Raw genomic sequence first — 576,716 nt, 5'->3', positions numbered from 1 at the left:
GTTCTTCTCAACCTTATACTGCCGTTGTTTTACCTGTTCATGAGGAAGTAGTTTTTTTAACATTATGTTCTCTTTTGTTAGATATGTAAGCACCCACATTGGTCTAATGTATTTTGGAAGACTCGTGTTCTCTTACTCGCTGATAAACGTGTTTAATGTTACGTTTGTCACATACAGAACCTTTAAGAAAAGTTTGTTCGATCTGGAGAATAATCTGTGAACACGCTAAAAAAAAAAGCTTTAAGTGGTACGTTTTGTCGCGGATTAAATATCCGAAATGTTTTAATTAGTCCAAGACAGGTTGTAATTTATATAAGTGGTACGTTTTGTCGTGGAATAAATATCAGAAATGCTTTAATTAATCCATGACAGGTTGTCATTTATGACAGGTCGTCAAAGGTGGTACGTTTTGTCGCGAAAATTCAAGTGGTACGTTTTGTCGCTGGTACGTTTTGTCGGGACACCTATATAGATACATACATACACTATTTTTTACACGTCATCCTTCTGTGACCCTCCTAGGGATGAAAGGGGTATCTTTCGCTCATAGTGTTTGTTTCCTCATTGTAAGTAATACGTGTACCAAGTTGGATTGAATTTGCTCAAGGCGTTCCAGAGTTATGCTAGAAAATATACACACATACACATAAGGCCTACATACCTTTATACATACGTCTTTATATATATATATATATATATATATATATATATATATATATATATATATATATATATATATATATATATATAATACAGTACATCCACTTTTATAGAGACTATCTGAGACCAAAGGCAATCTGGAAAATCGAAAATCCGAATAATCCTGATAATATGGATAATAAGCAAAACAAATCCTGAGTCAATTCACTTCAACGTCTTGTGAGTAAAGCTTTCTAGAACTCGATAAGAAGCATTTTATGTACAGTATTACCATAATTTACTGTGAAATCTATACACGAACTGTACATTTAATCAAAACAAAAAAGGAAATGTTTGTCGTATTTATGGTTACGTTCTTGCTATCATAGTTAAAAATTATTATCTATGGGGACATTAAATTTATAAAAAGTTTCTTCAAATCTGGTTTGGATTATCCGGAGATCCGGGTGAACGAGGGCCGGATAAACGAGATTGTACTGTACATAGATTTAAAACATCAAACTTGTTAAGACATTATATATATATATATATATATATAATAGGATGTATGTATGTATGTATTAGTGTATGTATGTATGTTCGAGCATAACTCTCGATTTCAACCAAACTTGGTACACGTATTACTTCAAAACAAACACTATGGGCGAAAGATACCCCTTTCATCCCTAGGAGGGTCACAGGAGGATGATATGTAAAAAATAATGTATGTAGGTGTCTGTATGTATCTATATATTGTCTAGCATAACTCTGGAACGCCCGGAGCAATTTTAACGAAACTTGGTACACATATTACTTATAACCAGGAAAAAATGTTGTAGGGGTGAGATACCCTATCATTCACAAGAGGGTCACAGGGGGATGACTTATGCAAATAATCGAAAATGACTGGTATTAGTGTCGAATTCTTAGTTTTTGGGGTCACGGAGATGAATGGTGACAGGCCAGATAGCGTTTCAGTCCCAGTGGAGGTCAGATACCCTTACCATCCCTAAGGGGGTCACAGGGGGAATGAAGTACAAATACTCGAAAATTAGCGATATTTGTTTCGAATCCATGGTTTTCGGGGTTGTGGAGATGAATGGTGACTTCCGATGGCGTTTCCGTCCAAATATGGCTAAGAAACCCCTATCAACCCTTCGGGGTCACATGGGGGATGACATGTATAGTCCGAATGAACCGTGTAATCAATTATTGAAATGTATATTGTTAGGGTAGTTGGGAGTTCAAATATTTTTATAAACCTGATCTCCCCGTTCGAAGGACGGGCATTTCAGCTAGTTTAACCAATAAAATACAAACCAGAGACATACACAAGCGATAAGTTCTGGTGGTCCGGACTCCCCTCTTCCCCCCAAAAAAATTTTGTAAATTTAGTCTAATTTTAGGGGCGATTTTACAAATTTTAAAATTCTTTATCCTCAAATTGAAATTGGATCCCCGCTCTAGAAAGAAATTGCTGCGTATGCGCCTGATACAAACAGTAGAGGGAAAGTGGGTTTGGATTGATTGTAACTACCGTTTTAAGAGTGATTCGTGCAATTAAATAGTGATATTCATTGATGAAGTTCAATTAAAGTGACAATCATGTTCTCCCCTGCATCGATCGGCATCAGAGTGGATAAATTTCGAAATAAATTCCAGCGAAAAATTCTATGGGTGCTGAACGCCAATCTAAAATCCTCTATAAATCTTTGATCCTTGAAGCATCTATCGAATTAGTTAATTATTAGTGTTTAGCGTTTCTTTCCAGCACCGAAACTATATATAACTTGGACCTACAGTTTGAGATGGGATCCGAACCACCACAATGCGCTTAAACTTAAAATTTCTCCCACTGGGAATCGAACCCGGGACTCCCTGCGTGGCAGACATCACCTAGGCACTAGACCTGTCTGAAATCCAGTCTCATGTGTAATTATAATCTGCGCTTATCCTAGACACTTTTGTCTGATTATCAAATGAAAACCGCCGGTTAAGTTATTTTAATTGTTAGCTCTTAATTAACATCTTTCTATGTACTATTCCTTGTGTGTTTTCGTTTTCTTAATAGCATAATGTTTACAGCACCTGTATTTAAAAGCATGGCTTTAGATCGATCTATCCTGTCCAAACAACTTGAGTACGTTGGAAAATAACCACCCGTTCAAACAACTAGAAAGAGGAAACTGGAAAGCGACCGCTACTTTTTCTTCTTTTCTTTACGCACGTATTTTTACGCTAGGTGTAAGGGCCAAAATGCGGATAGACATTTCGGTCGGAAATTTACGGACGTAAAATACGCACTGGAAAACACGTTAGTATTTGCCTAGCTTTATTGTGCAAATGTATGTTGATGTGGAAGTGCTTTGTAAATTCGGTTTATTGTGTGAGATTCTGACAAATCAAGCGTGAAGTAATGTAAATTGTGGTCTGTAAATATACAAATAAAGATGGTACAACTTTGACTTTCAACTGTTTTCCTTTATACTGTTTTCAGTTATGTTACTAAACCAGCACAAACTTAACATTTCTTCCTAGAAACATTAAACGTAGTGTCAAAATTACCATACGTGTTGAAGCAGCCGTTCCTCGTCAGTATAACTTCAAAACTATGTGAGCAAATTTTTACATGTCACACATCACCTACAACATGACGGCATGAAACCCGCGGTACGTAAGTATACCAACTTAACTGACATACTTGAAAATATATGTAATTATCTGGCTAAACATATGGTTACTATATATATAAAAGGTAACAGATGTATTTTCCACTTTGAAGAAATTTCGATCCGGAGGATCGAATACAGGATAACTTTTAGTTATTCCTGCATTTTGCTATACATTTCCACATCAAATAACACAAATTTAAACATTAGTTGTGAGAATTACAACGTTATTCTATATTTTGCACTGTATATATGTAAATAAATTATCCAAACCATGCTCCCGCCAAGTGAACTTTGTGGTGGACAAACACCGTGTGCGTGGGTTTTCTCGGGGTTCTCCCGTTTCCTCCCACTTTCTTCATTTCATCATTTCATTCATTTCTGATCATCACCGTCTCCTTTAGCCTAGCCGGCATAAATGTGGGACGTAAAACTTTCATTTCATTTCGTATGAGAGAACTTTCAATCTACTCATTTCTTGGAGGATGTGTGTATTCACCAGATAAAGATTCAAATTCAACACAAATTAGAATAACAGTAACCTTACACCCTTCACTACAATTGCAATATTATTTTGACTCACGACAATAGTTTATCCGATAAATATGTTCTTCCTAACACAGTAACCTTCCCCTTCGTTTATATGCAATGAAAGATATAGCCATTTAACACACTTAAACACACTTGCACTTATACACTTTCCAGTGACGAACTCAGTACTAATCAGGAACTTTTACTCATCATACACAGTGTGAAACTAGTTGAGCAACGTACAGATCTTCAAATGTGACACCTAATCTGAAACCTGTTACCTGATTGACTCGTAATAATCAATAATCTTACAGAAAACAAAGTTACACAAAAATTCTAAAATCCCTTCCCTTTCCTGCTCTACCTTTGCAAATACATAGAAATAATCCAATTACATGAATATAAACATTAATTCTTATACCTTTTCAATAATTTATCCCACTGACAAGAGCGGACTTGCCTACCTGGCTACCCGGCAATCATTTCTTTCAACTATTTTAACGTATTAGCATTGTTCATATTTTTAAAAAGTACTTCATTTTATACTATATTCTTCATTTGCTGTAGGAAGGGGGTGTGAGTAGTAGTGGTCGACGTATGGCTTAATGGCTCAAAGGTCAAAGGTCAATGACCTTAGCCCAGGGTCAATGACCTAGGGGTACCTAGGACCACCCCCTCTAAATTTTGGCAGGGGTACCTTGGCCCACCCCCTAAATTTTGGCAGGGGTACATAGGACCACCCCGCTTAAATTTTGGAAATTGCCAAATCTAAAAATTTGGTATGGTAGCCTAGGACCATAGTATGTACCTCTATCAGTATTGGGTGTCTATGTCGTTCCCTTTCATGGGTAAAAAATTGCCAAAAATTGAAATTTCGGGGGTTTTTGACCTAATTTATCCCCTTTGATGAAGTGTTATTACCCTATATAGTTATATGGGCGTATACAGGGGTCCATTACCTTTCATAAGACATGGGTATATTAATGCACCCATTGAGAAATTTGGGAGGGGTACCTTGGCCCACCTCTTAAATTTTGGAAATTGCCCAATTTAAACATTTGGTATTATAGTACAGGACCCTAATATGTATCGTGATAAATTTGGGCGGTCCACCTCATTCCGTTCTAGCGGTACAAAATTGCCAAAATATAAACGTAAGCAATACGTTATACCACGTGTTTGGTTTTTGGCTCAATTTATCCCCTTGGATGAGGTGTTATTACCTTATATGGTTATATGGTCATGTATAGGGGTCCATTACCTTTCATAAGACATGGGTATATTAATGCACCCCTTGAAAAATTTGGGAAGGGTACCATGGCCCACCCCTTAAATTTTGGAAATTGCCCAATTTCAACATTGGGTATTATAGTATTGGACCCTAACATGTATTATGATAAATTTGGATGGTCCACCTCGTTCCCTTTTAGGGGTACAAAATTGCCAAATTTTAGTACAACCACATGTTTGGTTTTTTGGCTCATTTTATTCCCTTGGATGAGGTCCTATTACCTTATATGGTTATATGGTCATGTATAGGGGTCCATTATCTATTATAAGACATGGGTACATTGGTGCACCCCGGGAGGGGTACCTTGGTCCACCCCTTAAATTTTGGAAATTGCCCAATTTCAACATTTGGTATTATAGTACAGGACCTCAATATGTATCATGATAAATTTGGATGGTCCACATCGTTCCCTTGTAGGGGTACAAAAATTGCCAAAATATAAACGTTGTACCACGTGTTTGTTTTTTTTGGTCCATTTTATCCCCTTTGATGAGATTCTATGATTACAGGGGTTCATTTCTTATCATAAGACATGGGCACCCTTCTTAAATTTTGGCAATGGGGGTCCACTGAAATTGTCCAATTGAAGCATAGTACAGGACCTCAATATGTTTCGGTGGTCCTATTACCAAATTTGTTTAGTACAACCACGTGTTCGGTTACTGACTCAATTAAGGTTATAAGGTATGGATGGGTATCCCCTTTCAATTTGGTAGGACCCTTCGGGTGTAGTACAGTCACGTGATCGATGATTTGGTTTTAATGCGCGACGAGGTCCCTGGTCAATGTTCTCTAGGAATTAGGTGGAAACTTTGCACAGGGTTCTCGTCTTATATCGCACAGTTCTTTAGGAGAATCTGATAACGTTGTATATGGAATGGACAATAAAAACACATAAATAAGCATAAATTGTATTTTATTCATTTTTCTGGTTTCTTCTTTTTCTTTCTTATTGACAATGTTTGTATATTGAGCTGGGTTTCTTCATTAGACTGCCTCCTCTTCTTGATTGCGATGATTTGTTTCCATGTTTTGCAGCATAGCACCCGTTTGCAAAGCTTCGTATTGTGAATTCTGTAAAAAAGAACGAGGAAAAAGATGATTAGTATAGAAATAGATGATGATAAAACAAATACACTTACAATGATAAATATGATAAAATTACCTGGAAGGTATATTGCAACAGTCTACGATCATTAACCGTGGGTACTGTTGTGAACAAATATTGAATTTCACGCAGAGATTTTCCTTGGGCTTTACAGCACAAATAAAAATAAGCATAATAGCCACATACGGATGAACCAAGACTTTGCATTTGGCTATTATTATATTTATAGTATATACAATGAAGTTTTAAGAATGCAACATGTTGTGGTACATAAGGAGGAAGGCCATAGCTGTCAAAATATTCTCCAACACCGCGATGATCAATATAAATTGCAATCCAATGACTTCCTAGTTTTGTGGATGGATCTGTATTTACAATGATTGCCAGAGGAAGAGAAATCCGTGAGGGCAACTCATCGCTTGCAAATACCCCGGTAAAATGATTTCTGAATAATGGACTACCGTTTAAAGCACTAGCTAATTGTAATGTATTCAACATCGTGAATGGAAATGATACATAACGTATACGTACCTTGTAATTTAAAAGTCCAGGATAATGTTGCGCTGGTGGTCTATCTCTAGGAGTGAGGAAAACTCTCCATACACAATACAGTTTGCAGGTGCTGCTAATTTCTCTTGGAAATGAACTTCCAATCGGATGGCTCCATGTCGTTGTAAATTCCAATAGTGACAATCTCCAGCAGAAGAATCGGGAGTTAGGTCAAATACAAACAGTGTATATCCATTCTTGTAGTCGGCTCTTGAAATTGTATTTCCAGTATTGGTAAAATGTATGCCAGAGCCTGAGAACAATGTGTGGTACGATGAAATGTAGAGATTTTCTTCAAAGTTGGGTTGCAATGGTTTTGAAGGTACAGCTTTTCCATCCACGTACAATGTAAAGAAATTAATGTTTAGATGTTGAAATTCAAATGGATTGGTGGTAATAGTTCCACTGGATGCTTCATTCGATGTAAATCCTACAATAATACGATTTGGCAATGTTCCCATAAACAGGTTATCAATAGTTTTGGATTGTATATCCTTCGGGATGGTAAATGATTTCATTTGAACCCTTGTCAGAGGATACTTTGCCGGTGTAGATTGTAAAATTTTATTGTGTGCCAATTTGACACTAGGGCTGATGCTGACTTTTTTCACCTGCAACGATGCATCTAGAATATTGATTTTTGCACTGACACCACTTTCACCGGCCATGAGACAAAAGTTTGGCTTTGCAGGAATAAGTTTCACACGTAATTCCACTCCATGAATTAAAAATTTATCTTGATTAAAAATGTCACAATGAAGATGTCCAATCATATCGAATTTCATACTTTGTTTTGTCAGTTCATAGCGTTGTTGAAATCCTTTGTTCTCACTTGTGGTTGCGTTCATATGACCAGCCGTATCTTGAAACCACATTGCTGTTTGTAAATGTGTATTTTTAGCTCCATTACTATAATTGAGTAGTTTTTCCATGTACGAACGATATGGATGATTATGTGACGGAAATGAAATCAGTTTATTGTTCAAGTAGATTTGTACTTCACTAAACATAGCATTTAGAAAATCATTGACAGGTGCAATTGCTTTATCCGTATTGATGAAGGAGGAACCATCTGGTTTCACAATTTGTGCTTGGATGTATAATAAGGTTTGTGGTAAATCAATATATTCATCACTGCTACCACTCACTACAAATTCAATTGGTGAATTTTCAGCTATTGAACTAATTGGTTTGTAGCCTATAATACGATTGTCCAGAACACTGGTTTGCGTGGGCAACGTTGAAAAAATGTCCAATTCACTTTTTACACATTCACAGGATTGATGATGTAAGAAAGCCATCGTTGAATTAATCAAAAATATCTGGTGACGATGCCAATGATCTCTTCTTCTTCTTATGTGATAATTTACGTCTCTTTGTAGGATTGATGGTGTTGTTGATCGTTGGAAGGTCAACCTCAAACTGAGAGCAGTCATCCCATTTTCGTTTATGATATCCACTTCCCAGCATAGTTTTCAACTTGTTTTTAGCTTTTTCTTGTAAATTCGATTTTGCCTCTTGCATACGTTGATGAAACGATTCTTCCAGCGGTTGATTCGAGATCACAACATCATTAATCATATTGGCACCTGATTTTAATAATTCTTTTCCCACAGTTTTAGCGCCTTGCTTCACAAGTGGTAACACTGAACGAAATAAGCCACCAAGGAAACTTCCAATGCCATGTCCTGCTTGATAGGGACTTCCCACATAGACGTTGCCGATACCGGATAACGCTTGTTTTTGGTAGTATTGCAAATACGGATCAGTCATGACGACGACGACGGAAATGTAGTTTTGTACACACCGTTCCAAAGGTGAATGGCATCCGATGACCTGTGCTATCCCTTATATCGATTTGTATTTGCTCAAAATTCATTTTTTCCACCGGAACATAATGTGCAGGATTAAAGATTTGTACTGCATGACTTCCAAAAGTATGATTCACAGGATCCATGTTGACAATTCGTAGCAAGGGTACCATTGTATCTCCAACAATGACAGATTCAATAATGTCACAATAGACGTACATTTGTGATGGTAAGCCTAATCGTACATCCGGTGTATATTGTCCCTTTTCCATATCTTTTAAATCACTTTTCGGGTCAAATCCAAGCATTAAACTAACACTTGGTGACAATTGTACAGAAGTATGGATTTCCTTTTTGGGATGTCTTATGAGGCATATATTATTAGTTGCGTCATGAGATATAAATAAATTGGTTTCTTTATGATGTATATTAATTGCATGAATAAGATCCCGTATATTGTTATAATAGCGTACAGGGATCGTTACAACCTTCCACGGTTCCTGATCATTACTACTTGATGATTTGTAATATATTTTATTGTTTTTACTGTTAATGTTCAGCAAAGAATGTGGATAATGAATCTCTACAATTGCCACATCCCATTTCTGGCGAAACTCTACACGTCGTTGTAATTTCGTAATATATGAAGTCAATGTATTTTCTGGAAAATAATCCATGGAACTATTACTGGGAAGTGTAACGTAAAAATCTTGATCAGGTTCCATTCTTCTTCTTCTTCAATGAAGTTGCAGGGATCCACGAATTGAATGAGGAAGGATATCCTTTCCACTGGACGAGATACTCCTTTCTGCGACCTTTTGTTCTTGTACGTAATATTTTATCGATGAGGAACGTCGAAGGGAGCGGTACTGGTTGTAATTCTTCTCTGTAGAAAACACCATCGATAAGTTGATGATTTAAATCCTCTAGTCGATACACTGGTGGGTTTCTTGGTACAATGGCTTTTACTCTGAATATTTCCCAAGTCCAGTTCTCGAGGTAACCCTTGTCAAAGATACGTTTTGTTTTACTTATACGAACAGTATCACCAACAGATAAATCCGTATCTTGTTTTGAACGTTGTAGCTTTTTGTCGTATAAGTTATGCCACACCTCCAGTAAATTGTCCTGAGAAACGTTTGCAGGTGCCATTTTAATACTGGAATGCCGACTTTCATTGTATGCTTTTACAAGTAAAGGCAATACTTTGATGTAATTGTATGTTTGATATTTGGTAAAGTATTTCCACATACGATGTTTCAATGTCTGATTAAATCTTTCTGCGATGCTGGCTTTAATATCTGGATCCTTTGTTGTAACATGTTGCACGTTGTGTTTTCTGAGAAACTTTTGTACTGTCTTGTTGGTAAATTCAGTTCCTTGATCACTACGTAGTACAATTGGTTTCCTCTCCTGGAAAATCATTTCAAATGCATTCACTATATCCTCGGCACTTTTTGATTTTAGTGGTACAGCCCACCCGTACCGACTAAACACATCAATCACTGTAAGAATATAGCGGTAATTGTCATTATAGTTTTGAAGTGATTGTAAATCATTTAAATCACATTCCCATTGATCATCAATATTGTTGACAAGATAAAAATCTCTACGGAAACGACGACGTACAGGACGATGTAACGTGTAGGTAGGTTGTTTGTTTAACCAAAGTTTTATTTTGGTTAGAGGTATAGATTTTCCTGTGGCTTGCCATAATTTCTTTGCAGTAGAAAACGATGCAGGATGTGCTGGATTGTAATAAATGGATTTCAACTTTTTGTTCATGGTTTGTACGTTGACCATTGTGGAATGATACGTTTTCTTTTTGGTCGGACTTCTAAAACATCATCATCGTCTTCTTCTTCTTCTTCTTCTCCGGAAGAAAATAATTCAGGTGCCGGTTTTGGTGGTGCAGATCCTTCAGATGCTGTTGTACTATTATGCTTGACAATATAGTTTAATCTTCGTGGATTACCAATCAATTCTTGAGGTGTGTTTGACGATGCAAGGTAGTTGCAAAACAATTCCCAGCCTTGAGGATTAGAATGTTTCCTCGGTCGAGTCACATCGCACATTAAATCTACAATATTGGATCCATGTAGTTTATTATCGTTGATGTACACTGTTCCTTTATGATCCCACGTAATTGCGTCATCTTGTTTTAAACGACGGAATAGTAGTTCGGCTTTCTTACGATACATTTGTGGTATTGCGGCTAAAATTTCTTGTTTCGTGCTATCGTCAACATTCGGGACGTCACCATCAGGTTTCATTGATGTAATTGTAAGTGGTATTGGTTCTTCTTGTTTACGTATCACATAAAGATATTTCTGTAATATTCTATTGTACTGATTCCATTTTTCTTCATCACTTGGATACGATGTATTCAATATGGATTGCATTTCACGATCGAGATTAGATTCTCGATTTTCACTCACACGGGATGATGATGCATGCATTCGTTGAAGCATTTCTGGTGGGACTAAAACCATCTTCTTGCTATGTTCCATGATGTTTATTGTTTAAACAAAATACTGGATAACACACTTCCTACAATAGGTGCAAGTAATGCAGGTAAGAATCCTCCTTGTTGTACGGCTAAATGTTTCTTCTTTTTATCCAATGATTTTGTATTGTCTACGAGATAGCGGAGCGTGTTCTTGTAACGCTTTAATCTTGACTTCTGCGCACTTGTCAGTGGAACATTGCCTTTTAAGACATTATAACAACATTCACAAATACTATGAATTAATGAAGCGTCTGCATTGGCAATAATAGCTTTACGCAATCTTGGTTTAGCTTTGTGCAGAGCACGTAGCAGATCAGCGTGTTTCACTGTAGGAGACATCGTGACAGACTAAGTCATTCTTTTCACATGCACAATAATTTAAACATGTTTTGTTGGTACGTAAACATAATGATGCAAATCGTCGGGAAAAATATTTGTACGAAATCGCATTTCATCGGGTGTATCTTGTTTAAGATCCATCAGTAAATAGCCATGTGGATTTCTTGTTGCGTCTGCATAACTTTCTTGTAGAAACAGTGGATGCTCAGGCATGATTTGATAACTCATATGCTTGATTTGTGACTTGTCACGTGGATTTTTAAACAACACCAAATACGAACAATTTAAACTCATATTTCTATTTGCTTTACTTTGATGAAATACATTTTGTGTTATAAAAATCACACTAATATTTCGATGATGTGATCCTTTTGTGAACATATCAACAATATCACTATTCACTTCTCGCATATGGTCATCAATAATAATCAAATGTGGTCCATCTTGAGGCTGAAAATCTTTCATTCGTGGAAGTCCTTCGTGAAATTCTACTGGAACTGGCATTGTTGCATACACGTCTTGCCATTCTGCATAATACCAGTATATCTTACGAAATTTTGCATTGATCATGGTTGGGAGATGTGACAGTAATCGCTTCACAAAATACGTTTTTCCACACCCACTAGGCCCTGCGAGAATACAGGTAAATGGATGTTTCCACTGTGTATCCATGATGAACACTAACACCTTGTTTCAAAAATGATGCGTATTTAAAGCGAGTACAACAATTCTTGCACTCACTGGTGTGAAAAGGAAAAATCCGTTCATGTGTTTATTGAATAGTTGAAAACCGTTTATTTGTTAATCGAATAGTTGAAAACCGTTTATTTGTTAATCGAATAGTTAAAAACCGGATAAAGTTTAACGGTTAACCGTGAAAGCTGATCACTGTTTGATTTAAATTCTATTTGAAAATTTTTCGTTTCAAATTTGTTTTGAAATTTTTGTTTCAAAAATTGTTTAAAATTTTTTTTTTGTTTCAAAATTTTTGTTTCAAATTTTGTTTAAAAATTTTTTCGTTTCAAAATTTTTTTGTTTGTAAATTTATTGTTTCAAAATTTTTTGTTTGAAAATTTTTCGTTTCAAATTTTTTGTTGAAAATTTTTGTTTCGAAATTTTTGTTTTAAATTTTTCGTTTCAAATTTTTGTTTTGAAAAATTTTTAGTTTCAAGATTTTTGTTTAAAAGTTTTCGTTTCAATTTTTGTTTTGATTTTTTTTTTAGTTTGAAAAGTTGAAAAAAAAGTTTTAAATGCCAAGAATCTTGTTCAAAGTTTCCAACTAATTCCTAGAGAACATTGACCAGGGACCTCGTCGCGCATTAAAACCAAATCATCGATCACGTGACTGTACTACACCCGAAGGGTCCTACCAAATTGAAAGGGGATACCCATCCATACCTTATAACCTTAATTGAGTCAGTAACCGAACACGTGGTTGTACTAAACAAATTTGGTAATAGGACCACCGAAACATATTGAGGTCCTGTACTATGCTTCAATTGGACAATTTCAGTGGACCCCCATTGCCAAAATTTAAGAAGGGTGCCCATGTCTTATGATAAGAAATGAACCCCTGTAATCATAGAATCTCATTAAAGGGGATAAAATGGACCAAAAAAAAAACAAACACGTGGTACAACGTTTATATTTTGGCAATTTTTGTACCCCTACAAGGGAACGATGTGGACCATCCAAATTTATCATGATACATATTGAGGTCCTGTACTATAATACCAAATGTTGAAATTGGGCAATTTCCAAAATTTAAGGGGTGGACCAAGGTACCCCTCCCGGGGTGCACCAATGTACCCATGTCTTATAATAGATAATGGACCCCTATACATGACCATATAACCATATAAGGTAATAGGACCTCATCCAAGGGAATAAAATGAGCCAAAAAACCAAACATGTGGTTGTACTAAAATTTGGCAATTTTGTACCCCTAAAAGGGAACGAGGTGGACCACCCAAATTTATCATAATACATGTTAGGGTCCAATACTATAATACCCAATGTTGAAATTGGGCAATTTCCAAAATTTAAGGGGTGGGCCATGGTACCCTTCCCAAATTTTTCAAGGGGTGCATTAATATACCCATGTCTTATGAAAGGTAATGGACCCCTATACATGACCATATAACCATATAAGGTAATAACACCTCATCCAAGGGGATAAATTGAGCCAAAAACCAAACACGTGGTATAACGTATTGCTTACGTTTATATTTTGGCAATTTTGTACCGCTAGAACGGAATGAGGTGGACCGCCCAAATTTATCACGATACATATTAGGGTCCTGTACTATAATACCAAATGTTTAAATTGGGCAATTTCCAAAATTTAAGGGGTGGGCCAAGGTACCCCTCCCAAATTTCTCAATGGGTGCATTAATATACCCATGTCTTATGAAAGGTAATGGACCCCTGTATACGCCCATATAACTATATAGGGTAATAACACTTCATCAAAGGGGATAAATTAGGTCAAAAACCCCCGAAATTTCAATTTTTGGCAATTTTTTACCCATGAAAGGGAACGACATAGACACCCAATACTGATAGAGGTACATACTATGGTCCTAGGCTACCATACCAAATTTTTAGATTTGGCAATTTCCAAAATTTAAGCGGGGTGGTCCTATGTACCCCTGCCAAAATTTAGGGGGTGGGCCAAGGTACCCCTGCCAAAATTTAGAGGGGGTGGTCCTAGGTACCCCTAGGTCATTGACCCTGGGCTAAGGTCATTGACCTTTGACCTTTGAGCCATTAAGCCATACGTCGACCACTACTACTGTGTGCCTGGGGATCCGAAAACCCCTCTCCGAAATCACGACTTTCCTTAAATTTTGTCTAATTTTAGGGGCGATATTACAAATTTTAATACAATTTGTCCTCATATTGAATTTGGACAGCTTCCCCCCGAAATGAATTCCTGCTCACTCACGTCCCTGGCTGTATGTAAGTATTAAAAAAGTTTAATTAACATATAAGCGAATTCTATTTGGCAGGATATGGTTTGAAGGTCCAGCTCTTCGTTCCACTCTCTGGTTACCCTTCTGTATTGTACTCTTATTGCAAGTTCCTTGTTGCATTTTTTTAATGTCAACTTTACCAAATAAAGCTATCCTCCCTTTAGGTTGTGAAAGAGTTCATTTATATTTTTTTCTGCCTAAGTATAGTTGTACACTTCTTGCTTGAAAGTTTTTGTATACTATGGAACCAGGGATGCGCACGATACAAGATTTGTGGCTGTCTCGTCTTGAAAATGTGCTGTAAAAGTGATGTCTCGACTCGAAAAATGTATATTTCTCTATTGGAAGAGCCGTGTCTCGACTCGAATTTTGTCAGGAAAATCCTGTCTCGACTCGTCTCGTGTGCATCCCTATATGGAACGTTAGGCTCAGACTGTTTGATATCTGGGAAGTTTTCTGAATCGGAATTTGTGCAAAAATGTTTTCATTACGTAATAAATGAAACATGATTATGAGAACTAACATTATCATTTTAGTTTGTCTCTTTTCTTTACACATAAGCATTGAGCGTCGGTGAAGACTTTTTGCACTCTTCAAAAATTTTCTGCGTTCCTGATCCAAATTAAGTTGTTTTCGAGGAGTTACAATTCTATTTCTGTAAGCAGAATAAACGATTTATATTGAGGTAAAAGAAATAAAATCCATTTAAGGTGGATACATGTAAGGTTAAAAGGCAGTGGCGGATCCAGGATATGATCAAGGGAGGGGCTAAACCATAATTTGCCGTTTTATCCAGTGTAAAGCAGAATTGAAGCCCATTTTATCCAGTGTAAATCTGAGCGTCAATGGGGGGCTATAGCCCCTTATCACCCCTTGGATCTGCCCTTGTTAAAAGAGATTCTACTGTTTTACGTACAAAAACAAACACTTACGCCCTCCAGAATTTGTAGGACTATGCTTATGCCGTTTTTCTTTTCTTCTTTCTTTCTTTCTTTCTTTTTTCTTTTTTTCTTTTTTGTAATTAGGTATAACTTTGTTCCCGTGAATTGCAGTAGGGTGTCGAAAATCCGGATTCGTGAGCCATAATGGTCGGATTCATGGGTCAAAATTTTGATGGTGGGCCAAAGTTTGCCAGTCCACCCCTGCTCTGTGATAATTAATTCTTAGTTCTGATTTCGAATCCATTACATTGTTACTTTCTTTTTCAATGCAACTTATTTCTTTCCAGTTTTTCAGTATCCTTCTGTTGAACATTTTAATTACATTTATATTTGCTAAAGCAGGGCTACCAATATATGAAAATTATTGTAAGGCGAAAGGGGAATTCCCATTTGGCTTATGATAACAAGTCATTAAGTACCAATTTTTGGTTGACGTTTCCTGTGATAAGAATCATAAGGCAAAACGGGAAAAGGCGAACGGTGAAGACACGATTGGGATCATTTCCCCATCAACCACTTGTATCGCCAGGATTTCTTTTGTGTGTGTGTGTTTACGTATCTAGTTATGTGATATTTTGTATGTATATTAATAATAAGTAACCTTAAATTCAAAATTTTCAGTTATTAAGAAATTAAGTAAGTACTATAATTTTAAATGTATATAGTAGCCAAACTATATTTTGGATTTCAAGTACAAACATTAAACTATTCTTCACCTCTATCGATCAATATTAAGAAATTCGCAAAGAAGGTCCATTCAGAGCTTCCGTTACATTTCACAAAATATTTTTTACTGTAAAACAATCAAAATTAAAATCTTCTTTATGTGGTCACATACAGAATACATTTACAAAAGTTTACAATTATTACTGGAAATTGAAGCTGTTACCCATTTCGAACATTTTTTTTTAAACACATAGATTCAAACATATTAAAATTTCATTTCTTCTAGATAGTATGAAACATAAACATTGTAAATTTTCATAACTGTTCTCAAGGTGGATCTGTGTACAGCCAGAGGCAGTTTTGTAAATTCAACAAAAAGTCCAAAATAAGTCTCTTGAAAACAGCTTTTATTTGTAAAAGAATAGAGAATGATCACTTTTGGCTGTTGCAATAATCTGTGTCTTATTTGTAAAAAAAAACAGCTGTTTGTCTCATTTGTAAAAAAAAAAAAAAAAAAAGGAAAAGCTCGATAAGGTGAGTGTAGGGGCGCCGAAGTCTATAGCTACGGCTGTGTTTTTCATCCCCCTTCTAAACATTTGTCTAGTTTACTGACACTTATCGATTCGACTGTGATATTCCTCATTGTTGTAAATATATATATATATATATATATATATATATATATATATATATATATATATATATATATAGAAAATTTTTCGAACATTTAACATTCCCCTTCACCGGACGCAAATTCTTATTAATTAATACACTGAGAAAAGTCGGTTATCCGGACAGTGATACATTGTACAAATATACGGAATCATTGTTTACTACAGGAATCTGCAAGGAGCACACGTTATCCATATGCTACAGACTTTCCTCACTTAGATGCTACATAATGCCGTTTTAGGATGTATGACATCTAACAGTCTTCCATGTATCACATACGTATACGTATGTTACATACGCCAGCTGTATGTTACATGCGTATATCTGTATGTGACATCCTGATCACTTATATACAGTTCTTTCGTTCGTACAGAAAGTACGTTTATTCGAAATATTTATACGGAAAGTATGTCTTAGTTATACTTTTTTAGTTATACGTTTTTTAGTTCTACCTTAAGTCCAAAAACTACAGGATTTACACATGTAACCTACGTTTTTACGTACGCCACATACATTTTTTCTGAGTGTATAACTTCACAATACGCCCTATGTCCGTCTCTCATGTTAGTGTATATGATATAAGAAATTTTACAGCATTCAATGTAAGGTCTACTGAAAACATTTTGACACAGTAAGCAGACACTTTTGATCGATGTAAACCAACTTTTAAATTGAAAAATTATTGATTCAAATGACTGGACTAAACCACATGTTCAAATTAAATATAACAAATTTAGTGTTTTTTTTAATTATTTAGTTAACTGTAAACAAATTAATTTAAGTTGTTGGCCAATGCAATGATTGTTAGTGAATATTCTATGTTTGAACGCATCGTTGGATGACTAACAATTAATGAAAATATAATGAAACTAATTGTAGATCTGAAGTGAAGTGATTCAAATAAAAGCGTATAGATATAATTATATACTACTAAAATTATTCCTCAACAATGTCTTAAAATTCTGTTAAATTGGGAATAATATTAACAAGTTTGCTGTCCATCGGCGATTAGGTGCGTGGAGGTAATTGCTGCTCTCACTTTTTTAGCTTTACACTATAATCTAATTACATGGCCCCTTTATATTAGTAGTGTTTTGTCCCACTTTTTAGTGTTCATACCCAATTGCCGTACTTTCTATTACAAGTGAATGGATCTGTTTTTGCGCAACTACAATCGATCACGGAAAGTAAGATAAATTTAACACTTTATTAAAATTGTTATAGTTAGTTAGTATACTATATATTGATTTTTTCTAAAAAGAGAGGTTTGCACGTGTATGTTATATGGGAACAACATATAATAAAATGTAGGGTTGTTACAAATCATTGGAGCTGTTTCATGAATTTGGCGTAGATATGACATTTGGCATATTATCACGAAGCTTTACCATAATATAGACCTTAATTTAGGGCCTATTTAATTTCGAATTTATAGTAGTCAAATTCCGTTCAAACATTAGCCATTCACAACTCTCTATCCTACAATTCAACTCAGATTAGGTTATTTTCAAACAAAGTTAAACTATTCTGAACTACTAGTTTGTTTAAATTTTACTACATGTTGGTACAAACATCTAACTGCTTAATTAAATGAATTGAGAACTACCCAATTTTGGTTCAGATTTTTTCTTTCAAATGTTTAAACTGTTAACTCATTAAAGACACTTTGAACCAAATCCATTCGTTCATTTAAATTTATTTTTTTACTACATTTGTTTCACAACTTATGAACCAATCAGTTTGAAGGAATCTAAGTCGAAAGAGTTTCCACACTGGTTCAGAAAATAAACAGGTTTGTTTTATTTTAAATTTTCATTTCTCTCAGTGTAAAGATCCTGTCGAATTGTATGTTTTTAATACTCATAGTTCTTATATTCATTACATAAGGCATATTTCACTGTAAGAAATCGTGGTTATAAGGAATTAAGGAGAAAGTAAAAGGAAAAATGTAAACAAACTTGTATGTTATACGAAACTGAAACAATTAAATATCAATTAATTTCGAAGCTCTAGTAGTTAAAATACCACTAAAATAACACACTATTAAGTAGGAAATTGCGTCAATTATTATATCAATTCTCCTGACAGTGATGGACATGTTACTTACAAACATAGTAAAACGATATAACTTGAGTTGATTTTGAGTTTAACGTCCCTTTCAACAGCGAGGCTATATGATATGAGACCTACTGATTAACGTGGAATCCGAACCACATGACTCCCACCGGGAAGCGAACCCGGGTCTTCCACGCCAAAGACACGTACGCTAACCGTTTAGTGACATAGGAGCTCAGTAAAACGATTGAGTTGTTCAGGAAAGAAATTATTTAAGTGTCAGGTATTCATTGTTATTTAATATTTTGTGGTAATATACCTTAAGCTAACGTTTGTCTGGGAAAGATTGATAGTAACCATACCACAAAGGTTGAGAAATGCTTGAATGGAATACTACAAGTTAACATGAACTATTATGAGTGTATTCCTATTTCCTGCAAATGGGTGCCATTTAAATGTTGATGTTAGGTATGTTCTGTTTTGAACCTACATAAGTTTTCAAGTAAGTGGTGGTACAGTCCCCATCATGACTAGATATAATATAATGTTGAAAAATATTCAACATAGCTGGTATCCTGGATTGAACTAGAACTTTTATCACTGGAAAGCAAGCACACTAAAACAAGCGGTACAATGATTCTTCTATTTATACTTAGTATGTGAGCATTAATAGAGAAATAGGATTATTAGGTCTATTAAATTTAAATATGTATACATTCTGAGGATTGAAATAATACACAAAGAAAGAAACATTAGGCTATGTATTGTGGTTTATCACATTTTCTTTTTCACGAGTAAAGTCACGTGAAAAAAAATAGTGACTTTCTGAACCCATTTTGCTACAAGTTCTTGTAAGATTGAGAAGGTACTTAAAATAACAAGCAGCAGGTGGTCGAAATAGCAAAAAACTTTTATCGAATTTCGATACTCAAACGCAAATTTTTGCTCAGTTTTATCAGGCAGATATCGAGATAGTATCTTGTTGAAGGTCAGGATTACTACTTTTTATCTTAAATATACCTAGTAGGTACCTCTAGCCTCTATACTGGTGATGATTTCTTCTAAAAGTATTGTATGGGTAGCGTGGGACAAAACAAACTATCAGAAAGCTGCACTTGGACATTATTTGGTGAAGTGTTCTTCACAAGAGTGAAATGTAATTTATCTTTGCTACTGGGGACTTTTTTATTCATATTCGACTGAGAGAACCAAGTGCCCGAAAGTATATCTGGAAGTAACATTGCTGTTGGTTGCCCTAACCTTCCTTCTTTCCCTTCTCTTGCTTTCTCTCTCTTTTATAAATAGCGTGACATTTTCAGTTTGCCGAGAATTGGTCACACCCTATTAAAAGTCATGTTATACTTCTCTTTTTAATAGCAGAACATGAGCAATTCTAAAGGTGTGACTTCATCTTTATAACCATCTCGACCTCTGTGTCTGTGTGTGTGTGGGGGGGGGGGGACTAATATGCAAATACTAAATTTAATGTTAAATTCGTAGTCGAAAGACATCATGTTCGATTGGATTGGGTTTCAATTTAGCGACCTCTTAAACAGCGAGGCTATATGAGAAGTGGGATCCAAACTACATGAGCTCCTGCCGAGAATCGAACAGGATGTCCCGCGCCAGAGAAGCGTACGCTGACCATATAGCCACGGAGGAGCTCTCATCATTTGCGAATTCTGATTAGGAAGTATTGGATTTAAATAGCTTTTTCTCTATGTACTGAAAATTAATTATGAATTTTAATTAGGAAATAATATCTCGTTTTGTACAATAGAAAATATTAATTTAGCCAAAATCATGTATTGTATAGAAAGACTGAAACTAGATTGGAATGATGATTTCTGGTGAGTCTGCCAGCAAACCTCAGCAACGATCCGCGAGGACAACACAAGAACAGGTTTTCTCTTCTGAAAACAATAAAACCAGAACGGGGAGAAGGCCTGGAAAGGGCAAGAGACCACCTGCTGCTTGAAAACTCTTTCATCTGAGCCGTTTCTACGCGCCGTATTTACGCTCGAAGTTAAAAGCAGACAGACTTTTCCAGCGTATAAAAATTCGTTACGTAAACTTACGCCAGGTCCCATACACTAACGTATTGACAGCTGCTAACAAGACTAGCGTATGAAATTTTATGGTTACGACCGAAAAATACATCAATGTATGGTCGACTTAAATATGCAATTCGCATTTCCTGAGCAGCTGTCAGTCTCTTAACTCGCCCCAACTGAGACAATATTCTCTATAATTATCTTTTGATTCTAATTGTACTGAATGAGACATGACAGAGACACGGACACAGAAAGATCGATGAAAGTTAAAATCACAGAGAATCTCCACTGCGGATGAAACCTCGGACCCATACACCAAAAACCCACCCACCAGCCACTATACAAGCTTAATTTCCTTTAATTAGTTGCAACAGCGACACCCGACTGTGTAGTCATCTTTTTTGGTTGCAATTCAACTTAAGCATACACGTTAGTGACAAACAGAAATGTAACGGACAGTCCAAATCACAAAGTATCTCTTAGCAGGAATCAAGGCCGGGACCCCTTATACAAAATGCTAACGTACTAGCGACTAGATTAACGCGAAAGCACAAAGGAAGGGTTTATAGATATTGTAGATAAATGTGCAAAAAGGACTTTCAGAAGATTACAATATTAGTTTAGGACCATTTTAACTCTTATACCCTTTGATGTCTGCCCCCATTCAAGATAAGTACATAGAATAAGAATTCATTCATCTACACGAAAGCTTGCTCAAAAGAAGAAGAGAAACTTGGTGTTCATGACTGCATCACTTGCTCGCATCAGACATACGTTATAAAGGCTGTAAAAAAAACGCATAGTACTCATGTTAATATCACCTTCCAGCACAAATACAAACTGGTATTTGAGCAGGTATATAGTCTTAAAGTAGCTAGGTGGTGGTCGTAGGAAATGCTGTCATAATCATGTGTCTGTCAGAATCGCGTGCTAGGGCTATGTTTGATGAACCAAGGGTAGGTTATCAAACAAGAGTAGAAGGTGTACAGTGACTAGAATACACCTGATTCATGTTATGAAAATGTGTTACCCTCTTCGAAGATGAAATAGCAAAATGTTGTTCAAATATTTATAGAGATGACAATTGAGGTTAAAAGCACCCATAGCGGAACAACAGATGTGTGAGATATGTAGCTTAATGCCCTATAGTAAAATTTTGGTATTCATCCTATATGCGAAATTCATACACACTCAATAGTCGTCATTGTGTTAAAGGGTAAAAGGACAATATTATCGAAATATCAGCGTCCTCCATGTGCCTAGTCAATGGCGAAGATCCTGTAAGCGATGAACAGATGGAGAAAAATCGTAGGAAAAGAACATAAACGTGCGATTCAATAGTAGATTGGTTACTGTTCGTGCGTTCACATGGGCCCACACATGTTCCAATGAAGTTGGTAGTGATCGTCCTATCAATTATGGTTATCCGCACGTGTCTTACTTACGACTTACAGCGAATAACTATATACATCATTACCCACGAGAATGGTCTATAAATAAATACGTAAAATAGTGGTAAAATTCAGAGCAATATTTTAGTTTACCTTTAATAATTCAAGTAATAAATTACTTTCTGTAGAAAGGAAATAAACATATCTGGAAAAATTATCTTTTTTTGCTTCAGAGATGAAAAGAGTTGAAAATTAAGTATATGTAAACAGTTACTGTAAGCAATAATGAAAGTGATGTTTAATTTTGTATAGGTGAAAATTCTGTGCATCTCCTTAACATGCACAACGATATGTTCAAAGAATATTTCTAACGTTAAATAAACCACCTGTAGACCTTGTAAACAAATTTTATATTTAACTCAATTGTCATGACAAGGTACAGCACTTTTTAGTAAAAACACTGTATAAAATGTAAAGTTTCAATACTATAATAGTATCTTCACCAGACTTAACACACGTATCTAGAATGTTGTTTCTACTCTTTCTACATTTCGTGGTGTTGCTCAAGGTTGTGGTTGCAAGGAGGTACCTAAAAGAACACCAAAAACGATGCAACTAATGGGTCTAGGTCAAAACCCCCACAGCCAAAACCCCCACACAAACGGTCATAACCCCCACACAAATGGACAAATCTCCCAAATACACGAACGGTCATAACCCCCACAGCCAAAACCCCCACACTCAAGAAATGTCAAAACGCCCACACGATCGGTCATAACTCCCACACAAATGGACAAATCTCCCAACGCACGAACGGTCAAAACTATTCTCAGGTTATCGAAATGAATAATGAAAAATATATAACTAGTTAGTAAATCAAAGAAATATGAGTCGAAATGTTAAGTTTTGTATGAATAAATTTATAAGTACAGAAAAGGGAACATGTCATACACATCGTTATTTTAGAGAACCTAACCTATTCATTGAAAACCATAAAGTAAAAATTGTATGTAAGAGAATAACACTTACACAAATAATAAGAGGATATATATACATTATATATGCTGTATTATAAGTAAGCAATTTGTGATACGTTCCAAAGGATCAATCTATATATGCCCATGAATATATTATAATGAAAGAAATACAAGAGAATACGAAGATAAATATGTGAGTAATGTGTTGGCTTATCGTATGTTATTTATTCTTAAAAAGAATCTAAATGTATGTCGAGGAAATATTGTCTTGTAAAGGACAAACTGTGTTTCTTATCTAATATGACCGCAAAGGGGGTAACCGTGGCTAAAATTGTAGAAAAACGGGTCTTTGGGGAGACAGTTTATTTCTTTTCTTTGTTTATTTTGTTTATTCCGTTATGAGAGCTTCTCCGTGGCTAAGCGCTTAGCGTACGCGCCTTTGGCGTGGGAGACCCGGGTTCGATTCCCGGCGGGAGCTCATGTGGTTCGGATTCCACGTTAATCAGTAGGTCCACGTCTCATATAGCCTCGCTGCTGAAACGGGCGCTAAACTAAAATCAACTCAACTCAATTTATTCCGTTATGAGTATTTCAAGTTTGAAGTTACCGACGAAGTGCCTGTGGTGCATCATCATGTAAGTAGTTCACTATGAGAGGGATACACTTTACACAAAAGCTCTTTCAATTTTCAAATTTAAAAGTAGTAGAAGAAATAATAAAGAAAAAGGACTTGAACCATATAAATATTGTTACTTGACTATTTCAACAAAAACGAAGTTGCAAATGTGCTGACGACCTTTACGGGGATGGAGATTTCACAAGTTTGGTTGGACCTCGCATAGAATTTGTGTGAAAGACCATGAAATCTACGAGCTATGGCTGACCTAATTCATTAAGCGGATGTCTGCTTCTTTTTTACATTTTCGAAATAAATCAATATATGTATTCCTTATTATAAGTAGAAAAATACAGTCGGTAAAAGTTAATAATAAAAAGTCTTGAACAAGAAGCTATAATCTTTAACAGAAAATGAATAAGGAAAGTAAGAAGAAACGCAATTATTTTAGCAATAATAACATCGTTAATAAGTAGGCAGTAGTTAGTATAATCATGACTTGTTTGCAAACACGTATCTTGAGATCTTTTTTGAGTACTCTATTTAGAACGTTTAGAATATATAGTTTTTTTATATATATATAATTTATTAAGTCAGGTTTGCGGGGTTCTTAGATTGTAGGAACTTTGTCCATAGTACAAGTAACTTTTGTCCTCTTGACCTGATTTACAGTCGTGAATTTTAAAATCGAAAGTTATAACAGAAAAAATTCTTTTACAACTATAAATTTTGGTATTTATTTTTTATACGATGTTGTACTTGGTGAGAAGTTCTAGTTTGTAATTGTGAAAGTTGTGAATATTTGAAAGAATGTGAAGAAATATTTTCATAGCCTTGTAAAATATAAAGTAAATATTTTAAGTAAACACTTTTGTAATTTTCTTTAAAAATATTCTAAAGTGACGGCTTATATTTTGATGTCCCTATTCAAATTACCCGTTCCGAAAACAGGTTCGTATTCATTTTAACCAATTTGAAAATACTTATTACCAAGACTTTTTAATTAACTTGATTGTTATTACCTACGATTACAACTATAGCTATCATGTTCGAAAAAGTGTATGTGTCACCTTACGAAAAGACAAGGAAACTGCTAGTTCAGTACTGCCAGGACAATGAATGAAAGCTGTCACTGATTATTGGCAACGAAAGATACAGTTGTTAGTGCAGCATATATATTTTTTTTTTGTAATAAACTAAACTTGTATTCGAGCATCTCATTTTATTTGGTTCGATGTGATTTATCGATTTATACATATATAATGTGTTTGACAATGTTATTTTTAAAGGAAGAAAATAAATCAACAGTGTGGACTATATCTCATTAACTGAGTAATGCAGTCTTAGAATTGGTGTAATAAAGATCTTAATGACAGCGACAGCAATGGGATACTAAACTCCAACAACCAACATCAGTAAACATTCATTTTGAAACATAATTGCGAATTAATTAAAGTAAAACACATCAAAATTAAAATACCCTTTTCCGCTTTCTTTCATAAATAATTCTTCTTCTTTTTCGTAATATTGTAGGATGATGATTGAAGAATACATCTAAAATAAAATGATAGTTCGGTGACTTATCCTTTGGCAGATTTGTCCATTGGCAGATTTGGTAATTGGCGGATTTGGTAATTGGCGGATTTGGTAATTGGCGGATTTGTCAATTGGCAGATTTGTCCATTGGCAGATTTGTCCATTGGCAGATCTGTCCATTCTCACGATTGGCGCATTTGGTCATTTTCGCGATTGGCGCATTTGGTAATTGGCAGATTTGTCAATTGGCAGATTTGGTAATTGGCAGATTTGTCCTTTTTCACAATTGGCGCATTTGGTCATTTTCGCGTTTGGCGCATTTGGTAATTGGCAGATTTGGTAATTGGCAGATTTGTCCTTTTTCACAATTGGCGCATTTGGTCATTTTCGCGTTTGGCACATTTGGTAATTGGCAGATTTGGTAATTGGCAGATTTGTCAATTGGCAGATTTGTCCATTGGCGGATTTGTCCATTGGCAGATTTGTCCATTTTCACGATTGGCGCATTTGGTAATTGGCAGATTTGTCCTAGGCCCGAAAAAATACTACTAGAAAATAACTGAAAACACAAAATGGATTTGATAGCCAAATTCACGTCATCTTGGTGCGTCATCATTTTTCTTTAAATATTTGTATTTAGTATTAGATTAGAGTTTAGTGTCCCTTTCAGCATCAAGGCTATATGAGACGTGAACTTACAAATTAACGTGGGTTCAGAACCACAGGAGTTCCCATCGGAAATCGAACCTAGGTCTCCCGCACCAAAGACGCGTACGCTAATCATATGGACAAGGGTGTTCGATATTTAGTAATGTGTACATAAAGTTGTGAAATTGCGCTTGTATAATGGAATGCAATTCCTTCTACTGGCATAAACCTTCACAATACTTAGCTGGACAAAGTATCTTTAAAAAGAAAATGTCACTCTTTATGTTTCAGTTCCTGGTTCGACTGAAGGATGGAACAAATTGCAATGAGCGTTTTTGGATCCTACTTTGTGTAGTTGATTCATCATAAACTTGGTATTTGATACGGATATGAACTATTACACTTATTTGGTGTTTATTTCTAAATAATAAGTCCTAATACAATTTCATAAAGTTGTAATTCTTCTTTAGTTTGTATCACTTTACACAATGACAAATCCAAAAGGTGTGTTGTATCGGTGCAGTACCAGTTTTTCACGTTTTTCAAAATGTTCCAAAACCCAAAAAATAATCTTTAATTTCTGATATTTTAGTCGTCACAAATACAATTTTATAATGTAGTCAATGTTTATAATTACTGGGCAGTTGGGCGTTTAAACTAATGACATCATAATAAAGTCAAAACCCTAATTTTGAGTTGAATTGATTCTGATTTTAACGTCCCGTTCAGCAACGAGGCTATGTGAGACGTGGACCTACTGATTAACGTGGAATCCGAACCTCATGAACTCCCACCTGGAATCAAGCCCAGGTTTCCCACGCCAAAGGCAAGTATGCTAACCGTTAGCCAAGAAGGAGCTCCACCATAATTTTAGTGGGCGATAAGAAATATCTCGCCAGTGCTTTTACAATAAATAAAATTGTATAAGTATTAAAGAATAGTGGTAAGAGATTTTATAATAGCTCTTTTATTTATGAGATATGAGTATTTTGAAGAAAAAAAAACAACTAAAGAATAGGTTGGCGGAACCACAAAAGACTCGTAAAATAAACTTTCTTATAAATACATACGCACCTTACTCACCTTTTATAATTGCTAATGCTTACGTTCTCCATAAAAACAGAAATTCTCTTTTAGTGATACTTTACACAAGATCATGAAGTGGGTTCAAATTTAATTAAACGCAAAATACAATACAATAATCCACAAATATTGCCTCAAGTGAGTTTAAAGATTTCTAAACACTAGTGCGAAACCGGACTCTGCCGTTGCGATCGATTTACAGGTCTTGAGACGAAAGTAAGAAGGGTCTTGCGCACACAGTAAGTAAAAACAATTAATATGCCGGTAACTTTCCCCCAAATGGGTGTATCTTAAAACTAATCTCACCATTATTTTTCTAATTAAATTCTAGCCCGAAATTATGTATCATATTACCCTATTCCCATTTTGAAAACTTGACCTTAATTCAAAATGGCGGATTTCAAGATGGCTGCCATCAAGGTCATATCTATCATACGACTTCCCCCCAGGACTTATATGTATCCACATGGTTTTTCTTCACTTTTCTTCATTAACGCTCCGTTTACAGAGGGTAGTAAGGGACTTCTGTGGTAATCTCTAATAACCACATCACAACTCTTAAAAGTTATTAAAAAAATAGAAAACATGCACCATGGCAAAAATTTGTCATCACAAGTAATGATGCATACATGCCTTCTATCAGCAAAAAAAGTTTCATTGAAATTGGAGCCGGACATTTGACTGATGTCCCTTGTGGGATGTGATTGAACGTGACGTCAGAACACATCGCCCCCCTTCCCGGAATATACGGGCATTAGGTGACTGAGTGAGCACATGTGGTGCCAGCTCTCTCCAGCGACCTATCAAGGATCATTGCGTGTATGCCAAGACGTGTCGCCGTTTTTATCCATGCCAAAAGTCGACATACTGACAATTAGGTAGGTAGTCATGATGGTCTGGCTGATGTGTGCGTATATTTTAACTCGTACATTTTGTCTCGACTCGAATTTCGAGACGTCTCGACTCGAATTCGAGTCGAGTCGAGACAGAGACTGTCGAGTCGAGACACGAGTCGAGACAACATTTTCTCGAGACGAGTCGAGACAGGCTTAAATCTCGACTCGACTCGACTCGAATGCATCCCTATCCGTGAGGTTTCCTCTCACATTGTCATTCCACAAATTCTTCCATTACCACACATTTGCCTGAACCATCTATCTTCCTTAAACTTAAGGATATAATCATGGAACATTAAACGCACATATTTAACTTCATTAAATTTGTTTCAGCTTATAATAACATTTGTATATTTCTGTTTTAAATTTCCTCGATTTAAATTTTTAGACATAATCTTTACGATATACTTCCAGTTTTAAGGTGATATTTTGGCAATTTTTAGGACAAAATTGCGTAAGTATCTCCGAAATTTTAATATCCGTATCCACGGCTCGATTTTAACTATGTCTGTATACAGGGTGGCCCAAAAGTAGGTATACAGTCCCGTACTGACCGGCTTATGGCATTTCATATAATTTACTTATTATTATCCATACAGGCAGTGACTTAGTTTCTTTATTATTTCTTCTTCTTCTCTTTTCACGCATACTTCAAGTTTGGAACAGAACTAATTATCTTAATAAACTAAAACGTAAAATTTGATCAATACAGGACTCTATACCTACTTTTGGACCACTCTGTATGTTAGGTTTCTGATGGGTGCTCATGTGATTCGAGTTCTATTATTTAAAGAGGAGACCGAGTCCAACTCCGCGATTTCAACTGGGAATCGAATACAGGACACCAGATACAAGAAACACGTGCGTGCTCCACTACTTTTAGCTACACGTTTCTATTTCGAAGACAGTGGTAGAGCGTTCAACTCTGGTGCATAGAGTCCCTTGTTCGATCCCAGCTTGCGCCAAGTGAACTTTGTGGAAGACAACCACCGTGTGCGTGGGTTTTCTCGGGGTTCTGCCGTTTCCTACCACTTTCTTCATTCCACCATTCCATTCATTTCTCATCATCACCGTCTCCTTTAGCCTACTCGGCATAACTGATAGATTTTCTATTTGGAAGAAAAATAGTATAATTATCTCAAACAGTGTGTGCGATCTTTTTTTTATTTCTTCGTTTTTTCAAAATGACGAAATCAGTATGCTAACTATAACATCGTTTTAAGAAAAAAGTATTGTATAAAGAAATAACATTGTTCCTGACCTATCTCAAAATATATGTTGTGCATTACAAGTAGGAATGTTCGAGTGAACTGTTAACAGGGGAAGAAAGGAGAAAAAAAAACTCATTGAATCTTTCTGTCTACAGCACATGCCTGCCTTCAGTTACGTTGAATCAGTGAGAACCAATTGAAACTTACCGGCGCATGCTTAGTGATTGCTGCATCGTGCTACGAAAGACTAAAGCATCGCACGAAAATGTATCATCATCTCTCTCGCTCTCGTTCTCACATAACATACATCCACTTGCTCCCCCTACGCGCAACCACGAGAACTTGTGTAGAGTCCCGACTTGGACTCAAAAGCGCGATCGCTTTCTGGAGTTATTACTTGCTGCTGCACTTGGGCGCTTGACGGACGGGCGACTTTAGTCGGAGCTCCCACAGTTCGCGTTCAATCAAATAGTTTTTAACTGCACTTTTACCTACGTGGCGTGAATCACAAGCCAAGTTGCAAGTTGTTGTCATTAAGTATCTTGTGCGCTGTCAGTTTAATAAGGAATTTTAGCTTTTCTTTTCAAACTTGTGAATTTTCGAAACATAAATAAAACAGGAAAACTAACGCGGGAGAAAATTGTAGTTTGTTTGTTTATAAACAGTGTTGTGGTGTTACAAGAAGATCTCAAAATAGAAAAAAAAAAAAAAGTATTCCATAGACAATTTTTCTTTTCCTAAGATTTTGACCTGTTGCAAACTATAATTCAATGTGATTTTTGTTCGTAATGGAACCGGAAGTGCGTACAATTTGTAGTGTTGGATCTTAAGAAAATACAAGATCGTAAAGATACAAGATAACAAAATCGTAAAAAAATTAACGCGCGGGAAAAAGTCCTCCCGCCAAAATAAGTTTTATTGTGTGTCTATTAGTGATAAAACAATCAAACAAAAACAATGTGTTACAGACGACAATATTGTGTAAAAGTGTGCGATCGTCTTTCTTTTTATTATTAAATAAATTTATGCACATATTAGTGTGTTGTGCGTGATTTTATCCCGAGGAAAAAATCTGTTTCAAGAAAAGCCACAATGTTCAACAATTCACTGTCTACTCTCACGGATTCGAACAATTTATCATCATTTTACAATAATATTACCACTACAAATAACAACAGTAACCCCAAAAATTGTAGCATAGACGCGGATTATTACGACTATGACTGTATGTCAGATGAAGAATATATCGATATTATCAAAGAACACATATTCCCAACCCCGTCAGAGTGGGTTTTCATTTTTTGTCATTTTGTCGTCTTTGTTGTAGGTTTAGTGGGGAATGCCCTCGTTTGTGTGTCCGTGTATAGAAATCATAGTATGCGTACTGTCACTAATTATTTCATTGTGAATCTAGCTGTCGCGGATTTCATGGTGATTTTGTTCTGCTTGCCGCCTACTGTGGTCTGGGATGTGACAGAAACATGGTTTATGGGAACAGCGCTCTGCAAGATCATCTTGTATTTTCAGGTAAGAAAATTATACTTTTTTAAAGAAATAGTAATAATACAAAGTGAAAATACTCTAGCAGCATAGACAGTTGGCCCAACAGTGGAAATGATAGGATTGCCAATTGTCAATATTAGCCTTATAGTAATTAGCTCTTTTGCCGATCATTTGCCAAGCAACTCAATTGCCAACGTTGGGCCTATGTTGTAATTAGCCGCATTGCCGATCAATGGCCAACGTTGGGCCTACGTTTAATTGGCCGCTTTGCCGATTATTGGCCAACCTTCTTAATTGCCATAGTTGGACCTACGTTGAAATTGGCCGCTTTGCCGAGCATCTGCCAACTAACTCAATCGTCAACGTAATTCTATGAAAAAGAGCAGTAATTGCGGTTGACAGTGGTTGATCGTAGTTGTATTGTTGTTTGACCAACGTACACTTTCAACTACGTTGGCCATGTATATTTCAACTTTATTTGCAATTGGCAACTATAAACCAACCATCAGCCTACGTAGAGCCCATCAAGTATCCTGCTAGGATATATAGCAATGTGTATTGTATGCATTTTAACAACGAATCTATACAGTTTGAACTAAATGTACTATAACAAAAGTTTGTGTTTATGTCCAGATGTCTTCTAGCTCGTCTGGTCAGCAAAACGAGTCCAATTACTGTTATATCCAGCTCTATGGACCGAGTACTCTTCATTTTAAGTAGTTCGTCAGTTGCCTCACATAACCTTCAGTCAACGTTGAAAATTGTTTGATTCTACTGGAAACCGGTCCGGGGGGACTAACGACTAGCTACATGTTCAAATTAAATACATATATAAATAAATATTCATAATCTCTTGAGGGCACATTGGATCAGTAGTGGAGTGCTTATCTATGGTGCGTGGGGTTCCTGGTTTGAACCCCGACCAAGTAAGTTTGTGGTAAACAACATTATGCCCATGGGTTTTCGTGGGATATTCCCGTTTCCTTCCTCTTTCTCATTCCACCAATTCTCCCATCATCACACACTTGCTTTAATCATCGCCCCCTTAGCCACCGAAAGATCATAATTGTGAGACGTTAAACTGAAATATTTCATCCAATCTCTTTTGAGTTTTGAATTTTTTGCTTTACGTCCTTATACAACGTCTAGGTTTTGCAGAATGGGACTTGCTACTAACGTGGGTTGTTTCTACGACCAGGAGCGCCATTTTGGAAGGGCAGAGTGCAATTGTCCTCACTCATAAAAAGCATGAAATTTTTTATCTCGGTGGAGAATCCCCCCCTCAAAATCGAAAATTAAAATGACGCTGCTCACCCCAACCGGGGCTTGATTCCAGTACGGTTGGTGAGTACATAACCCAAGATCAATCTTCACAGTATAGGTCGTTCCCTACCACACAATTTCACCTCCAAGAAAGATGGATCACAAGATCATGCTACGGTCCCAGACCGGAAAATCTCTTGGTTGGGGAAAAAAATCTTTGAGTTTTGCGTCCCACGGTTATGCCGGTTAGGCTAAAGGAGACGGTGATGATGAGTAATGAATGAAATGGTGGAATGAAGAAAGTGGGAGGAAACGGGAGAACCCCGAGAAAACCCACGCACACGGTGTTTGTCCACCACAAAGTTCACTTGGCGGGGGCTGGGATCGAACCCGGGACCCCAAGCACCAGAGGTGAACGCTCTACCACTGAGCCACCGCGGCCCCTCTTGGTTGGGGATTAACGTCATTTTAAAGCACTGAAACTATATGAGACGTTGATGCACAGTTTAAAGTGGAATAAGAACCACTGTAATTCATTCAAGTTTCAAGGCTCTCTCCGACCGGGAATCGAACCCAAGATCCCGTGCAGGACCGTCGCGTGGGCGGGGCGAACGGCGCGATCGCTCCGGGCGCCGCGACCAGGGGTCGCCGGGAGGACAAATCAACAAAATTTAAGGAATTCAGATTATGTTGATAAATGAAATTTTTCAAAAAAAAAAAAAAAAAAAAAAGCTAAAATTCAGATATTTTAATAATAATCAGGCCACTGCTAAATAAAATTTATATATTTATTTCATGATAGTGTCGTGTACATAATTATCTAACATGCGCTATTATACATACACAAATATACGTCGTTTAATTATGCAGAAGTTATTACCTGACAATTGTTTTGAACTTGTTTTCGAACATATTAAATTTACTACACGAAATCTAATCATTTCGTTATGAAACACACATTCTCAACAGAGGAGACTTTTGTAAAATGTTAGTTCTTGATTTTCTACAATAGAATATCACAATGTTTGCTGTTCTAGTTTTACCTATTGGGACACTACTTCTGAAACTAATTCTGGACAATTAATTTTACTGTTTAATAATTTACGTAAGAACAACAGATCAAACATCCATACCCTTTTTTTCCTAATGTTTGAAAACTAAAATTTGTTGCGAGCTCCTTCGTGGTTAAGCGGTTAGCGTACGCGCCTTTGGCGTGGGAGACCCGGGTTTGATTCCCGGCGGGAGCTCATGTGGTTCAGATTCTACGTTAATCAGTAGGTCCACGTCTCATATAGCCTCGCTGCTGAAAGGGACGTTAAACTCAACATCAAATCAAATCAAATCTAAAATTTGTTGTTAAGCCTTCATAGGGAACTGTATAATTTCTATTGCATCAGAGTATTTAGTAACATTCAAACATTACAACAGTATTCTGAATTTGACTCTACATACGAAAAGTATAACCTTATAAATGTCGATTCTTTGTAGAAATCCTGTCCTATCCGATAAATTAAACCTAGGTTTCTATATGCATTACTCGTTATTGCATCAACATGTTCGGCAAAGATTAATTTGCTATCTCTTGCTTTGCTATTTGATAACTCTTAGATCTTTGATAGTATTTGGAGTAGACAAGGAAGTGCCACTTATTGTATATTATATTATTGAATTTTCTTTCCTCGTGAAAGATACAGATTTACATTTGGACACAATCGGGACTAATTTGTTATCACGCCACATTTAAACTCTCTCTAGATCCTATTGAAGTTTCACGCAGTCATCAATTGAACTTACTTTGGAGTATAATTTGAGATTGTCGACAAAATGAAAAACTTGAGAAGTTTTAATGCACAGAGAAATATCACTAATAACAAGAAGAAAAATAGGGGAGCTAGATTAGATCCTTGAGGGACTCCCGATTGAACTTGAAAATTACAGGTAATGTAAAACATCGTCTAGGCCTAGGATTATTCAACCGGAACTCTCTCCAGCTCTCTGTGAGAAGAGTTTTTTTTATCTTGGAATTTAATATTTATATCGTTATTTGTACCTATTACTATCAAATGTGTATGTGTAATGTTGATGTGTATCAAATTCAAAATAAACAACAATAGTACTCGATTTCAAGAATTCAAAACCTGTTTTCATTAACTCTTATGTTTCAACCCTTTCGTGGGCGAATTTTTCTACAAGGGATGGGATGATACCTCCTCTATGCTTCCCAGCACAAACTCAAATCTAAAAAGCAAAATAATTTATTGAGTGCAATTCCCATTTCCATAGTGGAAAAACTTATCACCAATGAGAATATCGTTTCCCAGTGCAGCAAATAAAAGCATACCTAGACTCCCTTGACGGGTAGTATGCTTCCCATTCCCCATAAAAGGACAAAAGCCATTCACTTTAAAAAAAAAAATGACATAATACCAACTCCTTTTATCTTGCATTATGAACTTACATTTCGTATTTAAAACTAGGAGTACCGAATAAACTTTGGTTGTTCTTCATAACACATTGGGTATGGGAGGGGGGCTGAGAATTCTCGCCCTGGGCTCTCACAACCCACGCGACGGCCCTGATCCCGTGCACCAGAGACACGCGCACTGGTCACTAGACCAGCGGGAGGGATCGGAAGACATGTTGCAGTGTCTGGAAGGATCTTTTGATATTTAGGACACTATAAAAGAAAGTTCTCGAAATTGAAAGTATGAAGTATTGATATATCCCAGACAACACGTACCTGTACGGCACATGTGCACTTTCCATGCATAAGCCGTACATATGCACATGTTCATTTGTGTGGATGATGCATACATACATAACCCGTGCTTAAGCCGTACATGTGAATTTGCGTGGATGAAGCACACATACAGAACCCGGGCAAACACACATGTGCATTTGCGTGGATGAAGCACACGCACATAACCCGTGATTAAGTCGTGCATGTATACATGTGCACCTGCATGGATGAAACACACATTTATATAACCCGTGCTTAAGCCGTTATGTGCACATGTACATTTGCGTAGATGAAACACACCCACATAACCCGTGATTAAGTCGTGCATGTGCACATGTGCACTTGCATGGATGAAACACACATTTATATAATCCGTGCCTAAGCCGTTACATGCACATGTGCATTTGTGTGGATGCTGCACACGTACATAACCCGTGATTAAGAAGTGCACGTGCACATGTGCATTTCCATGGATGAAAAACATTATATAACACGCGCTTAAGCCGCTATATGCACGTGTGCATTTGTGTAGAATAGGCACACGTACATAACCAGTGATTAACAAGTGCATGTACACATGTGCACTTGCATGGATAAAGCACACACTTACATAACCCGTGCTTAAGCCGTTATGTACACATGTGCATGTGCGTAGATGAAACACACGCACATAACCCGTGATTAAGAAGTGCACGTGCACATGTGCATTAGCATGGATGAAACACACATTTATATAACCCGTGCATAAGCCGTGATATGCACATGTGCATTTGCGTGGATGAAGCACACGCACATAATCCGTGACTAAGTCATGCATGTGCACATGTGCAATTGCATGGATGAAGCACACATGTATATAACCCGTGCTTAAGCTGTTTCGTGCATATGTGCATTTGTGTAGAATAGGCACACGTACATAACCAGTGATTAACAAGTGCATGTACACATGTGCACTTGCATGGATAAAGCACACACTTACATAACCCGTGCTTAAGCCGTTATGTACACATGTGCATTTGCGTAGATGAAACACACGCACATAACCCGTGATTAAGAAGTGCATGTGCACATGTGCATTTGCATGGATGAAACACACATTTATATAACCCGTGCAGAAGCCGTGATATGCACATGTGCATTTGCGTGGATGAAGCACACGCACATAATCCGTGACTAAGTCATGCATGTGCACATGTGCAATTGCATGGATGAAGCACACATGTATATAACCCGTGCTTAAGCTGTTTCGTGCATATGTGCATTTGTGTAGAATAGGCACACGTACATAACCAGTGATTAACAAGTGCATGTACACATGTGCACTTGCATGGATAAAGCACACACTTACATAACCCGTACTTAAGCCGTTATGTACACATGTGCATTTGCGTAGATGAAACACACGCACATAACCCGTGATTAAGAAGTGCATGTGCACATGTGCATTTGCATGGATGAAACACACATTTATATAACCCGTGCAGAAGCCGTGATATGCACATGTGCATTTGCGTGGATGAAGCACACGCACATAATCCGTGACTAAGTCATGCATGTGCACATGTGCAATTGCATGGATGAAGCACACATGTATATAACCCGTGCTTAAGCTGTTTCGTGCATATGTGCATTTGTGTAGAATAGGCACACGTACATAACCAGTGATTAACAAGTGCATGTACACATGTGCACTTGCATGGATAAAGCACACACTTACATAACCCGTGCTTAAGCCGTTATGTACACATGTGCATTTGCGTAGATGAAACACACGCACATAACCCGTGATTAAGAAGTGCACGTGCACATGTGCATTAGCATGGATGAAACACACATTTATATATATATATAACCAGTGATTAAGAAGTGCACGTGCATATGTGCATTATCATGAAGCACACATTTATATAAGCCGTGCTTAAGCTTTATATGCACGTGTGCATTTGCGTAGAATAGGCACACGTACATAACCAGTCATTAACAAGTGCATGTACACATGTGCACTTGCATGTATGAAGCACACATTTATATAACCCGTGCTTAAGCCGTTATATACACATGTGCATTTGCGTAGATGAAACACACGCACATATCCCGTGATTAAGAAGTGCACGTGCACATGTGCATTTGCATGGATTTAAAAGGCATTTATATAAGACGTGCTTAAGCCGTTATGTGCACATGTGCATTTGCGTGGATGAAGCACACGCACATAACCCGTGATTAAGAAGTGCATGTGCACATATGCATTCGCATGGATGAAACGCACATTTATATAACCCGTGCTAAAGCCACTATGGGCACATGTGCGTTTGCGTAGATGAAACACACGCACATAACCCGTGATTAAGAAGTGCACGTGCACATGTGCATTAGCATGGATGAAACACACATTTATATAACCCGTGCATAAGCCGTGATATGCACATGTGCATTTGCGTGGATGAAGCACACGCACATAATCCGTGACTAAGTCATGCATGTGCACATGTGCAATTGCATGGATGAAGCACACATTTATATAACACTGCTTAAGCCGCTATGTGCACATGTGCGTGTGCTTAGATGAAGCACACGCACATAACCCGTGATTAAGAAGTGCATGTGCAAATATGCATTCGCATGGATGAAACGAACATTTATATAACCCGTCCTTAAGCCGTTATATGCACATGTGCATTTGTATAGATGAGGCATACGTAGATAACCCGTGATTAAGAAGTGCACGTGCACATGTGCATTATCATGGATGAAGCACAGATGTGTATATCACGTGCTTAAGCCGTTATATGCACATATGCAGTTGTGTGGATGATGCACACGCACATAACCCGTGATTGAGAAGTGCATGTGCACATGTGCATTAGCATGGATGAAACACACATTTATATAACCCGTGCATAAGCCGTGATATGCACATGTGCATTTGCGTAGATGAAGCGCACGCACATAACATGTGACTAAGTTATGTATGTGCACATGTTCACTTGCATGGATGAAGCACACATTTATATAACCCGTGTTTAAGCCCTTTCGTGCATATGTGCATTTCCGTAGAATAGGCACACGTACATAACCAGTGGTTAAGAAGTGCACGTGCACATGTGCACTAGCATGGATGAAAAACGCATTTATATAACCCGTCATTAAGCCGTTATATGCACATGTGCATTTGTGTAGATGAGGCATACGTACATAACCCGTGATTAAGAAGTGCACGTGCACATGTGCATTATCATGGATGAAGCACAGATTTGTATATCACGTGCTTAAGCCGTTATATGCACATATGCATTGTGAGGATGATGCACACGTACATAACCCGTGATTGAGAAGTGCATGTGCACATGTGCATTACCATGGATGAAACACACATTTATATAACCCGTGCATAAGCCGTGATATGCACATGTGCATTTGCGTAGATGAAGCGCACGCACATAACATGTGACTAAGTCATGTATGTGCACATGTTCACTTGCATGGATGAAGCACACATTTATATAACCCGTGTTTAAGCCGTTTCGTGCATATGTGCATTTCCGTAGAATAGGCACACGTACATAACCAGTGGTTAAGAAGTGCACGTGCACATGTGCACTAGCATGGATGAAAAACGCATTTATATAACCCGTCATTAAGCCGTTATATGCACATGTGCATTTGCATAGATGAGGCACACGTACATAACCCGTGATTAAGAAGTGCACGTGCACATGTGCATTATCATGGATGAAGCTCAGATTTGTATATCTCGTGCTTAAGCCGTTATGTGCACATATGCAGTTGTGTGGATGATGCACACGCACATAACCCGTGATTAAGAAGTGCATGTGCACATGTGCATTAGCATGGATGAAGCACACATTTATATAACCTGTGCTTAAGCCGTTATGTACACATGTGCATTTGCGTGGATGCAGTACACATTTATATAACCCGTGCTTAAGCCGTTGTGTGCACATGTGCGTTTGCACAGCTACTGCACATGTGTATGACACATTCGTAATACCGTGCAAGTGTATTTAGTTTCATTCTGCTAATATTTACATTAAATATGGCTATAGTATTTTTAATTGAAAGTTCAATTTTTTAAAAATTATTATATTACTCATTCTAAATAAACAATATAATGTAACCTGCATTTTTCGAAGGCTTAAGTACATTGGAATAAATATTCAATCAGATAAATCGACACGCTATAAATAGGCTCTCTCAGTAGCATAAAAAATGTGCGGTGTTCGCTTTGATGTAATAAATGACGTGAGAACCGAATAGACATGTGTCTGATTATATACATACAAAAAGATATGTAAATATAATAATCTTAATAAGATTATTATTGTTTGGAAGTAAAATATTATTTTTCTCTATTCGTTATTAATTTAATTTTTATTTCGAATCACGCATGCGCACTGGTTGGAGCTGTGTATTAGCCGTGCACGGCGCGCTTATTTGTGTGGTCGGGTACGAGCTGTGGTGTGGTGGTGTTTGTCCAATGTTGTTGAAGGCGAAGAATTCAACATTATATTATAATCAGGTGAGTGATGAACTTAATTTTACTGTAATTTGTAAAATTTAATAAAGCACCCGTTTAAATAATAAAACTGGTGTTAATGTTGCCGTATACACATGCATCCTGTTCTTCTCAAGCAGTATTTATTAGTTGACATTTTATGTCTTTGGAGGGGACATTGAAGCTATAGATATACATTGAAGGCACTGTCATGATTTGCATCTCTTTAAAGAAAGATCTGCAAGAGTCATTATCACGTAGTCCTTTTAACATGAAATAAATTATGCATACATAACCCTACATTTGAAAGGAGGTAGTGTTCCAACGGCAGAACCTCCGAGATAATTTACAATCAAATCAAGGTATGCTAGTATCATTACCAAATCCAGAATGGGAATTAGGGGTAATAGTTAAAATAGGGAAGGTTCTAGATTACTGGTCCCCCATATAGATTAGTAGCTGGGTAGGTTTCTTTCTGTACTAAGTTTATGCATTTAACTTATACAGTATTGCCGAGCGAGCGTTAGCGAGTGAAGGCGGGTTAGAACCCCGCAGGGCACGTTGTTTTCTGTCTTTATTACTGCTCAATGGGAAGGGACCAGTAATCAAGAACCTTGCCGTTAAAATAGAACCTGATCGTATGCATGTATTTTTCTTGAGCCATCTTTTAAGAAAGGTATAAAGGCATTACTCGAGCAAACGGTTCTATGAAATTTACACGCATTTATTGCATTTTCCGGTTTCTTTTTGCAGAACATGCACTAAATGAGGAGCTAATGCATAAACCACGAACCAACTTGTCTAGGTGGCCACTAAAAAGCACGAATGCTATCTAACCGAATCAGGGCAGGAGCGCAGCAGGAGGCCCGAGCGGATCAAAGGGGTGCGTTCGTAGGGAGCAGGCGGGTCAGCAACAAGGGCATACGCATAAACGAGGATAGTGAAAACATACATTAAATATCTGCAATAATTTTTACCTTCAAAAGCACTTATATAATAGTAGTAATTCTTAATTTCAAAATGGCTTCACTGCTTTCCCGCGTACAAATGGTCTGCTGCGAGGAGAAATTCGTATGCTCTGAATTTTTACTTTTCTACACTTACCATGACGCTTGAAAAACTATAATACGACGCTCTTTATCACACGTATCGACGCTCTCTAATCGTATGCTTACATTATATCTATCGCAGTCGTCCATTGCTAACACGAACGGAACTTTCCCGCAGTTTATTTTCACCTTCTTCGCATTCTTGTATTCTTCCGCTTCAGTAAATAGTTACATGTAGAATACGTTCACTACCATTGAAAATGTATTTCAATATGATATCCACTGACAGAAATTACTTATATTTACACTCTGCTTCTTTTACGAAAAGTGTTTCACATCGTATTTTACCTATAAATTTTGTTTTCGGTAGAACCGCCTGCTCGAGTGAACCCATACAAGCATTTTTTTGAAGACCTTACTGCAACATGCAATATTTAAAAAGGATATCTGAATATAGATCGAATTGATTCAGGATATAGCTTAAGGGCAACTCTTTACTGTAGGTCTCACATGTAACATCTCCACTGTGACTTACTTCACAAAAGATAACTCTGCGAGGCAGGGTTGGTTTAAACCAGCTGGTTTTTCAGAAAAAAAAAATGGTTTAAACAAGAAAGAAAAAAAAAAAAAAAAGAAAAATGTTTAAATCGTGTGAACTTTATGGTGACGTTTCCACATATCAAACCATCCGCATTACGTTTATCTACTTTTCACCTTTTAATCGAGGGGTCCCGTGTTCAATTCTCGGTCCATCTTTCAGGTGTAAAGCAAGTAGTAATTCGAGGTGTCTCTTTAAGCGAAAGTCTTCTCCGTGATAACGTTGGTATTTCATAAGGAATTTAAGCCTAAACATACGAAATGAAACCAAGTTATATATTTCTACTTGTTTTATAAAGAAGCCAAGGCTGCTTAAACATATTGATAGAAATTGGCAAAATTTATCAACTGCCTACGTAGCTTCCAACATCAGCTTGGATTTCACTTTGTTTTAATTTTATTGAATATCTACATACCCAATTTTTAATTTAATACCTCAGTTTTAGCCTAGTGATTATGATATGTTGACCTTCAAATTTTACACACAAATACATTTAAATAACAGGATTTTCCCAATGGAGTTTCCCGATTTATATATATAATTCTGTATAATGTTTTTACTTGTGTAACTGTTTGTCTTTTAGTCCTTCTGAAATGACTCTTGACTAGGGATGGCCACAAAGTTCCGGTTCCAGAACCGGTTCTTAGGAACCGGTTTCAGACTTGGATCCGAAAGCCCCCAAAGACCCGTAAAGGAGCCACAAATTTCACCTTCAAAACACTGCAAAGAGGACCATGCGCTTGTGCTCTCCCCGCCCAAACTCTCTTGTGCCCCCAGAAAACAATTTTGGTCCACCAGTTTTTTTTTGTTTTTATTTTGGTCCACCAGTGTTTTTTGTTTTTATTTTGGTCCACCAGTGAGTGTTTAGCCAAATGAGTTGGCCAATTTGCCTGTTTAACCATTAAGTTTGCCAGTTACCCAGTTAATTTAGCTAAATGAGACAAGCGGCCGCCACCTGGGTGCCTGCCTGTCGCTTCCACCATTTCATCTAGCACACTGTTCACAGCCTTCCAGCAGCTCGTGTTTAGTGTAGGGATCGTCACAAAGTTTCGGTTCCAGACCTGGATCCGAAAACCCAGTTCCAGAACCGGTTACAGACCTGGATCCGAAGAACCGGTTCCGGACCTGGATCCGAAAAACCGGTTGTTGAACCGGATCTTCTAGAACCGGATCCGTTCAGACCCGAAAAACTGTTCCAACAGGAACCGGTTCTGGCCATCCCTACTCTTGACAATTATAGCTATTAACAAGCAAGCTTATGTAAAGATCAGTACAACGTATTTTTATCAAGAGTCCTTCGTGAGTGAGTCGGCAATCACATTTGTGACCAGTTAACCCCGGTTTCGTGTCCAAATGGACAATTTCTCTTGGATGTCTTTGAAGCTAGAACAGCTGGGGGATAGCCCAGTGCCTAGAATAGATAACTTGGTTTCAAATTTTATGCCCGAATGCAATCTCTTTGTCAAACCAAGGACCATGGGAGGGGGACCTCTCATAATTTGTACGTGAGAGATACTGGCGACCATCATTTTTGTATTGGCGAGTGAGTCTGACTTTGAAATTTTGCGCCCTGTTGTCTGTTATGCTATTGTCATTTTCTCTCTCTCTCTCTCTCTCTCTCTCTCTCTCTGTAATAATGCACGAAATTTGCACTTCACAAAAAAATCAAAGCTCTGTTCAGTCATGTCTTTAACCCGTTATGTAGATTCTTACAAAAAATAAAGTAGTACGAGAAAAAGCACAATCTTATCAAAAAAGAGCTGAGTTTGAATGATTTATGAGTGTTATCTAGTTAGGATATTTTTTCCTTCACTGCTATTAAATTTTTCATAGTCACTTATGAATCTTTGTAAATAGTGAATTGAAAAAATGAAATGAAATCTTTGAGTTTTACGTCCCACGGTTATGCCGGTTAGGCTAAAGGAGACGGTGATAATGAGAGATGAGTAAAATGGTGGAATGAAGAAAGTGGGAGAAAACGGGAGTACCCCGAGAAAACCCACGAGCACGGTGTTTGTCCACCACAAAGCTCACTTGGCGGGGGCTGGGATCGAACCCGGGACCCCAAGCACCAGAGGTGAACGCTCTACCACTGAGCCACCGCGCCTCCCAAATAGTGAATTGAAACTAAATTGTCCACAATAATGTAAATGGATTGTGTGTGCTAGATTTGACTTTAAAACTTGTTTTGAGAACACACAAAATTTAAATTTGAGCATATTACAAATGTGATTTGACGCGAAATAACTGTGTAGTAATATGTAAGAAAGATATGGTAAAAATTGAAGTGTTTTCTTTCATAATACTTTCATTTTCTTAAATGTGGGAAACTAGGTCGTATCTACATACTATAATTTTTCCGCTATTTTTGGAAACTAATAGGAAGTTTTTAATTATGTATACGACAAACGCCATGAGATATTTATTATTTGTCCACACGGGCCAGTTAATTTATATATATTAGTATGGCGCTAAATACGTTGTACAACTGTTAGGTGTTACACTACCGAAAACGTGAGAAAATTAACTTTAAGGATCCATGGCTCCAGTACTATGGGACCAATCGTGGTCGGGTCAAAGCGTCACATAGGAACTAGTATGTGTCCTATCCAAATATCCACGTTTCAGAATCGTGCGGCATTTGCGCATCAATTTCTGTAGAGGCAGTTGATTAGTACTTCAAATTTCCGGAGCATTTCCGAAATGCCTCTCTAAGCTTTAATGCGCAAATGCCGCACGATTCTGAAACATGGATATTTGAATAAGGCACACCCTAGTTCCTAAGTGATGTTATGCAGGGCTCCCAGCTGTCCTATTTTCCTATTTTTTCTTATTTGTTTGGAAATGTGTGTATATTTGTCCTATATTTTAATCTTCTCCTATATTTCCTATATTTTTAGTGATTGCATTATTAAAAATACAAGCCAAAGACAGTTCCAGTGACGATTTAAGTTGCTACATATTAGCAATATGCTAAATAAGTCATAGCATTTTTTAAGGGACAAGTCACTAATCCTCACTATTACTTTTTTTTTAAAAATTTGCTCTTTACTATCCTCCTCTGTTCATTTTTTTTTTCTGTTTCCTATGTGCTTATTCTTCCTCAATGAAGCTTAGCTGAGGAACCTTACCGTGCTCCAGACTCTTGTAACGCAAGCTGTGTTAGCATTTTCTTTCAGCAGTGTGTGCAGCAGTATTGTTTCGGCATTAAGGTGTGTTGGTATTCACCAACATATCCCAACGTCTTCCAATATTGCTGTACATAATATGCAAGGTCCACACGCGTCCTGGAAACCCTGGAAATAAAAGTGTTTCGTAAAAACGTCCTGAAAAGGTCACGGAAAACGTCCTGACGAGAACTTTCTGGAACTTCAAGATTTCCATTGAAAGTCAATGAAAATCCTCAATGTTGTTAGAAGCTCTGTTGTATCTTTTCTAGAGCACAAAGGTGAAAAATCCAGGAGTCTGAAATAGTTACCTATAATGAGCAACCAAGACAATATTACGTGAGTAGACATTTATAGACTTTATAACATTTCAGAAAATAAATTGTTTTCACAGAAATTAGTTATGTAGCGCTCCCTAGCAGAATGCTCCCGATTTTTGGTGACTGAATTTGATCTAACTTTGACCTAAGTTTTCCGGAGATACATAGATTATCTCCACTTTATAGGTTCAGATTCGCGTACATCCTGTATGAGATTTACCATTGTTATTTTTTTTTTCCTACTAGATAGCACCATTAATACTCCTCATTGTGAATATAAACAACTAAAAGTAGTACTGATGGCACAGTCCGTCAATCTTCTATTTCAGTGTTCTAACTTATTAAATTAAAAAAAAAAAAAAAAAAAAAAAATCGTCGCTTTGCATGAGTAAGGTTGTGAATTTACGAAATACATATTTTTCTGAAGTCATGGCAATTGTATTAATTTGAAAGGGATGTTTGTATGATACTTTTTATATTGCTACTCTCACTATTTCATTGTAATAATAGAATATTGAGTGTCTGTTATTTATCTTATTGTGCTCTGAAATTAAACTTCACTTTCTGCTCACTTTTATATTGACTGTTCGCTTCTATATTCATGTGTAAGACAAAAACTTGACATTTACAACATTGGTGCTGAATACTAAATTGTCGTAAGAGTTGACATTTTGAAGTTATTAAATACGTTTCATCCGTATGCATGTTTTTTTCTATAAGTTAAATTGTGTAAAAAGTTTTCAACAACTAAGAATGTATGTGTATATTGACTATGTATATGTATAATTTTATCAAATTTGCAGAATTAAGACACATTCAAAAAGTCACACATTAAAGAATTATCTTCTTTAGCGATCATGGGAACTCGGATAGTACTACATTCCTCCACATGCTCTATGAAGTAAAAACAGTGGAGTTGGCAAAAAATGTAATGCATTTCCTAGGTTGGTTTCTTCAGCAAACAAACGAAAGTAACATTGAAAAAAAAAACTACCAATAACATTGATTGTTTAAAAGTAAGATGTATTAATCTATCCAAATTGGATCCTAGTTTTCATCAGATTTGCTGATTTATTTTTGCCACCACATTTCACATCATATAAAAGATATGTAACCTTGGCAGATAACTTAATCACAAGAAATAATTTATGGTGATTATTTGCTCTAACATTAACTAAATATTGAAAAATATTATTTATATGCATGAAATTTTTTCGCTGCATTAACACAGCACAATCGATACAATGTTACTTTCAGTTTCAGATGTTGGCGAGTGGTGGAAAAGCTCCAAAACAACTAGCACAGAATATTCTTCGTCGTGTCGTGGTGGATGAAGTTGCTGAGCTGTATAGCCTCACAGGAAAGTCGGGAATAAATTGTGTGAGGAAGCTGTCGTTTGTGGAGACACAAACCTACAAGTTTATTGTTGGTAAGATTTTTTTGTGCATTTTTTTTTTTAATCGTGATCGCATTGTCTTCAATGCTTGATAGTTTATAGGGTGTTTATTGGGAAAGGGCAATAATTAGGTTGTGCTCAAGCATGTCCAGAACAAGAAGTCCATATAAACTTTGTTTCAGGGATATTACTATATGAATTTGGTACATGTGGACAAGGAAATGTGTACATTGGAGTTACGTTGAAACAGTTTCATTAATTTTATGTTCCCGCTGTTATTTACCAACACTGTACACCTTTTCTTTCAACCACCCATACAGTAGCCCAAGGGTGTTAGAACAGGTGCCTAGGTGGCCATTAGACTAGCCCAAAACATCCAATCCAACGACTAGTATTTTGCGTGAAGGCACTGGGTGATAGTCGAGTGAAAACGGTTCACCGTCCATTTGGTATCACATGATGCGTAGAAAGAATACTATCCTCCAAATACGGAGGGAAAGTATTTTGCGAAAGATGAAGGTATGGTGCACTGTCAACACGAAAGTTCCATCTGGTAACTGTTCGCATGAAGCATGTTGGTTTTCCGCGGACCATTGGTGCCAATTATGAGTAGTGTTAATCCTGTAGTATCCTCCTCAGTCCTCTTTACATTAGTTACCATTCTCGTGTCTTATAGTATCACAGTACGCATTTCAACATAATTGCAGTGTACCCTTGTCACCATGCATTAAACTTCATGTAGTGATATATCTGAAACAAAGGTTTAAAACGTATATGTTTATGTAAACTTGATTGTTGTAGTCGACAAATCTGACCGCCTCTCAAATTATTGACCTTTCCTCCTGAAGCACCCTGTATATTGTTTCTTTTTGAGTAACAAATTGTTCTTTGATATAAAATATACTGTTTTGCAATAGAATGTAAGTTGAGTGTTTGTAGTAACACAGACCCCACCAAAAACAAAACAAACAGAAGAAAAGTGAGATGAGTACAGTTATGTTTAATTATTTCAATAAGTGAGGAATTTTTAATTTGATAGGTTCTTTTTCTGGCGTTAGTAGAAGCCATAAAATTCTACTATATTTACTCAATTATACCGCTGAATTGTTCCAAATTTTATTACCTTAAAACAATGATTCTCATTATAAACAATAATTTTGAAAGGCATGTGAAACATGGCCGTTGGTTCAATTCCAGATCACACAAAATATTTCCAATCCTCTCCCCACATTATTTAAACTTGTAAGACGAAAATATCATACGTCGTATATGCTTTGTAATGACTGCACTTTTTTATTTACTTAAAAAGTCACTGACAATTGCTGCAAATGATAAAAATGTCAATTAGATTGAGAGGGGAGTCATTGGTGTGGTGAGTGACTCACTGCTGGGAATGACAATTTCAGTAATCTTCAATACAGAGAGGCAGTGGGAGGGGGGGAAAATCGGAGCATAAACTTCTCTGTATGCTGTATGCAAAATAGTTTTTCTTTATCTGTTCCGTATAAAAATTGCGTGAAGTATTATACTCTCGTAAGTACAGCAAATATCTCATTACCAAGGTATCATTCAGACGGAAAAGGATTGCATACCAAAATTGTTGTTAGGGTTTCTCTTTCTCACTTTTGATGTTCTTATTTTAGGATTTAAGTTTACTAATGAATGTATAATTTCATATATATCAACATAGTCATATGTACATTTTTTTCTAGCATCTGCAAAGAAATTATATCCTGAGTGTTCGGAGGAGCAAATCAGGGAAGCGATAAGTGATTGGCTGCACCACGCCAAAACAAGGAGGTCACGAAGGTACGTATCACCTCTGATGTTTGGTTTTCATGTATTCGTAAGCCTTTATTTTAATATTTACATGCAATTTTGCAGCAGTTTTCAAAATAAGAACGGTTAACAAGTGGTCTCCAAGCTTTAAATTGTCACTATAATCTACATCAGAAGTCGGCAACAGGGCGGACATTTTTGCATACTTGGGACCTAGCGGGCAAGGAGGTGCGGAACTGTGCTTTTACCTTGAAATATGTGCGAGTAGCTAACGGAGTATAAAATGTGTTTGCTCTCGTAGGTAATTTATAAGCAGAAAAAAAAACCTTTGACGCAGTCATTCTTTCAACTTTATTCTCTATAATTTATACGCACCTATTCTCAACGTGTATATTAACGCTCTCCAGCGGCGTTCTCATTTTCAAAGGGGACAGTAGAACAAAACTGGGCGATTCGGGGGTGTTTGAGATTTCATGATCTTTAAGACTTTTTTCTTATTCTGCGAGAACGATTATGTATTTTACAAACTATTAGAAATTTGTAGACTTATATGACACAAACAAACTTTTTCTTTTTTTTTTAAAGGTTAATATCGACGGAAAAGAGAGGAACATTTCATTTTTTTTTTTTCGTCTTGTACAGTGTTCAATATAAATATCGCAACTCGACTACAGTTTTAAGATTTTATCTTATGCAATACATTTGAAATCAATGTTCTGCAGGTTGCTGCATAATCAATCTAACCTTAAACTAACGCCTGATAGGCAGGTAACCAGCGAAATATTGATTTCAAATGCATAAATTAAAGTATTGTACTACTATAGAGTTGCGATATTTATGTGGAACATTGTACCACCTGATGATAAAAAGAAATTGACTCATTGATAGTAAAAGAAATGTTTCTTAAGAATCTTACTAGTATTGTTTAAATTCAAAATGTACATTATATTAGTTGAAAAAAAGAAGAAACCTTTACGTCAGGATTGCAACGCTGAGTTAGGAAGGAGGATAATCCGATGTCCCGTCATTGCACTATTCGATTTACAGGCACGCAGACAGAGAATATGGATTTTGCCGATCGCTTATCTAGGATATAGGATCTTTTTTTCTTACACAAATTTGCCACTGTGTTTTTGCATATTTTGGGTTAAATTTTAAGCAGTACTTAGTCTTCCAGTGTCTCAGTATCTAGTAACATGACTTGAAATATGAATATCTAAAAAAATTTATTAATAATGCCATTGTACTTGATAGCAATAAGATTTATAAATTTGTTTCACTGTGAGTCATATAAGTCAGGGGCGCACTGACAGGAAGTCCGTCGGATCTGAACCCCTATAACGTTTAATTTGTATGAAAATGAATATAATTTCAAGGGCAGGTACGTAACTTATTTGCATTTCATACTCTAAACCATCCTCGGCCGCTCGCAGAGAGGAATACAGAGTGCACTACTGTATATACTTCTGCCTATCTTGCATAACGTGGTAGAGATCAGCCAGTTATATACAATTGATAATATGGAAAAGGCAACGTTTTTATTGGTTGTTCATGCCACAAAAATAAATCTTTTTCATCTTGCTTGCTTCTCTGAATATTGTTTCTTACTTTCAACCCACTTCCCGTAGCTTAGGTAACATAAAACTTCCATTTGTGCTAGATTTTTCTTCGTTATGCGTTGCCTCACAGCTTTCGTCTTCATTTTGAACTTTTCAGAAGGCATTCGAAGTGTAGTGTTTCGATCATCCGTGAACATTCACCTCAATTTCTCTACCAAATTCACTTCTCATAGTTCTTACTGCATCCAGTCTTGAGTTTATTCTCATCCTTCACTGTCCGTACGAATGAGCACGGGGTGAACAAGCATGCTCATACATTTACTCCTGTTGTAATAACTCAGTTTTACGTGTACTTAAACCCACACTTGTCAATGTCATTCAAGGTCAGTGCATTTAGTACCATTTACTCATGAGATGTTCTACCAGTGTTTTCAACACACGTTTGCACAGGATTGCCACCTGTCGATAAAAAGCCAGCCTCGTTTTCAAATTGCTAATTTAAATAATCTTACTGGAATTGATTCAATACCCTAAGAAATCTTATTTCAGAGATGCTGATGGTGGTGATTTATTGAGCTTAAATGGTAGTCTTTAGCTTTGTTTCTGGAGAAAATGGTATGGCATGTATAATTTGGATGGACCATATTTAAATTCTTAATCTCAAACTATGCTAAGAATATGACTGTGATTTAGTTTAAATAGATTGATTTAGTGTCTGCACTTACTGTATTACTTTTAAAACTTCTCTTTACAGGATGCAGAGGACTGAGGCCAAGGATTTATCGGAGAAAGTAAATTAAAAGAAAGAAAAAAAAAAACTACAACCATCTTGTAGATTACTTTTTATATTTAATAAGAAATAAATGTATAGATATATATATAATCAGTTCTTATCAATGTTGTAATACCTACTATTTCCATAAAATTACAGCGGAGTTGCACCAAGTTACGGTTAATAGAATATATAAACATTTTTGCACTTGAATTTTGTTTAAAATCTAGTTTCACTTGTGATTGAGTTGAGGCCACTTTGCTTTATCAAGCATATATTTTAAATCTGAAATAGCTCCATGATGGCTTTTGATGAAATCATACTATGTAAAAGCTATGTTGACAAACCAAGCACTGTATTAAAAGAAAAAAATATATATGCAAACCACAACTGTTTATAAGTTCAGAACCTAATTATTCAGACAAGTATGAGTTTTTTCTTTCTTAATATTTTCAGTATCATATATAGGGGTCGGAAGTTAAAGATAGTTTTTCCCAAGTGCCCGAAGGTAAGAGGAACACCATAATATATGTTAATTTCGGGTCATTTTAGGCCAGAAAATGCTTAGTTTTAAGTCATATTTGGCTTATTGGTCCCCATTTCCCTTTAAGTCTTAACAGCTGGTTTTGGTACTTGACCTTTTTTCAACTACAGTTTTGCTGCCCATTCTCAATTAGAAACTCTTAAACATAGTTTTCTGTAATAATCTCTGACAATAGGAACCCTTGAATGACTGGAGCAGGTATAGTAGGTATGACCAGACAGTAGATGCTTGTGAGGATTGTCCTCCAAGTAGTTCAAAATGAACAGCAGAAACAGGGCGACGAAAATGCAAATTTGCAATTTTTTTTTTCTGTTCAACATATCACCAGAATTGTGTATTATTTAAATATTATACACATTAAGTGTATCATTATTGATTTTATCATATTTTAAGTATTTTTTTCCAAATTTAGGTCATTTTCTTAATATGTTTAGGCTTTTTAAAAATTTTTTTAGGTAAGGTCTTCAACTTCCAGGCCCTAATGGTACGATACCCAATATGCTGCATAGCAAAATGAAAAGTCTATAATGATATATGTGTAGGAAGAAAGAAAAATATTGTCTAAATGCTCGTGACAGTGGTTTGTTAATATATACGCTACTGATAAACAAAGTTTCGTCAGAGTACCATATTGTCTCGTCTTCAGGTGACGAGAATATGCTGTAGCTGCCTTTTGAGGGGGGGGGATTGGAATATAGAACTTTGGGATTACTGACCTGGAACGTTAATGGTGCGGTAGAGTAGTGCACGAGTCAGTAATTTTGGGTAAGTATATAATTGCTTTTTCGTTACATGTAACTCTGTTACTTTTCAAGAAGACGTTTACAATGTTGTATTTGAACTGCGTAAGGCACCAAATATATAAACTCCTTTTTTTTCGTTGTATCTCTAATATGCTTTTACATCACCTCTACACTACGAGGAAATCACCTGTGTCCTACATGAAAATCCACTCGGTACTGCGTGTAAATCAAATGTGCGGAAGGTGTAAATCACTTGTGCAGGACGTGTGCATGGTAGGTATTGCGCATCCGAAGATGTTGAATAGAACCTGTGACGCTTATGTGCATCACATGTACAGGCGTACATTTATACAGATGATGCACATGTAGCATCCGTGCAATTGTACATGTACTACATGTAAATCACCTCTGTCGTTCATGTAAATCAAATACGTGCTACGTGTAAATCAACTGTGCGGAAGGCGTAAATCACTTGTGCAGGACGTGTGCACTGCACATGTACTGTGCACGTGAAGATGTTGAATAGGACCTGTGACGCTTATGTGCATCACATGTACAGGCGTACATTTATACAGATGATGCACATGTAGCATCCGTGCAATTGTACATGTACTACATGTAAATCACCTCTGTCCTACATGTAAATCAAATACGTGCTACGTGTAAATCAACTGTGCGGAAGGCGTAAATCACTTGTGCAGGACGTGTACACTACACATGTACTGTGCACGTGAAGATGTTGAATAGAACCTGTGACGCTTATGTGCATCACATGTACAGGCGTACATTTATACAGATGATGCACATGTTGCATCCGTGCAATTGTACATGTACTACATGTAAATCACCTCTGTCCTACATGTAAATCAAATACGTGCTACGTGTAAATCAACTGTGCGGAAGGCGTAAATCACTTGTGCAGGACGTGTACAATACACATGTACTGTGCACGTGAAGATGTTGAATAGGACCTGTGACGCTTATGTGCATCACATGTACAGGCGTACATTTATACAGATGATGCACATGTTGCATCCGTGCAATTGTACATGTACTACATGTAAATCACCTCTGTCCTACATGTAAATCAAATACGTGCTACGTGTAAATCAACTGTGCGGAAGGCGTAAATCACTTGTGCAGGACGTGTGCACTGCACATGTACTGTGCACGTGAAGATGTTGAATAGGACCTGTGACGCTTATGTGCATCACATGTACAGGCGTACATTTATACAGATGATGCACATGTTGCATCCGTGCAATTGTACATGTACTACATGTAAATCACCTCTGTCCTACATGTAAATCAAATACGTGCTACGTGTAAATCAACTGTGCGGAAGGCGTAAATCACTTGTGCAGGACGTGTACAATACACATGTACTGTGCACGTGAAGATGTTGAATAGGACCTGTGACGCTTATGTGCATCACATGTACAGGCGTGCATTTATACAGATAATGCACATGTTGCATCCGTGCAATTGTGCATTTACTGCGTGTAAATCACCTGTGTTCTACATGTAAATAACCTCTGTCCTACATGTAAATCACCTGGGTATTGCGTGTAAATCACCTCTATCGTACATGTAAATCACCTATGTGCTACATGTAAATCCCCTCTTTCCTACATGTAAATCATCTGGGTACTGCGTGTAAATCACCTGTGTGCTACGTGTAAATCACCGCTGTCCTAGATGTAAATCACCTGTGCACTACATGTAAATCGAATACGTGTAACGTGTAAATCAACTGTGCGGAACGTGGAAATCATTTGTGCAGGACGTGTGCACTGCACATGTCCTGTGCACGTGAAGATGTTGAATAGGACTTGTGATGTATATGTGCATCACATGTACAGGCGTGCATTTATACAGATGATGCACATGTTGCATCCGTGCAATTGTACATGTACTACATGTAAATCAAATACGTGCTACGTGTAAATCAACTGTGCGGAAGGCGTAAATCACTTGTGCAGGACGTGTACAATACACATGTACTGTGCACGTGAAGATGTTGAATAGGACCTGTGACGCTTATGTGCATCACATGTACAGGCGTGCATTTATACAGATAATGCACATGTTGCATCCGTGCAATTGTGCATTTACTGCGTGTAAATCACCTGTGTTCTACATGTAAATAACCTCTGTCCTACATGTAAATCACCTGGGTATTGCGTGTAAATCACCTCTATCGTACATGTAAATCACCTATGTGCTACATGTAAATCCCCTCTTTCCTACATGTAAATCATCTGGGTACTGCGTGTAAATCACCTGTGTGCTACGTGTAAATCACCGCTGTCCTAGATGTAAATCACCTGTGCACTACATGTAAATCGAATACGTGTAACGTGTAAATCAACTGTGCGGAACGTGGAAATCATTTGTGCAGGACGTGTGCACTGCACATGTCCTGTGCACGTGAAGATGTTGAATAGGACTTGTGATGTATATGTGCATCACATGTACAGGCGTGCATTTATACAGATGATGCACATGTTGCATCCGTGCAATTGTACATGTACTATACGGATACTGTACGTGCATTGTGCTGTCTGGGTATTAGGAATATTGTGTCACTGTTAGGAGTATGATTGTCACAGTTAGGAACGTCCAAGTCACTCTTGGGAGTATGTGTATCACTTTTAGAGTATTTCTTCACTGTTAGGAGTATTGTGTTACTGTTAGGGCAATGTGTATCACTTTTGAGAGTATTTGTGTCACTGTTAGAAGTATGTGTATCGCTGTTACGTCAATGTGTATCACTGTTAGGAGTATTTGTGTTGTTCGGAGTATCAATATCACTTCTAGGAGTATGCCACTGTTAGGAGCATTTCTGTCACTGTTGGGAATGTGTCACTTTAGGAGAATTTCTTCACTGTTAGGACAATATGTACCACATTTGGGAGTATTTGTGTCACTGTTACAAGTATGTGCATCGCTGTTACGTCAATATGTACCACTGTCAGGAACATTTGTGTTTTAGGAGTGCGAGTGTCACTGATAGGAGTATGATGTAACTGGTAATAATATATGTGTGTCATTGTTAAAAGTATGAATCTCTGTTAGAAGTTATCAGACTGTATAGATACAATCTGTCACTTAACACAATGTTTTTATATACATTGCATAAATAAATAAATTATCTATTCCAGCAGAATTAAAAAAATATCAACTGCATCAGATGGCACCGAACGACATACCTTTTAACCTCATAAAATTAGATTTTTTCTATTTTTTCGAAAATTACTCATAAGAATTTGCCCTCAAGAACGCCATCTTTTTCAGCTTAATGCAATCTACCGATTGGTATTCTGTATTTCCCATCTTTGAACACTCTTTCTCGGTTGTACGTTAGTAATATTGTAGAAATTATCTAATATATTAAATTGAAAGTGACTACCTTTGTGATTTAATAACTCTTGAACCACCCGACCGATCTCGATCAAATTTTCAACATAGATGAGGCTCGGGCCTGGGAGGGTCACTATCGTTTCAGTTTGAAGTTATAACGTGAGGGAGGGGGGAGATATGTAAAAATGATCGAAAATGACCGATATTAGTGTCGAATCCATAGTTTGGCAGGGACGCTGAGATGAACAGTGACACTTTCGATACCATTTAAATCCAAATTCAGTCCCGCAACTTGGAAGGAGCAGATATACATATGATCGAAAATGACCATAGTAGTGCCAAATCCTCAGTTTTCGGGTTCGCTGAGACGAACATTAATACTTCCGATCCCGTTTAAAGCCAAACTCACCCCCGCTAATTGGAGAAGGGGGAGGGAGTGATATATAAATTGATTGAAAATGACTGATATTTGTGTCGAATCCATAGTTTTTGGAATCACTGAGATGAACAGTGACACTTCCGACCCCGTTTACATCCAAATTTAGCCCCAGAACTTGGGGGAGGGGATATATATATATATATAGATGGTGATCAGAAAAATGGAAACACCTGTAGTTGGCAACACGTCAGATGTATGGGTTGGCAGTGGGGTCGTGGCGCCCGCAGCGCCAGACCGCTGGTGGTGGTTTGTTAGGTCGGTCTCCATACTACGTCAGGCGCAGTGGAACAGCAGTGTCCAGTGGCTGCAGCAGACGGAGGTAGTGTAAAATGGGAGACCTCTCAGATTTTCAAAGAGGACAAATTGTTGGTGCGCGGTTATGTGGAGTGAGTGTGACGGCAGTGGCTACTGTATTAGGTGTGTCGCGTGGGACAGTGTCGAAGGTGATGACGGCCTACACAACACACGGGAAAACCACATCGGGGAAGCGGAATAGTGAGCGGAAGAAAATCATGAGTGACAGGTCACGCCAGATATTAAAGCGCATTGTCACGCAGAACCGTCGTGCCACTGCGGAGCAAGTGACGGAGGAACTCAATCAGCACCTCCCCCACCCTGTTTCGACAATCACAGTCCGCCGCGAATTACATGACATGAACTTACGGGGTCGTGTTGCACGGGGCAAACCGCTCATCAGGGACCATAACGCTTTCGAACGCCGCAAATGGTGCCGCGACCATGCAACTTAGACCGTTGAGGACTGGGAACGTGTGATATGGTCGGATGAGTCATCCTTCACCCTATTTCCAACCACGGGCCGTGTTTATGTGTGGAGAACGCCCAAAGCTCATGATCTGCAGTGTCTCCGCCCAACTGTGAAACATGGCGGCGGCTCGGTGATGCTGTGGGCCGCCATATCATGGTTTTCATTGGGTCCTGTGGTCACACTTAGCGGACGAATCACTGCCAACGATTATGTCGCAATTTTAGGAGACCACTTGCATCCTATGGTCCGGATGTTGTTCCCGGACAATGACGCCATCTTCCAGGATGATAATGCACCCATTCACACAGCTGGTGTTGTTGCAGCGTGGTTTGAGGAACATCGGGATGAAGTTCAACACCTCCCCTGGCCCGCCCAATCCCCAGATCTCAACATAATTGAACATCTGTGGTCCGCCTTGGAAACACGACTCCGGCGACGATTTCCACCTCCATCCTTTCTCACAGAACTGGCCGATGCCCTGCACGAGGAATGGTGTAAAATTCCACTTGCTACCATTCACGACCTCTATGCCTCCATCCCACGTCGTATCAAGGCTGTTCTGAAGGCGAAAGGTGGCCCGACATCATATTAATCTGGTAAGCTGCAATTTCGTTCAGGTGTTTCCATTTTTCTGATCACCATCTGTGTATATATATGATTGAAAATGACCATATTAGAGACGAATCCACAGTTTTTAGGTTCGCTGACATGAACAGTAATACTTCCGAGGCCGTTGAAATCCTTACTCAGCCCCGCAACTTGGAGGAGCAGAGGGGGAGATATACAAAAATGATCAAAAATGACCATATTAGTGCCGAACCCATAGTTTTCGGGGTCTCTGAGGTGAACAGTGACACTTCCGATGCTGTTTAAATCCAAATTCAGCCCCGCAACTTTGGGGGAGAGGAGAGATAAAAATGATCGAAAATGACCGATATTAGTGTTGATTATCTAGTCTTCAGGTTCGACGAGACGAGCAGTAACACTTCCAATGTCGTTTAAATCCAAAGTCAGCCTCCATTGCCCTTTATGTCCAAAGTGAAACGTATTCTCCCCGTGCAAAGAACAGGGCTACTTACTAATACTGTAGAGTAGTTACGTTCCTGCAACCCCGAATAGTATTGAAAGCTTAGAATTTCTTGGTAAAAATGGGGGAGGGAGAAGAAGGAAGAACCAAACTGACAGTTTCAATTTATGGAGTGCAAGGACATATTTTTTATATATGCTTAGCTACCCATATATGCTATTGAATGCAGCGATTTCAATTCAAACAAAGGCAATTGGAAACTTCATTCATCTTATTATGAGGGAAGGGAGTCACCGGGTACAAATGCAGTGGAGCAATATTAATATTATTGGACTGACGTGCCACGAATAACAAATTAAATGCTACAGTCTTGAACTTATGTAATGCAGGAACAAGTTGCAGAGGAGTACATTTCTTATTCAGACCAGATTTATTTTGTGAATAGATTTTTGGGGTGGGATATATTTTATTATAATAAACATTTTATCATACTCTCAATACGAAATAAATCCTTTCACAAGAGAAACAACCACTCTACCATTCCTAGTATCCATCATCTTAATTAATAGTATCGGAATTTAACGTTATGTCACGTTTCAACACAATATATCTATAGACAGATACATCATGGCTATATGACTATATAGCTTCTCCTCTTCGGTGCGAGAGACCAGGGTTTGATTCTTAATAGGAATTCATGCAATTCGGACCTTACTTGCCTTAAGGTGAGGTCACGTTTCATATAGCCTCCATATTGAAAGAAATGCTGAACCATAATTCAACCAATCGAGCGAATCTATAGTTTAGCGTGGTAACAGGCGCGCACCCAGAAATTTGGTTGGGAGACAGGGATGTACGCAGGAAATTATTTCGGGAGGGGTCTAAAGTGTTTCGGGGGGTCCAAATACAATTTTAGGCTAAATTATATGAAAATTTATAAAATTGCCCCTAAAAAAAAACTACATTTACAAAAAGTCGGGATTTTGGGGGGGGGTCCGGACCCCTAGGACCCACCCCCGCGTACGCCCCTGTTGAAGGGATCCAAGGGTTGGGGTTGTTCAATATTAAGAGACACGATGTCTATGCAGTATGGAATGGGTGTTATTCTACTGCCGAAGAGGGACAGCGGTGGCTCCAAGGATGTTCTTTGTCAACGATACTTTTTGCACTCGCATTAGATCCTTTACTTCGACAGTTGGCCAACCTGCACCCCCTGGACCCTCCCGTTTCTTGAGTCAAAATATATTCGGGTATGCGGATGACGTTACCATCACCGGAGTGGATCCTGTTCTTATGGCGCGGGTTTTTGCAGTGTTGCAACGTTTTGCACTTTGTTCCGGATTAACCTTCTTTCACATTGAGGTGGCGATTTGCCGTCGCCGCTCGCGGCAGTTTGCCGCGTGAGAAGTGTACCCTTTCATATTAACGCGGCTTTTTGCCGCGAATGAAAAATATGCGAGCAGGGTTGCTGTGCAACTGAAGAAACAAAACCTTGTGACTATTGTCGTGTTGTGGTGGTTGCAATGGACAGACGCAAAAAATGTCTTCTACTCGCCTTGTTAAGACACAGGCAGAAAAAAAAGCGTCAGAGACACATATGGGTTCACCCGTTTTTAGAGAAGAGGTATCTTGAAGGAGATTTTTCTGTACTGTTCCCACAATTAAGGGAAGACGAAGGGAAATTCTTTAATTACTTTCGTATGTCTATCGCGTCTTTTGATGAGTTGTTGGATCGCCTACGGACCCAGCTGCAGAGGCAGAATTCAAATTTTAGGAACTGTATTCAACCTCCAGAAATGTTGGCTGTAACGTTAAGGTAAGATAATTTGTACTTTTTATACACACAGATAACATTTAATTTAATATAATTGAATAGATGGTTGAAGAAAGGATCTGAGTCAATTTTGTGTAGTCATAAGATATTGAAGGAAAAACAAGTTAAAACATTTCATTACATGTGAGACATTCAGTTAATTCCTTTACCAATAGTACTTTACATATTCGCAGCTGAATTTCCAAGGTGATGGATTCAGGTCCCTTCTGCAATCAATAGAATAATGTAGCCTAAATTAGTAATAAAAATAATAATGTATGACTAGGCAGGGTAAGATTTTTATAACATTTTTCCCGGACCCATTTTTTCTTTTGATCGCTTTTAATGTAAAAACAGTTGTCAAAAATCAAATTTAGAATTCTAAGGGAGAGGGGAAGAATTTCATGTCAAAAAGTTTTTCTGAAAGACCATTAAAAAAACTTTTTTTTCTTGTCTTTCGGCCGTAAATTGACCTTGAAAATACTAATTCAAAAGTTCGGGACAATTCACCCAATTTGTTTTAATTTTAATTTTTTGAATTTTTATTCTTTTTTTAGTTTGGTCAATATAATTTTCTCCCCAATTCGTATTTTTGAGTTACATCCGCGCCCATTTTGGATGACTCCTAAGGTAAAATGTACTTTCAATCGAAAAAGAAGTCGAAAGTTGAAACAGTAAACAAATACTACAGAATCCTCAGATTCGGCCGTAAATTGACCTCCAAAAGTCCGCTTCGAAAGACGGGGACAACCTCTTTTTTTATTTTCGAATATTTTCTTAGAAAGACCTTTTAATACAACATTTTTTGTCATATTTTCCCCTACATTCGTATTTTTGAGCCAGGAGCAATTATCACGAGTAAGTTACGATGAAGGGGACCCTCCTAAGTTTGAGCGAAGCGAAGATGGTTATAAATTAAAGTTTTACAATTAAAATTAAGTCTTTTGTCTTAAATATTGCCTCTCTTTCAGTTTCGTTCGCGAATAACTTTCGTTCTCTTAAAAGATAAATTATGAAGAAATAAGTGAATGTTAAATTGTTTCACTTTAATAAAACGAGGGGGCCGTGGTGGCTCAGTGGTAGATTATTCACCTCTGGTGCAGGGGGTGCTTGGCTTGATCCCAGCTCACGCCAAGTAAATTTTGTAGTGGACAAACACCGTGTGCGTGGGTTTCGTCGGGGTTCTTCCCTTTCCTCTTACTTTCTTCATTCCACCATTTCATTCATTTCTCATCATTACCGTCTCCTTTAGCCTAGCCGGCATAACCATGGGACGTAAAACTTAAATATTTCATTTCATTTCATTTTCAATAAAACGAAATTACGAGTACAGTACAACCCCTCAAATCCGAACCCCGGAAATCCGAAAACCCGGCAAATCCGAACACGTTCTCAGGAGGAAAAAAATAACTACAGCTGGAAAAAAAATAGATTTAATCACACAAATTTAGTTTTTTAAGGTTTTAACATTTTTAGACTTAATGCTTATTCAAAATCATTATCTAATTATATCCTTAAAAGAAGACAGTTATAGATATGCGACAATCATTTTGGACATGAGTGTACACCCGCCAGTCAAGGTCACTGCCCTTTCGACCACTGGGCCACCCTGTCTAACCTCAGTCGTTGTTTTACCGCCAATTCAGTGACGAAATAAGTACGTAATATTATTTCCCGGGTAATTCGAACACCCCCGAAATCCGAACAGGCTTCAGCCCCAATTAGTTCGGATTTGAGGGGTTGTACTGTAGTTGCAAAATTTAGAACTTTATTACTAGAAAACCAATTCCAGTAGTTATATAAGTTTTTTATGAATTTGAAAATGCATGTTAATTCTATTGTCATTTCATTCAAAGCTAACGCGAAATTAACTCTTCAGTTCTAGTATTTCCTTTGCCATTATACTACGAATGGACTTTTTCTTACGACAAATAATAAGTATGACCAAATTTAGTGTGGTTCTAAAGATTTTCCGAAATCCGAATATTTTGGCCGTCTCTATTATTATTATTATTATTGTGTTCTTAATTATTGGTACCGATACCGAAAATACCGATACTTAAACATCGATGTCCATATACTTTGCCATATTGAGTATATCGACTCGTGAGCAATACACCTTTGTATACAATTGAAGCACACTATAATTGGATAATACTTTAGATTTTATAAATTACAATTTAAAAACTATTATCTACTTATATTAAGTTAGTACAGAAGAAGTACGTTGATTTCATTATAGCCTATATATTTATTATAATAAAATTATATACATTACATACTATTTTATAAAATGTAAACAGTTTTAACTTGGGTCATACACCTACTTTTGAGTTGATGTTGACTAAATAAACATTCTTTCTTTCTTTTCTAATGTAGATGATTTTAAAATTGTACACATTTTTCTGCGTAACTTAATAATAGTCACTTTCCTGTACGCGTCTATAACACAAAGATACCAAAAATTTATGCCAACAAATTTTACATTATTTAGTAAAATTGTATTTCTATTGTAAAACTTGACAAGCGTTAGGTAACAGAGTAGCTTCAAGTTAAGCATTGCCCACTAACATAAAGAGAATGTGAATTTGTTTATAATCTTATTATGATTTCTAGCAACAAGAGACATTTACATTTTTTAAATGTTAGGCTTTGTGTTAAGCATAATGGGATTAAACTTCACTCAAACCATACTGTGTAAAGGGATTTATAGTTAGAAAAGAATATTTCATTTCTTTTTTTCAAATAGTTACAATGTTACGTTATTATCAAAATCATTCAATTATATAAAGAAATTTAAAGATCAATATCCGAATAATCTGTGAAGGCAGGAGATTGAGTGTCTTCAGAAGCAACAGATCCAGTATCAGTTGGACTTGTAATCGGTTGAATTATTCCCCCATGGTAAGTGGAAGTTGAAGGAGCCTGCTGGTGATGCGGATTGGAAATTGTGAGTGGTGGGTGGAAAGTAACAGGTGGAAATTTTCGGAAAGTGGGAGGTGTTTGATGAAATAAGGGTGACTGAGTAGAGGGAAATGGCTGTGAATAATGCGATGGTGGTGCATGACCATACTGGTCAGGTCCTGCAATTGAGGCGTGTGATGGAGGGCAATATACCGGCTGTTGTGGTTGTACTGAAGGAGATTGTGTTGCAGGACTGGGAGTGGTAATCTGAATACTTTTTAACAGCTGTAGAACACCTATTTGAAAGTCCACAATTTGCCTCTCACTAAACGTTTTAAGCGTAGGAATGATACCCTTAAAAAACATCGTGTGTCTGTTTTCTTGCTCATCGATTTTTATAGCTTCGAGAACTTTTTGTTCAAATTCATCAAGGCTTCTCTTTTTTCTTGCTTTGGTTGATTTCTGCGGCGTAGTTGTTACAGGTGCAGGCTGTACAGTCTGTTCCTCTTCATGTCGATTTTCAGGCAGACTTTCACCATCATTTGGTTGGCTTTCATTATCACTGTGTTCACCACTTACAATGTTCATGTTCGATACAGTTGGCCTGTGGATTAAAGTTTTCTCCAGAAACTTCAATTGCTCATGGTACAAATATTTCCGCATTTTAGGTGCACCAGATCCTGATTTTTTAGTCTCTTTTTCTCGTTTCTTCCACTTCAACCAACTGTCCCTAGTATTTTTCCATCTTTTAATGACTTGGTTTCCTGAAACAGATGTCAATAACATGTTTTACGTTTTCAGAATTAAAAATAATTTTTAAATTTATAAGTTTTCATTTTAGGAATTATCATCACAGTAGTAATTATTTTTATCTATTATTTATTTCAGATACCTGGCTAGTGGATGTTCTTTCACAGATCTTCACTACAGTTACAGAATGGGAATATCTACTATTTCAAGAATCGTTCGAGAAGTCTGCCGCAGTATTTGGTCATGCCTTGTTGAAGAATTTATCCCAGAACTGACAAAAGACTTGTGTGAATCTGTTGCTGCAGGTTTTGAGAAACGAGCAAATTTTCCTCATTGCATAGGCGCTGTGGATGGGAAACACTTACGGATTATAAAACCAGAATACAGCGGATCCATGTGGTATAATTATAAGTCTTTTTTCTCAATTGTGTTGATGGCTGTTTCTGATTCAAATTATCGATTTATTTATGTTGACATTGGTGCATATGGAAGTGAGAGCGATTCAACAATTTTTAAGGCAAGTACCTTGTGGAAGAGCATAGAGGAAAAAAGGTTCGACTTGCCTTCTGAAAAGCCCTTACCAGGCACAGAATCTCCGGACGTTCCTTATTTCTTTGTAGGAGATGAAGCTTTTGCTCTCAATGTTCATTTACTTCGGCCATTTGGTGGGAAAGAACTTACCGAAAAGAAAAGGATATTCAATTATCGCCTCAGTCGAGCCCGAAGGTATGTTGAGTGTTCCTTTGGTATTATGACAAATAAGTGGAGAATTTTTCATCGACCTCTCAATGTTGGCATTGACTTTGCTGTTGATATTGTTAAGGCTTGTACAGTCCTACATAATTATGTGAGAGAAAAGGATGGGTATAACTATGAAGATACAATGACAATTGTGGGTTTGGAGGATATTTCAACACAGACTGTTCAAGGTGGCAGAGCAGCTAACTGCATTAGAAATACTCTGGCTGACTACTTTGTGTCGGAAGTAGGTTCAGTTCCATGACAGACATCGAAAATATAGGTCTCCAACTCCACTTTTGTGAAATTGTTGCCCAAGAAGCCAGACGAGAGAAATTTTGAAAAAGAAGATATGAGAAAGACTTTATGAGATGGGACAGCTTCATGTCTCACATTGAGCAATACTACTTCAGTGTGATTAACCTTAACCAATGTATGGTGTTGTCATTTTTTACAATTCAACAATACAATTTATGTATTTTAAAGAATTTATGGTATAGCTTCATTAGACATGTGATATTTATATTATAATCTTACCGCTACCAAAAGTCGCCTAACTGCTTTCGTTAACAAATTTGTGGAATTCGCATTAAAGGCTAATTACAGAAATTTCTACTTGTTTTTTCTTTAAATTTCTGAACCAGTTGCGGATCTAGGAGGTAAAAACGGAGGGGGGCCAGCCAGACCCAGACTCTGCTAGGTATATCATGAGTTTATTATAAACTTTCAAAAATATAGCTTCAATTATTTTCTCACCCAGAAAACTGGGGGCCTAGGCCCCCCGGTCCGGGCTAGATCCGCCACTGTTCTGAACCAATGATTACATGGTCCCGTATCGCTACAGAGCCAGTTAATTTGTATTGTGAAAATAAGAAGTATATGATGCGTTTGACTCTCGTCTGAAGAACTAAAAAAAAAAAAAAAAAAAAAAAAAAAAAAAAAAAAAAAAAAAAAACAGATGGAAGACAAAACGTAATCACAGGAGATTATACTGCAATGGTAATATGAAGCTTGTGCAAGGTGGGCGCCTAGCTGGGGACGTGTTTTATTTTGAAGGGAGCACGTGGTCAGCGTGCTGCTATTCCCAAGCCGCCATACGTGCCTTTCATGACTAGGTTTGGTTTTTGGTCCACGGTACACATTTTCTGAGGCTGAGCCAATCTCTGCGAAAAGTGAAATTCCAAATACACCCACCGGCAATCGAACCCAACTTGCTCTGCTGAGTGGACAATAAAATACATTTAAAACTCAAGTTGTTTCCTTTAATATCGAATCAAGTTACTTATCGAACAATCCTTGTATTTCATGTTAGTTCAATGTACAGGGTGTTTCAAAACAACATCGACAACGTTTGGAAAAGAGGACATTCCCCAGATTCCTGACATCAAGATAAGACAAAAAGTACAGACCAACCTGGGTTCACAAATTCTTCACTTCGGAGTTATAGGCTGCCGAAAACATGAAAAAGTGAACTTTAAAGTTCCATAGGTCCAAAACTATCGGACCTACCGTTGTCGGGTCTACACTTCACTTAGGAATTAGAATATACCCTATCCAAATATCCAAGTTTCAGAATTCTGCGGTACTTTCACAACAATTTTTATAGAGGTAGTTGGTGAGTACTTCAAATTATATGCCTGTAGCCAAACTACCTCTATAAAAATTGTTGTGTGAGTACTTTAAGATTCTGAAATATGTATTTTTTGGATAGCGCACATATTAGTTACTAAGTGAAGTCTTGACCCGACTGCGGTAAGTCCCATAGTTTCGAAACTATGGACCATAAAAGTCCGTTTTTTCATGATTTCGGCAGCTTATAATTTCGAAGGGAGGCATTTGTGCACCCAGATTGGTCTATACCCTTTGTCTTATCTTGGTGTCAGGAATCACCTCCCAAACGTTGTCGGTGTTGTTTTGAAACATCCTGTATATAGTGTAATCAAAATAATACTTTAGTAACAAAATAGAAAAAAGAAAAATTAAAACTTACCAACTTTTTTCCTTTCTGTGTCACTCAAATTCTCGAAATTTTCTATTAGTTGAATACAGACGCTTCTCCACGCGTTTGTAACTTTTAACCTATCCTTGTACTCCTCATTCGATTTGTCCCAGAGCTCAGGTTTGTCCTCTATTAAACTTATAAGCACTTCTGTGTCTATATCTATTTCTTCCGATTGCTCTTGCAGCGACATTTCGAAATTCGCCTTCGCGTCTGCAGACTCCGGTGACATGTAAACAATGTATCCACGATACAACAAGGACAATATTCACCAAACTTCAATTCGGGACTCTCCCGAACAGAGTACTTCACAAGGACATTGGAGATGCCACCTTCCACAGCAGCCCAATATCTGCGGGGAACAGCTTATTTCAAGAATAGATTTAGAAAAAAAAAATATTCAGCTATACCCAAGAAAAAGTTATGTGAGCATGGTTGTAATGCAATTTTTGGAGTAAAAAAAGAGGGGAAAACACCCTGCTGATTTGTGTTGTCAACTCCAACTATTGTCATTCATTAGTTTTATTAACGTGGTTGCAGTGGACAAAGACAAAATAATATGCATTTTATTCGCTTTGTTAAGATGCCGATATGAGAGAACATGTCATAGGCAGAGAATATTACTACTTTTATTAGAGAAGCGATATCTTGAAAGAGATTTTTCTATACTGTTTCCACAATTGATAGACTTGGGCAAAATAGCGGCCAGGTTCTGGATATTTAAAATACCATCCCGATATTCATCTGTTGTGACTGAGAAAATAGGATAAAGTCCTTTCAGGATAGTCGGTAGTTGAGATCGATCTCAGAATCCCAAGTCATCAGTCAACCATTAGCTCAAGGCTGATCTGTAGGTATTATTATTATTATTATTATTATTATTATTATTATTATTATTATTATTATTATTATTTCGGAATTATTCGTTTGTTTTAAGAGGAATTACACCCATAGAAGTGTTAAGATAGTTATAAAATATATAAAATACAGTATACTTATCACAGATCACATCATGAATTCTCTCTTGCTTTGCGAATATATATATATATATATAGCAAAATAGTACATAAATATAGAGCAAAAGACTGTAAAATATATAAATTTGTTGAAATATTTGATAGTATATATATTTCAATTTTGGGGTACCAGAAACTTAGAGAATTACAAGCTCATTTGCCCAGCGCTACCCGCATATTTATCTCAATCTGCTATTACATAGAAAAAATAATTTGGGTTGATTTGCACTCTTTTTAATCAACGACCTATGTATTCGACACTTCTGTAGTATCGGTCGTTTTCGATTATTTTTACATGTCACCTTTTCCCATATATTGTATGTAACAAGTTTGGTTAAAAGCACTCCAGGTGTCCTAGGCTAGAAACGTAAAACACACACACATCCATATTATCGCAACCACTCTCTAGTCTTTCCTGGCAACACTTGCTCCCTCCTCCAACACCCAAGCGGCAAATAGCCGCCTATATGTAAAAAGATCCATTGCTTGCAATGTCTCTCTTGGCTATACGCGGCAATTTGCCGCGCCGCTTTCTAGCAGGGAGAGGCGGCTGTTTTTCCTCGCCGCGAAAATTTGCGGCGACCGCCGCGCATATATGAAAAGCTTCATTGCTTGCAATGTCTTTCTACCCTGCGCGGCAATTCGCCGCCGCCGCGCGCGGCAGTTCGCCGCCAAATGGGAAAGGGCTGTTACAGTATAATGTACAGAAAACTAACCTATTACAGTTCAATGGTTTTCATTTATCTGCTAACGAGCCCGGGGTGCCGTGTGTACCTCACGTCACTTCCTTGAAGATCTTAGGTATCCCGTTTACGTCACAACATACTCCCCTTTTCGAGGAGATTTGGTCCCCGTTGTTGTTACAAATTCGGCAGCTTTTGTTTTCTCAGCGTTTCCGTCGCCTTCATTTACTTCATCGTATTCACTTTATCAATATTTACATTGCACCCAAGCTGTGGTACCGGGCTCGAATTTTCCCCTTACCGGAATTGTTCGCTAAGCGGTTTGACTCCTTATTCCTATGGAATATATGGCGTGGCTTCTATTTTCGTATTCCACGTGCAGGACTCTATCTTCCCCGTTCACAGGGAGGGTTGGGTCCAGTACATCTCAGATTGAAATGTCAAACTCTGTTTATGCTCGATTTCTATGCTGCAGTTGCTATTAACGAATCCTTCACACAGCAATGGATACGATGTTTTTGGCCTAGTTATGAATTCCCTGTGAGCCCCCCGTTTATTAACTTTGCTGATTGTTGTCCGACGTACATCACTTCACTAATACGTTATTGGACATACAGTGGTGTGGTTCTCTGCCCTACGGGATACAATTCTCGCACTTTGTATAACTTCCTTCTCTCGTTGCCTAACGATCAGATTATTCTCCGAATTCCTCACCGATATCCTCAGACTATGTGGTCACAGGTATGGGCTAATATCTCCGCCCCGGTATTGCCTTCATATCTACAGGTTGAATGGTTTCAAGTGGTGCATCAGTTGGTCCCTACGCGTGCTCGTTTATTTGAGCTGAAACGTGTTCCTGACCCACTGTGTTCTCGATGCGCCAAAGAAGATACACTATCCCACCGGTACGATCAGTGTGTAAGTGCTCCAGCTATCTGGAACTGTCTCACGTCCTTCTTAGGACGAATTTGTCGTCGACCTCCACACCAGTTCACAGTATCCTATGTTTTGTTCCCGGATTTTCGTTATTTTCCACAGACCAAACACCACGCTGTGCTTTTTTTTTTTACTGGCGTGTACAATTGTGTATCTCCATCGCCATGTGCCTTTGCTGGATGCTCGCACCTATTTGGATTTTTTAAAACGTACTCGCCGAAAGCTCTTTTCCCCCGAGTTGGACAGGCAGTATTTTAGTAGGTTTTTAGAAGTGGTGTTGCAGTAATCTCCTTCCTTCTCGTTACAAAAAAAAAAAAAAAAAAAAAAAGCTACAACTCATGATGTAGGTTTATCTTTTCGTTTTTATTTTATTATTTTTTTTTCGTGATTATTGTTATACTTTACATTTTCCTTTTCTTGTATGTAAGACATATTGTATTGTATTACCCTAGGAGTCAGTCTGGTTCTTGTACACTTTTTGTATAAAGACAAGCACATGAACAATAAAACTAGTGGCTCAGTGGTAGAGCGTTCACCTCTACTGCATGTGGTCCCAGGTTCGATCCCAGCTCGCGCCATGTGAACTTTGTAGTGGACAAACATTGTATGTGTGGGTTTCTTCGGGATTCTCCCATTTCCTCTTACTTTTTTTCATTTCACCATTTCATTCATTTCTCATCATCACCATCTCCTTTAGCCTAGTCGGCATAACCGTGGGACGTAAAACTCAAAGATTTCATTTCATTTCTACAGCCAAAAAGTAAAGGAACAGAAATAGTACAGAAGATGAGTATGGTCAAATCAATCCAAATCAAGTATTTTTCTGCTAAACAAGAAGAAGGTGTAGAAATATATGTCGAGTTAGAAAGTTTTAGGGAGGGTCTGGACCCGGTGGACTCCCCATGCGGTACGCCCCTGTGTGGGACCATCATCGCTGATCGAACACGGATTTCTACTACAAAGTCGAAAACGCTATTCTTTAGCTATCATCATACTAAATTCCTTTTTCATTTACTCAGAATTACTAAAGTACTAGCAAAGCATTATCTGCTACTTACAGTTCTGACTGCAGACGTGTAACTCATAAAGACTCCAGGATTACTGCAAAGTTGTTTTATCGTCCTTGGGTTATTGAAGAATAAATAATTCACCATTAAAGACATTTTAAAATAATATAAATATCACACTTTCACTAGTCACAGCATAGAATGCTATAAACTTTTAATTTACACACTAAATCGACACAAGTTCCCGGCATTCACGTAAACACCACTCCTACTAAAATACTGGAGTTCACTCACACAGAAAACACTTTTTCTCTTGTCTTATCTTCTGTAAACTCAACTGTCTATGCAATGTTTTCAAGAAATAATATGCACACGATGAAATAATTCAAATAAGCCTTTGTGGTGATTGAAATAAAGCTAGAAGCAAACAATTTGGTCTCTCTATCCTCTTACTCAGAACACATTACTTGTCTTCGAATTGTCACTAAGTACATAGTAACTAACAGAGACCAAACATGGACGAAATAAGCATGTTCGTAAGCATGGACGAAACAAAATACTGACGAACCGCGTGCTACCGAAAAAAAGAACATGGTATTACAAAGTGATGATTTCAGAAGTTTTCTCAGCAAAGGAACGGCGGACAGTGGCGGATGCAGCCCAGGGCCGAGGGGTCCTATTACTCCAGTTTTTAAATGACAAAAATAATTTAAGCTATTATTTATAAATTTTTGAAAGTTTACAGTAAACTTATGATATACCTACCATAATATACGTTCTGGCTGCCCCCCCTCAGTTTTTATCTTTTAGATCCGACACTTTTGAGGGCGGTGGGGGAATTTAAAGTACAGGGGGTTAAATTCGTACTGCGAAAATTCTGACAACCCACGTTCAGTACGATGGGAGACTTGCCCTTGGGTGGAGTTTTGTAGTTCCAGGGTTAGGGGAGAATTCTCCCGGACCAATCTTGAAATCACCACTGCTATTATATTCCACACAAGAAAGAAAGAAAATGAGAGGGGATCTCTTAAACTATGGGCGTACCCACGGGGAGGGGCACCGGTTTCGGACCACCAAAAAATTCGTAAATCAGCATACATTTGTATATTATTTTTCAATAAAACTATACTTGTTTAAGAGGGAAATGATTGGTGTAACAAGAAAATTTGATCTTACATTTCATCTGTATTCTCTCTTATGAAAACAATCTAGATCTATCATTTTTTTAAATATATGTGAAGTATTTTACAATTACTTATAATCTTTTCGGGTGTAGAATAATAACAGTTCAATACTATAGTAGGCTACATAGATGTTGTGGTTAGTAGTATTGGGCCCCTCCTTAAAGCTTGACTTCTTCCAACAAAAGTTTCTGGGTACGCGACTATCCTAAACAAGGATGTTATAAAAATAGAGGATCTGCCCATACGTATCTTCATCATATGAACTCAATGAAGCGAAAAAAACAACCGAGCATCGTCTGAGCCGGCACGTCTGATTGGCTACTCTCGTTTCCGCCATGATTGTTGGCGAAACACTGCGATCTTAGTGGCGCGGAGTGGGCAGAGCAGGTGTGGCGAAGCTGTGACGTATGGATTCATGATTTTGTTGTATGGGCAGATCCTCTATTTTATAAAATCCTTGGTCCTAAAAGATATCCCAAAGCGCAAAAATATTAGTAGAAATTGAAGAATTGTGATAAACACAAATCGTGTTCATTGATTTGAGTTGTTTTGATTGGTTGGATTTTAATGGCTATTTTTTTCAAAACTGAGGCTATATAAGACGTAGTATTGCCCATGAATTAGATTTGCGGCTATCTCGTCTAGAAAAAGATATGGTGAAAGTGCTTTCTAGTTACGAAAAGTATAATTTGTTCCTATTCCAAGGCTCGATATCATTTCGTCATGAAAACTCTTTCTCTTCTTGTGGACAACACTTATATTGTCACGAGACCTACTGCTTAAGGATAGACATTATTCCAGCCCCCCCATTTTATGAAATAAAAAAAAAAGCGGAAACCACTACAAAAATATTCCTGCATATTTATTTAGGATTAAGAAAGCAATATTTCTGAGATACGTAGTGTTGTCGATATGTTCCTTATTATGTCTATCAAAGAATAAGACTTTAAATCAAATTCATATTGTAATATCCTACACGTGGTCTGTATTTGTAATCACCAACACGTGCTTTTACTGTATTTGTTAAACAAAAACACGTCTTCTTCTACTACAACTACTACAAAAAATATACGACAGGAATCATCATCATCATCATCATCACGTCAGGCGAAAAAAGAGCAACACTAGCGCTACCGATGTGCAGAAGAAGGTATAAATACCCATGTAGAGTCTCAATTGATATCAGGTTCGATTGGTCATTCCTGGTATCTTAGCTTGCCTGGAGCTCAATGAGTTCTAACTCAACCCAAGAATCTTAGCTTGCCTGGAGCTCTGAGAGATCCTAACAGCAACCATCTAGCTTGCCTGGAGCTCTACGGGCATCAACCTCTCCTTGCTTATCTGAAGCACTTAGAAATTGTAAACCTGTTCCACTTAAATTGCCTGGAGTTCAATGAGTTCTAACTCAACCCAAGAATCTTAGCTTGCCTGGAGCTCTGAGAGATCCTAACAGCAACCATCTAGCTTGCCTGGAGCTCTACGGGCATCAACCTCTCCTTGCTTATCTGAAGCACTTAGAAATTGTAAACCTGTTCCACTTAAATTGCCTGGAGTTCAATGAGTTCTAACTCAACCCAAGAATCTTAGCTTGCCTGGAGCTCTGAGAGATCCTAACAGCAACCATCTAGCTTGTCTGGAGCTCTACGGGCATCACCCTCTCCTTCCTTATCTGAAGCACTTAGAAATTGTAAACCTGTTCCACTTAAATTGCCTGGAGTTCAATGAGTTCTAACTCAACCCAAGAATCTTAGCTTGCCTGGAGCTCTACGGGCATCAACCTCTCCTTGCTTATCTGAGACACTTAGAAATTCTAAACCTGTTCCACTTAAATTGCCTGGAGCTATGTGGAAATCCTTCCCTTGTTTGCCTGGGCCTTGGGATACCTATTTTTAATCCAAACTCTTAGAGCACTGTGTATTGGTCTTCGGACCACATTTATAGTGACTTTGTGTATTATACAGGGTGTTTCAAAACAACACCGACAACGTTTGGGAGATGTTTCCTGACACCAAGATAAGATAAAAAGTATAGACCAACTTGGGTGCACAAATGCTTTCTTTCGGAGTTATAGGCTGCCGAAATCATGAAAAATTGAATTTTAAATATCCATAGCTCCAAAACTATAGGACCTATCGTAGTCGGGTCAAGACTTCACTTAGGAACTACTATGTGCCCTATCCAAATATCCATGTTTCAGAATCCTGCGGTACTTCTGCAACAATTTTTTTAGAGGTAGTTGGTGATTACTTCAAATTATATGCCCTTAGACAAACTCCCCCTATAAAAATTGTTCTGGAAGTACCACAGGATTTTGAAACATGGATTTTTGGATAGGGCACATGTTAGTTCCTAAGTGAAGTCTTGACCCGACTACGGTAGGTCCCATAGTTTTGTAGCTGTGGACCGTTTAAGTTCAATTTTTCATGATTTCGGCAGCGAATAACTCCGAAAGGAAGCATTTGTGCACCCAAGTTGGTCTATACTTTTTATCTTATCTTGGTGTCAGGAATCATCTCCCAAACGTTGTCGGTGTTGTTTTGAACCCCGGCCCGGCTTAACCATTTACTTTCAGAAATTATAATTTATAATTAATTCATTTTCCTTGCACAGAATGCATTAAATTTCTTAAGTTCAAAAAAAAAATCGATAAAGAAATCGTGGTTAGCACCACTGCTGGGAGGCTCACCGAACAGTGTCTCAGGCAGCACTAGAAGTACCGCCAAGCTACTCAGAAAATCCCGCGACAGAACGTGTTGGTAATAACGTGTGAAGGAGACCGGCCTCAGCGCTTATCGACTTTCGTTCTCTCGAGACCTTCGATTTCGATTCGATATATCAAACATAAAGAGCAAGATAACGTGGGCTCCATTCCGTTCCAACTTTACTTCATGTGTGGGCTCGAACGCAACGCAAAAGCTGGAACAAGCAATTCTAAAGACGCTACGCCTATTATCGCAAACTAATGCCCCTTTATTCCGTTGCGTTGGCGCAAACCTGTACAATATCAGACTCATTGAGTTCATTAGAAAGAGTATGTGTTTTTTTGAGATATTGTGTGTGATATTATTTCTTACATTTGCAAAAGTGAAAGAGAGAAAATGCCAGTAAATGGAGAATATGAATATACGTAATATAATTCCTATTAAAGAATTTTCCTTGTCAGTGGTCTTTTGAAAATTAATGTGTTATTAAGGAACGAAGACCAACGCCTGTGTTGAAAATAGAACAAACAGAGGGCAAGGGAGTTCTGCATGCATTGGTACAATATATATTGGTAGGAATATATATATATATATATATATATATATATATATATATATATATATATATATATATATATATATATATTTGTAGTTGTTGAAATAAAGAGCAGCGTATAAAAATATTTAAGTCTGATTCTGTTTTTAAAGGGGAATTAAGTGACACACAAAATATCTTGATTGAATGCTTGTCATGTGTTTTGAACAATATAATTAAAGACAAAATTTTTACAAGCAGAGTAGACTAAACAACATAAGTTTCTTGTGAAGCGCAGATAATGGATAATGTGATAGTCCATCTTCCCCACCCGATCACACCAATTAAAACAATTAAATTGCATTATGACGAATTAAGATCATCCATGAGTCACATACTTTGATTTGATTATGAAAATTGAGATCCGGATCGAATAAGTGCTGTCGATGGACTACAATTGCATTAAATTTATGTGAATTCCTCTTCTTGTATTTCTGTAGTAAAATATTTGTCTAATCTGTTTTATTATTATTATTATTATTATTATTATTATTATTATTATTATTATTATTATTATTATTATTATTATTATTATTATTATTATCAGGAGTAGAACATTGGGCCTACCCTCTTGAAACTATCACCCTTCGCCACTGTTTGAAACACCCTGTATTTGTATATAACAATAATTTTATAATAAAAAGGTTATAGGAGAAAATCTAATCCCGTGTACTAAGTTCTTCAATCTACTATTTTATCAAAGTAATTGTAGAATATTTTGTTTTTACAAAAAATAGCAAATGAAAAATTGAACTATCTTTACTTCATACAATTAATTTCAGAATACCCATTCTCTACAACACGAAATACGAGTCTTATGTTCCGAAATCGAGACTTACAGTACTTCAACGAAAGTTGCTCATGTAGAAGAATTCAATATTTCCACCTACCATAGATATCTTTACTCCTTGAAGGAATTTTTCGATCCGCTTTCTGCAAAATTAAGTTGTAAATATTGATAGGTAAATAAAAGTATTTACTATTTTTCTTGATATTCTGTTATATTTTTTTCATTACTTATTGAGTTTCTACCTCACTTAATCTCTGAAGGCTGCCATGATCTAAAGGGATTCCTTATAAAACGTCTTTTAGAGTCAAAAGGGATTCCTTAAGGGACCCATACACTATCAGTTTATCTAAAGGAAAACCTGATCGTAACGTCAGAACGGAAAGAGAAACTGTGCGAACTGAAGGAATTCGTTCAGTTCAGTCAGTTCTTCATGCGGTTATTTGGACTGAAGAACAGTGTTATTTTATACTGAAGAAACGAACCGTCTTTTACTACGATAACTGTGCTATTAACTGAAGGAAATACACAGTTGTCTCAGTTCAGGTCCTGTCATCATGGCAGCTAGTAAAAGTTTGACATTTTGGGTTTTATTAAAGCCTACCGTGCTTATCCCGAACTTTGGGACATGGCAACATGTGCATTATGCGAATATGTATAAAAGAGGGAAGGCGTATGATGTATTACAAATTTAAAACAGTTGAAACCTCAGGCGACACACGATACTCTTATTAAAAAATAAACAAGCTGCAGTCAGCATTTAGGAAGGAACTGTGGAAAGTGAACGAATCCAGGAAATCGGGGACGGGAAGTGAGAAAGTGTACATTCCAAAGCTTTGGTATTTTAAGCCGGGGTGGATCCAGGGGGTGGCGATCGGGGCGATTGCCCCCCCCCAAGAAGAGGAAACTTTCTTATTTTATATATAAATAAAACCTATCCCAGAGTTTGGAGTTGAGTTGATTTTAGTTTAGCGTCCCTTTCAGCAGCGAGGCTATATGAGACGTGGACCTACTGATTAACGTGGAATCCGAACCACGTGAGCTCCCGCCGGGAATCGAACCCGCGTCGCCCACTCCAAAGGCGCGTACGCTAACCGCTTAGCCACGTAGGAGCTCCCCAGAGTTTGGAGCTCTTAGAAATAGCTCAGTATTACAACCCACCGCACCCCCACAAGTCCGTCCTGGGGGGATCCGCCCCTGATTTCAAGGAACTTTGAAGTGCACTCCACAAAACATCTCATGAAACTGAAACAACTGAACTGAAGGACTGAACTCGATTAAGTGACGGTATTCCATACACTATCAGTTCAGTTCATCGTACAATCGGTTAAGTCAGTTTCTAGCTCAGTTGGATTGATCAGTTAAAACTGATAGTGTATGGCCCTCTTAACTAACACCCTGGAGGCTCCATGAGCTAACGGGCTCCCACATATATCTAACTTAAATCTTCATCACCCGAAGTCATTTTGCTTGTGCTAAGGACTCACTTGGAAACACTACATTTTCTATTTTACAAAGAAACTTTGCAAACTGTTTTATAGAAAATTTAGTTGTATAAAAAAAGAATTACTAAAGGGGTAATCCTGGACTATTATTGATTCTATCAAAAGAATATTTTGATATATTTACCCTGTATACCCTTGTGTCCGTCCGTCCGAGACACAAACCATCTCAAGAACTATCTTCTGTAAATCACTATATTTGAAATCTTTGAGTTTAACGTCCCACGAGTATCCCTTTAGGCTAAGGGAGACGATGATAATTGCAAGTGAATGATGAAAGAATTAGTGGAATGAGAAAGTGGGAGGAAACGGGAGTACACACGAGAAAACTCACGGACACAATGTTGTCCACCACAAAGTTACTTGGCCCGAGATCGAACCAGGGTCCCCACGCACCAGCGATAAGCGCTCTAGGCCATGAATTGCGATTTTGTTTTTAAATCTTGTAATTGAGAAAATTAAGTGGAATTGTATATTTGTGTGGTACTGTCCTGAATCTTGAATACAAATTGTATTCTTTTGGCATTGTATATTAGAGGACTGATCAGCAGAACGCTTTCAATCTTAATAAAAAGTGACTTGAACCTTGCTTCCAACCATGCTGTGTGGTTTGGCGAACGCTTTTGACGTTTCATTTTCGTTTGGAACGTGATCGCTTTATAAGCTACGTATAATTTCTGCAATATACGGCAATTGGCATACACCCCCATTGACAGAGGGAACAAATAGCGATATTTATGTGCTAAACACGTCTATCCAGTACTTTAGAATTAACACAGCAGAAGGAATACAACTGAATTTTAAACGTTGCTTTTCAGGACGTAAAGATTCTAATTAAGCTTAACGAAGATTGAACTCTTGTTATAAAAGCCTGCAATTGGCGCTGGTTCCTTTACACTTAAATTCGTGGCAATTTCGAGGTCGTTAGCAGCATGTGTCCAGTAACCTCAGCCTTATTTGCCTTTCGTTTCTCCCTAATTCCTAATAGTAATTTCGTTTAGCTTTCATGTGGTTCACGTCACTACAGCTTTATACATATTTGAACAACACGAGGGGTGAAATTGCTTTGGTATAGTATCTCCGCTTATAACTTTGCTACTGTAAATTTCTTTGGTATATTACTTCCACTCATAACTTTACTACAATATATATATATATATATGGTATAGTATTTCAACTCGTAATTTTGCTACTGTAAATTCCTTTGCTATAGTATCTCCGCTCATAACTTTACTACTGTAAATTCCTTTGCTATAGTATCTCCGCTCATAACTTTACTACTGTAAATTTCTTTGGTATAGTATCTCCGCTCATAACTTTACTACTGTAAATTTCTTTGGTATAGTATCTCCGCTCATAACTTTACTACTGTAAATTTCTTTGGTATAGTACCTCCGCTTATAACTTTGTTACTGTAAATTTCTTTGGTATAGGTCCCGATCATAACTTTGCAATTGTAAATTTCTTTGGCATAATGGTCCCGATCACAAATTCGCTACTGTAATTTGTTTTCCTATTGTAGTCCCGCTCATAACTTTGATAGTATCTTCCGAGGAAGGCACCTTTTTTTCTGTCCTCAGTCAGAGATGATCGTCTGCAATCTGATCTTACTTGGAGTTGAGTTCATTTTGAGTTTAACGTCCCTTTCAGCAGTGAGACTACATGAGGCGGGGACCTACTGATTAACATGGAATCCGAATCACATGAGCTCCCGCCGAGAATCTAACCCCGGTCCAAAAGCGCGTACGTTAACTGCTTAGCCACGAAGGAGCTGTAGTCTTATTCGGAATCGCAGGGATTCAGGTTCACTATCGTCTTTTAAAACTCACACGGATTTGCGCTCAACTATTATACTGTCGTTGGCTTCCCGCGCTTCGACCTGCTCGTCACTGAGGGTGTGGTAAGAGGGTAGCCAATTACCTCCAACCGTATACTGCACTCAGCGAGTCACGAGTAACCAAGCTGGCCACTCCTCGTAAACGCCACTACAACTTTTCGCGGGAAGCCAATGACGTTATACCTTTCATACTATAAGCTCTAGTTCAACTGAACTCGAGAACTGGGTTCGCGATTTTACTATCTCTGTGGGCCTCACTGTCTTTCTCCACCTTCAAACTTGGCCCTATTTTTGTTTACATTTGCCAAACAAGAAACAGTTATGTTTTGATTAATTCATTAAATACCGGTAAATGAAATGAAATCTTTCAGTTTAACGTCCCACGCTTATGGCCGGTAGGCTAAGGAAGATGGATGATTTAGGCAAGTGAAGATGATGGAAGAATTAGTGGAATAGAATTGTGGTAGGAAATGAGAGTACCCTCTTCCCCCCCCAAAAAAAAAAACAGTCTCGATATTGTCCACCATAAGCTTACTTTGTCGGAGATCCAGTACCAGAGTCGGAGAGAGTGCCCGAGCCCAATCCAGCCCTATGTACCTAGGCCAGGCCCGGCCCAGCCCGGGCCCGAAAAGTTTTGGAGATTTTCGGCTCGAGTCCGGCCCGGCCCGGCCCGATAAATTTTTTTTAATTCTTGGCCCAAGCCCGCCTCGGGCCCGAAAAATTTTAAAAGTCTCATTTTGTAACATTTTTCACGGACACAGTTCTTCAACATTTGCCTTTATTCTACTTATTGTTTGTGGGCAGCGGTGGCTCAGTGGTAGAGCGTTCACCTCTAGTGTTAGGGGTTCCGGGTTCAATCCCAGCCCCAGCCAAGTGAACTTTGTGGTGGACAAACACCGTGTGCGTGGGTTTTCTCGGGGTTCTCCCACTTTGTTCATTCCACCATTTCATTCATTACTCATCATCAGCGTCTATTTTAGCCTAACCGGCATATCCGTGGGACGTAAGATTTCATTTCATTTTTTCTACTTATTGTTTAACGAAAGTCAATAATTATTAAAGAATTGCAATTAATCGGCCCTAGCCCGGCCCGACTTGAAGAGAAATCAGTGTCGGCCCGCCCAAGACCGGCCCGCGGGCCGGGCCGGGCTTCGGCCCTCGGGCTGAGCCCAGCCCGTGCAGGTCTCTACCAGAGGTAAGCAGTCTTCCACTGAGCCACCATGTCCCCAATTCATTAACCACTTGCCTTATTAACCCGAGTATACTCGGGATCCGGTTATGTATAATATATTATTAACCTGAGTTTACTCGTAGGATCTGTAACAAAACTTTGCATTTTTCTGCGAACCCGAGTATACAGAGTTAACTCGGGATAATAATGTTAAGGTTTTTGTTAAAGGATTTATGACGTCATAGGTAAAATCTTTGTGACTAAAATATGTAAGGCAAGTGGTTATATAACTTCTGCATTTAGTAAAAAGGGGAAAAAACGAGAAAAAAAAAAGAGTTGAGATTAATGAATTAATTACTTGAAATGAGATTTTTCATGGTCAATACTGGCAACTTACCGTACTTCATTAAATAATGATAAATTTCATAGTATCATGATTTCAATTTTTTTAAAAATTGAGCCAATCCTGATGAAATATGTTTCACAAAATTTGCAATCTGTACTTCCTCGTGGCTTCATGATTTGTGTAAGCGTCATTAGCATGGGTTAGATATCCACGTTGAGATGTAGCTGCATATCTCAAGTAGCCTCTCGGTGATGAACGAGAAGCTGAACTCCAAATTAACCAATCAAAATTTGCGTCTATTTACAGTAAACGAGATAGTTTAACTTACATGACAACAAAGCTTAAAAACTTGTTAATAAACATACCAAGAGTGTCCTTTCTATTATCACTTGGGAGCACAGTTGCTCAGTAGTAGAGCTCTTACCTTTGGTGCATAGGATCCCTGGTTCGATCCCCAGCCATTGAAGTTCCTGGTGGTAGGGTCTATAGTTTTTCTCGGGGTACTCCCGTTTCCTCCCACTTCTTCATTCCACCAATTCTTCCATCATCATCATCATCATCATCATCATCAACAACAACAACTTGTCTTAATCACCGTCTACCTTAGCCTAAAGCTCATGTCGTGGGACGTTAAACCGACAGATTTAATTTCATTTTCATATCTCATTGTCACTTAATGTCTGTCTTTAACAATTTCTTGCCTTCAGACAATTGTAAATAGCTACAAAAGATGAGAGTTCTTGTGTGAGTGTCCCCATGTGGGAGTTTCACTAAGATATTTCTCGAGTAAATTCCTGATTCAGTGTCCCTTCCAAGCAGGGCCGGATCCAGGATTTCTTGAAGGGGGGTGCACCAATAACTACAACTATATTTGATTTAAAATTTTTAAGTTTTTTTTTTTAAATGCCTTTAGGCATCTGTGGTGTGAATGGGGAATATTACTTTATTCAGTGAATCCTTTTCCTTCAACCTTCAGAAAATCCACTTAAACTATTACTTTTGAAAAACTAAGCTTTCTTTTAAGCCTCAAACGGACACACAACAGCAGAAAGTTTCGGAAAATGTTGCTCTTTCACTGCTAGGTTCTCGAGGTGCATGTGCTCTGGTGTACCCCCCCCCCTTAAATCCGGCCTTGCTTCCAAGTGTTAAGTTTTACTAGGTATTTATAATAGAGAAAGTGTTAACTTTTCAATTGTTTTTGAGACTTTCTGTTTCCAACATCCCATGAAGAAGTGGGATAAAACAGATTCTGGGTTACTTCGGTCGCTACTTTTGTCCAGCCCGTCAAATGAATTTTTGTTTACTTTATACCAGATTTTTGCCACTCCGTGCAAATGCATATGTTGCACATACGGTAGAGCCGGCCCTGGGTACAGTGTAAAATTTATTGGCACATATTACGTACCATTATTTTAAATAAACAAGTCATTGATCACTACAAATACCGCAGTAGCCCGAATATAGCATAATATTTTTTAAGTATAAGAAGAATTCTGTAAAAAAAAAGAAAAAAATATAATCGCGGAGTGTTCCCTTATACATGAAATAGAAAATTTTATTTCATACCACGCAGGGCTGTACAATCTGCATCTCTTTCCTGTGACCATTATTTACCAGTAAACCATGTGCACCGATCACGAAGGGAAAGGGGGATTCGATGAGCTCCGGTTCTACCAAATTTTGCTTTGGTCGTTCTAGGGTCTTCATAGTTTTGTTTGGATCTTTGTTTGGATATCTGACCCCAGGCACGTAGGTAGAAATTTATTTCGGGAGGAGTCCGAAGCTTTCGGGAGGGGTCCAAATTCAAAATGAGGCGGGTAGGTCCGGCCCCCAGGACCATGGGCGCCTGAAGGGGACAGGGAGCCCGGTTTTCCCTGGCTCCGAAAATGTATTAAATTTCTTAAAACTTCCGATTATAAATAAAAACACCAAACGCAATATAGCAACCAGGGAGATACTCTACCCTTGAAAATTTTTTTCGGGCACCCGTGCACAGGACCCACCCCTTGGGTACGGCCCTCCATTAACCCCCTCCGCCAAAGTTATCCAGAAATCAGGGTCGCTGCGATAAATACATGTATATTTGCTAGATACGAATTAAGTAAACGACAGGTACGGAAACATCCATCTACATCAATTATCGTTGATGATTGTACATAGAGCGTTGTTAACTTGCAAGCAGGAGCGTCATTTCATATTTTGCTTGGGGGGGGGCAAGACCCCTTAATATAAGTAAAATTTCCCGTTTTGCACTGTTTTACTACTATTCTATTTATAAAATCTATATAAATCTCAAACTGAGGGGGGAATTGCCATCCCCTGTCCCCCTAAATGACGCTCCTGCTTGCAAGCATATTATAGTATTTATATCCACTGGCGTCTCTGGCATGTAAAATTTCGGGGGAACATCAAAGAAAGTGATTTAAATGGTACTACCTAGCCGAGCCTGTTTATTAACTTCGATTCTCTTTGTTACCTTTCTGCTTACCTTCATGGATCCCCTAAGGTATATCAAGAACTCGATTACAATCGTTTCACAGCCTGAATATTATATTCCAAATAAATACAATAATTAATATGATATTCTGTCGTTAGTAAATAGATTAAATTAGAATAAAATATTGAATATTTTGTACTTCAAAATATTGGGGGGACGCGTCCTCCTCGTCCCCTCGCCAGAGACGTCCGTGTTTATATCGTATTTATGTGCGACCTAATAGGTTGAAATTGTTAAATTCAAAAGTTAAATATAGTCAAAACTATTAAAGCGTCCAATACCAAAAGTTGGAGAAGTTCTATTTTGTATATATTTTCGTATCCAATATAGGTTTTCTGTATCATATATAATTGTGTCTGGATATATCAGACGAGATAATATTTCATTCTCGTTTCGCCCTCGCATTCACTCGCTCAGTTTTCTTCTCTCGCCCTCCCCTCTAGTGGCGAATGTAGGCAACGTGTTGTGCCGGGCATATAACTTCTCGTGTAAACGAATGGAAAAGTACTGGAACCCTCACCTATTGATTTTTGCAGAGCGGTATTAGTATCCTAGTTTGCCACAAGATGGCAGCATAGGTAAGATTCTGGATCCAGATGTTGCAGGTTTTGAAATTCATAATATTGTTCCAGTACTTAAAAAGTGCTTAGTTTGTTTTTAAGACTTGTTACCATAGGTGCTGACTTTTTAATTTTTTCAATGGGTGTTCACGCTTTGGTACTAATAACACAAATCATAATGTTTCGTATATTATTATCGTTTTTTCGCAGATCCAATTGTTCAGTATTTTCCAAACTAGGGCTCTTCTTGGAAAGCTTGAAGTCATAAAGGAAACACAAGTTACTGAAATAAAATTAAATAACTGTGAAATTATTTTTGATTTGGAAAGACATCTCTATTTTTCTATCTCTTTTTCTTTCTTTTCTTCTTCTTCTTATTTTTTTCATGGTCACTTCAACTTTGAAATGAAATGAAATTTTTCAGTTTTACGTCCCACGGTTATGCCGGTTAGGCTAAAGGAGACGGCGATGATGAGTAATGAATGAAATGGTGGAATGAAGAAAGTGGGAGGAAACGGAAGAACCCCGAGAAAACCCACGCACACGGCGTTTGTCCACCACAAAGTTCACTTGGCGGGAGCAGGGTTTGAACCGAGACCCCTAGCACCAGAGGAGAACGCTCTACCACTGAGCTACCGCGGCCCACACTTCAACTTTGTATTGAACAGAACTGAAATTAAATATCCAATTTTGGATGTGTTTACCAAGAGCGCCGAGTCTGGGGGTCCGGGGAGGCCCGGGCCCCCAATGCTTATGTGGACATCATGTATTTTTATGAATATGTATTTTTATATGTATTTTTTTTTATGAATATACAATATTTGGCATAATTTGAATTCAATTTGTCTTAAAATCCTCATATAGGCCTTCTTAGACCCTTGTCTGCAACCAAACACACATCTGCATGCTCACTCCCCCCCCCCCGCCCAAAGTTACAGAGAAATCGGCGCCATTGATGCTTAGTAATATTGGTCAAAGGAAAGCGAAAGTAAAATAACAGTGAATCCATGAAAGTACGTAAAAGGTTGGTCCTTGCAGTACATACCCCTTCCTTACAATGGCCCTCCCAATTTTTAATCTAATTTCAGGGGAGATTTTACAAATTTTAATATAATTTATTCTCAACATTGAATTTGGAACACCCCAAAAGCTTTAGGACCCTTCCCGAAATAATTTCCTGAGGAGGTGCTTGAATGAATACCTACGCTAAAGGAGACGGCGATGATCAGAAATGAATGAAATGGTGGAATGAAGAAAGTGGGAGAAAATGGGAGAATCCCGAAGAAGCCCACACACACGGTGTTTGCCCACCATAAATCTCACTTGGCACAAGCTGGAATTGAACCAAGGACCCCATGCACCAGAAGGCCCCCTACCATTGAGTCATTGCGGCCCACATTCCACAAAAAGAAAACGCACAAAAAGCAACAAACTACAAGTTATTGAAAGAAATAATTCTACAAAATCGAGAAAGAATTAAAATCAACGTACATACATCTTTATCTGAAACCCAGAGATGGGATAGGGCAGTAGGTTATTTGTCAAATGGGTCATGATTTGTGAGTGGGTCAGTGGGTCGTGGGTCAACAGGACGTGGCCCACTGCGATCCATCGACCCACTCTGCTCCATGTATTGTAGACAGCATCGTCTGAACACTAGTGAATTTGTTTACGTTTTACTTTCAAAGCCTCCATTTCTTTTCTTTTTCATTTCTTTCTATTTACTTACCCGAAATCAGTGTATCTAACGAATTAAGCGAGAAAAAGAACTTCAGGCACTTTTGGATATTGATACTTGTAATTATAATAATAGCAATAGAACTTACTAATTGACTTCTGAGACACAGCCTGTGCGTTTTTAGAGGAGCTGACTACTTGGAAAAATATTTTTGAATCACCTCTAATATATTAATTATTACATAAAAACAAAACTGAATATAACTATGTGTACGTGATCATCACGGCCAAATATCAAGCCAAATGAGATGGCCAATTAAGAGGCTTCATACCGACGAAATAAAACTACCGCAAATTTTACAGTACCGGTAATTATGTAATATCTTCTAATAGATAAAAAGATAATCGAAATATGGAACAAGAGCGCCCTAGACAATGTCATTTAACATGAGATACCGTTATCACAACTCACACATCTGCTTTCGATTTCGAACCATTTTGAAAATCGGCATTTATTTTCGCGTTTCTAAACAGCTGAAAATGGAAAGCCACTAGGTAACTTGTGATCACGGTACCTCACGCAAAATAACATTGTCTAGGGCGCTCTTGTTCCGTATTTCAATTATTTTTTATCTATTTGAAGATATCACATAATTACTGTAAAATTAGCGGTATTTTAATTTCGCCGGGATGAGGCCTCTTAAGCCCCAATCCCAATTGCAATGTTATCGTATCGCTTTCAGAGCTTACATATCCTAAAAGAGGAGTGGAGAGTACGAATTTTTGCAAAATTTCAGTATCTCGCGAGCGGGTCACGGTAGGTGGTAGTTCATGGTGGGTCATGGGTTAAAGTGGGTTGTGAGTGAAGTTTTCATTGACTCACGTCATCTCTGCTGAAAACCCAGGGGTCATATCATACCGCTTTTTATTTCAAGATATGAAAGTCAGAATTCAAAATTAATTCACATGCAAACATTGAATGGATGCTAAGTACCCATTAGAAATCTATAATGGGTGTTTCACTCCTGGAGGACCTACATAATCGACGCCTATGTTTGTTATTATAATACAGAGCTGCTCGTAAAAAGGCAAGCTCAGAAAGGACAGTTGTTTCAATTAACTAACATTTAAACTTATTTAAATATTTTTTATTTTTACTTGTTTTACGATATTTGCTTTTGGCCTCTAGTACACATTTTCGGAAAACATTAACATGTAAGAGTGTATATATATCAGGCCCGTAGCCAGCCCAAAAATTTACGGGGGAGCCGGTAGAAGTTAGAGGGGGCTCGACCCAATCATATACTTCATCACTATATTATAATTCATTTGCAAGCCTACCGTGAAATTTTATGGGGGCCAGCCAAAGTTTAGGGGGGCCCGACCCCCCTTGCCCCCGTGGATACGGGCCTGGTATATATATATATATATATATATATATATATATATATATATATACATATATATATATCAAGAGAAAAGGGGCATGGTATAAGAAATTCTAAACTTCATTAGAATGAATTATAACATACAATCATCCGCGTAATTTTCAATTTCTACTTCAGCATAAAACGGAATTTAAAAGATGCCAAAAATAATACAAATACTAATTGATATAACTTATTCAGCTGAACAAACTTATATATGTAGGTGAGTAAATTGTCAGAGAGAGTTTACGAGAAAATCCGTTTTTTTTTCAAGCCTAAAAATGGATGCAATAAATAATCACTCCACCTAATAACATGAAATTAGTACCAAAGTATGCTCTCATAAAACTGAGTAGGGCTCGGATTTTTATGACTTAAAAAAAAACTTTGAAAGTATGCGTGTATTTATGCCCTAAAATGACAAAATACGACCTAAAAATGACCCAGCTTTCCACTACTGCAGCCTTATTCCCATTCTACCCTCCGCGTCGAATTTCCAAAATTCCTTTTTTAGTGGTTGCTACCTATTACTCCGTGCTTAACCCTGCACCACTCGCGCGGTGTTAGGTATCAACAACCCTCGTGTGGGGTCACAGTGACCCCACTTTATATCAAAGGTATTTTTTGTATACGAAAAATGTTGCAGTAAACAACTAACTAATTGGCCTTGAAGTAGACAATACAACAGACAGCTACTAGGGTGGCCGGGTCAGAATTGCCAAATGTCTAGGAGAGCCGAACAAAAATATCCCTCTGGGGTCATATTTACCCCACACGAGGGCTGCAGGGTTAATAAATCGTTAACTGAAAGTTGCGCAGAGCTTCCTCGCGGCTAAGCGGCTAGCGTACGCGTCTTTGGCTCGGAGACCCGGGTTCGATTTCTGGCGGCAGCTCTTGTGGTTCGGATTTCACGCTAAAACTGTAGGTCCACGTCTCATACAGCCTCGCTGCTGGAAGGGACGCTAAACTGAAAATTAAATCAAATCTATTCTAAAAGTTGTTTCCAGTGAAATGGAGACTACAGAGATTAACTATGAGTAATTCCACGCATAGCTACCAGGGAGCAGTTGAAGCCATTCACTAGTGTCACCTGGCGTTGCAGAAACACACCGAGTGCGAAGTCCTGGAGCTTTAAATAAGCTATGTTCTGTCAGAGAAAAAAAATGTCACAAGTACAAATTAGAATTTCAATGTGTGCAAATTCTTCTCGGATCATATTTCCGATTATGCTTAGTGTGGATTACCAGTACTTTCACTTTTTTTTTTTTTTTTTTTTTTTTTTTTTTTTTTTTTTTTTTAAATCCCAGGTGTGTTTAAAGTTTCCCTCGGATGTTCAAGCGTCTTGCAAAGGATCAGAATAAAAGAGACAGTCAAAGGTTGAGATAGATATGTACTATCTTTTCAAAATCGTTGATGCTACACCAGATCAAGAAACATTGCAACTTACACTGCACAATATTCCTTCAAATCGTATTACATAAGGCCAAGTATTTCTAAGGAAGCAAATTCCAAATAACCCTGTTGACAATATTGCAAAAGCAACAAGTTAAACTCACCTAACACATAATAATAATAATAATAATAATAATAATAATAATAATAATAATAATAATAATAATAATAATAATAATAATAATAATAATAATAATAATAATAATGCTTTTATATCACTTCGGGGCCAAATATAACCTACAAATAAAATTGTTTCAAATATGCATTTATGTGATCAATAAAAACGATTTTCGTGTTCATAACAGTCAGAAATTTATTTATATTTAATTAGGCATGCAAAGCGATGTCAAAGTAAAACTTTAGCACGACATACGAGGGTAAATCAAAAACTATAGCCAATATCGTGTTTTCACAAGAGTAAACGAAGACTGGATCTGACGTCACTACGGGTATAATTGGAGTGATGTGGAAAGAGGACTATGCATCGCTGTCAGTGTTGCCAATTTGGTGGGAAAGTCGCTAAATCTAGGGGATTTGACCACCAAGATATAGACAAAAAATCATTTTTCCGATTGACAACTTTTTCGGTGACTTTTAAATGAAACTTTTGCAACTTATATTACAAATCTAGCAATTTTTCTGCAGCAAACAACCATCTATCTGTTGTGAAGCCTTACATCTGTAGTGAACTATTAGTTCAAAACAGATTTTATGTTTCTTTTCTTCCTTTTTGTTTCTTTTAATCTGTAGTGCAAGGACTTTGATTTTGGAAGTATAGCGTAGAACCCCTCCACACCCCTGATTTGTTTTCTATTACCCTTGCCCTCTAACACAGAACCAGTGGCGTAGCAGCTGCCCCCGCAACCCCCGCAGTGCGGGGGGGCCCCGAGGTATAGGGGGCCCCGAAGTTTTGCCATGAATAAAGATTTAAAGAAGTAGAACTTCAACCTTACTTCTGTCGGCTTTACAGCTAGGGCCCCTTCTCTATACTTTGCGGGGAGGGGGCCGCAAAACTGTGCTACGCCACTGCACAGAACTATTCCAACTTTCATATTGCAAAGCTTCCGTTGAGGGGCACAAGTATGTAATATAGCATTACCGATAGCAACTGATAGCCGATACCATGAATAAAAGCGAAGTAGGTGTTTGTTATACTCGTATCCTATGTGATATTTTCATTACTGTGCAATTTTTTTTTTTTTAAAAAAAAAGCGTATAACGTAAATACTATAGTTTCAATTATTTCGGAACTATTATGGTTCCAAAATTTGAACAAGAACCCCGGTAACAATGGGAAACGATCCCTGAACTTAAGGATTGGTTGGGTCCTGTTGACAAATACGTAACTAGAGCATGTTATTTATTTTGCAAGTATGAGGTGTACATAAACTGAACAGACTTCAGAAAGCATGATGCCAATCAAAAACATTTTTAAAAAATGTACGGATTTTTTTTTACAACAGTTGTCGACTGAAATTGGATTTTGAAGTTGAAAAATCAAAGTGCCCGTAGTAGAAGACAGTATATAACTATATTTGCTGTGGAACATTGTTCATGATTTCGAACGGAGTTCCGTGTTTGATTACTTATCTATGGGAGAGTCTTAGAATTTAAACGCATTATAGCAATATGGGTTCCACCTTAAACTATATGTCAACGTCTCATACAATAGCTTCATTTTAGATATGAAAGAGGGGAAGGGAAAAGATTGTTTGCTTACGTAAGAGTTTCACACTTTTTGTTAGTATATCAGTATATAATTTACTACCAGAATACCCGTTCTTCGCAGGGAGAGAATACGTTTCATTTTGCATATAAAAGGGCTGAATTTGAATTTAAACTGCATCGGAAAGTGTCACTGTTCATCTCCGAGAACTATGAATTCGACACTAATATTGGTTATTTTCGATCATTTATATATATACCTCCCCTCTCTCCCTCCCTCAAGTTGTAGGGCTGAATTTGAACCTAACCAGCATCGGAACTGCCACTGTTCATCTCAGCGATGCCCAAAACTATGGATTCGAGTCGACACTAATATCAGTCACTTTCGATCATTCTTAAATATCTCCTCCTCCCCCTCCCCTACGTTGTACCGTTAATGTGAAATGGTAGAAATACTCCCAAGGCCAAATCTGATCTATGTTGAAAATTTTTTTATCGAGATCGGTCGGGTGGTTCAAGAATTATTAAGTCACAGACACTTTCATTTGTATATAAAGGTTGTAATGAACTATACCGACAAACTCTAAGAGGCGAATCCTCACATAAAAATAAGAGAAAAGGTACATATGAATCAATGGCAAAAAGTGCATAGTTTCAGGGCTAGGGCTGTCCAAAAAATCACGAAAAAGCCCAATTTCAGTAGATCCTATTTTGAATTCGAGAGACTGTGGATGGTGGTCCTCATCAGCGTAAAGGAAGTCACGCAAACGCAATCCAAAAATGAATATTTCATTAATGTTCAATGGGTGTACAGAATATTCCCTGGAGGGTGAAATTTCCAGACATGCCATCAACCGAATTTTGAGATATGCTTTGACTTTATGATTGGCCCAAAGTATTCAAACGATAAGCCTTGATAGCAGTGAAAACGGAATCTTTTGGCGCAATGTCAGAAATATTAAGAAACGTCAATAGCACGATCTCTCGTACTCGCGAAACTGCATGCTGCGATGTTTTTTCACGCTTATAAATAAATAAATAAAAAAAAACGTAAAATATACCGTGACGAAATACGTATCATCACACGTTATTCCGAACACAAAAAAGAAACATGGAGCTGCCGGTTCCTAACACTTCTGACTTCCCTCCGAAGCATTGGATGTCCATTGTTGTGAAGGCTTACCTCCTGCCTACTTTGGATCCTTCTTGAAATCAGGGTATATCTTAAAACTCTATTGAGAGCATATCTGAGAATTACACTCTGTAAGGAATACCTTGTCTACCTATTGACAATTGATAAAATATGCACTTTTGGATTGTGTATGCGTGGCTTCCTTTGCGCTGATAAGAACCACCATCCACAGTTTCTGGAATTAGAAATAGGGCCTATTGAAGTTTAGGTTTCCGCGACTTTGGACAGCCCTGGTTCTGAAGCTATGCACTTTTCGCAATAGGTTCACATGAACTTTTCCCCTTATTTTGATGTGAGAAATCACCTCTTACAGTTTGTTGTTATAGTTCATTAACACCCTGTATATAGATTATAAAGCATGTGTTCCTCAAACTCAGAGGGCAATTGCCCCTGCCTCCTCAAATGACTCTACTGGTCTCATATAGCCTCGGTGCTCAAAACGAACGCTAGATTAGAACCAATCAATAAATTCTAAAATCTTGCAACTTATCTGTTGGAAAGGCAGTTGGTAAGGTTGCTATACCGTACCACATGGTATAAAGTTTTTTCCTTGCATATAATTATGAAATGGAATGTTCTCTTTCGAATTCCAATTAATGTCACCGTGGCATCCTTGGGCAATTTTTAATATTACGCCATATATAACGTCACTGTTTCACACATCTAATTTACGTAGTAAACGCTTATGGATGAGTAACACATCATCCGTACACAGTAAGAAGACAATATTTGGCAAGATATATGTAGTCAGATCTTTACACAATTTGTAATTGGAACATTTGAGCTCCTTCGCAGCTAAGCGGTTAGCGTACGCGCCTTCAGCGTGGGAGACCCGGGTTTGATTCAAGACGGGAGCTTATGTGGTTCGTATTGCACGTTAATCAGTAGGTCCCTGTCACGCATAGTTTCGCTGCTGCTGAACGGGACGTTAAACTTAATGTCAATTCAACTCATGTTTAACATTTTGGTGACCATTCGTACCGTTTGTTTAAATAATTCCTAATTTTATCTCCCGATTCTCTTTCAGAAAGACGAGATTGCTAGGTACGGCCAGGGCCGGATCCAGGATTTTCTGTGGGGGATGCATCAAATAATTGCCAGTACATTTGAATTAAATTTGAGTTTTTTAATGCCTTTAGGCATTTGTGGTGTCAATGAGGAATTGCCCTGGAAATGCTAAGTGTCTGCTCTCGATGAATCCTGTTCCTTCGACCTTCAGAAAATTGACTGAAACTGTTGGTTTTGCAAAACTCACTGCTAGCTTCTCACTTTTGATAGTGTATATTTACAACGTAGCGCGGGGGGGGGGGGGGTGCACGTACACCTTTGCACCACCACCCCTAAATCCGGCCCTGGGTACGGCAAACATAATCTGAAACTTACATTAACTGCTAGAATATTAGTGAAATTAATATTTCTTGATTTATTTCCTTACTTGAGATATTTTTATATAAGCAGTGTAGTTTTTTAATTTTTTTTTTTGTGTGTGTAATTTTATTTTACATGTAAGTGATGGAGTCTAATTGCTTTTACGATTGTGGGAAGGACGAGCAAGGGGTAACTGCTGGACAATGAGAATTCTTTATTATTGATGCAAGTCAACGTAAGCAACATGACCATTCTAGATTAGAATGTTTTCTTCAAAATAATCCTAATTCTTAAATCAGATGCCATGGGACCTGTATATCTACATGCACGTCTTAACATCATATTACACGTGCTCAAAAGAGAGCAAATCTCGACAAATCATAAAAGAATTCACAGTCTATACCAAGTAAAACAAGGCCATCAATGCCATCCTTCCAGTTTCAGAAACAGTGTGTGTTTTGCGGGGAAAAGTGTGCAGAACGTGATCCTAAACATTCACAGAAATGGCACCCTTATTATCAATTTCATTCAACAATTACCATCACAATAAAACAACTGAAAAAGGAGCTGCTAAAGATATGCGATGAATGAGGTGGTGATCAGGCTGAAGAAGTACATATAAGGCTACAAGGAGCTACAGCTGACTTACACGCATTAGATGCAGTATACAACGTGAATTGTCGATGTGCTTTTGCAAGGAAACGAAACAGAAAATGCTAATAAGCAAAGGGGAACGAACGTTTTCTCAGTGCACGAATTCAGCTTTATCGTTTGACGTCGGAAAGATGCTAAACGATCCAACTCACATGTAAACTTCTATTAAACTGTACGAATTATACAATAATAGTGCTCCTTATGTATTCCGAACTACTTGTTTCAGAGTGATTAAAGATATATGTATTAAGTTCTTTGGAGACGATATAGTGACCATGAAAATCCATGGATCCAAAACTTTGGTTTGTACCGAAAGCAACGCTGATGAAGGTGATCTAATTCATACAGGTAGACGATTGTTTCTTCATTTGTATGGAGGCAAAAAAAGTCATTCCAATGAACCAACTACCGTATCACTTATTCGTATCGAAAAAAGATACTTTCCCCAGTTTGAAAATTTTTACCTCCGAAGGACAAATCTTTGAATGAATATTTAAAACGAGCCCACCTGCAAATCATGTTCTGGAAAGCAGCACACAAACAAAGTCCGCCAGATGTAAATTTGGCCTGGGATGTACACTCACGTCCAAAATTATTGTCGCAGGTCTATAAATATGTTGATGTAGGAATATAAATTGATAACGAATTCGCCCGGTATTTCTTACAATGTTAGTATAGTATAATCGGCAAAGACATGTACGTGGAAAATTTCATATATATATAAAAAAGCAGTAAATAAGAACAATAAAAAGAAAATAAAACTTTCTTGTCTATTTAGCAACATTTTGTTTTACTCATTCTAATTTTCGTATTTATAATTCTTTTCCTATGAAATTTACCACAAATATACATTTCCCGATTATACACATAGTGTCAGTATTAAAAGTACCCTGCAAAATCATTATCGAATTTTATTCTTAGAAGAAGACAGTTTTAGATATGCGACAATAATTTTGGACATGAGTGCACGTAATAATACTTGTCGCCTGATCACTGACATTGACAGCATAGGTCCAACTGAACTCATCGAAATCATGCTTGTGTAACCGGCAGGAGTTCTGGTCGCTGTTCGGGCGGCTTTTATTTGTAACCGTCCTAAGTTCGGGTCACTGTTCAGGCGAACATTTATTTGTAACCAATCCGTGTAATCTGGTCGCTGTCCGTGGCTCGTGGTACTGCCAATAAGTATCTTCCTGATACTTTAACTTACCTGGACAAGACGATGAAGGACCTCTCCAAGAAAAGGTTACAAACTGTTTCCAAATCGCTCGTCGGTCTCAATAATGAAATGAGCATTAGGCGCCGAGAGGTTCGGGTGTCTCGTCTCGAAAACCTCACGGACGATCATATGGTCATCCAGACCATAACGCACACAAACATCACTCATGCAAACAACGAAAACACACTGGATTAAATGACACTATACTTATTTATTAGAACACTATTTAAAAAAAATAGCGAAGATGAATGAACACAACACTGGACACTGAATAAGTAAAATAATTTTCGTCACTGAAATCACGCTTTGCCCTTTTCGGGCAATATAGCCCTTTATATATATATGATTATGATTCAGATATCACTACAAATTCATCTCTCACACCCTTGACACACTTGGGGGGTTAGCACTGGGGAAAAGTTGTCTGGATCGTCCCACGATGAATCCAGTTGTTACGCTGAACAGTCATGCAGCGTAAAGGTGAATCTTCAGCAAGTTAAAAAAGAAGATCTCCACAGTGGAATACTGATATTGGAGGGCTCATGCAAAGTGATGAGGTTCCTGCATGAGCAATGTCCAATCCAAGTGTTCCATGAAGTAATAAGATCCTCTTGAACAATTGGTGCAGTTGGGTTTCCTTATCTTCCGTTTCTTCACATATTGAAACCATGCTGTCTTCCTGTGTGAGTATCCTCCATGGTTCTCCAACGATGAGTTGATGAGGGGAAAAGGGGAGTTTTTTTTAAAAAAAAAACACTGGTGTGAGAAACGAAGTATGGTTATAACACCTGTATGATAACTTCACTAAAAATGCGCAAAAAACGTTTGTAGGGCTATTAAAATTCTTACCTTTTTTTTAAAACTGTAATATATATATTTTTTTAACACAAATACTTTTCGTACAATGTTTAAGTGTTCCGTTTCGATCACTATATTTCGTGTAATATGGAGTGAATATATTATAGGGCTATTTAATTCTTACTTTTTTTTTAACACATAAATACTTTTCGTAAAATGTTTTAAGTGTTCCGTTTCGATCACTACATTTTGTATAATATGAAGTAAATATGCACACTCAATAACTATTCAAGAAAACATCGACTTAAAGAATTATCAAATATCTCAATAAAAATTAGTAAATATACTGATATCTGTATTTAAAATATCAAAATGTGAATGAATAAGCAAATAGCAAAACATGTTAAAGGTACTAAAATATTAAAATTATTGTTAGTTTCGATATCACTATAATATGTTTGAAAAATACGAAAATCATTGAAAAAGTAAAATGAATGAAAATGTAAACACGTAATAAACTGACAATATACAAACGAAATAAGATTTTCACCTGTCTCCTTTTTTTGTTTTTACTGTGCCTCGTGTTGTTTGGCAGAAAAAAAACGAAAAATCGTTTTTCCAAAATAAAAAAAAAATAAACTTAAGTGTCAAAAATGACGTTCATAGTGATTCCAAGAAACAAGCATGATTCTGCATATCAAAGAAAAGATTGTGATTTCGTTGACATGTATGAAGAAAATTCGGCACGCCATAAGATCAAATGCCATCTGCTCATCGTGAAAATCGAGACTTTAATTCAATAATGCTCATCACAACAAATGGTTTCGTTCTGAAACAAAGTTATTATTAGCTTAGGCCTAGAATAATGGTCGTTGTTCACTTCCAAAAACGTAAACATTGTAGGGTTACCAGAATATGTGGGTATTATCTGCAAAAAAAATTTATTAATAAAGTGTTGAAAACTATTCAATATTGATCCAAGTTTTTCGAAGGTCTGAATCAAGGAAGTTGACTCACTAGTCCAAACATTCCTGAAAATAAATGGTCATTACGCCATGAATTGACCAAAACCATAGATGGGAAAAAATGTGTAATACTACACGTACTTACACACGAAATATGCCATCGACACCTGCGAGGCAAAAATTAGAAACGAGGGAAGGCCTGTAACCATAGGCACTTACAAAATGTTTCTGTACAAAACTGAAATATAAACATTAATATTCAGTAAACTACGTGTATGTTCCCTGGAACATAACATACGTCTTCCACCTAGAAAAAATGTGTAAACACACAAAATACAAATGCTTTTGTAGCATCGTAGAGTGTCTCTGTAAGACAAAACACATGAGACCTGTGAAAAGAAAAACATTGGATACAAACAAAAATATAGTCAACGACATTACAACTTTCTGGTCGGTCTGAAACATCCAAATTAAATTCCCTACAAAACAGTTGTAACAAGCTTCCTTAGGCATCTTCGCTACAAAATATTCAAAATGGTCTTATTAACGCATTAAAATTCAGTCATCGAGCATACGAAATAATTGACAGAAAATAATTTTCATAAATCATTATGGCTTCATGCTATTGGAACGAAAATAAGTTTATTATTCGGGAACTATAACAATATTTCTGAGACGGCTGAAACCTCATAAATAATGGGCCATGTCGATTTTTGAAGAAAATCATCCGTCAATGGTAGTATGGCTGAAACCTAAAGATTTGTATTTCAAAATCTTTGGCCATGTTGATTTCTGAAATCCTCCATACTGTTTGTTATGGCTGAAACCTAAAGGTTCGTTATCCAAAACCTTTGGCCATGTTGATTTAAAAAAAAATCCTCCATAACAAAAACAATTTTACTAATAAATTCCAAATAATTTTGGGACATACTGTGACTAATATATAATTTTCTGAAAATTAATAAAAAACATTACAACACATTAGCATACAAATGCACATAATAGAATTATGGTTCATTAACATTAAAATATTCACTGAAAAGTTACTAGACATCAAAATATACTCAAAAAATCTAACCTAAGAATACACATACTTAATTACGGGTTACTATTAAAATGAAAACGAAAATCTAAAAGTAACACTGAAAAAGAAATTCGAGATTGATTATAAATGTAAAGTTTCATATTCTACGCATGAGATTACATACTAAGTTTCAATGACAAATATACAAGTGTACATATAATGAAGAACTAAAAATTTTCTTATCCTGGGCATCTCGATACATTCCTTTAAAAAAAATCTAAAAGAAAGCCAAACATTAATTGTAAGTCATACGTATAACATATTTAAGAATTTAGAAAGTGGGAAGGAATCCTAAAAATGAATTTAAAATTTAAAACACAATAAAATATATATTATAACGCCAAAACATCTTCCCACTGGCTGGTGATACGGAAATCGCGCCAAGATTTCAAATTGCTTTTAAGATGCAATTCCCCTACGTATGTGATACATTAATTATTTACTAAAAAATCTAAATTCAAACATCTGAAATGAAAACAAGAAAAAATTAATGACATTAAACTAATAGTAAGTCAGTGATAAGGTTTGCAACACAAATGCACAGCTGACTGGGGTATGAAGTGCTACACGGAGCAAAGACAAAAAGAGGAAAAGAATTAATCAGCTGTGTATCACCCGTTATTCGTAACCATAAACACAGGTGTTCGAAAATGCAGCGACTATCTTATCAAAATAAAGAAAGAAAACGTGTTATCTATTCTTTGCTGAACAGTTAAAAGCTAGAAGCAAAAAGGAGTATTAAAAGAAATGCGTAATTCTTCTTTTCGTATCCAGGTTTTCTATCAAAAACTAAAAGCAAAAAGGAAGAAAATGAATACATGTTTATCGCTTAGAAATGCGTCGCTCTCCTAGGAGAAAAATTTGTATCAACACACAAAGTCTTGGTTACTTTTTTTTCTTTTTCTATGATAACTATTTCTACTTTGATAATTACGGTTTGTTCGTCTATTCCTACAATGATTACTACTACGTACAAAACTACTCTTAATGTTCTCACACAAGTTGCGTTTCCTATCTCGTTTGTGATAACTCAGATTACGTGACCGTGATTTACGACTCCTTCTGTTTCTGTTACTGCCTTTTCGAGTGCGGTCTTGGTTCTGATTCCCTTTAAATTTCGTATTGTTTACGCTCCGGTTTGCGTATCTTTGCCTATTGCTATAACTGTAATCTCGTTTACGCCTTTTCTCTCTGTGGTTTGTGGTAGTTATTCTTGTGCGCTTACGACCTCTGTCGTGTACAATCATATGTCCATGATTTTCACTACTACTGTTACTACAAGCGGCGTCACTAGATCCTGAATAGATAAAACCGTTGCCAGATTTGTTACGAGGTTGGTTTAGACTACCTGTCTCTGGTTGGAGTTCAGATTCCTGTGTTTCCTTTTCACTAGGAGTGTTAGTTTCTAGCTCAGGTTCCAATTCCAATATTTTGTTTACACTAGGAATATCAGTCAGTAACTGAGGTTCAAATTCCGTTGTTTCGTATTCAGTAGGAACATCTGACTGTAACTGGGGTTCACATTCCGGTGTTTTGCTTTCAGCATTTTCCGTTTGCTGACTATTTTCACGAAACACGTCCCGTAAAGCATCTATCTTCTGCCCTAATTCGCTCTTTACCTCTTTCTCTAATCTGTCAATATTCTCTTTATTTCGATTTATATATCTATCAACATTCTCTTTAAACTCAGCACGGCTCTCTTTCATTTCTTTCTCTAATCTATCAATATTCTCTTTAAAAAGCAAACTTATCTTAGTAAACAAATCTGCTTCGTTGTATGCCATCTTGGACAAAGATAAAACATACAATTAGAATAAAATATGCTATCACAAAACATATTATTAAAATCACCTGAAAGAGAAGTTTTTTTTTCAGATTACTAGTTCTATGCTGGAAAAGAAGTGATATATTAAAATATTTATCTTATGAGTATTCGAGCACCAACGGTCTCGATTCGGGTCGGTAGTTCGGGCGTCATTTATTTGTAACCGACAGGGTGTCGAGTCCCTGTTCGGGCGCCATTTATTTGTAACCAACTGGGTGTCAAGTCACTGTTCGGGCTTCCATTTATTTGTAATCGCCCAGTGTTCGAGTCGCTGTTCGGGCGAACATTTTATTTGTAACCACTCCGTATTCTGTTCGCTGTCCGTGGCTCGTGGTACTACCAATAAGTATACTCCTGATACTTTAACTTACCTGGACAAGACGATGAAGGACCTCTCCAAGAAAAGGTTACAAACTGTTTCCAAATCGCTCGTCGGTCTCAATAATGAAATGAGCATTAGGCGCCGAGAGGTTCGGGTGTCTCGTCTCGAAAACCTCACGGACGATCATATGGTCATCCAGACCATAACGCACACAAACATCACTCATGCAAACAACGAAAACACACTGGATTAAATGACACTATACTTTTTTATTAGAACACTATTTAAAAAAAATAGCGAAGATGAATGAACACAACACTGGACACTGAATAAGTAAAATAATTTTCGTCACTGAAATCACGCTTTGCCCTTTTCGAGCAATATAGCCCTTTATATATATATATATGATTATGATTCAGATATCACTACAAATTCATCTCTCACACCCTTGACACACTTGGGGGGTTAGCACTGGGGAAAAGTTGTCTGGATCGTCCCACGATGAATCCAGTTGTTACGCTGAACAGTCATGCAGCGTAAAGGTGAATCTTCAGCAAGTTAAAAAAGAAGATCTCCACAGTGGAATACTGATATTGGAGGGCACGTATATAACTTTTTAAACGCACAAGGTCTGCGGACCTGGGATTTCACTAGTTGGGGCTAGCCGTAAGAAATCGTCCTTCACCGGCTAAATAGCTTGTGCCCCTTCACAAAAAGTCGTATCTGAAGCTCGACATGACATGCGCGGGTTACGGCTTCCAGACCTGGAGTCAAACTCTTCGAGCATCCAAGCTCAAGCTACGGGTTGCAATGGTCAACGGAAAAGTGTTGGCAGTTCATTTCAAAAATCACCCAGTAACTCACCTGTATGCACATACAAACAGAATACGGAAAACAATTTATGTTAATTTTAGTCAACTGCCTATAATGCACTAGACACGGCGATAACACTGGCGTGAGAAAGTACAGATAACGGACTGCAGAACAACACAGTTGGTGCCACTTTGGTTGCTGGAACATCTGGTCAGCCCGTATTTCTCTAATCTATTATAATGTTTCCATAAGCGATTAAAGAAAGCACTTACTTCAGTTCCCAATAACTATAGAATATATACTGTGCATATAATAAGTCAGGGAGAAACACTGAAATGGTTCGTCACTAGCTGAAATGTTCTCAGCAAAAGCAATGTTTGAAATATATGTATGAAAAAATGATGAAAGACTTCTTTGTCCAATTGTGTGGGAAAGAAGCAATTCCCACCAAATAAAGAACTTATGTGCGTTGTAGAATAAAGTATAAATCGAAAATAATAATCACTGTCTTCAGGAAATATACAGGGTGTCCACAAAAAATCCTTCTATAACCTGGTAGCAGTTATACTTGCAGTTGTTCCAGATGTAATCCAATAACTGTAGGTGTAAACATGGGAAAAATTTTATGCACAACCTATTGTAAACGTGGTGTATCTGAAAAGTGTTTGAACGGATTTATCATGGTTCAGAAAATTGGAAGTGAAAATGAAGGTTCATGTTCAGAAAATGGCAGTGATGACAATGCTAGTGATTCTAAGTATATGGACCCTTAGCTGAAGAGCTGAAATGTTTGTTTAAATTTGTTCGTATATTATATTTAATATTCAATCCCATGCGTTTGTAAAAAGTGAAACTGTATGGATATTACAATTTCTGTGTTTGTACAGTTATTTTTTAGTTATTACAAAGGCAAAAAGCAAAGGATTTTAATATATATATATATATATATATATATATATATATATATATATATATATATATATATATATAAAGCTTACTGCTACAAGCCCTTGTAAAAGTTTTACTGTAGTGTTTCAGGATATATTTTTCTTTGCCATTTCCTTTAGTTTGGTCCAATTTGTTCAAATACTTTGTTCACAGCAAATTACTAAAGCAATTTTTTTTTAAATTAATATTTTTCCAAAATTGTGACGTCACTATATTGTCCCCATACTAGGAATGGTCACCAAAATGTTAAACATTGAGTTGAGCTGACATTAAGTTTAATGTCCCGTTCAGCAGCAGCGAAACTATGCGTGACATGGACCTACTGATTAACGTGGAATCCGAACCACATAAGCTCCCGTCTTGAATCAAACCCAGGTCTCCCACGCCAAAGCGTGTACCCTATCCGCTTAGCTGCGAAGAAGCTCAAATGTTCCAAATTGTGTAAAGATCTGACTACATGTATTTTGCCAAATATTGTCTTTTTACTGTGAACGGTTGATGTGTTACAGAGATTTTAACTCTTCCATAAGCGTTTACTACGTAAATTAGATGTGTGAACAGTGACGTCATATATGACGTAATATTGAAAATTGGCCAAGGATTCCAAGGTGGCATCAATCGGAATCTGCAAAAGGACATTCTATTTTATAAAAGCAAAGAAAAAGTTTATACCATATAGTACCCCCCCTCCCTCCCCCCAAATCTGCTCGACTAATACGATGGGTAACGGTTTGGTCAATGCTTATTTCTTCATCATTGTTCTTCCCGAATCATTCTTTATTTATTTATGTTTGGAGTCATTGATATCCCATAAAAAGCCAAGAGAAAGGGGATAGGAAAGAGGGAGGGAGAAAATAAAACTGGTGCCACGTGGACAGTTGGTTATATAATAAATCATCGGATGACGTGTACGCCGTGTAGTGGGATCAACTGGAAGATATTCGGTTGCACTCAACGTAAGATTGACCGCTATTATTCAATTTGCAAATCATCAAAGTCGTCGGGGTCTTACTCTCTTTCTTTCCTTTGTATCTTAAGTAACCTAAGAGTATGTGTGTGTGTGGGACAGTGTTGCCAATATCTTGAAAGGAAATTATTCTAATATCATGTTGAAATGTAGTTAGGAGGAGTTTGCATATGCTCCGACTTTTTAAGTTTCTCAATGGGTGCTCAGACTTAGGCACTAATGTTCCATATTTATTATTATTATTATTATTATTTAGTAGATCCAAAAGACCAATGGTTTCCAAATTCTTTCTGAGAGGCGAGAAAGACTGTCAATAGCTGCTGAAATAAAATTATCCGTGATATTATTTTTAAACTACAAAGGCAACCATTTTTTAAATTTTATTTTTAGCACGATTTCCTAAACTTTATATTGAACAAAATTCCTAAACGTTACGATTTTGTTTGTAAATTTCAAACGTATTATCAATATTGATGAAAATAAAAAGACTAAAATAATAATGATTACAATTAAAGCTTTAGAACATTTGATGATAATTTGAGTAAAAATAGAAAATGATTCAACTGTCTTATAATTTACGTACAGCGTTCTACATTTTTAAAAAAAATATAAATTAACATCATCAAACATCAAGTTCTTTAAAGAGATAATTAGCCTATACAAACTTACACTTACGGATTATTATTAACGTTGTAATGTTATATCGCTCGATCCTCTATATGACTTAAATCGGAAGAGTTTATAATAGGTATTGATCATCAACACATACGTATTCCTATCTAAAATTTAATCTGGGATCATATACACTATAATGTCTTTTCATTATTATTCAGCGTATGAAAGTGCAATTTCAAAGCTAACTCGAACTCAAAAATTCAAGGTGCTCAGCACTCGTTAAATACCTCCAATGGGTGCTTGAGGCCCAGAACACCCATGCAGTCGTTTGCCTATGAGAGTTTGTCCTGCGATTGTATCATAAGCTATAGTACTCGCGCCGAGTCTTGAAGCTTGGGCTCTAAACCAATCATGGGAATACTTTGTTTGAGCTCCAATACATCGGAAAACTTCGGTACAATTCGTGGAGTTGCTTCTCGAGCGCACACTCGGGGAAACGGCAAACAGCTGAAATTCACTAACAATGTTGCCAAACTTTGAAGGCATTGTAAATATGTTTATAAAAATTACCAACAAAAATTCAGCACAACAATAACCACTGTAACAATTATTCTAAAACGGTAACAATAACACGAATAGTAACAACAAAACTATAACGCAACAAAATAACAATTTACAGAACGGAACTTGGAACCAAACCGACAACACTGTATTCCCGGGAGATGTCTTCTGTGTAGCGCGAGAGACGACACTCACAAATTTGATAGGTGGAGGTTGACGATCAGACCACACCCTCGCGTTCTATTGGGTGGAGAACTCGGTAGATCTAGGTCAAGCTTCACGAATCGGCGCGAATACTATAGACATAACAAGAATGATAAATGGAAGAAGATTTTAATGAGATTTTTTTTCTTTTTTTAAAAAAAACGAAGGAATTGCTAATAATATTGAATAATATTGAAACCGGAAGTGATAGTAGATTTGTACCACTTCCGTTTTAGTAGAATGTACAAAAATTTCAAATGTAAATTTCAAAAAAACGGTGGCAATCTGTTTGCCAAGCCTCTTTGTAAATCAGTTACACGTATAAAGTAAAACTAGTAATATAAAATGGTGTAAAATTACATTTTTATAATATTTTCTTATAAATTTACTGTAAATTTGTAAAAAAAAAAAAAAAAAAAAAAACAGCAAATTTAGTAATTTAATCTAAGGAAATGTTAATCAACTTACAAAATGAAGTGTAAATGATTTTACATTGATATTTGGTAATTTAAGCTACAGAATTTTTTCTCAGTGTAGAGAGATTAGGGTGTAAATAAAATATATTCTTAGAACGTTTAATTAATTGCTGAAAACCGTTTCTCGCTATCTTTCCAGTTTTTACTCTATGGCGATCAACGGTAAAACTGTGATTGATTTCTGCTACTTCCAGGATTACAATTAGGAATTGGATTTCTGGGCTTTGGGCATCTATGGCAACTTTAGTCCGTCACTAGGATTATGATTAGGAATTGGATTTTTGGGCTTTGGGCATCTATATCCATTTTTGACCGTCACTAGGATTAGGATTAGGAATTAGATTTCTGGCTTTCGGCATCTATGGCCATGTTAGCCCGTCACTAGGATTATGATTAGGAACTAGATTTCAGGGCTTTCGGCATCTATGGCCATGTTAGACCGTCACTAGGATTAGGATTAGGAACTAGATTTCAGGGCTTTCGGCATCTATGGCCATGTTAGACCGTCACTAGGATTAGGAACTAGATTTCTGGGCTTTCGGCATCTATGACCATGTTAGCTCGTCACTAGGATTATGATTAGGAACTAGATTTCAGGGCTTTCGGCACCTATGACCATGTTAGCCCGTCACTAGGATTAGGATTAGGAACTAGATTTCAGGGCTTTCGGCATCTATGACCATGTTAGCCAGTCACTAGGATTAGGATTAGGAATTAGATTTCTGGGTTTTCGGCATCTATGGCCATGTTAGCCCGTCACTAGGATTAGGATTAGGATTAGATTTTAGGGCTTTCGACATCTATGGCTATTTTAGCCCGTCACTAGGATTAGGATTAGGAATTAGATTTCAGAGCTTTCGGCATCAATGGCCATTTTAGCCCGTCACTAGGATTATGATTAGGAATTGGATTTCTGGACTTTCGGCATCTATGGCCAATTTAGCCCGTCATGTATGATGGATGATATCCCTCGGTGATCACACTATCCGAAGAAGTGGAGAGAATGAAGAAAGGAATGAAGCGCCTGTGGCCTTCATGTTAGGTAGTATTCCGGTATTGCTATGAATGAGGAAAACCTTCACTCAGGATTGCTGGCCTGAAAAAGCTTTTTCAACTTTCCGACCAAGTGTTCCCTTCGAGAATCGACCCTGGAACCGCTCGAGCCTCACTTCTGGTTTGAATACAGGGCTAAGAGAAATGGTGCCTATTCTTAGAACGCTAAATCGATTCCAAGAACCACTTCTCGCTATCTCTTAATCGCTTTTGCTTTATGTACGAGGGTTAGTCAAAATTATCCGCAATGTAGCTATAACTTTTCTTATATTGTTTATACCGACCTCTGTCCTCGTTTATTTTATTGTTATGCTGTTGTGGTCATGCTATGAAAGTTTGATCCTAATTCCTCTATTTGTCTTCGTTTTGTTGCAGATAGATCATGGCTGTTCCATTAGAATTTTGCAGCACAGAGGAACAACGAGTAGTGGTCGGAAGAGGTATATCAGGGGCCGCAATCCAGCAAAGACTTTCGGCATAATACGGGAACAGTATGTTGCTGCAATGAAGTGTCTACGAATGGATTAAAAAATTCAAAAACGATCGCACAAGTGTTATGCACGAGGAAGGATCCGGACGACCACCTACGGCCACAAATGATGGCAATATTGAGCTTGCACGTAGCACGACACATGGTTCTGTTAGATAGATGAGTGACTATTGATCAAGTGGCACATCGTCTGGAAATTAGTCATGCTTCTGCGTACGAAATCATCCATAAGGGTTAGGCTATTTGAGAAAGAGTTTTTGATGCGTTACGCCCCATAGCGAACGCGGCCAAGGTGGCTATTCAGTAATTTTATTTTTGCCAGAGTTGTAAATCATACTGTGAGCCAGTCAGGGTTTCCAGGTCTTTTTGCCAGGTCCAGGTCTATACTAGCAGAGTTCCAATACTCTGCACAAGCCATCTTCCAAGCAGCTGTTTCTTGCTACAATCCCTTTGCCTGGCAACACTTCTTTCCTTTTTTTCCTTCCTTTTTGAAATCTTTTAAACAGCAGGCTGTCTATTGTTCCGAAACGCACCAAATACGCTCGAGCTGACGTTTTCTCCGCGTTTTTATAGCTTTCGTGTTTATGATTAACCATCTACTTTTAAATACATGGTCAGCGTATTTCAAGCGTATGCATGAGCAATAAATACGTTTTGCGATCGCCTCAAATAGCCGGATACTAATAAACTTGGGTTTCGTAAAGTCACGTTCCTCTTTGGCGCAAACTTCTAATAGAGCGGCCATGATCTATCTGCAACAAAAGAAAAATGGAGGAATTATGATTCAAACTTTCATAGCATGACCACAACAGCATAACAATAAAATAAACAAAGATAGAGGTCTGTATGAACAATGTAAGAAAAGTTAAAGCTACATTGCGGATATTTTTACTTACCCTCGTACATAAAGCAAAAGCAATTAAGAGTCTTAAAAATGAACGGAATGGTAGGAAACGAAACAACACTAAGAATAGATAGAGACACAATGTTCTCTACCCAGAACCGATTCCCGGTGAATCTTAGACAATTTTAAGCAAATATTAACTAAATCGCTTTATTAAACTTTCTTCAAAAAATCCCAATATATACGTATATATAAACGTAAGTTTTGCTCCACTAAAATTATACGCGAAAACACGTAGCATTGTAAATATATAAAATAATCACTAAAGTTGCATAAGCTGCTAAACTATCTAAAAAGAAAAATTCAAAAGTGATCACAAAGTAATCGTAATTTCTACCAAAAAATAACCACAAGCTATAACTTAATGTATGTTTAATCACTATATATAATCACTATCATATAGTGACAATATTAATAGCAAATTTTACTATGATTGTACTAATTGAGGACTTTTCTGGAAGAAAGACCCAAGTTCAATTATGACTCAATTCCACTTTGGTCATTTTTCCTTAAATTAGCAACTTGTTTATGCGATAACAAATGCTGGTTAATGATAAAGCAAAAATGGTTATACCGTTGGATTTATGGTAAAATTTGCTATTAATAAGGTGTCAATGTTATGCGTTTTGTTTAAAACTTTTGTCTGATTCAAAATGGCGGATTTTAACATGGCCGCCATCAAGGCAACTCTTATCATAGACCTAATATTTATCCACCTCCTTTTTATTTAATTATTATCATTAACACAAAATTTACAAGGTGGGGTAAAGGACTAATACATATGCTGCAACAATATTTAATTTCCCTGTAACTTTTTACCAATTGCGTGTAAATCAAAATTAACGTCACCATTGTTCTTCTGATTAAATTTGCGTCTTAAATCATGTATCACATGACCCTATTCCTATTTTAAAAACTTAACCTTAATTCAAAATGGCGGATTTCAAGATGGCCGCCGTCAGGTATATCCTTAATATATGACTTCCCCCTAGTCCTAATATGTACCCATATATTTGTTATTCACCTTTTGTCGTTACAAGAGGTCTTACAGAGCTTTTACCTCCAACTGTATGAAGACTATTCTGTACTTCCATGTGATGTTCTGGTAGCTGTATCTCCTAAACCCCTGGAGCTTCGCACCTACAACTTCACTGAAATACTAACAACATTTAGTACTACTTTCTCATATGTGTCTCAGTCAGCAACTCGATTCACCCAAATGTAAGGTTTACTTGTTAGTGAAAACTAAGAGAAACTTTGTACAAACATTTATATAAAATATTTTTATAATAAAAGGATGAAGGGTTAAAAACTAATGTGTACATTATTGACTCCCATTTTCTTCATTCCACCATTTTATTCATTTCTCATCATCACTGTATCCTTTAGCATAACCGACATACTCGTGGGACGTAAAACTTAAAGATTTCATTTGTTTAAAATGATTCGTGTACTGTACAGAATAAACAGAGCCGTAGTAGCTAGAAGCAGTTTTTGTTGTTATGCTACGCTGAATTTTTATCAAACATCTTGAACAGACCATTGCAACAGCCAAAAGCGTCATTATGTATTCTTTTACAAATAAAAGCTATTTTCAAGGGCTCATTTTGGACTTACTCTTAAACTTGACAAAACTACCTTTGGTTGTATACAGATCTACTTGGAGAACAGTTACGGAAATTTATAACTACAATGTTTTCTACGAAAGATAAGAGATGAAATGCCAATGCATTAGAAACTATGTTTTTCTAAAATCTTCGAAATAGATGAAAGCATTAATTTTCAGTAATAATTGTAAACGTTTGTGATAATTTTATTCTGTATGTGACCACACAAATAGTTTTTTTTTTTTTTAAATTCGATTCTTTTACGGTAAAAATATTGTGTGAAATGTAACGGACATCCAGAAGGAGCCTTCTTTGCGAGTTTCTCAATATTCATCAATGGAGGTGCAGAATATGTTTAAAGTTTGTATTTAAAATAAAAAATATACTTTGGCTAATGCAGTGGCTAGCGCCTGTGCCTTTCGTGAAGGTGGTTCCGAGTTTGATTTCCGTTAAGACAGCACTGAAAATTTAACTTTACAGTCATCTGTCTCCTTTAGCCTAAATGGCATTTCATTTTCTAATCCTACCTATAATACAAAAACGTATCACTCTCTAAATAATGCTAGTATCCTAGAGTGGTATACAATCCTGCTTAACATATATGTAACGTTGGTCATAAAAGGAGAAATGGGACAATAAACGCATACATCTCATAAGGAGAAAGCAGACTTTGGTAAATGAACTTCGAGGCCATTTTTCCAAGTTGATAGTGCACATTTAAAGTGTTCATATTACAAACTGGGATAGCGCAATTGCCTAATATAACAGAGAAAAATCGTCTTAAAATTTTCGACGCTCTGCATATGTCGTACGTTGTGCAATCAGTAGGATCTGTGACTCAGGTGCGAAGGGTTTCGGGTTCGATTCCCGCTCGAGTCAACTTTTTTTGTGTTTTTGCTTCAACCAATAAAGTAGCTACTTGTAGCTACAAGTAAATATCAATTCACCATATGTTTATGATGAATTAAAACAATAGAAATATCCCAATTAGTTGTAAATTTTTTTCAATGTTCCATGTAAACTAGCAACGAAATGTAATCTATTTCGTAAATGATATCGCAAGTTATATTATGGTTACCACCGTCGTGTAAACAATGTTCTTGACGCTTCTTGTCTACATCTGTTGACAGTGTGGGAATTACAAGGGGATGAGAAAGAAATTCTCTTTGGTAATACTAGATGTTACTATAACCAAAGGAGATTTCCCACTTATTCCCCTAGTAATAAGCGGTGAAAATCTTTCTCCAACATTGGGGGGAGGACGGGTAAGAGCGTTCCCATATTTTTAAAAAGCGATGTTCAAAATATTTATGAAGTTGAAAAACAATACTGTGGAGGATCAGGGGAGCAGATTTTCTTCAACATTGGAAGGTGGGCAGATTTGAGGCTTATTCTGGGGGATATCAATTCCATCTCATTTTCCTTTGTGGTAATCAGACACAAATCATCACATTTCTCCCCCCAAAACACATTTCAACTTGGATTATTGGAGGGACAGTCTCTCAGTTCCAAGATTGGAGGGGACATGTCCCCCTCATCACCTCGTGCCATTTGCGCCAGTGCTTGTAATACACACACTGTCAACAGATGTAGACACGAAGTGTCGACATTTTTACACAATGATTTTGGTAACCATAATATAACTCGTGATATCAATATATTTACGAATTATATTACATTTCGTTGCTAGTTAACAAGCAACATTAAAAGATTTGACAACTGACTGGAATATTTCTACGGTTTTAATTCATTACGGTGAATTAACATTTTACTTGTAGTTACAAATGGCTACTTTATTGATTAAAGCAAAAAAAAACTTGACTCCGGCGGGAGTAGAGCCCGGGACCCTTCGCATGTGAATCACAGATGGTACTGATTCTGCCATGCCGTCACTTAATAAATTTGCACATCGTACGATATATGCGCCGAGCCGAAAACTTTAAGATGCTTTTTCTCCGATATGTTAGGCTATTGTGCTCTCCCAGTTTGTAATATGAACACTTTAATTGTGCACTTGCATCATGCAAAAAATGACCCCGAAGTTCATTTACCAAATTCTGCTTTCTCCTTGTCAGTGCGTCACGCTACTCTAGTTTCTAATAGTAAAGAGTTACGCTAAAAGATGTCACTACGTGCGCCATCATTTGCCTGCCTGACGCTAATAGGTGTCGCTATCCGTTAGATTTTTGTTTATAACGAAGTCTCTGAATAATTGCATGTAAACATGTGTATATGAAGTTTGGATGGTTGGTTAGCAAGCTCAAAAAGTAAATACCATATTTTACAAACTGTAAAACGCACCTTAATTTTTAAGCAACTAAAAAAAATTTCGCAACATTTTTTGTTTTTCGCAGAGTTTATGGTCTGTATATTCTAGTCTGTGGTTCTAGGTTTGTGATGGCGGGACGGGAGAAAGACAGTGTTAGCAAGCTTGTGAATCCCGCAACTCACATTCGTTGTATCGGTGCACTGCTGGTGTCAATTGAATCCAATGTTGCCAGATAGAGATAGGTTTCTCGCGGCATCGAATATATGACCATTTTTAAGACTGGCAGGAATTTTAAATTAAAACACTAGACATTTTAATATTAATTTCGAGTATAAAACGCACCTGAATTTTGGAGGCAATTTTTCGAAGAAAAAAGTGCGTCTTATAGTCCGTAAAATACGGTAAATACCTTTGTCAAATGTAAAAAAAAAAAATGAAAATGAAATGAAATAAAATCTTTCAGTTTAACGTCCCACGATTATTCCCTTTTAGGATAAGGGAGAGGGATGATTAAGCCGATGAATGAGGATGGAAAAATTGGTGGAATGAGAAAGTGGGAGGAAACGGGAATACTCCGAGAAAACCCACGGACACGCTGTTGGTCCACCCCAAAATTACTTGACCGGGGATCGAGCCAGGGACTCTACGCACCAGAGATAAGCACTCTACCACTAAGCCACCGTGGCCCCTCAAATGTAAATAATTAGGGCTTTTAGTTAAGTGATTTTAACGTATAGTGTACAATGAGCCGAAGGTTTAGCCGCAACAACTAATAGCTATACATAAATTGATGAATTCCATAAATTTCTGAAATTACATCTGCCCCATTTTCTAAAAAAAATTTTGTGAAATTTTAAGATCGATTTTCTTCTTTAAGAAGCACATTTTTGTTCCAGTTGTCAACACTGTTATGTGATCTTCCTTTGTGAATAATACATCCAGTGGCCACATAATCTTACGTACGTCACAGGAGATGTTGGTTGGGACGTGCAGCGAATTTACAAATAAAGGCCAATATCAGCTGGTCTTGGCTGGTTAACCTTCCGGCTCGCGCGTATTATATCAACAAGAAATGACCTCCTCTTCCTTTTGGTAGGCTAATCAACATGACAGTGACACTCTTTTAAGGCTCTATTGCCATTCAAGATTAACGGCCACTGGCCCATTCTTCAAGCTCCTTTATTCATCAGCCGAAAACCAATCCTGTTGTCAATTGGTGAGGGCCAACCAACAACTACGCCAATCACAAGATAACAAATTTGTCAACAAAAAAAGTTCCAACCTGAATTTACTCATTCACTTGAAGGGTCAAAGACATTTATCTTGTACTTTCCCTAATGAACATTTGATCCCATGACCAAAGTATGAAGCCATATTTTCTTCGCATTTAATGTCAAACTCTGTTAATTGAATGTTTTATATAATTGATTATTCCAGCATCGCATAAAAACTAAGGTTGATTTTGACTTCGATAACAACGTAGTACCAACACCTTGTTCACAAGTTTGCTTATATATGAAAGCAATTGAATATACATATATATTGTTTACAGGGCGCTATAGCCCGAGGCGATCTTTGGCCAGCCGTTGGAGAACGTTCAACTTAGGAGATTCGTGTATAGTTGTCTCATCGGCTCTCTAAATCGTTATTTATGGCTTTCTACGCTGGAACTAGTTACCTCCTTAATTCAAATATCCTAATATCTTAGTTAAATTTAGCAAATACTAACAATTTTGTATCCTCTGTGGGAATCAGACTTTAGTCACATAATTTAAGACAGCAGAGGAAAGTGATAAATCCCTTAGTAGGGATGCCGAAATACCAATCATTTCCAATACCGATGAGAGCTTCCTCGTACTAGATGGGCGCATGCGTCTTTGTTGCGGGAGACCCGGGTTCGATTTCCAAATGGAGCTCATGTGATTTGGATCCTATGTCTAGCTGTAGGTCCACACCACATGTAGCCTCACTGCTGAAAGGGACGCTAAACTCTGCTCAGCCAGCCAGCAATTCCAATATTCGCTGATAAATAAGTAAAAAAAATGGTCATTTGTACTGTTTGTATCCAATGTGCTATTCAATGATTTATTAACAACCAGCAAAAGTTTATTTATTAACAATCAGGGTTTGCTAACCAACTCAATCAACCAGCCAATCACAATTAAGACAATAGACTGACGCCGATTGAACTAATAAACTCCGCCCCTTCCTGCCACACCTAATGTAATAAAGACTTCTGTTTTTGGTCTCTTATACTTTACCCTGAAGACGAGACCAATGTTCTCAGTTCTCGACATGTTGGACGACGTGGAATTCACCTGGCTGATTTCGCGAGAACAACTATATTCATATTCGGCAAAACTTCCTCGCATATCCATTATTTGATTCAGTTATTAATAATAGAAGGTAAGATGCAATTTCCATGGAGAGACATGTGATGCTTGAGTATACCAATGTGATTTCGTAATTATCAAGCAGCACAAATTAATCTTACAAGGAGAAAGCAGACTTTGGTAAATGAACTTCGGGGTTATCCTTTGCGAGGTAGTAGTGCACATTTAAAGTGTTAATATTACAAACTGGGAGAGCGCAATAGCCTCAAATAGTGGAGAAAAAGCGTCTTAAAGATTCCGACTCGCAAATACATGATACAAATTTATCAAGTGACGGCGTAGCAGAGTTAGGAGCATCCACGGCTTCCTTGCAAAGGGTCCCGGGATCGATTCCCGCTCGAGTCAGCTTTTTTTGTTTCTTGCTTTAACCAATAAAGTAGCTATTTGTAACCACAAGTTAAATATTAATTCATCATATGTTTATAATACTTAAAACAATAGAAATGTTCAAATCATTTGTAAAATCTTTTAATATTTCATGTTAACTGACAACAAAATGTAACCTGTTCTTTAAATATATTGATATCACGAGTTATATTATGGTTAGCACAGTCATTGTGTAAAAAATGTTCACTACGCTTCATATCTATATCTGTGGATAGTGTGTTAATTACAAGGGGGATTAGGGGAAAATTTCCTTTGGTAATACTGGATGTATGCTACTACCAGGGGCGTCATTTCAGACTTCGCTTGCGGAGGCAAGAGCACTACTGACATAAGACTTTCACGTTTTGTACTAATATATTAGTAAACAATCGATTAAAGTATATTTATTCCTCAAACCCTTGGAGGGCAATTGTCCCCTCCTACTCCCCCTAAATGACGCCCCTGGCTACAATTGTCATAGTTTCCCATGTTATTGTCGTTTGAAACACAATCCATTCCCCCTTGCAAAAGTCCGGTTAATTCGCACACTGTTCACAGATATAGATTTGAAGCGTCAGGAACATTTTTACACAACGACTGTGGTAACCATAATAAGAGTATTACTAGTGATATCAACATATTTGTGCAATATCTAAAACATATCATAGTTTCAGTCATTTTCACCAAAATCCGGAACATCAGTATCTTCGGCTACTTTCGTCAAAGTGGCCTTGTAGTGGCCAAACGGTCTGTGAGTGGTACTTGGGCCCATTAAGACTTTTACTCAGGGTCACAACATATACAACATATCACGCTTTCAGGCAATTCCACCGAAATCCAGAATATCGTTACCTTCTGTTTCCAAAAATGCGACCCTGTAGTGGCCAAACGGTCAGTGATTGGTGGTTGTGCCTGTTGAGACTTTTTCTCAGGATCAGAACATATCACAGTTTCAGTCATTTTCATTGAAATCCAGAATATTACTATCTTCGGCTGCTTTAAAAAAAGTGGCCCTGTAGTGGCCAAATGATCAGTGATTGGTGGTTATCCTCATTAAAAATTTTTCTCAGTTCACAATATCTACAACATATCACGGTTTTAATCATTTTACCGAAATCCAGAAAGTCGTTACCTTCGGCTGTTTTCAAAAAAGTGGTCCTATAGTGGCCAAACGGTCAGTGATTTGTGGTTGTGCCCATTGAGAGTTTTTTCTCAGCAACACCATATCTACAACACACCACAGTTTTAAGCAATTCCACCGAATTCCAATTTCCATAAGGATTGTGCGGAGTCCATTGTCATTTCGAAGGGGGTCATTGCTCCTGCAACCCTTTTCTAGCAAAAACGACAAAACCCGTATTTCCTACTTTGAAGTCATCTTTGCATCGGTAGAGTTTCGTTTTTTTGGAAGTGACCCTTTTAACCAAGGGAACCCTTTTTTTAAAAATGGATCCTTTGCCCCCATTAACCTATTTTTCGAAAGAAACAAAAAATACGTGTCAATTTGTTTTCGGTCTAGTATATATATATATATATGCCAAGTTTGAAGAAAATCGCATGAAGACAAACACTTGTGAAGCTATCTCCTTTACACTTTCACTTAAGTCTTCGATTGTGTTTAGGAATAGGAAGTTTTTTTTTTTTAATCCGTAATTTATATTTGCCTTAGCAATTGCCCTAGCAACGGTTTATTTGCAACCAATATGGCTACGCCTAGTGAAATCCATAGAAAAAGAATTTTTTGGCTATTATTATTATTATTATTATTATTATTATTATTATTATTATTATTATTATTATTATTATTATTATTATTATTATTATTATCTTAATATTAGAAATATATAGATGCCCTTAGGCGAAACTAGATCATTACGCATTTGATGAATGTCGTAACAATGATACAGCATAAAAGCCAGCCTTTGTAATAACAAGGCGTTTCGACTTATCGAGATATTGTCAACTGAAATTTGACAAGTACAAATTAGAACTTTGAATCATGGTAATTTTATAGCTAATATATTGTATTACAAATAAATAATATGTCGTAAATTTGTAACTGCCTGTGTATATTTAAGACTTTATACTTGTATAATTACGAGCTATAGCCTACGTGTAAGCAAAGAAATTGAATAAGTTCTGTATACATTTTTTCTAAGTTTTTAAGCTCAATCTTCATTTGTGTTTAATTTGAATTACTAGCACTTTCGATTGTACCCTTCAATTGTCAATATAAATGTTATTATTTAGATTTCTGGACTTTCGGCATCTAAAGCAATTTAGCCCTTCACGTATGAGGGATGATGTCCCTTGGTGAGCACATTATCTGGGAAAATGGAAGGAAGAAAGGCTTGAGAAAGGAAAGAAGCGGCCTGGGACCTAAAAGTTAGGTACCATCCCGATATTTGTCTTGTGTGAATGAGGAAAACCCAAGGAGGAAAACCTCATTCAGAGTGGCTGGCCTGAAAAAGCGTTTTACACTTTTTCGACCGAGTGTCCCTACCGGGAATCGAACCCCGGACCACTCACACCTAAGGCGAGAGCGTTAGTGACTAGGCTACGCGAGCTACTCAATATAAATGTATCTGTATTTAGAACTACCAGGAAACGTCTTTTCAGGTTTTGCATTTGGCGGAAAAGAAAGATTCTTCACCGATTTTAGTAGTTTCACGTTGCACGTTTTTTATTATATATACTAGCTGAACCTGAGCTCTCTACACAGCGCATAATTCACATGTGAGCATGAATCTCCTTATCATTCCTCACAACATCTGTACATTTCCCATTACAGACAGAAATGAAAGACGTCTTGATTTAAAAAAAAAAATCGGCAAGGAATATCACAAAGGGGATATTTTTTCGATTATTTTTTCTCAATATGTTTCACCGTTTGCAAAATTTAAGCCTACTTCCTGTTGGAGTTTCTAAGTCATGTATGACCAGTATTTTCTTTCTTCTTGCATGCAGTATGTAATAAGCAAATACGTTACATACATAATTAATTATAATGTCAGTTATATATGGTGTTAATTTGGCAAAACACATCAAAAATGGAGATTCATCTTAGACTGGAAAAATGGTTATCTTTCCTTTTTCAGTATTATTTGGCCAGGAAACAAACGCCTGAGACATATTCAGCCCATATATACACCAATGTAGTGTTGGAATGTATAACGCGTAGGATATGATGCTTTAGTGTTTTTTAATGTCAACACTTCCAGTGTACCCGTAAAAATATAATAAAGAAATAATGGTCATTTTTTTAAAATATTCAAATAGAACTGGACAATTTATGCAAAATTTGCAGCCGCTCAGTGAAAACGTCATCTTTCTAGAATTTGTAGTTTCCGAGATTTCATTGTCGAAAGGATCCTTTCGACATCTCATTGTCGATCAAAAGATAATTGAAAAGTGGAACAAGAGCACTCTTATTTTCCATGTGGTACCCTTATCACGAGTCACCTAGCAGCTTTCCGTTTGCAACCATTTAGAAACACGAAAATAAATGCCTATTTTCTAAATAGCTGGAAATCGAAAGCAGATAAGTGAATCCTGATAACGGTATCTTATGTAAAATAATATTGTCTAGCGAGCTCTTGTTCCACTTTTCGATTACTTTTTATCTATTTGAAGATATCACATAATCACTGTAAAATTAGCGGTATTTTAATTTCTCCATGATGGGACCTCTGAAGCCACCACTGATTAAGATAGTGATGAAGGACGTACTAAATTTAGCAGCTGTTGATGTATCTTGTAGAGTATTTTCGTTTCTACCCACTGTTTCTTATTGTAGCCTGGAATTTCCAGGTTGGAACTCTCCTCGTTCATCGTTAGATAATGCCACATGTGAACAATGAATGCTTGTGAGATTGTGAGATATCGGACAGCTTGTCGTCATGTATTGTCTGAGCGTGTAAACCCCACCACGCACGCTGTAAGTATTTTGGTTTGTCACATGGGCAGAATCGCGGCCAAGAATCTGGCAAAAGTGTTCTATTCTGCTGTCTTGCGACCCCAAGGTTGCTTCCAAACTCACAACACAGTTTTGGCTTACTTGCAATATATTCGTTGGTCATGTTTCAAAGCGAGTGCAATGTCATTTTTATAGTTTTTATTTTCGTATCAAAATAAGAATAAATTTAAAGAAAAAAATCTTCCTGGAAACATTTCTGAAATATCTTAAACGATTGCGAAAGCAAATATCATTACGGTAAATCACTTGACATTACTAAGTTTAACTCAACCTAAGGCTTGATGTATATAGTCCAACAGGCGCGGCTTCCCTCTTAGGTTGCAGTGTTCTGTGACCGCCTATTCTTTTAACCTCAAAATGGTTTTTGAAGTATTGGAATTTTGTTTGAGTAAAAATAAATAAATAAAAATGTTATTCAGAGCAAGACAAATTAATGCATTTCTCAAAAATGAAAGCAAGAGAGAAGTTTACGTTGATAATTGTATGGGTTTTGCAACTACTCCCAGTAACATTAAGCATATGGCAAAGAGCTTCAATATGGAAAAGGACATTTATACTTCCATTGCTCCTATGTTGTTGTATTGCTGACAAGCGGTTGCAGCCACTAGACAACCACCAGTAGTCTGCTTCCATAATAACTACGAACTTTCCATTTAACAGTGGCTTACTCGACTTTAAAATCCATTGTAGAATGGTGAATGAGGAGCGGAAAGAAAGACGAGGATGAATGGTTGACAATAGGAATAGCAATAAGAACAGAAATAGTGAAAGAAGCCGTTAGGAGGAGGATTTTGTAAATCGTTAAAAAAAAATGTTACGCAAGAACTCAACAACTGTTTCGGATAGAGATTATACTGTACAGAACAGAAATTAAGAATTAAATATTTCTGAGATTGCGTCATCTATGATCATTGGCTCGTCACGTATGAGAGATGTGCTACGGCAATTGCACTGGAACGTGAAATGGGGAAGGAAGGAAGAGGCCTCGGAGCTTTTTATGTTAGGTACCATCCCGGCATTTGTCTCGTGTAAATAAGAAAAATTCTAGGTGAGAGTGGCTGGCCTGAAAAGACTTTTACACATTTCCGACCGAGTGTCCCCACTGAGAATCGAACTCGAGACCTCTCGCACAAAAGCGAGAGCTTTAGCGATTACGTTACTTGGGGCCACTGGAACAATAATATAGGCATTGTGGAAGAACGATTACAAACGATTGAAAAAGTTTGAAGTATCAGTTTTAAGAAAAAATGGTAAAAATTGGCTGGATGGAACTAAACTCAATGAGGAACCGTTAGAAAAGGTTAGTGAAAAAGAACACAAATTAAACATAAGTTTCTTACAAGGCTGTTTATATTCTTTATTATAAATTAACGAGAATTGTTACAGTTTCGGAAGTATATCACTTCCTTCTTCAGACTACTACTCCAACTGAAATCATAGATAACATAACATAATTTGTTATCTCTACCAATCAAGAATCATTTTTTTTTTCATTTTTCATTAAAATTCAAAATATATGCCCATTGTTGTGACAATTTTAAACTCTTGTATAAGCCCAGTATTAATATGGTTTGAGTATTAATGAAGAATGGGAAGACATTTTGAAAAGAGAAGAAAGAAGAAAGAAGAAAAGTAGAATATAAGGACAATATAGGGTTAAATTTTATTTATATGTTTTTCAATATTCACGTAGTTAATTAGTAATCAATATTCAGGTAGAAAAGTTAGTATTCAATATTAGGTAGAAAATTTCTATATTTAGATAGTTAATTTTTATTTAATTTAGTTAATATATATTAAAAGAAATATAAAGATTAGTTAACAATGTATTATTATCACTATGTATACCAATGTTATGCGCAACCAAGTAACCTATTTCTAGGTGATAAGATTATACTCTCGCAACGTGGAGTACAACAAGGCGATCCTCTAGGTCCCGCTTTGTTCGCCATGACAATTCAGTCCATAGTGTCTAGGATTAACACTGAATTAAATATCTGGTACTTAGATGATGGCACTATAGCAGGAGATCCTGACACAGTTATAAGTGAACTACATAATATTCGAACTATGGCAGCAGACATCGGACTACACTTAAATTTTACGAAGTGTGAAGTAGGATTTTTAGGAATTTCACAAGATCAAATAAAAGTGTTATATTCACAATTTAAAAATTCAGCACCGGGAATACAACTTATCACAACTTCGTCAGCCTTTCTACTTGGTGCAGCCCTTTCACCTGAGGCAACACGTAATTTGTTAATCGAGAAAACTAAAAAGTTAGAATTTTTCTTGTCACGTCTGGCCCTAGTCTCCGCACATTCAGCTTTTTATCTCCTTCGTGCGTCGTTCTCCATACCAAGAATAATCTATTTTTTACGCTGTTCTACTTCTTGGCGTGAAGTCGATTTACTAGAGAAGTTTGATACCGTTCTGAAATGTGGACTGGAATCGTTACTCAACTGTAACCTAAATAGCAACGCATGGATACAGGCCTCCCTTCCAGTTGATTCTGGAGGTCTTGGTATTCGTCGGACTGTCGATTTGGCGTATCCTTCATTTTTAGCGTCGTTCTATGGCTCCCGGCATACCATTGAGATACTCCTCAACCAACTGAATGAGCCTCACATAGAATCTGATGTCCAAGACTGCATATCTGACTGGTCTAACCTAGTTGGTTTAAGCCCTCCTGAAATAACGGGCAGAAGTTCGCAATCAATTTGGGATAAGCCAATCATCAAATTACATCAATCAGTGTTATTGCAAGAAACAGACAGTCAAGAGGATAAGGCTAGACTTCTCGCCTCCTCATCAGCAATTTCAGGTGCTTGGCTACAGGCATTACCTTCACACACCTAGGACTGCACCTTCCAAACGAAAGTTTTCGTATTGCAGTTGCACTTCGCCTAGGAGTAGACATCTGTGAATCACACAACTGCTCTAAATGTGGTGCATCAGTCAAGCAGAATGGTCTACACGGTCTGTCTTGTATAAGTAGCTCCGGAAGACATGTGAGGCATTCGAACGTGAATGACATTATCTGGAGAGCACTCACATCGGCGGAAGTTCCATCTGTTCGTGAACCTGTGGGGTGTAACAGATCTGATGGCAAAAGACCAGATGGCATGACGCTGGTACCATGGAAGAGGGGAAGGACTCTTCTCTGGGATTTCACCTGCTCTGACACTTTCGCGTCATCTAATCTCACCCTTTCTTCATCTCGAGAAGGAGCTATTGCAGCCCGCAGAGAATGCGAGAAAAGAAGAAAATATAAAGATCTGCTCAATAGATACATGTTCGTGCCCGTAGCCATTGAATCGAGCGGTATTTGGGGCCTCGAAGGGCTCAATTTCATCAAAGAAGTAGGCCACCGTATAGCACACCTTACTGGTGACAAGCGGGCTACTACTTTTCTGATACAACGTATCAGTATAGCAGTTCAGCGAGGAAATGTGGCTTCCATTTTAGGTACATTACCTCCTGGAAAATTATTAGAAGAAGTTTTTCTTTTATAATTACCTGTTCAGAATATGCTGTTTATCAGTCTGTAAAAAAAAAAAAAAAAAAAAAAAAAGTCAAATATGTTCCAATTTATAGATAAAAAAAATGTATTATTTCTGTTAAGAGTTTAAAATTGTCACAACAATGGGCATATATTTTGAATTTTAATGAAAAATGAAAAAAAAAATGATTCTTGATTGGTAGAGATAACAAATTATGTTATGTTATCTATGATTTCAGTTGGAGTAGTAGTCTGAAGAAGGAAGTGATATACTTCCGAAACTGTAACATTTCTCGTTAATTTATAATAAAGAATATAAACAGCCTTGTAAGAAACTTATGTTTAATTTGTGTTTAAGATGGACACAAGGCCTTTTTATAAAAGTATCTATGAAAAAGAACAATGCTAGGAATAGATTAAATGGAAGCGGAAACAGTGTCTTATTAATAATGTGTTAGAATGTATGGTAAGAGATAAGAGAGGGAGCAGAACAAAAATACTACAAATGATGAACAACATTAAATAAGAGAGGGCAACCCTGATATCAAAACTAAGAGACTAGATAAGAACCATAGTGTACATGAAAATCATTTTTATTCATAATCTCTGGGACAAAAGAAAAATCACGAAACAGGACTAGTGGGAGGTTCCAGGCGCTATGGAAGAATACTGTGCAGGGTTGACAGATATACAAGAATCCTCGTAGATATAAAGAAAATTTAGACCCAGGTATAAGGTGCAAAAGGGAAAATATTCTATTATGTTCTTCAATTAGATCTGAGAAATGAATCATAAATTTTCAATATACAATTATAGTTTATTAACTTAATATATTTATTATACTCATCAAGCTTATCTTTGTAAAGCTGCTAAGCCAAATAAGCAGTGACGACAGCGCCACGCTTTCTAGATAATGGGCGAAGTTAATTGGCTGTTACTCTGCTGCTTATGGAACTCATATTAGAAGAAATCTATGTCTTTATATTTTATATTTCTCGTCCGCTTCCAAACTGCTTCTCCCATTTCTCTTTTTTTGTGACTACATTTCTCTTTCTGAGAGAGATAGCCAAATGGAGGGCTTCGCGAAAATGTTTGATTTAACAAGAAGAGTGTAGTTGGCTATCATTCATAATACATCTGAGTCAGCACTTGATTTTTAATTGTGAAGAAAAAAGTCTTTAATTTGCTGTTTACCTGGCCCATTTTGCTAGCTAAGCTAATACCGTTGGTATCATGGAGGTGTTTCAAGCGTGGATGCAGTTTTAATATATTTAATTTCAATTGTTCGTAGTGTTTTAATCTTTTAAAAGTGTAGAAGCTTTTAAAGTTGAATTTTGAAATAAGAACGAACGAAAGGTCTGCTATTGAATTATACGATCAGACTTTTCATTTCAACTTAAACAGAAAGATTTTATCAGAACTTAAACAGAAAGGTTTTATCAGAACTTAAACAGAAAGATTTTATCAGAACTTAAACAGAAAGATTTTATCAGAACTTAAACAGAAAGATTTTATCAGAACTTAAACAGAAAGATTTTATCAGAACTTAAACAGAAAAGTTTTATCAGAACTTAAACATAAAGATTTTATCAGAACTTAAACAGAAAGGTTTTATCAGAACTTAAACAGAAAGATTTTATCAGAACTTAAACAGGAAGATTTAAACAGAAAGATTATTAACAATTACAAATTTCTGTTTCGCAAAGATTTAACAAGTACTGGTAGTATAGTATTATAAAATATCCCTTCCCGGGATTCCGATTTTGCTACCCTATCCACAGCTCGTACGAATACCGAGTGGGAAAGATAGAACTTCGAAAACCAACTTACCAGGTGAAGCAGTAGCGTAGCCAGGATGTGTGTTTGTGGGGGGGAAAGTGCTGTTATAGGTACATATAGAAAAATTACAAACAAAAAAATATATAAACATAAAAATATATAAAAAGTTACAAACATCAAAGTACTAAAGTACATTGTCGGACCTCTTTGGGGGGCCGGCCCCTCCGGCCCCCCCTTCCCTACGCCACTGAGGTGAAGACCACTTTCAGTTCCATCTTCTTTCGGAGAACTGCTGTTGTAGTTCCTGATTATAGAGAAAGGTGATGAGGTAACGACTAATCAAAATAGTGATTGATGCCTGACTGACTGATGACTCTGCAGTAACCACCCACCTTATTTATCTACAAAGTTTATCTTTTACTTAAGTTTATTTTCAGTTTCAAATTTTATTTTAATGATTAATTACAAAAGACTGGGTGTTAGCATGCGGGACCATGATTTCTCTCGACAGTTTTAGTTCAGTTCAGTTTTATTCAGGTTTACAATTATTACACTTTAATGTGTTCAATGTGTTCTTTAAATATAGTCTCTAGGGTGCAAATTCATAAGCTGCTGTCAGAAAAATGTTTTTTTTTTTTTTTTTTTACTTGTTATCACTAACTTTTTCTCCTTTCTTCCTGGCGGATTTGTGACAATGGCTTAGATTCTAATTGCTCTGGACACATAAAACAAAGTAAAATAGGATAAAGATTCAAAATACATATAACTAACGCACACGCACATTCAGCGTCTCTTCAGGTACAGGAAAGCAAAATGCTCCCAAATACTTTTTTTTTTTTTTTGTCCTAGCCGACAGAGCATTACAAATTGAGCACCACTGTTCTATGGAATTCAGATCGGTACTTCGCAACCATCCCTTGTAAGTAAAAAGTCAGAGAAAAGATAGTTCTTTGACATAGTTTTGGTTATTACGCGTATTTTAATACTTTTTCATACGTCTCAGTAAAACGTTTTTCTTCAGAATTCATAATTTTACGCTTTGAAATCAACATGTAACTGCAGTTTGGAAGAAAATTCTTCTGCATGCTTGTACATCAAACATACAGAGAAGTAAGGCTTTCTCCTAGGCACTAACCATATTAATTCAAATATTGCGTGATGTATCTTGTGACTGAAAAGAATGTTTTAGTGTATTTGAATAAAAGTAATGACGAAGTCGTGTTTTATCCAGAGGTATGTGGGAAGACGTCCAGTTGTCTTTAAATTGAATTTTGGCGCTCTGCAAATTGTTTGGATTACGTCCAACGTAGGACACGCGTCATGTACTTTCACACTTGTTGTTAATACGTTGTCCATGGGGAAGGTCATACATTTGGCTCCTTTAAATAAGTGACCTTTCTTTGATTGTCATAATTTCTAAAAGGAGAAGGTGTAAAAAAAAAAAAAAAAAAGTGTCTGTAATTGACGACTTATTGCAGGTGTATGGAAAATTTGTTTCACCTGCATTATCATAGCTACAAAAATTGAGGTCAATGGAATGGTATATGCAAAGAAAGGAATTTTTGGATTTTGATCTCACCTTGAAACAGATATTATGAAAACATTAATATTTGTCATAGTAATCTCCGTAGCCATCGAAAAATCTGAAACGGTATAAATTGGGGAGCTTTAACACCCTTCTTGTTCAATTTTGAGTACACTACTGGGCAGTTATCATACAATTTTTGTACCAGTCCCACAGAATTACCCTCTGGTATTCACTTTGGCTAGTAGATAAGATTTATAATACATAACATAAAAATTAAGCTTTGTCCTTTTGATCAAGAGTCCCATTGAGGTTAACAAGGAAAAGCTCGCGCCAAATGACTTTGTGGTGGACAAACACCATGCGCATGGCTTTTCTCGGGATCTCCCGTTTCCTCCCACTTTCGTCACTACACTGTCTTCTTCATTTCTCATCATCGCCGTCTCTTTTAGCCTAGCCGGCATAAACGTGGGACGTAAAACTTGAAGATTTCATTTCATTTCCTAAGTTCTGGGCCCATCAATGATGATGGTGTGAACCTAGCAATGCTGCCAAACCTCAAGATTAAAAAGTAGCAGATTTGAAATTTTTTATAGCCCAAACATAACAATGAATTATTTTTGCTATATAATTCGACTTAATGGGAAAACCTGGAGTTGGAAATACGCTAGATATGTGGGTTGGCAACGGTCATGCGGCGACGCAGTTTCGGACTCGGCGGTTGCGTGTTAGGGCAGACTCCGTACTACGTCAGGAGAAGTAGAAGTGCAGTGTGCAATGAATTGGGCAGACAGAGACAGTATAAAATAAATAATCTTTTTTATTTCCAAGGAGATATGTTTGTTTAAGAGGCTTCATCACAGCGAAATTAAAATACCGCTAATTTTACAGTAATTATGTGATATCTTCAAGTAGATAAAAGATAATTGAAATGTAGAACAAGAGCACCCTAGATAATATTATTTTGCGTGAGGTACTGTTATAACAAATCACCTAGTGGCTTTCCGTTTTCAGCCGTTTAGAAACGCGAAAATAAATGCCGATTTTCAAAATGGCTCGAAATCGAAAGCAGATAAGTGAGTCGTGATAACGTTATCTCATATAAAATGATATTGTCTAGGGCGCTCTTGTTCCACATTTCAACGATCTTTTATCTATTTGAAGATATCACATTATTATTGTAAAATTTAGCGGTATTTTAATTTCGCCAAGATGAGGCCTCTTAAGTCAGTTTTGTGGTCTGTGAAATACACTTTTCAACGTTTACAATATGCTGTTTCATTGTTATTTCTCACTTCTTTAATTTATTTGTTAAATTCTTTATCTGGGAGCCATAGATATTGGAAGATTTTATTGTATTTACTCCAGTTACTCATTATTGTCATTACGTTAATATAGACAATACAGTAACAGAAATAAATTTACAATTTTCACGTGAACACAGCTCCGTTCAGCTATTAGGCCGTGAGACAACAATACAGTGATACTGCATCAGCACAAACTCAACAAGTCTAATGTTGTCAGATCTGGAGATTTAAAAAAAAAAAAAAAGATACTAAAATAAAAATTGAATTATATGCATGCATGTGGTCATAACAATCAGGTCAGAAGGACTGTTTCTATGGTAACGGAACGTTCAGCCAATTATAGTGGCTCATTTTTCTCGCTCTGCAGTGGTAAACATCCCACCCTCTCCGCACGTTGCCAGTTTGAATATAAACAAATGCACATTGTTTTAATCGTATGTCACTTTGAGTAGCGGACCTAGTGATTATTGAAAGCATTCCTTTTAGTTCATTTTTCTGTCATTTAGCATTCTACATTTAGTAAATGTTAATATGGAACAAGAAACAAGTCACTTGTTTTACTCGTGTAGTTTCAATATTCGACGCCAAAGCTGGCAACGCAGCATTGAGCACCACGTGCGCGCAGCAGTGTTGCCAGATCAATCAGCTGGAAAAGCAGGAGATTCGAAGATAAAAAACAGGAGCAAGCAGTAGACACATACAGTGGTGGCGTTTGAATGTAAATCAAGGGGGGCAATAAAATTTGCCATTATTAAGGGGGCAGTAGTCAAAACAAGCAATCCAGAATTCATTTCCGATAAACTACGTTGAACAAATAAAAGGGAAAGTCCTGATTTATATTAATATTATTTGCTACACACGTGTGTGTGAAGTAAAACGTAGTGAAAGAGCAAAATGGAGTGGGAAAATGTCTTTTCATGCACGTAGCGATAACGTAGCTATATGGTACAGTCACACGTGATCGTGGCGTAAGACGATTTCTTGCTGACGATCGCGGAGAAATGATCTAAGCCACTCTTCCAACCCAAGTCCCAATTTAAACAACACTTACTTGTAAACCTTACAGAAAGTCATAAAAACGCTAACCATAATGCATATAGAGAATGACGTACAGTTGTATTCTTTGGATTCATATTATATACAGTAAAGCTCTATAACTATATGCTCTACAGAGCTTTGTGTATTTTAACAGAGAAATTTCATCTTTTTGTGTGAGGAAACATTGAAAATTCACTATTAATAATCTTCAACTTCTCGAAGTAACGAAAAAACAGGAGATTGTTCACTTTTCGTTTACTTTCGCAGTAGATCAGTAGAACGTAGAAAAAGCAGGAGATCTCCTGCAAAATCAGTAGATCTGGCAATATTGGCGCGCAGCGAACTGTCACAAGGGACAAGTAGTATCAATTGCAATGTAGTATCGAACATATTAGTTTTAGAAAAAAAAAAACTATTCTTCATTGATAATTGTGAATAAAATATTTAACAACTCAATAATTATTATATAAAACTAATAATTTGTGATTTCACATATGAAAAATAAGAAAGTAGTGAATTCTTAAGAGTTATAGGTTGCAAATAATTAAAAGTGGCCCAAAAAGTAGCGCGTAGGCCAATTTGAAAATTTGGTAGCGAGGACGCTTAGAAAGTCGCCCAGTCCGCTACTTATACCCCAACCTAGTACTGTATAATTTTTTGCAAAGCAATTTTAAAAAGGATTTTCTTTAAAAATCAATGAAAGATGATTTTTTTTTCAATTACTAGTTCGTGTGTGTCTCTGTGTGGGATCCAGTGGTGTATTTACGATTTTGTTTCGAGGAGGGCTTTACTAACTTTCGGGGGGGAAGGGCTTTGCCTGAAAATGTGAAAATTTTGCAAGATATTTCATATACTTTACTATAGTAAGTAAGATTTCGGTGGGATTAAGCCCGGAAGCCCCCCCCCCAAATACGCCACTGGTGGGACCAAAGACGATAAGGTAAGAGTCAGGGTTTTGTATGAATAGATCTAACGAGCCTATTTAATATCCAAAAGAAAACCAATTGAGGATGCTCTTAAAGCATAGCCAGAGCAAACTTAAAAAGAATGAATTTTTCTTATTAACTTCTACAGGCTTTACATTAATTGCTTTATGTACTTTATTATTATACTCATTAAACAATTCTTGTAATATACAATGTAATTCTTGTAGTAAGAATTCTTGTAACAATTCTTGTGTATCCATTTATAATTTCTTTCAGTACTAAATTTTTTCAATTGGGGATCCTATGGTACATTTTGTACCATACGCGTTTTTCATGGTACATTACGTTATTTCTCTTCTATTTGAGCTTTTTCGTCCGGGTTTTTTGTTTTTCAAGTCCAGAGACATTGTAGAAGACATTACGTATGGTTTCAGACCGTCCTGCGTCCAGACATAGGAGGTGATGACGTCGTAAGTCAAAAATTTATTTTCTCATTTACTAAGCCTATGTTCAATATTTTTTGGCGGGCTTATTTTTGCACGTAGAAGATTGAAATTTTGCACAAACGTTCAGTCCACCAAGTAGTATTTACCAGATTTTTTGTTCAGATTTGTGAATTGAAACAGGGGGGGGGGACCAGAGGGGCAAAGGGTTGAAATAAGGGATATTTTTACTACCAAAATCCCGTTTTTCAGGATTTTCCCGCCTCACATACATGATGGGGACATGTGAGTCATATCGTCTAAAAGGCAGTTTCATTCTGAGGAGAATGACGGTCGAATCATTATCCTAGGGTAATTACGGACGTCGCAGGGAATTTTTAAAAAATATACTTCTATATAGGGAAAAATGGGACATGGTCGGTATATTTTTTTTGGCGGGTTTACTTTTGAAACTAGAACATTGAAATTACGAACAAATATTCAGCTCGCCTAGTAGTATTTACCAAATTTTTTTCAGATCTCTGCATTAAAACAGGAGGGGTCCAGAGGGGGAAAAAGTTGAAAAAAGGGATTTTTAGACGAAAAATCCCGTGTTTCACGATTTTCCCGCCTCACATACATGATGGAGACACGTGAGTCATACCGTCTGAAAGGCAGTTCTATTCTGAAGAGAACGACGGTAGAAGTATTATTCTAGGGTGATTAGGGACGTCTCAGTAAATTTTTTTCTCAATATACTTCTGTATAGGGTAATAAGGGGCAAAATCTGAATTTTTTGGCGGGCTTACTTTTGCACCTAGAAGATTGAAATTGTGCACAAACATTCAGTCCACCGAGTAGTATTTAACAGATTTTTTCAGATTTCTGCGTTAAAACAGGGGGTCCAGGGGGGCTAAAAGTTGAAAAATGAGAAATTTAGACCCAAAAATCCTTTTTATCGGGAATTTCCCGCCTTAGATACATGATGGAGACATGTGAATGGTACCGCCTGAAAGGCAGTCCTATTCAGAAGAGAATATGGGCGACACATGACCCTAGGGTAATTAGGGATGTCTCAGGAATTTTTTTCCCTGAGGTCATAGTGTTTTGTGGTAATTTGGGGCATGGTGGGAATTCCTGATAAAATTTCTCCCGCCCTTTGTATTCAAGATAGAAACTTGAAATTTGGCATACACATTCAGTATACCAAGTACTATTTGTCAGATTTTTTTAAGATGGCTACGTTCACACAGGAGGGGTCCAGGGGGGTCAAAGTGTGAGAAAAAAAATTTTCCTCCGAAATTTTCCCTTTGACATCATTTTCCCCGCTTCTGGTATATGGTATGAGCATGCAAGTTGTACCATTTGAGAGCCAGCTCTATTCTGAAGAGAATGAGGTATGAACCATGATCCTAGGATAAATAGTGACGATGCAGTAGCTGCTTGACTGAAAGTCTAAAAAATAGCCCAAAAAGCCGGAATCCGGAGAACGTTCTATGATATGTTGTTTTACGAAGACATGCTCAAAATGGAAAAATTCCCAAATCACACAAACACACACACACACACACAGAGAGAGAGAGGGAGAGAGAGAGAGAGAATTCAGTAACGAACTTTTTAAATTTGTTGAATACAAGAAATTAATGGATTTTTCGGACGTTACAGATACTATACAATTGGATAACTAACAAGTTTTTTTTTTTTTTTTTTTTTTTTTTTAATGCCACTTGGATAATTGTGTAGTAACAACGGCCACACTAGCTGTTCTCAAGTGTAAAACGAAAGTTGTCGTCAAATTGATGTTATTAAAAAAAAGAAAAAAAGAAAAAAAAAAGAAAAGAAAAAAGTCTGTTCATTGCTTTCAGAACCCTGTCAATAACGTTTAGTATCTGAATAGATGGCCTCAATACGTCATTTCCTTATAAAAGACTGTATCTTGTCTCTAACGAGTGTGGAGAGTTCACGTCAACAAAGAAAATTAAACAGTCAACTTGAGAAAATGCGTTCTCCCGAGAAGTGTTTTGATAGGATGTTTTTCTTCTTGCCGTTTTCTTGTGGGCAGATGTTTATATTGTTGTTTATATTTCCCCTCCTAAAATTAACCTCTTTGTTCATCACTCACTGAACACTAATGAGTTTCAAAAGATACGAAAAAGCATCCCCCCAAACCTCTTGCATTTTCATTGGTTGTTTTGCTCTCAAATCCAAGGGAATTGCACTCAAATGACCTTGTCAGGTCAGTTCAAGTTTATTTTAGATTCCTTAAGGATTTCATGTCATATAATTGTTAGAATAGAAATTTCTATCTGCCAGGTAGACTGAAGTAGAAAACTGTAAAATAAGTATCATGATAGTCATTTTGCAAATAGGGTTCATTGCGCTTTAATGAGACGCGAGCTCACAAATTTTATTGAGGCTCACGCTAGTTTAAGCCTGTACACTTATTCCGTAGAAAATACGAAAACTCGAATTAGGGGCCGTTCAAAAATTTTGTGGACTGTGATCCAATTCGCCCAAAAGATCCAATATATTTAAAAAAAAAAATGTTGTAGGCCTTATATCTGGAGAACTACATAGGTACATACAGTGTAGCCAAACCCAAACTATCAGTTAACTCAGTATAATGTACTTATTCGGTAGAAAATACGAAAACTCGATTTAGGGACCGTTCAAAAATGTTGTAGCAACTGATCTAAAAACTAATTATTGGCTAAGATCTCAATCCTTTAATCCATTTTTAGTTTTCCTAAAATTCTTGTTCTTATTTTATTTTATTTTTTTTTCAAATAAGCAACACCCAGCATTTTAAAAATACATTTACTAATTTACATTAAGAGTTTTTTTTTTAAAAAAAGCAGGAAATATAAAACAAAAATGAAAAATAGAACTGGTAGGAATAGATTAACAATAACAATACAACAAAAATGGAAAATAGAGTTTATAGGAATAGAGTAAAAATCTTAATATAACATTAACATCTTCAAAATGTAATTTATTGTTATTTCATTATCGTGATATATTTTTTAGAGTTGTGGAATAGATTTTCCGACATTCACGATCCCACTTTCATCATTACGATCGTCAGTTTCATCGTCATCTTCAAGATAATTGAGAGAATACATCGGTTCCTGACGAAGAAGACAAGAATTAGAAATTAAGTTTTGTTAGGCTTTTTTTTTTTTTTTTTTTTTTTTTAATATTCACCACTCTAGTTTTAGCACATCCGTTATACAGGATGTTTCAAAACAACACCGACGACGTTTGGGAGGTGATTCCTGACACCAAGATAGGACAAAAAGTATATACCAACCTGAGTGCACAAATGCTTCCTTTCGGAATTATAGGCTGCCGAATACATGAAAAAATGAACTTTAAAGGTCCATAGCTCCTGAACAATGGGACTTACCGTAGTCGGGTCAAGACTTCACTTAGAAACTAATATATGCCCTATCCAAAAAAATGCATGTTTCAGAATCCTAAGGTAGTCACAAAGTATTTTTTCCACAGGGAGTTTGGCAACGGGTATGTAATTTGAAGTACTCTCCAATTACATCTATAAAAATTATTGTGGAAGTACCGCAGGATTCTGAAACATGGGTATTTGGATAGGGCACATATTAGTTCCTAAGTGAAGTCTTGACCCGACTACGATAGATCACATAGTTTTGTAGCTATGGACCTTTAAAGTTTATTTTTCCATGTTTTCGGCAACCTATAACTCGGAAAGGAAGCATTTATGCACCCAGGATAGTCTGTAGTTTTTGTCTTATCTTTGTGTCAGGTATCACCCATCTAACGTTGTCGGTATTTTTTGAAACACCCTGTACATGATCAACGATTGATTAACTTAAAACAATGTAATATTTGAAACACTTGTTGAGATAAATATGTGATATCAGAGATGTGTGAAACGATTAGCTGTATTAACGATGCGTTAAATAGTAGCTAACGATTATAAACGCAGTGGCGTAACTAAGGGCTTGGGGCCACCCCGCAGACAACGTGGATGGGGCCCCTTCTCTACGTCCTACGTCACGATTTGGGAGCCCTGTGATGGCTTGGGGCCCCCGCATTGCGGGGTCCGCGAGGCCCTTATTTACGCCCCTGAGTAAACGAATAATCGTTGATGAAATTAGCGTTTAGTGTTTATGAAGTAGCATAACTAAGAATGCATGAGCCTCCCCGCAGAAGTATCAAAAAGTTCCCTTCCATGTTCATGATGGCACAATTTACAGAAAACATATTGAGCTTGCCCCTACTTGCTCATATTATGCAAAAATTGCATAAAATAATAATAGAGTTTAGTAACGGACTTAAGTTCTTTATGAAAGAGCACAACCATATATACTTTTTAAAAATCCGATTCTTTCTTCTTTTCACTAATTATCTTCTAATGTTTTTTAGACTTCTTTTACTTGACGGCTGCTCTAGAATTGAATACATATCACTTTCTGTTTCAGTGACAATTAACACGCTGCATTGAAACATTTCATGTTTGTTTTATTTGTGTGTAGGTATATTAGCGGACAACCTCGCTCAAACTTTGTTTTTCCTGTATTGTACGATGCTGGTGCAACCTAGCGATATTAATCGAAACTAAACTCGCGCATGCTCACTACCAGACAACACGGCTTGTTCGTGTATTCTTGCTGAGATTTATCACGAAAAAAAAAAAGAAAAGAAAAGAAAAAAGGAAAAGAGATAGTAATTTTGTATAAGCAATTTACGGTCACCCGTTATTACTTAAAATTTGAAATACCTTATTTTAAAAAATGGATTATAATACAAGTGTAGTCTCCTTCTAAAAGAGAATAAACATTAAACTAAACCATACGAAACTTGATCAATTAACTACTGCGGCGGCGCTTTGTGTATTCCTTACGGACGGTCCTGTGGATATTGATTCTGACAACTGTTTCCAACAAGACCGTGTGGCCTAATGGATAAGGCGTCGGACTTCGGATCCGAAGATTGCAGGTTCGAGTCCTGTCACGGTCGCATGGAATTTTTTTGATATCAAATTTCAAAGATGTGAAAATATAACTTTTCAACCTTATTATAAATTTTGAATCATATGCGAAATGCACCGAGGCTACAGTCCCGTATCCACATCCCCCCCTGAAATTTTACTGCTCCTCTAAAATTTTCACGGTATGCTTGCAAATTAACTATAATATGGTTGGATCGGCTCTCCCAAATTTTATTGCCCACCTACATTTTTGGGCGGGCTATGGGCCTGTAAGGCTATATAAGGCGTATAATACAATTGAAGGTAACAGTGGCGTATTTACGATTTTGTTTCGGGGAGGGCTTTGCTAACTTTCGGGGGGGGGGCTTTGCCTGAAAATGTGAAAATTTTGCAAGATATTCCATATATTTTACTATAGTAAGTAAAATTTCGGGGGGGGCTTAAGCCCGGAAGCCACCCCCCTAAATACGCCACTGGAAGGTAACAGTAATACCACAATACACAACCACAGTAATGTTTCAACATTTATCCACTGGAAATTCAACCCGGGACCCTGTGAACAGCTCAGTTTTCTCTGTGTGTGTCAACTTACTTGACTACAAGACAATGTATGTTTAAATCAAAGAATCATAAAAGATCAAACAAATAATGTAGGTGATAGGCATGGAAACATTCTGCACAGGATAGTAAATCCCTAGTTATTACAAACTTTAAGGGTAAAGATAAGAACATTTTCCCACCCTTTTTGTTTATTACAATATTAATTAACGTATAGTAGGACGCCGATTATCCGTTATCGACTTAGAGCTGCCAGATTACTGGGCAGCACCCGAGTGCATTGGTTTGTTAGGAAATAGCTTGTCACGTGTAACGGATTACTCCCTAAGTGACCACCGCGGGAGCACCCACGGTGAGGGTCCACTGGGTCCGGACCCCCCCCCCAAAAAAAAAACTTCCTAATTCAACATACATTTGTACACTTTCTCAATAAAACGTTACTTGTTTAACAGAGAAATGATTGAGGTAGCATCAAAATTTGATCTTGCACTTCATCTGTACTCTTTCTCTTATAAAAACAATCCAGTTCCATCATTTTCCCCATGAAAATATAGGTGAAAGTACTTATTGTCCTTTCGGGCTGCAGAATAATACCTGTTCAATACTACATAGACGTAGTGGGTTGTAGTATTGGTGTCCCTCCTCAATGCTTGTACCAATGGTCAGCGGTGCAAATCTGTCTTCAACATTGGGGAGGACGGGTAAGACCGTTCCAATATTTTTTTTTAAAGCGATGTTCAAGTTGAAAAACAATGCTGTGGATGATCAGGGGAGCAGAGGTGTCTTCAACATTGGAAGTCGGGCAGATTTGAGGCTTATTTTTTTTGGGGGGGGGCATCAATTTCATCTCATTTTCTTTTTTGGTCTCAAATTATCACATTTCTCCCCAAAACAAACATTTCAAATTGGATTATTAGTGGGGACAGTCCCCCAGTTCCAAGATTGGAGGAGACATGTCCCCTTCATCACCCGGGATTTGTGCCAGTACCAATGGTGGATCTAGCCTGGGGCCGGGCCTCCAGTTTTTTATGAAAAAAAATAATTTAAGCTATTATTAATATATTTTTGAAACTTTACACAGTATTAAACTCATGGTATACGTATCAATCTGGGATCTGGATACCCCCCGTCATAGGTTTTATCTTATAGAAATGCCATTTTCTTGGACCCCTCCCAACAAGAATTTCTGGGTGCGCGCCCGGCGAGCACACTAACCGGGGAAGTGGGAAAGGAGAAAGGAATCGGAAGGAAGGAAGCGGTAGGGACCTTTAGGTATCATTCCGGCATTTGCCTGGTACGAATGAAGAAAAGCCAGGATAAATGTCACTCAGGATGGCTGACCCAAAGAGGCTTTGACTCTTTTCGACCGAGTGCCCTCATCAGCCAGGGTTCGTATTAAGTTCTACGCAGGGGCGGATCTAGGACCGACTTCTGGGGGGGGCGGTGCGTTGTCATACGGCTACTTTAAAGGGTTCCAAACTTTGGGATGGGTTTTATTTATATATATATAAAATAAGAAAGTTTCCTCTTCTGGGGGGGGCGATCGCCCCGATCGCCCCCTTCCCCTGGATCCGCCCCCTGGTTCTACGGGTCTACGGTCCAAAGAACTAAATCTAAGGCTTACATATTAAAATACCTACAACTAATTTTATATATATCAGGTTTTCTGGTCTCGTCTCGTACCGATTCTCGGAAAGCTTGTGCTAGCTCATCTCGTCATTTCATTAATTTGTACTCTGGTTTATTTCTTAATTTCATCTACAAGTAATCATAACCCATCCACGCTAACAGAGGTCAACGAAAGGTGTGATATAACAACATTTAAACCATGATTATTATTGGAGTATATTGTGAAATGACCTGCACATCTTTAAACGTTGATAAATACTCTTCATTATGTTCACACAATAACTTTATCGATTTATAATTTTTATTCTATGAAACATAAAACAGTAAAACAGTGGCTGAGAACTAAGACTCAGTGTTCATAGGTTTTCTTTAAAAAAATCCCCCGACTGAACAAAATTTCCCTTTTCTTATCAAATTTCCCTAGTTTGTTGAGTGTCCAAATTCCTATGACAGGAGTTATGTGATAAGATTAAAGGAAGTACCAAGCACAAGAGTCCAAAAATATCAAAGATAATAATGTTTCAACAATAATAATTCCATACAAATTGTAGGGGGGGAGGGCACGGTGGCTCAGTAGTAGAGAGCTTACCTCTGGTGCTTGGGGTCCTTAGTTCGATCCTCGGCTAAGTGAGATTGTGGTGAACAACCTCGTACTCCCTGAGTTTTCTCGAGAGTACTCCCGTTTCCTCCCACTCTTTCATTCCACCAATTCTTCCATCATCATGCACTTGCTTTAATCATCATTTCCCTTAGGCATAGGCGTGAGACGTTACACTCAAAGATTTCATTTCATTTTTACATGCAAATTGTAACGAAATTAAAAAGATGACCAAGTACTTATATAATATTTTTCCGATGTCCGCTGTTGATTTGAGAAAGAGTAATGAAATGTTATTTAGTAAGCCAGAAAAGTAACTTTTTTTTTTTTACTTTTCCTTCACTTCTTTTTACAGAAAATTGAGTTTATTTTAACGTCCCTTTCAGCAGCGAGACTATATGAAATGTGAACCTATTGATTAACGCGGAATCCGAACCACAGTTCCGGGAATCGAACCCTGGGGTCTTCTGCGTCAAAGGCACGTACGCTAACCTCTTAGCAATGAAGGAGCTCTTTCTATTTTACAGAATAAATACACAGAAATTTACCTAACCAAAGGGCAAATTATGCTACTTCAGGGCCGTGCCCTGGGGGGGAGCTAGTGGGGCGACGACCCCTGGCGCCGAAGTAAGGGGGACGAAAAGTTCGGGAGAAAAAAGGAAAAAAGATAGGAAAAATTGCTTGGAATATATGTATGGGGACGCCGTCGTATACTCTCGCCCCGGGCGCTGATTTTCCACGGCACGGCCCTGGCTACTATGAACATATACATACACACTATTGTTATTTTATTGGTTTATTTGTGTAGAAGAGACAAAAACTTAAACATTTATATTGGCCAATCAGTGTGCGCGAGGATTTCCCTAGATTTTCACGTTTCATGAAAAAATTCCTTTTCCCCACTTTTGCTAAATTTACCTACAAAATTTCCCTAGGTTGGGATATTTCCCTCAAACTAGGAACACTGCTAAGACTGGGTGAACTAATGTTGCAAGAGACTCAAGAAATTTAACGTCTCGTCTCGAAAATGGGACGGGAATTGATATTTTAACTAGACTCGATTTTTTTAAAAATTCTTGCCTCGTTAATTGCATGTTGTCCTTAATTGCTGTTTTATAAGGATTGTGGTTTTATTGTAACGAAAGTCTAATTTTACCTTATTTTCATTGTTGCATCTGTATTGAGTTGAGTTGAGTTGATTTTGAGTTTAACGTCCCTTTTCAGCAGCGAGGCTATGTGAGACGTGGACCTACTGATTAACGTGGAATTCGAACCACATTGCATCTGTATTATCGAGCGGTTCCAATATTTAATGATTTGACAACGGTAGAGAAATAAAACTATTTTTCTGTTTTGAAATCTGTAATGTCAAGTCTTGACAGGAAATATTCCTAGTTTGAGGAAAATTTCCCTAATCTAGAGAAATTTCGTAGGTAAATTTAACAAACAGGGAATTCGGGAATTTTTCGGTAAAACATGAAAATCCGGGGAAATTTTTACACTGACTGATTAGTTAATGTAAATGCTTAATTTTTTTTTTTTTTTTTTTTTTTTTTTTTTTTTTTTTTACGAAATAAACTTATACAATAGCAATCGATTTTGCGTGTCTGTCTTTTTAACTTAAAGATACAATAAAAAATACAAGTAAAAGCAAATAAATAAAACAAATGAGGTAGACACTTCCGTTAATATAACTAAATTAACCTTAGGAATTGAAAACCCAACAAGCTAGGGAAAATTACATTTTTAAAAAATGGAAAATTTTGAGTCAGTTGACGAAAAAATTTCTTAATAAAAACTACGAACACTGGACAGGAAGGATAAAAAAATAATTGTAAATCATGGAGTGCGCTCTTAGAGAAAGCAAATGCACCAAATCTATTCAAAATAATGTATTTGCTATACCAATCAGTAAGGCACATATCAAGTGAGTGTTTAGTATGAGGAAAGCTGTATACTAAGATGATAGAAACAGAATGCCAGAACATGTAATAATGAACGAAACTTGTGTTCAAGATTCAGGCTCGTATAATTAGGATGTTGCCAGCGGGGCTCGACACCTTCCCTAACTTCCTTCAGGTTCCCATGAAACTTTCAGACCTTTGTTGATATATATACAGGGTCTAACTTAAATAATGTAACATAGGGAGATGATTTCTGAAACCGAGATAAGCAAAAAAAAAAAAAAAAAAAAAAAAAGAATATATAGCATATTGGCAGAGTTGATTGAGTTTATCGTCCCTTTTCAGCAGCGAGGCTATATGAAACGTGGACCTACTGATTAACGTGGAATCCGAACCACATGAGCTCCCGCCGGGAATCGAAGCCGGGCCTTCTACGCCAAAGGCGCTTACGCTGACCGCTTAGCCACGGAGGAGCTCGACATATTGGCAGAGTTAGCGAGGGTCGAAAGCTTAGGAACAGTAAATTCGAAGCGGCAGACATCGACGTGCAAAGAGACACCGTCAGACACATCACAGACATGTTCAAAGTTTCCACCATATTGAATGTAAGGTGAGGGGGCACGACGACTCAGCGGTAGAGCGCTCACCTCTCCTGCGCGGGGTCCCTGGTTCGATCCCCACCTAAGTAAGTTTGTGGTGGACAACATTGTGTCCATGGGTTTCCTCGGTGTACTACCGTTTTCTCTCACGTTCTCATTCCACCAATTCTTCCATCATCAATCATTCACTTGCCTTAATCATCCGTCTCCTTAGCCTAAAAGGCATAATCGTGAAACGTTAAATTAAAGAATGCAAGGTGAACTCACGTGAACTCAGTTCTGGCTACGATACTGCTGATTCAGGTGAACTGGAACATAACTTATCAAGATTTTTACAAAACAATCCTCACTTCTTACGTCAGTGAGGAACCACCCAAAAATATAATTTTGATAATTTATTTTCATTTAGTTTGGTTCAGTATACGTTTGTTTAGTAGTAAGAATAGTGTTAGTGTAATAGTGGGAAGAAGATCATGACAAGTAGAGGGATAAAAATTGAGATGGTGGTCAAGGGCGCCGATCCTGGGGGCAGGGGGCCTCGGTCCCCCAAAGTTCATGTGGGCCCCCTCATTGTATTTGTGAATATACAATATTTGGCATAATTTGAATGCAATTTGTCTTAAAATCTTCATATACAGTATATGTCGTCTACATCTGAATGGGCTCCCCCAAATTTGGAGAGAAATCGGCGCCCTTGATGGTAATCAATTTTATCTCCCTGGGTTCGAGAATCTCTGTAAGTAGAGACTTTTGTCAGGAAATCAAAGACATTTACTTCTTGGGAGGAAGGTTATGACAAATCTTAGCAAAGTCATTAGAAACCAAGACATCACCCTGAAAACGAATATTTGTCTACTAAAGATTATGGATTTTCCACTAGTAAAGTATGGATTTTAGGGTTTGACAGTGAAAAAGGCATGCAGACGGAAAATGAACTTCTTTGATGCTGGAGAAAAATGTTGTGAGAGCATCATGGACCAGTGATGTACACAGGAGTTTACTTCGGGAGTTCCAGAGCGTTTCTGAGGGCTCCAAATTCAACATGAGGATAAATTATATCCCTTTCACGGCGTATCCGCGCGATTGTGCGGGTTGTGCGGATACCACCTACAATCACTAATAATTATGTATTATTGGGTTGCATTTTATTTCTTCGGCCGGGGAAGGCTCGCTACAATTTTGAGGGTTACTTGAGTCGTACGGATGCGTAATCCCATACGAGAGTGCGTATTTCTTTTGTTTGCGGTTAAAGTTTGGTGGGGATTTATAAAGATGTTAAAAAGTTTCCGTACGGAAAGGGATATTAAAGTTTGTAAAATTACCCCTAAAATTAGATTAAATTTGCAGAAAGTCTTGATTTCGGGGTTCAGGCCCCTACAACCCTGCTTACGTTTCTGTCACAACGGAACGTAGCAAGACTGTGTGGCCTAATGGATAAGGCGTCGGACTTCGGACCCGAAGATTGCAGGTTCGGGTCCTGTCACGGTCGTACGGATTTTTTTTTTTTTTTTTTTTTTTATCATCAGATACGAAAAAATTCAAGTTCGCAATCTTCTTATAAAACCTAGACTGCCTTCCAGAGACTAAGTCTGAAAAGATGACCCTAGGTCCTTACGAACTCCCATTAGGTCTGGCTCATTTTTCTGCATTTTTGCCACAGTCAGGAATGGAAATTGAATTATAATATTGCAGTATGCTCATGAAAATTTCGTTGTAGATAAACGAAATATTTACAATACAGGAAGTTACGGTAAATTTTAAGTCTCAAATTTGATAATTCTTTATATTTTAAATCTGTAACGACTGAAATAGCGATGGAAGTAGGGGAAATATCATAACTACAAACAGACTGCTCTACGCGATTTACTAATTGTTTCACTGACAATTTCGAGTGTCCGCGAAACATGCCTTTGTCTGGTCACCTTCCTTCGAGCGAAAACGTACGAGTAATGTATGTTAAATCAGCATGGCAAAAGCAAGAATATTTGAAAACATTCTGGTGTTTTCTGGCATAACGTGATTCGTTTAGGTTAGAGACGTCAAGAAACTAAGTAAAATAACATTTTCTTGTAATATCAGTATTACAAACTAGCAGAAAATAAACCAAAACCTGAATAAATTTTGCTACGCATAAGTGGACTTATTTTTCATTTCTTTCAATTTTCTTTACGCTGAGTTTCGCGAGCAATATTTATTATCAGGACCGGTGTTGCCACACTTGGTACAATTGTACCAAATTCAGCCCTTTTTGTCATTCATCGGCCCGTTGGTACCACGCTGGTATTTTCAGCCCCTTTTGTGAAAAAGTTGGTACAATTCTACCCAATTCAGCACCATTTAACAAATATTTGTCACATTTTCTAAAGTGTCGGTAAGATTTCTCCTGCATCTCACGTTACTTATACTGCTTGTTGGACTCTTAAAAAATGCTGTTGAACTTGTATCCTGTGGCGTTGCACCGCTTAACACTTAGGAACGTTGTGTAGAAAATTCGTAATTCGAACTATACTGGGATACAAATGACGCTAAAATACATTGACATAATTGCTGGCTTAGAGGGCTAAGTTGTTTATTAGTAACGCCATATTGACGAATATAAAGATATCCGAACATTTCTCCGTTTTATAGATCTATATCGACACGTTGATTTGTGCTCTTGGAAGGGGGGGGGGTTGTTTTAGAACATTACCTCTTTCAATTTCATGTTATAGAGCCGTGTATTACACTCATATAAAATTCAGCCCTTTTTGTTTCAATTTGGTATTATTTGGTATTATTATTTCGGTCTCTTTTTTTTTTTTTTTTTTTTTTTTTAAATATGGGATCGCATTATATTCAACAAAAAAGCACTAATTTGTTTACATTAGCGATTGGTGTTACCTCCAAGCTCAACAGTGATGCTGAGGATGACATCGGCATTTCAGCAGACACACGAGCAGTATCGTACATTTCCACCTCGGAAAACTGTTGACGCAACAACAACAGCATATCCTCCCGAAAACCACTTTGGACGAAGGCCTCGTAAACACTGTCTTCAGAGAGGAAAGCTTCCGGAGGCAGGTATCGAATGCTGTCTGGCTCTTGAGGAAGAAAATTGGAATCTGGCAGGAAGTATGGTGCAGAATGAAATCTCGTTTCCATTAGCTGTAACAGGAAAACGTAATGTTTATACAGGGAGATCTAGGGGTCGTCCACATATTAAGTAACGCGCCAAAGGGAAGAGGGGTTTCGGACTTGCGTTATGAAGTGTGACAAGGGGCAGAAGGGAGTTTACGTCTTCGTTGCGTAAAACGTTTTTATTTCTTGCTCTAGTTTTTATTTTTATTCTCAGATTTATATGCAGATACTTAAATATTTTTATTCTATTCTTTTCTTTCTATAAATAAGTAAATTTTTGTAATGTTTCGACAAATTTGCGAATCGAATTGCGATTCGAAGACGCTACTAGACACCAGCATAACTGGTGACGAATACTTCATGTAATACAATACAATAAAACTGAGTTATGTGGCCTTCGGAACATTGCATTTACAGCACACGCTTTTCTGAAGTTACAGTGCTGCCAAAATGTCTTGAGTCGTGGCAAAAATGTGAACTAAAGCTCACACCCACGCGTTGAGCCAATAAGAGTTCAGTTACTGCTAAGCAAGAGAGCCTTGCAGCCGTCTGCGTCAAAGGCAGTGGAATTCCTTCAGCCGATAGCAAGGCTTGGAACGGAAGACTAGGTGTCAAGTCAATGTGGTATATCTATAGTTGTTAGTGATCGTAACCACCGCTTGAAAATGCCCTCACGTTCCCACTCGTAAGGCTACTTCTGAAAATATTATTTAAAACTTTAGATTGGAACCATTACCCCACTCTATTCTTGTACAGAGTTTCGCATGTGAAACAGAAGAAACTTTTTCGTGGAATAATATTTTCCGCGATGGAACGATCCACGATTTTGGAGCAAAATAAAATGTTAGAAACCTAATTAGTTGGATATTCATCTCGTACTGATTTTTTTTTTTTTTTTTTTTTTTTTTTAACTTTTGGATTTGAATATTTCTGATGGAATAGAGTTTATTTGGATTCTGGCACTGATTTAGGACAAGAAGAATTTAAAAATGGGGTAAACTGAAATCCAAAGAAGATGCTCAAAAGCTTGTTCTCAAAGATGTCCTTGCCCCTTTATGTGCGCAGTCACCTCAAATCTGTGGTCGACAAGAAAGAGAATTTCTTTGCATTGTCCACACTGGCGAACTTCAAATATACGAAGCATCCTGGATCGCGGAAAGTGAAGTTGATGTCGGTTATTTAGATCCTGCTTCACCTGTATTTTTCGGCAGTATTTTCTCTTTGCCAATCATCGGTGACCTAAAAGGATGAGTGCGATCTCCTTGGGAAAACGACAGTACAATTTCGAAGAATTAAAACTGGTTAATTAAACAACCTTATGGAGTTAAAATATTATTATGGTTCCACCATTTTCTAATACTTCGATTTGTTGGAGAAAAGCATTACAAATATATTCAGAACACAAGAATTTTGTAATAAAAAGTTCTACCATTAAACATATATTTTTTTGTTGTAACAACCCGCAAAATAAGCAAAATTGTTGATGAAACAAAAATAAAAGAAAAGTATTACATAACAAAGGGAGAGGGGTTCAGCCTTGCTTTATGAAGTGTGACAAGGGAAAAGAAGGAGGTAAAATTGGTCAAAAAAAGCGTTACGTAATATGTGGACAGTTCCTTACTCAGACATGTACCACTTCATAATAGTTCTATCTTTCTCTTGCTCTACTACTGTGTCTACTTAAGTTACTACTTTAAACCATATAATTGCATGAACTTGTAATTACAACTAACAAAAATTGTTGCTGTAATGTAAAAGAAGGAAAAGTAAGCAACAATACAGGGACGGTTCTATATTTTAGTCACAAAGTCACGTGTCTTCCCAATTAATACGAAGAAATACCATATGTCCAAAAAACACTCCCTGATTTGAACTGATTGTACATTTTTTTTGCAATATGTTTATAAGTAAGATGTCAGAAGGTGTAGTAACTCAAGATATTTTTGTTTCTTCCCTACAGATTGTAACATTTACCCATTTTTCCGCTAGATGGCAGTAAATTCAAGATGGCGCTCTCCAAACAGCAACGCAGCTGATGTGTGTTAGAATTCTACACAACGAAGAGTGTTGTGTCTGTTCAACGTGTGTTCAGTCACATATTTGATGTGGAACCACATTCGAACAAATCCATTTTGAAGTGGTACAAGAACTTCGTCAAAGAAGAGTGCATCTGTGACAGAATCACAGAAGCTGTAAACACAATCACGCCGGATATGCTTTCTAGAGTATGGAATGAGCTCGATTATCGCCTGGATGTTTACCGTGTGACAGGTGGGGCACACATTGAGTGCCGGTCATGAACATATATCACATGAAACGTTATAAGTTGTTATACATCTACCCGAAAAATGAACACAATATTCCTCAGGGTTTTCATTTTATAACCAAATAAAATCGAGGAGTGTTTTTTGTGGACACATTGTATAATTAAGAAAAAAAATAAGGAAATTTATTCCTGTACAAGAAAGAGGAATGACTAAATAAAAATAGTTATTTTAATATGGAGTTTCCAACCCTGATTGATGTCTATGAGAGGTTTGGCAACATAGTGTAAGTCACTATGCTTGATGTTACTCTCTGCTTATGTGTTCTGGCTTGGATATTTGTAGCGATATCCTGCCTCATAGAGCAGTTCTTTAAATGTCTGCCCTTCAGTAAAATGTGATTATACATTTCTCATGACTGAAAAAGAGAGTCCGTTTCGGTCGGCAGACGGGACCGAGGGAGAAGAAGGAACAGGCCGGAGCCTAAGCTCTATGTTTGTACTGACGCTAAGCCGACCGAAGCGGGATGGATTTGTTCCGCTTCTCGCATACACACAAAATTATATCAAAGACGAGAAGAATCCACAATAAAACTTCGAATCATTATTTGTTTGCAATGCTTATTCAAATTATTATGAAGGAAAAAAATAACACTTTCTTAGTATAATTATTATATTTTATTATTATTATATACTTAGTATCTTACGCGTTAGTATATACTTATATACTTAACATATTTATTATTATATATTATATTTTATTAGTAGTATACTTATTATATGTACTTATTATATTTTAATACCTTGTCTGTCAAGTTATTTAATGGTTCAAGTTCTGGTGCTATCTTCTTTAAAAGCGTCAAAATAGAAGATATCATGATGTGAACAAAGAAATATGAAGATTCGTCGAATAACTTCTCCTTTATAATTTCAGCCTTTCAAAGAAGAAAGAGAATATCTTACATATAGTTGAATTTCTCGAAATAAAATATGTAAGTTAAATAAATAGCTTACTCGCTAGTACATATATTGTTCATTTGTTGCTTACTTTGTTAACATATCGCGTTGTTTGGTGGTATTTATATGTTACTTGTTGATATTTGTTCGTTACTTGCTAGCATTCATTTGTTCCTTCACAATACGCTATTTATTTGTTGCTTTTGTGATTTGTTCCTTGGCAATGGTATTTATTTATTGCATACAGGTATTCATTTGTTCCTTGATCATACTCTGTTTCTTATTCTTTTGAGGGAAATTCATGTTCCGGAGAGTCCCTTGAACAAACAGTATTCATCTGTTCGTTGGGGATACCCTATTTATTTTTTATTTGCTAGTATTCATCTCTTCCTCGGTAATAATCTATTTATTGTTTGCGAACATTTATTTGTTCCTTACTAATGCTCTATTTTGTATTGTTGCTTGCTAGTATTCAATTGTTTCTTGACAATAATACCTTATTTATTTGTTTCTTTCTAGTAGTCAAGTGTCTTTGATAATAATACCCTATTTATTTGTATCTTCCTAGTTTTCAAATGCTCTTTGATAATAATACCCTATTCATTTGTGTCTTCCTAGTTTTCAAATGCTCTTTGATAATAATACCCTATTCATTTGTGTCTTCCTAGTTTTCAAATGCTCTTTGATAATAATACCCTATTCATTTGTGTCTTCCTAGTTTTCAAATGCTCTTTGATAATAATACCCTATTCATTTGTGTCTTCCTAGTTTTCAAATGCTCTTTGATAATAATACTCTATTCGTTTGTGTCTTCCTAATTTTCAAATGCTCTTTGATAATAATACCCTATTCATTTGTGTCTTCCTAGTTTTCAAATACTCTTTGATAATAATACCCTATTTATTTGTTCCTTACTAGTATTTATTTATTCCTTTGTGATAATACACTGTTTATTTGTTTCTTGCTTTTACTTATTTGGTTCTTTATAAAAACCCATTTAATTGTTGCTTGTTAGTATTCAGTTGTTTCTTGCCTATAAGATCCTATTTATTTATTGTTTCATAGTAAATACACGTGTTACTTGATGGTATTTATTTGTAACTAAATTGTAGTTTATTTCTATGTGTTGTATGTTTTATGCACTGAAATCCAGAATTTGATCGAGGATCCTTTTAAAATACTTATATTGTTTTTATTTTATTTTATTTTAAAGTTTATTACAATTAGAATATAACTAACATGAAATTGTTAAGCACCCTTGTGGTGAAATAGCATACTTGTTTTTGTGTTACACTCTAGTTTGTTATCCGGTGGGAGCTCACGTGTTTTAAATCCTGCGTCTCATATAAGGACGGTAAACTGCAATCATGTAAACATATCGTCATATAGATAGGTTTTAGATTTTCAAAGAAGACTTAAAAAAAGAAAAAAGAAAAAAGAAAAAAGAATAAGTTACTTTGGTTTCAAATTATGAGCCTACCGTAGACTTCCAAACTCAAGGAATACAATTTTGAAACTGGAAGATCTTCAACTTATTACTTCTAGCTTCAACAGGAGGAATTAAGGTGGACATATTCTTTTTATTATACTTATTTTTGTACTCTTCAGATTATTACTTATTCGTTCTCTAACTACACAAATAAGGTATAATATCCTACACATTGTTTATATTTGTGAAAACAACACAAGCTTGTTATTTGTAAACAAATCCACGTGCTTTTTTTTTTTTTTACTACAACCGCTACTAACAAGCAGACGACAAGTACCGTCATAATCATCAAGTCACGTGACAGAAGAGGAACACTAGCGCCACCACTATTCACAAGAAGATATAATTGAAGCTGTAAACCTTCATCTGCATCAGTTTCGGATAGTCATCCCGCTCTTTTAGCTTCCCTGGAGCTCTGAGAGATCTAACCTAACCCAAGTCTCTTAGCTTGCTTGGAGCTCTGAGTTCTCCTGTCCACTTTGCTTGCCTGGAGCTCTAAAGTTTACTGCCCAATTAAATTGTCTGGGGCTTTCTGGAAATTCAATCACTCTCTTAGTTTTCCTTGAGCTCTGAGAGATCCTAACCGCAACCACCTAGCTTGTCTTGAGCTCCGTGGTTTCCTTGAGCGCTAAGCTGGACTGGAGCTCTACAGGACACCAACTTCTCTTTGCTTGACTGGAGCACTGTGAATTTCTAAACTACTGCCACTTGGATTACCTGGAGCTATGTGGAATCCTTTGTTGCCTACCTGGGCCCTGGGACACCTATTTACCCAAACTACATACAGAACATTATATTCTTAAACCACAAATAGAGTGATCTTAAATGTTATATTTGTATATAACAAGACTTTTATAATGAAAGGTTGGGAGATAACCGAATCTCGCATGCTAAACTACTCTACCTACTACATTAGCAAGGCAATTTTCCAAGGAACAAGTTTCTAAAGAATGACAAATTCTACTTTAAGAGAAAATTATTTTTTCTTACCTTCATTTGAACATTTAACAGAAAGTTCAAGATGAGCGTTGTAGTATAATCAGATGGAAATTCCACACACAACAACGCTGCTGTACTGAAAACGCCTTGAAGATGTTTTTCGTGTGTATTTATGTAAAATATATTGTTGTACAAGCTTTCGAAAATCTTCTTGCCATATTCATAGATGAAAGCTAAATTTCCTTCCCGATTGGCTGTTCCAAGATTAATTTCGTCATATTCTACCCTGTAACCAAAAAGTTTACAGGCATTATGGATACAGATATACAGGAGCTATAAGGAGCATTGGGGCAAACCTTATCTTTCATATAGTGTTTTCCATGAGTCGAGGTGTCTCGTCTCATCTCATATTTTTTTTCTCGAATTTTCATCTCTTCTCGATTCTTGAAGACTTATTTCTGGCCTCGTATCGATTCTTGGAAAGTATTCCTCGTTTCGTGTTGTAAAATTATGTACAAAATGTTTGCCCTCATTTCCTTCTTAATTTCGTCTAGAACAGTGCCGTCCAAATGGCGGCCCGCGGGCCGCACGTGGCCCGCCAAACCATTTTCTATGGCCCACAAACTCTCAAGATTTACGATTGTTATTACTAATACTATTTGCATTTATATTTATTCATTCTTTTAATTTTTTCACTCTTCTTTCGAAATAAGGCATCCATTTAGTGATTCTGTACAACAAAAAGGCGCGGGAATCCAAGGCAACATCTTTCCCTACATTTTGGAGTTTGGTCGGAAAAGAGTGTTAGTGTTTGCTAATACTTATTTGTGTGAAAGTGCATTTTTCCACCATGAAAATTGCGAAGAATCGCTTCAGAATCTGACTTGGAAATTCTTCTCTTTTACATTTCCTGCGGCTCGCAACAACAGGAATGACTGTAGATATCCCAGCAATTGTAAACGCTGCTAGTCACCTTCATTTGTCAAATTGAATAGGTATATAATATTTCAAATACTATTTTATGTTCTTTCTTTTCTAGCGTAATAATAATAATAATAATAATAATAATAATAATAATAATAATAATAATAATTATTATTATTATTATTATTATTATTATTATTATTATTATTATTATAATTATTATTATTATTATTATTATTATTATTATTATTATTATTATTATTATTATTATTATTATTATTATTATAATTATTATTATTTGCTGAGGCCTTCCACTTTACGAGTAAAGACGGTTACGTCCTATTATAATTGGACACCACTGGTCTAGAAGTTATTACAATCATTACGCGTCACAAGAGGTCCGCAAAGAGTGTGACAACATCATTTAAATAATATTTATTATTAGAACATATTGTGTAATAACTTGTGTACCTTAAACATTGATAAATGCTCTCCACTGTGTTCGTACAATCATTTTATCAATTTTGGATCAAAAACTCCAAATATACTTCAATTCAAAATTTTCTTGTAGGCCTTATGTCTGGAACTACCGTCATACAGTATAGTGTAGCCACATCCAAGATCGGTATGATGTGGTTTTTCAGTAAAAATATACGAAAACTCAATTTAGGGGTCCTTCAAAAATTTTGTGGCACCTGATCCAAAAATGCATCAAAAGATGCAATATATTCCAAACAAAAATGTTTTTGTATGCCTTATATCTGGAGAACTACATGTAATGTAGCCAAACCAAAACTATCACTTAACTCAATATGATTGGCTTATTCCGCAGAAAATACGAAAACTCTATTTAGGGGCCGTTCAAAGATTTTGTGACCCCTGATCCAAAAATGCATCAAAAGATCAAATATATTCCAATCAAATATATTCCAAATATATTCCAACCAATATAGTTCTTGTAGGCCTTATATCTGGAAAACAGCATACAGTGTAGCCAAACCAAAACTAGATTTAGGCTAATTCTAAAATTAGGAAAAATGGCTAATTCCGTAGAAAATACGAAAACTAGACTTAGGGACTGTTCAAAAATTTTGTGTTGTTGTTATTGTTGTTCTAGAAATATAATTCGACAACGAATTCGCCCGGTATTTCTTATAATGTTGGTATGTGTATAATCGGCAAAGACATGTATGCGACAAATTTCATGTCAAAAGAGCAGTAAATAAGAATAATGAGACGAAAATAAAACTTTCTTGTTCATTTACAAACATTTTGCTTCATGCATTCTAATTTTCGTATTTATAATTCTTTTCCTATAAAATTGACCACAAATATACATTTTACGATTATACACATAGTACCAGTATTAAAAGGACCCTACAAAATCATTATCAAATTATATTCTAACAAGATGACAGTTATAGATATGCGACAATCATTTTGGATATGAGTGAACGTCATAATGATGATTTGATTACCAAGGTTTGATTTGTGAATACTTCTAGACAAGAAAGTAAACTAATAACTTTATATATACATGGTAATTTCTAACACCAACATAAGACAAAAGGTATAGACCAATTTGGGTGCAGAAATTAGCCATTTCGGCGTTATAGGCTGCCGAAAACGTGAAAAAATGAACTTTAAAGATTCATAGCTCTAAAACTATGGAAACTATCGTAGTCGGGTCAAGACTTCACTTAGGAACTAGTATGTGCCCTATCCAAATATCCAAGCTTCAGAATCCTGCGGTACTTCTGTAACAATTTTTATAGAGGTGGTTGGTGAGTACTTCAAATTATATGTCAGTAGCCAAACTCCCTCTATAAAAATTGTTGCGTGAGTATTGCATTATTCTGAAACATGTATATTTGGATAGGACACATACTAGTTCCTAAATGAAGTCTTAACCCGACTACGGTAGGTCTAATAGTTTTGGAGCTATGGACCTTTGAAGTTCGTTTTTTCCTGTTTTCGGCAGCCTACAACTCCGAAATGACGGAGTTCAGCATCCAGTTCGGTCTATACTTTTTGTCTTATCTTGGTGTCAGGAATCACCTCCCAAACGTTGTCAGTGTTCTTTTGAAACACCCTGTATATAAAATCTATTTTATCATTATTTTCTTTTTTGGAATAATAATTATTAATTTCAACAACAACATATAAATGATAAATATTGGTTTACCTGCATTTATTAAATTTTTCTTTGTTGCCAAGCGTATCCAAATAATTTTGAATATTAATTTGAACTAAATATCGCATCTCGGCGTTTGTTGAAAACGACATCTCCAACAGTGAATCCAATATCTCAGTTGACAGTAAAGGATCTGATTTAGATTCTGGATTATAACAAACAATCTATAATACGTGAGACAAAATAAAAAAAAAAAAACAAAATTACTGACAAAACTCTAACTGAATGTAATAATAATAATAATAATAATAATAATAATAATAATAATAATAATAATAATAATAATAATAATAATAATAATAATAATAATAATAATAATAATAATAAAAGATGAGTAGACAACTGAGTTGGACACCTGTTCAATTTTACCGCAATCTGTGCATCTACAAGTTTGTTACTGAATATAATATAATAATATATAAATTATATATGCTGAATTTGTATATAAATTATGTATTTTATGTGGAGTGACCAATTTAGACTAGTTCACTGGGCGGATATACAGTGACTTGATAAAAATATTCGTATAGTTATTATTCTTAAAAAATGAACTCATATTTACAGTTGTTTAACGGGAAAAATAAGCTGAGATTATACAGGGTGATTCTTTATAGGTTTTACAACTTCAATCAGTTATAATTCTTTATTGGAACCACATACAGACTTGGTTTATATGCAGTGTTCGAAGTGGGGGGGGGGAAGCAGAGGCGGTATGTTTCATTACGATTTTGACTCGACATACCGGCTATCTAAATGTTGAAATATAGTGAGGGTATGTTGCCTGAAAGATTGCATTTCTATTTACGTAATGACTGAAAGCCACTGGAGAGCTTCTCTTTACTTAGCAGGGGGAGAGAGGGCATGGAGATACTTAGATCTATCGCCAACAACTTTGTAAAAAAAAAAAAAAAAAAATCAAATAAAAGAATCCCCTTATGTTCTATTATAGAGAATTATACATGAAAATGCTCAAAACCCGAGTTTTTATATTACCAATTTCCTGCGGGAAAACTCCCGGACCCCCATATCGAATGATGGGTATTTAAAACCCCATAAGATCCGCCTCCACAGCAGACAACCCCTAAATCCGCCCATGCTCAAAACACGACATTTATATGAGTTAAGACAAGACGACACGCACACATACATAACAAAGAAATAATTATTATATTTTAATAATTATAATTTAATTATAATTATAATTTAAGAAGAAATTATACTATAAGAAGAGATTATAATTTAATATGACACATCAAAATATAAACTAGGTAAACTTCTTTGAAGACACCTCATTTTAAAACAAAAGATAGGAACAAGATAACGAAAATGTCGGTGTTGTCAACTTAGAAATTATTTTTACATAAGAAATAACATATTTTTACGTGCAAAGCTGTTCGTCAATTACTGTGTACAAAACTGGGATTATTAATGGTATTTAGCATCTACTTTCCAGTGACGGTATGTTCTAATCATTGAAAAACCAGATAGGGTATGCCTTCACCACTGAAAAACCAGAGGCGGTATGGCATACCACCTCATACCGTCTCACTTCGACCACTGATGCCCAGGGGCTGCTAAATATGCAATTCCAACTGGCATTGGTCGCTGGAAGTGTGACGTCACGCGGAAGAGAGGAAATCGTGTCTTCTGCTTTTAGCATATACTTTTTGTATACCCCGATCGTGTTCTAACCATTTGATTGTTGAAACTACATAGAGACAAAAATATTACTAATTCTAACACTACAAATACGTAGGGTAAATTGCTATCTTATAATAAATTTACATTAATGTTATCATCCACTCATTGTTGATTGCAGCCCTCAGAAGTCACAGAACCCGGAACGCATTGATTGTTTTTCCTTGCACTGTTTTTCTTCATTGTTTGGGCTTTATTTTTATTTTTATTTTTATTTTATTTTATTTTTTTTTAGGTTCAGGTTGCTCAATTAAATGTTCTTGTTTTTACGTGTTTCTACTATATTTTGGGTTTAGTTCGCGGAAAATGTGCCCGAACAAAATTCGTTAGCGCGAGTGATAGGAGGCTAATAACTGCAAGTCTCATTAAAGGATCTGAGCCAGAACTTGAGTAAGCACGAGCTTAAATGAAGGATGTGAGCCCAAGCAAAAATGAGTACAAGCCCTACTAGCGTCAGTGAGCTCGAGTCCCACTGAGTGTTGAAGTCTGAGCCCAAGTAAGCGCTTGCCCGAAAGAGATCAGAGAGCACGAGCTCCAAGGAACCTAGTTAGTGCAAGCCTCATTCAAAGGTATGAGCCCGGGGCCAAATCAGCACGAGCTTCAACGAGAATAATGAGCACGAGCACACTAAAGGTAATGAATCCGAGCCCACATTAGTGAAAACCGCGCTGGTATCAGTGAGCTCGAGTTATATTGATGGTACTGAGATCGAGCCCAGCTGACGGAAGTGAGCCAAGACAAGTGAGCACGAGTCCAATCCAGATTAGTGTGCCCAAATCCAAGCAAATGCGTGACCGAAGGAGACTAGAGAGCGCGAGTTCCAAGGAGCCTAGTGAGTTCGAACCTCATTAAAGAATGTGAGTCCTAGACCAAAAAAGCTCAAGCCTCAACGAGAATAAATAGCGCGAACCCCACTGAAAATATGGATCCCGAGCCCACATTAATACACACTGGTGTCACTGAGTTTGAGCCCGATAGATGAGTGAGCTCGAGCCCAGTTGACGGAAGATAGCACGCGCGAGTGAGCAAGAGTTTAAGGTTAGTGACCCCGAACCTAACTAATCGCGTGCTCGCTCGAAATAGATTAGGGTGCGCGATCTCCAAGGAGACTAGTGAGAGTAAGCCTCACTGGAAGATGTGAGACCGAGACCGAGCAAACGCGAGCCTCATTGAAGGATATGAGTCCGAGCTTGAGTAAGAGCGAGCCTTAATGAGAATAGTGAACGCTTTCCCCACTGAAAGTAATAAACTCAATGCAAGCCCCACTGACATCATTGAGCACGAGGTCATTAATGGTAGTGGTCCTTATTCTAGTTCAGATTAGTAAGCCCGAGCTTAATTGAGTGTAGTGAGCCCAAACCCAATAATCGTGTACCCCAATAAAGTTAAAATGAAATGAAATGAAGTCTTCAAGTTTTACGTTCCACACTTATGCCGGTTAGGCTAAAGGAGACGGTGATTATGAGAAATGAATGAAATGGTGGAATGAAGAAAGTGGGAATAACCGGGAGAACCCCGAGAAACCCACAAGCACGGTGTTTGTCCACCACAAGGTCCACACGGCGTGAGCTGGGATCGAAGCAGGGAACCCAAGCACCGGAGGTGAACGCTCTACCACTGAGCCACCGCGCCTCTACCCTCAATGAAATTAGTGAGCACGAGCTCCCAGCAGTCTAGTGAGTGTTATCAGGGCCGGATTTAGGGGGGTGCACCGGTGCACGTGCATCCCTTCGTTGTAAATATACACTATCTAAAATGAGAAGCTAGCAGTGAAAATAGCAACACTTTCCGAAACTTTCTGCCATCATGTTTCCTTTGGGGCTTAAAAGAAAACAGAGCTTTGCAAAAGCAATACATTAAGTCGATTTTCTGAAGGTTGAAGGAAAAGAATTCACCAAGTATGCGACCTTCTTTAAAATAACCGCCCCCCGTTCTATGTGTCAGCTTTGTCAAGGGTAAGGATATTGTCACATACTTTGAAGAGTTTCGGTGTAATTGGTTAGTTTGGTAATTATTGGTGCATCCCCGCTCAGAAAATCCTGGATCCCACCCTGAGTGTGATCCTTATTGGAGGATGAGTCCTAGCTCAAGTGAGCACGAGCCTCAACGGAAATAAGAACGCGAGCCCCCTTGAAGGTAACGAACACGAATCCGTAAGCTGCACATGTAACCATTTTAAACGTTAAAGTGAGTATTTCAAAAAGAACAAACGCAATGAACACTACATGCTGGCATATTGAAAACCTAGTTTTGAGCGAACATTACTGGTGCAAAAAAGAGCGGCCAATCAGGTTTGTCTCGATTATTTTTTTGGCTTCACGGAGTTATGGGGACAAAATGGGCAAATCCTCTTTTCTAACAATTTTGCTCGTCCTACAGGATCTACACCCATGTCTCTAGTTACATAAATTTCTTTCAAGTTCTTCAACTTCATATGTTTGAAAAATAAATTATTTTCTCTTCACCTTTTACTTCTGTTCATTCTTAACAATTCCATGCCAATTCGATATATGCAGAGAAGAAATTGCGGAACTTTTTTTTCTTATAGGTAGCTTATGAAGTTCGTGTTGTAAGTCTGTCTCATAATCTTTCGGTAAGAAATGAATAGAATAAATATTAGCATTGTTTACATTGATTCTGATTGCGCGCTTACACCGAGAAACTCTCTGTCGTACCAACAACATTTTAGGAAAGGAGTGCTATGTTATACATGGAGTCTTCCTTTCTCAATTCGGACATTGAGCAACAACAAAGTTATTTTTATTCATTTTTGTCTCAATAATTACCAATTATTTATAAATTTCAGGCATCGACACCGCTTACTGTATTCCCTACAATGTGTTTGTTTCGTGCTCTCTTCCACGTGACGTCACGTCGCGCAAGAATTCTGGGTAATTTTTTTTCTCTCGATAGCAGAAAATGTGCTACCTGTAATACTCAATATACATTGACTGATGCCATTATACTGCAAAACACTTCAAGTTTGACTCACGTAGTGAGTAGTTGCAGAGTTGACCACACGCTGCGCCACCGGTCAGTTGTTGAAAATGGACTTTCACTGGTGCGGAAAGAGGTAAGTGAGTGTTTTGGTTTGAAGAAACAAAGTTAGCAACAATACCACAGCAGACCAAAGTGTACAAATGGTACCAGACATTTGTTGAAACAGGTTGTTCTGTGCGACACACAATGGCTCCAGGGCGCTCACCCGTGACTGACGATGTGGTGAAAGCAGTTAAGGAGAGTTTTGTCCGCAGTTCTCGAAAATTTACACGACGTGCATCACTAGAAACTGGTATCCCTCAGACCACTGTTTGGTGTGTATTGCGTAGACGTTTGTCCCCGAAGCCATATAGACTGTCCTAGGTTCAAGCACTGAGCGAAGAGGATAAACATACCCGACATGAATTCTGTGTTACCATATTGGATAGCATTACTGATAATGAGTTATTCTTGAACAATGTGGTATTCAGTGACGAATCAATTTTTCACCTTACCAGCCGAGTCCACACACACAATTGTCATATTTGTGGCACGGAAAATCCACATGCGCACGTGGAGCTGGTTCGTGACAGCCCCAAAGTGAACGTGTTTTGCGCTGTTTCCAGAGCAAAGGTATACGGACCATTCTTCTTTCCTGAGAGCACCATCACCGGCATAGCCTATCTTGATATGCTCCAGAACTTCCTTGTTCCATACTTAGATGAAGATGATCTCGATGGCCGCTTATGGTGGCAACAAGGTGGCATCCCGCCGCACTACCTGATGGACGTAAGGGAATTTCTTGAGTATCATTTCCCAGATAGGTGGATAGGTCGTGGTGGATCAATTGCCTGGCTGCTACGCTCTCCAGATTACAGGCTAATTGAGTTCTTTCTGTGGGGGTTTGTGAAAGATAAATTGTACACCCCTCCCCTACCTGATAATGTTAATGAACTGAAACTCGTTGGGATGTGTCCAGGATGATCACAGGTGCACACATTGAGCCCTAATGCATTTGTTACAAAAAAAAAAAAAGAAAAAAAAACTTCATGTGTTTTGCAGTAAAATGACAAAAATCAAGTCTGTATGTGGTTCCAATAAAGAATTATAACTGATTGAAATTGTAAACCCTATAAAGACCCACCCATGAGAATAGAGATATTGAGGATGTGGATAGAGATGTTGAAAATGTGGTTGGGGACATTGGGGATGCGGATAGACATTGGGGATGCAGATAGAGACATTGTGATGTACGGATAGAGATATTGGGGTGCGGATAGAGATATTGGGGTTGTGGATAGAGATATTGGAGTTGTGGATAGAGATATTGGGTTGTGGATAGAGACATTGGGGATGAGACTAGAGATATTGCGGATGCGATTGAAAAAGTGTTGGGCTACCTGTGTTTCAGATTTTGCTAACTGTGGCTTAAATATTGATCTATTAATACCTTTAACTACATAGGTTAAACAGTACCTTTGAGGCCATATGTAGATATGCCTTCTGAATATTTATCACAGCATCTTGAGATCTACATCGAAAATGAGTTTTTGGTTCTCGTGCTGACGTTATGAGGACTTTGAGAATGGAAGATCTCTCTTCTGGCGAAAGATTTAGAGCAAAATTAAGCACCGCCATTTGTAATTCTGTTTGTAGAGCTTCAAGAAATGGATCCCAAGTATTGCTTACAAAACGTATATTACGTGTTATGGCTTCTTCCATATATTCAAGGAGCTTCTTTATCACTTCGTCCATTGTTTCACCTGGAAGACAGGACTTCTTTTAAATTTACAAATTTACTACACTAATAATAATTTAGTTATTTTATTAGGGCAACAATTAATTAGTTGTTTATTTGAAATTAAATATGAATTTTCAACATTGAGACTAAATGAGATCTGTACAGGCCCATTGTAAGAACACTAAGACAAAGAAAGACATAGGCCCGTATTCACGGTGGGCTAGGGGGCCGGGCCCCCCTAAATTTTTACTGGCCCCTAAAATTTTCACGGTAGGCTTGGAAATGAAATATAGTATGGTTGGATCGGCCCCCCTTAACTTCTACTGCTTCCCCCCTACAGTTTTGGCTGGCTCCGGGCCTGCGAGGACAGGATACTAGCGTGCGTGCTTTTTATTTATGGATCACAGATTCGATTCCCGCTGGGAGAGGCTTGAAATTTCAAAGCATTAATGTGGTTCAGATTGAATCATAAATTGTAGATTCACGTCTCATAAAACTTCGAACTAACGCTGTAGAGAACGGTGAACTCCAATCAAATTTATGTTTTTCATACAAAAAAATAATTAAAATAAAAATAACATATTTAATAATTATCTGCAGACTGTACTCCCGTGTAGCCGCCAGCGCTCGTGTTTTTAATGTGCCTTTCTCACCTATAAAGTCTATTTCGGATAGAAATTTCGATTTTGATATAGCATCGTGATTTTGAGGCAATTCCAGAGTTACAGAACTTTAATTATGTCTCCAGACCGATTGAAGACGATAGAGCTTTACAGGCCCTTAGCCAACCTGATTTGTAAGGGGGGACAGAAATGAAGACTGAGGGGGCAATGACAAAAACATCAAAGAACACCATAAAATTGTTTATTTATTTATTATTTACAGAATCTGTAGGCCTATTTATTTTTGAATTATAGAAACCATGATTTTTTTTTTTTTTTTTTTTTTGTATGTGTGCTTCATACAAACTCTTTGCGAGTTACTGTGTTTCATATTAATAATTAAAATTGAAGTATTTATTTTTTAAACATTAGAACTAAATTATATTACAGCAATTTTAGATTATATCAATACAAAATAGAACTACATGTTTTATTCAACGTTTTCACTCAATTTTCTATCTTCCAAAACAAACGAGACACTACAGTTTATTAATATTCACAACTAACGTTGTGGACTATGATACTGTTGTTTGGAAGTGCACCTAGTATCCTTGGATGCTTGTCATGGTTGCAATAATAAACCTTGAAATGGGTAAAGACAATCGAAGATGCATCTAGCAAGAAAGATAATTTTACACAAAAATGAGTAGAATTCGTAAAGTTGAATTTAATTTGGTAAAGATACTTGCAAGAATTTCACTGGTTTTGAGTCAGTTTGAAAATTATATTCAGCGTTATTTTTTAGAGGGGGAAAATAATTTAGAGGGGCAGTGCCCCCTTTAGCCCTTCCCTGGCTACGGGCCTGGAGCTTTAGTTGGGTGAGGGGGATGCGGGAAACGTCGTTTCTCGAGCTTGTTTTAAAACCGTATTGTAGCTTACTTGTTCCACAACGAGCAGCTGCTGCCATCATACGGGAAATGGTTGTAATTATTGTGAGTACGATGGTTGGTGCATCCTCTGCCATCTTTTGGAAATATTTCATACTTTCAGCAACAACAATATGCGTTCTGTTATCCTGCAAAACAAAAATGCGTTCAGCTTTACTTTTTTTTTTTCGTAAATTAAAAGTAATTTTAATAATATTTGCAATTAAATTCAATCAAAAGCATGGGCGCCCGAAGCAACCACGGAGATACCCCCTAGAAAATTATCTTCGGGCGCTCCTAATCAAAAGTATGCATACTGTGTTTTCAAAAGTAATGTTGGTCAGTACAGAGCTAAGAGTTTGCTCTGTGAAAAGGAATTCTTTGGAGGCTTTTTTTTCTTTTTTTAAATTTCTCATTGCATTATAGTGCCGTGAAAGAGATATTCTATTAAGAATAAAGGGAGAAAATAAACTTTTATAAGGTAGGACTCTAATGGTTAGCATTATCTCGGGATGCATAAAAAACAAAATTCTAGAGAAGAGTGCAATCATAGTTTCTTATTATCTACTCTTCATAGAGATATCATCTGCTCTCCGCAATTTTGCACGGGACGATCACCAAATAAAACCATTATTCTATTAGGGTTTGTATACAAAAGTCGCGAGTGTCTTAAAATATGAGCTTGAGTGCTTGAAGCTCTCTTCAGTGTGACCACCCAGCAAAAATATATCCTACTAACCTATGCAGAAAATCCGTACTAGATCCAGGGAAAAAGTACTAAAATTTTTATGTGCTACCGTTTCACCCTATTTATGACATTTTACGACATTAATATCTTATTAGAAGGTCTCCGGCTGCTTCCATCCCCTGTGGATGGGGCGGTCCCCCCCACATTCTTGAAAAAATCTCCAGCTTTAAATGTTGACTTTACACCCACAAACTAAAACTTCTGGCGGAATCCATGCTTAATTGTCGTATTAGAACTCCTGCAAAACCACTAAAGCAACACAAGTATGAGAAATATAGAGGATGGCGCGGGAAAACAAGAAATATCATAAAGTGAGCTTATTGAGGAAATCGAGTTTTAATTCCTTAATAGACTACTGTTTAAATGGATCATCAAATATGTAATATTGTTTACTTGGTCATTTATTAGTAGGAGGAGGCGACCGGATGACACTTATGTCCGTCTTTCGCTCTTGTAAATACCACTGTTTAAAAAAAGGCAGAAAAAAGTTACCAGGAACAGAGAAATTTTCGTACATTGTCAAATGTTCATGAGATTCATTTTTCTCTTCCAAATGTATTGTATTTATGAGAAAAGAAGAGGAAGAGAAAAGTACTAGATTTGCTGGTGAACGTACTAGAACACTAAAGTATTATAAAACGTACTAGATCTAGTACGATACTACTAGCGGTAGTCGCACTGGCTCTCTTCCGTTTTCTATCCTGAAATTATGTGTATGCCACTGAACACAATGTCAGTGTATGGATATCAATAAATTTTTACAATGCCATCTATGGTGTCAACATTACAGCACAGTAGTTCAGTGGCAGAGCGCTCACTAAGTATTCCCGGTTGAACTCCAGATCATTTGAGTTTATGATAGACAACATAATGTATTTGTGTGTTTTCTCAGAGTTCCTTCACTCGTTTTCATTCCACTTTTTCTATCGCGGGTGTACACGAGACAAGAGTCTGAGGCTTTTTTTTTTTTTTTTTTTTTTTTTTTTTTTTTTTTTTTTTTTTACTGAACGATTAAAACCTCTATCTTTTGAAGACTCTTTTCTCAAATCTTTTCACGAAAATTTTGTCTCCTCTTGTGCGCAACTTTATCTACTATATTCATTCACTTTTGTTAATCACCCACCCCCTTTAACCATGTCGGTCCTGGCGTCCCCCACAGGGGATATAAAATATGACATTATTATTGGTTTACATCTTTAAAATCCGACTGGCAACACTGAAAACTGTTTACAAGGGATGATCAATCTATGATCATCCCCTGTAAATAGTTTTCAGTGTTGCCAGTCTGATTTTAAAGTTTTAAACAATAATAATGTCGTCATATAATAATGTCGCCGGGACCGACATGGTTAATACACAAAGAATAAACGTAAGACATAAAACTCAAGAAGGTAAATGTTGCCGATCTGGTATTCCACCAAAAAATACCTCAAAGTGAATTCGATTGCTCAAACTTTATATCAAAATTAAATTTCCATGTTTCTTCAAAATGAAAATGAAATTAAATCTTTAAGCTTTACGTCCCACGGTTATGCCGATTAGGCTAAAGGAGACGGTGAGGATGAGAGATGAATGAAATTGTGGAATGAAGAAAGTGGGAGGAAACGGGAGAACACCGAGAAAACCCACGAGCACGGTGCTTGTCCACCACAAGGTCCACACGATGCGAGCTGGGATCGAACCAGGGACCCCAAGCACCGGAGGTGAACGCTCTACCACTGAGCCACCGCCCCCCATGATTCTTCCGTTGCAAATAGGCTAGGACCAGCGGTCCACCCACAGGGGGAAAGTGCACAGCGTCCGGACTCCCCAAATTTAATAACTCCACATACATTTTTACATTGTCTTAATAAAACTATACTTGTTGAGCAAAGAAATCGTGAAGATTTTTTTCTTTAAACACATCTTTGTTATTTCTTTCCTTATAAAAACAATATAGTTCTATTACTTCTTTTTTTTTGGGGGGGGGATATAGGTGATAGTGCTTAACAATTACTCATCCCCTTATGGTTCAATAGTACACAGAGGTAGTGTGTTGTGGTATTTGACGACCTACCTGCCAAACTTTAGTTCCCTCCCAAGGAAACTTCTGGATGTGCGCCTGGTAAAGGACTGCACGGAATTTTTAAGCCCGGGCCTGGCCCGGCCCGTGAATTTACAATGTGAGGCTCGACCCGAGTCCAAAATATATTTTTAGCATTTAGGCCCGAGCTCATGTGATAATCAAATGAGCCCGAAATAAGCCCGAATTACAGAAAATTAATAATTAACGCAAAATTGTATTTTTTATTTACAGCACTTAACAGTTTAATTTTGCAGTTCTGCTTTAAAAGTTCTTCAGAAAGAACGGTGCAAAGTTAGGCCCTAAAATGCCTGAGAAAAATGGTTGTATATTTAAAAATTTACGGCCAGAGCCCGTACAGACCTCTAGCGCCTGGCTAGGATCAACATAATACTTAAGTCACTAATATAGAGAATATGTTTTGTCGAAAACACAATAAAAATTGATGCATATATAATACAAAGTCCTGTAAGAAGCTTTAAAACAACTATTGAAAACAATGATTTGTAATATTTCAACACTCTAATTGGGCATCTGCACGTTGTGTTGATAAATAAATAAATAATTTTACTTTATTTTACTACGAATATCCTAAAATATGCGTTTAACGAGAAAACTACAACGATATTTACCTTAACCGCTCTCATTATTTGCTTGAATAGAAACACAGGAAAGTCCTCTGAGCTCCACATATAGTAATAGTCCATACAACTGAAAAGTATTATTATTCTGTTCAATGAATTAGACAAGGCATAAAAACATGGAACGCCTTAAGAGTCTTCATCCCGGCGAAATTAAAATACCGCTAATTTTACCGTAATTATGTGATATCTTCAAATAGATAAAAGATAATCGAAATGTGGAACAAGAGCGCCCTAGACAATATTATTTTACATGAGAAACCCTTATCACGACTCACTTATCTGCCTTCGATTTCGAGCCATTTTGAAAATCGGCATTTATTTTCGCGTTTCTAAACAGCTGAAAACGGAAAGCCACTAGGTGACTTGTGATAACGGTACCTCACGCAAAATAATATTGTCTAGGGCGCTCTTGTTCCATATTTCAATTATCTTTTATCTATTTGAAGATATCACATAATTACTGTAAAATTAGCGGTATTTTCATTTCGCCGAGATGAGGCCTCTATTCTCGGAATATGACCATCTCGAAAATATATAGGAAGAATTACTGTACATTATAGAAAAAGTAAGGCTTACATTATAGCAAAACGTCAGGCGTGTGGTACCAGGTTTGATTCCTCATGGAACAGCATTAAATTATAGTTGGGATTTCACTTTAACCTGAAGATCCACTTCTCATATTGCCTCAGTGCTGGAAAAGAATCTTAAAATACAGCGAACAAATTAACAAACATCCTAAATTCCAATTAAATAAAATTCAAAAGCTCTTGTTGTAAGAGATGGTGTTTTGTATGAACTTTTACAATCTGAATGTGGTACTTAAGATTAATTAACACATACTGTGCCATTTTCATGCTGTGCCCCGATAGGCTACCTTGAAGAGAAGCCAGCCCGGTCGTGGCTAGTCGGCCACGATCCTTCGGCTTTCTTCGGAGCACACGAAGCGACATGAAGTTTTCCTCATTGCAATCCATCTTAGGAGATGGTGTAAAAAGCAGCAGCAGCACGGCATAATATGTGTGAATGGTAACGGATCATGGCAGAGGAACGGCGTGGGCACGGCATCCTGTGTGTGAATCAGCCTTTAGAGGTATACAGGTGAGTGGTACTGCTCGCTGCGTTCAGTTTGTGTCTTTTTATGTAAATAATAATAATAATAATAATAATAATAATAATAATAATAATAATAAATAAATAAATAAAAATAAAAAATGTTAATAGATATTGCCCTAATTGTATGGAAACGAGAGCTAACTGTCTATTCTGACTTTGATCCGCCATCACTGCCTCATCTAGTGATGGGCAAGCTACGGCCCGCTGGACAGACGTGGCCCTCTGAAAGATTATGGCCTGCGATATGATTCCTAATCTGACGAATGAAAATAGCAATAATTAAGGGGAAAAAACTATCCTGAGTTATTTTCTTCTTCTTCTTCTTACCTTCCATTTATGTTTAGGTTACTGACCACAGATCAATTTATTTATTTATGCGCAATATGCAGATTTTAACATTTGAGAGTGAAATACTGTTGTAATTTTTAATAAATCATATTGGCCCACCTAATTAAAACTTTTCTCTTTTTTCTTTGGCCACTTCCTAAAAAACTTTACCATCATTGGTCTAAAGCATTGTTCATACGCACATTAATTTTAACAAGAAGAGGAGATAAACAATTTACAGAATATCAGGTTCATAGCAAGCAGCAAATTTTGGGGACGAATAAAATGCGGCCGTTGCCTAAAACTTCGAGTATTAGTGGCATTTTCGGACAGTGTTAGGGATTAGGGCATGGGAAAATAGGAAAAGCCATGTCCCTTATTTCTATAGCTAGGTTGCCATGCTGCGAGAATCTTGTAGCTGTCATTAAAAAAATCTTGCAACTCCATCTTTCTATTTACTGTTTACACAGTACAACTTCCTGAAAGCAAGAAAGATGCTTTCCTATGCAACACTGCACTCTAGTGAACAAACAGTGAACCTCCCCACTATTTTGGCGCGCATCCAAAAGAATCCGTCCTTTTGGAAGCGGTGAAACTGTTTTTTCCTTTATGTCAGTGGGAGGACGATAGCAGGTAGCAAGGAAGACGACGCAGAAAGTTGCACATGGTGCACAAAAAAAATGTTGCATATCGCCTTCAAGATTATGTTTACATGGAGAAATATTATAGGGCTGCAAGATTTTTTAATGATAGTTACAACATTCTTGCAACATGACAACCTAGCTTATGGCTTCATTATATCAAACGTCATCATTAGCCGGGGGCCCAGGTGGCTCAGTGGTACTGCGCTTACCTTCAGTGCGTGGGGTCACTAGTTCGTTCCTCAGCCAAATGAAATCTTTCAGTTTTACGTCCCACAGTTATGCCGGTTTGGCTAAAGGAGACGGTGACGATGAGATATGAGTGAAACGGTGGAATGAAGAAAGTGGAAGGAAACGGGAGAACCCCGAGAAAACCCACGAGCACGGTATTTGTCTACCACTGGGCGCGATCTGGGATCGAACCAGGGACTCCAAGCACCGGAGGTGAACGCTCTACCACTGAGCCACCGCGCCCCCTGTTCCCCAGCCAAGTAAGTTTGTGGTGAACAACATCGAGTCCGTCGATTTTCTCGAGGTGTTCCCGTTTCCTCCCACTTTTTCATTTCATCATTTATACCATCATCATTTACTTGCTTAGTCATCGTCTCCCACAGCATAAAGGTCATAATAGTGGAACGTTAAGCTAAAATATGTCATTTCATTTTTCGTCATTAGCCATACATATTACCAACAAAAGGTATCCATTATTAATTCATGAACCTTCTTGTGGCTATAAAGTAAGCGTTCCCGCCTTTGGCGCGAGAGACGAGCTTTCGATTCCCGGCGTTTCAGATCCCACGTTTCGGATAAACTCTAGGCCTGTGTTTCATATAGCCTCACTAATGAAATGGACTCTAAACTCTAACCAACCATTTATTTATTTATTTATTTATTTTAGTGAATGTTGCTAAACAAAACAAACTAATATTGTTACCAGATCATCTGTTATAGGTCTGAAATCTGGGTACTCAATTTATGCAGTGACAAGGACTGACGGGGGTAGGGAGCGAGCCTCCTCCTGATAGCTACCGCTGCTTCCCTGACTGACCTCCAGACGTATTGTAATGTGGTCAAGTAAAAAAGAAGAAGAAGAAGAAGAAAATTGAAAGTTGTCTCCAAATTTTCTTTACCCTTCCGTTTGCTACCCCCAAGAAATTAAAGCTGATGTTGTTATTCAATTTATGAAGTTATATTTGTCGAGCACTCAAATATCTAAACTACATGAATGGTCTAATAGAAAATACTGTCATACATACTTTATGACAGCTTCAGTAGCGACTTGTACATGTGCATTGGAGGCGGCTGCGAAGTAGTTAACGAAACATGCACAAGCATCGTTCAAGAGACCCAGATCGCAATCTCGATACATCATTGATGGACATGAAGGCGCTGGATTCCAGGATCTGAAAAATAAATGATCTTTTAGAGCAAAAACAAAACAAGTTCGCACAGTTCTTCAATCTCGAGCTTCTCGCGCTCAAAAGAAATAAGTCACTCGGGGTTCTTCAATCAGAGAATAATGGAAAATCGAGGCGTGGAGTTGTCAAACTCAAAACTTCCGCACTAGTGAATGAAAGGAAATTTGGTGTTCTAGAGACCTACCGATATGCGTTTTCTACCACAATTAATTCTTCAGCAATCATATTACAGAACGTCAAGCGTATTTAGTGGCGCGAAAAGCTCAACCTTAAATACGATTATATTTCTGTTAAATCTCTATAGTCCATAGATTAAAGTTATCTTATTCCTACACAAGGGCGCCCATCAGGGGGGGGCAAGGTGGGGCGCTCGCCCCTAGAGGAAATTGTACTTCAGAATATCGAAAATCCAATAGAATTTTTACATTAGTTACAGCAAAATTTGAAACTGTTTTTGAAACGTCTCTTATACTTGCCCCCCTTGGAAACCACAACATGGGCGCCCTTGTTCCTACATTTTAACTTCAAAGGGTAAGTAGTTGAAATAAAATCAGTTTCAGCGCATACCCATATTTTAAGTGATTTTATAAACAAAATTACATGAACACATTTTTACGAAAATAATGCGTCAAAATATCAAAAAGAATATTATGCCATATAATCAGTAGTGGCGATTGGACGTTAAAAGTGGAGGGGGGCAAGACATGATACGTATATTGTATATTGTATTTTATATTTTATTAAGTAAATTGACAAGAGCAACGCAAGTAGGTACTAGTCTTGTAATGCACCGTTATTCTAGACTTGCACCATAGCGTATTACACAATATGGAAATTGGCAATAAGGATTTTGGTACGCATCTAAAGATATAAACTTTTAAAATAAAAATAATGTAAAATGGCGTTATAATTGAAATATAATAGCTTCAGAAGATAATAATTATATACAATAAAGCTCTATAATCATCTGCAAAAGTAAATATTCGTGCAGCTAAAAAAGTATACACAAATATATATATATAAATATATAAATATATATATATATATATATATATATATATATATATATATATATATATATATATATATATATATATATATATATATATATATATATATATATATGGTAACACAGATTCTATATTGTGTGATGCAGTGTCATAACATATCACGTTGTTCAAATTTTACTTCTCCAAGGAATCGTTCTTCTTATCACTTCGAACTTTTAGGAATTTTCCCGCAAGTGGGATGGCGACTGCGCAATGGGGCAACACCTTCAAACAATTCCAACGTTTGAACTCCAATTTAAATGTTATTGTTGTGATATTATAACACAATGAATTCCCAAATTACATCAATACACGTCGACGTGAATAGAATATATACCGCAACAATAATGTTTTAAACTACTAGAATGCATACAATCTCCAGCACTCGGATTGTTGCAGCACAATGATGTATCATCAAGCAGAAGTACAAGCATGGTTAATTCAATTTATTTGTTCTGCACAGTCGTTTGTACTCTTGAACAACGAATATGTAAGAGGAGATTTGATTCCTTGCTCATGAACATCTTAAATTTCTGTCTGAAAAATTGTGTAATCAGATTATTTAATAACAAATTTGCAAAACAAATAAACAGAAAGGATACTATTAATCATAGGAATGAATAATGAGGCTTTTTTGTTTGCAAAAGTTATATTGAAACTGGAGGTTAATGAACAACTTATATTTTTAATTCCACACATGCCATTAGATGTATGTTATTATTCTTAGAAAGACAGTAAATACTACAAGCATATGCTATGACATTTGAAAAAATATTTACTTTTGCATCTTCCCGAAAAATGTTCGTTGCCATTAGATACAGTTTTCACTTTCTTGGTACACATTAAAACACAATATTTAGAAGCACTCCACACTCCAGTTAAACAAAATGATCCTAAAACCTAGAGCTATGTTGAGTTCACTAAATTTAATTGTATATACACTCGTACACCCCTAACCACACCACTCACTCGCATATTACACTGCAAAACAGTGAAAAAAGTAGAAGTTGTTTCTTATTACTCTCTTTTTAATCAATATTCTTTATTACTAGAAGGAAAACATTTTAGCAACTGTCGATTTTCGTGCAATTAAAGAATAACTTGTGAAATGTTCTCTAAATTAGTTTTAAAGCGGCTGCCTAATATATCGAACCCTTGTAAGAAGAAATGAAAGTACGCTGGAATTGTTGCACTCCAATCGGTTAATTTCTGGGCAGTTTTGCGTGGCAATTAAAACCCAATTCTTGTAGCTTTCTTAACTCCACGGGAAGACAACCAATACGTACTCAAGCAACGGCAAATATTATATGGCATCATTTTTCTATGAACCAGTAAAAAGATACAAAAACTTTACATTTCCAAATGAAACTATAACATTAATTGGTCATTTCTAAAAAGTGTGGGGCAACTGCCCCCTTTGCCCCCCGAATCGCCGCCCATGCATATAATAATATTTTAAAAGTACTTATACGACTATACAAAACATACAAAGTTAAGCATATACTCTATTCCGGAGGAAACTGATGTCTCTACAGATATGTCAGTTTTTTATTTTATTTTTTAGGTTCAACATCTTGTAAATCTCTGCAAAACGCACGTGGAAGAAATCCTGAGATCCATCTGAGAGCCCAACGCTGGTGTTTGATCTTGTTTTACCCCCTCTTGAATAGATTTAAGGACTTTTTAATTCACATTTCAATTTATTTTCTACTTTCTATTGAGGCCTGTGAGTGTACTTGTAGCCTTCAATCCAGCTAATGATAAAGCAATTTGGACTACATATAGCTCGCATCTCATCTATCACCACCAACTACCAAATCAGAACTCTACAATTCTCTTGATTCTCTGGTTATTGTCATTCAAAACGCTATCGCCTAATACTTCCCTAAATCTTTCGACCATCTTAGCCTCTTCAATATCTGCCGCTGATCAATCGTTCTCGTCAGTTTTATAGGGATTTCGTTACTACTGGCAACCTAGACTCCTTGTATCATCACCGACAACTTCAACATACCGTTCACAACTATCTCAAAGCTTACAAGCTACGGTGTTGGATCAGAACTTGCAACCATCTCGGTTGTATTTCTCATCCAACACAGTATTGGAAGCGTTTTCGGCAACTCACTGGTCAAAATACTAGAGCAACTGACCCTCTTATCGACAATCATACGCCTCTTCATACCGATACTGACAAGGCTAATACGTTACTACACTATCATTAAGACATATTTAAAACACTCACACTTGATTTGATTCATCGTCCTCATCCTGTCAACACACTAAATTTAGACTCTCCGCATTTATAACCTAATATTCAACACACTATTCTCTAGAACAATTTTCTTACTGCGCCATCTTGATTTCTGACATCACTTTTGCCGTTTCTAATAGCTCTTGACATGGACTCTGTTACACCTACGCACGTTTAAGAAAGCCCTTACTCTGTCTTACATTTGTTTTCTCTCACATATACACAATTATTCTACGTATCGGCTATATCCCTGTCGACTGAAAGATACGTAAAACCCTCATATTTCTGAAACCAGGTAAACCCGCTCATATTGTAAGCTCTTACCGACTATTCAATTAACATCAACATTTTGCAAAACTCTGGAGTGTATCACCGTCAAATGTCTTCATTCCTATCTGACACTTCACAACAGTCTTCCTCCTGAACAAGCTGGTTTTAGGCTATTCTTCAGCATGAATGACTAAATATTTCGCCTTATCAATTCAATCTACAAACATTTTAATACAGGACATCCATCTTGCTTGGTCCTGTTTGACTTAGGAAAGGCATTCAACAAGATCTGGTATCCAGCTCTCATTTATAAAATGGGATGGGCAAAACCGTTTTTTAACAGGTTCCAAAAATCCGAAAACCGACATTTCGGTTTTCTCCAAAACCGGTTCAATTTTCACCGAACACCGAATCGGTTTCTGGAGAACGAAACATTATTCTCATCAGAAATAGAACCAGTTTTGGAAAGACTGGAACCGGTTTCGATGAAAAACTGAACCGGCTTTGGAGAAAAGCAAAACCAGTTTCGGCTAAAAATGATCCGGTTTTGGAGAAGACCGGAACCGGTTTGGAAGAAAACCGAAACCGGATTAGGTGACAAAGCGAATCGGTTTTGGAGAAAAGCGATAACCGGTTTCCGTGAAAAGAGGTTTGAGAGAAAAACGGGCTTTCGGTTTTCCTTAAAACCAGAAACCAAAAAAACGGTTTTGTGCCCATCACTATTATAAACTGAAGCTCTCAAAGGGCCAGCGATTCTTTTGCCCAGTTTTTTTTTCGTTTAAATCAACTGTAATTCTGATGAGATTGATATGTTTTCTGTACTGCCATTACTGATCGAAAAGGAAGTTACTTGTTTTTAAGTAGTTTATACAATACTTGTTAGATGTTACTAGTGTGCTTGAAACAAACTAAATAGTGCGTGCGTATACCCTTTCCTTTAATTTTAGCCATTTGAGCATACATTCTGTTTCAAGGTGTATGGTACTTGTGTTTTTCATTTACCTACTAGCATCAATTACCCGCTTCGCTGGGTTAAATTAAGAAAAATATAGTAATGAATCGTTAGTCAATTTTTACTATTACTAAAGCGCTCCTTGATATTGGTCATTTTCGATTATTTTTATATACCCCCTCTCCTCCCCATGTTGCGGGCCACGGCATCGGAAATGTCATTGTTCATCTCAGCGACCCCGAAAAGTATGAATTCGAATCGATTGGTAAGTTTGATTATATATATATATATATATATATATATATATATATATATATATATATATATATATATATATATATATATATATATATATATATATATATATATATATATACAGTGCGTTCCACGAATAACACTAAGGTCCACCTCCTGAAGAAACGAAGGCAGATAGAAACATGAAACCTTTTGGAACCTTCAAGAAACTTAAAAGGCAACATTATGCTGAGAAGGAGAATCCCCCACAAGCGGGGCTAAAGGGGGTTACTGGGAGTAACTCAAAAATTTTAAATAGCAACCCCCATCGTGTGGTACCTCATTTAAAAGGTAATCACGAGTAAAGACCACTTGTGAAAATTGTAAGTCGCTAGCATGTCCGTAGCCAACATGGCGGTCATCCGTAAAGGACGGTCGAAGTGCGTTCAACGAATAACACTAAAGCTCATCTCCAGAAGAAACGAAGGCAGATAGAAACATGAAACCTTTTGGAACCTTCAAGGAACTTAAAAGGCAACATTATGCCGAGAAGAAAAATCCCCCACAAGCGGGGCTAAAGGGGGTTACTGGGGGTAACTCAAAAATTTTAAATAGCAACCCCCATCGTGTGGTACCTCGTTTGAAAGGTAATCACGAGTAAAGACTACTTGTGAAAATTGCTAGTCGCTAGCATGTCCGTAACTAACATGGCGGCCATCCGTAAAGGATGGTCGAAGTGCGTTCAACGAATAACACTAAAGCTCGTCTCCAGAAGAAACGAAGGCAGATAGAAACATGAAACCTTTTGAAACCTTCAAGGAACTTAAAAGGCAACATTATGCTGAGAAGGAGAATCCTCCACAAGAGGGCTAAAGGGGGTTACTGGGGGTAACTCAAAAATTTTGAATAGCAACCCCCATCGTGTGGTACCTCGCTGGAAAAGTAATCGCGTATAGAGACCAGACCGTGTCCACAACAAACTCTAAAGTCTAACGTAGGTCTAGTTCGGAACGAATGCACTATACACATACCACACAACTAACACTATAACAGTATTGCAAATACAAAACATGCAAATTGAACTGAAACCGATAGAAAAGAGAGTACCATACTATTATTGAAAAATCTGAACTCTCCGAGGCTCGAACCCCGGACCGCACGTGTACTGAACCAACACTTTACCATTGCGCTACTGTCGAACTGCTACTCTTACGGACGAGGAGATGTAGTTCATGACGACGAGTTGCCCGTGGTGGCGCTTTGGTGTTGGACACACGTACTTTAGCAAAGCTAATCTGTTTACTCGTGCACCACTATCAAATGTGCTTTTCCGACCAACAGTGCGCTACATTACAACCCGGAACAGTAGGTCTGAAGGACGTAGACGTGTGTTTGTGCTGGTGCGTTTGACCATCATACATTGCATACATAATGTGGTCTCTTGAACAGAGAATTGAAATTGTGTTACTCTTTGGTGCTACGAATCGTTCGTACAGTGCAACAGCACGGTTGTTCAATGAATAAAATGTGCGCAACCCAATTAGTGTTTCTCCTGTACGCCATTTATTAATCAAATTCTTTACGACAGGCAGTGTGACCAATGCCCCAAAGCCTCGAAACCCTAGTGTTGCTACGGAAGAAACACAGATACAAGTGTTGGCGGAGCTGAATGTGCACCCTAGACAGTCCATAACAACCGTGGCTCAAACGTGTGGTGTGTCACGCACAACGACATACAGAATCTTAAAAAAACATACCTTCCATCCATACAAACTATATATGGTCCAGGAGTTAAGTGAACATGATCCCGATATGCGTATCGAGTTTTGTGAACAGATGTGTGAGGCATTGGCACGTGGGACCATTGTGCTGACAAACGTGTGTTTCAGCGATGAGAGTACGTTCTACTTGAATGGCAAGGTCAACAGGCATAACTGCCGATATTGGTGTGACACAAACCCTCATGTATTTCGTGAAGGCAACACTCAACACCCAGAGTCGCTGAATGTCTGGGCGGGTATCTTAGGTAATCACATAATCGGGCCCCTCTTCATCGATGGAATATTAACGGGTGAGAAGTACCTGGCGCTGCTGCAAGACTTTATTGCACCGTTGATTGTCGAGGCAATGGAAGAGAATCTGCAAGAATTTGGAGAGATTCCGCCCGTTTTTCAGCATGACGGCTGTCCTGCCCATTTTCACCGCCTTGTACGTGACTATTTAGATAGTGAGTTTCCGCGACGATAGATTGGTCGTCGCGGCACCATTGAATGGCCAGCCCGTTCGCCAGACCTTGCTCCACCCGACTTTTTTCTCTGGGGCTATTTGAAGACTATAGTGTTCCGCACGCAGCCGAACAGCATTGCGGAGTTGCGCCAACGCATAGTTGATGCCCGTCATTCTATACCGGTAATGACTTTTACCCGTGTTCGAGAGGAGTTCGTCCAATGTTTACATTATTGCCAGGAAGTGGCCGGTGCACACTTCGAGCATCTCCTGCATTAATGAGGTATGTTCCAAATCATACTATGTTACTCTCTGCTTACAGGTTTGCAATGTTTCTTCGATCATAGTTTACGGATGACAGCCATGTTGGCTACGGACATGCAATCAACATGCACTTTCCAGAACAGGTCAATACACGTGATATCTTTCAAACGAGGTACCACACGATGAGGGTTGCTATTTAAATTTTTTGAGTTACCCCCAGTAACCCCCTTTAGCCCCCCTTGTGCGGGATTCTCCTTCTCAGCATAATTTTGCCTTTTAAGTTTCTTGAAGGTTCCAAAAGGTTTCATGTTTCTATCTGCCTTCGTTTCTTCTGGAGACGAGATTTAGTGTTATTCGTTGAACGCACTTCGACCATCCTTTACGGATGGCCGCCATGTTGGCTACGGACATGCTAGCGACTTACAATTTTCACAAGTGGTCTTTACTCGTGATTACCTTTCAAACGAGTTACCACACGATGGGGGTTGCTATTTAAAATTTTTGAGTTACCCCCAGTAACCCCCTTTAGCCCCCTTTGTAGGAGATTCTCCTTCTCAGCATAATGTTGCCTTTTAAGTTCCTTGAAGGTTCCAAAAGGTTTCATGTTTCTATCTGCCTTCGTTTCTTCAGGAGGTGGACCTTAGTGTTATTCGTGGAACGCACTGTATATATATATATATATATATATATATATATATATATATATATATATATATATATATATATATATATATATAGGATGTTAATGAACTACACCGGCAAACTGTAAGAGGTGATTACTTACATCAAAATAAGAGAAAAGTTCATATGCACCTATGGCCAAAAAAAAAGTGCATAGTTTCAGAGCTAAGGCTGTCCAAAATCGCGGGAAAGCTAACCGGCCCTATTTCGAATTCCAGAAACTGTAGATCGTGGTTCTTGTCAGCGTAAAGGAAGCCACGCATACACAATCAAAAAGTGCATATTTCGTCAATTATCAATAGGTGTACAGGGCATTCTCTACAGGGTGTAATTCTCAGATATGCTCTCAATAGAGTTTTCAGATATACCCTGTTTTCAATGAGGGTCCAAAGTAGGCAGGAGGTAAGCCTTGACAATAATGGATATCCAGTGCTTCGGAGGGAAGTCGGAAGTGTTATGAACCGGCAGCTTCATGTTTTTTTGTGTGTGTCCGGAATAACGCGCGAAGCGATGTATTTCTTCATGGTATATTTCACGTTTTCTTCACAGACGCCGTGACACACCGAGAGACGTTGCGATGTTAACGAAGATGTAGTCACCAGTAAAGAATCTGCTCTTTGTTTTAAAAAAGAGTATCGTTAGAAAAGAATTTTCGTGTTTAATAAAGATTAAGTTCTACAACACATCTACACACACCGCTTCCTGAAGAAATAAGCATTGTTTTCCGTCAACTGGACCCCCTATTGTGAGTCAAGCTTCGCGCTGGCCATATGGGTTGTACAGCGTTTGGCGACAGTCGGCTGACGGTAACGCAATATTATCTCTTTGGGATAGCATTAGAGAGGCACTGCACACTAAATTAGAGGAAACCTATCCCTGCCAAACTCTGTGTTACAACTCGAAACCAGAAGTGCGGTCCTTTTCAAAGCCATGACGAGAGTAAGGAAGACACCAACAAGACGACCATGTGAGGGAGAAGTAACTCAACCGGAAGCGGTCGTCTTTAGGAAGGTCTCCCCCGTGACCATTGTGAGAATCTTGATTATATACTGAAGGATACATATCCAGAGTCATAGAAAGGAAGATGCACAGCAGCCAGTTCCAGCTAGAACATTTCCAGGACCACGACAATAATGTGTATTTCAAATCAGAAGTTGCAAGGGACATTTTTCTGAAGATCTTTCTGGAAGGGACCGAAGACCGTGCCAGAACCTTCGGATCGCTCTCAAGAATAGTGGACAAGTAGAACACCAAACATGGAGAAACTCCTCCAATGCCAGAACCTAAACCAGACGAAACCACACAGGAAGAGAAACCATAGCACACACAAGTGAAAAACCCATGCTGCGGCTCTTATCAGAGCCACACAAACATGCAGGTAAAAAACCAAAAAAACAGAGGTGAAGAAACCACACACCAGAGAAATATCCGGCTCTTATGAGGACCAGGGGAACGCACGCCCAGAAGTGACGGCTCCAAAACCAGCAGGAAAGAAGAAACTACAAAAAGAAGACATAGAAAGAAACCAGAGCGAAGAGGATGACTTCCAGGTGGTGACGAGAAAAACAAGAGCAGAAAAGAAGGAAGACCAAAACCAAACCCCAAAATCCAACCACATAGAAGACAGAAGAAAATCACAGCAAGAGACCACATGTACTTGTGTGATTAAAGGAGTATCCACCTCAACAGATATCTCAAATCGAAGAAGCCCTAACAAATGAAAACATCCGCTTCACAAGCCTAATCCGGATCCAAACAACAAAGGGACCGATGCTTAGACTGTTCTCCAAACACCCAGAAGATGTAAACCGCCTCACTACATATGGACTCAAAACACAGGGAGGATACTATAAAATAGAGAACTCAAAACTGCAACCCAGACCGATACCCTGCTGGAACTTCTACCAGTATGGGCATCGCCGCCTGCAATGTACAGCGCAACGTGTATGCTTCCGGTGTGGAAACTCACACAAAGAAGAATGCAAAAATCCAATAAATAAGAACTTCTGTGAAACATGCAAAGCAGCAGTTTTCCTTCCAGACCAAAGGCTTCCAGACAGCAAAAATTCACAACTTTCACTTACGAAGAGGAATACCAACCTAGTAGTGCTGGCGGCCCTGTTCAGAGCCACAACAGCATATAGCAGGAAGAAGCCCAAGCAGATACACACCAGCAGTTTCCTCCACATCCAACACAGGACCATATCCAAGAAGCAATAGAAATAGCAACCAACAAGATCATAATATGGATTATTTCAGTTCTAACCATCTCCGCAAAACCAAACAATCACCAAAGGATACTAGGCGCCATACAAACAACCACCAAGAAGATTTTTGGAAAAACTATAATTGCTCTCACGACAACAAGCGGAAACCTTCCAATAACAAAGCCAACATATGCTCAGAAAATAAAACAAACAGCTAACCCAAAACCAGACACAACCACTGACGCAAACAAACAGAGCCAAACGGAGATCAGGCCTCAAGTAATAAGCAGAAGTAGCTGCGAAGGAGAAAGCAAGGAGAGGAAGTAGCTGCCGCCTGGAGACCGATGACGACCTAAAGCACAGACAATGGACAACGCAAAGGGCAAAATTGCATTCTCCTCAAAAAATAACAACAAACCGTACTTACAAAACACTTCCCAACTACAGACAACATAGACTTCAACATTTACAGATAGGGCTTTAACTTAATTATTACTACAGACTTGTTTACATGGATTTTTGCCACTCTTCAATTGTGGTTTTGCCATGTAAATACTATTGCACGCAGCATGACCGATGCAGGTTTTTTTTTAATCCCTGGCTTCCAGGTTTTTTATTCCTCTATCAAAACATAAGAAATCTTCTCTCGCGCTTTCCTATCTTCTTGTCTACCCTTCTTTCTTCTATCTTACACTTTAAATACACATCCGCGTGTAAATATCTACCGAATAGAAAGAAACCGCGAAACACACAAACCGACACCAGCTTTAGACTAGTAACTGCATGGAGGAGAGGCATGTAGAATGTTGGTTGATGCCTTACCACTATCCAAGGCGCGTGCTTTCCCGAGGGGCGTCCTTATTTTTAACTTTTCTATTTCAACAACGTTTCCTTCACTTATAAGCGTGAAAGAAAGCATTGCAGCATGCGTTCTCCCGAGTACGAGAGACCGTCCTGCTGACGATCCTTAACACTTCCGACATCGTGCCAAAGGTTTCCGTGAGCGAGGGGAGCCGGGTGTTATACCGCCCCACTCCGCCCAACAAAAAGAAAATTAGCAAGAACGAAGACAGTGCCAAGGGAGTGTGATTGCGCCCTGGGCACACAACAAAGAAGATAGTGCCAGTGTTGAAATTCGTCGATTTGTGCCGTCGTCGACAATTCAGCCTCCAGTGCTACCGAAAAAGTGGCCCTGTCATTCCCCTCTACTGTGCGCTTCTTGTGGAAAAGAGAGAAAGATCGAGCCGTGGAGGCCCCTTGGATAACCAAGATTCGCACTGGTATCCTTGCTGTACAGCCTTTGGCGACAGCCGCTGGTACAGATCTCTTCTCCCCTTCCTCGGGAACTCACAGTCCCCCCGCAAACAACTCACACAGACTGGCCCTTTTCAGGACCACCCCACATCACCACAAGAATACAAACCAGAAAACACACACACACTTACAAAACCATGGGTAGAGGTAGGACAAAGCGAAACGGAAGCCAATCTCCACCATCTGCAGATCCTGCTACATCAACCGCAAAGAAAAACGCAAATGAGGACCATTCCCTTAAAGAAGAACCCACCACATGTACACCCAAACCCGCCTCGGTGGACGTGACGGATGAGGACACACCTACACCCTTTTGCAGGATATACACCCCTGGAAAAGAAAACTACACCTACGAGGAATTCAGCCAACTGGCAGACGATATTCAACATATAATTGAGAGAGAATCAGAAAAAGAAATAGGGTTCTCAATCAAACTAACCCCCACCAGAGACTGCGATACGCCATGCATTTACATAACATTCGAAGACCCTGAGGATTCGGTACTCTTCCACCACACATTCAGGCCCGAAAGCTTCCGAGACTACAGCGAAAACACATTTTTCCAATGGGATAAGGAAGACCTCAGCGTAGATACAGTGCCAATGAAGAACAACACCCCACAACCACATAACACCAACGGAAAACCAAGAGCCAAGCAGAACAAGAAAAACAATACAGAGAAGAACACAACTGCAAGAGAACAAAAGAAGAACTCTCACCACGCCACCACACTGAACACAAACCACAAAACACCAGAAATCCACCCACGAAAGAAGAACTCGAACGAAAAGAATAATGTACCAGTACGAAACCCAACATACAAGAAACAGAGAAAATACACTCCCACATTCACCTGCATCATCAAAGGTGTAGACCTAAACTTCACCATAGAAGAAATAAGGGACGAACTACGAAAACAAAACATCGAGTTCACGAACGTAATTAGAATGCGAGGAAACGATGGCCCTATCCCCCTAGTTAGGGTGTTTTCCCGCAATCCAGAACAAATTCAAACGCTTATTCAGTCAGGCACACTACTCTTCCAAAAAACCCACCGAACAGAAGCGTCACGCACGAAGGCTAGGCCTACGCCTTGCTGGAAGTGCTACAAATACGATCACCCGACCCCAGCCTGCCCAAACAAGAAGATCTGCTTCAGATGCGGAGACCATCACTCCGACGACTGTAAACTAGAAGCAAACCCCAACTTCTGCGCCACATGCAAGAAGACCGGCCACCGTACGGGACACAGCAGTTGCCCTCATAGACCAAGAAGAGAACAAAACAACACGCTCACCAAACTCTCCAATATCATAAAAAGCAGAGTCAAAAAACACCCACTCGAAAAACCCGGCCCTTTCAAGGACCACACGGAAGACAGAGCGGAGCAGCCACCCGGAGAAGAAGAAGAAGAAGAAACACAACAACCAATCACAGACCAGCAACCAATATCCAACCACCGAATAGAATCCCTCATACAGAAAGCAATCCAGAAAGCCACAGAAGAAATAATGAACTGGGTCTCATACATCCTCACTGCAATAGCCGCACTCTCAAAACACACAGTGCTCTTCAGAGCAATCAACAGAGCATCAAATCAAATACTTCAAGAAAATCTCAGTATCATCACCTCTACCTATGGGGATATATACATGACTCACACACATAAGAAGAAAACTCAGCACACCACACAAGCAAAAACGCAAAAAAAATAAAAATAAACACACCAGATGCTACCACTCCCACAAAGAATAAAACACAACAAGAACCCAACTAAACCCCGCAACCGTGCGTATCTCCCTGCCGCTCGAATCGCAGACACGAAAGTAAATAGCGTCACTTCCAAACGAAAAAGAAAGACAAAATGACGCAACACCTACTCACACACACACACACACACAAAAAAAGACACAGAAGAACTCCTACAGACAGCGTCGCCCTCCCCGTCCCTTCCCCCCACGAAAGGAAAAAAAAACAAAGAAAGAAAAAACTACAACACCAAATACAAGCCCACAAAAACGAAAACAAAATTACAACTCTTCACTGGACAAAGTAGCCTAAGGCTAGAAGTCCCTCCTTCTCCAAGTGGGAAGGTAAACAGACGTTCATTCATTCATTCATTCAAGGTTTCCGTGTTCACTGCTATCAAGGCTTATCGTTTGCCTACTTTTGATCAATCATGAAGTAAGAGTATATCTCATATCTCGATTGATGGCATGTCTAGGAAGTTCACCCTGCATGGAATACTCTGTACACCCATTGAACTTTAATGAAATATGTACTTATGGATTGCGTGTGCGTGACTTCCTTTATGCTGATAAGAACCACCATCCACAGTTTCTGGAATTCGAAATAGAGCCTCTTGAAATTTGGCTTTGTCGCGCTTTTGGACAGCTCTAGCTCTGAAACTATGCACTTTTCCCCACAGGTCCATATGAACTTTTTCTCTTATTTTGATGTAAGTAATCACCTCTTACAGTTTGTCGGTGTAGTTCATTAACACCTTATATATATCCCCTCCCACAATTTTTGCGTTGCTGAATTTGGTTTTAAATTTCATCAGAAGTGTTACTGTTCATCTCAGCGACCTCAAAAACTATAGATTCGACACTAATATTGGTCATTTTCGATCATTTGTAAATATCTTTCCCTTCCTTTAAGTTACATCGTCAAAGTGATATGACAAAAATCATCTCATGTTCGAACTTCATCTATGTTGAAAATTTGATCGAGATCGGTCAGGTGGTTCACGAGTGAAGTCACAAAGACGGTCACTTTTATTTTTATTCTTTTTACATATATCTCCCCCTCCCCTTCCCTTTAGTTGCACTGTAAAAGTGAAATGAAGAAAATATCCCAGCCTCGAACCTGATCTATGTTGAAAGTTAGATCGAGATCGGTCGGGTGTTTCAAGAGTTATTAAGTTTTATTCATTTTCATATATTTCCACTCCTCCCCTCCCCCACCCCTAAGGTCTACTTGTCAAAATAAAATGACAAAAAACTTAACAGGTTTGAACTTCATATATGTTGAAAATTCGATTTGAGATCGATCAGGTGGTTCAAAAGTAATTAATTCACGAACATAGTCACTTTTATTTTTATATTTATTTATTTTTGTATATCTCCCCCTCCACCCCCTCCCCTACGTTGCTCCGTCAAAGTGAAATTATAAAAATCACCCCAGACCCAAACCTCATCTATATTGAAAATTTGGTCAAATTCGGTCGGGTGGTTCAAGAGTTTTATTTATTTTTTCTATGTCCCCCTCCTCCCGCTCCTCTAAGTTGTAACGTCAAAGTAAATAGCTAAAAACACTCCCAGGCCAGAATTGCATCTACATTGAAAATTTGATTGAGATCGGAAGGGCGGTTCCACAGCAGGAAAAGATAATGACAAACACATTTTTGATGTTCTTGTTCAATATTATTTTAACCCTTTATTTGGCACTGTTGCTCTCAAGCAACATCGCATTCTATTGCGTTATCCGCACGAATTATAACTTTAGTGATAATTTAAGTGGCATTCTTGCTTACATACAATATTCATATACATGGTTTTCGGGTCGCTTCTTTAGATACTTATAATCTTCGTCTACAGGCGACAGTCTTTAGTATTGTAGAAGCTTTATCCCCTACGTTCCGCGAAAGTTTTTTTTTTTTTTTTTAATTGCTTTATTTGTGGTTTCTTGCTCTGTAGGAAGATATTTTAACGAAACTCCTGCTAATTACTGAAAATATTCTTATAATATTTGACCATATTAGGGCAATGCTGATTAGTAGCAACACATAAGACCCATTTTTATGACAATGTTGCTTTGAAATAAACATCCTGTATTTTATAACCACAGTACAAAAATACTTTAAAAATTACGAAATTATGATCAGGAAGGTATGATTCAACCATAAAAGCAAACTAAATATTTTGTAGGTAATGCTATCAATGTTTGTCAATTAAAGGGTAAAAACGAAGAAATTAGATGCAAAACAACTTAATTTGTCCGAAATTACGGAAATTATCAATTCTGTTGGAAAGGGTACTTTTCTAGGCAGGGAAGGAATTCTCCAGTTCAACGTAGAACTGAGACCTCCATGTCAGTGACAGTTAGAACAATGTGGATTCGTATCCACAAACAAAACTTTTAATCAAATATTTCTTACATTGTGTGATTAAGCAAACTGATATGCCCTAATATGTACTTCGATGAACTGAGTACCATTCGAAAATCCAGGAGCAGAATTGTCTTCTTGATCCTCGCTGCGGGTGGTTATGTTTCACAAGATATAAGCTCGAAAGTTTTCAACTCCTTGTTAACAAACTAGAATTTCGTTCGTTATGAGAATTAATCAAACAAATTGCTCTATTACTCAAGAATTCCTATACACAAATATCCAACGAATCAAGATAGAGCTCTCAATCTGCCACGCCTTACTCACTAGTTTAGTAGTTATCGCGTGCACCTTTGGTCCACTTTATTCCAGGTTCGATTCCCGGTGGGAGAATACAAACAATTAATTTCACAATCATTCACTTTAATTAATCATCTGTCTCCTTTAGACTAAAGCGCATAATCGTGGGACGTTAAACTGAGACAATTTCATTTTTACTGCGGGCCTGATGAAGTTTTTCATGTTGTCAATAAGTTATAATTTCCCACTATGCACACTGAATCAGGGAATAACACATGGCTGAGAATTAAGTAAAAAGCCTTTTACTCTTTCCACGAGAATCAAAACTTCATTAGGGGCCGCGGTGGCTCAGTAGAGCGTTCACCTCTGGTGCATGGGATCCTTGGTTCGATCTCAGCTCGCACCAAGTGAGCATTGTTGGGGGCAAATACCGTCTGCGTGGATTTTCTCGATGTTTTCCAGTTTCTTCCCACTTTATTCATTCCACCATTTCATTCGTTTCTCATCATCACCGTCTCCTTTAGCCTAGCCCGCATAATCCTGGAAGTCAAACTTAAAGATTTTATTTCATTTAAAAATTTCATTACTAATTTGCCTTCACTGGTAGTGATGAGCAAATGCAAGACCAAGACCAAGACCCGGGTGGTCTTGGTCTTGCACATCGAGTCTTGGTCTTGGTCTTGCACTGGAATCCTTGGTCTTGGTCATGGTCTTGCTTGCAAGAGTCTTGCTTTTAAGAAATCCCCACGCACACGGTGTTTGTCCACCGCACCAAAAAACTCACATGGTGCAGGATGACACTTGTGTGGCTTGAAAACGAGTAATAACTACAGAAAACGCGAACTGATTCAGGAAACGACATACTGTAGCTAAATGCTAAAGGGGCAGCTCGACTCACACGTATTGTGTAAACTACTAGGAACACATTCACTCCAGTGGCATTTTTACTGAAGCCAAGACATTAAAGTGAAAGATGTAGGTCTAATGATTTTCCCCGTTCCTTTTAACATTCTGTAAAATAATTCAAGTAGTACCGCACTTATGCAAGACTCTTGCGCAAGAGTCTTGGTCTTGGTCTTGCATCGAGATACCTGGTCATGGTCTTGGTCTTGGTCTTGCATGCAAGACTTTTGCAAAACCTGCAAGACCAAGACTCTTGCGCTCATCACTATTCACTAGAAGACCATTTGTCACAAGACATAAAAATTGCCCTTTTGATACCATCCACTAATTGCATTGTCTTTCTTCTCCATTTTTCCTTTCTACCATACATACTATTACATCCTTGATTGAATATTTCCTATTAAATAAGGGGGAAAAAAGTATTATTTCTCATCATTTTTAAAAACAAATTGTGTTAATCGCTTGTTTCCACGACTTTACGTAGGCTGTTTTCCTCAATCGAAGTGATAAGAAACAGAAAAGAGATTTGTTTTAAGGATTATAATTTGCTAACGAATGAAATAACATTTCTTCACACTACTTATTTCTTTGATTTTCAAAGATAATCTACTTACGGTGAGTGTTCCATGTTTCTAATGAGAGCTCCTATTGTTTTACTGATATTATCTTCTCTCCAAATAAGTTCTGGAATTCCCGTATAGTTTACAGTCTTCAGAATAGCCTGTGGAAATATTGTACAATATTGTTCATTCATTTATCAATGTAAAATAAAGGAAAATTCTATATTTGATAACAATCGTACTGTTTAAACGCAAAAGGGTAAACAATGTTCATAAGCAAAACTAAGAATGGATATTGGAAGTACATTCCTCACTTGCGGAGACAATGAAAGTGCAACGATTTAAAACCAGCATTTTCGGTTCCAATCAATATTGTAATATTTGGTAAGTAACGGTACACTAGTTCCCCCCTTCACCTTTTTATTCTAAAAGACGTTATACAGTTTATATACAAGATTACAAATAAGTAATTCTCTAATAATTCTTTGCTGTATAATTTGGACCTCCTGCCCGTTGCAGCTCGGACATTTAGTCTCGGTTCAGACGTGCAGAAAAGTTTGTTACGGGACCGCCGCGTGAGCCGGAAATACATTGGTTCTTATCATTCATGCCACACGTGCAGACTTTTCCGCACGACTCTGCTGCGGACCCGCAGCGGGCAAAAATTGAGTTGCGGGGACTGCTGGCTCACAGCGAGTCCGCACAGGTGTAGCGGGTCGGAAAACCATTGCTGGCAATGAGTCAAGCCACACGTGCAGACTTTCCCGCGCCCGCAGAAATGGAAAGCGAAGAACTGAATGAAGAACTATTCATTAATGAAATGTGCGAAATGCATAGAGACAGAAATAAAAAACGGGATATATGGAATAAGGTGTGTGAAACCTTATGTGAGAAATTTAATGAAAAAACAGAAAAAAAACAGCATTGGTATGTATTATTATTACTTTTCATGTAAAAATCTAATATTCATGTAGTATCTACATTTGATTTTCGTTTAGCGTCCCTTTCCAGCAGCGAGGATATGAATACTTTTTTGTGATAACAATAGACAACAAATACGCTTGGAGAACAAGCCTTTATTATTAATGCAGTTTCTTTGATGAGATTTCTTGTCACTCACTCCGGAATGAACCGACTGTTTATAACGCACGTTGCATTATACTTTAGGTCGAGGTCACGTATTATATAGCCTCTGTGCTCAAAAGGGACGCTGAAGTCCAAAACAACCATCAACATAATAGCAGAACAGAAAAGAAAGAAAAAACCGTTTTTCGGCTGACAATTATTGTCTTTATTTGTTAATGTACTATTTATATATATATAGAGTAAACACGAAAATTGTTGAACATCAGAGTACTCATGTGGTTAAAAAATAAAAAGCATGCTCGAGATGTAACAGAAATTTTTGTTTCTCGTATAATTGATAATATTGTGCAAGTCGTTGCTATTCTAGAGATAACAACTGAACGTTTTCTTACATAAAGAACAACTTAAACAAAGTTATCTTGCCATGGAACTCTACCTATGTCACTTACAAAATAATCAGCCCATCTGTTTCTGCTTCCGTTTGCTGCATTGCCTCCTTGTGGTGTGCTACACGTATTGGGGATTTTCTCAAAACCTTCTATCGTTAAATGTCACAATTATAAAAATGTTTCCTTTTTCTCACCTTAGAAATGGATTATTCGGAAACACTAAATCCATTATTTTTATTTAAGAGTTTACATTAAGAATTTCACATCTCCAACTTAAGAGAGTCCTCACTTTCTCAATATATAACGGGAAATGTCACTACTATAGGAATGAAATTAAATCCTTGAGTTTTACGTCGCACGATTATACCGGGTAGGCTAAAAGGAAATAATGATGATGATTATAAATGAATGAAATGTGGAATGAATAAAGTGGGAGGAAACGGAAGAACCCCGAGAAAACTCACGCGCAGGGTGCTTCTCGCACCACAAAGCCCACTTGACGCAAGCGGGGATCGAACCAGAGGTGAACATTCTATCACTGAGCCACCGGACCCCACTACTATAGAAATCCCCCATCTCCCCTTCAAGAGAAAATTTTCAAAGACGCTGAAACCTGTGCTCCATTATTTTTATTATGAGTTTACATGCTGAATTTTACATCTCTAACTGAAGCGAATCCTCTCATTCGGTAATTTGTGAATAAATAAAGGGAAATTTTACTATTATTGAAACGCCTCCTCTTGAGCGAGATATTCGGGAAGTCTCAAATAAATGTCTCATTTTTAATTTAAAGCCATCAACTATGTCAAAAAATTTAGTCACGCAATTGTTAAACTACGCCAGTGGCCGCTAATAATATCTGAAAATGTCTATGAATAGGTCTCCTGTGCTCTTACAAACGATAATTAGTTAACATAATTAACTTACCTTAATGTAACAGCCAGAGCTCCTCCGTGGCTAAGCGGTTAGCGTACGCGCCTTTGGCGTGGGAGGCGCGGGTTCGATTCCCGTCGGGAGCTCATGTGGTTCGGATTCCACGTTAAACAGTAGGTCCACGTCTCATATAGCCTCGCTGCTGAACGGGACGTTAAACTCAAAATCAACTCATTAATATAACAGCCAACATTTCAATTGGTGGTATCGCAAGTCTCATGAAAGTATCTTCTGCTGTAATTTTATCATTTATTTTCGATAAGAGTTCATCAAATCAAGTGATGCTCATGCGAAAATAATTAAAGAACTTTTCTTCGTCATTGCGCAAATCTATAAACATGGAAGAAAATTCACCTTTAAGCAGTCGTAAGCTTACGTACGGATGAACCCAGTATCGTCTCTGTTTCTTCCTTAGGATTTTACTGGCTAAGTATACAAAAACAGCACGTTTTCTTCTTTCAATTTCCATCTTCGTTCAACTGCAGCTGAAAATAAAATAAGCTGTTTTCTATGTCTATGTGAAGTGGTTGGGCTGAGACGCCCGCACGAATCTGCTGCGAGTCTGTTGCGGGCCCGCAACAGACTTTTCTGCACGTCTGAACCAAGCCTTAAAGTTTGTTGGTTAAAAAAGACCTGGCCCGTTCCAGGTGAATCTGAAGGAACATTTTGTCCGTGGCAGCTCAGAGGTAGGGTAGTGTCTTGTGCACGTTGCAGCACAGAGTGGGTGAGGATACCTCTTGCCTGTTGTAGCTCAGAGGTTAGGTTATAGAAGTTTCTTTTATTTATTTCTTTTTCTTTTTTTGCAAAAAAAAAAAAAAAAAAACCTCTCAAATAGTACCGATTAAAATTTCCACTGAACAGATTTCGTTACGTACACAGATCATACCAGCTCACCAAAAATGTTGGGTCAACAAGAAAATAAAAGTTTGTTTGTACGAGTTGAACATATAGGGTCCATTAACCTTTCAGCTAACAGAAATGTAATGACACTCCGCCGTTCCAGGTGGATGCAAACCTGCAAGAGTACCACCATCTCGTTTCACTTATTCCAGCATCCTGTTCGCGAGGCAGGCGTGCCAGGCCGATCTGATAATAGTTCTAGGACAGCACCAAAACATGACAAAGAAGCACAAACTTCGTCGAAGTTTTGTCTCTCTCTTTTTTTTCACCTAGGTATACAACTTTTCCTGTTAGTTATTGAATGGAAGTAGTACTATAAGCCCATATGAAAGATATTTAAAAAGAAAAAAAAAGTAAACTTACTTGTAAAGCTGAAATTCCTTTCCTTCTGACGTGAAGTCGAATAGGTCTGTTGCTGTTATGATTTAATGCCATTGTAGCGAAGAAACAATTCAGGTGAAGAAAGCTCTCTTTATAGTACTCAGATTCAGTGTCCAAAAATGTGAATCTCTCGAACTGTAGAGTATAAATACATCATTATCAAAGAGATATGAAATAAATATGAAAGAAATTAAATCTTTAAGTTTTATGGCCGATTCTTACGCTGGCTAGCCTAAAGGAGACGGCGATGGTGAGAAATGAATGAAATAGTGGGGTTAAGCAAGTGGGAGGAAACGGGGAATCCCAAGAAGACGCACGACACGGTGTTTGTCCATCACAAAGCTTACTTGGCGCGATCTGGGACCGAACCCGGGACTCCACGCACCAGAGGTGAACGCCCTACTACTGAGCCATCGCGGCCTGTATAAATATGAAAGAGTGTTTCCATTAACAGAGTAGGAACACATTCTTGGGATAAGAAATTATATCTATATATATATATATATATATATTTAAAAAAGAAACCAACATTGTAAGAGTGAACCGAAGTCCCATGATCTCCAACGTATGTGAGATGTGTTAACCCTGTATATGTTTCACTGGAGATCATGATGTAACAGTCGCATATTTCATTGCCTGTAGCTGTCACTGTTGTATTCTTTGTATTTAGGTATCTTTTAATGTATTAAGTGTTAGCGACAGGATGAAACGATATACCGTGTGTGAGCAGTTTCAGATAATCCCGGCGCATGGAAAAATAATTCTTTCCGTATGTGTATGATCTACTGCAGTGCAAATACGATAAATGTTTACCTATAGAATAAAGGAAGTCCCCACCTTTTCGAAGAGTTGGAACGGAACACTTTCCATGTGATGATTCGGGCTGGAATGTCTCCAACATTCCTGTTCAGAGGTTCTGACCATATTTGTATGACAGTGATGTTAGCAACTAACCTACTTAACTAACAAGACTAGTTTGTTTCCCAACTGCAAGTTCGAGGACTCAACGATCGAACATCATTTTCGCAAAATGAAGCACTAAAATATATTATTCAATTATTGTAAGGGAATACTTAAATGAAGTGTTACCTAACAGCTGAATTAACCGGGGTTACGCATAGTTACCAGCACCTCTGAACTGAGCTCTCATAAGTCACTACCTGTCGTGTGATAATGCATTCGGGAGAAGTCCATACCCTACTTAGAGGTGATTGATTTTTCTGAAAATAATTCTGTACTCCCATACAATCTGAAATAAAATGTTGTCTATTCCTCAGATAACACGCATCTGTTTATTCTACTCTAGTTTTACTTCAGATTCATCAACATTTATATTCTAAACATACAGCATTTCATTTTAGAAAGTGGATATTCGAATAATAAGAAGGGAGAATACTCGAAAAACTCAATAATCAGAATTCTACTTACTATTCCTAAAGGTTTCACTTGCAGAATCAGATTCTTCGTGTAAAGAGCAGCTTTCAAAGCTACGAAGAAACACATCAAAAGGCTACTATGTGTCAAATAACTATTACACTCATCAAAATTCTATTTACTATCCTTAGAGCTTCAACTTGCAGTATCAGATTCTTCGTGTAGAATGCAGCTTTCAAAGCTACAAAGAAACACTTGAATAGGGTACTATACGTCATATATCTAGGAAACTAATCAGAATTCAACGTACTATTCTTACAGCTTTAACTTGCAGAACCAGATTCTTCATGTAGAAAGCAGCATTCTAAGTTACAAAGAAACACTTGAATAGGCTTGTAGAAACACTAAGTTACAAGGAAACACTTGAACGCCATATAACTAGGAAACTAATCAGAATTCTACTTACTGTTCTTACAGCTTTAACTTGCAGAACCAGATTCCTCATGTAGAAAGCAGCATTCTAAGTCACAAAGAAACACTTGAATAGGTTTGAATAGGCTTGTAGAAACACTAAGTTACAAAGAAACACTTGAACGTCATATAACTAAGAAACTAATCAGAATTCTACTTACTGTTCTTACAGCTTTAACTTGCAGAACCAGATTCTTCATGTAGAAAGCAGCATTCTAAGTTACAAAGAAACACTTGAATAGGCTTGAATAGGCTTGTAGAGACAGTAAGTTACAAAGAAACACTTGAACGTCATATAACTAGGAAACTAATCAGAATTCTACTTACTGTTCTTACAGCTTTAACTTGCAGAACCAGATTCTTCATGTAGAAAGCAGCATTCTAAGTTACAAAGAAACACTTGAATAGGCTTGAATAGGCTTGTAGAGACAGTAAGTTACAAAGAAACACTTGAACGTCATATATCTAGGAAACTAATCAGAATTCAACGTACTATTCTTACAGCTTTAACTTGCAGAACCAGATTCTTCATGTAGAAAGCAGCATTCTAAGTTACAAAGAAACACTTGAATAGGCTTGAATAGGCTTGTAGAGACAGTAAGTTACAAAGAAACACTTGAACGTCATATAACTAGGAAACTAATCAGAATTCTACTTACTGTTCTTACAGCTTTAACTTGCAGAACCAGATTCTTCATGTAGAAAGCAGCATTCTAGGTTACAAAGAAACACTTGAATAGGCTTGTAGAAACACTAAGTTACAAGGAAACACTTGAACGCCATATAACTAGGAAACTAATCAGAATTCTACTTACTGTTCTTACAGCTTTAACTTGCAGAACCAGATTCCTCATGTAGAAAGCAGCATTCTAAGTTACAAAGAAACACTTGAATAGGTTTGAATAGGCTTGTAGAAACACTAAGTTACAAAGAAACACTTGAACGTCATATAACTAAGAAACTAATCAGAATTCTACTTACTGTTCTTACAGCTTTAACTTGCAGAAGCAGATTCTTCATGTAGAAAGCAGCATTCTAAGTTACAAAGAAACACTTGAATAGGCTTGAATAGGCTTTTAGAGACAGTAAGTTACAAAGAAACACTTGAACGTCATATAACTAGGAAACTAATCAGAATTCTACTTACTGTTCTTACAGCTTTAACTTGCAGAACCAGATTCTTCATGTAGAAAGCAGCATTCTAAGTTACAAAGAAACACTTGAATAGGCTTGAGTAGGCTTGTAGAGACAGTAAGTTACAAAGAAACACTTGAACGTCATATATCTAGGAAACTAATCAGAATTCAACGTACTATTCTTACAGCTTTAACTTGCAGAACCAGATCCTTCATGTAGAAAGCAGCATTCTAAGTTACAAAGAAACACTTGAATAGGCTTGAATAGGCTTGTAGAGACAGTAAGTTACAAAGAAATACTTGAACGTCATATAACTAGGAAACTAATCAGAATTCTACTTACTGTTCTTACAGCTTTAACTTGCAGAACCAGATTCCTCATGTAGAAAGCAGCATTCTAAGTTACAAAGAAACACTTGAATAGGTTTGAATAGGCTTGTAGAAACACTAAGTTACAAAGAAACACTTGAACGTCATATAACTAAGAAACTAATCAGAATTCTACTTACTGTTCTTACAGCTTTAACTTGCAGAACCAGATTCTTCATGTAGAAAGCAGCATTCTAAGTTACAAAGAAACACTTGAATAGGCTTGTAGAAACACTAAGTTACAAGGAAACACTTGAACGCCATATAACTAGGAAACAAATCAGAATTCTACTTACTGTTCTTACAGCTTTAACTTGCAGAACCAGATTCCTCATGTAGAAAGCAGCATTCTAAGTTACAAAGAAACACTTGAATAGGTTTGAATAGGCTTGTAGAAACACTAAGTTACAAAGAAACACTTGAACGTCATATAACTAAGAAACTAATCAGAATTCTACTTACTGTTCTTACAGCTTTAACTTGCAGAAGCAGATTCTTCATGTAGAAAGCAGCATTCTAAGTTACAAAGAAACACTTGAATAGGCTTGTAGAAACACTAAGTTACAAGGAAACACTTGAACGCCATATAACTAGGAAACTAATCAGAATTCTACTTACTGTTCTTACAGCTTTAACTTGCAGAACCAGATTCTTCATGTAGAAAGCAGCATTCTAAGTTACAAAGAAACACTTGAATAGGCTTGTAGAAACACTAAGTTACAAGGAAACACTTGAACGCCATATAACTAAGAAACTAATCAGAATTCTACTTACTGTTCTTACAGTTTTAACTTGCAGAACCAGATTCTTCATGTAGAAAGCAGCATTCTAAGTTACAAAGAAACACTTGAATAGGCTTGTAGAAACACTAAGTTACAAGGAAACACTTGAACGCCATATAACTAGGAAACTAATCAGAATTCTACTTACTGTTCTTACAGCTTTAACTTGCAGAACCAGATTCTTAGTGTAAGGAGCATTTTTGAAAGCTACAAGGAATCACTTGAGTAGCCTACTATAGATCATAGGTAGGATACTCATTTGGATTGTACTTGCAATACTTGCATCTTAATATGCAGAACCGGATTCTTCGTGAAAAATGCAGCTTTCAAAATTAACTAACTCTATTGTCTATGGAACCCGGAGGTTCAATCCCGCGTTCGTAAAAGTTCTCCACTGACTTCTATCCTTGGGCAACTGGATCCAGTTTCCGCTTTGTATTCCTATTTTTGTAAGATTCATCTTAATATTGTCTCCCATCAGCGTCAAGGTATTCCTAATGGTCGTTTTCTGATTGGACTTCCACTTAAAACTTTAAAAGCGTTCAGGCCTGTTCTTCTATTCACTAGAACTCTATTTAATATCCTTGTAGTTTTAACTTGCAGAACTGGATTCTCCGTGCAAATGATATCTTTCAAATCTACAAAGAAACATTTGAATAGGCTATCGTAGGCCATAAAATTAAGATATTTGGACTCCTAGCAGCTTTAACTTGCAGAATTGGATTTCTTCTGTAAATGATATCTTTGAAAGCTACAAAGAAACACTTGAATAGGCTATCGTAGACCATACAATTAAGATATTCGTTAGAACTCGTTGCAGCTTTCACTTGCAGAAATCGATTCTTTGTGTGAATGGTATCCTTCATAGCTACAAAGAAACACCTGATTAGGCTATCGCAGGCCATAAGATTAAGGTATTCATTAGAACTCTACTTATCATCGATGAACCCTTAAGATGCAGAACTGGATTCTCCGTGTAAATGATATCTTTCAAAGCTACAAAAAAAAAAAAAAAAAACTTGAATAGGCTATCGTAGACCATAAAATTAAGATATTCAGCAGGACTTTACTTATCATCCTTGCAGATTTAGCTTGGAGAACTGGGTTCTAATTATAAATTATATCTTTCAAAACTACCTAGAAACACTTGAATATTTTATCGTAGGGACCACATAACTAAGATATTCATCAGGATTTTACTTACTATCCTTGAAGCTTCAACTTGTAGAACTGGGTTCTCCGTGTAATATATCCTTCAAAGCTGCAAAGAAATACTTGAATAGCCTATCGGAGGTCATAAAATTAAGATATTCAGCAGGACTCTACTTATCACCCTTGCAGCTTTAACTTTCAGAACTGGATTCTCCGTGTAAATATCTTTTAAAGGTACAAAGAAAAAGAAATACTTGAACAGGCTATCGTAGACCATAAAATTAAGATATTCATTAGGACTCGTTGCAGCATTCACTTGCAGAACTGGATTCCTTTTGTAAATATCTTTCAAAGTTACAAAGAAACACTTGAATATGTTATCGTAGTCCATAAACTAAGATATTCATCAGGACTTTACTTACTATCCTTGAAGCTTCAACTTGTAGAACTGGGTTCTCCGGGTAAATGATATCTTTCAAAGGTACAAAGACACACTTGAATAGGCTATCGTAGACCATAAAATTAAGATATTCATTAGGACTCGTTGCAGCTTTCACTTGCAGAAATAGATTCTTTGTGTGAATGGTATCCTTCATAGCTACAAAGAAACACCTGATTAGGCTATCGTAGGCCATAAGATTAAGATATTCAGCAGGACTTTACTGATCATCCTTGCAGATTTAGCTTGGTGAACTGGGTTCTAAGTATAAATTATATCTTTCAAAACTACCTAGAAGCAATATTTGAATATTTTATCGTAGGGACCACATAACTAAGATATTCATCAGGATTTTACTTACTATCCTTGAAGCTTCAACTTGTAGAACTGGGTTCTCCGTGTAAATGATATCTTTCAAAGGTACAAAGACACACTTGAATAGGCTATCTTAGGCCATAAAATTAAGATATTCATAGAATTCCTTGTAGCTTTCACTTGCAGAACTGGATTCTCCATGTAAATGATATCTTTGAAAGCTACAAAGGAACACTTGAATAGGCTATCATAGACCATAAGATTAAGGTATTCATTAGAACTCTACTTAACATCCTTGCATCTTTCAAAGCTACAATGTAACAATTGAATAGGCTATCGTAGACCAAAAATTAAGATATTCATTAGAACTCTACTTAACATCATTGCAGCTTTAACTTGTAGAACTGGGTTTTCCGTGTAAATGATATCATTCAAAGCTACAAAGAAACAATTGAATAGACTATCGTAGACCATATAACTGAGATATTCATCAGGACTATACTTACTATCCTTGCAGCTTTAACTTGCAGAACAAGATTTTCCGTGTAAATGATGTTTTTAAAAGCTACACAGAAACACTTGAATAGGCTATCGTAGGTCATAAAATTAAGATATTCAGCAGGACTTTACTTATCATCCTTGGAGATTTAGCTTGGAGAACTGGGTTCTAAGTATAAATTATATCTTTCAAAACTACCTAGAAACACTTCAATATTTTATCGTAGACCACATAATTAAGATATTCATCAGGACTTTACTTACTATCCTTGAAGCTTCAACTTGTAGAACTGGGTTCTCCGGGTAAATGATATATATTTCAAAGGTACAAAGACACACTTGAATAGGCTATCGTAGACCATAAAATTAAGATATTCATTAGGACTCGTTGCAGCTTTCACTTGCAGAAATCGATTCTTTGTGTGAATGGTATCCTTCATAGCTACAAAGAAACACCTGATTAGGCTATCGTAGGCCATAAGATTAAGATATTCAGCAGGACTTTACTGATCATCCTTGCAGATTTAGCTTGGAGAACTGGGTTCTAATTATAAATTATATCTTTCAAAACTACCTAGAAACACTTGAATATTTTATTGTAGGGACCACATAACTAAGGTATTCATCAGGACTTTACTTACTATCCTTGAAGCTTCAACTTGTAGAACTGGGTTCTCCGTGTAATATATCCTTCAAAGCTGCAAAGAAATACTTGAATAGCCTATCGGAGGTCATAAAATTAAGATATTCAGCAGGACTCTACTTATCACCCTTGCAGCTTTAACTTTCAGAACTGGATTCTCCGTGTAAATATCTTTTAAAGGTACAAAGAAATATTTGAATAGGCTATCGTAGACCATAAAATTAAGATATTCATTAGGACTCGTTGCAGCATTCACTTGCAGAACTGGATTCCTTTTGTAAATATCTTTCAAAGTTACAAAGAAACACTTGAATATGTTATCGTAGTCCATAAACTAAGATATTCATTAGGACTCTACTTAATATCCTTGCAGATTTAACTTGCAGATCTGCATTCTTTCTGTAAATGACATCCTTCAAAACTACAAAGAATGACTTGAATAATCTATGTTAGGCCATAAAATTAAGATATTCATAGAACTCCTTGTAGCTTTCACTTGCAGAACTGGATTCTCCATGTAAATGATATCTTTGAAAGCTACAAAGGAACACTTGAATAGGCTATCGTAGGCCATAAGATTAAGGTTATTCATTAGAACTCTACGTATCATCGATGGACCCTTAAGATGCAAAACTGGATTCTCCGTGTAAATGATATCCTTCAAAGCTATAATGTAACACTTGAATAGGCTATCGTAGACCATAAAATTAAGATATTCAGCAGGACTCTACTTAACATTCTTGCAGCTTTAACTTCCAGAATTGGATTTTCCGTGTAAATGATATCTTACAATGCTACAAAGTAACACTTGAATAGGCTATCGTAGGCTAGAAAATTAAGATATTCATTAGGACTCCTTGCAGCTTTAACTTCCAGAACTGGATTCTCCGTGTAAATGATATCTTTCAAAGCTACAAAGAAACACTTGAATAGGCTATTGTAGTGCACAAAATTAAGATATTAATTAGATCTCTACTTGTAATCTATGGATCTTTAACTTGCAGAACTGCATTTTCCGTGTAAATGATATCTTTCAAAGCTACAGAGAAACACTTACATAGGTTATCGAAGGCCATAACCTTAAGATATGCATTAGGACTCTACTTACTATCCTTGCAGCTCTAACTTGCAGAACTTGATTCTCCGTGTAAATGATATCTTTCGAAGCTACAAAAGAAACACTTGAATAAGTTCTCGTAGACCATATAACTAAGATATTCATCAGGACTTTACTTACACTTCGTGCAGCTTTAACTTGCAGAACTGGGTTCTCCGTTAAATGATATATTTCTATAGTACCAAAAAACACTTGAATATGCTATCGTGAGCCATATAACTAAGATATTCTGCAGAACTTTACTTATTATCCTTGCAGATTTAATTTGCAGAACAGGATTTTCCATGTAAATGATATCTTTCAAAGCTACGAAGAGAAACTTCAATAGGCTATCGTAGGTCATAAAATTAAGATATTCATAAGGTCCTTACTTAATATCCTTGCCGCTTTAGCTTGAAGAACTGGGCTCTCTTTATAAATGATATCTTTCGAAACTACCTAGAAACGCTTGAATAGGTTATCGTAGAACATATAACTAAGATATTTATCAGGACTTTACTAAATATTATTGCAGCTTTAACTTCTAGAACTGGATTCTCCGTGTAAATGATATCTTTCAAAGCTACAAAAACAGTTGAATAGGTCATAGTAGACCATACAACTAAAAATATTCATCAGGACTGTACTTACTATCGTTGCAGCTTTAACTTGTAGAACTGGGTTCTCCGTATAAATATCTTTCAAAGCTGCAAAAAACAATTGAATAGGTCATAGTAGACCATATAATAAAAGATATTCATCAGGACTGTACTTACCATCCTTACAGCTTTGAATTGCAGAACTGGGTCCTCCGTGTAAATAATATCTTTCAAAGGTACAAAGAAGTAATTAAAAACTCTATCGCAAGCTATATACATAATACATTCATCAGGATTCTACTTAATATCCTTGCAGCTTTAGCTTGAAGTACTGGGCTCTCTTTATAAATGATATTTTATCTTTCGAAACTACCTAAAACGCTTGAATAGGTTATCGTAGAACACATAACTGAGATATTCATCACGACTTTACTTAATATCATTGCAGCGTTAACTTCTAGAACAGGATTCTCCGTATAAATGATATCTTTCAAAGCTACAAAAACAGTTGAATAGGTCATAGTAGACCATATAACTAGAGATATTCATCAGGACTGTACTTACTATCGTTGCAGCTTTAACTTGTAGAAATGGGTTCTCCGTATAAATGATATCTTTCAAAGCTACAAAAAACAGTTGAATAGGTCATAGTAGACCATACAACTAGAGATATTCATCAGGACTGTACCTACTATCGTTGCAGCTTTAACTTCTAGAAATGGGTTCTCCGTATAAATGATATCTTTCAAAGCTACAAAAAACAGTTGAATAGGTCATAGTAGACCATATAACTAGAGATATTCATCAGGACTGTACCTACTATCGTTGCAGCTTTAACTTCTAGAAATGGGTTCTCCGTATAAATGATATCTTTCAAAGCTACAAAAAACAGTTGAATAGGTCATAGTAGACCATATAACTAGAGATATTCATCAGGACTGTACTTACTATCGTTGCAGCTTTAACTTGTAGAAATGGGTTCTCCGTATAAATGATATCTTTCAAAGCTACAAAAACAGTTGAATAGGTCATAGTAGACCATATAACTAGAGATATTCATCAGGACTGTACTTACTATCGTTGCAGCTTTAACTTCTAGAAATGGTTTCTCCGTATAAATGATATCTTTCAAAGCTACAAAAAACAGTTGAATAGGTCATAGTAGACCATATAACTAGAGATATTCATCAGGACTGTACTTACTATCGTTGCAGCTTTAACTTGTAGAAATGGGTTCTCCGTATAAATGATATCTTTCAAAGTTACAAAAAAAAGTTGAATAGGTCATAGTAGACCATATAACTAGAGATATTCATCAGGACTGTACTTACTATCGTTGCAGCTTTAACTTCTAGAAATGGTTTCTCCGTATAAATGATATCTTTCAAAGCTACAAAAAACAGTTGAATAGGTCATAGTAGACCATATAACTAGAGATATTCATCAGGACTGTACTTACTATCGTTGCAGCTTTAACTTGTAGAAATGGGTTCTCCGTATAAATGATATCTTTCAAAGTTACAAAAAAAAGTTGAATAGGTCATAGTAGACCATATAACTAGAGATATTCATTAGAACTGTACTTACTATCGTTGCAGCTTTAACTAGTAGAAATGGGTTCTCTGTATAAATGATATCTTTCAAAGTTACAAAAAACAGTTGAATAGGTCATAGTAGACCATATAACTAAAGATATTTATCAGGACTGTACTTACTATCGTTGCAGCTTTAACTTCTAGAAATGGGTTCTCCGTATAAATGATATCTTTCAAAGTTACAAAAAACAGTTGAATAGGTCATAGTAGACCATATAACTAAAGATATTTATCAGGACCGTACTTACTATCGTTGCAGCTTTAACTTGTAGAAATGGGTTCTCCGTATAAATGATATCTTTCAAAGTTACAAAAAACAGTTGAATAGGTCGTAGTAGACCATATAACTAGAGATATTCATCAGGACTGTACTTACTATCGTTGCAGCTTTAACTTCTAGAAATGGGTTCTCCGTATAAATGATATCTTTCAAAGCTACAAAAACAGTTGAATAGGTCATAGTAGACCATATAACTAGAGATATTCATCAGGACTGTACTTACTATCGTTGCAGCTTTAACTTCTAGAAATGGGTTCTCCGTATAAATGATATCTTTCAAAGCTACAAAAACAGTTGAATAGGTCATAGTAGACCATATAACTAGAGATATTCATCAGGACTGTACTTACTATCGTTGCAGCTTTAACTTGTAGAAATGGGTTCTCCGTATAAATGATATCTTTCAAAGCTACAAAAACAGTTGAATAGGTCATAGTAGACCATATAACTAGAGATATTCATCAGGACTGTACTTACTATCGTTGCAGCTTTAACTTCTAGAAATGGGTTCTCCGTATAAATTATATTTTTCAAAGCTACAAAAACAGTTGAATAGGTCATAGTAGACCATATAACTAGAGATATTCATCAGGACTGTACTTACTATCGTTGCAGCTTTAACTTCTAGAAATGGGTTCTCCGTATAAATGATATCTTTCAAACCTACAAACACAGTTGAATAGGTCATAGTAGACCATATAACTAGAGATATTCATCAGGACTGTACTTACTATCGTTGCAGCTTTAACTTCTAGAAATGGGTTTTCCGTATAAATGATATCTTTCAAAGCTACAAAAACAGTTGAATAGGTCATAGTAGACCATATAACTAGAGATATTCATCAGGACTGTACTTACTATCGTTGCAGCTTTAACTTCTAGAAATGGGTTCTCCGTATAAATGATATCTTTCAAAGCTACAAAAACAGTTGAATAGGTCATAGTAGACCATATAACTAGAGATATTCATCAGGACTGTACTTACTATCGTTGCAGCTTTAACTTCTAGAAATGGTTTCTCCGTATAAATGATATCTTTCAAAGCTACAAAAAACAGTTGAATAGGTCATAGTAGACCATATAACTAGAGATATTCATCAGGACTGTACTTACTATCGTTGCAGCTTTAACTTGTAGAAATGGGTTCTCCGTATAAATGATATCTTTCAAAGCTACAAAAACAGTTGAATAGGTCATAGTAGACCATATAACTAGAGATATTTATCAGGACTGTACTTACTATCGTTGCAGCTTTAACTTCTAGAAATGGGTTTTCCGTATAAATGATATCTTTCAAAGCTACAAAAACAGTTGAATAGGTCATAGTAGACCATATAACTAGAGATATTCATCAGGACTGTACTTACTATCGTTGCAGCTTTAACTTGTAGAAATGGGTTCTCCGTATAAATGATATCTTTCAAAGCTACAAAAACAGTTGAATAGGTCATAGTAGACCATATAATAAAAGATATTCATCAGGACTGTACTTACTATCGTTGCAGCTTTAACTTCTAGAAATGGGTTCTCCGTATAAATGATATCTTTCAAAGGTACAAAAAACAGTTGAATAGGTCATAGTAGACCATATAACTAGAGATATTCATCAGGACTGTACTTACTATCGTTGCAGCTTTAGCTTCTAGAAATGGGTTTTCCGTATAAATGATATCTTTCAAAGCTACAAAAACAGTTGAATAGGTCATAGTAGACCATATAACTAGAGATATTCATCAGGACTGTACTTACTATCGTTGCAGCTTTAACTTCTAGAAATGGGTTCTCCGTATAAATGATATCTTTCAAAGCTACAAAAACAGTTGAATAGGTCATAGTAGACCATATAACTAGAGATATTCATCAGGACTGTACTTACTATCGTTGCAGCTTTAACTTGTAGAAATGGGTTTTCCGTATAAATGATATCTTTCAAAGCTACAAAAACAGTTGAATAGGTCATAGTAGACCATATAACTAGAGATATTCATCAGGACTGTACTTACTATCGTTGCAGCTTTAACTTCTAGAAATGGGTTTTCCGTATAAATGATATCTTTCAAAGCTACAAAAACAGTTGAATAGGTCATAGTAGACCATATGACTAGAGATATTCATCAGGACTATATTTACTATCGTTCCAGCTTTAACTTCTAGAACTGGATTCTTCGTATAAATGATATCTTTCAAAGCTACAAAAAACAGTTGAATAGGTCATAGTAGACCATAAAACTAACGATATTCATCAGTACTTAACTTACTATACTTGCAGCTTATAACTTGTAGAACTGGATTCTCCGTATAAATGATATATTTCAAAGCTACAAGAAACACTTGAGTAGATTATCATAGGCCATAAAATTAAGATATTCAGGAGGACTCTACTTAACATCCTTGCAGCTTTAACTTGCAGATCTGGGTTCTCCGTATAAATGATATGTTTCAAAACTACCAAGAAACAGTTGAATAGGCAATCATAGGACATATAACTAAGATGTTCATCAGGACTTTACTTACTATCCTTGCAGCTTTAAGTTGCAGATCTGGGTTTTCCGTGTAAATGATATTTTTCAAAATTATCAACAAATACTTGAATAGGCTGTCGTAGGCCTTAAAATTAAGATATTCAGCAGGATTCTATTTAACATCCTTGCAGCTTTAACTTGCAGAACAGAATTTTCCGTGTAAATGATATCCTTCAAAGATACAAAGAAACAGTTGAATAGGCTATTGTAGGTCAGAAAATTAAAATATTCAGGAGGACTCTACTTACCATTGTTACATCTTTAACTTGCAGAACTGGGTTTTCCGTGTAAGTCATTTATTTGAAAGGTACAAAGAAACACTTGCATAGGCTATCATAGACCATAAAATTAAGATATTGAGCAGGACTCTACTCACCATCCTTGCAGCTTTAACTTGCAGAACTGGATTTTCCGTGTAAAGGGCAGCTCTCAAAGCTACAAAGAAACACTTGAATATGGTTTCATAAGCTGTTTCTGGGGACGTCGCAATCAAATAATCCATCGCTTCTAGGCTGGAAATGCTCCATCTACAAAACAAGGAAATTTATGTGGGTGGATTAACAAAAAATTAGTACTATCTCATGTAGCGGAAAGCAAGGAGAGAATAGGGTACAGTCTCATGTAACATGAGAGCAAAGATGGACAACTATTGCCGTCTGATAAGTACTTTTCTCTACTAGAGTACGTTTGTTTCATCTTGGCACACTTTCCGCCAGTGCACTTGGTTGACCTTTAAAGTGTTTCTGCTAGCTCTCACGTGAATGTTTTAATCCAATAGATGTTTTATTGGCTTTGTCGTGTAGATGACGTTAGTTGTCAGCCAGCCCATCAAATGAGGTCACTGCAGTTTGTCGGGTATCGGAAGTGCTTAGTTGCAACACGCGAACAAGTGTGTTACAGTAATTTATGAGTGTTGTGGCGTTTTGCTGTTTCCTAGCGTATTGCTACTTGCAACTTAACTGTGGCGTTTCAAGAACGCGTTGCAGACAGATATATTCTTTAGACAAGAATCATGCCAAGAAAAAACTAACGTACTCTTCAAACATGGTAGGATTCGTGAAATTTAATTTACTTATTCTATGTGAGTAGCTTGTAGGATAGAGTCAAGAGTTTCTGTGACTAACTCAACGCTTCTAGGCTGAGTTCTGAGTAAACAACGCTTAATGGTTGAATTCTTAACACAAGAAATGGTGAATCGCAGTGAAATTTATTGTTATTTACAAGCCATTTATAATGACGAAACTGTAGATCGAAATACAATGAGTAAGTCGGCAGAAAAGATGGCTTGGAAAGGGCAGAGCAACCATTGAAAATAGCTACGGATTGTTATCCTCTGTATGTGACCGAACGATGACAAGTATTCGTTTGCGCAAGTGCATAAGTTCGTGCCATTTTTTTTTACAATGCTTTGATATTAAGAAGTATTCAATTATTATTTATTATTCAGTAAGCACACTACAGTACACTACAAAACAATAGCGTATATAATACACAATGACCAGACACTGACACTACGTCATAAATCAATAATCAAACACTCATTCATTCACTCAGTGATGTAGCCTAGTCCCCATTCTTGTCAATGACCCACTGCCAGTATTCAGGTAGGAGTTCAATGCTTCTCCTGTAGAACTGTTGTGGTTTCGAGTTGAAGAATTCTGTTAGGCAGTTGCTAAGAGAAGCTTCATCACGAAACTCTTGTCCCTGAATGTTAATGGAGTGAGACCAGAAAAATGGAAATCAGAAGGGTGAGGAAGTGATTCCCAAGCAACATCTGTGATCATTCTGCCCATATGCAGTCTTCCGTTATGCTTATCACAAGCCAAACGGAAATGGGCTACCAAAGACAAACATCTGGTTATTCGCTGATTTTTGTTGGCATCGCTTGGCATAGTGGTACCCATGTACCCAATTTCTGCACCTTACCCCAATGAATGCAAATGACGCACCATGATTGTGTGATCGCATTCCATAATTTGTGCCGTTGTTTGGCAAGGATTATCGTGAACCAATTAATTTAAGCGGTTTTTATCAAAAGGAGGTCTTCGAGAACGAGGTTCATCACACAAGTCGATTTTTTCTTCTCGGAAACGAGATAATCATTTCCGTGCTGTTCTCTCAGCAAGTGCTTCATTCCCGCACACACCATAATTTTTACTCGTGGCTTTTGCAGCACTAGGTTAGATCCCCGATTAAGCTCAAAAAGTAAAATGTGTGAAAAATGTTCATTCTTTCTACTTGATACTCCATTTTGATTACCTTCAAAAATGGTCAAAACAAGCTGTTATAGTCTGATCAGGATTGCTGTGTTGATTTTGGCTGAGGGCGCTGGTGTTGTGTTTACCACAGTTACTGGTCGAACGTGGTGGAACAGGGAAGCGGAGAGTATCACTGTTGCAGTATATGAAACGGTTCGCCAAAATTACAGCTTAGATGTTATGAGTAGCCTGACATTTGCGCTTGATAAAGAACGCTAGAAATTATATAGTTGTTATTGAATGTAGAAATGGTTCGTTCCTACAGGAAACAATAGCAATGATTCTGAAAGGAAACATTAGCAATGATTTTCTTCAGGTTATGTACTAAGAAGCATCAGCCAACAAGAGCAAACACGTAGAATTACTCTCAATGGTTTCTTGTATTTACTAATAACAAAATTGCTTTGTTGAATCAGCATTTTCTACTAACATTAAGGTTCAATTGTTTATAGTGCAAAGAATTACGCTTCCTACCTATTCACCAATAGACACGTAAATGCAATGGTCTTACCTTATGTAACTCACACTGTTACCACTTAAATTGTTCACAAGAGCTTTGGCAACATCACAAATGTTTGAAGGCCGAAGGAACAATAGCTTTGCTGATGTCTCCAGTTGCTTTCTGTTTAGTTCTATCTGTGAAATACATAAAGGATTAGCAACATCATCCATTGTTTCTTATCCGAATATTGAGTTCGTAAACATTATTGTCAAAAAAATGTACTAAGCTACTGTCCAATTAACGATTCATAACCTAAATACTATGCAAAAATAACTAAAAAGTTGTTAATATAGGGTCCTGACAAAGAGTGATGGGATTTCGTGATGTAGGAGTAATGGCACCTGAGTGGTTAAATAATGCACCATTTTGTTTGGCAACTCAAATAGTTTATTCTGTTCAAAACAAATGCAGTGCAACCAGAATCAACTATACTATGACAAAAAAAATGTCAACCTGCGTTTGCATGTCAGTTTGTTTTTATGTATGCACCCAGCACAATGAAGCAATCCCTGACTTTGCTTGTATTATTACACGCAGTTTGGAAGTTCGTTTTGCAGATCAATGGATCGGGCATCAAGGACCCAATCTTTGGCACCCAAGAAGCCCCAACCTCACACCATTGGATTTTTTCTTTGGTGTTTTGCCAAAACATTGTGTATCTTGTTAAATCATAATGTTACGCCAAACATACTCAAAGGGTATGCCTTGAAACTAATTGAGGCAATTGGCACTGTTACTCCATATATACTCGACAGGATCTGGTGTGAAATCAATTGAAGCAATTGACACTGTTACGCCAGACATACTCGACAGGATCTGGTGTGAAATTGATTATCGCCTGAACACGTGTCATGATGTGAATCATGCAACACATAGAAACACACTGTCATGCAAATGCACATTAACATACTTTTTCTTACAGTATAGTTAATTCTGGTAACACTGAATTTGTTTCTGCGCTGAATAAACTATTTGAGTTGCCAAACAAAACATATATCATTCAATCATATAAGTGTCATCACTCGTGCACAGCAACACCACGAAATCTAAATATTCTTTTTCGACGACCCGATACAATACATACAAGATATTATCACGTAGGCTTAGTTTAACGGAGCCAACTAAGTATTACACACGTACTAATTTTGTAATGTTTTTTAGTTCTTATGTGCCTTAATAAATAAATTTTACTGGTGACAAGTTGGAAAGGCAGCCATTTGGTTTAGAAGAGCCACTACACCGTAACTATAAACATGTAGTTTTAGTTTAATCGTTTCGAAATGTCTTAACTTTTGATTTATTTACAACTTTATTTACAACTTTTGATTTATTCAAGGTATGCTCGCACGAAGGGATTTGTGTCCAATTAATAAGTTGGGGATAAGAGAGAATGGAGGCAGACGAACAACATAGAGGGTTATAATGCTATTCAAAGGTGGTATTATTTTCAGCAAAGTAAGTCTCGAAAGCAGCATTTCTTGAAACACTGCACATGCATCCAATTAGCAAATATAAGAGTAGATTGTTCCTGCCAGTATGTCTACTACATTGTATGCAGTGTTCTGCACAATCTTATCTCTTTACATGTTACGCTACGCAAAACTCTTTCGCTGATATTTTGTTCTGACTTACGTACCTTTCATTAATGATTATTCAGCTTTACACATAATTGCTCTATATTCTGTAGGCGGATCAAATATAGGTCCCAGGCCGCTTCCTTCCTTTCCCAATCCTCTGTTCCTTCCCTTTCCCTGGATAGATGTGTTCGCCGAGGAACTTCATCTCTTATACGTGACGGGCTAAAATGGCCATAGATGCCGAACGCCCGAAATCTAAATTCTAAATCCTGAAACCTAATTATTTTCTCCTATTTTAAATTCATTTTTCCCTATTTCAATAAGACCTACGTAATAGTAGCTACTTTTTTTTTTTTCGCGATACACTCCAGTTAATACTTTTGCAACTGAATTCGTGAGAATAAACTAGAAATTATTTTTTTAAAATTAAAAAAAGCCATTCTCTAATATTAAATTTAACTACATATATGTCTACGAATCCAAAAGTTGTATCTGGTAGTTCTAAGCCCACTTTTAAACCTCTTGAGAATTTGATCTCGGTGGAGCTCATGGGGTTCAGATCTACGGTCCCATATAGTCTCGGTGCTAAAAAGGGACATTAAACTCAAAACAACTGAACACACAATACCTTTACGGCAGTGTTTTACAACCTTTCTTGACTGACTCAGTAACGTAGGATTTTAAGGTGGGTCAGTGAGTGAGCCACTAAAATTTTGAGGGGTCTACTTATTTTTAATAATCTTTGAGAAAAAAAATAAAAATAACTTGATGCTATCACAGAAACATAGAGTTGACAGGTAGTTATTGAGGATTAGGGAGGTTCTGGTTTAGAAACTCAAGTTATTTTAGCGATTGAGCCTTTGGTTTTCCCCCATTCCCATCAGATATGTGCAAGATTGTTCTCCTATCGCAACCTAAACCTTAGATGTCATAAGACCATGAATACAAGTACAATACAAGTATATATATATATATAATGGAAACATCTTACCAAAGTCAGCAAACTCGTAATGACATGAATTATGTACATAAGTTACTTACGAAAAACGTAAAATTCAACTTATATCGACGGGGAATCTGCCCCTCTGCTCCCCAAAAAACTAAAAAAGAAACTAATGTTTTAAAAACCTATCAAGCATACATTACATCCGACCTCTTATTGAATAAATAGAATATAGGTTAGCCCTAAACTATACCGAGCCTATCTCCGTTAAAATCTGTCAGTACCACTGATAAAAGTCCTACCTTACTGTTTTTCTGCTTCACAAAGAGGCGACGCCAAAACTTGGTAGCCCATTTCTCCTCACTACAAAGCGATCCTAGAGAAGACAAAAATACCGTGTAATACAGATTACAGGATGTAAGGACATAGTGCTTGTTGACCGGGGACTTGGCGAGTATAGGTTTCCAAATAAGAATAATGATTTTCAAACATAATTTACAAATTGTTTTCATGTGATAATTTATATTCTACTTCTACATTTGACTCTACTGAATATGAACTATTGAAGAATGTGAACTTAACGCAAATACAAACTATTAATAACTCTATCTTACATGGAACATCTGTCAAGTGTTGCACGCCAATTTCAACGAAATTTTGCAGATAGATACTATATTAATGCCACATTGACTTGATCCCTAGTCTTCCGTTGCAAGCGCTGCTATCGGCTGAAGGAATTCCACTCGCTTTCTCTCTCTTAGCAAAAGCTGTACACTTATTGGCTCAACGCGTGGGTGTGTGAGGGTGTGAGCTTTAGTTCGCATTTTTGCCTTGGCTCAAGACATTTTGGCAGCACAATAGACACAAATTAAAGTGACACGTGTTTTTTCGTTTCTGTAGAAAAACGGTTTGAAGAGGCCTAAGCCCCTCCCGAAGTATTTTCAAAAAAAGCTTGAAATCTCCAAAAGAACATGAGCAATTTGCAGAAAAAGGCGTATACACATACTATATAGAAAATTAAGGAATACGGGATATTTCTTTTGTGTGAGGAAATGGTTGCAGGGGGAGGAACGGCCTCTATTCAAATATCTCCAAAATTAATGACAAAGGCCAAAATCAAAAAAACGGTACAAGCGATTCCAAGGAAACTATGCATGCAGATAGTAGACTTAAAAGTAAGAAATACGTATTTTCCCTTTCTGCAGAAAAACTCTTTGAAGAGGAGTAAGCCCCTTCCGAAATACTTTCCAAAAAGCTCTAAATCTCCAAAACCTCACAAACAATTTGCAGAAATTTCCAACATATATTTCACATACCCAACAATTTTTTTCTGGGGCCCGTATACCTATCTATTACGAGCCCCTAACGGCGTTTGTCACAAGATCTAGTTTTACAGGAGAAGGCAAAAATAAAATCAAAGTGTGAACTTCTTAGCGAACACCTGTTTGCTGCCTTTGCACAACTACAGCAACTCTTGAAACTAGTAAACTTATCCACATGAGAGCTGGATACGTTGATAAGCCATTCTACTTAGCAATATACCGTAGTGTAAAAAGTAAAAGATACTAAAAGATAGACACTCGCCCTTAGTGAACCAAGGTATATAAAAAGTAGTATTTCTCATCATTGTGGATGATAATATATTTTTCTTTCTACAATAGCGCCCATGATCGAATACTGCTCTCCCATATGGGCCATGGCAGCACCTACACATCTCTCCAGACTTGATTCTATTCTTAATTTCTTTATCCCTATAGTCCGTTTTCGTGTTCCTGCACTTCGAATATTATCTAAGAAGGAACTCTTGCGACATCTTAATATCCCGACTCCGGAAGTACGCAGAATTATCTCTGACCTGAAATATCTTCATAAAATAGTTAATGGAAACTTAAGATCGGAAATATTACTTCAGGAACTATCCTTACGTGTCCCTTCCCACATCACCCGGAATACCCACCCATTCCATCTTGCCCGTCCTAGGTTGGCAATTATACAGAGGTCTCTTTCTTACAGAATACCAAACTGTTATATCAAGTAACAACTAACGTGGACATTTTTTCAAACTATCCGGTGTTTGATAGAGCAATTAAACGAGTTTTGACGGAATAATATTATTTTTACACTCTTTTTTGACACTGTTCTATGTTGTTGTTATTGTTGTCTTGTTTTTTTCTTTCTTTTGTTAACATTTCCCTGTGTAAAATGGCAAAGTTATGCTGTATCTGGGAATTTGTTCAATAAATAAATTTGTCCAATATACTTGGATAGAAACTACCCAACTTCCAAGCAAAATTTCCAGAAAGTTCCAGATACTTCCGGTTTTTTAGCTATCATACATAAGATTATATGATTTAAAAGGGTAGTTGATTTTTTAGTAACCAATAGAAACTATGTGACTATCCGACAAATCATTCCGAAGCTGCCTTTGGGTTTTGTGAGTTTTTAATAAAATATTTAAGCGATATACGAATTTTGTTATTTGCTAACGAAATTCTAAGTTACGTAGGTACTTTATGACCTGCTACGTAAAGTGTTAGTTGATTAGACATCATATGATATATCAAGAATTGCGAGTTATTGACAAATGTTTTGGCTATTTATGAACTTGGTAATTTGTGACAAGCTAATGAATGTTTCTAGGTGATTTCATAAAAAGAATTTAAAATAGACAAGAAATTGTTTTCATTACTATTATTATTATTTGATCTTTTGTTAATTCAAATAAAATAGTTTAACTGGTTATAATAATGACTTGGTAAGAAATTTTTCATGTTCCTAGATGTTTAAGCACGTCAGGTTCTCACGGGCCAAATGCAGAGTCGTTCTGGCGCGTGATTAGTGCCATACTAAAGGGATCGACTAACATATGTTTCCTGCACTAGTCAGGCCTTTAGTATGAAACTAATCATACGTTAAAACGACTCTGCATAAGGCGGCACGTGTCTAAATGACTTAATACACGTTCCGTCTTTTATACGGGAGATCTGGGTTTGATCTTCCGTATAAGCCTATGTTGTTCGAACTTTATGTTAAGCATTAGTTCCACGTCTCCTTACTGAAGAAAACTTCAAATCAGAAGATGTAAATTATAGTTTGTTTATTTGAATTTCTGGCTTCACCCTTTACTCAACACTTACCTGCACTCTCCGATCTTAGTCGAAATTCATTACTCAAAGATGATATGTCTTCGGCTTCTTGAATTAGGAAAGACGGAATTGGAACTGCTTCTCTGTAATGTGTTTTCCCAAAGAAGAATACCTCTAGCCTTTCCTTCGTTTTGGTTTCAGTACTAGAAACATAATAACATTGTTTTAATATATTTAATACTATTAATAAGTCAAAGGAATAATCCAACTATTCATTTACCTCAACACAGTACACAGGATTACCGAATTTTGTGCAACTAAAAAGAAGACACGTGATTTTTAGATACTGATATTTGAAGTAGAATGTTATAGGGAAAGATGTTAAATCTATATTATAAAATTGAAAGTGACTATGTTTGTGACTCTTAATCTCTTGAACCACCAACCAATCTCGATCAAAGTTTCGACGTAGATGTGGTTCTGGCCTGGGAGTGTTTTAAGCTATTCACTATGACGGTAGAACTTAGGGGAGGGGAAATTATAAAAAAATAAATAAAACTTAATAATTCTCGAACAAAACAACTAATCTCGATCCAGTAGCGTAGCCAGGATGTGTGTTTGGGGGAGGGGCAAGTGCTGTTATAGGGACATATAGAAAAATTACAAACAAAAAAATATATAAACATAAAAATATATATAAAAATACAAACATCAAAGTACATTGTCGGACCTCTTTGGGGGGGGCCCTCCGGGCCCCCCTTCCCTACGCCACTGTCTCGATCAAATTTTTAACATAGATGAGGTTCTTGCCTGGGGTGTTTTTGTTTTATTATTTCACTTTGACGGAGAAATGTAAGGGAATGGGAGGAGAGGGAGATATAGTAAAATCAATATATATAAAAATAAAAATCACTATATTCGTGAGTCAATAACTCTTGAACCACCCGATCAATCTCAATCAAATTTTCAACATAGATGAAGTTTGAATCTGGAAAGTTTTTATCATTTCACCTTGACGGTAAATCTTTGGGGAGGGGGAGGAGAGGAGGAGAAATATATGAAAATCAATAAAACGTAATAACTCTTGAAACACCCGATCAATCTCAATCAAATTTTCAACATAGATGAAGTTTGAATCTGGAAAGTTTTTATCATTTCACCTTGACGGTAGATCTTTGGGGAGGGGGAGGAGAGGAGGAGAAATATATGAAAATCAATAAAACGTAATAACTCTTGAAACACCCGATCAATCTCAATCAAATTTTCAACATAGATGAAGTTTGAATCTGGAAAGTTTTTATCATTTCACCTTGACGGTAGATCTTTGGGGAGGGGGAGGAGAGGAGGAGAAATATATGAAAATCAATAAAACGTAATAACTCTTGAAACACCCGATCAATCTCAATCAAATTTTCAACATAGATGAAGTTTGAATCTGGAAAGTTTTTATCATTTCACCTTGACGGTAGATCTTTGGGGAGGGGGAGGAGAGGAGGAGAAATATATGAAAATCAATAAAACGTAATAACTCTTGAAACACCCGATCAATCTCAATCAAATTTTCAACATAGATGAAGTTTGAATCTGGAAAGTTTTTATCATTTCACCTTGACGGTAGATCTTTGGGGAGGGGGAGGAGAGGAGGAGAAATATATGAAAATCAATAAAACGTAATAACTCTTGAAACACCCGATCAATCTCAATCAAATTTTCAACATAGATGAAGTTTGAATCTGGAAAGTTTTTATCATTTCACCTTGACGGTAGATCTTTGGAGAGGGGGAGGAGAGGAGGAGAAATATATGAAAATCAATAAAACGTAATAACTCTTGAAACACCCGATCAATCTCAATCAAATTTTCAACATAGATGAAGTTTGAATCTGGAAAGTTTTTATCATTTCACCTTGACGGTAGATCTTTGGGGAGGGGGAGGAGAGGAGGAGAAATATATGAAAATCAATAAAACGTAATAACTCTTGAAACACCCGATCAATCTCAATCAAATTTTCAACATAGATGAAGTTTGAATCTGGAAAGTTTTTATCATTTCACCTTGACGGTAGATCTTTGGGGAGGGGGAGGAGAGGAGGAGAAATATATGAAAATCAATAAAACGTAATAACTCTTGAAACACCCGATCAATCTCAATCAAATTTTCAACATAGATGAAGTTTGAATCTGGAAAGTTTTTATCATTTCACCTTGACGGTAGATCTTTGGGGAGGGGGAGGAGAGGAGGAGAAATATATGAAAATCAATAAAATGTAATAACTCTTGAAACACCCGATCAATCTCAATCAAATTTTCAACATAGATGAAGTTTGAATCTGGAAAGTTTTTATCATTTCACCTTGACGGTAGATCTTTGGGGAGGGGGAGGAGAGGAGGAGAAATATATGAAAATCAATAAAACGTAATAACTCTTGAAACACCCGATCAATCTCAATCAAATTTTCAACATAGATGAAGTTTGAATCTGGAAAGTTTTTATCATTTCACCTTGACGGTAGATCTTTGGGGAGGGGGAGGAGAGGAGGAGAAATATATGAAAATCAATAAAACGTAATAACTCTTGAAACACCCGATCAATCTCAATCAAATTTTCAACATAGATGAAGTTTGAATCTGGAAAGTTTTTATCATTTCACCTTGACGGTAGATCTTTGGGGAGGGGGAGGAGAGGAGGAGAAATATATGAAAATCAATAAAACGTAATAACTCTTGAAACACCCGATCAATCTCAATCAAATTTTCAACATAGATGAAGTTTGAATCTGGAAAGTTTTTATCATTTCACCTTGACGGTAGATCTTTGGAGAGGGGGAGGAGAGGAGGAGAAATATATGAAAATCAATAAAACGTAATAACTCTTGAAACACCCGATCAATCTCAATCAAATTTTCAACATAGATGAAGTTTGAATCTGGAAAGTTTTTATCATTTCACCTTGACGGTAGATCTTTGGGGAGGGGGAGGAGAGGAGGAGAAATATATGAAAATCAATAAAACTTAATAACTCTTGAAACACCCGATCAATCTCAATCAAATTTTCAACATAGATGAAGTTTGAATCTGGAAAGTTTTTATCATTTCACCTTGACGGTAGATCTTAGGGGAGGGGGAGGAGAGGAGGAGAAATATATGAAAATCAATAAAACGTAATAACTCTTGAAACACCCGACCGGTCTCGATCAAACTTTCAACATAGATAAGGTTCGGGCCTGGGATGTTTTCATCATTTCACTTTGACGGTGCAACGTAGGGGAGGGGGAAGGGGGATGTATGTTTAAAACAATAAAAATAAAAGTGACTGTCTTTGTGACTTCATCACGCTTAAACCACCCTACCGATCTTAACCAAATTTTCAACATAGTTGAGGTTTGGACCTGGGGTGGTATTTATTATATCACTTTTACGGTAGAAGTTAGGGGAGGGGGAGGGGAGATCTATAAAAAAAAACGCAATAACTCTTGAACCATTCGACCGATTTCGATCAAATTTTCAACATAGATGAAGTTTAGGCCCTACGCCTAGGATAATTCTTGTCATTTTACTTTGACGGTGCAACGTAAGAAAGGGGGAGGCGGAGATATATGTAAAAAAATAAATAAATAAATAAATAAATAAATAAATAAATAAATAAATAAATAAAAATAAAAATGAAAGTAACTGTCTTTGTGATTTCATCACTCTTGAACCACCCGACCAATCCCGATCAAATTTTCAACATAGATGAGGTTCGGGCCTGGAATGATATTTTATCTATTCACTTTGACGATTGAACTTAGGTGAGTGGGAGTGAGGAGTCAAAAAATAAATAAAACTTTTAATAAGTCTTGAACCAAATGATCAATCTAGATCAATTTTTTTAACATAGATGAGGTTCGGGCCTGAGATGTTTCTTATCATTTCACTTTGACGGTAAAACTTAGGGGAGGGAAATAGAAGGGGTATATATATATATGTAAAGTAAATAAAACTTAACTTTTGAACCCTGGACCGATTTCGATCAAATTTACAACCTAGATGAAGTTTAATCCTGAGATGGTTTTTGTCATATGACTTTTACAATGTAACTTAAAGGTGGGGAGGGGAGAGACATTTAAAAATGATCGATATTAGTGTCGACGACGAACAGTGACACTTCTGATGCCGTTTAAATCTAAATTCAGCCCTGTAAGTTGGGGAGGGTGAGGATAGGGGTTGGACAAAAAATCTAAAACGTTTGCAAAAGTATGAAAATCATACCTAGTATGGTGTGCGGCCTTCTTTTGCGTCCAAAACAGCTTGGATCCGACGTAGAATGGACGTATACAGCTTCTGGATCGTGGTGTGTGGAATTTTGTACCAATGTTCCTCCAAAACATGCTCCAGTTCCGTAAGGGAAACTAGTGGAGGGTAATGAGACCGAACACGCCTTTCTAACTCAGACCACAATGCCTCAATGATGTTCAGATCTGGTGATTGTGGTACCCAGGGGAGATGTGACAGCTTGTTCATGCTCCTCAAACCATGATTTCACCGTTTTTGCAGCGTGACAGGGTGCCAAATCATCTTGGTAGATGCCATCACCATCAGGGAACAATATTTGAGCCATGGGTAGAACCTGCTCCGCCAAAATGGCCCCATACGCCTTAGCATTCATCATTCCATGCAGGGCTATGATGGGACTTACAGCAAACCACGATATAACTGCCCATACTGTAACAGAACCACCCCTATGCTTTACAGTTGGGAGCAGACAGTCTCTATCATAAGCCTGAGACAGTGTTCTCCATACGTAAACAAGACTGGTTGTTGGAAACAAGGTGAAGGTCGATTCATCGGACCACATTACGCGTTTCCATTGCTCATGAGTCCACACCTTGTGGTCCTTGCACCAGTGGATACGCATCTTCGCATTTATTGCTGTGACCAGGGGTTTATCGATAGCGGCCCTGCTATGAATTTTCATTTTATGAAGTTCCAGTCGTACTGTTTTCGATGAAACCGGGTTCTGTAGGCCGGAATTGAGTTCAGACGTAATTTTCATTGCAGTGGTCTTCTTTTTTAGCTGCTTCAATCTGTTTTAATGCCCTCCGGTCCCTATCTGACGGGATTATCTTTCGATCACTGTTGTGCTTCGCAGACGTCGTATGCCCATGAATTGTGTATGCCCTCGTGACATTGGACACAGTGCCTTTCGATACCCCTACAATGTTTGCCACTGTTGCCACTGAAGCTCCAACCAGACGGGCACCAATGATCATGCCTCTTTGGAAGTCCGCCCATTTTACCGCACCACTTTGACACCATGACACTCACAGGTAAACTGGTTACTGCTTACGGAAGAGGAAGGTCCACATAACACATTGAAAACAAAAAAACAATAAACAACCGCAACACGTGTTGTACAGTGGAGGGCCAAACTTGCGTGTCCTGTATGAAGTGTTCTTAGATTTTATTGTCCACACCCTGTATATATACATTGTTACATTATACTTGAGTATAATGTATCATAGTCCGTAAAATTTTGGAACTCCCTGTATATTCCTGTTCATGCTTAGCTTCGGAAAGACAATTGAGAATTACTTTAAATTAATTATTATATTCTGGGTTTAGGTTTCAAATTGTAATATTTTGTCAAAATAATACCATACTTAAGTAGTGTTTATAAAATTACATATAACGTGATATTTTATTAATATTCAATATTTTGTCCTTATTATCATGTTATGTGGGTTCAAAGGTGTCTATTTTGTAATTTCTTGTAGGTTTTGTATTATTTTGAAGGGAATTTTAACGTAGGGAATCTTCGCAAGAAAACTCAAAATTTTTAATTCTGTAATTTCTTCAGAAATTCCATTTTGAAATTCGGCCATGATGTCTTATAGCACATCCCTTTGTTTAGGTAGTAATTATTTTCTCATTGGAACAGAGAAATCTCAGTTTCCTTTGAGGTTCATTCCAGATATTATCATTGGTTTGGCTTCTTTTGATGTGTCGAGATTTAAGGTGTTATCCTTTTGTTGCGTCATCAGAGAACCAATTCGAGCTCTTCTCCGTTATTCTTTGTCTTTTTTCTAAAAAGAATAGAAAGAAAGAAAGAAAAGAAAAGCTGTGTTGAAGATCGGACAGGCATTTTAGTTCCTAGTCCATAAATTGTGTAAAATTTGTAAAATTACCTCCAAGATTATTTAAGTTAATGGAAACTGTGTTTTAGTGACTGACTAAATTGGATGAAGTGTTGGGAATTTGGTTTTGAAACGCTCAATGGACAATGTAGCAGAGTACCAAAGCAAACTTTCATCAGGACATTCAGTGTAAGGTATAATTTTTCTTTTAAGAGCACCACGTCGATTTTTGGATAAAATCGGTGCAGTTTACAAAGCAAGTAAGTAAGCAATGATTATTACTATTCAGTGAGACTGAAAAGATACAACGAAATCAGTGGTTTTGTGCTTTTTGACCTCTAAATTTTGGTTTGGAACACAGTAATGGCTTGCTTGTGTGAAATGGTCGTGTATGATATCATAATGCAGTTTTAAACCTAAAATCCAGTTTCCCTAGAAACTACAATCACATCTATCTGTCATGTGAGCCCGGATATTATGCGGATTAATCGGGGGGAGGGGAGAGGGAAGAATCTCAAACAAAATGATTTGATTGTTGCAATAGACAGGTTTGCGCTCTTTATGAGTGCAAATCTCATCCCAACATTATGTATAAACTTTTCGATAATGTAATTCTATAAAGAAAATACTTCATTCGAAGCTATAATTGATTTTGAAACCTGAGATACTGCTCCTAAAGTATAAAATTTTAAATTTTAAAACCTTTTTTGTTTTGGTAGTTATAAATCCGAATGATACATGTACGATTTCCGAGTTACGTATTATATTTACTTCGATAACCTAGTACAGATATACTTTGAACGTGCATCATGGTAACTACTGACAACAGATTTTCTTTCAATAATTCGCGGAAGTTATTCTATCCTGTGAATAGGAATACAATTTGAACATTTAATGCTATATTTATTAATTTTGTCTGAAATTAAATTTTATTCTGTTTGGTTAGATTAGTAAAGTTGACATCCTTTACGTCTTTGGATTTCAGATGTGATGTAGGCTATAAAAATAATATTATATGAGTGATATATTTTTATGTTATAGGTTAAGTTAGATCAGATTAGTTTAGGTTAGAATAGGTTAGGTTAAGTTTACTAGCCGATAGTTTAATTTTGTAGGAGTTCTAGCCCACCAACCACTGTATTAATATTATTGTATAAAGAGAATTGATTAGGTGTACTGATGTCAGCTTAAAGTGAATATGCTAAGAATCATAATAATTCTCAGATGTCAACATATATTATTATTAGTACTATTCGTTGAAAAATTTTATTCAGTAAGAAATTCTGATGAAATGGAAATATTACGTATATGTTGTCAGATTTTTCCTAGTTAACTTAAAATCAAATATCAACTTGTAGAAGCATTAAAAGATTATTTCTTTTTTTAAATTTTCATATTATTCAGGATAGAGCTGTAGCATCTGTATAAACCCACAAAATGTTTATTCAATAAAATGTAGAAGTTGTAATTTGACCATTTTCTTTTCAAGTAGAATTGGGATTTAAAATGTGCATTAATCTCGAATAACATATACAGTAAAATCATGTCCGTGAACCTGGCCCCATCCACATCGGCACTAATTTTAAAACATATGCCAAAAATTAGTGCCCAATTAGTGCTGACGACCTGTAATGTTAAAAAATTTGTGCCGTTACACAGACTTCAAAAAACAAAAAAGATTCTGGGTGGGGCTAGGTTCACGCTAGCCCCACCCACTCAACCGATCGAGATGAAACCTATACCCAAGGTTAGTGTTAAATTAGTGCTGTCGATACCACATAAAAAGAAAATTAGTGCTATTATCAGAAGGCCAAAATATATTCGAAAATGTTCAATGGCGGCATCATCAAAGAAAACCAAAGATCCCTCATTTTTATGATAAGATATATAGCACGAATCTTCTTTCTATGCAGTATCGTCAGCACTAATTTAGCACAATTTTTGGCATAGTTTACAAAATTACTGTTCCACTATTAAAAGTGGGTGGGGCTGTCTTCACGTGAACCTGGCCCCACCCACAGCGGCACTAATTTTTTAAAAAATGACAAAAGTTAGGGCCGAATTAGTGCTGACGACCTGTAATGTTAAAAAAAATAGTGCTGTTACACAAACGTCAAAAAACAAAAACGATTTTGGGTGGGGCTAGGTTCACGCTAGCCCCACCCACTCAACCGAGTGAGATGAAACCTATGCACAATGTTAGTGGTAAATTAGTGCTGTCGATACCGCATAAAAAGAAAATTAGTGCCACTATCAGTAGGCCAAATATATTAGAAAATCTAATACGGCGGCATCATCAAAGACAACAATCGATCCTCATTTTTATCATACTATACATAGCACTAATTTTCTTTCTATGCTTTATCGTCAGCACTAATATAGCACTAATTTTTGGCATGGTTTTCAAAATTAGTGCTGTTACACAAACGTCAAAAAACTAAAAAGAAGTGGGTGGGGCTAGCGTTAACCTGGCCCCACCCACTAAACCGATTGAATTGAAACATATACACAAAGTTAGTGTTAAATTAGTGCTGTCGATACCACATAAAAAGAAAATTAGTGCCATTATCACTAGGCCAAATAATTCGAAAATCTAATATGGCGGCATCATCAAAGACAACAATCGATCCTCATTTTTATCATACTATACATAGCACTAATTTTCTTTCTATGCTTTATCGTCAGCACTAATATAGCACTAATTTTTGGCATGGTTTTCAAAATTAGTGCTGTTACACAAACGTCAAAAAACTAAAAAGAAGTGGGTGGGGCTAGCGTTAACCTAGCCCCACCCACTCAACTGATGGAGATGAAACCTATTCACAATGTTAGTGTTAAATTAGTGCTGTCGATACCGCATAAAAAGAAAATTAGTGCCATTATCAGTAGGCCAAATAATTCGAAAATGTAATATGGCGGCATCATCATAGAAAACAATCGATCCTCATTTTTATCATACTATACATAGCACTAATTTTCTTTCTATGCGGCATCGTCAGCACTAATTTAGCACTAATTTTTGGCATACATTTCAAAATTAGTGCTGTTACACAAATGTCAAAAAACTAAAAAGAAGTGGGTGGGGCTAGCGTGAACCTAACCCCACCCACTCAACCGATTGAGATGAAACCTATACACAATGTTAGTGTTAAATTAGTGCTGTCGATACCGCATAAAAAGAAAATTAGTGCCATTATCAGTAAGCCAAATATATTCGAAAATGTAATATGGCGGCATCATCAAAGAAAACAATCGATCCTTATTTTTATCATACTATACATAGCACTAATTTTCTTTCTATGCTTTATCGTCAGCACTAATTTTTGGCATAGTTTTCAAAATTAGTGCTGTTACACAAACGACAAAAACGGCACTAATATTTTCGTTATTTCTGGCAAGTTAACGCTGTTTTCAAAGGTTTTGTGTTTACTTGTAGCACCTACATTAATAAATAAGAACGGTAGGTTGTTGTGCATTAAGAAGCACTAGCGATGCACTAACAATTGCGCTGGAAGGGATCATCAGTGCTTTTGATTTTGGTGGAAATTTAACGGAATGAAAACTTCACCATGGATTTCTTATGGAGTTTCGTGACATGTAGTTAGCCATATCTACATCAATAGTTATGCATTTACGAAACTATGTGTGGTTTGTAGAAGCACAAACAATGCATGAACGAATGAAACTTACTTTCCGTTAGTGCTTAAAATGGGAGCCAAATTCACGCTGGTCCCAAATGTTTTTCTACTTGTAGAGCTTACACTAATGGAGCGCTAACGTTAGTTGTCGGTGCACTAGGAAGCACTAACGAATGACACTAAGTTTTTCATTAGTACTTGAAATTTCAGGTGCAGTGTCAACTTGGCGCCACAAAAGGTTTTTATTTGTAGCTCCTATAGTAATAAAGCATTAACGATAGGCTTTAATGCACTAAGAATCATTAACGATGCACTAGCGATTGAAGGTGTTAGAAGGAAAACCCTTCGTGGGACAATTTCTCGCTGCTACAGATACTTCAACCACTAACGGAAAAATTAGATCCATTCGTTAGCGCATCGTTAGTGCTTCTTAATGCACCAACACGTAACGTTAGTGCTTCATTAGTATAGGTGCAACATGTAAAATACTTTGGGAAATAGTATGAACTTAGGCCCTACTATAAGCACTTAGAAAAAATTAGTGCGATTCGTTAGTGCATCGTTAGTGCTTCTAGAAAGAGTTTCGTTAGTGTTTATAAGAAGTTTATGAGGAATTTCTCAGTATATCAAAGTTCCACCACATTTAAAAGCACTCATGACCTCTTCTAGTGTAATCGTTAGTGCAGTGTTAGTGCTTGTTAGTGTAACAACCCCTAACGTTAGTGCTTCATTAGTGTAGATGCTAAAACTAAAATATATTTGGAAGTTGGCTTGAACTTTCCCCACTTCAAGAACTAACGAGAAAGTTAATGTCATTCATTAGTTCTAGAAGACACTAACAGCTTCTATACAATTTGATATTTCTGTAGTTTGTCCCCACCGAAAGCCTTGAAGAAATACCAAAATATGGTAGCAATGACGTTAGTGCCTAGTGCGTTTAAGTATTCTAACAATGCACTAACGATTTGTCATTAGGCCCATGTTTCTACGTCAATTTATATGGAATTTGATATTTCTGAAGTTGCCTCCCCCAAAAATCTTGAATAAATTCCAAAATATGATAGCACTAACGTTAGTGTTTAGTGCGTTTAAGTGATCTACTATCGATGCACTAACGATTGCCGTTAACTCCATGTTTCTACGTCAATTTGTATAGATTTGGATATTTCTGAAGTAGCCCCCACCAAAAATCTCCAGTAACTCGTAAACGCTGATAGCACTAACGTTAGTGCTTAGTGCGTTTAAGTGCACTTTCCATGCATTAACGATGTGCGACGTTTGGTATAATTTGGGAGAGGTGGGGGGCCAACTTCAAGCACGTGTATACATAGCAATATTTTTATTTCTATGCGACGTGTTTGAAGTTGCCCTCTCCCTACCTCTACCAAATTACAACAAACGTCGTACATCGTTAGTGCATCGTTAGTACACGTTAGTGCAATCACAATTTACGAGATATTGAAGATTTTTGGTAGGGGCTAACTTCATATGTAGTTATTCTCCCCACTAAAGATGGATTAGTGATTGCCGTTAACCCCATGTTTCTACGTCCATTTGTACGGATTTTGATATTTCTGAAGCAGCCCCAATACCAAAAGTATTCAATAAATCACAAAATATGATGGCACTAACGTTAGTGCTTAGTGCGTTTAAGTGCACTAACGATGCACTAACGACTGCCGTTAACTCCATGTTTCTACATAAATTTGTATGGAATCTGATATTTCTGAAGTTCGCCCCTCACCAAAAATCTTCAATTACTCGTAAACTCAGATAGCACTACCCTTTGTGCTTAGTGCGTTTAAGTGCACTAACAATGTACTAACGATGTGTGACGTTTGGTGTAATTTGGAAGAGATGGGAGCCAACTACAAGCACGTTTATACATAGCAATAATATTCTTTCTATGCGACGTGTCTGAAGTTTGGCTCCCACCTTCCAAATTACAACAAACGTAGCAATTGTTAGTGCATCATTATCCACTAAACGCACTAAGCACTAACGTTAGTGATATCAGAGTTTACGAGTTACTGAAGATTTTTGGTGGGGGCCAACTTCAAAAATATCAAATTCCATATAAATTGACGTAGAAATTTGGGGTTAATGGCAATCCTTAGTGCATCGTTAGTGCGCGTAAACGCATTAAGCACTAACGTTAGTGGTATCAGAGTTTACGAGTTATTGGAGATTTTTGGTTGGGGGACAACTCCAGAAATATCCATATCTATACAAATTGATGTAGAAACATGGGGTTAACGTGAATCGTTATAGCATTGTTAGTGCATTTAAACGTACTAAGCATTAACGTTAGTGCTACCATATATTGTGATTTATTGAAGATTTTTATTGAAGGGCCAACTTCAGAAACATCAAATTCCATACAAGCTGTTAGTGTTTAATGGAAGCACTATCGATATACTAATGAATATCACTAATTTTTTCGGGGGGGAGTTCAAGAAAACCTCGAAAGATATTTTACTTTTAGCACCTACACGAATGAAGCACTAGCGTTAGTGGTTGCTGCACTAAGAAGTACTAATGATGCACTTACGATTGCACTAGAGGAGATCATTAGTGCTTTTGAATTTGGCGGAAATTTGATGCAATGAAAAATTCAACATACATTTTTATCTGTGTTCTCTGACATGTAATTGGACATAAATACACTAACAGTGAAGCACTAACGAAATTGTTAGTGTTTCATACAACCACTAAAGATGCACTAAGGAATGGTACTAATATTTACGTTAGTACTTGAAGTGGGGGCGCAAGGTTCACGCACGGCCTATATTTCCAATTTAGTTTTTAGTCTTTTATGCTCCAGCTGATAAGCTGAGATAATTTTCATCTGATTGAATCTGTTTCGCACATGTGCAAGCTCATTTAGGTTACTTTTAATAAATAACCTTGTTCCAATTATTTTTCTTTAAAAAACTCGGACATATTACAATATTATAAAAAGCCGCAGGACACATTTTTCAGAAAAAAAAAAGACATGTCGGGCAAAAAAGAGAACTTTGGTAACCCTGATTGCAGTTACCAAATAGAAATACAGTAAAACCTGCTAACTTGTCTCTCTCTAAGTTGGCCACCTGCTCATCTTGACCTGGTTCCTCTTGAACCTGCATTTTTCCATAAGACATTCGTTACTTATTATTCTGTAAGTTGGCCATCTGCCTATCTTGGAACTTAGCCGCATTGAAGAAATGTTTACCCTATGATTATAATGATAAATTTACCTGCGTATCTTGACCACGCAAAGTACTGTTTTGTTATTTTTCTTAACTCTTTCGTAATGAGAGGCAGATGTTCTGTTCTTGGAGGTCAATGGCCAGAACACTACCCTAATAAATGGGTGGTCAAGGAAGATATGAATAACAAAATAGCATGTACAAGAATTCAGAAAATGGTTGTACGCATTTGTTTACTCTGTCTCTTTAGGTAAAATCATTAGCTATATCGGCTCCTTTCATCACTGGGGAGCTTTAGTAATTCCGGAAAATCCTCAAGGTTAAAGCTAACCTTCTCAATCGTCAACTATTGGCACCTGTTGGCTTGTCGAAAGGAAGCAGAGGTTTTGAGATATGAATTCCTTTAAAATTTTCTTAAATCATCTTTCGCTCCGAAAGAAACACTTCTAGCTCATTAACAAGAGGTAGTTAAGTACAAAATTAGAATGTAAATATGTGCCAAAAACAGTAAAAGAAATACGTCTAAAATGAACCACCATGAATAAGTTTGTTGTTAATAAGTGATTCGCTATTTTTCGAAAGGTATCTACAGAAATTTACTTTTAATTAGTTCAGATGAAAGTTTCTTAGTCTACAGATAGCAAATGAGCGATTTCCGAATCCGGTGTGTGTTCAGAGATATCTGTGTTTAATGGAACGGGCTATGTTGAGTACATGAATTCATAATCGATTCAAAACGTAGAAAATGGAATGAATTGTGCGTAAAAAAGAAAAAGGAAGTATATTGTTATGATTACTCAACAGTATATACATTTTTAAAAGTGGCTATCATGTCATTGGTTATTAAAATTTTACAATCATGTAATACTAGAAATCCTATTCTAAAAGTACACCAATCACACTTATTTTCTGTAAGTTGTGTACACCTGTCTAAGATGTACACCTTTTAATGGAACCGATTGTCGCCAACATAGACAGGTTTCACTGTAAAATTGCAGTTAAGCGCCATGGTAAAGCAGTACTCCGCTTTCTTTTATATTTTTTCTTTATTTTTTATTTTTATTTTTTTGTATATCAGATATGAATGCCAGTATGGAAAATGTAGATTTTGTGAACCAATATGTAATTATAATACAGCTTTAACTAACTCTATGCCTATGGAACAAGAGGTTCAATGCCGCGTTTACAAAAGTTCTCCACTGACTTCTATCCTTAGTCAACTGGATCCAGTTTCTACTTTGTATTCCTATTTCTGCGAGAATCATCTTAAATTGTTCTCCAATCTATGTCTAGGTCTTCCTAATTGTCGTTTTCCGATTGGTCTTCCAGTCAAGACTTTGAAAGTGTTCCTACTTTCTTCCATTCTAGTTACATGACTTACCCACCGGCCCCTCCTAGAGTTGATTACTCTAACGATATTTAGTAAATGGTATAGAATATGAAATTACTCGTTATGAAGTTTCCTCCGTTGCGCATTCGCGTCCCTCTTGGCTGCGAATATTCGTCTCAGGATTTTTATTCCCAATACTTTCAGTTTGCGTTCTTCCCTCAAAGTAAGCTACCATGTGTCGCAACCATACAGGACAATTTCGCGTGATTATTGTTTTATATATTTTAAGCTTCAAATTCCTCGAAAGAATTCGCGACAACAAAAGATTTTGAACTAAATAATAACACGAATTCTCTGCTTTTAGTCGATACTTATTTTCTTCGTGAATAAAATCTTATAATATTAAATTCGAATAAAGGACTCAGAATTGTAATAATAGAATATTTGGTACTCGAAAATTTCAAAATTTCCTATTACCCGTATTATTATTATTATTATTATTATTATTATTATTATTATTATTATTATTAGTAGTAGTAGTAGTAGTAGTAGTAGTAGTAGTAGTAGTAGAAACAGTGTCTTTAGTTGGGGAGGGCAGGAGGGGGTAACTGCCCCCATGAATTTTAGAAATACATATGTTTTAATTAAGTGTATACTAACATACTAATAAAAAACGTGAAATTCTTATATGAATAGAGAATCTTGCCCCGATATCTCCACCCCAAGTATTGTTCCGCCTTATGCAGTCATTTTGACGTATGGTTAGCGTCATACTAAAGGCCTGACTAATGCAGGAAAAATATGTTAATCAAACTCTAGTATGTCACTAATCATGCGTCTAAACGACTATGCATTAGGCCCTTTATTATTATTAGTAGTAGTATTTCTACAGTCGTATTATACTACATAGGAGGATATGCTAATGTAGTTACGATAAAAATACTAAAATATCAATATGTAATTTAATAAGCTATGAGAACGATCTCGAATTCAGACATAATAATAATAAAAGTTGACAAACTTTACGAAATTTAGAAATTCTACGAAACCTAAATACAAATAATAAAAATTACTTTTTTAATACACTAACCTCATTTTTTAAAAAAAAGATTGTGTAGCTACTTCTTCTCTCTGGATTCTTATTAATTATTTTTCAAGAATCAGTTTCTATAGAACTACTTTCGTTAAAACATTTTTAACGGTTTTTCTGTTATTTTGATATACAAACCTCCATATTGTTGATTTTTAATTTAAATAGATAAGTTATGATGCATTGTTTAAATAGGCTTATTCAATGATACAGACCTAATGTATATTGTAATATTCTACATGTAGTCTATATTTGTAAACACCAACATGTGCTTGTTATTTGTAAATAAAAACCAAGTGTTTTCTTACTACAACTACTACAAGAAGTAGACGACAGTTATCATCATAATCATTAAGTTATATGACAGAAGAGGAACACTAGCGACACCTCAATATAGAGGACGATATAAAACAAGCTGCAAGACCTTCATGAACATCATTTTTGGCTGGCCATCACTGCTCTCTTTGCTTGCATGGAGCTCTGAGAGTTCCACCCTAACCGAAGCCTCTTAGCTTGTCTGGAACTCTGAAGTCTCCTGCCCACTCAGATTGTCTGGAGCTTTGTGTGAACTTAACCACTCTTTTACCTTGTCTGGAGCTCTAACAGATCCTAACCGCAACCACCTAGCTTGCCTTGAGTTCTGTAGTTTCCCTGCCCGCTTAGATTCCCTGGAGCTCTACGGGACCAGAATCTCTCTTTTTTTGCCTGGAGCACTGAGAATTACTAAACCACTGCCACTTAGCTTGCCTGGAGTTCTGTGGTATTCTTTTGTTGGGTGCCTTGGGCTTGGGACACCTATTTACCCAGGCTATATAGAGAATTTTGTATTGGTCTTCTAACCACACTTACAGTGACTGTATGTTATAACAGAAATTTTATAGTAAAATGATTGTGGGAGAAAAACAAATACTGTGTGGTAAATTGCTCTGCCTACTAATTACCTTATCAAGGTAATTTTAAAATATAGTACCAAATATCCCACATATTACTGCAGGTAATATATTTTGTTCTTCCTTCTGGACCTCTCGCTCGAAATTCGAAAACCTCGTAAGACCATCCTAATGAATCCCCTCCATCCCTTTTTCTTGCCTTCTAGGTCAAACATTAACCCTTTATCCGCCATGAGGCACCAACACTATGCCTCACTGTTTTTATAATGTGCTGCGTGGCACTTATGGATATCCTCACATTGGTTGCTTTCGTATGCTGTGTGGTAACACGAAAACCCACGGGAATCGTTTTAATGTGTTGAAATCTTTAAGCAAGTGGCCCCGTAGACCTATTTATGTAATTGGCGTCTGTATGTTTGGTACAGTATTAGTTTCACAGCGCATGATATTATGACATAATTCTTCTTGCAATACATATGCATTTCAAATGTTCCAAGTTAATTTATTTTTATTGCACTTTAGTTATTTGTTATGAATAATAAAATAATTATACATAAAACTTATACATTCGTTTCATTTAGTAAAAGCATGCAGAAGGATACTTTTGTAAAAGAAACAATAAAAACTTATTCTTTCCTTGGTTTTACAAATAAAAGAAAGTAAAAACTTCAATCTTCAATATACATTGAACAATGGACATTGCAATCTTTGTTTACCCCTACAAAGTGGAATATATATTGTAAGTTCAGAAAAAAATATATAATATATAAAAGTGCAAAAAGTGAAGCACTCATTTATGTTGTCGAAAATTATGCACATGCAGTTCGCAGAATCGATCAAAATAAAATGAGAAAAATCAAAATTACGTTTGTGCCCCACGGATAAAATTTTTGTTAATACATTATGGCAGTTAAAGGGTTAAAAAAATACCAAAACACATGTTTCGTTATTTTAAATCAGAAGTTCGAATATCAAATTTTAGGACTGTAACTTCCCTTCTAGGTCAAATATCAAACAACACTGAAACACGTGGTTCATTATTTTAAAATAAAAAGAGGAAACACACTTTATGCGCCTAACCTTAAAAGTTTATGAGGTATGGACATTTTATTATGATTATTGAAGTCCGCATTATCCCTCCTTCCGTGTCGGATTTCCAAAATAACGAAATAAAACTCACTAGTGGTACTTTACATTATAAATCTTATATACTAGTCAAATTTCTTAATTTCTAGCTTAAGTAGTTTGACGTACGAGTTCAGGCATTCCTTCATAGGATCTCTTATTTCATGCATTTATAATATAGAAGCTAGCTGAAATGTCACTCCTAACACAAGAAAAGAAGGTTTATGGAAAGTATTTGAACCCATTCTCCCCTTACGATACGCATGGAGAATGAATTTTTACTTAAACGGTATTAAGACTGTCACTATTCATCTCAGCGACCCTGAAAACTATGGATTGGACACTAACATCGGTCGTGTTTGATTATTTTTACATGTCACTCGTTTTCGCTCTCACTCACTATACCGATAGGGCTGATCTTCGACTTAAACGACATCAGAAGTGTCACTATTCACCCCGAAAACTATGGATAGGACAGTATGAATAACCGTTTTCTATTACTTTTTGCATATCACCACTTTATTCCCTCTTACTCACCGTACTGATGGGGCTGTCTTGGTCTAAAACTGCCGCAAAGTTGTCACTAGTTATCTTAGAAACCCCGAAAATATGAATTGGACACTGATATCGGTCGTTTTCAATTATTTTCACACATCACCACCTTCCCACTTCCATATCTTGTGATAGTAACCCTTTTAACATGTATCAATATTTCTACACTACATTAGAAACACGAAAATTTCATAGTTATGGGGCCATAAGTTGTGTATCCAGACTTCTTGCCTATAAGAAGGCTTGAAAAGAGCTTTGAGTTTATTTAATAGCACAGTATCCTGTATATATATATATATATATATATATATATATATATATATATATATATATATATATATATATATATATATATATATATATATATATAAAGAATAAGCACTCGCCATATCCCCATCGACTTGGTTGGAATCAGATTTTGTTTCATTGCCATTACGGCGTCGCAAATGATAGCATACTCCCGCCAACTACACGTCTATATAACAACTACTTGCGAAGCAGCAAGAAGAACGTTCAGAGTGGAGTTACTCCGCGTGGTGTCGTGACTGTCGATTGTTTTTATTGTTTTTTTTATCAGATTATGTAATTGTTACCATATAATTTTATAACAGTTTCGGGTTCATATTTAAATAACTTGGTAACCAACATTAAATTAGTTTGTAACACTTTTTACTCAAAAGCTTCCTATTATAATTCAGTTTGGATTCAGTGCATTGTATCTTTGCATTTGTTGAAGAATTAGATTCGTTAGAGAATCCGTACATAGTGATGCGAGTAGCCGAGAGCTCCATCAGGCGCCAGAGGCTCGAATCACCTTGTTCACAATTACTTACTAGCCTCTGTCCACGAGACGAGAAACTAGGTGAATTCTCCTGGTTTTGTAAATTTATGTATCGAATTGGTGCTCTGATCTTTTTCAATTTCATCTAGAAGTTATTAGAATCCTCTCGCGTCAGAGAGGTCCTTGAAGGGTGTGATATAACAGCATTTAAACTATATTTGTCATTGGAGTATATTGTGTAAAGAGTTGCCTATCTTTAAACATTGATAAATGCTCTTCATTTATTCGCACAATCACTTTATTAGTTTATAGTTATAGTGCTGCCAAAATGTCTTGAGCTGCGGCAAAAATGCAAACTAAAGCGCACACCCTCGACACTCCCATGCGTGAAGCCAAAAAGGGTTCAGCTGTTGCTAAGCGAGAGAGACTTAGCAAAAGAGAGCGGAATTCCTTCAGCCGATAGCAGCACTTGGAACAAAAGACTAAATGTCAAGTCAATGTTATTCTATGGTTCATGTAATACTAAAACAGTGTTTGAAACCCGAGACTTGAGTAAACTAGGTGCTCATTCCATAATGGTTTGCGTCAACGAAACTCAAAATCTGCTTTTTAGTTTGCGATGATATGCATAATAGTTACAATTCATTTTTCATGTTTTGTGTCACTTTTCTTGGTGATACACTCCACAATTTTTGCGAAGGCTGGTATGGAATGAACCCACTAGAGTTTCCAAAGAGACTCGTGAAATTTCTCACCTCGTCTCGATCCTCGGCCCGAAAACGAGAGTTGTGACGTTTTCTGTCTAGTTCCTAATTTTGTATTATCTTAACAGTGATGCCAACCAGCAGGGAAAATACTACTTCATGTGATTTTTTATGTTAATTTTTCGAACAGGGATAAAGGGAATTTTAATCAAAATTGGCAGCATATAAGGGATTTTTAAATATTTTATTTCATCAACACTAACAAAGTTCTCTATGAGCAGGAAGCAGGCTAATTACGCTTCAGTAAACGGGGAATCGGTGTTAATTGTTAAATTGTGTTATTTGAAAGTGTATATTAGTGTGAAAGTGATTTATGCAGAAACTTATGAATCTTAAAAAAAAAGAAAGAAAGAAAGAAAAGAAAGAAAAAAGAACAAAAGAAAGCAGCACGAGGTTTTTTTAAAGGGTAAAGTTCTAAAGTTTGTCATCAGTTTCTAGCAAAATTTCGAAGATTTATCGGCAAGAAATGAATAACTTGCTTGTTTGTGTGCTTAATAATGTATAAGGAGAGCAAAAGTTGTGTTTATTTTCTTATATAAACGGTTCTAAACATGGAACTATTTGGCAAGCGGAGGGAAATACTTAGCGCCAGGTTACTTCATGGTAGGATTATGGGAATGTAAGGAATATTCGTTTTGTAAAAGTAAGTAAAAGTCGTGGCTTAATAAATCTAAAAATAAATTGTAGGAAATGCGGTAAGCAAATAACTGTAAAGAAACGTGGAGAAACTTATACTTTTCAATGTAACGGTAACATAACCAACATGGCGGCAAGGTTCTAGAACACAGGTCCCCCTTCCCATTTAGCGTAATAAAGACAGAAAACAACGTGCCCTGCAGGACTCTAACCCACCTTCACTCGCTAACGCTCGCTCGGCAATACTATGTGAATTAAATATTAAACCTTGGTACAGAAAGGAAGCAATTATTACGCTCTTGGTCGAAAACCAAGCGGACGACCAACTTCGGAATAAATGCCAAAAAAATCATGTGTAAAAGAAAGTAAATTACCACATACCATATTAAACAGCCATTTTCTAAAACACCACACATGGAATAACTAGAGAGTGAAGTTCGTGTAGTTTCATTAGGTTCAGTAGAACATTATGGCACAAAAGCTTGGTGAAAGTACTAAATTCTAACAACAAAATGTGTTTGTTTTCATGAACAATTTAAATATTTTTTTTAATTAATAAAAATATTTAATAGAAATTTAGAATATCCTGAATTTACTGAAACATGGAAAAGAAGAAAGTAGAATGTATATGTAGTTTCAATTTTCTTATTTTACACATGATTTGTTGATACGAACAAAACACGTGTTCAAAATACATAGAATAACCTCTTATTTTACACATTTTGAAATCTTTGTACTAACTACTTTATCGGCTATTTGCAATTAAGTGGAGAGAAAATTATGAACATATGTCTGTAGGCAGGGACGTACGCAGCGGGTGGGTCCTGGGGGTCCAGACCCCCCGAAATCCGGACTTTACTGTAAATTTAGTTTAATTTTAGGGGCAATTTTACAATTTTTAAATATAATTTAGCCTGAAATTCTGTTTGGACCCCCCGAAAAGCTTTGGAGCCCTCCCGATATAAATTCCTGCATACGTCCCTGTTTGTAGGGTATTCAGGACATGACAGCAATAGGCAGCATACCCGACGTCAGATGTTGCAGGGACGCAATAATCACCATAGCGGTAAATTAGAAAGCGAAAACAGAATAACATCGCTTTACGTCTATTTAGTGTTGTAATATTACAACAATATCGGTAAAGGGTAGCACGTAGGAAATTTAAGAGCAAAATTGCAATATCTATCTTTGGAAATGGGATTTTATAACATTAACATTACACCCAGTGGCGTATTTAGGGGGGGCTTCCGGGCTTAAGCCCCCCAAAATATTACTTACTATAGTAAAGTATATGAAATACCTTGCACAATTTTCAGATTTTCAGGCAAAGCTCCCCCGAAAGTTAGCAAAGCCCTCCCCGAAACAAAATCGTAAATACGCCACTGATTACACCTTTAATCTCTTTTCCGAGGTAAGACGAGAAATTTCTCACCTTCTGGTAGAGATCTGCACGGATCGGAATTTTTAGCCCTAGCCTGGCCTGGCGCGGCCCTTGAATTTATATGTGAGGTCCGATCCGAGTGCGAAATATGTTCTAGCCTTTAGGCCCGAGCTTGTGTGATAGTCAAATGAGCCCGAAATAAGCCCGAATTACAGAAACAATAATTAATGCAAAATTGTATTTTATTTTACAATAATTAGAGGTTTATTTTGCACTTTAAGAGTTTACATGATTTACAGAGAATAACGAAATAAAGGTTATCGTTTACACTTATTAACTACGGTATATGAATTCTCTAAAGAAAATGGTCAATCATGTGAATTCCGTCTCCCTTAGCCTCGATGAATAATTGTGGGACGTTAAACTAAATATTTAATTTCATTCATTTTATAGATTATTATGAAATGAAATACTTGAAATATTTAAAACAAAATGTCTATGTGTCCAAATTCTTATGCAAATGGATGTATACTGGACGCACTCAGCTAGTACTCAAAGCAGTCATTGTTGTGAATTAAAAAAAAAAAAAAAAAATGGAGTACACAATATTGCTGTTCAAACTTTCACCCACATATAAGCTAAGCATGTTTATTTCTGTTACTTAAAGTTTTTCTCTCCCCTACACAGTTAGCTTTACTCTCAATTGCACAACCACAATGCAGGGGCGGATGCAGGACGGATTTCTTGGGGGGGGGGGTTGTAATACTGCTGTTTAAGAGCTCCTAACTCTGGGATGGGTTTTATTTATATATAAAATAATAAAGTTTGCTCTTCTGGGGAGGGGGCGATCGCCTCCCTCTGGATCCGCCCCTGCCACAATGATAATCAGATTTTTAGTGTGGACATCTTAAGTTACAAATTTAGATCATTTTAAGAGTTCTCCAGAAAGATCGGTCCGATAGATATCGTTGTACAGTAGGTATATTTACAAAGTTAGGTCCGGAATGGCCCGAGAAATATGGTTGTATATTTAAAAATTTACAGCCCGAGCCCGAAGTGATCCATGCCCTGTAGGCCCGAGCCCGTGCAGACCACTACCTCCTGGGCAACAATCATCTGCTGTTTAGATGTTAAGGGCTTGTCTGTTAAGAGAACCTGTCTGGATCGCTTTCTAAAAGTTTGATTTTAATTTGACTTATAATATTCTCATTTATGTAAATAATGCCTTACTCATTCCGATTCTCAGTAAATGTTACAATGTTTACTTCCAGTAAATACAGAAATAATTGATTATTGCCCCATTTTAGAAGCATACCGTTTCCCTTTGTACGTATTTTCTCCAACTTGTACAACATGTTAGGTTGCATAAGATTCTCTAAGTGAAGAAATATATCAGGTCGTGACATATTAGAAATGATACAATTTTAAAATCTATTTAGTTTTTATCTGCCAGGTTCACGGTTTATTTCATTTTTTTGTTTTCTTTACAAGGTCATTTCAATGGTTTTATGTTTCTTTCCAGATAACGGTACCAGCACTCCAACACTGTAAATGCAACAAGGTCACCAGAATTGGAACTTCCCGAGTACACTAACATAATTACTTAATTATCAAAATTAATTCTTGAACATGAAATGTTTTATTTAGTGAGAGAAAAATATTGAGTGAGAACAAGATGCTTAATAGTTTAATTATTCCAGTCTCAGGCCCGCAACCAGAGGGGGGCTATGGGGGCCTGGCCCCCTAAACCTTTCGTGGACCCTCTAGACCTCAATACAAAAAGCACAATTTTGATATATGATTAACGTCGTGGCCCCACAAAACCTCTGTGGCTGGTTTCGGGCCTGTCCAGTCTCTATGTCGTATAATTAACGTACACCCAAAAATTATCATATTTTTTAACACAAATGTGTAATTAATTAGAGCTAGTGTCCTGAACAGGCACGCACCCAGAAATTATTGTTGGGAGGGGTTCAAAGTTTTTCTTAGGGGGATCCATTACGTCTATGTAGTATCAGTGTTCGTAATTTGAAGGAAATTTCCCTAATCTAGGAAAATTTCGTAGGTATATTCAGCAAACAGGGAAAAGGCTAATTTTTCGATAAAATGTGAAAATCCAGGGAAATTCTCATGCTAACTGATTGGTCAACATAAATGCTTAAATGTTTCTTTGTTCTTTCAGAAATAAGCCAATACAATGGCAATAGTGTGTATGTGTAAGTTCAAATTAGCATAATTTGCGTTTTGTTGGCTGCTATTTGTATTTTTTGTTAAAAAAATTAAGAAAAAGTAAAAAATAGAAGCAAAAAGTAAATGAACAAAACAAACGTGGCTGGCACCAAGGATCTTATAATATAGAGGATCTGCCCTTACAACAAAATCTTGAAGCCATACGCCATAGTTTCGCCACCCCTTCTCTGCCACTCCGCCCAATAAGATCGCAATGTTTTGAGCCAACAATCGTGGCGGAAACGAAAGTAGCCAATCAGACGATAGCAGATACGAGAGTAGCCAATCAGATGTGCCGATGCTCGGTTGTTTTTTGGGCTTAATCGATTTAATAGGATGAAGATACACATAGGCAGATCCTCTATTTATAACATTCTTGGCTGGCACTTCTTTGAATATAGCTAAATTAATTTCATTACATAACTTCTATCATAGGTATTGGACACTCAACAAACTAGGGAAAATTTTAGATCAGTCGAGGGAAATTTTCTTAATGAAACCTACGAACACTGTGTAGTATTGAACCTTTTTTATTCTGCACCTGAAAAGACGATAAGTAATTGTTAATTACTGCCACCTATATTTTTAGAAAAGAAATGATAGAACTAGATTATTTTATAAGAAAAGAAAGAGTATAGATGAGGGTAAAATCAGATTTAGGATACATCAATCATTTTCTGCTAAACAAGTATAGTTCTAAGAAATCGTACAAATGTTAGTCAAGTTAAGAAGTTTTTGGAGGGAGGGGGATCCAGACCCTCGCTGATCAACCATATCCCACACTTGCTCGATGGGCGACATATCAGGCCAAGAAAGTGGTGGTACCTGTCGTTTTTCAAAGAGTGCCTGCACATTCCCTTGTCATATGTGGCTGGGCATTGTTCTGCTGAAATATGATATTTGTCCGCTGAGCATTGTTGCCGCCATTGCAGGCGTTGACTGGTACAGTCTATTAAAATGGATTCTAGTTAATTATAAAATGCTTCATGCTTTTTAAATTCTAAAATATCGTGACACATCCTATTGAATTATGCGAGACACTAATGCGTCTATTGTCCTTAAAATTTCGTGACACACCATATTGGAGTGTGAAACACACCAGTGAGTCCATTATCCTTAAAATTTCGTGACATACTATTGGACTGTGCAACACACCAGTGAGTCCATTATCCTTAAAATTTCGTGACACACTATTGGACTGTGCAACACACCAGTGAGTCCATTATCCTTAAAATTTCGTGACATACAATTGGACTGTGCAACACAACAGTGCATCCTTATCCTTAAACTTTCGTCACACACTCTATTGGACTATACCATAACAGTTTGTCCCATTATCGACTATCCTTAACAATTTCTACTGTGACGGACACATCTCATTGCAATCACAGGGAAATCCCCTCAGTATTTTGTAACGTTCCTCTTTGAGCGTTACATTTTCTCAAAGAGATTATTTGTGGAAATGTTTAATCAGCTCTTAGTTAATGTTATTTCTTTTATATTTCTCAATTCTCGACTCTCATGAAGGATTCAAGATGGTCGACAATTGGACCAGTGTGTGTAGCTATAGTGTGCTACTTTTCTTTGTATGTCTATGTTTTGCGTTGAGCGGCTTTTGAGAATAGTTCTGACTGTTTAAAAATAATTTGAATTTTGTGTTTCGTTTAAACAGAGAGATTAATTATAAACGTGAGTATATAAACGTTCATTTATATAATTTTTATTCCCACTTAGTTATATCTGTTTTATTATTAAAGTTGTCGTTTCCGTTCTACGCTCTGATGCGTAGTATGGAATGACCAATCAGGAAGCGAGCGGGCTGCGGAGAGCCCCCCCCTTTGTCTTAGCTTCTTGTAACGAACATGGCGGAAGCGTGGTGAGAAGCATAATTTGTCCATGTCTTTGGACATAACATTTCCTGCAAATTATGCAGTAAACGATCGTGTTTTTTATTATTAGTGCCCTCTTAAGCATCGCTGTGGTTGAACATTATGTTGGAGGAATGAATATGTAGTAAATTATAAGGGATTCATCTAAACTTGCTCAGTGTGTGTGTGTCTGACGTATTACTGGGATTGGCAGCAATACTCGTTAATCACTGCTGTGATGGAATCTGAAGTTTAATAGCCTTTCTCTATTGTCTCCAAACCGCATTCGATTGCGTATGGCTTCGTCCTCTTGAAGTGGTGACTCCTCGTCTTTCTCTTCCCGATTGGGACTTGGTCCTTTATTTTGCCGACTGACTCCGCCTGCTTCAGTGGGGACCCAAGTATATCGTTTAGTGGGATCTTCGTCCGTGGTCGTCGTTGTGAGCATAGGTACTACAACGACTTATACGGTACGATTGTGTCTATCTGGTGAACGTTGATGAGGTGTTTCCAGTTGCTGTTAACTAAGAAGAAGGTCGCCATTTGGTCAATCTGTACCTGTGGCTAGAATTGCGATTACTACGTGTCGAGCTGCCCGAGAGGTCATTGGAGACTGGTCGCTGCCCGAAGATGCTGCCGAAGCTGTGCTCTTTGAACTGGCTTGTGGTGCCAACACCTACCAGTAGGTGTTGAAAGTGGCTGTTGGTGAGCTTTGGTCACTGTTACCCAGGTAATTATGTCTACTATTCTTTATTCCGTCTCGTGAAGAAACTGATATCGTCCAGGAAGTTGTGAAAGAAATTTGTCCACCGTTTATAATCCGTCCAAATCGTTTCCGATCACAATATCTAATATCAAATCAATATCTTCATGTGTTCATTCTACTGATACAGATCGTTTATAAGTAAACAACAATATATATTCAAAATTCTTGGTTTTCAGTGTATTTATATATTATCTGCGTCAATTCACAATGTCTATAATATTGTCTAAAATGAGTCTCGTCAGTAACATGTCCGAGTAAACGAAAGTGAGTCTCTATCCAGTAAGTCGAATCATACGCCGGCGAGGTAGTCTGATATCAACACCGTTTCTTTCTTGCTTTATAAAATCATTTCCTAGAGTTGTTTAGATGTATAACATATTACTCGCTACCATCTAGCTCATGTTCGTCCAGTAGCGGGCATTCCGTATTGTCTATTTCTCAGGTACTTCACTTGATAAAGTAAAGATTGATTAGCGATGGCTAGTTTATGTCTGTTCAGTAGCGGGTATTCCGTATTGTCTATTAATATCCACACACACACACACACACACACACACACACATATATATATATATATATATATATATATATATATATTTCACAATTCAAGTATTAAATCGCCACACCACAAAATTTGTGTTAAATTCTCGAGTTGTCTTCATGTCATGTTTTAACTATAATGTTGCTCACTAGTTCAGTGAGGCGCGCTAAGACGGTGGGTGTATGATACCGCTCGTACTTCAATGCGAAAGTGTCAGGAGTTGAGTCTAATTTCACTGGCTGGTCTTGTATTCCCCGTAATGTTCTACAGTGTGTATTATTATTACCGCCGCTGTTAAGTGTAAATTATGTTGAGGGAAATGCCCTCTTAACAGTTGGATGCGGACAAAGTGGAGATGCTATGTACTTAAAGGGGGAAGGTAAATCGACACAGCCGTAGGTCTACTCTCTCTCTGCAATGAGATATTTACGAGCAGTAATGTAATTGGTAATTTCCTCTATGTGAAGTAACCTACCGAGGATCTTGTGCTAATATTAAATTGGAAAGATGTAAACAACTCTCTCACTGTTATTAAGGATACTGTTTAAACCTTGTTATTACTCATCGTTAAGTTGTGTTGGCGTTAGAAGTTTGTAGAGTCCTTTAAACTGAATACAGATGATTTTTTTCCCAACTGAGTCTAGCTGTCCATGATCATAAATGTTAATGAGAGTCTAGTATTATATGTTATTACACGGAAAGTTGAATAAACAGAGTTGCAAGATATATGGTGTTGTCCTGAATGATTTTTTTTCTCTTCTTCCTCAACATTGACGATGCCATTAGTGTACAAGAATCTGGAGTTAAGTAGCGTTGTGTTTACTGGTTTATAATTACAGCGTAAGAAAGGAATAATATCGGCGACCCAAATTTTTTTTCCTTTCCCTTTCCCTTAACGTCGGCTACGGATACGTCTTAAGACAAATAGTTTTTTTTCCCTTTCAAGCTGACTTCCCGTAGCCTAGGATGTTTCGTCTCAAGCTGGTGGTACCAGCCAGAATTTTAGAATAACGTAAACTATGACGTTTCGGGCTGGCAACACTAGCCAGGATTTTAAGGGAAAAATAGCGCTTTCAAGTTTGGCTACCCAGCCATAGAATCGAACTAGCGTAAATAGCTCGTTTCAAGTTGACGTACCCAACCAGGATCGTTTCAAGTTGGCGACCCAGCTGTAGGATTATTTTATTATCTAAAAATGTTACACTATTTGGTTGTTGTCGTGTTATGCGGGAAGAAACGAGTGATACGGACTGTCGCGTTGGTGTTGATGAGATATACTGGATAGAGCTCACATATGTCTATGTTTATTAAGAGTTAAGTAAGTAAGTAGGATGTCGGCTGAGTCGAGGAATCTTCCTCCTAATGGAGATGATATTATTTGCGTTTGTTGTAGCGAGCCTCTCGCTGCCGTGGAACTAATTGATTCTGATAAGAAACGTGCTATCTCTTGTGACAGGTGTCACGAATGGCCACATTTTGTTTGTGTTAAGTTAAAAGATACTTCTAGTGTTTTCGAAGCTGTTAGCTCAGATTCTTTCGTTTGGGTTTGTGCTAAATGTGACGCACATACTTCTCCTGAAGTGTCGGAGCGTGAGAATGAATCACCTCCCAAGCATTTTTCTTCACCTAAGTCCCCGCAAAGAAGCGAAAAGGGGACAGAGCAGGTGAGTGAACTCGCTGAAATGTTTGCTCTTGTATTGAGTAAGATAGAAGAAAGTAATAGCAAGATAGAAGAAAGTAATAGTAAAATAGAAAGTAAGATAGCAGAAAGTAATGAAAGAGCTGAAGCTAACAATGCTAGAATTCAGGAGTGCATTGTTGAAAATGTACATAGCCTTTCCACTACAATTAACAAAATTGATGAAAGAATAGGTAGTGTAGAAAATCTTTGTAGTTCTCTAACCGTTAATCAAAAAGATTTGCAAGTGCAGTTAGAGAATGTAAAATTAGAAGTTGATAATAATAAGTTATGTATTGAGTCTGTTAAGTCGTGTGTTGAATCCGTGGAATCTCGTGTTGATTCTATTGAAAATGAGGCTGAATCTCATCATAAAGCATTAAAGGTTGTTTTTGATAGAATAAAAAAACTTGAAAATGAAAATGATGAAGTGAAAATTGAACTAGAGGGGTGTAATACTAGTCAATCTAAACTTTTTGCTGAAGTGTTAACCCTAACTAATAAAGTGGATAAATTGCAGAAACCGAAATTTACGTCAGTTGAGTGTGGGAGCCTGAGTAAGGAAGGTGTCCCCTGTAAACGTCCTTGTATTAGTGTTGACCCTCCTGTGTCGTTTTCTGAGTCAAGGGATAATTTGCCTGTTAATACTATTGTTAGTACGTCTGCTGAATGCAATGTGTCTGTTACTAGTTGCAAGTAAACCTGTGTTTGTGCAATCAGAACCAGATATTAAATATGAGTTTCCAGCTAGTCCTAGTGAAACTAAAGTGATTGTCAGTGCTTTAAGTATTTTTCCAAATGTTAAATTCTTCTGTTTATTACAGTAACAATGTAAGTAATAGTACTCGTACTACTGACACTGTCACATGGTCAATGTCGAGAGGGATCACTTCTCATGTTGGGAATAGCCCACCAGTGTTTAATACTAGCTATTTAAAGCCTAGTTATGATCCCAGTGTTTTTCACACTACTATTGTACCGAATAATCCGGTATCGCGAAACAGTGTTGCCACCTTCAGTGGTATAACACCAAGTTCATTGCCTTTTGCGATTAAGCAGAAAGATTTACAATCTTTTCCTTCGTATTCTGGGGATATCAAACCTGGAGCCCCAAGGAAGTTTTTGAGGGATCTTGAGAAATGTTTAAGTATGTATTCACTTACTGATGGAGACAAACTACGGGTTGTAGAACATTGTATGGTGCGAGCCGCGTTTGCTTCGTATAGCTCAGTAGCTCCTGAAATCAAAACTTATCAAGACTTTGTGCGTCTTTTTAAGAATCAGTATTGTTCGCCTCAGATAGAGCGTGCACAGAAGAAGTCTTTGCAATCTTTGCGCTATGATAAGGCAAAATTCGCTTCATTGTTAGACTACGTTTGGTTTGTAGTTGAAAGTTACTATAATATATGTGAAACCCCGAGTACTTCGGAACTTGTGGAATTAATTTTGAATTGTTTACCGCCTAGAGATATGCGTTAGCTGTCTGTTCAGCAATATAATAGTGTTGACGAATTAATGAGTAAAGTAGCATTATTATCTGGGATTGAGGATACTTCCATACATGAAGTTAGGCCTCCGACAAAGAAAGTATTCGCTAAGCAAGCTAAAATTATTAATCGTAATTCAGAACATGTTGACAGTAGCTGTCAAACTGAATTTTTAAGCTATGCTCAGACCGAAAATAGAAATAACAATAACAATAATAGTAATAATTATCAGTATAATAATCGATATCGAGGAAATGGTAGAAACCGTTATCGTGGAAGAAATCGAGGACGTAATGGAAGATATCAAAATAATGATAGGAGACGAGATGAGGCGTCTTCCAATCCAAGGGAAGATGAACCTTCATCTACTTCGGAAAACTAAGGTTGCAGCCTTTTCCGAACACGGGGGAAACGACTGCTGTATTTCTTCAGTCCCCGTAGATAATGATTCAGAAACTAACGTCAAAACTTGTAATGTCTTGGTGGAGTCATTATCTGGAGATGTAAACAATAACGAGAGCAATAATGCTATGTCATTTAACGTAAACTTTGTAGTCGAGGAGGATGAAGAAAGGGAAAAGCCCGACTATTATTTTTCTTCTTCCCCTGTAGTCAAAGGGAACATTGGAGGTGTCCAATTAACCTGTACTATTGACTGTGGGTCAGATCTATGCCTTTTGGACTGGAATATTTGGAAACAGTTCAAACTACAATTCTCATCTGCTAAATTGCGACCATATACTGGTTTGTCATTGGGTGCCTTTGCCGGTACAGAAAAATTTTCAGTTCAAGGTGTCCAGATATTTAGTTTAAATATTCAGGGTCATTTGTTTGATATTCCGTTGTTTGTTATAAAGTATCTTCGAACTGATCTTATTTTGGGTTGTCCATTTTTAGACAAATGTAAAGCTGTTATTGACAGGGAGAGAAAGGAAATCAGATTGCGTGATAATGTTTGTAGTCTTGTTGTGATTTCGACCGATCAACCTAGTATTCTCATGGTAGCTTTGTCTTCAAACAAGGTTGAGATCGGGAGGACTAAATGGCCATCCGATAAGCAGGAATCATTCGCCTTTGAACTTTCGTGCTCTGATGTTAATACTTTAGAGGTTTGTCCTCCAGTAGAGAATTCAGCTGTTCTTTCTGTGTCAGATGTGCATATAGTTCCTGAATCTAACCTTTCGGAAACTGAAATTCAGGACTACATCTCATCTCGAGAGGATTTAGATACTAACGTTAAGCAACGTTTATATAATTTGTTACTTCGATATCATAATATTTTCTGCGAGTATCCCCGTAGGATACGAACGCCCTTGTACAAGATAGAATTAACTGACGAAGAACCTGTTGTAGGACCGTATTATTCTGTGCCAAAATCCATGGAAATGGAATTTGAGGCAGAATTGCAAAAATGGATTGAATTAGGCATAGCCCGTGAACAGACCTCACCGTACCGGAACCCCATGCATTGTGTTCGCAAGGCGTCTGGTGCTGTGAGACCTGTAATTGATTTTCGCCTACTGAACCACCGTGTCCAGGCTCCTAAGGATCAAGTGGAACCAATAGGTGATATATTGAACCGTGTAGCGAAAGCGCAATATTTTTCAAAGTTCGACTGTTCGTCAGGATACTATGGCGTAGGTCTCCATCCTTCGTCATACCCCTGTACGAGTTTTGTTTATAAAGGACGCCAGTACGTGATGTTGGTCTTGCCTCAAGGAATTAAGAGTGCGCCCGCCATTTTCCAGAGCGTCATGCATAGCTATTTCGACCAAAGTACTAAAGATTTCGTTGCTTTATTTCTGGATGATATTTTAATATCTAGTACTTCTTTAGACGAACATTTCGCCCATTTGGAGCGTGTGTTCGAAATTTTCGAGCGTGGAAATTTTCCCCTAAATTTCCGGAAGTGTTGCTTCCTTCTGACGGAAGTAAACTTCCTGGGACATGTTATTAGTGGTCAAACTGTTAAAGTTGACCCCCGTCATAATGAGCCAATTCGTTGCTATCCCGTCCCAAAAACCAAGAAAAAGATGCGTCAATTTCTAGGATTATTGGGATGGCGACAGCGGTTTATTCCAAATTATTCGACTCTTACTTCTCCATTGTACGATCTCATTAAGATGGATGTTAAGTATAAACTTACTCCTGAAGTTTTGGATCTCTTTAAAAATTGCGGGAAATCGTCAGTAATCCACCTGCGTTGGGGCAACCGGATTTCAATTTGCCGTTCCACATCCATTCGGATGCTTGTTCAGAGAATTTGGCTGGTTTTCTGGCACAGTACCCTGATGGGTCTGATCATCCAAATGTCATTGCCTACGCTAGTCGTAGAGTTAAACCTCACGAACTTTCATTGTTTTCTTTTCAGTTGGAATTGCTCTCTGTTTTGTTTCTGTGTGAACGTTTTTCACAATATATTCTTGGAAGAACCACGTATATTCATACCGATAATGCTGCCGTCACTCATTCTTTTTCTATGAAGAACTTAGATACTAGGACGACTCGTATGCTTCTAAAATTACAAAGGTTCGACCTTGTTTTCGAGCATTGTCCTGGAATTTTAAATTTTGTAGCGGACACATTGAGTAGGAATCCACCGGAAGTGCCTTCTAAGTTAGAAGAGTATCATGTCAATTTCTCGTCTGTTCAAGATTCGTCTCTTTTCAACCTGGAGAAAGTCAGGGAAAAGCAGCAGTATGATGACTTTTGTATTAAGTTAAGGTCTTTATTGGATAGTTCTCCAGAACATGTCACTTGTTATCAAGGTTTGTTATATTTCAAGCATAGAAATTCGAACCAATGGCTTTTGGTTATTCCTCAAGAGTTAGTAAAAGAAATAATTGGAATAGTCCATTCGCGTGGTCATTTTGGGGCTAGGAAATGTATGTCTTTATGTCGTTCTTTATTTTACTGGAAGAAACAAAGATTGTCAGTTCGACAGTATATCAGAGATTGCCTTGATTGTGCTGAGACAAAGTTCGCCAATCAGGTAATCCTTAAAGAAGAAATTCATATAGAAGCTAGTCGACCTCACGACCGTCTAGCGGTAGACCTCGTTGGGGGGCTCCCAGTTAGTAATGGTTATTATTATATTTTATCTATCATTGATATTTATTCTAGGTTTGTTTGTTTCTTTCCTCTAAAGACTGCTCATGTTAAAGGTATAATTTCAGTGTTGGAAAGGAATTATTTCTATTTGTTTCCTTATCCTAATGCCATTGTCTCGGACAAAGGTTCACAGTTTGTCTCGCGCCCCTGGCAGGAGTATTGTAAGGAGCATAATATGAAATCAATATTAACGTCCAGTTATTCCCCTTCTTCGAATGGCTTGGCGGAGAGGAGCCATAAAGAACTCAACCGAATTATTCGTTTGGAGTGTCATATAGTACAGTAAAATTAGGCAGAAAAACACCTAAACCCGGGCATCCAAAAAAACAAAGATTTGGCTGTTCCAAATTATTCATTACCCTTTACTCTATGTGTGGTAAAAAGTCTCCGCAGAAATAGTGTCGGGTTTGGGAGAGGGAAGGGGTAGAAGGAAAGAGATTAGAAAATTATTTTTTCTCTTTGTTAAAGATACAGTTATATTTTTGCTCCGCAGATGTCTCTAAATTACAAAATCTCGACATTTCCTCTGCGTATTGTTATTTTTAAATCAACATGCATAATTATTATTTTAAGATTAATGTTTAAAAAATGTAAACGACATTCTCTTTTGTATCTACTTTACCTTTTACGTTTAAAACCTATTTCTGATAATTTACTATGTCTTCCAAACAAAGGCACACTGATCAAGTATAACAAGTGGTTTTACCGGTAGTTGTTTCATAACAGTTTTGATTTGCTTTGTGGACGTGAAAACGATATTATTATCATTGTAAGTATGAGTTGTGTATTGCAACCTTGTGTTAATAAAGGTAGTGAACTTATTCGGTTAACTCAAAAAGGGAGAGATAGAATAATAGAGTGTAGTGAAATTAAGCAGGATGGTGTGAAGGAAAAATTCGAAAAGGAAGTAGTGCTGGAAGTGCATAAGGAGTGTCGTAGGCGCTACACTTTAACACCCAAGCCACCCCCAACAGTTCCAAATCCTGAGCTTTACAAACTCCCCGTGCTCCATTGGACTTCAAAACACAGTGTTTCTTTGTGGTCGCCAATGTGTGGACGTATCGAAATGCAGATATCCATACCAAGAAGAATGGAGTGAGGTACAGACAGTTGAGTTGATAAAAGGTATCCGTGAAGACGCAATAAGAAGAAATTGTGCTTGGGGACGAGAAGTACTTCTCAGACTTCTTCACGGTGTGCAGCAAATACTGCCTTTTCTCCATGCCATAGAACACTTGAATTATGCGAAATCGGCGCATGTGTACTTGCAAGATTGCCTACATCTACTGAATATATTACCCGAAGAAGAGTTCGACAAATTTATCACCAGAGGGGTCTTCACCATTCGCCGAAGTAACAAATTTTGGTGCGGTGTTTGGACCGATATGACCATCGAACAAGTGTTAATGCGGGCGATGAAAAGCAGCGGTGGGTTGACTGGTGGCAGAGGAATCACTGCATCAACTATCGCTACATGGGTGATGTCGATGCCTGCAAGCTCCAGAATCGTAGAGGCAGTTGAGAGATTTGCATCTATTAATTATGCTTCCTCAGAGCAACACGTAGAGATACGTGATGCAAACCAGAAGCTAAATGCCAAGCACCTAAAAGTTTTAATAACTTGGTTTCGACTGCACAACCCTTTTACAAAACCTCCTCAGCTGTCTTCTCTCTCTACAGGTTTATTGGCTGACTCTACTACAAATTGTGTCGAGGCCAGTGATATTGGTCTTTCTGCAATAAAAGAGATCGAAGGGCTGAAATTCAGTGAAATCCATTTAAAAAGAAAGTATACCGTCAAATCGTTAGCAGCCGTGACAAAATCTGTCACCATCCGAAATGACACCACTCACGTCAACCCCAACCAGTTGTTCCATCGCATGGTTTGTAGTGTGAGAACAGAAGAACATTTAAGAGAAATATTTAAATATGAACTATGTACATACCCTCCCTCACTGTTCGATGAAACTGGTTTGATGAGGAAAGGAACCAAGTCTTCAATTCTAAAAGTGTTACCAAGTGCAGGAACCAATCCACCTCCTGATGATGAGATGGCACTGAGGGTATCATATGTGGTCGATGGAGGGCATCTTCTACATCGTGTTGTTTGGCAACGCCCTGCCACTTTCAAGTAATATGCCGACAATATAGTGACTATGTTCTCTGCCATTACGGAAGAGCTACTGTCGTGTTCGATGGTTATAGGGAAGAACTCAACACAAAAGATTAGGAACATCTGCGAAGATCTCGCTCAGCTAGCAACATAGATGTGAAAGCAGAAGACCATATTCACGTCACCTTTGGGCAGAGTGATTTCCTTGCCAACCAGAACAACAAGGAACAGTTAATATCCCTTCTGACATTACACTTGAAGGAAAGAGGGTGTCATATGCTTCAAGCATATGGGGATGCAGACACATTGATTGTTTCGACAGCAATCGCAGAGGCTCAAAATGGGATGGAGGTGCGAGTAATATGTGATGATACTGATCTGTTGGTTTTGTTAATTACTCTTGCTCCCCCATACTGCAGCTTACACTTAAAGATGATTGTGCCTGGTAAAGGAAATCAGTCAAATAAAATTTACAATATTCAAGAAATGCAGCATGAAATAGGGGACATGAAGGAAGTTCTGTTGTGTGTTTATGCCTTTATAGGCTGTGACTCTGTGTCCTCAATATATAGGAAAGGTAAGACAGCCCAATTTAAAAAAGTTAAAAGTGAAGAGGAACTCAGAAAAAAATTGCTTATTTTTAATTATCCTAATGCACAGACAGACGATATTGCTGAAGCTGGCCATGATTTTTTTCTATCTTTATATGATTCCCACAAGACACGAAATTTGGATGCTTTACGTCACCAGATATATTTAATGACAGTTGCAAGACAGCCAGTGCAAGGTGAGTTTAAGTTAGCCACTCTACCTCCAACGAAAGCTGCAGCAAGGGAACATTCACTGAGAGTCTACCACCAAGTGCAACAGTGGAATGGATTCAAGAAAAACCCACTAAAATGGGGCTGGAAGAAGGTCAGTGGATATCTGCGTCCAACACCAACAACTCTTGCTGCTGCTCCAGAATGGTTGCTACGCCTCATCTCTTGTTCATGCACAGAAGAGTGTTTAAGCGACTGTGATTGCCGAAGAAGTGCCCTTCAGTGCACAACCATGTGTACTAACTGCGCTGGATATGGATGCAGTAATACAGATTTTGCCACTGATTCTGATGCGGAAGAAGATGTGTTGACAGATGACGAGGATATGCAAGAATTTTCTGAAACAAATTCAGATAGTGATGAGAATGATGAAGAGAAATGAAAACTCTCTATGCTTAATGCGTTAAGGTAATAATTTTCGTTTTAGGTTTGTCTAATTATATATGTTTTTTTTTCCTTTCCATACAGTAAACTCTAATTATCCTTGTAATTGGGTGGCGCGGCAAACTTATACGGGACAGTGCGCAAAATGGACAAAGAAGAATACATCTACATGAAATTTCTTTTGGACAATTTAATCGATCATTTGAAAACAGACACATGTTATGTGGAGCTACAATGCATACCTCTTCTTAATGTCAAATTGAATTGAAATTTACCGGTGAATCTCTACAAACAACATTATTACTACCTAAACAGACAAGTTTGTTGATTTGCTTTCTCATAAAAAAGTCCACTGGCTTTGTTTTTAAGTATTAAAATACCTTTTCCTTTTTCTGAGTTTATTTTCCTACGTAGATTTTCTTCAGTAAAGAAGATCGCGGATAATCGAGAGTTTACTGTATTTGTTTTATAGGTGTCAAGCATATAGATTAGATGTCAAGGATTGTATATTAAAGTATTACTTATATTATGAATATGCTTTTGATCAACAATATTATCATTTTTCTAAACTAATTTCGACAACTCATACCAACCCCCCGCCCCCTCCCCCTCCAAAACCCGACAGTCTTTTGGCGGATACTTTTTACCACATTTAAAGTAAAGTGTAATGAACGATGTGGAACACTCAAACCTTTGTTTTTTTGGATGCCCGGGTTCGGAGCTAATTTTACTGTACTAATAGTAATCATTCTATGTGGAGTACTGTACTGAAGCGATGTCAGGAACTCCTTAATTATTCGTTATGTTGTAGTATTGATTGTACGCCTGCAGAGCTATTTTTATCTTATTCTGCTATTGAAGCATTTAAAAGGAGTTTTCCTTGGCCTGGTGTTCTAGAGAAGACACCTACCCAAGATCGTTATATTACATTGTATCCTAAAGTTACTAATAAAGCTAAGAAATCTTTGAAACGAACAGGAAAGGAGGTTGTGTTAGAAGAAGGAGACCTAGTAATGGTAAGACTTCACCATCTTTCCTCTTCAATCAAAGGAGAATTTGCAAAATATATGAAATGTTTCTCGGGCCCTTTCTTAGCCAGAAAGGTCCTGAAAAACTCAGCGATTTTGCATACCCTCACTGGTGAAAATGTGGGAACGCAAAACTTCCATAACTTGAAGAAATTCAACTGCTCCAAAGAACGGAGAGATGAACTTCTTCGGAATTATCCATATAAATAACTTTAACTAATAATATATAGTGTAGAAAAAAAATTTTTCCTGTCCCCTGGGTGGATGTAACGTTCCTCTTTGAGCGTTACATTTTCTCAAAGAGATTATTTGTGGAAATGTTTAATCAGCTCTTAGTTAATGTTATTTCTTTTATATTTCTCAATTCTCGATTCTCATGAAGGATTCAAGATGGTCGACAATTGGACCAGTGTGTGTAGCTATAGTGTGCTACTTTTCTTTGTATGTCTATGTTTTGCGTTGAGCGGCTTTTGAGAATAGCTCTGACTGTTTAAAAATAATTTGAATTTTGTGTTTCGTTTAAACAGAGAGATTAATTATAAACGTGAGTATATAAACGTTCATTTATATAATTTTTATTCCCACTTAGTTATATCTGTTTTATTATTAAAGTTGTCGTTTCCGTTCTACGCTCTGATGCGTAGTATGGAATGACCAATCAGGAAGCGAGCGGGCTGCGGAGAGCCCCCCCCCCTTTGTCTTAGCTTCTTGTAACGAACATGGCGGAAGCGTGGTGAGAAGCATAATTTGTCCATGTCTTTGGACGTAACATTTCCTGCAAATTATGCAGTAAACGATCGTGTTTTTTATTATTAGTGCCCTCTTAAGCATCGCTGTGGTTGAACATTATGTTGGAGGAATGAATATGTAGTAAATTATAAGGGATTCATCTAAACTTGCTCAGTGTGTGTGTGTCTGACGTATTACTGGGATTGGCAGCAATACTCGTTAATCACTGCTGTGATGGAATCTGAAGTTTAATAGCCTTTCTCTATTGTCTCCAAACCGCATTCGATTGCGTATGGCTTCGTCCTCTTGAAGTGGTGACTCCTCGTCTTCCTCTTCCCGATTGGGACTTGGTCCTTTATTTTGCCGACTGACTCCGCCTGCTTCAGTGGGGACCCAAGTATATCGTTTAGTGGGATCTTCGTCCGTGGTCGTCGTTGTGAGCATAGGTACTACAACGACTTATACGGTACGATTGTGTCTATCTGGTGAACGTTGATGAGGTGTTTCCAGTTGCTGTTAACTAAGAAGAAGGTCGCCATTTGGTCAATCTGTACCTGTGGCTAGAATTGCGATTACTACGTGTCGAGCTGCCCGAGAGGTCATTGGAGACTGGCCGCTGCCCGAAGATGTTGCCGAAGCTGTGCTCTTTGAACTGGCTTGTGGTGCCAACACCTACCAGTAGGTGTTGAAAGTGGCTGTTGGTGAGCTTTGGTCACTGTTACCCAGGTAATTATGTCTACTATTCTTTATTCCGTCTCGTGAAGAAACTGATATCGTCCAGGAAGTTGTGAAAGAAATTTGTCCACCGTTTATAATCCGTCCAAATCGTTTCCGATCACAATATCTAATATCAAATCAATATCTTCGTGTGTTCATTCTACTGATACAGATCGTTTATAAGTAAACAACAATATATATTCAAAATTCTTGGTTTTCAGTGTATTTATATATTATCTGCGTCAATTCACAATGTCTATAATATTGTCTAAAATGAGTCTCGTCAGTAACATGTCCGAGTAAACGAAAGTGAGTCTCTATCCAGTAAGTCGAATCATACGCCGGCGAGGTAGTCTGATATCAACACCGTTTCTTTCTTGCTTTATAAAATCATTTCCTAGAGTTGTTTAGATGTATAACATATTACTCGCTACCATCTAGCTCATGTTCGTCCAGTAGCGGGCATTCCGTATTGTCTATTTCTCAGGTACTTCACTTGATAAAGTAAAGATTGATTAGCGATGGCTAGTTTATGTCTGTTCAGTAGCGGGTATTCCGTATTGTCTATTAATATCCACACACACACACACACACACACACACATATATATATATATATATATATATATATATATATATATATATATATATATTCACAATTCAAGTATTAAATCGCCACACCACAAAATTTGTGTTAAATTCTCGAGTTGTCTTCATGTCATGTTTTAACTATAATGTTGCTCACTAGTTCAGTGAGGCGCGCTAAGACGGTGGGTGTATGATACCGCTCGTACTTCAATGCGAAAGTGTCAGGAGTTGAGTCTAATTTCACTGGCTGGTCTTGTATTCCCCGTAATGTTCTACAGTGTGTATTGTTATTACCGCCGCTGTTAAGTGTAAATTATGTTGAGGGAAATGCCCTCTTAACAGTTGGATGCGGACAAAGTGGAGATGCTATGTACTTAAAGGGGGAAGGTAAATCGACACAGCCGTAGGTCTACTCTCTCTCTGCAATGAGATATTTACGAGCAGTAATGTAATTGGTAATTTCCTCTATGTGAAGTAACCTACCGAGGATCTTGTGCTAATATTAAATTGGAAAGATGTAAACAACTCTCTCACTGTTATTAAGGATACTGTTTAAACCTTGTTATTACTCATCGTTAAGTTGTGTTGGCGTTAGAAGTTTGTAGAGTCCTTTAAACTGAATACAGATGATTTTTTTTCCCAACTGAGTCTAGCTGTCCATGATCATAAATGTTAATGAGAGTCTAGTATTATATGTTATTACACGGAAAGTTGAATAAACAGAGTTGCAAGATATATGGTGTTGTCCTGAATGATTTTTTTCTCTTCTTCCTCAACATTGACGATGCCATTAGTGTACAAGAATCTGGAGTTAAGTAGCGTTGTGTTTACTGGTCTATAATTACAGCGTAAGAAAGGAATAATATCGGCGACCCAAAATTTTTTTTCCTTTCCCTTTCCCTTAACGTCGGCTACGGATACGTCTTAAGACAAATAGTTTTTTTCCCCTTTCAAGCTGACTTCCCGTAGCCTAGGATGTTTCGTCTCAAGCTGGTGGTACCAGCCAGAATTTTAGAGTAACGTAAACTATGACGTTTCGGGCTGGCAACACTAGCCAGGATTTTAAGGGAAAAATAGCGCTTTCAAGTTTGGCTACCCAGCCATAGAATCGAACTAGCGTAAATAGCTCGTTTCAAGTTGACGTACCCAACCAGGATCGTTTCAATTTCTACTATTCTTAAAGTTTCCACTATGACAGGTACAGCTAATTGAAATCGAACGAAATTAACTGGATATTTTCATTGTTCTTAAAGTTTCTGTGGGGAACCTGAATTCTGGACAGGTGTGGAGCGTCTTGGGGTAGAAGTCAATAAAGCAGAACGACGCCTAAATATATGCAACCACATATGAATGAATGCACATTCGTGTTGCCTAACTTACAAGAGCTTTTTAAAGATTTCTTTTTTCTTGGAATAACAACTTCAGACATCGATATATTCATAGGCAGCCTTACAAGAGTCGATGGGATGTCTTTCATTTCAAATACGGGGGAGATCTCTTTAAAGAAAGTTAAGGCGTCTTGATCCAACTGTGGATTTTTAAAATCTACATAATTTAATTGTTACAAACTTGTAAAACTTTGCTCCATACGCACTAATTTCTAAATCAACTTAACTCTTGATGAATATTCGTTTAAATGATACTTACTATTGTGCTGCCAAAATGTCTTGAGACGTGGCAAAAATGCGAACTAAAGCTCACATCCCGACACACCCACGCGCTGAGTCAATAAGGGCTCAGCAGCTGCTAAGCGAGAGAGCCTTAGCGAAAGAGAGTGGAATTCTTTCAGCCGATAGCAGCGCCTGAAACGGAAGACTAGGTGTCAAGTCAATGTGGTATTATTTATAGCAGAAACTTCTGGTCCTATCATTATAGGTATGAAGAAGTGACTTGGATAAGGGTTCATGTAACAAATTTGAAATTTTACAGGATATTTTTTCTTTGTTTAGTTTTCGTCCTGTCTTCTACAAATTTTGTTCTCTTGCTTGCTTTATATGAATATAGGCTTATCGTTATTGTGTCGTATATCTTCTTTGTCATCTGAAAATGAATTCTTATCCAAGTAAAGACATTTATGCAATAAACCGCATTTTGAAGAAAAAAATACTACATAAACCCTTATCCAAATCCATCATTTAGCTATATGTTAAACTTGAATGCTTTATTAGGATCACATAGTAAGCCTTATAAGATTGTAATATTATTTGGATTACACTGGTAGACCTTATGAGATTGTAATGTTATTGATTTATTATTTAGATTTCTGGGCTTTCGACATCTATGGCCATTTAACCCGTCACGTATGAGGGATAACGGCCCTCGACGAGCACACTTTCCAGGGAAAGGGAAGGAAGGAAGCGGCCTGAGACCTATAAAATAGGCACCACCCCAGCATTTGTCTGGTGGGAACGAGGAAAACCCAGATAAACCTCATCCAAGATGGTTGGCCTGAAAAAAAATTTACACTTTTTTGACCGAGTGCCCCCATCGGGAATCGAACCCGAGACCGCTCGCATCGAAGGCAAGAGCATTACCGATTACGCTACGCGGAAGTATGATAATGATATTGGGATCACGCTAGTGGGCTTTATCTGATTGTAATGTTATTGGAATATCGCTAGTAGGCCTTATAAGATTGTAATATTATAAGGATCACGCTAATGAACTTTATAAGATTATAATGTTATTAGGATGAAAGTAAACATCCTCCAGCCGTTGACACCTACCGGACGAAATTGAAACTTCGCGTTATCTTCTTTATACTATAAAGGTAACCAAGAAAGTTCTGTTGCTCTTTGTGGAGGTCTGTGTTCAATTGGCCCTCATACCCTGAGTTGAATGCGAATGCAGATAAGGCGAAGGTCAGTCGTTGGTGTGGGTATATCCAACATCCTCCCTGGTTGTGGCAGTTCAGTTAGAACGTGAACTTGCGTAAGGACAGAGTGAACATGGGACTTCCACATAGCGTCATAAGGGCGTGTATGCTGTACGAGTTCAAATTGGGTCAAACACCGCTGTAGCGGGGTGGAAGATATGCCAGGCCTTTGATCAGAGTGTCGTGAGTATGCGGACAGTGCAGCGGTGGTTTGACAAGTTTAAGGACGGTGACGAAACACTTGAAGACGCACCACGTGCCAGAAGACCAACCCATGTGTAAAACGAAGATCTTCGGGCAGCAATTGAAGCGAACAGTGCCCAGACATGTGAGGAACTGGGACTACAATTCAGCGTGAGTGGAGAAAGCATTCGGCAGCACCTCCATCACCTTGCGAAGCACTACAAGTTGGGTCGATGGCTCCTACATGGTTTGACTCCGGGCCAGAAGACTACGCGAGCAGACACTTGTGTTTCTTTGCTGTCTCTTCTGAGGAAGGAGACATTTCTGGACATGGTGTTGCCATGTGATGAGAAATGGGTTCTGTACGAAGTTCCACAAGGCCATCATCATTGGTTAGCGACCTGTGAACTGGTTCCAAAACAGTCAAAACCAGACCTGCACCAGAAGAAAATCCCCCTGTATGTTTGATGGACTGCTCGCGGCATCGTGTATCGGAAACTGCTGCCAGCTGGTCAGAGCATCAATGCAATTATGTACTATCAGCAGTTGAGCCGTGTTCAAGAAAAACTCAAAACTCTGGAGCCAACACTTCTGAATCGCAAATGGGTCCTCCTGTTACAGGACAACGCTAAGCCAAGCGTGGCTAGGATGATCTGGGACACCATTCTGCGCCTTGAATGTGGAACACTATTGCATCCACATACTCCCAGGACATTGCACCGTCTGATTATTACCTGTTCCACTCCATGGACAATCACCAGTTCTAATCCCTATTCGAGTTGCAAAATGAACTCGATAACTTCTTCGCTTTACGGTCCGCCAAATTTTACCGCGATGAAATCCATGTCCTTCCAGAACGTTGGCAGAAGATCGTCGATGCTGATGGGGACTATTTTTCATCTTCTAGGTACGTCTTAGGTGACATATCGATGTACGAAGGTGGTGGGTGAAAAAGCGACAGAATTTTCGTGGTTACCTTTATATCTTGAGGAGAGTTTGTTATTATAAATCTTTCCAAGGTAATAAAGTCTCTTAAGTATGATTTGAAGTAATCATAAAATTCAAAATATTGATAATGCATAGAAAAAGAACTTGGTCATAAAATTGTTAAAAATTATCCTTATACACTGAGAAAAAATCGCATGTGGCATACGTAAAATCGTATGTTACATTTGTAAATCCTGTAGTTCTTGGCCTTAACGTACATCAAACATATAACAGAAAACACATGTTTTATAATACTTTCTGTATAAGTGTTCCATCTATATGTACTTTTGGTATGAGACAATATAGGTGGTCAGGATCTCACATACAAATGGGCGTATATACATAGAGCTGACGAAGGTAACATACATATATGTATGTAATATAAGGAAGACTGTTAGATATCAGACATCCTGCAACGGCATGATGTAACATTTAAAGGCAGTGCCTATGTAGCATAGGATAACGTATGCTCCGTACTGATTTCTGTAGTAAGGAAGAGGATTCCGTGTATTTGTGCAATATACCGCTGTCCGGAGAACGGATTTTTCTGTGTAAAGCCGTGACCTTGATTACTTGATTTGTATTTACGCTCTTCGTCAGGAACGAGGCTATATTAGCTAACACCCAGAGTTTAAACTAGGATCTCAATTACTGTAATGTCTTCGAGAACCCCACGCGCTATGGCCAGTATACTAGGGTAGAGGGGACAGAAATCTTCTGAGATGCTAGCTAGTGCCTTAGTGGAAAATCACATCGTATTCGTTTCCTCATAATTACGTCACCAGTAAACACATGTTCTATCCAAAGACTACAAACCTGGTGTATAAATTAAACCCATAAAATAAATATGTAATGAGCCACTCGTAAATTTAGTCTTATCTAGACTAACTATTATTGCTCTGAAGATAACTCGTTTGCAAAGTGATCTGGTGTATTTATGTACAGAACCTACATAAGTTAGTTTACAGTAGATGATGAGCAATTAAAATAATGCAAGGATTTTAAAAATAAAATAGCATAACAAAATAATGAAGGGTAACAATTATGAAATAATATTAAACAAATTGATCTATATATGTTTTCTTCTCCTAAAAACGTAATTTCATGTTTTCTTCTCCTAAAAACGTAATTTGATGGCATGTTTTGTATTATACTGGGTAAAGTGAAGATTTGAAGGAAGTTAAAACAGTTGTATTTTTTTTAATTTAACTGCGTTAATATAAAAGAGAAGAGGAATTTTGAAGATAATGCTGGTGCTCTGGTTTTCTTCAAAAGGTGGTCTTCATATCTTTTACTTTCTGAATTCAGTGAATTTGTTACAAGAAATGTGTGCAACTCTGAACACATTAATTGAATGATATTTACAATAAAGTTTAGAGTTAATTATAATTTTAAAATTATTATATCTCATTACTATAGTATAACTGTTCTGTTGCTAGTGTCATAGTGAAAGGTTCGATGTTTTAGTACAAGTTTCACTTTAGTAGGTAGCATATTATTGTTTACCATTAACATGATCATAGATATTCTGCCGTTATTAGCAGATCACTTCCTGTAAGATCACGGTCTTCAGCTAACCTCCTAATCTAACTTTATCTTTTTACTGGAACCAAACTTTCTAGCACATCCTTCTTAGCTAATGATTCATTTCCTTCTTAGGTAATGATTCATTTCCATCTTAGCAAATGATTCGTTTCCATCTTAGCTAATGATTCATTTCCTTCTTAATTAATAATTTATTTTCTTCATAGCTAATTATTCATTTCCTTTATAGCTAATAATTCATTTCCTTCATAGCTAATAATTAATTTCTCTTAAGCTAATGATTCATTTCTTTTCAGCTAATGATTCACTTCCTTCTTAACTAACGATTCATTTCCTTCTTACCTAATGATTCATTTCCTTCTTAATTAATGATTCATTTTCTTCATAGCTAATGATTCATTTACTTCATAGCTAATAATTCATTTCCTTCTTAGCTAATAATTCATTTGTTTTAAGTTAATGATTCATTTCTTTTTAGCTAATGATTCACTTCCTTCTTAACTAATGATTCATTTCTTCATAGCTAATAATTAATTTCTTTCATAGCTAATGATTCATTTCTTTCTTAGCTAATAATTCATTTCATTTTAGCTAATGATTCATTTCCTTTTGGTTAATGATTCATTTCTTTCTTAGCTAATGATTCATTTCCTTCTTAGCTAACGATTCATTTTTTTTAGCTAACGTTCCAATCACTTTCTGTTCCCCCTTATTTATTTATTTATTTCGGAAAAACGACAGGCAAATTCCTAATTACAGTTTCTTCTCATTGTATGATAGTATATTTCAAAATACACATATAATAACATAATAACAGATCTCAATTTATCTTAATATACTCTAAAATACATATATAATAAAAAATAATATGAAAACAAAATATACGTTAAAATACAGATAGTACTACATACAGGATACAGCAAATTTATATAGAATGAAAATTTTGTTTACAACTAAAAATATCTATATCTGGGTGTCCTTGTGCCATCTTATTATACAATATACACATTTTTCTGACAGGCGATACATTCAATGCATTAGTCCTTTACGCTGAGAGTCGGAATATGCCATTATGGGGTCTCGTTCCTCTATGTGGGACGTGAATTTTGATTTCTGGTAACAAATATTCTGAATCTATTGCAACCAAGCTGTACACGTGGAAAAGTCCAGGAGATAAGAAACGCTACCAAATCGATTACATTCTTGTGAAGCAACGTTTCAGGAATAGTGTACGAGACGTGAAGACACTGCCAGGAGCGGATATTGATTCGGATCGCAATCTTCTGGTACCGGAAGTGCGAACCTGATTAAAGTCCATCAAGAAAAATGAGAAGAGAAATAAAAAATGGAACTTACAGCGACTAAAAAATATCGACGATGATCTGAAAGAAGAGATTGAAGAAAAATTCTGTGCAATGAACGATATGGTTCACAATATAGAAAATAGTTGGGGAAAAAAAACAGATTCTGCTTGACACACTCCACAATAACATTGGCAGGATGGAAAGAGCACCGAGAAAACCATGGATAACAAGCAATGCTTAAGAAGATGGAATAACGCAGAAGGTTAAAAAACACGGATATCAATAAATACAGAAGGCTGAATAATGAATTGAGAAGAGAAATAAACGAAGCCAAAGAAATTACATGGAGCAGATATGTGAAGATATAATGGAACTTCAACAGCGCGGCAGATATGATCTGATGTATCAGAAAGCACAAGACTTAGGAGAGAAAGCTGACAAAAGTATACGTACGTTCGGCGAAAAAGGACACAGTATATTGAAAAGTGAAGTAATACAAGCATTCAAAGATATGCGAAGGAGAAAGGCCACTGGAGACGACGACATACCAGTACAGGGCGCGAGGGATAGCATAAGCTATAACCTTGAAATCCGCCACCAACACACTTGAAAGGATCAGGCAATCGTAATAGTGTTGCTAACTGCCACAGCGGTAAACTAGAATTTGGCGATTTGAAGCATTTCTGGGAAGGGATGACAAAAACACTTTGAATCAATCTGCAGCCTGCATTTCTCATCTTCATTTAGAAAAATCTGATCAATAAAGTAGCACATTTATTTAATAAGATGTAAAAGTGCACTCGGTCCGTTAAAGGTTTCCTTACTCGTTTATTTTTTTAAATACATGATGATCGTAAAGTAAGCTAAAATAAATAAAAAAATATATTACATAACACCACCTATATTTGCAATCCATTCATTCTGGGGACCACCACTCATGTCCTAGCCTTAGTGGTTACAGATCTGTCAACTCCTTCCCCTCTCATACAGGGAAGTTTGTCATTTTCTCTGGTAAAACAAAGTGTTCCTATTGGTACCCTCCCTCCCGGGGTGGTTATTTATGACACAGATTGGGGCGTCTTAAGAGACACATGCAGAAGCCGAACTGGACACAGTGTTCTTGTGTTCAGTGAAGAGTGGTTCTTTGTGCATAGTTCTGTGTTATTTTAGTCTGTGTTGTGTGCTGGTTTGTTCCTTTTTTTAAAAAAATCATAATGGAGGGTAAGAAGAGCGGAAAACTCGGAGGATCAAAAGTAATTCACAGCCAAAGCAGAGAGATTTTGGTTAATGTTTATGATTTTATGAAGAGAGAAGCTGACAGTGGAAATCCAATTAATGTAAAACAAGTGCAAAAGCGAGTATCTGAAGCTGCCAGTGTTTCAGTAAGTACACTAAAACGTGTTTTGAGTGAGCGAAAAAAAAAATCACGAGAACGAGCTTTTCTACTCCGAATAAGAAGCGAGCACAACGAAAAACAAAAATCTCAGTGGATGATTTTGACAAATGTGTTATTCGTCGAACAATTAATGAATTTCATATTGTTCACGGTCAACGACCTGTAAAATCACTGTTGCGAGTACTTCGAGAAAAGAATAATTTTAATGAAAGCACTTACGGAAAATAATCCGTTCCTTAGGATATAGATGGATTAAGGCTGAAAACAATAGACGATTACTTATTGAAAAAGATGAATTTCGGTCAAAGAGGTTGCCTTATTTGCGAGCTATAGATCATTACAGAACGCAGAACCGCTCCATAATTTACATGGATGAGATGTACTTGCATTCATCGCACACAAAACAACACGCGTGGAGCGATAAGAAGAATACAGGTTTACTCACATCAATTTCTAAAGGACAACGCGTAATAATCATGCATGCTGGCGGAGAAAACGGTTTCATTCCAGACGCGTTAGTCATGTTCAAATCTGGAACGAAATCTGGAGATTATCACGACGACATGAATTATGAAAACTATGAAAAGTGGTTGAAGTCACGGCTAATTCCTAACTTGCCAAGTAATTCAGTTCTTGTGATAGACAAGGCACCATATCACAATGTCTGTTTAGATCCTTCACCGACATCATCATCTCGTAAAGCTGTAATGATCGATTGGCTTGTAAGACACAATATTCCTTTCAGAAAAAATATGTACAAACCACAACTTCATAATTTAATCAAAGCCAATAAAGCTCGTTTTCAGACATTTAAAGTAGATTCGCTCAAGCTGAATATGGACATACAGTTCTTCGTTTGCCCCCGTATCATCCTGATCTAAACCCGATAGAGTTGATTTGGGCTGCAGTCAAAGAATATGTAGCAGCAAGAAATACCACTTTTTCCATTGTCGATGCGATGAAACTCGCCGAAGAGAAATTTACAATGATAACAGCGGAAGAGTGGAAGGCTAGGTGTGATAAAGTACGAAGATGTGAACAAACATATTTGCAAATGGAACCTCAGTTAGACGTTCTTACTGAAAACGTTCCAATAAACTTAGCCGAGGACAGTGACAGTAATAGTGACTCTTCTAAAGAAAGTGACGACGAAACCGAGAAAGGGAAGACGATGATGATGAGATGGATTGTATGGACGGTATTGAGCCGTTATAAATACCTGAAGCTACAGGTAAGCCTATCATAATATATATAAGTTGCGTTAAGTAGTTATTATCCATTGTTGTTACTTATGCTGGAGATTAGTATCGGCATGGGTTAGAAACACTACCAAAAAATCTTCCCTCTCTCTCCACTGTCACCCTCGCAGCGATTAGCGTTCTTCCTACCTCCCGCTTCTCATAGCTCATGCTATCTCTCACGCTCTGATTTGCTCAAGGAATTAGGAGACAATGCAACGAAAGTACTGACTTCACTTATTAACAAAGATCTACCTGAGTGGAGAATAGCCAAAGGATTTTCTTGATGTTACAATGATTGCATTGCCCAAGAAAAAGCAAGCAAAGAAGTGCAGCGATCACAGAACCATTGGCCTGATTTTCCACACTGGAAAGATCATTGCACGCATACTGAACAGGCGGCTGGAAAGAAAGATAGATGAGAGGTTAGAAGAAGGTCAATTTGGATTCCGGAAAGGAAAAGGCATCAGGGATGCTATTGGATTGATGAGAATTATTTCAGAACGAGTTCTTGATGTAAAGGAAGAGTTGTGTTTGTGCTTCATCGACTGGCAAAAAGCTTTCGACAGAGTCAATTGGACGAAACTTCTGAAAATACTTAAAGAAATCGGAGTCAACTGGAGAGACCGACGACTCATTCGAAACCTGTACATATGACAACGAATGAAGTTGCGCTTGAATGAAGGAGAAACCAATAGTATAGAGATTTGAAGAAGAGTCAGACAAGGAAGTAGTTTGTCGCTCCAATTATTCAACATTTACAGTGAATGTTTAATGAAGCAAGCATTAATGGGAATTGGAGATTTCAAGATTGGAGGGCAGATCATAAACAAGATCAGGTATGCAGATGATACGGTTATTATAGCTAAAAACCGAAGCAGGATTACAGGAGATGATGGACAAAATAGTTGACACTGGAAAACTGTATGGAATGGAAATTGACATCGAAAAGTCGAAAGCCATGAGAAAATCCCGTGGAAACAAGCCCTTATGGATCAGAGTAGAACAAAGAGAACTTGAAGAAGTCGATAATTTCAAGTATCTGGAAAGTATTTTCAGGAGAGACGCTTTTTGCACCAAAGAGATCATGTCAAGAATTGCCATAGCTAAAAAAGCGTTCAACAAGAAAAGATCACTCTTAACTAGCAGGCTCAATATTGGACTTAAGAAGAAATTGGTCAAGTACTATATATGGAGCGTTGGACTGTATGGTTCAGAGACTTGGACATTACGGGAGTTAGAGAAGAAATATTTAGAGAGCTTCGAAATGTGGTGTTGGAGGAAGATGGAGAAGATAAAATGGACAGAGAGAGCAACAAACGAAGATGTTTTAAAACGGATAGGAGAGAAGAGGACAGTTCTAGACACCATCCTTCGTAGGAAGACCAGTTGGATTGGACACATCTCGCGAAGAAATTGTCTTCTTCACACCGCCATAGAAGGAAAGATGGAAGGGAAGCGAGGAATAATAATACAGCTGATCGATGATTTGAAAGATAGGATAAAATATTGGGAGTTGAAAGAGGAAGCTGAAGATCGACAAAAGTGCAAGAAACATTTCCAGGCCCAAATCTAAAATTGAAAAAAAAAATCCTCATTAGTTCCAGGACCTGCCGAAAGGCAGAACACTTAATAATAATAATAATAAGAAAGATAAATGAAATGACTTCTCCTGCTTTCAAGAGGTTGTAATAAATATTTGTTTCGAAGACCTTCGTAGTTCTCAAAGTTTGGATATATCCCTCTTTCTTTATGTCAAAAGCGCACAAAAAAATTATTTTGAATGTTTTCGATTTTGTTTATATATTTGTTACTATTAGAACCCCATATTATCGTTGAATATTCCACCTTAGACGTACATAGGCAGTTTATAATGTTTTGAGGGCATTAGTGTTAGAAAAATCACTTCCTAATCTTATCACAAAGCGAAGGTTCTTAAAGACCTCACCAATTACTCTGTTGACATGAATATCGAATGATAGGTTTGACTGCAGAGTGACTCCAAGATCAGTAACACAATCCACTCTCTCAATTGGCGTTTGATTAATAGTATACACATTGCGTACATAGTTTATTTTCCTGGTGTATGATACTACCGTACTTTGCATTTTATAATATTTAGCAGCAACTTGTTTGATTCACAACATTGGGAAATAGCATTAACGCCACTTTCCAAGGAAATTGCGTCTAATTCCGTGAAGATATACAGCGATAGATTTTTTTTAGATCGTCAGCAAACAATAGTTTGTGGGAAGATGTTATTACAGGTGGTAAATGGTTAACAAATAGTATAAATAACAGAGGTTCTAAGTTCGATCCCTGATGCATACCAGAGTCTACGACATATTCCTTAGTTAAAATATTCTTGTATCGAACGCGATGTTTCCATTGGCAAAGATAGGAGTTGTTGAAGATTCCTATAAGTTGTTGAAGATTTGGCGAAAACTTGAATGTCACAAGTTTGCTGAGAAGTATATCATGATCAATTACGTCGAAGGCCTTGAAGAAATCTGTATAAATTACATCTACTTGTTCCTTTTTATCAAAATCCTCCTTGCAATTACATCTAAAATTGTTCTATTCTCCTAAACTATTTCTAACAACACCTCATTCGTTTTCCTTCGACTCAGTTAATTCTTTCCAATCTGCTCTACACCCACATTTCGAAGGATTCCAGTTTTTTCTTCTTCGCTTTTGCGTAATGTCCATGTTTCTGCCCCATATAGTACTTACTCCACAAGAAGAAATTTATGAGTTCTTTTTTTTAAGCCCTTTATTTAAGGACCCATAAAATATGCTTTGCTTCTGTCTGAGTGCTTCTTTCTCCATTCCTTTCCTTGCTTTTAGTTCATGTTTGCATTTTATATCGTTTTGTGATCATTAATATTGTTGACTACCAATGACATAATTTTAATTCAATAAAAATTAATTTTTCAATATTTTTTCGAAAACTGTTCATCATGATTTACCCGTATGCATATATTTTCGTTTATCTCAATGAGATTTGTAGATAGATGTATATCTTATCTTTTCATTATTATTTTACGCAATATTATTATAGGATATACTTCTGATGGAGCGCTCTCAGGTTGCGAATCGAGGAGAAGGCCTCTAGATATAGAGGTTAGCTGCGAATATACTGAATAAGCAGTCGCGGACAGACGACAAGAAGTGGTCCTCCAGCTTGAGTGTTTAAGTGAGGCTAACAACCTCATCCTGTAAAAAATAATAATAATAATAATAATAATAATAATAATAATAATAATAATAATAATAATAATAATAATAATAATAAACACTTGTTCAGAAACATTTACAGAAACCTCGGACCAGAACTGATAACTTGCGACAGCCTCAGCAAAAGAAAATGAACATGAAATAATAGAAGTCTTTATAGCAGGCACGTTAAAATCCGTGAAGAATGAGTTAGAGAAATGCCGGATGGACCTAGTAGGATCTAATATTTAAACCTCGATATGAATCAGTTCTTATCTTTGTATCCGAAGCAAGTATGTCCAACCGGGAATCGAAACCGGGACCAACTGCTCAGAAAGCACGTTAGTTAAAAGCCGTAAAACAATTACTAGCATAACTTACTGTAAATTTGAATCGATTTATTTGAAATTGAATTAGATTATCAATTCTAGCTGTCAATTGCAAAAGAAAACAGAATTCGCAAATTCACTTTCGTTGAAGTGTTATCATTTTGGAGTAACGGACGGATGGACGTACTAACATTACAATCTTATACAACTCATTAGCTTGATCCTATTAATGTTATTACAATCATTAACGTCATTAGCGTGATTACAATCTTATAATGCCTACTACTGTGATCTTAATAACATTACAATTGTATAAGGCCTGTTAGCGTGATCCTAATAACAATACAATCTTATAAGGATCATTAGCGTGATCCTAAAAACATTACAACCGTATTAAGGCCCACTAGAGTAATCCTATGGACAAATAATGTTACTTTTGCACTCCTTGTTGACATTATTGGCGTTTTTTTTTCCTGATTGTTAACATTTTCCTGTTTAAAATGGCAAAAATGTGCTGTATCTGTGAATTTGTTCAATAAATAAATTAATGAATTAAAACCTTAGAAAGTCCACTAGCATGATCTTAATAACATAACAATTTTGTAAAGCGTACTACTAGAGTGAACGTAATCACATTACAATCTTATGAGACCCACTAGAGCCATCCTAATAACACTACAGTCTTATAAGGCCCATTAGAGTCAGCCTAATAACACTACAATCTTATAAGGCCCATTAGAGTCAGCCTAATAACACTACAATGTTATAAGGCCCATTAGAGTCAGCCTAATAACACTACAATCTTATAAGGCCCATTAGAGTCAGCCTAATAACACTACAATCTTATAAGGCCCACTAGAGTCATCCTAATAACACTACAGTCTTATAAGGCCCACTAGAGTCATCCTAATAACACTACAATCTTATAAGGCTCTCTAGCGTGATCCTAATAACATTTCAATCTTATAAAGCCCACTAGCGTGATCCTAATAACATTAAATCTTATAAAACATACTAGCGTGATCCTAATGGCATTACAATTTTACAATACCTAATAGCGTGATCCTAATAACTCTACAATCTTATAAGGCCCACTAGAGTCATCCTAATAACATTACAATCTTATAAGGCCCACTAGCTTGATGCTAATAACATTACAATCCTATAAAGCCCACTAGTGTGATCCTAATAACATTACAATCTTATAAGTTCTACTAGCGTGATTCTAATAAGTAATAACATTGCAATCGTATAATGCCTACTAGCGTGATCCTAGTAACATTACAATCTTATGAGGCCAACTAGCGTGATCCTAATAACATTACAATCATAAGGTCCAGTCGAGTGAACATAATAAACACCAATGTTAATTCTTCAATTCAATTAACGTTGGTGCTCTATCCTAGGAATAACGGTGGCTCAAGGGGGGTAGAGCGTTCTCTTATAGTGCAAGAGGGTTCTGGATCGATCCAGGTGACACGAGTATGTGAGAAACAATATTATTCCCTAAGTTTTCCTTGGTTTCCTTTTCTCCCACTTTCTCATTTCACTATTTATTTTATAACTTATTTTACTTTCATTAATTATCCGTTTCTTTTATTCTAAAAGGAATAAAGGAGTGCGACAAAAACTAGAAATTTAATCTCATTTTATTTCAGTACGTACTCTATCAAAAAGAAAAACTTTTAGGTAATTTTGAAGTAGTGATAATTTAATAAATAAAAGTTTGATGTTTTTATTGTCATAAAATCAATGGTAGTGGTGTTTACTGTAAATGGGTACAGTGAGTTGCTTCGATTTCTATATAACTTTGGGGATCCCGTTCAGGTATATTTCCTTCGTTATCAGGTATCCAAGCAAAAATTCAATCAAATATAGCCAGATCCTGGAGAACCTAAGCAAACTTTGGGAGGGGCTAGGACTCCTCGCCTCCCCTTCTAGGATCGGCACCAGTGACGTAACTAAGGGGGATCAAACGGGGCTTGTGCCCCGGGCGCCGAATTGGGGAAGGGCGAAAAACTTGGCAAATATTTATTTTTACTATAAGGCAAGGAAATGAGTTTTAGCAAACTAAAAGATCATAAAAAATTATCTCAGAAGCTTAACAAGACAACAACAACTCTAAAACCTTAGGATCAAAGCATAAGTTAGTTTCAAAGCTATCTTTTGTGGAAATTGTAAAACCCTCTGCAGCCAAAAGAGTCCGCAAAGTTAAATTTTAGTTCCAGTTTTTTGTGTTTTCATTTAACTTACATCGATTTAAGAGAGATGCAAAATATCCGAATATAATACTCGCGACAACAGTTTTACTGTTTGTCCTAATTAAATACGCTATTCTAAAGCAACAGACTGTTGGTTCATTCTACGCATATGGACATCCCGATATAATTCCAAAAACATTGTGATTTTCTGTTATTATGTTAAGACTATAAGAATATGTCAAGCATGCTACTCTCAGACTATTTGACAATCAAATACTAATTAGTTTGGTGTTTTATCTTGTAGTAAAATTTAAATTATGTACTGCAATTTTTTTTCCACTTGAAGAAAAAATGGAATAAGAGAATTACTGTGTGATGCCAATATCTGGTGTAGTCGGGGAGTGTTTTGGTTTGGTTGGTCAGTGGGGAGGTGGGCTAAGGCGAGTTCTTGCCAGGCTGACAACTAGCCGAGTTGCGTTGCTGATCGGCACCCATACGTACATTATCCTATTATATTCACACTTAGATGACGCATAATAAAACTAAATTAATGGCATCCCATTTTTCCTTTGACCTTAGATGGACTCTGACGTATTTTTTCTCAAATACAAGCTTTACGCACAATTTTGACATTCATAATTCAAGTAAAGACATATACACGTTATAATAAATATTGATAATATAAGGCACAAATAATATATTTGACATGTGATAGAAGTTCGTACGTATATACATATGCGCCGCCATATTGTGTTCTGTTTCCCACAAACTTTTTTTTCACAGCTTACAGACAGGAAAAGCAGCTGCACTTACACTATACAACAAGAAACACTTGTGTAAATACGGACTTTGTCTCTTTCCGCTGTTTAAAATGCAATAAAATATAGTTACAGAGCTTAATCAAGGACATAAATCAATCGTAATAGAAAACAAAGCCAAGTTAAAACTAGTAAACAGCAGCTAAAAGTCAGTGAACATCGGTGAACCTAAATGAAGACGATATACAGCTGAATACAGAAACAAATACATTTGATGTTTATTTTTCGGTGAATTTTCCTCATCCATGCTTAAGCTCCCGAATTAACAACTTTAGTTTGTATATTTTTTTTATGTGTAATCATAATTATCTCAACCTTGTCCCCACCTCATGAACATACCTCCCCTATCACCCGCTTAACACTTATACAACATTCCTGTAGGTAATAAACATAGGTGATATGCCACACGACTTAGCTTTTACGGCATACATCGTAGAGGGGGAGGGACGGTTGATGTGACAAACGCATAAATGACTAGGTCATATGTGGAGGCGGAGTAATTTGAAATCAGTTCTCTAAAGATATCATTTCACTGCACGTTCTTGTGTACTTCCTTTCCTCTGCAGCCCCCGTTAGAAACACACGTCGAAACTTCATGATACACGAACTGCACACTTTTGTACGTTTTTCAGTTCACTAAGTACGCTCAACGTGATAAAAGAAACAAATATGCTCAAGTTAGTAACTCTGTTACAGTTTTGTCTATTATGGGCTTTTAGTGACGGTAGTATCGCAGAATCTGGCAACACTAATGAAATTTTCGGTGAGAATAACGAAAAACTGCCCGAGCGCGTTCAGAAAGATCGTGTTACTAGAATAACGGCAGGGTGTGATTATTACCAGAACGCAGAATTAGGTGTTCAATACTATGTTTATTCGCCAAATTACCCAGAGACTTATCCTGGAGGCGTCGAATGCAGATGGTTTGCCGATTCACCGCCTGGCACTTATTTATCTTTTACATGTACGGAGTTCATTACAGACGCATCGGCCAATTGTGAATATGATCGGTTAATGGTATCACCAACCGGCGATCTGCAGCTTGGGGATGCTCATGTCTTCTGTGGAGTTGCGAGCGAACCGTTTACCTTGAATTCTACCACCAATAAGATGAATATCGTCTTCAGATCCGGATATTATCCGCAATATGGGAACCGTTTTCTGTGCACCATGCAAGCCTTTGTCACACCTCCTCCACAATGTGAATGCGGCCGAAAGAAAGAAGTAAGTAAGTTGTAAATTTTGATATCTTGAAATTTTGTTTTATGACTTTGTGCAATTGTCAGCAAAAGTCGAAATGTGTCTATATAGCAAGGCGTTTAATTGTATTAATAATTACAAAGTTATTTAAAATATTTAAGTATTTGTGAAAGCGAAGCAATGAAAGGGAATCTAACATATCATGGTTATGTCCTTGAAGTTAAAAGAGATTGATGATTAGTAGAAGTAAAATAATGAAAGAATTGGTGGAATGGAATGAGAAACGGGAAAACCCCGAGAAAACACACTGACACGATGCTATTCACCAGAAACTCACACCGAGCCACCGAGCCATTTGTGTAAGCCGGTACCGGATCGTGAGCTTACGAGGGCCACTATTTATATTTTGAGCCTTGGCAACACTGATCGTTCGCGACATTTTTTTGTTTGCATGGAAACGTTTGACATTGTTGACCATGACGTACTTCAAATGTTTTGTCAATAGCTTTATTTGTGTTATTTACTTGAAGCTTGCGTGACAACAGAAAAATGAAATTAACTCGTGAACATTTTCGTGTGATGATTTATTACGATTTCTGACGTGGATTATCAAGACAAGAGTGCATCGATCAACTTACTTGCATATTTGGCGATGAAGCCTCATCCTTTGCCACTCTGAAACGTGGTATAACGATTTTACTTGTGGCCGCCATTCGCTCACTGACGAAATTCGCGAAGATCGTCCAAAATCAGTTGTTATTCAAGAAAACATTGATGTTGTGCAAAACCTAATACTGCAAGATCGTCATGTGACATACTGTAAGATTGAGGCAACCCTAGACATTAGTTCCACCAGCATATATAAAATATTACATGATCATTTAGCTATGAGAAACGTTTGTTCTCGTTAGATCCCATATAATTTGACAAAAACTCAAAAAGAAGCTCGCGTCGATTGGTGCACACAAATGCTCAATAAATGCAATGGCGGAGCTTCAAAAGACGTATATAAAATTGTAACAGGTGACGAATAATTGATATATGCATATGAGCCGCAACGTAAACAGCAGTCGACTGTATGGGTGTTTCAAGATGAACCCAATCCAACAAATATGTGACAACTGTGCCTTTAGAGGAACGTAGAATGGTCAACTCTGAATGGTACGTAACAATTAGTTTGCCGGAGGTCTTCGGTCAAATACGGAAAACAAACAAGCGCCGTCGGATCATTCTTCATCAAGACAATGCGAGGTCTCATACATCTCGTCTAACAACCGTCTATTTGAACACTCAAAAAATCGAATTCATGGGTCATCCGCCGTACAGTACTGATTTGGCACCCAATGACTTCTTCTTCTTCTCAAATGTCAAGAATAAATTGCGTGGACAACGATTTTCGTCGGTAGAAGAAGCCGTTGATGCGTTCAGAAACCATATTATGGAGGTGTCTCAAGGAGATTGAAAAAACTGCTTTGACAAATGGTTCGAACGATTGCAAAAGTGTATTGATCACAAATTAGAATATTTCGAAAACCAATACATCAATTTTCAATGACAAATTACTGTTTTTTTTTTATTGTACAGTAGGGGCGCTCCACGAAGGTCCATCGGGTCTGGACCCCTTCCCTAAAAAAACTTCAACATACATTTGTACACTTTCTTTATAAAACTCTACTTGTTTAACAGGGAAATGATTGATGTAGCATGAAAATTTGATCTAACTCTTCATCTGTACTCTTTTTCTTATTCTATAAAAACAATCTAGTTCTATATTTTTTTTTCGAAAATATAGCTGAAGTATTTTACAATTACTTATCATCTTTTCGGGTGCAGAATAATACCCGTTCAAAACCACATAGACGTAGTGGATTGCAAGGGCGCCCACCAGGGAGGGCAAGGTGGGGCGATCGCCCCCCGCCTAGAGGAAATTGTACTTCAGAATATCGAAAACCCAATAGGATTTTTACATTAGTTGCAGGAAATTTTGAAACTATATTTGAAACGTCGTTTATATTTGCCCCCCTCCCCTTGGAAACCACAACATGGGCTCTCTTGGTGGATTGTAGTATTGGACATACACACCCAGAGCTTGGACCCCTCCCACCAAAAGTTTCTGGGTGCGCTCCTGGCTTACACCAACTAATGCTAAAATGTTTGACCTTTTATATAGTACAAACTAAAAGGTATGCCAATGATTCTCAGCGTAGGGTACGCGTCGAGTGTGGGTACATAGAAAATAATTCGTTACGGAAAGTAACACCTTAATACGTTCCCTACCAGACGGTACGCAAAATATTTCAATCTTTATGGTAGTCATTCCTAATTAAATTGACTTCACTTCTATACTATAGGATAAATCAGAAAAACTGCTTTGAAATAAACAGTCAGCGACAAAAGTTCTTTCTGTTTGGTAAAATTTATTTTGGAAATAACGATGGAATATACACTGTTTCACCGAGTTTCAAAACTGGAAGGTACAGAAAATTACATTCTTTTTTAATTTACTGATAAGTGTCTACAAATTGTCCTTCCATTCGGCAGTTACTTACGAAACTAATTTCATCAAACAGAAATAAATTTTGTTGCTGACTGTACATATCATGAGATAATGATCTAATATGACTTTACTTTAGTCGAATATGGCAGGCTATACACTTCAATTCAAATCTAACTAGGGTCGGAAATGGATGCGAACATGTTGACTTTTCTGCACTGCCAATGTTGCGAGGAGGACCAGGGTCGAGACGAGAAATACATTTTTAAATACGAGACGAGACAGAGAAACATTGCAGTTCTTGTTCGGAACAAAAACATTGCCGGAATAACAAAAATAATAATATGAATAATGCAATATATATATATATATATATATATATATATATATATATATATATATATATATATATATATATATATATATATATATATATATATGAAAGTGACTATGTTTGTAACTTAATAACTCTTGAACCACTCGATTGATTTCGATGAAATTTTCAACATAGATGAGGTTCGGACCTGGAATGTTTATCATTTCACTTTGACGGTGCAACTTAGGGAACAGGAGGGGAAAGATATTTAAAAATGATCGGAAAATGACCGATATCAGTGTCGAATCCATGATTTCTGGGGTTGCTGAGATGAACAGTGACACATCCGGAGTCGTTTAAATCCAAATTCAGCCCCGTAACTTGGACAGGAAGATATATATATAGCCTATATAATGATTGAAAATGACTTCAGTAGTAGTAAATAGTGACTGACTAACGGAACATAATATTAATTTTTCTTATTTTAGCCCAGCCAAGTGGGTAATTGAAGCTAGTTATTAAAATAATCAAAATAATTATTGAAATAACAAATAATTGTTGGAATAACAAAAATAATTGTTGAAATAATTATTGAAATAACGAATAATTGTTGGAATAACAAAAATAATTGTTGAAATAATTATTGAAATAACAAATAATTGTTGGAATAACAAAAATAATTGTTGAAATAGTTGTTGAAATAACGAATAATTGTTGGAATAATTAATAATTGTTGCCGATAAATTATTGGAGTAAAAATCATTAAATAATTGTTGTAATAATTAGTGAAATGACTAATAATTGCTGAAATAATTATTGCAATCACAAATATTTTTAGAATAACGAAATATTGTTTGTATAACTGGATAATTATTGGAATAACGAATAATTGTTGAAGTAATTAATAATTGTTAAAATAATCATTGAAGTAATGAATAATTGTTGGAGAAAATGAAGAATTGGTGAAATATAAATGCTCTTGGAATAAATTGGAATAAGAATAATTACTGGAATAATTACTAATTATTGGAAAAATTGTTGGATTATCCAATAATTATTCGGATCATTATTCAAAGGAACAAATGAGTGTTCGAATAACTAATATTCAAATAATGGGACTTATTTTTTTTTAAAAAAAAAGATATATGAATAGCATTAATCTATACGTCAAAGAAATGGAAAACTTATTGATATTTGCAATAAATGTTCTACGTAAAGAATGCAATCACTAATAGCATGTTTGGTATATATGCAAGGCTATTGCTTACATAAATAAATCCGAATGTGAATGTCATTTACGTGTGACTTTTTTTTTTTTTTTTTTTACCCAGTTGTGTGTAACCTTGAAATATATGTTTTGCAATGCCATCCATGTTCTGAGTCTTGACACTTGTTATTATTTAGTCAAGATAAACACAAAAAAAAAAAAAGTACCCGCAGTGTTCGTGTATTTTCCCACTTTTTCATTTTTCTTCTACAAATAATGTCAATGAACAATTACTTAACAAAAGATTTTACTTGGAAAACCAATAATATCTTATCCATTATCTCATTTAGAAATCTTTTAAGCAATTAAGCATTGCTCAATACTTATTGAAACAGTTTAAAATCATTAAATTCCCAATATTGAGAGTATATTGCAATATTTCAGGGTTTTACGTCCGATTAGCAAAAGGCGTGGTTTATAAAATTCAGAAATGATAGAAGTTTGTTCCACACCCTAATATATATAACTGATCTATAAGCTGTTCACAGCGCTTAATATAAAGTTATTATTATTATTATTATTATTATTATTATTATTATTATTATTATTATTATTATTATTATTATTATTATTATTATTATTATTATTATTATTATTAATGATGTACGTTTATTTTTATCTACTCCTGTTCTTTTTTATATATATACTTTGGAAATTATGTTTAATTTTATTAGCTTTCATTATATTTTACTTTGTTATATATCACAGTTCTTAATTTAATAGACACCTGAAATAAGGTCACGTTGAAATTTTATTTTGTAATCTAAGCTTGTATCAAGTTCGTGTATAACATATTATTTTGTATCTGATTGAAATATTTGGATGCATAATTTCTTTTGAACTTGTTTATTTTTTTTTTATTTTCTATTTACTTGCATGTAATCCTCCATTGTATATTCTTTGTATATTTGTGACCATTTATGGTTTAGGCTGTGGTCACTACTATCAATAAATTCAAATTATTATTATTATTATTATTAGTAGTAGTAGTAGTAGTAGTAGTAGAAGTAGTAGTAGTAGTAGTAGTAGTAGTAGTGCAGTTAACTAGAGTAACGAGAGAGGATGTGTTAAAAAATAAAGTACAATGATCCAAACTTATCTATTGGCCTCGAACAAATAATCGAATGATACATGTGGCTTATTCAGTGCACAAAGAAATTTAGCCCACCTTCAGTGATTTTGATTTGGTAACTGGATACAAAATTTATGTCTTTTTTTTTTCAATTTCGGTAATTGGATACAAACTCTTTTTTTCCCCCAACTTTGGTAACTGGATACAAACTTTGTAGGTCTCTTTTTCTCGCAAATTTGGTAATTGGATATAAACTTAATCTCTTTTTCTCACAACTTCGGTAATTGGATAAAACTTTTTTCTCAATTTTAGTAATTGGATACAAATTTAGTTCTCCTTTTCTCACAACTTTGGTAATTGGATACAAACTTAATCTTTTTTCCCTCACAACTTTGGTAATTAGATACAAACTTAATCTTTTTCCCTCACAACTTTGGTAATTAGATACAAACTTAATATTTTTCCCTCACAACTTTGGTAATTGGATACAAACTTAATCTTTTTCCCTCACAACTTTGGTAATTAGATACAAACTTAATCTTTTTCCCTCACAACTTTGGTAATTAGATACAAACTTAATATTTTTCCCTCACAACTTTGGTAATTGGATACAAACTTTAGGTCTCTTTTTCTCGCAAATTTGGTAATTGAATATAAACTTAATCTCTTTTTCTCACAACTTCGGTAATTGGATAAAACTCTTTTTTCTCAATTTTAGTAATTGGATACAAATTTTAGCTCTCCTTTTCTCATAACTTTGGTAATTGGATACAAACTTAATCTTTTTTCCCTCACAACTTTGGTAATTAGATACAAACTTAATCTTTTTTCCCTCACAACTTTGGTAATTAGATACAAACTTAATATTTTTCACTCACAACTTTGGTAATTAGATACAAACTTAATCTTTTTTCCCTCACAACTTTGGTAATTAGATACAAACTTTATATCTCTTTTTCTCATAACTTTGGTAATTGGATACAAACTTTATGTCTCTTTTCTCATAATTTTGGTAATTGGATACAAACTTTATCTCTTTTTCTCACAACTTTGGTAATTGATACAAGCTTTATCCCATTTTCCTCACAACTTTGGTAATTAAATAAAAGGTTTTTTTTTTCCTCACAACTTTGGTAAGTAGACATGAATCACTTGCTTTCCGAACACTCCATTAAAACATGAAATTCTTCCAATAAAGGTTTCTGTCACGAATGTGTCATATCTCAGATAACAAAATACAGACAGCTATTTTGATAATGATACGTTACGTTGAAGATTAACAGAATTATCGTACAGACGGCACCGGAATCACAGTAAATATAGGCCTAATGCATAGCGGCAGGTTTGCCACCTTCGATGTGAACTATAAAAATATATTGACTTTTTATTTCCAGCTTTGATCGATTCTAATCTAATTCTTTACTCTGCTTTTCTTCGTATGGTAAATCAGATTTTGGAATCAAGATGATTAGAACAGAAGAACAAAATACAATGAAGAAAATTAAATAATTTCAATTATTCAATATATTCGTTATTTCTTTCGTGTATTTTCTTTAATCGTTTTGTTTTTGGCTTCCTACTTTCAATTCGTTCTTCCTTTTTATCTAAATTTACTTAACCAAATTTCTTTACACCGAAATTTCCTCCAATTTAGATTCTTCATAGTATTTTTCAAAAACGAAATGTAAACTTGCAAAGTTGTGAAGGCTGTTATTGTAAAATTAAAAATGTTACAATTCTTGTGTTCTCATGACATACAGTTCTTATCAAAAATATCGGAAAAAAATAAGTTTATTTCAACATTTGTTCGTTTTGTATTCTGTAGCCCCAGAATAGTAGACAGTGTATAGTAATTATTAATCTTCCAAATTACGCTCGTATGTAATAGAACAACTGTCTGGCAATCTAACAACAGACAGACGTAAAATGGTAAGATATAAGGAGGACATTTTGAAAGAAAATGGATTTAACTCCCTCCAAAATGATTCCCTCTTCGCTATTATCCTCTGTTAAAACTGGAAGTGATCCATTTAGCCATTTCCGGTTTCAACATTGAACTCCTAAAGTTCAAAAGTTTACTGTAGTTTCACTAGCTTTTTCTATATTTGATATTATTCTAATGCCATTTGAAATGAAAATGAAATGAAATTTTTGAGTTTTACGTTCCACGTTTATCCCGATTATGCTAAAGGAGACGGTGATTATGAGAAATGAGTGAAATGGTGGAACGAAGAAAGTGGGAGGAAACGGGAGAACCCCGAGGAAACCCACGCATACTTCTGAGAATTGAAAGAACTTGCGATACTACTGTATTTTAGGGGGACTGGTCCCCTCTACTTACGCTTATGATTGTGTGACAATTCTATGAAAAAATTCTTCAGGTTCTGCGTATATGAGACGTATTTTGTTTTCTTTTAGTTGTTGCAACAGATCCATGATAAGGATTTACAAAATCAGGAAGTAATTCACTAATAATGCAACACATTTGATTGCAAGACGAAAATGCCGCAATCAAACATTCAATGCTTATCTTTTCTAGATAAATCTCTATGTATTACAAATAAAAATACAGTAAAGGCATTTAGTGAGTTCATTTCCAATCTTCATGAATATATTAATTTGAAAATCACGCTTCTTATGGAACATTTTAGTACAAAACTTCTTAATTTTATATGTATTAACATGCCACTGAAGTCAAAGTGCGTTCTTAGTATGTATAATTCAATTTTTCTTGGACAAATTATTTCATGTCCACAGACATGAACTTCGCCAGAAATTATCGTATGAATCAGTTGCTTATGTTTCTTCATAACTTGTCACTTGAAAAATGAAATGAAATCTTTGAGTTTTACGTCCCGCGGTTATGCCGGTTAGGCTAAAGGAGACGGTGATGATGAGTAATGAGTGAAATGGTGGAATGAAGAAAGTGGGAGGAAACGGGAGAACCCCGAGAAAACCCACGCACACGGTGTTTGTCCACCACAAAGTTCACTTGGCGGGAGCTGGGATCGAACCCGGGACCCCAAGCACCAGAGGTGAACGCTCTACCACTGAGCCACCGCGGCCCCCAACTTGTCACTTGAGTTGATATAAGTTCTGAAAAGAAAGAAAAAGGTATCAGGGTGTTCGGTAACAAGATATTCTATATCAAGATTAAAATATCGAATAGTATGTATTTTATATTATTATTATTATTATTATTATTATTATTATTATTATTATTATTATTATTATTATTATTATTATTATTGGTAGTAGTAGTAGTAGTAGTAGTAGTCTAGTAGTAGTAGGAGGAGGCGGAGTGAAAAGTGTGAAATATAAACAAAGGGTATATAGGCGGATAAGGGGTTGAAAAGTGCCCTTCACGGGTTGCTGTGATATTTAACCAAAGGTACCTTATATCTAAAGGTAACTTTGTCCAGAAAATCAACTTCGAATTCCTTCGAATATCGAAGTTATTGTTGAAAATTCGAAAATAAAAAAAATTGTTCATATCTCGGAAACGACTTAAGATACGAGGGTGAAACAAAATATGAATGTACTTTGCTTGAAGGGCCTTACCAAAAACATGAAACAATGTATTTCGTTTTTCGAGAAAATATCGCGTCTCGTTGGCAACACTACCGAGGTTAGTAACGTATACATGCAATCCAGCTCTTTTGGAGGCGAGATAATATAATGGGGAACACCCTAGCCTTATATTTTAAGAATGGATTTTACATGATGGTATTTGATCGCCAACTGCGCCGGATTCAAACCGAGTCGTGAAGCAGAGTAGAGTCCACATTAATAATAGCTTCTGTCCTCCATAACCTCGGTGTTGAATAAAGATGTAAAAAAAACGAAACGTCAACTCACTCCAGTGTTCTTGATTGTGAACAATTCCGGTGTAAACTGGACTTGTGTTATCTAGACATTTGAGAAAGAAGTAATTAAAAGGACTTGTTTAAATTAGCCCATAAGTTCGATTATTTCATTTTCTGTAAATATGTAAAACGATTTGTTTAAATTAGAATATAAATTCAGTTCAGTTCTGTTCAATTATTTTATTTCTCTGTAAATAAGAGGATTTGTTTAAACTAGCCTATAAGTTCAATTATTTATTTTTCTATAAATAAAAATATTTGTTTACATTAGCCTATAATGCAATTATTTCATATTTCTGTAAATAAAAGGATTTGTCTAAATTAGATTAGAAGTTCAATTATTTCTTTTCTCTATGTTAAAATTCTATTTTCAAGATCTTGACCTCCTACTAATTGACCCATTCGACTCCTTTCCGAATGATGATGCCCATACATAAAATTTGATGGAAATGTATTTAATCTCGTTAATTTCCTTACTGCACAGGGATAATACTCGTAAGATTTCAGACAACCTCGTTAAAGACATGCTATTATAGTTTTTAGATGCACATGGAAAAGTAATTCATTGAACTTTTTATGGCCTTGAAAAAAATAGTAATTTATTCGTTATCACGCAGTTCAATTGAAGAAAGTAGCTAGTATTTTGTTCACTGATTTCTTCGATGTTTATATGAAAATGCGTAATCACTGCACGTCATTGAAACAGTTCTTCAGCCTGTTGAGAAGACTTATTGAATATTTAGAACACATACACAAGCATATTCAATTGTTAATCAATGTGCCAGTCACGCCATGTCTGCGATCCTCCTGAAATTTAATGAGTACATACACTTTTCTAACTATGTAACGGAATAATTACCACGTGTGTAATGCTCATGGTCCAAAGTTTCATCATCAATGTGAGCATGGTCTTTCCGGTAGAGGTCTGCATGGGCCGGAATTTTTAGCCGGGCCCGGCCCGGCCCGTGAATTTATAAGGGCAGGCCCGACCCGAGTCCGAAATATGTTTTTGCCTTTAAGCCCGAGCCCGGCCCGAGACGGTGTGATAAACAAATGAGCCCGAAATGGACCCAAATTGCAGAAAATTAATAATTAACGCAAAATTGTATTTTTATTTACAGCAATTAGAGGTTTAATTCTGCACTTGTAGTACTTTAAAAGTTCTCCAGAAAGAACGGTTCGATAAATATTGTTTACAGTATATTTACCATGTTAGGCCCGAAAAGGCAAGAGAAACATGGTTGTATATTTAAAAATTTACAGCCCAAGCCCGGGCCGAGTCCGAAGTGGTATATGCTTTGTAGGCCCGAGTCCGGCCCGAGCCCGCGCACACCTTTACTTTCCGGTGTTGACCAACCGCAGACAACTTCGGTCTAGGAAACCTGAAATAACGGTAATTGTAGTCAGTGCACCGTTATTATTATTATTATTATTATTATTATTATTATTATTATTATTATTATTATTATTATTATTATTATTATTATTATTATTATTATTATTATTAAATACTAGCAGATTGCCCGTTCTTCGCACGGGGAGAATACGTTTCATTTTGGACATAATGAGCAATGGGGGCTGAATTTGGATCTAAACGACTTCAGAAGTGTCACTGTTCGTCTCAGCGACCCCAAAAACTAGGTAATCGACACTAATATCGGTCATGATCGATTATTTTTACATACCTCCCCCTCTTCCAAGTTACGGAGTTGAAATTAGATTTAAGTAGCATCGGAAGTATCACTGTTAATCTCAGCGATCCCGAAAACTATAAATGCATCACTAATATAGGTCATTTTCGATCATGTTTAAACATCTCATCCTCCCCTCACCTAAGTTGCACGGTCAAAGTGAAATGAGGAAAACCATTCCAGCTCCAAACGCCATCTATGTTGAAAATTTGATTGAGATCGGTCGGATGGTTGAAGAGTTATTACGTCACAAACATAGTCACTTTCGTTTTTATATATTAGAATATTCTCCCTGTTGGCAGGTCGTGGGACAATTTTTATTATTATTATTATTATTATTATTATTATTATTATTATTATTATTATTATTATTATTATTATTATTATTATTATTATTATTATTATTATTATTATTATTATAGGTTTGGCCTGGATTATCTTCCACATTTTTCGATCTTCAGCTTTCTCTTTTAACCCTCAATATTTTCTTCTATTTTTCAAATCATTAATCAGTTGTGCTCTTCTTCCTATTCCTCGCTTTCCTTCCATATTTCCTTCTATAGTAGCACGAGCTCGTGCCAAGGGAACTTTGTGGTGGACAAACACCGTGTGCGTGGGTTTCCTTGGGGTTGTCCCGTTTCCTCCCACTTTCTTCATTCATTTCTCATCATCACCGTCTCCTTTAGCCTAGCCGGCATAACCGTGGGACGTAAAACTCAAAAGATTTCATTTCTATAGTGGTATGAAGAAAACAATTTCTTCGCAAGATATGTCTAATCCAAATTGGCCTTTCTACGAAGAATGTTGGCTAAAAGCGTCCTCTTCTCTCCTATTCGTTTTAAGATATCTTCGTTTGTTACTCTCTCTGTCAATGTTATCTTCTCCATCTTCCTCCAACACCGCATTTCGAAGCTCCCTAAATATTTCTTCACTAACTAGGGATGCGTAGGAGACAAGATTTGAGGCTGTCTCGTCTCGAAAATGTGCTGTAAAAGTGATGTCTCGACTCGAAAAATGTATTCTTTTCTATTGGAAGAGCTGTGTCTCGACTCGAAATTTGTCAGGAAAATTCTGTCTCGACTCGTCTCGTGCGCATCCCTATCACTAACTTCCGTAGTCTCAAAATCTCTGAACCATACAGTCTAATACTCCATATATAGCACTTGAGCAACTTCTTCCTTAAGCCTACTAGTTAAGGGTAATCTTTTCTCATTGAATCCTTCTCTGGCTATGGCAATTTTTGGCCTAATCTCTTTGGTGCAGTAAGTGTCTCTCGTCAATATACTTGCCAGATATTTGAAATTATCGACCTCTTCAAGTTTTCTTTGTTCTATTTTGAACTCGAGGGCGCGGGAGTTTCCACGGGAATATTCTCATGTAAATCCCATCTACACAAGTAAAAGCCATTTCGCCATCCACGGCATCTTATGGGGCGAACGCAAGGAAATGTTTAATTTAGTTCCAAGTCATATTCTACACATTTACACAACGACTTTATAATATACATTACTCGTTCCTTCAAATTATTGAGTAGCAAGCGATAGAAGCTAGTGACATCTATTAGTGTCTAATAGGCAAGCGATAACACAGCTAGGGACATATATTAGTGTCAAACAGGCAAGCGATATCCAACTAGTGACATCTGTTAGTATCAAAGAGACAAGCGATGTCACATGTAGTGACATCTATTAGTGTCAAGAAGGCAAGCGATAACATAGCTAGTGACATCTCTTAGCGTAACTGTTTACTATTAGGAATTAGCATGGTCCACTGTTATACTAACAAGGAAAAGGCACACTTTGGTAAGTGAACTTCAGGGCCATTTTTTGTGAGGTGGTAGTGCACATTTAAAGAGTTAATATTACAAACTGAGAGAGCGCAATGGGCAAAAATGACGGAGAAGAACCGTCTTAAAGTTTACTCGAGTCATATATCGTACGACGCGCAAACTTATCAAGTGACGGCGTGGCAGAGTGAGAAGAGCCAGCGTCTCAAATTCAAAGCGTCCCGGGTTCGATTCTCGTTCGAGCCAAACTTTTTTTTTTCTTGTTTTTGCTTCAACCAATAAAGTAGGCATTTGTAACTATAAGTAAAATATTAATTCACTATATGTTTATAATGAATAAAACAATAGAAATTTTCAATCACTTGTAAATTCTTTTGATGTTCTATGTTAAGTAGGAACAAAAGTTAATCTCTTCCGTAAATATTATTGTTACTGCATTCGTTGTATAAAAAATGTTCTTGACGCTTCTTGTCTACATGTGTTGACAGTGTGAGATTTACAAAGGGGAATGAGGGGGAAATCTACTTTCGTTATAGCAACATCCAGTATTAGCAAAGGAGATTTCCCCCTCAACTCCTATTACACAACGACTGTCGTCAAGGGCGCCGATCATTGGGGGCCCGTCCCCCCAAGCTGATGTGGGCCCCATGTATTTTTATGAATATGTATTTTTTATTGTAACATGTATTGTTGTATGTATTTTTATGAATGGGCCCCTCAAATTTACAGAGATAACGGCACCGTTGACTGTCGTAACCATAATACAACTCATGATATTAGTATATTTACGGAATAGATTAAATTTTCTTGCTAGTTAACATGGAATATTGAAAGATCTTACAAGTGATTTTAAAATTTCTATTGTTTTATTCATTATAAACATATAGTGAATTAATATTTTACTTATAGTTACAAATGCCTACTTTATTGGTTGAAGCAAAAAACAAGGAAAAAAGGGTTTGACTTGAACAAGAATTGAACCCGGGACCCGTTGCACTTGAGTGACGGATTCTTCTCACTCTGCCACGCCGTCACTTGATAAGTTTGCGCATCGTACGCTATATGCGGCGAGTAGAAAACTTTAAGACTATTTCTCCGTCATTTTTGCCCATTGCGCTCTCCCATTGCGCGTTTGTAATATTAACTCTTTAAATGTGCACTACCACCTCGCAAAAAGTGGCCCTGAAGTTCACTTACCAAAGTGTGCCTTCTCCTTGTAAGACATTTGCCTTCTATTTTTAGGATGAAAATAGCCAATTCTAGCATAGTCGTCCTTTCTATACCTTATTGATATTAGAGCAAAGAACGTATGCTGTATCTAGCATTCCTCTGCTGTATCTAGCATTACTCCCTTGTATCGAAGGTTTCCTCTGGTATGGCTGGCTTTGCAGTAAGCAGTCAATTTTCTTCTCACTAACTATCCCTATCGACCACCTCTCTTAGTATGCCTTCACACTACATCTTGTGAGCCGCTCACGTGAGCTGCAGCTGCTAGCTTTACAGTCTTAAATGGACGCCTTCACACACGCGCTTCGATGCAAGTGGGCCGCGGTTCTGAGCTGCTATGAAGATCACTCCGCCAGTAACCGGCTCGAGCGGGCTGCTGGCGGGGAAGAAAATAACACGCAGTCTTATCAGATCCCTTCACACGTAAGCGTGAACTCAGTTGCAATGAAGAAAAGTGTACATATATTTGATATTGAAAATTTTCTCATCTTGGTGTTACTCTGGTGAAATGCACATTCCATACTATTATACAGTTCGTCAAACGAAGATATAGACATCATGAAGTAACTGAAAAATTTTCTTTCATCTTTTCTCAGTTTAGGAAACAGACTGTTACAACGATAACCTGTATTTACGTTGTTTATTTCATTTAATCTGTAGGGAAAAAGTGCTTTAACGAATGCACTCTCTATTTGATAAAAAAAGAAGAAGAAGAAAATAATATAATGTTATTTCGCTTCCTCTCTTTGGTACGATTTAGGGACCAAGAAACTAGTCGAACAAGATGGCGACGGACATCTTTGCATCTGGAGTATCATGCTCCTTCAATTGTGCAATTGTGAATTCGTACATAATTTTAAATTTTGACAAAATTTAGTTTCTTTACAATTTTTATATATTATTACATCTTTTTTATATGTCCTGAGCCTCTAACTCCCAAGTAAATTTTCAAATTGTGTGAAAATACATCTACTTAGAACAGGCGAATTCGTCCATGTTGGAACGCGCCATTTTATACAAATCTACGTTTTCAAAAACAATTAAAACAAATTTAGTGAAGCAGCCCACTGGGCTATAAGGCCGGGACTTTCTTTATAAATCTCCCAAAAGAGAGTAACTAGAACTAGAAGAAACTAGTCATTTCGTTATTTTATATACCTTGAGTTATTTCCAATACTAATTAAAGTGAGCGATAACAGTTCCGCTGCCAGACTTGTTTATCTATGCTTGTTACAAATATAATGCAAGAGGACACCATGTTATTATGCGGAAGTGTACTGAGTCGTTATGAAACAAGTAGCAAGTATTCTGAAATATAATGCATTTAAATGATTGCAAATACTGTGTAATCAATATATACTTATCGTAATAAGTATCAGTCATGAGTTATACTACAAAATAAAACCGAATTAAGGCAAAATAAAACGTTCGTTATACTATAAAATGAACATTCTTTCAGTGTTGATCGATTTATAGGATGAATCTACATTGTTCTATATCTTATTTCCTTTCTTTTGTGAAATTTATCACTAAAGCTGTACCTTCCAACATGGCTGCCATTTAGGTATCACGATCTTTTGAGGGGTTCAGAAGTATTCAATGCCTTCACACTACAGGTTCACAAGGCTACCTAAATTACCAACATTTTTTTTTCTTCCAGGAAGCTATGTGAAATCTCATAAGGTTAATGTATTTCGAACCCTTATTAAAGGGCCATCCCTTAACCCGACCACCGTACGGTGAAGGGAAAGTGCGTGTGACCAGTTCTTACTTTCGCTTACCAAACATTGACATAAAATCACATGTCATCGTCGAGTTGAACCACATCTCCCTCTCCTCAGTCCTTCCTGTTTCACTCGTTTTACATCTATTCAGGGGCGTATTCAAGTAGATGCCAACAAAAGTCATGACACGGGACGGCAGAAGTAATGAGCTTTTTGGTTGTGAATTTATGTTCATTAGTTATCTTCTTCCATTGTTTACATCATATTCTTTTATTATAAGTTCAAAACCTTTTCATTCTTGAGTAACTGCTGGTATTATCTAGTTTATGAACTCTTGTAAACCCAGTCGCTAGCACAAGAAATTTATAAATTTCGTTTTTGTGGCAAACATGAATTATAATTGACAGCTTAAATGTTGTTCGTTAGTTGATAGCGTGGACGCAGCCAGCCAGGTGTGACGGATAATTTGTTTTACGTACAACTGGAGCCTACGATACGAAAAAGAGGTTAGAAGACAATCTAAACTTAAATTAGAAAAAGAACAAAAGTTGCTTAATATGAAATTGCTTAAGACAGGACAAATACAGGGGCTCTCAAATTTTCTACATGTGTATTTATTAATATTGAGGGGGCGCAAAAAGGTAAAGATATATAGAGTAGTTATTATAGTAATACTATATAAGCAGTACTCTATTTTATTATTGTGGCCCCGCGTAGTGTAATCGCTAACGCTCTCGCCTTCGGTGCGAGAGGTCCCGGGTTCGATTTTTCAGGCCAACCACCCTGAATAAGGTTTTCCTGGGTTTTCCTCATTCACACCAGGCAAATGCCGGGGTGATATCTAACTTATAGGTCCAAGGGCGCTTCCTTCCCTTTACCCGGATTGTGTGCTCGCCAAGGGACGTCATCCCTCAGAACGTGAAGGGCTAAATGGCCTTAGATGATGAAAGCCCAGAAATCTAAATCCTAAATCTTAAATCAAGTTTATTTTTTATTTATTTATTTTCTCAACTAGCCAGCTACTAATGTTCTCAACGGTTCGGCTCACGGCTCAGTCAACACCGAGCCGAACCGAGAAGTGAGCCGAGCCAACAGCTCAACCAACCGAGCCGGATCGAGCCGATAGCACACCTGAACTGGGCCGAACCAAGCCCGCTCGAGCCAATGGCTCACCTGAGTCAAGCCGAACCGAGCCAATGGCTCATTCCAATCGAGCCGGCTCAAGCTGTTGGCTGAGTTGAACCGAACCGAGCTGAGCTAGTTGACATCACTAGTACCTCTAATGCAAGAAATCATAACTGTATATTTGTATTCTTTTCTTCCCTTCAGTTTTGTTGATTCTCCATATTGCCTTCTTCATAGCTTAATAAAGTGCATTCTACTATATCCATTATATGTAAGAGCTTTCTAATTTCGCCTTATAAACTAAATTCATCTTATATCTTTCTTGTTCAGTAAGTTTCTTGCAATCATCATTTCCTTGCTTTACTACTCGTCTCCATTAGCCTAACAGGTTTAATTGCGGGAATTTAAACTCAAGGATTTCATTTCATTTTTCATTTCATTTTGCACAGAAAATAGAACAGGTGCGGAAATATTTGTCAATTAGCCACAAGGATATATAAAATCACAGGGCTTTATGCAGAGTCCTTCTGAGGCGTGATTAGTGCCGTACCCCAGTTGGCAAACAGCTCCGCCGTCGGAAATGCTGCCTTGCCTAGCAGTCGGCAAACAGCCGTAAAGGGGCACTAGATACGCCTGTGCCGACGTCGAAAAGAGGCTTTGCCGAGCAGTCGGCAAACAGCCGTAAAGGCACAGTAAATGTGCCACCGTCGAAAAGAGGCCGAGATAAGGGGTCGGCAGAGGTTCGGACAGAGGCCTTTCCGACTGTTTTGCCTACTCTGACGGTCGGCCACAGTCAGCAAAGGGCTTTTTTTTTTAACGATTTTCGACTGCTTGCCGCTTCGGCAAAAGGTCGGCAACTTTGAACAAGTAGATCGTCGTGCCGCCGTGGACGGGTGCCGGCTGCCTACCGACGCGGGCGGCCTGCCACCATCGACGGTGGCAATCTCTCTTGCCGACCGCGACTTCCTGATGGGGTAGTAAAGAGTTCGACTAACGTATGTGTTTTGCAGTAGTCAGGCCTTTAGTATGGCGTTAATCGTATGTCGAAACGACTCTGCATAAGGCGGACAATGTCTAAGAATCAATAAATTTCATTATAGTGTAGTATATATTTGTATTTATTACGATAAATCTTATTTTTGCTTTTAATTCCAGATGCGTATCGTCGGTGGAACAGAAACAGGCGTAAACGAATGGCCGTTTATGAGCGGTTTAGTGGATCCAGACGGACTCTTCTGTGGCTCCACCATTATCAGTGAGAACTGGGTAGTCACAGCTGCCCACTGCCTCGTCAAAAGGTCAGCCAATCAAACTGCAGTTCTCGTGGGAGACCATGACCTAAGCACAGGAGACGATACGGACACTGCTCGACTCTACCGTGCTGCAGAGTTCATAGCTCACCCAGAATATGACACCGTTAACCAATTCAACGATATTGCTCTGGTGAGACTGAGGGAACCTATTCAATATAATGAAAATGTGAAGCCTGTTTGTCTGCCGTTTCTGTTCAAAGGAGATTCTTTTACGGGCGAAAAGACTACTGTTTTAGGTAAGGAGAATTTAGAATAACACTTTTTGTTCATCAGATTAAGTGTTAATTCGATCTGGATATAGAGGTCTCAATTAATTTCAACGGTTTAAATATATTTTATAATTACGAGGGTCATTCGGAAAGTAAAGAACGTTTTGCGCTAGCGCGTGCGCGTGTTCCCCCACCCCCAAAAATAAACAACAGGTATATTACGAAGATAAACTTAGAAATAGATGTTAATGTATGATATAACTGCAGACATTATAGCATTATACTATAATCATAAGGATGGGGAGTAGGTACTATTTCAAGCGATGGCATTGTAAATAAATTGCAAATGTGCATTAAATAATTATAAAACACACACACATACACACACACTGAGGTTTTTAACAATCACTCCCGCTAAAATAAATCGAACAACGATATGAGAATTGGTAAATTAAAACCCTGTATACGTTCTTTAAATTACGTTTACGAAGGGGTGGGATTATTGTTCTTGACCAGAGCAGTGTTAAAGGTAATTTAAAAAATGATAAGAGTAATTAGCTAAGTTTATTATATATTATTGCTATAATTAGTAGTATTATACTTGTTTCTACAAATATCACTTGCATAGAAAATATACCATATATTTTTTGTAATATACGATAATTTTAATGACGAAAATCGAAAATTTTGTTTTCTGAGGTTGGCAACTCTGGAACAGAATAAAGTAGTTCAATATTAAAAGGCGTGACAAACATCTTGGCGTTTGAAGGCGGCGCTCCAAGTTCCCTTTAAATGCTGCTAGCCAATGAGATGCCAACAGTATTGCCACGCTTATTTTGTACACATCCACGTCTATCCCCTGTCACCTGTTCGCGCTGTAGTTTGTTTGCTTAGCCATAGCCACACCCCCTTTACCACTTGGCAACGCCGCGCCAGAGCTTGCGTTTTATTCGTGTAGCTGAAATGCCAAGATATTTGTCACATGCTTTAGTTTAAAGTCCAATGACCTCAATGCAGGGGCGGATTCAGGGGGCCCCCAGAGAAGAGGAAACTTTCTTGTTTATATATATATATATATATATATATATATATATATATATATATATATATATATATATATATATATATATATATATATATATAATCCATCCCAGAGTTTGGAGCCCTTAAAAGTAGCATTATGACAACCCACCGTCCCTCCCCAGAAGTCGGTCCTGGAACCGCCCCTGCGTCAATGTCTGTATCATTTGCAGGAAACTCTTGAATTAATATGAGTTAGGAGGGGGACATGTAAATATATATATCAGAAAACCAAATGAATTTAGAAGAAAAAGGGTAGCCTTTAGGAAGGACAGTTAAACTAAAGTAACTTACAGTTACGTACTATTAATATTCAAATCTAAATATTGTTAAAGTATGATTAATCTTGTAATTCCTTTTAAATTCACTTTCATCTAAATTCATTTTAATTTCAATGTTATTGTTTTTATTTTAATCATTTTGTTTTCTTTTTGATTTTTTGACTTTGAGATTTTAATTTTCTCTAAAGAAAAATTACTAGTAAACAATTTGAAAAAAGAATAATCACACACAAACAATCAAGTAAATAAGAAAAAAGTTTGTCTTCATGTAACCAAAGTGGTGCATAAACATACAATCACACACTCAAACATGTCAAAATAATTACTTATTAAACACTCAAAATAATTAAATCTTTAACGAGGGTGTGATCGGAAAATAAGGTTACAAAGCCTGCAGTGAAACATATATCATTTCATACAACCAATACAGCTAACAGATACTACATACATTAGGTTATTTTTCCACATAGTCTCCATACCAGTTGAGAAACTTATCACATCGTGGGATGAGTTTGAAGATTCCCTCCTGATAAAAACCATGTATCTACGTTTTCAAGAAGTATTTCACCTCCTCATCTAAAGCGAAGCGATGGCCTCCAAGGTGGACGTGCTCTTTCAAATATGGGAACAGGCCATCAGATGCCGTAACGTAATCCTTCTGTTGTCCTGAATCAATTCCTGCGCGCGAGCTGTGTTCAAATCTGTTGATTCTGTGCTGGGTCGGTGACATTTTCTGTACCAGCCGTAAACTTTTGAAACCATTCTGCGACATACTTGTGAGCCTCTACGTAAACTTCTACCAGCTGCCGGCTACCGCGGTTACATGTTTCGCCCCACATAAATCAAAATAACTGAACGGACTTCTTCGTGAGACAAGTTTTCTAAATGAGTCGCCATTTTTGTTTACCTACAACCAGCGCCGTAGGTGGCGGGTGGCTGAAATTCTACACAGTTGCCAACTCCATGTATTAAAATTACCCCACACTCCTCTATAACAGACAAAATTCCAGAAATATCGGCCTTGTAACCTTAGTTTCTGATCCTCCCCCGTATACCAAATCATTTGTTTAGACTTACTCAGGTTTGCCAATGATCAACCAATAAATGTCGTCGTCTTCTGTAGTACAACCTCCCTCAATATTATCACAATCCGTTTCTAAAACGCTTACCACAAAAAATAAGATTACGACCCATTTCCTAATAACAAACAGCATTTTCATATTTAACATCTTCACTATCGATTTTCAAATTATTAAATTGAAACAATTTAGTTTTTAATTTGCAATTAAATTATCGTATTACTGTACAAATATTAGTGCTCAAATCTAAATATGGTTACGGCCTTCTCCTATTTTGAAATAATTGTATTGAAAAAAGATGCAGTATATAAGTTGCAATTAAATCTTTACAACAGTTGAAAATCCGTAAATTGTCTGCATACTAGCGCCATCTATTAATGTCAAGAGCGGAACAGGCTTGCCAACCATACGATAATTTATCGTGATATATGATAATTTAAGCCCGTAATGCTATATACGATAATGTCCTTGCAATAATAGGTGAATATACGATAATTTTAGAACGTATAAGTTTCTATATTTTTCTGCAGCTTTTGAATGTGCGAAATAAATGTAGATGTGCATTAAATAATTATTAAACACACACACTGAGGTTTTCAACAGCCATTCTCGCTAAAAATAAATGAATAACCATTTGAGAATTGGCAAATGACAACTTTCCATCCATTCTTTAAATTCAATTTACGTTAACTAGCGGGTGGAAATAACGTTCTTATTCCGAGTAGCGTTTATAAGGATTTTAAACGGAGGAAAGTGACGCCAATTTGGAGTTGGAAACTTAAGATTACTACATAAGTTTATTATCATTGATATTATTAGAAGTATTATGCTTGTCTTTACAATTATCACGTGCATAACGAATATAATTTTTTTGTGATATACGATAATTTTAAAGATCAAAATTGATAATTTTGTTCTCTGAAGTTGGCAACTCTGATTAGGAACTATTAGAAATTAGTGTTATCTATATTAGGAATTAGCGTTACTCACAGACTGAGATGTTCTCCTTTTACAATAAGGACAAATTTTTCCTTTCTTGTTTTTTCGTAGGCTGGGGAACTACATCGTTCGGAGGTCCTACATCAGACAAGCTGCTAGAAGTAGATCTTCCCGTTATCAGTTACAGACAATGCAATCAAACGTTCGGATCACGTGTAACGTCCAAACAAATATGTGCTTATGCCCCTGACAAAGATGCCTGCCAGGTAAGGAAACATAAGTCTTCCTTTATTTTATGTAAATCGCATTTTTTCAGGTAAGAAATACTGATAACCATAAATAGCAGCAGTTTTTCGAAAATTATTTTTGTTACAAATATTTTTCATCCTTAGCAAGCTTAATAACATATTTCTTCAACATATTGTCTTCTTGCTAGAAGAGTTAATATTCCCTGTTTAGTTAAAAATACGGATGAAAATAGTGGTAAATAGGGATGCACGCGAGACGCGAGAAGTCTCGTCTTGTCTCGCGTCTCGTCTCGCATTTGCGAGACGAGAGTGAAAATTTTATGTGAGACGCGAGACGAGACAAGGTTAAGTCTCGAACGAGAAGTCTCGCGAGACTTCTCGCAGTCTCGCAACATTTATGAATTACATGTAATTGTATATTTAGTGATTTTACATTTATTGAGTTTTCTAAAGTTTAGCGTTAATGCCTCCAGGAACAAAAAGTGATTGGGGCAATAGACATTTTATGAGATTTATTATTATTCAAGGCTGATTTTCAGAATTAAAGCCTTCTTTAGTTTCTAAAAAAGAAAACTTTGTAAATTGAAAATTTATTACAGCATCGATTTAGGACTTTATTTTGCGACAAAAACACATACACGCAGGCGCGCACGAAGACATGAACTTCTGTTTTTGGTTTGAAAAGCGAATAAGACTCGCTATTGCTGCGAAATGTGATATTTCTGTTGTTTCTGTCTTTTTCACATTACTACTAGCGATTAATGTTGGGGGATGGCGGGGAAATCCCCTCTCGTCAAAACTTTATCCCCGGCCCGACTCGCAGAAATAACATGATATTTTTACATGGAATAAGTATTTTCTTTCTATATATTTATCAAAAACATCCCCCTCTAGTTCGAAAGTTTAATTCAAACACTGGTTTGGTAGGATGGCCCTATAGGTTTGGTGGAAGATGGTAGGAATGGCCCTATATCTGTCAGTAATTTTATTTTCTAGATCTGGCAACACTATATAAGTTGAAAGCGAAAGTTGATAAAATGCGATAATGCAACATTGCTACAAGCGCGAACGAACCGAAAGAATTGGGTCTTATTGTGTTGTGAGGAGTTCTTTTGTTGTCTACAAGCGCTTTTGGTGGTATAAAAACATCTTTGTAATGGAAAATCACCCTTCAAGGAAACGACCAAAACGTGAAAATGTTGATAGTGGCGACGATATTTTAGAAGAGCCAAATATTGCTGGAGACCTCTAAGTTGGAAAACAATGTTGGATCCAGCAACAATTTATGCTGATTTTGCTGTAAATTAAGCTATTAATTTGACGAAAATTAATGGTCCAGCAATCAAATTCCAGCACAACTTTTCTTTTAATTTGGAGCGGAGGGAACACAAGTTCGGATACCATGTTGAACTCTAGGTTCCGTCTCCTTAGGATGTTATGAACATTCCTCCCATGGAAAGCAATGGCAAACCACCATGGATTCCCCTTGCCAAGGGACTTTTAGGTCAAATACCTGCCTTCGGACAGAATATCACATCATCATTCATTAACAGCCATACAATAACACATTGCAAAATTTTGACCCAGAATATATGCGAGACTGCGAGACCATGCGAGAAAGTCTCGCGCGAGACGCGAGATGAGACTCAAAATTTTATGCGAGACGCGAGACGAGACTTCACATTTGAGGCTGCGAGACGAGACGAGACTTTTTCATTTCTTGTCTCGTCTCGTCTCGCATGCATCCCTAGTGATAAAAATTCTACCATTATTTTCCACTAACACTTTTGTGAAAATAATGGTAAAAATTCTAACAAAACGTAAATAATGGTGAAAATTTTAATTTATTTCACATTTCGCTAAAAAAAGAAAGAGAGAAAAATAAAATGAAATCTTTCAGTTTTACGTCCCACGTTTATGCCGGCTAGGCTAAAAGAGACGATGATGATTAGAAATGAACAAAATGGAGAAATGAAGAAAGTGGGAGGAAACGTCAAACCCCGTGAAAATCCACTAACACGGTGTTTGTCCACCACAAAGTGAACTTGGCACTGGTTAAGATCGAACCAGAGACCCCATGCACCAGACGTGAAACTCTACCACTGAGCCATCTTCTCCCCCTCAAAAAAAAAAAAAAAAAAAAAAAAAAAGGAAAGAAAGAAAGAGAAAGAAAATAAAATGAAAGAAAGCTGTCGTTGCATTTTTAAGAAGCTTGGTTTACCAAAACATTTTTTTAATATTTACCCTGTCTGAGTGTCCGTTAGTTCGGGAGATAAAACTATCTCGAGAACTGTTTGATGGATTACCAGTGACGTACGCAGGAGATTATTCCTGGGGGCTTAGACCAGTGGCGGATCCAGGGGGGCGATCGGGGTGATCGCCCCCCAGAACAGGAAACTTTCTTATTTTATATATAAATAAATCAGAGTTTTGAACTCTTAAAAGTAGCTCTAAGTAGCAGTATTACAACCCCCCCCCGAGAAATCCGTCCTGGATCCACCCCTGGACCCACCCCAGCCTTAAATCCCGACTTTTTTGTAAATTTTAATATAATTTTAGGGGAAATTTTACACCTTTTATTATAATTTAATTTCATATTGGATTTGAACTCCCACGGAAAAAGAATTCCTGCGTACGTCCCTGTGGATTACCATTAATTTTGATCAGGATATGGAGGATCAAAAGTCAGGAATCGAGTTTGTTGGTAGAGGTGATTCATCCACCGGAAGTGTTAAGAATCTACCATTTTCGCTTTTTATATTGCTCACTATAGACCATAAATAGTAATTGATAGCAAGAAGCGGTTTCCTGTAATCGACTCAAGCGTTCCACGAATACATTTCATTTTCACCCTTAACTCTCTACTAAAACGGAAAATGGTAGAAATCAACTACCACTTCCGGTTTTAGTAATTGAGATAATAACACGCCATACCAAGTAAACTCCTTCACGTGGTGTACACATGACACTGCAACTTGTTTCTACTGAAATGCAAAAAAGAAACAAAGAAACAAAGAAAGAAAAAGAAAAAAACTTGTCTACTCCTGGTTTTAAAAGAATCATTAATCTCGCATAATTGCAAGTTATCTTCACCTTACTTTTAACACAATGTATATACAGTAATTTTATGATGCTTAGTTTGATTTTATGAAACTTACTTTCATCTGCTACGTAATATTTTTATAGTGCTAGCACAGTGGCTAGCCCCTCAAAGGGTTACGCCCTCTACATAGGAAGTGGTGCAAGAGGTACATGGAACAATTAATATAGGCACCTTTATTATTATTCTATTAAACAAAACAAAAAAGATAGAAAGAAAATTATGGTTATGTTTATGTACAGAGCAGACATTATTGCATTTTGCTATAATCATAAGGTTGTTTAGAGATAGTAGGCGATGGATGATAATTCTCTAAATGCATTGAAGGTAAAGCCTTGAAGCTATAACTATTGAACAGTTATATTAAGGGAAACAAATTTATTAAACAGTATGTTATTAACAAAAGACATTATAGCATTACTGCTATAATCATAAAATGAGAAGAAAATGAAATAAAAGTGATATTCACTGAACGTTATAACACATGGGGTATGTTAGGGGACAAATTAGATTACTTTCCGCTCCTGGTGTAGCTCAGAACCATGATGCAATCAGTGCGTACCCTGTTAGAACAAATTAGTGACGAGCGCAATAGTCTTGGTCTCGTAGTTTGTGCAAGAGTCTTGCAGGAAAAACGAAGACCAGGAATCCCGATGCAAGACCAAGACCAAGATCAAGGAGTGCAAGACCAAGAACATACCTACAAGACCAAGACCAAGACTCTTGCGCAAGAGTCTTGCACAAATATCGGCTCAGTAGTGGAATATTCACCTGTGATGCATAGGGTCCCTGGTTCGATTCCAGCTTGCTCCATGTGAGCTTTTTTGGTGGACAAATACCGTGTGCGTGGGTTTTCTCGCAGTTTTCCTGTTTCCTCCTACTTTATTCCACCATTTCATTCATTCCACATCATCACTGTCTCCCTTAGCCTCATGGGACGTTAAACTAAATATTTCATTTCAGTTCATTTGAAAATACATTAGTGGTGTTCTTACTCTTGTCGCATTATCCTTAATTTCCTCTATGGACTGAAAACAATGTACTTTCAAAATTGTTTTAACCTTTGAAATACAGAAAAAAGTCTGCCGGGAAAAATCCGGAGAATAAGGTACGTGGGGCAAAGCGAAAGCCAGTCCTTGCATCTTCGGCATTTGTACTTCAGCCCTTCTTAAAACGTTTAAACCAATCATAGCACCACGTTCGTCTCATGCAGTTATCTTTGTGTGCTCGGTTAAGCATTTGGAGTATTTCCGTGAAACTTTTCACGTTTTATGCAAAATTTCATACAGATGTACACACTGTTCCTCCAATTCCTTTATTATTGCTTTATCACTAACCCGACAAGAAGCTTATATTTAACACCAATCAGTAGTTACTCGGCAACTAACGCATAGATCGGAACCCAATAAAAATCGATCTTTTACGAAGAGCCAAGTGGGTACGGCAAGCGGAGGACGCCATCTGCAGCCGTTTGTCCGCTATTAAAAAAAAATATTCGGTCTCTTTTGAACATACCTCATAAATACAAAAACTAAATGTCAAAGTGCATAATAGTTGTACCAATCGCATATGCATTGTTCTTTCAACTTAATGTCTGAGATTTACGGTATGTTGTTTAGCCAATACGATACGATTCCTGCATAATTAAATGGTACTATTTTCATGAAATATCTTTAACGTTCCAACAGTATGCCTGTTAGGCTAAGGGAGACGATGATTAAAGCAAGTGAATGATGGTGGAATGAAGATGTCGGAGGAAACAGGAGTATCAGAGAAAACTCATAAGCACGATGTTGTCAACCACAACTTAGTTGACCGGGCACCGAACCAGTTATCCCACGAACCAGAGATAAGCGATCTAGCATTGAACCACCGTGCCCCCCCCCCCCGTCAGGGGACCCGAAGAAAATTTTCTAGGGATTTCATCTCCATGGTTGCTATATTACGTCTGATGATTGCTATTCTGGTATTTTTGGTATTTAATATACGCTATATTAACCCTTAAGAGATCCGGGGTTTTTGGGCTATTTTTTAGACTTTCAGCCAAGCAGCTACTACTGCATCGTCACTATTTATCCTAGGATCATGGTTCATACCTCATTCTCTTCAGAATGGAGCTGGCTTTCAAATGATACCACTTGCATGCTTATACCATATACCAGGAGCGGGAAAAATGATGTCAAAGGGAAAATTTCGGAGGGAAATTTTTTTCTCGCACTTTGGGCCCCCCTGAAACGACCCTGTGTGAACGTAGCCATCTAAAAAAAAATCTTATAAATAGTACTTGGTATACTGAATGTGTGTGCCAAACTTCAAGTTTCTATCCTGAATACCAAGGGCGGGAGAAATTTTATCAGGAATTCCCACCATGCCCCAAATTACCCTAAAACACCATGATCTCAGGTAAAAAATTTCCTGAGACATCCCTAATTACCCTAGGGTCATGTTTCGCCCATCATTCTCTTCAGAATAGAACTGCCTTTCAGGCGGTATGACTCACGTGTCTCCATCATGTATCTAAAGCGGGAAAATTAGGAAAACGGGATTTTTTGGGTCTAAATATCCTTTTTTCAACTTTTAGCCCCCCTGGACCCCCCTGTTTTAACGCAGAGATCAGAAAAAAATCTGGTAAATACTACTCGGTGGGCTTAATGTTTATGCACAATTCCAATTTTCCAGGTGCAAAAGTAAGCACGCCAAAAAAAATATACCGACAATGTCCCATATTCCCGTATACAGAGGGAAATTTTTAAACATTCCCTGAGACATCCCTAATTACCCTAGGGTCATGTTTCGCCCATCATTCTCTTCAGAATAGAACTGCCTTTCTTGCGGTACCATTCACTTGTCTCCATTGTGTATCTAAGACGGGAAAATCCCGTGGAAGGGATTTTTTGGTAAAAATTTCCCTTTTTCAACGTATAGCCCCTCTGTACCCCCCTGTTTTAACGCAGAAATCTAAAAAAAATCTGGTAAATACTACTCGGTGGACTGAATGTTTGTACACAATTTCAATCTTCTACGTGCAAAAATAAGCCAGCACAAAAATAGTACCGAAAATGTCCAAAATTACCCTATACAGAAGTAAATTTTGATAAAAATTCCCTGACACTTCCCTAATTACCCTCGGGCCATGTGTCGCACATCATTCTCTTCAGAATAGAACTGCCTTTCAGGTGGTATCATTCACTTGTCTCCATCATGTATCTAAGGCGGGGAAATGAGGAAAAACGGGATTTTTGGGTAAAAATATCCCTTTTTTCAACTTTTTGACCCTCTGGATCCCCCCTGTTTTAACGCAGAAATCTGAAAAAAATCTGGTAAATACTACTGGGTGGACTGCATGTTTGTGCAAAATTTTAATCTTCTACGTCCAAAAAGAAGCCCGCCAAAAATATTTTACATAAACCCCCCAAAAAAGTATTACACGAAAATATAAATTTTAAACTTATGACGTCATCACCTCCTATGTCTCGACACAGGAAGGTGTGAAACCATCCGTAATGTCATCTGCAATGCCTCTGGACTTGAAAAACAAACAAACAAAAAAAAAAAACGGACGAAAAAGCTCAAATAGGAGAGTTATAACGCAATGTACCATGAAACACCCCGTATGGTACAAATTGTACCATGGGATCCCCAAAGGATTAAATAGCTGCTATATTACGTATACATTTTCGTGTTCCAGTAGGGCACCCCCCACTTCGGCGCCCATGCCCCCGGTACTATTTTCAGACTGCATAGCCGCAATGTGGAAAACATATCATTTTATGGAAAATTAACAATTTAAGATCAACCATATTATTCTACTGGAAACTAACATTTACTTTTACGAAAAACATAATATTTTACATGAAAACTCCATGTTATTTTCATGGTAAACTAGTATTTTAAGCTGACAATCACTTTAAAAAAGAGACACTAGCAGTATTTTATAGTAAATACTACGTTAAGGAGAACTAATATTATCTTAAACAAAACTATTTTATCGAAGAAACAAGTTTTAATTTATTAAAACCTAATAGTAGGGAAATTTAACATTCTTTTTTCAAAAAAATAAATAAATATTATTTTAACCTGAAAATGCATACCTTTGCCCCTCTACAGACGGATTCTGGTGGACCCATGCTGTGGATGGATCGAAGCACTGGAAGAGTTCAACAGATTGGTATCATTAGTTACGGAATAGGATGTGCTAATGAGAATACACCAGGCGTTTACACCCGAGTGACAGAATATTTAGACTTTATATCAAGTGCAACAGGTTAGTAAATTTTGCAGCATGTTCACTGTATTTTTTTAAAATTCCTTTTCCGCTCGTTAGTTCTTCTAAATTATCGTATTATAATTTAGTTACTGTAAGTTGTTATGGGGAACAATCAGAATAAATAGGTTCAATATTACTATGATTCAATCTTGCAATATGCAGAGTGGCAGGGAGCTGACTGAAATTTCAAAGTTGAATATTCCGCAGGCTCGATAGCGTGTAGTGGGTTACGAGTGGGAGATTGGAAGAGAATAGGATTCCATTTTATAGGAATATTATAACAGTTACCGTGGACATCGTTGGAACGTTGAACAATGTGTTTTCCGTGTTGGAACTTATTACGAAACCAAGTCAGTCATTAAAGTGCAGCGAGTTTTCAGACATTTCATTATTGCCTGACATTACGCTAAAGTTCCATTGTAACTTTTGCAATATTCTTATGAAATGGCATCCTATCCACTTTCCATCCTTCAGCCGCAGCCCATTTCAAGCCATCACGCCTCCGCAATATTCAAGTTTGAAATGTGTCACATTAAATAACGTTTTCAAAAGCCCACCTTCTTGTTCAATACAACGTTGAACCCAACCAGCAACATTTCTACAAACCTTTAGATACATTTCCACGTTAATTTCAGAAGATTTATCAGAAATTGTTTGTTCTAATTCAGGAATTGTTTTTGCTTTCAGGCTGTAAATACGATCTTTCAATACAGCTCACAAGAAAAGTGGCGTTAGGTCTAATGACCTTGATGGCCACTCAATTGCTTCACGTCACCCTATCCAACTGCCCTCAAAATGATCATTTAACCATTCCCGAACGTGTAATGCATAATTGGGAGGTGCACCATCCTGTTAAAAGTAAATGTCATTCTGATTTTGAGCTCGGAGCCAGAATTCAGTTTGTAAATAATTGTATTGATTAACTCAAAGAACATCGGCCCTATTATTCCCATTCAAGAAATGGTAGCCCAAACTATAACTCCTAGTAAGTTAATATATTTTTTTCAAAATGACATGTGGATTAGCATCGCTACAATATATACAATTATGACGTTTGATATGTCCGTTCAACTTGAAGGTTGATTCATCTGACCACCATACCTTATCAAGAAAAGTCTAGTCTTTAGTAACTTTGTTTATGAAAATTGTATAAAATTCTAACCGCGTGTCTTCATCTCCGTCATACAAACTTTGTAGCACACGAGGGAGGTAAGGTGTACTTCTGTACACTTTTCCCACACTTCTTGGTGAAACTGGCCTACTGGATCTTGGAGCATCATTTACACTACCTGTTCTTTCAAGTTTCCTTATTAAACTTGAGATGTTTCGATTCTACACCTGTCGAATGTTGAATTCTGCAGCTAACAAACGAGCGGTTTCAGCACCATTTTTCTCATTTTCTCAGTAAAGTTGAATGGCTCTCAATCATTGCTCCTTTGTTAATCGTAAGGCCATACTTATCTTAAATTTTTACAATAAAATTATTGTAAACATTGTAAAACTAAACAAACAAACAAAACATAAAAATGAAACAAAAATAGTATGTAATAGTAATAGTAATATGCAACAGAAAGCAGTGAAAGTTAAAGAGGGCGTTACTTATGCCGCACCCTGTATATATTTTTAAATCTACATATAAGCAACGTTTTCATGATGTTAGTTCCCATTTTCTGGAAAAGAAAAAGGCAGAATGTTGCTAAAGTTCAGTTTTGTAGTAATTGAGGGTTCTTGTATACCCAATTTCCGAAAAACTATTATTACAATCGTGTTGTAATCTGGGTACAATAATTTATACCAAAATATGAAATTAGGTTTTCTTTTCCGAAGGTGTTATCCTATAATTTATTAATACTATGATTATTGTAATTCTCATAGTTAGGTTTATACTCTTCATTTTTACGTTAGATAACGGAATTATTTCGGATGAATTTTTTGTATTTTTGCAAGTCTTTTGCATTTAATTCATTATTTAATTTCACTCTTATTTATTTTTAGGTGAATCCTTCTGTGTGGTTTGAGTGCGAAAGTTTCTCGTCCATTGTAAATAAATATCGAAAGATCTTTCAACTACAAAAAATGTAAATAAATATTAAAAAAATAAAACAAACACAATTTGATTTTATATTTTATTTAAGAAGCAAATTCGCATTTATATCCATCCCCTTTTCATGTGACAGGGCTCATAGCGAGTCACTTTTTTTTTTAATTAAAAGTTACTTTTTTTTAAAATTTGTCACTAAAAGTTACTTTTTCGGAAGATAAAGTGACTTTTTCGTGTGATTTATATTTTGCATTGGCACTTTTGTAAGGAAAAAAGTAAATGGAGAAAGGCAGAAACTTGTTACTCATTACTTTTCTGAAAGCTTCAGTACTTGCTGCCACATGTGAAACAGTCAGTTTTATTCTCACTTCAGCTTTTATTCTTTCTAAAACACAGTGGATGGTTGGTGGATGCTTAAGCTCTCAAGGTGGGGTTGAGAACCTTTCTGTGTCTATTCTTTCTTCTATCATAATAGTTTTGTCCGCTCAACGTTGTGTGTGTGTGTGTTTCTGTGGTTGATCATGTTCGTCTTGTGTTATGCTTCTTGTATGTTCTTCTTACGAGTAGGTGATGAATTTGAATATTTCACGGCTTTGAGAACTCTCAATACTAAGTTAAAAAGAAGTAAAGAAGAAAAGATGAAACAAAACAACAAACAAAGAGAGAGGTGGAGAAATTAACAAAGGAAAAAAGGGGCATGGTGGGATTTTTGTCACTTTTTCGTGTGCTTTTGGTCACCTTTCAACTATTTACAAGAGACCAGATCACTATGAGCTCTGATGTGATGAACTAGCATACACAGAAGACATGAAGAGACTGACAAATTATTTTGTCTATTTCTGCTATGTAATCTTTCGAGGTATTATTAATTTAATATGTTAGATACCATATTAACAACCTTCCACCGTCGTGCCTATATAGCATGGGGATGAAATGTGAAATGACGGTCGAAGATCGCTGCTACTCACCATCTAGAATGAGTAGGTACAGGATGACGGAAAGAAACCACATTAATTAACTGTGAATTAAAACTTTGTATTTTCATTAAAGCTTGTGTACTATTGTGATTGATCGTCGACTGAATATAAACGCTAGATCACATATCTTTAAGCAGCTAGGAAGTTAACCACGATGAACTCAAACATAGCTGAGATACACGTACCTTTATACAACTGATGACTGGAACTGCTGTCGATGTTCTGGCGATCTCTATATTGCTGCCAATAGTCTAGAATGGTCGACTATTGTGTACCATTATCCACTATAATGATCTGCTGAACTATTAGATCTCCTGATCTAATACTAGACTTCGAATCACAGAAAAGTAGCTACTGTGACATGAGTAACTATGTGAATACTCGATGTACGATGATCTCTTAAACTGAACTCTGATACAAAAGCTCTACAGAGACTGATCCTTGAGACTCCTTGAGACTGATCCCCATCTCTAAAAACTATAAGGTTTTATACGAAGATTCCAGACATCTTGGAATTCATTGTCGTCGACTTTCTGTATATCTCAGCTATTGGTAAAACGTTGGTTTCACCCGAATTACATCGTGATCAAATTCCCAGACTTACAAATTTCTGCGAACTCAACGATTATATCACAGTCAAAGTGTGTCAATGTTACAATGTGACAATCTGATGACAATTCAAAACATTACAAATACAAATTACAATATCTTACTACCTGACGACCAAGCGTCTAGACGTAGCGAAACATTCATTACATACACACAACATTGATGTCAACACATAAACACACACACGTGTTTACGTTACGTGATAACATTTAGTTTCTTAACATTCAATTTATTAAATATACTTCCTTTACCAAAAATAATATCTTTCTGAATAAAATCAATGACATGCCTCAACATGCCCCTCCTTCAAAATGAGAGAACTCCGTTCTCGACTCAATTTCTTCCCTGAAATTGACCGAAAACTAATTACATATATTCCATAAAATAATCATATATATTCAACCATCACCCTGTATATATCTTTATATTCATTTATCACATTCAAAAGAAATCATAAAAACATTATTTATTTACAAACATTGGTTTCTTTTTTTCCGTAAAAAGAAAATACTTTTCAAGAGTCCTCATAAAATATGAGCTCCTGCCATCTACTGAGTTACATATATAACTACTTGAAGTTGTGTTGCATTTCCTGTGCTCGGAACTGCACATACATATATTTTCTTGTTCTCGTTCTTGAAAAGTTTCCACTGAATTTAGTCGCAAAGTTCAACTCAGTGTTTATTGTCTCCGCATAGTTTCCACTAATATCAGTGACCATATCACTGATGCTTTCCATAAATGTAATGCACTTCATTATACACTAGATATGTTGTTATAAACCACTAATACACTAATCAACAACGTCTCTTTTCGTTGCGTGATTTTGGAACACAAAAATAAAATTTAAAATATTATTCACTTCACTTATGGTAAGTTTGCTATCTATAGAGTTAGCAACTCTTGGTGCACTTCCTTCCGAAAATGTTGTGTCAGCAACGTTTTGTGACACTGATCTTGAAAATCTTCCACGTATTATCCTGTTTGCCGCGTTGCTTCGATTGATTAAGTTAACTTTGAATACGTGCTCCGCATTTTTCGTGAAAATTTCGGCAAAATGTTCACAGGATCACTATGTCGCATGGACGCATATACAGTTTTTCGTGTTTCAAGTTTGTGACAAAATGTTTATCCGCTTTTTCCGCTTCAAAACCGGATAATTCGTGATTTGTGATACATCCCTCTTTGATTTTGGTGCAGTGCATACCAACAGTGTTCAAGTTACCTTGTGGTTCCTCTTTGTGCTTGAGATAGTGATCTGCATTTTGTTTTGTGCAAATAATGTGCTTTTTAGTGTGGTTTTTATTTATTTCTGCATATATTGGAAATAATCCGCAGTTTTCTACATTACTAATATCGTCATACACCTTTTTATTCTCTACTCTTCCTTCCTGTTTTTCCTCTCTACTAAATTTACATAATTTAATAATTAAATAAATGATAATTATAGACGTTGCTAGTACTAAGGCTGTTAAAGATGATAAAGCAATAGCCATTACGGTAAACTTCTTTTCCATAATATCTGTAAATCTAGATAACTAAGTATGAACTCGCGTTTTCATTTTTCTTAAAAACTAATATAACTATATCGCGGTCTATAACTCTCTTCTGAACAATATATTCATACTTTCAGCATAGGCCTAGTATTAATGTTCATTAATCGTTCATTATTCTCTATAAAATGCATAATCGATGCATATTCTAAATAATGACTAGTGTTCTAATCGTTATGTAACCTATTCGGATACAAAAATGCTATCCTTGTTACATTTTCAATCGTTTGACGCTGTTGTTGTCTTTTTTTCTTTTAAAGTCGTAAAATCCTACATTTTCGTGCATATTTCAGGTCTTAAATACACTTTATTACTAGTTTTAACGTTGTTTGTAGGTGTAATTATCTTTATTAATGTTCAATCTATCTTATTTTAACATTCCAACACTCTCTGTACTTAGAAATCATTCATAAAGCATCAAAAACAATATAAATGAGATACACTCATCCTCAGTGGGAGTGGTTTCGTTGCTAAGACGGCGGCCATCTTCTCGTAAGTCACGCCCCCTAACGACGCATCCACTCTCATCCGTACGAGCTGCAAGCAACAGGCTTCCTTCGGAGCTTCCGCAAGTAGTATGTTTTAGAAAACAGAAAACTACTCAACGGAGTATTGTATCCTCATGAATATCAAAGATATTCATAAACTGAATACAATAACTTATTATTATACAAATAATCTATACGCCAATTGATCATTTGATAATAATAATAAATCAATAATTATTCTCTCATTTTAAAAAAAACGTGAATTTAGAAAATGAATTTTGATAAAAATAACTTGTCTTCATACAAGTTAATGATGATTATTGATATGATGCATTATGATTGTATTCTATTTCCAGCTATTTCTCATCTCTTATCTATGATTTTCCTACTTTTCTATTGAAACTATTTACTTCTTTTTAATGACTTTTTCGTACTTTTCCGTACTTTTAACGACTTCTTGTTGTAGATTTGTAAGCTTACTTGAACTAGTTTATAATACTAGCATCTACTTTATCTATGATTTGTCTATTTATCTAGCTTTTACTAATAGACAACTTTTCTATTTTCTTCTTTTTGCTTTTGTTTTCTATAGCTTGAAGCTACTGATTTCACTAATATTCTGATGTTATTTAACTTAGCTATTATCTATTTACATACTTATATCTATGCTTATCTATGATGATCTATTATCTATGCTTATTTTCTATTGCTTCTTTTCAACCAAAACAAAGAGTTTTGTCATATTAGTACTACGTAACCATTTTTTTAACGACTTAATCGTGTCACCGACTCAACTAGACCAATCCTAGTTTTATCTAGGATTACATAACCAAAGACTTTTCAACTCACGACTACTTCATGCTGTAGGTAAGTATGTCTACATATTACCAATTGTCTTAAATGTTAATCCGATATTCCTTTTCAGATTTTTATTGCAACTTAGATTTTTTTTAAAAAATAAACTCCATTCTTCTTCATATCCATAAATGTAAAACTTTTTTTTTTCATAACCCAAGGCACATACGATATTGATTTACATTCTACACTTCCTTTATTATTACTTTTTGATGTTTATTATTATTATGATTATTATTATTATTATTATTATTATTATTATTATTATTATTATTATGATTCCTGATTTTGAATTTTATACTTCCGTATTGCTTTATAAAGCCTACAATACAGCACTAATAACAATATTGTTGTCAAAATTAATGATATTATCACTCCAAAAATTACATACATGATATAGTCTGTTTTTAAATGTAGTTCTGGGATCGAAGTATCGACTTTCAATTTTAACAATTTTTCAGTTAAACTATTTAGCTCTTGCGTATGCAAGGTGAAATTTATTTGTCTCTCAGTCCAATTACCGATCAATTTAATATGTTTATTCTGAATCTGAATTATCCGTTTAGATGGAATGACCAGCTCTCCAATTATTATGTTATCGAATTTATCATAGTTTATGAAATTTGATTTAGCTTTGGTTTGATCAAGTTTTGTTGAAGTAACTTCTTGATGTACACCCACTTTTGTCATGTACGCTTCTTCAATAGAAGAATACATCACACCAGCGTGTGTATATCTGAATATCACATTCCCCAAAAATTTCTCAGAATTCTGCTGGCATCCTTCCAGAGAATTATTAAAAACGATATTATTCAAACATCTCGATTGACGATCCATCGTTATGCTCTCACAAAAATAAAGAAAACTTTTAAATTCGCATTTATTTTTATCCAATGAGTGAAATTTACCTTCAGCCAAATAGACTGATTCCGGTAATTGATAAAATATTCTTGTGTTATTTATTAAGTAGCCCATTGATGTTACGTCATACATTATTGAAATACTAGTATCATATATTATCGGAGTCTTTATTATTAAATCAACATTATTATCATCGTAATGATACTTTACTAGATATACGCTAGACATTTGATAAAACATTCCAATGTCTGACCTATAAATAGTATTTTTCAAAACATCATGAAAATTAATTAACTTTTTAACATCAGTATTAGATAATATATGATATGTTAACTCATTATTTAAAATGCTATTTACTATTTTATTTACTCTCTCCTGTACAAGATGAACAAACAAGTTTGCTATTATCTTGCGTTGGGATTGATGCAAATAACAGTATAGCTCCTGAATTTTATTTTTAAAATCTTGCAACACCTGTTGTACTTTTACGACTATCCCGTGGACTACTGTTATCTCATTATTAAATGATTCTTTTAGATTTTTAATTTCATTAGTTAATACATTCTCATGTTTACTCAACTTATCAATAGACTGAGACAATTGTTTATTATGTATTAAATTAAACGTCGATAAACCAATGGACGACAATCCCAGTAACCACGAAAATATAAATCGTTTATTTCTGTAATTATTATTACATCTCGTTCTACCATTTTCATAAACAAAATGGCATGGCAACAGATTTACTATATTCTGTCTAAATTCTCTCTCTTTTACTGCATAATCATTTAAAATCTCGTATGCGTCAGTACATTTGTCGTGTACTGGCACTGATTCTTGAAAATTTAAATGCATTTTAACTGTCGTAAACACCATGTTCGTCGCATGAACAGCATAAGCATTCTGTGTCAATGCTAGTCCAATATCTGATAACGTTATTTGTTGATGTTCTTCTTCAGCTACCCCAATACTAATCAATAGTATTAGACAAACGACAATCTTGAACATGATGATAACTATAACAATTAAAACTTAGAATTACTATTCTGAATTTACTTATTTATTTTAATTATTTCTATATTTCTTATTTATTTAATACTTATGTTTTCATTTATTTAGTTTACTTTGTATGTGTACCTTGGATTATTTTAACAAATTAAATATATTCACTAAATATCTCTCTAATTTAAAAAAAAATTTCTCTAATTTCCTAGTCACTTTATGCTCTGTAAATAATATACTTTTACCAGTTAAGGGATTTTTTTAGATGGAAATCAACATTTACTTTGATTTCGGGACACGGACTTTTGTTGATAAACAGCGGTCCACCTCGCTGCTTCACTGATAAAAACATATTATATACAGATACCTAACAAAAAAAACTTGTATACTAAAACTTATTCGTATTTTCGTAGTTGCAAAACTCTTTTTTTTTCGTGATGTAGTCCTTTTGAAAAAACTTTTTGGTTTTTCCCACGCGTTGTTTTTTTTTTCATTAGACATCACTGTCTAAATCCGACTCTTCCTCTGGTCTATCCGAATCCTCCTCATTTGCACTTACAAATGGTTTCAAACGTCTTATGTCAACTGAATCTGTCTTCTCTTGTCCTTTCTTAGTCTCGTATCTCACTTTATATGAGTTTTTATTCAACTTTTGCACTATTACTCCTCGAATGTTGTATCGTTTTCCAAAACAAGCTGGAATGCCTGCTCTTGGCATTTCACGAATCCAAACTTTTTGTCCCACGTCGAAATTTGGTTGAGAGAACTTCTTCTCAATTTGTTTCTTTTGGGATTTGAACCGCTTCTGCAAATTCTGATACGCGATCTTCCTTGCTTCCTTTACATTCCGTATTCGCTCTTCGTTTTCTACATACTCACAAGGTATGTCCAGATCCTGTTCCAAGAACGTTCTGGGTTCACGCCCTGTAAGCAAATAGTAAGGCGAGTGTTTTGTCCCGTCATGAATCTGTGTATTCATGGTAAACACAATTGAAGGTAAGATCTCGTCCCAGTTTGTAAACTCACGGTCTATATAGTGCTTCATAATTTGTTGAATTGACCCGATGGCTCTTTCCGATGTTCCAATATTATAATGGGCATCTGTATTTGCAAAATGTAACCGCATACCAAACCGTTCAGCCATCTCTTCCATCACTCGGCTCCGGTGTGTGCTATGCCGGTCCATCGCAAGAATTTCAGGTATCCCATGTTTTGTAATTATTTCCTCAAAAATTGCTTCTGCTATAATCTCAGAAGTTATAGCAGGAACTGCTCTTGCAATTACGTATCGAGTAGCGCTGTCAACAAATACAATAACATATTTATTCCTGTGATTTTTCGATCTTTTGAAAAGCCCAATTTCATCCATAGTTACATGCTGGAATGGCATATAACTCGGGTATGTTTGCGGATGCAGTGGTGTCCTACCAGCTTTACGTTTCTGAATTTGGCAACTAATGCACTGGCTGACCTTTTCTTGAAAAAATCTTTTCATATTCGGGAAATAGATGGTTTTCAATGCTCGATTATAACACTTCGTGTAGGAATAATGTCCTCCTCCGTATATCGAACAATGCAAGTTTTTGAAAACTTGTTCCCGCAAAGAAAAAGGAATGCATAATAGGAATTTCTTCCCATTAGCCATCTTTTGAGTTCTAAAAAGTTTTCCGTCCTTAATTTCATACCAGCGTGCCTGCTTTTCTGATTTTTCATCTGCTTCTTCCGGATGTTCTATAGCCTTCATTATTAAACCGAAGAAAGGGTCTTTCCGTTGCAACTCTGCTACATCCACATCTTCGTCGAACGTGATGTTAACTTCAAGGTCTTCTGTCTTGACTGGTAATGCATCTAAATCGATGTCTTCATCAGTTGGTTGTATGTTCGTGTTTCTTGATAATACATCGCTAGGATTTTTCTCTCCTGGACAATGTACTGGAGTGTACTGATACTGTGCCATCTCTAAACTATACCGTAATAGTTTCGGCGATAATTTAGGCGTTGTTTGAAGGTATTTTATACACCTGCAATCAGTGTATAGCTCAAATTCTTTATTATACAAATAATAGTTAAATGCTTTGAAAGCACTAACTACGGCCAAAATTTCTAGTTCCACTATATGTCTTCGTGTTTCGTTTGGTCTCAACACTCTGCTATAATACGCTATAGGTGTCCACTCTCCATTCAATTGTTTCTGCATAAGTACAGCCCCTATTGATTTTGTCGATGCATCCGTATACACTCTAGTTTCCAGATTTTCACGGAAAGGTGCCAATAAAGGTGCACTCATTAACGCTTCCTTTAGTTTTTCAAAACTAAGTTGGTGTTCTTCCGTCCACACAAATTTATGGTTTTTTCTTAACAATTGTTGGAAATTAGATGTCATTTCCGCATAGTTTTTACAAAACTTCCTCACATAATTAGTCAAACCAAGGAATGATTTCAACTCTTTCGCGCTTGTAGGTGGCTTACAAGCTTTTATTGCTTGAATCACTTTAGGACTGATTTCGTAACCAGCTTCACTCACAATGTGACCTAAAGCCATTACTTTCTCTTCCATGAAGTGACATTTTTCCACTGATAACTTTAAACCATATTTCCTTAACCTTTGAAAAACTGAGTGTAACACAGATACCATTTTCTCCTGATTGTTTACATATAAAAATATATCATCCATGTAAAATGACACCGCCTCCGGATGAACGTTAGCTAATGTCATTGCCATAATTTTTGTATATATAGCGGGCGATTGAATGTAACCCATTGGGAGCTTAGAGTATTGATACGCTCCTACGCCTGGAATATTGAATGCAGTATACTTCCTAGAATCCTTAGAAATTGATACCGTATGGTAAGCACTTTTAATGTCCAACACACTAAAGAATTTGTGACCACCCATACTTGTAAGAATTTGATGGATAGGCGGCAATGCCACGGAATGGAACCTTACATGCCGATTCAGCAGTCTACAGTCCAAACAAGCCCTAATCGATCCGTTTGGCTTCTTTACGAACAGCATAGGTGAGTTATACGAGCTACTACTTTCCTCGATGATGTTTTGTTCGAGTAAAATGTTGATCTGTTCTTTAACTTTATCTTTCATAGCTATAGGTATTGGATACTGTTGACGTCGAAACGGAACTTCCGTTTCCAACTCTATCTTATGTTCTACTCCCTTGACTTTTCCTAATTCATTTTCTCGCCACGCAAAAACATCTGCGTAATCGTAGCACAATTTCTCTAATTTCTTTTTGATTTCTGGTTTAGTATTATTGCCAAATTTTAACCGTGATTTATCGTAATTTCCTCTCGCTTCTAACACCTCTTCAATTTCATCCTCTGATAATCCTTCTTTTTTTAATTCCGATTCATTCATGCATGCTTCTGCATCTCCAATTTTTAAATTTTTCGTCAACATGATCGTCTTATTTGACGGATTGATTACTTCTAAACACCTATTTTCATTCGATAAAACTACTCTAGGTACAAATATGTTATATTGAGACTCTAACAATTTATCTGGCTCTAATAGAAATTCATTGTTCTCCCAAGAATTAACTAGGTTAACTTCAACAGTTGTCCTAGTTCTTGGCAACAACTTCACCCTATGACCAAGAACCCATTTTGGCTTTAAACTTGATTTTATACTAATTGCAACATTATCAGAAACTGTTCTGGTTTCCTGATCGTTTCTACACTGTTTAATTGGTTTCCCAAATCTTTGAACAATAATTTTACTTGTTCCATAATCAATTCTACAATTTTGTGTTTGCAAAAAGTCATTCCCAATCAACATTTGATATGGGAAGTCTTTTATTATTCTAAAAGCCTGATGAAACGTTTGATTTAAAATTTTGAACTTAATTATGGCTAATTTGTTAATTACTAGCGTGTTTTGCGTAATTCCTTTGATCTTAGTTTGTTGTGGGATTATTTTTGCACTCGGTGGCACTAATTTCTCGTTAATTATTGAAATTTGCGACCCACTATCGAGTAACGCTTTGATCTGTTTATCATCGATTTCTAATGGTAAATATACCATGTTGTTGTCTAAATTTACTGAGGCAATTATTTCTCTTATTCGGACATTTCGATTGCCTGTAAATGCGCCTCTCCCATTTACAGATGTGTTCCGTTTAAATTACTCGTGTCAGGTGTTTGATAGTAAGTAGTACCATTTACTTGTGCTGGTACCACTTGCACATATCTCTGCTGATTCGGGTTATCGAAATTATAAGACTGGTGACAACACGAATTCTGACAATTCCCTTGCCAGTTTCCTTGCTGACCACGTCCTCTATTGTTTCTCCAAAAATTTCCACGATTACCTCGCTTATTGTAATAACCGTTATTACCTCTATTATTGTTTTGACTTTTGTTACTATTACCGTACCAATTTTTATTTTTATTACCATTTCCACGGTAATTATTTTGATAACCACCTCTATTCTGCTTATTATTCCGATAATACTGATTTTTCCCTTGCTTTTTCGCGTTATTCTCTCGTTTCTCTTCGTCTTGTGTTTTTGCCGACAATGCTAACTGTAATTTGTCTATTTTCTTTTCTAATTCCGCAATTTGCGTAATACTCGGAGGTTCTTGTTTGATCTTACTTTCTTCTTTATGTTTTCTTACAACCACGTGATCTGAATCAGATCCACTCTCATCATCTTCTACTTGCTGTCTAATTTTCTTTACAAGATCATTGATTGTAACCTTGCCGGATTCCTTTTTCACACGTTTTGCTATTTTACACTTATTCTTTTCTATCTTCTGCAAATCCTCCACGAATTTGTCTAAGCTAGAATATTCACGCGTTCCGACCTTTTCCATATAGTATGGATGCAGACCTCCAACTATAATACCTATCTTTTTAATATCATTCATTTTTGAGTCTAGTCGTTCACAAAGAACGAGCATGTCATAAACGTAATTAATTACAGCTTCGTCTTCATGCTGTAACCGCTCCTTAATTTTATCTTCAATGTCTATAGTTACATTAGATTTCGTAAACTCGTCTACTATTTCAGACTGCAACTCTTTATACTGTATTTCTGCCATGTTTCTCCGTTTCAGGAACAATTTTATCCATTGCCTCCCTACTCCTTTGAAAATATTGGGCAGTAATTCCTTTCGTTTGCTTTCGGCAATGCCTGCCATTTGACAAGCATCGTCAAATTCATCGAAAAACGACACGATGTCATTATCGTTCTTAAGATCGAATTTAGGCAACTTTTTAATATCTGCATAGAACGTAATGTTAGACGCCATCGTAAAATTCTTATTTTCACTATTTACTAATTTCGGATCTAAAGTTATGATTGAAGGAAAATCTTCCGATACAGATTTCGTCACCGGACTACTTGGGAAATTAAAAACTGGTTCTTTACTCAAAACAATTTTAGGACTCGCAACTTTATCGTGACTACAAGGAGTATTTTGTCTTTCCGGTGTCCTCACACCAAATAAATTCACATCAATATTTATTCCCCTACTTGCTTTCTGTGCTCTCGTTAACACAGTTCTTTCATTCATTTAACTTAATACCTAATTCAATTACGAAGTGAGGGTGGGTGGTGAGGGTTAATGTATTACTTATTCTACTTGAGTCAAATGCCTTTAGTCATTCGAGATCCGAACCCTATTTCGTCTTTGAGTGGTGAACGATTATAACATACTAAATAACTTAAATATAACCCGAACTTAACCATAACCTAATAAAATATATTCTTAACACTAAAATTATTCCACTTCGGGATTCGAGTCATAGCTATTTTCACCATAAGATTGGTGCGACCTACTTTTAGCACTGTTCGGGAATCGAACCAAAATATCTCTACCATAACAATGGTGATTAAACTAGTTTTTATACACGCACCGGGAATCGAACCTCTATCATCTCCACCATAACAACCTTCCACCGTCGTGCCTATATAGCATGGGGATTAAATGTGAAATGACGGTCGAAGATCGCTGCTACTCACCATCTAGAATGAGTAGGTACAGGATGACGGAAAGAAACCACATTAATTAACTGTGAATTAAAACTTTGTATTTTCATTAAAGCTTGTGTACTATTGTGATTGATCGTCGACTGAATATAAACGCTAGATCACATATCTTTAAGCAGCTAGGAAGTTAACCACGATGAACTCAAACATAGCTGAGATACACGTACCTTTATACAACTGATGACTGGAACTGCTGTCGATGTTCTGGCGATCTCTATATTGCTGCCAATAGTCTAGAATGGTCGACTATTGTGTACCATTATCCACTATAATGATCTGCTGAACTATTAGATCTCCTGATCTAATACTAGACTTCGAATCACAGAAAAGTAGCTACTGTGACATGAGTAACTATGTGAATACTCGATGTACGATGATCTCTTAAACTGAACTCTGATACAAAAGCTCTACAGAGACTGATCCTTGAGACTCCTTGAGACTGATCCCCATCTCTAAAAACTATAAGGTTTTATACGAAGATTCCAGACATCTTGGAATTCATTGTCGTCGACTTTCTGTATATCTCAGCTATTGGTAAAACGTTGGTTTCACCCGAATTACATCGTGATCAAATTCCCAGACTTACAAATTTCTGCGAACTCAACGATTATATCACAGTCAAAGTGTGTCAATGTTACAATGTGACAATCTGATGACAATTCAAAACATTACAAATACAAATTACAATATCTTACTACCTGACGACCAAGCGTCTAGACGTAGCGAAACATTCATTACATACACACAACATTGATGTCAACACATAAACACACACACGTGTTTACGTTACGTGATAACATTTAGTTTCTTAACATTCAATTTATTAAATATACTTCCTTTACCAAAAATAATATCTTTCTGAATAAAATCAATGACATGCCTCAACAATATTAATTTAAATATAAATTAAACGACCGACCGTTTACGTCAATTATTTACTAGTGACGTACTCAAAATTATAGTTTAAGGGGAGTTTAAAGCTTGGAATTTATCAAACCTTATATATTTAATTAATCCATTCTATATAGCTATAAGCTCTAAATAAAAATGAAATTCACTATCTTTGTGACTTTATACCTTTTGAACCATCAGACCGATCTCAATCAAATTTTCAACATAGATGAGGTTCGGGCCTGGGATGTTTTTTTTTTCTTGTTTTTTTATCATTTCACTTTGACGGTGCAACTTACAGAATCTAGTACTTTTTGGACATACCTCGTAGTGATTGTAGATTAACAGGAACACGCTGGTAACTATATATAGATAAAATTAAACTTAGAGATACAGAAGTCATAGAACACCTGTTAATCTGATGAACAAAACAAAACAAAACACATTTGATGCAAAGCCAGAAGAAATTGTTATGGTTAAGTTCCTTTTCCTCATCCTCCTGTGATTTCACAGACATTTAAAAGTAATTTTGTGTGGGTTATCACACTTTATCTCGAGTCATTCTTTTTCTTCTTCTTCTCCTCAGATCCTGACATTTTTGTTAGCACACACAAAGACAACTCTTAAGATACATTTCTGAAAGTGATACAACAAAGGGCTAAACTAGAAATTTACGTGCTAGCAGAAAATCTGGTGTGATGCGACAGACACGTAAATGATTAATCATTTGTGAAGAGTGTTCGTCACGATTTGCGTGCAATCTTAAGAGCTTCTACACTGTAATAAGAACACCAAATCTCAAATAAGTATGAGGAAGTTATTAGTTTTACGTGTTTACCAAATGTGGATTTTTAGTGTCTATAAAATCGCAGAATCTAGCCACATTAACGAAATTATTCGTGATGAAGAACAACCTTTACAGTACAACCAGGACAACCATTCTTCTAAACATCTGCACAGGTGTCAATATTATCAGCAAGCAGAGTTAGGTGTTACATACTATATTTACTCACCAAATTATCCACATACTTATCCTGGAGGTATCCGGTGCAGGTGGTTTGCTGATTCACCTCCAGACACTTATTTAACTCTTACTTGTCCTGATTTTGTCACAGACTATACCAACAATTGTCGAACAGATAGTTTAATGGTGTCGCCATCTGGTGATCTACAACTTGCTGACGCTCATGTCTTCTGTGGAGTTGCAAGCGAACCTTTCTCTCTGAACTCGACCACGAATAAGATTAACATTGTCTTCCAGTCTGGATATTTTCCACATTATGGAAACCATTTTATGTGCACGTTAGAAGCAGCGCAAACACCGATTTCAGAATGTGATTGTGGGAGGAAGAAAGAGGTAAGATTTATACTTTCCCTTCGTCATTTACTGTTGATATATTAAAATATATAGTTTATGAAAATGAAATAAAATATTTTAACGTTGCACTATTATGCCCTTGAGCCTAAGATAGACGATGATCGAGGCAAGTGAATGATAATGGAAGAATTGGTGGAATGTCGATGTGGGAGGAAATAGGAGTATCTCGAGAAAACCCACGGACACAGTGTTGTTCACCATAAACTTGCTTGCCCGAGGATCGAACCAGGGACCCCACGCACCAAAGGTAAGAGCTCTACCACTGAGCCACGATACCCCATCATAGAGTTTATATACGAGGTGGTACGATAATACACCGACAAACTGAAGGAGGTGATTTGCTTTGATTTTTCAGTTTAGCGTCACTTTTTTCAGCAGTGAGGCTATATGAAATGTTAAGCTACAGCTTAACATGGGATCTGAATCACATGAGCTCCACCGGGAATCAAACCTAGGTCTCCTACGCCAAAGGTGCATACGCTAATCACTTCGCTACGATGGAGCTTTGAGGAAAATGATAATAGATATGAAAATAAGCAAACACAAAAACTGTCTACTGAATTTCACACAACGGCCAGCACTGAAGTGAAGCAATAAAATTTGAAGTACAGAGATTAGAACATTATGTATTCCACCATCTTAACTACCTCAATGGCCTATGAAATCCAGATGTTTAATGCTACGTTCACAAGAGCTCTCCATTTACTCCTTTCCTTAGCCATCTGGATCCAGTTTCTATTTTGAGTTTTCCTATATTTCTGTAAGATCCATCTTAATGTTGTTCTCTCATTTGCGCCTAGGTCTTCCTAATTGTATTTTCCCGACTGGGTTTCCAGGTAGAATTTTGATAGAGTTTCTGCTATCTATTACATTCTACTGCAACTATATTACCCGCTTGAGTATCCTAGACTTAATGATACTAACAACGTTTGGTAAACCGTATAAATCACACTGCTTCTCGTTATGGAGTTTTTGCCATTTTCCATCCCCGTCCGAATATTGACCTTTTATTTTCAAACAGTTTCAGTCTGTATTCTTCCCTTGCATGACCGATCTTCTGCAGTCGCTCCAGAGGGATGTGTTTGACCATCCATCATATAGCACAATTCTTGCTCCGAGTGATTTCCATATCTTCTTACACCTCAAGAATTTCCTGTCCGGTAAACATCTTGATAGTGATGAACAATTGCAGATGGTTGTCATTCCTGGTTCCTCTCCCAGGAGCGGTGGCTCAGTGGTAGAGCGTTCACCTCCGGTGCTTCGGGTCCTGGGTTCGACCCCAGCTCGCGCCGTGTGGACTTTATGGTGGACTAACACCGTGCTCGAGGGTTTTCTCGGGGTTCTCCCGTTTCCTCCAACTTTCTTCATTTCATTCATTTCTCATAATCACCGGACGTGAAACTTAAAAATTTCATTTCATTTTTTTCCTCACTCCCAGCAGGCTGACTTTTACGACATCAGAATACAAAAGTTGATTTCGCGGTATGACAAGTGGCCAATAGGTTTAAAAATAGTGTCACCTATGCTGTATCTGTGGCAATAAGTAGTTTCTTTGTGCTTTCCACCCTAGGGAAAGTTACATTCTAGTCACGCCTCGTATAATAAATCTTTCATATTCTTTCCGGGGCGATTGGGTTTAGGAGAAATTCACATTTACACAAAGTTCGCTTCGATTCTTAATGGAATTAAATAGAAATTAATGCGCCACGTGCAGCCCTATGGTATAGCAACGTAATGATCAGGCTCTTGTATACGTGTATATTATTTTATAATTATTTTGGTATATAAATTGTTTTATAAATTTTATTGTTCTTTCTTTATATGCTTTCCTAATTGTAAAAGAAATTATGAATCGAGTCAGGGGCGGATCCAGGACCGACTTCTGGGGGGGCGGTGGGTTGTCATAATGCTACTTAGAGCTACTTTTAAGAGCTTCAAACTCTGGGATGGGTTTTATTTATATATATAAAATAAGAAAGTTTCCTCTTCTGGGGGGCAAGCGCCCCGATCGCCCCTCTTGGATCCGCCACTGAATCGAGTAGGGTATTCTTTTATAATCAATTCTATTATCAACGACACTGAGAAAAAGCCTTTATCCAGGCAGCGGTATGTTGTACAAATATACGGAAACTACATGGTTACTACCGAAATTTGTACGGAGCATACATTATGCATATGCTACATACGTACTGCTTTTTCGCCGCTTAGATGTTACATCATGTAGCTGTAGGGTGTCTGACATTTAAGTCTTCCGTATATTACATACATATACGTATGTTACATACGTCAGCTATATGTTACATACGTCAATCTGTATATGGGATCCTTACCGCCTATATACAGTCATACGGAAAGTACATATTGTAAGGTTCCGCAAGTCTACACGTCATGCAATAATCACGTGTGAACTACATGTTTTAATAGTAAATAAAAACAAACAGACGACGGTCCCCAAAGAGGAGTCGCTTACCATCGCCAACAGTAGGAAGGACGAGAATCAATGAAGAAAGCCAACAATACAGGATAAAAGGAAACTGCACGCCTCGACCAACATCAATCTTCCCAAATCCCGAGTACATTTTATTGTTCTACCCAAGAAATTTTACAATATAAACTGAACACCTATACTGACAGTACAGGGTTTTCATAAAGTCTAGACGGATTTAATTTGCTTATAATTTTCATAAAAATGCTAATAATGAAATCAAATAAAGTGCAAACGGTAGCGGAAGGATTAAATTTTTACTTGGCAGCACTGTTAGATAAGCGCCAACTCTGAACACGTTGAGAGAGGGAGAGGGAGGGCAAGGGTCAGTTTCTTACCAAATTCCATCCATTGTTGTTTTCATTGTTGTATCAATGTTGACTGTTAAAAGTAAGTTGTAAGCTGTATTGGTGTGTGTGTCTTTTAAAGAAATAAATAAATGAAAAACTCCTCTGAGAAGACTATTTTTTTTTTACCGTATCAAAGATGGCGTCGGTGAAAGAGAAAGCGCAATGTGTTCTGTGGTACGCAGAGCTAAAATCACCAATTCTGGTATGTCGCAAGTTCACCAAAGAGTTCAAAAAGCCGGCACCGACTGAGAATGCAATCCGAAAGTGGCATGCTAAGTTCTTGGAGACGACCCCATACGCAGATGAAATTATTGGAGATTATCAGTGCGGATTTAGACGAAATCGATCAACTATCGACCAAATATTTACCATTCGCCAAATACTCGAAAAGAAGTGGGAATACAATACCCCGGTACATCAACTATTTATTGATTTTAGAAAGGCTTACGACTCGGTTAGGAGAGAAACATTATACAACGTTCTTACAGAGCTTGGAATACCGAGAAAGCTAATTAGATTAATTAAGATATGTTTAAGTGAATCCCAAAGTAAAGTCCGGGTAGGAAAATTTTTGTCCACGAGCTTCCACGTCGAAAATGGCCTGAAACAAGGAGATGCGTTGTCGCCATTATTATTTAACTTTGTGCTGGAATACGCCATAAGGAAAATCAAAGATAGCAACCAGGGCCTAGAGTTGAACGGCATTCACCAGGTTATGGCATATGCTGATGATGTAAATTTAATAGGGGATGATAGGAGAACAGTAGAAATAAATGCAGAGATATTATTAAACGCTTGCAGGGACATGGGTTTACAAGTAAATGCAGAGAAAACTAAATACATGGAAGTGCGTCGGGACCGTAATACGGCAAATTGTGGATGCGTTAAAATATTAAATAATACTTTTGATAAAGTGGATACTTTCAAATATTTAGGATCAATATTAACAGACGAAAATCATATTCACGAAGAAATTAAATGTCGACTAAAAGCAGGGAATTCGTGTTACTATTCGGTTCAAAATCTCTTGTCGTCGCGAATTCTGTCGAGGAATTTGAAGCTTAAAATATATAAAACGATAATCATGCCTGTTGTTCTGTATGGTTGCGAAACATGGTCGCTTACTCTGAGGGAAGAACATAGACTGAAAGTATTTGAGAACAGGATCCTGAGAAGAATATTCGGACCCAAGAGGAACGAGAATGGGGAATGGCGGAAGCTTCATAACGAGGAACTACATAGTTTATACGGTTTACCCAACATTGTTAGGGTCGTCAAGTCTAGGAGGCTTAGGTGGGCAGGTCATGTAGCTAGAATGGAAGAAAGTAGAAACGCTTTCAAAGTCTTGACTGGTAGACCCATAGGAAAACGACCATTAGGAAGACCTAGGCGCAGATGGGAGGATAATATTAAGATGGATCTCGCAGAGATAGGAATACAAAGTAGAAACTGGATCCAATTAGCTAAGGATAGAAGTCAGTGGAGAGCTTTTGTGAACGCGGCACTGAACCTCCGGGTTCCATAGGCCATAGAGTTAGTTAGAGTTAGTTAGTTAGGAAGCATCCTGGACCGTCCTCGAAGTGGGAGGCCGCCAACATCGCCTGCAACAGTGAGCAGGGTAAGGGAAAGCATCATCAACAGCCCACAGCCTACGCGAATGTGTGGACGTAAATGACGCCCGGTTGGAGGTGTGGCGGTGAATGAACTGAGCTGGTGCAGATTACAGGTAAAAATTTAATCCTTCCGCTACCGTTTGCACTTTATTTGATTTCAATATGAGCATTTTTATGTAAATTATAAGCGAGTTAAATCCCTCCAGACTTTATGAAAACCCTGTATTATAAAACACACGTTTTCAGTTATACTTTATTGCAAGATGTATTTAATCGTACTTTAAGTCCAAAAACTACAGGATTTACGCATGGAACCTACGATTTTATGTACGGCACATACGTTTTTTTCTCTGTGTATTATCTGTTGTAATGTTTCTCGGCAAAAGAATAAGATAAATTATAATTTCCTTCAATTATCAGGAACTTGTAAAGCTTAATAATCGTTGTCCTTCTAAAGAACAAAATGTAAGATTATCCTTAAAATTCTGTGACATCTATAATGGTCGTATTTATAATTGCGCTACTGTACCTACCAATTTGTTGTCATTCTAGTCATAAACGACGCTGCTTGATATTTTACAGTTACAACATTTCTTGATAATACGATGGATAGGTAACCTTGTAATTAGTAGAACTTTTATGATGATTTCCATGGATTGAATCTTGACATTAGTTATTTAGTCGCGATAAAGAAAAGGAAAAAAAAATTACTTCTGCATTGAAGTGACAATTTCTGACAGAATCAGTGCATTACAAATAGTGCTATTAACATTCCAACTCTCAAGTACAGGGCAGGGACGTAGTGTCCATTAAGGCTATAAGGCTTAGCCTATCCATTTATTTATAAATCAGCCTCAAATGTTACTTTTGGATATTGATACAATTAATTTTATTAAAATGGATTTATTTTATAATACGCTATTTAAACATCAAGCGAGTTGAAGCGAAGCTTCTGCAAGAACGCATTGAAGGCTATCGGCGGCTAGCCTTTCGCTTCTCTCATGGAATTAGGAGAATGGGCGGTGACAATCCCTTTCTCGCCACCCTCAGCAGACGAAAACTTCTTGAGCTATACACAAATTCAACATGATGCAACAAAAGTGGACGAATACTCACGAAGGTGACTAAAGGCTAGCCTTTCGGGTGTTTAGCGAAACAAAAGCGGCAGAATGCGGTCTTGTAAGAAAGTTTAGACCAGAGACTATGAAAAATTTAGAAGCTCACATTCAGTAACGAGTTTTGACCAAGAAAAAAAAAAAAAAAGAGAGACACAGAGAGAATAAAAATGTTATGTTATTATGAATAGTATTAATACATCAGGGACCTTATTGCGTACTGGTTTGCGTTATCATAGCGTAAAGTTTACATTTTAGTTTTCGATAATTGACAGTAGTTATAATTGCTTGTATTTTTTTGCGTTGCGTAGCTATCCGCAAGTTTTTCGAAGATCGATATTGAAGGAGCCCTCAGTTGAGGTATGGTTTCTTTTTCTTCATACTTTTAATCTAAAAATAGCTTTTTCTGTAAAAACTCATCAATTGACTGTGAGCTACTGCTCCACTGTTTTCCATTAGTATGCTGATATGTGTTGTTGTGGGTGAAGTGCTTAAGTTTGTCTATGATTTGGGGAAGTTACAATTAAAATCGACCTATAGCTATCCGTTTTTATTTGTTTCTTTGAAACAGAAATAGTGTATGTGTGATATGCGAGTATCGCATATGTAAGGAAAAAGTATGTGTAAGGGAAATATGAAGCAAAACCACTCTTGCTTTTTCTTGCATTGTATGGAAAATATATTGCATGAATCAGCATTTTTCTATCAAGCATTACAGTGTAGTTAGAACACTAAGACGTGATCGTTTAAATAAGGACGGGATAGTTTTTTTTTTTTTTTTTTTTTGAAAGGGGGAGGGGTAACAAATTCAATTTACACTCACATATGCATACAACAAAAATTGCAAGTTTCAGGGGATTGGGCCCGTCCTAGCCACCCTTTAGCTACGAATCTAATTTCAGCCTACCCATTTCAAAACTTCATTCTACGTTACTGGTACAGGGTGATCAAAAAGTTAAGCGACTTTATGAGGAAATGGGGAATCTCATGTAATGTTTATGTTTTATAATAGGTGCTGAAGAACTGAACAGCAGGGGTGGGAAATAAACAGTTTCTTGTGAAAAACCCTCCGGACTGGTTTCTGAACCGTTTCTGGGTTGTGGCCGTTGTTCAGGAACCATTCTTTTTCTACAGAAAGTGATTTCTGAACCGATTCTGAGATGTTAAGGGCAGAGAAGAGCGTTCTAGAACCGGTTCCGAGACATCAAGAAAGTGAAGAGCCGGTTCTTGAGATGTTAGGAGCAAGGTCGAACCGGTTCTGGGAGCAGTTCTGAGTTTCGGCTGTTGTTCAAGAACCGGTTTACGAACCATTTTCATACAAAGTGGTTCTCGGCTCAGCTCTGAGAGTTAAGACAGAAGCGTTTCTTAAACCGGTTCTGATATGATAGGGAAACGCCAAACCGATTCTGACAGCGGTTCTTACATGTTTGTGAAATATCTGAAGAAGACTATGAGAGCAGTGATACTGATACTAGATTTCGGTATGTATACATTTATTGACTGCTAGTGCTTATGTTTAATATTCCGCTGAATGTAATTTGTGTCATATTGATATGATGCATCTGAAAATCAATTCTTTGCTTTATTACATTTTCTTTTTTCTTTCCTTTTTTTCTTTTTGCACTATACGTTCATGTATTATCTCGACATGATCTTACATTAGAGCTTTATCACAAATTTACCTTTCTCAAATTACTGTACTTTTCTTTTTCGATAGTATTGCGAAGTTTATTATTTCATCTATTTTCCACTAATCTTAGTTTGTTCTATAACGTTAATTCTATATTATCACATATAATAATACATAGTTAACTAATGCATGCATTTAATTACAATCATTGTATATTGTATTATGTATTGCACACAAATATCTCAAATTTTTATTTGTATGTAAATGTAAACATAACGCCTTCTATAACTGGAGTTATATAGTCGACTGCGGGAATAATTAAGAAACTAAATCTATTCTGTAGCAACAGCGTATATTCATTATGACAGAGTCATCCGCATTAGCAGCTATCCTTTGATTTAGATTGCCTATACAAAGAAGTAGAAATAGGCGCTCCAGAAAAAAATAATCCTCCATCAAGCGAATATACAATAAATTGAAGCAGACTGGTGGTGTAGTTCACGCACCTTGACTCTCCATCATTAAGATAACAAATTGACTTCTCCATCAGAAGAGTCGCTAACTTTTAACTAATCTCCATTTTTGTCAGAAATGTTTTCTCCTCGTGTAAAGTGTGTGTGTGTGTGTTTTTTTTTTTTTTTTTTTTTTAAGATACGAGGTAGCTGCAAAGTACCCTTGAAATGTGGTTGGCACTTTCTTTAATATAGCTAAAATAATCTTATCATACAATTTCTGTCATAGGAAATAGACACTCAACAAACTAGGAAAAAATTGTTAAGCAAAATGAATATTTGTCAGTCAAGAGAAATTTCTTAAGGAAATCTACGAACACTGGTTAGGGATGTTTATTTAATGTTTTATTTGTAAGATAAGGTAATTTGGGCATATTAATAATAACATAATAATTCTAATGAAATAAGGTTCAGCACGTAGAACTTCTAGCTCTTGTGATCGGCGTTCCTGTATTTTTCAGCTGCGTATTGTTGGTGGTGAAGTGACGGGCGTAAACGAGTGGCCGTTTATGAGTGCTTTGGTGGATCGCTACGATGGTCTTTACTGTGGCTCCTCTATCATTAGTGAGAATTTCGTGCTCACTGCTGCCCATTGCCTGCTAAAGAGATCAGCGAACGAGGTCGGCGTTTTGGTGGGAGACTTCGATATCAGCACGGGAAATGACACAAGCACAGCACAGTTAATCAGAGCTGCAGAGTTCATCATCCATCCAGAGTATAACGTTCAGAGCGCCACTAACGATATTGCCTTGGTTCGGCTGTTGGAGCCTATCCAATACAACGAGAACGTGAAACCAGTTTGTTTGCCATTTCTTTTCAAAGGAGATTCTTTTATTGGTGCCCAGACCACTGTGTTAGGTGAGATACTTAAGTATTTAGTAAAATAACGTTCTTTCTTAGGCTGTCGGGACACTGAGGGTGTAAACTGTTAGAAGCAACTGTTGCAAATCAGTTTTTTTTTTTTCTGGTTCAATTTAGCTCTTTGCTCCCTCAGTGTACGCTGTAGGCGTTCACATCCACAGTAAAACATAAGCACAGACGACAGGCAGTTCAGATTTCAGTCTGCTCATGAACTGACCGAAATGTTCACTACAAAGAAATAAAGGGAGGCATGCGACACTGCTCCAAGTGCCGCGTGGCGTTGGGAATGACCCTGAAGTACGCTCTCGCTTAGACTGCGCAGATCTATTTGAATACATGGAGAGCTTGTTTCAAAGAAATCTAAATACAGTGAAAATGACACGTAACACTTGCTTCCACTCGTTTGCTCCCTTAGTGTGCGACCAGCCTTACAGGTTTCTTGAGAAAAGTTTGAGAATGAGAGATTGTAATTCACTTCTAGATGCATTTTATAAGGAGCTTCCATATAGGTAAGAAACTCATGAACCTTTGGTATTACTATTGTTATTACAATTTAGCCAAAAAAATTATTGCCATTCTAGAGCAATGATAAACAAAGAGCAATACAGTGGATGGATGGTACGTACCTTTAGGTTTCAAAGTAATCTCCGTCAGCATCAAACACCTTCTGACAACGTTCTTGCAACTGCACAATACCCTGATAATAAAACTCGGCGGTCATGGATGCATAAAAGTCCGTGAGTGAGTTCCGCAAGTCTCCCTCCTTGCGAAGGATCTCCCACGGAGGTGTTTGCCGATGGAATGAAACAGGTGGTAGTCTGTTTTTCTGAATTCCGGATTTTTTCCGAAATACGGATTTTTTCCGAAATCCGGAATTTTTCCGAATTCCGGATTTATTCTGAATTCCGGATTTTTTCCGAATTCCGGAATTTTTCCGAATTCCGGAATTATTCCGAAATCCGGAATTTTTCTGAATTCCGGATTTTTTCCGAAATCCGGAATTTTTCCGAATTCCGGAATTTTCTGATTTTACTTTCCGGATTCCGGAAAGTAAAAATTCCGGAATTGGCCATCCCTAATATATATATATATATTGTAATTATGGAAAGAAGTTAAAATCTCATGAAGATAAATTTGGTGAATAAGGCGGATGTGGCGGTAAATCACACCCCAACTTATTGATTTTGGCCATTGTGACAATACCCATATTGGCGATTATTGGCGTGATGCGTTTTTTTTTAACTCGTTCACTTTCCCATAATATTTTCCCTCTAGTTAGTCAAAAAGCAGTACATAGTACCCAATGACAATAGTTTTACTAGGTGGAAGGCAGTCAATGAGAAGGATGTCTTTTGTATCCCAAAAACTGAAACCATGATCTTACGATACTTCATGCATATGGTCTTCTTTGGAAGCAGAGAATCAGGAAGCTTTCATTGCTTTAGCTGTTACTTCGTTTGTCGAATATAGCTAGCCATATTTCACTGATGAACTGATTCCTAAAATCAGTAATTAAGAAAGAAACTAACTTGTATTTACAGAATCGTATTCTGATTCATTTCGGTGAAATGTCAGCAGTCACGGCACCGGATTTTTATTAGCGACCTATTTTAGGGTTCCCAACTGTCCCAGTTTGGGCAGGATTAACCAAGAATTCTAAGTCTTGTCCTATAGGAAATCTTTTTGTTCACAAGACGGTTAAAATCCCGGAGTTCCAGCTTCCGACTTTTGAGTAATAAATTTACAGTACGTTGGTTATAAAAACAAATAAATATCTGTAAAATGATAGTTTGCAACTATCGCAATTGCAAGTCTCAGTAAAAGTACGGATTTAAGAATACAGAGCTGAGATGACGACGATTGATCTTCCCAACAGAAGTGCTTGTAAGAAAAACAATTGGCGTTTCATCTTTTCCCGCGTATGTGCATGGAGTTTCTTTTCTTCTTTGCACTGAAAATCCTTCAAAAACAAGACATTTTTTAAAAAGATTGATTTGATATAACATTTTTATCAAATGCAAAATTTAGTTTATTTTTATTGTTCCAGTAAATACTGTCTTGAATACTTTTGAGTGGAATATGGCATAACTAAATGTAATTTTGTTGTTGTTGTTATGATGGTGATAATGATGCTTTTGAGAAATTTAATTTTTTTTATGAGAGTATCTATAAAATTGTAAATTACAGACTTACGAGTTACAATAGTATATATGTATATACAAGTGGGGAAAAAAAAGAAACTGGACTAAAAGTGCGCGCCCCTTCCTAGGCGTAGTAGAGAGTTGTTCCGCCAGATGGGTCTAGTATAGACCTTTCCAAATCAGTTGCCCAAGCGGTATCTGTGTAGGAGGTTATCGTTTGATCATAGTGTTGTTTTTCTCAACTATTTTCGTTTACCCCTGCGAAATTGTTATAGCAGATTTAAAGGAACAAAGAATGTGTTTGAAGTTTTGCTTCCTGCTAGAAAAATCGAGAACGGAAGCTTACCAAATGCTTCAACAGACTTTCAAGAAGAATGATATGAGTCGCGCAGAAGTTTTCGGGTGGTTTGGGCACTTTAAACGCGGTGAAATAGGTATTCAATATCATGCTCACTCTAGTGCCATCATCATCTCGAAACAACGAAAACATTTGTAATGTACCATTACAGTTGAAAGTAATGGCAACTTTTTTACGCACCCTGTACCTAGTAATTTTTTTTTTATTCAATCTCGGTTTAGTTACACAATTTATTTACTCTCTTTACTTCGAGTTAAATATAATGAATCGAAAGGTTTCATTAGTAACCATATTCCCACTGAATAATATATTTTATTTGTATTTTGATTAAGTGTAAATCCCATTTTCGCATATACAAGTCGAATAGTTACAAGATTTACCATTCTGACGTCATACCGAAACATAGTTCCATCATTGGATATAAATTTTCTTAATTTCAGACCAATGTAGAATTTAGTCAGGTACCTAATCTTTCCCTCACCCCCTCTCACTAGTCCATAGTCACTTTCAGATCCGGTTATATCTGGATTTGCCAAATTTCTATTTGTTTTGTAATTTCCGCGGCTAAAGTTTTCGTTCTGATTGGAGGAATTCTCCTACCTCTGGCTTTTTCGGCGCAATGTTATCAGAATAATCGACGACACACTAGCAGGAGCAGCTTGTGATTTTCTTGCTACATATTTTTCGGGAAGGATTCGAATTTCCAAGGAAAACTAAGGTAACATATAATGTAATTCAACAGTTAAAGATTTACAATGGAATAGGAGCCCGGAAAATCCACAAATTTTGGTAAAGAAGCTGCAATTCAGTGAAATAACAAATTTCGGATTTCTGTTTACTAGGAAGCCATGTTTGCTGCACAGCTAGAATAGACAGAGTGAAATAGTGACTTTACTTTCTTTTTCTTTCAAACCATAGATTCAGTTAGGGATTAGGGGAAATACGACCTGGTTTCGTATATTCTATAGTGTATATTTTAAATGTTATTTTTTTTTTATTAAGTGTCTGTATGTAGTAGGTTTTACAATGTTAACTCTCAGAATGGCAGCTTAAGCTAGCGTAAAAGGGCTCCTATCCCCTTTTCCAAATTGAACCAGTTCTAGCGGGGGAATGGGTTAGTTATTGTTTGTTTTAGGGCCTTTTCCCCTTTCAGGGGAAGGGTCCCTTAATAAATCTCGTTAAGGTGCCCCCAGGGCATCAATCTTTAGCAATCATTATGTAAACCTGTTTCAAATAATTGGTCAGGTCAATTGGACCTAGGGTTACCTTTCTCATTTTGCCCCCCTAAATTAAATAGAGCCAACTCTATATACCAGAAAGGAGTACTTTTCTTCAATATGCATGTAATTCAATGGTGTTTGTTTAGTTAATAGTATTTATTTTTATGGTAGTTTGTGTAGTGTTTATAGTGGTGTGTAGTTCGTAGTTTTGTATGAGTGCGTGATTTTACCGTATGGACAGTGTATAAATATGCAGTAGTTTAATACCATTTGTCTAACTCGAAGTATACTAAACCAGAGTAAATATTATAGATTTCTGATTAATGAGTACAAGTATATATTTCAGTACACGGTAAATTATGCCTCCACTACAGCGCCATAGTGCTCGTTTTCGGTAATCAGTTGTTTGTTGACATTACGTCATTGCACGAGTTAGTGATTTAAGTTGTTTGATTTTGGACCTTTATTTCTAAATTACATCCCGTGGACATGGTTTTCGGTTCAGATGAGTATACATTCATATAAGATAGCATGAGATCTTACTGTACTGAAAATTTCAGCTTGCTAGGTCCAGTAGTAATTGAAATATCCACTGAAATAAAGAATACCTATTTTCTTAATAGAAGTCAAGCCCATATGCTGTTACTGTTTGTTTCAAAATGTAGTATTAAATTCTCTTTTCCCGTGGCTGTAGCAAAATTCCATTGTTGCTTTAGTTCTATCAACAAATCAGAAATAGATTAATCGTTGACAATTTAACTTTCAGTGAATACGCACGTATGATTTTTTTTAAACTGCGAAGTAAATACAATTTGGGTGCTTCGAAGCAAAGAGTGCGTGGTTCGATGAATGTTATCGTGTAGTAGTTTGAACGTGATAGATTGTGATAATTATATATTTATTAGTGTGTAATATAAATATGTGTATGGCCTGCGTGAAAATGTATGAAATAGGGTGTCTATAAAATATTACTTCGCGCGAAAATTAGTAGATAATGAATGAATGTAATGATATATTAATAATATGATATAAAATAATATGAATGAGATGATATGACACCTATATTTAAATGGATAGGCCTAGTGTATGTTATATAGTGAAAATATGAATACGTTTACTAAAAGAAATCTCTCGCGTTTTGACTTCTACACCAGTACATTCATCCAACCGAGTTTGCTACTTGGATAGTAAATTGTAGTTGGAAATTGTGTGTTACTTCGCATTTAAGTACCTCATAATAACAGCCCCGGATCTTAAGCCTTTCATCAGATAGGGTAGCATCATGTGGGGATTACTTCTAAAGGTTGACAGAAATGATAATTAAGAAAACTAACCGCTATATTCTGTGATCTTCGAAAAGTATAGGTTTGGTCATTTGTACCTTTAACATTCATTGTCTCTCCGAGATTTTTTTTTTCGTTGCTTACCTTATGTATTTATTATGCAGTGCTCATATAACTCAGTTCGGACTATCCGATTAAATCAACTGCTATTAAATTAATATTTATGTCATTACCGTACCCGGGCATCGACCCCTACCCCCCTTGAATATTTTCGTCTTCTTTTCTCAGTTTCCAAACTAGATAGTGATGGAAATTTATCGATGCCTCAGAATTTAGCGCATTCTGCGAAGAGGAGCTATCGGTGAAGTTTGGCAATAGAAATCACCGATCCAAAATTCAGTTTATTTAATTTTTTTTTATTTTGGCAAATTCTCATTAGGGATATCTTAGCTATTACTCTAATTTCATTACTATTCTGGAATCTTCTAGTTTCTTAGAGTTCGGATGATTTTTTTTTCTTTTGAAATTCTAAATTAACGCCGTCTCTAACCTTCCGGAGGATTCTGGAATCTGCAAGGGTGTTGACCGGATACGGTGAGTGGTGGGATTTCCCTAAAGCCTTTGTCTTTCCGAAAATCCCATCGGGGACACAGACTTGTCTCATTTTTGCAGAGATCTTTTTCGGCTATTTATTTGGTAAGCCGAACCCTTTTTGGCATAAAAGAGAATATTTGGTCCTAGTATGTTGTATACGTAAATTCGACCACTTATCTTTCGTAGTTGTAGTGTTCTGTCTCCTCTCTCTTTACCTATTCTTCTTCTACTTCTTTTCTAGAGTTATTTTTTTTTAATTTTTCAACCTCCCCCCCCCCGGTTTCTGAAACTCATGAAAACATACAATATTCATATCACTTATTTCGATCGTATGTACTAACTGAGACATCGAGGGATGCAATTCGTGGAGGTATTGCAGCACAACTCAGGACCATTTTCGCGATATTCAATTCATCACGGGAGAAACTGACGAGAAGGTACACTATGCTTTCAGATTCCTAGAAACTTATTTGTTATTCAGTGATCGTACAAATTATACCCATTGACGACTGATTTCTGGTTTTCTTTTCTATTGGTTGGTCATATAGTGTGTATGTATTAGTAGTTTGGGCCCACTAGTTTCGAATAACCTTGATTTTTTTTCTTTCTCTGTATATACATCTATATATATGTACTTACATAGTTTGAAAAGTTACGTGCCTGCTCTATTTGTTGTATTTCCACATCTTATGTCAACTTATTAAATAACACCAATTATTTCTTTATACGCGGATCTTTAGTAAATTGAGAATGATTATTGATTATCGGGTTTACATATAAAGTACAATGTTGCAACCTTATGAGGGAAAAAGGTGAATTTTTATAGTCAGGGTTTTTGTTTATTTTGAGCCAAGCAAGCGTGAATACTTGTTGAATATAAACGTTATGTAGAACTTAAATGTCGACGAAATATTAAGATGGATATTAAAGTGAAATTTATTATATTGAGTAATATGAATATATATATATATGCGAGTATGTATGTAAAGGGCTCGGTATTTACCCTGGTTGTGTTAGGTTGCCATAGACTTTTGACACCCGATATTGACCAACTATTTGTGATATACAGTATTACCGCGTAAATTGTAATAAATGACATTTTGTTGAGTTGTTATTGATGTTAGTGACTATTAAAGTTAAATATCATGTTAAATACTGCATGTAAATAACACAAGTAGCAGGTCGTAAGAAAAGTAAAAACTAACCCTAATCCTTATCCAAATTCATTTTGCGAGGTCATAGTGAAATTAGTAAGCTACGAAACAGTGCGCCCCTCCAACGAATCTTTTATCAGAAAACTATGAAACAAATCCTTCCCCTACGATCGGAAACCTAATTATTCAGTGACTAGAATCTTTTGACTACACGATCTATACTAGAAAAAAAAATTAGTGATCTTAAATTCAATGAACTGAAATTTGGTCAATAATTTAGTAGTGTGAATACAGGAATATGGAAATATGTTCCCAATGTTTGGGACTGGACTCAATATTTTAAATCTTGATAAACTTTGAAATTTTATATCAAGTGCTTCAAGTGACGAAATGAGAAATTTATATATATATAATATGAAGCAACTATTTGTCTGGAATTAAAACCAAAACGACTAAATACTCTCATGGACACAAATCATAGTGAATAAAGAGAGTTGAAAAAGGAGTTATTATCGACGTGAGAACAAAGACTCATAAAATTGTCGAAATGTCTCCTTTTGGGACAAAAACTCAATAAAATACTACTAAAGTGTTTTTTTTAAAGAATGATTAACCAATTATAATTTTTTCTTTCTTTTTTCCCGCAATGATATGTATTCATTGCGCTGAATCTTAAATGTATTGACCTTTGAATTTTCATTTTTTTTCTTTTCCTTTATTTTGTCTTTCGTCTTTTGTCGAATTTTTTTTTATGTAATCCAACTCTTAATATATCTAGAAAGAGAAATGTGTTATTTGATCTTGTTGAAAGTAGCTTATTTCTGTGCATGCTTATGAAACATTCTTTTCATGTATTAAATTTTTCCTGTTATGTCAAACTAAGTTTTCTTTTATTGAAATGTAATAAATGTCTATAGAAATGTAGTTAGGTTAGTTTAATTCAACTAAATACAACCTGAAGTATACATTGTCCTGTATGAATGTGTGTGTGAGTGAAATGTAGGTTTAGTATTAAGTGTACCAATTATTGTGACATATATGTGTGACTTATTATAATTAATGGTAGTTGGCAATTAAAGCCATTGAATGTCAATACTTAATTTAAGTTGGCTCTATAAAGTAAGTAAAAAGGACCGAAGTAGCCTGAACGAATGATCATCATGGGAGAACTGTGAATGTCAAAATCTTCGACAAATAGATATGTTAATTTTTTTTTCTTTCCTGTGGTCGATTCTAGCATGCCATCAACTTCGTCGTTTATTTTTTAAAGATTGGATATTAATCTAGAACTTCTGGAAATATTGAATAAACGGTTAAATTAAACTTTCTCAGCTATCTTAGAGCTAGATTCGGATAATTCGGTAGTTGGGGTTAAATGGATCTAGGTCTGGGATATATGGGTTAGCATGTGTCTACCTTTGATCACCTTAATACCAAACATTCACCCAATAGCTATTGGAAATGATCCCAATTCGATAATTATTCACTTTCCCTTTACCATATTTCTCAAAATATCCAGTAATAGTTTCCTCGTTATCACCTTCTTACTTTACCTCTTTCCTCTTCTATCTTCCTTTTCCTTTCTTCATCTTCTTCTTCTTCTATTTTTAATAAAACTGAAAAGGGGGTCGTGACTGGGAATTCTATGTGTAATAAACACGGTCATGTATTTATTTTTATTTTCTTTAGAAGTCCGATAAAAGGTTTTCTCATTTCGATAGAACCTAGTATGTTCGAAATTAAGAAATGGATATTATATTCCAATATAATTAGACATAAGCTGATAGCTTCATGAATATCCCCACCAGGGGTGAAGGGTTCCCACTCACGACTTATTCCATGCATCGCAATTGTTACAGAGTTTTTTTTCTTTTCTTCTTTCTTGCCCCTTATCAGTTTTAGATTGACGAGCGGTGACAGGATTCGTTGTTATGGAAACGGTGGTTTCTATGGCAACGGCCCCCAATTTTCAGTTTTAGAGTGGCGACACGTGACAAGACTGTTGCCATGGTAACGCATGTTTACTGTGGCAACGGATCTGAAAATGCTTATTGAATAATACCAGTTATCATGCCAATCAGTTTTTGATTGGTGAACCGCGACAAGGATGGTTGTCATGGCAACGTTTGTTCCCATGGCAACGGATCTCAGTTTAAATGGCGACCGATAGATCTTAATTTTTTAAGAATGTCAAAGAGTGAGGTTGAAGGCATGTTGAATTGATTACAACATTGAAATTAATAAGAGAAATTTTATAGTCAAGTGAAACAAGTAGAGTCGTTGGCTACTTTGTCATTTTTGTTTCCTTTTCTAAGGGGGAGAAAGAGAAGGAGTGTCAAAATTTTTTCTAAATTAGAACTAAACGCTAGAAGGGTTTCAAGGAAGGAAAGAGAATGGGAGTCCTTTAATTCATGAATAATACTTGTCTGGATAGCGAATAAGTATTTTATAGTATATGTGTATTTTTGATATATATCTTGTCTTTTGTGAAGTGTCAAAGCTATGGCAACAAATAAAAAAGTTGTTTTGTCACAGGACGAATGTGAAGTCACGTGCACTCAATGCACGTTAGATGAAAAAGAGAAAAGATCTCGCGCCCCGCGGAGATTAATAAGATGCACCGGTTGTGGACTAAAATGGATCCACTTTGCTTGCACAAATTTGGATGATACTGCTGAAAATGCAGAAAAAGTTCAAACCGGCGAAATAATAAAATACTGTGAGGATTGTGAAAAGGACCGAGGCCAAATATCTCCAGCGGAGATATCTGACCTCGATGATGAGGAAAAGAATGGAAATCACAGTGATTCTCGGGATCAGACGGCAAACCCGAAGGAAGGAATGTCATCTGGAGGATCTGACACGTCTGCATTAATTCGCCAGATGATGGAAATGGTGAACGAAAAATTCACTAACATGGAAGTGAAAATAGATCAGAACGGTGCAGATCTGAGGCGTGAGAATGCAGAAATGAGACGTGAAATAAATGAAAAGTTTGATACCTCGAAACGAGAGACCGATGCTCGATTCGAGGTACTAAACAATAAATTTGACCAGATCTGTTTAGACTTTGCTTCTTCGATTAGCAAATTGAAGGATCAAACGTCTACTGAACTAGAGCAGGTTAGATACCAGGCCCAACATTCTACCGAGCAGCTCAGAGACGAAACAAATGAAAAATTAAATGAAATAGATGTAAGGTTTGAGAGCACAAACAAAAGATTTTGTGACATCGAACGAAAGGTTGAACACCAGCAGGCTGAAATAAGTAAATTAAATGTTGTAATATCTAACCTATCAATAGAAAACAAACTAGAGTGGGTTGATCAAAGGATTGGTCAAATTCAAACCGAAGTAGACAGTATTAAGGGGAATATTACTAAATTGGAAATCGTCAAGTCTGATATCTCCTATCCTTTTCCTGATAGCGATTCTCCAGGGAAAATTTTCCCAGAAACAAGTAACGTCCAACCGGGAAAGAGTCAAGTGTTGCCTGATGCACGGGACACAGCAATGTATTGCCCCCCGCATCAGCCAACCTCGAAATCATGGTTGAGTAATTTCGATGTACCGATGCAGTCGAGTGTTGTGACTACAACAGTCACTAGCGTAAATGCTCACTCTACCTTTGGAATGGTACAATCTTATAGCGTGCTGCCAGGAAGGGGAGAGAGATGTGCCGGACCGTCGGTTACTGCCGTGGTGGGTCCTAAGTTCGAACCTCACATGGTCAACACTAGTTATAAAACCTCTCTTGGTCATATGGGAGCGTTCAGTTCGGTGACCACTCCGTCGGTGGCAAATCCGGTGACAACCCCAACCGCTCAGGATAACGCGTTGATTCCAATAGATTCTTTTCCTGCCCCGTATAGTATGAGCTCTAAAGTTTCCCTCCGGGATATTGAACGTTTTCCCACTTTCGATGGGAACATTACTAACGGGTTACCTCGAGTTTTCCTGCGGAGACTGCAGCAATATCTAGATATGTACAAACTTACTGATGGGGAACGCCTACAGATAGTTGAAAAATGTTTGATCGCCGCTTCGGGCGCATGGTTTGCCTCTGTTAAATACCAAATCCGGACGTTCAGTGATTTTTTGATTCTTTTCAAAGAAGAGTATTGTAATGAGCACATCGAGCGGCTCCAAAAGAGAAACTTACAATCACTCCGGTATGATCGCTCCAAGTATGGGTCCCTCTTGGACTATGCTTGGAAAATCATTGAACTATATTATCAGATAGCTGAACATCCCTCTCAGGCCGAACTGGTAGATATTATAGTTAACGCTCTTCCACCCGATGAGTCCCGGGCCATAGCGTCCCACTTGTGCCAAACGGTGCGAGAAGTCACCTCACGTTTAGCTGCCTTGTGCGGCAAGGAAGTTGGTGGTCCACCAAAACGATACTTCGCCCGACAGGCAAAGATTCTAAAACCGACGAAGACGAAGGTAACGGCAAGTTGCCAGACAGATTTCCTGAGTTATACCCAAGCTGGATCTCGTTATCCTAGTGGGTATGGCTCAGAGAACAACAATAATGGCCGGCGACTATTCAGGAATCGGCCCATGTTCAACAATCGCCGGAGTTATCGTCCCTATGACCGTACCAACATGGAATCGAACCCGGATAGGGGCGATAACACCAGGAGGAATTTTAACAGGACGTACGGAAGAAGGGAGAACGGTAATAGTCAGGGTAATAACAATAATAGTAACAATAATGTAAATCGACCCCAGAATTCAGTCCCTTCGCAAGTGCGTGAGCCTAGAACAATATTAAATGGGAGTGATAGTCGCGAAACGGCGGTAAAGTCGACAAACTAACGCCGCAGTTACCTGATGAAATGGGGGAGGATAACTGCGGGTACATACACCCCATTAACTACAAAATGCAATATTCTAATAATAGTAAATCCGAGTTTCAGATACAAGAATACCCCTCACCGAATTCCTTAGAATTTATAATAAAATTCGTAATCGATGAAGAGCCATTTGCGGTGGGGGAAGAACGCTATTTCTCGGCATCTCCCAGCCTAAAGGGAAGTATCGGTGGCGTTGAACTTGTTGCTACCATAGATAGTGGTTCGGAGCTCTGCCTAATGGACTGGGAGGTGTGGAGAAGATTGAAACAGCGCTTCCCTTCTGCAAAATTAAGGCCGTACACGGGTCTTACACTGGGTGCATTTGGTGGGAAGGAAAGTTTTTCAGTTCAAGGGGTTCAAAATTTCAATCTTAATATTCAAAACCATATTTTTGAAATAGCTATCTTTGTTATCAAATACTTGCGAACGGATTTAATCCTGGGTTGCCCATTCTTAGATAAGTTTCACTGTATCATCGACCGTGAAAAGAAAGAAATTCGTATGAAAGATAGTCTCGGGAATGCAGTTACTGTTTCAACTAATAAACCAAATGTAATGTTAGTGGGAATACCGGAAAGAGAGATTGCAATCGGTGAGTCAGGGCGGCCAGTGATGGATCAGCCCATGCTTGACCCCAGGTTTATCTGTCAAGCTGCCTATGCAGTAACACCTCTCAATGGGGGAGAGGTTAATAGGGATGATCAGCTGGATCCATTCCTGAATGCCGAATGCAATGTCTCTCCACAAGACATCGACACTTACATTACTACTCGGGATGATTTACCACCACCAATTAGATCAGGTCTCCGTAAACTATTGTTACAGTACAGATCTCTCTTCTCCGAGTACCCACGTCGTGTTAATGCGCCTCCATACAAAATTCAACTAAAAGATAACGAACCAGTTGTGGGACCTTGCTATTCTGTCCCACAAGCAATGCAACCCGAGTTTGAGGCCGAATTAAATAAATGGTTACGGTTAGGAATTGCTATAGAACAGATGTCCCCATACAGAAATCCTATTCACGTTGTCAGAAAGGCCTCTGGGGGCGTACGTCCCGTTTTGGACCTGAGGGCTACCAACTCTAAAATTATTTCTCCACAAGCACAGGTTGAACCAATAGACGATTTATTACATCGTGTTTCACAAGCCACTTGGTTCTCATCTTTTGATGCACCTAGTGCCTATTATGGGATCAGTTTACACAAAGAATCATATCAATGTACTAGCTTTGTGTATAAAGGAAGGCAATATTGCCTTACCGTTTTGCCACAGGGATTGAAGAGCAGTCCTGCTGTTTTTCAATCCGTTATGACTAATTTTTTCAACGACTCAACTCGTTCTTTTGTAGTTTTATACCTTGATGATGTTATGGTAAAATCGGTCACCGAAGAAGAACACTTATCCCATTTAGAAAGAACCTTTGAAATTTTCAAGCGGGCAAATTTTTCCTTAAATTTTCAAAAATGTAAGTTCTTCGCACGGGAAATAAAATTTTTTGGCAAAACGGTAAGGGTCGACCCTAAATTAAACGAACCCATTCGTTGTTTTCCGGTTCCGAAATCAAAGAAGGCATTACAAAAGTTCCTAGGCCTCATAGGGTGGAGGAGAAAGTTCGTACCAAACTTTTCTGGACTTACCGCTAAATTATATCAACTACTAAAAAAGGATCAAAAATTCACATGGAACGATGAAACATTGGAAACTTTCCATAAGTTAAAAGAGCTTATTAGCAATCCGCCTGCTTTAAGTCAGCCAGATTTCTCCCTGCCATTTCACATACACAGTGATGCGTATATGGAAAATCTGGCTGGCTATCTTGCACAATATCCCGCAGGTCAAGAAGATCCTAATGTCATCGGATATGCTAGTCGACGGGTAAAGCCTTACGAGTTGTCTCTGTCGATCTCTCAGTTAGAACTACTGTCCGTTCTGTTCCTATGTGAGCACTTTGAACAATATATTATGGGTCGTATCACGTATGTTCATACCGACAATGCAGCAGTTACTCATGCTTTCACTCAGAAGAACCTTGAACCGAGAACCACCAGGATCCTACTTAAATTACAGAAATTTGACTTAACATTTCAGCACTGTAAGGCCGCGAGAACCTTATCGCCGATACACTTAGTAGGTATCCGCCTGAGGTATTGCTTGAACCCGAAACCCATTATGTGCATTTCCTAACGAAAACACAATATGCTGACATTGATTTAAATCATATAAAGAAAAATCAGGAAACTGATGAGTTATGTCAAACGTTCTTAAGGCAATATGAAAATAGTGGTAATCAGAGTAGAATCGCAATGCATTGTGGGTTAATGTACTCCCATGCGCAAAAAAAAATGCGCGTATACTGTAACTCAAGATTTTTCGCATTTATTCCATTTTCCTTACGCTTATGGGTAAAATTCAGTTATTAGTATGTGGAGATAATAGAAAGCAATCCATCTAAGGAGATATTTCCAAAAAATATAATAAAATAATAAAAATATAAGCAAAAAACAAAATTATGCTCGGTTTTGTGTATACTGGCAACGATGATTTCTAGGGATTTTTTCAGTAGCAGATCACAATTGCGGAGGGAATTCAGTAGGGGAATCGAGGAGTTGGATGAAGGAACTCGATAGTGGACTATAATGTTGCATTTATTGGTTAAAACCTAGTGTGTAGATTGCCTGCCAAATATAAATTAGCTTCTGTAACTAAGATGTCGTACAAAAATATAGAATTAAACAGAAAAACTCTTATCTTAAGGTTCGAAGCGATACGCACCATGGTTATGAAGATTATTTCTTTAAAAAAAAAAAAGAGCCAACACAACGTAACCTCCGTGGTTAGGTGGATAGAGTGGCGGAGTCGTAGTTATTTTATTATTTTGACACCACATCGAATCCCATCCCATCCCATCCTTTTTTTTTTTACAAAACATTATAGGAAGTGTATAATTTTGATGTTAATAAGAACCGAAACAATATAATAAGGAAATAATTTATTGGTAGTATCCTTTAATCGACGTATTTATTTAGTATTAGAATACGTGTACTATTGGAAGCAGTTATTGTTTTCAGTTTATAGTCTTGTATGTTACTTCCCGTTCTTGAACAGCAGACAACTCACTTCGGGTTTGTGTGTCAGGAAGAACATACGCGACCTTGAAAATCTGTGCAGTCTTACCCCTTGTTACATCGACCTGATGTTAAATGATCGTTTATGTGTGTGTGTGTGTGTGTGCTTGTTTTTTCCTTTTTAGAGTATTGACTTTCTCTCTCTTTTTTTCATATCCACAAGTGCAAGAATGCTTTCGTTGAACGTAACTAAATTATACAGACTAAATTATATAGTCGAAATATGGTATGACTAAATTATACAGTATACGGAACACGAATATTTCCAAATATAGAATGAATATGAACGATAATCATACCATATTTCTACATTATATAGTAGCGTGAAAAACTTATATTAAAATGATATAACAAACAGGCATAAGCCTTTTTTCTAGCATAGCAACACATTAAACGTAACTCATTAAATTTTGGGAATTACAAATTATCACCTTACGTGTCGTTGTATTCCTATTCTTTTTCACGTTCAAGCGACCAAAGAAGAAATTGTAGTAATAGTGATAAAAATCGAATTCGAGATTTCAATGAATTCAAGTTTCACGCCCCCACATATCGAAAAAGTGATTTTGATGTCTGTCCATCTGTTCGTTTGTTGGTTCGTCACGCTTTTACATGCATTCAAATAGAGGCCATACTGTTCGACGTATCTGGACCTAAGTCTAGACATGAAGTTTTTATAACACTTTATCGTTTCGAATTCTATATTCTCCGACACCTAAAAATAAGGGTAGTTTACTGAAGGATGAAAATTTAAAATAATTAAATTGTTTTAAAAATAGCTGTAAAGATTTTGCTTATTTTTTTTACAAATATAGTTTGAATCATTGCTCTGAAAAAAATACATAAGGTGTAATTTACTGTATGGGATGCGTTTTTTCGAGCAATTTTCTCAATCACATTTCATAAATAATTGTATAATTAATAACCTAACAATATGACACAACTCGTTCGTCCTGTAAACATTCAGAAGAGATAGTTTACTCTTCTCCAACGATTTTCCCATTAACGCCTGACGCAATTTTGTTCATATTTCATAAATGAATGTCACATAAATAACCTAACGATATGGTATAATTCCATTATCCTAAAAAGCTAGAAGTGGTATATTACTTTTCGGGGCAATTTTTACTCTACGATTTTGTCGAGAATGACTCTGGCAATTTTTTTCGTATTTCATAAATAGCCTAACTCGTTTGTCCTGAAAAGATACACAAGGGATATTTTATTCTTGGGGACTTTTTTGACGATTTCTCAGAAAGTACTCAGACGCTTTTGCTCATAGTTCACATACAATTATTTCTTTAATAATTCTAATATATGGCATAAGTTATTTCTAACAGAAATAGACCAATGGGTACTTTACTTTTGGACATAAGTTGCTTCGAACAAAGTTTTCCAAAAACACATTATTTTATTCGCATTTTCCAAATAAATGTTTCAGTAATAGCTGCAGCCTAACACGAGTCAGTTTAAGAAATTCGAGCGAGAAAATTCAGTGCGTTTCATCCGTACCCATTCTTAAATATATTTTTAAATGTTACACCTAATCACAATTTTCCTAACAAAATCGAAACTTCTATTTAAATGTGCCTTGTTGTTGCCAAATGGTTCAAGTCCACTGGTTCTGGATTTGATTCCCGGTGAGAGCTAGTGTATTTTTATCCAACGTTAAGGTATAGGTAATAAGTAGGTGCAAAGAGAAAAGTGTTGAAACAAGCCTAACCAACCTAATAAATAATACAAAGAAATAATACAATATTACGAAATTATAGAAGAAACGTTGTTGATATTAGATATTTGCGTGTGAGATTGTCCAACCGATGACTGTCAACTCCAAAGGTAAGAAAGTGAAACATCCAATACCAGGTTAATCAGTGGTCTCTAGGTAAAGCTATCCTACTAGGAAGTGATTGAGATACCAAAAAATGTTGTAATCGCTGGGAGACATGTTAGGAGAATACATTGGGTGAGAGACTAATTCATGAATAGTCTGCACCTTCGTTGGTGTATTGAAGTGCGTAGGTGGTGTGTGTTTAGCACATCGGGTTCCTTTGTTGTTAGTCCCAGTTTTCTAGACCGGATGCAGTTATTCCCGGTAGAAAATACATACATATATATATATATATATATATATATATATATATATATATATATATATATATATATATATATATATACATTTCTATTACTATTAAAGTAAATAATTACACTCATTCCCTCAATGTGATACTTGTTTGTTTAATTGTATACAGAGAGCTGATCCGTGGAAGAATCGTTCATAATAATAAATAAAATAAACTCGACAAATATTCTTGTAAATAATAGGTAAAAGTTTGCGTCACACTGTTCATTTTGCTGGGCACGCCAGTGTGCTACGTTATCCGGTTGTGGCACACTGGAATATAGGGTATGGCTTTCTAATTTTTCCCAACTATTTTAACAGCTTCAATTGAAATGAATTTATAAGAATAAGAGAGTGAATTTAGTCTTCTTACCTTTCGATTTAGAAATAAGGTCCGCTAGAATTGTAGATATAAAAAATAATAATACTCAGAATTTTATAGAGTAGTTTGTTTTATTCGAAATGACATACTTCCTGCAACTGTTTGGGTTGGAATTATTTCAAATCAAATCTTTACGTTTTACGACCCACGGTTATACCGGCTAGGCTAAAGGACACGGTGATGATGAGAAATGAATGCAATGGTGGAATGAAAAAGTGGGAGAAAAGGGAGAACCCCGAGAAAACCCATGCACATGGTGTTTCTCCACCACAAAATTCACTTGGTGCGAGCTGGGGTCGAACCAAGGATCCCATGCACCAAAGGTGAACGCTTTATCACTGAGCCACCGCGGCCCATCTGAAATTATTAATAGGAGAGAGTGACTACTTTTATGAAAACTTGATATCGAACACATTTGTTTAAAAATACCAGCTTTTTGTGAAATATTGCTTAATATTCAGGAAAACCTAAGTCAATAAAATAATAATAATAATAATAATAATAATAATAATAATAATAATAATAATAATAATAATAATAATAATAATAATTATTATTATTATTATTATTATTATTATTATTATTATTAGTATTATTATTATTATTATTATTATTATTATTATTATTATTATCTTAAATTAAAAACTCTCTGAACCTAGTGCATTGGCACAATTCCACGAATTAAAAAGAATGTGTTTACTTATCATATAAGTGTAGAAGGACTTAATCCCTGTTGCTTTCAATATAAAAAGAAAGTGCCCAACTGTCAAATGATATGCTACATAAAATGCTCTATGCAACATAATGTGGTATAGAGTCATCATTCCAGGTTGTCTAAAGAACACTTTCGTTGTAGCAAGAAAGGAAGAAAATAGAAAATACTGAGTTTTAACGTAGTAGAAAGTTTGCAAATTTAAGGGAAAATGCACAGAGTTGTTGGATATAAAATGTAGTTCGGATTAATGGAGTAAGACACCGTAAATATTTTATTGTTTGAAATATACTGGGAGTGACCAAGCTATTACATATGGAAATATCGAAAGAGATACCTTAATGGTGTTATTTGCAAACTTTTTTAGAAATGAAAAAAATAAGGAAATCTCTAAAACTCTGATATCACAGATCCAAATTGACTGACTGTTAAGTAAAACTGCTAAATCTGAGTAAAGCAAAAAAAAAAAAAAGTATTAATGACCTGTGTTAGTTTCAGACATATCATTCTCATATCAAAACTACGATAGAAGTAAATGAATAAAGGTGAATTCACAGTTCTGGAATACCAACAAATGATTTTGCTAGATGTAACTTTTCAGAAAACTTTTTTATAAGGCTTTAGATTTATTATTATTTTTTTTGTTTGTTTGTTTATTAGCTTACCCATGCCGTAAACGTCGCCAACTCCTAGTGGCTCACTTGCCGGTAAATAGCGATCGTCGATATAGCGACGCGTCGAAGGATTGCCGCTAGCGTGCCACTAGTGGCAGGGATTCGTCGAGTCGAAGCAGATATCTAGAATCGGGGGTATTGAAGTTACCACAACGTAAGAACGAGGACTTCATTTTGGTCCGCGCTCGTTTGATTTGTCACGGAGAATCGTAAAGGGACCAACATGAACTATCGCCAGTCATGTGCATGCGGTTATTATTATATATTATTTTTCCCTGACGAATTGTTATTATAAGGACAATATTTGAGCTCCGGGGGTCAAGAGTAACTCCTGTCTTTACATCATGAAGTGAAAAATCTTGAGGTGGGTGCGTATAATTGTATGAATTTAGTTGGCAACTGTCGCCGATCACTAGCAAGTGAATATGAAAGAACTATGAAAAAAGTAAATAGACGCTTGCCATTTTGTTATAAAATTACATGACGAGTGCATTTGATTTGATTCCGAACAGTTGTCTTCAAATATACACGGTTAAAGAAGCACTCTGATTAGAAATATTAAAAAGACTTCAACGATTTATCACTCTACAAGCTGTGTCTTCATAATCGCCTCCGTGACGAATTCGGAAGAACACGCAATTAGTAACCCTAAGGTTGATGGTTCACGCCCAGCTCAGGGCACTTTCGTTTTATTTTTTTTAAAAATGTTTATAGACTCATCTTGATGCAAAGAAATTACGCATATCGGCGATTTAACGTATTTTAGGGGAATTATTTTGTGGTTCGTTGGCGTTCCGTCGCTTCTCTGCCGGTGGTGGTATAATTTTCAAAACGGAAGTGGGACCAATTTTTGGCTGCGGGACCGCCAATTTTTGGGGACATGTCACTAGTTGCCTATCGGTGGTCCACCGACGCTTACGGCATGGGATTGTCCCCTCACGAGTGAGGCAGATTGTAATCGACCAAGAGTGTTTTGGAAAAATGGGAAACATCTTCCGACTTCGACTTCTGAATAATCCGTTTAGGATCAAGTCGAATTAAGGCTGCGCCACGGGAAGGTAGAACAAGTGAGGCAATCGTTCCAAGCACTACGCTCGACAGCTTCCGTCTCATTCACGACTTAGACTCTTCAGGAAAAGTAACAAGTTTATTACTTGTAATTTATTCTTTGAGTCAAAGTATTTTGCAATAAACCATCGTTTTGTAAGATATTTTTACGATTGTATACTATTAATTTCGAAAATTGTACTCATAATATAATTTCCCATCATGGATTTGAAAAAATCAAAGTTGGAACAAAGAAAGATCTCCGATCCACATGTCTCTTCATGTTTGATATGGAAGTCTCGTCTTCATTATTGACCCTTAATTTATTTTAGTCCTAGGCAACGCGAATCGATCGTATGGCTCTAAGTGAAAACATTCATTTAGATGGTTAAGTAATCAGGAAATTCCTGCTGTTATTTCACGAAAAACAACAGATCTTGAGGAAAAAAAAAACAATTTTGCTTACCAGGGGGAGGGAGTAAATCATCTGCTTACGTTTGCTTAACTAGGAAGAAGGCAAGGGCGCCGATCCTGGGGGGCGGGGCCCGCTCAAAGCTCATGTAGGCCTCCTTTGTATTTATGAATATACAATATTTGGCCTTATTTGAGTGTAATTTGTCTTAAAATCTTCATATATATATATATATATATATATATATCTTCTGCATTTGAATGCCCCCCCCCCAATTTACAGAGAAATTGGCGTCCTTGGAAGATCCAGTGAAATGAAAAAAAATGTGATAACGTAATACTTGAACAACTCTATCTAATGGAGGAAAGTAAATTAGTATTCAACACTTCTTTCAGTTTTAAGCATTTCAAAGATTCTCGTAATTTAGTAGCGTCCCGGATTTGCATTTTTGAAGTACGGGAACTTTATCTATACCTTAACGTGGGAATCGGTTTCGGACCATGCACTTAAGCCGCTTTGCCATAAGAGGCACAAGAAGTTTTTCCTTAGATTTCCTTAGGAATATTGCGAATGGTATCACTTTTAAAAATATGTTTAAAAAAGAATACACATCGACATAATAAGATGATAATCTGATACCTAGGAAATATATTGAATTGTTTTTAATTTGTTCTCACGCTTCCAAAACAGTACTTATGTTTTTTTTATTCCAGCCTTTTAATATAAGAATTTCAGACTATTGTCTGTTCTAGGACGATACAATTCTAGTTCATGTATATGCTAGCTTTGGAAATACAGTAGAGTTTCGCTTATCCGACATAAACAGGCAGACAGAACGCTGGATAATATGGATGTGTTAAGAAAAGACCTATTAAAAGTAAAACTTATGATATAATTTTACATATTACGCATCTAATAATAATGTTTTATAACAAATAACTGCACTGCACTGAATCAGGGACGTATCCAGCGTGAGGGCCTGAGAGCTGTCTCTCTCCGAAACTCAAGCACTTTTTAATAAACTTGCCTTTACCCTTTTGAGGTTCTTTTATATCAGTTTACTAGTAGTCAGTGTCCAAACTTTGGGCAATGTGCTGTTGTCTTGTTATAATTCTAAGAACATAACATAATGTCATTATGCCAGGTGCAGTGGCGTATTTAGGGGGTGGCTTTCGGGCTTAAGCCCCCCAAGAAATCTTACTTAGTATAGTAAAGTAAATGAAATATCTTGCAGAATTTTCACATTTCCAGGCAAAGTCCCCCCCGAAAGTTAGCAAAGCCCCTCCCGAAACAAAATCGTAAATACGCCACTGACCAGGTGGAATTAAAGAACAGTCTTAAATAGGATTAACATTTCGTTTCCGTTCTGTTTTTAACTTTAATATATTAGAACGATACCCTCCATGTCTTCTTGCTATTTTTGTTATGTGATATACGTAGCAGACAGTTTTCTTTAGTTACATTTCTCTCGAAAATATGTTTCATTTTGTTTGTTTTATAATGCAGTTTCCAAAATAAACCGTTTATAAATGAAAAGTACGAAAAAGTTTAAGAGAGGTACAGAACTGTTGCATTATTATTATTATTATTATTATTATTATTATTATTATTATTATTATTATTATTATTATTATTATTATTATTATTATTAATTATTGATATTTAAAAACATTAGAATTACGTGCTTACGAGGATTCGTGTTGGGCCCCCTCCGAATAGAAAACCTGGATACGTGTCTGCACTGAATGATAGACGTATGAGTCAAGGTGTAGACGGGCGCGCTAGGCGATAGACTCCACAGCATGAAAAATAGATTAAGACTACAACTTGGAGATCTTCTTGCCGATTGGTGCTATTTGCAATAATATATCGGATCATATGGTATGTGGAACAAAGGATGGTCGGATAAGCGAGACCATGGTGTATTGGTGTTTCACGCAACTAAACCTGTAAAATGTTTGTATAAACAATTATCTTTCACTCCCTAGCTAAATTTGTGGGTATGATCACACACCTTGCCTCATAAAGTATAGTCTTATAAAGAAAAAAATATTTTTTTAGCTAAAACCTAAAGAAAAGCCAACTCCATTTTTTTTTTTTTTTTTAATAATGGCAAACTAGTCCACTTCATCACGATAAATCACGTTTGATACTAAGATGTCTTTTTCTGTCCGTATATATCCTTCACACTTCATTGGAGACAAAATTGTTTTTCCCTAAGAAAACAGGATGAGAGAAACTATACAACAGCATGAATAGAAAACAATAGCTATTAACAATAGTTTTCTAATCCTGGATAAATACGTCATTACAGCAAAATATCAGTAAGTTGTCCTTATTATATTGCTTCGGTTCTTATTAACATGAAAATTATAATGTTTTGTCAAAAAAAAAAGAAAAAAAAGAAAAGAAAAGAAAAAAGAAATGGGATGGGATGGGATGGGATTCGATGTGGTGTCAAAATAATAAAATAACTACGACTCCGCCACTCTATCCACCTAACCACTGAGGTTACGTTGTGTTGGCTCTTTTTTTTTTAAAGAAATAATCTTCATAACCATGGTGCGTATCGCTTCGAACCTTAAGATAAGAGTTTTTCTGTTTAATTCTATATTTTTGTACGACATCTTAGTTACAGAAGCTAATTTATATTTGGCAGGCAATCTACACACTAGGTTTTAACCAATAAATGCAACATTATAGTCCACTATCGAGTTCCTTCATCCAACTCCTCGATTCCCCTACTGAATTCCCTCCGCAATTGTGATCTGCTACTGAAAAAATCCCTAGAAATCATCGTTGCCAGTATACACAAAACCGAGCATAATTTTGTTTTTTGCTTATATTTTTATTATTTTATTATATTTTTTGGAAATATCTCCTTAGATGGATTGCTTTCTATTATCTCCACATACTAATAACTGAATTTTACCCATAAACGTAAGGAAAATGGAATAAATGCGAAAAATCTTGAGTTACAGTATACGCGCAATTTTTTTTGCGCATGGGAGTACATAAAACCGTTGCGAGTTCAAAAATGGCTTTTAGTAATACCTCAGGCTTGTATTCACCAAATTATCAGTATTGTTCACTCCACAGGTCATTTTGGAGTTCAAAAATGTTATCGCTTTTGTCGCGCAATCTTTTATTGGAAAAATCAAAAATCTACCATAAAAAATTTCATCCGAAACTGTATCCAATGTGCGGAAACAAAAGTTCACAAACCGAACCATAGCTCAGCAAGAATATCACATAATAGCAAATGTATCCCATGAGACTCTGGGGGTGGACCTCATTGGGAAATTACCACCTAGCCAGGGATACTATTATATTCTATCACTAATAGATATTTACTCTCGTTTTGTTACTTTTCTTCCGCTCAGAAAAGCTCATACCAAAGAAATAAACTAGAGAGAAGATACTTTCACCTTTTACCATATCCTCAAGAATTTTTAAGTGACAGGGGACCACAGTTCCAGTCTAAACTGTGGCAGGATTTCTGTGCTAAGTACAAAATTAAACACAAGAAAGCAGCTAGCTATTCTCCTCAGGGTAACAGCATAACAGAGCGCAGCCATAAAGAGCTCAATAGGTTAGTTCGGTTATGGTGTAATGAAGATCAAACCACCTGGTATAGATATCTTGTAAAAATACAGGACCTTCTTAATAATTCTTATTGTTCAAGTATTGGTTGCACGCCGGCGGAACGCTTTCTGAGTTACTCTGCTGTTGACAACTACCGGAAGGTGTTCCCATGGCCAAAACAATTAGATTCCGTTGAAAATAGGTTTAAATTTATGGAGATAGATATAAATTCGCGAAATTCTAGTAAACGGTCAACACATTCTGTTACTCTGGAAGGAGGTCAACTAGTAATGCTGAAATTACACAACTTATCGTCAATAATAAAGCAGGAATCCGCCAAATGGATGAAAATTTTCACTGGCCCGTTTGTCGTGAAAAAATTGCTAAAAAACTGCGCTGTTTTGCATAATCTCAAAGGTGAAAGTATCGGAACTCACAATTTTCGAAATTTAAAGATTTTCAATTGTACAGAAGATAAACGTAGCGAATTACTCGCGCAATACCCCAAGTAAATATAATATACTGTCCTAGTGTGACTGGTAACGTTTGAATGGGATGAATGAGTGTGTTAACTTAACAAGCATCATTAGTTCGTATTCACAATTAGCAAAATTTTGTTATTCTAACAAAATTTTGTTAATGGGAGTTGAAAGTAATGGCAACTTTTTTTACGCACCCTGTACCTAGTATTTTTTTTATTCAATCTCGGTTTAGTTACACAATTTATTTACTCTCTTTACTTCGAGTTAAATATAATGAATCGAAAGGTTTCATTAGTAACCATATTCCCACTGAATAATATATTTTATTTATATTTTGATTAAGTGTAAATCCCATTTTCGCATATACAAGTCGAATAGTTACAAGATTTACCATTCTGACGTCATACCGAAACATAGTTCCATCATTGGATATAAATTTTCTTAATTTCAGACCAATGTAGAATTTAGTCAGGTACCTAATCTTTCCCTCACCCCCTCTCACTAGTCCATAGTCACTTTCAGATCCGGTTATATCTGGATTTGCCAAATTTCTATTTGTTTTGTAATTTCCGCGGCTAAAGTTTTCGTTCTGATTGGAGGAATTCTCCTACCTCTGGCTTTTTCGGCGCAATGTTATCAGAATAATCGACGACACACTAGCAGGAGCAGCTTGTGATTTTCTTGCTACATATTTTTCGGGAAGGATTCGAATTTCCAAGGAAAACTAAGGTAACATATAATGTAATTCAACAGTTAAAGATTTACAATGGAATAGGAGCCCGGAAAATCCACAAATTTTGGTAAAGAAGCTGCAATTCAGTGAAATAACAAATTTCGGATTTCTGTTTACTAGGAAGCCATGTTTGCTGCACAGCTAGAATAGACAGAGTGAAATAGTGACTTTACTTTCTTTTTCTTTCAAACCATAGATTCAGTTAGGGATTAGGGGAAATACGACCTGGTTTCGTATATTCTATAGTGTATATTTTAAATGTTATTTTTTTTTATTAAGTGTCTGTATGTAGTAGGTTTTGCAATGTTAACTCTCAGAATGGCAGCTTAAGCTAGCGTAAAAGGGCTCCTATCCCCTTTTCCAAATTGAACCAGTTCTAGCGGGGGAATGGGTTAGTTATTGTTTGTTTTAGGGCCTTTTCCCCTTTCAGGGGAAGGGTCCCTTAATAAATCTCGTTAAGGTGCCCCCAGGGCATCAATCTTTAGCAATCATTATGTAAACCTGTTTCAAATAATTGGTCAGGTCAATTGGACCTAGGGTTACCTTTCTCATTTTGCCCCCCTAAATTAAATAGAGCCAACTCTATATACCAGAAAGGAGTACTTTTCTTCAATATGCATGTAATTCAATGGTGTTTGTTTAGTTAATAGTATTTATGTGTAGTGTTTATAGTGGTGTGTAGTTCGTAGTTTTGTATGAGTGCGTGATTTTACCGTATGGACAGTGTATAAATATGCAGTAGTTTAATACCATTTGTCTAACTCGAAGTATACTAAACCAGAGTAAATATTATAGATTTCTGATTAATGAGTACAAGTATATATTTCAGTACACGGTAAATTATGCCTCCACTACAGCGCCATAGTGCTCGTTTTCGGTAATCAGTTGTTTGTTGACATTACGTCATTGCACGAGTTAGTGATTTAAGTTGTTTGATTTTGGACCTTTATTTCTAAATTACATCCCGTGGACATGGTTTTCGGTTCAGATGAGTATACATTCATATAAGATAGCATGAGATCTTACTGTACTGAAAATTTCAGCTTGCTAGGTCCAGTAGTAATTGAAATATCCACTGAAATAAAGAATACCTATTTTCTTAATAGAAGTCAAGCCCATATGCTGTTACTGTTTGTTTCAAAATGTAGTATTAAATTCTCTTTTCCCGTGGCTGTAGCAAAATTCCATTGTTGCTTTAGTTCTATCAACAAATCAGAAATAGATTAATCGTTGACAATTTAACTTTCAGTGAATACGCACGTATGATTTTTTTAAACTGCGAAGTAAATACAATTTGGGTGCTTCGAAGCAAAGAGTGCGTGGTTCGATGAATGTTATCGTGTAGTAGTTTGAGCGTGATAGATTGTGATTGTGTAATATAAATATGTGTATGGCCTGCGTGAAAATGTATGAAATAGGGTGTCTATAAAATATTACTTCGCGCGAAAATTAGTAGATAATGAATGAATGTAACGATATATTAATAATATGATATAAAATAATATGAATGAGATGATATGACACCTATATTTAAATGGATAGGCCTAGTGTATGTTATATAGTGAAAATATGAATACGTTTACTAAAAGAAATCTCTCGCGTTTTGACTTCTACACCAGTACATTCATCCAACCGAGTTTGCTACTTGGATAGTAAATTGTAGTTGGAAATTGTGTGTTACTTCGCATTTAAGTACCTCATAATAACAGCCCCGGATCTTAAGCCTTTCATCAGATAGGGTAGCATCATGTGGGGATTACTTCTAAAGGTTGACAGAAATGATAATTAAGAAAACTAACCGCTATATTCTGTGATCTTCGAAAAGTATAGGTTTGGTCATTTGTACCTTTAACATTCATTGTCTCTCCGAGATTTTTTTTTTCGTTGCTTACCTTATGTATTTATTATGCAGTGCTCATATAACTCAGTTCGGACTATCCGATTAAATCAACTGCTATTAAATTAATATTTATGTCATTACCGTACCCGGGCATCGACCCCTACCCCCCTTGAATATTTTCGTCTTCCTTTCTCAGTTTCCAAACTAGATAGTGATGGAAATTTATCGATGCCTCAGAATTTAGCGCATTCTGTGAAGGGGAGCTATCGGTGAAGTTTGGCAATAGAAATCACCGATCCAAAATTCAGTTTATTTAATTTTTTTTTATTTTGGCAAATTCTCATTAGGGATATCTTAGCTATTACTCTAATTTCATTACTATTCTGGAATCTTCTAGTTTCTTAGAGGTCGGATGATTTTTTTTTCTTTTGAAATTCTAAATTAACGCCGTCTCTAACTTTCCGGAGGATTCTGGAATCTGCAAGGGTGTTGACCGGATACGGTGAGTGGTGGGATTTCCCTAAAGCCTTTGTCTTTCCGAAAATCCCATCGGGGACACAGACTTGTCTCATTTTTGCAGAGATCTTTTTCGGCTATTTATTTGGTAAGCCGAACCCTTTTTGGCATAAAAGAGATTATTTGGTCCTAGTATGTTGTATACGTAAATTCGACCACTTATCTTTCGTAGTTGTAGTGTTCTGTCTCCTCTCTCTTTACCTATTCTTCTACTTCTCCTCTAGAGTTATTTTTTTTAATTTTTCAACCTCCCCCCCCTCCCGGTTTCTGAAACTCATGAAAACATACAATATTCATATCACTTATTTCGATCGTATGTACTAACTGAGACATCGAGGGATGCAATTCGTGGAGGTATTGCAGCACAACTCAGGACCATTTTCGCGATATTCAATTCATCACGGGAGAAACTGACGAGAAGGTACACTATGCTTTCAGATTCCTAGAAATTTATTTGTTATTCAGTGATCGTACAAATTATACCCATTGACGACTGATTTCTGGTTTTCTTTTCTATTGGTTGGTCATATAGTGTGTATGTATTAGTAGTTTGGGCCCACTAGTTTCGAATAACCTTGATTTTTTTTCTTTCTCTGTATATACATCTATATATATGTACTTACATAGTTTGAAAAGTTACGTGCCTGCTCTATTTGTTGTATTTCCACATCTTATGTCAACTTATTAAATAACACCAATTATTTCTTTATACGCGGATCTTTAGTAAATTGAGAATGATTATTGATTATCGGGTTTACATATAAAGTACAATGTTGCAACCTTATGAGGGAAAAAGGTGAATTTTTATAGTCAGGGTTTTTGTTTATTTTGAGCCAAGCAAGCGTGAATACTTGTTGAATATAAACGTTATGTAGAACTTAAATGTCGACGAAATATTAAGATGGATATTAAAGTGAAATTTATTATATTGAGTAATATGAATATATATATATATGCGTGTATGTATGTAAAGGGCTCGGTATTTACCCTGGTTGTGTTAGGTTGCCATAGACTTTTGACACCCGATATTGACCAACTATTTGTGATATACAGTATTACCGCGTAAATTGTAATAAATGACATTTTGTTGAGTTGTTATTGATGTTAGTGACTATTAAAGTTAAATATCATGTTAAATACTGCATGTAAATAACACAAGTAGCAGGTCGTAAGAAAAGTAAAAACTAACCCTAATCCTTATCCAAATTCATTTTGCGAGGTCATAGTGAAATTAGTAAGCTACGAAACAGTGCGCCCCTCCAACGAATCTTTTATCAGAAAACTATGAAACAAATCCTTCCCCTACGATCGGAAACCTAATTATTCAGTGACTAGAATCTTTTGACTACACGATCTATACTAGAAAAAAAAAATTAGTGATCTTAAATTCAATGAACTGAAATTTGGTCAATAATTTAGTAGTGTGAATACAGGAATATGGAAATATGTTCCCAATGTTTGGGACTGGACTCAATATTTTAAATCTTGATAAACTTTGAAATTTTATATCAAGTGCTTCAAGTGACGAAATGAGAAATTTATATATATATAATATGAAGCAACTATTTGTCTGGAATTAAAACCAAAACGACTAAATACTCTCATGGACACAAATCATAGTGAATAAAGAGAGTTGAAAAAGGAGTTATTATCGACGTGAGAACAAAGACTCATAAAATTGTCGAAATGTCTCCTTTTGGGACAAAAACTCAATAAAATACTACTAAAGTGTTTTTTTTTAAAGAATGATTAACCAATTATAATTTTTTCTTTCTTTTTTCCCGCAATGATATGTATTCATTGCGCTGAATCTTAAATATATTGACCTTTGAATTTTCATTTTTTTTCTTTTCCTTTATTTTGTCTTTCGTCTTTTGTCGACTTTTTTTTTTTATGTAATCCAACTCTTAATATATCTAGAAAGAGAAATGTGTTATTTGATCTTGTTGAAAGTAGCTTATTTCTGTGCATGCTTATGAAACATTCTTTTCATGTATTAAATTTTTCCTGTTATGTCAAACTAAGTTTTCTTTTATTGAAATGTAATAAATGTCTATAGAAATGTAGTTAGGTTAGTTTAATTCAACTAAATACAACCTGAAGTATACATTGTCCTGTATGAATGTGTGTGTGAGTGAAATGTAGGTTTAGTATTAAGTGTACCAATTATTGTGACATATATGTGTGACTTATTATAATTAATGGTAGTTGGCAATTAAAGTCATTGAATGTCAATACTTAATTTAAGTTGGCTCTATAAAGTAAGTAAAAAGGACCGAAGTAGCCTGAACGAATGATCATCATGGGAGAACTGTGAATGTCAAAATCTTCGACAAATAGATATGTTAATTTTTTTTCTTTCCTGTGGTCGATTCTAGCATGCCATCAACTTCGTCGTTTATTTTTTAAAGATTGGATATTAATCTAGAACTTCTGGAAATATTGAATAAACGGTTAAATTAAACTTTCTCAGCTATCTCAGAGCTAGATTCGGATAATTCGGTAGTTGGGGTTAAATGGATCTAGGTCTGGGATATATGGGTTAGCATGTGTCTACCTTTGATCACCTTAATACCAAACATTCACCCAATAGCTATTGGAAATGATCCCAATTCGATAATTATTCACTTTCCCTTTACCATATTTCTCAAAATATCCAGTAATAGTTTCCTCGTTATCACCTTCTTACTTTACCTCTTTCCTCTTCTATCTTCCTTTTCCTTTCTTCATCTTCTTCTTCTTCTATTTTTAATAAAACTGAAAAGGGGGTCGTGAGTGGGAATTCTATGTGTAATAAACACGGTCATGTATTTATTTTTATTTTCTTTAGAAGTCCGATAAAAGGTTTTCTCATTTCGATCGAACCTAGTATGTTCGAAATTAAGAAATGGATATTATATTCCAATATAATTAGACATAAGCTGATAGCTTCATGAATATCCCCACCAGGGGTGAAGGGTTCCCACTCACGACTTATTCCATGCATCGCAATTGTTACAGAGTTTTTTTTTTCTTTTCTTCTTTCTTGCCTCTTATCAGTTTTAGATTGACGAGCGGTGACAGGATTCGTTGTTATGGAAACGGTGGTTTCTATGGCAACGGCCCCCAATTTTCAGTTTTACATTAAACAAAAAAACGCCAATAAAGCAAGGAGCATCCTCCGATTGACGAAATTTCAGAACAGACTGGAGTGAGTTGGAGCTCGTATCATCGGATTTTGACTGAGTATTTGCAAATGAGACGTGTTGAAGCTAAGTTTGTTCTTCTTCTGCTCACACAGGAACCGCTATTTGGACTCTCAAGGGTGCCCTATCAGGCCGGTAGCTAGCCCAAAAATGTAGGGGGGAGGTAGAAGTTAGAGGGCCCCGATTCAACCATATATTTCATCACCATATTATAGTTCATTTGCAAGTCTACCTTGAAAATTTTAGGGGGTAGTAAAAATTTACGGGGGCGGGCCGCCCTAGACCCCTTCGATACGGGCCTGTGTTCTATCATTCCCCACCTTCTGTAATCGCCAGATCTAGCCCCATGTGACTTTTTTCTGTTCCGAGAATGATAAAAAATATAAAATGGTAGCGTTTTAATGATATGGAGGCTGTAAAAGGAGCTTCGCAGAGGGCACTGGCAGGCCCGTATCCACGGGCGTCTAGGGGGCCGGGCCCTCCCTAAAGTTTTGCTGCCCCCTAAAATTTTCACGGTAGGCTCACAAATGAACTGTGATATAGTGATTAACTAACGTTATAATATTGATGGATCAAGCCCCCTCTAACTTCAACTGGTCCCCCTACATTTTTGTTCTGGCTACCGGCCTGAGCACTGGACGATGTCAGAGTTGAAGAGTTCCAGAGGTGCTTCAAACAATGGGAAAGAAGACTAGAGAAGTGCATCGTATCTAGTGGAGAGTACTTTAAAGGAGACTGGAAGAATTTTGTAAAATAAAAATAAATTAATTTTTAAAAACGCAAGTCCGGTTTCTTTTGGATTCCCCTCGTGTATATTAATAGCAATAAAACTAGTTTTATAATGTCTAGAACTAGCTCTGTAATTCAAGTTGAATTTTTTCTTTCACAAATCTCTCTGGCAATGGGTATGTTCCTCAATTATAAAGTAACCTCCAGATAAATGAAAATGTGGAGGTGTATCATCAAGTATTTGTCCCAGAGTTGGTTATCCCATAGTCGGGATCCCTAGATCTATTGTAATTAAAATTGTATTGCAGAAATTCTTCACATGCAGCTATTCGGTCAAAATATGAAATATTTGACCGAAATCCTTAAAGTTTTTGCAATATTATTCACTTTTGATTGACACATTAGGCGTACTTGTAACTTGTACTGGAAGTTTTATTAAGAAATTAACAAATGTCAAGACAGCGTTTGCTTTCCGATCTTCGTAGTTCATAAAAAATTTTACCAAACATACGTAGCACTTCCAACGCTATTTGCTTCGATTTTTGTTAATGTCACTGTTCGGTTTAATGTGTAGCTTGACTAATATAAAAGAGTAAATGAACACACACGGAAAATGTATATCTTTTTTAATTTCTAATGAGAAGATGATTTATCTATTTCAAGATATTAATTTTGTAATATTTCAGGCTGGGGAACAACGTCATTTGGAGGTCCAATGTCAAATGAATTAATGGAAGTTGAACTTAATGTAATCAGTAATAGACAATGCAATCGGATGTTTGGAGAACCTATAATTCGGACGCAAATTTGTGCCTATGCCCCGAATAAAGATGCCTGTCAGGTTAGAGACATATATCATTGCTACCAATAAATAGGACTCAACAGCCTAACTTTGGCTCTTATTTTAAGGTCCAGCTGCTCTCAGTCAAGCTTTAGTTACTACTTTATGGGCTCAACTGATTTCATAACCTAACTTTAATTAGGTCTATTATTTTCAAATTGAACTACTTTCATTGCCTGACTTCAGTTATTTTAAAACTAAAATATTTTTATACCCTAATTTTGATTATTTTAAGGGTAAATTACTTTCGTAGCCTAACTTTGGTTATTTTAAGAGTAAATTACTTTCATAGCCTAACTTTGATTGTTTTAAGGGTAAATTACTTTCATGCCCTACCTTTGGTTATTTTAAAGACAAATTACTTACATAGCCTAAGTTTGGTTATTTTAAGGGTAAATTACTTTTATAGGCAAACTTCTGTTATTTTAAGGGTAAATTACTTCCATACCATAACTTTGGTTATTTCAAGGGTAAATTACTTCCATAGCCCAACTTTGATTATTTTAAGGGTAAATTCAGTGATCGAAGTAAAAAAAAAAGAACAGAGGCGGTATGTTTTATTACGATTTTGACCTAACATACCAGCTATCTAAATGTTGATATATAGTGATCGTATGTTGCCTAAAAGATTGCATTTCTATTTACATAATGACCGAAAACTCCTGGAGAGCTCTTTAGTTACGGGAAGGGGGATATAGAGAGACTTTCATCCCTCGTCAACTACTTTCTGAAAAAAAAAAAAAAGAATTAAAATATCCCTTATTTTATATTATAGAGAATTATACACGAAAATACTCAACAACCAAGTTTTTATATTAACAATTTCCTGCGGGAAACCTCCCGAACCCCCCCACTCGACTGAGGGGTATTCCAAAGAATCTCCCGGAAAATCGCCCCCACAGCAAACAACCTCTAAATCTGCTCATGTTCAAAATACGACAATTATATGAATTAAGATGAGGCGACACACACATACATAGGAAAAAAATATTCAATATGGCACATCAAAATGTAAACTAGATAAACTTCTTTGAAGATACCTAATTTTAAAAACAAAAGGTAGGGAAAAGAGAACAAAAATGTCGGTGTTGTCAACTTAGAAATCATTTCTACATAAATAAAATAATTTTACGTGCAAAACTATTCCTCAATTACTGTGTATAAAAATTGATTTATTAAGCAATCTACTCTCCAGTGACGGTATGTCTTGATCACTAAAAAACGAAAGGCGGTATGCCTTCATCATTGAGAAACCAGAGACGGTATGGCATACCACCGCATACCGTCTCACTTCGACCACTGAGTAAATTACTTTCATAGCCTAACTTTGGATATTTTAAGGGTAAATTACTTTCATAGCCAAACCAGTTATTTTAAGGATAAATTAGTTTCATAACCAAACTTCAGTTATTTAAAGGGTAAATTACTTTCATAGCCTTTGATTGTTTTAAGAGTAAATTACTTTCAGAGCCTAACATTTTTATTTTAATCGTAAATTACTTTCATAGCCTAACTTTGGTTATTTTAAGGGTAAATTACTTCCATAGCCTAACTTCGGTTATTTTAAGGGTTAACTACTCTCATACCCTAAGACCACGTTTCCACTTTACATTAATCTTGTAGCTGTCATAAAAAAGACCTTGCTACCCGATCTTTCTATCTACTGTTTAGATTTTACAACTTCTTGTAAGCAAGAAAGGTATCACCACTCATGCAGCACTGCAGTCTAGTGGACAAATAATTAACCTCCTCATTAAAAACGTGTATTTTGGCACACTTTCCCTCCCTGTCCAAAAGAATCCGTTGTTTCGAAAGCGGCGAAACTGGTTTTTCCTTTATGTCAGCGGGAGGGCGACAGCAGGTAGCAAGCAAGACGTCCCAGAAAGTTGGACACTGTTCGACTCCTTGCAAGATGGAAAAAATGTTTTATGACGCTTTCAAGACTATATGTACACGGTGAAATATGGTAGGGTTTCAAGTTTTATTATTATTATTATTATTATTATTATTATTATTATTATTATTATTATTATTATTATTATTATTATTATTATTATTATTATTATTATTATTATTTTTATGACAGCTACAAGTTCTTCTATCGTGGCAACCTATTTTAAGCTTTAACACGAAAAGGTTTACTTTTCTATTTATTTACAAGGGTAATTCCAGAAGCAATTCCTCCAAAACACTGGGGACACAAGGAAATCTGTTCGTGCGGCTGTTAACAACACTGTTGTATTTGTTATTTTCCCTAACTCCCAAACAAGCCTGTGTGCACCTTGCTGGGACACTCAGTCTTTGCATGGCAGACGTTTATAATGCAGCTCCCGCTTGTCACTAAGTTCGCGCACTTGTTTAGTTTTTGAACGCAAAAGACGTTAAACCAAGTGAGATTCATTGCTAATTGACGGAAATGTATGGTGAGTCGGAGCGTGAATGTCAGAAATGTCCGCAAGTGATTTAAGGAGTTTGTAGCGGATCGTACTGAAATTCACGACAAAGAAAGGAAGGAAAGGAGCGGGAGACCGTCAATTTGCGCCGAGACAGTCACAAAGTTTGAGAATCAATAACACCTGCTTCCTAAGTTGAAAGGACATTTGGCCGGAACGCGCTTCAGCAACGATGACGAGATAAAAAAAATAGGATTCAAAGTTTCCTCAAATACATGAACATGAACGTATGACATGGACAAACAAAAATTACCACAGCTCCTACAAAAAATGCATCGACCGAATTGGCAATTGTGTAGAAAATTTGGTAAATATAAAAACTTTCAAATGCTGGAAACATTACTGAAAATAAACATTTCTTTGTATTTCTTAAAAGAAACTTATTTTTGGACTACCCTCGTAGTGATTACCTTATGACGTAGTCCATTCCTGATATCGTTCAGATATTCAATTTTTGTTCTGGGCTCAGTGCTAGAGCGTTCACCTCTGGTGCATGGGGTCCCTGATTCGATCCCAGCTAGCGCCAAGTGAACTTTGTGGTGTACAAACACCGTGTGCGTGGGTTTCCTCGGGGTTCTCCCGTTTCCTCCAATTTTCTTCATTCCACCATTTCATTCATTTCTTATCTTCACCGTCTCCTTTAGCCTAGCCGGCATAATCGTGGGACGTAAAACTCAAAAATTTCATTTCATTTTTCCAATTCTTTTTCTTCTATATTTAATTTTTCCTTGAACTTTTCCTTCCACCACCAATGTGTTGATAAACACAGAATCCCAATAAAATAGCCAATTCCCTGCTAATTCTTTTTATTTATTTTTTAAAATATTTTTATCATGGCTAAAATAGATCAGTTTGTGTTTACTTCACTCAGCATTCTTCTCCACTACATTATTTCAGACAATCCAATTTTCTTTCCGATAAATCAATTTATGCACATTGGTGCAGCAGGATCAAACGATTGATTGTTTATATCTGTTTGTATTATTTGAAAATTGAATGTATTCATTTCGGAAAGATGCCTAGATAACTTCATATAAACGTTTGAAAACTTGGATGAAAAAAGCTTTAAAAAGCCCATTGTACATGGGAGATCATATTTTCCATCATAAATTGTATTAAAATACTATCAAACTAGAGTTTGAACAGGTACAATGCTAGTTGAGTGTATTTTGGTGTTCCATATAACGTTTGATGGAATGTTCTATTTCCATCCAACATTCTTTGCAAGAAGACAAGTGAAAAGGACTGTGCGATAGTACTAGTATCTCAGTATCACTCTCGAATGAAAACATCGGTTCATTTTCACTCAATCACATTAATCCTCATCAGATTTGCCAGATGTTAAGCTTTTTTCTGTAATTTTAACGTGATTCTAGCACGTCTTACATCATACGTTTCTATTTTCACTGTAAAATAATTCTTTCCATTTCTTTAATAACTACAATAAGTCATAGTTCTTGATATTTTGAAAATGTTTAATACGATTCTGTTTGTACGATTTAAAGAAAAAATTAGAGAAACTGATTTCTCACACACTGTTAACAGTGCAGGCAAACGATGTAACCTAGCGTTCATACAGAAAATAAAATAGTTTTTTGCGTCTTAACTTCCTATCTAGCCTGCACACCAATTTTATATCTAAGAATAATTTGGCTTTAGCATCTTAGTCTTCATCCGTCAATATCGTTTCGATCATATTGCAGTTTCGATCGATCGTTATATTCTGATGTCACAAACAGAAACTACTGTGAATTAATAAAAGCAGACTATACTGATGTTAGGAACAGAGTCTACTGTGAACTAATAAAAGCAGAATATACTGATGTCAAGAACAGAAACTACTGTGAACTAATAAAAACAGTATATTCTGATGTCAGGAACAGAAACTACTGTGAACTAATAAAAGTAGAGTACAGTGATGTCAGGAACAGAGGCTACTGTGAACTAACAAAAGCAGAATACACTGATGTCAAGAACAGGAAGTACTATGAACCAATAAAACCAGTATATTCTGATGCCAGGAACAAAAACTACTGTGAATAAAAGCAGACTATACTGATGTTAGGAACAGAAACTACTGTGAACTAATAAAAGCAGAATATACTGATGTCAAGAACAGAAACTACTGTGAACTAATAAAAACAGTATATTCTGATGTCAGGAACAGAAATTACTGTGAACTAATAGAATCAATATTCTGATGTCAGGAACAGAAACTAGTGTGAATTAATAAAAGCAGAATATACTGATGTTAGGAACAGTACCTACTGAGAACTAATAAAAGCGGAATATACTGATGTCAAGAACAGAAACTACTGTGAACTAATAAAAACAGTATATTCTGATGTCAGGAACAGAAACTACTGTGAACTAATAAAAGTAGAGTACAGTGATGTCAGGAACAGAGGCTACTGTGAACTAACGAAAGCAGAATACACTGATGTCAAGAACAGGAACTACTATGAACCAATAAAACCAGTATATTCTGATGCCAGGAACAAAAACTACTGTGAATAAAAGCAGACTATACTGATGCTAGGAACAGAAACTACTGTGAACTAATAAAAGCAGAATATACTGATGTCAAGAACAGAAACTACTGTGAACTAATAAAAACAGTATATTCTGATGTCAGGAACAGAAATTACTGTGAACTAATAGAATCAATATTCTGATGTCAGGAACAGAAACTAGTGTGAATTAATAAAAGCAGAATATACTGATGTTAGGAACAGTACCTACTGAGAACTAATAAAAGCGGAATATACTGATGTCAAGAACAGAAACTACTGTGAACTAATAAAAACAGTATATTCTGATGTCAGGAACAGAAATTACTGTGAACTAATAGAATCATTATTCTGGTGTCAGGAACAGAAACTAGTGTGAATTAATAAAAACAGTATATTCTGATGTCAGGAACAGAACCTACTGTGAACTAATAAAAGCAGAACTCAATGTGGTTGTGAATATCGATGTTCTGTAAGTATTTTTAAATGTATATAAAAAAAAAGCATATGTTTCATATGTTACAATTAATTTTAATGAAACTACCCCAGTTTCCATTCAAAATTATTGTGCTTTTCTATATAAGATCATATGTTTCTAATACGTAAATCCTCAATATTACATGTCTTCCCTTTTTTCACTAAAATTAGTAAAATCTCCCTTTTTTCTCTTTGGAAATTCTGGTAACCCTGATCCTCTTTGGAAATTCTGGTGAAATATTATTATGCAATTGATACCTGTCACATCACGTCACGTAATCGAAGGTCACGAAAAGCCTAGTGCATGGTAAACTTTCTCAATGTTTTAATACAGATTGAAAAACGTTTCAAGAGACTAAAATTGAAAAATGAAACCTAGAGTATGAAATCTCTACACATCAAATGTTATTGCTTCCTTTTGTAACGTTGCAGGATTAAGAAAGGGTCTATTTATACATAAATTCTATGGAATTATTAGTCTGAATACACAATTGAAAATAGAATATACGAGAAGTGTTCCAAAATTTCATAGGTATGAGCTAGTTTGTGTTTGTAGCACGCGAAAATACCATGTGATATTCTTTGTTAATATAAGTAAAACCAACGTGCATTTGTAGTATGTTTGCTAGCTATAAAAGTCGATCTGCAGTGTGGATTAGAATGGCATATGAAAATGGTACACCAGTAATCACCAAAGGATCACTATTGAAAATTGTGTGAAGTTACACAAAAGTGGCCAGGAAACGTTTGAGATGATTAAACGAGCGTACGGTGAAGAAGCAAGAAGCAAATCGGATGTATTCAAGTAATGGAAGCATTTTAAGGAAAACAAACTCAGTGCAGCATAAGGTGAAAAGTGGTCATTCATCAACACTGAACAATGAGTACATTGTGAAAGCAGAAAAAATTGTTGAAAGAAGATAAACGTTTATCGATTCGTGAATTGGTAGCTAAACTGAATGTTGGTGTAGCACAGGCACGTAGCCAGGATTTCGTGAGGGGGGGGGGGTCCGTAACATGAAATACTGTGGTCATGACAAAAGGGGCTCGATCATTCTAAACTATTTTACTGGAACATATATTGGTTCGTTTAGCCAGGATTTCGTAACGGGGGGAGGGGGGAGGAGTGACATGAAAGTCTGAAGGCCCAGAAGCTCGATCAATCTAAACTACTTTACTATCAACATGTGTTGGTTTGTTAGGACAATAAAATGAGGATATGTTGGCAAGTATTTTAATAAGAAACTATGAAGAAATTTCGAGCAAAATAATAAAAAAAAAAGTATTGAAAAAGATTTTACAATATTTATGACCTTCAGTTTATTCAAATATAACAATTTTCCTTTCGTTATGACCTCAGTTATTATAAAAAGTACATACTCAATACTGTCTTGTAAACTATCTTCTAATATATATATATATAAAATAAAGAGTTTGTTTGTGTGTTTGTCTGTGTGCGGCCTGGGGACCAGACGAGTGGACCCAGTTACCAAATTTTGGTCAGGGGTGCATTGGCCCAGGCCCCAGACCAGAGTTAAACGTTTTTGTCGAAATTCGAACCAGGGGGTCTCAGGGGTCGTTTACCGGGACATGTAAAAGTAGTAGAATATGACCGATATTTATTTATTTATTTAACAATCACCAGATACAGCTCAGAGGTAATTTTACACTGGATACCCAACAACATTAACAATGGAAAGGATTTGGGAAGGTATCGGCCAGGGCCTGTTTTGTAGGTGCCATCCCGGTATTTGCCTGGTAGGACTGAGGGAAACCCTGGAAAACGTCAGTCAGGATGGTCGGCAGCGGGATTCGAAGCCACGACCTCCCGAATGCGAAGCCAACGCTCTACCACTTGAGCTATTAGTGTCGAATTCATATTTTTGCGGTCGCTGAAATCAATGGTGAAACTCGGATCGCATTAACTTCCAAATTCATGCTAGATATTCGGATCCGGGCCGGGTGTCACCGGAGAAGGGTGAGATACCAAGACATATAAAAGTAATCCAAACTGACCGATATTAGTATCAAATCCATAGTTTTCGCAGTCGCTGAAGTCAATAGTGACACTTCCATTAGCGATAACTTGCAAATTTAGTTACAGTTGGATGCGGGCCGGGACTCAGCGGGGGGTGGATACCGAGACATGTAAAAAAAAAAAAAAAATAGCCCAAAATGGCCGATATTAGTATCAAATCCATAGTTTTCGCCGTCGCTGAGATCCATGGTTATACTCTCACAGGCGTTGACTTCCAAATACAGTTCGTGTGCGAAGCATGTGTATGTTCAACTAAGTTTTACAATATATGCATTCCTTCCTCTGTTGAAATGCTAACAGAACTTTCTTTCAAAATAAATTTTTGTTTTTATTATTCCGTCAACTATTGTCGGTTCCAAATGACAGGTTAAAGGAGCAATAGAAAATTGTCCTTGAAATAACATGTTGATACTGCAAGGATGCGATGACGAAAAATTATGATTTAAAATGTCCACGCTGTCACACAACGGCACTATGCTTTCGAAAGCTTGAAATCTCCCTGACTAGTAGCAGAAATTCTGAGAATTCCATAACTTTTCTTGAAATTTAAAATTCCCTGACTCTTCCAGAATATCTGACTCTTACCTCGACACCATATTGCAAGTAATACAAACAAATCTCCTCATAAGAAAGAGTAAGCAAAAGCTTCCTGTAGTTTTCGTTTTAATTTTTAACGCTGATCCTTCTTTTTGTCATTTCATTTGGTTTTATCCTTCCTTGAATTTTTCATTTCTGGTCTCGAAGGGGGGTCCGGCCCCCCTTCCCCCCCCTTGGCTACGTGCCTGTGTAGCAAGATGTCTCGAAAATGTTAAAGAACACCTGAAAATGTCTCCTATTTGTGCAAGATGAATGCCACGTTTACTGAGTAAAGAACAGAAGCTCCGTCGCGTTCAATGGTGCGAGGCATTTCTTCAACGAGTGGAACAATATCCTCGATTCTTGAACAGAATAATCATCACTGCGAGTACTGGATTACACGTATTCTCTCGAATCAAAGCACCAGTCTAACAACTCATCGTCTCCCCAAAAAGTTTGGGTTTCTGGTTCATCAAAGAAGTTAATGATTTTGTCTTTTGATATTCGCACAATAGCACTGCACCATCTTTCCACGCAATCAAACTGTAAATGATTATTTTGGTAATGTTCTTCACGTGCATTTGAAGGGAGAAAAAGAAACTGTATTGCTTCATAAAAATGTTTTTCTACAGGATAATGCTAGGCCACGTGTGGTACGGCAGGCTATGGAAGTTTTGCAGAAATTGGATGACAGTCTCTAGACCACTCTCTATATAATCCAGACCTCGCACGCAACAATTTCTGGGCTTTTCCAAAATTTAACCCTTTCACAGAGGAAGTCGACTTTTGTCGACAGAACCAAATTTCCTTAACATGCGAATGTCGACGATAGTCGACGGGTTAAACTTTGTTTGTCCGTATCTTGGCTTTGTCGAGAGTAGTCGCCAAAGTTGTACCGTTCATTTTTGTTTGTGTTCTATTGTTTTCGATAAACAATAGAAATCACACAGAAAACCTTTGGCGACTATAGTTAACTAAAACAAAACCAAGATACAGACAAATTTTAACACGTCGACTATAATCGACATTCGCAGGTTAGGGAATTTTTTTTTCCGTCGCCTTCCACAGTGAAAGGGTTAAGAAGACTTAGCGCAGAAGAAAGTTTAGCACAGACCAGGAAATTAAAGCTGTCACATCTACTATTTCACAGCAACCACCAGAAAATAGTCTGCAACATGTGTCACTTGAGAACTTGAGAAGCTTATGCATAACTGGAAAGAGTGCATTGAATGTGAGGGACGTTGTTTCGAGAAAGAAACCTACATCAACCCTCTACTAACTCAGAATCCGAATAATGATCTCAGTGCACGAAGTTTCGGAACAGCCCTCGTATTAACGCATGTGTAGGAACATTTATGTTTTGTTTGTATTTATTCATTTACAAAACTATAGAACTTTCATCCAACTCTTACCATACAGTCACCTCAAACTTTCACACAAGAAGAATTAAATACAATTTATGATGTGACAAATCAATCAAATCAATCAATCAATCAATCAAATCAAGTTGAAAAAAAAAACAAATCTTGCATAAGATCGAATAATGTTTTATATTTACTCTCAAAGCTCGATATACAGGATGGGTACAAAGTCACTTTCCTCAAATGTGACCAAATATTTGTGTTGTTGGAAGTGATTTTGAGCCTACCTTATTAACGACGCAAAATCCTTTCTGTAATAAAACACAGTATTCGGTAGTTCATGTCCCAGAACTTTGATAATAAATAAATTAATTAATTAACATAAATATTTAAGCAAGTTTTCATAATTATGGAATACTAATTTAGTTATAGAGTGTGAGATATATATTCTCACAAGAGTCGCTTTTCCTTTCCAGTTCGTGGAATATCAACATTAAAATGAAATAAAATGAGATTTACATCCAACATTTATGCCGGCTAGGCTAAAGGAGACAGTCATGATCAGGGGTAAAAGTGGATCTGAAAAGATAGTGGGACGGTAGGTAGCTGAGGCTTTCGAGAAATAACCGAGGCTTTTCCTAGTTGGCCTTGTAGGTAGCGGTATGATCCCTGCCTATCTTTGCCCATTGTAATTTCTTAGGAACTGGGGAGACGCCGTACATATTTTTGGAGGTAGTGAAACGGCGTTCTCCCGCACTTTTACCCCTGGTGATAATGAGAAATGAATGAAATGGTGGAACAAAGAAAGTGGGAGGAAACAGGAGAAATCTGAGAAAACCTACACACACGATGTTTGTCCACCACAAAATTCACTTGGCGCAAGCAGGGATCGAAGCAAGGACCCTATGCCCCAGAGGTGAACCCTCTACCACTTAGCCAGTGGTATATCATTAGTGTTACTAGATAATTGGTTGGATTGCAATTTAGCGACCCTTTCAGCACTGAGGCTATATAAGACGAATATTATGATGTTTATGTCATAGGTTAGTATGTATTTTTGAATATTATTATTATTATTATTATTATTATTATTATTATTATTATTATTATTATTATTATTATTATTATTATTATTATTATTATTATTATAGTTTGATTCTGGTGGTCCAATGGTATGGATGGACGAAAGCTCAGAAAGAGTTCAGCAGATTGGTATCGTAAGCTACGGAAAGTCATGCGCCCTGGAAAACGTTCCTGGAGTTTATACCCGTGTAACCGAATACCTGGATTGGATAACCCACGCAACAAGTTAGTAGAAAGGATATAATGTTTATCAGTATTATCAGAGACATGTTAATGTTTCCGAGAGGGAGAGAGAAGTCCATCAAGGTCGAGAATGTCTTGTTTATATTTATATATATATATATATATATATATATATATATATATATATAAGTACAAGGTAACCAAAAAGTTCTTGCCGTTTTTGTCGTCCTACTAATCATACGCACACATAGAGGAAACGAAATTACGCACGTGCTTGTCAAGTGATCGGGAGTTAACCTGACCATCGACTTCGCCTCATATGCTTTAAGTCGCCGCATATGAAGGCATTTGGGAAGAAAGCCGTAAACGAACGCACCGCCAGGCATTGGTTCCAAATATTTTGTTCGGGAGATGTGAACCTTTCGGATGAACCTCGGAGAAGATGACCACATGTGTTGGATGACAAGGCCCTGAAAGCTGCTATCGAGAAGGAGAGTGATCTAACGTGTGATGAACTTGCAGAAAGATTCCATGTTTTCGTTGAAACAGTCAGACTGCATAGAAGTTAAGCAAGTGGGTACCCCACACATGGTCAGCAGCCAACAATGAATAACGAGTGACTACCTCTTTGTCCTTGCTCACTCAGAATCTGAACACATTTATCTTTGATCGATTACTCATAGGGATGCGCACGAGACAAGATTTGAGGTTGTCTCGTCTCGAAAATGTGCTGTAAAAGTGATGTCTCGACTCGAAAAACGTATATTTTTCTATTGGAAGAGCTGTGTCTCGACTCGACTCGTGCGCATCCCTAATTGCTCACTGGTGATGAAAAGTGACATTTACAAGCGTACCAGACATTAGTTGTCGCCACGTGACCCTGTTCCTCACATCTCAAGACCACCTCTGGTCCCAGATATGTTATGATCTCTGTATGGTGGAATTGTTGGCAGGTGGTGCATTACGAACTCCATTTCGTTGGTCAGATCATCATTGCTGACTTCTACAGTTGAAAAGGGTGCACCGTTGAAGGTGTCGCCATTGGTAAATTGCAAGGGTGTTCTGTTTCTGCACGACAATACAAAGCTACATGTAGCAAAGAGGACCCGGAAAACTCTTCAGCAATGGCTGGGAGACACTGTGGTATACACTATACTCATTGGACCTTGCGCCAACAGTGACCATCTGTTTCATTCCCTTGACAACCACGTCCGTGGGAGATCCTTCGCAAATGAAGGACACTTACGGAACGCACTCACGAACTTTTTTGCATCCACAACCGGCAAGTTTATGTCACCTTCGTATTTTACAGCTGCAATAACGTTCATAGGTCTTGGATGTGTGATTACTTCAAACCCTAAAAGTACGTACTGTCCACTGCATCGCTCTTTGTCACTGCTCTGGAACGGCAAGAACTTTTTTGGTTACCTTGTAATATCGCCTTTCAGGAAAGTGAGGTGACAAGACAGAATTTTCGGGGCGAAATTTGATAGGATACAGACCTCTTCTAATGGAAACAGGTACAGTGGACCCCCTCTTAATTGACCTCTCTTTAACTGTTCATCGGTTTAACCGCCTATCCTCCACGAAATAAATCATTTTCGTTATTAGCTGCTCTCGGTGCTCCACTATAGCACGAGGAGAATCAAATGAAAACAGCAAAAGTGCCATTAATTTTTGTCTGGGCGTTTGGGAATTGCAAACACAGTCTTTGAAGTCTTTCCGAGCTGGTACTACGAAGCAGTGTTGGTAGATGGGGTTGAAGCTGAGTAACGGCTGATTCAATATGGCAGCACCACTACACAGTTGCACCAACTAGGAACAATGTGAAGTTAGGCCTACTCGATTTTTATGGAGTCAAGGTGTGAAACCAGTTGATATTCATTGGATAATGAAGACTAAATATGGGGGCGCCTGTCTGCTATAGCGGCAAATCTACAAGTGATGCAAGAAATTCACAGAATCGTACGATTTTATTGACTGATGCTCCCCGTCTGGGTCAGGCTCAGAAGAGTCCATAGCCGCAATAGATCGGCTTATTCAGGAAAACCGGCTGAAATGCGTGTCATCCTAGCTTAAATGACTTCCTTACCGAATATGAGTTTCAGTTCAGTACAACACATAGTGGCACCTCGACAGCTAACGCAGGAACTGAAAAGTCGTCAGGTTGACATATCAAGAGCTGCTGAAATGTTATGAAGAGGAGGGTGAAGATTTTTTAGCTCAGGGATGAAATTTGGGTGCACCATATTCAAACGGAGACGAAACGTGCAAGCAAAGAATGGCGACGTTCTTCTTCGCCGAAACCAAAGAAGTTTCGCTGCCAGTCCTCTGCAAATGAAGTAACGTTGACTTTATTCTAGGATGAGAATGGTCCTATTCTGGAACACGATGCTCTTACGTACCACAGTGATTAGTGCCACCTACATCGACCTTCTTATGAGCCATTTAAAACCAGCAATACCCACAAAGAGAAGGGGATTGCTAAGTGCAGGTGTTTAGCTTCAACATGATAACGCTCGTCCTCATTCCGCTTGTGCAACTATGAAATTCATCAACGACCTACGCTTCAAATGCCTTCCACATCTACCATACTCGCCAGATTCGGAACAATCAGATTTCCACATCTTTGGTCTATTAAAGGAGCACCTTGAAGGGCAGAAGTTCAAGCCTGACGAAGACGTGCAATCGGCGGTGCACAAGTGGTTACAGAGTCAGCCAAAAGAATGTTTCCTGCGCATTATCGAAGTACTTTCTATCCGATGGCGTAAGTGCATTGAACGGAGAGGGGACTATGTAGTAATATAATGTACAGCAAACATTCTCCCTCCAGTATAATAATGGGGAAAAATTAAATACAATTTTCACTTGGTTCTCCCTCGTTTTTAGTTCGTATGAGTGTCATTGGAGCAGCTTGTGGTCGAAACTTCTGATTTTGCTGAATTAAATTTATTGAATTTAAGCTTTTTAAAAATAATTGTAATGATGCTATACGATTTAGGGGCTATGAAGTGGTTATTTTCGTTTCAACTTATCTTTTCTGTATCCAACCAAGGCACGGTCCTGTCCTGTGATGATCAGTTAACACCGAATCTACTACACATTTTCCAAGACGAAGCATCAATTTCGCTACACGCTTTCGAGATTAGATTTCCTGAACTCTTACCTCGTGTGTATATCTGTATGGAACAATTTTTCTAATAGACTAGTGAATTAAAATCAATTGATCTGCTCAAAAGAAAAAAGCTCTCCAAACTTCACTATTGACACTTTCATAAATAATCAAAATAATAATAAATTAACTCAATGAGTATTTTAATACTTAAATTTTATCTTACATAAAAGCAAATCGAAGTATACTCCAGTGAATTTTGAAGGAAAATAATCACCCATAAAATTGCCAAAATTTAATCGCCAAATATGGTGAAAGTTGCAGAAATTACAGAGCTGTTTTGATCAGTAGGATATACTTCTCCGACTTAAACCAAACGTCGTCAGTTTGAGGTTTGAGAATTTGGCTCAGAAGAGCGTGTACTAAGATCGGATAGCGTATTCTCTTCATATTTTCGTGCTACGAGCAGCAGGATTCCGTAGGCATATAAAGAAAATGGTACGCAGTATTCTTTGAGAAAGAGAGACAGCTTGATGGTTAGGAGAAAATAAAGAATTCAAGTTCTGTAGGAAATTATCTTCGCTATGTCTGCTTCCACTTCACTTACTTCTCGACGTCTCCAAGTCCTGGTGATTTCGTTGACTAGCTAATAAGTATAGCTGTCAAAATGATTTCCAAGTGATTTCTGAACGACTACCCAAAGACTTCCCAGTCCGGAACTAAACAAGGGAATTTAAAATATCCGTCTAGGCTCGATGGACAGCTGGTTTCGTCGAAAAATGGCTAAGGCGAGGATGTAAGGGAGAGGTCTGCACGGGCCGAAATTTTTAACCCGAGCCCGGCCCGGCCCGGTCCGTGAATTTACAATGTGAGACCCGACCCGAGTCCAAAATATTATAAAGGGTGTGTGGGGGAGGAAAAAGAAGGGAAACTCCACCTACACACAAGCCGTCAGAAGAACTAAAGTGGGGAATTTAGCTCAGTTTACAGGCACTGGATTCGGACGGCTGTCCTTTGAAGAAAAAGATCATTGGGGATATTAAAGTAATTTACTGAGAATTTCTATGAAAAGAAGAGAGACAGGGTTTGGGATAGGATTGTCAGTTAGGAAAGGTGTACCTTCATTATGACGTCCGGACGTGCGTTGGTTCCTCTCTGGTCTCCTGGTGTCTCGCTCACCCTCTATGGATCAGGTCCTGGGCTACTGGCAAGATACTGCGGACATTTGCCAGTTCGTAGAAGGAATTCGAAATTAGCTTCCACTCCGAACCGTTACTCCCGGCTTCAAATCTATATCGCTACTCCTCGAGACGGAAGTAACCGGGGCTATTTAAGGAGGGCCCCCAGGCTCGGTGACTATTCTGGTTGATATCGAAAGCGAGTCCCAGACGTCATAGGAGGTGTGGTTGTAGGTGTTGGGAGGAGTCAGGAAGGTGTCTCTCGTAACTTTATTACAATAAATACATAACATTCATAAATTGCTGATGTAGCAAAACAACAACCAGTTGACTGTTGACAGTTCAGGACGCAAGCACTCTACACAGAAACTCCATAAAAAACATAAAAATTAATAGAAACCTGTCACCAACATCATTGTCTGCATAACTCAATGCATTATTAATAACAGTCTTTGTGAATCGAAGCAAAGACACATTGATTCCTTTACACTCCCCCGTCTGGAACTGAAGATATATAAAAAAACAAGTTTATTTTATATCATCGTTCATTGAATAATATGCACCACTAAATTGATAACCATGTGTATATATACTTATCACCGAAGAAAAAAAAAACAAAATAAAATGAAAACAACACAGAAAACAAAAAAAAATGTTAATAATTCGATATTTTAGATTAGAAGTTCCAGTCTTCTTCATATTACTGCACTTTTCTTTCTTTGTCTTTTGCGTAAAAAAAAATGAAAAACAAAAACACAAACCACATATATATTTGTAAACACAATAAACGTTCACTCGACGTATAGAAAAGCGTTCATTGAAGCACATGTCGATGTAAACATAAAAGCACGTGGAATTGTTTGTATCCACTAAAGACCTTTAGAAAAATTCGCTGACTCGGAGCCCTTGAAAATATATCGGTCAGTAGTCTTTGACGATAGCACTTCCAAGAATGCAGATGGCCTCGCTGGCCGTAGTTCAAAAAGCTTCCACTAGGACGGCGCTGTAGTCTGAACAGATACGAAGCACAGATCGTAGAATGATGCAGTGTAACGGAACGAAGACGGGTATTATAATTATTTGTATTAGTTCGTATTCAAGAAAAAAAAGGTTCAACTGATGAGTATCGAAGAGGAACTCTAGGTAGAATAAATAAGGTAAAGTAATTATGAAAAGGGTTGAGAGAATAAGCTATGGGTTAGTTAGAACGGGGAAGGAAAAAAAAACAATGTGGATTAAGGAGGGAAGGGAGGGGTCATGTAACTACTGAAGTGTGACAGGGTTTCACGGCAGAATTGTGTGATATAGAAAATAGAGTTATAATCTCCAAAGGTAAGAGGGAGGAAAAAAGGTGAATAATAGAAGATTACGGGTAGAAAACACAGGCACACAGATGAGTTTCTGATGGAAATCCAATATGGCGTCGGTAGACGCTATCCTTGTAACGGTCCATCCGAAGCTTTTATTAATACAAAAAAAGCGCTGCATCTTGCTGGAAAAGTAAAACAGTGATCCACAATCAATCCAAATGTACTCGATGTAGCATTCCTGGAGGGGGGTGGTGGCCTCTTGAAGGTCTACGATGGATGGTAACCTCTTCTTCATTCGCTGCTTAATGAAGGCATGGGAGGGAGAAAGAAACAGGTTTTAGGTATAAAATTAAAATAGCATAGAATTGACTGGAAAGAACTGAGACTGAGTAGAATGAGAATGTGAGAGGAAAAGTAAGAAAGGGTTACAAAAATGTAGTTGCGGTAAGAAAATAAAAAAATTAAGTAGGAGGAACGTAAGTGCAAGGCTAATCTTAGTACAGTCGAAAAACAAAAAGTAAACGTACGGGGGAAGAGAAGTAGAGGAAGAATAAGACAAAATTAAAAAAGAAACAAAAATTAAGCATTAATATGACTTGTAATTGGTGCCCAACGACCAAATAATACCATACAACACAGAATCAACACAAGGCAATCTTGGAGGGAGGGAGGGTGTATGAGGGTGGGACCAGAATAATCATAAGGCTGAAACCATTTCCTGTTTCAGCTAATCTTCTCAAAAACAGGAACGGGGCCAGGTTATGCCGCCTAGCACTCGGCTAAAAAAAAAATATTATGATTATTCCAGTAACATGGGGGGTCGGGGGCACAAAAGGGGGACCGAAGAAAGAAAAACCAATTGTATGTTTGAAATGTACGTACACTAGGTTTCATTGTTGAGGGGGTAGGGATACTCAGAATCAAAATAATTGTGATCCCAGTAGAAGTTTACTTAAATTGATGAAACGTAACCATTCTAACCAAAATACTTGGTAGGCAACTAGCGGCAAAACTACAAATAAGTGAGATAATTACGTAAGAAATGAGTTTTTGTAGAATCTCGTGTGTTATTGATCACAGGGCGAAATTCCGAAACAGATGTCACTGTAGATAAGGGTACACATTGCTTATCACTAGCATTACGACGGAATCGGGCATTAGAATGCCGTTTGTATAATTTATAGAGTAAAAGAATTCCAATAGATAATAAAGATATCTCGAGCACGTGGACAACAACCCAGGCGGTGTCACGGAATGAGAAGGTTTCTTCCGCTCTCACTGCTAAAAAACAGGAGCAAAAAGCCAGAAGTATCTAAAAAAAACAAATGTGTAAATAAGCATGAAAACTGACATTTTGTATCGCTTAGTGGCTAAATATAGTACCTCCTAAATCTTCAGGGCTAAATCAAAAGCAGAAATTCTAGGGTAAAATATGCATCTTTCAAGACTGCTATTATCCAAAAATAGCTGGGCAAAACGTGCCCACTCAAATAAGGTATCGTAAAAAAAGGTATTGCAACACTTCAACACAAAGGAGAATTACTCAACAAAACTCAAATATTTCTCTTGTCCGAAAAATGGACACATCACGGAAAATAAACTTCACAAAACTCCCTTCTTCCCTTTTTGTGTTGAAAAAAAAAAAAAAAACAATAACTTGACTCATTTAACATAAGGTGGAATTTGACTTCAGACACCAAGAACAGATAAACTAAAACGTCAATAACCTGACAAATCAATCTGTCACGACACAAACGACACTGTATGGTCCTGTAAAACAAAATCATCCCGGGAACACTATGATAAAACAGGAACCAAACAACAGAAGCAAATTCCGATTCAAACAACTATGAGTCATAGATCCAAACAAACATAGACACAAAATAATGCATATAACGATTCTGCTTATACATAAAGAAAGAGAGAAAAAAAAACTTAAGATTCCCTGGGTTGTACAGAACGGACTTGACGTCTCAAATTACATATCAAGAAACACTGAATGAGCGTTGCCAAACTCAAAATTACGACTAATATTGGGATCACAATAAAATAAGTAGTATGTAAATTATTAAATCGCTTAACAACAAACTCAGTATGGTTAATTTTCAATTTCTGTAATTCCATATCTAACTCAGTAAGGGTTTTGATAGACGCAGAAAAATTTAGATGAGGGAGAGAAAAATTTAAATCAATGTTCATATATTCATGTTCCATATTTATCGTTTTCCGAGTGGGTAAAACCATATTTTGAATAAGCACTGTTTCAAAATTGTCATATACTATAAATTGAGTCAGGTTAATCCCATATTTAATAGGGGTAGTATGTAAAATATTATGGGAAGTTCTAGAAGTTATATGACCTGGTACTAACGAAGAAAAAAGCAAGCCAGCTGGCGTATATAAATGAACAAATTTTGTATCAGAAGGAACAATTTCTAGGTTGCAAAAGGTTAAATTCTGATTAAAATATATGTCCGTAAGACATTTTGATCGATTATTGGCGCTTAAACCTGAGGTTTCGCAAAAGTATAGAAATTTCTTCCAAACACACTGTTGATTGTCAATTTCTACAAAATGATTATCTGACAAGTAGGCCTCTTTAGGCAACGAATACCTGACAATCTTGTTTGTCATTAAAATACCTAGGTTGTGAATCATAAAACGCTGGGAGATTTTATCAGGAGTAACTACAGGTGTCTTTAACATTAGATCAATGTTCCATGAATCAAAATTGAAGTTTATAAGAAAAACTGAGGAAACCGTATAAAATAGACCAATATCGTGTGGGAAAAGAGTATCCTTTAGAATAGCATGGCTCTTAACTAGAGAAAGTATCTGAACAGAATTTAAAATACGATAGGTTAGTTGATTTTGTAGAATATCAGTTAGCATCTCGGCAACCTTACGTCGGGATTCATAATAATTTTGCATAATCCACAATCGTCTTTCATGGGTAATCACATCGCAAAGAAGGTTCGAAGTTTCGTTTTGAATTTGGAGTACGGCGTGCTTAACAGCCAGAACCACGCCACGTACTATTTTCACCTCATTATTAAATGCTTTCTTAATGTTCTGAAGTTCGGATTTCAAATAATCATCGTGGTCTTGTAAAATACTAAGGGATTGCTTTATTCGTTGGGTCTCAACAAAATTGTAGGAAGAAAATCCAAAAGAGGATATTCCTAAGAGCCATGAAACTATGGAACGAGTAGGACGGTGTTGATGCATACAGTGTAAAGAACTATTCGAAAACTGAAATGCACATGGTATAACAGCTTGTAACTTAGCATAAAAATCTCGTTCCATGGTAACTACATCATTAAAAGGATTTACTTTGTTCTCACATGAAGTAATGTTTAAATTTGAAAGATGAAGGTCCAAATGTATACGTAAGGTAGTATAGACAGTGTCCGTTGTGTGCACGGCGTATCCTGCATGTGAAATGGCGATTCCTAATTTATCCAAGGTAGCTTGCTTGCGATGGTCTATATCCCACTCAGAAGAAATACAGATAACTTGTAGAGGAAAGAAAACTAATACCCAATACATCTGAAATGAGAGAAAAGGAAAACTCATTTCAGAACCACTGTATTGAATAGATTATACTTGTTACTATTATTGTTAACCCATTTATTAACCTTTACTATAAGTCGAAACTTCTCTATTTCCAGGTACGTCATCTCAAATTATTGTCATTGAGTAGATAACAAAAGACAAGGGAGAAAAAAAAGAGAATTCTAGCGGGATTTCTTCGGTTGCACGAATGGTGGTGGTAACTTGCATGTTATATTTTTTTTTTCTTTGCTTCTGACACATACAGCAGGACGACTATACATAGTCCGTCCATAACATACACGTACTAATCTAGATTATAGTTCCCTGGTAGGCCAGTAACAAACTAATCCAATATAATTAAAATATGTGTTCTCTTTCAGGTCTATTGTGGAAAGTATACATGCATCAATCGCTCGTACGTTCGTTGATTTTCTTTGTCAAATTGACAGAACACAACCATGTCCATCAAATCCAAATTCTCTTCCAAAAACTTCCGTATGCAATCCAAAGCAATACGGCATGCTTCTTCCTTGGGAAAAAAGAAAATCCCGGTGGCAATGTTCGGAAAGGCTATGGATCTAAAGCCACTCTTCAATGCGAGACTTAAGGCTTTTTCATAGCACGCTTGTAGTTTCCTTGGGTTCTTGTCTGGTGGAGCGCTGACATGTATGACGTAGGAGGCAGGGAGGTTATAGGCATCAGTGACGCAAACATCTCCAACTTTTAGGTGACTAATCTTCTCGCAGTCCTGAAGTAAGTCTGGTCCAGCAGCCTGGTGGATCGCTCGGTCAACACCTCCACGTGGCTCCAATGACGTGTTCGTACTGTTCACTATACAGTCTCCGGAGAGTGAAGTAATACTTCCAAAATATAGGGCTATTTTCTTGTTGATCTCGTGGTTGGCTGAAAACTTCGGGCACATTTTATCTTTTAAGGTTAAGGTGGGGGAAGCCATGTCGTACCAAGTCGGTAGGTCCACCATAGAAACTATATCCCTGATAAACATACAATCAGGAACAGCATCATCTCTGTCCAAATTTGGTTCTTCAACTAAGAATTGGGCGAAATCTCCATTAACAGCTGGTAATTCGGGATCCTTGGCACCTTCACCCAAGACAGTAGGGGAAGAGGCATCTAGCTTCTGAACATCCTTTTCAGCATCTTTTCCTGGTGGGTAATACTTTTTTAAACGGTCAACAGCGAAAGAATCAATCTTAATTTGCCCATGTCCTGTCCGAAACTTTACATAGTAACTGTTGTCATGTTTGCTTCCTTGAATTATACCTGGACCAAAGTATTTCCCTGAAAAAGCTTTACAGTTACCTTTTTTAACGGTTGAATCAAAAATCCAAACCAGATCGCCTTTCTTAAAAGTTTGCTGTTTCTTCTTTTTGTTGTACGATTTAGCGGAAATTAAAAATCTTTTATACAAGTTATCATGGGCTCTTTCCCGTATATATCTTAAACGTTCTAAACGATCTTGGTTATCTGAAAATTGACACTGTGTGTCCAACATGGCAGAATGTAACAGTTTAGGAGAAAAGCCATGGAGGCACTCAAATGGAGAAATCTGCATACTCAAATTACATGTGACGTTATAGGAAAAAACAATCTGGGGTAGAAGTTCAATCCAATTGGACTGGTTATCTTTGTCCAACGCAAGTTTCAGTTGCTGTTCAATATGTCTTATGGCGACTTCCACCTGACCTAAAGAATAGTGTCCTGCCACATCTGCAAAGTGTAATTGGATATCAAAGATATTACACAGTTCCTTGAAGACTTGACTCGTAAAAGCTGAGCCACGGTCGCATGCCAATTCAGAAAAAAGACCATATTTCAAAATAACTTGCTCGTACAAAAATTGAGATACAGACGCAGCTGATGTATCGGGTAAAGAAGCAGCTATACAGAATCGAGTTCCCTCGTCGACACAAACAACCAAATAACTGTGTTTAAGGATGTTATTGCTCGGGTATTTCCCGGAAAAATCTATATATATCCTATAGAAGGGTGGAACGCTGGGATGGGTCTGTAGATTTCCTAGAGGCTTGCCACTCCTCTTCTTCACCACTTGACAAACAATACATTCCTTGCACTTCCGATAGACAAATTTCTTCATGTCCAAAAAGTATACAGACTTCAACAGCAAATTATACGTTTTGGAGAATCCAGCGTGGTTTGCTGCGAGTTTTTCAGCATGGCACTTCTCAAAAACTCGGTCTCTCAAGGACAGTGGCACAGCGACTAAATGAACTTTTCCAAGAGGCGTGGAATTGACTTTGTATAGGGTAGAGTTCCTCATGGTAAAGTGTGACGCTCTTCGCTCGAAAGCAGGATCCTTGTCAGGAGCATCCTCCAAGTAGGCGATGATCTTGCTGAAGTATTGATCTTCTCGTTGAGCTTTTCTAAGATCAATAGCGTCATTATCTTCAATGAAAAATATACGGGGATCTGCCGCACTTGCGTCCTCATCGGTAATATCACGCTTGTGGTTAACAAAACGGCTGAAAGCATCAGCCTCCACATTGCTGGCTGCGGCGACGTGAGATATAGTAAAATGGTAAGCTTCAATTTCCGTGAGCCAACGAGCTAGTTTTCCAGTTAAGTTCTTGCTATTCTTTAAATATGTTATGGCTTTGGAGTCCGTGTGAAGGAAAAAATGTCTTCCCAAAACAAAATAGCGGAAAGAACGCAAGGCATATAGCAGAGCTAGGAGTTCTAGATGGTAAACAGAAAGATTCTTCTCAGCAGGCCCCACTGCACGGGATGCGAATGCAATAGGCACCAGTTCAGATTCGGGATCGTCGGATACGGGTTGTTTTGCGACGGCAGCCAAACCTCGGATCGAAGCATCCGTGTATATGTGCAAGTCACGTTCGGGTTTATAAGCCAATAAGGTGGGAGCTTCCAAGATGGCGGTCTTCAGCGCTTCAAAGGAATCCTGCTGGGATTTACCCCAGGTAAAATCAACATCCTTCTTCATCAACGTCTGAAGAGGATCCGCGATAATCGCAAAATCCTTGACATAACGCCGCAAAAAGGAGCAAACCCCAAGAAAACTCTTGACTTGTTTCTTCGTCCGTGGCCTCTTGTAATCTCTAATGGTGTCCAACATCTTATCGGAAACGGACATCCCAAAACTCCCAAGCTTGTGGCCAAGTACGACCAAAGAGTGGTGAGCGATTTTGGTCTTCTCGGGGGACAACTTTAAACCTCTGGAACGAAGTCGTTCAAACAGTATCTTGCATAAGTCGAGCATTTCAGCCACACTACTGGAAACTACATAAAAGTCGTCCACATAATACATAATGTTTGAAGAAGGAACTCCAGCAAGTGTTAATTTCACCAACCTATTCAACGCTGCGGCACTGGAAATGTGTCCCATCGGTAAGCAGTTGTATACATAGGATCCAAAGCCTGGAATTGAGAATCCTGTGCACTCCCTACTCTTCTTAGTAAGCTTAATTTGGAAGAACCCGGCTTTCATGTCCGAACTCGTGTAAAAAAGCTTTCCCGCCATGCGTCCTAAGATGTCCTCCATCGGTGGCGTCGGGTAATTACAGGGCATCGATTGCAGGTTTAAAAATCTGAGGTCCGAAACGAATCTGAAGTCTCCAGAGCGTTTTCTGACCAAAATAATAGGGTGATTCCATGGGGAAGTCTCTGCCGAAATTACATTCTGACGTAGGAGAAGATCCAACTGTTTTTTGACGACATCTCGAAGGTGGTAAGGTACTGAATACGGAGCCTTGTTCACTGGGGTCTCATCAGATAGTCTAATTTCATGTTCAAAGCCTCTAGCGACGCCCACGTCTGTGTCCGACCAAGAGAAGACATCCGCGAAGGAGCGGATAAGATCGTAAAATTTTTCCTTGTCCTCCGGAGCGAGATCTTGATTGATGTCCACTCGGGTGGGATCACACATCTTCTGTGATGCGGCTAACTGCTCTGGTGGTGGGGTGTATTCCTCCGTGGTGTTTGCCACAACTTCATCCGAATCAACAGGCACCTCCTCAAAGTCCTCTGCCAGACCAAGAACTGTTCCCATGCGTAACTTCACTGGGGTGGTGGTGGGGTTGGTCACATAAACGACTGGTGTCTCACCATTTACCAAAACTCGTGGGATAAAAATTCCCAATAACTCTTCAATTCGCTGAGACGGGGACAACAACAACTTTTTTCCGGTAATATCAAGCGAATTTCGGAGACGGACCAAAGTATGTGACCGCGGTGGCAACACAGTATTTTCACAAACTCGAAAAACAGGAGTGGAACAGCTAGCAACTTTACTTGTAAGGACTTTGGACAAATGCACCTCCAAATTTCGCCTCGGCAATGAACGAGACGGTAAACGACCAAAGTAAGAAAGAGTAAAGGTATTTCTATCGTAATCAATTAAGGCTTTATGAATATTCAAAAAGTCAGCTCCAAGCAAGGGACCATAGTCAAAGTGTGGAATAACTCGAAACACATGAGAAAAACGTCTCCCATTAATATCAAACTGGAGAATCGCCAACTCAGAGACCTGTATAAACTTGCCAGTAACACCTCGTAAACGAGTATTGATGCGATATCTCCTAGCACTTTCCGGTACTAAATTGGAACCGACGCAACTGACCTGACTGCCAGTGTCGAGCATAAATTCAGTCTGGACTCCTCCCATAATAACACTGATATGAGGCAACTCATTCTGGGTGAAAAGAGGGACCGTAATTCGGAGAGAACGAGTAGCAATGGTCCAATTTGCTACCCTAGCCGTTAGTTTAAAGTCGCCCTGCAATATCTAGCGATATGATTAGGGCCTTTGCATCGAAAACAGATAATAGGTCCCTTTTTTGAGGAGTCGTTGTTTTGGGACGACCCTGTATTTGATTCGGACCGGTTAGGATCGGTTTGGGGCACATGCAAACTATTGGCACCATTATCATTGTTTTGTTGCCTATTATTACGTGGAAAGTTGCGTCTACTGTTATTTCTTCTATTGCGTGAGCCATTGTCATTGTTTTTGTTTTTACTGCCATCAGAAAAAGCTGATATTTGCAACGTTAACTTAGATAATTGTTGCTGTAATTCAAGCAAACGGCCATTGACGTCATTACTCTGCTGCGTTTGCTCTCGTGGCGAGTCAGCAGCTCTAACAGCTGTTTCCTGTCTATATGCTGCGTCAGCAGCTGTTACATAAGGAAGGCTGTCTGTTGGCTTATTGCTGACCAAGGCAGACTGCAAAAGCACTGAGTTCTTTTTAATGAACTGATCTAATTCCTTCCTCTTTGTCAGCAATCGTGCTTTTTCCTCTAATATTAACTCATCGACGAGTGCAGCGAGATTTTCATATTCTTTTTTAATAACAGCACGAAAATATTCAGGTTGAAGACCTTCGATAATGTACTGTATTTGTGCTTTTTCTGAGGCTGTAGGATCTGATCTAAGAATGAGATCCTGTTTTGAGTAAACGTAATCCATCACGCTCTCATCCGTACCTTGCTCTCGAGCCCTCATCTGCGCAACAGTAAAGTGGGGAAGCGCATGATCTTTAAAGGTTTGACGAATTCGTTCTTTAAACTGGTCATAATTCCACTGCGCAAATTCGGGTTTTGACTCAATTGCTGAGTACCAATTTTCAGCACCTCCTTTCAGTAATGATCCTAAGATTAACTTCTTACGGGCTCCTGTCCAGCCGTTGACTTCGGCCACAGTTTCGTATTTCCTCAAAAATCTGTCAACATCCTCCCCGAAACGAGCATAAAACGGCTCAGGTCTGATAATAGAATTCATATATTGAACAGGACCTTCGCCTCCTGCATTATTCGCTGCAGATGCCATATCTGATACTTTAGGACTTAAAGAAATGGAAGAGGACCCAGAAATCTCGGAGAAGGTATCGGATAACCGTAACTGCCGACGTAAATTATACAAATATTGGCGCGTAACCTTAGCGGACTTTGGGGAAGAACACGCGGCAGGCTCAAAATATACAGTATTGCTATGGTCTAAAATTTCCTCTGTAGGGACACCTAATTCCTCATGTAAGTAACGCAACATAGACAAAAATCTCTTAAGAAGTTGGGCACACAACTACACATCACATTAATACTATAACTCAATAATTAACTTAAAAATAAAAAAATAATACCGAGAATATGCAAATACACACAAAAAAATAAGAAAGACACTATACTTCGGAAAGAGTTAGTAAAAAAAACATCTCGCCAGGACCCAAGTGTCATGCAAAAAATTAAGAGGAAACATAGGTGAGCTATTTTCCAATTGAGGAGAACCTCTCGGACTCTAGCGCCACTACGCCCCTAAACGAGGAAGTCAGATCGGTCAGAAGTTCCATCTGAACGCAATGACCTCCGTGTGCGGACTCGACCAAAAGGCCTCGACGCTAAAGTAGTACTTTTTGCTCGAAAGTAAGACGCACACCAAAAGAGCATTCACAATAGGGTGAAACCCTCCTCGTACAGTGCTACGCCCTTAGCAAGGTTCTGCTCGGGGTACGTCCATACCTCCGCAATAAACCTCGCACAGACTCGGCAAAAATGCCTCACTGCAAAAGTAGTGAAATGCGAAAGACCCAATAGACAAGAGAGCTTATTGGCCTCCACTCTGGTGAAACCATCCGTCTGTTGCGGAGATACGCCCAATAACTGGTCTCGATCGGGGTGCGTGTGCTACACTCCCGCAAGAGAACCAGTCTAGACTCGGCACCGAAATGCCTGCTCCAACAACAGCTATTGGCCAGAAAAGAAAACAAGAAAAACATGCACTACTAGAAGACTGAACTAAAAACATGTAGAGATAGAACTAACAGGGCAAAAACAATTCTCCACCAAGTAGGACACTAGCAGGGGTAAAAAGAAAGAGTAGAAAGCCACATCTCCACCATATAAAGGGTGTGTGGGGGAGGAAAAAGAAGGGAAACTCCACCTACACACAAGCCGTCAGAAGAACTAAAGTGGGGAATTTAGCTCAGTTTACAGGCACTGGATTCGGACGGCTGTCCTTTGAAGAAAAAGATCATTGGGGATATTAAAGTAATTTACTGAGAATTTCTATGAAAAGAAGAGAGACAGGGTTTGGGATAGGATTGTCAGTTAGGAAAGGTGTACCTTCATTATGACGTCCGGACGTGCGTTGGTTCCTCTCTGGTCTCCTGGTGTCTCGCTCACCCTCTATGGATCAGGTCCTGGGCTACTGGCAAGATACTGCGGACATTTGCCAGTTCGTAGAAGGAATTCGAAATTAGCTTCCACTCCGAACCGTTACTCCCGGCTTCAAATCTATATCGCTACTCCTCGAGACGGAAGTAACCGGGGCTATTTAAGGAGGGCCCCCAGGCTCGGTGACTATTCTGGTTGATATCGAAAGCGAGTCCCAGACGTCATAGGAGGTGTGGTTGTAGGTGTTGGGAGGAGTCAGGAAGGTGTCTCTCGTAACTTTATTACAATAAATACATAACATTCATAAATTGCTGATGTAGCAAAACAACAACCAGTTGACTGTTGACAGTTCAGGACGCAAGCACTCTACACAGAAACTCCATAAAACACATAAAAATTAATAGAAACCTGTCACCAACATCATTGTCTGCATAACTCAATGCATTATTAATAACAGTCTTTGTGAATCGAAGCAAAGACACATTGATTCCTTTACAATATGTTTTAGCATTTAGGCTCGAGCCCGGCCGGAGCTCGTATGATAATCAAATGAGCCCGAAATAAGCCCGAATTAGAGAAACTTGATAATTAACGTAAAATTGTATTTTTATTTACATCAATTACAAGTTTAATTTTGCAGTTGTGCTTTAAAAGTTCTCCAGAAAGAACGGTGCAATATGTGATGTAAGTGATGAATTTGCATCGTCTCTCTTCAAGAAGAGTTAACAGTTTACTTTAATTATATTATTTGTTTGCTTTTATTTTTCAGAAGAGCAGTTTTGTGTGGCTTAAATAAGGATACCAATTGCTGGAAAGCAAGAAAATATCGAAGATTAAAAAAGCATGCATTCTTTTATGTTTTATGTATGAACATAATAAAATAAATTATTTTTTTTAGTAAAGCATGTAATGTCGTTCTTCCAATATTCTGCATTCCTATTACTAGTCCAGAGCAAGTAAGAATGATAATTTTAATTTGAAAGGATTGTATTCTCAAATACCTATTTGCTAGTCGATTAAGTAAATCACTACCTACCGATTTGGTAGTGATTTACGAACTACCTGTATAGTAAATGGTTCCATAATGAACGTTTGTCATGTACTGGAACAAAATGTTTTAAATTGTTTCTCTATTCCTTATATTTACGTATTTCATTTATACGGGAGCAAAGTGGATTCACAACAAAATTTTAATCGGGTTTTCAGTACTTTATCTCTAGCACGCTAAGGCTTGCAGTACTTTAAAGGTGCCACAGTTCACATCCTCAAGACATATTTGGCCATATATTAACCAAACAATGCAAGAGAATGTCAATGCAAGACAGCCCTTAAAAAAGAGCGTTTGTCTTCTACATCATATCTCCTTTCTCGAATTGATTGACTTAGTTGCAAGAAAGCCGTTTGACATTGAAACTGAAACGAACACGAAACAGACTTACTTCGGTCATCAAAGTCATTTCACAACAAAATTTTATTCGGTTTTCCAGTAATCTCCAGCATGCAGTTCACATCCTCAAGACATGTTTGGCCATATATTAAACAATGCAAGAGAATGCATAAGGCGGCCTCCACTTAACCCATAACTGTCCGAATTAATTTTTTTCCTGATTTTATAATATTTTCAGTTACGTTTGTTCCATATGATAGTAGTAAATGTGAAAATAACAAAATTATTGTTGTTATTGTTGTAATGTGTTCACTGTGAGCCGTGTCACAAAATTCCAGACACAAAATCTCCCAGGCATAAAAAGTTATCCCTATTTGCGTGCCCATATGGACACGCTGGGAAGTTATGGGTTAAAGAAGCCTTTGTCTTCTACATCATAATTCCTTTTTCGGTATCACCTGATCAGGTGATTTATCTTCTATGCATGATTCTATACTACATGCAATATGTCATATATACTTACATATATTATCAATGTAAATTAATAGCAATACTAAATACCACATATCGTCAATATAGCCAATACAATTTAAAATAAGATCTCATCATCCCTGTTCTAAATGTAAACAGTATGCAAGCGCATCTACGTAAGCCACAAAGTCTATTACACGTGATTACATCTTCTAAAATACAAACTGAAACAAAATCTTATGAATCCCTTTATCTGTCGTTTTGATTTGATTGAAATTCTAAAAAAAAAAAAAAAAAAAAAAAAAAGTATTTCAATATGTAATATTGATATTTTGTATTGCTGCTATTTACAGAAGACAAATCAACTGATAAGCTGATGCCGAAAAAAAAAGTTGTGATGTAGAAAATAGGCATTCTCGTTCTTGAAGGCCGCCTTATGCATCCTCTTGCATTGTTTTCTTAATATTTGACCAAACATATCTTGAGGATGTAACTTGTAATACCTTTTAAGTACTGCGAACCTTAGCACGCTGGAAATAAATTACTGAAAGTCCGAATGATTTTTTGTTGTGAAATGATTTAGATTAGACCGAAGTAAGTTTTGTGTTCGTTTCAGTTACAATCTTAAACGGCTTTCTTACAACTGAGTCAATCAATTTTGCTTTTCCCTTCAGGTATTAAAAAAAATCACATTCGTCTTTAGTAAAGTAGATGTGAATAACACTGTTAATAACAGAAATGTAACCTCGTTATCTTTCCGAGAATAACAAGTCGAATAACATTTAAATTTATGATGAAACTTGAAGATATAGCTGTTCTTCTTACAGAATCTATTAGAATTACTAAACAGATTATTATGACAGCAGACCCAAAGAAAATTCTAACAAAATGGACAAAATTCAAGTAACAGAATTATGGACGCAGCCTAATAAAAGGATGATTATTTTTTTCTTGAATTGTCATGTATCTAAAATGTTATCTGTATCTTCCCCGTATCTTCACTTCATTGAAATAATGTTTAAAAAAAAAAAATATTGAAAACTAAATAAAGCACGTAAAACTGTTATAATAAGTATGCATTTCACATTTTGATCTTGAAATGTATACTGATCAAAAAAAATCTTAATCAGTATTTCAGAATCTAAATAAATAAATATTTATACAACACTCAAAATAAAAGACTGCTTTATGCTACCGCATAAAAATGAAAATTTTAAAACATCAAATAACATCGCAGTTACTTTTCGTAATTAAGATGAATGGTCTTACAGTAGTATGCTAAATATATAATAAATAGGAGTACCAGAACTTTTCATTCAGGTGTTTGTGTGAAAGTGATTACAACAAATTTGCCAATATTTTAAAATTTTATTGGGTTTTCAGTATCTAAAAAAGAAAAGAAAGAAAGTTATTTCAATAAATTCAAAAGTTAATGATAGCATTTTAGAATATACGACAATTGAAAGGGAAAAAAATAATGATATGGGGTATGCACTGGTATATCCAATATATACTCCTATGATTCTGTCTCTTGAATTTTGTTCGTTTCGTCAAAATCACCTCCCGCTCCCATCCTCTATACTGCCTGTCAAATCACCAAAAATTACATAGAGATCATCGTACGAAAAATTTTCCGAATTCGGCCGCATGGGTGCAGCACTAAGCGAGCCTTGTTTGTATAAATCTCAGCAGAAAATACATTGTGCGGTTCAGTGTTTACGCAAATTAAAATGTATTACTGTTGTATGTCCTTCACTAAGGCACGAAGAGGAATTTTAGAATACATTGAGATATCGTTTCACTAAATACCATCGAGTATTCAACTAAAGAAAAATGAATAAGTAAAATATGAAGACTTTGTGGTAAGAAGGGAAGTAACTGAATTCCTTCAGACAGATCTATTGTTTGTTGTCAACGTTCTGTAAAAGATTATTTTTTACTGTAAAAATTCGGGAGCTTAAGCAAAACTCGGTGCCCAATATGTTCTATGAATATTAGTACCTTATAGAGAAGAAAGGAAGCATTTGTGCACCCAGGATCGTCTTTACTTTTTGTCTTATCTTAGTGTCAGGAGTCACCTCCCAAACGTCGCTGTTGTTTTGAAACACCCTGTATACTTATTTTATCGATACCTTTGATTTAATATTTTTGTAGAAATTTTAACAAATTTTCGTTTCGAATCTGCTGTAGGGTTAAACTGTTACAATTTTTTTCCTTCTTAATAAAGTTGCACAGGATGATCAGTTTGTGCAAGAGTAAAAGAAATTGTTTTGAATTTTCGTCCGTAAAGTATTAATATTCAAATTCTAGAAAGTCGCTGACACGAACATTGTTTTGATTGTTGAAATTTATGTTTCTACTGTAATGTAAAGTGATTATTTTGGTTAGAAGAAATAAAACCTTCAATAAACCTTTCCAATACATTTTTTTATTCTCACTAAAATCTTCCTAATTTCAATACCTTTTTAAAGCACATTAAAATCATAAAAATTAATAAAATGGGAGAAAAGGGTATTATGAAACAGTATAATATGGAAATTGTTGTCATTGTCCAAAAACAGATTTGTATAAGCTTTTACCCTTAAAATAAATTTAAACTGCCTTCCTCCTTGTTTTGTACCGATCGGAGGCGTCCATTCCATACTGGATGTCTTGGAGGATGTTTTCTGTCTTTAATCATGTTTATTATTTTTCATCTTTTGCATTTGTTTTCCGGTTTTGTTATTAAATTTTCATCCAACAGGCGATCCTAAGATCATTTGCTCTTAGGCCCGAGACTAATTGTTCTAGTGTTAAATCATACCTTGCGCAGGATATACACACAATTCAGGCAAAACTTTCTTGGGTTAGCCTAGAAAAAGATGTACGATGTATAATAATGCATCTTGGGGAGATTGATAGTAAATCCTGACTTCACTTTATAGTGTGAAAATTCAGTGATAAGATTCAACGGCATTCTTATGTTTCTGAGATGATGAATCGTCGCTTTTTCTGTCTATAATAATAATAATAATAATAATAATAATAATAATAATAATAATAATAATAATAATAATAATAATAATAATATACTTGTGGGGGTACTTAGTCAATAGAAATAATGTGAGCTGCTTGTGTTGGTTTTATAAACTGAGTAGATTGTAATTTAATTGCTTGCAGTGTGTTCGGTTTATTTTAGTTTTATTTCTTTGAGAAAATAAGAATAAAACTTTATGTATTTTTCACTTAAATATTATTTATTTTGTATATGTGAGAGAAATACCTATGCAAATCGCAAATGGCTGATACAGCTAACGACGAGTACATGTCTATTGCACTCTTTTTTGTGTCATTTTATGATATTTCTATTACTTTATGATAATATATATGTAGAATTTGTTCTTTTATTAATTAAAAGTAAAATTCTTATTAAGAAAATATAAGCTATACAATCAATGCCGTATGTAAGTAAATTATTGAAAAGTTGTATTAATTTCTTCAAAAATTGGGTTTAAAAAATCTTGAATTATACCTATATTGAAACTGACTAGAACAAGCCTCGACTGTCCCTGCCACCAAGTGGTCTTTTTTTGTCGTACGTTATGAATCATTTCGACAGGTAGTATAGAGAGCGAGAGAAGAGTGACTCCAGAGGGAGGTGGTCAGAATTTTCCTCAGATTTTGTCCCAGTCCTTATTAATACGTGTACAATCATTATATACATGATTTCAGTGACGACGCCAGCTTTAAGTTCTTAGGGGGGCAAAGGAGGGGCAGATATATTTTCGGGGGGGCGACTATTTGCCATACCAAAAATTACATTTATTACGTTTGACTTATTTTACATTACATTATGTAAATTCGTTGCTGTTTTCATATTAGACATCTATATATATAAAAGAGAACGTACAATTCTTTGTCCGCTCATCACGCTAATACGGCTGAACCAATTTCTTTCATTTTGGGGGGTTATTAGGATTTGGACCCTAGATGGTTTTTATCATATCACTTTAATTTTTAATTACCAGTGTCTTGAGATAATTGACCATTCAGGTGTCCACAAATCCTTTGTTAGTTCATCATAGGTAAAAATAAACGTATTTATATGCAACCCGCATGACCGTGTCACTCGGCGGGTTAACATAAATGACAGGCGATATACAGCGGAAAATAGCTTGAATCTTCTGTTTAAAATTTTTTAATTGATTTGCTTATTTTTACAGACACTTTTACAATATGCCAGCACCGGGATGACCGCAGCGAAGCGGGGCGGGTTAACATAAATGACAGGCGATATAATGTTAAGATTTACTGCAATCTTCTATGGTTTTTATCATATCACTTGAAAGCGAAAAAGTAAAAATTATCTAAGTAACAAAGTTTATTGCGTTCCGGGGTGACCGCAGCGAAGCGGGGTGAACGCTTCATATCACTTGAAAGCGAAAAAGTAAAAATTATCTAAGTAACAAAGTTTATTGCGTTCCGGGGTGACCGCAGCGAAGCGGGGTGAACGCTGCTAGTATATGATTATAAATTAAACTTAATTCAAGTGAAATTTGTAACTAACAAATAAGTAACGTCTGCACATGAAATATTTTTCAATGAAATTTTTGAAGCCTAAACATAAATTGAATTACTTTCGCGTATGCTACAAGTAACACATTGGTCTAGTACCGTACTATATGCTACGTCTCTCTCTCTCTCTCTCTATCTATCTCTATCTATCTATCTATCTATATATATATATATATATATATATATATATATATATATATATATATATATATATATAGAGAGAGAGAGAGAGAGAGAGAGAGAGAGAGAGAGAGAGAGAGAGAGAGAGAGAGAATTTTCGAGAAGCTGCTGAAATGTAGCTTAATCCAGAAGGAGTGTAGGTACTAGGTAGAAAAATGAAACCGTAATATAGAAAAACATATCTCTGTATGTACAAATACAAATTTTCATATTAATAATGAAATTCTTATTGTTTCTCAGGTCTCTGAAGTGATTATATTTGCCCAAACACATAATTTCACGAATATCCAGGTCCTAACTGTTATAACATTTTTATTCCACCAAGGAAAGTCACCGAAGTAAATTAATTAGGTAATCAGTGAAACACCACGGGACACTCCTCCGTTATATACAGTGGTGAAGAAGTAAGTGGCTTAGTAACTATAAACATGCCGACTTCTCAACAAATTATGCTTTACATCCAGGATGATTAAAAGCAATGACTCTTCCCGAAGTCATGGATGCAATTTGTGACATTATTCTTGAAAACTGCAGCATTTCAGCCAGTGGTGGATATAGCCCGGGGCCGGAGGCCTAGGCCACTCCAGTTTTTCAGTGACAAAAATAATTTAAGCTATTATTTATATAGTTTTTAAAGTGTATAGTAAACTCACGATATATTTATTATAGTCTGAGGTCTGGCTGCACCACGCTTTCTCAGTTTTTACCTTCTTAGCAAAACTTGTGTCAGAGATCCTGGGCATTTCTTTGGAACTCGTCGGTAGCATAATTCAGAATGGCTTGGGTATGCACAAGATCTCGGCATAATGGGTTCCCAAAAAATCTGTCAGGAGAATAAAAGAGTGACGGCATTAAGAGTAGTCTTCTTCCAATTTGACCGTAATGCTGATCAATTTCGCTCACGAATAATAACCATAGGTGAAATATGGTTGTACCACTATGATCCTGAAACGAAACAACAGTCAATGGAGAAGTAGCACTCATTTCTCCCTCGCCCCAAGAAGTTCAAGACACAGAAGTAGGTTGAAAAACTGTTTGCAACATTTTTCTGGGATAAGTATGTAGTCGTACTCATAGACTACCTCCGCAACGGTCAGATATTTAATCCAGAATCTCTACATTACTTACAAAACTGAAAGAAAAATTCGAAGTTCAACGCCGCGGAAAATGAAAAGAAAGGAATTCTGTTCCTTCAGGAGAATACATCTGTCCATCATTCTTATTCCGCAGATTTAGCTCCGTCTAACTATTACGTGTACTTATTTCCCAAACTTAAATAACACTTGAAAGGACGCCATTTTAGATCTGATAGGGGTAGTGCTACGAACAGTGGTGCGAGGAAATCTTCAGATTTTTTAAACTTTTCTGCAAAAACTGGAGCATTGCACAAGGTAGTAGCCTATATTGACTCTCGGGGGAAGTGTAGAAGAAGTAAAACTTCACCAGTTCACGTGCACTCCTTCTGGGTTGGGCTACGAATTATTTTAGCAGTTCCTAGTCAATATGGTAGATGTCACGTCAGAACTTTGAAACAAAATAAGTAAGGGAGCACTAGTATAAACCAATTACTAACTAAATATCATCACTCTGACAATACGTTTTATTGGGTATCAATTTAATTCCATAAATTTATTATTATCATTTGCAGGAAGGAAAAACACAACTTTTTATCCCCTTCAAAAAATTAAGCCCTGGTAGTTGCAAATTAAACTGTTATAAGCACATCCTCTGAATATTGAAAGCCGAGAATAATGTTTCAGAAAAAAGAAGTTTTAAATAAAACAAAATATGAAACAGAAAACTTCAAACCTGGATAAATATAAACAAGTTACGTAACTAGTTTTACCATTCTTTTCTTTCCAATCGAAGTTGATCCAATGAGAAGAAAACAAGTCGACCAAATCTGCTATTGTTCGCTAGGCACAATAATTAAAAATCATAAGAAAGAAGTATAAGTAAAATTTACCTCAAAAGGCGCTAAATTAGAAAACAGAAATATGCGTGCATACCCAGACGCTCAAAGAAGAAAGCTTGAGGACTAATCTGCCACATAGTAAATTCATGGAAAGTAGACTACGATTTGACAATAAGATTGGTTATGATACTGATTTAAAATATTACATGTAGAATGTTTAAAGATCGTAGGAGTCTGGGGGGGGGGGCAGTCTAGGTAGCAGTCAGGGGGGCAGAAGTAGCTATTAGGGGGGCGCTCGCCCGCCTTGCCCCCCCTCTGGCGTCGTCACTGCATGATTTCCGATCTGCGTAAAAACACGCTAAATAGGAGTCAAGCACTTCCGTGCTGAATTTCCCATAAAAAATCCCTTCCTACATAAAATTCCCTTTCACAAAATTTAGGCAGAACAGGAATTCCCGCTCTGCCTAAAGATAAGATCATTGATAATATTTTCTACAAAGTGCTGGATGGCTTTTAGGCAGAACGAGAATGAATCGTATTTGATGTTGAAGAACACTCAGATTGTCTTCTCAGGGGCGTCATTTAGGGGACATGGAGGAGCAATTGACCCCTAAGTTTGAGATTTATATAGATTTTCTCAATAGAGTAGTAGTACATCAGTGTAAAACAAGAAATTTTATACTTATTCCAAGAGGTCTTGCGCCCCCCCAAAAGTAAAATGTTAAATGACGCTCCTGTGTCCTCTTAACCCCTGCTTTCAACAAGATGTTATGAAAAATAAACATTGACGATACTAAGCCATTATTCACCATTTGTATTCAAAAATCCTGAAACAATATGTAGTTGGAACCTTAAAACCCCTGATTATGAAGTTATGTGAGCGCCACTGATAATGTTATCTAGGTATTTCATTATCGTCCTTAATAGTATCATTTACTTCTTTTGTATATGAATACAGTTAGAACATTTTATTATTAGAATGAAGATAAGAGGGATCTTCAATGTTAGTGTGAAGAAAATTCGAAGAAAACTTAGCGTATTTGGAAAAATCTTAATTTAGATCTGTGTTTAATACAATCATGAGTATGGCAGCTCTGATAGCGATAGAGAGTCATCTAGCGGTACATTTAAGAAAGTGTGTTTGTAAACAAGCTGAGTGGTAATCTAAAATTAATATTGAGCAAATGTGAAAAACAATTAGTATTTATTGTTTTTTATATATACACGAATGCCGCCAACTATTTTTACACTTCAAAGAAGTGCTTCAAAGGTAGGCAGTTCCTTTATTACGTTGCAAGTGTAGATAGTGCAAAGGTTCATAAATAAAGATATGCGAAGCCATACTATTAGAGTAACTCCACTTTTATAGATACTCTCCATGCATCTAAAACACAATTTGGCATTACTGCTGTATCGCCGGCCACACAAAAATAAAACCAAAAAATGAATATTATTTATTTTCTTCCCCAAAATATTAAGTTGTGACGCTGGCTCACTTGATAGTGATTATAGTTCAAAATAGTGTGGACGTGTTATAAAAACTAGTACATAAAAGGCGAAACAATTTGTGCTAGTGGTTCCTTAAAAGCACGAATGCTATCTAACTGAATGAGGGTAGGAGCGCAGCAAGGGGTCCGAGCAATAGTGAGGAGTTGGGTACGTAGGAGCAGGCGTGTCGGCGTTGTTGGGTATACGCATAAACGAGGATAGTGGAAAAACGAGGATATGTCATAAACTGCGTATACCCACAGTTATAGGGGAGATAGTAAATGCCATCCAAAAATTACCACAACGTACTAAGTTAGGTTTGGTTAGTTGTCTCTCTACTTTTCTGTGTTTTCAATTCGTTTCTTTACAACAAACTGTTCGCCTGTTTAGTAGACCATGCCTTTCACACAATTTCAACAACTGGCACTCTTTATTTTTGTACAACTCGATAAAACTCAAATACGATACGTGGCAATCTTGTCATTTGCGCACTATTTTCACACTGCCTGTCTTATAATTCATAACAAGTGTACCTCTCTGCCGAATATTCCTTTCGGCCTCTACTTATAGTGCCGCTTACAACATCAAAAACTACTAACAACAAGTATTTTCTTAACTTCAACAAATCCCCTCACATGACATTCACTTACTCTTCCTCACAAACCAAAATAAATTCTCCAGTTCATCTGGTATATTTTCTAAAATTGGTCCGGCGGTACAGCAGTTAACCTTAGAGTTTCGTGCAGGTTTACTGTGGCACACCACTCGAAATAGTTGTTGAAAAATTACAATTTTTTCACTAGTTCTTTTATTGTCTCCTAATGAATTGCGCTGGGCGATATGAAAATATCTCACTTGGTGTAGGTAAAATTCAAGGGGACCAACAGAAGTACTTGTTGAAAAATTACAATTCTTCTACGATTTTAGATATAAATACGGAGTCCGTATGTATGACATAAGAATTACAGTGCACGAACGCTAACCGAGTTAGAGGATGGGAATCTGTTGGGTCCGTACGATAGCTAGGCGGTACGTGTGAAAGGAGCAGGCGCGTCAGCGACGGTGAGTATGCGCGTAAGTAATGGTACTGAAAACGTGGGTTTTGGCATTGAGTTTCGATACCACTTGTTATGACTTTTTACTTGAACGCTTCACTTGTAAACTTGTACACAGCTTTTGTGCACTGTGCAGAAATGCACCGCTGGTTGAAAATAGTATCTAATACAGTCATCTTTCATTTGCATCCATTTATTTTATGCGTCGTAAAGCACTTGTAATGATTTTTACACTAGTAACCCTACACTTGTAAACCTAAATTACAGGTGTATTATTTTCTATTTAATTGCATTGCCTGCAGACATTTGTTCTTTATAAATATATCTTTTTATGCAAAGTATTCAATTTTACCTGTAAATCTTCCAAAATATGGTGTGCTAGAAATAAACCAGCATCCACAACTTTACAATATTGAAAATATTTTAAGGCTAATTTTACATTCCACTCCCATTGGTATTCTTACGCATATGCAGGTCAAGTTTTGGCACACCACTAGAAATAATTGTCGAAGAGTTATAATTCTTTTACTAATTTCCTTCTTATAGTTCGCCAAAAGATTTGCGCTAGGCGGCATGTTATTACCCAAGTAATTGTTGAAAAATTACAATTATTTTACGATTTGCGCTACTCGACATATTATTACCCAAGTAATTGTGTAAATATTACAATTATTTTACGATTTGCGCATAAATACGACGTCGAGATGTGTGGCATAAAAACTGCAGCAAAAAGACAAACCAACCTGTCTAGTGGCTAGGTGGCCACTAAAACACGAATGCTATCTTGAGTCAGGACAGGGCGAAGCTAGTGGGCTCGCGCGTGCATCCGAAGGGAGTAGGCGCGTCAACGACAGTGAGTGTACGTGTCAATGAGGGTAGTGGGAACAATTTTGGCAATGATACGAGTTTCAGTAGCACTTGTCATGATTTCACATTAGTAAAGCTCTACTTGTAACCAAGTAAGGCCCAGTTTAGTAATTCTACTTCTTGCACGAAATCTTCCAAAGAGTAACTAATAAATGCTCTAATATACTTGTTCATCTAAGGTTCTTGCTAATGAGATAGTCCTCCCATGAAGAAAACATGGTGACATAAAACTAACAATATTTTCAGAAAATGGAAAATTTGAGTAAATAAAAGACATTAAAATATGCCTTCGTTTTCTCCCTTGAGTCTGCCTCTCGTTGTTTTCAGCGATCATTTACAAATTAAGAAAAATATTAAGTGACAGAGTTAGTTTTAGGCTTCCTGTCAATTTGGAAAGGTCATTACGAAAGCTATTTCGTGGACATGCATACGTTAAGTGATATTTATCAGGCTGTTTGTTCATGTGGTGGTACATGCATAGGGATGACCAAAAGAAATATTGGCACCAGATTGATGGAACATAGAGAATCTCATTAGGATAAAGCTGTATCAGGGTTGTCAAAACAGCTCCAAATAAATAAATAAACAGTCACTACGGTGGAGGTATTACACATCTGGTCTCCCCTAACATAGGAAGGAACGTATTTGAAGCTTATTATATTAGGATAGAGGACCCTTTATTAAATACGGACAAGGTGAACATTCAAAAAGACTGGGATACCATTATTACTAATTATATTAACAAAACCAAGATTTTAGGACTTCATAATACTTTATTATAATCTATTTGGCTGTAAAAATTACAAAATTCATAAATTATAGATTGCAGGGCTCATAGCGAGTCACTTTTTTAACTAAAAGTTACTTTTTTGGGAGGTAAAGCGACTTTTTCGTGTGATTTATGTTTTGCATTGATAGTTTTCTAAGAAAAATGTAAACATAAATGGAAAAAGGCAGAAACTTGTTACTCATTACCCTTCTGAAAGCTTCAGTACTTGCTGCCACATGTGAAACAGTCAGCTTTATTCTCACTTCAGCTTTTATTCTTTCTAAAGCACAGTGGATGGTTGGTGGATGCTTAAGCTCTCAAAGTGGGGTAGAGACCCCTTCTGTGTCTATTCTTTCTTCTGTCATAATAGTCTTTTAGTTTTCGCCCGTAATAGTTAACGCTCCGCTCAAACGTTGTGTGTGTGTGTGTTTGTGTGGTTCATCATGTTCGTCTTATGTTATGCTTCTTAAGAGTGGGTGATGAATATTTCATGACTTTGAGAACTCTCAGTGCTAAGTTAAATATAATGTCTGGGATGAAGAAATTCGGAAATAGGCCAAAACTGGTTCCACTTACTCAGAAGATTCTTACATTTGCTAAGTCTGCTTACCGTAACTGCAAAGCATACTTAGAAAACCTAAGAAACGAGGAAGCTCAAAATGAAGTAAAGAAGGAAAAATGAAACAAAATAAGGAACAAAGAGAGAGGTGATGGAGAAATTGACAAAGGAAAAAAGGAGCATGATGAGATTTTGATCACTTTTTCATATGCTTTTGGTCACTTTTTGGTCAATTTTTCGTGTCCTTTTGGTCACTTTTCAACTATTTACAAGAGACCGGACCACTTTCAGCCCTGAGATTGTAATAGTTATGAAATTTACTGCAGTGTTTGACCTGGCAACTCTAAACTTTTAGATATTTGAAGCATTCATTGGTTGATGAACATAATGAAGATTAGTACCAGAAGATAGTATTGAGTTACTCCTACAAAAAACAAGAAACTGGTTGAGCTTATTCATATATTAATAGGTTATGAGACGGCCAGAAATAGTTAGTGAACAAAGAGGAGAACGTAACAAATTAATGAGTGGAGTCAACCAAACCAACTCAAATATTGAATTGACTTCTATATAATTGGTATCCGTGAAAAAGAAAAATACTTGGACACTCGAGAATTGTCAGGCAGAAACATTCCACAACTCAACTTTCGAAATGACATTGTTCAAACATATATTATAAAATATCTGAATTTATTTCCAGTGTACCCCTATATATATTTGTAATAAAGAAATAGCGGGTACATAAGCTTTTCTTGATCACAAACATATAAACCTAGTATTTTAATATATAGGTGCTATTAAAATATCTTATTTTTTTAAAAAACTTCAGCTAAAAGGTGCTGGTACTACGTACCTTAGCCCACTGTTAGAAGAAAACCCGCTTTAATAATAATAATAATTCTTATTCTTTCAGCAAAATGCACTGTAAAGTGAGTGTCCAAAATTGTTTGGTGTTCTCCCTAAGAAACCCGTTCCGTCCGTTTTCAGCTGTACTTGTTGACAAAAACAGATGAAGAAATCAAAGCGAAACGATGCTGGAAAAATTCCGAAAGAGATTTCTCTTGGATTTAGGCCGTTTTCGTACACAAGGTGGGTAAAAATTTGGTAAGCTCTTTATAATAAGGAATGAACCTAATGAATTTTGTAAGTTATTTACTTAGTCGTTAGATAGCGTTAATTTTGTTTTTTAAGGAGATGGGTTTACAAAACATATTTAAAAATATATTTCCTTAAGGCCAAAAAAAAAAGTCCAAGAACTGCCTATTGGATCATCAGCAATTTTGACCAGGTTGTAGAAAGTCAAAAGGTAAGAATTGAGTTCATTGATAAACCGGAAGTGATATTTAAACCGGAAGTGATAGGTATCCACCACAATATTGATATACCTAGAGCAAAAACTATAAGATATTAGTTGGGCAGCGTTTTGCCTGTATCTCTTGTTATTAATGTGCTGTATGAGAAAGGAATATGGTCTTTTGCTAACCTCCCCTCTGCCCTGTCGCGACAAAACGCTGTAACTTTGGCGGAGCTGTTTTGAGAAAAAGAGCCGTAAAGTTGCTACAGACCGGCTAATTTCCTACTTACATCGATATTCTCTTTGGTATATTTTCAAAAGTATTTGACTCAGCTCAATGCTGGGCCTGGTGAACATAAATATCGGTGGCGGAAAATTCAAAAATGCTTAAAGCGACAAAACAATGTAACTCAAGTTACAGCGTTTTGTCGCGACACGGCAGCCCTGCTTCCCCTCGATAAAAAAAACTTCTATAAAACTAGTTACTATAGCTAGGTCCACACGCTATCGGCATGGGCAAACATATATCTGCCTAATAACGCTAAATAACTTTTTTTTTTTTTTTTTTTTTTTTTTACAAGAGCCTTTGGCCGAATAATTCTTGAACAAACGAGACCGCGGTGGCCAATGGTAGAGAGTACACCTCTGCTGCACGGGGTCCCTGGTTCGGTCCCTGCTCGCGCCAAGTGAACTTTGTGGTGGACAAATACCGTATGCGGGGTTTTTCTCGGGGTTCTCCCACTTTCTTCATTTCATTCATTTCTCACCATCACTGTCTCCTTTAGCCTAGCCGGCATTACCGTGGGACGTAAAGCTTAAAGATTTCATTTTCATTTCTCTTGAACAAACTTGCAACATTAAATCTTGTGAACAGAGCAATCTGCTATTCCTCCTTAACTACACAAAAGTTCTTTCTTCGTAAATTTCAACTCCGTAATAAATAAAACAAAAGAACAACTAAAACTTTCTTATAAACACTAGGCCCAATTATTCTCCAACTTCATTCAAGCGCTTCCATATTCCCTGAACTGAGACAGCGAGAAGCTTTTTTTTTTTTTTTTTTTTTTTAAATTATAAATTTTGTGTTCTAAGAATAGGTGCCAACTTCTCTCTTAACCCTCTATTTAAACCAGAAGTGGCAAAAACCAACCATTTCCGGTTTTGACGTTGATCACTATAAAGTAAAAATGGTAATAGATAGCGAGAGGCGGTTTTCAGCATTCAATTAAGCGTCCCGACAATATATTCCATCTCCACTCTGATCTCTGTACTAAATCTATTATCATTTCCGGTTTTAATATTCATTGAGAAAATATCACGCCGTACAAATCAAACTTCTTCATATGCTACCTATTTTTTCTGCAATAATATATTCACTATTTTCTGGTCTTGCTTCGGGATTCGTTTGTTCCACCTATATGTAGAAAAGCAAATTACGTAGTATAAATTAGTAAAAACACTTGAAGAAAAATTGCCTACGGTTTCGCAGGTCGGCAGCCTTCATCTTCGGTGCAATGAAAAAGCTTTACGCTGTTATATAAATTGCATCGTGAGATTTTTTAGTTAACCATTTTTTTCTTCGTGTAAGTTCACGATTTGACTAATATAGCAACGTAATTCTTTTGACGCTGCACCGAGAACGAAGGCAGCGTAGCTGCGAAAGTGTACGCGATTTCCTTCATTTAAGGATTTAAGGAAGTCTGTTGTAAGTACTTTCGCTAACCTTCATCATATTGGGAGAGAAAATGAGAAAGGAAGTAAGCGTTACTGAGCGATCTCAGGTTTCCCGCCATTTTGAACTTAGAATATTATCGTGGCACCATATTTGACGTTATTCAGTAACTCCTCTTTTTATTTATTTATTCGTTACTCAGTGATGATATGAAATGTGGACATGAAATAAAAGCAAGGATAGGAATTGCGAAAGAAACCTTTAAGAGAAAGAAAAAAGACTGTTGTGTGGTACCTTGAATAAAGAGTTAAGAAAAAGACTCATAAAATGCTTCGTGTGGGGTGTTGTACTGTATGGATCAGGAAACATGGACATTATGAAAAAATGATGAAAAACGACTGGAAGCTTTCAAAATGTGGGTGTGGAGAAGAATGGAAAGAATTAGCTAGGTCGAGCAGAAAACATATGAATGTTTGAAATGGTGGGGGGGGGAAAGAACTATTTTAAATATCATTAACAAGAGGAAAAAGAAACGGGAAGGAGATATTGGCTAAGAAAGTATCATAAGAAACGTGCTAGAGGGTATGGTGGCAGGAAAGAGAGAGAGGGGAAGCGAAAGAGACTACAATTAATAAATGATATAAAAATCGTACCTGAAAACAAAGGTTAGCGGAAGACCGTGGAGCATGGAAGTTTCTGAGTTGCGGCAAATGACCTGCGAATAATGGCAGAATACTTATGATGATGATGATGATTCGTTGCTTCCTAATCCTCCCCCCTTTACCCCGTCTGATGAAGAGAGAGCGTGCTTGCAATTAACCACCCATCAACACAGGAAGGGATTAACGTAGCTACAAACATTTCTTTGTAGATCAAAGTTCTGAATTTTCAGCTAATAAAATAATATGTGAATGTGATAGTACATCTGTTGGTATAACTAAAAGTAATATACGTAAGTTTAGGTTTTAAAACATACATTAGAAATTCAAAGGAAGGAAACCCAGCCACGTCAGGTTTGCCAAAAATATTTATTTACAAATTGAAGACATGTGTTTCGCACAAGTTGACTTCTCTAAGAGAAAGAAACGTGTCTTTGAATCTTTCTGTATTCGCTCAAAAAGTCCAAGAGTTGATATACATAAAATGGAATTTTGATAAGCATGAAACATCACTATAAAACTTCAAAAGATGTACTTCCATATTGTTTACACAAGTTAGATATAATAATATTTGTGCAAGGTACGTGAATTTTATTATTATTTTATTTTCTTATTGGAAAATAATACGTTTGAACAGTATTAAAGCTTTTTAGCAATCACATTACGTACTGATGTTGTATCACAAAAATGATCACTTACAATGATAAATAAATCGTGGTATCATCCAAGTAAAATAAAAATATATTTTATTTTCGATTGTGGCAACATTTGCTTCATATATATGTATTCATTTCCTAACTCATTTTTATCTAAAAGGTCTGGCAAATGTGGCAGGAAAAGAGGTCGCTAAAATTATTATGAACAGAAATTTTAAATTAACATAACTTACTTGAGTTTATATTGTGTCGCATTCACACATTTGTTTTCCATGTTGCTAGCACTCGGGAGCCAGCGGAATATGCATCACCTAGTCAACAATCTTGTTCAACCTCAGACATACCGAGACGCGTGGAACACCCTGAAAGACCTGAGAGAAAGGTAGGATCTAGTTTGCTACCAATTATATTAATACTCGAGATTTTTTAAATATAATATTTCTTTCTAGTATCACAGCACACTGACCTTAACATCCTCTAAGAAATTGCTTTGAATTATGTTTTTTTTTTCATCTAGTACTTTTAGGCTTTTGCAAAATACAGTAAAACCTGGTTATTTTGATCACTGTGTTAAAGAGTAATCAATTTAGGCAGGTTCCAATTTAAAATAGAGTAGTAATATTATAATCAAAACAAAACTATTAAACATGATAATATGTACGTTCTATTCCTGATGCAATAACTAATTGTACGTACTTTCTGAGTACAAAAGGTTGTTCGGCTTATACCGGTCCAAATTAGAATTAAATTACCATCTGGGAATGGTGCTAGATCGACGCATCTGATGTCGTGAGCATTAGTATGTTTGAAATTGTGTGTGGGTGAGTTGCATAAAATGCGCCTAAATTAAATCATTACTAGGAAGGGTATGTCATGATCTTTTACGATGCTCGTTTTTCCTACACACGCATAGTGAAACGCTGAACGGAGACTGGATTCACACTTGGGTGACTACCAGTGGTGAAGCGTACTATGAGGCTCTGAGGCCGGGCCTACCCTGTTTTCTACCATATATTTTCTTTATCTTTGATTTCTTATTTAAAAAAAATTAATACTTCAACATTTCGGTTTTTCCGATAAAGAATAGTAGGTTGGAAACACTTCTAGACCCTTTCCTCTGAGCCTCACCAACTCACTAGACAGGCTTACGGGCTATGCTGCTCAGGAAGCGAAGCTATTATCGCTGGGGATTGCACGCATTCTTCAGAAGGTGCGAAGGCTCGTCCCTGAGAGTTTAGTTTTTGCGTTGAAAGCTTCTTTCACTGCTAATACGCTATTAAATGATTTCTTTAACATGGAGTAAGAAGTTTCTGTGTAGAATTATGTATTTCTATTAGTGATAACTTGTTTAATTTAAGTATATACTCAGGTTCAGGTTCAAGGTATTTTCCTTCCTTCTCTAGCTATTCATAGTAGCTTTTTTTTTCGTACATGGGGCCTTTTCTTCGTAGTCTTTTCCTTGAAACTTTTAAATGTTATAACCTTCTCCTTGAAACCTTTTCTGTTATTTATTCCTTCCTCAGTTATCCTTATTTTCCTTAGGTCTGCCTTGACCTCTTTCAACCAATTCATTTGTGTTTTATCGATTTGGTTGAAATAGTTAATCTTTCGTGATCCATCCTCTTTTATATTCAGAGAGCTTTATCCTTTTCTTCCTGATTGTGAACACAGTTTTCTGTTTTGTTCGATATTTCTTTATTACTTCCCAGTTTTCATATTCCACTCTCATACGTTGATCCTATATTTTTTCTAAAAAGTTTCCTTTCTCTCTCTCTCTCTCTCTCTCTCTTGTATCTAATTGTTAGGCTGTATATTAAAGTAAAATATTTTGACGCATCAAGACTTTCTGTTTTAAAAACTGTGTTTTAGTTTTACATTAATGTTATGATATACTGGGTTTCTCCGTAAAGTAATGAGACTGGCTGCCACGTGGCGCTCGAGTCGCCAGCAGCACGTTGCCCAGCGGGAAGATTTGTGGTGCGGGGTCTAAGCTAAGCAATGCACCGGGCAACAGTCATGTCCGGGCTCTGATACAATGAGGATCACCCGTGGCGCAAAAACTTTTTGGGTTTGGTTTTGTCACGGCAGACAAGTGATTTGGACAAAAATGTGACCAAAGTGAAAAATCTCCTGGACTCCGACCGTCGTTTGAGTGTAAGCTTAGTCGCCGAAAAGCTCAACATGTGCCAAACAACGGTTCACAAAATTATTTCTGAAAATTTAAACATGCGGAAGGTTTGTGCGAAATTGGTGCCGAAAGTGTCGAGTGATGAACAAAAACAACGACGAAGTGACTTTTCTCGTAAGATGGAGCAGTTCGAAAGTGACTATTTTCTGTTTCCAAAGGCTCAAGAGAAACCCCAAAGAACACCATTTCAACGATGTTCTCCCCATCCAACGGGCTGTCACGGAGTCTCTGAAAGAAGTTACGACAGCTGACTTCCAGGGAGCCGTGTTGGCAGCGGTGTATCGACAATATTTACCGATCGGATCAATAAATTATTTTTACCAGACCCAGTCTCATTACTTTACGGAAGATATTTAATTCTAGAAAATATAAGGAACATTAATCCTGTTTCACTCCCTGTAAGTAGCAGAGCATCAAGGACGCCTTTATTTGTGAATAACATTTTACTTTCTCTCTGCTTATGGTGGTTGATCAGGAATCGGCAGAACTAGACAAGTTGCGTCGTTATCTTTATGTATTTGTGTGTATACTGTTCGTCTTCAAGTGTATTTCAGAGGGAATATGCTTCGAGGACAATATACCAAGAAAAGGACATCCGTTGCTTAATAATTTAGTCTGGACTGGACTACCAAATGTCGTGAAATTAATGGGAATGTGAATGTGAAATTAGTGGGGATGAAATGAATGTGAATAGGGAAATTAACGGTCTTGATCTGTTCATTTACTTGCTGACAAGAGACAAAATAAGCAATAAACTGTAGATAGTGCCGTCGTCTTTTGCAGTTTTCGACAATCACTTCAATCATTAGTCTTTTCCATGAATAACCAGTGGTGCTATTCGGCCGGTTCGCTAGAACTGGTTGTAAAAATATTTCCAGTCCGCAGAAGCATTTGTTATACCCAGACATAATAGTAAATTTTACCCAGTTATACCCAGGAACAGTAAATTTTAGTTTAACTACCTTTGTTTTTTAGAAATTCTCACAGCTACAGGATTAAACATGTGATCTCTCAGAGCAAGGTATAAGCGTTTATTTCTTCATCTCAAATGCCCAGATATCCAGAATGAGAACTGGGATCATATGAGTGTGATGGTGAGGTTAATTTATATTTGAAACGTGTACATACCACTGTGAACAATTGTCGATCCATTGCTGGATTAAAGTCTTTCCAATATCTTTTGACAAACATCTATTTTGGATAATTCATTTCCAAGATATTCGAGGTGCTACCTAAATTCGTCACACCACCTTGTATTAGGATGCTGTGTAGGTCCCTACTTGTCACTTGTGGTAAACGTTGTGACTGAAACACGTAATCAATGCACTCAAAGCTCTTTCTTTGCATTCTCTCCTGCCTCGTTCTCCCTTGCCTTGACGAGCCCTCCTCTGGTTAATATACCTCCGTCCTAGAAGTTGCAAAACTGGAAACGTTCCTGCTTTCCTGTGGGACCTTTCGGAGAGAAAAGTAAACAACCTCACTTCTAAAAACTATAACAAACTCATCTTCTTGGGAAGAGTACGGGTCACAGTTTATGGGCTTCAAAGTTGGAACCACGTACACTGAAGGCGCAAGTGCTGGCCACTAGACCAGTTTCGAGGGCTCCAATATTTATTTATATAATGTTGTAATGTGGTGGTCTATGCCTTGGTATATTACTATTAAGAATTGTGTTTTTTGTCAGGTCCTAGGACTAATTAGGGTTGTTTTTCCATTCTTTTCTTCTTAATTTTCAGTTTGGGCTTGGAAATGTTTCTTCCATGTTTCTCGATTTTCAGCTTCCTCTTTTAATTTCCAATATTTTCTTCTATTTTTCAAACCATCGATCACTTGTGATCTTTTCCCTATTCCTATTTTTCCTTCCATCTTTCCTTCTATGGCGGTATGAAGAAGACAATTTCTTCCCAAGATATGTCCAATCCAATTGGCCTTCCTACGGAGGATATTAGCTAGATGTGTTTTCTTCTCTCCTATCCGTTTTAAAACATCTTCGTTTGTTACTTTTTCTGTGCATTTTATATTCTCCATTTTCCTCCAACACCACATTGCGAAGCTCTCTAAATGTTTCTTCTCTAACTTCCGTAATGTCCACGTCTCTGAACCTTAAAGTCCAATATTAAGGCTGCTAGTTAAGAGTGACCTTTTCTTGTTGAATGCTTCTTTTCTATGGCAATTCTTGACCTGATCTCTTTGGTGCTATAAGCGTCTTTCGTCAAAATAGTACTTCCCAGATATTTAAAATTATCGATCTCTTCAAATTCTCTTTGTTCTACTCTGATCCGTAAGAGCGTATTTCCACGGAATATTCTCATGACTTTCGGTTTTTCGATGTTGATTTCCATTCCATATAGTTTCCCAGTGTGAACTACTCTGTCAATCATCTCCTGTAGTCCTTCTTCGGTTCTAGTTATAATAACCATATCATCTGCATACCTGATCTTGTTAATGATCTGCCCACCAATTTTGAAATCTCCAATATTCATTAATGCTTCCTTCATTAAATATTCACTGTAAATGTTGAATAATTGGGGCGACATACTTCCTCCTTGTCTGACTCCTCTTCCAATCGCCACACTATTGGTTTCTCCTTCATTCAAGCGCAACTTTACTCGTTATCCTATGTACACGTTGCGAATGAGTCGTCGGTCTCTCCAGTTGACCCCAATTTCTTTAAGTATTTGCAGAAGTTTCGTCTAATTGACTCTGTTTAAAGCTTTTTGCCAGTCTATGAAGCACAAACACAACTCTTCCTTTACGTCAAAAACTCGTTCTGAGATAGTTCTTATCAACCCAATGGCATCTCTGGCGCCTTTTCCCTTCCGGAATTCCAGCATCCTATTAAGTTATATTGTAATTACATATAAAGGTAACGAAGAAAGTTCTATCGCTTTTTCACCCACCACCTTCAAACATCAATATGTCACCTAGGACGTACTTGGAAGATCAAACATAGTCCCCATCACCATCGACGACCTTCTGCTAATGTTCTGGAAGGCCATATATTCCATCGCAGTAAAACTTGGTGGGCCGTGAAGCGAAGAAGGTATTAAGTTCATTTTTTACCTCTACTTGAGATTTGAACTGGAGTCCTCTAAGGTGATTGTCCAAGGAATGGAACAGGTGATAAACAGACGGAGCAATGGCCGGAAGTATGGCGGAAGCAATAGTGTTTCCCATTCAAGGCGTAGAATGGTGTCCCGGGTCATCTTAGCCACGTGAGGCTTAGCGTTGTTCTGTAAGAGGAGGACTCCTTTGCAATTCAGAAGTGCTGGCTCCAGAGTTTTGAGCTTTTCTTGAACACGGCTCAATTGCTGACAGTACACAGTTGCATTGACGCTCTGACAAGTGGTAGGAGTTTCCGATGCATGATGCCGTGAGCAGTCCACCAAACACACAGGAAGACCTTCTTCTGGTGCAGTGCTGGTTTCGGCTGTTTTGTACCGGTTCATGGGATGCTAACCACACCATAACTGACCTTCGCCCTATCTCCATTCACATTCAACTCACGGTGTGAGGGCCACAGACAGACCTCCACAAAAAGCGACAGAACTTTCTTGGTTACTTTATAACTAACATTGGCGAGAATAACGTGTGAGTGCTTCTTAAAGAATTAACACCTTGTTCTGTATTAATTAGAAATGTATCCTGTTATTCGAATTCATTACACGTATACTCATTTTCTCTTATAGAAAAAGCAGACCAAAAGTAAATCAGTCATTGCTGAAGAAAAGAACAAGAAGGCTGCTGGGAAACCTGTGAAGAAAACAGGTGAAATGAAATCGAAAGATATCTCTTTTCTCGTGTCTCCGTCAAATCAGTCTAAAGAAGAGGAAGATGACCTCACAGATGTTAGTTCCGTCCTTTCATCTCCGCGATCTCCAGTCAACAAACAACCTATCACAGTAGACCCTAAATTATTGACAACTGGCTCAGCACAAGGGGCTGAAGGCAAACGATTGCAACAGTCATTGTCAAGTCTTGACTCAGGATATCCACAGAGTAAGTGAACATTTTTGAAAATTTCGATTTTTTTAAGTGTAAATATTAGGTAAGGTTTAAGCTTATCTCAGACATGGAGGTATTTTCTCTTACTAAAGTTGGTTCCACGAAAGATGCCTTCAATTTATACAAATAGCCAACTGAAGAAGTAATAATGATAATAATGATAATGATAATAATAATAATAATAATAATAGGACATGGCTACGAGGGTTGCACTGAAAGTTTCGGGAAAATGATAAAACGCAAGAAGATCAAAGTACAGCAATTTTTTATTGCTTTTCAAAGTACTCCCCCTGTGCAGCAATTCATTGTTTCATGCAATAGAATCACACCTTGAAACAGTTATGCTACTCCGAAGTTGGTACCTGTGAAATGCAGTTTGTATGCATCGATGGCTTCTTCTGAAGTGCAAAAGCGCTTCTTCCCACGCAACATATTTTTGATTGTTGATAATAAACAGAAATCGCTGGGGGCTAAATCAGGGGAATAAGCCGGATGTGTCATGATTTCAACGTTTTCCTGGTCCAGAAAATCACCTGTGGCAGCTGCTGTGTACGAGCTGGCATTGTCGTAAGGCAGAATGATTCGACGGTTGGGGTTGGAATATCTGCTCACATTCAGTACTTCTGATAGACATATGGTTGTATACCATTCTGCATTGACTGTTCTACGATTCTCCAGTGGACAGTTGCAATATGACCTGATTTACTAAAAACTGATGCAATCATTTGTTTGGAGACACTGCGTGCATGAACAACTTTGGTTGGTTTAGGTTCATTGCAGAACACCCACTCAGCAAATTGTCGTTTTGTTTCCGTTTCGTATGTAAAACTCTACGTTTCATCACCCGTTACGATGTTAAACAGCAAATTAAATAATCCAGACTTGAACCGTTTCGTTCACCACTTCACATGGGCGTCTCTTTGTGCTTGAATTAAACTGTGTAGGATCCAACGAGCGCAAAGTTTTTTTTTTTTTTTTTTTTTTTTTTTTTTTCTCACACCTAAATGATCGTGCAATATTGTTTGTATTTGGCTCATGCCAATGCCTGTGGTCCCTTGAATTTCGCGATAAGTCACGTGTCGATCAGTGTTTGTTAAATCACGAACAGCTTCAACGTTTTTGGTCACAATGGCTGTCGATGGACGACCTGCACGATCCTCATCACTCAGGCTGACTAAGACTACATCTGAATTCCCGAAATCACCTGGAAGTTGTCAGCTGGAATGGGTCTTCATCAGGAAAAGTAGCAGTCATCCGACGAACACAGTCTTGCTGTGTTAACTCCTGGCGAAAATCATTATAAGTCATTGCACGGAAGTGCTCTCTCGTCAGGTCCATTTTTGATTACGACCACCATACTTCAAACTGGTGTCCTGCAACGACAAAGATTCCGAGTTTCATACGGTTTTGCATTTAGAGTGAACAAAGATTACAGTTTATAACTACAACAAAATCGAACAAATTTCATTATTCCCTGTACGTGATTCCTGAAACTTTCAGTGCAACCCTCATATACCTACTTGATTTCAGAGTTAGTGGCCAAAATAGCAGGTGACCCATATTTAAAATAAATAAATAAATAAATAAATAAAAATAAAGTAAAAAGTAATATTTAGTTTAGCGTCTTACTGCTATGCCTTTAGGCTAAAGAAAACGGATGATTAATGAAAGTGCATTATTTATCAATATATTTTTTCTTGTTATAATGTTTGACAGAATATTTGTTTTTTACATATCGTAACCTTTTAACCATTTTTTAACCATCCTTCATGTTTTTTTATCCTTTTTGAAGTGTACCACAGGCTGATGAAGGAAGTAGCATCTTCCGAAAGCGCTACCTGTTGCATGTAGAAGAATATTCTGCTACATATTTTTTTGCTGTGAGTAATAGCCTTTCCCCTTTTTCTTTATTTTCAGCTACAAATGATGACAGTAGGAAACGAGACGAGGAAATTGAACAGCTTGTTACTAAACTAACAGAGTTGACCAGTGAAAATGAACATTTGAAAGCAGTGATTGAGAAATTAACTATGCAGTTGGAAACTCAGAAGAAAAGTTGTTCCAAAGAACACAGCAAAATGTTGGAACAAAAGAACAAAGAATTACAGGAAGATGTATCAATGTTAAAGAAACTAGTATTCAGGCTAAATATGGAGCTTGGGAAATATCAAGAAAAGCTCATCAAAGCCCATATATCTCCACCGCAACCAGATCGATCTCATTTGCCCGCAGCAGATTGGAAATTGTACACGAGTAAATTAGCTCCTTTGCTGGAAGCCTATGATGAGACGATCAAAGAAAAGGAGGAGTTGATTTGTAACTATGAGCATGACAGGAAAAAATTTGTTGTCAAATTCAAGGAAATTACTCATGAAAATGAAGCATTGCACGAGGAGCTTGAAGAAGCAAATAAAAAGGTAAGATATAGAGAGTATGTAACACTGTACACACGGTACACAAAACTATCAAATTTTTTTGTGCGATTTATTTGGTTACCAGGTAATTTGAATGGTTCTTCGCCACTTACAAGGAGAAGGCAGACTTTGGTAAGTGAACTTCGGGGCCATTTTTTGCGAGGTGGTAGTGCACATTTAAAGAATTAATATTACAAACTGGGTGGGCGCAATGGCCAAAAATAACCGAGAAAACCCTTCTTAAAGTTTTCTGCTCGCCGCACGTATCGTAAGACGTGCAAACTTATCAAATGACGGCGTGGCAAAGTGGGATGAACCTGAGACAAGTGCAAAGGGTCCCGGGTTCGATTCCCATTCGAGTCAAACTTTTATTTTCGTTTTTTGCTTCAACCAATAAAGTAGCCATATGTAACTATAAGTAAAATATTAATTCACCATATGTTTATAATGTGTTAAAACAATAGAAATTTTCAATCACTTGTAAAATCTATCAATGTTCCATGTTAACTAGGAACAAAATTTAATCTCTTCCGTAAATATTATTGTTACCGCAGTCGTTGTGTAAAAATGTTCTGGAAGCTTCGTGTCTACATCTGTTGACAGTGTGCAAATTACAAGGAAAATGAGGGCGAAATCTTTGGTTATAGCAACATCCAGTATTAGCAAAAGGGATTTCCCCCTCAACTCCTTTGTAATTCGCACACTGACAACAGATGTAGACAAGAAGCGTCAAGAACATTTATTACACAACGACTGTTGTAACCATAATATAACTCGTGATATCAGTATATTTACGGAATTCTCTTGCTAGTTAACATGGAACATTGATAGATTTTACAAGTGATTGAAAATTTCTATTGTTTTAATACGTTATAAACGTATGGTGAATTTATATTTTACTTTCAGTTACAAATGGCTACTTTATTGGTTGAAGCAGAAAACGAAAATAAAAAGTTCGGCTCTACCGGGAATCGAACCCGGGACCCTTTCCACTTGAGTCTCAGGTTCATCCCACTCTGCCACGCCGTCAGTTGATAAGTTTGCACGTCTTACGATATGTGCGGCGAGCAGAAAACTTTAAGAAGGGTTTTCTTGATTATTTTTGGCCATTGCGCCCACCCAGTTTGTAATATTAATTCTTTAAATGTGCACTACCACCTCGCAAAAAATGGCCCCGAAGTTCACTTACCAAAGTCTGTCTTCTTCTTGTTAGATCAATGAACTTGTGTTCTAAGTTTTATATGGGACTTTATAAAAAAAAAAAATGAGGAATCCTAAAATCAATATTGAGGATTATATTCCTATTATCAGCACAACTGAACTACAGGAGGTCGCATTTAACATGAAACTCAGAAACTTATTATTATTATTATTATTATTATTATTATTATTATTATTATTAGTAGTAGTAGTAGTAGTAGTAGTAGTAGTAGTAGTAGTAGTAGTAGAAGTAGAAGAAGAAGAAGAAGAACATTGAAACTGAATGCCTTGGGGACCATTAAATAGTATTTTGCGTCCAAAACAATGTATCTAAAAAGGAAAATGAACATCCAACATGCGTGTATGTAAAAGAGAAGGGGAAGGAAATAACGAAACCTAGAACATTAGAAATCACGAAAAACGTAGAGGTAAATATTGAAAAAGTCCTAAGTTAACCTTTCATTCATCATTACTGCTTCTTACCAGAAGAAATAGAGGTCTTCATATATTTCTTACTGGTTCCGTTTTAAGTGAGGTATGTAGTGTGATTGGGCTATAAGTTAAAAGATTTATGTCATAATCTTTTAACTTCACCTCGTACTCTGACTTGAGAAAGTGTCCCCACGTAGCGTAGTAACTAAAGCTTTCACCTGTAGTGCAAGTGGTCCCGGGTTCGATTTCCGGTGGGAAGTAACAGCTTTCTCAGGTCAGCCATCCTGAGTGAGCTTTTTTTCCGGGTTTTCCTCATTTATACGAGGCAAATGCCGGGATGGTACCTAACATAATTGTCCCAGGTCGCTGCCTTCCTCCCCTATTCCTTTCTTCGTCTTCAATTTCCCTGAAAGTGTGATCGCCGAGGGACATCGTCCCTTATATGTGTGACGAGCTAACATGACCATAGATGCCGAAAGCCCAGAAATCTAGTTCCTAATCCTAATACTAATATGACCTGAAAAAATTTATTTTCTTTTTAAACGAAAGCTAAGAGTAAATTATTTTACAAATACATATTAGTTCTGGTGAGTAGTCCAGTTTGTATATTATTGAGATTTATTTATTTATTTACGAACGTAATTTCAGATTATCGCCTGCTTTCTAGCTTATTAACTAGGACTAGTTTTATTAAGAATATGTTCTTTGGATAGTGTTAGTAAGGTTCTTTTTTATAAGTAATTTGGTAATAACATAAGAGTCATATATACGTGTAGCTTTATTATTTCTCTTCTATTACAAGTATTCTATATAGTACAGTAATTTTTGTGTTGACAAGGTGCTCTCTATTCCTTAGGGAGAAGTAACATTTGCTGAATGGAAGATTCTGCGTCAAGATGCCATAAATGCTCAAGAGCAGAATAGTGTGCTTGAAAAGAAAGTTGATGTTCAAAAGAAAAAATTGGGAGAAGTGTATGCTTCATACGGAAAGAAAGGTAAATGATATCTCTCATGATTTTTAACGATCAATTAATTCTTTGAAGCTCGATGGGTAACTGTGTTAAACGCCATAAAAATGAGTAAGTCAGAGTAACCATTCATCTCTATCTATAACTGAAAGGAAATGAAATCCTCAAGTTTTATGTCTCATGGTTATGCCGGCTAGGCTAAAGGAGACGGTGATGATGGGAAATAAATGCACTGGTGGAATGAATAAAGTGGGAGGAAACGGGAGAAAACCCCCACACACGGTGTTTGTCTACCATAAAGTTTATTTGGCGCGAGCTGGAATCAAACCAGGGACCCCACGCACCAGAGGTTGTAACTGAAAGGATAGCATAGTGGCTACTACTTAGGTACATTTCACTAGCACGAAATGTAGCTAGGTATTGTAAACATGCCTTTATCAGTATAGCAAACAACTACCACAGAAATTCTTTTCTTGGTACAGTATAGCAAACTATTGTCGAAAATTCGTTTAAAAAAGGTTGAAACCTGCCTCATTAGTGGATTAGGGGCTGATGCATTGATTTCTCATCACGTAATTAAATGTGTGCTATTTGGCCCCGTGATAGCATTGCCTTTTATTTGATGCTATTGGGATTTAGCTCCCTTTTAGCATTGAGTAGGGTGACCAGATTTTTTAAAATCCAACAGAGTATATATATATAAAAAAAGAATTGACAATAAGTATGAAGACAAGATGAATTACAGTATTTCATCCAAAGCGCATGCAAATGAGTTAAATACTTAAACAGTTTGACTCGCCATCATTCATACTTCTGCGATGATCTTGCTTTCTTGAGTAAGTTAATGTCATCCTTTATTGCCAGTCTGAACTCTTGACAGGTCATGCTTACATTGAACTTCACTTACATAACTTGTTCCAGTGTCGACACTGTGAGTTAACGTTTTTCTTCGCTCCAGTAAGTGTTAATAGCACTGAAGACTCTCACAATCAACATTAATGCCCGGTAAAGTAAACAAGAATTGCACAAGTAGCACAATCACTTTTAAATTTGACCCAGTTCGCACTAAATCTTTGTACACTATTTTCCATTTGCCCATCATTGTCTCTCTTTTCTCTCCCCATTGTTTAAGGTGTTCTTTAACACATCTGGATATTGCACAGTAAGAGTCAAAAATATCATTATCACTGAATTACGAACTCTCTACATGTTTTACCTGCTCATAGAAATATGCAAACAACTTCTGAAATTCTTCATAGGTAACTGATGTGTCAAGTAGTAAATGTTTCATCTTGTTTACTTCTCCGAAAAAACGTCGTGACCACATCTCTAAGTATATTATCACTTCAAAGTAAAACCTTCTTGACACTGAGTAAGCATATTCCTCTTTTATATTCCCTTCTTTTACAAGTTTCGTAAGTAAATTTCTAGCAGAAAACGATAAAAAAGTTTTGTTTAATTCTATCTGTATTTCCTCAGAAGTTCAAAATATTCAACAGAAACTTCAGTCGCTGTTATATCCTCCCTCTCAGTTTTTGTAATTGTTTCAGTGGACAAGATTAGCTGAGCATGCAGGAAATACAGCCACAACTCACTTGTTTCGTCTCGAAAGAAATTGACTATCGCTATTGGAGCATTTTCATCACTCAAAAAGTACCCCTTAAGTGATTCATACTGACGTATATTTTTTTCTACACACGGAAACAGAGACAAGAATCTCGTCTTTGAGTGATACAAAAGACCCTCATAATGACAACCAATGAACTCAAAGGTTTTTCAAATTTTCTGTCCTTATAGTAAAAATACTGAAATGGTTGTATATTTTAAAAACTAAATTCTCAACATCGATTGGTATTACTTTCGAACACGCCACAGAAATTCCATTGTGAAGGATATGAGCCCCACACCCGATAGGCAAAACATTTTTCTTCAACCTCCACTCTTGTTCGCTATGCACGTTTCCTGTTGTTTTATTTTTTATGCTTCCAAAATTTACTGGTGCATTATCAGCTACAAAACCGACGACCTTATTTTCCAAACAAAACTGACGTAATGTACCCATTAATACATACGACAGTTTCCGAGGTTTCATTTGATATGCTATGAATTGATTTCAAAAGTTTGCTAGTACAGTCCATGCTTCTAAAAGAGTGGTTATGTTTAACATTATGGCATGACCACACAAGTTCTACTCGAATTAAATCTAACTCTTATGAAGATTCTGTGGTGAAAAAACTATCCAACTTACCTGCTTCGGAAGTTGATGAGCATTCAGTGTGCGACTTAGATTTTATATGTTGTTCTATATCATGTTTCCCTTTATTTTATTTTATTTTATTTTATTTTATTTTATTTTATTTTTATTTTTTTATAGAGAACTCCTTCTTCCATACCATGCACCATGATTTTCAATGGGAAAATGCATTAAACGTTAAATGAAATTGAAAATACCACAAAAGAGTATAATTCGATATTTTTGGGAAGAAAAAAGAGTATAGAGTATATGAACCTCGAAAAAAGTATAATACTCTTAAAAAGAGTATGTCTGGTCACCCTAGCAGTGAGGCTATATGAAATGTCGGCCTACAGCTTCATGTGGGATGCAAACCACATTAGCCGCGGAGGCTCCGTGGTAGAGCGTTCACCTCTGGTGCATGGTGTCCTTGGTTTGATCCCAGCTCGCGCCAAGTGAGATTTGTGGTAGACAAACCGCGTGCGTGGGTTTACTCGGGGTTCTCAAGTTTCCTCCCACTTCTTTCATTCCACCATTTCATTCATTTCTCATCATCACCATCTCCTTAAGCCTAGCCGGCATAACTGTGGGACGTAAAGATTTCATTTCATTGTTTTCGAACCACATTAGATCCTACCGGGAATTGAACCCAGGTCTTCCTCACTGAAGCCGTGAAAGGTAATCATATGGCCACAAGAATCTCAGCGTTCCCTTTTGTCGACTGTATAATCAGGAAGATCATTTTAATTTACACTTAAAATTACCAACATGAGGTACTTATTTTTCCACAATATTTATTTAATTTAGGGCCAGTTTTACGATCTACTACTTATCTTTTAATGTGTTAACTGACGAATAGAAATATCAAAAAGTTATATCCAATATTACTGTCTACTGCTATGAGATAGTGTTGGAATACGTTATCATTTGTTCTCAGTTAAGGTTATTTTAAATTTATCAGAAAATTTTAGAACTTTACCTTAGACGATAAACAACTTATTAATTATCATATGCCGTAATTATAGCTGTCTTTGATTATTATTCTGGATTTTTTATTTTATTTATTTATTTATTTATTTATTTATTTATTTATTTATTTGCCAAAGTTCCAGATACAGCAAGGCAGCCATTTTACACTGAAACTATATAACATAGAATATAAAATTAACAATAACAAGTGTAGACAAAAAGCTATATAAAGGTCCATAAGTGTAACAATAAAAAATTGAAATAAAACTAAGGTTCCATAAGTGTACCAATAATTTCCCTTCGGAATACATTCTCAGATTTAAAAATATCCACGTCAGAAGCAATGGAGTTAAATTCAGAAGCCAGTCTATAGAACAAAGAACGCTGAACAATTGATAATCGAGGCGTGTTGCAATGAAGTAGTTCACTATTTCTAGTTCTTGCAGGTACCCGAATATTAAATTTAGAGATTAGTTCTTCAGTTCTAAGTTTCCCATTTAGAATTCTATGAAGAAACATCATATCAAGTAGCATGCGACGAGATGAAGGTGTACGGATGCCAAGAACAGTCAACAATTCAGGTTTACTTAAACAGCGGTCAGAAGGTATTCTTTTCCTGACAATGGCAAGAAAGAAATTTAGAACTGAGTCAATGCGAGAGAGATTTGATACGCTAGCCATACTCCAAATGGTGAAACAGTACTCTATTTTGGTTGAAATAAACGTTTTATAGAATATACTTAAGGCTGTAATATCTCTAATATCTGTAAACCTGTAGAGGAGACCTACTAATCGCATAGCACTCTTGGTCATAGCAGCAATGTGATCAGTAAACAGAAATCTTTCGTCGAACAGAACCCCGAGATCCTTCTGAGATGAGACCTTAGCAATAGGATCATCTCCAATGAAGTAGGTAGAAGGGATTTTGTTTTCCTTTAATGAAAATGTAATAGTAATGATTTTGAACGAGCATGACTTTTTTTTTTTTTTTTCTTCTTCCTTGATAGTTGCGGAACTGATTCGGGAAGTCGAACAGCAACGCATGCTGTATAAATCAGCTGCTGGAGAGTTACGCACAGTTAAGGACCAATACAATATACTGAAGCGTGAGCATGAGAAGTTAAAAGCCGATTGTGAGCAGAAAATTCCCATTCGAGAACATACAGAGTCCATCAATGAATGTAAACGGTAAGTACTGTGTTTGGTTTCGTAGTAATGCTTCATTTAGTAAACAAAAATGATAAGGTTATAACGGACGTAACAGGCTTCAATGAAATCTTGTCATTTGTTTCCATTCTATAGGTTCATGTAAATGCAAGCTAACCTTACTATTTAAAAAGTTAAAAGAAACTATAAAATGATATAACCAATAAAGCTTTTTACTTCGTGTTTCTTTCGCTTTTTCAAGCCTAGTGTCATTATAGAACCTGTTACGTATGGTCTCACGCCTTTCTGTGTCGAGACATGGGGAATGATGATGTGATAACTTTAAAAAAAATGTTATGCCTATTTTTATTATTTTTTTGGCAGGCTTACTTTTGCACCTAGAAGATTGAAATTTTGCACACATATTCAGTGCATCCCTTAGTATTTTACAGATTCGTTTCAGATCTCTGCGTTAACACAGGAAGGGGTCCAGAAGGGCAAAAGGAAAAAAAGGGGGGATATTTTAAACAAAAAATGCGTTTTTTGGCGTTTCCCCCCCCCCTCCTGAGATATATGATGAAAGCATGTGAATGGCACCGTTTAAAAGACCGTTCTATTCTGAAGAGAATGAGCTACAAACCACAATCCAAGGATAAATAGGGATGTCTCAGGAGATTTTTACCTGAGATTCTGTTTTATGCGCGAAGCTGGGGTTTTGTGGGAATATTCTTAGCACATTGTTAAATATTTTTTACCTTACTTTTCAAGATAGAAGCCTGGAATTTTGTACACACATTCAGTATACCCCGTAGTATTTTTTCAGTTGATTTTGAGATCTGTGCGTTAACACAGGGGAGTCCAGAAGGGCTCAAACTTAGAAAAAAGGGATTTTTCACCAAAAATACGTATTTCCCTCCTTGGGGACGTGATAAGCTCATGTGAATGGTACCATTTGAAAGGCTATTCTATTCTGCAGAGAATGATGTACAAAACATGACCCTAGGAAAAATAGGGATGTCTCAGGAAATTTTTATATTACATTCGGGTCTTTCGGAGTAATCTGGGGCATTGTGGGGCTCGTTATTAAATATCCCCCCCCCCTTGCTATTCAAAATAGAAGCTTGAAATTTTGTATACACATTTAGTACACTCCTTAGTATTTTTCAGTTACGTAATATACTCGTTGGTGAGATTGTGCGTTAACACAGCGGGGTCTAGAGGGGCTCAAAATTTGAAAAAAGAACTTCAAAAATAATCCCGATTTCTCTCAAAATTTTCCGCCTCAGGTACATGATAGGGAAATGTGAATGATACCGTTTGAAATGATTTTCTATTCTGAAGAGAATGAAATACGAACCATGATTCTAGGATAAATAGAAATGATGCTGTAGCTGCTTGACTAAAAGTCTATAATTTACCTTAAAAGACCCAGAATTCAAAAGGTTAAAGATAGATTTCCGTTAATCATAGATTTCACCGTATGACCTCGTCTTGTAGCAACTCTATGAATGTTTCTTGCACTTGATGATCTTTCCATTTGTAATTTCAGGTTATTTGAGCAGCTTAAGGCTTCGTATAATGAAGATCGAAATAATTTTATGAGCCAGCTTCAGTCCCTGGAAGTCGAGAAGTCGCGGATGGAAATACAATTAGTTGATCTCACTGGCGAAAGAAATCAGTTGCAGACTCAAGTTAAAGCGTATGAAAAATTGCTCAAGTAAGCTTATAGATTCGTAATTTACCATAATATTTTAGAACTTATACAACTAATCTGAGTATAGTGTCTTTTTTTTTTTTTTTTTTTTTTTTTCTAAAAAATCTAGGACGTAAATAGAAACACCAAGCAGTAAATACTAAAGATTAGAATCAAGATTAAAAGGGAATATTAATACAAAATAAAGTTTCTGTTCCTTGCCAAAATTTTCTTTACTTTCACGATACCATCTTTGGAAGTCTGTAGCATCATAATTTTGTAGAAAATTGTAAGAAGCATGTTATAGTCATTGAGGTGATAACGTTATTTTCTATTTTTCGTCTACTCAGTGATACACGTAGAGCTGTAGATGAATTGTGTTTCATTCTGCTATGTGTTTTGTCAAGAAGTTCTGAACATATCCCTTCCAACCTCAAACTGGAATAAATTATGTTGTAAATTGTCTTGGGGGAATGTTCCAACACGATTTGCAACAGCTCTCTTTGTACCTGAGTTCTCTGTAACGAGAGCGTGTGGTTTTTCAGATAGTAGCTGGTGTACAACTCGTTGGCTTGTTTCTGCTGTACAGGAATTGCCCATACTTCCCCTTTTGCTCCAATCAACATACATTCTGTGTCATTCTCCGACATGCTGCGGAGAATCTACGTTCGTTGCACACCTTAACTATGCTGCTACAACTGTATTTGGCTTTGAAAAGTGTTGTATGTAACCTTCTCAGTAGATATCGATCTTTAACACGAACGTTTATTGCATCTGTAAGGCCGGCTGCAAATTGACTAGAGGACAGGAGATCCGAGCCGAGGTGTGCTATGAGCTTCAGAATCCACAGCCATTACTATGAGCAATGGAAGAAGCCTTGTACTGCATATACTTGAGCATATGCTAGACGAAAGTTGCTCTCTCTGTATCTCCCTCACCTTCCTCCTTCTGCCTTTGCTTAGGTTGCCCCTCTGTAGACAATATGCAGCCGGCCTTACGGGTAAACTGGAGTCCATGTGAGAAATATAGATTTCGTTTTACGCAAATTGTACTGAAAAGTCCAATGTATATATACGACCCATAATGCGATTAACTTCGTACTAAGTAGCGTTACTATCATCATCATCATCATCATTATAGGTATTCTGCTTTTTTTGGCAGATCACTGCCACAACTGAGAAGTGTCCATGCTCCACGGTTTTCCGCTAACTTCTTCGTCTTCACGTACGATTTTTGTGTTTTGATATTGTCCATTAATTGTAGCCTCCTTCGCTCTCACCGTCTCTTTCCTGCCACCATACTCCCAAGCACGTCTGCCATGATAAGAGTTCCTTTTTAGCCAATGTCCCACTATTTTCTAACACCCTCCTATTCGTTTTCCTTTCGACCCAGCTAATTCTCTCCATTTTTCTCCACACCCAGACTTTGAAAGTTTCCATTCGTTTTTAATCATTTTTGCGTAATGTCCATGTTTCTTTCCCATACAATACAATACTCCATACGAAGATTTTATGAATCTTTTTCTCAATTCTTTATTCAAGGTCTCACAAAACAGGATTTTCTTCCTCCTAAAGGCTACTTTTGTCATTCCTATCCTTGCTTTTATTTCACGTTCGCACTTCATATTACTATTATCACCTGTAAAAGTTGTCAGTATAGATTGGAAATAACCTCTGTACAATTACTTATCAGTTCGTGGAATGGATGCTTGGCTATCTGCCTCAACGTGTCTAGATGAGGTTTCTGAAATGACTTTATCTTCATATATATTTAACTAGTAAAGACTCAGTTCTCAATAACTTCATTAAAATGGGGTTATTAATTACGAAAGTTATATGTAAATAAACTCATTTGCTAGGTGATGGTTTGCTTGTCTTGCTGTGCAAAGTTAAATTTATTAGTATACCTGCTAATACATTTCACTATTTCTATTAAACTGAAGTCCCACGAAAATATTATAAAACTTTATGCCATATAGGATGTAGGTAGAGCGAGGTGATAAAAAGAGTGTCCGGAATCGACTCCCACTATCAGCTTTTTATTATAAAATTCACTAAAAACAGTATTTTACAGAAATACTACAAAGATATTTTCTCTATATTTGTGAGGTTAGAAACAGGTAGTCTTTGACCGAGTGGTCGCAGACAGGATCTCCACAAAACCCCGTAGTAGGCTAGGCAGACTGGCAAAGGTTTCCCCAAAGCTCCCTGACATGCAGTGAGGAGGTTAGTGGTTACAGAGCCCGAAGCAGGCTAAGCCAGGAGAAAGGAAAAACCAAGAGTCCCGAAGCAGACTAGAGGCTTGGGGTTAGGTTACTCCTAAAGTTCCGAAGCAAACAGTAGGAGGGACACCAGAGAACTGGTGCTGGTCCGCTGTCGGCTGCCGAATTTATAGATCCCCAGACGGCGATGTCGTCGTCTGCTTCGTGGGAGGAGCCAGAAGTCCGTCGTCTGCTGGTTGTAGTGGATCCATGTGGTGGTGTTTATAAACATAAGCGTAAAGTGTTGTTTGTACATAATACCACGTGGAATATTACAATATACAGGAAACTCTCAGTACAAAATATATCCACTATGAGTTATTGTATCCTTTGCAAATAGACCAGCATATTTAAAACCTTCTTTGCAGGGCTTTGTTCTGAAAAAGAAGAAAAAACAAGAGAAGTAGGTTATACTTATAATTGAGATAGGGAGAAAAATTTGGTACTCCGTACAGCTCTTAATAAGAAGCAGTGTCACGTGTACACCACGTGAAGGAATTGTGGTTTGGATGCGTGGTAGTTTCTCAATATTGAAATTGTAAGTGGTAGTAGATGTATACCACTTTAATTTTAGTAGAGCGATTAGAGTGGAGGTGAAATGTGTTCTTGGGTCTCGTAATGGTCTATTTCTACCACTTTCAATTGGAATATCACCACCATCAACGAATTCGCTTCCTAACTTTGGACTCCCTACATCCTGGCTAACCTTGATGGTGATCCATCAAGTAGTAGATTTTTTTGGCCAACTTTGATGGTATTCATCAAGTAGTGGAATTTTGGCCAACTTTGATAGTATCCATCAAGTAGTAGATTTTTTGGCTAACCTTGATAGTATCCATCAAGTAGTAGATTTTTTGTCCAACCTTGATGGTATCCATCAACTAGTAGATTGTTTGCCCAACCTTGATGGTATCCATCAACTAGCAGATTTTTTTGACTAACCTTGATGGTATCCATCAACTAGTAGATTTTTGGAGTAACCTTGATTTTTTTTTTAATCCTGTACAGATGACGGACGGATGCACAGAGCAAATCCAAAGGAGTTTTGGTAAACCAAACTCCTTAAAAATGTAGTTGCTAATAAACGCTATACGGTATATCTTAATATCTAACAATGCTTACCATTGCACCTTTGGTTCTCCTCTTTGAATTTATGTTGCTATTTTGACTTGTGCGGTAGTTATGAGTCTTACCTCTTGGAAGTTGGTACTCTTATGTTTCATAATCTTTAACGCTTTTGTGGGATAATATAAGAGTACCAGCCTGCAAGAAATAAGAAGTAGTTAAAAACATGACTCTCACACAGGTCAAAGTATTAGCATACGTTAGAAAGAAGAGAACCAAGGATGCAATGGTAAGCATATTGTTATATCTTTAAAAATGGTTGGGTAGAAAAAGTCTTCCTCCTCGTAGTAAAGTATTCAGTCGAAAATGATTTATTATTTTAGTTTGAAAAGTATGAGTGTTGACCTCAGGAGTGAAAAGTGTGAGGTTGTTCATGGAAGACACTGGATAACATAGTGTATAGTGATCTTTATTATGAACTAATTTTGAAGATATTTATTTTATTCATTGAACTTAAAGTAGTGCATTTCGTTTCATTTCTGCATTTTCTTTCTTTTTACATTATAATGCATTTTTTGTTCACATCTGAACCTCACCTGTGAGAACTATTCTGATAACATATTCTCACACACCTTTCTTATACGTCATTTTAATGCTCCAACCAATGAGAGCACATGTGCACAAATAAAAATTCGTATGTTGTAAGGGGTTCAAGACTTCATTTTACGCCTTGGTTTCTAGACCCGTGGGCGGGGCTTCTTGAGAGAAGTGGGAAGAGCGATACATTCATAGACACGAAATAGTGAGACCTACATATCTTTGTGCTTAAGTATATGTGGAATAATCGGACTTGTATCACGTTTTGTATATAATCACTACTCAAGAACATTTTTTTTTTTAAATCTTGTTAACCAAAACCAAATAACGAACGTACTTAGCTGTTATAAACTTGACAAATATACTCAAATTGAATTGTAGATGCATTGGATTCATTAATCCTCTCGTTGTCTATTGTGTGCATACTCCGCCTATTATAGGTTTCTTTATATTATGTTATTTCAAGTGAAGGTATCTTGCTGAAGTTGCTACTTAATCCATAACTTCTAATATAGTGGTTTATTGCAGTTGTTTATGGTGAGCTTGGAACAAAACTTCCATTTTATTTGAATCGTATCGCAATTTGCGGAAAAACAGCATTTGTGTACAGATAGCTTTCTATGCATTCAGGTTAACATTAGAGAAAACTGTCAATGCACAAGTGTTGCAACGTATTCCAAGTTCGATTCCCGATCTTGGTTATCACGTTGGTTTCTTTTGCCATCCGCAGTAATCGTTATAAGTGGTTAGCACACGGACACGGTAACTCGGAGACCTGGATTTGATTCCCGCCTCAATTCCTCACTTTTTCAGTCTTTAAATTTTGATTGAATTCCCACCTATGAAAGATGTCTGTAAGAAAAATGGATTGATTTCCGCTGTTTCCTCAAAACTGGATTATTTTTCCGAATTTACAAGCCTATGTTAAATAAACATCCAACAAGAATTCTTATTAAATTTAAAATAAATATTGCAATAAAACCAGGTCAAAATGTATTCGAAAAGCACTTAACCCAATACAAGAGTTGTTGTATAGATCGGTTACCAAGCGTAGGAATGTACTAAGATATTTGCAAGTTTAACGAATTTCACATAGACATCACAAAAAGAAATACCAGTACAAGAATAAATTAACACGTTAGAGAGAGCGGTAAATAATTCCGCGTCTCAAACTATCGCAGCATTTAAAAAGCAATGACCAATATGACTTTAAAAAAATACAAGTTTTACTAAAAATCAGATAGTGACACTGAGAGAAAGACAATAAAAGCGTTATGTTGTTGTTATTATTATTATTATTAAAACGAACTCGTCCAAATTAAATTTGTGGAAGGCTTGAAACACAGTTAAAAACCATATGGAAAATCCAGTCACACAACAAAATCTAAGAACTGGCAGTCTTGGAAAGAAGAAGAAAAAACGCGCAGGTATATGCAAGATTTAATGTAAAAGCTCTGTATATCGAGGAGTTTTAAATTATCGGACTAAAATACGTATTCCGTATGTTTATACCAATATTTACACCTTCGTTTTAATCCTTTCGTCTAAAGATAGAGCCCAATTGGTTGTGAAATATGATGAAATTAGAACTTGCGCTTTGAATGAGAGTCTGACTTTTTTTTTTTTTTTTTTTTTTTTTTTAACATCTTTATCTATGTTTAAAGTGAGGTACTTTGTGTATCTCTTGTGATTCTCACATTGGCTGTTTCACGTAGTTCGATCATCGACCGCTGGAAGCTTCACGCGCAATATAAACAAAGATAGCGGATCGCTTATCTGTTTTGTGAGCGAGCTCAGATAACCGCGTTGGGAATAGTTAGCAAGAAGTCTAGATCTTATTCCTTTTTAGGGGGGGGGGGGAATATACTGAGGAGGATGCTGGATTGGCAAAAACCATGGTTTTTATTGAAAAACCAAAAAAAAAGTTTTTTGGTTTAAACGGTTTTTTTTGGGGGGGGGTTTAAACCTCTTTTTTTGTTTGTTTGTTTGTTTGTTTAGATAATTTGCTCTATGTATTTATATTACATATGGACAGAAATAAGTTTGTTTCGCCTTGGTGTTACTATACGACAACCAGGTTATGCTGGAAGGGGTCCCATAAGCTTAAAGCGGAATTCAACCGCTTCTCGGCTTACATCCGAGAGAAATTGTCCTTCACTTGAACTCGAAACCGGGACTAATTGGCCGCAAATACGATACGTCTGCCGACGCATTCAGGAAGGACTCCTGATAAAAATACGTTGTACTGACCTTTACATAGGCCTACTTGTTAATATAATTGTCAAGAATCATTTAAGACGGACAAAAAGATAAACAGTTGCACAAGTGAAACCATTATACAGAATTACATATGGACAATTTCAAAATACTTCAAGTGCAGAAGAACTAATTTAGTCCAAGTTAAAGAAATACAACGACTTAATTTGCATACAAGAAAGAAAAGTGAATAAAGATATGAATTAATTGAGTCCACTTTGGCTCTGACCCATTTATACATAAATAGATACCAAAGATACTTCTGATTTCAATAAATGCCTCTCGTGGGGTTTGTATGACCCCCCTCCCAACCAAAAAAAAAGGAACGGCGTTTCGATGTATTTTATCAACAATTAACATTATTAAAACGAAACAGTATTTAGAATTTTCCTTTGATTGCAATTGCATAACAACTAACAACAATAACAAACTATAAAAAACTTACAAAAGAAACATTCATAAACTTATATAAAAAAGTTGCTTTTGTAGTGTATTTTTTTTTGAGTAATGAATGGGGAATTTAGGTCTGAATATAATACGAATAATATACGGGAGTGAAACGTGATAACCCACAAATGTGTATTCATTACGATTTTATGAACACTTACACTTTGACGAACATTTTTCGTTTCTTGGTTAAAAAAAGAAAAAAAAAACTGGTTTAAACCAGCCAACCGTGGGAGGAGAAGTACAAGTCTAAACTTCGCACAGTAGAGGAATTAGAAGCACACATTCAAAAAGTTATCCTTTGACTTCCTTCAGGAAAGTATCTGTTACATCCGTGGCCGTTTGAGGAAACTGGTTAACAACACAGGTGCCTATATTGAGATTTTAAAGAAGGATATGTACATTTTTTCTGATAAATAAGAATCAATATTACAGAATTTATTAGTTTTTTTCTTTTTTAACTTTTGGGGTCGCTGAGATGAACGGTTATACTTCCGATGCCATGGCCCGCAACATGGGGAGGGAGAAATATATATATATGTATATAAATATAAATGGTCAAAAATGACCGATATTAGTGTTGAATCTATAGTTCTTGCGGTCGCCGAAATGAACAGAGACACTTCTGATGCTGTTTAAATCCATTTTCAGCCCCGACACTTAGGGGATGAGGAGGGGTGACATACATTAAAATAATCGAAAAAGAGCAATATCCGTGTTGAATCCATAATTTGGGGGTCAGTAAGATGAACATTTATCCTTACGATGCAGCATAGATCCAAATTCATCCATACAACATACAAAGATGTGCATTTAAATTATTTATTTCAACCCAGTGAAGCGGGTAATATGTGCTAGTTTTAGATAAACGATTAAAAGAGGAATTACAAAAAAAAAATATTGTGGTGGGCACAAAATACCCCAACCACATACCCACCCTTGGTAGTGCGAGACTTAATAATGTTACCAAACACCATTCTCTTTGTGATACAGTAAAATGTGTATATATGATTTTAAAGTTTTTATTACTATTAAATATTTCTGTATTATAATTTTGATTAATATAGAATATTTTATTATTTTTCGCAGAAAAAGTCAACATAAATGTGAAGAGCTTCAGAATAAAGTGATCGTTGCTCACCAGGACCGGGAATCGTCTAAACGTCATTTACAGAAAGCTATGGCATTTGCGGAAGAATTAGTTGTGGAGCAGGAGCGACTATTGAAAAAGCTACAAGTGAAACAAGAAGAAAATGCAACCATAACGAAATTAGGAAATAGAATTGTTAATCGTATTGGCTCACTGAAAAGTGAACTAAAGGTATGAAGAGTTAATTAGTTGTTTTGGATTCATAACACTTAGAAATCATAAGTAATTTCTTTTCTTTCGTTAACGCTAGGTGTGGTTTTAATAGAAAAGTCGCAGCTTTAGCCAAGTCGACTATTTCACTGTTTATTGTTATAAAATAGACTTGAGTTGATTTTGAGTTTAACGTCCTGTTCAGCAGCAAGGCTGTATGAGACGTGAACCTACTGATGGAAGCCGAACCATATGAGCTCCCGCCGCGAATCGAACCCGGGTTTCCCACGTCAAAGGCGCGTACGCTAACCACTTAGCCACGAATGAGCTCTGTTATAAAGTAGAGTAATTGTAGAAAATAATTAAATTGTCTGCTCTAAATAACATTAATGACGATATTATTCGTAACCAGAATGACGTGGGTATAAACCCGAATTCGCCTGCACTAAATCATGTTATATCAGGGTTCCTACTAGTCAGGGAAATTCAAGGAAAAAGACTGAAAATCAGGGAAAGTCACGGAAATTTTATAAAATGTATGTTTTCTAACATTAATTATATACCAATTTCAGCTTAGTCAACCATTATAATGAATATTGTTCAGATTTTTATGGAAGGTAGTGGAATGTAGGTATGAGCAGTTGATTACTATTTGTCTCTATAGAATAAATGTTCTCATATATAAATATTCACCGTTATTTATTCCTTATTTACATGACAACGTCATCTGACACCTGTCATGAAAGTCAGGGAATTCCTTGCCAAAGATTAGGGAAATAGATTTCTTCAGATTAGTGGGAATCCTGTATGTAGTAAGTCCATTGTAGTTGATAAAAGTACTGACACCAGGGATGTCCACATACTATAAATATTGTATTCAAAATAAATTAAATCAAAAGAACAGCACTAGTATTAAACGAAAACATTGTACTAAATGGGAGTTCGAGAGAGTTCTTCACACCCTGATGCCATGTTGTCTCGAACAGGTGTAGTTATTTCATCTTGACTGTTTTCTTTGTTTAATGTTGGATTACCTTTGTTCGTTATAAATATACAAAGTGTTTCAAAACAACACCGACTACGTTTGGGAGGTGATTCCTGACACCAAGATAAGACAAAAGGTATAGACCAACCTGAGTGCAGAAATGCTTCCTTTCGGAGTTATAGGCTGCCGAAAATATGAAAAATATGAACTTTAAAGGTCTATAGCTCCAAAACTATGGGACCTACCGCAGTCGGGTCAAGACTTCAGTTAGGAATTAATATGTGCGCTATCCAAAAATACAGGTTTCAGAATCCTAAGATACTCACGCAACAATTTTTATAGAGAGTTTGGCTATGGGCATATAATTTGAAGTACTCATCAATTACCTCTATAAAAATCGTTGCGGAAGTACCGCAGGATTCTGAAACATGGATTTTTGGATAGGGCACATACTAGTTCCTAAGTGAAGTCTTGATCCGACTATGGTAGGTTCTATACTTTTAGAGCTATAGACCTCTAAAGTTCATTATTTCATGTTTTTGGCAACCTATAACTCCGAAAGGAAGCATTTGTACAGCCAGGTTGGTCTATACGTTTTGTCTTATCTTAGTGTCAGGAATCACCTCCCAAACGTTGTCGGTGTTGTTTTGAAATGCCCTGTATATCAATCTCTACAGTGACAGAATCATTACATGTCTAAATAGATTTACATGTGTATACATTTTTTTTATTGGAAAGTTACTTACAAAAAGGGTTGTAATTATTCACTTTTCGAGGAAACTATATATATTCAGTTTAGATTTTAGACAGAAATGTATAAGGCAAAATGTAAAGCTTGTTTGCTCTTTTTTTTTTTTTTTTTTTTTTTTTTTTTTTTTTTTTTTTTTTTTTTATACATATATATTTTGAAATCATGAATTTATATTGAGTTTCTTCGTTCTCTCAATATACTTATTGCCTTTATCCTGAAAGTTCAACTAATATAAACATTGTAGGGCAATTTCCAATATTACGTTATCCAATTATTACTGTTTCAATTACCTCTGTTGTCTTCTTTGGATCTAAATATCCTCATGGTTAGACTCCTACTGACCTCTGACGTCCTACTACAACATTTTAATGTATTCCCGTTCATTAATAATTTGTTTGCTTCTATTTATGCGATTCTGCTGATTGCGGATAACTAATTCTACGCTCTCACTTTGAATTCATAAAGATAGTAAAAAAAAAAAAAAAAAAAAAAAAAAAAAAAAAAAAAAAAAAACACGCGCATTTGCTCTTATCACAAACTACTGCTCCATATCCTTAATATAGTATTTCAATTTCAAAAATTCTTAATTTGTCTGGTTTCTCATATGATTTAATGCTATTACTACTCTATTATTCGTACTATTTACGTTATTATGGGTTGATTAAAACTAATTAACAAATAAAGTAGCGATTTTTTTTTATGATTTGTCCTTGTTGGTTATAGATCGACAAAACGGTGAGCGGGCCATGGCCACAAATGAAACCAACATCAAAACATCCCTTTGGCAATAAGGTTATCAACTGTTTCAATAATCTGCATCCCAAGTAAAATACCATCCACGCATTTTTGTTTGATCGAATGTCGTGTGAAATGTACGGGAATTTTTAAATATTATTCAGTAAATTATTAATTTAATAATGTTGTGCAATATTATTTAATACTGTGTTTAGAGAAAATTTGAACGGATGACTTGGTAATTGATGGACAATTGGATTTTTCGCCCATAACATTGATTTACAATCTGTGGTTCGTGGAAACAATAATTTATTTTAGATAAATTTCTGCTCCAGTGTCTCATGAATTTGTGTAAAATAAACTAATTCTGTGCAGAATCAGATACTATTATGTTTTATCAGATAACGTTGCTTATATTGTCGTTATTAAAAATACAGAATGAGCAGTTAAGTTTTCTTACCATTCAGTATTTACCTGAGAATCTTCCCCGTTACCATTTACAGTTTCCGTGTGTGATTTAACCGTTATAACTTTTCCTGGAAATTAGTGGTATTTTTTTATTTGCTCCTTGTTTACTTTCCAGACTGTCCAGAAAGGAGCTAGTCAAGAGCTCAATGTGATAGAGAAACATATACGTCAGCAGGAATCTGGCGTTGAAAAGATGAAAAGTGAATATGAAAAGGAAGTTATGCGCTTGCGTCATATGATTAAACAAAAAGAAGCTATTATAGCAAAACTTCAAAGAGAAAGAAGGTACTTTTCCCCTTTATTATTATTTTCTAGAAAAGCATTGAGTTAATGATACGAGGGTTACCGTAAAAGTCATGACATCTTTTTACGAAGATGGGAGCGAAGCAAGAAATTTTTAAATATGCAAATGAAAGGTTAGTACAAATGTAAATGTTACATGAAGGGAATTGGATTAACATACATATCCTCATCAGGATATAGCACGTGAAAAATTAGTGCAACGAATGGTTCGTTTCGTAGTGTTTTAGTAGGGGGAGGGGCACGGTGGCTCAGTGGTAGAGCGCTCACTCTGGTGTGTGGGGTCCCTGGTTCAATATCCGTCCAAGTAAGTTTGTAGTCGAAATCATCGTGTCCGTGAGTTTTCTCGGGGTATTTTCGTTTCCTTCCACAATCTCATTCCACCAATTTCTTCCATCATCTTTCACTTGCCTTAATCATCCGTCTCCCTTAGCCTAAAGAGCATAGCGTGTGACGTTAAACAAAGATTTCATTTCATTTTTTTCATACGTGTTTTACCTCGAATTACAACGTTACAAACCATTACAAGAACAATTATAAGTATGCGTAAAGCCCAGAAACACATACCAGTGGCATCTAGAGTCCTCCGAAGCCACCACTATACACTGCCAACGATGTAGAAAGCGCCGATTACTCATGGCTCATTATGATCGAATCTGATTTCATAGCTCACTGCTATAGCAATGTCTTCACGTGTTCGAAAGCGTGCTCCACGCAATATGTCCGTCAATTTTGGTATGAGATTAAAATCAAAAGGTGACAAGTCTGGATAATGGAATGAATGTGTCAGTACTTCTCATCCTCATCGCGCGAGATTCTACACACACGCTGTTATTGTGGCTTCACGATCCTGACATCTAGTGGATTTTATGGGAAACTACTTCGAAGGACTCTAGATGCCACTGTATGTGTTTCTGGGCTTTAGGCGCAATTGTAATTATATTTGTAATGGCTTGTAATAATGTAATTCGAGGTAAAACACATATGAGACGAACAATTCGTTGCATTTATTTTTCTTGTACTATGTCCTGATGGGGATATGTATGTTCATCCAACTCCTTCCATATAACGTTGACATATGTACTAATCTTCCCTTTCGGGCCGCGGTGTCTCTGTGTTAGAGCGTTCACCTTTGGTGCGTGGGGTCCTTGGTTCGATCCCACCTCGCGCCAAGTGAGCTTTGTTGTGGACAAACACCGTGTGCGTGGGTGTTCTTGGGGTTCCCCGTTTCCTCTCACTTTCTTTATTCCACCATTTCATTTATTTCTCATCATCACCGTCTCCTTTAGCCTAGCCGGCATAACCCTGGGACGTAAAACTTTTTTTTTTTTTTTCTAATCTGCCATTTGCATATTTCAGAATTTCTTGCTTTGTTTCATTTTCGTTTTTAAAGTGTCATGGTTTTTCCGGTAACCCTCGTAATATTGAATATAATAGTTTTTAACTTTTACTTTAACTAGTTTATTATGTAGACTTTTGTCTGTAGAACGTTGTATAAGTCATATAGAGATTACTGGTCGCGGAGTTCTTGTAGGCGTCCAGAAATACGTAGAGAGGATAGAGATATGGAAAGGATAGGATGTGGAGTTGGTGTATCTCTTGTATAATGTATAAAGTTGGTACAATTCAGATATATTTCGAGTTTCTCTTCAGTTTCTGTGAAGGCAGAGCTGTTATATTGGTTAGATTAGATGTAATATGTTTCAAATATGAGATATTTGTGTTTAGAAGGTAAAAATACTTATTAGGCGCACTTAAACCTCAAAAATACAAAGAAGGTATGAATTCCAACAGTACGTGTAGGCAATAATGTGAATGCTGTAATATTTTCATATAAATAAGTGATGGTGATAATATGCTTTTGCCCCAGAGTAATTATTTATAACAGTGCAAAGGTAGCAAGCGGTACTGCATTTTATACAATGTTGATGGTGTGAAATAGAAAAATTTATTTATTTCTGCAAATCTGTTCTATATGGTGAATGTGGTCCAACTAAAACAAGTACATTGTAATATTTTGTCAATTAAATTTCTTTCAGCAGACAATTTTCTCTGTTCAAACATTACATCTCTGTTTCGATCATATATTCTCAATATGGTTGACTGAGTCAATAATACTGGTAGTCCCGAGTTTGAATTTTATGTTGATTCTGATTTATGAACTACAGACCTACCTTATTTATCTCGTATAAGACGCACCTTTTGTCTTTTTAAAAAACAAGTCTCAAAGTAGGACGCATCTTTTACGAGAAAATAAGAAAGTAGTGGAGTCCTGTAAATTTAATCAGATTTAATTGTTTTTGAAATTAGACTATGAAACTCATCAGCGGCTGAGAATGTTCATCGTAATTTTGTGTGATTACGCATAACTTTGACTAAGTTCATAATTTTTTTTATTGATTTATTTTTGTTTTATTATATAGAAAATTCTTACACGGTGGTCTTGTGTAAATTTCAGTAGCATCTCTACTTACAGAAGCTATATACCATGGCTCAGTTTTAGCCTCCGTGTTTATTACTTTAATTGAATATTTCCTTTCGCTCTGGGAACGCTATCAGCATCATTTTTATTACCGTATCAGCGGATTCTTACTAGATAGGAAATATGAAAGTAAGGATCCGGTGATGCAGTAATAAAAATCATGTTGATGGCGTTCCCAAAGGGGTAGGAAATATTCAATTAAGGTAATAAACACGGAGGTACAAGCTCAGCCATGGTCTGTAGCTTCTGTAAGTAGAGATTCTGCTGAACAATACCCTTTTTATAATAAAACAAAAAAAAATCAATAAAAAAAATATGAACTTAGTCGAAGTTATGCGCAATGATAACCACAATTACGGATGAACACTGTCAGCCGTTGGTGAGTTTCATGATTTAACTCAGAACACTATAAACAGACCCTACTAAAGAGAAGTGACTTAGCTTATGCCTCCGTGTTCATTACTTTTATTGAACATTTTCTTCCTCTCTACAAAAGTCATCAACACCATTTTTTATTACTGTATTACTGGATCCTTACTTTCATATCTCCTATCCAGTAAGGATCTGCTGTTACAATAATAAAAATTTTGCTGATAACGTTCCCCGAGGGGAAGGGAATATTTAGTTAAATTAAGCTGAGCCACTTTTCTCCTGTAGGGAAGGGGGCGCGGTGGCTCAGTGGTAGAGCGTTCACCTCCGGTGCTTGGGGTCCCTGGTTCGATCCCAGCTCGTGCCGTGTGGACTTTGTGGTGGACAAACACCGTGCTCGTGGGTTTTCTCGGGGTTCCCCCGTTTCCTCCCACTTCCGTCGTTCCACCATTTCATTCATTTCTCATCATCACCGTCTCCTTTAGCCTAACCGGCATACCGTGGGACGTAAAACTTAAAGATTTCATGTCATTTTCTTCTGTAGGATCTTTTTGCTAATAATCTAAGTTAGATCATGAGAAATTCTCAACGACTGAAAGTGTGAATATCGCAGTTGTATGTAAGTTCATATATAATTTCGTAACCGTAGTCCGATTTGAAAGGAAAATGTGTACCCATGTTTCGGAATCCGGCTCATTTTATAGGAAGTTAATGTCTTTCTTTACGTTTAAGTATCCACCAAAACGGGTATGTAAGATAACGAAAAAGTGGGGAAAATTGAACAAAGATAAAAGGAAGATAAGTGACCTCAGAAAAGCACTAAAAAGCATAAAATAAAATAAAAACTTCTGAAGAAAATATGAATCGACTTTTTAAAAAGAATACTAAAAGCAGAAACAAATCATTACTTCTTTCTTTTAAGTAGTGCCAAGCAACGCAAATCATCAATGCCTCATAAAATTACTATCAAAATAATCTTATATTAAGTATTAATTTGTTCGGCTTGTCACGACTTCAAAATTTTTTGTAGATAATACTAATGAATTATTTTCTACTTTTTAGCGCTTTTATTGTTTTCCACTTTTCAACTCTATTTTCTGCTTTTAGCTCATAATTTGCTTCTTTTCAGCTCTAATTATTTTCTACTTTTTAGCACTTTTATCATTTTCTACTTTTTAGTGCTTATTATTTTGTGCCTTTTAGTGCTTTTTTGTAGTCGGTTCATACTTTTTATGGAAGTGGTTACTTTATATGTAATATCTATCTATCTATCTATATATATATATATATATATATATATATATATATATATATATATATGTTATCAGCTGTATGTATATATCATTTCCTCTGTACCTTGTACGAATGAAATTGTCTTGTGTTTTCTTTATTAACTTTCATGAACAAATAATGTTGTAAGAAATTTTAAAACACCAAGAATTACGCACACTAAATCAAAATAACATATGTAGCAAAGTAATAATAACACAATGAATATTACATGCAAATATATATAACACGATTGTTTTCTCAAAGGTAATTCTTCATGTGAAATTTTCCGTATCATTCCCTGTCCAATCAGAAGAAATAAGAGAAGGTAACATTTGATGCCAATTTATAGAGTAACTACAAGAATATACTGACTGGGTAGGTAATGCTTTGAACTGAGCGAATGTTTGGCGAATTTAAGATACGCGATTGAGTTGCATCTTTTTTTATTTTTATTTATTTATTTATTTATTTATTTTTACGAAGAAAAGAATATACGAAAATTATTTTTAAAGTGAGGACCGTCGTGCAATATCATTACTTCTTCATCACATGTGCACTGTCTACCGGCATGTCTTGCATGCAAACAGATGCCAGTTGTAGCGAGTCTGCAGTGTGTACGCTCTGTGTCGAGTCATGAAAAAATGGCACGCTGCCTGTGAAATTAAGGTCAGTTATCCGTTTCTTGACCAGAACAAATATGAAACTGGCAGAGATGCGTCGCCAGATCTCCGAATGTATGGTCCCAATGCCATGAGCAAAGGAAAGGTACGAAAGTACAATGAGACTGTTTAAAAATAACCAGGAGAATATAACCATTGAACCACGCTCGAACCGGTTGTCTATAATCCACAATGGCCTTGTGTGTGCGGTAGACAGCATGATTTATGAAAATAGATTATTCATAGTTTCCACGCTATCAGTGCTTTTACCACAAATGTCACGTTCAGTTCTTTCGACAGTCGCATCTGAAAGGATAGACTTCGAGAAACTGTAATTTTGCTGATTTCTCAGATGCTTACTGAAGAACTTAAAGCGGATAGAAGTTCCAATGTTTTGGCATTTTTGACCCAAAACCATGAGGAAGATGATGAATTGTTAAGCCACATCGTCAGAGGGGACGAGACATGAGTGTTCCATGTGAACCTTAAGTCTAAGCAGTACACGTTGAAGTGGAGACACGCCATCTCCAACGGAAGTAAAATTCAAACATGATTGTGTCAGACCTTCTGAATTCATAGGTTTATGTAAACGTGTTTGGGACACATACGATGCTTTGCTTAATGACTTCATACCGCAAGGGACAACAGTCAACGCTGTTGGCTATTGCGAAACTTGACAGAAACTTCGCCATGGGACTTCTACTATCTGTGGGAGTTCTGCTGCTTTACAACAACGCAAAGCCCTATATTGCTGATGCAAGTTCTTAATGCATCTTTTGGATGGCAGCGATTGGATAACCACCATACAATCCATACTTGGCACTGACAGACTACCACGTCTTCTCATGTGAAGTTTTCTCGCCGAGATGAGTGTCATTACCGACTAAGAACTGAAAACAAGAGTCTGGAAATGGTTATTTTCTCAGACTGCGGACTTGTAAGGGGAGGAGGGGGTAAAAGAATTTATCTCACTCTGTGACAAATGTTTGAATACCAACTTTCAACTTCGTGAGAAACTTCATTGGCTACATGGTTAGCGTACGCGCTTTGCTCATGGGAGACCCATATTCGATTTCCGCTGAAAGCTCGTTGGTTCGTGTAGAATATGGGAACAGGGCATTATATGATTAAAAATAAGACACAAGCTGTTACGGTAATTAAGAGATATAGATGAAAATAAAGTTAAATTATGATGGAAGTTAGAATATAATAGGAGTCAGATTATATTGAGAGTCAGAGTATAATAATATAGATTGATGTGGAATACGAGTAATGTACTTGTGGAGTACGATTAATATAGATAGCTGTATTATAGAAGGCACAGATTAAGTGGGTATCTTTGTAGATTTTAGTTACCTAACAGTTCGAATCCCACTTTAAGCTGTAGGTCCACGTTTTATATAGTCTCAGTGCTGAAAGAGACACTAAATTCCATCCAACCAACCAATTGTGTACAGAAGTAGTTGAAGGCATGTAGGATCTGCGTGTGAGAAAGGAACCTGAAATGTTTAGTTGTTCTTGTTTTATTGCAAAACTGTCCTTACTTTTAAAATGTCCCTCGTGAATAATATTTGTATTTGTTTTTACGTAAATATCTAGCATTAACAAAAGTGCTTGTGCTGTGCATAAATTTTCTCCTAAAAAGTATGCATATAAGGACAAAGAAGGTACCTTAGGCTTGCACTGTCAAAATAAAGGGGGGGATAACCGGTGAGCAATGCAAAAATAGTTCCTTGTTACTAACAAGAAACATCAGCTTAGTGATCCCAGCTGATTTCGATAGAATTTGGCAGGTAGATACTACACATGAAATAAACAAATACGTGTTATTATTATTATTTTCTGCGGAAAAACTGTTCTTGAGGACAAAAGCTCTCACCTGAAAACTTATTACTCGACGTCAAAAGCGTAGGAAAAGTTGACCGAAACAAATGAAATTGCGCATAGAGATATAAGGCGTAAAATAAGGAAATATTTGACAAAATAAGGAAAGGGAATATGAAACACGTATTCCCTTATTGTATATTTAATATTACCTTGTGCTATTTCGTTTGCTTCGGATTATTTGTTTAAGCGCACTTGGCGTCGATTTTCAAACCTTTCGACGGGAGCTTTTACCCCGAAGAACCATTTTTTGGCAGGAAATAAAAAAAAAAAAAAAAAACACGTATTCGCTTAGTTTATATATAGTATCTCTCAACGCAGTTTCATTACAATCGTGTACGTACTTTACTAATAATTTTGAACTACCTTCATTAGTAATTTTGACATTTCATGGTAATAAGTTTGGAGGAGAGACTACTCCACCCAAACGCTTTTTTGAATGAAAATATGAAACACGTATTCCCTTATTTTACGATACTGTGCGCAATTTCATTCGCTTCTGTCTACTTTTTCCAGCACTTTAGGCGGGGGCTTTTGCTCCTCAAGAACTTTTTTTTTTTTTTTTTTTTTTTTTTTCAGAGAATAAATAACACGTATTCGTTTATTTCATGTATAGTATCTATCAGCCAAGTATTATCGAAATCGGCTTGGACCACTAAGTTGATGTTCCTTGTAAGTTTACGACAACGCTTCACTGCATGGCTCATTGATCACTGCGTATCAGGTCTATTCTAAATTTATGTATGTTTCACTGAAACCACACACTAGCACCTCCAAAGTAAGTCACAAGTAGTAACAAAAGTTCACACTGCATTTGGCAACACTGAACTTCACTAGCAGAAGCTATTCCTAGGAAGGACCAAAAGAACTAGATCAAAAGTGTTGAGTATAAAAGTGCTTAAATAGTGATAATTTCTCCATTCAAGTCATTCAGAATAATGTTCTGCTTTGTTATACAGGATGTGCCCAAAATTCAGGACCGCCTAAATATTTGAGAAACTGTAAATGCAGTCGATCCAAAGTCAATTGGAATCAATGTTGGTGGGAGGGGAAACATTATGGCGTGGTTAAGGTTGTCGTCCGCCATCGTGTTGGCCGCCATATGTGAATCAACTTGTTTATTTTAAACGACAACATGGTCGTGTGTGACATATTAAATAACATCTTCGTTCGAAGAAAAATCCGACAGTAAAGTTATTTTTCCAAAATCTGGAAGAGTTTTGAAGTTGTGAATGGATTTAGGATAGTTTTATATATATATATATATATATATAGATCTTGTAGACTGAAATTTTGTTATGTGTGGAGTATTGTGTGGACGGAAACTGATTGTCTTGATCGAGGTAAATCAACATTTCCCGTTGCCCTATATTTGCGGATTAATTTTCATACAGTACTGCCTGTCACTGGCTTGCAATTAGGATGTCGCTCATAAAAGACGGCTGCTTTATTGCTGAATTTCGTCCTCTAGCCAAAGCAATAATTTCGATTCTTTCCTCTCGTGTTAGCATCCTGTCCTACCTACAAGGAAAAAAAAAAATAAAATAAAGAGACAGTCAGTTTCCGTCCATACAATGTTCCACACATAACAAAATTTAAGTCTACAAAATAACATAGCGTATCCTAAATCCATTCATAACTTCAAAACCGTTGCAGATTTTGGAAAAATAACTTTACTGTCGGATTTCTCTTTGAAGAAAATGTTGTTTAATATGTCACATGACCATGTTGCCACTTAAAATAAACAAGTTGATTCCAATATGGCGGTCACCAAGATGTAGTCCAGAATCTGACTATGGTTCTGTAGGAAAGTTTGAGTATGGAGAATTTTTCTTCAGAAATCGTTAGTTGGTGTCTTACTAATTATTTTTTACTTGGGTGGACATCCGACATCTAGTTTGTTTTCCGGGTATGACGTCATCAAATATGGCGGCTACTTATTCATAAAAATGTTAATATCTAGGTTAATATTGGACTGGTTAACATGTAATTTTGTGTTTTTTTTTTCTTCGAAGATTGCTTAGCAGAGGTCCTAGTACTATCTTTTTACTAAGGTGAACACCCGATATTTCTCTGGGATGACGTCATCCAAGATGGCGGCTACTTAATCACAAAAATGTTCATATTTCGACTAATATTGGACTGATGACATGCAATTTCGCTCTTTTCTCAAGATTTGCTTAACAGGGGTCCTAGTAAGTATTTTTCTTACTAAAGTAAACATCCGACACATTTTTCTGGGATGACGTCATCTAAGATGGCGGCTGTTCAATTACAAAAATATTCATACTTCTGGTAATATTTTACTGAAATTAACACAGAATTTCGTTATAATTTTTCATTCCTGTTAAACAAATGTTCTTGTAACTAGTTTCAATTTAGGTGGTCATCCGACAAATTCTCCACATACTATATTATCCAAGATGGCGTCTATTCAATTACAGAATTCATTATATCGTTGGTAATATTTGACTAATCAACATAAAATTTCGTTAGTATGTTGTAATTACTATTGGCGAAGCAAATACCTCTAAAGTCGCAATTCACTTTAATTCTAGCATAGCTCCAATTGAGCTAAATATACATTATTTAAATAGTACTTAAAATATATTAAACTATTTATATAAACAGAGACATTCACAGCAACGCATATATCCGTTCCTATTATTAGTATCGAGAACTAAAAATCCAACTAATTTTCTGATCCAGTAAACTATGCGCGCTATCAAATCCTTTTAGCTGAAATATGTTGTAAGACAATAACTAATTGCTAAGGGATAATAAATTTATAAACAACTGCGTTCATTCTGATTTTATAAATATTATTAACAACATAATGTCAATACCCTTCCCTAAAAACTAATCTGTTTACAAATATGAGGTGCATCAGAAGTTTTAAATTATACTATATGAAAAACGGAATGTAATATACTACAATGAAATCACCACCAGCTTTTTAAGATCTTACCTTAAAAGGATTTTTACAAATTGAATGCGACTCCGTTACACTTGCAAAAAGGAGCAACATGTTTCCTTATTTTTCTTACAAATGCATGGGGATTTTGTATATGTCAAACAAGTAAGTACATGCCCCAATTAACTCATTAGGATACTGCTCTAAGTTTTGTTTTGACCTCAAACAATCCTCTGTCACTTCGAAACCAAAATCACACGGTTCTAAGTGAACAATTGTGTCATCAATACAGTGTCGCTAAAGGTATGTGTAAAAGAGCTTAATAAGTGTCCCTTAATATTCCTGCTTGTAGATGGCAAGCCGTCAATGTCTGATGATACTGACAAACCCTGAATTCATCTGTAGATTGCAATGGGATCGTTTCTTCGGTATCTGTATTAAGTATTCTTCTACTGCAAGTTTAAGGCCTTTTTCTACATCATCCCAATCAGACATCACTACAGAATTTTCCAAATATATGTTCGATGCAGAATGAACAGCAGCTTTCTTCGTCCTGAACTTACTAGTGTAAGACTATGACAGAGCATGGATAGCTGAAAGCAATTTGCACAGGTTCCATTTTTCGGTAAAAGGTACGAACAGGCAAAAGTCGAATGAAATCAACAATTCCATTGTGTAACCACATTTCTTGTAAACCAATTCGATGTAGAGTAGGCCAGTGAAACAATGCTAATACCATTATGTCAGTGTCATCACTAATGGGAACAATTTTGGTGAACCCATACTGGGATACATGCTTAGAATGAATCATCATTCTAAAGTCAGCTTCCTCTACTAATAATCAATTTATTTGTGGATGATAACTTGCATTCCATTTTTAAAGATGTACAGTTGAATGTTATCACCAGCGAAGGCACTAAAGTGTAGTTGGTAGCACATGGCACTTCAACCACAAACGCCATCAATATTTTTGCAATTAACTCTAAAATAGCAGTTTGTTCCTTGAAGATCCTCAAAAACTAGTAAGTTATACGGCCAATGGAATGCCTTCGGAGATGGAAGCTATATGTATAACAGAAACACTATTTTGCCTTCGCATTCTCTCGTGTTCTTTTGGTGATGGTTTATGGTGCTATCAAACACATAATTGACCCTTCACATTTCTTCTTGATGCTCAGAATATACGTAAAGTAAAAAGAAGTTACTTAACCAAAAATTTTCTTGGCAGTTTTCACCAGGTAGAATTCGTAACATCTACAGAGTAACAAGTTCTTCGATCCATTTGGAACAGAAGATCGTTATTGGTGATAGTGATAGACGTTTTTAGATCTTTCAATAACGCTTTTTTTGTGGCTTCCTCGTAAACCCTTCTTCATCGAGGAGTAGAGAATTATTTAAAAGCACAAGTGAAATTACGTGAACGAGTAAAATCATTATCTTGTAATTAAAAAGTGGCTTTTAGAAACTCGGCTCTTGGACACTCATTCGTAAACCCGATTATGCAATTTTTTGATTCCAAATAACACGCAAATGGTGTCGCTTAGAAGTCTCTCCTTAAGGACTGTGGTGACGTGCTCGTTTTCTTGAGGATTTCCAAACATTTTCCTTTCCATTTGATAAAGAAGTAGTTCCCATTGTCTCACTTCTTAATGATTTCTTCTCCCTTTCAGGCTGTAAAAGTGTCTTTTTATGAGTATAATGTTTATAACGTGTTATTCAGATTATGGTAAAATATTGTTTTCACATTTATAGAGCACAAACGTTTAGCAACAATGTTAATTCGCATTTCGGCAGCCGCCCCTAAAATTTTCTCTGCCATTTCCAGTAATTAATACACAATGGTCACTAACATTGCGTATGATGCGTGAATTTTTACTATATTGGAACTCTCGACAAGTTTGTGACATTCATATTTTATTTCAAAAGCCCGAGGGAAAAGGAAAAAGAAACTTATAATTTCAATTAGGACACTTGAAGTATTTTCCAGATTTACACTTGAAATTGCCATAGATACGAAAGAATAAATGTAGTGTAGCAGCCGCCTTATTTGATGACGTCATGCCTGGAAAATGTGTTGAATGTCCAGCTAAATTAAAAGTACTTACTACGTCACCTGCTAAGCTTTCCTTTGAACAACCAAACAAGCTTTCATGTTGATTAGTCAAATATTACCAGTGATATGAAGATTTCTGTGATTGAATAGACGCCATTTTGGATGATGTTACATGTGGAAAATTTGTCGGATGACCACCTAAATTGAAACTAGTTGCAAGAACATTTATATTAACAGGAGTGAAAAATTATAACGAAATTCTGTGTTAACTTCAGTAAAATATTAGCAGAAGTATGAATATTTTTGTAATTGAGCAGCCGCCATCTTGGATGACGTCATCCCAGAGAAATATGTCGGATGTTCACTTTAGTAAGAAAAATACTTACTAGGACCCCTGTTAAGCAAATCTTGAGAAAAGAACGAAATTGCATGTCATCAGTCCAATATTAGTCGAAATATGAACATTTTTGTGATTAAGTAGCCGCCATCTTGGATTACGTCATCCCAGAGAAATATCGGGTGTTCATCTTAGTAAAAAGATACGTACTAGTGCCTCAGCTAAGCAATCTTCAAAGAAAAAAACACAAAATAACATGTTAATCAGTCCAATACTAGCCTAGATATGAACATTTTTGTGATTAAGTAGCCGCCATATTTGATAACGTCATATCCGGAAAACGTACAACGTACCAGATGTCGGATGTCCACCCAAGTAAAAAATAATTAGTAAGATACCTACTAACGATTTCTGAAGAAAAATTCTCCACAGAACCATAGCTAAATCCAGGACTAGATGGTGGACGACAACCTTAACCACGTCATAATGTTCCCACTCTCACCAACATTGATCCCAATTGACTTTGGATCGACTGCATGTACAGTTTCTCAAATATTTAGCCCGGTCCAGACTTTTGGTCACATCCTGTATTATGTGCGACGTATTAATTTTCTTTAAGATACTTATATATTAATGTATTTACCTTCGTACATTTTTTTTTTTTTTCACTTAATATTTCAGTAATTATTTGCCTGTTAGTTTTTTCAAGTGGCATGGATTCGAAGAAACTCAGAACCTGTACTATGATTACGTTCCTGTTCGTTTTCCAAAACTCCTTGTCCTGTTCCTGAGTTTTGATTCTTCTGTGTACACTAACAAGATTTTCACTAGACTTGTGTAACGTGTCTGTAAAAATTTACCACAAATTATATTGAGATAGTACCAAAAAGCAATAAAATATTGAGATTTCGAGCAGAAGAATCCACTATTTACAACTTTCTTTTGGTACTACCCATGTTGTTTCAATGTTGCCAAATCCTAACTCTGTCTAATTCATTTTAAGGCATAGGAAAGAAAATCCCTGAAAATGTAAATGCGTTAAATTTGAATTCCTGAACATTTATTTAATTTTGAAACTTATCGTATTTGTTATAATGTTAACAATATTATTCCATTGCTTATCTGATATACTAATATCTTGATTTTATCCGGATCTTTGATTCTAACAAAATATGACTTATATACAACCTCTTTCACTTTGTGAAAACGTTTTGTGAAATATTTCCACCTTGTTTATGGAATGTTCACTTTCCATTAGATGCTTTGGTAAACCTGACACAGCAAGATCTTGTTTCTTTGAATCTCTTAAGTTTTCTTAAATTCTTGTTGCTATATTCCTTTTAGTCAAGCCTATGTAGGGAAGTTTACATTGGCATGTTACCGAGTACTTAATGTTACTACATTAAGTACTTTTTTTAAATTTTAAGGAGGATTTTAGTGTTACTCTGAATCAATATTTTTTTCACTGTTTCCTGCGTTCTGTTCCACGAAAGTTTAGTGGAAATATTTATAAGATGTTTTCGCAAATGGAAAGAATTTCGTATGAAACATATTTTGTTAGAACCAACGATCCAGATTAAAACCAAGATAATGGTATATTAGATAAACAGTGAGATAATATAATTAACTACGATAAGTTACATAGTTTAAGTGCGTTCAGGAGTTCAAATTTAATACATCAACATTTTCAGGACATTTTTCCTTACATTAAAAAGAATTAGATGGACTTAGGAATTGGTAACAGTGACACAGCATTAATGCAACCAACAAGTAAGTTATAAATATTGGGTCAATCCATATGAAGTGATCCAGTGAAGGTTGCTTGACCATTTTTATTCTTTTTATATACTATTCTATATACCAAACAAAAAAATCATTGAATCACCCCATATGGATTACCCCTGTTGGATGTTTTTGGTTAAATATTTATTGCTTTTACATACAATTTGAGCTAAGTTTTTACAGACATATTACATAAGTGTGGTGAAAAGACTCGTTAATGTGCATGGAAGAACTGCAACAGAGATAGCACAAGGAGTTTTCGGGATATAGCAAGAATGTAATCACAATAGAGATTCTCAACTTCTTTGAATCTACGTTCCTTGAAAAAGTAACAGCTAAAGATTTATTGAACTATTGGGAGACAAACGTGCGAAGGCAAATACGTATTTAATTTTACTCTGTTATATATTGATATGTGAAGTATTTATTTTCAACGATAAGCTATTTCCGCAAAGAAAACTGTTAGAAACCATCGCAAATTGTAAGATTTTGTTCTTTTTCTGCCAACTAGTAGCATCAAAAAACCAACTATAGCGGCTTCTTTTTCTGCCATCTAGTGGCAATTATAACCAACTGTAACGTCTTTTCCTGCCATCTCAGGCAGCTATAACCAACTATTAACAGCTTTCTCTGCCACCAGTAGCAACTATAACCAATTACAACTGCCTGTGTTCTGCCAACTACTGGCAACTATAACCAACTGTAACGGCATCTGTTTCTGCCTCCTGGCAGTAACTATAACCAACTACAGCGGTAACACGAGAACATTACAAGTTGTAAATCACTATCATGAAAAGACAAACAACGTTAGATGCCAACTGTTAGTTAATGGTATGTTTTGGTACATATAAAGTACATAAATAAATAAGTTTCATACACGAAAATAAAAATCTTGCGTTATTATTGGCAACGAAATACACAATTTTTGACAGTACAAACTTAAGTTTGTTTCGGATTTTCTCGAAAACCAGACATGACCATTTACCGTCATCCATATTAAGTTCATCTATCTTTAAAGTTGCAGGGAAGGATTCAAGCCTTAAGAACAACAGGACAGAATTTGTCAGGAAAAAGGGAAGAAATTTCGTAACTCTTGACCCTACTACAGACTCTTCACGATTTTTTTCATTCATTGAAAGCTTTTCTATACTGTGTAGGATTCCCACCATTGGAAAGCAGTTTATTGCGGAAAAACAGAAGAAGAATTTAAAATGTAGCTTGCAACTAATATGTGCAAAGATTCACAAGATCATTGATTTATGATAAAGACATTTTGTGGGAAAGAATTTTCTGTTTACTGTACTACGTCACAGATTTATTGTCAAATTCTGGAAAATATTGACTGTATTTAATACTTATGAAACGGAAATAATTCTTGTCTATTATGAAGAGGTTACTAAATCATTGAAAGAAAGTTTCCGTATGTGAGAATGCCAGTAAAAGAGGTTCTCAATTTTTGAGGGTAGCTGTATTTCCGCCCGTACAAGCGAGTGACGTCAAGAGCAGTATCGTGAAGCGTGAGTTATTTGGTGGATGAGCTGAAGAAGTGTAAAGGTGTCAGTTGCGAGCTTTCAAGATGGAATGGGGCAAGTATGAAAATCGTGTAGCCGTGATGGCGTTGCACAAGGTAAGCAAATCACCAGGGGAGATTTTCAAAACTTTCCAGAAGCTGCAAATTAGTTAAAAATTCGCTTACCTCACTATCCAGTGCTTGGTTGTGACTGTAACTGTGAAAAATGGCCCTCAGCAAGGAAGACTACGCACAGTGCAAACTCCGGAACTTTTAAAAGTAGTGGCGGCGTGTATCCGACGAAATCCAGTTAGAAAAGAATCAGTTATGGCTTCTGAGCTAAAGATGTCGAAAATGTCTGTTTCACATGTTAAGCAGTGACCCGGGACTCTATGCTTACAAACAACGCAAAGGACATCTCCTGACAAATGAACTGAAGCGACAGAGGCTCCTAAAAACAAAGGGCTTATTTAAGCGTTACGCAGCAGATGGACGCCGTCGAATCCTTTTCAATGATGAAAAGATTTTTCAGTATTGAGGAGACTTCCAATATCCAAAGTTACAATATATGTCACATCCTCATGAGAAGCTGGTGAAAAGACTCCAAGCATCCAGAGGGGTCAACATCCTGCCTCATTCACGGTATGGTGAGGGCACAATGGAGCTACGTTTCTGTGAAGAGTGGGTCAAAACATCAGCGAAATTGTACCAGGAGACAGTGCGTGAGAAACTGGTCAAGAATCTCACCAACATCCTCTTCCATGAACAGAACTAGAGCTTCCAGCACACAAGACACAGGCAATCCAGCAGTAGCTGGAGGCAAATGTTCTGGACTTCATTTCCAGTTCAGATTGGCCTTCTGCAAGTCCGGACCTAAACTCTTTGGATTACAAATTTGATCCAAGCTTCAAGAGATGACTTGCAAAAAAATGTATCCCAATATCGAAAGTTTAAACCTCTCTCTTCGGAAGGCAGCTGCAGATTTTCCAGTTGATGCGTTGCGTAATGCAATTCATGAGTAGTCACAAAGACATAAGGACTGTATGCATCCTAATTGTGGCCCATTTTGAACAATTATTTGTGATTTCAGTTCATAATGCATCCTTTTAACTTATGTTATTAAGATATTAAAATATCTTTAACCATTTTGTGTCAAATGTACTTAAAACTTTGGGACAGTATTTATGGTAAGACTAGGTATATTTTTGCTCAGACAAAGAAAAATGCCCGTGGTCTAGATAAGTTCGTTAACGGAAGTATCACTGTAGTAAGCTTTCGTTGTATGGTATATATAACGATATCTTTTGTGTCTGGTATTGTTTATATTCTGGCATTTCCTTTTTTTGACTTTAATATTTATTCCAATTAAAATGTTTCTTCTGTTTCGCAGCAAGGCACAAGAAGAATTAGAAGCAATCTGGCGATCGGCAGCATTAGAAAGCCAAAGAATAGACGATACTCTGAGACAATCTGGCATAGTTCCAGAAAGAGACAATCACTCATAAATTATATTCTATTATAAGAATAAATGAGGAAGACTCAGTTCTGAAAGAGGTGTCATTTTAAGTATATGTTTTTAAATTTTTAAGGAGAGTATCGCTTTGCCGCAGACGCTTTCAGGAAGCAGATAATTTTAACATGAAAAAAATATTATCACTGCCATAATATTTAATAATCAAATGATTACAAGTGACGAAAAGTAAGCATATTCGGGATTTTTTTTAAAGTTATTAATAGTGAAACAAATAACAATAAGAAGATTATACAGTGGTGCCTCGATTTAGATTGTAATTTGTTGCAGAAAATTATTAACAACATGAAAATCTCGAATCAAATTTTTTATGATGTAAAGTAATGGAGGTCTCATTAATTCGGTTGACACACCAAAATGTTAATATAAAATTAGCTAATATTACACATAAAACACACACGTATATATATATATATATATATATATATATATATATATATATATATATATATATATATATAGGATCAAGTGATACAAGCTCGCTTCAGTTATAATAATTAAAAACAAATGATCGTGTACTGACTGTACCTTTATTATCTTTATTCTTAAAAAATCGAGATGACCCACTCTGGCACTTAACCCGAAGCGTATACGGAAAAGGAGTCTTAATTTAAAATTATAGGCGTAGGGAAATTGCTAATAAGTTATGCGCGTTAGTGGTCTAATATCGTAAATATTTGTCATTGTTTGTATTATAAAATAATTCGTCTTCAAATATTACTCTCTTTGTGAAATCATAGTACAAATACACAGTAGTCCGTCCTCATTCTGTGCCATTATAGTTTTTGTAAGCTTTAATCTAAAAAATTCGCGAAGTATCACATTAGATGGATGATATGTGTCAGGATTGCTATCGAGGTTTAGGTATTCTCTGGTTTTTAAATGTGTATTAGCTGAAAAATTTAATGTTCTTTTTTAGAAATATTAGAAAGTTTATATCCTCCCTGCAGAATCTCGTTTTAATTGAATTTTATTTGACCTTTATGTCATTTTAAGAGGCCCCATCACGGCAAAATTAAAATACTGTTAATTTTACAGTAATTATGTGATATCTTCAAATAAATAAATACAAACTTATTATTTGCTGAGCAAAACAATACAAAAAAACTAATTACTTGTAACAGTTTCGCCAGCTAACTTTTTGGCTTCATTAGACATTATGTACAATCTTATATGCAAACAACCGCTGAGACATCTTGCTTTTGATTGGCTTCTGGCATCAACCAATAACCTTCAAGTATACTGATTTTTTAAAAAAATTCCTATACATATTATAAATAATATAAAACAATATATGGATGATGTGAGGTTGGAGAGGCACAAAAATGCGGTCTACAAACACATAAGGGACACAGCACATGCAGTTAAGTGGAATGAAGTAAAAATTCTAGGCGAAGAAGTTAGAAGCATGTCAGAAAATGGAAGGAAGTACGTTGTATAGAATGTGTAGATTAGTTTAGTTAAGGTGATCATTTTGTGTTATTGGCATCAATAGAAAGCCTCTATATAGGAATTTAAAATCAGTATACTTGAAGGGGATTGGTTGATGCCAGGAGCCAATCAGAAGCAAGATGCGTCAGCGGTTGTTTGTAAACAAGATTGTACATATTGTCTGATATTGATCATATTGTGAACGACATCATTTGTAGAGCCCTCGTATCAGCGGGAGTTCCTTCAATAAAAGAACCAAATGATTGTTGCGGCTCTGATGGTAAAAGGCCTGATGGCATGACCTTGGTACCGTGGAAAAATGGAAAAGCACTAGTCTGGGATTTCACATGTTCCGATACGTTTACTCCTTCCAACTTACCTCATTCTTCAATCCAGGCAGGTCTCGTCGCCGCTCACAGAGAATCAGACAAAAGACTAAAATACTGAAACCTATTGGACAAATATTGGTTTGTAACAGTAGCAGTAGAAACCAGTGGATCTTGCGGTTACGAAGGATCTAATTTCATTAATGAAGTTGGTCATCGAATAGCAATCAAAACTGGTGATCCCCGAGCTACTGCATTCCTTTTCCAACATATCAGCATCGCCATCCAGCGCGTTAATGTGTCATCGATCTTAGGCACATTACCTCCTGGTAAAGAACTGGACGAGATTTTTCTTCTATAACCCACAATAAGACGGAAGTAGATACATCCTAGGAGGCTGACAACCACTTTGACGATGTTCATGAAGAATGTTTTGAATCCAGTTTGGATAAATATAAATTCTTGGAAGTCATGGCTAATATCGGTAACTTTGGGAGTGGTAGCAACATTATCTACAGATTTTACTTTGTTGCTCAAAATCATTAAAGACCCAAAAGATATTGTTGTCAAGTTGTCCGATGTTTATTTGGGAACAAATATGATGGTTATAGATAATCTTTGTATTCTTAGATGTGCTTGTAAATAACTTTTATATATATATATATATATATATATTATCTGATGAAGCCAAAAAAGTTAGTTTGCGAAACTGTCACAAGTAATTAGTTTTTTAAAAGTGAATATATTGTTTCACTCAGCAAATAATAAGTTTGTATTTAATTATGTACAAAGCAAAGCTTCTACTTATGGAAAATATTCAAATAAATAAAAGATAATCGAAAACTAGAACAAGAGCTTGCTAGACAATATTATTTTACATTAGATACCGTTATCGCCAGTCACCCGGTAGCTTTCCGTTTGCAGCCATTTATAAACGCGAAAATAAATGCCGATTTTCTAAATGGCTGGAAATCAAAAACAGATACGTAAGTTGTGATAACGGTTTAGTAGTATTTTAATTTCGCCGTGATGGGGCCTCTTAAGGATGTACAAAGAAAACTTATGTGGTCTGTTTTCGCGTTTAGTCAGTTGTTAGCGAATCAGTCCATAGTCAAAAGTCAAATTTAGAGCTGATTTCCATAGAATTAAGTTCTTAAGTATATGTATAACGAATAGATTGCTAGTTGGAGTAAATAAATGAGTTATCGTTTTAGGAGTACATGTAATTTATTCAGAATTAACAAATACTCAGCAGATAGAAATAATTGTGTGCAGCAATAAAAATCTGTTTATTCTCAATCCGTCCAGCTATTACTTAAACAAACAAGGAATAAAAGCTTTTTTTTAAAAAAAAAATATTAACGATCAGTGCTAACTTGATACATAATAGACAATAAACTTCTTAAAGTATTTAAAATTAACATTAAACGTGGTATAGTACTGTAAATAAATAATATAGTGTATATATAAAAGAAAGTTTAAATTACTATACGTGATAATTATGTATTAAAAAAAAATGAAATTAAAATGAAAAGGTGTGGGTTGCCATTTTCAAAATACACCATACTTGTATTACAGAAGATTGACCGCTTTATATCCTACCATTTTTTTACGGTTACTCACCTGAAGAAATACTGCGCGGCCACCACCGATCATGTTCTATTGGACCCTCCAACATTGTGACTATCACATGGCATCGCAGTTTCCATTGAAGCAGTCTGGCGCAGGACAGGCGTGGGAATTCTATTTCATTCCCCCCTTCAAGCTTTCCATATACCATCAGGGTGCGCGGGTGGCGATGTTGAAGATGTCGTTTCAACAGTCCAAATTCACAAAAATCTATTCGACTGGCATCTGAGCTCTTTACAGGAATGTCTTCAGACGGAGTGACACGAACTCCTAATTCCTCTGCCATTTTCTGATAAAAACATAATGATGTTTTGGGGGATAGATAGGTGTCTGAATGGATTTTTAGAAGTATCTTGCATTCACCTTTACCGTTTTGTCCACCTTTTGTATCAACTTACCCTCATATCCGAATCCCATACCAGCCATAAAGTCACGACGGAAACTTTCCTTGCACTGACGAACAAAGTTGCTGCGCCTCTTGCCGTCCATGTCACGATATGTGATCGCCCGAATGTGACTTTTCCAGCAATGCGATGAACATATGATTCATCTGTTGTTACAACTTTCTTCCATTTGGAACCCACTAGGTACTTTTCATAGAGTTTCCTGCAGTTCGTTTTACGTTCGGCAACGTGACGCGGTGTCAGGTGGTGTACACGGGCCTTTCGCACACACTTCAACCTGAAACGCTTGTGAATTATTTTGCTCATAGTTGACGGTGCGAAGTGGAATCTCTTGCTCGAATCACATTGAGTCGGGGGATTTTTTTGGCACTCCAATAGACGGATCTCTCTTAGCACTACGGAGAAGGGCTGCAAGGGGAGCTTGTTGTGTGTAACGGACCATAATAGCATTCGCAGTAGCCACCTCGAGTGCTAACTCATTCTTCCAATACTGTTTCACAATGTGTACTACAAATATCTAGCATAGAAAATAGCCATTACGTAATCCTCCTAACACAGATTGATTTTCGGCGCATTTGAAAACAGTCACGCACCTACAAGATCAGACACAACACTGCTCCCGCCAGGAAACCCATAATTCCAACATCGAAAATAGTCGGATATACAGTGAACCTTCTGTAATAATAATAGAATAAAGAATAGAATACGAATAGAATAAAGTATTTTATTATATGGTATTAAATACATAATATGTGTCTTATTGTACTCAATATGTAGATCTGCGTCAAAATATACATTTATTTCATGAAAATATGATAGAATTTTTATTGTTGTTATAAAGAGAAGAAAATGTACAAAATTTACAAGGCACAATAAGCTGTATTAAAATGTTTATTGAGAAGTAAAATAGATGCTATATACTACATATAGGAGTGTATAATAATTTGGTGTATGCTTAATATTGTATTTTTTAGGACGTTATATGACAGCAACGTAACAATTGTTTTATCATCTCTGCTTTGCAAAATGAAGTTATAATCTAGAAATAACAAGGCTTTGTTGCTATACTTAACGAGATGACAAGATCTTCGCATATTTAGCAACTATGAGAACTTAACTTTTAAATGTTCATTACTATTTTTACTTTCTTTAACCAGTGATAATTAAGGAATAGCTTCATTAGATGACTTTGTGAATTATTAGTTATTTTTAAAAAAATTGATAATAGGTAAACAAATTGTTGTACTAAAAAAACCTTTAGGACCTCCCCTCTAGTCTAGTGGCTAGCGCTGTGTCTTTGGTGCGTGTGGTCCCGGTTGGAGAGCACAAAAAAAAAATCATTTTCATAATAATTCAATTCCATTAATTATCCATCTTCTTTAGCCTAAAGGACGTAATCGTAGGACGTTAAACTAAAAAAATAAAAACTTTGTTTTGAGAAACAAAGATACATCTTACATTCTTTGTGTTGTATACAAGGATTTGATTAAGATGTAAAATAACTTTCTATTCCGCTATATTGTTAGAATGTCGAAAATTCTCATTTGTTGTTTTTTGATTAAGTTTTAAGGAGTCACAACGAATGATCATATTTCGCTGTTACCCTTAAATATTTAGTTCTTTAATTACACAGCCACTCAAAAATAAATAAATAAATAAATATAAGTTATGTTCAGTGGACCCCCAGGGTATGGATTCCATGTATTTTGTTACACAGAATCCAAATTTCAAAACCCAAGAACGATTGACCGTACCAATTTGTTTTATAGATGAAAAACTTGAGCAATTTTGAATAGGGATGAGACATGTAGCACAGTCATGCAAAAAACAAAACTTATCTGCAGCGAATCCCAGGGTATGAATTCGATATATTTTGTTTCGCCGAATCCAAATTTCGAAACCCCAGGATGGTTGACCGTGTTAATTTTGTTTTATGGGTGAAAAACGTGTCGTCCCTATCTAAAATCGCTCAAGTGTTTCGTCCATGAAACAAAATTAACACGGTCATCCATCCTGGGGTTTTGAAATTCAGATTCTGTGTAACAAAATACATGCCCTTGGATCCGGTATACAATTTTTTTTATTTTTATTGTATTTATTTATTTATTTATTTCTGTGTGGGGGGCTGTGGCTGTTATTATCGAGGTATTGCATTCGTCCATTCACCCAAAATGAGGAAGTTGATAAGTTACAGACTCGAAAGGTAAAAATGACCACATGCATATGGATGAACTTGTTCTAGAAATGTTAAAAGTTTCTACAAAGCCATGATCTATGTAGACCAGTACTCAAGAAAGTAATGAATAATTATAATAATTTATTAATGTAACAGAAAGTTGAAAAATAAACCTTTTTAAGGTGATACTTTAATAAAAACAATTTTAAAAAGAGAAAAAAAGAAAGAAAGAAAGATTTTAAAATGAGATTCACAGTATTTCATTTACTCTTTTATATTGACTTGTATTGGTATCAGATCTATCCAACAACGAAAAACCTGTTATTAGGTACTTTTATTTTTGTTAATTAAGATTTAATACGAGTGTAGATAGATAATGTTTGAAGATGACATGGAATGTATTGAAGGAACAGGTCTTCTGACCTTCAACTGTTTCATTAATCTTACTTAAAGATTCAAGTTCTAACAAGTTGTTAATTTATGTAAAGTTGTTAGGAATAACCTGTATGAGATGTTGAATGAATTTTTATGTACAAATGACAGTTATTTATTATTGTATATACCTACACTTAGAGGTGTTTATATAATGTACTGTACATATTAGCTTCATAGAGACATATAAAGTTAAGTTCTATGAATACCATGTTGATATTTCAGCATTTTTTGTTAACTTGCTGTAGATTGTGACGAACGCTTTTGTTTTTAGACTATCATATTTTATGTAAGCTTACTAAGAAAATAATAATAATAATAAAAAATAATGTACCGTATTTTACGGTACCGTATTCTTCGAAAAATTGCCTCCAAAATTCAGGTGCATGTTATACTCGAAATTAACATTAAAATGTCCAGTATTTGATTTAAAATTCCCGCCAGTCTTAAAAATGGCCATATATTCAATGCAGCGGGAAACCTATCTCTATCTGGCAACATTGGATTCAACTGGCAGCAGCACTACACCGATGCGACGGACATGATTTGCGGGGATTCACAAGCTTGCTAACACTGTCTCCCTCCCGTCCCGCCATCACACACCCAGAATTAAAGACTTAAAAAAAAATGGTGATCAGATGTACTGCTTTTTGCAGTACAGTACTGTTTTTCAAAGAACTGCCCTGCATGTTGCGAAGACGCCTAGAAAATTGAGTTTTTTTTTTTTTTTTTTTTTTTTTAGTGTCCTGAGTTAACTTATTTGCATTTTTTAAAAAATCTCCTGAGTTAACTTATTTGCAATATTTTAATGTTTCATTCTTTATTAACAACATTTTGAATCACAGACACTCTTTTCTTGAATAATGAGCCGCTGTGTTTTTAACACTCCTCAAAAGATTAGGGAAGGAGAACAATCAACAGACTGTTATTTTGCAATACATTGTTTTTGCTGAGAAGTCCTAACTTAGGACAGTGATGCTAACCAAGTTAAATGGAAGTTCCCTCGTGCCGGTCTAAGTTTTCCTTCATTTCTTAAAATAGGTTAATTCCACACTCCGAAAATCGATTTAAAAAGAATCTTTACCCCTGCACGAAGTTTCGGTGTGTTCATAAAATTAAACCACTTTGTCATTCATCAAAGCATTTGGAATTGTGTTGAATTCCTTCAATACTTTTATTTTTAACAAAAACAAATGATTAACTTAACGTTAAATGAAATAAGGACATGCGTATTGCCGATGCTGTAGGATATCCTATACTATTATATTTGTGTCCTACTTTTCGCTTGTCAGAATCGGGTCACCCTAGAATATAAAAACCATAACTGCAAAGAACTGGAAAAATGTTACAGTTTTCTTTTTTTTTTTTTTTAAATGCTTAAATATTAAGGTTCGTCTTAAACAGTGGCGTATTTACGATTTTGTTTCGGGAGGGGCTTTGCTAACTTTCGGGGGGGGGCTTTGCCTGGAAATGTGAAAATTCTGCAAGATATTTCATTTACTTTACTATACTAAGATTTCGGGGGGGCTTAAGCCCGGAAGCCACCCCCCTAAATACGCCACTGGTCTTAAAGTCCGTAAAATACGGTATATATTTGACAAACTCATGTTGACGGATATATCGGGTGTTCTAAAAATGGCGCCCATGGACTACAGAGCACTGTTCATACAAGTCAAAATAAAGGAAAAATGTATACCTATAATTCTATACCTTTCGTGTCCTCGTCTGGAGACGCGAATCGCACTATGTGGCAACGTCGCAGATAAAGAACCACAGAGAAAATTACCAATCTATGAAACAGTTAGATCGATTCTTCCTAGAAGGAAGTTAAAGTCGATATACCTTGACACTAGCACCACTTATTACCTCAATAATCTATGTAACTTTCATGGATTTGTAGAGCAATGCTAATGGTTTCAAGTTAATCTGCGACGTTGCCATATAGTGAAATTTTGATGATCTATAGCGGGTAAAGGAGGCCCTTGAGGTTACGGCATTATATGGGATTTTTGCTTTATTTTCACCTAAAGAATAGCGCTATGTTGTTCGTGCGCGCCTTTTTTAAAAACACCCGATATATTTTTATTAAGTAATTTGATTTACCAAAACTCCTTTATATGTTTACTCTGTCCGTGTGTCCGTCCGTCCAGGAGACAAAAATCTATCAATTTTGGCTGAGATATAGAGGATCAAAAGTTAAGAATCGAGTTCATTCGTTGATGATGGTGATACTCAAACCGGAAGTGCTAGAAATCAACTATTTCCGGTTTTTACGTACATCACTATAGCACACAAGCAGTAATAGATACGACAGACGGTTTTACTGCAATCTCTTAATATTTCATCTCCATTCTAAACTCTCCAAGAATACCAAAACTGATAGAATTCCACTACAACTTCCAGTTTCAGTATTGATCAGAAGAAAAACTAAACCACTTGGCGTGATAGCCCTTTGTGCGCATGAGCCGCTTCAACGCCATCTACTAGCGACCGGATGAACTACGTTCAGCCTAGCGAATAACACGTGGTCAGCGCACTGCGTCGCCCTGTCTAAGAGGCGTATCACGAGTTTTCTAGACCTAGTGCCCGTCACTTTTATTCGCGTGACTCCTCAGTTTGCCTCACGACGCTGGGTGGACGCCGAAAATTGGAGATCACCGGCCGTGAATCGAACCCGCGACCACGCGGACGTGGGTCCAACACTCAACCACTAGACTACGGTGTCCCGCCAATATTGCTCTACATAGGGCAGAAACGATAAGAGAGAGCGAAAAGCTGTTTCTTGGAAACGATTTAGCATTCCAAAAATAACTACCGTCATCTCTCTCAACTATTTAAACCGGAACTGGCAAAAATCAACCACTTCCGGTTTTAACGTTGATCGTTATAGAATAAAGATTGTAATAAGTAGCGAGAAGTTTTCTGCAAACAATTAAGCGTCCCAAGCTATATTCCATCCGCACTTTAATCTCTGTACTAACAGCAGAAGTGGCAGAAATCAACCACTTTCTGTTTTAGCGTTGATCGCTGTAGAACAAAGACGATAATAGATAGCGAGAAGCGCTTTTCTCGAACCAATTACGTGTCCCAAAAATATATTCTATCTCCCAACCTAATCTTTCTACTAAAACCAGAAGTAGTAGAAATTATTATCATTTCTGGTTTCCCTATCGTCGTGAAATACTTCTCTTAAGTGATACAGGCCATGTGCATTGTATTTCAGACCACTCGTACAGTTTTCCGTTGCATGGTGCCCAGATTTACAGCCGGTATGCCGCACATCCTTGGGCACACGAGCTTACGAGAGTCTCATTCCTGATGAATTCGAGTAGCCATTTCTTTGTTTACTATGTGTTCGACGTCTTCAATCGAGGCAGTTTGACTCCACTAAGGCTCGGCCTTCTGTTATGATCACACACTAAGCAGCAGCACAGATTCCCAGGAGTTCGGAGCGTTGCTAAAGCAGTACGCCGATTTAATTGTGTTTTATACGGACGGTTCGAGAAGTGAGAATTCTTTTGGCTGTACCTTCGTTAGAGACGAAGACAGCTCACAACTTAGTCTGCATTGTCTATACGCAATATTTGCTGTTGAACGAACAACAGTTAAACTTGCCCTCGACTATGCTCACTAGCTTTCGCCACGTCGCTCACAAAGCGTTTCATAAGCCTATAAAATGTCCTCAGTAAACATCTCCTAGTGCAAAATATTCTTGTCAGGTGCCATGATCTGGAACAACAGGGCTGTGTCATCGTTGCGTTCTGAGTGCCGTGATATGTTGGCACATGTGGAATCGATCTTGCCGACACAAAAGCCAAGAACGCAGCATTGACAGATGTTGCACTGGAGCACTCTTTTTCTTGTTCTGATCTTAGTAACTATTTCCTCCAAAGCGCAGATGCTACATTAAACAGCGTCAGTCAGGGAAGCAAAAACACAGGAGCTACAGTTAACAGCGTTGATCAGGCAAGCGGAAGTGCAAGAGCTACATTTAACAGCGTCGGTCAGGTAAGCGAAAGCGTAGGCGCTACATTTAACAGCGTCGGTCAGGCAAGCGAAAACACATAAGTTAACAACATTGATCAGGCAAGCTAAAGCGCAGTAGCAACAGTTAACAGCATCGGTCAGGCAAGCGAAAGCGCGGGAGCTACATTTAACACTATTGGTCAGGCGCAAGCGAAAGCGAAGGAGCTACATTTAACAGCCTCGATCAAACAAACGAAGGCGCAGGAGCTACATTTAACGGCGTTGGTCAGGCAAGCGGAAGTGCAAGAGCTACATTTAACAGCGTCGGTCAGGTAAGCGAAAGCGTAGGCGCTACATTTAACAGCGTCGGTCAGGCAAGCGAAAACACATAAGTTAACAACATTGATCAGGCAAGCTAAAGCGCAGTAGCAACAGTTAACAGCATCGGTCAGGCAAGCGAAAGCGCGGGAGCTACATTTAACACTATTGGTCAGGCGCAAGCGAAAGCGAAGGAGCTACATTTAACAGCCTCGATCAAACAAACGAAGGCGCAGGAGCTACATTTAACGGCGTTGGTCAGGCAAGCAAAAGCGTAGGAGCTACATTTAACGGCGTCGGTCAGGGAAGTGATAGCGCAGGTAGCGTTAAATGTAGGTAGTGACCCATAGACTAAAATGTTTGGCATTTATTATTATTACTCCCAAAAAGTGTTAAGAACGTATTTAATCTTATATACACTCGGAAATTCCAGCCAGAAACTTGAAAAATTGCCAATAGTTAAATTCGCATAATATTATTATTACTATAATCAATTTGTGTCTGTTGGTTGCAATTAACCTTGGGCTATATAACACACAGCCCCACCTTTTCCTTTCGTCTCATTAAAAATTCAACCACGCTCATCTTCATTGATGTAACGTATGGTCCAACCATTACATCATACGGAGAACTGCAATATCTCTCTTGCAGTGACCTTGCTCAGTAACCACTACTAGTTGGTCGTCGTGTGCGATTAGAATGCTAAACAGTTGGATTTTTTTTTTAAGTCTTCCAATATTTTACGCTTGCTATAAAATTAATTTTAACCCCAAGCAGCTAACCAAGGTAAGCTTTGTTCGATCCAATTAGTCGTGGGTTCTTTTTTCTCGAAATATTAACAGCCGAGTGAAATACTTGATTATTACCTTTAATAACCCTCAGGCTCAAGAAATGTTGCACAACTTATTGTAGTGTATCGTGTATGTCATTCTTAATGGTTAATTATCGTGTCTTTATGTTACTTAATGAGGACGGGAACAAATTTATAGTGTTGTTATCGTGGTAATCTTTGCTTGCATCCTGGAGTCCTGGTGGCTCAGTGGTAGAAATTTTACCTTTAGATTGCAGGCTCTTAAGTTCGAACTCTGTGAACTTCATGATTGATTAATAGTATGGCTTTCTCGAGATAGTACGTCATTTTCTATTTTTATTCGTTTCTTATTTGAAAGTTTATGAGTAACAAAGTGTTCATCGGAAGTGAGTAAAATAGTTACAACGACTCCTTATTTTAAAAATATTTTCATTTAAAATAATTGAAAATGTGCTTCAGCGTTTTTCAATATTTTCGCTACAAGGGTAGATAAAATTCTGGTAAATAAAGATAATGAGATTCCAATTGTTAAAATAAGATGGCCGTATCTCTAAATCTCTTAAGGTTCATCATTATCATTATACGTATTCTGCCATTATTGGCAGGTCACTTGCTGCAGTTGGGAAGCTTCCATGCTCCAAGGTCTTCCGCTAACCTCTTCGTCTTTACATACGAATTTTCTGTTCTGTTATTGCCCATTTTGTAGTCTCCTTCGCTCCTCCCTCTCTTTCCTGCCACCATACCCTCTAGAGCAGTGCTATTCAAGCGGGAGGTTACGCGAAGACGTTTCTGGGAGTACGTAATCTGCTTCTGGGGGTCTGCTGGAAAATGTCTCTTGACAGTTCACTGCCAATGAAATTTGATAACGTGTCAATTTGTGACTTTTGTATTTATGCTCGAAAAGAGTACAATGAAATTAGTGATAGCGCTGTTTCACAACTTCTTCCATTTGCATCAACATGTTTGTGTGAACAGAGTTTCTCTGCATTCATATCAATAGAAAGAAAGCACATAAATTGCTTGAATCCGGAATCAGATCTGATTGTCGCTTTCTCGAAAATTCTACCAAGAATCGAGGAGTTGGCATCCCGGAAACAAGCTCAGTCATCTCATTAACAGGTTAGGTCTAAAGTTACTTTTAGTGTTTGAATTTTTAACATTGTCCTCAGTGTACGAAATATCAGGGAGGATGAGGGGAAAATGCTTCTCAGTAGAACTGGATGTCTCCCATATGTTTTGAAATTTCACACGTTAATTTTTACATTATGTGCACTTTATCCCCCTGTAAATAGTCTTTTGATTGGCACATTGATTGGCGTTTTTTTTTGGGGTCTCTATTTATCCGCCTTTTTAACCAACAGAACATGTGTATTAATTTTAATAAGTTAATTTCGATTTAATTTCTTTTAAACAGCTTCAGGGGTGCACAATTGGATTGCGAACTGTGTCTAGGGATATGCGAGAAAAAAAAATGTTGAATAGCACTGCTCTAGAGCACGTCCCTCATGATGCAGTTTCTCTTCCTCTTCTTAATAATATCTAATATTGCTCTTCCCTCATTCACCATTTCTAACTCCCTCTTATTCGTTTACCGCTTGATCCAACTAATTCTCTCCGTTCTTCTCCAAACCCACATTTCGAAAGCTTCAGTCGTTTTTATATATATTTTTTTGCGTAGTCTATGTTCCTCATGAAGTATTTCATGAGTCTTTCTCAACTCTTTGCCCACAAAATAGGATTTTCTTCCATTTAAAGGCCTTTGTCGCCATTCCTATTCTTGCTTTTATTTCTTTAGGTTAGAGACATGAAATTTGGTATTTACACTTTTCAACGACTGAAACAAGAGGTGCGAGGCCATAAGCCGAGCAAATGTGGGAGTCTGGAGGCGAAGTCCTCAGCTAGTCGAAGGCTTGTAGTATAATATTTTACGAAATGCAACTCGTGCAATTTTGTTTGAACTAATATTTCATTAAGAACCCCAATATATAGCGTAAGGCATTGCTCGTTTAAAAAATCCTCAAGAAGTAACTGAATTTCTATCGCACAAAGTTTTCCGAAAACGCCCTATAATTTTGTATTTCATTAATAAATGTTTCAGTAATAAATGCAACATAACATTATTTATTAGTTTGAGAAAATGGAGCGAGCAAGTTCAGTGCGGCGCCCACAACTTTTATTACAATTAGTGGTGGGCACAAAAACCGGGTTTTCTATTTTTAGAAAAACCGATTTCGGTTTTTCACCGAAACCGGTTTCGGTTTTCTTCAAAACCGGTTCGGTTTTCACCGAAATCGGTTATCGATTTTCTCCAAAACCGGTTGTTTTTCACCGGATTCGATTTTCTTCAAAACTGGTTCCGGATTTTTTCCAAAATTTGTTCCATTTCTGACCAGAATAGTTTTTCGTGGTTCCAGAAACCGAATCCGTTTCCACAGAAAGTTTTGTGTGTTTTCCAAAAGTTTCACCGAAACCAGTTTCGGTTAAAACCGAACCGGTTTTGGTGGAAGAAACCGAACCGGTTTTGGAGAAAACCAAAATGTCGGTTTTTCGGGTTTCGGTTATTTAGAAACTGGTTTCCAGTTTTTATTTTAAAAACCGGTTTTGCCCATCCCTAATTACAATATCTGCTAGTAGAACGGTAGAAGGAATTTTCTTTTGATCTTTCTTCCGTAATCGTGTGATATTCAAAAACTAAAAATATTACTAAAACGAACAGAATAGTTGATTGTTGAAATTTATGTAATGCAAAATAGTTGGGTTACAAGAAATAAAATCACCTTTTTCAATATCACTTTTATTATTATTATTCACACTATAATCATATGAATAAAAATGAATATGGGTTAGAAAACAGTTTAAGAATATTTGTTTATTACAACGTTACGTTGTATATTAAGTACCGTATGTTTATTACTTTTATTAAACTTTTGCATTTTTTTTTTCATCATGCTTACGTCCAACGGGCGTCCCTCAGAAAATTGCGCCCTTGAGCCCAGGTCTAGTGGTAAATCTGGCCCTGAATATGAGACTTGGGCTCCGAATCACAACTAGGGCTGGAATCCGGTGCAGTTGGGGGTGCATAGACTGTCATGCAAGATCATCTCTTTCAAGGCCTGGCCAAAAGTGAGTTGTGACAATCACCCACCCTACTCCCCAAACTTGTCTCGCCTGACTTTTTCTTGCTCCCCAAATTGAAATCAGCCCTGAAGGGCTAGAGGTTTTCGGACATCTGAAAAGCATTACCTTGAACGGGGAGTACTTCGGAGGATAGTAACTGCTGTTTCAGGTAAGAAAACCTTTTTTCCTCACAGGTTATACGTGTTTTTCTAGGTTTTAAGAACTGATTGTATGTTGCAGGTTCTTCTGCACCTACTGTGGTAGCGGTAAGCTTTCGGCATCTTTAGACTTTTGATGCTGCAACATTTTTACTCTTGTTAGTCTGATTTCCACCCAATTGGGTGCAAAATGATTAAAGACATTGTCGATGCACATAAACCCGTGGGGGTGGTTGGGTGTAAATTAAGAAAACTCATGCTTTCATTTGGTGTATATAACTTTATTCCACTTAAAAATTAGACTTAATTTTTAGTGGACTTAAATTGGTAGTAGACTATAGTAGAAAATATAGATATTTTCAAGACTTCCAGTTATTACTTATAGCACAGTATATTATCCTTTGAACTTAATCTAAAATGTATTACATACGAGAAAAACTATAAACGGTCAAAACTTTGGTCGAAAACGGGGAAAAAGAAAACAGGCTCTGATATTCAAACCAATATAGAAGGTAACAAGACTAACGCTAAATAACTATAAACTATTACAATAGAACATGTGTTGGAACTATGGATAGATAAACAGGTCCTACTTACAGCATCAACACTATTGGCATACGCAACGGCCACTAGAGTTGAACAAAATAGCTTAATAAGCACAATGCACTATGAAACAAAAGTGTACACCATAAAGGACAAAGCTAGCACAGCATTTAAGGCACCATCCTTATGATGTTTTTAAGTAGCAGTAAAACATCTGGCTCAAAACATTAACAGATACGCGATTTATTGTGACTCAAATCAAAACACACACAAACCTGAAACTCGGTTTCAAATATGTCATTTCTCAACCGAATCAGTTTTTGGTTTTTTGTCATTATTACACCCTCTCAAAATGCATCTAAGCTTTTTTTCAATATCCACCCAGCCAAAATTTTGATGTAATTAAATTTCATAAAAATATACTGAAATGCAAAATATAAATTTTTAAAAAGTTTTCCGCCGAATTACCCCCTGCACCCAATTCGCCCATTCTACCCTATCTAATAGTGATAACTGATAAAACTATTGAAATACGAGTTTAACTCCACTCCTATCAGTGAATGCCGATAATTTTAGTTTCTCAGGCTTGGCAACACTAACTAATAGTGATAACTTATAAAACAGTTGAAATACAAGTTTAACTTCGCTCTTGCCATTTGTCATCAGCATTTCAGATTACATGTTCTAACGAAACACGAACAGAACCGTTTCAAAACAGATGCTGAGAAAAATTGGGAAAGTAAACAAATTAATTTTTAGCAGATGTACGCATAAAAATTCTTGTGGGAGAGATTTCAAATTGAAGTTCTGCAATCACTGTTACAATCAGCTAAAAATCATTATATCCAAACGCTAGTGTTGAAGGTCAAGTATACGTACCTGTATTTTCTTTTTGTGCGTAACGTTTAACATTTAAAACAAACTAAATGTTCCATTTACGCAGTTGCTCTACGTGCATATAATCCTTTATAACAAAGTTTAAGATATAACTTTGCGTTCGTAGAATGCATTAGAACCACAGAAGAGACACGCCCTTATTTTAAATGTGTAACTTAACTATATTGCATTGCCAAAGTTAGACTGTCAACAACCATTATCGTATTCAAATTGAAAAATAGAATGACTGTTCGTTTTAAGTATTTGTATGAGTGTAGGAATGCTTTTCAATAACGATGACCTCATAGTTAAGAAAACAAAAATTTAAATTGCTAATGTTCCTCTTATTAAGACGGTAGTATCATTGTAAGATGAAATGACATACTCTCTGTACAAATATATATATATATATATATATATATATATATATATATATATATATATATATATATATATATATATATATATATATATATATATATATATATATATATATATATATATATATTCGTACCTTTGAAAGTACATAATCAAAATTGTAGGAGAAAGCGTTGTACCTTTGAACACCTGCGCTTTTCTCGAATTCAGAGCTATCTAGGTGCAGTGATTAAAATTCATTTGAAAGATGAAATGAAAAAAAAAAGCACTACAAACGCATTTGGCTGTTGTTTATTGAGTGTTGTGTCGAGTAATGTTCCTTTTAATTTTTTCACCCCCAAAACGAAGATTTTTTTGTAGTTACCTTTTGAGTTTTGTGCTCTTCGGTTTTCGCAAGTTGTGATATTTATTTCTCCAAACTTGGGGTAGAATCATTGGTGAATACAGCAATATTTTTAGTTTTAACTTCTGTTCAATATTTAAGCTAGTGGAGAACTTTTTTTCGTAATGGTAACCCTCCTCTACCTATGAACATTAATACATCGTGTACCTTTGAACGATAAATAATACTGTTTAAAGCTACACAATGTAAGTAGTTAAAACAATTGATATATTTTATATAGGATATAAAGTTATTAATTATAATTTTAAGTAGTTTCTATATATTCGCTTATTATCTATATATATAAAAGAGAACGTACAATTCTTTGTCCGCTCATCACGCTAATACGGCTGAACCAATTTCTTTCATTTTTGGGGGGTTATTAGGATTTGGACCCTAGATGGTTTTTATCATATCACTTTAATTTTTAATTACCAGTGTCTTGAGATAATTGACCATTCAGGTGTCCACAAATCCTTTGTTAGTTCATCATAGGTAAAAATAAACGTATTTATATGCAACCCGCATGACCGTGTCACTCGGCGGGTTAACATAAATGACAGGCGATATACAGCGGAAAATAGCTTGAATCTTCTGTTTAAAATTTTTTAATTGATTTGCTTATTTTTACAGACACTTTTACAATATGCCAGCACCGGGATGACCGCAGCGAAGCGGGGCGGGTTAACATAAATGACAGGCGATATAATGTTAAGATTTACTGCAATCTTCTATGGTTTTTATCATATCACTTGAAAGCGAAAAAGTAAAAATTATCTAAGTAACAAAGTTTATTGCGTTCCGGGGTGACCGCAGCGAAGCGGGGTGAACGCTGTCATATCACTTGAAAGCGAAAAAGTAAAAAATTATCTAAGTAACAAAGTTTATTGCGTTCCGGGGTGACCGCAGCGAAGCGGGGTGAACGCTGCTAGTATAACATAATGTTAAGAGATGTATATGCTCAACTCTATTGTTCACAAGTTTTTGTTAGAACTTCTCTTCAATTTTTAATTTAATTGATAAAATTTTAATTCTGGGGAGCTTTTTATAGCTAAACCTTTTATTGCAATTTATAACTGTTAATATTTGTGGCTTTTTTTTATATTATTGCCGCAGAAACATTAATTATCACTGTTCAAAGGTACAGGAGGGTCTGTTCAAAGGTACACGACCATAATGTACCTGTGAACAAAACGGATTTGTTCTTATTTTATCTTATAAAAGCTTATGTAACACGTTTAAAAATCATCCTATCTGATAGCAAAGAGATGATACTTCAAATGTATGACAAAAATTGGGGGAAAAGTGCTGAATATTAGCACCAAAATTTCGAAGACTCTAAAAGTGTTCACAGGTACAACGCCTTCCCCTATACATGGTAAGTAAAGGAGAACGGCCCCACGTCTAAAGTAAATTTCTCGTAAGTAAAATGCAAATACAGAGGTTGATTCAGTTATACGAGTGTTGAGCCAAATTTGAATATGCCACTCACCTAGGAAATGCTGTGTTTCCACCACCGGTTTTGTTCGATCTGCAGGTCAAAATACTGACTATTGCCCATTATCGGAGTTTCCAATGCAGGATTGCATTGCAACTGGACCATGCATATTGCGTTCCACTCCTATTTACATGCTTTCTACAGTTCGGAGGCGATGCAAATTCGATGATGGGACAAGGGTCGCTTGAGGAGTCCGAAAACACAATAGTCCATTGAGTTGGCATGTGGACTCTGACAGGGATGTCAGACAAAGGAAATGTCGAAATTCCTGTTCCGTACGGCAATAGAATTCCAACGATGTTTTCGTCGTATTGCTGTATGTCTTGTCTTGGTGTAATCCAACCTGGTTCATGTCTTGTCTGTACAATGCTGGGGTTTCATGTTGGTACATTTCAGTCAGGACATAAATCTGGTAGTACGCAGCATTGATTTTGAAGTTTTATTCTACCTTTCGGAGATGCAGTTTGTCCCTGTACGAGAAACCGATCACAATCATCAACCCTTTGGGGACAGTACTAGCTGCTCGCTCGTGTCGGTGTGGTGGGTCCAGTACTCTGTGCTTTATATTTCCGAGCAATGCGATTCACAGTAGCACAAATTACACGAAAATTACGCATTTCTACGACGCATGACGCCATTAATTTAGCGTCGGAAAGAGCCACAATGAGTTCCTCCCAGAATCTGTTCAATTTCGGCGGGATCACACTATACTCAACCATACTGTTCTACTATGTGACTAACGAGATACTATTGCTTGCCTCGTGGCAATCTTGCGGCAATGGGTTGCGCATGCACGGTACAGTTTCGCATTGATTTTGGCTCAGTACAAATGAATCAACCTCTGTAGACCCATGATAAACTAATAAAGTTAGGCTAGCATAAATATGTAAACTCATATTCAAAATAAATAATTAAAGACCATAGAGAAAAGAAAACAAATAGCAGTTTTTTTTATACTTTTCATGCCAAAATCAGCCATTTGAAGGACATTTGTGATTATGACCACAAATCTAACTAACTAACTAACTAACTCTATGGCCTATGGAACCCGGAGGTTCAATGCCGCGTTCACAAAAGCTCTCCACTGACTTCTATCCTTAGCTAACTGCATCCAGTTTCTACTTTGTATTCCAATCTCTGCGAGATCCATCTTAATATCGTCCTCCCATCTGAGCCTAGGTCTTCCTTATGGTCGTTTTCTGATTGGTCTTTCAGTCAAGACTTTGAAAGCGTTTCTACATTCTTCCATTCTAGCTACATGACCCGTCCACCTAAGACTCCTAGACTTGACGACCCTCAAAATGTTGGGTAAACCATATAAATTATGTAGTTCTTCGTTATGAAGTTTCCGCCATTCCCCATTCCCGTTCCTCTTGGTTCCGAATATTCGTCTCAGGATCTTGTTCTCAAATACTTTCAGTCTATGTTCTTCTCTCAGAGTAAGCGACCATGTTTCGCATCTATATTGAACAACAGCCATGATTATCGTTTTGTATATTTTAAGCTTCAAATTCCTCGACAGAATTCGCGACGACAAGAGATTTTGAACCGAATAGTAACACAAATTCCCTGCTTTTAGTCGACATTTAATTTCTCCATGAATATGATTTTCCTCTGTTAATATTGATCCTAGATATTTGAAACTATCCACTTTATCAAAAGTATTAACGCATCCATAATTTGCGCATATAGATGCGATTTTAACGCATCCATAATCTATAACTAAATACAAGAATTTTAAGAATGATTGAAAAAAAATGGATCAAAAGATTGCGATGTTGACCAATAACGCCTACAATGAAATTTTTGATTGAAATATGTTGGATCTTTTGATCCAAAATTACTTTGCAAATACAAATTTGTTTAGCGATTTGCTATGCACAAAGCAAAATCTAACGAAGAAAAATGTTAATTTCTCTTTCTCTCTCTCTCTCTCTCTCTGTCTATCTAGGATATATTACAAACCATATATATTTCAAGAGATTATCTTTTTGTGATTTAAGGTCTACATGCTTTCTTCTATCTGCATTTCAATCATTTTTACATAATAAAATTCTTAATATTATTACTCCACTAGGAAACAATATATAACTCCATTCCTGTTAGACGATGACCATAAAGAAAGAATTACATTCACTGTTGCCTTGCCTTTTTGACAGCTGCTGATTTATGCCACTGTAAATACGTCACCTTACTTATAAATGATTGGTCATGATATAATCAGATCAACTGCCTATCTGCATTTTACGATGCAAGAAAACCTAAGGATTACTTACAACAGGTGTAGAAAGCACTAAGTTTTCATTTCCATTAAATTAATGTACTTTGCTATGTCAACGATCAGTTTCAGATGTTTCTATCGTGAAAAAGAACTAAATAGAACTGTAATTTTCTTATTCACCAAGGGCAAATGCTTAGATTTAGTACGAATGGCATCTTTGGATAGGTCGTTGTCCAGAAATATGAATTTTAGGAAGTGTTTGCAGCCCAAACTATACAGTCCAGGATTTTACGTATTTAGTGAAGAGGGAACATCTTTCTTCTTTTAAGTTTTACGTTCCACGTTTATGTCGGCTAGGCTGAAGGTGACGCTGATGATAATAAATGAATTAAATGGTGGAAAGAAGAGTGGGAGGAAACTGGAGAATCCTGAGAAAACCCACGCACATGGTGTTTGTCCACCACAAAATTCACTTGGCGCGAGCTGGAATCAAACCAGGGACCCAGGGACCAGAGATGAACGCTCTACACGGAGACACCGCGGCCATGAAGAGGGGAAATTTTGGGAGCACAGCCCCCTAGTCTGGGTCAGCGGCAGTTTAGTGAGATGACATCCCAAATGCCTATACATTATGCATATACAGAGTATTTCAAAAAGAATGACCTGATTTTAAAAGTCCATACGCACTGATAAAAACATACTACAAAATGGGATACGTTGCAAAATACTCGCAAAATCTTCGTTTTAGCTATGCTATTATAAATGCTCTATGTGCCTACCACCACCAGCACGAACAACATCTAGACGATTGCTAAATTCGTCATGAACTTTACACAATATATATCTACGTTTACAGCAGTTATGGCAGCTATTATTATGTTCCTCACTTCTTCTGGAGTCCACATATGCGCATGTTATGTCGGTTTACTTTACCACTAACATGAAATGTTGCTTCAGCACTGAAAATTAACCTTAGTAAAAAATGTATCGTCTTCCATGTCCTCTAGCAGAGCATTGCAAAAGTCAACCTGTTTCCTTTTATCACCAACCCGAAGAGCATGCACCAATTGCAGTCTGTATGCTTTATAGACCAAACAACACCTGAAGACTCGCCAGATAGTCGTATGAGGCATTGCCAGTTCTCTGCTTGCGGGACGAATAGACTTTCGCGGACTCCGCTCAAACGTCTGCCGAATTGTTTGCACCATTTCATTGGACGTGCGAGGCCATTTCATTGGACTCTTACCTTTGCGCAAGTATTCTGCCTCTTCAAATTGGCGATACCAACGACGAATATTTTTGGGTGCACGCGGATCAATGCCAAAACATCGGTCAAAAATCGACGAAAAGCATGCTGGACCGAAATCACTGACTCAGTCTTTGCAAACTGCAGCACACAAAACGCCTTCTGCTGAGCGGATGCCATCATACTTCTGACTGACTGCCAGAGGCGGCGTTAGGTGCGTGTGGGGCCTATTCCAATAATCAGTGCTGTAGTCCTAAAATTTTCAGAGGGTACACGCTGTTTTGTGATCATCTATGATTGTCAAGAAAGACATAGAAGCCATTTTTAATGAACAATGTAAAACGCATGCATTAATCAATTCAATTAAAATATAAGGATACTCGTACACTACTCTTTTATATTCTGAAAGTATTTTATGCTCTTTTCGTGATAACCATTAATAACATATATGGGTGTAGGAATGAAGAAGGAACAACTCACTCCGAGAAGGAACAGAAAAACTCGCGCCCGGTGTTGCCAGAAATATGAAAATTGTGCCAAATTTAACTCTAGTTTAGAAAAAACATAAAAAGACAGTGTACTTAGAAAAAATTGATTTTTCTCATGAAAACCCCTGCTAACCCCTGAAATATCATGCAGGGATATTTGAACACCTGCTAAGAATATAAGGGGTAAAAGGTGATACACTCACTTTATCACTGATGTCATGGCCCGATTAAATACGTAAATAAATATAAACAAAGCAAAAGTAGAAAGTACCATACGCTTTAGAGCAGAAGGTACACTCTAATGACTAGGATTGAGCAGAGGGTATACGGCGTGTACCGCCGTGTACCCTCGACTAAAGCCCTGCCAATAATGACCACGCAAGATCAGAGTACAGAGTACTGGTAAAATCGCGATGTGCTTTTGTATCTATTTCTTGGATGAACCATGCTCAGAACGCGGGGCCTGGGGCAGTTGCTCCATTGGCCACCCCCCCAACCTCCGCTTCTGCTGACTACAAACTGAGAAGACGCATTGACTAACATGTAACGGCGATTTTCTGAAACTCTAGGCCACGCTCATTGAAGGCCAATCTACACCATAAAAGATCTTGTACAAGATCTTGTAGCTGTCATAAAAAAAAAAATCTTGAAACCCTACCATATTTCCCCGTGTACACATAGTCTTGATAGGGTCATAAAACATTTTTTCCATCTTGCAAGAAGTTCAACAGTGTCCAACTTTTTGGGCCGTCTTGCTTGCTACCTGCTATCGCCCTCCCGCTGACATAAAAGAAAATCCAGTTGCGCCGCTTCCGAAACAACGGTTTCTTTTGGGCTGGAGGGGGAAGAGCCAAAATACACATTTTTATGACTGCCAGGGAAAACAAGTGTCTCTTCTTTTGTTAACAGCTCGGTTCCATGAATGTAGGCATCGAAATAATTTAGCTTCCTCACAGATATGAAAATAGCATACTGAATTCAGGATGGTACTGCAAGCTAAATTCTGTAATCATAGCAGCTATTGAAGTTATTATCTTTCACAATTACTAATTTTCATAATAATAATAATAATAATAATAATAATAATAATAATAATAATAATAATAATAATAATAATAATAATAATAATAATAATAATAATGATAATAATAATAATAATAATGTTTTTTCCGATAAACTGATTGTCACCAAATAATATTATATATATATTTATAATAATAATATTATATATATATATATATATATATATATATATATATATATATATATATATATATATATATATATATATATATATATATATATATATATGATGGATTAAATGGAAATTTGAACCGATGTACATAGTTTTCAGGGTTGTACTTGAGCAGAAATCCTTAGGTTTTGCAATTATTCTAATTATGCCTATATTTTGATTGTAGATAGAAGCTGCGGTGGCTCAGTGGTAGAGCGTTCACCTCCGTTGCTTGGGGTATCTGGTTCGATCCCAGCTCGCGCCGTGTGGACTTTGTGGTGGACAAACACCATGCTCCTGGGTTTTCTCGGGGTTCTCCCGTTTCCTCCCACTTTTTTCATTCCACCATTTAATTCATATCTCATCACCGTCTCCTTTAGCCTAACCGGCATAACCGTGGGACGTAAAACTTAAAGATTCCATTTCATTTTTTCGCAATAATTCTGTAAGAAGAATAACTCTTTTAGTTTTATCATAAATTTTAGATGTTATTCTACTTGTTCTTCTTGGAAAAATAAAATAACTAGATGCTATTCTCTTATTAGCAGCGTTATTCACATCTATATCAGTAAAAATGAATGTGATTAAAGAAAAAAAAAAAGAAAAGAAAGAAAGCTAACTGCATAGAAATTGAAAATTGACTGACTCAGTTGCAAGTAAACCGTTTGACATTATAGCTGAAACAAAGATAAAACAAACTTACTTCGGTCTAGTATCAAGTCATTTCAATTGTATTGTTTTCCAGTAGTTCACCTCCAACATGCTAAAGCTCGCAGTCAGGGGCGGCTTTAGGATTTTAATTTTGGGTAGGTCCGCTCCTCGCGTATGGATACATATGCACATTCGATTGATTAATGACAATAGGAAATTACTTTTACAGTAGTTGTTGATGCTGTTTATTAAATAATTATTTACCATTAATAGAAAAAGTGAAAATATATTTACTTTTTATTATATCTTTGTGTTTATATATTTTCAGTTTTATATATTTTTGGGTAGCCCCGTGTCTACCCGCTAAAACCGCCACTGCTCGCAGTACGTAAAAGGTTCCACAGTTCACAGCCTCAAGACATGTTTGACCATATATTAAGCAAACAATGCAAAAGGATGCGTAAGACGGCCCTGATCCCCCATTATCTGACCCTATGATTTGATTGAAACTACAAAAAAACATACAAGTATTTTGATATTGATATTGATATTTTGTATTGCTGCTATTTACATTGACAATATAAATATGAAAATCAAAGTATATATGATACTATTGCATATAGTATAGAATTATGTGTACACTGAGAAAAATCCGTTATTCGGACAGCGGTATGTTGTACAAATATATGGAATCCTTACGATTAGTACGGAAATTTGTACGGAGCATACGTTATCCATATACTACATAGTTACTGCCTTTTTCTCATTTAGACATTATATCATGTCGCTGCAGGGTGTCTGACATCTAACAAACTTCCGTATACTACACATGTATACGTATATTATATACGTCAGCTATATATTTCATACATCCATCTGTATGTGAGATTCTGACCGCCTATGGACAGATGTTTCTTTCATCATGAGTGACGTCATTGAACAAAGAACAACTGTCGTTTTCTTGCGAGTCGGTTTATGCATATCGTATCATGGCATGGGAGGTCGTAACACCCCTCATTCTATATCTTCTACTTCGTGCTGTTAATACTTTACTACGCAACACGCTCTTATTAGTTTATTATAAGCTTCATATATTTACTAACTACCGAACGATATTTGTAGCCTCGGGCATTAAATTGGTGAATAATAATAATAATAATAATAATAATAATAATAATAATATGATGATGATGATGATGATGATAATGATGATGATGATGATGATGATGAGTCATTTACTGAACGAGGTTTGTTTACAACTAAAAAGAACAAAGGAAGGAAACAAAAGCCTGAGTAAGTACAACAGTTATTATAACATCAATTAAATATTCCTTTAATTACCGATTACTTTAGTATAACTCGCTTTAAGTTTAATATATTAGTAACACGTTAACGTGACTTATGGTTGATGATGAGATAGATGATAATGGTTGAATAAAGTTGGATGCAACAGGAGAATCCCAAGCACACAGTGTTTGTCCACCAAAAGCTCATTTGACAATGGCTCAAGGTATATAAAATAACAGGTAGCCCCAGTTCGCGATTAGCGTTCTGATTGGCTCCCTGTCCGTGACGTCATGTGGAGGTATCTGTGAGGATTTTTTTTCGCTTGCCTGCTTGTTACACTTCGCGCTTTATTCGTAAAACTGGATTCAAAATATAATTATGATATTCTTTGTCCTTCCAAATACAAATAATGAGTTATTTCTACTTACAGATGAGACAATATAATTTAATAAATATATAAATACCGTCAATAATGATTAATTATCTATACAAATAAAAATGAATATAATGTTTACTCGCTAATTCTTCCAGAGCTTTGAATCGATTTTTATATTTTTTATTACCTTACATGAGTTGACCTGGCCTTTATTACGTTGATTAAAGGGCGAATCCTAAGGGGTAGAAGGGGTCCAAAATTTGTACCTAAAATACAGTATCTTACGAACCTATCAAGTTAGAAAGATGAAACTCGGTATATAAACTCCTCATTAAGCTTAAAGAAAAACATGTCCCATTGTTTTTGAAAATTTCCGTTTTAAGGAGAAGAGGGAGCATTTTCTATTCATTGTAACAATGTTTGATTGCTAACTTCTTCTCGACCAATTTTAACGATTTTTGGTACTTTAATGCAGCCAGACCTAACTTAGGATCTTATCATTTTTTCGCTAGGAATTATGTGACAAATAATCAAAAACAGCCGAAATTGGTGTCCAGTTCATAATTTTCAGGGTCACTGAAATGAATAGTGACCATCCCGATACCGTTTAAAACAAAATTCATCCTCTTTGGGAGTGGGGAAGGGGTGGCATTATGGATTTTTGTCGTTGCACTTTCATTGAAACATGAATTCTAAGGGTGAAAGGACTTCAAATACTTTCCATAAACCAATCCTCTCAATAAGAACATTTCAGGTAGTAAAATACATAAAACAAACATAATTCAAAATTTCAGAGATTCCGGGTATGTAATAACAAATTAGGTTAGGTTGTGTTAGGATAGGTTAGGTTATGTTAGATATCTACCCTAACCTAATATAACCGAATCTAACCTAACCTAATTTGATTAGGTTAGGTTAAGGTAGGTCAGGTTAGAAATCTAACCTAACCCGTTGTATTTAGTGTGTATTAACCAAATTGTCAGAAATCCTGACTGCAAAATATTTCCTTTACATTACTAATATTTGTTTATTACTCAATATAACACATTTTACATTATGTATTACAGGTTATAAGTTGCACAGATATCTATAGAGTGGTATACATAGATAAAAGAACCACCTTCACAGGGGAAAAGTTGCAGTTATTTTTGTACACTTTGCTCTTCGATTTATCGGAATTTAGTTTTTGTGGCTTAGCCCCCTCTCTCGGCCAGCCCTTCAATAATAAGAATATGATAAGAGTGCACTTCGATCAGAATAAATAACTTTGTCACACGATGTGGCATTCGAGAAGGAATAAAACCAATGTGATTTGTACGTAACAGGTACGGTTCGGTTAAACAAGATTAGATTAGGTTAGATTAGGTAAAGTTAGGTTAGGTTCGGTTCGTAACAGGTTCCTATGAATGTTCTGCTCAAAGTGCACTTTGCTCGAATAATGTTTCAGATACTTAACAAAACTTACGAATATCATTTAAACTAAAGAATATATGAGAATATACATTTATATTCTCGTTGGTACTCCCTTCCACTTCGCTTTACGTACATAAACTCCTTAAGCTTCAGGCCCTCAGAAACAAATGTCATAAAAGTAAAATTAATTATTGTTGTTACACACCTGTTTTTGAACTTGACTAGTGTCTAGTTTACTTTTCCCCATGCCAGTTTGGTATCAATAATGAAAAAACAGCGTCAGATCTTGCACTTTTGCAGGAAACTTAGAAGCTCGTTTTTTCAAACTCTTTGATAATCCTCTGGTGAAAAGTGAGCAGAATATATTCGTGCGTTATCCACATTAAAAGTGTTCTTTCGCTTACAGCGGGAAATCAATCTTCGAAGTTCATCATTTTTAGGGAATCGATGGAACATTATTTCATTTGTATTGCTTCTTATGTTATTAGAATGGGCTAATGCACAAGTAAAATAACTTTTCTCCATCTTGAAACAGTAGTGTTATTGTTTATGCAGAATTTCACTTATTTTAAAAATATCGCGATACCTCCACGTGACGTCACCGACCGCAAAGTATCCTGGGAAAATGAGAGCAGAAAAGCTATCCCGAGAGTCCCCTGACAATGGCTGAAATTGACCTAGGACCAAACGCGTAAGAGTTGAGCGCTCTATTGGGCCAAGTGCTTTTCGTGAAACACTGTGAAGGGAGGGAATCAATTTTGTGAAGATAGGCGAATAGCACAGAGAGTTGAGGCACCAAATGTGATGGAGGGGGAGTTACTATCAGTCAACTTCACTTAGTTTTACTATGCATGCAGATTCACTAGCTTATCTGACCTACTTTTAAGCGCGTAACGTTCCAGTTTTGGATATTCGAAATCTGAAAATATCGTGTTGATAGGTTTTCGCCATAAATACTTTCAATATAGAACAGTAGCGTAGCGTGATATTCCGAAAGGGGGATGCCAAAGTTAGTCATTTCTGCGATATAGTACTACTGCAAGCAGCAATACATAGCTATTCCGAATGGAAATATAGGGTTATACAAAATTTAGGAGGAAGCCCCCCTAATTGGAGGTCTAGTGGGGCATAGAGAAGCGAATGCGTGGATTACGTTAGAATTTAACAACCAATTATCTCAGCTCCTTCTTGCCACTACCGTTGTGACGAGAAAACTAGGCTCCACTTTTGTATGAACATTGTCCAGTATCGTTCCCTTCATTTCTTTCTCGTTGGTGACTTTTTTCTCCACATACCACACGTCAATCTCGTTCTTTCCAAAAAAAAAAAAAAAAAAAAAGCCCCTAGAAATTTGTCATCTTGGGTCCGGAACTCAGACGCCCGTTCGTGAATATGGGCCTGAGTGTATATATCATTTGAAGATATAAATACAAAGCACTTAAACCAACTCTGGGGGCCTGTTTCTGTATCCAGATACTGAAGTCAAGGGCGCAAACCTGTGTTCAACGTTCGTGGGATGGGTAAGACTGTTCCCATAATCCTTTCCTTTTTTTAACGATGTTCAAAATATTTATGAAGTTGAAAAAAATGCTGTGGAGGATTAGGGGAGCAGAGTTGTCTATAACATCGGCAGGAGGGCACATTTTAAGGCTTATTGTGGGGGGAGGGAAGAAGAGACTCATATTACAGTAGATGAATCAGATTTCTGAGGTAAACCTGTTGTACTCGTATATTATATACCAAATGATGTAGATGAAATAATGGTACATATCATTATTACAACTCAGTGCCGTGAGCACATTCTGAAATTTGAATATATGCATAATAATAATTGACATGTTTCTACTTACGCATCCACAATGATCCACATGAAAATTTTAGGACATTTGTTTTATAACAATACAAATAATGACTTCCCCAAAACTATGAAAGAAAATCAATCAGGCCTATATTTGGCGCAACAATACTCTTATCTGAGCAAAATTATGATTACCATAATAGCATTATAGGAATTGTTACAGGAATTAAACAAATAGTTGAAAATAGGCTACTAATAATTAATGACAATGAAATATTAAAGAATACGATTCTTTTTTAAAAATGAAACAAGTCAAAGGACATCAGTTTCCTTTGTGGTAGTCGGATAGAAATCATCATCATCACAATCTCAAATCGGATTATTGGGGGGACAAGATTGTAGGGAACATGTTCCCCTTATGTCCCCGAGATTTGTGCCAGTGACTGAATGCCCTGGCACAATCTTTGCGAGTGACGGGGAGTGGTGGCTCTCTTGTACTACCAGATCGGTGGTCGTAATTCTACAGAATGCTTTAAATTTATGCCTGTGTCTGTGAGCTCCTTTACGATGAAGATTACAATTACGATGCATTTAGTTACGATTAAGGCATAACTATTTTAATACTATTATTTACATAACCGGCATGCTTCAAAAATGCGTTGAGCTAACCATTTCCGTTTTGTTCTATATCCTTTATATTAGGGCTCGTACGTTCTGTTCAGAAACTATAGCTTAGTTCAAAATATATACAGTTGGAAATACTTGAATATGCCAGCATATGTCTAAAGCAGCCCTGCCCACGGCGAGCAGATAGTGGAAAATCTCCTCGTGAACGCTCACGAGCATTCTACGGGCAAATACCATTGTTCGTGCTTCGTGGATCTTCGGGTTTCGTCCTTAGAGGAGCGGAAGTGTTGTCAACCTTGGCGGTAATCACTAGCTCACCAAAAAAAAAAAAAGTATGTATGGTAACTGATTGCCATTTAGTGTAAAGTGTTTTTTTTACAATGTGGTAACCGTTAACTATAGACAATACAAACTTGTAACAGCAATCAAATGATAAACTATGTACTCCCATGCGCAAAAAATATTGCGCGTATACTGTAACTCACAATTTTTCGCAATTATTCCATTTTCCATGTGTTTATTGGTAAAATTCAGTTATTAGTACGTGGAGATAATAGAAAGCAATCCATCTAAGGAGATATTTCCAAAAAATATAATAAAATAATAAAAATATAAGCAAAAAACAAAATTATGTTCGGTTTTGTGTATACTGGCAATAATGTTTTCGAGGGAATTTTTGGAGTAGCACAGCACGATTGCAGAGGAAATAACAAGATTAGTAGGAGAACAGCTGAATCAAGGAATTGGAAATTGGAGCAAAATATTGCATTTATTGGCTTAAATCTAGGGTGTAAATTGTCTGCCAAATATAAATTAGCTTCTGTAAGCAAGATGTTATACGGAAAATATAAACAAGGAGAAAAACTGTTGTCTTAAGTTTGGAAGTGACATGCTCTATAGCCATGAGCATTTATTTCTTAAGAAAAAAGTAGGCAAGAAAAGAAAGTCTGTGTGGGCAAGTGAGTAGAGTGACGGACTAGTAATTGTTATACTGTTTTGACACCAGATCGAATCCTATCCGGTCCGGTTCATTTTTTTTTCTTTACAAAACATTGTAGAAAGTATATAATTTTTATGTTAATAAGAAACGAAATAATATAATAAAGAAATAACTTTTTGTTTTTCTGATGACGTATTTATTCAGAATTAGCTTACTATTTATTACTAATAGCGATTGTTTTTAGTTTATGGTATGGTATGCTTAACCGTTCCCTCTCTGTTTTTACACAGCTTCAACTCACTGCGAGTGTCTGTGAGTCAGGAATAGGAAAAAACAAAACAAGAGCAACCTGCAGCTTTACACACAGCGTGAGGAACACAGTCACAGCGATAGCTCGTTGTCATGAAGAAAAAAACTGTTCTAGTGTTTCTGTGTGTGTGTTTCTTTTTAAAGTATTGACTCTCTCTCTCTCTCCTTTTGTTTCATATCCACAAGTACAACAAATGCAAGTCTGTGTGAAAAAAAATAAAGAGTGCTTTCTTTAAACAAAACTAAATTTTACAGCTCTCTTTGTGAGGAACGCGAATGCTTCCAAAAGATGCCATGAATATTAACTATAATCGTACCGAATTATACAGTAGCGTGAAAAACTGATAATAAAATGATGTAAGATGCATAAGCTTTTTTTTTTTTTTTTTAGAGTAACCACACATTAAATATAACAAATTAAATTTTTGGGATTACAAATTATCACATCGGTCGGTGTAGGCCTATTCGTTTTCACATTCGAGCGACGAAAAAAGAATGTGTGGTGATAGTTATAAAAACCGAATACCAGATTTCAATAAATTCAAGTTACATGGCTCCTACATAGCGAAAAAAATGATTTTTCGATGTCTGTCCATCTATTTGTCTCTCGGTTCGTCACGCTTTTACACGTACTCAAATAGAGGCCATACTGTTCAACGTATCTGCACCGAATTCTAGACATAACGTTTTAGTAACATAATATCTTTCGAATTTTATGTCCTTCGACACCTAAAACCAAGGTTAATTTACTGAAGGATTAAAATTTAAAATAATTCAATTTTCTCAAATAAAAAAAAAAGCTGTGACTATTTTATTTACTTTTGATAAATATATATTTTATTAACAAATCTCCACCACATATGAATAATTTTTCTGAAAAAATATATATGGTGTAATTTACTGTATGGTATGCGTTCTTTTTGCACAATTTTCTCAACCACATTTCATAAATAAACGTATCATTAATTACCTAACAATATGACAACTCGTTGGAAGGAGTAGCTTAATCTTAGGGTGAGCTTTCCCCCGATGGTTTTCCCATTAACGCCTCAGGCAATTTTGTTCATATTTCGTAAAGGAATATTTCATTAATAAACTAACATAGAGCATAAATAGTTTATTCCGATAACATACAGAAGAAGTGGTTTTCTCAAGGGTTGATTTTTTTTGGACAATTGTCTCAGTTATTACTGAAATTTCTATTTTTACTGAAATTTGTTCTAATTTCAGTAAAAATATTTTCTGTAATAATCTTACAATATGGTATAACTCGCTTGTTCCGAAAAGAAAAATCCAAAAGAAATAGTTTACTTTGACAGTGAAATTTTTCCCGACGATTTGCTTAAAAATTACTCGATATACTGTCAAAATTACAGATAGAAGAGTTTACCTTTGGGGTAAGCTTTTGCCGATGACCTTCCTAAAAACAACTCAGGAGATGTTTGTTGTTCATATTTTATAAATACGTATTACATAAATAACCTAGCTATATGGTATAATTCCCTCATCCGGAAAATCTAGAAATGGTATATTACTTTTGACAGTAAGTTTTACCCTGCGATTTTCTCAAGAACGACTCAGGCGATTGTGTTCGTATTTCATAAATAAATGTTTTATGAAAACACTAACAATATAGCATAGCTCGTTTATACTGAAAAGATCCACAATCGATAATTTATTCTTGGGGGTGACTTTTTGCATAATTTTCTCAGAAATTACTCAGACGCTTTTGCTTATAGTTCACATACAATTATATCCTTTATAATTCTAATATATGGATCAAGTTATTTCTAACGGAAATATGACCAATGGGTACTTTACTTTTGGGCCTGAAGTTTCTTCTAGCAAAGTTTTCCAAAACATTATTTTATTCGCAATTTCCCAAATAAATGTATCAATAACAGTTGCAGCCTAACATAAGTCAGTGTAAAATATTCGAGCGAGAAAGTACAGTGCGTTTACTCCGTACCCTTTCTTAAATATATTTTTAAATGTTACACCTAATCACAATTTTCCGAACAAAATCGAAACTTCTTTTTAAATGTGCCTTGTTGTGATCAAATGGTTCAAGTGCATTGGTTCTGGATTAGATTTCCAGTGAGAGCTAGTGTATCTTCATCCAAGAGATGTGACACGTTGGTGCAAAGAAGAAAGTGTTTAAATAAGCCTAACCAAGCTAATCAACAAAAGAAATAATACAATGTTACGAAATTATCGTAGAAACGTTGTTAATATTAGGTAGGTTCGACTGGAATGTCCAAACAATTGTCAATTCCAAAGGTCTTTGTTTTCGTCCGGCGGGAGCTCATGTGGTTCGCATTTCACGTTAATCAGTAGATCCACGTCTCATATAGCCTCGCTGCTGAAAGGGACGATAAACTCAAAATCACATCACACATCTTTGTTTTCGCCTTTGTTTTAGCTCATAAATGTCTCTGTTCATAAGCTTCCTTAGTGGTTAGCGTACGCGCCTTTGGCGTGGAAGACCCGGCTTCGATTCCCGGCGAGAGCTCACGTGGTTCGGAGTCCACGTTAATCAGTAGGGCGACGTATCATATAGCTTCGTTGCTGAACGAGACGTTAAACTCAAACTCAATGTCTTTATTCATAAATGTCTTTGTGTATGGTTTTTCATATACGTGGCATGCACATTAAATTTTGATTTCTACGCCATATGTATCTAATTATTATACATACACACCTATAGAACGAACACAACAAACTTGGAATATCTACATTGTTTGCGTATGGAAAATAATCACGCTCTACTGTACAGGACAGCCGTGTGTATGGAATTCCATACACATGGCAATCAACGTATTAAGAAATGTATAATAATAAGAATTATTATTATTATTATTATTATTATTATTATTAATAATAATAATAATAATAATAATAATAATAATGATAATAATAATAATAAACAGAAAACGATACGATCACTTACATAATTTATAAATATAAGTTAACATTTAATAAGCATATAACTGCAATGGAATTAAGTTTTTTCTCTCTCTCCCTGAACGCTACAGCCCTTATTGTTCTAAGGCGTAGAAGAGAACTTGTGGCACCCACGATTTGGGGCGGTGTGTGGTCACAACTTGGTATCCCTTTGTTGTTAGTCCTAGCTTTCTAGACGGATGCAGTTATTACCGGTAGAATATACAAGCAAATTGACTTTTGTATTACTATTAAAGTAAATAATTACACTCATTCCTTCAATGTGATACTTGTGGTTGCTTAACCGTATACAGACAGCTGATCCATGGAAAAATCGTTAATAATAATAATAATAATAATAATAATAATAATAATAATAATAATAATAATAATAATAATAATAATAATAATAATAATAATAATAATAATAATAATAATAATAATAATAAATAACAGGAACTCGACAAATATTCTTGCAAATAATAGGAAAAAGTTTGCGTCACACTGTTCACTTTGCTGGACACACCAGTGTGGCGCGTTATACCGATTGTGGCACACTGGAATATAGGGTATGTTTTTTTTTTTTCAACTATTCCAACTGCTTCAATTGAAATGGATCTATAATAATAAGAGAAAGAATTTAGTCTTCTTACCCTTCAATTTAGAAATAAGGTTCGCGAGAATTTCATAAAAGAATAATATACTCAGAATTGTATATAGTAGTTTGTTTTATTCGAAATTACATACTTCCTGCAACTGTTTTTTGATTGAAATGATTTGAAATGAAATTTTTAAGTTTTACGTCCCGCGATTATGCCGGATAGGCTAAAGGAGACAGTGATGATAAGAAATGAATGAAATGGTGGAATGAAAAAAGTGGGATAAAACGGGAGAACCTCGAGAAAACCCACACACACAGTGTTTGTCCAGCACAAGGTTCACTTGGCGCGAGCATAGATCGAACCAAGGACTCCATGCACCAAAGGTGAACGCTCTACTACTGAAACACCGTGGTCTCTGAAATTACTTATGGAACTACCGAGAACTATGCTGTAATATTTGAATGTGCTTCAAGTTTACAATAATTAGTTTAGTTAAATTCATTATTAACAATTAAATAATTGCATTCATTATTAACAGGTAAATGCTGCTGATGCAAAGACTTAAATCTAGCGATACCGCGAGCGTAAGTATTAAACAGAGGGATTTTAAAGGGACCCCTGAGCTGGGGGCCCTGGGCTCCATTGGCTCCGCCCTTAATCCGCTAATGCCTATAGATTATAAATTAAAGGGGACGGGCCGGGTCCGTTCTAAAAATTCCGGCCCGTGCAGACCTCTAGCTCCTGTGTATATGTTATCTGAAAATACAGTAGAGTTTCGCTTATCCGACATAAAACAGGCAGGCAGAACGCCGGATAATATGGGTGTGTTAAGGAAAGACCTATAAAATGTCAAACTATGATATAATTTTACACATTACGCATCTAATTATCATCTTTGCAAGAAACAAATATAATGCATTGACTCAGTGACGTATCCAGCGTGAGGTCCTGGAAGCTGTCCCTTACCAAACCTCAAGCACATTTTAATAAACCTACTTTTTCCCTTTTGAGTTTTTTTTTTTTTTTTATTTATGTCAGATTACTTTGAGTCAGTGTCCAAACTGTGGACAATGCGTTGTTGTTATAATTCTAACAAGTAACACTTCCCAAGTGTAACACTCCCATTTTGATAAAATTTGGCAGTTAGATACTATACATAAAATAAACAAATAAGTGTTTTTTTATTTATTTATTTTTTATTTTTTTTTTGCTGAAAAACGGTTTTAGGGGGCAAAAGCCCTCACCCAAAATTTGAAAGTTGACGCTCGAAAGGCAAATCAAGTGGACCAAAGTGAACGAAATTGTGAACAGATATTGCGGACATAAAATTAGAGAATACGTGTTTTGTATTTTCCTGGAAAAAACGGTTAGGTGGGGCACAGATCCCTCCAAACCTTTGATCATGAAATATCAAAAGTGCTAATAACAGTATGTCAGAAGTGCGTAAATTTACATGAAGAATTGGAACAAAACTTTCTGTTAGGACAATAAGCAAAAAATAAACAAATTCGGCTTTTTTATTTCCTGCGAAGAAACGGTTTTAGAGGACAAAAGGTCCCCCGCATGAATTTTGAATTTTGACGCAAGAAAGGCAAGAAAAAATGTACCGAACTGAATGAAATTGTTCATAAATGTTGTAGAGGTAAGATGAGGAAATACGTGCTTCGTATTTTCCTGAAAAGATAAAAAAAGCTTTTGAGCGGACCAAGGCGTTGAGTGTCGGAAGGATTGGACCGAAGCGAATGAAATTGTCTGTAGATATTGGATATGAAAAATAAAGCCTCTCATGTTTCACAAGTGTCTCCATCAGATTTCTTCAAATTTGGCAGATCAACATCAAGCACAAACAGTATAGCGTATTTTGTAGTATTTCACGAGGCAACTTTAACCCTTACAATGTTTTTCCGCATAAACAAAAACACGTGCCGATTAATTTCCTGTTTGCTTTTGATGTGCCAAAATTGATAGGGACATCTTTAAAACACGAAAGTCCTTATTTTACATACAGTCTACACAATATCTACACACAATTTCATTTGCTTCGGTCCACTCCTTCCTGCACTTTTACGGTAATATTAACATTTTTTTGGAGGGGCTCTAGGCCCCAACACTGTTTTTTCATACAAATTAAAATGCATTTCATTTATTGTTTTGCAAATTGTCCCTATACGAAGTTTCGTTGCAATTCTCCATATTCTTTAGGAACTTCTGACGTATACATACTTATTTGCACTTTTGATATTTCCTAATCAACAGCTTAGAAGGTCCGTGCCCCACTCAATCGCTTTTTTTTCAGGAAAATACGAAACACAATTACCTCAATTTACGTCTAGAATATCTGTGCACGATTTCAAAATTTTGGGTGGGGAATTCTGCCCCCTAAAACCAATTTTTCGCAGAAAATAAACCCTTTTTTTTTTTTTTTTTGCGTATTGTCCCTACACAATGTGTCGTTCCAATTCTTCATGTCCTTTAAGCACTTCTGACATACTGTTATTAGCACTTTTGATATTTCACGATCAAAGTTTTGGAGGGGTCTGTGTCCCACCGAAACGTTTTTTTTTTTTTTTTTTTTTTTTCAGGAAAATACGGAACCCATATTCCCTCATTTTTCCTCTACAATATCTGTGTACAATTTCATTCATTTCGGTTCACTTCTTCTTGCCTTTCGGGCGTCAACTTTCATCATTTTGGATGGGGGATTTTGTCCCCTAAAACAGGCATTCGTTTAGTTTTTGCGTATTGTCCATACACAAAGTGTCATCGGAATTCTTCGTCCTTTACACACATCAGACATATTGTTACTAGCACTTTTGATATTTCATGATCAAAGGTTTGGAGGGGTCTGCGTCCCACCTAACCTTTTTTTCCAGGAAAATACAAAACACGTATTCCTTTATTTTACGTCTGCCATATCTGTGCACAATTTCGTACACTTTGGTCCACTTGTTTTTGTCTTTCGGGCGTCAACTTTCAAAATTTTGGGTGAGTGCTTTTGCCCCCGTAAAACAGTTTTTCCGCAGAAAATAAAAAACATGTATTCGTTTATTTTATGTGTAGTATCTGCCTGTCAAATTTTATCAAAATCGGAGTGTTACACTTGGGAAGTGTTACTTGTAAGAATATACCGTAATGCCATTGATACCAGGTGGAATTAAAGAACAATTTTAAATGGGATTACAATTTCGTTTCCGGTCTGTTTATAACATTACTGTATTAGAACGATACAGTCATTGCCATTTGCTATTTTTGTTATGTGATATACATAGCAGACAGTTTTCCTTACATGTCTCTAGAAAATATTGTTTGATTTCGTGTGAGTTAGAATTAAGTTTGACCGGTTCATAAATGACAAGTAAGAAACGTTTAAGAGAAATACAGAACTATTGCATTATTATTATTATTATTATTATTATTATTATTATTATTATTATTATTATTATTATTATTATTATTATTATTATTATTATTGATATTTTTGAAACATTAGAATTACGTGCTTACGAGGATTCGTGTCGGGTCCCCTCCGAAAAGAAAAGCTGGATATGTGCCTGCACTGAATGATAGACGTATGAGTCAAGGTATAGACGAGCGTGCTAGGCGATCGAGTCCGGAGCATCAGAAACAGACTAAGACTACAACTTGCAGTTCTTCTTGCCGATTGATGCTGCTTTTTACCTGCTATGATATGTCGGATAATAATGTGAAATAAACGAAGGTCAAGACCATAGCGTATTGGTGTTTCATGCACCTAAACCTGTAAAATATTTGTGCCGAAAACATCTTTCACTCACTAGCTAAATTTGAGGGTATGATCGCTCATCTTGCCTTATAAAGTATAGTCTTATAAAGAATATATATAGCATAATAAAAACCTTAAGACCAAATTCAATGATTTTCTATAGTTTTATTTTTTAATAACGGGAAACTTGTTCATTTCATCACGATAAATCATGTTTAATACTAAGATGTCTGTTTCTGACTATATATATTTTTCATACTTTATTGGAGACATTTTTTTTTCAAGAAAAGAGGATGATAAAGGAAGCTATACAACACCATAAACTGAAAGCAATCGGTATTACTAATAGTACACTAATTCTAAATAAATACGTCATAAGAGGAAACAAAAAGTTATTTCCTAATTGTATTGTTTCAGTTTTATTAACATAAAAATTATACACTTTCTACAATGTTTTGTAAAGAAAAAAAAATGAATCGGACCGGATGGGATTCGATCTGGTGTCAAAACAGTATAAGAATTACTAGCCCGTCACTCTACTCACTTGCCCACACAGATTTTCTTTTGTTGTCCATCTTTTTCTTAAGAAATAAATGCTCATGGCTATAGAGCATGTCACTTCCAAACTTAAGACAACAGTTTTTCTCCTTGTTTATATTTTCCGTATAACATCTTGCTTACAGAAGCTAATTTATATTTGGCAGACAATTTACACCCTAGATTTAAGCCAATAAATGCAATATTTTGCTCCAATTTCCAATTCCTTGATTCAGCTGTTCTCCTACTAATCTTGTTATTCCCTCTGCAATCGTGCTGTGCTACTCCAAAAATTCCCTCGAAAACATTATTGCCAGTATACACAAAACCGAACATAATTTTGTTTTTTGCTTATATTTTTATTATTTTATTATATTTTTTGGAAATATCTCCTTAGATGGATTGCTTTCTATTATCTCCACGTACTAATAACTGAATTTTACCAATAAACATATGGAAAATGGAATAATTGCGAAAAATTGTGAGTTACAGTATACGCGCAATATTTTTTGCGCATGGGAGTACGTTCCTTTTCTTCTTTTTTCTTTCCTTTTGTTAAAGAAGGATGTGGGTTTGTTATATCCGAGTGTGGGTTTGTTATATTATGTTGTTTCGCTTTTTAGGAAAAGAGATAATCTGTTGATACGAAAAAAAAAAAAATACTGTAGCACTTGTTTGTAATTATCTAAGTATTATCTCCAGAAAATTAGCTTATGCATGTATGTGTGTACGAATAGGCTTAGCAAGGGGTTGGTTGTGGAGATTAGAAGCCACTATTACACTATCAATAGGAAGAATAGTATTTCTTACTCCACTTTTAAAGTTACTTTGATCGCAAAGAATCAAACAAAATATTAAGAGAGCCAAAGAGATTTTCCATTTTTAAGTGTGAACGTTAGTGACTGCAATTAGTTTTTTTTTTTTTTTTTTTTTTAACAAGGAGTGTCTTTTTAATATGGAAAAATGTACTGTCCCTGGCTGGTTGCTTGCCGGTGGCTTGTTAAAAGTGAAAAAGAATGTTAAATCATTTCAACGACTGAAGCTACACGCTTGTCTTTCTTCGATAGTTACTGACTGATTTTGAAAGTCACAATATTGTAGGCCTACTGTAATAGCGTAAATTCGGAAGGAAACGTTCCAACTGAATGATACGAACAATTATTCCCAATGTCTGGAACATGAAACGTGGGTTGCACGGATAACGCTTAAAGTAGGCTGGACTGCACTGGAATTTCCTTCCGGCAAATTAGTGTTTGGTCGGAACTCAGTTCTTCTGTGTAATTGTCTCTTAACAACATTTGAACATTTCTTTTAGATAATAATAACTAACTAACTCTATGGTCTATGGAACCCGAAGGTTCAATGCCGCGTTTTCAAAATATTTCCACTAACTTATGTCCTTAGCCAACTGGATCCAGTTTCTACTCTGTACTCTTATTTCTGCAAGATCCATCTTAATATTGTCTTCCCATCTACGCCTAGGTCTTCCTAGTGGTCTTCTTCCAATTGGGTTTTCAGTTAAAATTATGAAAGCGTTTCTAATTTCTTCCATTCTGGCTACATGGCCTGCCCACCTGAGCCTTCTACACTTAATAATCCTAATAATGTTAGGTGAGCGGTATAAACTATGCAATTCCTAGTTATGAATTTCCTCCAATCCCTATTTTCATCCCTCTTTGGTCCAAATAATAATAATAATAATAATAATAATAATAATAATAATAATAATAATAATAATAATAATAATAATAATAATAATAATAATAATAATAATAATAATAATAATAATAATGCGTATTATTATTATTATTATTATTATTATTATTATTATTATTATTATTATTATTATTATTATTATTATTATTATTATTATTATTATTATTATTATTATTATTATTATTTTCAACCTCCCGTCGTTCTCCTATCAATCTAGCAACGAAAGGCGCTTACAACTTAGCAAACGTGAAGCGAATGACAAGTTATAGACCGAGTGCTAATGTAATACAACGTCACGAATTGTGTAAGCAAGCTAAAAAGGTCTGAAACAATTCGTTTCCGATTTTTGCAGTCGTTTTTACGTCTGTAAGATGACATGTTTAATATTAGTTTCTTTCTTTCTTTCTTTCTTGTTCATTTGTTAGTTACTTCAACGCTAACTGTAACCTCTATCATGCGTCTTCCTCGACCAAAAAACGTACCAATTTTATTTCCTGCAGTGTTTTCGCGTCACTGCTTTCGAAATGGGGAGTGGGAGAGCACACCTGCACATTTCACGCTTGCGTCTGCTCAATGCTTATCATCGTGCGAATTTCTGGCCAGGCTTGGCCATAGGTTTTTTGCCATCATGTGTAGTTGGCAACACTTATCGGATGCAGTGGAAGAAGCGAAGCTAGCAGCACCTGTGCTCACCTGTTCTTATCTTCGCTCGTACTCGCTCACGCTTTGGCTCCGGGAGCCAATTCATGGACAGGCCTGGTCTAAAGCAAATGTAGGGTTGCAAGGGATGAGGAGGAGTGAGAAGGGAAGTATTGCGCATGCGCATTCAACAGAAAGCAGACGAATACCCCGATGCTTTCAGTAGGCCGGGAAACCCGAGGAAAACAGCATACGACAGGAGGAAAGACAGAAAATGTGCATCTGAGCGACGCGCATGCGTAGGTTCCTCTTGTCAAAGTAAGTCGAGAGAGCGCGCCAGTAGATTGCAGTGGAAATAATTGTGATAATTACTGTACAAGCAAACAATTTATATATAATGAAATACGTACCTTTTCTTATTAACAGGGGATGCCGGGCATACCGGCGTTCCCTTACGCTACGCCGCTGATATAGAAAAGTAATTCACGTGAAATATATTTACGACGTTAGAAGGTCCGTGGCATTATTTACATCTCATAGTTTATAAAAGGTATAAATAATACAATGTATATATGTACTGTATGCTGTAGACTTATAACATGAATAAAGGTTTGCAATTTTATTAATAGAGGCCGCGATGGCTCAGTGGTAGAACATTTACCTCTGGTGCATGGGGTTCTTGGTTCGATCCCAACTCGCGCCACGTGAGCTTTCTGGAGGACAAATATCGTGTGCATGTTTTTTCTCGGGATTCTTTCGTTTCCTCACACTTTCTTCATTTCACCATTTCATTCATTTCTCTTCATCACTGTCTCTTTTAGCCTAGCCAGCATAACCGTGGGATGTAAAACTTAGAGATTTCATTTCATTTCATTTTTGGAGTAGTGACTTCGACTTTATTCAGCGGAAAGTCAAAGTTTGGTTTGGAAAAAATCATCGAAATTAATTTTATTTCTTCGGAAAATTCGATTACGCCGTTTTAGTGTTTTAAGTTCTTCTAATGTCCTTTTAACACGCAACCACCTAGTTATGTTACTGCATGTAAAGTATTGCTTAAATTGGAGCTTTTGTACAGGGCAACTGTAGTTGCTTCCTCTATTATTAAATAATGAGTTACATAGGCCTATTTTAGATATCGTATTTGAGACAAGAGATTAAATTTCCAGTAATTCTTTCACAGAAATATTATCATATAGGAAATTTTGTCACGGTTATTTTTCACCTTTGTTGAACTAAATAGAGGCAAAGCATAAGCGTCTTTAAATATAGCCTTATGGAGCTATTGAGAAGTGAAACATGGATGGTGGACGGCATTTTTTTAATGGTTCCTTAAAAAAAATCACGTATATGTTATTTGAGGTAAGACTTCCTTTACTAGGTGTAGGCCTACGCCTTAATGCACTGCAACACACAAAATACATATGAAGAACTGTTTCGTGTGGTGGTGCATCAGTGCAATGAATTTAGTGAATATCCAGACCCTGTAACTGTGGTTATGGATTTCAAGATAGAGGAAATGCGGCTGTAAAAGCAACTTTTGGAAATTCAAATCGTATACACCGCTGGGTTTTTCATCTGACTCAGTCAACATGAAGGAAGGTCCAAGAGCTTGGACTCACAGAACGGTACAAGAGCAATGAAAATATTCGTCTATTTGGCGAGAAAACGAATGGATTGGCATTTCTTCTCATAGCAGATGTGCATCAATTAATACAAGAGAATTCAGAGGAAGAGCTGGAACTTCTGGACTATTTTGATAGTACTACGTGTCCGGCGCGTATTGCCGTGTTAAAGCTTGGTCTGGGAATATTGGCTTACGTAATGTGCCCCTTCTATATTCCCCAGACACTTGGAATGTTCACCAAGCCACCCTGAACAGCAACTAGGACAAATAATATTTGTGAATCGTGGAACTAGAAGTTTCATCATTTGGTAGGAATGTCCCACCCAACTATTTGGAAGTTTATTCATGGAATTCAACAAGTTGAAGAAACGGTTTCAACTGCGCTTCATCAAGATGCTGTGGGTCAACCACCAAAAGAGAAAATTGGAAGAGTGTTTCAGATTTTGCAGAAACGACTCCAGTCTTTGTGCATAACGTATAACACTGGAACTAAATGTTTGAAAAATTTTTGCTTGTTGTTTCTTACAATGATATGAATAATAGAAAGTGGACATGTAAAACACTTATTGCATTATAAATAGTTATATTTTGTTTGCTATTTTCTGTTCTGAACTTTTGATATTGGCAAAACCTACTATTTGTAAATAGTGATATGTAAATCCATTAGCGGCCCATTTTTCCTGTGCTTTTAACATTTGCTGAACCTGACATTATGGTTTTCATTGCTGTTTGTTCTTGCCTCGAGTATCCGGGACTTCGATTTTCCAGAGTCGGAAACCAACTGAATTGTTTTCCAAGTTTGATTAACCCTGGAAGTCCAAGCGCTTTTTTTTTTTTTTTTGTCTCAAGTAGGTCCAACAAGGGAGGCTTCTCGAACCCAGAGAATAAAAGTGAGATTTTTTATAGTTTGGTTGAAAAAGAAAAAAAAAACTTTGTACGGTACTGGTACTGCATAGTGTATTTGGAAATAGAGTGTAAACCCAAGTCAAGTCAAGTCGTGAGTGGGAACCTTTCATCCTTCGTGGGGATGATCTATATCATTATCTTATTAACTTAGAGTATTCTAGATTTCATCAAAATAAAAGAATTCTTATTATCGGACTTCCGAAGAGAAAATAAAAATGTAATAAATGTATGACCGTGCTTATTTCAACTTGAGTTCCCAGTCACGACCCCCTTTTTCAGTTTTTATTTTTAAAAGGAGAAAGAAGGAGAGAAAGGAAAAGAAGAAGAAGAAGAAAAGGAAAATGGAAGAAGGTAAAAGAGGGAGAGTAAGAAGATGGAGGAAAGAGAAAATCTGTTATTGGTTAATTTAGGAGATATGGTAAAAGGAGTTGAAAAGTTGTCGAATTGAAATTGATTTCAATGATTATTCGGTAATGATTTGGTATTCGATGGTCGAGATAGCCACATGTCGAGATAGCCACGAAAGTATGCAGACATGAATGAGTGAAAAAAATTCGCCGCCCCCTCAAAAATTCCTGGATCCGCCTCCGGTATCGGCTGTTGCCAATTAATTGCTAATAGTCATAGCGTACCTTTTGAAATGATTTCAAACGTTCTTTGCATAAAGTCCGTTCGCACATGCACCCTTTTACTGTGCGCCCTGGAGCAACTGTTCCACTCGCTCCATTGTAGTTACACCACTGGCCCAGGTCATACTAATATACTAAAAAATGTGATATTTGGAAGAAAAATCATTTTAATATGATAGCAAGGAATCAGAAAGGATTTTAAATTAAAATACGAACTCAAATGGGGAAGCGGTAATGGGTGTTCAAATGTTTTACCGAGAGTATTTTAGAAATCCCTTAAGTAAGGGACGTGAAACTCGGCATATCAACTCCTTGTTATAAATAACTGAACACATGCTGCAGCGTTGTCAAAAAATTCGATGTTGAAGAGGGAATGAAGGCCAATTTCTTTAATATTTCAATTTTTGCGATTCTTTGTTTAGAAAAAGGTCAAATGTAGGGATTTTTTTATATTGGAGGTGTGTAATTCTGTATTTGAACTCTTAATTAAAAATAGTGAATATCTGAAAGCCACATAAATGTGAAGAAAAATGCAATATATAGATAGACTTCATTCAGGTGATTCAGGTAAACCCATTTGTCATCCAGGCAGAACCCTGTAATGAGAAGGTTCACTATTTGTCCACTAGAGCGCAGTGCTGCATGGGTGGAAATGTCTTTCTTGCTTTCAAGAAGTTGATTATGTGTAGACAGTAAATAGAAAGATTGGGTTTCAAGATTTTTTTATGGCAGCTACATGTTCTTGTACAAGATCTTTTATGGTGTACACGGGCTTTGAAACAACACTCATTTTCTTACCGTCATGTCCAATGTTCCGTAATTATTACCGTCCCAAATCAGTTTATTCTTTTTGAAACACGGTATATTTTTATTGTTGATTGTCGAATAACTATCTGGTTCATATTAGCTTTGATCAGTAACTTCATGAAGGAAATAAAATTTTAAATCTCTGAACAAGCATATTTTAATTGAAAATTATAATTGTCTAACAGTTTCGATAACTAACTAAAATTCTTGGATTCATAAAACAAAGTCAAGAAGCCCCTACAACTCGTCCCCATATGTCCATGTCAATATAACTCGCGGACGTGGCAGAACTGTGATTATCGGCACAGGCTGTGGGAGGTGGTACTTCAGTTCGTCATTTGCACCGCAGTTGAACGACGTTTTAATACTCGGCGAGGCTTGTCACTGATGGTTTTCTTTCGACCACTATTCTTCTTCGCCGTTGTAATTTCGTCCTGAGTTTTGTGGACCGCCATCACATTGAACAGCGTTCATCCCAGTAGTAATGATGTTAACACACCTCAGTGCATAATCAGGCCTGTAGCCAGCCCAAAAATGTAGGGGGGGGGGGAGAAATTATGGGTCCCGACCCAACCATATTATAATTCATCACATTATAGTTCATTTGCAAGCCTACCGTGAAAATTTTGGGGAGCCGGCCCCCCTATCCTCCCGTGGATACGAGCCTGTGCATAATCATTACAGGACGTTAAATTCTTCAGAAATAGAGAATGAATGAAGTCAGGGCCGGCTCTACTATTATGTGCAACATGTGCATTTGCACGGGGTGGCAAGCTTCGAGGGACTGCAAAATCTGTCATAAGTATATTATTTAAAAGAAATATTTCTTGTTGGAAACAGACTTCATGATGATGGTAGTTAAATTTACTAAGTGGACCTTGTATTTCAATACTACAATCGTAAATCATGTTTAGATAGCATTAGTTTAAGCACGTGGATAGTGCTAAAGAAAATGGTCAAACAGATTCCAGCATGAAGTGCTTGCTTGTTGTCAAATATAAAAACTTAATTCTTGAACAATAGCGAACACTTGTTCCATTTAGTTAGTTATCACAGTTTTGATATGAAAACTAGTCTTGTCTTTGTCACAAGACTAGTTCCTTATCATTAAAGGTAGAAAAAGTTTGTATTTTTTTTAACTGATGTAGAAGAAAAACGAAGAAATAAAGCTAAAATAGCTAGTTGGACAAGAATTGCAAACTAATATATTGAGATTAAAGCTCGATATTGAATTATATAAAAAGGATTATCATCTTTCCTCTGCAGGTGTGTTTGCTTTATCTTGTACTAGCATAACAGATTATTATTTAAAGAGGAAAAATAGACATAACAAGGTTGTATTCCTCCCGAGTGTTCTATTCCTCCTCTTCGTTGTTCATGATGGTGTAGCATACTTAAGGGTCTTCACTACAGCAAAATTAAACTACCGCTAATTTTAGAGTTTTTCTGTAATATCTTCAAAACAAATAAAAATATTGGAAAAGCAGAAACGTAGTGAACTAGACAATACGATTTTGCATGTGATATCGTTATCACAGCTCACCTATCTGTTCTGCATTTGGAACTGAAGATAGATTTAGCATTTTTTGAAGGTTCTGTAAATAGGTATACCAAAAACAGATAGGTGAATTGTGGTAAAGGTATCACCTGCAAAATCGTATTGTCTAGTTCACTACGTTTCTGCTTTTCCAATATTTTTATTTGTTTTGAAGATATTGCAGAAAAATTCTAAAATTAGCGGTAGTTTAATTTCGCTGTAGTGAAGACCCTTAAAATCGTGGCTTTTAAGATTTGTTCTTTCTGGAGAAAAGGTGCCGGCATATGATGTCATTGCACGGGCGGCAAATTGCCTAGGATCGGCCCTGAATGAAGTTATTCACTGAAATGAATCGTCTTGCATATGACTAATATTGCTGCTTGAGATTTAAATCTAATCATTTAAATAATACTTTTAGTACTAACAATATAGTACTTTCCATTTAAAAAAATAAGAACGAAGTATGATACTGTAATATTCTTTTGCAGGTTTGAAATACGTATATGTAGCCTTGAGTGATGAGGAAACATGAAATGGCGATACAGATCAATCCATCCAGTTCAATCATAGGCATGCTATTATTACCAAAAGAATATATAATTATCTGCATCATCACCAATCGTACACGATGTGGAATAACATAAATATTTAATGATTCTGTCAAACTCGTTATCTATCCACAGTTTACAACTTTATTTTTCATAACAACCCTGCAAGGCACGATCGTAAAAGCAAAAACCTGTCTTATTATATGGCCATCACTTCCTCTTAACTGTACGAGACGTGCTAATATTTTGTGTGTACTGGTAAACAAGTCATCACCCGGAACACCCACGATATTTCTTAAACAGCAATTCGATATTAAATTAAATTTTTACGATTGTTTTATTGAACTTGACCTAGCGATATGAGAGACAAAGTACCTGCACTATGGTGAAGTCAGTTTAAAAAAAATACAAAGAGTTGAATGCTTAGGACAACTTAAAGTAAAGATTTTATCTAAGACTTAGCAAATGCTGTGCAAGATTGTGCAGGTATATTTTATAATACGTAAATGGCTGGCTAACCGACCATACAAGCTGTAGTTACTTTTAAAGCAAAGTGACTGCTTGCACATGCTCTTTTGGGCGTATTTATTGTGCAGTGATATGACGTATACATGCAGCATTTTCACAGCAATGTGGTTCTCCTATAACTTAAGAACTGAAGCTGTGTATAAACGTGTAACTAACGGTTTATCCACTTTCTTGTTGCTTGATTTGCATTCAACAGAACATTATTCGATAGCATGGGCGTCTCTGGCGGGGGGACGCGTCCCCCCAATATTTTGAAATACGAAATATTCAACATTTTATTTTAATTTAATTTATTTACTAACAACAGAATAACATATAAATAATAATCATTTCCTTTGATGTCCCCCCCCCAAAATTTTACATGCCAGAGACGCCAATGTTCGATAGCAATGTTTTACCAGATTTATGTTCAAGGTTCTAACATCCGCCATCTTGAATTCGAAAAAAATACGAGCACTTTTGAATTACACGTTTTTCTCAATTGAAAATCCATTAGTTTTACATACGTAATTGTTAATGACTTCCCATTGAATAGTAATAATGTTTTACTTGTTTTCACTGTTGCTGATATCTAATTCAAAATGGTGGACACGTGAGTGCGTTTAGAGTTCTTTAGTAATGGACAAATATGAGTTTATGAAATCTCCTTTGATTTGACAATTATATTGTCGATCTTCGTCATACTTTCTGAATGTTGTTGATTTTTTACAAATCCACCATCTTTCATTCAAAGGAACGGCTATATATGAGGTTCTGGAGAGCTCTAATCCATATACTTATGTTCTCAATAAAAATCCTTGAATTTGATACTAATATCGAGTACCTTTGGGTGTTTAGAAATTTTTCATATATTTTTAATGGCCGCCATTTCGAATTCAAGATGGCGGACACTCTCCCCTATTTTTCGACTGGTATCATTGATGTTCCGATTAAGTTGATTAAAATGCGCCAGAAAGCAAAGCAGTACACATTAGATCGTAATAGCTAAAAATAATAATAATAATAAGTTTCACTCCTGGAATTGTCTATAAATAGAAAGATAAAGAAAAGAGATATTTTCGATCATTCAATTTACGTTTCTTGATTTACTCTCCGATTTCACAATATTTGAATAGAAATTAACACTTCTATTATTAATAATTTTAGTTTTGAAAAATTAAATTCTGATGAACATTTATTCATTTGGTGGCAACTTCGTTTTTCGTTCATGTCTTTTACATTTAAAAAAAATAGCAAAAACATGGACATTATACAAAAATGATATAAAACGACTCAAAGCTTTCAAAATGTGGCTGTGGAGAAAAATGCGAGAGAATTTGCTGGATCGAGTGCAAAACGAATGAGAGGGTGTTAAAAATGATGAGGGACAAAAGAACAATGTTAGATATTATTAAGAAGAGGAAGAGAAACTGGTTGGGACATTGGCTAAGAAGGAACTATATCATGAAGGACGTGCTAGATGGTATGGTGGCAAGAAAGAGAGGGAGGGTGCGAAGGAGACTACAATTAATGGACGATATCAAAACAGAAAAATCATACGTGAAGACGAAGAGGTTAGCGGAAGACCATGGAGCATGGAAACTTCTGAGTTACGGCAAGTGACCTGCGAATAATGGCAGAATACCTATGATAATGATGATGATATCTCCCGAAAGGGAAAGTGACTTAAGTACAACCTTAAACTTACGGGTTCTGATAAGTTTCTTACCAGTTATTCGCAATTTTCAAATTATTGAGAAAACATAATAATAATAATAATAATAATAATAATAATAATAATAATAATAATAGAATTTCACTGCGTAATCGTTTGGTTCTTAGACAATATAGCTTAGTAAAATCTTCTACAAGGTAAGTCAAAAGCAAGGTTACACAGGGGTTTATAGTATATTTTCAATGTGTACATCTTTTAACATTTTATTAACATTTCAAATTTTGCAGAAACTTGTAATTCTCCAGAATGTCCGGTGTAATAATTCTTCAGGTACTCTTTTTTTCCTCTAATGAGTTTTCAAAGTAACACTAATGTTTTAGAGTCTGTGAGTTTTCAGATCTCCCTGGAAATTTCTTGAACAAATTTATTTCAATAATTCAGAGAAATGTAGCTCAATTTCATTAGAGCTATAGGAAGATATGTACCGATAAAGTTATCCCACATTTCAGTATTGGAGATTGTTTCTGGTAACTTGAATTTTAGAAAATATAGTAAATTTGGAATGATAATTTTGTATTAGAACTCTATACAATTACAATTATGGATTAATTCCTAAAACACTACTAGACAAATGAAATTCGATAAATGTATTGCTAGATATGGTCTCAAACCTATACAACTGAGGTAATGTTAAATGATAATGTCTGAAGTTATGTTGGATTATCACTTACTTTTATAGTTATTAGCTATAGAATTTCTAAATTGTACATCTCAACATTTGTTTGTATTTTCCAGACAAGACAGAGACAGAGTGTTTTTGCACCATCTGCAGCCTGTCTCGACATGCCACTCAACGGTCAGCATGGCGTTTCCTTAAAAGTGGCTTCTTAGTGGTCAACTTGGCTTGACACTTTATGCTAATCTGATGCACATTGCAAACGCTTGAGAAATTAGTTTCTGTGATCGTGAACAGTCTATTTTATTTTCATTAGCTTAGTCTGTAATACATGCACTTTATGTCTTAAGTTTGCCATTATTTGTTAATTTACGTGCTCCTATTTGTAGAAGCTCTTTTATCGGTGCACACAACAGCCTTTCGACTAGCGTAATAGTCAGGGCTCCTTTCCAGAAGCCAACTTTTTTTTTTCTTTCTTTTTTTTTTTTTTGCCTGACGTGGCTGTCTATGATTATCTAAAAATAGATTTTTACCTTATTATGTGTAATTTAAATAGTTAGTTAAGCCAAGTTTAGCGTCCCTTTCAGGAGGGAGACTATGGGGTAATTTGGATAAGGGCGTATCGACCTATTTCCGGTCAAATTATATATATATATATATATATATATATATATATATATATATATATATATATATATATATTCTGCAAGTTTGAGCATGTCCGTATGTGTCTAGGTGGTGTTAAGGTAATATCTCTGCTCCGTAGCGAACGCCTGTCTCCAAAAATAGTGCGCGATGGTTAATTGGATTAGGGCGTTTGTTTTTTCTGCTCTCCTGAAAAATTGAAGAATTGCTAGTTACACCCTCAACCGGTGAGAGCTCATGTGAGTCCACGTTATTAACGTGGACTTAAATTTAATGTGAAATCCAAACCACATTAGCTCTCACCGGTAATCGAATCCAGGTTTCCAGCGCCAAAGACATATACTTTAACCATATAGCCAAGAGGAACTTCAATTATTATATTGATGTAACAAGCTATCTTTATGAATATGGCAATGTGTGGTCTGGTGTAGTGGAGTATTTGAAAGTTCAAAGTAGGGATGGCCACATTTTTTCGAAAAATACTTTCTCGAAAAATGGATTTTTCGAAAACGAAAAACGAAAAATTTTTCGAAAAACGAAAAACGAAAATTTTTTCGAAAAACGAAACACGAAAAATTTTTCGAAAAACGAAAAACGAAATTTTTTTCGGAAAACGAAAAACGAAAAATTTTTCGAAAAACGAAAAACGAAAAATTTTTCGAAAAACGAAAAACGAAAAATTTTTCGGAAAACGAAAAACGAAAAATTTTTCGGAAAACGAAAAACGAAAAAAAATCGAAACAGAAGGAGATGGAACACGAAGGGACGAAACGAAACTGATGAGAAATTTGAAGTTGCGAAAGAGCAACATTTCCTTCCCTGCCTGGTTTGATTGAAGTTATAAACAAAAGAAAAGAAACGCATCATTACATACAGATAAGCTTTACTCCCTGACTGAAATTGAATAGTATCTTATTTCGCTGATGCGGCGTGTTCTAATCGTAATAGCTATTTGAGACTGCTTTTAGCTAGCTATCTCGTACTCGCCTTTGTTGATACGGTACGTGGTTTCGTATTCGCTGTGACTGAATATTTTGGTAACAATAAAAGATTGTTGTTTAGAGAAAGGACACGTGTCCTACGATATCAACACTTCTGATATGTTTATTGGCCTAGTGGGAGAAGCATTAGTTCGTTATGAGGAATACCCAACTTAGTTCATTCAATCAGTTACCAACGCAGAGCTTGTTTCGAACTATATAAGATAACTGCAAGAAGAGATATTTTCGGGAAGTATTTACAATGGGAAAGTCGAATATATGGGAACATTTCACTCGTGAAAATGATGGTGTTTCTTCAAAATGCAATTACTGTCGAAGTATTATCCACAATCGAAATTCAACGACTGGCTTGTGGTACCATTTAAGATCACGACACGTTGGTGTTATACAGGAAACATCAAGATAGCAGTCACTGGAAGAGATTATTGAGGCCGAGGGTGATCCAGAGATGGAGTCACAAAAGAAACAGAGGTAAGTGATTGCACATTGGTGTCATTTGAATCTTCTAGCCCCCTCCCCGAGTGGGGTAGATAAGATTTATTTAGAGGATACTCGTGTTTGACACTCTTAGAGTAAAAATAAAAAAATAACGTGACACGAACACACTTAGTGGACTATTTATCTTTACACTCTTGTAACTTTTAGAATAATATAAAAAAAGTCTGAAATTTTGTTACAAACTAAGGATGCTACAGTATCACAAACATCCACAAAGATCCAGGCCCGTGCTGGCTTACTAATGAGGGCGGTGGACAAGTCTACCAAGAGGGCGCTCATACAAACGTGATTACGTTATATATATATATATATATATATATATATATATATATATATATATATATATATATATATATATATATATGTGTGTGTGTGTGTGTGTGTGTGAGTCTGTGTCTGTGTCTTTTGGAAGATTTAATTCCTGTCTCCAAGATAAAAAGAAAAGTATAGACCAACCTGGGTGTAGAAATGCCTCGGAGCGATGACCATCCGAAAATTTTCGGAAAAATGCAAAAACAGACATACTCCAGAACAAAATGTCGGATTGAAATTGGGCAAAAGTGAATGTCCATTATTTTTAGTCATAGATTCCATTAGTGTACAATCGGATAAAGTGCAGTGGCGGTGCAAGGGTGGCTCCCAAAGAAACTGGGGGAGCACAGTTGTCTTCAATATTGGGAGACGGGCAGATTTAAGGCTTTTTTTGGTGGCGAAGGGGCAGATGAGACTCAGATGAATCTGCTTTCTGAGGTGAACATGTATATTATATATCAGGCGATGTAGATGAAATAGTGGTAAATATCAGTATTACAAATCAGTGCCATGAACTTATTCTGAAATCTGAATACATGCATATTTGTAATTGGTATGCTTCTACTTAGACCGCATTAAATTTTAGGACACTTATTTTATAATAACTTAAATAATGACTTTCCCAAAACTATGAAGAAAGAAAATAAATTATGTATGACGCAAGAATACTATTATTTGAGAAAAATGATGATGATCTCAATAGCATTATAGGAATCGTTACAGGAATTAAATAAATAGACTAACAATAATTAAAGACGAATTTAATGTATTGAAATTGGGGGGCAGGCTCCCCATTTCCTCGGGATTTATGCCCTATCTACAGCTGATACAATTTTCCAGCATGAGGAGAGGCACATATCCTTTTCTGACACTTATTGCAATTTGTGTCCAAGTAACGGGAGCTGAATTAATACAGATTGGTGTGACGTAAATACGCCAGGATACGAAGTTCAGTTTGAAATATGAAAGAATACGATTCTTTTTTTAAAATGAAACAAGCCAAGAAACATCAATTTCATCTCACTTTCCTTTGTGGCAGTCGGACACAAATAATCACATTTCTCCCCCAAAAACACATTTCAAATCGAATTATTGAGGGGACAGTCCCCCGTAGTTCCAAGGTTGGGGACATGTCCCCCTCATCCTCTCGGGATTTGCGCCAATGACTATATGAATTTACTATATAGAACTGATATACAGAAGGACAATTAAAACCACTTCCCTCTAACGTGGTGTTTCGCAGGGTGCTGTATGCGCGGGACGCACTGCACCCTTCACGGGTTCTTCACCCACAGTAACAGCATGTATTCATTTTATAGAACTAAGCCATACAGAAAAATAAATAAAACCGTTTATCTTTGATGTTGTTTTGCAAGGGTGCCTTGACGGGTTCTTTTCCAACGATAACAGTATGTATATTGTATAGAACTGTGCCATACAGAAGCACTAGCGGATCCAGAGGTATCGTTTGGAGGTGCGGTTCGCTTTCTGGAAGATGAGATAGCCTAAAAGTGACCAGAATTTTAATTTGCAAAAATGGGACACATATGAATCCGGGGCTGGAGAGGAGGGGGGGCGTAAACCTGATTCTCAGATTATATTTTGTGACCCGATTTTATTATTATTATTATTATTATTATTATTATTATTATTATTATTATTATTATTATTATGAAAGTATATTCTTTCTCTAGAGTTAAATTAAATACGAACTTCCGTTTCGGAGGCGTGGCGGTATCATAATTCACTTCACACTTAGTCACCACAATATATCAGATGCACTGTCTTGCACAGTACTTACACGAAGTACTATATTGACGATTGCATTTATATGTCACCTGTTATCTGCCACGAGCCTCTCCCATATCTCCTCTGTGTATATAAATATAGCTTCCCTTTGTTTCACTAAAGTGATCGCAAGAAAACATGAAGTTTGATATAACTATCAATTTCATTATCCAATAGAATGCCTTGACGTTCGTCGACCCCTATCCATGACATTTTTTTTTCACTGTCTCTCTGATCTGATCTTTGATCTATGGCGCTATGGAAAGAACATTTCCTGAGGGCAAGATGTTGGATTTCCGTTACGTTTCGTTTTGCTAAACTCAGTATTTCACCATGATTTCAGTTTATCAACATTATTGACATTTTCTTAAGTGCGCGTTAAGATTGCGGCTACATAAGTCGTACCAAAATCTTCTGATGTATCAAAGATGAAGAAAACATTTCTATGATTGGTATAGAACCCAGGATTCACGAGGAGTTGGGGAGTCATTGATAAGCCTTGACGTTATGTGTGCATGGAATAGTTCATTTCTCAAGAAAAGCTCCCAACTATACTCAATTGATGCATTTAAAGATGAATGTGTAAGGAATTCAATTTCTGGTACATTCAGGAATTTTTAACTTAAGCAGGAGAGAGCAAGAAGACAAATATAGGATACTATTACAAAAGTGTAGACCTCTATACATAGGGTATTTTGATTTGTTGCTTGAGCTTAACGTTCCATGGTAGTGACATGACGGCTAAAGGAGACGTGCACTTATTGATTGTAATGGAATCCGAACCACATTTTTCGTTGAAATGTACCCTCAACGGGAATCAAACTGGGGACTTTAAACACCGTATAGGGTATTTTGTCCGAATACTCTGCTTTTGCAGTGGTATAATTGAGTATGTAAAAAAAAAAAAAAAAAAGACGAGGAAGAGGGTGTTGGAAATTGGCTCTATTAATTAATTTCTTAAAAGCAGCATTTAGAAACATGTATGCCTACAACAACAATAAAATTATATTATAGTAGCCTTTACCTAGGTGGGATTTCGCTCCCAGACCCCCAATTTGTTCGGAATACGATCCTGTACAATGTAGAAAATGCTTCTACGTGTATTGTGGCACAATATTTTGCGTTCTCCCTTCTGTGTCTTTCATATACATATAATTGAATCGAGCTAAAACGCTGTCACGAAATTCAAACACCTCGCAAGGCATTTTAGTCAACCCTCACCTATTTTTTTTTTTTTTTTTTTTTTTTGCCTTTCTACTGTACGTTAAGTGGCAAAAAATGCTCAAATACATGTTTCATTATTTTAAATGAATAATCAAATTAGCAACTTTCATGTCTCTAGCCGTAAGGAATCCCGAAATATAGGCATCTTATAATAATAATAATAATAATAATAATAATAATAATAATAATAATAATAATAATAATAATAATAATAATAATACAAAACGCTGAAATATATATTGAATTGTTTTAAGTGAGAAGTCCATATATCTAATTCCATGTTTCTAACCTTCAAAGATTCTTAGATATTGATATCTTATTATGATAATTGCAATCCCCGCCCCCTTTTCTTTACACCTCTTTTCCCCATTTTACTGAAGTATCAAAAAATGTTGAAACGCATTATTTTAAATGAGAAATCAAAATCAAAATTTCAGTTTTCTAACCTTAAGGGATTCGGAGAGATGATCATCTTATTAAAATAATTCCCACCCCATTCCCCCTTCCTTTCTTTGAATTTCCCAAAAATCCTTCCTTAGTGATACCTTAGATCGAAAATCTTATCTACTGTCCGAATTTCAAGTTTCTAGCTTAAGCGGTTTGGCCTGTGCGAAGATCAGGACGACTTCTTTATATATGATTACAATAACAGCTTGTAGCTTGTATTATTTCCTAAGAAAAGATGAAATGCCATTAAAAGTCACAATGAATGTTTCCGTGTTGAACCCCAAAAGTCACAGTTCTTTGTTGATGTAGTAGCTAGCGGACATACCTTTGATAATTGATGCATGAGGTTCTGTGGTTTGATACAAGATAAGTGAACATAGAACGCACTGCAGTGGTTCAGATCCAACTTTAAAATCTAGTTCTCGTTCTGTAAAGCATCGCTTTTGACAAACGACATAAATACATATCAATCAATCAACCAACCGAAAAGTCTCCTTTTAGATTCAGAGAGCTTTTCGGTAAGGAGCGCTGAATATTCTATATTTCTCTTTATTCAAAGTAAACGTAATTGAAGATTCGGGTTTTGAATCACACATCATTTTTTTCTAGGATATAGTTTTAAAATATACATTTTTAGTTCAAAGAGTGATCCATCTTTCCTTCTTCCTACAGCTGTTCGTTCAACGAATAAATCATTCTCGCTCGTTTGCGGCTTATGGTGACAGTCTCAAGGAACTAGGGACAGAAGTATTCACAATTCAAATATGTCTGTATTAAGTACCATACATTTTGATTAGACTCTGCTAGGCTTGTCACACAGATTGGATCGGCCAGATTGAAAAGACAATATTTTTATTTCCGAAAGTAAACTGGAAGTAAAATACCTTTGGGGGAGCGGTCGCCCCCTCTGCCCCCACGTGGTCGTGGATCCACCAATATACAGAACAATAAATTAAACTTTTATCTTTGATGTTGTTTTGCAAGGGTGCCTTACGTAAAAGGCGCACTGTACTCTTTACGGTTTCTTTACCCACAGTAACAGTAAGTATTTATTGTATAGAACTGTGTCATACCGCAGAATAAATTAAACCGTTTATCTTTGATTTGGTTTCACAAGGGCGCCTTACATAAAGGGCGCATTGTACCTTTCACGGGTTCTTTACCAACAGTAATAGTATGCATTCATTGTACAGAACTATGCCATACAGAAGAATAAATAAAACCGTTTATCTTTGGTGAGGTTCCGCAAGGGCGCCTTATATAGAGGGCGCACTGTAACCTTCATGGGTTTTTTACCAACAGTAACAGTATGTATTCATTGTACAAAATTGTGCCATACAGAAGAATAAATAAAACTGTTTATTTTTGATGTAGTTCGCGAGGGCGTCTTATGTAAAGAACGCGCTGTATTCACCACCAGTTCTTTAGCAATAATAAATGTAAGAATTTATTAGATCTATATATATAAAAAAGTTGTACCTTTATTTATAATGAGATGTTTGGGAGGGCGCACCGGGACATGTCCCGGTGTCCCGGTGGGCCAGCACGGGCCTTCAAAGATCCAAATGTTTTAGGCTTCTATAATAGTAATAAATAATAACTTGGACGGGGCATGCACATCCACAGCACATTAGCACATTACATACTATGATCATGATATGATTTATTTCAAATAAATAGGTACAAAGTTGTCATCATAGGTATTCTGCCATTATTGGCAAGTCACTTGCCGCAACTGACAAAGCTTCCATGCTCCTTAGTCTTCACGTAAGGGATTGAAAATTTGACTTTTTTTCCAGAAAGATTTTATTTCGATAACTGCTTGGATGTGTATCATATCCAACAACATAGAAGGTTTTCAACGGACGTAAAGATCATAATGCAGTTTACAGCAATTTGATATCTCAAACTGATCTGGAGATGTGATACACATTGGTAAAGTTTGCAACACTGGTTAAAATTATGTAATTGCAAGAATTTATTGTAATTACAAGTACCAAAATCTGTTTCTGTAATGTTATAAAAGCAAAGAGAATCAAGATACATTACGAACAATCCCCAAATACATTTTTAGGAGTATCACTATCAGTATTCACGTTTTTCATATCTCCTCAACGATTTGAGATATCAAATTGCTGTAACGGCTCCGAGAAGTTTACGTCTTTTGAGAATCACCTACGTGATTAGACGTTCTGTTTATGTAAGAAATTTTTCGAAAAAAAGTCTAATTTTTAATTTCTTGTATTCATTCGAAATAAGCCATGGTCATAGTATTCGACACTAAGGTATTTCGGGTTTGCATTTCACTGTCCGTCTCACTTCTATTCATAGACAGATCCAGGGGGGGAAAGGTTATTCACCTCCCTGAGTTTCACAATCACCAGTGCTGCAAAAGTCGGTGAGAGAGAAAACAGAATCTTTCACTACCTTCTTTCCTCACCGTTGAATTCGTCCTGAATCCGCCTCTGCTTTTATTAATACTATTATCAGGTTTCTAAAGTTTAGATGCTTGTCATATTGCAGCGTCCTTAACACTGAATAACAAATTTGTGTTGTAAGGTTTCGTTTAATATTTAGATTTGAGATATGTAATAACATGGCATAGTGGCGTTAAAAATATAACTTTATATTATGTTGGCAACACTATTAATTTGTTGGTACTGCAGAGTTTATTAGACAGAGTTCCCTTGTCGTTATTTGCATCTTACAAAATTCCAGCCATTTTTGTCAATTAGTTTCAAAATTACATGGGCGTATCAAGATAAATGGCCCATCTCAAATTTTTATACTATAAAGTGGAGAAGTTCCATATAATATAAGCCTAATTAATCATTTTTTCTTTCTTTAAATGTAAAATCTCAAATGATTGTTGTGTTTTCTTCTTTTAAAGAGACTCAAAATATTTTTCAAGTGAAAAGAAAACATATAAATAGAAGATTCGCAATCTAGTTTTTATTTTAAGCTCAACACCTTGCAAATGTGTTCCGATGATGATGAGGATATTGGTTTTAGTTTAGCGTCCTACTCAGCTATAGAGACGTGAACTCAGCATAACACGAGATACAAACCACTTAAGCTCCAGGCTGGAATCGAACCCGGTCTCCCGAACCGAAAACGCATATGCTAAACATATAGTCACGAGGGACCTCGAATGGGGCTGCGTAACTAAGGGAGATGCTGATGAGCAAAATAATGGATGAAATGGTGCAACGCTATGAAATGAGGAAACGGGACAACCCCGAGAAAACCCACGAGTACGGTGTTTGTCCACCACAATGTCCACACGGTGCGAGCTGGGATCGAACCAGGGACCCCAAGCACCGGAGGTGAACGCTCTACCACTGAGCCACCGCGCCCCCATAGGAAAGTGTTCAAGGTTATGTACATACAAAGCTCAAGCGACTGAGACATTTTCTCAGGTCAACATGTTCTCTCAAATTATGAAGTATTGACTGTATCCTATCGTCAACTTTCATATACATGGCTTTTCCGTTCTTTTGAGTAATGCTCAGCATTTCCATTCTTCTGAAAACATGATTACATATAGAATCTTCCCTCAATAGTCTTCACAAGACTGGAAATGTGCAGGGGTTCTGGATAATATTTTGTTTAAGCATTTGTGTCAGTCTTCTACTGCTTTATTTGTTCGATTCCTGTGACTGCTACAATTCCAACTTTCCGGAGAAAAATTTCGATTTTCCAGCCATTGCTCCTAATCATTGAAGACTTCGACTCTTCGTCTAATCGGACAGCCTCCATGTTGATCAACAAACCATCAGAAATATACTCTACGGGTACTAGTGCCAGTGTTGGACACATCCGGACGTGACTGCGAATCTCTTTAATCTTGAGATTAGGGATGGCCACATTTTTTCGAAAAATACTTTTTCGAAAACTAAAAACGAAAAACGAAATTTTATTCGAAAAACGAAAATTTTTTCGAAAAACGTAAAATTTTTCGAAAAACGAAAAACGAAAAATTTTTCGAAAAACGAAAAACGAAAAATTTTTCGAAAAACGAAAAACGAAAAATTTTTCGAAAAACGAAAACCGAAAAATTTTTCGAAAAACGAAAAACGAAAAATTTTTCGGAAAACGAAAAACGAAAAATTTTTCGAAAAACGAAAAACGAAAAATTTTTCGAAAAACGAAAAACGAAAAATTTTTCGAAAAAACGAAAAATTTTTCGAAAAAGCGAAAAACGAAAAAACGAAAAATGAAATTTCCGAAAATCGAAAAACAGATTTTTCGAAAAAGGCCATCCCTAGTTCAAAGTCCATGGCCGATTTGTTGTCTGCGAGGGATAGGGGCGCAACTAGGGGAATGCGGCGTAGGATCGACACTGCGTAGCATCGAAACTGCGTACGATCGAAAAATTCAGCTCAAAACCTGTTTCGATCCTACGCAGTTTCGATCGTACGCAGTTTCGATCCTACGCAGTTTCGACCGTACGCAGTTTCGATCCTACGCAGTTGCCCTGAAATAATTTAAGTTTTAATCATGCGCTCAAAAAATATATATTTTTTCTCTCTCTTTAATTTGTTTAACCTGTGCAGCTATAAATTAGGGTTATATTCATGGACTCCACACGACCTAAACTGCGTAGGATCGAAACTGCGTACGGTCGAAACTGCGTAGCGTCGAAACTGCGTAGGATCGAAACTGCGTAGCGTCGAAACTGCGTAGCGTCGAAACTGCGTACGATCGAAACTGCGTACGGTCGAAACTGCGTAGCGTCGAAACTGCGTAGGATCGAAACTGCGTAGGATCCACACTGCAGGTAGGATGGACAAGTTACAGGCGTATGGATTGAGAATCAATTATGATTTGTAATGATGACTATGTCAGAAGTGTAATACTAACTTTGAAACAGCTTCGACGGAATATAATGTAAAATAGCTATGTAATATGAAGAATTTAAAGTAATGAAGAATATGATGTATGATGAATATTGAAGGATAATAATAATAATAATGTTTAACGAATATTTCGATTGTAAAGATATTATTTCTAAAGGCTGTCAGAAAGTTAGAGAAACAAAAGTCAGATAAAGATTCATATGCTCTTCTGTGTGCACTTGTCTGCGTAATATGAATGAAAATTTATATGATTTTATGTACAGCTTAACGACCTAATCACCAGTTATTCATATGTATGTCAACAACGTTACAATATTGTACTTCGCTTTGGGAGTTTCTCATTTGTACACTGAACCTTTAAATCGATTTATAATTGGAACACGTACCCGTGGGAGTAGGAGCATTTCAATGTATTCCGTTACATTTCACAAAAATATTTTTAACCGTAAAAGATTCGAAATTAAACTACTATTCAAATAGAGAATAAAATTACGAAAGTTTACAATTATTACTGGAAATCAATGCTCTCATCCATTTTGAACATTTTAAAAGAACATAGTTTCTAATGTATTGAAATTTCATTTCTTATGAATAGTTTGAAACGTTGTAAATAGTTGTAAAGAACCTGCAGAAAATTCATCAAAATCCTCCTACAATGGGGAAGCCGTGTTGGACATGGAGTTAGTGGATGCAGATGGTGGCATTGGAAAAGTCCGGGTCTCCCGAGCACAGTGGTGATATCAGAAACCGGGCCCCAGCCATGAGGCTCCAGAATAATGGGGTCCCGAAGTTTTGGGCGCGGGTTCTTTCTATACGCCTATTAAACATGGAATTGTATGTTTGTGGTGAAGTTGGAAATGTTCGGGTCGTCTGAGCACAGTGTTAACGTCAGAAATTGGGCCCTTGTCTCAAACGTCCAAAAATGGTGTCCCGAAATTTTGAGCTTGGCTTCATTCTATTTTTCTTTTAAGCATGGAGTTATTGGATATATATTGTGGTGTTGGAAAGCTCTGGGACCTGAGACTCCAGAAATGAGATCCCAAAAGTTTGGGTTGAGGTCTCTTTTATTTGCCTATTTAACATGGTGTTGTACTATAGTGTTAGCGTTTGAAAGGTCAGGGTTGATTAACGAAAGCGGTAATGTCAGAAATTGGGCCCTGGCCTCGAAGCTCCAGAAAATGTGGTTCCGAAATGTTGGGTTCGAGTCCACTCTATTTCTCGTTTAAGCATGGAGTTGTTGCATACAGATGGTGACGTTGGAAAGATCCGATTCCCCTCAGCACAGTGGTGGTCAGGAACCGGGTCCCCACCATGGGGTCCCAGAAATGGAGTCAAAATGTTTTGGGCATGAGCCCCTTCTATACGCCTATTCAGGGGTGTAGCCAGCAGGTTTGTGTAGGGGGAGCCCGCCGTTTGTGAGGGGGGCCAGCTACAATGTACAAAGCCAAAAAAAAACTGTTGCTGCTAGTGTTTTTGAGGCCTGAAAGAAAGGAAAATTTTGGTTTCCTTCTGGAAGACTAAAAACACTATTTTAGCTTATTATTATTATTATTATTATTATTATTATTATTATCCATAAATTATTTTCAAGATAGTTTTTATTATGCTTAATCAAGAACTACTGCCCGGGACCAAACGCTATACTTTTGTGCATAACTATAAAGGTAACCAAGAAAGTTCTGTCCGTTTTCGTGGAGGTCTGTGTTCAATTGGACCTCACATTGTGAGTTGAATGCGAGTGGAGATAAGGCGAACGTCAGTTGTTGGTGTGGGTGTATCCAACATACTACCTGGTTATGGCAATTCAGAAACACCGTGAACTTGCGTAAAGACAGAGGGAACATGGGACATCCACAGAGCGTCATAAGAGCATGTATGCTGAACGACTTTAAATGGAAGTCAAACGCCCCTGTAGCGGGACAGAAGATACGCCAGGTCTTTGGTGAGGGTGTCGTGACGACGCGGATATTGCAGGGATGGTTTAATAAGTTAAAGAACGATGACGAAACACCCGAAAACACCACGTGCCAGAAGACCAACACATGTACAAAGAGGAACTGGGACTACAATTCAGTATGTGGTGAAACTATTCGGCAGCACATCCATCAACTTGTAAAGCACTACAAGTTGGGTCGATGGGTCTCATATTTTGACTCCGGGCCAGAAGGCAACGCGGCAATCGCCTGTGTTTATTTACTGTTTCGGAGCCATTTCTGGGCAGGGTGTTGACATGTGATAAAAAGTGGGTCATATACGAAGCTCCACGGCGCCGTCATCATTGGTTAGCATCCCATGAACCTATTACAAAACAGCAGAAACCAGCACTGTACCAGGACAAGGTCCTTCTGTGTGTTTGGTGCATCATGCATCGGGAACTGCTACCAGCTGGTCAGTGTACCAATGCAACTGTGTACTGTCAGCAGTTGAGCTGTGATCAACAAAAACTCAAAACTCTGAAGCCATCACTTCTGAATTGCAAATGGGTCCTCGTTTACGGGACAACGCTAAGTCCCACGTGGCTAGGATGACTCAGGTTACCATTTTCCGCCTTGGATGGGAAACAATATTGCAACCACTATATTCCCCGGGTATTGCACCGTCCGATTATCACCTGTTCCATTCTTTGGACAATCACCTTAGAGGACGCCAGTTCAAATCCCTAGTAAAAGTCCAAAATGCACCTGATACTTTCTTCGTTTCACGGCCCTCCAAGTTCTACCGCGATGGATTGCATGGCCTTCCAGAACGTTTTCAGAAGGTCGTCGATGCTGATGGGGACTATTTTTGATCTTCCAGGTTAGGTGACATATCGATGTTCGAAGGTGGTGGGTGAAAAAGCAACAAAACTTTTCTTGGATACCTTTATATTTAAATTTAAGACCTTGTATACAGAACCTATCTACACAAGATTGATTTTCTTTGAAATTTCACTTAATTTCTTTATGGTTTCCTGACAAAAATATTTATTTATTATTCGTGACTTAAAAAAACACATAATTATTTTATTACACTGAGTAGAAATAAAAGAGAGCGAATGAAATCCAAATTGAATAAAAGCATTGTTTCTCACCTAATTTTCCATCCTCTATGTCTTTTAAAAACACTCGTTAAGGCATATAAAAATATATTGTACTTACAAATCAGTTTAGTACCTTTGTTTTATGGCTGTATTTGTAGTAGCTTGGTAAGACGTTTGTCTTCAAACTGTCAAATATAAATCGCAGTAAATTGTGTAATCAGGTGTCACAAAAAGTATCCTATTTTCCGATCGGTATAAGGAAGAGATACTATACTATTTTTCGATCGGTATGGAAAAACAATATTTCTCCATACTATTTTACCATAAATTATTAATTGTCAATAAACTTTGTTACTTTTAAATGAATGAAGCGAGATAATTTTACTATGATGTTTTAAAAGCTGGTCATTTGGGGGGGCCAGGAAACCATTTGGGGGGCCTGACCCCGATGGGCCCCCTTTGGCTACACCCCTGCGCCTATTAAACATGAATTGTTGTACGAAGGTGAAAAACTTGTAACTTCCTAAGAAAAAAAAACTTGTATCTTCCTTATAATTATTAGATAATAATCTCAGCTCCTAAACACGTATAAAAGATACCGAAGTTATATTTCAGCAAAAAACAATTACCATAAAACATCTCTTTGCATGTGTAATGACTGAAATGTATTATACTTTGCTTCCCTCCCAAATAAATAAATAAACGATTACAGTCGATAAGCGTAAATCTGGCAGAACCTATTTTCCGAAATCTAAATTGCTTGTTCGAGATTGTCCACATTACATTTTCGGTCGCGATTGTCCACATCACATTTTCGGTTTTTCATTGTATGTAATTAACTATACCATAACAGAAATTCCCGCTACGAACAAATTACACGTTAGGTATACGCCTATGTGTCTCGTCTCGAGGACTTCTGGGCCGCAGTGGCTTAGTGGCAGAGGGTTCACACATGATGCGGTGCCCCATGGTTCTATACCAACTTGCGCAAAGTGGGGTTTGTGGTGAACAAACACCGTGTGTGAGGGTTTTCTCGGAGTTTCCCTTTCCCACAACTCTTTCATTTCACCATTCCACTTATTCTCATCATCTGCGTCTCCTTTAGTCTACCCAGGATGACAGTCGGACATAAAACTTAAAGATTGCATTTTCATTTTCACATTTGGAGACCCTGTATCTGTGTTCCTTGAGTGCCCCAAATGCTAGATAATAATGGGTTGGAAGGCCCATGAAGTTTAGTACCTGGTACACCCATTATCTCAACTTGCCCAAAAAGTTAAGGGCTCACTTTAAGTTAACGCCCCAAAACTTTGGTTTTCACACCTTATTAACTATATTGGCCCAAAAGATGAAATTTGTTAGCTCGTCGATCTTTATCTCGACTAGCCCAGAAAGTTGGGAGGCTCTGGTGAAGTTAGCCCCCAAATTTTCGGCGCCTATATCACATTAACTATGGGAGAACGAAAGCTGAAATTTGGTAGCCTATCCCTCCCGTAGACAGTACTATGTAGGCTATTCATTCTCTGGACCAGCCCAGAAACTTGGGGCGGGGGGGTATCTCGTTAAATTTTGGCGGTGTACGTGACTCACTACTGGATTTACGGGCTACTGACTTCTGGTTCCTTCTCCTACGCTGTGCTCGTTATCAGCTCTGTAAACCATCTTGGATGAACTGACCTGTAGTATATAAAGGACTCAATGGGAGGGGTTACAAACCCCCCTCTTCGGTACGCCACTGCCTAGGTATATGACATATTTAAACGGGATGTGTTGAGTAATAGAAACGATCTTTTCGCAAACTCTCTCTAGTGCATTTTCTATTTACAAATTGTGGTTAGGTCATTATTAGGTAAGTAAATGTAGGCTCAGAAATATGTCTCCATCATGAGACATAACAAAATTGAACGGAACTTTATTCGGCAGGCCTGTACACGGCATTGAACCAGAAAACAGAAAGCCAGCACCAATATCGAATGGTAATATTTAAACTAAACACATGTGAGCATTGACATTCAATTATGAAATACTAGCTGAAATGCCCGGTGTGCACAGGGAAATATAGTTATAGGAAGGTCTCAGGGTATACTTGAACTTAATTTCTCCTTCCTAAAATATTTTATTTTTGACAAAGTTTAAACCACTCCCCATTGAACCCCGCCCTAGGATCCGCACCCAATAAAATTAAATATAGGCCTACTACAGTATTTTCCAGACTATTATGTCCTTGATGAATTTACCTAGAAGGAACTCATATATCTTCCTAACATAAGTGTCTCGACAGATATTCTCCCGAGTTCGATCTGCGGTGGGATAGATCCACGGATAGAGTCGCTGCTGAAAGAGACAGTATTCTATACATCACCCCACCTCGTAAGATATTATAATTTTTCATTACTTCTTACCCCCTTTTCCGTTTTTAACCTTTTCCTTCCCCTCTTTCTCCCCTCCCCGCAAGATGCGCACCAAAAAGTCTATATAGTCTACGTTTTCTTCCAGACTACGATATCTTTAATGAAGTTAGTAGAAAGGAGCTTATATATCAAGTTTCATCAACGCCTTAACCTTTGACCTTGAATATCTCAAAATACACCCTCTTCAATTTATTTAAAAAAAAAAAAAAACATTTTTTAAGTCCAATATAGTAGCACCGACATGACAAATATAAAGATGGCACACCAGCGGCATCGTACAAAAAATATTTATCCACATCGCTGCATCACCGAAAATCACGAAAAAAGCACTTTAATGCATCTTAAGTACCATTTACTCTTATAAGCTTGAAAATTAATTTTACTAACAAGGGATGTATCTGGACTCGGACGGAAGAATCTAAATGAAACCATGTAGGTTATATAAATTATTGGACACAAAAATCGTGGGGTCAGCCATTCCCACGTAAAAGTCTGTGTTTGTCGACAGGCGGCATCTTTGTGTTCGGATATGGGGTGAACTATTCATCTTGATACGCCTTTATAACTTTTATGCGAATAGATATATAACGCTGGGATTTTGCACATACAAATATCAGCAGGGTGACATTTTCTGGCATACTCTTCAATACCACCAAATTAACAGTGTTGCCAACCCATCACAAAGTTATTTTTTTAATGGCACTACGTCAGGTTATTATAAATTTCAAATCTACATTCAAAGCAAAAACAAACCAAACCAAACTTGTTGTTCATTATTGCAAACCGAGGACGCTACAGCATCACCAATATTCAGGAACGTGAAAATTTTGGAGGCCTCTACAATACTAATAACTGAAGTAAGACGGACAGAACAGTTGCAAGGAATTGAAAATTGCATTTCCAAGGACTATTTCGGAAAAAAAAAAATAGTGCTTAGATACGTACCATGTCTAATTACGTAGATTCTTTTTAAAGGTTGTGAGGATCATAATACTGTTTACAGCAATTTGATAATTCAAACCGTTCTGGACGTATAATAATTATTGTTAAAGTTACCAATATTTCCTAAAATAACGTAGTCCTAGTTGCGAGAAATTTTGAAAATGACATTTTTCTTCCCGATCAAAATGTAATGTTGAAAAGCCTGTCAATAATTTTCAAAATGTACAAAGTATTCCTCTCACACACAAATTCCACATAAAAGTTGTGCAATTCATATTTCCTTTTCTCATTTAAAAAAGCATTACATTCACCACATTAATAAAATATTGTTCACGAAACCAGTCAATTAAAAAAAATAATAAAATTTACAATATAATTAACCATATTTGCAGTGTAAAAAAACATATTTACAATATTTACCATAGCCAATTACATTCGGCATCATTGCTCATAATTAGGGATGCGCACGAGACGAGTCGAGACAGGATTTTCCTTACAATATTCGAGTCGAGACTCGGTTCTTCTAATAGAGAAATATACATTTTTCGAGTCGAGACATCACTTTTACAGCAAATTTTCGAGACGAGACAGCCACAAATCTTGTCTCGTGCGCATCCCTACTCATAATTCAAATACGTACGTATTAAAGTAAAATAAATTGAAATGTCCCTTAATTTTTTTAAAAATCCACATAAAATATACATTCACTAACATAATGAAAATGGCAATTTAACATTTCAATTGTTAAGACTTCAAAGCAGCAAAAGCAATTTTCTTTTGGGTGAATTTAGGCACCCCAAGTTTTGTAAACACGTTTCTTGCAAACATGTGTTTTAGCTCCCCTGGATCCTATGACCAAGGGGAGAACCTCAAATCGCTTGTTATCATGGACCTAATGTTTAAGTCTTTCATACTTAGTTATTTTCTCTTCTTTTGCCCTTACATCCATTTCATTTCCTTCAAACGTAATGATAATGTCAATTACATACTAACACAGTTATTCTCAACAATTAGGTCTTGTTTCAATTGTACATTCTCAATATCAAACTCTAGCTCTTTACCCGTCTGATAGCCTCTTAACGCGCAACGTCTTTCAATAATTTGAACAATCTGGTTATGCCTGACTATACGTCTGTTGCCATGATAAGTGATTTGGAGATACGCTCAATTTTTTGAAATTCTTAGAACCCCACTTCCTCCCCCTCTTCCCCATCGAATTTCCAAAAACCCTTCACAGATGTTTCCAAAAAATGTATTGCGTTGTAAAGTTCTTTAAGTGGGGGAAGAGATCGAAGGTGTCCCGTATTATCATGAAAAAAAATATGGCAGGCTTTATATATTATATATATTATGAAGTAGTATATGAAGGAAATTGCGACGTATATTGTAATGTATGAATGAAAAAGGATATTAAAGTAATTTTTATATAGGGGAAAGTGGGGTAGAAATGGGTAACTAAGGTTTGATGTGTTGCCAAAGTCAAGATTGGCAACAAAATGTAATGATGATCAGAACAATTACTCTTGACTTATAATTCGTGAATACTACAAAAATGTGATAGGTTCTGTCTATTGTTTTGCATATATGTTTTTCACAAAAAAGCAAATCACCCGCAAGTACCCTAATGGTGGGGTAAGACCAGGTGTACATGCTAATCGGGTTTCACCCCACATGTATCGTGTATGAAAAACGTGGCATCGCTAAACTAATACAATTTTATAGTTTATTTTATGTATGTATTAGTATGTTTATTTGTGTTACGTAAGTCCTCATGAAATGTGCAACAAGGAGTAATAATTACCTATTCAGTCACTAACAATCATTGCAATCCCGTCGACCACTGAAAGAAAAACTACAGTAAACACGATACAAGACGCTGACGGTTGTAGCAGCGGTGTGAAATGGCCGTTCCTTCTTTACGTGTTAAAGGCTGACAAAAACATGAAAAAATGAATTCTAAAGGTCCATAGCTCCAAAACTATGGGATCTACTGTTGTCGAGTCAAGACTTCACTAAGGAACTAGTATGTGCTCTATCGAAAAATACATGTTTTAGATTCCTAAGGTACTCACGCAACAATTTTTATGGAGGTAGTTGGAGAATACTTTATATCATAGGCCCGTAGTTAAACTCCCTCTATAAAAATTGTTGTGGAAGCACCTCAGGATTCTGACACACGCATTTTTGGATAGGGCACATACTAGTTCCTAAGTTAAGTCTTGACCCGACTGCGGTAGGTCCCATAGTTTTGGAGCTATGGACCTTTAAAATTCATTTTTTCATGTTTTTGGCAGCCTATAACACGTAAATGATGGGGTTTTCGCCCTATGTTTATTGGAACGTTTTTGTTTGTTTTACTCTCGGGAATAACTCCTCTGCTTTTGTACAATGAATGTAGTGCCATACTGTATATATTTTTCTATATATGGGTGCACCGAAAAAAATATTTTTTCTTTTAAACGCTACACTGCGGAAAACTTGCCTCTATGGTAGATAAATAAAATGCAAAAGAAATATATTTTCTTGTTTACGTATGACGGTACGCAACGACCCTAGACTTTGAAAAAATATACGATTTTCATAACTTTTTGAATACATTGAGAAAATTCAAATAACTTCTATAACAAGTACCTATAGTAATATATCAATAGAGAAAATTATAGAAAAAATAAATAAATGGAAAAGGAATACATTTCAAAATTTATTAGTAGCGTATTACACTTATAAAAATACTTTTTTATATACAAAAAATGACATTTTGAAATATATGACTGATTGAAACCTACAAACTGTTTAGTGATTTTATTATATTAACCACTGTGTCGTGGCTGTTTACAAGAAAATTACTCGCAGCCAGTTTTACTGCCCGTTATTTGGCAACCCAAAAGAGTTATCATTGAATAAACTTCCAACTTATGAAGATCTTCTTAAGCGTTTTCTTTCATCAACATTACAACTTAGTAGTGAAAACAAACAGCAGGTCAGTTAGTTTTTCTTAAGTTTCGAATATTGTGGCAGACAAGTTGAATCTGTGTTTGATAAAGCTTCAATACCAACAGCAACGTCTTACAGAACTGTTCAGTTAATAAATGCATACCAGGTAAGTTATCATAATCTTATGAAGTAGTTTAAGCGGGATAAGGAAAGGTTCAAAAGGAGAGTTGAACATTTCAAAAGAAAATGTTTTTTACTGTTTGATGTCTTTGCATGTAAGTGCATAATAACATTTGACTGCAATAGCCAAAAGGTCACTAATACTGAGGTCTGTGAATTCCCTGTGTCCATTATCTATAACTGTGAAAAACTGAAAAAAAAATACCCATCATTGAATTAAATTCTTGTATATCCCGAAAGAAATATTGGCACAGGTAATATTGGAAGTGTAACGGTACAAAAGAGATTACCCAAAGACATGGAAGGAATTTGTTTGAACATAAAAGAACTCAGTTCAATGTTAATTTATTTTCACAGCCATCTTGTTCTCCTGTCAAAAGAGGTAGGCAGTGATTTGCCTGAAGACAGTAAGTACGCCAGAAATGTTTACTTGGGGGGGGGTCAAAATAAAAGGGGGTGTGCTCTCAGAATAGTGATATAACTTTTAAACAAACTCAAACAAGAAAACAGTATATTTTGTTACGCAACTATTGCAATACTACTACTACTACTACTACTACTACTACTACTACTACTACTAATAATAATAATAATAATAATAATAATAATAATAATAATAATAATAATAATATCAGCTCTTCGCAGTGGTAGGTTCAATAAAGTAAATTCACACATTTGAGCATTTATTATTATTATTATTAAACTAAGTAATACAGTGAAACCTCTCAAAACGGACACCGATGGAACCGATTATTTGTCCGTAAATGAGAGGTGTCCCTAAAAGGAAGGGTTCTCTCTTTTTTATAACACAACACCACACATATTTATGGCATGGAAGAATAAGAAAGTTTGTCCTCTTACGAAGATGTCCACTATTGAGAGATGCCCGTTAAGAGGGGTTTCACTGTATTAGGAATTAACCTCCACTATTTTACCCAGTAGTTACATGTGAATTCATTACATACGAATTATTGTAGTCTAATTATTTTGCAAAATTCTGCTATTATTTCAATTTATTCACCCCAGCAAGTTTTAGTGGGTTACTTTTTTTAATATTAATTGGGAAAAAATTCCCTCGTCCCATGCTGAAGTCACATTCGTTTAGTAATTAATACTGTACATAGTTCCAATTTCATTATTTTAATATTCTAACCCTGTTATTAACGTTAATTGTTGGAATATTATTTGATCTCTTAATCTCTGTTCCTGCCCCTTCCTAGCTACGTTATTGGCTCTGAATATCTTTCATAAGCAATTATTAATTGATTTAGTTATTTTCCAGAAATTCAGTTTTTCAATTTACAAATATGTTGTATCTGTCTGTTTTGTCTTCTTTAATACACCCTAATTTTAATAGTCCCAGGGCTCATAGTGGTCTGATCTCTTGTGAATAGTTGAAAAGTGACCAAAAATGGCCAAAAGCACACGAAAAAGTGACTAAAATCTCATCATGCCTCTTTTTCCTTTGTCAATTTCTCCAGCACCTCTCTCTTTGTTTGTTCTTTTGTTTCTTCTTTACTTCTTCTTTTTGAGCTTCCTCCTTTCTTAGGTTTTCAAAGTATGCTTTGTAGTTACGGTAAGCAGACTTAGCAGATGTAAAAAGCTTCTGAGTAAGTGAAACCAGTTCTGGCCTATTTCCGAATTCGTTCATCCCAGACATTATATTTAACTTCGCATTAAGAGTTCTCAAAACCGTGAAATATTCGAATTCATCACCTACTCTTAAGAAGAACATACAAGAAGCATAGCACAAGACGAACATGATGAACCACACAAACACACACGCACAACTTTGAATGGGGCATTAACTATTACGAGAGAAAACTAAAAGATTATTATGATAGAAGGAAGAATAGACACAGAAGAGCTCTCAACCTCACTTTGAGAGCTTAAGCATTCACCAACCGTCCACTGTGCTTTAGAAAGAATAGAAGCTGAAGTGAGAATAAAACTGACTATTTCACATGTGGCAGCAAGTACTGAAGATTTCAGAAGAGTAATGAGTAACAAGTTTCTGCTTTTTTCCATTTGTTTTTATATTTTTTTTTTTCTTAGAAAACTGCCAATGCGAAACATAAATCACACGAAAAAGTCACTTTACCTCTCAAAAAAAGTAACTTTTAGTGACAAATTTGAAAAAAAAAAGTAACTTTTAGTGAGGAACTTGAAAAAAGTAAATTTTAGTTTAACCCTTTCACTGTGGAAGGCGACGGAAAAAAATTTCCCTAACCTGCGAATGTCGATTATAGTCGACGTGTTAAAATTTGTCTGTATCTTGGGTTTGTCGATTGTAGTCGCCAAAGGTTTTCTGTGTGATTTCTATTGTTTATCGAAAACAATAGAACACAAAAATGAACGGTACAACTTTGGCGACTACTCTCGACAAAGCCAAGATACGGACAAACAAATTTTAACACGTCGACTATAGTCGACATTCGCATGTTAAGGAAATTTGGTTCTGTCGACAAAAGTCGACTTCCTCTGTGAAAGGGTTAAAAAAGTGACTCGCTATGAGCCCTGTTCCGCTCAATGAATTTACGTAAATAAAAATATACTTTACAAAAATTAAGCTAGCGCCAAATGCGTTCCTGCATAACACTAGACTCAGTCTAAAAAATATATAATTCTTACTTCGATCGATCTCTTCATTTCTAAAAACGTTTTGACTACACCCTTCTAACGTCCGCCCGTTGATACACCACTTGCAGAGCAGGCTCGAGACCAGCCAGAGAGCGTTGGGGTCCATGAATATGTTAGGAGGGGCTAAGTCATTAAAAATTCTCTTACAAATATCTAAATTGTGCATTTTGTATTGAGGTCTGGAGGGGACATGAAAAATTTAGGGGGGCCAGTCCCTCTTTACTCCCCTCTGTTTGCGAGCCTGTTGCAGAGTAGCACTTACCAACTGAATCTGGTATAGGCTTATTGTCACATTTTTTCTTATTGAGGAGGAGGTAGGTGAATGACCGCTCAAGACGTTGCCAATTTTTGTTTTGTTTTTCAAGTCCTGGGGCATTGTAGAAGACCTTACGTATGGTTTCACACCTTCCTGCTTCCAGACATAGGAGGAGATGACGTCATAATTTTAAAATATATATTTTCTCTTATTAAGCCTATGTTCATTATTTTTTGGCGGGCTTATTTTTAGAAGATTGAAATTTTGCACAAACATTCAGTCTACCGAGTAGTATTTACCAGATATTTTTTCAGATGTCTGCGTTAAAACAGGGGGGATCCAGAGGGGCAAAGAGTTTAAAAAGGGATATTTTTACCAGAAAATCCCTTTCTTCGGGATTTTCCCGGCTTAGATACATGATGGAGACACATGCCTCATACCGTCTGAAAGGCAGTTCTATTCTAAGAGAATGATGGGCGAAATATGTCTCTAGGGTAATTAGGGATGTCTCAGGGAATTTTTGTAAAAATATACTTCTGTATAAAGGAATATTGGACATTTTCGGTTTTTTTTTTTTTTTGGGCGTGGTTATTTTTGCACGTAGAAGATTGAAATTGTTCACAAACATTCAGCCCACCGAGTAGTATTTACCAGATTTTTTTTTCAGATTTCTGCGTTAAAACACGGGAGTTAAGAGGGGCTAAATGTTGAAAAAAGGGATAATTAGACCAAAAAATCCCTTTCTTCGGGATTTTCCCGCCTTAGATATATGATGGAGACATGTGAGTCATACCGTCTGAAAGGCAGTTCTATTCTGAAGAGAATGATGGGCGAAACATGACCCTAGGGTAATTAGGGATGTCTCAGGAAATTTTTTACCAGGAGCGTCATTTCAGATTTTGTTTGGGGGAGGCAAGACCCCTTGATATAAGTAAAATTTCGCGTTTTCCATTGATTTACTACTATTCTATAGATAAAATCTATATACATCCCAAACTCAGGGGGGGCAAATGCCCCTCCCTGGCCCCCTAAATGACGCCTCTGTTTTTTACCTGAGATCATGGTCTTTTGCGGTAATTTGGGGCATTGTGGGGATTCTTGATAAAATTTCTCCCACCCTTAGTATTCAAGATAGAAACTTGAAATTTGGCACACACATTCAGTCTACCAAGTACTATTTATCAGATTTTTTTGAGATCTCTACGTTCACACAGGGCCGCTCGAGAGGGGCCCAAAGTGTTAAAAAAGTTCTTCCTCCGAAATTTTCCCTTTCGCATCAATTTTCCCTCTTCTGGTATATTATATGGGCATGCAAGTGATACCATTTGAAAGCCATCTTCATTCTGAAGAGAATTAGGTATGAGCCATGATCCTAGGATAAGTAGAGGCGATGCAGTAGCTGCTTGACTGAAAGTCTGAAAAATACCCCGAAAACCCCGGATCACGTAAGGGATAACAGACTTAGGGTTCAGAAGAATTACAAAGGCTAGAAACTTAACTTCTAAGAGGAAGTCAATAAGGAGTTTCCAACTACCTAAGATCAATTTCCTAGCTAGAGACTACACCGAAATGATTCACTGGAACACTGTTACACTTTCACCTCAGCCTTTGCTGCGGAAATTTACCGATCACGAGATTTGGTCTAAGGTCCAATCAGGTGAAACAGAGGCTGAGTGGAACTTTGATAAATTCCCGTGTCACACCAAAGCATTAGAACGATGCGTGTAGCTGGTAACTGAGGCGTCACAAAAAGTTGTCGGTTTCAATTCCAGGGATGGTTTTATAAGATATTTAATGCCAAGTTTTCAAACAAATCATTTTTCAAACTAACAAAAGAAACTAAAGAAAAGTAAAAGACTGTATTTCATTACAAACTTAAGTATTACACAATCAGGAAAAAGGTCTATTTCAATGGAAATTTGTCTTTTTTAAGTGTTTTTATAAGTGTAATACGCTGCTAATAAATTGTAAAATGTATTCCTTATACATTTATTTACCTTTTCTATAATTTTCTCTATTGAAATATGACTATAGGAACTTGTTATAGAAGTTATCTGAATTTTCTCCATGTATTGGAAAAGTTACGAAAATCGTATATTTTTTTCAAGGTTTAGGGTCGTTACGCTACCGCCAGACGTAAAAAAAGAGACATATTTCTTTTGCATTTTATTTATCTACCATAGGGGCAAGTTTTCCGCAGTATAGCGTTTCAAACAAAGAAAAAAATATTTTTTCGGCCCACCCTAATATATGAGGGTCACTACGAAAGTTTTGAGATGTGAAATAACTTACATACTTAAAATCAATTTAACACTTACATTTTCTCAAAGTATTCACCATTACACTGTATACACTTTTGCATCCTTGAAAACCACTCTTGGAAGCACTGTTGACAGTATTTTTCTTCAAGTTTTGAAAGTTCATTCTCGTAAGCCACTACAGCTTCTTCAGGGCTGCAAAATCTCTTCCCACGCATGCGATCTTTGATCCTGGGGAACATAAAAAAATCACACGGGGCGAGGTCAAAGCTATACGGCGGATGAGTCATAAGTTTAACCTCCGTAGATTCTAAAAACTGAATTGTGATGTTGGACGTGTGTGCGGACGCGTTGTCATGATGAAGCAGGATCCCACGCAATCCAATTCTTGGACGCCGTTCCCGAAGCTTCTGGAAGTTTCTGGATGGAAGTTCTTAGACACTTTTGTTAGGGAAACAGTGGTGTGCCACTGAACAGTAACAGTCCTTTGTTCTTCAAGTGGAACAGTTGCAACATGGCCAGATTTGGAGAAGAAAGTTGCGACCATCTTCTTCCCCCACATCGCGGTCGCTTCACTTTCATGGGTGGATTTTCGTCTGGAAATATCCAAACTGTAGACTGGCGTTTATTTTCAGGGTCAAATTGATAGATCCAAGTCTCATCACCAGTAACAATGTCAGAGACGTGTCGAGAATTGCCTCCATCAAATCTTGCAAGCATTTCTTCACACCATTCCACACGCATGCGTTTCTGCTGTTCAGTCAAAGTGTGAGGCACCCAACGAGATGAAACCTTCCTGAGCCGAAGATGATCATGAAGAATTTTTGTTCTAGCTGGCGATCCAACGTTCACTGTAGATTCAATATCCTTGAAAGTTGTTCGAGGATTTTCTCGAATCATTTGTTTCACATCGGCAATGTTTTCATCTGACACAGCTGTTGCCGGACGTCCAGCTCTCTCTTCATCTTTAAATATGTCCAGCCTCTTCTGAATTCATCAAGCCACCGAAAAATTGTAGAAGGGAGGGGCAGGAACCACCAACCTTTCAATTACTAGCCGCGTGCTCTTCCGACTTGGCCACGGATGCGATGAAGAAACTGTCGCTTGTAAAGGGATAAATTCTTAAGGTCTTTTGAATTTGGCTAATCAGAGTGCTCCTTTAACCCGCGTATATTCGACGATAACCGTTCGGGATAAAATCTGCTCGCCTTGTAGACCTAATTTTATAACAAAATAACGATTGTCTATTTACTTCATTTTATAGTTCTTCCATATTCACTTTCAAATGATCGGCGCAAGTTGCCATCTAATAAAGTTGATGCGTTTGTTGCTTCTAGTACACAACCGCTTTGAAAAAGAAGCAATAAATGCATCAAATGTGGGAGATGAATTTAGAACACCTAAATGGTACATGCCTAGCACATCTTGTGCTGTTATGGTTTCTTCAGAAACATTTTGTAAAACAATTGAAAACACATCGCGCGGTTTGTATTTTGAAATTTTGCGTATACTTGGATTTGTTTAAGTATTTCTTTCTACTGTGTTTGCCTGTAGTTTCAGTTCATAAGCCTTTATAATTAGATACCCAACATATTTGGCAATCACGCAGAAAGAGAAAACAACACCGAAGATTCTACACTTGTGTTAATTTAACACACAGGCTGTGTGTCATTTCAACTAGCGGCATTTGACACACAACTCCAAACGAAGAGTGAGTTGTTCTAACCACTTGTTTGTGTTATATTTTAACACAATCGAGCTAACACATAGGCATGTCGTTGAAATAATACAACGATTTTTTACAGTATAGGCACTTCCAGTAGAACTACAACGATTAAATTTGGCAAAGTTTTTAGCCTCCTGGGACTATATAGAAAATTTCCAAAAGTGAATATTTTTCCATTTTTAGCAGCTTTAAAGAGACAAAAAACTGTGTAATTTAAATAGACTTTTTGGATGTACAAAATCTCATATTTTAGGTACCGTAATTGAAATCGAAATAAAAACTAGGAATTTTGGTATGTTAGTAGGTTTATGAGGCGCGAGGCCGTAGGATGAGAAATTTTGTATCTGGCGACAAATTCCCACCTACTTAAAACTAAACTGATTATATAAATATTCAATTGTGCCAATTGTCAAGTTCATAAAGAAATTGAAAATCCAGCAACTGGGTAAGTAAGAAAATGCTAATCCAAATGTCAATTGAAAGAAACGGAAGTATTTTAAGTAAATATTGGCAACAACGCATTCTAATTTTCCAACTTGGTCAAAAGTTAGCAGGGTTGGAAAAAATACAGTTTTAAAAAAAAGAACAAAGCGCGTGTTTAAAACATGAAAAAAGTGTTTAAAATGTTTTAAAGATGTTTTAAAACACACACGAAAAAGTACATGTTTTAAACATTTTGAACAGTTTAAAATATGATTTTAAACATATTTCAAAATCGTGTAATCACGTATTTATTAAGACTTTTTGCTCTTTCGACCGATCTTTTCATTTATTTGTTGGGTACAGAACATTTCCGTATAGATTAGTAATTCTCAACTTATTTCATATAACGACCCCTTTTATTACACTCTCTTGCCAGTGACTCTCATACAGTAAGTATTTTCTTGGATATAGTAAGCTTTTAAGGTAGATTTTAAAATTTACCAACTATAGAGGTTTCACACAATCTATCAATATACATGGCAAAACAAAAGTCCTCACCATCCTTGTGCGTTGAGAACGGGTTGAGAGAGAATGATGAAACTTGGAAGTGGTCTGACACATCAGATGGTGCTATCAAGCATCATGGCGAACATCTGTGCTTAGTATTCGAAATTTCAAATGCAAATGGTGTCATGTTACATGAGGGCTAGAATTTTACCAGAAATGCTGTTGTGCGGTTATTTTAACCATAAAGAAAATCATTTCGTGTTACCGCTTCTAAAAGTTTTGTAGTTATGCCTTTAGGGCTAAGCTAGCGTTTCGTGGAGGCGGGTGAGATTTTTGTTGCAAAATTTGATTACTATTTCATAACACTGGTGCTAATAAAATTATTTTATAATAATAGGGCTACGTTTTCGAAAAGTAATGTTTGAAGCACACTTCATATTGTGCTAACTTTATATTTTCTGCAAGTCTATGTAATTGGTTGTTTTTTGAGTCAAAAATTTATTGACGAAAGGTTATATTTGGGGCGTTCAGAGCACAATAGATCCAAATCCATTTTCAATAAACTTCAGTTTTCCTCAGCAAATGAATTCTATTTCAAAAAATAATACTTCGCAGTCAAGAATCCAAAACAAATGTAACTAAAACCATGCGAAAAGGCGTGGGATAGTTTCATATGACAACCGCTAGTAGGGGCGTCAGTGGAACAGGAGGGCAACCACCCTCATCCGCACCCTGCATTTCAGATTTTGGGGACGGTAAGACAGTTTTAGAAATCTTTTGATAAGCAAGGTCCAACAGAATAAGCCTGAGGTAATTACACCGAATAAATACGAAGAACATACAGATGATTAAAACTGGGAAGTTGCTTAGGTCCAATTTCCTGAATTTTAAGCAGGCCCGAAACTCGAAAGTAGAGCCACCTTTGAAATCCTTGGGTAAAATATATATATATATATATATATATATATATATATATATATATATATATATATATATATATATATATATATACAAGAAAGCAATATAGGCCTATAGCTCCTTACGGCCAATGATCAAAATCCGTATTTATTCGGTGCAAGGACTTCAATTTTTAAATGTTGGACTTTGCTAAGCAAAATGTTTCTAAATCTGCATTACTGTCCCAAAAATCTGAAATTCAGGGTAGAAGACGGATGACTTCTAAACGAACGCCCCTATCTAGCGGCAATCATACAAAATTCTAGATTCCTCTTTTTCAGGTAGTTTTTCTTTCTTTCATCTCGGATTCGTGGTTGTGAAAATATGACATTTTACGTCGATGTATTCTTTTGGACACATTCTGCATTTATGTAACGTAATTATGCATCATTGACTATGACATTCGGAGCTTGACTTGTTAATCATTCCAACGCTGCAACATACACAATACAAGTATAATGTTAATATCTTAAATGTATGAGCAAGGAGGGGGAAGGGAAAATTAGCTCTCCTTCCCATTCCGTCAACGCCCTTGTCTAGCGGTTGTCCTATGAAACTCTAGTCCACACGCTTTCCCGTGGTTTTTGTTTCATTTATTTCATACCCTATGCTACGAAGATATTACGTTTGCTGAGCAAAAGTGAACCTTTCTGAAAATGAACTTGGGTCCCTTGTGCTCTAAATGTTGAGTTGAAGCCAAATTTATCCTGCAACCCAAGTTTGTTCGAAACATATAAAATTAGTTTGTTTAGTTTGATTGATTACAACTTGCATCAGTAGCAAGGCTATATGAGACAGGGCTTTTTGTTTAAAGTGGGATCTGACCCACTAATTTTGAAATTTTACGTGGGATCGCAGTCAAAATCTATACAGCAAATTCCGAGGCCTCGTGTCTCTATCCTCAAAAATTAATGTTAAAAGACTGAATACAGTGAAACCTCTGAATAACGGACACCAACGGGACATGAATTTTTGTCCGCTATTGAGAGGTGTCCGTTACAGAGAGGTTACAGAAATTTAATTTCTCACAATGGTAATTGTATGCAGTAATATATAGGAAAATGCATTATGTATGAGCGTAGATACGGAAAATTACATATGAAAATACTCTAGTTAGTACGTATTTGAATTACTGGGAGGGATGAGAGAGAAATTCATTTCTGTTGAATATTATTATTACTGGAGAATGTGTTAATATATTCGTTCTTTCGCTGAATGGATGAAAAGGCAAGTTATTTGAAGTGCATATGTTTATTGACCCAGTCCCAATCACAAAGAATATCCTCTTGGTAAAAGTGAAAAGGAAGCCGGGAAAACCCCAAACCCAGACTTGTTCCAGTATCATACGTAAAAGAAAAATGTTGCTTTTCCAAAAAAAAGTAAGAGAGGAAACATTGCTCGTTGAAAATATTATTGTAAAACAAACAATATTTTGTTATTTAAGAAATTGTCGGGAAAGATGCAAAGCCCAGATGAAAAAGGACTAAATTTGTTAGGGAAGGGAAGATCTTTTGCATGGAATTCTTGGCCTTACGACTGACCCTGCACGAGTGTTATTACTTATTGAAGTTTTTCTAGGATTTCCATCAGAAAACAGTTTATTGCGGGCATAAACAAAGAAGAATTTCAAGTTCAGCTTGAAGCTGTTCTGTTTGATGGTTCACCAGGTCTAGACTCATGATAGATACACTTGTGGGGAGAAGACTTTTCTGTCTCCTGTAATATATCGCAAAATCGAGAAAAATTCCTGTCCGTTATGAAGGGGTTATTCAAACGTTTTGGGGGAAAAGGACTGTCCGCGTCCGTATCTGAGAGTGTCCGTTAAAGAGAGGGTTTTGTTCCGTAAGAGAACATATAATTTTGCCGGGACAAAAAACTCTGTCCGTATTATAGAGGTGTCCGTTAAGGGAGGTTTCACTGTATTGCACCCTGTAGCGTGGTACATACATACAAACAAATAAATTGAGATCAAATTGTCCCAGACCCTGACGTTCAGCACTAACGTTATAATAAGTATCACACTTGGTTAGTTACACGATCGACTGCCATACCTTGCGTTTCTCACCTGGTCTCTTCATACAAGCTATGCCAAGTTGTAAAGTTTCAAAGAAAATTTAGAACTGTGGTGGGGAAGAGGTACGAAATAAAATTTTCATAATATAATGAAAAAGATATTGTTGATACAAAATTAATTGTTACCTGAAGTTTCCAGTTGCATCTCAGCCACACCACTGACTTTAGATTCATCAGAAGCAATTTTCGGATCAACATTTTTACCATTTGTTTGGGTTTCCATTTTTACCAAGCATTGCCTTTTTCATAATGATTTTCGTTCTTGGAACTAAACCACCCATTTCTTTCTTACACGTTTTGCAACAAACTCGTTTGATCGTTTACTTACCTGATTGAGTTTGAGTTACTCTAATAAATTTGTACCAAATCATGTCCTTCTTTTCTTCACGTATAACCAACCCATGTTAAACGATTCCATGTTGTACGGAGACAGAACTAACATGTACTGTACAAACGAATGCTTGCGATATTTTAATTTCAGAACCTCAACGTCGCAATGAATACAACACAACAGTTTGTTTCCGTGATAATTATTTTATTTATTTTTTAATATCAGTTCTATAAGTAGTCCAACCTTCGACTACGACACTTTCTCGCAAGTTAACTGAGAAGTATTTAAACAATACAATATACGTTAAAAATAAGGGGGAAAAGAGACAAAATAAATTGTAGATCACCACATTGACCTGCTGTAGCCACGAGAAATCAAACCATTCACATGGGAAGAAAATAGTCTTCTGATTGGGGAGCACGTTTGGACAGTTCTCTTGCTCTGGAAGATTTTTTTTTACGAACATAAAATAAAATGCAAATAAACATATGTTTAAGACAAGTCTTCAAAATACACGTGTTTAAAACAAAATGTTTAAAACATAAACAAAATTTGTTTTAAACAATATCAATTGTTTTTAAAAAAAGTTTTAATCATTTGTTTTAAATATTTTGTTTTAAACAAAACAACCCTGGAAGTTAGTAAATTTGGGACGAAGCCCAAACTAGCAAAAACTTGAACTAATTACATGAACCTTCGATTGTGCCACCTGCAAAATCTATAAAAGAAGTGACAATTCACAGCAACTAGGTAACTAAGAAAATGTTAAGCTAAGTCAATTGAACTTAACGGCAATCTTCTGAACAAGGAATTTGCCAACTTGATCAGAAGTAGTGGCTTTTGGGGGAGGCTTCTCCTTTCTCCCTGCTGACACAAGACTTAAGTAGGGGTAGGATGGGGATTCTGCGCCACTTCATCATTTCCAATAACAATCTAGTACATTCTCAATAATAATAGCGCACTCCTAATAACAATAGCGCAATCCCCCTACCTTCAAATAACTTCTAAACTACTAATAATTTCTACCGCACTCCCTATTTCCCAAATAACTTCTATCACCATATCAAATAACTTCTATCTTACTCATAATAACTTCTAATGCATTCTATCACTAAATCTAGTTATAAAAATCATTAAATCTAGTTACAAAAATCACTAAATCTAGTTACAAAAACAAAAAAATCACTAAATTTAGTTACAAAAAAGTCACTAAATCTAGTTACAAAAACAAAAAATCACTAAATTTAGTTACAAAAAATCAAAAAATCTGGTTATAACCGGTTTGGACTTCAAAAAATCAATAAATCTGGTTACAAAAACAAAAAAATCACTAAATTTAGTTACAAGAAATCACTAAATTTAGTAAAATAAAATTATAAAACACTTTTATGATTTAAAAATACCATAAAAGTTAGCTAAATCTACATAATTACATAATAGTTACAAATTAATATATTGATAGTTACAAATTAGGATATTGATAGTGAAATCTTCTATTAATTTCATTCTCTATTGTAAATAATGATTTCTTAAACTCAGTCCACTGATCATAATTCAAACTGAATAAACATCCATTAATTTCAAATACTACTTGTGTTTGATCTTGTACATTTTTTACAATTACATTGAATGAATTAGTAAGAATAAACTTCTTTTGAGGTTCCATACTAGCAACTCACCTTTTTTATAAGATTAATTTTATTTAGGTCATTTTTATTATTCAAATAGATAGGTCATAGCTTACTTGTTATAAGGAAAGTTTCATAAACCACTTATCACTTAAATTTACATACAGAACTCAACAGTTGGATAATTATCTTTTAAACCAGTATATTTGATGCGCACACCATCTTTAACAATATCATCAATCATCTTCTCTGTCATGTGCTTTGTAAATCTAGGTGGAAGAAATACCTTAAAGTCATCACATTCAACTAAAATACTCTTACCATATTTAGTTTTTATTTTTTCCATTTTCACAATCATATATTCTGTATCTAATTCTAATTCTCTTAATCCAATTACTTGTTTTTGTTCAAGACTTCCAAGTTTGTTTAAAAAATCAATGTGTTTTGCCATATTTATTATATAGAATTTTTTTAATAATCTCGAATTTCATTAAGTATGTCATTGATTCTGTTAACAATATCTCTTACATTTTCATCTGTTAATTCACCATTCATGAGCTTAATTACATTAAGCTCATCTTTAAACAATCCAATTCGATTCACCATATTTTTATAATACTCTTTCTTCAAAGCTATATTAAACCGTGTAGATAAACCAGTTATAACAGCAGAAGCCGAAGCAAATGCAGTTGTAATAATTGAATACACTGTAACAGGAATAAATACATTAATGAACCCTGCAGAAGCTGATAATAGAATTGATAACGTAATAAGAGTAATATAAACACATTTTATTCGCTTAAACTTTCTTTTGTTTTTCATTAATAACTTCTCAAGATTTAATATGGTATCTTCAATTAACACAATTAAATTCTCACGTGGAATGTTATCTGGAATAGTCATTTTATTAAATAATTTTTTATGATAATATCATAAAAAACACTTACAAACTAAACACTTACAAACTAAACAAATCTAATAAACATATAATTGATTTATATCTTCTCAATTATTTTTTCTTTCTCAACATCATACTCTAAATTTTTCTTACCAATCATAACAACATAGCAAATTGTTTTATCTGGTACATCGCTTTCAAAATTAACAGTCAGTTTCAAATTAGTTCTATCACTTACAGTTACTGATTTGTGTTTGCTAGTATTAATTACGAACATCGGCCTATTTTCTAAAAATTCCTTAGGATAATAAAACATCTCAGTATTTCCAATTGTAGCTCGCTTATATACCGTATACATTTCATAAACTTTCAAATACTTATGTTTTGCAAAATCTAAGTTTAAAGATTCTAATGGGAAAGATTCATTTCTAGAATTACGAAAATGGATATTCTGAACTTTACAATGATCAAAATAGCTTGAATCTCTTTCTTGATTATCATTCCTATTTGTTTGGAAAAAGGCAATTACGAAATTAGGCATATCAAATTCACTTGAGTTAAATTGTGTGGTTAAATCGAATTCTAAATATTTACCACTAACTGATTTCTGTAAACATTGATATGTGTTGAATGAAATAGGAATCTTACCTTCTTTTAACATATTAGATCTTAACAAGGTGGCATAGTTAGGTTCATAATTAACAATAGGCATTCTTAACTCCATATTTGTAATCTTAATTTTACCTGGATGTGGTTGATCATTCTCATATGTTCCATCCTGCTTTTTTGTTTTCCAAATAGCAAATGCATTATCATCAGAACCACTTCTTTTAAATGTATATTTCAAACCTCCCTTCCACATAATATCTTTAAAATCTGAACAAAATCCTGGCAAAAGTCTGAGCAAAAACACTATTTCTTCATCTGTTCTTGCCCACGTAATTCCTTCCCATCCACATTCATCATAGTGATTTGCCTCTGGTTTTGAAATCGTACATGTGTTTACAGCTGTTGAAGTTAAACCAGGATAATCAATAATATCCAATATCTGTCCATGTTTACTAATTTGAATTTGAGAAAACAAATGTGGGAAGAAATTATTAATAAGTCTAATATTTTGACCAGTAGTATATTCTCCATCACCATCTCTACCTCTAATTTCAAAAGTTACATAAATATCGGCATAATAAGGATGTATAAAGCCATCACCCACGTCAATATCAAATTCAATAGACCTGTTTGGCTTATTTAAATTCTCGATTGTTTTTTGATTAGGTTTAAAGGATTGTAATTCATATGATTCTATCTTATCCATATTTATTATTAAAAAAATATTTGTAATCGTTATATGAATTAAACCGATAAAAACTTAAATATAACTTCTCCAAATATCCTTATTCCTATTCACCTGACTAATAATTTCTGAAAAACTATACCCATCTGTAAACATTTTTAACACTGTAATGCATAAATGTCCACAAATTACCTCGTTAAAATGTTGTATACGGCTGCTATTGTACTCTATATTATGACCAAGATATTTTACGAGTGTTTTTGGTGGATTACCTCCAAATGAATCAAACACATACTTTCTATTTCCTTTTTTCCAATAACAAATCCAATGCGTTCCTATATTTTTAGACGTATCAAAATTAGCAATACCACACTCATTCTTCCTTGGATGTTTAGACAATTCATCACTCATAAATACACCTCTAAAGTTTCTTATCTTAAGTTTTTTAACACGTTGTATTAGGTCTAAATTACTTAAAGGTTTAATTTCTTCTTTTTCTTTACTGTTTTGGAGTTTACGTTTTTTGAAAGCTTACCACCTTGTTTTTCTTCCATTGCTAAGTTATGTCGCTTTTGTTCCTCTAATTCCATTTTATTCTTTTTTGCATCATCTACAGTCTTAGCAATAGCAGCCGCACCTCCAGCAACAGAACCTAAAGCACCTATTAAAGCTAAAATCGTTGGAATAGTAAATATAAAACCACCATAATGAACTTTACTATCATTTGCCTTCATTTCTTTATTTTCTTAAGTTGTGGTATAGAAAGAGATAGAGACATACATTGTCCTTTACTTAGTTTTGCTTGTTTTTGTTTGAGTTGTTTGTTAGTTAAAATGTGATCAATATTTAATTGTTTAAGTTCCTGATTAGGAATCGTAAATGTAAAACCTTTTAACTGCATACTTATTATATAATTAAAAGCATTTTATGAAAAAAATTTACATAAAAAGTACATATAAATCTAAATTAAAAACACTTATAAACCTATACTAAAACACTTATAAACCTAAACCAAATCTTACTTTTGTATTCATCACTAAAGCAGTTCCAAGAGCAGACAATTTTTCAGTTATTAAATTAGCATCTTTAGCTAAAACTCTTTCCCAAGCTTTATTTTCTAATTCCTTATCTGCAATATGTCTTAATTCTGTATCTTTATTATCCCTATAGTATATATCATGTTCTTTACAAGCTTCGTCTAATGCATTTATACCTTTATCACCTCTTTCTAATCTTTCTTGTAACTTAGTAAAAGGTCCGCAAAATTCATAACCTGGTATATGTAACTCTGGAATTCCTTTCATGTTTAAAATTTTATTCATTAACCCTTTTCCATACTTTTCACTATTCCAAAATTTTGGTGGCAGTGTATTCAATATCTTTATCAAATAACCTATACCTTTTGGATCATTAGGTATGAATTGTGCGAGTTTAGAATTAATCATATCCATAATACCTACTTTCTCATTATAAAAGTTATCATTTCCAGATTTTTCTTCCCCATCAATAACAATCAAACGATCAATCAGTTTTCTCACATCATCCATCCATATGTATTCTTTTGATAATTCGTTATATACCTTTATTCCTTCTCCAGATTTTGGGGTATTTTTTGAAGGTGTTGTTGGTTTTATATATTCATCCCAAATAGGTTTGATAATCTCTTTATATTTTTTACCTTTACTAGATTTTTGTTTTCTTGTATTCGGATCATTATTATGAAATGCAACACTAGAATCAATTACTATTTGTTTATATTTTTCTAGATCATCATCATTATAATTTGTTGGATTATGTTTTGTCAATAATTCCCATAAACCTTCTGTTCCAGTATAATGTCGATTATTAATAACTAAATCATCACCATGAATTTTAACTTCCGCATTTCCTATCATATGTATAATTTTCCCATCTTCATCATATGGTTGTATTCCAAAACTTTTATCATCTCTAGTTGCATAATATCTTGAGGCAATTTTACCCAAATGAGTTGTTGCTAAAGATTCTATTCCTTCTACTTTATATTTAATTTGTTTTTTCATGTGTTTTATTTCTTCTGTTATAGGCGTATCACTTTCATTTATAGAACTATCATACATAGGCGGTGTTTCTAATAAGCTTGAATCCACTCTAGCACTTTTATGTACAACTGGAACTAACTCTTGAATTAGATTTTTATTTTCTTCTGCTACTTTTGATATATCTTGCCCTAAATCTTTAATTGCATCAATAACAGGCTGATCTTGTTCTTTAAATTTTTCATACTTACTTCGATTACTTTGTTTAATTTCCTTAAATCTTTTAATAAGTTCTTCTTTTAACTTAATATACTTCTTAGCTTTATTAACATCCATTTATTATATAAAGAAAAAATAAAAAAAATAAAAACATAACATAACATAACAACATAATATAACATAACATAATATAACATAACATAACATAACACAACATAATATATTATAACATAATATATTATAACATAACATAATATATTATAACATAATATATTATAACATAACATAACATAACATAATATAACATAACATAATATAATATAGCAATAACATAACATATAGGTTCACCTATATTCATATACGTTTAATTTACACTTTTAAAAATTCTTTAATTTTATTTCTATATTTACCATTATTCGCCTTCCTAGTCATATCTATTGTTAAGAAACCATGATCTTCACTCCAACACTTATTATATAATGATTGTAATTTTTCAAACGACATATCAGATCCAACAAATTCATCATATATATGTTTTAAATTTACATTATCCTGTCTAAAGATGCAAAGAAAGTTTAAGTTGTCCCTAATTAATTGTTTTGGTACTTTAGAATATGTTTGTCCAAGATAGAAACAGTTTAAACCCTTATGACGACCTCGTGTAAAATATTCCCTAACATGGTTTTGATCTTCTAAAATGAAATCATCAAATACTACTACAGAATAATCCTCACATTCATCTAATGAAATAATCTCTTCATTGTTTCCTTTTATTATTGCTATTGTATCTTTTATATCACGTTCTATATTTCGAAAAAGTTGTATTAATTGTTGGTATTTAGGTTGATTTAAACTTTTAGAATAGATATAAACATTTCCATAATTTAACCAGTTAGGTGCTAGCAAAAATTTATCAATCATTAACGTTGTTTTACCACATCCACTAGGTCCAATTATTAAACATCTTATATCATCAGGTAACAACTCTCCATTCCTCTTACTCTTCGCCGTTTCTTCTGTTAACCTTACTTTAATATCCCAATTATCCATTTTAATTATTTATTATATAATAAATGAAAGTATTTAATTTAAATGGTAATTCATCTGTATTAAACATGTCATTGCATTACCCATTTGAAAACGATTTAGAAGTAGCTGTTGCAGGATTTTATACAACATACTTAACTCCAAACATTACAGAAAAGAACAATAAATTAACACTTTGTAGTAGTGACTCAGTAGTTTCAGAACAATTCATAATTCAACCTGGTCAATATAATTTAAATGAATTAGAAGAATATATTAAATCAAATCTTCCATATAGCAACGATGCTTCTGAAATTATTAAAATTAGTGAGGATAGAAGGAAAAATAGAGTTAAAATATTTAGTGAGCTTTGTAGTATAACCTTAGATAGCATTAATACTGTATTAAGTTTTAGTGACAAGTACTTAGCTGAAAACATAGAACATATTGGAGATAAACCACCAAGGTTTCATCCGTTTGATACTATAAATATTCACTGTGATTTAGCAGAAGGTATGATTTTAAAACACAATGACACAACACACAACGAAACAGACTTAATTGCAACATTTAGAACAAATGCAGAATTTAGAGAACCAATTATATATGAACCTAATGAAAAGATATTTTTCCCAATACATCACAATAAATTTAATAATTTCAAAGTTTCAATTAAAGATGAGAATGGTGATTTGATTGATTTTGGTGGAGCTCGTATAACTGTTTTACTTGCTATTAAATAGATTATAAATTTTGTATATAATAAATATGGATATATTTGGTAATGTTAAAAGTAAGGTAAGCAATATTAGTGAGGATAAATTAAATAATGTTGTTAATGTAAGCCAATTTAGATCATTAGAAGCTAGTATTAACAGTCAATTACAGAATGATAGAAAACGATTTGAAGATGTATTAGAAACGTTGCAAGACACATATATAAAGAAAGAAGATTTTCAAAAGATTAGGATGGATACTACTAAATTGATTATGCAAAAAGAAACTCTACCCCTACTATATCGATTGAGAGCTAAAAATGTTAAGGAACCAATCTTTAGAATATTCAATCTTTCTAATGGTTATAAATTTCTCTATAATGGTAAAATAATGCACATGGAATTAAGTTTGGATAAATACTTTCTAGAGATATATTTAGGTGATACTTTGATTGAGCAGTTACCTTTGAATTTTAAAAAGAATGATATAATAGCGATTAAAGCAAATAAAAATTCAGCAATGGAAGAAGGACAATTATTGTTTGTTGTAATGTATATAGAAAGAGAACTTTCGTAAAATTATCATTTGCTATATTCAATCTATATAACAACATTCTAATTCAATCCATATATATATAACATTTTAATTCAATCTATATAACAACATTCTAAATTGAATTATACAGATGAATTATAAATTGTTATATAGATTGAATTATTGTTTGAATTATAGACTAAGTTATAGAATGTTATATTGATTAAATTATATAGATGAACAGTGTTTGAATTGTAGAAGTTATTATATAGATTGATTATAGATTGAATTATAGATTGAAGTTCATGATCAATTATAGTATTAATCAACAAATACCAACAACAGCATTAATTATAGTATTAAACATCAAATATCGACACCCGTTAATTATAGTATTAATCATCAAATATCGGCAACAGCATCAAACATATGCTTAAATTATAGTTTGAATTAGGCCGATCTTTAGAATGATGTTGTTAGTTGAATTATAGTTTGAATTAGGCCGATCTTTAGAATGATGTTGTTAGTTGATATAGTTTTTGAATTATAGATTGAGGTTAATAATTTTCTATATAATAAATAGTATGATGTATTGTGTTAAGTGTAAGAAATCAACAGATACAAAAATAGATAACATTAGAATAGAACAAACAAATAATGGAAGATATATTAAGAAAGGTATATGTGTTGTATGTGGTTCTAATAAATCTCAATTCATTAAAAAGCGTGATTGACTATATGAAGGTGAAGGTATTAGAGAAGATATTATAGAAGAAATTCATAAACCATCTAGAAAAAATTATCCTAGGTTAAGTGTTATTGTTAAAGGTATAGATGATTTATGGCAAGCAGATCTTGTGGAAATGGATAGTGGTGTGTTAAAAGGCGTTTCAAAATTAAATAAAGGTTATAAGTATTTGCTAACGATTATAGATGTGTTTTCAAAATATGCATTTGCTGTTCCTGTTAAAGATAAGAGTGGTAAGAATGTTACAGAAGCATTTGAATCAGTGTTAAAAGTAAGAAAACCTAATAATTTACAAACTGATAAAGGTAAAGAGTTTTATAATAAAGAATTTGAAGATTTGATGGGAAAAAACAATATCAATCATTACTCAACATATAGTGGTAAAAAAGCTTCTGTTGTTGAAAGATTTAACAAAACACTTAAACAAAATATGTGGAAGAAATTTACTGTTCAAGGTAATTATAAATGGTTAAAAATATTGCAAGGTTTAGTTGATGAATATAATAACAAAGTACATAGAACAATTGGTGTGAAACCTGTAAAAGTGAATAAGAAAAATGAGCATGTGATATTGAATAAAGTGTATAAGAAAGAATATAAACGTGTTAAACCTAAATACAAATTAGGTGATCATGTTCGTATAAGTAAAATTAAAGGATTGTTTGACAAAGTTATACACCAAATTGGTCAGCAGAAGTGTTTGTTATTAACGAGGTTATACCATCTAATCCACCAACATATAAAATTAAAGATTTAAACAATGAAGAAGTTAAAGGAAGATTTTATGAACCAGAATTATTGAAAACTAAATATAAAGATGAGTATTTGGTTGAAAAAATATTGAGAATGAAAGGTAATAAAGTGTTTGTTAAATGGTTAGGGTTTGATAATTCACATAATAATTGGATAGATAAAGAAAATGTTGTAGTGTAAATTTAATGTGTTTAACTTTTATGAATATTTTCATATAAGGTAATAAAGTGTTTGTTAAATAATTAGGGTTTATTAAATGGTTAGGGTTTAATAATTTACATAATAATTAAATAATTAGGGTTTATTAAATGGTTAGGGTTTAATAATTTACATAATAATTAAATAAATAATTTGCATTAATAATTAAATAAATAATTTGCATAATAATTAAATAATTAGAGTTTATTAAATGGTTAGGTTTTAATAATTTGCATAATATAATATTATAAATGTTGTAGTGTAATTTAATGTGTTTAACTTTTATAAATATTTTCATAAAAGGTAATAAAGTGTTTATTAAATGGTTAGGGTTTAATAATTTGCATAATAATTAAATAAATAATTTGCATAATAATTAAATAAATAATTTGCATAATAATTAAATAATTAGAGTTTATTAAATGGTTAGGGTTTAATAATTTGCATAATATAATATTATAAATGTTGTAGTGTAATTTAATGTGTTTAACTTTAATAAATATTTTCATAAAAGGTAATAAAGTGTTTATTAAATGGTTAGGGTTTAATAATTTGCATAATAATTAAATAAATAATTTGCATTAATAATTAAATAAATAACTTGCATAATAATTAAATAAATAATTTGCATAATAATTAAATAATTAGGGTTTATTAAATGGTTAGGGTTTAATAATTTACATAATAATTAAATAAATAATTTGCATTAATAATTAAATAAATAATTTGCATAATAATTAAATAATTAGAGTTTATTAAATGGTTAGGGTTTAATAATTTACATAATAATTAAATAAATAATTTGCATAATAATTAAATAATTAGAGTTTATTAAATGGTTAGGGTTTAATAATTTGCATAATAATTAAATAAATAAAAATAATATAATATTATAAATGTTGTAATGTAATTTAATTTGTTTAAACATGAAAAATATTATGAAAATGAATTAAAAAATCTGGTGAATATAAAAAACGATACAGTGTTTTTTCATATAAGGTGTGTTATTATATGGAAAAACACTGTATCATTTTTTTATGTCGACATTAACAGCTGTATTAGAAAAATAAGTATGCTAATATTGGTATGAAAAAATTTTATGAAAATGAACTAAAAAATTTAGTGAATATAAAATTATGATACAGTGTTTTTCCATATAAAATGAGTATGAATAATGTTAATTTTACTGGTGAGGAGATGAAGGAGATGTCAATTACAAAACTAAAACAAGTATGTAAAGTCAAGAAAATCCGCGGCTATAGTTATTTAAATAAGAGTGAATTAATCAAAAAAATCGAACAATACCAAAATGAACCAGATGAATTGAAAGTTATATACACAATGAAAGTTGATGAACTAAAAAACCATTGTAAAAGGAAGGGGATAAAAGGTTATTCTAAATTAAGAAAGGTTGAACTTATTGACCGTATTATAAAATATGAAGATGAACAAAACAGATCACAAATTAGAAACATATTTCCATTTAAACAAGATGTTTTTGAAGAATCCAAACCACAACGAATACCAATTAAAGTACAAACAAAGGAAACAGCAATACAGAAACGATTACAAACTATCACAATCGAAAACATAGGAGGATATAAGGATCCGGTAAAGTTTTTAAATATAAGTGGGAAAGTAGTTATTAATAAAATCAAGGAAGAATTAAAGCATCACCCATTAAAAGTCAACCTTGTATTCATTTGTGATTATATTAAAGATAAAGAAGTACAAGAACGCAATTTTAAAACTATGAATGAAAGAATATTACAATCAACTGACTTAGATGAATATATAACCAATGCTAAACAAAAACTATGTAGAGAGATGGAGGAATTTCAAGGAAGAGGTTCAGGATGGTCATTACATCAAATTAAATATTTAGAAATCAGATTAAATAAATATGTACCATTACGAGCTTCTTCCTATATTGACCTTCCTAAACCAATTAAAGATAAAAAAGCAGTGATTAATGTTCAAAATAAAGATAATAAATGTTTCTTATATTCTATTGCATGTTATTTAAAACCTATAGATCACCAATCACATCCTCAACGGCCTTCAAACTATACAGAAATTGTGGATGAATTACAAGAGAAATATTGTAAGGGTTTTGAATTTCCTGTACAATTAAAAGATATAGTAAAGTTTGAAAAGAGAAGTAACATATCCATTAACGTATATAGTTATGATGATGAATATAATATATACCCACTTCAAATCACAAAAAATAAGCAGGATAAACACATCAATTTATTATATGTAAAAGATGAAAATAATGATCACTTTTGTTGGATAAAGGATTTATCAAGATTAATAAGAAGTCAAGTAGCAAAGCATAAGGAAAAATTATACTTTTGTGATAGGTGTTTAACAAGACATTTTAGAAATGAGATACAATTACAAGAACATGAACTATATTGTAAGGAGCATGAATCTGTTAGAATAGAACTTCCAAAACCATATAACAATCAAATACAATTTCAAAATTATAATAGATCATTGAGGGTACCATTTGCGATATATGCCGATTTTGAATGTTTGTTATGTAAAATGGAAGTAGACCATAATTGTTCTAAAACTGTGAAGTATCAAAAGCATTTACCAATGAGTTTCTGTTATTACATCAAATACTCAAATGGTGTGTATAAAAGTCCTGTTAGTTATATTGGTTTAGATGCTGCAAAGGTGTTTGTGGAGAAGTTAAAACAAGAAGCAATAGAAATAAAGAAAATATATAACAAAACAGTTGAAATGATTGACCTAACTAAGGATGAGGAAGAGTTATATAATAATTCCAATAGTTGTCATATATGTGAGAAAAACTTGAATGATTTGGCACCCGCAATTGAAAAACAAATAAATGTGTTAAATAAGAAAATAAAATTCGCTAAAAATAATGATAGCATGGTTGAAAAATTAGAAGAATGGAAACATGAATTAGGTAAATGTTTGAAAAATATAAATATAAATAAAGCAAAAGTAAGAGATCATGATCATTTAACTGGAAAGTTTAGAGGTGCAGCTCACAGTAATTGTAACTTAAGCTATCGAAATCCTAATTTTATTCCAGTATTTATTCACAATTTAAGTGGTTATGATACTCACCTATTTGTTAAAGAACTTGCTTATGATAAGAATGAAATAAAACTAATTGCAAACAATGAAGAAAAATATATAACATACTCGAAATATGTCAAGGTTGATAAAAAGAATGGAATTAATTTACGATTTCTAGATTCATTTAGGTTTATGTCAAGGGGTTTAGCAGAACTAGCAAATAACCTTACAAAAGAACAATATAGAGAAACGTCAAAGTATTTCACTAATGATTTATTAGATTTAGTAATTAAAAAAGGTGTGTACCCATATGATTATATTGACTCAATTGAAAGATTAGAAGAAACAAAACTACCTTCAAAAGAAATGTTCTTTAATAAACTTACTAACACCCACATCAGTGATGAAGATTATGAGCATGCGAAAAATGTTTGGAAGTCATTCAATATTAAAAATCTAGGTGAATATACAGAACTTTATAACAAGACAGATGTATTAATATTAGCCGATGTATTTGAAAATTTTAGAGATGTGTGTTTAAAGGCATATGGTTTAGATCCTGCTTGGTATTTCACTGCTCCTGGTTTATCGTGGGATTCAATGTTAAAGGTGACTAAAATCGAACTAGAAATGTTAACTGACTATGACAAAATATTAATGATTGAAAAAGGTATAAGAGGTGGAATTTCACAATGTAGTAAGAGGTATGTAAAAGCAAATAATAAGTATATGAAAAGTTATAATAAAGATGAACTTTCAAAGTATTTAACTTATCTAGATGCAAATAATTTATATGGATGGGCAATGAGTCAATACATGCCTTACAAAGACTTTAAATGGGTTCAACCTTACATAAACATAATGAATATTCCAGATAATTCAGAAACTGGTTACATATTAGAAGTTGATTTAGAATATCCAGAACACTTACATGATAAACATACAGATCTACCATTAGCTCCAGAAAATATGTGCCCACCAGGATCGAAACAATCAAAATTATTAACAACGCTTTACAATAAAGAAAGATATGTTATTCACTATAGAAATTTAAAATTATATATGTCACTTGGAATGATATTAAAGAAAATTCACCGAGTATTAGAGTTCAAGCAATCAAACTGGTTAAAGGAATATATTGATCTAAATACAAATATGAGAACACAAGCTAAGAATAATTTCGAGAAAGATTTTTACAAGTTAATGAATAATAGTGTATTTGGTAAAATAATGGAAAACATTAGAAAGAGGCCATCAATTACTTTAGAATGTGATCCAATGAGGGTGGAAAAGTTAATAGCGAAACCGAACTTTGATTATAGAACAATATTTACTGAAGATTTGTGTGCGATACATATGAAAAAAGAAAAATTAACCTTCAACAAACCTATATATGTTGGTATGAGTGTGCTAGATTTGTCAAAACTATTAATGTATGATTTCCATTACAACATTATGAAACCTAAATATGATATTGATATAGGCTTATGTTATACGGATACTGATAGTTTTATATATGAAATTAATACAGATGACTTCTACAAAGACTTAATTGAAATGATTGATTTATTTGATACAAGTGATTATGGAAAGGATAATCAATATGGAATACCATTAGTAAACAAAAAAGTATTAGGAAAGATGAAGGATGAAAACAATGGTAAAATAATGACAGAATTTATTGGGTTAAGGTCGAAAATGTATGCCTTTAAAGTTGAAAATAAAGACGAGAAAAAAGCAAAAGGAATAACAAAATGTGTAGTAGCAAAAGAGTTACAATTTGATGATTATAAGCAAACCCTATTCAATGATGTGAAAACATATAAAAATATAAATCTAATTCGAAGTTGTAAGCATGATGTGTATACCATAGCTGTAAATAAGTTAGCATTAGATTCGAATGATGACAAAAGATATATACTAGAGGGTGGTATAAGTACATTAGCTTGGGGGCATTACAAAATATAGTTAAAATGTAATTATGTGTTGTGTAGTTGATAAGTGTTAGTGAATAATTATGTATAGTTTAGTTTTAGGTAAAATTTAATTAGGTATTGTATAGTGAATAATTATATATAGTTTAGTTTTAGGTAAAATTTAATTATGTATTGTATAGTTTTAGTTTTAGGTAAAATTTAATTATGTATTGTATAGTTTTAGTTTTAGGTAATATTTAATTATGTATTGTATAATTTAGTTTTAGTTTTAGGTAAAATTTAATTATGTATTGTATAGTTTTAGATAAAATTTAATTATGTATTGTATAGTTTTAGGTAAAATTTAATTATGTATTGTATAGTTTTAGTTTTAGATAAAATTTAATTATGTATTGTATAGTTACTATAGTTGATAGTTTTCGACTTATTAGAAGTTATATCAAAAATTTACTCATTAACCTACCCTCGTATATGCTAAACTAAATAGATGTCATTAAATACTGTTCAAATATATATAGTTTGTTATGTTTATGATTGATAGTTTTCGACTTATTAGAAGTTATATCAAAAATTTATATATTATTTTCTTCATTTACGCTCTACATTTATAATCCAGTACGACAGCGCATATTTTGTTCCTAAATATTTGATTTTTTTGAATCAAATTTATTGATTTTTTGAATCAGATTTATTTTTTTGAATCAGATTTATTGATTTTTTGAATTCAAAACCGGTTATAACCAGATTTCTTGATTTTTTTGAATCAGATTTATTGATTTTTTGAATTCAAAACCGGTTATAACCAGATTTCTTGATTTTTTGAATCAGATTTATTAATTTTTTGAATTCAAAACCGGTTATAACCAGATTTCTTGATTTTTTGAATCAGAATTCTTGATTTTTTGAATCAGATTTATTGATTTTTTGAAACAGATTTATTGATTTTTTAAAACTCAAAACCAGTTATAACCAGATTTATTGATTTTTTGTAACTAAATTTAATGATAGAATATGTTAGAAGTTATTATGAGTAAGATAGAAGTTATTTGATATGGTGATAGTTATTTGGGAAATAGGGAGTGCGGTAGAAATTATTAGGAGTAGTTTAGAAGTTATTTGAAGGTAGGGGGATGCGCTATTGTTATTAGGAGTGCGCTATTATTATTGAGGATGTACTAGATTGTTATTGGAAATGATGAAGTGGCGCAGAATCCCCATCCTACCCCTACTGACTTAGCTTTTTTGGTCCTCCTGAATAAGTCATAGTCCCCCAAGAAAAACTTCCTGGGTACACCCCTGTATGATTATTTAATTATATTTGTCACTATTTTATTTATCAGTTTCGTTTCTATGCAGTATCGATCGTACGCAGTTTCGACCGTACGCAGTTTCGATCCTACGCAGTTTCGACGCTACGCAGTTTCGATCGTACGCAGTTTCGATCGTACGCAGTTTCGATCCTACGCAGTTTCGACGCTACGCAGTTTCGGTCGTATACAGTTTTGATCCTACTCCGGTTTTTCCCTATATAACTTCAAAAAAATACTATTACTTAATATTCTGTGATTATAAAATAATTGTTTTTTTATTGTTCGATCATATGACCTTATCTGTTTTCGATCCTACGCCGGTTTTAGTTTCGATCGTACGCAGTTTCGATCGTACGCAGTTTCGGTCGTACGCAGTTTCGATCGTACGCAGTTTCGACGCTACGCAGTTTCGATGCTACGCAGTGTCGATCCTACGCATGTAACCCCGCAACTAGGACCAAGAATCATAAAAGTTTTTCGCCATACAATCCCTTTACCTTATCAAGCAAATACTGGAACTGACCATTATGGTTTATTTCTCGTCTCTGGCCGTCTTAAATAAAGACATACAAAATGGGTGAGATGTTGCGAATGGTTTGGGTACAAAACCTCGCGGCCAGAACATCGTGCCGAGAACCTCGTGGACCAAAACCTCGCCGCCCAAAATTTCGCGGACCAAATTCTCGCCGGGTCGAAACCTCTCCTGGCCAAAACCTCGCTGCCTAAGACATAGTGGATCAAAATCTCGCCGGGTAAAAGCCTCACCTGGCCAAAACCTTGCCTTACCAAAACCTCGCGTCCCAAAATCTCGCCTGGTCCAAACCTTGCATTCCTAAATTTCGCGACATACAAACTCGCCTGGCCTAAACTACGTGGGCCGTAATCTTGCTTAGGAAAATAATGTCATAAACAAAACATACTATCTGTTCTATTTTAAAATAATTTTATTTTTTTATATTATTTTTAATATTAAAAAAATTGATTACTATATATTTTTAATTTCTTTTTAATTTTAAAATAAAAAATATTTTACTTCGATGTAGAATGTTCTATATATTGCTATGTATTTAGGAATTACACATAATTGCATTAAAATAGTGACGAGAAGAAATTTCTAACGTGTGCTCTGGAAATTTCTGAACATCACTCATACTAGCTGTGGAACTTCTTGCACAAAATAAAAGATAAATTCTGACCAAAGCATATCCTATTTAATAAATAATATGTCACAGTTTCGGCAAAGTATCCTTGTCTAAACTGTTCCTAAACTATAAGGATATTATTTATTAAATGTTATATGGTTTGGCAGAATTTGTCTTTTATTTAATGAAAGCATAAATCCACCGACTCACTTACTGATTCACTTATAAACAAATCTATAAAAATGTTAGGCGTAGAATCTTGAACTTTTGTATAAATATTACTCTTGCATCCGAGAGTGTAGGTAAGACCGTCAGCAGGTGTTCGCCACAACTCCCAAACTATTAGGCCTAGAAATTTGTTTTGTATAAATGTTCTCCTTGCATCATAGATGTTTGGTGAAATGTGTGTTCTAAGGGGGGATTGGGGTAGGCTTGATTTTTTTGTCATTCGCCAAAGCTCCGAAATTATTATTATTTGTAATATGAAATTGCGTATTAAAAAACTTATTAAGTAAATTTTATGGAGAGGTTTCATCACGCAAGGTTTTGGCGAAGCGAAGTGTTGGTTAATGAGGTTTTAACCAGGCGAGATTTTGGCCCATGTGGATTTGGGGACGAGATTTTGGCCACGCGAGATTCTGGCTAGGCAAGATTTTAGCCCGCGTAGTTTTGGGCACGCAAGATTTTGGCCCGTGAGGTTCTGGCCAGGCAAGGTTTCGGCAGGCAAAATTTTGGGCAGCGAGGTTTTGGGCGGCGAGGTTGTGGCCACGCGATGTTTTAGTCAGCAATATCTTAGCCCGCGAGATTTTGGGCGTTGATGTTTCGGCCCGCGAGATTTTGGGCGGCGAGGTTGTGGCCCGCGAGATTTTGAGCGTTGATGTTTCGGCCCGCGAGATTTTGGGCGGCGATGTTTCGGCCCGCGAGATTTTGTCGGTATCCCCTTGAGAATTTACATATAAAGTCCTGTCATCTTCGTTTGTTTCCCAGTTGTATCCTTCTCAACTCTACGTTTTTACCAATAGAAAATATTTTGAAGGGGAAGTGATGAAATAAACCTTAAAAATGTAATGAGATACCGGTACTCAAAAGTTAATGAGTATGTGTCTCTCAAACTCCTTTAAGAGCAAAGTGCAGCACGATGTTCATTATTTCAATTTTTTGTGGTTGTCCATTGCGGAAATACTATAACGAGAAAATTTTTCATGAGGTGTATCACTGAAGTTCGTTATCCCTTTACGCTCGTTGTGATCCAGTGCATTGTGTAGGCCAACACACACTCATTTAGTAAGTCAAGAGCAAAGAAACGAAAAATAATAAGTTCTAATTATCGTTTCGTTAACATCAGAGGCGTAAAAATGAAAGAAGGAAAAGAAAAAGCCAAGGATAGCGTCTTGTTCGGCGTTTTTTCTGGTAACTGTGGTAGAAATACATTCTTTTTTTTTCCTTTTTTTTTTTTTTTTTTTAATCTGTTACGGTGGAAAAATCTTCGAATTGCATACATTACTGAGCGAAAAAATATGTCTGCTAACGATATAGTAGGGTTCACTTAGCAACATGTTCGTTCCGCTGGACACGAAGGCAATTATATCTGGTTTTCGATTTACACGTCAACTGTATTCACACATACAATGGGCTTCAAGAATACTTTTTCATTGCTCTCTTCAATATTTTAAAATCCGAAAGAATCATTGTCTTTAAGAATATACTCGCCCAAATGAATTGTAAATGAAATGTATATTTATAGAGGTTGGTAGACAATGGTTTTTAATAAAAGATTTTCTGTTACTAGATGGTTGTTGTTAAATATTGAATTCACACGTCAAACCTTTACTCTAATTAAAGACAGATATAATATTAAACTACCTTCATTATACTGGTAGATCTCTATGTCGATGTTACCCAAGAGTAGTTATCAATCACGTAACGTAACATAACCACATAGATTGAAGCATGCCGGTAGCCAGCCCAAAAATGTAGGAGGGGATGAAATTAGGGGGGCCCGATCCAACCAAATTATAGTTAATTTACAAGGCTACTGTGAAAAATTTAGAGGGACCCAGCAAAACTTTAGGGGGGCCCGACCCCCTAGACCTCCCTGGATACGGGCCTGGATTGAAGGAGGATTTTCATGCAAGCGTCCGTAGTGTTCTTTGCTTGCGATGTGGCTTATAACTATATCCAATGTTACCAAAGGGGATTTCCCCCTCATCCCCCTTGTAATTCACACACTGTCCACAGATGTAGACACGAAGCGTCAAGAACATTTTTTAAACAACGACTGTGGTAACCATATTATAACTCGTAATATCAATATACTTGCAAAGTATGTTATATTCTGTTGCTAGTTAAAGGTTTTACAACTGATTTGAATATTTCTATTGTTTTATACATTATAAACATATGGTGAATTAATATTTTTTTGCTTGTAGTTACAAATGGCTAATTTATTGGTTAAAGTAAAAAAAAGACTCGAGCGGGAATCGAACGCGGGACATCTTACATCTTAGGTGTATGTGTTTCTCCCTCTACCACACCGTCACTTGATAACTTAACGCGTCGTATCATATATGCGGCGAGTCGGAAACTTTAAGACGCTTTTTATTCGTTATTTTTGGCTATTGCGCTCTCCCACTTTGTAATATTAACACTTTAAATGTGCAGTACTACCTCGCGAAAGATAGTTTCGAAGTTAATTTACCGAAGTCTGCTAGACAAATAGATGTAGTTTTATTACACCTAATTTAACATGATAATTATTACTTATTGCTGTCTTCCATATTTCATACCTTACTTACATAAAATTTATAAGTATATGAATAAGTATTCTTAAAGACTATGAATTTCCAACTCTTAATTTTCAATTTTCCTTTAACACTGTAAGCTCTACTGAGTTAATAAATAAGCCTCTATTACCTAGGTATATACATTTTAAAAATTTCAGATTTGCATACCTTATCTAAGGCAGTGGTTCTCAAGCGATGTGTCGCGATATACTAGTGTGTCACGCAGTCTCCTAAGGTGAGTGTCGCGAAATTTTAGAATTTAAAAATCATGAAGAATTTAATAATAATTAGTTAAAAATCGAAACAGACTGTACCAGTCAACACCTTCACCACAATAATGCTCAGTGCTATATAGAGTAATTATAAAAAGTAATAGGTTTCACTATTATAATAGACATTATTATTATTATTATTATTATTATTATTATTATTATTATTATTATTATTATTATTATTATTATTATTATTATTATTTTATTTATAATAAAATATCAAACAAGTGTCGCGATGTCTGGACGTTCAGTAAGTATGTCGTCAGTCAAAAAAGGTTGAGAACCACTGATCTAGGGTATATTTCGCACTGTATAACATATTGTAGTGCCGCGCCGACTTTTGTGCGACACATGATTTGTCTTTACGAGGAAAGAATGCTAAATCTGACAATTTCTACGATCTTCTCCAATTTAAAGTAGATTCAGGAGATATAACATTAAAGCAACACTTTGAAACTGCAGCTCAAAATTCAAAATACTTATCTGTGCAGACTCAAAATGAATTGATATCAGTTGCAGGCAACACTTTATATGAACAGTATATCAAGCCTAAAATTGTTTCTTCCCACTATTATAGTGTGCTTGCAGATGAGATAGCTGATATTGGGGGTGTAGAACAATTGTCTCTAGGTATTCGGTTTTATGACACTGTTGAAAATCAGATGCGAGAAGATTTCGTAGGTTTCATTCTATTAGGAGAGTTAAACGAAGCATATATTGCTAGAATAATTCTAAAAGCATTGGAAGAACGTGGATTATCTCAGTGTGAACTTGTAGGGCAGGGTTTCGATGGTTGTTCCACCATGGCTGGATGTAGTAACGGTGTACAAAGCATTATCAGACGACAATTCCCAAAAGCGATTTCTTACCATTGTGCATCACAGAACCTTAATCTTTTCGTTAATAAGCTATGTTCCGTTTCTTACATACGAAACACAGTGGATACTATCAAAGAAATCACAATTTTCTTTCGCGAGAGCCCATTAAGAAGAAAAAATATTCCAAATATCCCACTTCTTTCTGAAACCCGCTGGACTTCCAAATACAGCAGCATCAGAAAATTTTCTGAACATTTCATAGAAATAGTGTGTGCGTTAGAAGAACTGTCAATAAATTCTACAGTTTCTGAAACTAGAAGCAATGCTTATCGTCCTTTTTTTTTTTTTTTTTTTTTTTTTTAGGAACAACAGCAGCCTTTATTGTTTCTTTGTCAGTTATCAGTCAATATTTCTCGTACCTTGAGCCAGTAGCACAAATTTTGCAAGGAGTTCAGTTGAACTTAATGGCGGCAAAATTTCACATTTCGGAGTTGTTTTATATGTTCAAAAAACAGAGAAATACAGCTGAAGATACATTTCATTCGATCTTCGAAAAGTGTATTCGTGTTGCTGATGAACTGAATATTCAGCTGTCAGTTCCCAGACTTGCATCTCGACAAGTTCATCGTGCTAATCCTCCATACACAAATGCGGAAGAATATTATCGGCGAACCATGTTTATACCGTACATAGATTCTTTGTTACAGTCGCTAAATAATAGATTTTCGGAAGAACATTGTCCAGGCTTTTCACTCTTCACACTGCATCCCCGTGAAATAAAAAACACCTCTAAACTACAATTCATGAAGATGATGAATGAAATAAATGAAATTTATGAATTTGACAATTTCCTTCCTCAGGCTGAATGCTGGTACGATTTATGGAAACACAGAAATCTAGATGCAGACAGTTTAGAGAAACTCTCTCTTTTTGATTTAATGGATCACGCCACATTTTATCCGGCAATAAAGCAAGGAATACAAGTAATGGTTATCCTCCCCGCTACAACATATAGTGTTGAGAGAAGGTTAAGCACCCTAAGACGTGTGAAAACGTGGTTAAGGTCAACTATCTCTGAAGAAAGATTGACAGGATTATGTATGATGAGTCTCCATCGAGAACTTATAAATAAAAATAAAACACAATTAATATCAGACGTGTTGGATGCTTTTGGGAAAGAACCAAGGCGTATGCAATTCTTGTTCAAGAAGTAGACCTATATGACACGTAATAATGCTTATCTATATAGAGAAATTTAATTTGATTGCTCTGTGTTTTGAAAAGTGGTTACGGAAGAAAGAAAGATTTTGTGCATTTTGTGTGAAATTTATGAAACAAGACAATGAATTATTTCTACCTGGTAGCTTAGTTATTTACAAACACGAAGATGACGACGATTTTATCTTATAAAATCTGCTCCTTTCCTGTTTGGTAAGTAAAACCGTAATATTTTCGTAAATACATTTTTGCATGTGTTATTTTTTTAAAATTTCTATTTGTGTGAAATGATTAGGTTTTGATTTTCATGCACACACACACACACACACACACACAAAAATGTTTTCTTGTGTTTATCGAGATCCCGAGAGAAGTCTCGTTGTTGCATGACTTCGCAAAGGACTGATAAATAAACATCAAGAAACACAGTACTGTTATAAAGTTTTCTCTTTTTGGGTTGGTTAATTCTGAGTTTACTGTCCCTTACAGCCCCGAGGGTGAGATGTGGACCTAAAGCTTCATATGGAATGCAAACTTCATGTGCTCAACTTCTACCGGGAATCCAACTCGAATCTCCCACTCCAAAGGCACGTACGGTAGCAACATAGTCACGAACACGCATTATTTCTCTCTCTCTCTCTCTCTCTCTTCCCTTGATTCTTTCAACGTTTGAGATGTTGAAAACAGGAATTATTATGAAGTATTAAGAAGGGAACATACGATTCTGTCTTCGGAAAGTTCTTCTAAAGTCAACATAGTATATGTACTTGCATTACTTCCTAATTATAATATTGTGATTTTGTTTAATATATATATATATATATATATATATATATATATATATATATATATATATATATATATATATATATATATATATATATATATATATATATATATATATATGTATGTGTGTGTGTGTGTGTGCGTGTGTGTGTGTGTGTGTGCGTGTGTGTGTGTGTGTGTGTGTGTGTATTATTAGCGTTTGTTCTTGACCCCCTGCGAAAGTTTCTGGCGACGCCCATGAATACAACCTCTTTATGGAATACCTTATTATTTAACCCACTTGGATTGATGATAAATAACGCTGTCTTGTTCTGGAATGAAAAGAATAGGTGATTGTTTACAACATGATTATACAGAAACCAAAACAACACTGAAACTGAGCAAACTGGCTTTTTTGTTAGCCAGAAGGAAATTATGGAAAAAGAAGGCGGATCTTGTTTTACATCATTTGTGTGAAGTTATGTTACACTATTACAGTGATTACCCCTTTCAAGTGCATACTGCATATGGTATCATTAGGACACTTCAAACCTTGTACTTGGTCATTTTTTTCAAAGAAATGAGAGCAGTTAGGTTCCTGTTTCTATAGTAGGTGGAGCTGTAGAACACTGATAATACTTAGGCTAAAATTCGAATCACCTTATCTCTATTAACTACGTATTTGAAGCAATGTTTATGTGATGTGTTGATAGAACGGTTTCTCATCATCTCTTTCTATGTGGAAATTGTTATCTTCTTTTTAGCATAAACAACAGGTTCCTTAAATATGGGTGCAGGTGCGTATATAGACTTACCTATTGTTCCTTTTGGATGAGTAAGTAATTTCCCGGTAATTCATTGCCGATATTTTTGAAGAAATGTATTTTAAAAGCTAAATAAACAAAAAGAAATAACGCTCTGGAATAAAAATAAACCAAGAACAGGTCTTTTGTTGAAGATAAATTTCAAATGTCTGTGGGAGAATGAAAACCCGTTACACCTCACTAAACGCATATCTAATCCTGTACTTGAGTACTACAATTTTTTTCTTTTACAATGTAGATAATACATGAGCATGAGGTTTTTTTTTTTCTTTTTGGTTTCCAACCTTTTGCATACAGGGTGTTCCAGAAGTATTCTAGTGACTCACTTGTTGTTAGGTGCGGTAGGTTAGGCTGTATAATTGATATTTGTTTGTTTGTTGTGGTGAAATATAGGGATGCGCACGAGTCGAGTCGAGTCGAGATTTAAGCTTGTCTCGACTCGTCTCGAAAAAATGTTGTCTCGACTCGAAAATATGTTTCTGTCTCGACTCGTGTATCGACTCGACAGTTTTTGTCTCGATTCGACTCGAATTCGAGACGATACGTCTCGAAATTTAAGTCGAGACAAAATATACGAGTTAAAATATACGCACATCAGCCAGAACGTTATGACTGCTTACCTAATTGTCGGTATCTCCACCTTCGGCACGGATAATAATAGCGACTCGTCCTGGCACAGACGCAATAATCCTTGGTAGGTCGCTGGAGAGAGTTGGAACCACATATGCACACACAGGTCACCTAATTCTCGTAAATTCCGGGGATGGGAGCGATGCGCTCTGACGTCACGTTCATTCACATCTCAGATGTGTTCGGTTGGGTTCAGATCCGGCGAGTTGGAGGGCTAGCACATCACTTGGAACTCGCTCCTGTGTTCCTCAAACCACTCCATTAATAATTTTATACAAAGTAGATAACCAATTATTATTATTATTATTATTATTATTATTATTATTATTATTATTATTATTATTATTATTATTATTATTATTATTATTTGTAACGTTCCTCTTTGAGCGTTACATTTTCTCAAAGAGATTATTTGTGGAAATGTTTAATCAGCTCTTAGTTAATATTATTTCTTTTATATTTCTCAATTCTCGACTCTCATGAAGGATTCAAGATGGTCGATAATTGGGCCATTGTGCGTAGCTATAGTGTGCTACTTTTCTTTGTATGTCTATGTTTTGCGTTGAGCGGCTTTTGAGAGTAGCTCTGACTGTTTAAAATAATTTGAATTTTTGTGTTTCGTTTAAACAGAGAGATTAATTATAAACGTGAGTATATAAACGTTTATTTATATAATTTTTATTTCCACTTAGTTATATCTGTTTTATTATTAAAGTTGTCGTTTCCGTTCTACGCTCTGATGCGTAGTATGGAATGACCAATCAGGAAGCGAGCGGGCTGCGGAGAGCCCCCCCCCCCTTTGTCTTAGCTTCTTGTAACGAACATGGCGGAAGCGTGGTGAGAAGCATAATTTGTCCATGTCTTTGGACATAACATTTCCTGCAAATTATGCAGTAAACGATCGTGTTTTTTATTATTAGTGCCCTCTTAAGCATCGCTGTGGTTGAACATTATGTTGGAGGAATGAATATGTAGTAAATTATAAGGGATTCATCTAAACTTGCTCAGTGTGTGTGTGTCTGACGTATTACTGGGATTGGCAGCAATACTCGTTAATCACTGCTGTGATGGAATCTGAAGTTTAATAGCCTTTCTCTATTGTCTCCAAACCGCATTCGATTGCGTATGGCTTCGTCCTCTTGAAGTGGTGACTCCTCGTCTTCCTCTTCCTGATTGGGACTTGGTTCTTTATTTTGCCGACTGACTCCGCCTGCTTCAGTGGGACCCAAGTATATCGTTTTTGGGATCTTCGTCCGTGGTCGTCGTTGTGAGCATAGGTACTACAACGACTTATACGGTACGATTGTGTCTATCTGGTGAACGTTGATGAGGTGTTTCCAGTTGCTGTTAACTAAGAAGAAGGTCGCCATTTGGTCAATCTGTACCTGTGGCTAGAATTGCGATTACTACGTGTCGAGCTGCCCGAGAGGTCATTGGAGACTGGTCGCTGCCCGAAGATGCTGCCGAAGCTGTGCTCTTTGAACTGGCTTGTGGTGCCAACACCTACCAGTAGGTGTTGAAAGTGGCTGTTGGTGAGCTTTGGTCACTGTTACCCAGGTAATTATGTCTACTATTCTTTATTCCGTCTCGTGAAGAAACTGATATCGTCCAGGAAGTTGTGAAAGAAAATTGTCCACCGTTTATAATCCGTCCAAATCGTTCCGATCACAATATCTAATGTCAAATCAATATCTTCATGTGTTCATTCTACTGATACAGATCGTTTATAAGTAAACAACAATATACATTCAAAATTCTTGGTTTTCAGTGTATTTATATATTATCTGCGTCAATTCACAATGTCTATAATATTATCTAAAATGAGTCTCGTCAGTAACATGTCCGAGTAAACGAAAGTGAGTCTCTATCCAGTAAGTCGAATCATACGCCGGCGGGGTAGTCTGATATCAACACCGTTTCTTTCTTGCTTTGAATAAAAATCATTTCCTAGAGTTGTTTAGATGTATAAAATATTACTCGCTACCATCTAGCTCATGTTCGTCCAGTAGCGGGCATTCCGTATTGTCTATTTCTCAGGTACTTCACTTGATAAAGTAAAGATTGATTAGCGATGGCTAGTTTATGTCTGTTCAGTAGCGGGTATTCCGTATTGTCTATTAATATCCACACATATATATATATATATATAGTTTACAATCCAAGTATTAAATCGCCACACCACAAAATTTGTGTTAAATCCTCGAGTTGCCTTCATGTCATGTTTTAGCTATAATGTTGCTCACTAGTTCAGTGAGGCGCGCTAAGACGGTGGGTGTACGATACCGCTCGTACTTCAATGCGAAAGTGTCAGGAGTTGAGTCTAATTTCACTGGCTGGTCTTGTATTCCCCGTAATGTTCTACAGTGTGTATTGTTATTACCGCCGCTGTTAAGTGTAAATTATGTTGAGGGAAATGCCCTCTTAACAGTTGGATGCGGACAAAGTGGAGATGCTATGTACTTAAAGGGGGAAGGTAAATCGACACAGCCGTAGGTCTACTCTCTCTCTGCAATGAGATATTTACGAGCAGTAATGTAATTGGTAATTTCCTCTATGTGAAGTAACCTACCGAGAATATTGTGCTAATATTAAATTGGAAAGATGTAAACAACTCTCCCACTGTTATTAAGGGTACTGTTTAAACCTTGTTATTACTCATCTTTAAGTTGTGTTGGCGTTAGAAGTTTGTAGAGTCCTTTAAACTGAATACAGATGTTTTTTTTTCAACTGAGTCTAGCTGTCCATGATCATAAATGTTAATGAGAGTCTAGTATTATATGTTATTACAAGGAAAGTTAAATAAACAGAGTTACAAGATATATGGTGTTGTCCTGAATGATTTTTTTTCTCTTCTTCCTCAACATTGACGATGCCATTAGTGTACAAGAATCTGGAGTTAAGTAGCGTTGTGTTTACTGGTCTATAATTACAGCGTAAGAAAGGAATAATATCGGCGACCCAAATTTTTTTCTTTCTTTCCTTTCCCTTTCCCTTAACGTCGGCTACGGATACGTCTTAAGATAAATAGTTTTTTTTTCCTTTCAAGCTGACTTCCTGTAGCCTAGGATGTTTCGTCTCAAGCTGGTGGTACCAGCCAGAATTTTAGAATAACGTAAAACTATGACGTTGTAGGCTGGCAACACTAGCCAGGATTTTAAGGGAAAAATAGCGCTTTTCAAGTTTGGCTACCCAGCCATAGAATCGAACTAGCGTAAATTGTATCGTTTCAAGTTGACGTACCCAACCAGGATCGTTTCAAGTTGGCTTTCGCAGCCAGGATACCTTTTAGACTAAGTTGGCTCGTTTCAAGTTGGCTACCCAGCTGTAGGATTATTTTATTATCTAAAAATGTTACACTATTTGGTTGTTGTCGTGTTATGCGGGAAGAAACGAGTGATACGGACTGTCGCGTTGGTGTTGATGAGATATACTGGATAGAGCTCACATATGTCTATTTTTATTAAGAGTTAAGTAAGTAAGTAGGATGTCGGCTGAGTCGAGGAATTTTCCTCCTAATGGAGATGATATTATTTGCGTTTGTTGTAGCGAGCCTCTTGCTGCCGAGGAACAAATTGATTCTGATAAGAAACGTGCTATATCTTGTGACAGGTGTCACGAATGGTCCCATTTTGTTTGTGTTAAGTTAAAAGATACTTCTAGTGTTTTCGAAGCTTAGCTCAGATTCTTTTGTTTGGGTTTGTCCTAAATGTGACGCACATACTTCTCCTGAAGTGTTGGAGCGTGAGAATGAATCACCTCCCAAACATTTTTCTTCGCCCAAGTCTCCGCAAGCAAGCGAAAAAGGGACAGAGCAGGTGAGTGAACTTGCTGAAATGTTCGCTCTTGTATTGAGCAAGATAGAAGAAAGTAATGCTAATATTAACAGGAAAGTAGAAAGTAAAATAGAAGAAAGTAACAGTAAAATAGAAAGTATAAAGGAAAGTAACGAAGCTAATAATGTTAGAATTCAGGAGTGCATTGTTGAAAATGTACATAGCCTTTCCACTACTATGCAAAAGATTGATGAAAGAATAGGTAGTGTAGAAAATCTTTGCGGTTCTTTAACTGTTAATCAAAAGGATTTGCAAGTGCAGTTAGATAACATCAAGGTAGAAGTTGACAGTAATAAGTCGTGTATTGAAGATAATAAGCCATGTATTGACAATAATAAATTATGTATTGAGTCTGTTAAGTCGTGTGTTGAATCTGTGGAATCTCGTGTTGATTCTATTGAAAATGAGGCTGAATCTCATCATAAAGCATTAAAGGTTGTTTTTGATGGAATAAAAAAACTTGAAAATGAAAATGAGGAAGTAAAAATTGAATTAGAGGGGTGTAATACTAGTCAATCTAAACTTTTTGCTGAAGTGTTAACCCTAACTAATAAAGTGGATAAATTGCAGAAACCGAAATTTACGTCAGTTGAGTGTGGGAGCCTGAGTAAGGAAGGTGTCCCCTGTAAACGTCCTTGTATTAGTGTTGACCCTCCTGTGTCGTTTTCTGAGTCAAGGGATAATTTGCCTGTTAATACTATTGTTAGTACGTCTGCTGAATGCAATGTGTCTGTTACTAGTTATGCAAGTAAACCTGTGTTTGTGCAATCAGAACCAGATATTAAATATGAGTTTCCAGCTAGTCCTAGTGAAACTAAAGTGATTGCCAGTGCTTTAAGTATTTTTCCAAATGTTAATTCTTCTGTTTATTACAGTAATAATGTAAGTAATAGTACTCGTACTACTGACACTGTCACATAGTCAATGTCGAGAGGGATCACTTCTCATGTTGGGAATAGCCCACCAGTGTTTAATACTAGCTATTTAAAGCCTAGTTATGATCCCAGTGTTTTTCACACTACTATTGTACCGAATAATCCGGTATCACGAAACAGTGTTGCCACCTTCAGTGGTATAACACCAAGTTCATTGCCTTTTGCGATTAAGCAGAAAGATTTACAATCTTTTCCTTCGTATTCTGGGGATATCAAACCTGGAGCCCCAAGGAAGTTTTTGAGAGATTTTGAGAAATGTTTAAGTCTGTATTCACTTACTGATGGAGACAAACTACGGGTTGTAGAACATTGTATGGTGCGAGCCGCGTTTGCTTGGTATAGCTCAGTAGCTCCTGAAATCAAAACTTATCAAGACTTTGTGCGTCTTTTTAAGAATCAGTATTGTTCGCCCCAGATAGAGCGTGCACAGAAGAAGTCTCTGCAATCTTTGCGCTACGATAAGACAAAGTTCGCTTCATTGTTAGACTACGTTTGGTTTGTAGTCGAAATTTACTATAATATATGTGAAACCCCGAGTACTTCGGAACTTGTGGAATTAATTTTGAATTGTTTACCGCCTAGAGATATGCGTTTGCTGTCTGTTCAGCAATATAATAGTGTTGACGAATTAATGAGTAAAGTAGCAATTTTATCTGGGATTGAGGATACTTCTATACATGAAGTTAGGCCTCCGACAAAGAAAGTATTCGCTAAGCAAGCTAAAATTATTAATCGTAATTTAGAACATGTTGACAGTAGCTGTCAAACTGAATTTTTAAGCTATGCTCAGACCGAAAATAAAAATAATAACAATAATAGTAATAATTATCAGTATAATAATCGATATCGAGGAAATGGTAGAAACCGTTATCGTGGAAGAAATCGAGGACGTAATGGAAGATATCAAAATAATGATAGGAGACGAGATGAAGCATCTTCCAATCCGAGGGAAGATCAACCTTCATCTACTTCGGAAAACTAATGTTGCAGTCTTTTCCGAACACGGGGGGAAACGACTGCTGTATTTCTTCAGTCCCCGTAGATAATGATTCAGAAACTAACATCAAAACTTGTAATGTCTTGGTGGAGTCATTATCTGGAGATGTAAACAATAACGAGAGCAATAATGCTATGTCATTTAACGTAAACTTTGTGGTCGAGGAGGATGAAGAAAAAGAAAAGCCCGACTATTATTTTTCTTCTTCCCCTGTTGTCAAAGGGAACATTGGAGGAGTCCAATTAACCTGTACTATTGACTGTGGGTCAGATCTATGCCTTTTGGACTGGAATATTTGGAAACAGTTGAAATTAAAATTCTCATCTGCTAAATTGCGACCATATACTGGTTTGTCATTGGGTGCCTTTGCCGGTACAGAAAAATTTTCAGTTCAAGGTGTCCAGATATTTAGTTTAAATATTCAGGGTCATTTGTTTGATATTCCGTTGTTTGTTATAAAATATCTTCGAACAGATCTTATTTTGGGTTGTCCATTTTTAGACAAATTTAAAGCTGTTATTGACAGGGGGAGAAAGAAATCAGACTGCGTGATAATGTTGGTAGTCTTGTTGTGATTTCGACCGATCAACCTAGTATTCTCATGGTAGCTTTGTCTTCAAACAAGGTTGAGATCGGGAGGACTGAATGGCCGTCCGATAAGCAGGAATCACTCGCCTTTGAACTTTCGTGCTCTGATGTTAATACTTTAGAGGTTTCTCCTCCAGTAGAAAATTCAGCTGTTCTTTCTGTGTCAGATGTGCATATAGTTCCTGAATCTAACCTTTCGGAAACTGAAATTCAGGACTACATCTTATCTCGAGAGGATTTAGATACTAACGTTAAGCAACGTTTATATAATTTGTTACTTCGATATCGTAATATTTTCTGCGAGTATCCCCGTAGGATACGGACGCCTTTGTACAAGATAGAATTAACTGACGAAGAACCTGTTGTAGGACCGTATTATTCTGTGCCAAAATCCATGGAAATGGAATTTGAGGCAGAATTTCAAAAATGGATTGAATTAGGCATAGCCCGTGAACAGACCTCACCGTACCGGAACCCGATGCATTGTGTTCGCAAGGCGTCTGGTGCTGTGAGACCTGTAATTGATTTTCGCCTACTGAACCACCGTGTCCGGGCTCCTAAGGCTCAAGTGGAACCAATAGGTGATATATTGAACCGTGTAGCGAAAGCGCAATATTTTTCAAAGTTCGACTGTTCGTCAGGATACTATGGCGTAGGTCTCCATCCTTCGTCATACCCCTGTACGAGTTTTGTTTATAAAGGACGCCAGTACGTGATGTTGGTCTTGCCTCAAGGAATTAAGAGTGCGCCCGCCATTTTCCAGAGCGTCATGCATAGCTATTTCGACCAAAGTACTAAAGATTTCGTCACTTTATTTCTGGATGATATTTTAATATCTAGTACTTCTTTAGACGAACATTTCGCCCATTTGGAGCGTGTGTTCGAAATTTTCGAGCGTGGAAATTTTTCCCTAAATTTCCGGAAGTGTTGCTTCCTTCTGACGGAAGTAAACTTCCTGGGACATGTTATTAGTGGTCAAACTGTTAAAGTTGACCCCCGTCATAATGAGCCAATTCGTTGCTATCCTGTCCCAAAAACCAAGAAAAAGATGCGTCAATTTCTAGGATTATTGGGATGGCGACAGCGGTTTATTCCAAATTATTCGACTCTTACTTCTTCATTGTATGATCTCATTAAGAAGGATGTTAAGTATAAACTTACTCCTGAAGTTTTCGATCGCTTTTATAAATTGAGGGAAATCGTTAGTAATACACCTGCGTTGGGGCAACCGGATTTCAATTTGCCGTTCCACATCCATTCGGATGCTTGTTCAGAGAATTTGGCTGGTTTTCTGGCACAGTACCCTGACGGGTCCGATCATCCAAATGTCATTGCCTACGCTAGTCGTAGAGTTAAACCTCACGAACTTTCATTGTCTTCTTTTCAGTTGGAATTGCTCTCTGTTTTGTTTCTGTGTGAACGTTTTTCACAATATATTCTTGGAAGAACCACGTATATACATACAGATAATGCTGCCGTCACTCATTCTTTTTCTATGAAGAACTTAGATACTAGGACGACTCGTATGCTTCTAAAATTACAAAGGTTCGACCTTGTCTTCGAGCATTGTCCTGGAAGTTTAAATTTTGTAGCGGACACATTGAGTAGGAATCCACCGGAAGTGCCTTCTAAGTTAGAAGAGTATCATGTCAATTTCTTGTCTGTTCAAGATTCGTCTCTTTTCAACCTGGAGAAAGTCAGGGAAAAGCAGCAGTATGATGACTTTTGTATTAAGTTAAGGTCTTTATTGGATAGTTCTCCAGAACATGTCACTTGTTATCAAGGTTTGTTATATTTCAAGCATAGAAATTCGAACCAATGGCTTTTGGTTATTCCTCAAGAGTTAGTAAAAGAAATAATTGGAATAGTCCATTCGCGTGGTCATTTTGGGGCTAGGAAATGTATGTCTTTATGTCGTTCTTTATTTTACTGGAAGAAACAAAGATTGTCAGTTCGACAGTATATAAGAGATTGTCTTGATTGTGCTGAGACAAAGTTCGCCAATCAAGTAATACTTAAAGAAGAAATTCATATAGAAGCTAGTCGACCTCACGACCGTCTAGCGGTAGACCTCGTTGGGAGGCTCCCAGTTAGTAATGGTTATTATTATATTTTATCTATCATTGATATTTATTCTAGGTTTGTTTGTTTCTTTCCTCTAAAGACTGCTCATGTTAAAGGTATAATTTCAGTGTTGGAAAGGAATTATTTCTATTTGTTTCCTTATCCTAATGCCATTGTCTCGGACAAAGGTTCACAGTTTGTCTCGCGCCCCTGGCAGGAGTATTGTAAGGAGCATAATATGAAATCAATATTAACGTCCAGTTATTCCCCTTCTTCGAATGGCTTGGCGGAGAGGAGCCATAAAGAACTCAACCGAATTATTCGTTTGGAGTGTCATAGTAATCATTCTAAGTGGAGTACTGTACTGAAGCGATGTCAGGAACTCCTTAATTATTCGTTATGTAGTAGTATTGATTGTACGCCTGCAGAGCTATTTTTATCTTATTCTGCTATTGAAGCATTTAAAAGGAGTTTTCCTTGGCTTGGTGTTCTAGAGAAGACACCTACCCAAGATCGTTATATTACATTGTATCCTAAAGTTACTAATAAAACTAAGAAATTTTTGAAACGAACAGGAAAGGAGGTTAAGTTAGAAGAAGGAGACCTAGTAATGGTAAGACTTCACCATCTTTCCTCTTCAATCAAAGGAGAATTTGCAAAATATATGAAATGTTTCTCGGGCCGTTTCTTAGCCAGAAAGGTACTGAAAAACTCAGCAATTTTGCATACCCTCACTGGGGAAAGTGTGGGAACGCAAAATTTTCATAACCTGAAGAAATTCAACTGCTCCGAAGAACGGAGGAATGAACTGCTTCGGAATTATCCATATAAATAACTTTAACTAATAATATATATAGTGTAAAAAAAATTTTTTTTCCTGTCCCCTGGGTGGATGTAACGTTCCTCTTTGAGCGTTACATTTTCTCAAAGAGATTATTTGTGGAAATGTTTAATCAGCTCTTAGTTAATATTATTTCTTTTATATTTCTCAATTCTCGACTCTCATGAAGGATTCAAGATGGTCGATAATTGGGCCAGTGTGCGTAGCTATAGTGTGCTACTTTTCTTTGTATGTCTATGTTTTGCGTTGAGCGGCTTTTGAGAGTAGCTCTGACTGTTTAAAATAATTTGAATTTTTGTGTTTCGTTTAAACAGAGAGATTAATTATAAACGTGAGTATATAAACGTTTATTTATATAATTTTTATTCCCACTTAGTTATATCTGTTTTATTATTAAAGTTGTCGTTTCCGTTCTACGCTCTGATGCGTAGTATGGAATGACCAATCAGGAAGCGAGCGGGCTGCGGAGAGCCCCCCCCCCTTTGTCTTAGCTTCTTGTAACGAACATGGCGGAAGCGTGGTGAGAAGCATAATTTGTCCATGTCTTTGGACATAACATTTCCTGCAAATTATGCAGTAAACGATCGTGTTTTTTATTATTAGTGCCCTCTTAAGCATCGCTGTGGTTGAACATTATGTTGGAGGAATGAATATGTAGTAAATTATAAGGGATTCATCTAAACTTGCTCAGTGTGTGTGTGTCTGACGTATTACTGGGATTGGCAGCAATACTCGTTAATCACTGCTGTGATGGAATCTGAAGTTTAATAGCCTTTCTCTATTGTCTCCAAACCGCATTCGATTGCGTATGGCTTCGTCCTCTTGAAGTGGTGACTCCTCGTCTTCCTCTTCCTGATTGGGACTTGGTTCTTTATTTTGCCGACTGACTCCGCCTGCTTCAGTGGGACCCAAGTATATCGTTTAGTGGGATCTTCGTCCGTGGTTGTCGTTGTGAGCATAGGTACTACAACGACTTATACGGTACGATTGTGTCTATCTGGTGAACGTTGATGAGGTGTTTCCAGTTGCTGTTAACTAAGAAGAAGGTCGCCATTTGGTCAATCTGTACCTGTGGCTAGAATTGCGATTACTACGTGTCGAGCTGCCCGAGAGGTCATTGGAGACTGGTCGCTGCCCGAAGGTGCTGCCGAAGCCGTGCTCTTTGAACTGGCTTGTGGTGCCAACACCTACCAGTAGGTGTTGAAAGTGGCTGTTGGTGAGCTTTGGTCACTGTTACCCAGGTAATTATGTCTACTATTCTTTATTCCGTCTCGTGAAGAAACTGATATCGTCCAGGAAGTTGTGAAAGAAAATTGTCCACCGTTTATAATCCGTCCAAATCGTTCCGATCACAATATCTAATGTCAAATCAATATCTTCATGTGTTCATTCTACTGATACAGATCGTTTATAAGTAAACAACAATATACATTCAAAATTCTTGGTTTTCAGTGTATTTATATATTATCTGCGTCAATTCACAATGTCTATAATATTATCTAAAATGAGTCTCGTCAGTAACATGTCCGAGTAAACGAAAGTGAGTCTCTATCCAGTAAGTCGAATCATACGCCGGCGGGGTAGTCTGATATCAACACCGTTTCTTTCTTGCTTTGAATAAAAATCATTTCCTAGAGTTGTTTAGATGTATAAAATATTACTCGCTACCATCTAGCTCATGTTCGTCCAGTAGCGGGCATTCCGTATTGTCTATTTCTCAGGTACTTCACTTGATAAAGTAAAGATTGATTAGCGATGGCTAGTTTATGTCTGTTCAGTAGCGGGTATTCCGTATTGTCTATTAATATCCACATATATATATATATATATATATATATAGTTTACAATCCAAGTATTAAATCGCCACACCACAAAATTTGTGTTAAATCCTCGAGTTGCCTTCATGTCATGTTTTAGCTATAATGTTGCTCACTAGTTCAGTGAGGCGCGCTAAGACGGTGGGTGTACGATACCGCTCGTACTTCAATGCGAAAGTGTCAGGAGTTGAGTCTAATTTCACTGGCTGGTCTTGTATTCCCCGTAATGTTCTACAGTGTGTATTGTTATTACCGCCGCTGTTAAGTGTAAATTATGTTGAGGGAAATGCCCTCTTAACAGTTGGATGCGGACAAAGTGGAGATGCTATGTACTTAAAGGGGGAAGGTAAATCGACACAGCCGTAGGTCTACTCTCTCTCTGCAATGAGATATTTACGAGCAGTAATGTAATTGGTAATTTCCTCTATGTGAAGTAACCTACCGAGGATCTTGTGCTAATATTAAATTGGAAAGATGTAAACAACTCTCCCACTGTTATTAAGGGTACTGTTTAAACCTTGTTATTACTCATCTTTAAGTTGTGTTGGCGTTAGAAGTTTGTAGAGTCCTTTAAACTGAATACATATGATTTTTTTTTCAACTGAGTCTAGCTGTCCATGATCATAAATGTTAATGAGAGTCTAGTATTATATGTTAATACAAGGAAAGTTAAATAAACAGAGTTGCAAGATATATGGTGTTGTCCTGAATGATTTTTTTCTCTTCTTCCTCAACATTGACGATGCCATTAGTGTACAAGAATCTGGAGTTAAGTAGCGTTGTGTTTACTGGTCTATAATTACAGCGTAAGAAAGGAATAATATCGGCGACCCAAATTTTTTTCTTTCTTTCCTTTCCCTTTCCCTTAACGTCGGCTACGGATACGTCTTAAGATAAATAGTTTTTTTTCCTTTCAAGCTGACTTCCTGTAGCCTAGGATGTTTCGTCTCAAGCTGGTGGTACCAGCCAGAATTTTAGAATAACGTAAAACTATGACGTTGTAGGCTGGCAACACTAGCCAGGATTTTAAGGGAAAAATAGCGCTTTTCAAGTTTGGCTACCCAGCCATAGAATCGAACTAGCGTAAATTGTATCGTTTCAAGTTGACGTACCCAACCAGGATCGTTTCATATTATTATTATTATTATTATTATTATAATATTTGAACTACAATCAAATATCACGGCATTAATTATTAGTGTTAATTAACTGAATTGAGCTGAAAATTAAATCTTGATCTAGCAAGATTAAGTATTAAGTTTATGCCGTGGTCCTATTCAGCTGGTTCGCACCGGTTCGCTAGAAGCGGTTGTTAAAATATTTCCAGTTCACAAAACCATTTGTTATACCCAGACATGACAGTAAATTTTACCCAGTTATACCCAGGAACATTAAATTTTAGTTTAACTATCTTTGTTAGAAATTCTTTCAGCTGCATGGTTGAACATACAATCTCTCAGGACAAGGTATAAGCGTTTATTTCTTAATCTCAAATGCTTAGATATCAAGAATGATAACTGGGATTACCTAGTACATGAGTACCACTACACAGTGGTGAGGGTTATTTATACCTGAAGAATTTACATAGGCCCCTACCATTATTAACAATTGTTGTCAATTGCTGGAATAAGGTCTTTCCAATACTTTCTGACAACCATCTATCTTGAATAATTAGTTTCCAAGATTTTCGCAGTACTACCTAATTTTGACATCACTTTGTATTAGGATACTGTGTGTCTCCATTTGTCACTTGTGGTATCCACTAAAAAAATTGCTTTCCCTATATATACCGATTGTTCTAAAAATTCACGAACAACAGAGCATTATTCCCCAGGTCAAAATAAAGCTAAAATCCTATATAACGGCATACCCTCAAGGGTCTCCTTTAGCCTCTTCAAGGAATCAAAATTTCACTATTTTCAAAGTTGCAGATTAACTTGTAACAATAAGCATTGCTCTATGAATCTATTAAGTAATTGTAGCAATTGTTATGCTAATAGGTTGTTCTAATGTCATCGTATATTGACTTTAACTTCCATCTGGAAAGAATCAATGTCGATTGATATATCTTCTCTGTAGTTCTTTGCAGGCACCTAGCCAGGATTTCGTGAAGGGGAGGGAGGGGTGGGTCCGTGACATGAAATACTGTGGTCATAACACCAGGGGCTCGATCATTCTAAACTATTTTACTGGAACATATATTGGTTCGTTTAGACAGGATTTCGTAAGGGGGGGGGGGGCGTGACGTGAAATTCTGAAAGCCCAGGAGCTTGATCAATGTAAACTACTTTACTATCAGCATATATTGGTTTGTTAGGACAATAAAATGAGGATATGTTGGTAAGTATTTCAATAATAAACTATGAACAAATCTCGAGTAAAACAATAAAAAACATATTGAAAAAGATTATTCGATATTTACGTCCTTCCCCCTGTTTATTCAAATATAACAATTTTCCTTTCATTATGACCTCAACTATTACAAAAAGTACATATTCACTATTATAAAAAGTACATACTCAAAAATGTCTTCTAAAATATTTTACAATATCTGCGTTCCTTTCTCTGTTGAATCAGATGTTAACAGAACATTCTTTCCACGTAAATTTTTGTTTTTATTATTCCGTCAACTACTGTCTGTTCCAAATGACAGGTTAAATGAGCAGTAGAAAATTGTTTTTGAAATAACATGTTTGATACTGCAAGGATGAGATGACGAAAAATTATGATAAAAAATATCCACGCTGTTTCAACGACACTTTGCTTGAAATCTCCCTCACTAGAAATTCTAAAAAATCGGTAACTTTCCTAAAATTTCAAATTCCCTGACTCTTTCAGGATATCTCGCTCACTTCGCCACCATGTATTGCAAGTAATACAAATCTCCTCATAAAAAGAGTAACCAAAAGCTTCCTGTAGTTTATTTTTAACTCTGATTCTTCATTTTCTCATTTCATTTTGTTTCATCTTTCATTAATATATATTTTTTAATTTCTGGTCTCGAAGGGGGGGTCCGGACCCCCCGGACCTCCCCCCCCCCTTGGCTACGTGCCTGGTTCTTTGTCTGCGACTGTGCTACATAGTGCAATTCGTGTCTCCAGACCAGGGCCCGAGAGGCATATAATTTTATATTTTTTTTCACTTTTTTGACTTGTAGCATAGTGCTCTGTAGTCCAGGGCGCCATTTTTTTTAACACCTGATATATACAGAACCGGTTGTTAAAAAATTAGAATAACATCACTGAGTTTATGCCTTCTGTACCTTTCTAAAGTAATAAATACCGGAATTGTTTTCAAAGCTGTTTCTGAGTGAATACTTTCTTCAGAATAGTATTAGAAATTATAGAAAGATTTTCAAGACATTCGAGTCGAGTCTGGATTTTTACGAGCAGTCTCGACTCGACTCGTGTCTCGATTCGAAAATTCGAGTCAGGAAATACGTTAGTCTTGACTTGTCTCGAATTTTATAAAGTGTTTCTGGGCTCTTGCGCATCCGTAGTGTAATAGTGTTTTTCCTTTTTTCAGCCGGCAGCACTACAAGATGGTGGCTTGCCTGACGCTTTAGAAACGTGTCCAATGCGTTCGCCTATTTTCTGAGACACAACGTTACGATAGTCCCGCGACGAACGAAGGAGCTGTACAGTGATCCTGTGCCAAATTGGAAGCCAATAACAAGAGTAAACAAACCCTTCGATACCACTGGCAGTGTAATTGACTCCAAGAGGCCGGGTAGGTCTAGGTCCGTCAACAGTCCCACAACTGTGGCTCGGATACAGGCGGAACTTGCAAGGTCACCGCTGAAGTCGAAATCGATTCGATGGTTGTCCCGCACCCTGAATATCCCGAAGTCATCGGTTGCAAGGGTTCTCAAGAATCTGAAACTGCGCCCTTATCATCATTGCCTGCTGCACACACTCAATGAGGATGATCCCGATCGCCGTATCGAGTTTACTGAGCGGTACCTGCGAACAGTGGAGGAAAATCTCAAACTTCGAGAACCATATAGCCTGAACGGACGAGGCAAAGTTTCATGTGTCTGAGTCAGTGAACCGTCACAACTGTGTGTACTGGCGTTCTGAAAATCCAAATGTGGTAATTGAACATGATCCTCAGTCCTGGTGTGATGGTTTGGGTTGCAGTAACGCTTGACGACGTGCTGGGGCCATTTTTCCTTCATGAGTCTGTGACTGGGGAGATGTACTTGAACTTACTGGAGGAGTCTGTGATACCTCTGTCTGTAATAGTCTAAAGCACTTGATTTTTACATCATTCCTTTGTATCTACAATTTGGTTTCATGTCATTCTTGCTTACAATAAAAATGTCCTGATCACGCAAAAGGTGAGTCACTACTTCTGGTACACCCTGTATAATTCGAACTCGGGACAAGTTTTGATATGGCATTTCCCTCTCGTGTAACGAGTCCCTAGATTCGATTCCCGGACAAATAAAACTGAGGTTATGGTTTGTATATCTCCCGTAATTTACGAGATTGTCCGTTATTATGAGGTTGTATTCTGGTGTTCCAACAAAATTATTCAGGAAGTAGAATTATCCCGTAATTTGTAGATTTATGTCTAACGTTCTCATTCTTAAATTTTGAACATGTACCAAGAAATCGGTAGCTATTATTATTATTATTATTATTATTATTATTATTATTATTATTATTATTATTATTATTATTATTATTATTATTATTATTATTATTTAAATCATCGATCAGTTGCATTCTTCCTCCTATTCCTCTCTTTCCTGCCATCTTTCCTTCTATGGCGGTATAAAGAAGACAATTTCTTCGCAACATGTGTCCAATCCCAATTGGCCTTCCTACGAAGGATGCTGGCTAAAAGCGTCCTCTTCTCTCCTATCCGTTTTAAAACATCTTCGTTTATTACTCTCGCAGTTCATTTTATCTTCTCCATCTTCCTCCAACACCACATTTTGAAGCTCTAAAAATTTCTTTTCGAACTTCAGTAATGTCCAAGTCTCTGAACCATACAGTTCAATACTCCATATATAGAACTTGACTAACTTCTTCCTTAATCCAATATTAAGCCTGTTAGTTAATAGTGATCTTTTCTTGTTGAATGCTTCTTTCGCTATGGCAATTCTCGACCTCGACCTAATCTTTTTTTATGCAGTAAGCGTCTTTCGTCAAAATACTTCCCAAAAAATCAATAGCTATAGTCATAAAAATGACACATTAGTTACTAATACTGTTATTATACAAGAATATTGCCATACAGCTGGATACGGTAATAACTAACAGCAGGATAACGCTCCTTGTCACAAGGCCAACGTTTTGCCGCAGTGGTTCGAGTGGAGAAACACAGTGGTGACCCCCAAATGCACCCGATCTTCACCTTTGGGATGTTATTAAAATTCGGGTCCGAGCTCATCGACCCGCTCAATGGAATTTTCAGGAATTAAGTAACTGGCGTGTACAGATGACCTGTCCCATGCCTGCAGCCGCCTGCAACCCATGTCTAATTACTTCCAGTGGCAGATCTAGGCCAGGGCTGGAGTGCCTAGGTCCCAACGGTTTTTTCCGTGACAAAATTATTTAAGCTATTATTTATATATTTTTGAAAGTTTATATATACCTATCAAAGTCTGGGTTGGCTGACCCCCCCCCCGAGTTTTTATCCTCTAGATCCACTACTGAGCTTCCAAGCCAAACCAAGTAGCTGGTGTCCTGCAAGCCAAAGATGGATGAATATATCACATATTAAATAGGTGGTCGTAATGTTCTGGGTGCTTAGTTTATATAGAAGTTTGTCGTTTCCTTCCTCAATCGCATTCCACCAATTCTTCCATAATCATCCGTTTTACTAATCGTCCTATTCCTCCAACGTAAAGGGCATTAGATACGACGATAACGAAAACAGTTAATTTTTATTGCACTATTGGTAATTGAGAAAATAAAGTTGGGAAACCCGTTGATTCAACATAGTTTAACGCTTACATTGGTCTCAACCATCACTTTCTCCGTTATTTATTCAACAGTTTCGACCTCGTAACTTTTACTTCTTTCGTAAGGAATACGTTGTCAATTGAGGGGGGCGCGGTGGCTCAGTTCACCTCTGGTGCTTGGGGTCCCGGGTTCGATCCCAGCTCCCGCCAAGTGAACTTTGTGGTGGACAAACACCGTGCTCGTGGGTTTTCTCGGAGTTCTCCCGTTTCCTCCCACTTTCTTTATTTCACCATTTCACTTATCTTTTATCATCACCGTCTCCTTTAGCCTAACCGGCATAACCGAGGGACGTAAAACTTACAGATTTCATTTCATTTCACGTTGTCAATTGAATTGGTTCGCAAATGATCGGCTAAGCAGTCAATTACAACGTTAGGCCAACGTTGGCATTGGAGTTGGTTGACAAATGCTCAACTAAGCGGCCAATTACAACGCAGGGTCAACATTGACGTGTGAGTTCGTCGGAAAATGCTCGATTAAGCAACCAATGCAACGTAGAGACAACGTTGGCAATTAAGTTGGTTGGCAAATGCTCAACTAAGCGGCCAATTACGAAGTAGGGTCAACATTGGCAACTGAATTGGTTGGCAAATGCTCGGTTAAGCGGCCAATTTGAATGTAGGGTCAACTTGGCATTTGAATTGGTTGATAAATGCTCAACTAAGTGGCCAATTACAAAGTAGGGTCAACGATGTCAATTGAATTGGTTGGCAAATGGCAAAATATGATTGAGGGCCAACGTTGGCACTTGGCTAGCCTAGCATTTCCCCCCTGTTGGGCCAACTATCTGTGCTTCTTATGATGTATTGTGTGTAGTAGTACGCTTCGTTACATGTAAAGGGAATAAAAAGATAAGGAAACATCAAATAGGGTCATGGACAATAAACGTGAAGAGAAAATTTAAGTTTATTATTATTATTTAAAGGATTGTTTTTGAATTTAGCCTATATAGTGAAGAAAACAATATTTAAGTCTTGTATTTTCACAGCCTTCGTGGCTTGAGAACACGCGCAGGTGCACAAACTATTGAGTTTTCTTCGCCTCTTGGTTGCCAGCGACAAAAGAAAAGACCACGATTGTTAAAGATGCTTTTGATGCGTTGAAGTAAAAACGTTTCTTCTTCTTCTTCTTCTTCAGGCGTGGAAGAACACAACACAATCGAGTCGCTTAGAAAACGCCTTTTGTTATCCACTTCTGTAGAAATATAGAGTTAATGCTTTTTATATTCAGTTCTTGAGTAAATGGGATTTAAAGTGCATTTCCACTCACTAAAATTAGAGACAAAGTATGATTTCCCGTTCTGATAATTCACATTATTTCAGCAAATGTTGATCTGATAATCATAAGCATAGTCTATAACATATTGGAATGGCAGACGCGATTGCAAGACCTACATAATTATCCTTGCATGCTGAAATAGATGTATGAGAGAAAAGCCAGATGTTAAGCGTTGATGGATCAACTGATACTGAAATTTGATTTACACAATGGGTTTATTACATTTTTTCATCTCTCCTTCTGGGCACCCCGCACACTCACACAAAATAAAATATTTGTTTCAGAAGTTTGTAGCTTACAATAAATATTAAAGAGCTAAGTTTTACAAATTGGAATGCAGAAAATGTTCCAATAAGAGCTGGAGCACTTAAATACAGTAGAACCCGTATTATCGGAGTCCCCACTAAACGAGTAATCAAAGAAAGAAAGAACGAAAAAGAAAGGAAAAGAAAATATAGAAAGAAAGAAAAACCGGATCGGAAGGCTCGCGTTAGAAAAGTGCGCGTTGTGGAGTACAACCAGAAGCGGAGGTGATGGTAATCGGTATAAATTACAACAAGAATTTTAGAAATGATCCGAAAAATGGATCAAAAGATTGCGATCTTGGCTAAGAATTTTAGGAATGATCCAAAAATTGCGATCTCGGACAATAATTAGTTTTGAATCAGGGACCACAAAATTTTAGAACGGCCCTTAAATCGAGTTTTCGTATTTTCTACGGAGTAAGTACTCATACTGAGTTAAATGATAGTTTTGTTTTGGCTACACTATATGTAGTTCTCAAGGCCTACAAGAAAAAAATTAATTGAAATATATTGGATCTTGGATCACGGGCCACAAAAATTTTGAACGGACCCTAAACCGAGTTTTTGTTTTCTTACGGAATAAGCACATCATATTGAGTCAAGTGATAGTTTGGGTGTGGCTACCCTATATGTAGTTCTCAAGATATAAGACGTACAAGAAAATTTTTGATTGAAATGTGTTGGATCTTTTCATCCAAAAATAAGAAGAATGTTTAAAAAGATAGAGATTCCAATGTCCGACTCCAAGATCACTCGAATAAAGTTCTAACACTCATAGCATGGCTATCGTGGCACTCTGTTGTATTCGGAAGATCTAGACATCATTTCTTCCCTAGCTTTTCTCCTTTATAAACCTTCACAGTTCCGTCCGTAGTAACAGAACAGCTCCGCAACCATGTGTATTGCTGTCAACAATCATTTTCGAAACTTCAGGACTATTTTATGATGTAATTTTCAAAAAATTACTGTATTTTGAGCATAAGCGCTGACTACGTGGGTGCTCCGTGGCTCAAGCATTAGAGGTATTAGCATTGCAGATATTTAATGGGTGCTGAGTACTCATTGAATTTTTAAGTTGGAATAAACTTCGAAATTACACTTTCGTGCGGTGAATAATAAAAAGAAACCGTAGTGCATGTGATTCCAGGTAATTTTTAGATGGTGATGCATATGCGTTGAATAATCATCTATCAATACCTATTTTACATTCTTCAGGATTGAGCGATATACGTAACATTGCAGCAACTAGTCGCAGCTAGATTAATTCATTTTTCTTTTTTCAAATATGAGACGTTATTACATACTTTAAATTAGCTCGCAATATTCAACTTTGATATCTACTCTTGCAACCTTGATTTAACTCATTTCTCGACGTCATCTTAGATAACTGTCATTGCTAGTACTGCTCCGTATTTCTTTATACCCTTACTCTTTTGTAACAGTATGTCACCTTTTCTGTGACGAGAGCAACACCTAAGCGAGCATTCAGTGAACTAAAAGCCATTAAAACTTATATTCTTAGATGAAGTTAGCTAATTGGCAATCTTCAGTATTGAAAGTGAAGAAAGCCACCACGTTGATATTGAAAAAGTAGTCAACGAAAACGTGTGTTTCTGAATGCATAAGCGCACGGCGCAAGATTTTGTTGGTAATTTTTACTTAAACTTTTTAAAAACATTTTCTATGCCGAGTACTGTACCACGATCTTTGGATGGTACTTAAAGTAAAAAAAAAAAAGGATGTGCCTAAGACACACGACATTTCTAAGGTTATCATTTCAGTGAAACTTTCCAAATAGACGTTGTACCTAAATGTAGATTGGGATTTTGATTAAGTGTATCTCCTATTACATATACAATTCAGAAGTGAGACACACCTTAAAAAGAACGGTAATTAAATCTTTGTACAAGTGCTCGATGTGGGATCCCCTTGTGACACAGCACACAACTAGTCTGTAGTCAATTTCTTCCCATACTGAAGCTAGCACTCTGGTGTAACAGACTCCACTGCTGCACACAATCCTGCGTTGCAATTCAGTCAGGTCAGTAGGTAGCAGTGGCAGTGATAAACACGATCCGTGGTCACCGTTGCTAGTTCTTGAATCGCTCGCCTTTCACATTTCCTGGGACTCCATACGAAATTTGCTCTGACTTGTTCCACTTTCCCCCTTGCATAAGCCTCCCGTGTTCTTAAACTGCTCGTGTTACCTTCGATGAGGATCACTCTATATTCCCGCCGAAAAGCAGATTGCACTTCAACTGGCGACAATCAGCAGTTGTCACCATCTTTACGAAATTTTAATACGAGGGAGGATCAGAATCTAAGGGTACAGGGCGGATATTACTGAAGTTTAGTCTATTATAGAGGGATGAGGTATGTGGGATAATTTTAATACACAGAGCTGGCAACTGTGCAGTTTCAGCCACCCGTCACCTACGACACTAGTTATAGGAAACAAAAATGGCAACTCGCTTGGAAAACTGGTCTCGCGAAGAAATCCGCTCATTTAATCGATTTTTGTGGGCGAAAGATGTAACCGTGGATGAAATTCGCCGGCAGCTGGTAGAGGTTTGAGGATACTGTAATATCTTTTCAGCATGTCGCAGAATAGTGTCGAAAATTTGAGAAAACGTCACCGACGAAGAGTGCAATGGTCGACAGCCCAGAAAACCACCACGCTGTTCAAGCAGTTTCGCTGGGACATCATTGACCACCTTTCCTACAGCCCGAAACCTCGTCCCAAGCAATTTTCACCTCTTCCCGCACTTGAAAGAGCACGTAAGAGGTCATCGATTAGCTTTGGATGAGGAGGTGAAACACTTCACAACAACGTGACTGAACACACAAGGACAGGGTTTCTACCAGGAGATAATATTCAAGCTCATCCGACGATGTGACAATTGCCTTAACTGATACGGAGACTATGTCGAAAAATAACCTAATGTATGTAGTAACTGTTGGCTGTACTGGTTGTATGAAATGATATATGTTTCACTGCAGGCTTTGTAACCTTACTTTCCGATCACTCCTCGTATTTAACCGTATGTCCTAGGATTCGATATATTTATAAAATTGAGAGGGGAGATATAAAGTTTGGGCAAACTTTATCAGGGATCAGGGACGTACGCAGGAATTTATTTCGGGAGGGATCTAAAGCGTTTCGGGGAGCTCCAAATACAATTTGAGGCTAAATTACATGAACATTTCTAAAGTTGCCCCTAATAGTAGACTACATGTACAGGAAAGTCGGGTTTTCGGGTAGGGAGTCCGGATCCCCAGGACCTACCCCCTGCGTACGACCCTGTCAGGAATGAAAACTCGCAAAGTCCGTGTTTGTGGTGCTGAGGATTTTTTTTTTTTTTTTTAAATAACAAATTGAACAAGCGTTTGTCCGTGCTATTTTCCTATTTTGTGCCTAAAATTTTCACACTTTTATATTTACAAATAATCGGCGTTCAGAATGGTATGACGAGAACTTATAGATCGGATTAAAACCCGATCGGGCGGAAGTTATAACAACTTTAGAACCCTAGAACCTCCCTGTTATGCCACCATAATCTCATTCTCGTAGAATACATATTTCACACTGTGAAAAAAAAGAAGAGGAAAACAAACACGAAAGAAATTACATTTTTATTAAAGAATACCTAAAACTGTAATTTTAAGAGGGCAAATTTTCAAAATTTTCCAGTTGAGCACCGGCAGGCCACTCGCTAGGCATGAGTGGTATTCAATAGTCTACCCCTAGGTCTCCCGGTTGTGAACTGTAAGAGCAACCTCACTGATTTTCAAAACCTGGCACCCTTGCACCCTGTAATTATTATTATTATTATTATTATTATTATTATTATTATTATTATTATTATTATTATTATTATTATTATTATTATTATTATTATTATTATAGTGAAACCAATTACTTTGTATAATGACACTATGTAGCACTTAGCATTATTGCTACCGCGATGTTGACTGGTATAGTCTTTCTCAATTTTAACTAATTACTATTAAATTTTTCATGATTTTTAAATTCTAAAATTTCGCGACACACCTTAGGGGACTGCGTGACACACCAGTGTGTCGCGATACATTGGTTGAGAACCACTGAGTTAGGCAACGCACTGAGGAAAATACATCACAATATTTTGTAATTCCTAGATGGCTATCGTATTGTTTTCCGATTGCCAATGTTGTTGTTTAGTTTTCCCAGTGAGAAAAGTATAAAACAACAACTAATATTCTCTCACAGACTGGAATTTGAAGATTTTCCGTGAGATTGTGAACTGGTTAAGAATTGCAACTTCGGTTTGTACCATACTTTTCTGTTCTTTGTAAATTCTGTAATTCGTTCAGAGAATATCTTATAGCAATTGATAGGTCCTATGGAGGTGAATAAACTGATACAAGTGAGAGCAAAAACTCATGCGTAGTTTTTGAGAAAACGAAAAAATAAACTACTTTGTACACCTAAGTGTCACGTGTACAACATGTAAAGGAAAAAAGTCTTTGAGTTTAACGTCTCACGATTATGCCTTTTAGATTAAGGGAGACAATGATTAAAGCAAGTGAATGATGATGATGATGATGGAAGAATCGGTGGAATGAGAAATTGGGAGGAAACGGGTGTACCTCGAGAAAACCCACGGACATGTTGTCTACCACAAACTTATTTTGCTGACGATCGAACCAAGTACCTCAAGCATCAGATGTAAGTGCTCTTCCGCTGAGCCAGCCAAGGACGCCCATGTTGTGGTTTCCAAGGGGAAGAACAAGAAAAAGCGACATTTCAAATATAGTTTCAAATTTTGCTGTAACTATTCTACAAATTCTATTGGGTTTTCGATATTGCGAAGTACAATTTCCTCTAGGGAAGGCGAGAGCCTCACCTTGTCCCCCCCCTGATGGGCGCCCTTGGAGCCAGCGTCTCCCCTAAAACATATGAAGGAGTTTGGTTTCTATGGTGGATATTTTCTCATTTAATATTGAAACCGTGAATGGTAGTAGGTGTCTACCACTTCCGGTTTAAGTAGAGAGGGTAAAGTGGATATTCTTAGGATGTTTATTTGGTTACTGAAAAACTCTTTTTGCTATCTAGTACCGTTTTTGCTACTATCTTTTGGTACCGATCAACGTTAGACCAGAAACGGTTGATTTCTATTACTTCAGGTCAGTGGCGCATCTAGAAGTTAAAAAAGGGGAAGTGGGCAGCCAGATTAGTTTACTATAAGCTTTCAAAAATAATAAATAAATATTAAATAATACTTTTGATCAAGTTGATAGTTTCAAATATCTAGGATCAATATTAACAGACGAAAACCATATTCACGAGCAAATTAAACGTCGATTGAAAACAGGGAATTGATGTTATTGTTCAGTTCAAAATCTCTTGTCGTCGCGAATTCTGTCGAGGAATTTGAAGCTTAACATATATAAAACAATAATCAAGCCTGTTGTTCTGTATGGTTGCGAAACATGGTCGGTTACTCTGAGGGAAGAACATAGACTGAAAGTATTTGAGAACAAAATCCTGAGGCGAATATTCGGACCTAAGCGGAACGGGAATGGGGAATGCCGGAAACTTATTCAGTCACATAATTTATACAGTTTACCAAACATTGTTAGGATCATCATGTCTAGCAGGCTTAGGTGAACAGGTCATGTATCCAGAATGGAAGAAAGTAGGAACGCTTTCAAAAAGTCTTGACTGGAAGACCAATCGGAAAACGACAATTAGGAAGACCTAGGCGCAGATGGGAGGACAATATTAAGATAGATCTCGCAGAAATAGGTATACAAAGTAGAAACTGGATCCAGTTGGCTAAGGACAGAAGTCAAGGGAGAGCTTTTGTGAACGCAGCATTGAACCTTCGGGTTTCATAGGCTATAGAGTTAGTTAATTAGTTAATAGCTTAAATTATTTTTGTCACTCAAAAAACTGAGGAGTCATAAGACACCCCTGCGTTGGCTAGATCCGCCACTGCTTCAGACCAATATAACCTCGATCAGCGAACTTGGTTCCTAACTTCTGATGTTCTACACCCTGGCCAAAATTGGTGGTGGTTCATCAAGCAGTTATTTATTTATTTATTTATTTTTGTCTCTCGGATGTAATGACATACAAAGAGACAAGGTACCAAAAAAGGAGTTTTGATAACCAAACCCTTTAAAAATTGAAATAATCTTTAAGTTTTACGTCCCACGGTTATGGCGGTTAGGCTAAAGGAGACGGTGATGATGAGAGATGAATGAAATGGTAGAATGAAGAAAGTGGGAGGAAACGGGAGAACCCCGAGAAAACCCACGAGCACGGTGTTTGCCTTTAAAAATTGAAGTTGTATGAGAACTATACCACTTATTGAGCTTAAACTGATTCATTATGATATTAGCAGAACAACAATATATATCCTGATTAATAAGATATAGGCCAAAATGGATCGGTTCGGAAGAAGATAATGATATCTCAAATTTTCTAACTTAAAAGTGAACTCGAAAAAGTTTGATTTGATTTTGAGTGTAGCGTCCCTTTCAGCAGCGAGGATGGCATTGGTCAACGAAAACTTGATCCTTTATCCACCGTGATAAACAATCTACCGTCACCCACACTGACCCACGACCCACGACCCACCGTGACACACCAACCACCAAAACTCATCGTTATAAACTCTGATTCATGATCCATTCTCTCCTCTCCACTGACTAAAGATTTTACACTTGTAATAAAACAAGGCTTTGAAAATTTCTACGGTCAATCACTCAAGCACCGATCTGTTACAATACCGATGTATCTTACCTTTACGATAAAAAAAGGTAAAGTGTTTATCTTGAGCCATGTTACGATGAATTTCAATTTACTTACCATATATACCTCCCTTGTTGAAATTACAGATACTATTCAGTGGAAAATAGGATGAAATTTGAGCCTAAATTCAAATTAAAGCAGGCCAACATGAGAAAAACAGTGTAAAATTCGACTGTGTTTGGAAAGCCAAGTAGTAAGTTCTATTGCTATTATTACAATTACAAATACCAATATCCAAAAGCACCTGAAGTTTTTCTTTCATTTAGATTTACTTTCCTCAGATAAGTAAGTAGAAACAAATGAAAAAGGGAGAAAAATGAAGGCCTTAAAAGTAAAACGTAAATAAATCCACCAGTGTTCAGAAAATGGTGTCTACAATACACTGAGCAGAGTGAGTCGGTGGGTGGTTGGTGGCAGTGGATCACGTCCTGTTGATCCATGACATGCCGATCCACTTCATCTCTGGCAACCACATGAGCTACCGCCGGTAATCGAACCCGGCTTTCCCACGCCAAAGCAGTGTACACTAACCGCTTAGTCACAAGGGAGCTCTCTAAACTGGAAAAGAAAGGTCAACATTTAAATGCAGTGCAATATAATGACATATACCAAACAAGTGTCCCTTCGCATCTGTAGGTACATCTCTGAAACTAAAATACCTACATCTGTTACGTGATACAATAACAAATTATTCCAGAGGACACAGTGATGGAGCGCTTACATTTGGCATGTGGGGTTTCTGATTCGATTCCCAGCAAAGTAAGTTCGTGGTGGACAATATCGTGCCCGTGGGTTTTCTCGGACACTCCTCTCTCCTCCTACATTCTCATTCCATCAACTTATCCATGATCATTCATTTGCCTTAATCATCCGTCTCCCTTAGCCTAAAGAGTATTATTGTGGGACGTTAAACTGAAAGATTTCATTTCCAGATCATTCCACCTAATAACTCATATCAAAATCAACAAAATAACATGCTTGAAGAGAAATTCTCATGCGCTGTTTTCGAGAAAATCGAACAGAATGAACTTTTATGGTCCTAAAAAATATATTGCTTGTTGCCAATAACAATTGACATTAAAAAGAAAACTTCTCTTGGGCGGAATTTTAACAGATCATATAGTTGTCTGCTCTTCTTTTTAATAAAGACTTTCCATGTTATGAGTGACAAGTATGATATTAGAAACTGCGTAACGAGATTCCTGCCTGTAAGAAAAAAGCTTGAAAGAAGTCGGTATTCGGTATTTACTCATTTTATAGCAATTTGTAGATACTACCTGATCTACTACATAAAATTTTGATATTTTGAGTTGGGAGGTTCAGGAACAGCAGCAGCATTTCAGATTTTGCTTGCGGAGAAGGTCAAAACCCTAGACGTCAGTAGATTTTCATATATATATATATATATATATATATATATATATATATATATATATATATATATATATATATATATATATATATATATATTTTGTTGGTATATTATCTTATGAACTAAAATGTATACAAATGTCAAACTCAGGATGATAATCCTTCCCCCCCTGGAGCACCAAATGAATCCTCTGGTTCAGAATACAAAGATTCAAAGTACCAAAGTTGTGATGAAAAGAAACGAAGTTGTACGCTCCGTTTAAATGCATGGAATCATGAACTTCTTTAAAATTATGAGTTATTTACATTATCTAGATCTTAATGATTACAAATCTTTTAAGCACTGAAAATAACTTCAGGTAGGAATGTTAAATGTGAAATGTATCCAAAATGACCAAGGTGCATTTGCATCCTTTGTGCACTGAGCGCCGCAGTTTTGAACAGTTCACCACAATGTAATGGTGAAGAGCGTACTGTAGGTAAGGGCCACTTTCGTCAAGCTGCACCTGATTGGGCTATCAGGGTAGAATTGACACAGGTCTGGTCATTTATCAAAGCGCAAACTCACGAAATCGGTACAATAAGAACCACAACTTAAAATTGCATCAGTATTCGCAATCCCAATACTTTACGTAGCATCTATATTTGATATACTTCTTACGAGCAGTCTTTGTTACTTATAGTACAGTAGTAAAGAGCGTCATTGTTTTCGACCGCAGAGCGGGTAAAAAAGAGAGAAAGTGCAATGCCCTTTTCGTGTTGAATGTCTAGGATAACGGACCACAAAGAGATATGAAGGGTAGCAGACGATCATATACAGGAAAACAGCTGTTTTAGTACCTTTCCAAGCCTGCCACCTGCTGGGAGCCTTGAAAAGTACGCACTTCATTGATATGTCATCTGGCGACGATGCACCAATGACGGAGAGCGTTACAACCATTTCTCCCCTCTCGGCCATTTGGCTTCCTCTACGTCATGGTTCCTTCTGCTACTTGGCTTCGCCCCCGCGTACTTCCCAGCAGCGTGTACCGCAGACTACCGTGTGTGTATTCGCTATATGTGATGTTTAGAAGATTGAATCTTATGTGTGTAGGAGTACGAGACTAAACGAAGGATTTTGGGACATCGTACATCAAATTGTGTGTTGCTCATCGCTTAAAATTGTGGGGGAGTGATGCAATCGTTGGCACAGCCAGCCGGCCTGAGGATCGGTCGCCATTAGTCACGACACGACAGCGCCGGTGCTGTGGAGAGTGCGGCAACGATGTTTCGTATGCTAGTCTCGTAGGGGGTGTGTAACGACAGAGCACGGGGCCGAATCATCTTCAATACTGAAACTAGTTTATATATTTTTTTTCTTTCCTAATAATAAGTGTTTTCTCATGAATGAGAAAAAAAGAAGATAAGTGAATTCAATTAAGAGAAAGAAAAACCCAACTTGTTTAGGAAAAACAAATGGATTTTTTTAAAAAGTGTTCCTTACCGTCGATTTATTGTTATTTTTTGTCATTATATTTTGTGATTTCGTTGTTGTGATGCAGGTTGCACTGAATCAGGTGATTTTATTCAACTTCCTCGATTGCCGCAAGACAAAAGTGCTTATTTTGCACACTGCGAAGTGTTGTTATTAGTATAGAAAATATATAAAAAAAAATCCGTGTTATAGTGTTTTTTCGTATTCTAAAATATATCAGCGCTTACAGAACGCAAGATAAAAAAAAATGTCGACTACGAAAGCAGGTAGGCGAAGACGTGTTTATGCAAGGTTACTATGATATCCGGCCAAATTTTGGAACCCCTCGGCGATGGAATACGAGTCGACAAGTTTGCAGGAGTGGGCCCGGGATAAGCCTTTGAGTATTTTGCAATTGGATCCAGCTGATAGAGCAGTACTTAGGATTGCAGGTAAGTTTTTGTTTACGTATTTTTTAAATTTCATCGGCTGTCTGAAATTACTTTTGTGCTCCGTGCTTTTCAATTGTTTTCTTTTTAAAGAGAAACATTCAAGAGTGTATCGCAGTATTTATATATTTTTTTATTATCGCCTTGCCATGTGCCAGAGTGTAATTTTATAGTTTTGATAAAATATTTTGAACCATTTTCTTCATCGGAATGTGGAACGAATTAGATTTTCCGTAGCTACAGTGAGCGGAGCTTGAAACTGCTTTTCGTTAACAAAACACAAGAAATACAATTTGCAAACTACAGAAAGATACGAAGCTGAAAGAATCATTGTTTTGAGATAGGTGCTGTTTAAAATGTCATTAAAACGTTAGAAATTCGTTTCAGTCGATTGTACTATAACAGTCTTGAGTCTTTGATAAATAAAATGTGAAAAAGAAAAATTTATGCATTTTAGAGAGGGTAAACGTATACAATTGAGATAAATTGAGTCACGTCTTGGTTGGTTATGAATGTTGTTTGAAAGAAGGAACTACAAAATGTTAAATTTCAAAAAGTATCTTTTTTTCTCTCAAATGCTATCTTCGCTCTCTCTCTCTCTCTCTCTCTTTTTTTTTTTTTTTTTTTGCTATTATCAGTCTGTTGAGGAGGTTTTTGTAATTGTTAGGAATGCGATTGTTGTGCGATATGGTAATCATTTTTATTGGTTATTGTTAATTAAATATGATGATTACACACAAGAAATTGAACAAGTGAGAACTGTGGATGTTTCAATCTGTTTATATCCAATGGCGTTTGTATTCGCAGCAAATATATGCATGTATTGATTTGATATCGAATCTGTGGTATGTCGGTGAATATATATATATTATTGCTATACTGATATTATGAGCCACTTAAAATTATACCGTGGGGGCGCGGTGGCTTAGTGGTAGAGCGTTCACCTCCAGTGCTTGGGGTCTCTGGTTCGATCCCAGCTCGCGCTGTGTGGACTTTGTGGTGGACAAATACCGTGCTCGTGGGTTTTCTCGTTTCTTTCCACTTTCTTCATTCCACCATTTCGTTCATTTCACATCACCGTCTCCATTAGCCTAACGGGAATAACTGTGGGACATAAAACTTACAAAATTTCATTCAATTTTCAAAATTATACCGTGTAGTTTTTGTGCGAAGAGGCAGGAAGTTGACATAACTAATCCAATATTTTAAAGTAGGCTATATAGTAATATGTGGAACAAATTGCATTATGGTGGGGTCGTAGGCGGTGATTATTTTAAAAGATTTCCTCCGGGTAAGGGGGATAATAAACAAGGGTGAAAGTAATAGTGCAAAAATACTAGTAATCCTGTCAGAGGCGTCATTTGGGGAGAGCAGAAGGCAATTGCTTCCCCGAGTTAGAGTAACATATGCTTTTTAATAAGTTGTTGGTTATATACTAATAATAATAATAATAAAACATGATAGTCTTATGTCGATGGACATGAGACTCTCCCTACCTCTTCCCGTGGCGAAACTTGGAGTGACGCTACTGAACCCTGGTTGTGCCCGATCGCAGAAATGCCTCGAAAATATTTTGTGCCCCCGAGAGAGATTTTGCCCTCGGGCCACCCCCTGAAATTGAAAATGAAATGAAGTCTTTAAGTTTAACGTCCCATGAATATGCCGGTTAGGCTAAAGGAGACGGTGATAATGAGAAATAAGTGAAATGGTGGAATGAAGAAAGTGGGAGGAAACGGGAGAACCCCGAGAAAACCCACGAGCACAGTGTTTGTCCACCACAAAGTCCACAGGACCTCCTAAAATTATCGTTGATGGTAGGGGAATGCTTTAGGATTCCCCATTCTTTAATTTCCGGTGTCTGCAATCAGGGTAGTAGTAATATTTGCTCAGATTGACCCATCAAAATTATTAAGGCTAGCAACAATCGAAGTAGCTTCTCCCATATTAGGTAAGAGAGAGGTAATAAAGTCCTTACGAATAGACATGTTTAGCCACCGGACTTTGCTTGTGCTTTTGATTTATTTGTTTCGTATTAAACGGAAATAAGAAGATTTATGTATGTGTGTGTGTGAGACCGAAAAGTTGATTGATTGAATTGGGGGGTAGCGTTCCTTCCAGCACCGCGGAACTATACTTTAAGATGGGATGCGAACCGAAAAATTAAAATGATCCACAACAAGGAAAAATGCAGAATACGGGAGTGTGAATAGTTTTCGAATGTCCAATGCCTCAGATATATTTACCTTTCGATCCTTGGTTCGATCCCAGCTCGCGCCAAGTGGCCTTTGTGGTGGACAAACACCATGTACGTGAGTTTTCTTTGGAGTTCTCCCGTTTCATTTATTTCTCATCATCAACGTGTCCTTTAGCCTACCCGGCATAACCGTGGCACGTAAAACTTAGAAATTTCATTTTATTTTATGACAGCTTCTTGTAGAGGAATTACTCTTTCCTTGAAACAACTGTAGGAATCCATACGAGAAATTACTAGTATAGGCCTACTCCGAAACTACGATCTAAAAAGAATGCTGTTCTTGCCTTGGTGCCAGTGGTCCCGGATTCGATTCCCGGTGAGGGCACTCGGCCAAAACGTGTGAAAAGCTTTTTCAGGCAGCCATCCTGAATGGGGTTCCTGGGTTTTCCTAATTTACACCAGGCAAATACCGGGATGGTACCTAACTTATAGGCTTCAGGCGGCAATGTTCTAGAATTCAAGCCCCTGTTCCCATTTGGCTGTAATAAAGACATAAAACAACGTGTCCTGCGGGGTTTTAAACCGCCTTCACTCGCTAGCGCTTGCTCGGCAATATTATGTGAATTAAATATTAAACTTTGGTACAGAAAGCAATTAATCTAGCTACTAACCTGTGTTCTAGAACCTTCCCGTCCCAGGTCGCTTCCATCCTTCCCTTTCCCCGGTTAGTGTGCTCGCCAAGGGACCTCATCCCTCATACATGACGTGCTAAAATAGCCATAGATGCCGAAAACCCAGAAATCTAAATCCTAAATCCCTTTTAAAAAGAATTAAAGAAATATTTTGTGTTTAGTTTGCATTTTTCTCGGAATGACGTCATGAAAAAAGGGACAATCCCGTTAAAAACAGGATGTGTGGCCACTCGATTCTTCACACAAGAACATTTGCATTTTTTTTGGGGGGGGAGTGAGGATACTTGAGGAAGACATATGAAAGATACTTTTAAACAGGGGTTGTGGTCGAGGGTACAACGCCGTATACCCTCTGCTCAATTCTAGTCATTAGAGTGTGCCTTCTGCTTCAAAGCGTATAATACTTTCTACTTTTGTTTCGTTTAATATTTATGCATTTATTTATTTAATCAGGCCATGATTCCAATGATAAAGTGACTATATCACTAGACCAAAACACAAAATTTTTAGTTTTAGGATATGGGGATAGATCGGTGCAAGGTAGTATATTTTTGTTCTGAGACGATCCCAGCATTTTGAAAGTCGATGGCTCTGATACTTCAATTGCTTAAAACCTTGTTCTCTGCTGAAGAGAACCAAACTTGTTCGATATTTTTAAATGACGATTTTCAATATCATGCT

The 576,716-nt window shown here is 36.4% G+C and overlaps 5 protein-coding genes and 1 non-coding gene across 6 annotated transcripts; 5 read left to right on the top strand and 1 right to left on the bottom strand.

The window, feature by feature from the left end:
* Positions 1-37,202: 37,202 nt before the first annotated feature.
* LOC145671013 (uncharacterized) lies at positions 37,203-49,931 on the top strand. The gene is made up of 4 exons (XM_081739662.1): positions 37,203-39,213; positions 45,581-45,752; positions 47,432-47,528; positions 49,812-49,931. The coding sequence occupies exons 1-4, from the start codon at positions 39,082-39,084 to the stop codon at positions 49,855-49,857; spliced, it is 447 nt and encodes a 148-aa protein (XP_081595788.1). The 5' UTR covers positions 37,203-39,081; the 3' UTR covers positions 49,858-49,931.
* A 78,467-nt stretch (positions 49,932-128,398) lies between these two features.
* On the bottom strand, positions 128,399-220,707 carry LOC145679657 (protein EFR3 homolog B-like). Its single transcript, XM_081750233.1, has 16 exons — positions 220,576-220,707; positions 205,263-205,414; positions 202,428-202,501; positions 199,615-199,739; positions 197,222-197,372; positions 183,557-183,709; positions 179,940-180,046; positions 162,405-162,551; positions 159,056-159,134; positions 155,627-155,762; positions 153,821-154,107; positions 147,659-147,831; positions 144,601-144,835; positions 141,968-142,099; positions 138,665-138,928; positions 128,399-128,655 (listed from the first exon to the last, which is right to left on the bottom strand). The coding sequence occupies exons 1-16, from the start codon at positions 220,578-220,580 to the stop codon at positions 128,551-128,553; spliced, it is 2,325 nt and encodes a 774-aa protein (XP_081606359.1). The 5' UTR covers positions 220,581-220,707; the 3' UTR covers positions 128,399-128,550.
* On the top strand, positions 130,453-130,525 carry TRNAR-UCG (transfer RNA arginine (anticodon UCG)). The gene has a single exon. It is a non-coding gene; the product is annotated as a tRNA-Arg (tRNA).
* A 19,062-nt stretch (positions 220,708-239,769) lies between the features above and the next one.
* Positions 239,770-240,519, top strand: LOC145678957 (uncharacterized). Its single transcript, XM_081749562.1, has one exon. The coding sequence runs from the start codon at positions 239,770-239,772 to the stop codon at positions 240,517-240,519; it is 750 nt and encodes a 249-aa protein (XP_081605688.1).
* A 20,803-nt stretch (positions 240,520-261,322) lies between these two features.
* Positions 261,323-376,343, top strand: LOC145678956 (ovochymase-1-like). Its single transcript, XM_081749561.1, has 10 exons — positions 261,323-262,079; positions 279,779-280,172; positions 283,636-283,790; positions 290,980-291,136; positions 291,827-291,997; positions 307,192-307,781; positions 315,969-316,365; positions 348,214-348,368; positions 358,935-359,091; positions 376,137-376,343. Exons 1-10 carry the CDS (start codon positions 261,525-261,527, stop codon positions 376,157-376,159), a joined length of 2,754 nt encoding a protein of 917 aa, XP_081605687.1. The 5' UTR covers positions 261,323-261,524; the 3' UTR covers positions 376,160-376,343.
* An 8,637-nt stretch (positions 376,344-384,980) lies between these two features.
* Cep89 (Centrosomal protein 89kDa) lies at positions 384,981-438,496 on the top strand. Its single transcript, XM_081739649.1, has 11 exons — positions 384,981-385,144; positions 389,526-389,701; positions 393,176-393,275; positions 398,771-399,080; positions 401,004-401,503; positions 403,989-404,127; positions 408,310-408,490; positions 409,998-410,165; positions 417,856-418,087; positions 421,121-421,290; positions 437,958-438,496. Exons 2-11 carry the CDS (start codon positions 389,622-389,624, stop codon positions 438,070-438,072), a joined length of 1,995 nt encoding a protein of 664 aa, XP_081595775.1. The 5' UTR covers positions 384,981-385,144; positions 389,526-389,621; the 3' UTR covers positions 438,073-438,496.
* The last annotated feature ends 138,220 nt before the right edge of the window (positions 438,497-576,716 follow it).

The sequence above is a fragment of the Thermobia domestica genome, chromosome 2 (assembly GCF_964235325.1).
Source record: "Thermobia domestica chromosome 2, izTheDome1.hap1.1, whole genome shotgun sequence".
In the NCBI taxonomy this organism is placed as follows: domain Eukaryota; kingdom Metazoa; phylum Arthropoda; class Insecta; order Zygentoma; family Lepismatidae; genus Thermobia; species Thermobia domestica.
This window is presented reverse-complemented; position numbering and strand designations above follow the sequence as displayed.

Excerpts from the sequence above, each read along its gene's own strand:
- Cep89 (XM_081739649.1), top strand. The coding sequence starts at position 389,622 with ATGAAGAAATCAAAGCGAAACGATGCTGGAAAAATTCCGAAAGAGATT. Across the intron at positions 410,166-417,855 it reads GCGTATGAAAAATTGCTCAA|AAAAAGTCAACATAAATGTG; the intron begins GTAAGCTTATAG and ends TATTTTTCGCAG. Across the intron at positions 418,088-421,120 it reads CACTGAAAAGTGAACTAAAG|ACTGTCCAGAAAGGAGCTAG; the intron begins GTATGAAGAGTT and ends TTTACTTTCCAG.
- LOC145671013 (XM_081739662.1), top strand. The coding sequence starts at position 39,082 with ATGCGCACTGGTTGGAGCTGTGTATTAGCCGTGCACGGCGCGCTTATT. Across the intron at positions 39,214-45,580 it reads CAACATTATATTATAATCAG|TTTCAGATGTTGGCGAGTGG; the intron begins GTGAGTGATGAA and ends TGTTACTTTCAG. Across the intron at positions 47,529-49,811 it reads AAAACAAGGAGGTCACGAAG|GATGCAGAGGACTGAGGCCA; the intron begins GTACGTATCACC and ends TTCTCTTTACAG.
- LOC145678956 (XM_081749561.1), top strand. The coding sequence starts at position 261,525 with ATGCTCAAGTTAGTAACTCTGTTACAGTTTTGTCTATTATGGGCTTTT. Across the intron at positions 316,366-348,213 it reads TGCCCAGACCACTGTGTTAG|GCTGGGGAACAACGTCATTT; the intron begins GTGAGATACTTA and ends GTAATATTTCAG. Across the intron at positions 348,369-358,934 it reads CGAATAAAGATGCCTGTCAG|TTTGATTCTGGTGGTCCAAT; the intron begins GTTAGAGACATA and ends TTATTATTATAG.
- LOC145679657 (XM_081750233.1), bottom strand. Across the intron at positions 202,502-205,262 it reads ACTAAGATCGGAGAGTGCAG|GATCGCTTTGTAGTGAGGAG; the intron begins GTAAGTGTTGAG and ends TGTCTTCTCTAG. Across the intron at positions 159,135-162,404 it reads GCTACTGAAGCTGTCATAAA|TTGTATGGACTATTACTATA; the intron begins GTATGTATGACA and ends AATACTTTTCAG.
- LOC145678957 (XM_081749562.1), top strand. The coding sequence starts at position 239,770 with ATGACCATCGAACAAGTGTTAATGCGGGCGATGAAAAGCAGCGGTGGG.